Source organism: Hylobates moloch, unplaced genomic scaffold (assembly GCF_009828535.3).
Source record: "Hylobates moloch isolate HMO894 unplaced genomic scaffold, HMol_V3 SCAFFOLD_3, whole genome shotgun sequence".
In the NCBI taxonomy this organism is placed as follows: Eukaryota; Metazoa; Chordata; class Mammalia; order Primates; family Hylobatidae; genus Hylobates; species Hylobates moloch.
Genome location: NW_026652278.1, coordinates 107,289,093 through 107,865,507, shown reverse-complemented (window position 1 = coordinate 107,865,507; position 576,415 = coordinate 107,289,093). Strand labels below are relative to the sequence as shown.

Below are 576,415 nucleotides of genomic sequence, written 5' to 3'. Positions count from 1 at the left end.
TTTGAACACACTTAAAACGTTTAAAAATAAACTTTCAGCAATGAAATAGAACTCAGAAAAAAGGTACAAAGAAACAAATACTAGAAATTTAAAAGAAAAACAGTCATAATCAAAAAAATGCAGAGAATCTAAAAACAGATGAACAGAGAGAGACCTGTGAGACCATAACCCAATATCTAATGTTTGTAACATTGAAGTTTTAGAAGAAGATAGGCTGTGAGGCTGAAAAAGTCGCTGAAGTAGTAATAACCAGAAATTTGCCAAATTTGGCAAAAGACATAAACCTATGGATTCAAGAAGTTGAGTAAATATCAAGTAAGATAAACCCAAAGAAATTCATGCTAAGACATACTAATGAAACAGAGGACATCTTTACACATGTTGAATACATCGTAAAGAAAATAAGGTAGTACTACAAATAATTCTACATGCATGCATTTGACAACTTTGATGAAATGAATCATTTCCTCAAAAAGCACAAACTACCACAATTCCTTGATATGAAATGGATCGTTTGAATAACTCTCTATTAAAGAAATTAGATTCAGAATTTTAAACCCCCTCAAAGAAAAAATCTCCAGGCCTAGATGGCTTTACTAAAGGTTAATACCAAATTTTTAAAGAAGAATCAACACTAATTCTACAAAATTTCTTCCAGAAAATAGAAAAAGTGAGAACACTTCCTAACTCATGTTATGAGGACAGTTGTATCCATTTCCTGTGACTGCTGGGACAAAGCACCATAAGTTGTGTGACTTAACAGAGATGTATTGTGTCATATTTCTGGAGTCTAAAAGTCTGAAATCAAGGCATTGTCAGAAACATGCTCCCTTTGAAACCCAACAGGAATTCCTTCTGGTATCTTCTGAGCTTCTGGTATGCTCCCAGCAATTTTTGGCATTTCTTGACTTGTGGATGTATCATTTTAATCCTCCATCTCCACATGGTATTCTTCCTGTGTCTCCACATTGCCCTTCTTCTGTGAGTGGGTGTGTCTATGTTCAAATTTTCTCTTTATATATTGACGTAAGTCATATTGAGTTAAGCCACTCTAATTATTTCACTTTAACCTTATTATCTCCTTAAAGAAGCTGTTCAGAATTAAGGTCACATTCAGAGGTACTAGGAGTTAAAATTTCAGCATATATTTTGTGGGGAGCAGAATTCAATCCACAACACCAGTAATACTCTGATGCCAAAATCAGAAAAAGAAACGACAAATAAAAGAAAAAGAAAATTACAGACCAACCAGCATCATAAATGCAGATGTAAAAAGCATCCTTAACAAAGTATTAGCAAATAGAAATAATCAAGTATGAAACGTGTATACTATGACCAAGAAATGCCTGTTTCAGGTATGCAAGAAAAATCAGTCTTTAAGTTTTTAAATTTAAAATCCATTTTAAGTATTGATTTTTAAAAATCAATCAACATATTTAACTGCGATAGGGCAAATAAAAAAAATCACGATTCTATCAACTGATGCCGAAATTTGACAAAATCCAACATCCATTCATTGTACTATTTCTCAGAAAACAAAGAGCATATGGGAACTTCCTTAATTTAGTAAAGATTGTTCATATAAGCAGTCTACTGTTATTAGAGGTATAGATGCATAGATGAGTGGAACAGAAGAGAGAACTAAGACCGTACACTACTACTTAGCAATAAAAAAACCATTGATACATACAATTATGCAGATCTCAAAGTTACAATGTTAAGTTCATTCATTCAATGCCAACCTGCAAAATTCACATGCTACATAGATATAAAAAATAAATTAGTGATTGCCAAGGATTAAGTTTCAGGGAGTAGAAAAGGATGGGTGTAACTATAAAGGAGTAGCATGAGAAATTTTTGGTGATGGAATAGCTCTGTATCTGATAATATCTAAGCATTCCAAATAATTTTCTACATATGTGATAAAAGTACATAGAACCCCCCCCCCCCCACACACACACACACATCCATACAAGTACCAATGCCAATTTCCTGGTTTTCATGTTGTACTATAGTGATATAATGTGTCACTCTTAAGGGAAATTGTAAGAGTTTATGTTTGCAAGACTTATCTGTCCTATAGAGACAACTTACTATGAATCTATAATTTTAAATATGAGAAAATTGTTCTCAAAAAAATCAAGTTTCCTCCAATTCTTTAAGTAAAAGAAAATTTTGAAATTTCTGAAATTGCCTAAGATTTATGAAATTGTTTTTCTACTCAAGGGTAGATATAAAACGGGTGAACATTTTTCTGCTTCATAATATGTTGTAACTTACTACCCTCTAGTCAGAATTTGAGATTATTAATTAAGAACCTACTTCCTATATTTATGTTTGAATTAAAAAGTAAACACCGAGACTATTATGCTTATTTAACTTTACACATTCAGTATAAAAGTCAAAGTGTAAGCCTTAAATACAAATTTCACAAAAGAAGGTTCCTGGAAAAAGTTAGTATCTATAATTGCTTATTAGATCAAGATGGTTGATACTGTTGTCCAGATTGTCTATGTCTTCATTATTGTTTTACTTATTTACATTATTTTATCTGATTGTTCTATTAATTGTTGATGAAGGGGTGTTAATTTTCTCTCTTGTGGTTTAGGAATTGTCTTTTGCTTTCTTAATTCTGCTAATTTTTTTCATGTAATAATATGAATGTCTGTTATTAGAAAACAATAATGTTATCATTGTTGTGTCTTCCTAAATAATTAACTTATTATTATAATGAAGTGTCCCTATTCATCTTTGAAGAAAATCTTTCTCTTGAAGTCTATATTATATCATATTCGTATAACCACTCCAGCTTCCTGATTTTTTCCATGCTTACGGCAAATCTGTTTTCATCCATTTATATTCAAGCCATCTATATGTTCACATTTAAAGCACAGATTATGAAGATGGTTTATAATTGGATCTTTCCTTTTTATATTCTAACAATCTCTGACTTCTAATTGGCACCCCTTTATCATTCAATGTATTTATAGTTATCTTTGGATTTATATTTACCATCTTTAAAAATATGTTCTCTGCTTATTATCTTTGTATTTTGTTTCTTTATTGTTGTTCCTTCTGGGTTATTTCCAAGCAATGATTTTAATGAATTTGTCACTATTTTATTTAGTATGATGATTTATAATAAAGGGAAATAACTCAAAAACTGTATATTAAGTACAGTGATTTCAAATAGGGTTTTTTGTCCATTCATCTTTTTGAAAAACATTTCATATGTTTTTATATTTCTGAGATTACTTGGGAATAACTTTGTGACACTGCATTTAATTGCATATGAACTTTACTGAAATTCAATTAGGTCCCAATGAGATTTCCTAAGGGCCTCCTCCTAATGTGTCACTTGTTTGTCCATTTTTGACATGCTTAAAATACTTTACTGGCAAAGTCTATGTAAGTGAACATTTTAGACTCTGAACTCACACCAACTGAATTCAAATTCTGACTCTGCAATTAACAAGTCTAAAACATGTGAAGTGGCTTTGTCTTTATTTTCTTATATGTTTTACACACCAGAATGTAGTTACAGAAAACATAATCCATTCGTGATTTCAGAAGAAAGCAACTTATTAAAGTGTATTAAGTGACCTAAGGGAGTTTTTAAGAACTGGAGAGACTTGGTCTGACCTCTCAAGAAAGACTACTGAGGCACATTAGGAAAGTGGCTTGCCAAGAAAGCTACTTCTGCTGACATAGGACCATGCTGTCTTTCACAACCAGGAAAGCTTTCAGTGCAGAAGCTGCCATTGTGTTTACTTGGTGTAAACTGGTCATAATACTAGTGTCCCTCTTAGGTTTGTTATCTCTATTAAATATCATATTGGCACAATCTTGTTGATGGTAGTGTTTTCCTTCTAGATTCAAGAGATGGTTGTATTAGTTCATTTGCATTACAATAAAGGAATACCTAAGACTGGGTAATTTTTAAATAAAAGAGATTTAATTGGCTTACACTTCTGCACGCTGCACAGGAAGTTTGATGCCAGCGTCTTCTTCTGGTGAGGGTCTCAGGGAGCTTACAATCACAGCAGAAGGTGAAGGGCAAGCAAGTATCTCACATGCTGAGAGTAGGAGCAAGAGAGGCCGGGCGTGGTGGCTCACACCTGTAATCCCAGCACTTTGGGAGGCCAAGGTGGGCGGATCACAAGGTCAGGAGATTGAGACCATCCTGGCTAACACGGTGAAAACCCATCTCTACTAATAATACAAAATAATTAGCTGGGCGTGGTGGAGGGCGCCTGTAGTCCCAGATACTCGGGAGTCTGAGGTGGGAGAATGGCATGAACCCAGGAGGCAGAGCTTGCAGTGAGCTGAGAACACACTAATACACTCCAGCCTGGATGACAGAGCGAGACTCCATCTCAAAAAAAAAAAAAAAAAGAGTAGGAGCAAAAGAGAGAGTAGGGAGTTGCCATATACTTTTAAACAACACATCTTGAGAGAACTCACTATCACAAGGACAGCACCAAGCTATTCATGAGCGATCTGTACCAAAGACACAAACACCTCATACTAGACCCTACTTCCAACACAAGGAATTACATTTCAACATGAAATTTGGAGGGAACAAAAATACAAACCATATAATTCCACCCCTGGCTTCCCAAATCTCATGTTCTTCTCGCAATGCAAGATATAATCATCTCTCAATAGCCCCCCAAAGTCTTAACTCTCTTCAGTATCAACGTGCTAAATCTCATCTGAAACTCATCTGTTTGCACCTATCAGCCTGTAAAATCAAAATAAGTTATCTACTCCCAAGATGAATGGTGGTACAAGCATTGAGTAAACATTTCTGTTCCGAAAGGGAGAAATCAGCCAAAAGAAAGGAGTAACAGGACCCACACAAGCTTAAATCCAGTAGGGCAGTCATTAAAGCTCCAAAAGTATCTTCTTTGATTCCATGTCCCACACCCAGGGCACACTAGTGCAGAAAGTAGGCTTTCAAGGTCTTGGACAGCCCCACCCCTGTGGTGTTGCAAGGTGCAATGTCCCTGATGATTACCACTGATTGGAGGTAAGCACTGTGGCTTTTCCAGGCATAAAGTGAAAGTACTATGGTGAAACCATTTTCTTCTCCTAGACTTCTAGGCTTATGATGGGAGATGCTTCCTAGAAGAGTTCTGAAATTCCCTCCAGGCTTTTTTTACATTCTCTAGGATATTTGTACTTTGCTTCCTTTTAGTTACACAAATCTCTTCAGCAAGTGGTTACTCCACAGCCTGCTTGTATTCCTCCTCTACCACAGGGCCAGGCTGCAGATTTTCCAAACCTTTAAACTTTGCTTCCTTTTTACATGAAAGATCCAACTTTAAGTCATTTATTTCCTTTTATATGTGATATTAGCCTGTTAGAAGCAGTCAGTTCACATCCTGAATGCTTTGCTGCTTAGAAATTTCTCCCACTGGATTCCCTAAATCATCACGCTTAAGTTCCAACTTCCACAGAGTATGGGCATGGACATAATGCAGCCAAGCTTTTTGCTAGGGCACAGCAGAGGTAACCTTTACTCCCATTCCCAGTAACTTCCTAATTTCTGTCTGAGAACTCCTCAGCCTGGACTTCATTGGCCATGTCTCTACCAGAATTTTGATGACAACCATTTAACCAGTCTCTAACAAGTTTCAAGCTCTGTCATCTCTCTGTCTTATTTTGAGTCCTCCAAACTCTTCCAAATTCTGCCTGTTACTTAGCTACTTCCAAAGAGGCTTCCATATTTTCAGACATATTTATAGCAATGTCCCACTCTAGATTTGGAGGGGACAAACTTCCAAACTATGTCAATTATACATGCCTTTCTTATTTCTGCTAGACCTGAATAGAATTTTTATAGGGGAAAAATAATACCCTTAAGAATTTAAATATAAAGATACATTACAGGCTAAAATAATGTCTTTATACTTAAAAAATCAAGGAGACTGGTTATAAGTTTTAATTACTAGGATAGCAACATAATTTATCAACTCAACGTTGACTTTTTTTTATTATTATTATACTTTAAGTTTTAGAGTACATGTGCACAATGTGCAGGTTTGTTATATATGTATACATGTGCCATGTTGGTGTGCTGCACCCATTAACTCATCATTTAGCATTAGGTATATCTCCTAATGCTGTCCCTCCCCCTCCCCCCACACCACAACAGTCCCCAAAGTGTGATGTTCCCCTTCCTGTGTCCATGTGTTCTCATTGTTCAATTCCCACCTATGACTAAGAACATGCCGTGTTTGGTTTTTCGTCTTTGTGATAGTTTGCTGAGAATGATGGTTTCCAGTTTCATCCATGTCCCTACAAAGGACATGAACTCATCATTTTTTGTGGCTGCATAGTATTCCACGGTGTATATGTGCCACATTTTCTTAATCCACTCTATCGTTGTTGGACATCTGGGTGGGTTGCAAGTCTTTGCTATTGTGAATAGTGCTGCAATAAACATATGTGTGCATGTGTCTTTATAGAAGCATGATTTATAATCCTTTGGGTATATACCCAGTAATGGGATAGCTGGGTCAAATGGTATTTCTAGTTCTAGATCCCTGAAGAATCACCACACTGACTTCCACAATGGTTGAACTAGTTTACAGTCCCACCAACAGTGTAAAAGTGTTCCTATTTCTCCACATCCTCTCCAGCACCTGTTGTTTCATGACTTTGTAATGATCGCCATTCTAACTGGTGTGAGATGGTATCTCATTGTGGTTTTGATTTGCATTTCTCTGATGGCCAGTGATGATGAGCATTTTTTCATGTGTTTTTTGGCTGCATAAATGTCTTCTTTTGAGAAGTGTCTGTTCATATCCTTTGCCCACTTTTTGATGGGGTTGTTTGTTTTTTTCTTGTAAATTTGTTTGAGTTCATGCGCAGTGGCTCACGCCTGTAATCTCAGCCCTTTGGGAGGCTGAGGCGGGCGGATCATGAGGTCTGCAGATTGAGACCATCCTGGCTAATACGGTGAAACCCCATCTCTACTAAAACATTGACTTTAAAAACAGCTTGGTGAAGGCTATTCTTATCTTTTTACAGTGCTATAAAGTAATAAATGTTATCGGGGTCTCTAACATACTTCTTTAACAATCAAATAGCTAAAAGATAAACAAAACAATAAATATTAGTTGTCACTTATTATAACTATTATCATAGTATTAGGATGCACCAAAATGTGTAGTTATAAGATGCAGAGTACAGTCCTCCCTTGGTATAATCATGGGATTGATTCTAGTACCCTCCAAACACCAAAATCTATGGATGCAAAGGTCCCTTATATAAAATGGAATAGTATTTGCATATAACCTCCTGTATAATTTATATCATTTCTAGATTATTTACAGTGCCTAATGAAATGTAAATGTTGGGTCAATTGTTATATTGTATTTTTATTTGTATTATTTTTATTACTGCATTGTTATTATAATTTGTTTTATTATGTATTCAGGGAGTACATGTGCAGGTTTGTTACATAAATATTTTGTATAATAGTGAGGTTCAGGCTTCTAGTATACCCATAACCCAAATAGTGAACACTGAATTCAATAGGCAATTTTTCAACCCTCAACCTTCTCTTACCCTTCTTCCTTTAAGAGTCTCAAGTATCTATTAATATTATTTCATCTTTATGCACATGTGTACCCATTCTTTTTCTCCCAGTTATAAGTAAAAACACTCAGTATTTGATTTCTGTTTCTGAGGTATTTCACTTAAAATAATAGCCTTAGCTCCAACCATGTTGCTGCAAAATATATGATTCATTCTGTTTTACAGCTGCATAGTATTCTATTATATATATAAAAAACACATTTTCTTAATCCATTCATTCACTGATGAACATCAAGGTTGATACCATATCTTGGCTATTGTGAATAGTGCTGTGATAAACATACAAGTACAGGTGTCTTTTTTTATATATTGATTTCTTTTCCTTTGGGTAGATACTCAGCAGTATAATTTCTGGGTCAAAATTGAGGTTTATTTTTAGTTCTCTGAGAAATCTCTATATGATTTCCATAGAGGTTGTACAGATTTACCTCAAAACTAGTGTACAAATGTTCCCTTTTTTCTGCATCCTCACCAACATCTGTTGTTTTTGACTTTTTATAAATAGCCATCTGACTGGTGTAAAATGATGGGTATCTCATTGTGGTTTCAACTTGCATTTATTTGATTATTAGTAATGTTGAGCTTTTTTAAAATATTTTTATTGGCTACTTATATGTCTTCTTTGTGAAATGACTGTTGATGACTTTTGCCCACTTTTTTATGGGATTTTATTTTTCTTGTTGAATTGTTTGAGTTCATTCTAGATTCTGGATACTAGTCTTTTTTCAGACGCATAGTTAGCAAATATTTTATGCTATTGTGTAGGCTCCCTGTTTACTCTGGTCATTATTTCTTTTGCTGTGCAGACGTTTTGCAGTTAAGTCCCATATTTCTGTTTTTTAGTTACATTTACTATTGAGGACTTAGTCATAAATTCTTTGCCTAGGCCAATATGCAGATGAAGTTCTCCCTAGGTTTCTTCCAAGGATTTTCATAGTTTCAGGTTTAGCATTTAAGATTCCAATCCCTCTTGAGTTAATTTTTGTATATGGTGTTAGGTAGTGGCCCAGTTTCATTCAAATGGCTTCCCAGTTTTCCCAGCACCATTTATCAAATAAGGTGTCCTTTCTCCATTGATTATTTTGGTTACTTTTGCCAAAGATCAGTTGGTTTCAAGTATGTGGTTTTATTTCTGGGTCTTATATTTATTCCATTTTTCTATATGTCTTTTTTTGCATCAGTGCCATGGACTTTTGTTTACTATAGCCTTATAATATACTATAAAGTCTGGTAATGTGATGCTTCCGAATTTGTTCATTTCGCTTAGGATTGATTTGGATATTCAGGTTCTTTTTTGGTTTCATATAAATTCTAGAATTTTTTTATAATTATGTAAAAAAATTGGAGCTTTGATAGGAATTGCATTAAACCTGTAAATTGCTTTGGGAATATGGTCATTTTAACAGTAGTGATTCTTCCCATCCATGAGCATCAGATGTTTTCTCATTTGTTTGTGTCATCTACAATTTCTTTCATCAGTGCTTATGTAGTTCTCCTTGTAGAGATCTTTTACTCACTTGGTTAAATACATTTCTAGGTATTTTATATTTTGTAGCTACTGAATGTGATAGAGTTACATATGTTGAAGCATCCTCGCATCCCTGGATAAATCCCACTTGGTCTTGAGGTATTATGTTTTTACTAAGCTCTTGTATTTACTTTGCTAGTAGTTAGTTGAGGATTTTTTCATTTTAATTGGGGATATTGGCCTATAGTTTTCTACTTTTGTTTTGTCCTTTCCTGATTTTGTTATCAGGATAATACTGGTTCTTTAGAATGATGAGTTAGAGAGGAAGCCCTACTTCTCAATTACATGCAATACTTTGGATTGGTACAGACTCTTCTGCATGGTTCTGGTAGAATTCAGCTGTGAATACATCTGGTCCTGGGCTTTTTTTGGTGGTTGTTGTTGCTGTTGTTGTTGGGTGATTTTTTTTATTACCAATTAAGTCTCACTACTTGTTACTGGTCTGTTCGGTAGTCTATTTCTTCCTGCTTTGGTACTGGGAGGTTTTATAGTTTAAGAAATTTATTCATTTCCTGTAGGTGTTCTAGAGTGTGCATGTAGAGGTACTCATAGTAGTCTCTGATGATCTTTTGTATTTCTGTGGTATCAGTTATGATTTCACTTTTATCATTTCTGATTGTGTGGAGCCCCAGGAGTCACTCACTCATCCCTTTCCTGCATTAAGGAGATTCTCTTAGCTCCTCTCCCAGCTCCATGCCAGGCCAAACTCAGAGGGCTGCTTGGTTTCACGCTCCTATTTTCTGTGATTCCTGTTGTTTATCTGATAAACTCCATGTGCTCTCTTAGATGATCTACTTGAAGTGTTAATATTTACTCACTGTTTTGATTCTTGTCAGTGAGGGAGACACCCACTAGCTGCTTTTAGCCAGCCATCTTCAACCGGAACCCTATTTTATTTTTAAATTAATTTTGAATATTTTCAATCTGTGATTTTTGAATCCATAGATGTGAAATCCACAGAATATGGAGAGACAGTTGTACTCTCATATAAAAGCCTTTGAATATAATTGATTATTTATTCATTTGTTTATTAATAAAAATAACGTGTTTAGCCTTGGATGGGGTCTATCAATGCTATCTGATAAAACGTGGTTTATACTTGATTTTAAATACATTCTATCGCCTACACTATAAAACATCATATTAGACTTAATCCTATGGGTATGGAAATTAACATATACAATATTATACATTAAGGAAGCATTGCAAATTATATTCAAGCTCCATAATATATGTAATTTTGATAAAAGTGCTCCATAATATATGTAATTTTGAGAAAAGTATAAGTAAAAATTGTATATTAAAATTTATCTACATACTGTTTAAAGATTTAAATTATATATTAAGAGTAAACCTAATGTAAGTATATTAATCATATTAAAATTTTGAAATGTGAGCAGCTACACTTTGATTTGAATTGATTTTTTTGGCTAATGCTGATGACCTCCAATAAAAAAATTTTTGCATTCACCAAAGGAGTATATGATAGAAGACTTGTTTATTATATAAATACTCTCCAAAGCATTTGTTAGAAATTTAGTGCCTTATTTTATTAAAACAACAAATAAATTTTAATCAGGCGTATATAGGAGGTAAAAGAAAAGAAATTTTCTACATCATGGATTCAGAACTTAAATTTTAGGAAATATTATGACAGTGAAGAAATAACTACTATTCTGTGATTTTTATCATTATACATCCATTGTATCTTATTTAATGAAAAGGCCATATAACTTTATGAAAACATGTACATACATATTTGCTAATTAAAATATCAAATAATTAACATTATATAGATGAATTTAAACAATTCTCAAATCTTCCATCTATCAACTCCTTGATTAAAAGCAAATTGTAAAAGTAAAAAATATAGCATCTGGGGCTAGATAAAGTAAGTAATCCTCATGCTGCAGCTTTTGCAGGAAGCGGCCATTGTAATTTTAGGCTCACAGCAAAGAAGAGAAAACTCCATGGGGCCAATAAGAAGTGATCTTAACTAGACTGGTGAGCAGTGAGCAAATAGAAAAGCAAGGGTTGCTCTAAGGGTATCTAAGGGTATTGCTGGTAGCAAGGTGGGAAGCTAGATATCAGAAATCTTCATTGGACTTGATATCACAGAGAGGCAAGAGCAAATCTCCTGTGAAAAACAGATTCAATTTAGCCTCCACAGTTTCCAGAATTTGTGATCAATCACATGTGACTCAATATAAAAAATTAGCTAATATTCAATCAAACCAAATGTCATGAATGAGAATTAATTCAACAAAAAACAGGTTTAGACTACTCAGTAATTCAGATATTAAAATTATCTGAAATGTGTATATATGTATTCCTATGAGTGAGTATTTAAAGAATAGAAAATAGAATTAGATAAATAAGTAAGCAATAGGCATTTTTAATGGAAGATTTTAAGTTAAAACTGTAAGTTGAAAAACACTAAAAATATGGAGGAAGCACACAGTAGGTATAAATAAAAAGGAGTAACTCAATTGAAAGAAAATTCTGAGAAACCTAATTAAAAAATGAACTTCAAAGAGATAAATACGATAGAAAAAAGAGGTTTAGAGACACGGAGCTTGCAGTGTGCCCAGATCGTGCCACGCACTCCAGCCTGGGCAACAGAGTGAGACTCCATCAAAAAAAAAAAAAAAAAAAGAAAAGAAAAAGAATAGGAAATTCCAAATACATGTAATTCATTCACATTTTAGAAGAAAAGCCTTGAAAGAAGAGAAGCAATATTTGAGAAATAATAAAATTATTCAAAACGGATGAAAGATCTAAAACAACAGGCACAAGAAATGCAATATATACCAAATAAGATGAATAAACCCACATGCAGATAAATCAAAATGAAATTGGAAACACCAACATCTAAGGGGGCATTATTATTTGGCATTATTGAAGTATAATTGACAAAGAAAAATGGTATATGTTTAAGATGTACAGCTTGATATTTCGATATATATATATACACACACACACACATACACATTGTAAAACAATCACCACAATCAAGCTAATTAACATACCCATCACCGCACATGGCTGTCATGTCTTCCTTTTGTGTGTGTGTGCGTTAAGACATGATTTATCTTGTTAGCAAATTTCAAGTGCACGTGCATGTAGTATTATTAACTACAGTCTTTGTTGCTGTACATTAGATCTTCAGAAGTATTTATCTTCATAACAAAAATTTGTAGTCTTTGACCAACAACTACTCATTCCCTTTTTTCACTAGTTTCTGGTGCCACCATTCTACTCTCTACTTTTATGAGTTTGACTATTTTAGATTCCACAAATACACGAGATCATGCAGTAATCTTTTTGTGTCTGACTTGTCTCATTTAGGATAACGTCCTCCAGGTTCATCTGTATCGTCCCAAGTGGCAAGATTTCAAGGCTGAATACTATTCTCTCTCACACACACATGAGCACGTGCACAGACACACACACACGTGTGCTCACACATGTCTCACATCTTTTTTTTTTCCATTTATCTGTTAATGGATTTTTTTTTTTTTTTTTTTTTTTGAGACGGAGTCTCGCTCTGTCACCCAGGCTGGAGTGCAGTGGCGCAATCTCAGCTCACTGCAAGCTCCGCCTCCCGGGTTCACTCCACTCTCCTGCCTCAGCCTCCTGAGTAGCTGGGACTACAGGCTCCTGCCACCACGCCCGGCTAATTTTTTGTATTTTTAGTAGAGATGGGGTTTCACCGTGTTAGCCAGGATGGTCTCCATCTCCTGACTTCATGATCCACCCGCCTCAGCCTCCCAAAGTACTGGGATTATAGGTGTGAGCCACCGCACCTGGCCTGTTGATGGATATTTTTAAGAGAGTATCTTAAAAATAGAGAAAAAAGAAAACTCCTTAAAAAGAACAATCATTAAACTTTCAGTAGTATATTAATTTTAAAAATGAAAGTTAAAAATAGTTCACCTGGGTTTATGAGATATTTAAAATATGAGAGATTAACATATCAGAAGTCTAGAATTTTATGAATTTAAAAAAATTTAAGAGAATATGACTAAAATAAAAAACTTTAACAAAAACTGAGAATAAATACAAATAGTCCTAAATTTAAAAGAGTTCTAAAAAATATGCTTTTGGAATAGGAGAAATAATACTAGTAGTGAGAAAAAATAATAAATATAGGTAAATCTAGTCAAATCTGTCTTTATAAATAATAATACTCATAATATTAGGGGGAATTTAAAAAACTCTGGATAAAAATCACAGAACTTTCGAAATTATTGATATAAATTAAAGCATTTTAAAATCCTTATATTTTTGGAGGGATGTTAAAATATATATGTTACACTAAGTACAGCTTACAAATTATAACCTGTATAAGAAAATAAATACAATATACAGCTTCTAAAGGAAAGTGAAGAAATGGAATAAAAGGAATAAATATACAAACAATATCTAATAGTTTTTCTTAAAGACTGGGAAGTAGAAGGAAGCACCGAAAATGTGGGAAAATAGAAAGCAAAAATGCCAGAAGCAGATTTAAGTGGATGAAGTTCAGATAAACTCTTCATTTGAAAGACATTGTCAAATTGGACTTTTGGAAATCAAGGTATGATGTTTACGAGAACTTCCTGAAATAAGAAAAATATTAACACTGAAGAAAAATGGAATGTATACCAGAAAAATACTAATCAAAAAAACTGATAACGACACTATTGATGTTATATAGAATAACATCAAGAAAACATTATGAACACTATATCTATAATGATTAAAGATTCATTCCACCAAAAATATAAAAATTCTGAACAATAATTTTCTAATAAAATTACCTTAAATTACATAGTATTTATGCATATATATTCATACACATGTATACATATACATACACATGCAAGAGAGGAAGAAATTGACCAACATAGTGGACAATTTTAACAGAACCATTTCAATTAGTGATATGTCAAGGTGAAAAACCAATTAAGAAAGTAAGAAATACTTGTACACCAAAATGAGGTGTTATCAATAGCGTGTTATTTGATCTCTGTATACGTTTTTGTCTCTAGCTGTTAAATGGGACAAAATCATAGCTATCAACTAGTAATTAGTTAAAATTAAAGGATACGCCATTGTCATTGCGATCTACATTTATGTGGTTAAGAGAAAGCTATGCTTTAGAAAAAATGCTCTCCAGACAGAACTGTGAAAATATGAAAGAACAATGTATTATAAGTGTACAGGCAAATCACGATTTGTACAGAAATGGGTAAAGAGATTTCTAGTCACCAGATGGTCATAGTATTGCTTTCAATAGCTTTTGAATGAGTTCTGTTTTCTCCCATTTTAGGAGTTCATCTTACGGTACAGAAAAATGGGAAATGAGCATGAACATTATATATTTTTTTCCTATAATGAGTAAGACAAGCAGGATCCTTTTGCCTAAGACAAAGATCAGACGTAGTTGTATTTTTGTTGATTCTTCACATGTTAAAGAATCTGTTAGGGAGACCACTAGATTGTAAAATAATGAGATGTGAGCACATGTCCATCTACTCACTCAGCTTACCAGGCATTGACGGATACTCTTTAAATAAATACAGTCATTGCTAAAGAAAACACATGTTTAGACTAGCAAAGACAGAGCTGTTAAATGGAAATTATCTTTTAGAAAGAGATGCTGAGTTAAATAAGATGGAGGTTAAGTTTAAGATAATTAATTTGGGTAGTAAGAATATTACCAAGTTCCCAATACTATTGTTAACGAATGTCTCAGCTCTACAGATTTAAAAGCCATAATTACTATTTGTTATCTTACTTACATGTATTTTGTAAAATAAGTGAATATTTCACCTTAATTTGAGATTGCAGCAGCTTTAATATTTACCAACAGCTGTGGTCTGGCTTTACAAGAGCCAAATAATAATAATAATAATTCCTCCTTTTTCTCTCTTCTTTTCTCTGGTAATTAACCAATACTGAACTGTCACTAATCTACACTAGTAAAATTTGGATGCAAATATTTCTTTTTGTCAACCCATATTATGCTGCAGTGTGTTCCACTAACAAATGCAAGTTATCTAGTGGTAGGGACTGTGCCTTTCTATTTATTATGTTTAGGTCCTGAAATAAATACCAAGTAGGAACACTGAAGATTATGGTAATGATGCCAGAAAAGTTCTTAGAATACTCTAATGAAATGTATTATTGGATTACAAAATAGTTAATTGAAGTCATCATCATTACAATAGTTGATTCCTTTGATGTATTTCTTCTAGGCATGATTAAAAATTTAGAAATATTAGTCTTATATCCTGAGATGTGAAAAATGCCTAATCATTTGTTCAATAGTATAAGGATTATTTAGAATCAGAAAGCTAAGAAAAGACTGCCTGAATGTAAATTAGCTTGACAAATTATAATAGCATTTCTCATTTCTAAGGAATATATATATATATGAATATGTACATATTAAAAAAATTTAAAAAGCACTACAATTTCAGAGCTGAGAAACAGCACAGGGAAGCATAAGAAAAACACAGATTTGAATGTCAAAAGACCTGAATTCCAGTCTCAGATCTTTTACTTCCCTGTTGGGTGATTTTCAGAAGCTCATAATGTTCATCCGAATCTAAGATTTCTTCTTTTGTTAAATCATGACCTCTAAGTTTCCTTCCAACCCCAACCTTCTGTATTATTCAAGTAACACGACATGAAATAATGAATACCACCCAAATAATGAGTTAAATATAACCTGGGGCATTTGTTTCAAGAAATATTACAGCATTCTTTGGGAAAATTAACTTCAATGTTATAATTCTTAAACGTCATTCAGAATATTGGGAAAGTTTTAGGATACAAATATCAAACTAATAATAGCAGAGACTGAAAAAAAGTTACAAATCATCAGTATTTGAATATTAACTTCACATATCTCATTTCCTGTCATATGGATAACTAACATTTATGGGTCATCTACTATGTGCTAGGCATTGTTCATAAAAATGTATACTACTATACACTTATAGTAGTATATGTGTGTTATATTATAGTGTATGTGTTTTTCTTCTTAGAATAAAAGGGAGGCTCACAGAGCTTAAGTAATTTTCCAAGTTCAAATGCCAGTTAAGTGAGACTGATAATGATAACCCAGTCAAGTTTTAGAACCAACATTTTTAACCTCTTTCCTATAATAAATATTTTTCTTATGAGTGTCTGCATGTATTCTCCCCACATCAAAAGTCTGGTGTCACATGTACTCATTAATCACTCTTCACGTCAGGTAACCACAAAAAGATATTTATTTGTTTGAATTTTGCTCCAGGTATATTGTTTATGGTTAATGTCATCTTTTCCAAAGGAACAGTACCTGCACAAACTGACTGTTAAGTATTTATACCAAAAATTCCATTCAGTATTTAACTTAGTTAAGCACGTATATTAGAGATTATGTAAAATATTGAGGTGATTTATCTTTAGACAAAATGTTGTGTAGGTCTTTAATATCTGTTCTGTGATAATTCTCATTTTAAAGATATACATTAGCTATAAAAGACTAATAAGATCTGAGAGAATGTAGCTTCATTTACAATCAAGTTATGTTATTCCCTTATGCCTGGGGCTTAGCAGCAACGAAGATGACAGTATTCTATTATCATCTTTGTTAATGGATATGTAAATTTTAACCTGTTCACTAGAGAAAGTTTTCTACTTGGAGAGTTATTTAACTTCAACTGGCTCTTAGATTAGCATGGGCATTTCTGATTTCTAGAAGGTATTTCCATGCATCTATTCATACCTTAAAATAAGTTTACTTGGAAATTATGAAGTGTTATTTTCATTTTTATTCTTGAAGTCTAGGAATTTCTGGATTTAAGGGTGCCAATATAAATATCTAAATGTTCTTATCTGTATTAACATATGTGTGTGAGATTTTAAAACCTTAATCCTAGTATAACAGAGTTTTTGAAGTTTTTATTATGACTGACAAATTTATCTTTTTTAACATAAAAATATGGATTTTTCACAGATGTTAGAATATTTGCAATATGCTTTCTAAGGATGGTCAAAGTTAGAAAAGTAACCATCATATAACTTTCTAAAGATTAGTTAACTTGGAATTGTAACAGAAATACAAATATAGTTTAAAAGAGGAGTAATCATTAATGACTTCACCTAGATTTGTAGGTAAGATTTGCCTCTTTGTTCCAAATATATATGAATGAAAAGTGGAGGAAAAAAGAGCTGAACGCACTTAATATCTCTGCCATTTTTATAATTCAGCAGCATTAGGTATTCACAATCTGTTTATTCAGAATATTTGAAAAAGAGGATTAACACTCACTCATATAAAAAACTTTTATCAATAAATCTGAACCAAAGTAGTCTAGAAATCATCACTAGTTTTTGGAGATACTTCAGGATCTTGCAATATCTTAGGGTAAATGAAAGAGTTAACAACTTTTAACCACTACTACAAACAGGAAATGCTTAACACATTTGTCTATATGTAATTTATTGTACATCTCAAAAGATGTGCTGCTCATTTATATTCCCATGTATGCAATATTTTCATGAAAAGGTTGGATATTTTTAAATATCATAATGTTGGAAATACTAGACTTGAAATCACATTGAAAAAGTATCACATGAAATAATACTATTTTAAAATAAATATTATTGAATGAATCTGGATGCTTCCTAGCTAGGAGTTTATGTTTTAGGAAGTTCAGTTCATATTTTATTATCAGATTTTGAACTATAGAAAAGGAAATAAAGAATTGCCACCAATTATGTGAAAAATGGGCTTTTTTAGCAGCCTGTCAGTCTAGAGATTTTAGTAAAAGCTTTAGTAAAAATCATAATTTTTGGTAAAAAAAAAATGTATTTTTTTGAATCAATTCAGTAATTCTGACAGAAGTTAGAGACCACAAAAAACATTCTTGTTTTATTCTGGTTAAATGAGTGAGGAACTATAATCAGTGAAAACAACATGCTAGCAGAGTAAGAGCTCCAACACTGAAACTAGATCTGCCTGCATTGAATTTTAACTGTGCCGTCTTTGCTAAGTTACTTAACTCTGCCTTAGTTTCTACACCTGTAAAATAGAAACAATAATTACTAACTTATTACTAACTTATCAAACTATTTTGAGATTTAAATTTATTAATTGATAAATTTAAAGTTCATACAACAGGGTTTTTTTCCAATTAACAAATGAGATATGATTTAATGTGGAAAAAATAGCTCAATATAGAATGGAGGGACATAGTTCAGAGGCATCTAGGAAATATATTAATCAGGGTTCTCCAGAGAAACAAAGCCAACAGAACATCTATCTATCTATCTATCTATCTATCTATCTATCTATCTATCTATCATCTCCTTTCTCTCTTGATTTTGAGAAATTGGCTCACTCAATTATGGAGACTGACAAGTCCAAAATCTACAGTGTAGATAAGCAGGCTGAGACTTAGGGGAGAGTTGATGGTGAAGTTAGAGTCTGAAGGCAGACTTTGCAGAATTCTGTATTTTTCAGGGTAGGTCTCTCTTTTTCTAAGGTCTTTAGCTGATTGGATGAGGCCCATCCACATTATGGAGGTAAATCTCTTCACTAAACTTCTACTGATATAAATGTTAATTCTATCCAAAAAATACTTTCACAGAAACATCTAGAACAGTGTTGGACCAAATATCTTGGTACCATAGCCTAGCCAGGTTGACACATAAAATTAAGCATCACAGGGACTGTCATTTGGACTTGGAGACTCACTGAATGTGAAGTGATGCAATTTATCAAAAGTATTAATAACAAAGAGAAGCAGCTGTGAGGGAAAAATTATGTTAAATTAGGGCCTGTAGAACTGGACAGAAGGCAGGCCAAGTCATGTTAAGACCATGGGAGGAATGCATGACATCCCCAGAGCCAGAAAAGCTTCCAGAATACTAGAAAGGAAATAGAAGAGTAGCCCATGAGGAAGACTGAAAGGGGTTCCCTAGAGAAGCAGGCTAAGCTGAGGGTAGAACGTTGCTGTACCAGCAAGAGTGGTCAGGATTCTCACTCACGAAAGAGGCCAATTAATACAAATGGAAAATGTGCCCTTAGGTTAGCCACATGGAAGGAATAATAATGAGGAATTAGAAGAGACAGTAAATATAGATGCTTTTTAAAGCACTGAGTCACAGTATTTTATGCAAAGGAACATAGGCCAGAAATAAGATTTACAGATGAGATTTACTTGGGGATATTTGTAAATTAAGGATAAAGCAACAGTAGACCATAAAAGCTAAAACATATAAGAAATTGAGAGGATATTCCCTACTTCTGCAATAATACTATATAGTCCCTTTACTCTATGGCTTGAGTTCACACTAACCTGTGTGGAGTAAGATACAGACATTACTTAATGAATTAAGGGATGGTTCCTGCCCTTAGTAGAAATACAGTTAATTCGAACTAGATAAGTACAAACCAGTAAATTAATCAATTCACATAGATTTAAATTAATAAGGTTTTCTTCAGGGAAGAACTGAAAAAAAAATAGATAAAGCTTTGGTGACAGCTATGTTAAATAATTTGTTTTATAAACTTAACATGATGAAATAGTGGCATTAATTATCTAGCAATGCGACAAGCAACACCATAAAATATCTCAAAGTGATATGTACAATTTGGCGATTTTTACTTTAGATCAGGCCATGTAAGAAACGTCTTATCTTGTAGGATCCATCTTTTAAGAAAACAAAAACAAAAGCAGAAAAACTTGGCTTAATGGAAGGATGGCAAAATAAATGAGCATTGCTCAGATTTTTTAACCAAATCAAAAATTCAAATTAAATCGAAAGAACAATTTAGTATTTTAAAATATATATTTAATAAGTTTACAAATTGCTAAATCTTGAACTTTATAAAACAAGTCATTTTCTCATGTAAAAGATGAAAAAAGTTCAAATCTAAGCATTAATAATTGAAATATTTAATTACCATTGAATATAATTTATATTTAATTAATAAAAGGAACTTGATTCAATATAGAAACAATTTAAATAGCAAACAAAGTGACAGGGACTTTAATAGAATTGTATTGGTGGTCTCCTTCGTAAACTAGTGGATAGTATATGGAATAATATGAGAATCAAATGCTATATTCTATTAATAATATCTGTCACAAACCAGGGAACAGTTAAGAAAAAATTGTCCTAGACAACAACATAAACAACTTAATATTAGGCCTTTGGAAGAACTTCTTGGTAATATGGAAATATCCAGCAAATGGATGGAATTAATTAGCAAGGGTTGAAAAAGCTTCATAATTTGCCAAATTCCTCTTTGCTAATAATAGCACATATAATTTCAATGTAGAAGCATCAAAGGCAAAAGATCACTTTTAGGTGTCTTTTGGTCTTTCAGTAATCCCCTCCTTTGGAATAGAATAGTCTATATAGTTCCATATGAAATCATGTCTTCGGACAAGAACAATTAACCAAGTAGAGTGATAGTTAACCATGTCTGGTTTTAAAAGTATTTAATTTGACTGGTATAGAGTCATATCATATAGATTCAATATATTATTTTCTTCAAATTGTTAATTCAAAATTTTCTCTCATAATATGCAATGTATTCCTTTTTCTTGCATCTCTTCAACTTCTTGCCCATTTCACTGTTTAAAGTTAAATTATATTTTTGAATATTTTACCTAAGTTAAGTAACTGTTATGAGGTAAATACATAAGTGTAGGTATAAAATAAATATCTTTAGCAAATATGTACAGCATATTAAAGAAACAAATATATAGTGTATACTATAAAGGACATAGGATTTTGCACATTTACTAATAATCTTTAATAATTATGTGTCTTTCATGTACACCATTACTATCCAACTTATGATGTCCTTTCTCTCGGTGTACATACAGTCTAGAAAGAGTTACAGAGAAGCCAATCTTTCATTAACATAATATGATAAATGTATTTATTTGAGAGTGAAAAGAGGGAATGAAATACATTAGGCAACAGAAAATTGTCCAAGATATCAATTCACAAACAAATAATTGGGTACCTAAATCCGAAATAAGTAATTTGTTGAAGGAGAAACCAAATGTAATCCATCCAAAAGAGGAAAAAAATAGTCATGAAAATATTAAAATTTAAAACGACAGAAAGATTTGAATTTTGATTTCACTGGAATCAGAAACTGGGGCAAAGTGGCTAACCTCTCCAAATTTTGTTTGAAAGAACAAAAAAGAAGGAGAAAAGTAAAGAGGACCTACTACAAATGTAGTCTTTGCGGACTAAGACCCGGCAGAGAATAAACATAGACAAGTAAATGTTTTCTTCCCACCACTTTTTTTTTATTCTCCACAACTCATCCTCCAAATTCCAAAGTGTGAAGAAGAAAATAAGAGTTATTCGTGTTAATATATATTCATAAATAATATTCTAGAATATGTGAATTTGTAAATCTGGCAGGAAATGGTAGCTTTACATGCACAATTTTGTACTGAATTTTACACTGAATTATCTGAAAGTGTTATACAATTTAATAAGTGATCTGTATAGGCATATATCCCAATTACAGTATACAATACAGGAACTCAGAAGTACTTTTTCGTGTTTATTCAAATTTTTTAAGAAGTAAGGAAAGCAAATTGATATAAATTGCATTTCTGGTTTTCTATAATGTAATAAAAGAAGCTAATGAATATATGCCACAGAGATTCAAAATATATTAAGAGTGTTTCCAGTAACAATACACCATGAGAGGTAACTAAAGTCAATTTGTGTATGAATTTAACAATTATCATATGTGTCTAATCCTGCTAAATGTAATATCATTACAAATACATTATTCAAACAGAAAACCACCCAGGTTCCCTAATCTAATTCCCCATACTGCCTGAGCTATAATTGTAAGCAGTGGGCTTTTCTTTATTATTCCATAATTTATTTATGATGTTTACAAATATTTATATATTTTTTTAATTTCAAAGACAGAGTAATTTTTACACTAAAGAAGGTAGTGGTATGGGTGGGACTAGCTACCAAGGGAAGAAAGAAACTTGGTTTAAAATGTATAATAGTGATTCATAAAAAGAGAATGAATCTTATAATTTGCCTAACTTTCACCAATTTATGTATATAAATTGATTATGGAAGATAGTTATGTGGAAAAAATAATAGGAGCTATCCTGGATCATAAAATAGAAAGAAATTATTTTACTTACCAATTGAAATTGTCTTGTACTTGCTCTAACAAAAAAATATTTCTTATAGCCAAGCAGGATTTAATAAAATAAAACAAGATTTACTCAATAAAAGATGTCTTAGACTGGGGAACCCTTGAAGTAGAGCTTGGAACAAAGATTTATATGCAAACTGCTTGAGATTATTTCCTAAAAGCAGCTTGCATATATATCCTTGTTCCATACTTGAAGAACTGAAGAAAGGAGGAAAAGGAGCAAAGGAGGAAAGAGGTAAGGGGGAAAATCTAGTCACTTTGTAATAATACACATTGTTGTGAGCAACTGAGGCTTCATTTCAGTTGGGAGATTCAAAGGAGAGTGCAGAATGTCTCCTAGAATTGTCCATCTAAGGTTTAATGCATCTGCTGCTACCACCACTTCAAGAGTTAAGAGTTGTTCTCGAGGGCATTAATTTCCCTTTGATTTGGGATTACTATTAAGCATAATGAAGTAACACCCATTTATGTCTGCAGCTCAAGAGAAAAGTTGACACAGACAACAAGATGCTATTAGGACCAGGTATCTCAAAACACATGCAGAATTATCCACGAAACCAGAGGTACAATTATATGTGAGGCAAGGAAGATGCATGGTGGGGTAACTGAGGCATCGGATACTGTCTACCACTTACATCATTTTAGTCTTTTATCACATTGAATTTTCAAATTGATTGCTGGCCTCGTTTTGTACATACTACAGCCGACTATATACAATGGTCACTGAAACAAACTATTATCTCCACTGTTATATTTATCATTTTTCTTTTTCACCCATACATCCTAGATTTTTTTCAGCCTGGATCAGCAATTTAGCTGGTCTAGCTTGTTTCCATGGTGGGTTGATTCTTCTTTCATCTCACAAAATTAAGCTCTTTGTTGTCTTTCCCTTCTTAGGCTACTGTCATTAAAATTGTTGCTCACCACTGTCACCAGGCATAGAACTGCAAAGAGACAATTCAGTGAATCTCTTAAATTCTGGACAAACTCCACCAGTCCCCCATTATGTACCAGCCATCCTAGCTGAGCAACCCTTAAAACCTTTCATTAATATGGCATGTCTCTGAATCTTTGTACAGTTCATTTCACATAGACAGTCATTTACATGTCCTAGCATGGCATAATAAATATATACCATTGCCTACTCACTAGATCCAATTTTCATGATGTAATCATGAAATGTGTGATATTCTGCAGAACGCCAAAGTAATTGAGGTAGTTCATATTATCTTTAAACAGGCAAAAGTAAAATTAGTATCTCCTTTAGATAAAATAATTGTTACCCTGCTATTCTTGTCACAAAAGGCATTTTTTTCATCTCAACTAATAGTGAAAATGATACATTTGTTATATGTATAGAAGCACACTAAGTTTCCAAGCCTGTTTTGATATCTTTAAGTAAAAGTACCTTATTTAGAACTGCAAAAGTGATTGGGGCTCATGTTTGATTAAAATTATGGTAATTCACCATCTTTTGTTACAAACTATCTGGTTTGGGCAAAACCAAAACAGTTGATCATGGAAATGCTAGCGACCACATCTCCAACATCCTAAAGGTTTATGATGGTAGATTAATTTCTTCCTGAGATTCAACATTGCTTTATTTGACTATCTTGTCTGCTCGGGATTTCAGTACCTTCCAGTTGGCTTTTCTTATCATCATGGCTCTCACCCCATTGGTCAAGGAGACAATGATTTTTGCCAACTACTAACTCATCCCAAGTGGTCAGGCACTTGCACTATTTCTAGAAAGAATAATCTTTATGCATAGTCTAGTGATCAAGTTCTTATCTTAAATTCTAGTATATGTAATCTGGAACTTAATTTGTCTACTCCTGTCCGAAAAACAAGTCTTGGTTGTACACACAGATGTGAAAATAAACTGAAGAAAACACTTTAAAAAAATCAGAACACTCAAATCCTAATCTTGGATCTCCACCAAGAGTAGATGTTTGACTTCAGAAAAATCACTTAGACTCTCTTACATTTCAGGGATTCAAACACTAAAATAAGATGCTGGCCTAGATGATCATTCAATAATTTTTTATAATATTTCCGTTATTGCAGGATAGGATAGGAGATTTTGTCACTTAGGTATCTATAAATTTCAATGAAAATGTCACAAAACATTGCTAAAATAGAAAAGAGGTGCCGGATATTCTACAATTATTGCTATGTAAGAGATTAACAACTAATCCATATTGAATATTTACTATCCTAAATGTTTTATATTGATTATCCATTTCATTCTCTCACCAGAATTTTGAGGTTGACTCTGCTATAATTCCCTTTTACATATGATAAAATTCATAATTAGAGAGGAAAGATATAATGTGTTTAAGACTAAAAAGCTACCAATTAATAGGAGTATGATTTGAACCACTGCAATCCGTTGCCAAATCTTCTTAACCTTTTGTTTACACAACCACTTAACATTATTTTTCTATTAAATAGCCAATTCAGTAAAAATGAAATGCCCAAATCAATTTAAGTAGTTTTTTTATTTGTTCTGATTCCTGATTGATTTGTGATTATTTTTGCTTTGGCATTGGTTCTGCCAGAGTGATGGCTCTGGTACCATTAGTAAGGGGAAAAATTCCTTAATTTGGCATTTATTCAGCTAGTATTATCTATTGTTGTGACTTTTATTTAAATAAAAATGTTGAAGAAAATGGTGACACGAAGCAATTGTACAGAACTTTCTAGAGCTTTATGGTAGAGATGTTAACTTTTCTTTCTTCCAAAAGACTGAGAGCAAAAGACTTTTTTTTTTTTTTTTTTTTTAAGGAAGCAGTTAGAAGGAAGATCTTTGAAACCTCTCCAGAATTTCTTGATTACTTCTCATCTGGTCTAATTTTTCCCTGATGAGAAGCTGTGCTTGAGAGTAATAAGTACTGCATGAACTAAATACATCACACTTGACTGTCTGCATAATGGCAATGGTGGAAAGGAATCAAATGGATTTAGGTTTCATCAACCTGAAGCTATTGATTTTTCAGCTTTCCATGAGCCGCAAAATGGAGTTAGCAAAAACCACTTTTTGCATTCAAAAGAGTGAACAGCCTGGGAATATAAAGCCATTTTTGAATGTAATGTACATTTCTTTAGCCAGCTTGCAACTCACCACTGACTCCTTCAACAGAAGTAGCACACCTGCACTTCACAAATGTACACAACACAAAGTAGAGAGGTGTTTTGTTAACCCTTCATTATCCTGCTGATAAATATGCACAGATACACAACTAGCTATATATTTAAAATTCATTAAGCATCAGCAGATCTTATATTTTTTTAAAAAACAGAACAGGGAAAATTGAAGAAATAATTTTGAAAAATAGGTATATAGTAAAAGATGTGCTTCAGTTTAACTCTGCATGTTCATTTAAATATTTTTAAATTCTCATTTTAAAATTAAAATTATATTTTGAATAAATTAAAATATACTAAATTATATTTTGAATAATAAATTTGTTCATTTTTGTGATTTAAAAAAATATAGTGTATATAAACCAGCAGCAAAATGGTTGTCATTTTCATTTTAGCCTATTTTATTTTTTATGAGTTTTGAAAGGTCAAAAGAGGCTTTTGGTTTACTTTTTGCTGTCAGGAAATTATAGATAAACCCCAGTTAAGTATATATCTTGTTTGTGAAATTCACCTTTGTCATTTCTTAAGTGTTTTTTTTTTTCCTGCCATTCTATTCAAATTAGCGTGTCCTTGGAAATAAACAGCACCATTCATTTATTAGTTTCTAGCTTATCACATGAAATTAAACATCAGGATGTGCAGTAATTAGAAATCACCTCACCCTGGAAAATGGAATAATGGCAGGGTCCTTGAAATCAGTAGAGGTTAAAGCTGCATGTTTAGAGCACATTTGTATAAACCCAAGACAGAGTTCTGATTAGAGATACTGTATGAATGCCACTACAATTAAAAGTTATACTTAATCTAGTAGAAAGAGCTTATTTTAAGACTGTGACCTTAGAAATGCATCTTGTAAGAAAAAGTATCTCAGGGAGAAAATAATGTATGATGTCCTTTCCTCAAACATCTTGAGTTCAACCAATTTTCAATTTCAATTATTTAGTATTAGTAATGATATTAATATATAATGCATATGTTATGAGGTACGATGTGCCAATCTAAAGAATTGTGGCAACTGTGAGTTGTTTAAATAGAAAAAACAGTTATGTTATACCACCTTATCATATGGCCAAATAAATAAAGATTTACTGAGGATGAAAAACCTGAAACTACAGAAATATCAGTAAGTGTATCAGCAAATGTCAGTAAGTATTCTTAGACTTTGGGTTGTGAGTGTTCTTCCTAATCATAATGCCAAAGCAACAATAATCAGGAATAAAACTAAACCAACATGGGACAGAAGTTTGCACTGTAAAAGTGTATGTGGAACAACACATAAAAAGAAAATTTACAGAAACCTAATAGTCATTCCTGAAAGAAACTGTAATAGAGCAATGGTACTGAATTCAAGACAGTATCTCTAAGGACATTACAAACAGTACTTCTTAGGTCTCTAATTTTCTCTTTTAATTTTAAAATTACTCATTTATCTCTTCTAATATTGTCTCTCTTTTCCCACTGGCACTTTAAAAAACTTGAAAATATTTCCCACGTTCACAATTAAATTCCTGGGTGGTGATAGGGCATAAGTGGGGGTGGGTCTGATTAGCTTTACTACTGTCATCTATGTTTGGCAGCAGCCTCCACACAAAACCATACTGTAGACTACTGGTCCAGCTACAAAGATTTGCAAGTGAGAAGATTCTACAAGATAAAAGAAGCAGGACTTGAGTTCAATATAATAAGAAAGGTGTAATCTTAATTATATAATTTTAATTTTTGGAGGTATAACTTTCCGAGAATGTGTCAAAAAGGAGGTTATAATTAAAATAATATAAAATATCAAATTAAAGTGAAAAGGAAAATTACTAAAACGCTTGAAAAGGTTATGTGGGAGGAAAAATATTATAATGAAATTAATACCTCCAAAGCAATATTAAAATAAACTTTATAAATCACAAAGAGCTGAACTAATGCTGCAGAAATAAAATAAGAAAACTGAAGAAAAACTTGTGAGCCACACATAGAACGTGGAGGTAACAAGGAGATAAATATATATATAAAATATATTTCTAAATTGTATTTAGAAATAACCACAGCTAGTGGAGCAGATGCAATATTCAAGCTAGAACAGATGAAAAAAACAGTGATCTTAAAAATTACTAAAACTTACAAATGCCAGTGACTCACTGAGATGTCTCAAAATGGGTAAACATAAATCAACACCCTTAAAAGGTATGTTTTTTGTGTAAAAATAAATTAATATAAAATAATATACACACATCCAGATAGAAAAACCAGTTACTTAAAAGCAAATAACAAAAAAATTGTTACTTATGAGTACACAAAAATCATATTGGCCAAAGTTTTCTCAACAACAAAATTCAATAGTGGAATACCGTTCTAGTTTTTCAACATTAAGAAAATTTTCTAGACCCTAAAAAAAAGGTTAGAGACTCAAAAATTTGAAAAAGTAACATGATGGTATTAATACAATAAAATATATAAATATACATCACAATTCACCAGAGATTTAGCAAAAGAAACAACTAGAAGACATTACATGAATATTTAGCTATGTTTTGTCTAAATGATTATTATAATTTTGTAAAAATTAACATAAATATTAAATCAGAGAAATGAATTCTGAAAGATGAGGTTAAAAACAAACCACTAAATTTTCTCTAAACATAAATCTAATAAATTAGAATTTAAAAATCAATTTAGGAAGAAGATGGGAAAAGGTAACAAGAAAAAGATGCTCATCTTTTTTTGTAAGCAAAAGATAATGCCAGCAACTACCTCCTTTCAGACAAGGGGATGCTCCTGTTAAATCTTTGGATGACTCTGTCTTCTTACCTTGTCCAGAGCTTTCTCAGGACTTGAACTTAAACCAACATCTTAAGACTATTAGGGAAAGGCCAAGCCAACATTGGAGACCTTGGCCCCTTTTACTTAACTAGTGCTAGCAATGAACTGATTCCAGATTTATTCGTTTGTAAGAAAGATAAAGTATTTTTATATGTAATTGTAATTACATTTCTAGTTATTCATAGTTAAATGCAATCTCAATTCTCAAAGGTATTATAAGATCTTACCTCATTCTTAAAAGTAATAAAACAAACCAGATTAGCATAAGCATTTAGCAATTAGCATAGCCATAAAATCACCCTTAGAGAAATTTAAAATGTTAGGCACAGGGCCCAACTTTTCTAGAAAGTTAAAAAATGATATAAATAAAACATAGTCCATAAAATAAAAACAAAACACTACGAGCATAGAGAATAGAAATCATAAAACAAACAAAACAAAATAAAATGAAAGTTATAAAAAAATTAAACATTTAAAAAAATAAAACCTTATTGGAATTCATGATCCATATATTCATTATTGATAAAATGTAAAACGTTGGCAAATAATACATAACTGAGCAAAATTTTATCAGAGAAGTTCAAACCAAAAGATGCAAGACTAGTAACAGTAGTAAGCAATAAATAATGAAGTATATTTCAAGGCAAATTAAAGAAGTCTATAATTTGGACAGAAAAAAGTCTTTGCTGAACTATATAACTTTCAATACATATGAAGGAAATTCTTTTTTTTTTTTTTTTGAGACGGAGTCTCGCTCTGTTGCCCAAGCTGGAGTGCAGTGGCACGATCTCGGCTCACTGCAAGCTGCGCCTCCCGGGTTCACGCCATTCTTCTGTCTCAGCCTCCTGAGTAGCTGGGACTACAGGCGCCCACAACTATGCCTGGCTAATTTTTTGTATTTTTAGTAGAGACAGGGTTTCACTGTGTTAGCCAGGATGGTCTCGATCTACTGACCTCGTGATCCGCCCGTCTCGGCCTCCCAAAGTGCTGGGATTACAGCCATGAGCCACCGGGCCAGGCCTGGAAATTCTTATAAATACAAATATAAATTGAAGGAAACACAGGAAAGGACATTAACAAACCACTCACAATCTTTCAAAATATATGTAAATATATATATATATGTATGTATCCATACTTCTTATGTAAAAATATAGTTTACATAAAAATAAATAGAAAATACAATCTCTGCTTTTGCCTAGTCTAATCAGCACAAACACAATGAGAATATAGAGAGTTGAAAGCACATTTAACATGGCCAAATATGTAGGATAGCTCTTAGTTTTAAAAATTATTCCCTGATCACAGTCATATATTAGATCATGAAGAAAATCTCAGAAAACTCCAATAAACAGAAACTACTTCAGCCACATGTTCTTTCAAAAGGTAATAAAATTATGAATTAATTGAGCAAAAAGCAAATAAAACATCCATTTGATTATTAATTAACATTCCTCTGAAAAATTTGCTCAGGAAATTCTAAAGCAACTAGAGATTATTACTGAAAGTGGGAATACTTTTAAGCGCTTTAGGATGTATCCACATTGGCTTCTGAGGCTAATAGTGAAATACTTACATTTAAATAATGAATTAAATTACTCAAACATCAAGTTAAGAAGTTGAAAAAAGTAGGATATGACAAATTCAAAGAAACGAATAGTGGAGAAATAGGCAAGTTAAAGAAAAATGTTATCAACTAGAAAGAGAAAAAACCACAGAATAACTAAATTAATCCAAAAAATATTTCTTTAGTAGATATAATCAAAATATAAAATATATAAAGCTTTTATAAGTTTAATTAAATCACCACACAACTAGGAACATTTATGACTGATGATAAAAACACAAGTATAGTTTTCAAATATAGAGAATATTATATCCTTACCAAAATCTTCTAAAAACAAAACATGATTTCAACAAAACAATAATCATAGTAAAATGAAAATAGTGAAATAAATAACTTTTTAAAATTCTGAACACAGGTGATTTTACAGTGGATATTTTAGGTTTGTGTGGACATTCCACGTCTGTGCAAAATCTTCCAGAATGTAAGAAACACTTTGTTAAAAAATTTTTTTAAAACATTTACAAATCTTTATATCAAAATCTGATAAAAATAAAAATGAAACTTTAACCCTATTTCACTAATGCATATAGATGCAAATGTCTAATAAATAAAATACCAGCAAATCTGATCTTAGTTACTCAGTGATTAATGATTACTTTAAGTATCTTTACTATCAGTTAGGTTTTGATACGCATTACAATCAAATGCATATCAAAATTATGTGCCAGGTCTCCAAAGAGAAAAATGGCCGAATTGAACCACAACTCTCCTTTTCTTCTTTGTACCTTGTGTGTACTGCTTTGCAGGATGCATTTTTCTGACCTGAGATCATGATAGAAAATGTTATCAACTTTACTATCCAATCCATTAATTACATGTTTTTATTTTATCCATGTCTTCTTGCTTTTTTCTTTTATTCTTCTTAAAGAAGACCACTTTATTAAAGTATGTAATATGTTCTCATATCTTAATATGACAATTAGTCTTGTTTTGTTTTTGCTTTATTTTCTCCTTTCTCCATTGGCTTTCTTTTCTCATGTTTCCACTTTTTGTTAGTTTTGGTCACTCACTTTTCATGTTGGTGGCTTTCCTCAAAAATTGGGTAAGCTTTTATTATCCCATTACATTTAAAAGTGAAACGCTTGAAGCTGATTGGAAGCTCTCTGTAAAGGCTTTGTTGATTGAAGCCATTTACTGTGGGATGAGCTGCAATGACTCTGTCTTTCCTTAGTGGTATCTCTTAATTTCCCGCTGTGCAAATAAATACCAGATTGCTGCATTTATTCTCAGAATGGGGAAAGGCACCTGAGTTCCGCTTTGCACTCAGGCTGTTTATAGTCCCAAGCCTGGCCCTGTCCTCTACTATAGTTGTAGTTCATGTACTGAGTCTTCTTAGAAAATAAAACTTTAGTGTTGAGGGATGGAATGGTTGTAAGAAAGGGACCTGGGAGTGAGAGTCAACAGAATATAATACAGCCTCTTACACAATCTCCTGTTTTCAGGTCCCCATTTTAGCTATGTCTTTTTCAATAACTTATGTTCCCAGGAGCTGTAGAAACAATTCTATTTTGTGTCAGGCATGCCCCCTGCAGGTACTTTTTTATAAATCAGCTAAGTGAGGAACCATACTTCTCTTTATGTTATTTTCTCTCTTGCTGTCTTTGACTTTATATATTTTTATATATTTTGAATATATATTATATATTTTGAATTCCTTTATATATTTTTATATATTTATAGAATTTTATATATTTTGAATTTTTATATATTTAGTGAGTTTTCATAAAAAGAGGAGATAAATGTTAGTGATCAATGGTCCATGTCTAACCAGAAGCTTCAGAGTCAAATTAGTGAATTAGAACGATGTAATCCTTAAGAAAAGTATTGATTGTGTAATTTTTGATATGTAATAAAATTATCATTAATGAAATAAAATTATTTTTTGCATTCTATCTCATATAATCATGAATTTATCTACTTTGTATTTATCAAAGACCCTATGTAGTCTAAACATGCTTTTCTTGCATGTGGCTCTAGAATTTAATCCATATTATATTAGAATCTAGCAGAAACATTGGGAAAGGATTATATCATGAGGTTTGAAATTACACATGATTTTTTAATCATATTGCTGTTATGAGTTAATTTCTTATTATTTTATGTTTCTTCCTTTAAGTGAAATTTTAAAGAATGCAATTGATTGAATACTCAGTATAGCTGTATTCCATTTCATTAAAAACTTAAACTTATACATCATATCATACAATTTAATTTGAGGATACCTTTCAGCTATATATTCATGATAGGAAGATATTTCACAAGTGCATGCTGTAAAAATTGCTGTGGTATTACTTTTTTTTTTTGTCACAGAAGCCATATTATTGCTGAGAGAAAATAAGCTTAAACCTCAAAGGATTTACTTCAGAAGTTAAAAGGTCCACTTAGGAAGTGAAAACCCACAATGCTCTAATGGAATTTAAACATAGCAAAACCTCTTCTCCCCCACACTATCACTAACTGCTATGAGGCTTTTTTGATGAAGTTTAAAAAGCTTCTTCAATAAATTCCCATAAGCAAGCCAAAGTAAAGACAAAGTGGTAGCCTGAATTTTAGAGCTATATTTTCTTGTTTGAATTTATTTAATAGTGCTGTATTACTTTTAGCCAGTTTATTGTTTTCTGTCACCTGACCCTTGGAGTAAAAACAGTATTATCGCATGACTTAATATTTAAAAGTCAGTAAGGACACAAGAAAGGCACTGTGTGAGACTTTTTTAAAGACATACTTGAAATTCACTGACAAATAATCTTTTCTCATTGCTATATGCAGGAGTGTCTTGCTAAACATGAAAAATGGGTTTTTAAGCTCACTTGGTGGGAGTAATTTCAGTTATAAAATGTAAGCCTCTCTTTATAGGAAATTCATGTAAGATAGACCCAGATCCCTAAAATAAAATGGTAAAGCAACACGTAAACATAAAAAGACCAAAGACAAGTTGCATTTTCTCAAAAAATTAAGAATCAAGACCAGCTATTTAATTTTTAATTACCTTCTTTTAGTCACTGTACGTTTTGTAAGATAAAAAAATTGCAACTTTTCAAAGTCATAATCTGTTTTCTAATTTTAAGACTCAAAATCCTCAACTTTAGCTTTCTGGTCCCAGGGCAACTAAAATATTTAAAAATTTTTTAAATGAGGTAAAATTTTGTGAAGAAACTGAAATAACCTTCAAACCCAGTTCCACTAGAAAGGAATACATAAACTGAGTTATACCATGACATAGCACTTTCTACAATTTCTTTCATACACAACTCCTTTCTTCCTAAGACTTAGGGATAGTTTGAAGATTTAGATTTTCTTCTACCCAGTTTCCTTTACTTCTTCTGGGGTTTAATTTTCCTGCTAGTCTTTCTACTTCAGCTTCTTAATTCATTCAAAATAATTCAGGTTATGCTGTAGTAACAACTCCAAATTTTCATTGGCTTACCTCAATAAAGATGTGCTTTTGCTCTGAATTTATGGTACTCCTCAGCAATATAAGCTTTCACACTAGCGGCAGCAAGGGAAGAGTCAGGCTGAATAATGGATCATTGCCTTACATCAGAAATAAGATACCTCACTCCTCCTAACATTAGATTGACCAAAACAGTCACACTGTGTAATTCAAGGGGGAATGATCTGCCTGTAGTCCTTGCTACTTGGGAGGCTGAGGCAGGAGGATTGCTGGAGCCCAGAAATGCAGAAGGGCCAGACTTTGGTGAACAGGGGTAGTACCTATCAAGCTTTTTTTTTTTCTTTTTACTGGACTATTTTAAGTTCATTAACATAACTTAGAATCATAATTTTTTAATTTTGCTTCTATCATTAGAATCAACATTTTATGACTGGATAAAAAGCAGGAAGAAATGGATATGCAGGGTTTTGCATCAAGGAAGAAATAGAAAATCTCTGACTCTGGTCATACCTCTGTTCCACATGAATTCATAAGCTCTTGGTAGTTCAATAGACCCAGAATACTTTCTATGATTAGGAAACTCAAAAGGATAACTTTCAAATTATTTCAAGAAGAAAAGAAAAATTGTATCAAATTATTTTCTATGGTCTCATATCTATACTCACATATTTTGCTCTGTCTGCCTTACATTTTTCAACGTCAAAAAGATTATTACAGGAATATTACAGATTTTTTATGTCTCCTAATGTCTATTCTTTCTGCTTGGAAAAGAAAACCTACGGCTATGCAAATTCATGGTCACAATGTCTCATTTTAACTATTCTTCGCTTACATAGCATTTTAGAACATTAAGAGTTCCCTATATAGACGAACTTTTTGATAATTTATCCCCTTACCTTTTGAATCATCTAGATTTCACTTTTTACTTGATCATTCCTTTGGGCTATAGAGGTCCTCTAGATTCCAATATTAACAATAATTTCCTCTTGTCCTTGCACACCTCAAACTAATGTCTAAATTATCTGCTTTTCTTCATAGCCATTTGAAGAGTTATTTTTCCATCTCCACTTCTTCGCCTTTTATTCACTACTTGTTATATTATTTACTATCTTTGTTTTTGTAGGAAAATCTCATTTAAAATTCACAAAAAAGAAAGCAATAATTTCTCATATTTCCCTTACCCCAAACCATCATTAATATTTTGTTATTATCGGTACCATTGTCACATTGAAATGTGTTTGTTGTTTCTGCATCACTCTGCCATTCTTTTTTTGTGTCAAATAAAATTTCCATATATACATGGGTTTATATCTATGCTCTGGTTCTATATCTAGGCTTTCTCTTTAGATCCTTTTGTCTATGTGTCTCCTACTGTGCTAACCCTCTCCATGTTAATTACTATAGCTCTATAGCTGCTCTGAGGATCTGGAAGGGCCAGTCTCTTCACATCGCTCTTTTTTTCTAGAATTCCTTTGCCTATTTTTGATCATTTGCTTTTTGATGCAAACTTTAGAATCAGACTGATAAATTAAATGTAAAATGTAAAGTTAAGTGAAACAAACCATACTGAGAATTTTACTAGAATTGCAGCCACTTTGTTGTTTGTATCATAACAACGTTGAACTTCCCAATCCTTGAAATAGTTATATTTCTATTGTTTTTAGGTTTTCTTTAATATCATATAGTCAAGTTTTATAATTTGCTCTCTACAAAATTTACACACTTAAAAATATTTACTAATCATCTTATAAGGAATCAATGTTGAATTTTCTTGCATATTTTCCATTTTTATCAAGATAATAATATAATCTTTACCTATTCATTTAACATGTTCAAGTATGAATTACTTGATGCCTTTTGAATTATATTTTTATTATTATTATTTTTTGAGATGGAGGTCTCCCTCTGTTGCCCAGACTGGAGTGCAGTGGTTCAGTCACAGGCCACTGTAATCTCAAACTCCTGGGCTCAAGCAATCCTCCTGCCTCAGCCTCCAAGGACTACAGGCACATGCCATCACACCCAGATAATATTTTTTCCTTTTTCTTTGTGTATAGATGAGGTCTCACTATGTTGCTCAGGCTGGTCTTGAACTCTTGGCCTCAAGTAATCCTTTTGCCTTGGCCTCCCAAAGCTCTGGGATTATAGCATGAGCTACCATGTCTGGCATGAATTACATTATTTTTGTAGATGTTCACCCCATGTAAAAGCCACCTTGTGATTATAAATATGCAGGGCGAATTTTTCTCTTCATTTATTGTCAAGGTTAAGATTTTTGAATTCTCCAATCAGTTCCTTTCTGTGCAATGGGGTTTAATTTTCATTAAGCTGTGGGGGTTTGCTTTATGTAACTCAATTCTGAATCTTGGGCAGGCTCTGAGTTTTATCTTCTCTCCCTCATACCCCATTATGTAATGAGGTTCATTAAAGCAAAACCTCAAGTTCCCAGGGTTTGTCAGAAAACCCTCTGGCTGAAAACAAGCTTCGGTGTTCACTTACCTCCCAAGGTTCCTGCTTTAATTTCATTTTTAATCAGTGTATTTCTTACTTTTGTGCAGCTCAGTGATGCATTAAAATTGTTTTCAACTTTTACCCAGCATTTGAGTTGCTTTAATCAAATCCAAAGTATCATTCTGATCTTTAATCTGCCACACGCCAGATACAGAACACTATGGACTGAAATCCATTCACATCTGGTTTGTAACCACAAAACCACCACTAACACTATTTTTTTTTTTTTTTTACTTTTAACATATATTATTTTTTATCGTGGCAAAATACACGTAATAGAACTTAACATTTGAACCATTTTGAGTGACATTAAATACATTCTTTTTTAAATATTATTATTATACTTTAAGTTCTAGGGTACATGTGCACAATGTGCAGGTTTGTTACATATGTATCCATGTGCCATGTTGTTTTGCTGCACCCATTAACTCGTCATTTAGCATTAGGTATATCTCCTAATGCTGTCCCTCCCCCATCCTCCCACCCCACAACAGTCCCCGGAGTGTGATGTTCCCCTTCCTGTGCCCATGTGTTCTCATTGTTCAATTCCCACCTATGAGTGAGAACATGCAGTGTTTGGTTTTTTGTCCTTGCGATAGTTTACTGAGAATGATGGTTTCCAGTTTCATCCATGTCCCTACAAAGGACAGGAACTTATCATTTTTTATGGCTGCATAGTATTCCATGGTGTATATGTGCCATATTTTCTTAATCCAGTCTATCGTTGTTGGACATTTGGGTTGGTTCTAAGTCTTTGCTATTGTGAATAGTGCCACAATAAACAGACGTGTGCATGTGTCTTTATAGCAGCATGATTTATAGTCCTTTGGGTATATACCCAGTAATGGGATGGCTGGGTCAAATGGTATTTCTAGTTCTAGATCCTTGAGGAATCGCCACACTGACTTCCACAATGGTTGAACTAATTTACAGTCCCACCAACAGTGTAAAAGTGTTCCTATTTCTCCACATCCTCTCCAGTAGGCATGGGCAAGGACTTCATGTCTAAAACACCAAAAGCAATGGCAACTAAAGCCAAAATTGACAAATGGGATCTCATTAAACTAAAGAGCTTCTGCACAGCAAAAGAAACTACCATCAGAGTGAACAGGCAACCTACAGAATGGGAGAAAATTTTCGCAACCTACTCATTTGACAAAGGTCTAATATCCAGAATCTACAATGAACTCAAACAAATTTACAAGAAAAAAACAACCCCATCAAAAAGTGGGCAAAGGACATGAACAGACACTTCTCAAAAGAAGACAGTTATGCAGCCAAAAAACACATGAAAAAATGCTCATCATCACTGGCCATCAGAGAAATGCAAATCAAAACCACAATGAGATACCATCTCACACCAGTTAGAATGGCGATCATTACAAAGTCAGGAAACAACAGGTGCTGGAGAGGATGTGGAGAAATAGGAACACTAACACTATTTTTGTCAAAGATCATAACCAAACATAGAGAACTTGTTTAGCCCTTACTTGCCCAGCAAAATTTCTGATTTGGCTACTAGCTTCTTCTTGGTGCACTTACTTCACATACATTTTATAACAAAACACTGTTGGGCTTTTTTTGTGCTTTGTTGTGGTTTGTTTTTTTTTGTTTTGTTTTGTTTTGTTTTTGGTACTTCTTTTGCTGCTCCATCTCAGGCTTTATTCCAGACACTAAATGTCAGAGAGACTGAATCTTGGGGGTAGACCTTGGGCATTTGCTCTTTACAGTTTCTTCCTACATGAGCTCACATATTCTCAAGGCTTTTTATAGCAACTATATCCTGACAGCCTCCAAAATATATCCCCTACCCAGACTTCTTTTAAGTCTCAACTGATTAATGCAACTTAAAACTTGATTTATGCATATGTAAGACTTTCAACTACTTATCACACTTATAATTGAACTCTGCCTTTTCTGAAAGTCATTTGTTACTAAGTTCTTTCTCAATAAATAAAAGGAATATACATACATTCAAGTGAACAAGCCAGAGACCTAGAAATCATTCTTAATTACTTTCTGTTTACCTTGCCCAACCACCACCTTTCCAAATTAAGTTCATCAGCAATTGCTATCAAGTCTATATACAAAAAAAAAATCTCTGTCTCTGCCAAACCATTGTTTGTGGAGGGTGCATAATTTCTCACATGAACTCAACCCAAGTCTTTTAATACCTCACTCACCCCCTGCAAGCTAGTCTTGATACAGCAGCTAGAGATGTACTCTAAATCATAAATTAGATTATGCTCCCGCTAATTAAAACTACCCTATTATTTGTGCAAGAGAAACAAAACCTATCTTTCTTACCATTTCCAAAGAGCCCTTAAGGCTATGATTATGTGATTTCTACCAGACTTCCCATCCTCATCTGGTATAATATGTCCTCAGCAAGTCCTTGAATATACAAGCTCTGGTGTGACTGAAAAGGTCTTTCTCCCACTAAGCAAAGTTAGTACAAAAGGCTTCAGCTTCACTACCACAACCTCAGAGAACAGATTCAACACCACCCACTGTCCTATTCTTTTCCTGCCCCTCTGCCTACCCCCCATTATTCTCTTTCAGAAGTTTGCTTCTATTTCATTCACAATACTTGTTTCAATTTCCAAGTTTATGTCCATTTCTTGATAATTTGTCAATTGCCTATTAGATAATACATTCTAAGATGATATGGCCTTGTATATTTTATTTTCATTATTCCAAGTACAGTATCTGATGCTTCCTAGGTGTTTAATAAGATAAAATATTGTGTGTGTGTGTGTGACTGTGTGCCTGTGTTAACTGGAGAGGATACATTTTATACTAATTTATAACATGCAATCAGAAAAGTATGAAAATCTTAAATGTTCTAATGTTCTTTGTTCACATGTCATCATACTCAATTAATAATTAGCTGTTAAATCAATGAATGTATATTTAAAGTTTACAGCTTTAACTATCAGATTTTTTTAACCATTCATAGTCTTTTTAAATATATAAGTATGTAATTGGTATACTTGATATATACCCAACAGAGAGATATACATAAATTAATCAAAACATATGCACAAGTGTTCATAGAAGTTCATGTATTAGAATTCAATAACGAGAAACAGCCCAAATGACCACCATAGCAGAATGAATAAATTGTGCTTTATCTGTAAAAGTAAGAATCATGTAGTAATGATAGTACACAAATTGCTGCTATGCAAAACACGAAGGCTCAATATCAAATTTGTATTATTCAGTGAAAGAACCAAGACATAAAAGGAAATATACTATATGATGCCAGTTATGTAGAGTTCAAAAGTAGGTAGAATTAATATATGACAGAAGTCAGTATAGTGGTTGTTTGGAGAGTAATAATTAAGAGAGAGCATAAAGGAGGCCTTCAAGATACTAGTAATATTCTATTTCTTGAATATGTGGTATGTGGTAAGAAGAAATGAAAAACCATTTAAAAAAAAATAAAGACCATTATTTCCCAATTACATTGCAGGCTAAACTTTGTTCTATCAAGGAATAAAGTTACTGGGTCACATGTTCTACATCAGTGGATACCACCAAACAATTTTCTTTTCTGGAGACGGAGTCTCACTGTCGCCTGGCTGGAGTGCAGTGGCGCAATCTCAGCTTACTGCAACCTCTGCCTCCTGGGTTCAAGCGATTCTCCTTTCTCAGCCTCCCAAGTAGCTGGGACTACAGTTGCGTGCCACCATGCCAGGTTGATTTTCTGTATTTTTAGTAGAGACAGGGTTTCACCATGTTAGCCAGGATGGTCTCGATCTCCTGACCTCCTGATCTGCCGACCTCAGCCTCCCAAAATGCTGGGATTGCAGGCATGAGCCACTGTGCCCAGCCTGCCAAACAATTTTCTAAGTTATTTTTACTATTTTGCACTCTCACCACCTGTATATGAAAAGTTCATTTACTCCACATTCTTACTAAAACTAGGTATTCTCTTTTAGATTTAACATTTTGGAGATTGTGTGAACAATGGCACTGCCTCTTAATTTGCCTTTTTAGCCATTAGTGAGATTGGGAATTTTTCATATGTTGCTTGGTCATTTGGATATCCTTTTATAATGCCCATTGAAAACTTTCACCTAGTATTTTATGGCGATTCTTACTTTGTCGAATTGTACACGTTCTTATATATTGTGTATACAAGCCTCTATCATATACATGCCTTGCAAAGTCTCCCAGTCTATGCTATACCTGCTCACATTTTCCGTGGTGTGTTTTGATAAACAGAAGATCTTAATGTTAATGTAGCCCTATTTCTCTTGTTTTTCCTTTATGACTAGTGCCCTTGTGACCTAGTTAAAAAATTTCTGTCTAATCCTAGGTCATGAAGGTACTCTCCTATGTTTTCTTCTGGAAGATTTATTTTTCTGTCTTTCACATTTACATCTGTTTTCTGTATGGAATTAAATTTTTAATATATTGTTAAGTAGAAGGCACGGTTGATTTTTTTTCTTACACATGTATTCAGTTGACTCATGACTATTATTGAAAAGACCATTATTTCCTAATTATATTACAGAATTAACTATCAGGTGATTATTTGTGTCTGTTTCTAATTTTTATTCTTTTCTATTAGTACATTTCTCTATATCTATGCAAGAAAACAGTTTTTAAAATTACTGTAGTTATACATGTCTTAATAGTAATAGTTTAAGTCCTTAAGCTTTGTTATTTTCTTCAACATTATCTTTGTTAGTTTTTGTATGTTCTTCTTACTGAGACATAATTTGCATCCGCTAAAATGCAAAAGCTTAAATTTTTAGTTGGATGGGTTTTGGTAACTGTACAGATGTATTTTAGAATGACCCAAAACAAAAAATAGGGGCTGGGCATGGTGGCTCATGCCTGTAATCCCAGCACTTCGAGAGGCCAAGGGCCGTCACTGGAGGACTGCTTGAGCTCTGAAGTTCTAGACTAGCCTGGGCAACAGGGTGAAACCCCATCTCTATAAAATAAATAAAATAAAATAAAATAAAAACATATAGAGAATTACTATTTTATTTACTGTATCACTTTGTTGCAAATTCCAGTATCATACTCAAAATATTTTAGTTTGGGAGGCCGAGGTCAGGAGATCGAGACCATCCTGGCAAACACGGTGAAACCCCGTCTCTACTAAAAATACAAAAAATTAGCCAGGAGTGGTGGTGGGCGCCTGTGGTCCCAGCTACTTGGGAGCCTGAGGCAGGAGAATGGTGTGAAACTGGGAGGCGGAGCTTGCAGTAAGTCAAGATCATGCCACTGCACTCCAGCTGGGGCAACAGAGGGAGACTCCATCTCAAAAAAAAAAAAAAAAATTTAGTATATATGTCTTAAACAAAAGGATTCTTAAAAACATAATCACAATCCCATTATCACTCCTAAATTATAACTGTAATTCCTTAAAATGTAAATATTTTACATTTTAGACTTCATAAAAAAATCATGCTTCCTTGACTTAGAGGATGAGTTCTAGAAAGTTAAAGCCAGAGAGATTCCATACATACAACACATTTAACTTTTCTCAAGGTCAGTTCCACTGTGGTTGTAATGGAGACTTCAAATATTTGCCTTTTTTCAATCATAATGTATTATAGTGAAACAAAATATATGAAAACTTCATAAAATGCATACAATCCTAAAATTCAAAATACATATAACAACAATTATCTCTGCCAAACTCCTCATTTTATATAAGCCAAGTGAAACCAAAGGGGGGTTCAATTTTAAATATTTGGAGACTTGGTACAGGGTCCTGGATTCTGTGAGTTCCTGCAACCCTCTTTACTAATGCAGTCCCTCCCCTCTCCTCTCCATGGGCAAAGACATCTTTGGTGAAGGACTCTTTTCTGCACCTCCAGACAGATCTCTTTGGAGGATGCCTATGTCTACTACTTATTTTCCTGCTTTCTGACGATTTCTAAAATCAAGCTCATCACGTTTCCCTTATCTCATTTTCCCATCATTCCTCAAATATCTCTATTTTTTCAGTGATACCAACATTTGCTTAGTTTACTCAGATAGAGAACCCTGATGATGTTAACAATATACCAGGCCATGGTTCTCCTTTCTTTGTAATTTATCCTCCTTGGATTTTGCAACATTTCTTTAGTCTGTAGATTTATGTCTTTTGTTGGTTTTGGTGAGGTTTTGGCCATTATTAAATATCATTCTGATGTGTTTTCTTCATTCTCTCCTGAAACTCCAACTGCAACTAAAGTAGACATTTTCCTTTTTCCTAATTTTTTACTCTCTTTTCTCTATATTTTGTTCTTTACCTTCCATGTGTTAGTCAGAATATTTTTTATTGTCCTTCTCTTCCAGTCACTTAACCCCTTTTGCTCTGTATAATTTGCTATTTAGTTTATCTTTTTGTTTCTTAAGTTTTTTGATATTTTGAATTGTAAAAATTATATCCTTTATTTTTATAGATTCAGATTCTCTGGTGCAATTCTCCATTATATCATCTGCTTTCTTAAACTTAAATTACACTTACTTTAAAGTATGTTCCTAGTAAACACAATATCGAGGTTTTCCTTGGGTTACATTTTATGGTCATTTATTTCTCTTGGTATTGTCTCTTGGTATGTTGGGTACTTTCTCATTGATTGTGGGACAACTTACATTTATAATTTCAGAGTCTCTAAATAATGTTCTCTTCTTCTAAGTCTTTCTTTTTTTGAGTGGCTAGGATGAGGCAGATTACCATAATATAGTCAACAGCTGAGATAACTCACGCCTTTACCAAGAGTCCTTCTTCCTGATATGCCCTTTGTGTTTTTTTCTTTTTAATATTATCTCTTTCACACTTTATGATTGTCAAAAAATTTGTAATATTCTTGAACAACTATCTGTTCAGCTTTTTTGCTTCTTCTCCTGTGTAAATTAAGATATCAATAAATGCTGCCAAAGAAAAATCACAAAATTTTGTCTTCTCTATGCTTCACTTTTTCTGAGATCTTGGTATCTAAGGTTTGGCTGCCATTGCACCCCTAAGCTCAATTTTTCTCCCCAGTCTTATGAAACTGATGAAAGCTCTACTGGCATTCTGGCCTCTCAATAATAGCTCTACGTCTGACCTCACAGCCTTTCTGTCATCCCTAAGCATCAACCAATACAATGAGTTTAGCTAGTACATCTTGCAGAACATCAGCCCACCTCTGCTAGGCTCCCTCAAATCCTGGCTAGCAACTGTAGAGACAGATGATCCCATCACATTTTGTCTGGTTTCATTTTTTTCTGCAAGCTACTTCTTCATATCAACAAGCAGAAATCAACTCTAAAACCTGTTAATATTATTGCTTCTAATTTCTTATGAACCGAGAGGTAAAGTAGAGGTAAGAAATTTGGATTGTTAAATAGAACTATGTTAAGTGTTCTATTGTCAATAAAATAAATTAGATTTTAGGAAGCATTATGGTTATTTACAGTACTTTTACCTTATTTTTTTCTTGAGTATATTCTCGATAGGTAAGGTTGACGGGTAAGAAAGATATACAATAGGTCGAACTGTAAAAATTGTAAAGAGGAATTATTTTAAAAATCTAAGCTCACTTATAGTAAAATGTGTGATCTCCAGTTGCCTTTATTTCCTTTTGATTATATTAATATTTTCAACTTCATATCAAAACTATTTAAAGTAACTACACATACTTTAGTAATATAAAAATGTAGAATACTTTCTACAACTGCTTTACATTAAATTTCTAATATTTTTTCTTTCCCCAGTTTTAACCACATCCTGTAACATTTTCAAGACCCAGAATATGGCACATGTATTTAGGTTATTTCTTCTGACTGATTTTCTCTTTTCTTTATTGGCCACTTATTGAAATACAATTTATTGTTCTAAGTCCAGCTCAATGCTACTTATTTCTGTTTTATTCCTGTCCTTATATAACTAATATAAAAGACACTATACTTACATACACAGATTAGATAGGGAGGGGATGCATCACTGAACATGGTCTTGTTAAATGGACCTGTTTTCATAGGCCCTCATGGCATTATCCCCACAGAAATATGTTTGCAACACAGTACTGGTATTTACAGCACAAACTTGCAATTGTTAGTTTGTTATATTCACTTTCAACTATCTCTTTTATGATTCTTTTGCCATACTCTCAAGTTGCACTAAATTTCCTGATACTTTTCATAATATGAAAACCCATTCACCAATTCTAAGCTATATGATAATCTTTGCCATCTTTTTTCTCAATCACTTTCGGAGGCTTTTCTGATGGAAATCTATATGACTTCCAATTTCATATCCTGTGTGATATGTCTTTTATTTTTTTGCAGCTAGTTAAGCACTATCACTTGCTTTCCTTTTGTCAGGCATGAGTCAAAACTGTTAACCAAAACAAAAAGTAAATGGCAGATAAAGGTTAGACTGATGTAAACCACACTGTATAATAAACTCAATGAAAGCAAGCTAGATCAAATATTGGCTGAGAGAGAGTACAGAACAGAACTCAAATAAAATTACATATTGTACTAAAATAAATTGTTCCATTTTAGTATATGCAAAATTATAGAAGCATTTCAGAAACAAATAGCACTATAATAAACCAGCAGGTGGTATAAATGACACATCTGTGTACAATACTTGGCATATCCATCAATAAATGTTTAACACATTTCTGAAAGTTATTTTATTTTCCTTTAGGTATAATTAGAGCTTTATCAATTTCTACACGTATCATTTAAATATTCTTCTATTATGATTTCAGCCTGGGAGTTCTGTGAATTCAGGAATGACAACTGGCTTGTTCTCTTTGTGCCCAGAATTCTGTTTAGTGTTGTGAACCCTGAATATCTGAGACAGGTCTCAGTTAATTTTGAAAGTTTATTTTGCCAAGGTTGAGGATGCATGCCCCATGACACAGCCTCAGGAAGACCTGATGACATGTGCTCAAGGTGGTCAACGCACAGTTTGGTTTTATACATTTTAGGGATAAATGAAACATAGATCAATATATGTAAGATGAACATTGGTTTGGTCCAGACAGGCAGGAGAACTTGAAGCAAAGGCGGGACAACTTGAAGCAAAGGCGGGACAACTCGAATTAGGGAGGGGGCTTCCAGGTCATAGGTAGATAAGAGACAAATGGTTGCATTATGTTGAGTTTCTGATTAGCCTCTCCAAAGGAGACAATCAGATATGTATTTATCTCAGTGAGCAGAGGAGTGACTTTGAATAGAATGGGAGGTAGGTTTGCCCTAAGCAGTTCCCAGCTTGAGTTTTCCCAGTAGCCTAGTGATTTCAGAACCCAAAGATTTATTTTCCTTTCACAGAGTCTGACAGAGCCTGTATCTTCTTTAAATATTTACAGAATAAGATAAGCAACACATAGCATTTCTTCCCTAAACTAGGAATTCCCTAGGCCATGAAAACGGCTTGACGAATGATAATAGGTGTTCAACTATTATTCGTGGAATTCACTATTTCAAATAACAACAATCTATTGAGTATTTATTGTCTGGCATAAACTATGCTGTGCTGAATAAAAATCACTATGAGCAAATTGAGTGTATCCCCAACTACCTTTCCATCCACATATTCTTTTCCTTCCTCAGCCCATGATTTAATATTTTTCTATTGAGAACTCAGGACATAAGTTTAAGGAAACTATGAGATAACATGTACGTCTCTTGAAAATCATTTATGTGTGAAGCTTTTATTTATTCCTAATGCTAGGCATAATTGTCTGTGTTTTGTTTTGTTCCCCCCTCCCTGCCATGCTTATCTTCCATTATAAAAGTTCTGCGGACATAAGTTTTTAGAGTACGACTGGGGAGAAGATTGAATGCACAAGGTCCAAATTTGCATTATACAGTTTCTCCCTCCTTGGGAATTCTTCCTACTTGGAAACAATTCCAATCTCTGAAAGATATTATTCAGGAATTCAGGGATGTGTATTTGAATATAATCTTATGTGGGTTTGATTGGAAGTGGTAAGAAATAAGGGCAGTAATTATACTGAAATATCAAGAAAATGATATTGAAAATTCAAATAGGATCTTAGATGATACAAATATATAAAAGAAATAATTCTCTAAAAATTTGAAGTTAAGGCAACCAGCTCTTATGTCTCAGATTCTTTCTTGCATTCATTGAGTAAACATTTGTTGAAGACTTACCAAATTTACAGTAGCTCACTAAAGATTGTGAATAAAATACGAAATAAAATACAACCCATGGAAGATGTGGTCTAAGAAAGCTCATCATTTATCAGGGAGCCAAGAAAGCTAAAAATCACCTAGTGTATAATTGGTAGCTGTTGTATATATTCAGGTTGTTCTAATACCGTATCCAAGACAGAACAATTCATTTCCTCAGTGAGGTTAGCTACACCTTCACACACATAAAACCTGAATTGCCCTAAAGAACAAATAGGAATTCATCAATCAAACAAGAAAGAGAAGAAAATTTCAGGCAGAAGGAATAATATGTAAAAAGGAAAAAATTCTTGAAAATGAACAAACTTCTCTGGGAAAAGATTGGCATCCAATATGGCTACAGTGGACTGGAGGCAGGGCATAGGATAAAGAGAATTTGCAACATTATGAGCTAGGAAAGAAGGCTGGAAAAGATCCTGGAAAGTCTTAAAGAAGCTGTACACATTGCCATCAAGATTGTGTCATGTCTTGAATTGGGCATGGGAGTGGGCATCTCATTACCAAAAGAATGCATGTTTATTAGAGACAAACAGTGAATAGTCTGAAGCACTTCCTTTAAGCCTATATACACAAAATACATAAAAGGTATTATTTTTATTTAAAATTATTTAAAATTGAATTTATTAAAATTCAGGGTATCCATGGGTGACCATACAGTCATGGGTTCTTAGTTTTTGTTTCCGGTTGGACCAGTAAAGCCCCTTCTTCATCCCTGTTTTCCACTTATCACTAGAGACAGAAATGAAAAACCATGGCTTCAGGCTGCTGAAAGCCTAAAATAAAAATGAAAAAAAATTTAAAAAAAGAACAAAAACAAAATATAAGGAAGGTTGGACAAGCTTGCAAGTTAGATAATAATATAGATTCTCTCTGGTTTTATATTATATATTCATATCAAAGAATGCTTTTACCACATCTCTTAAATACCCAAATCTGATTCTCTTGTGCTTATATTCAAGGATTTTCTTTGAGAAAAAATGGTATGACTAGGTCTACATTAGAAAATAATTCTTGTAATTTTGTGGAAGAGATGTAGAAAAGCAGAAACTGGAAACCAGAAAAAGGGCAGGAATAGAAAGATAGTTCAAAAGCAATTCTGGTGTAATTATGAACAGATGAGAGGCAAGGTATGGGAGAGAATGAGTAGTAAATGGTGATTCAGGGGTTTTAGCAATGTGAGGACCAAAGAGAGAGCAGGAATGAGACTCAACAGAATAGTAGGCACAGATGGGGATGTATCAGAAGGCTCCACGTGCCTCCAACCATCATACAGTAAAAGCACATGTGTAAAAATTAGCCAAAATGCCAAAGCAAACAAAAGAAAATACACTCTTCGTAATTATATATATATAAATTAAGATTGCTTATTGCTATTTTTACTGAATATTAAAGGTATAGTAAAATCAACGATATGATTATACAATGTCATGAATTACTTTATATTTATTGAATTTCTATTTTTCCACTTAGTGTCTCATCCTAGTGCCACTCTGATTAAAACAAACATAGTTACCAGGACAAGAGGACCTGGAGGCCCTCTTCTTCAGGAGTATAAGGAGTCCCTTATTTTGTCAAATGCAACAGATCCTCCTGACTGTTCTTTGACATGTGTGATTAATTGCCAAGAGTCACTTACTTCTTCACTCCTGTTGCTCTTGCTCTGCTCTCCAACTGCCACACTGCATCTCTCAGAAGAATTGAAATATGCCTTTATATTTAAATTTCATATTGTGATCAGGCTTAACCTGTCATACACCTACCATCCTCACCTAATAATAGGCAAGCCCTAGTGAGTACTAGGACTCCTACTGTGTATTCAACACATTATCCATTGTGTGAAAATACTGATGTGTCTCCTGGAGCCTGCAGGTATGTATACATTTATTTGCTCTTACGTCCATTTTCCTTGCCATCTGACAGTTTTCATCAAACACAGTGTTTGGTTAGTTAATCTTTGCTCTGCTTTATTTATATTTTTACTTCAAATAGAAAAGCATGAAATTTAAAAACAAATTCCAGCCCTTGAGATTCCTGTAACTAAAAAGTACATAAGCCAAAATGTAGTCAGGTAGACAGTAGACTGGTAACCAGTGTAAAGTCAAGAGTTACTCATGTTAAAAGGTACCTTGGAACAACATATTTAGCAAATTTTCAAAATAAAATATCTTTAAAATTAGCCAACCCATCTTAAAACACTTTCCAGAAGGTTGAAAAAATGAATGTTAGTTGGATATACTTAATGTTTGTGAAATTATTTCTATTAATGATAGTTAAAATAAGTTAACATAGCATGTTATTACAGTGCTTTTTATTTGATACAGATATTCTCACTTAACTCAAAACAACAATATTCATATTTTTCAAAATTCCCATTAAATTTTTATGTAAGAAAATTGTGTTCCTCCATTTTTATACCTAGATATGACATTTTTCTAATCATTTCACTTTTTAAAAAAATAGTTCAAGTGAAGCGCTGAATATGGAAGAGGCACCTCTGCTTTCATGTTTTTCATTTATTTCCTTTTTGTTAACCTTTTAAAACTAAGTTTCACACATTCATTCCTTTGTGTATACTTCCTGCCACTTGTCCAGGCGTAAGCCATGGAGTCAGTGATGAATGTAAACAATGATCTGTCATTCTCCACAAGAACACCCGGTATTGTCTCTTGAGAGCTCCTACTCTGAATTCTGCAAGGAATCCCTCCTGTAGCTCCTATTTCTCTGCTCAGCCAGTATGAGAAGTTGAATAAAGGAAGGATTTTTTCCCCTCTGCTTTCACAGCAGCACAAATTCATATTAATCTCAGCAAAGACGAAAAAGTGTTCATAGTGATAAATTAGCTGCATTAAATACTCCAAACAGATTCAAATATAGTGTTCATAAATCTATTCAAATTTAGGTATTTTCATCCATACTGTTTCCATCAGCTCAGATCGTAAAATTCTTTAGTCACATTATTTTTTATGTTAATAAAAATAAAGTAGCCACTGCCAAGTAAGTTTATTCAGGTACCTTTCTCAAACTTCAGATACATTTTCTTTTATTTACCCATGCATTTATCTAGCCATTCACCTATCCATCCATTCAATCATTAATCACTTTTTCTACAAACATTTATTTTTAAGTGTTAACACAAAAATAATATAGCCAGTATTGGGGATTGTTAGATAATGACAAAAAAAATTGCTGATAATTTCATTTACACTCCAATTTTCACAATGTTAAGGCTTGCCGACATTTCAATTAATTGTGTATATTCCTAATATTCTTTCTGGGAAGATGCCTCAAATTAAGAAAATTTATTTATGTAGAATCAACTGTTTTTCTAAAAAATTAAGAAATTTAATGTTAGATGTTTGATCGTTTAGATTTTCCTTTCTCAGAAAAATAAATGTTTGTTAATGCTTTGTGATTTTAATTTTTATAGATATATTTTATTGAACAAATTGGGTTTAGAATGCAGTCAGAAAACAAATCCATTTCCTTCTTCCTCCTACTCATTTTAACCTGCTCTGTAAGAATGGAACTTTCCTGCCTTAGATGGAATTTTTGACAGGTTCTTTAACTCTTTTGCTTGCTCTTCTGTTTTCATTCAAATGAAAAGGATCTCTTTCAAGAACTTTGTTTGAAATAAATCTTGTCCCTTTTAACGATCAAGCTTTCCAGAGGGGAAGTTTGCAGAAGGAAATGGCTGAATGCATGATATATTTTCTATTTTTTGCCTGTATCTATATTCTTCTCCATCTCTCACTAGGCTGCCTTAAAGCTGTTCCAGGATTAAAGGAAGAGGGGGATTAATGAGAAAAGAGGTAAAAGGTAGGAATCTTATTTTTGAGAGTGACTGATATTATTTGGCATTGAATTTCTCTGCTTTGCAGGTCTTTAAAGCAAACTCTGTCTTGAAGCATGCTCTTCTGAGATACTTTTAATGAAAAAAGGGATGCATTTTCCCTTGGTTGGTCATATATGAGTTCCCCATCATTCCCTGATTTTGTTATGTTCAATTTATTGAGCCTTTCTCTGTTAGAATTCCCTTCCTAACCACACTCCTGTCCCTTTTAGGCAAAATCCCTTTAATGTTGCTCTGATTCAGATGGCTCTCATCTACTGTGAGAACATCCTTCGTTCTGATAAGCTCTGAAATTCAGGTCACTCTGTTCAATTTTGTAATTAGAAAAGGTAATCAGCCACCCTCTTTTTGCAAATGCGTATCTGGCAACAATTTCTGTCTTCCATCCCTCTAGAGAACTGCAAGTAAATGTATTCCTAAGTTCTCTGTCTTCCATCCCTCTAGAGAACTGCAAGTAAATGTATTCCTGAAGTCTGTGTGTGTATGTGTGTGGGAGTGGGTGTGGGTGTGTGTGTGGGTGTGTGTGTCTGTGTCACAGTAAGGAAAAATTCTCACTCCTACCTCAACCATATTACTTAGTTGTTCCAACTTACTTTACAAGCTGGACGATACACCACCTTCTTAATAAATCCTACTTGGGTATTCCCCTATCTAATTTTCAAATATGGTAGTCGTTGTCATTTCCTGGGAAGAGAAAAGGACAGGTTCTCACCTGAGTTAGAAATAGTTCTTATTTCAACAGCTGTTACATTTATGACACTTCTTCCATACTGGTACATAAGAGGGCATTCATAAAAATTGTTTTCCTGTTAAAAATGCAGCATAAAATTTAAAAATGGCATTTTAATGCTTTTCACTCAAGCACAATTTCTGAGAGTTCTTACTTATAGTGTATCTATGTTGATTAGTCTTTGACAGGGTTCCATATTATGATTTGAGGGACCTATAGTTTCATGCTGGCAATTACAAAATTTTTAAACCCAGAAACACTTTCACAAATATCTACTTTAAAATGTGGAAATAGGTTTATATTAATATAACCTAAATTAGTCAATAAAAATAAAGGAAAAAAGAGTTTTTATGTTGTCTAGATTTTGGCTCATCAGGGCCCTATAGGAACTAGCTGCTCATCGCTGAACTAAAGGAAAATCTAAATAAGTAGCAAATGCAAATAATAGAAGTCCAGGAATCTCATTAATTATGAAAAGTTATATAAAAACTAAAATATATAAAGCACAAAATTATTCAAGAAGCATATTATAAGGAATTGTAAGTTTTCACAAATGTTTTATTCACACTGTTACTCCCTGATTCTTTCCCTCTGGGCTACTCTCTCATGCTTAAGATACATAGGTTTGTACTTTGAACAATCCTATCTAAATGGAAACTCAAGAATGCAAATAAAACAATGTGACTGGAATTTTGTAGCAAGCCCTTTTCATTACCTAAGTATACTCAGTAAACTCTCCGGCCACCTTCATTCACTGCTTTCTTTTATTTGACTCAAAGCAAAATTGCAGTTCCCAATAACTCAACCTTGTCCAAATTCACTTCTCTCCAGTTCAGTATCTAGCCTGATTCTATTCTGATACTTATCCAACAAATGTTTGCTTTTGTTTGTTGTTATCTCACCAAAATGAGGATGACTCGATATATTCTTGATAATTTTGACATTAAGGAGAAGGTTTAAGAGGGCAAAAATGGCCACAGAATGCTTAATTTTAGCCTCCATAAGCAATGTGTTAAGGAGAGTTTTTATTGTCAAGCTCACAATTCTTTATCAAATTGTACTTAATATTATACAGACTCATTCTCTAAATAAGTATCAACTCCTTAATATGTTTTGGATCTGGTGTGTGTGTGTGTGTGTGTGTGTGTGTGTGTGTGTGTGTGTATGTGTGTGTGCTTGTGTATGTGTTCTGAGAGATAGAAATTAGACAGCAATGATAACAAAATAAAGGAATGGAAAAAATCCTCAAGACAGAGTCAAAACAAGAATAAGTCATATAAATAATTAAAATAAAATATGATAGTTAATGACATAGAAATAAATAACATGTGCTTTGGAAGCACAAAAGCAAGTTGAATAAACCAAATCATATAGCCCCCATGGAATGTGTCAGCATTCATTTTCTGTACTGGAGGATCTTAAGGATGTCACTAACAGTCGCCCAATCTTGCCTTTATGAATAGCAGATGTGGCAGAGGTTGGAAAGATTAAAATCATAATCCTTAAACATGAGAAAGGCTCTATGTCAAATCAAGAAAATTATAGGATACTGAGCATTAATCCAAATTGGGGTGCAAAACCAATAATAAAGTATTGTTGAGGAAACCAACCCATTTTAGAAAAATCAACATTTTTAATGTCAAAAAATAAAAGTCATTTCAGAGGAAACATAAAGAGGAAATATTTAATACTATCTCTTAAAATGTTTTGCCAGGAATGTTCATGAGATGGAACAATAATCAGTTGGGTGTTGATTTCAGATAAGAAATATTTAAAACTAGAACTATTGTGTTTAATATGTGTCATGCATTACACCATTTACTCTTGACAATCCTGTGAGGTACATTAATTAATATCATTCTGATGTTACAGGTAAGGCAATTGAAGTGCGCAACACATGAATAACTCTTTTGCATTCCTACACTCTAACTCCGGAATCTCAACTGTGATTTTATGCTGTCTGTTTGGAAACAGAATATACCTCATAGAGGTAAGATGGCAGATTTTCTAAACGTAATTTCTTAGTTGTGGTTACTACCTGTCATTTCACTTGACATCTTAATACATTTTTCTAAAGAATGCATGCCATGAAACTCCCAAGTTTGAAAGTATTCTAAAATATTATGAAATCTAGTGACAAAACCAGGTGAAGTTTCTTTTTTTTATCGTTTTTTAAGCCATTGTAACCAAAAAGTTTGTTCTTCTCAAGAGTACCAGTTGGAAACAGAGAACAGATTCTACCAAGTCTTGACAGGTGTGTGAAGATCCAGGGCAATGAAGGTGCAGACAGAGAGAAAACAGACTGTGTGGGCAGAGGCTGTGAGGATAGAGACGAGCAGAGTTTTGGGTTTGTGTTTGTTTGTCCCTAATTCAGAGTTTGCTGAAAAAGAGTGGTGAGAGAAAGCAATGCCTAAAAATATATTTTCTATGGAGTATATTGTATTCCACTTTAATGGTGTCTACAATAAAGATCTACAATATTCCTCAGAGGTTTAAGAGTTGTCCTTATAACTTAATAATTTTAATATATCTCAGTAATTAGCTATTGTGTCTGTCTTTATAAATCTAGATTAAATCCATTTCTCTCTGTCTTCTCAAGACAAGCTGTTTTCTGTATATACAAAATATTTTACATAGGAACAACTCTAATATAAAGTATTTGTACAATGTACATCTGAGGACTATTTTAAATTTTACTCTGAGATAATGAACTTAAAATTCAGCCTTTAACAGTCAATGAAACGTTGGTTTCTCAGAAAGGTAATAGAAAGCCAACAAAAAGTTTTCCTCCAATTTTATATGGCTGTGTGGTTACGTTTACTGTGCATCAAGAAACACATGATGAAACCACAAATGGGCAATAAAATTGAGCCAATGCATAAGGAAAGGGAGATTATATCAGGAAACAGTAAAATGAGGAACTAATTTAAAATGAAGAATTAAAATGAGAAGGATGAAGAACAGAATTTCAAAACCATAGTTGTGAATCCTTGAGTAAGGTAACCTCGGAATTATTCAACAATTTCCCAAAAGCAGGAAGAAGAGGACCTGTAATAAATGACTATTGTTTACTTACCATAAAGAATCTACCCTTCTTCTAGTAATAGAGTGTTATTTTTTTCTTTTTGAGAGCAATTTTTCTCCATCCTGAATTGTCAGTCCATGGTATTAGTTTGGAGATGATCAGCGAGTGCCTCAGGTTTGAATCTTCCCAGAAAAATGCATTCAACCCAATGTGGGCCTATGAAAGACTATGATCAGGAATTGCTAGAACTGTTAAATTTAGTGAATTCACTTTTAGTGGAATGGTTATGCTGGTGGAACATAATTTTGTAATTTCCAGGGAAAGAGCCTGCATTAGATTGAAGCCAACAAAATAGAATGCCAAATTGGGCAATGCAGAGAGAATGAGTGAGCCCCTGAATTCAGCTACTATACAGCTAGGTCCTTCTCAGAGATTTTTAGGTACGTGAGGCAGTAAGTTCTCTTTTCTCAATGCTTAAAGTAGTTGTAGATAATTTTCTGTTATTACAACAGAAATAATCCTGATTGATAAAAGTACACTTGGAAATCCAAATAAAATATTTAAAAATAGACAAAATACCTCATAATTGTTTACATTTAGTAGAGGAGATGTAAGATCTGTATATATTCCTAAGGCAATAGCAACAAGAAATATAAATGGATAAAAAATTGGCTTAATTTCTAAATAACACAGCTATCTATAGTTCTAAATTTTAAAAGTAAAAAGCTAAGTATAGTATCAGCCATATCTGCCACAGAATTTTTGGTTAATAAGTTTTGTTAATAATGCAATGGGTTCTAGAATTGGTTCTAGATTGGTTGGGTTGAGTGTAATCTTTATATACCTCATTACATAACAAATACTAGTTTTTTTTTCTCAAAATATTTTGGAACAACCTGCTCTAAAAAATGTAGATATAAAGTTAGTAGGAATCACAGGAGGAGACATATGCTACTGAGTAACATTTTAATAATTTCTTCTTGAAATAAAATGTGTAACAAATTGTAGATTATATCACAATAAGGTCCAAGAGTTTGGAGGGCTCTTACAGGCCATCTAACCATTCTAAACCTTTACAGTTTAATTAACAGGTGAACATGTAGTTTCTACATATTTTTTTTGCACACTTCTTTCTGAATAAGGCAACTTCATTCATTGAATATTTCAGTTGTATGGAAGCTGTTTCTTGCGCTGAAGTGAAATACGCCCTCTTTCAAATTCAAACTACTATTCATCACTCTGTATTTTAAAACAATACATACTGTTTCAATAAAACTATTGCATTGTACTTTAAACTTCTCTAGTCCAAATATTCTCAATATATTAAAACATACTTAATTCATGTACATCAATGTTTTTCTATGTGTCAGGTATAGCTCAGCTAGAAATACAGAAATAATCAGTACAGAGACATTTTCTGCTCCCATGAAGCATATTCTCTGGATGACATATATGCAGATATATAAACATAAAATGATGTTTATTACTGTGAAAATAAATAAACAAGATGATGGGAAGGTGTTGCCTTGAAAGAGAAAAGCGTTAGGTACAGAGAATAACCAAAGCATTCATCTACAGGAGGTGAGATTACAACTGAAACCTGAATGATTAGAAAGGGCCATCATGAGAAGATCTCAGGAAAATGCATTTCAGGCAATGCTAGGCAAAGTATCTCAACAGAAAATCACTAGGAGAAAATGCTTTGCTTATTGTATGATTTCAAATCTCCTCTTTTCTTGTATAGTCTAGCATAGATTTTATTCGCTCAGAGTGCAAATCCTTGAGATACGTATGTTTTAAACTGATTTTTAATAAACTCAAGTACAATCAAACTACTATTTTCTGTGATTTGATGCTCTGGTTTAATTAATGAAGCTTGAGTATGCATTAGCCTTTTCAGCAGTCAAATTGCATTACTGATTCATATTAATGAAGCACCATTTTCAGTAAAATTTTTAAAAATAATTTTTACCAGGTAATTAGTTTCATCAACTTAGCTCGTTTTCCTTGCACTCTTGAGATATCTAAAATAAGAAAGAGACTTTTAGAACAGAGTTTTATTAATAGGTATAATTAACACCAATAAACTTTAATTCACTTTCTGTTATATGACTCTGGCAAATTTTTTATCGTTTTCACTTGATAGCTGATTTCTTAATTTTTATGTTTGCCAACAGGCTTACAATAAGTGGAGGTGATGGTGGGGTGGTCTTCTATTCAGAATTCTTTAATGTCATGGCTTATCATCATGATTCATTCACTGCAGTCCCTACAATTGTCTTCCTTTCAACACTGCTGAGATTCACTCTGCTAACTCCATTATTTGTTAGGGAGGATCTGCACTGCTAGAATATATCATCCAGCTATTATAAATTTCTCAGTAATTTTACAAAAATAAAAAACTACTTTCATTTTTAAAATTTGATAATTGCCATCATTTTATCTCTTCCAAGTGCTGCTAGATGTCTCCAGCGTCATTTTATCATCCCAGAAAGAGTTTGTTTCTAATTTTCAATGTTTAAATGTCCTCTTTAACCAATTCAAAAATTTCTTTGCCTTTATCACTTCCCAAGCTTCTGAATTTTTCTGAAAATAATTTCCTGGGAATAAACTATAGTGGAACTGCACATCAAGACTGACCTTAGCTAATACTCATCTTGAAATATTGTACAGAACACGATTTATCCTTCAATATCGTCGTCATCATTGCTTCTCGGGGCTCAATTCTAGCTCTCAGATAATTGCACTGTACTTTTCCCTTAGTAACTGCAGATTAACTGAACTATGTGCTGATAATCACAAGTGAGTTATTCCAGTTTAAAGTTTTCTCCAGAATTATTGAGACTAAACCTGGTTGCCTAAATCAGTATTTCAAAGTGAATATGCCTCAGACACCTTTAAGATAAATATGAAACTGTAATAAGTAATATTCAAGGATCTATGAACTAATACATTTTTATTTGTTGTATTTAACAAATATGCAGAATTCACTATGAAGAAGTTCTTGGGTGGCCAAAGCTTCCACCTGCTTCCACTTTTGATTCCTGCTTGCTCTGCTCCACCACAGAAAATGGTTTTTCAGGAAAAAGAGCGATGGGAAAAAAAAAAAAAAAAAAAGAACAAGAAAAGGAAAAGCACAAAGAAGAGTTCATGGGATTCTTAAAGTTCTTTTATTATTATAATTATTATAAGTTCTAGGGTACATGTGCACAACGTGCAGGTTTGTTACATAGGTATACATATGCCATGTTGGTTTGCTGCACCCATCAACTCGTCATTTACATTAGGTATTTCTCCTAATGCTTTCCCTCTGCCAGCCCCCCACCCTCCGACAGGCCCCAGTGTGTGATGTTCCCTGCCCTGTGTCCAAATGTTCTCATTGTTCAATTCCCACCTATAAGTGAGAACATGCGGTGTTCGGTTTTCTGTTTTTGTGATAGTTTGCTGAGAATGATGGTTTCCAGCTTCATCCATGTCCCTGCAAAGGACATGAACTCATCCTTTTTTTATGGCTGCATAGTATTCCATGATGTATATGTGCTACATTTTCTTAACCCAGTCTATCACTGATGGACGTTTGGGCTGGTTCCAAGTGTTTGCTATTATGAATAGTGCCTCAATAAACATATGTGCACATTTTAATATTTCAACAGTTTTGGAAGAACAGGTGGTGTTTGGTTGCATGGAAAAGTTCTTTAGTGGTGATTTCTGAGATATTAGGTGCACCCATTACCCGAGCTGTGTACATTGTATCCAATGTGTGGTCTTTTATTCCACACACAACTCCCACCCTTCCCGAGTCCCCAAAGTCTATTATATTATTCTTATGCCTTTGCAACCTCATAACTCCTACTTATAAGTGAGAGCATACGATGTTTGGTTTTCTATTTGTGAGTTACTTTACTTAGAACAATGGCCTCCAACTTCATCTGAGTTGCTCTGAATGCCATTATTTTGTTCCTTTTTTTGGCAGAGCAGTATGCATGGTATAAATATTATACTATAGATATCATTTATACATTATAATATATATGCATATATATATGAATGCCATTATTTTGTTCCTTTTTTTGGCAGAGCAGTATACATGGTGTGTATATATATATATATATATATATATAATTCATATAAAATATATATCTATATATTACTATATATTTATATATATATATGTATATCTCAGATTTTCCTTATCCACTTGATGGTTGATGGACATCTAGGCTGGTTCTATATTTTTGCAATTGTGAATTGTGCTAATATAAACATGTCAGTACAAGTGTCTATTTCATATAATGACTTCTTTTCCTCTGGGTAGATACCTAGTAGTGAAATTCCTGGATCAAATGGTAGTTCTACTTTTAGTTCTTTAAGAAATCTTCATACTGTTTTCCATAGTGATTGTACTAGTTTACATTCCCACCAGTAGTGTAAAAGTGTTCTCTTTTCATCACATCCATGCCAACGTCTGTTATTTTTTGATTTTTTAATTATGGCCATTCTTGCAGGAGTAAGATGATATCTCATTGTGGTTTTGATTGCATTTCCCTGATGATTAATGATGCTGAACATTTTTTCATACATTTCTTGGCCATTTGTATATCTTCTTTTGAGAATTGTCTATTCACGTCCTTTGCCCACTTTTTGATGGGATTATTTGTTTTTTCATGCTGATTTATCTGTCTTCCTTGTAAATTCTGGTTATTAGTCCCTTGTTGGATGCATAGTTTTGAAGATTTTCTCCCATTCCATGGGTTGTCTGTTTACTCTGTGAATTATTTCTTTTGCTGTGCAGAAGCTTTTAAGTTTAATTAGGTGTCATCTATTTATTTGTTTATTTTTTGGGATGAAGTCTTGCTCTGTCACCCACGCTGGAGTTCAATGGCACAATCTTAGCTCACTGCAACCTCCGCCTCCAGGGTTCAGGAAGTTCTCCTGCTTCGGCCTCCCATGTAGCTGGGAACACAGGTGTCCACCACCTGGCCCAGCTAATTTTTATATTTTTAGTAGAAAAAGGGTTTCACCATGTTGGTCAGGCTGCTTTCGAACTCCTGACCTCAGGTGATCTGCCCACCTCAGCCTCCCAAAGTGTTGGGATTACAGGTGTGAGCCACCGTGCCTGGCCTCATCTATTTTTTTGTTGTTGTTGTTGCATTTGCTTTTGGGTTCTTGATTATGAGCTCTTTGCCAAAGGCAATGTCTAGAAGAGTTTTTCCCATTATCTTCTAGATTTTTTATGATTTCAGGTCTTAGATTTAAGTCTTCCATCCATCTTGAGTTTTTATATGAGGTGAGAGATAAGGATCCAGCTTTATTCTTCTACATGTGGCTTGCCAATTATCCCAGTACCATTTGTTGAATAAGGTGTCCTTTCTCCACTTTACATTTGTGTTTGCTTTGTCAAAGATCAGTTTGCTATAAATATTTGGCTTTATTTCTGGGTTCTCTATTCTGTCCCATTGGTCTAGTGCCCATTTTTATATGAGTACCATGCTGTTTTGGTAACTATAGCCTTGTAGTATAGTTTGAAGTTAGATAATGTGATGCCTCCAGATTTGTTCTTTTGCTTAATCTTGCTCTGGCTATGTGGGCTCTTTTTGGTTCCATATGAATTTTAGGATTCTTTTTTTCTAGTTTTATGAACAATAATGATGGTATTTTGATGGGAATTGCATTGAATTTGTAGATTGCTTTTGGGATTATGGTCATTTTCACAATACTGATTCTACCCATCCATGAACATGGAGTGTGTTTCCATTTGTTTGTGTTGTCTATGATTTCTTTCAACAGTGTTTTGAAGTTTTCCTGTAGAGGTCTTTCATCTCCTTTGTTAGGGTTATTCCTAAAAATTTTATTTTTGTGCAGCTATTGTAAAAGGGGTTGAGCTCTTGATTTGATTCTTAGCTTGGTCATTGTTGGTGTATAGCAGTGCTACTGATTTGTGCACATTGATTTTGTATCCTGAAACTTGACTGAATTCATTTATCAAATGTAGGAGCTTTTTGGATGAGTCTTTAAGGGTTTTCTATGTATACAATTATATCATCGGCAAACTGCGAGTTTGACTTCCTCTTTACTGATTTGGATGCCCTTGTAATAAGCATCTTTACCTCCCCCTATTTTCCTTTTACCTGCAGATTACTACTGGTTTTTTTTTTTTTCATTAATAATGGCTGTCATTATGCACTCTAGGTTATCTATTTTTCCTGGAATATGTTGAAACCAAATAATAGTTATGATAATAAAGACTTTTAAAAAAACATAATTTATTTTTACTTGACTCCAAATACAGCAAAATCCCTTGCAACAAGGGTGTCATTTGACCACTAAAATTAGTGGTAGCCCTTTATTTACATACATACAATTACATAATACAATTATGGTTTTATTTACAAAATTGAATACTTCTGTAATTTGCTTTGCATTATGTATACAACTTTATATTTACTACATATTAAAATTATCACTTAAGAATTAGGTGAAAATTCATGACAATGTTTTTGAGCACTAGTATACACTGTATTTACCAACCATTTTACGGATTCCAGCTTCATTTAAAAACATGAATCAATTAAAGATACAGTTTTTTTCTTCATTATATTGGATATCTATCATTTATTAATATGGTAGGTATGGTTGGGTATGGCAACTTATGCCTGTTATCCCAGCACTTGGAAAGGATGAGGCCAGAGGGTCCCTTGAGCACAGGAGTTTTAAGACCAGCCTGGGCAACATAGTGAGATCTTGTCTCTACAAAAAATACAAATACGAGCCAGGCATGGTGGCATGTGCTTGTAGTCGTAGCTACTTGGGAGGCTGAAGTGGGAAGGTTGATTGAGCACGGGAGGTTGAGGCTACAATAACCATAAGTTGTGATTGTGCCACTGCACTCCAGCCAGGGTGACAGAAAGAGAACCTGTCTCAAAAATAATAATAATAATAATTAAAACAAAAAGATAGGCATGATGCTGGAAACTTTACTCCATCAGTGTCAGTGCTTACTACTTAATTACTACCATCTAGGAAAAAAATGCACATAATTTTCTGACACACAAGAGGTTGGATTCAGCACAGAGTGCTTTATATATTTCATATTTAAATGTTACCTGATGGCAAAAGACAAACATAGGCAAGTGTTAGAATTTAAAATCATTTTAAAACTACAAATAAATGGCAATAACAGAACTAACTTTTATTTCTTTGTTTGTTTGTTTTGAGACAGGGTCTCGCTCTGTTGCCCATGCTGGAATGCAGTGGCACAATCATGGCTCACTTCAGCCTTGCCCTCTCAGGCTCAGGTGATCCTCCCAAGTAGCTGGGCCCACAGGTGCACAACACCACACCCAGCTAATGTTTGCACTTTTTGTAGAGATGGGGTTTCATCATGTTGCCCAGGCTGGTCTCAAACATCTGAGTTCAAGCGACCTGCCCACCTTGGCCTCAAAAAGTGCTGGGATTACAGGCAAGTGCCACGGCGCCCAGCCAATAACTTTTATTTCTTACACTATTTTTGTTGACTTGATATTAGTCAAACAGTTATTGTCAACGGTAGAGACATCTATGTAAGAGTAACATTTCTAATATTTTTAATATGTTTAGCTTCACCCAGGCTAGAGTGCAGTGGCATAAGCATGGCTTACTGCAGACTTGAACTCCTAGGTTCAAGTGATCCTCCTGCTTCAACCTCTCTGAGTAGCTAGGACTACAGGCATTTTTTTCCCCCAGGCTGGTCTCTAAATTCTGGCCTCAGGCGATCCTCCCACCTGGGTCTGGCAAAGTTCTCAGATTACAAGTGTGAGCCATGGCGCCCAGCCAGGATTTCCTTTTTCATAATACTGGTACATGAGAAACCAAATGGCATGTATAACAGAGAGAATGCATTCTTTGTTTTGACATTATCTTTGTATATTCTGTTATGGCTGTTGTAAAATATGAAGTTTATTTAGATAATAGCATGACACTCCCCTCAGCTCAGCAAATCAGTTGTCTGAAAAGTGGCTCAATGGTTTAGAATGTAAACTGCATATTCCTTTTCCATGATAAATCCTGACTTTCATGCCCCTAACTAATTGAATCTAGGGTAAGACAGGGACATAAAAAGTGGCAGAATTATATTAATAATAGAAAAAGAGGGTGTAACCAAATACAGAGAACTAGAATAAATTTTCTAACAGAAAAAAATCCAAGTGAATTAGATTGTAAAAGAGATAAACCATTCTCACCTAACAAACAAAAACCAAATATTTAGTAAATGAAAAATTAATGAATTAATTAAATCATCATAAGTCAAGAATTCAAGGATTATAAGGACATTTAGATGTCACATTGTTCAACTATCTACATAATTATTTATAGAGTATACCTGCTATAGCTATTTTAGCCTATACATCCATATTACCTCTTAGGGAATTATTCAACTTTTGACAGCTTTGTTAAATAATTCTTACATACATTAATTCTTTTATATCTACTTATATATCTGCCATTGGAATAAATTCTATTTTTGGAGCTTCTACAAAATTACTCTTATTATTCTTCCATAGAACAATTTGGATTCAGTTCAAAACATGACCAGTTCATTCATATGCTTCATATGTTGATTCTATCTTTTAAAATCCCTTCATTTTAATTAATAATCAAGCATCTCAACTCACATTTTATTTTTATTCTCTTAGAACTGAAAATAACAATATTCATGTAATCTGAGCAGTGTAGAGTAGAAACCTGATTGTCATCATTTCATTTTAAATGCCATGTTTTCTTCAATGTGTGTGAGGAGTTAACTATTTTGACTATCACATCATGAAATATCTCAAAATGTTTATATTATAAATAATCATTGCAAAACATTGGAAAATCTGTATGTTGTAGCATTATAAGCATGACAGTCATCACCTTTCAAATTATTTTAACTTACAACAATTTTGCCCTCAATCAATTACATCAGCTATACAGCTATACAGCTCTAGTCAGACACTTTGTTTAGCACACTATTGCACTATAGTCTATTCGTTCAATAATGAAGTTCTATATTCCTGTTCAATAGCATAAAAAGTGAATTATGATAAAATCATGTTGAATAATCAGTTCTTTGAAGATACAAATTAAAATTATACTGATTAATTGTGTAATATTGATGCATTTTCATTTCAGGCATGAAACAAAGAAAAGATAAGAAAAAAATCTTCATGACAGTTGTACAGGTGTGATCTTCAACTTGCTGTGCAAACTTTACCTTCCTTGGGTAAAGCCCAATCAAAAGCATAATAATACTATCAATAATAATGACTATCTTCAATTGGATTTATAGATAACCTGACTCAGTTTTCCATAGTATTGTGTTCCTTTATCTTAAATTTCTAACTTTCTTAATAAGTGCAGTTTTGTGCACTTAATGTCCTATCGATACCACAGGTATATTATATTCTACATACTGCTATTTTTATTTTTTTGTCTTCATAGTTTTTCTGAACTTTACAAGGCTTCTCTGAATTGTTAACTTCTAAATGTCCTAGTTATGTGTTCCCTGTATCATAGCCTTTGTTAATAGCTAACACTGGATTTATGCCAAACTAAAGTGTTTAGGATAAAGAGTGTCAACTGATTCAGGCAAGGCATTTTGAAGTCACAATAGCTGCAATATGTTGCTGGTTTTTAAATAATAAGATATGATCATAGTTGATTCAGAGGTACTCTGACTTTTTAAAGTTAATTCCCACTAAACAATCTCACAAATACTGTCAGACAAGACTTAGTATCGATTTGTTAATTTATTTTGAAAAATATAAATACCAGGTTATTATAGTTTTTTTAAAAAAAATATTGAGATAAAATCTTAGCTAGGCATTACTAGAACATAGCTAAAACAAAGCCTATAACTTACTCAGACTTACCAGTAAACATTCGAGGCAAGATTTGTGTCACATTAACACAATCCAGCACATAAAAAATCATGGAATGTGAAAAGAATGAAATAATATTTAATAAACAGAGGGAATATTCAAAAATGATTTTTCGTTAATAAGAGGTTGTTCCACATTTCTATTTGATCTTCAAATTTTCTTTGGACATTTCATTGTAATTACGTCTTAGAATATTTCAAAATTTTTCAAACTTATATGTGATCATAAGCAGATACATTCATCACATATGCAAAGTATCATTGTGATATTCTAAAATTATGTTTCCCAACTGGAGATGTGGAGCATGTAGGGGCTAATAGTAAAATCACCTAGGAATTCTTTCAAAGCATTTATTTTTCTCTTCCCCAGATAGTGATACATGAGAATTGGGTTGCAGAGGATAAGTACTTATTTTGGAAAATCATCCACAAAATATTTTGATTCTTCCTTCTCTTGAAAACCACTACTTTGATCCAATTACAAATACCTGAATGCCCCCAAAATATACCAATTGCTCATAGCATATAAAGGAAACGGTAGAAAAGAAGGAAAGGAAGAGAGGATGAAAGGAGAGAGGGAGGGAGAGGGCAAAGAGAAGAGGGAAGGGGAGAAAGAAGGGAGAAAGGAAAGAAGCAAGGAACAACAGAGAGAGGGAGGGAGGAAGGAAGAAGAAAATAAAGTATCCTGTTCTTCCACATTTAGGATATTTCAGCCATCAATAAAAATAAATTTAGTGACAGAGATATTGAAAGAAAGAAGAGCTGCCATATATCTTCATCCTCCATAATTATGTCTGAATCTTTCATTGTGCTAGTGTCAGAGTAATTTATTTAATGCAAACCTCTTCCTTTATGTTACAAGAGGTAACATAAAAAAAAACAAAGGGGCATTTTAGTTTCTTAAAAATTGGCCTATACTTCTTATGATAACAGCTAGAAATGCAGAAACTGTATTATTTCTTTAATGAACTGAGTGAGATGGATTCTGAAAGCTAAGAAAAACAGAAACAACCAAGAATCTTTACTTTGCTCATTTAGACTCTTATATCTCTATGATATAGTCCGTAAATAAAATAAAAATTATTTTGAGAACAATATGTTGGCTGGAAAATTGGAAGCTCCTGTCATAATAATGTTTCTGTCAGCACCTCTACTAAAAGTGATTTTTGCAGCATCAAAGCATATTTGGATTAAAAAAAAAAAACTCCGAACATCTAAGTATACATCCGAAACAACTTCCAACTTGAAATCCAGCTATCGCCTGTATTAGTCCAGGGTTTACATTGTTAATATTTAATTTGGCATTTGCAGTGGAGATGTGCTGAGCTTTGTGGTATATATTTAGGTAAAGAAGTCAGCGAACCACAGACAGACACCTACGTCTTGACTATATTTCTATCTTTATTTCAGATAAGCTTCTCTCACATCGACTTATACCAAAAATAGATCACACATTTAAGAAGTCAGGTTATATGTATATATATTTTTACTTTTTATAATATTTAATGTTACTTTTGCTATATTAAGATGGTAGTAATATGCTAACAGTCAATATTCAAAAGATAATTTTATTTAGGCATACGCAAAGCAAAAACGTGTTCACTTCTTCCTCAAGCAGTAACTATAATAGACAAATACTACACATAACTTAAAAGGAAAGAATAAAATACTATATTTGTAAATATACAATTAGCTCAAACTTGAGCATGAACTTTGAATTTATATTGTTTTCATTATTTGAAGCCTAATATATTTATATGTCTGAAAGCTTTCTTGCAACTTCAGCTTAGACAGTGTATTGTTTAGGTCATTTTTCTGAGGAATATTAAGCTTAGATAAATACAGAAAATACTATATATTTCTATCTATCTTTAATTTAAAATAATAAAAGATAATGATCATTGAAACTTAGAATTCTGATAATGAACAGTAGTATCTATCTGGAATGTAAAGCAGCACAAAACATACAGAAACAGTTAATGTAATTTAATATAAAATTTACCAGACATTTGGTCTGAAGTATCATTTTAAAAAAACCTTGTTTGTTTGTTTCTTGTGTTGCAGTTCTATGTGCTTTGTTAAATTTTAATCGGCAAGTTTATTTATTTACTTATTTATTATTCATTTATTTTGAGACAGGGTCTCACTCTGTCAACCACGCTGGAGTGCAGGCAGTGGCACAATCCTGGCATAATCATCCAGCCTTTACCTCCTTGGCTCAAGCACTCCTCCTGCCTCAGCCTCTCAAGAAGCTGAAAGTACAGGCACATGCTACCACATTTTTCTGTGGAAACAGGGTCTCCCTTTGTTGCCCAAGCTGGTCTCTAACTCCTGGGCTCAAGAGATTCCTCCTACATTGGCCTCCCAAAGTACTGTCATTATAGATGTGAACCACTGAGGAAACAGCAGAAAGGCCCTGGGAGCTCACAGGGTACCCTAGGAAGTCATTCCTGCCTGGCACCAGAGGGATCCAAAGCTGGAGGAACAGGGGGTAAAACTACAGGGAAAAGCAAACCCCCAGCTGAACTTTGTAACAGTTTGAATGGGGTGAGAAGCCTCCTGGCCAGAACTCACGAGAGGGTGCAAATCTGGTGTGCAGGCTCCTCAGTCAGGGAAAAAGCAAACCCGTTTCTTTCGCAGCTGGGAAGCAGTTAGCCTGGGGCAGTTTTTCAAGCCCATATCACTCTCTGCCTGGAAAAGGTCTGAGGGCTGTTGGCAGGAGCATAGGGGAGTGAGACCAGCCCTTTAGTTTGTGTGAGTACTAGCTGAGGCCTGTGACCGCTGGCTTTCCCCACTTCCCTGAAAAATTTCATGACTCAGCAGAGGCAACCATAATCCTCCTGGGTACACAACTCCAGTGACCTGGGAATCTCACCCCCACCCCCGACAGCAGACACAGCAAGATCTGACCAAGAAGAGTCTAAGCCCAGACATGCCTAGCCCCACCCCCATCTGATGGTCTTCCCTCACCTACCTTGGTAGCAGAAGACAAAGGGGATATTATCTTGAGAGTTCTAGGGCCCTGCCAACTACCAGTTCCTCCTCCTAATACCACAGCCGATGCTTTCTGGAAAGCGCCACCTCCTGGCAGGGGGCCAACCAGCAAAAAAATAGAGCATTAAACCACCAAAGCTAAGAACCCGAATAGAACCCATTGCACCCACCCCTGCCACCTCCACCAGAACAGGCACTGGTATCCATGGCTGAGACACCCATAGACAGTTCACATCACAGGACTCTGTGCAGACAATCCCCAGTACCAGTCCAGAGCTGGGTAGGTTCACTAGGTTACTAGACTCAGAAGAGAGACAACAATCACTGCAGTTCAGCTCACAAGAAGCCACATCCATAGGAAAAGGGGGAGAGTACTACATTAAGGGAACACCCTGTGAGACAAAAGAATCTGAACAACAGCCTTCAGCCCTAGACCTCCCCTCTGACAGAACCTACCTAAATAAGAAGGAACCAGAAAACCAACCCTAGTAATATGACAAAATAAGGCTCTTCAACACCCCCCAAAAATCACACTAGTTCATCAGCAATGTATTCAAACCAAGAATAAATCCCTGATTTACCTGAAAAAGAATACAGTAGGTTAGTTATTAAGCTAATCAGGGAGGGAGCAGAGAAAATTGAAGCCCAATGAAACAAAATCCAAAATATGACACAAAAAGTAAAGGGAGAAATATTCAAGAAAATAGATAGTTAAAAAAAAAAGTAAATATTCAGGAAACTTTGGACACACTTTTAGAAATGTGAAATACTCTAGAAAGTCTCAGCAATAGAACTGAACAAGTAAAAAATAAATAAATTCAGAACTCTAAGAACAGGTCTTCAAATTAATCCAATACAACTAAGACAAAAAAGAATAAGAAAATACGAACAAAGCCTCTAAGAGGTCTGGGATTATGTTAAATGATCAAACTTAAGAATAATTGGTGTTCCTGAGGAAGAACAGAATTCCAAAAGCATGGAAAACATATTTGGGGGAGTAATCTAGGAAAACACCCCTGGCCTTGCTAGAGACCTAGGCATCCAAATACAAGAAGCACAAAGAACACCTGGGAAATTCATCACAAAAAGATCTTCACCTAGGCACATTGTCATCACTTTATCCAAAGTTAAGATAAAGGAAATACCCTTAAGAGCTGTGAGACAGAAGCATCATATAACCTATAAAGGAAAACCTATCATGTTAACAGTGGATTTCTCAGCAGAAACCCCACAAGCTAGATGAAATTGAGGCCCTGTCTTCAGCCTCCTCAAACAAAACAATTATCAGCCAAGAATTCCAGTGAAACTAAGCATTATATATGAAGGAAAGATACAGCCTTTCTCAGACAAACAAATGCTGAGATAATTCACCATTAAAAAGCCAGCACTACAAGAACTGCTAAAAGGAGCTCTAAATCTTTTTTTTTTTTTTTTTTTTTGAGACAGAGTCTTGCTCTTTCCCCCAGGCTGGAGTGCAGTGGCGCGATCTTGGCTCACTGCAAGCTCCGCCTCCTGGGTTCATGCCATTCTCCTGCCTCAGCCTCCCCAGTAGCTAGGACTACAGGCGCCCGCCAACACACCCGGCCAATTTTTTGTATTTTTAGTAGAGATAGGGTGTCACTGTGTTAGCCAAGATGGTCTCGATCTCCTGACCTTGTGATCCGCCTGCCTCGGCCTCCCAAAGTGCTGGGATTACAGGCTTGAGCCACCACGCCCGGCCTAAGGAGCTCTAAATCTTGAAACAAATCCTGGAAACACATCAAAACAGAACCTCTTTCAGGCATAAATTACAGAGGACTTACAAAACAAAAATACAAGTTAAAAAGTAGAAACAAAAACAAAAAAACCAAAGTACACAGGCAACAAAAAGCACAACAAATCCAACAGTACCTCACATTTCAATAATATTGAATGTAAATGGCCTAAATACTCCACTTAAAAGATACAGAACTGCAGAATGGATAACAACTCACCAACCAACTATGTGCTGCCTTCAGGAGACTCACTTAGCACTTAAGGACTCACATAAACTTAAAGTAAAGGGGTGGAAAAAGGCATTTCATGCAAATGGGCACCATAAGTGAGCAAGGGTAGCTATTCTTAAATCAGACAAAACAAACTTTAAAGCAACAGCAGTTAAATGAGACAAAGAGGGACATTATATAATGGTAAAAGACATTGTCCAACAGGAAACTATCACAATCCTAAACATATATGCATCTAACACTGGAGCTCCAAAATTTATAAAACAATCACTAATAGACCTAAGAAATGAGACAGACAGCAACACAATAATTGTAGGGGACTTCAGCACTCCAATGACTGCACTAGACACATCACTAGACAGAAAGTCAACAAAGAAACAATGGATTTAAACTATACCTTGGAACAAATGGACTTAACAGATACATACAGAACATTTCATCCAACAACCACAGAATACACAATTCTATTCAACAGTGCATGAAACTTTCTCCAAGATAGACCATATGATAGGCCATAAAACATGCCTCAATAAATTTAAGAAAATTGAAATTATATCAAGCATTCTCTCAGACCACAGTGGAATAAAACTGGAAATAAACTCCAAAAGGTACCTTCAAAACCAGGCCAATACATGGAGATTAAATAACCTGATCCTGAATGAGAATTGAATCAAAAATAAAATCAAGGTGGAAATTAAAAAACTCTTCAAACTGAATGACAATAAAGATACAACCTATCAAAACCTCTGTGATACAGCAAAGGCAATGCTAAGAGAAAAATTCATAATCCTAAATGCCTACATCAAAAGGACTGAAAGAGCACAAACTGACATTCTAATGTCATACCTCAAGGAACTAGAGAAACGAGAATAAATAAAATCCAAACCCACCAGATGAAAGGAAATAACCAAAATCAGAGCAGAACTAAATGAAATTGAAACAAAAAAATTCAAAACATAAATGAAACAAAAAGCTGGTTCTTTGAAAAGATAAATAAAATTGATAGGCCATTGGCAAGATTAGCCAAGGAAGGAAGAGAGAAAATCCAAATAACCTCACTAAGAAATGAAACAGGAGATATTACAACTGACACCACTGATCATTCAAGGCTACTATGAATGCCTTTGTGCACATAAACTAGAAAACTTAGAAGAGATGGATAAGTTTCTGGAAAAATACAATCCTTGCTTAAATCAGGAAGAACTAGATACCCTGAACAGACCAATAACAAGCAGTGAGATTGAAATGGTAATTTAAAAATTACCAACAAAAAAAAGTCCAGGACCAGACAGATTCACAGCAGAATTCTACCAGACATTCAAAGAAGAATTGGTACCAATCCTTTTGACACTATTCCACCAGGTAGAAAAAGAATGACCCCTTCCTAATTCATTCTCTGAAGCCAGCATCGCCCTAATACCAAAACCAGGAAAGGACATAATCAAAAAAGAAAACTACAGACTGATATTCTTGATGAACATAGATGCTAAAATCCTTAACATAATACAAGTTAACTGAATCCAACAACATATCAAAAAGATAATCCACCAGGATCAAGTGGGTTTCATACCAGGGATGCAGGGATGGTTTAACATATGAAAGTAAATAAATGTGATACACCACATAAATAGAATTAAAAACAAAAATTACAAGATTATTTCAATAGATGCAGAAAAAGCATTCAACAAATCCAGGATCCCTTTATCATTAAAACTCTCAGCAAAATCGGCATACAAAGGACATGACTTAATGTAATAAAAGCCATCTATGACAAACCCACAGCCAACATAATACTGAATGGGGGAAAGTTGAAAGCATTTTCTTTGAGAAGTGGAACAAGACAAGGATGTCCACTCTCACCACTCCTCTTCAACATAATACTGGAAGTCCTGCCAGAGCAATCAGACAAGAGAAAGAAATAAAAGGCATTCAAATCAGTAAAGAGGAAGTCAAACTGTCCCTGTTTGCTGATGATATAAATTGTTTACCTTGAAAACCCTAAGGACTTCTCCAGAAAGCTCCTAGAACTCATAAAAGAATTCAGCAAAGTTCCGAGGGACAAGATTACTGTACACAAATCAGTAGCTTTTCTATACACCAAGAACAACCAAGTGGAGAATAAAATCAAGAACTCAACCCCTTTTACAATAGCTGCAAAAAAATAAAATATTAGGCATAAACCTAACAAAGATGTCAGTTGACCTCTACAAGGAAAACTACAGAACACTGCTGAAAAAAATCATAGATGACATGAACAAATGGAAACACATCCCATTTTCATGGATGGGTAGAATCAATACTGTGAAAATGACTATACTGCCAAAAGCAATCTACAAATTCAATGCAATCTCCATCAAAATACCACTATCATTCTTCACAGAATTAGAAAAAACAGTTCTAAAATTCATATGGAACCAAAAAAAGCCAAAGCAAGACTAAGCAAAAAGGACAAATCTGCAGACATCACACTACCTGATTTCAAACTATAGTATAAGGCAATAGTCACCAAAACAGCATGGTACTGGTACAAAAATAGGCACATAGACCAATGGAACAGAATAGATAACCTAGAAATAAACCCAAATACTTACAGCTGATAGATCTTTGACAAGGCAAGCAAAAACATAAAGTGGGGAAAGAACACCCTTTTCAACAAATGGTGCTGGGATAATTGGCTAGCCACATGTAGGAGAATGAAACTGGATCCTCATCTCTCACTTTATACAAAAATAAACTCAAGATGGATTAAGGACTTAAACCTAAGACCTGAAGCTATAAAAATTCTAGACGATAACATTAGAAAAACCCTTCTAGACATTGGCTTAGCAAGGATTTCATGACCAAGAACCTAAAAGCAAATGCAATAAAAACAAAGATAAATAGCTGGGACCCAATTAAACTAAAAAGCTTTTCACAGCAAAAGTAATAGCAGAGTAAACAGAAAACCCATAGAGTGGGAGCAAATCTTCACAATCTATACATCTGGACAAACGACTAATATCCAGAGTCTACAATGAACTCAAACAAATCAGTAAGAAAAAAACAAACAATCCCATAAAAAAGTAGTCTAAGGACATGAACAGATAATTCTCAAAACAAAATATATAAATGGCCAACAAACATACGAAAAAATGCTCAACATCACTAATGATCAGGGAAATGCAAATCAAAACCACAAGGCAATACCACCTCACTCCCGCAAGAATGGCCATAATCAAAAAATCAAAAAACAGTAGATGTTGGTGTGGATGTGGTGAACACGGAACATTTCTACACTGCTGGTGGGAATGCCAACTAATAGAGCCACTATGGGAAAAAGTGTGGAGATTTCTTAAAGAACTGAAATTAGAACTACCCTTAGATCCAGCAATCCCACTACTGGCTATCTGCCCAGAAGAAAAGAAGTCATTATTCAGAAAAGATACTTGCACATGCTGTTTATAGCAGCACAATTCACAATTGCAAAATCGTGGAACCAACCCAAATGCTCATCAATCAACGAATGGAGAAAGAAACTGTGATTATATATATAAAATATATCATATACATAGAGATAATTATAAATATACGATGGAATACTATGCAGCCATAAAAGAATGAATTAACAGAATTTGCAGTGACCTGGATGAGATTGGAGACTATTATTCTAAGTGAAGTAACTCAGGAATGGAAAACCAAACATTATATGTTGTCACTTATGTGGGAGCTAAGCTATGAGGACGCAAAGGCATAAGAATGATACAATGGACTTTGGGGATTTAGGGGAAAGAATGGGAGCTGGTAAGAGATAGAAGACTACAAATATGGTGCAGTGTATACTGTTCAGGTGATGGGTGCACCAAAATCTCACAAATTACCACTAAAGAACTTATGTAACCAAATTCCATGTGTACCCCAATAACTTATGGAAAAATTAAAAAATAAATAAATAAAAATAAAAAATAAAAAATATTTTACTTTTGTTGTCAAGAATAGAGGCAAAGATAATTTTTTTGCTTTAACTGTAACAGTTTTTTTGTTAAAATGATATGGAGAATATCATTACAATTTTAAAGTTAGAGAAACTGTGTACATTATGAAAGTGTTTTTCATACTACAATGTAAAAATAATGAAGAGAAATCAAACAAGCATTTCCTTTTTTTTCCAAAATTAACTGTCTAAATATTACCTTTTTCTGAACTGTGTTTTGGAAGCTATTAATATTTTAATAGTAAATTTTATTATATCTACATATATTTAAACATCAAAATAACTGGTTAAATAGTGATTTTTAATGAAGAGCACATATTTCTTTAACAATAACTTTATATTATGTGACTTCTTTGCCCTCTAACATTGAAGATTGACACCTGTTTGAAAAGCATAAATTATTTGGGATAAAAGTCATTGTACTACATCACACATAGAAATTTAAGACACAGCAAATATTTGTACATTTTATGGAATCTTTTTATAAAGATATTTAAATTCCAGAATGACTACTTATAAAATATACGAATACTGATTCTCTTATTTCACAATTGCATGTATGTGCAACAATTCCTCAGCTGATAAAATTTATAAAACAACAGTCAGTAGCTTAAATGTAACATGTTATTTATATTCCAAAAAGTCAAATGACAGTGGTAGAACTACATAATTGATGAGTTAAGTGAGTTTTATGTCCACAAAACAATTTTAAAGCTGAGTAACCCAAATTTATGAGCCATATTCAGAGAGATTATAAAGTCAATATATTGCTGTTTATGTATCAAGTCAGAGAAAATTATTAAGGATGATTTCAGCCATGGATGGTTAGGGCAGAGGACCTTGGTTAAATTTTGAGGCTATAATTCAAGGAAATTTTGGTAGCTACAAAGCTAGTGTAACAAATAGGATAACTGTGCTATAATAGACTTTAGCTGATTTATTTTCTTAATTTAAAAAATATGCAAAAGGAGTTTAGTAGCAACTCCAAAAAACATTTCAAAATGTACTATTGGAAACAAGTATTTTAGTATTTTATTCAGGCTTATTAGGAAATTAGACTTCATGAAACTTGTAAAAAAATCTAAATAGATATTTTGAATACAACTGAAATATAAATGAGCTCTTGGCAAGTAACTTAAAAAGTGATTCTTTTTTAGCACCATTTTACCATAAGAAATTGAAAAGATTTTTTTTTTTGTACAATAAAGTTTTGAATGGCTTTAGCTGAGCATAATAGCATATATTTTGGTCATTAACAATTATATAAACACAAATATAATAAAGGAATATCAGAAAATTTTGAAGGCACGTAAAGGAAAGATTAAAAATACATCTTTTCATAAACACTGGGGTTTTTCACTCCAGTATTAAGTGATATTTTATAGAATACATAGGCCCCAGTCCCAAAACCTTAAATTATTTACTGTGTAATTTTGGGCAAGATCTGTAAGTCCTCAGGACTAAGTATGGTCAAGCATTCTTCACCTAATACATACCTTCATCTCCAACTAGTATGTAATTGTGAGGAAATGTTGAGTTTTGAGATTTAACTCTATAGCAAGATAAGAAGTTAGCCTTCCACAGTTCCATGAATGCTTGGAGAAGCTATGAGACTTCTGGGTCAAAGACAGTGGACTACATTACACACAGTACAGCAAGCATCATTAGCATGGGCAAATTTGTGCCAATACCCTTTATTCCCAAATCCCACAAGGACAAAGTAGATGGATGTGTGCGCACACAGTGGATTGTGTTTCAGGAAAGGAATTGTGAGCATATGGAAAGCAAATATTTTATAATGGGTAATACACATTCCTATCCTGTACTTGGGAGATAGAAATTATCTTTATTATACTAGATAGTAAGCATGTTTCCCTTTGCTCCAGAGGGAAATATTAGATCTATCTTCAAAGGCTGTTCATTATGCAGACAATCTTGAAAAGACATCCAGAATAAAATGGGGGCTAATGCCTCATTGTACAATATGCAGAAATGTTAAAGAACTATGGAAGATTGTCTCCTAAAAATAATAAGTACCATTCATTTATTCAGAAAAAAAATATGGCATACTATACTCTAGACACTGTTCTAGACACTGTTCTATTGAGAATATAGTGATAAATGAGACAGACTACATTCCTGCTCTCATGGAGCTAAAATTCTAATAACAAAGTAAATAACTGAGATATTTTCTCTAAGTAGTTAAATTAATAATGCAGAAATAAAATGAATGTCAGTAACATAGTAATATAGCATGGTCAAGGAAGCCTTCTTTGAGATTACATTTGATTTGAGGCCCAAATCATAAAATCTAGGGAAATAGAATTCCTAGCAAACAGAAAAGTAAATAGAAAGACTGATATTTGAATTTAAAAAAATAGCGATGCCAGTAAGTTTGAAATTAGATATATGAACAAAAGCCTACAAAATATCTTACTTTTAACAATAAAAATATAAAACATTAATATACCCATATAGCCTTCAAAAAATTATTCATTATTTAAATTTTTCCAAGTGGAAATATATTTGACAGGACACTTTTAGCAAATATATTATCAACAAATACATCTGAGAATTCTAACATTATATAAACCTCTGAAAATGAAAATGAATGAAATATAATTGATGTTATATTTAATTCAAATTTAAACCTTCTGCTCTGCAAATGATAATGGTCAAAAAATGAGAAAACAAGCCAACGACTGAAAGAAAATATTTGTAAAGAACACATCTGGTAAAAGACTATTATCCAAAATATACAAGGGACTTAACAAACTCAATAATAAAAAATCTGAGTAAAAAATGGGCAAAGGACCTTAGTAGACACCTCATCAAATACAGATATACAAATGACTTCAAAATAACTTTTTAGCTCCCACATATCAGGGAGAACATCTGATATCTGTCATTCTGTGCCTGGCTTATTTCACTTAACAGACAGTTCTCTGGTTCCATTTACATTGCAAATGACAGAATTTCATTCATTTTCATGGCTGTGTAATATTCCATTGTATACATGTACCATATTTTCTTTATCCATTCATCCCTTGATGGACAATTTAATTAATTCCATGTTGTGACAATTGTTAATGGTGCTGCAAAAAAAATGGGATCACAGACATCTTTTTAATATACCGATTTCTTTTCTTTTGGATTTATACCCCGAAAGAATGATAAATGCTTGAGGTGATAGATATCCCAATTATCCAGATTTAATCATAACACATTCTATGAGTGTATAAAAATATCACATGTACTCAATAAATATGTACAACTATTATGTACCCATCAAATTAAAAATTTTAAAAAGTTTTAAAAACTCTTAATATTTATGAAATCAGAGAAAACTATTTACAGATGGCAAATAATTATATAGAAAGATGTTTCACATCACAGGTAATCAAGGAAATACTAATAAAACAAGATGCCACTACACATTTATTAGAATAGTCAATATCCAAAAGACTGGCTACACCAAATGCTGGAGAGGATGTGGAGCAACAGAAACTCTCATCCACTGCTGGCAAAAATGCAAAATGGTACACCCACTTTGGAAGACAATTTGGCAGTTTCTAAAAAAACAAAGCATGTCCTTACCATACAATCCAGCAACAATGCACCTTAATATATATCCAAAGGAACTAAAAACTTAGTCCACACAAAAACCTGTGCACTGATATTGAAAGCAGTGTTATTTATAATTTCCAAAGCTTTGAAGCAAGCAAGAAGTCCTTCAATAGGTGAATGAATAAATAAATTGTGATACATTTAGAAAACAGAATATTGTTCAGTAGAAAAAACAAATGAGCTGAGGCTGTGATTCTGATTGAAAAAAAAAAAGAGCTAACAAGCCATGCAAATATATGGAGAAACCTTACCTGCATATAATTAAGTGAAAGAAGCTAATCTGAAGAGGCTACATACTATATGATTTCAACTACATGATATTCTGGAAAAGACAAAACCATAGAGACAGTAAAACGTTCAGTGATTGTCAGGAGTTAGGAAGGGAAAAATAAATAGGCAAAGTACAGAGGATTTTCAGGGTAGTAAAAATATTCTGAATGATATTCTAATGATGGACACATGCCATTATACATTTGTCCATACCTATAGAATACGCAGCACCAGGAGTGCACATAATGTAAACTATGGACTTGGGTTATGATGTGTCAATGTTCATCAATTAAACATAACTTTGGTAATGATGTTAAAATCGCTCATCAGTTTTAACAAATGTACCACTGCGGTTGGGGGTGTTGATAATGAAGAAAGCTATGCATGTGGGGAGACAGCTGTTATACACAAAATATCTCTACATTTCTCTTAAGTTTGCTGTAAACCTAAAACTGCTCTTCAAAAAAATGAAGCCATAGAAAGAAAAAGAAAGGAAACATTCCTTGACACATTGTACAAGCTTTATGTAAACTTCAGAAAACCAAACATCGCATGGTCTCACTTATAAGGGTGAGCTGAATGATGCGAACACATGGACACATGTCTGAGGGAACAACACACACTGGGGCCTGTCAGGGGGTTGTGAGGGGAGGGAGAGCATCAGGAAGAATAGCTAATGGATGCTGGGTTTAATACCTATGTGATGGATTGGTCTGTGCAGCAAACCACCATGGCACATGTTTACCTATGTAACAAACCTGCACATCCTGCCCATGTACCCTGGAATGTAAAATAAAAGTTGAATAAGAAAAAGCAAAGGATACCAAGGGCCAATCCTACTCAGGAACAAATAATTTTAAAAAATAAAATGCAATAAATATAAAATGTGTTTATAGTATATGTATATATATATGGAGAGAGAGAGTGAGTCAAATGTTCTGTATAACACCATATCAGTCAATGACAGACATACACAATGGTGGCCCCATAAGATTATAATAGAGCTGAAAAATTACTATTGCCTAGTGACATCATAGCCGTCTTAAAGTCCTAGTGTATTGCATTACTCACGTATTCATGGTGATGCTTTTGTAAACAAACCTACTGAGCTGCCAGCCATGTAAAAGCATAGTGCATACAATTATGTACAGTACCTAATACTTGATAGTGATAATAAACTATTTTACCATTTATGTATTTACTGCACTACACTTTTATTGCAATTTTTGTGTGTAATTCTTTTACTTATAGAAAAAATAGTAAATGTAAAACACCCTCAGGCAGATCTTTTAGAGGTATTCCAGAAGAAGCTGTTTTCCTAGGAGATGACAGCTCCATGTGCGTTATTGCCCCTGAAGACTTTTCAGTGGAACAAGATGTGGAGGAGGAAGACAGAGATATTGGTGACTTTGATTCTGTGTACACCTAGGCTAATGTGTGTTTGTGTCTTCATTTTTAGAAAAAAGTTATAAAGTAAAAAACTAGTAAAAATAAATTTTAATCAAAAAATGTTTATAAAGATATAAAAATGTACTTTTGTATAGCTATAAAATGTGTGTTTTAAGCTAAGTGTTACTATATAAAAGTCAAAAAGTTAAAAAAATTAAATGTTTTTAGAGTAGAGAAGTAACAGTAAGGTAGTTAATTTATTACTAAGGAAATAAAAATCTTTTTATATAAATTTTGTGTTGCCTAGATTTATGGTGTTTACAGCATCTACATTAGTATAGAGAAATTTCTTAGGCCTTCAAATTCACTCACCACTCACTCACTGACTCACACAAAGCACCTTCCAGTTCTGAAAACTCCGTTCATGGTCACTGTCCTATCCAGGTGTACCAGTTTTAAATCTTTCATACCAAATTTTCATTGTACCTTTTTAATGTTTAAGTATGTTTAGATACACAAATATTTACCATTGAACAATGAGAACACATGGACACATGAAGGGGAACATCACACTCCGGGGACTATTGTGGGGTGGGGGGAGGGGGGAGGGATAGCATTAGGAGATATACCTAATGCTAAATGACGAGTTAATGGGTGCAGCACACCAACATGGCACATGTATACATATGTAACAAACCTGCACCTTGTACACATGTACCTTAAAACTTAAAGTATAATAATAATAAAAAAATTACCATTGTGTTATAATTGGCCTCTGTATTCAGTACAGTAACATTCTGTACAGATCTGTAGCCCAGAAGCAATAAGCTTATTTGTAAAGAGAGAAGATTTTAAGAAGAAAAAGTGGTCAACTTGTTCCGTGTTGACATAGTTTGGCTTTGTGTCCCCATTCAAATCTCATCTCAAATTACAATCCTCAGGTGTTGAGGGACCTGGTGGGAGTTGATTGGATCATGGGGGCAGTTTTCCCCATGGTGTTTTCATGATAATAAGTGAGTTCTCATGAGATCTGATGGTTTTATAAGGGGATCTTCCCCCTTTACATGCTCTCACTCCCTCCTGCCACCATATAATACATTTTGCCATGACAGTAAATTTCCTGAGGCCTCCCCAGCCATGTGGAACCGTGAGTCAAAGAAATCTCTTTCCTTTATAAATTATCCAGTCTCAGATATTTCTTTATAGCAGTGTGAGAACATACTAATACATGTGTATTGCTCAGAGTTCATGAGTCACAATTAAAATTTTTCATCAATCCCTTCTTTGTGAACTTGACCATAGTCCTTTCAATGAAAGGGCTGAAAAGAAAACTCTACTAGTGAGTTGAGAAGGGAACATGCTTGTCCAGTGAGATCATGCATATAAAACTAGTTCTTTCATTTTAAAGTACTAAGATGCAGCTAAATTATAATCTCCTTTCTGAAGTCCTCTTTAACTTAATAAGATCTCACTCATAGATGTTGACCACCTTGAGAAAAGTTCTCTCTTTTCTTCTTATCTTTCTTCCAAAGCAATGTCTATGTATGTCACAGTGAATAATAAAAATTTTGATAAGCATTTTCAACTGAACTGAAAGATAACAGTAAATTTCATTGAATTCATAATTCTGTATATATTGTTCTTAAATATTAAGAGATTTATATTTTTCTTAATAAGACCTTGATTTATTCATAACTAATAATATTTTAACACTATGTCAACTGCTCAAATATTTGGGGAAAAATATAACACCACATTTAGAAATTTGTTCACATGCAAGTATATTAGATAAACTCATAATGTTTTCCTAAAGATCATGTATTATTTGGAGGCTATTTATGCTGTCAAAGCAAAGCAGCAGGAGACTATTTTCACACTACTTAGAAATGTTAAAAACTTAGTTCATGTGGGAGTGTGTAAACAATTTTAAATAATATTTTATCTGAACTTTATTCAAGCTTGTGCTGAAACATGAAGTAAAACTGAATATAGAACTGAAAGTGCCTATTCCTGCCATCAAATATTCTTGAAAACTGCAGAGAATGGACGTTAAGTGTTCTCACCACAAAGGAGGTAATGCATTTCTTAATAAACTAGATTTAATTATTCCACTATATATATTTATTTCTATATGGATACATTTTTGTATATTTTATAAATTTTTACATATTTTATATATGAAATCCATATATACATATTTGTATATGCACATATATGTGTATATATACTTCATATATATACACATATACTTCATATATACATATATACTTCATATATATACATATATACACATACATATATTATACGTGTGTATATGTATATGTATATACACACACACTTCAAATCACAATTCATACAACAAAGCATCATGTTATATCTAATAAGTACAAATAATTTTGTCTGTCAATTTTTTTAAAAAATGTTTTTCTGAAATCTTTTATTTTTCACTTTCATTCTCTAGAATGTTTGATGAAAGCACTTGCTCTCACCTCTTCTTTTGGATGATAAAATATAAACCTATGAAGATATGTGGTTTTGTTTATATTTTATTTTGATTTGCAATAACACTCTCATGGCCAAACCAAGGGATGCATATGAAGTGAAAATAAATGTAGTTTTCATTTGATCATGATCTCTTCTTCACATGTCTGAACAAAACTCTGTGAAAGTGTATAATTTGATGCATATGAAACTTGACTAACCAAAACCATCCCTTTGATGTAAAGAAACTCATGTCACTATTTCTACTTTTTATATTGCCTTTACCTTACTATATTTATATCAAGTTTAAAACTTTAAAGATGGTGTGCTTGTAAAGACCATTGTGAATGAGTGAAAAACGTGTTTTAGGCAATCCAGGGAAACATTGTCATGGATATGTATACGTATTGCTACAGTTTCTTCTGCAAAATACCTGGGAGAAATAGAGTCAGTGCTACCCAATCTGTGCTTTTATTTAATAGCTAATTGTATGAGTTACTGATCTAGTTTTAAAAATATCCTTAAGAACATACTGAAAAAATATACAATTAAAAATACCTCAGTTATTAAAAGTTGAGGTCCTTATCAATAAAGGAAAATACAAATAAATCAAATAATGGTTTGCACATCTTAATTTAATTCTGATATGCTATACTCTAATTAAGGTTTGGGAACTCTGACTTACTAGGATGAAATGCTGAGATTCACAGTAATTTAAGTCATTTTTATTTTAATTCCACTTCTTTCGCTGTCTTCTGTACCATATCACATCTTTTCTTTGTAGCCAACCCCCACAACCTTCTCAGTTTCCTGTTTCCAGTATATTTTCATGAAATCATTCTGATATGACCTTTACCCCACCAGTCCCTGAAAAGGTAATTCATTATTTTCACTCTGCCAAATTTAACTGCCATTTTTCAGTCTCCTCCTCTTTGATCTATTAGCAACATTTGACATTCCTTGAGCTTTGAAATACTGCCTGTTTGGCTTCCAAATCCACATTGTACCAGTTTTCTTTTTCTCCAATCTACCTATCCCTTCTCAATTTCTTACAGTGGCTTCACCTCATCTCCAGTATTGGACTATCTCAGCAATCAGTCCTTTAATTTTTTCTCTTTTCCATCTTTATTCAATTCTTTGGTGATATCATCCAGTGTTATCATTTTAAATTGTATTTTATCTGAATGACTTTCACGTTTATGTCTCCACTCCAGAATTCTCTCCTGATCTCTAGATTTATATTCACCTGCCCAGAGTTTCTACTTTGATATCTTGCAAGCATTTGAAAGTTAAAATTTCTAAAACTTAACTTTCAGTCACTAAATGCCCTCTTCCCCTTACCAAAACTGTTTCCTCCCATAATCTCTCCAATTCATTGAAGGCAATCTCATCCTCTCAGTTGCTCAAGCTAAAAGCTTGGGTGGCTCTCAATATCTTTTTTTCTTTCCGCCTCATTTTCAATTTCCAGAAAACCTGTTAGTGTTTTCTTCAAAATGTAGCCAGAATCCTTCGATCTTTTCCACTTCTACTCCTCTTGCCCAAACCACCAATATCTCTCTCATACATATTTGTAAATACTTAGTAACTAGTGTTTCTGTCTCTGCCCACACTTTAATCTGCTCTCCCACAGCAGTGATATAACACTGTTGATTATGACTGAAGACATAAAACCCTCCAGTGGGTCTCATTTCAATTGGAGTAAATATAAAAGACTTTAGAGTAGTTTATAAGGGAATACAAGATTACTATTTTCATTACCACCACCATCAACACCTTTTTGACTTAATCATCTACTAATAGACACTTGAGCCTAACCCATCTCCCTGCTGTTCTGGAATCACAGCAGGTATCCAGCTGACCCATTCTTCCTCTGCCTGGAATTCTCCTACACAGTTTGGCTTGATACTTACCTTCTCTAGCTCTTTACTCAAATGACATTTGAGTTAATAAAGACTTTCTTTGCTACCCTATTTCAAATAGCAGTTTGCTCCATTTGTGTTTTGTTTTTCTTCATAGCACTTACCATCCATCTGACACATAATTTGTTTTACTTGTATATTTTGTTATTCTCTGTGTCACACTACTGAAATGTAAGCCCATCAGATGACATTTAACTCTGTAAAATTGTGACTTTAGATATTTCAAAGGCATCTGTACTTTTTGTTATTGTTACATTATTTGATTTCAGTAAGTAACAAAGCACACTTCATTTCATTACTGGATAGTGATTAATTTTTATTTTGTATTTCTTAAAATTAAGAAAAATTGAAGTCAATGTGGAAATGGAATATATTCTTTTATGAATTTGAAACTAATGTACTTCATGATTTCTCTTTTTAAATTACAGAATATATATGTTGGAAATAAAAATTATTTTCTCTGGAAAATACTTCAGTTACATATTGTATACTTCTTCATAAAATTATATAATCATCCTTATTGCTTTAGAACCCTTATATAGTACTATTTTTTCTACTATATGCTCGCTCCTGAAACAATGTAAATGAGAGAGAATAACTTCTAAGTTAGCCTTGATATATTTTTGGAAGAGGCCCTTTTCAGATTCAAATTTCTTATTCTAAATCAACCAGTTCCTTACTCTTAAAATCCATGTTAATTAATGATTTGAGATGTAAGACAATTATGACATAATAGCAGGAAAAAGCACATAATGGCATAATTATTTTTAAAAGCCTAGAGAGAATAATGTAGATTAAATGGCCTGTTGGTCTCACTGTTTCTTCTGTCCAGTGTGTCACTGACTTTTCACATTTCTTGTCGTTTGTGAAAGGTTAGGTAGTTTGACTTTGTACTGTATGGCACAGACTCTAATTTTGGAAGTTGTACCTACTTTTGCACAGATGATGTGTTCAGTGGTGCTAAACAAAATACATTGCTTTGAATTAGCAAGGATAACATAGAAAATCACAGGAGCAAAGCAATCAGGAACACAGGTTAAAGTAATTTTTAGAACTTTGTGGTTATTGGCAAAGTACTAAAAGTGTCATTACCAAAATAATATGTTATTTAAATGAATTGAAACATCTGAAAAAGAACATTAATATCAAGATTAGGATAAAAGCTTGTTAATATAAACATTTAAGTGAAAATAACCCAAGGTCTCTTCTTAAATTTATGAAGACCAAAATAATTAAGCAAATGAGATATAAGTAAAGGGAATGAAATCTGAGACCTATTCATCATTGCGTTTTTTATTCACTTGCACGCCCCAACAGGTACATAATACAATATTTTTGAATAATATAAAAATAAAATCAATTAAAAGAAATTAGTATTATTAGTGATTAGAGATCTAAATCATGAATGTTGCTTTTGGGGACATTTTTGCCCCCTATAGGAGCTTAGAGGATGACATTAATATTTATTTCTCTCCGTTCTTGTGTTTCATTAGATCTGATCAACTATGCTTGATTGACTTTGATTAACAATGTCTCAATTTGATTAACAATGTTCTTAATTATAGATACTTATAAAAACATTTTGCTGTAGAGAAATATTGTACTATTGACTAATAGCCAGAAAATTCTGAGAAAACTGATTGACCAGGATAGAAGTCAAAATACTAGGTTAAATTGAATAATTTAATTCATTGAATAATTCTGCATGACTTGCTGTTGTTATCCTGCAATGACCAGGTATTCATTTTATTCTAGAATGAGGAGACATTTTAAAGGGATATTGAAACTTCTGGTAATATTTTTATTATTTCTTATAGTCAGGCTACAATTTTATTTAATGTATATTTAATACTGAGATGTTTCCAAAATCAAAAAATTAGAATAAAATGTGTATTTAATGTGTAATGCAATTCATCAGCAAAGGAAATATTAATAGCTGCATAACTATACAAATTGTCCTACACAATCATTGCAATTCTGCTCACATGTCACTGCTATGATTATATCATAATCTGGGAGATAAATACTGTAACTGACCTCGATCTAATATTAAGAGCCCACAGTATCTATTCTCATTACTGGAAACAATAACAAGAAAAAGGGGGAAGACTGAAAACAAAGTGAAAGTAGGTAAGGAGATTGTGAGAAAGAAGAAATATTGGACAGCAAAGGATTGGATATTGGACATCTAAGAATGATAGAGAAAAATCTAATCATGGTAGTAGTTTTCTCATTGTAATATTTTATGAGTACTTTTCTCACAATAGTATTTTATGAGTATTATTTCTCACAGCGGAATTCAGTAGACTAAAATTAGAAACAATTAATAAATAGACCAACAAAATTAAATAGAAAGCTAAATAATGTCTACAGGCTAAAGGAAGAGACAAGAGAAAAAATTCACAATATGAAAAGGTGTTCCCAGCAAAACAATTTTCATGTGAAATTTCCCATGAAACTTTCAAAAGTTAAGAGACAGGAGCCAAAGTTGTCAGAAAGAATTTGATAAGAGTTTTATCATAATACATGAATAAAAATGTCTTAATATTCTCTTAGTGGAAAAAATGGTTATGTGATCTTACGAAGTTGCAAAACTAATTCTGGTCCTCTGTGTCTCTGGTAGTACTTTGATTCCTAGTAAAGATTAACAAATATTATGTTAGTGACATAATTTCATATGTTACTTAAATGCTCTGTTTTTGTTCTGTGAATTAATGCCATTGGCAATTTTTTATGCTATTTTAATTGGCATTTCTGTGATCATTAATAAATTTAAGTATAACTTTTATTTACTGGTTAGTCAATTGCTTTTCTCCTTTTGTGAGCTGTCTATTAAAGTTCTTTACCCAATTTTTCATCACTTATTATTTACTTTTCCTCATTGATTTATAGGATTTTATCAAAAATTCTAGATATTAGTCTCATGTGAATTTTAAATGTTCTAAATGTCTTTGCACAATGTGCCTTCTCTCTGTTACCTTTGTCAGTGTTTACACTTTTGATATAATCAATTCTTATCTTATGCTTGATGCTAATCAAATACCACTCAAACAAACCATTGTCTCCTGAAGGTCCTTTTCTCCTATTTTTAATTGTATTACCTTCCTAGTTATCTTTCTCATATTTAAGTTTTTAGTCCAGCAGCAATCCACTTATACACAGTTTTATTTTTCTCCTTATATTAACAAGGCTTCAAAACAACGTTTACTATACAATCATGAATTTCCAAAATGTACAAGTGTATATCTCTGAACTCTTTTTATACCATTAGTCTTCTTGCCTGGACTTACAACATCAACATCAAAATTTTACTAAGGTTGTCTTATAATTTATCTTATCTGCTGGGCAGTTTCTTTGCCACACCATCTACTTTGCATGTAAGTTGACTTAGCTACATGAGAACTTTATTCCTCCACATTTTTCTTAGAATACGTTTTAGAAAACTTCAGAATAATTTTTAGGTGAATTCTAAATCTAGCTACAGAATTTGATTGGGACTACAATAAGTTTAAGGGATACTTCTGTGAAGCTGACATTTATAAACTATCAGACCATCTCAACTAGGAGTAAGAAATAGTCTTATTTGTGTCTTTTAATAAAATGTAATTACTTTTCCCAATTGAAAGTCTTGTAGTATATTCTTTTCTCAAGGTAATAGTTACTTAACAAATTACTCTATAGTTCCTGGATTTTGCAAATTATATCTCAGTTTTCCATTGAAATTTTTATTTTCAATGTATAACTTCTGATATAAATATATACTATTCTATTATATATTCTACTATATATTGCTAATGACATGAACTGAGCCATCTTGCTAATATTTTAATATTTATGATAATTTATACATTGATTATTTTATTTTTTTCTATTTTGGTCAGTGATCTTCAAAATAGCTGCGTATTAAAATCACCTGGTAAAGTATTAAAAAAAATAACAGACTGTAATACTTTTTGGTAGTGGGAGAGCTAAAAAAAACTCCAGATAGTTTTATCAGATTTAGAGCAACCCTTTTCTTATGCTTTAGATTTCATACCCACTTACTCTTGAGCAATAAATTATTTTGTTTTCTTACCTCAACCCCTCACTGAATCTTTATTCTCAAAATATAAAGCATGCTCAAACCACTCTCTTTTAATAAGAAAATACACACAAAAAAAATTCAGAGACTCCACATTTCCATCTATCTACTGTTCTATAGTCTTACTCTTAAATACTAGATATGCATTCTGTTTATGGCCTAACTTTTCATTTACTCCTACAGAAACTAATATTTAAACTGGTCTTGCCAAATTCAAAACAGGACTATGTATTGCCAAACGTAATGACCACTAAAAGTATTTGATATTATTGGCCATAAATCTCAATGTAGAATTCCTTTCCTTTCTGGCCTCTATCACTCCCATTTTTGTTTGTTTGTTTCTTTTATCTCTGGTGGCTTCCTCTTAGCCACCATTTTGGATTTTTCTTCTCTTTGCCCAAAACACAATATGACTTATCCACTTTTTCAGCTTCAGCTCTTTTCTCTAAAAACATTTTCTTTTGATGACATCATCTAACCTATGGGTTTTGTAAGGAATAACAAATTTATTAATTCATTCAACACATTAATTAGAAAACTATTACATGCCAAGCACTCTTTCAGGCAATGGGAAGATGAGAGTGAACAAAATAATAGTCTCCTCACAGAGATTAGATGCTAGTGAAGAAAACATAACAAATTGTAAAATATTTTTTCTCCGGTATTAAAAAAAGCAAAATAAAAACAACAGTGGGTATCATAAGCAGGGGAGCAGAGTTGTTATTTGATGGAGGTTTGTAAAAGAATAGCTTATTAAATTACATTGATATTCCAGTCATCCAGTTCATTCCTGGCTCCCATATTACCTCCTATGCCCTGGGTTGTCTTTATTGCTAACTCAGCCTGACATCTGGTATGCCCAATGTCAATGTAGAGAAAACACTGGTAATCAATGAAACCACACACTATTTAAAAAGTAAGGCAAGTAATATGATATGTTAAATTCTGAAGATCAATGTGAACTCATAGCCAGAAAGGAAATATATTTAAAGATATTTCACTCATAAAAGTGCTCTAGTAGCAGCATCAGGGGCAAAACACTCACCCACCAACTCACTTGTGAGCACATGGCTTCTACTAACATACTCCACTGAAGGGAACCAAGACTCCTTTGAAGATGCCTCATTTCAGGCCTTGGGAGTATATAAAATGAAGGGTTGGGAATATCCTATTGCCAACAATGTTAAAGGAATAAGTGAAAGGATTATAATTCAATTTAAAGGTGCTTCCACTAGCCAAACTTGTGCAATTTAAGCATTTATAAATTGTCATTTTACTATTGTAAATTTGAAACAAATTGACTGTGAGAAAAGCCATGAGTTGATAAGTATAATAAAAGGTAGCTAGTTGTATTAAAATCCAGTTACAAATAACACTTTAAATTATTTTTTAAATATATAATTTAACATAGGTGAATATTTTTATTCTAATTTATCATTTGTTTATAAAATGCAGATACATACTTTTTTGATCTGTGTCAGCAAAAACTATAACTCCTATTTGTAACTTGCCCATTTCGACGTTCTACCCAATATCTAGGACTAAATAACTGGCATCTTAAATTTTTTTCACATATATTCATTCATTCAACAAATAGTTATCAAGTAAACATTATTTGACCAATACTCTTTAATATAGCAAGGATGTGGTAATATAAAAAATGATATAAAGTTCATGACCTTATACATTTTTCATTCTGATGGGAGAGAAATAAAAGTGACAGATTAAAAAGTAAAATATATATTATGTTAATAAAGAAGCAAATGAAGTCATGAAATGCCTTGAAAGGGTAACATTTAAGACAATGTGCTAGGAAAGTCCCCACTGAGAAGGTGACTTGAGTAATGGCTTAAAAGAAATGAGAGAGATAGTCTTTTAGATATCTAAGTGAAGGACACACTGGTCCAAGAAACCAGCAAGCAAAAAAGCCCTGAAGCAAGACCAACCCTAAAAAGTGTAGAGATTAATAAGGAATCTGGATGGCTGGAGAAGATGCAATGAGAAGAGCAGCAAGGTACAAAGTCCAAGGAATCAAAGAGAAATCATGCAAAGGTAGGAGGCCAATGTAATGAAAACCATTGGGAGATTTTACAACATGATCTCACATACATGTTGACAATGTCACTCTGGCTGCTATGTTGAGAATAGTCTACAGACATTAAGGGTAGAGGCAGGAAGACAAATTAAACAGCTACTACAATAATTCAGGACAGACATAATAATGACTTGAAACAGAGTAATAGCTGCTGAGGTAATAGAAAGTGGATGAATGCTTATATAATTTGAAGATGGATGCAGTTTTTTTTTTTTTGTTCTTGCAACGGAATCTCACTCTGTCACCCAGGCTGAAGTGCAGTGGCACCATCTCGGCTCACTGCAACCTCCGCCTCCCAGGTTCAAGCCATTCTCCTGCCTCAGCCTCCCGAGTAGCTGGGATTACAGGCACCCACCACCACACCTGGCTGATTTTTGTATTTTTAGTAGAGATGAGGTTTCACCATGTTTGCCAGACTGGTCTCAAACTTCTGACCTCGGATCCACCCGCCTTGGCCTCCCAAAGTTCTGGGATTACAGGCATGAGGCTGGCCCAGATGGATACAGTTTCAATGATGTATCACATGTGGAATGCAACATGAAGAGACTAGTCAAGGGGAACACCAAGACTTTGGAACGATTTGGAAGAACAGAGTTAACATTAACTGAGATGGTGCTATGACTGAAATGTGTATGGCCACAATTCACACATTAAAACCATAACCCCCCGTATCTCAGAATTCAGTCTTGGATATAGGGTCTTCACAGAGGCAATCAAATTAAAATGAGGTCATCAAGGTAGTCCCCAAACCAATATGAGTGTTTCTTTTTAAAACAAGAAAATTTCAACACAGAGGCACAAACAAAGACCCTTACACCTCATAGACCTCAGAAAGAAAAATCTGACACCATGATTTCAGACATCTACACTTGAGAACTATCAGGCGATAAATTTCTTTTTTTAAAGCACTTTGTTATGGCATCTCCAGGAAACTAATACCGACGGGGTATTATGTTTGGAATGACATGAGTTATAAGCAAACTAATGGGAAAGCGAACTTACTTGTACACCTATTCTGACTAAAACAGAAGCTTTAAATATAATAGTTGCTTAAAATGTTTAAATGTTTGGTTGATAATGATAATTAATTTTTTAGGTTGGCCAATTTGCCACACAATGCAATTCAGAGGCCAATTTTAATAAAATGATTTGTCTTTGGCTATTAAAGGGAGTTTCTCAAGTTAAAAACTATTTTAAATTACATTTACAAAGCCTCCATTCCAACATGACAGCACCAGCTCATCTCTTCCTGGTTCTCTCCATTAAGTACAACTATGAGCCTAGGAAATAATTCCATAGGCAAACAAAGAAGAATATTAAAAGGTGAAAAGAGGAAGGTATGCTAACTAGAGACTCCAGGATTAGAAGACAGGCATAACAACAGGGCAACTTACGAGCCCACAAAACAGAAAACACCACAGACCCAGCATTTTTCAACCTTCCAGTAAGCCGGAGAAGGCTGCTCAGGTTTGTTCTTTCCTCATGTCAAATTGAGGTCTTCCTGACAACACCAATAAGCCTGATAGTATGGGCACAAAGTATCAGTCGGAAGCTAAAAATAGGTGGCTATGCAACACTGGAAAGGGAAAGACAACCACAACAATCTCCTGACCTGGGAAGTACTCTCCTTCCCCAACAGGCTAGAGATTCCTCTTCCCCATCAAGAGTCTATGGATGGCTGAAAAGAACCAGCGAGGGAGATCTCACCACATTAAGTTGGCTAGTTCACGAAGCCTCTTCTTCTCCATGCATCAGGCATTTCTTCCCCCCTCTGGCAGACAGCAAGTGGCCTATCCTAAAGAACTTCAGGCAGCAGCAGCAGGAACCTGTAGGAGACCCAAAAGCACCGAATCAACAAAGCAGACCAAAATAGCCCCACGAAGCCTCTGAAAATTACATTGTAACTGGAACCAAAACCTACAAAGGTAGCTCAAGACCTGCTTAATGAAACCAAGCAGATGACTGCCTTCTAAACAAAAGATTCAAATAGAACCCAGGGGCTCCTTAAATAATAGACACAATGTTCAGGACACGATAAAAAAGAAAATTCACCCATCATACCAAAAAAACAGGAAAATCCCAACTGGAATGGAAAAAGAGAACTGATGTCAACACTGAGGTGAATCAGATGTTAGAATTATTTGACAACTATTTTAACTCAGTCATAATAAAATACCTCAGGCCGGGCATGATACTCATGCCTGTAATCCCCACACTTTTGGAGCCTGAGGCACGAGGATTACATGAGCCCAGGAGTTTGAAATGAGTTTAAACAACACAGTGAGACCCCCATCTCTAAAAAATAAATTTAAAAATCAGCTGGGCATGGTGGCTTGTGCGTATAGTCCCAGCTAATTGGGAGACGGAGGGAAAAGGATCACTTGAGTCCAGGTGGTTAAGCCTGCAGTGAGCTGTGATTACATCACTGCACTCCGGCCTCTGCAACAGAGTGAGACCTTGTCTGAAAAAATAAATAAATAACAATAAAAACATCTAAAGAAATAATTACAAATTGTCTTCAAATTAATGGGAAATCTCTACAATGAAATGTTATTTTTAAAAAATGAAAACTACAGAACAAATACAGTACAATAACCAAAGGGAAAAATAGACAAATACATGTATTACTGAAAGTTGAGGCAATATTTACTTTTAGTATTTGCACTCCACCTACCTGTATTTTGATTTTCCTATTTTTAATATATTTTTTTAAAATATGTATTTTAATGCTGGACAAAATTCATTGTTTTAATTTCAGGACCAAGTGTAGTTTTCTCTATTCTATATAAATCTAGGTAGAATGACTTCAAATTATGTGGAAGATCTATACTGTATATTCTTACTAGTGATATTATTGAAGTATGGATAATAGAATATTGTAAGAAAGATGCTGACTCAAAGATTTGTAAATCCTCAGGATACAAACATACAAAACTTTTTATCAGCTCTTCTTCTGCTACTATAAAATAAAGGAAGTTTCCTCCTCCTATCTAATGTAAATCCTCCCTCTTCTCAGAAACTTTATAAAATCAGTTAACTTTTCTTTTCTCCTGAATATTTCCCATTCACTTTGACATATGCTCAACTCATTTTAATTTCATCAACCAAATATACAAAGCACTTTCTAAATTTACTTTAGAACCAAATTTCCAGAAAACAACTTTATATAATCGTTACATCCATATATTTTCTTATTTATTCCAAAATTAACCATGACCTCAATTTTGACTTGATCATTTCAATAAAAAAAGTTCTCATAAGGGACACAAATTATCTCTATGCTTAACATTCAACTGACATATTTTCAATCCTGAACATATTTGGTATCTCAGCAGCATCTGACAGTATTTACCATGTCTTCTAAAACATCTTTTTTTTTAATTTAATTATACATCCTCTCCGAACTTTCATTTTAGTCTCTGTTATAAAAAATCATTGCAGGAGTTCCTCAAGTCTCTTCCTTAGGCTTATTTTCTTCTCATTTCATATTTTCTAACTGTTGTTCTCAACAATGAGCACAGCTTCAGTTATCATCTCTTTGAAAATTATTTATATGAAAATGAGGTATTCATCTATATAAAATTCTGTATCTCCCTTCTAGATACATTTTTTTAGTTTCAAATCAGTATAGTCAACCACATATTTGAAACCTCTCCCACTTATTTTTACCAGACCACGTTTTTGATATGTCTAGAAAGACTTCTTTGTATTTTTTTTTAAATGCCAAGAGAGTGGCTGTTAAAGATTTCTCACCACAAAAATAATAACTATGGGAGATCGTGCAGATGTGAATTATCTAGATTTAGTCACTCTTCAATGTATACATACTTCAAAATATCATGTTGAACACAGTAATTGCCCACAATTTTACCTGTCAGTTAAATTTAAAAACTTAAATAAAGACTTCAAATTTAAGCTGTCCAAAATCAAATGTTACCAAACTCCTCGACCCTGCTCCCATCAAATGTATTATTTTCCAGTGTTACATGTTTTAGTGAATACCATCAACACATATTCCATCTTATACATTAAAAAGTCCATATTTCCCTTATTCCTTATCCAGACTTACTAACTTGATTATTTCAGCACCCTTTAATTCTATCAGTTTCTATCCACCATGTCACTGAAGTTATAAACCATTGTCGCTTAACTAGATTGTTATAACTGTCTCCTAAAATTTCTCCTTGCATCTAAAAGTATGGATTTTCTGACAAAAAAAAAAAAATGCTAAATTGTGTTCCACTGCTCTGAAAGTCTGAAAGTCCAAAGTTCATGGAAAGGCATAGAAAATCTAGCATGTCCCAATTTATACTCTGTGGCACCCATTCTTACTTGCCCTTACTCCAAGCTCTTGTACTTTGTTCCTCTTTGCTCTTTAGGCTTAAGCCATATTAAGATTTTTGCTGTTCATAACACACACTTTATATCATCCCACTTCCATTATAACTGCCATTTTCTCTATTTATAATGAGTTTTAATGTTAACTTTTCTTACTTAATTTTACTCAAACATATTTTACCTCACTTATCATTAGATCCAATCCCTTATATTTTCACAGCCTTGTGCTTCTTTAACATTTCTCAGACTTTATATTTTAATTAATGTCTTCCTATCCCTACTCAGGTATAAGCTCTATGAGGACATGAGCTATGTCCGTTTTTCTGTAACACTGGGTTCCTGGAGTCTAGAAAACATATTAACTACATATTATCATTGAATATGAACCAACTCTATCAAAGACAGTTACTTAAAGAAAGGATATTTCAATTACTATAAGAAAATGTATATAACAGATTGAGAATAGTATCTTGACAATGATTAGCAAATATTAAATAATAGAAAGAAAGATGTGATCAACAATTAAATAGGAGCCCAACTATCTATAATTTAGATAAAATCTCTCTCAGGAATTTCTGTAGTTATGAAGACTTCAAACGATCACAATTACATAACTTAGCCAAAAGAGCATAATTTAGCTAAAATTACATGATTACATTGTACAACTATAGAATGAAGGACAAAACTAAGATAATTTAAACTCATAATGTTTTAATTTAAAAGTTATAATAATTAGAATCTTGTCAGGAATTTTGGAAACTAAAAAATTATCTTAACAATTTCCATACAATCACATTTTGTATCACATATTTAAAAGGCATCACATCCAATAGAATAGTAATCAGGTGTCTCAAACATAAAAAAATTAGACACAAACTTGATCTCTACAGCGCCTACACATATGCAACATGCGTGCACAAATGACAAAATGGCCTACTGCTATATCTGTATATTTTCCCTGAAAATGAATGAATGAATGAGTGGTGAAAAATATGTTTTCTTTTCCCTTTTATGATACACTATACATTTGCAAAGCATATTCAGGTACACTAACATAACATCTCACTCCGCCCAAGATATTTGGTAAGAAAGATGAGAAGAAACTGGGATATGGTCATTGCTTAATTAGCCATTATGTCAAGATGAAAGAGAAATGAGTAATAACTATCTCAATCATAGAATGGTAACAATTACTTTAAGATATTGTATTTATCAATTCAAACTGATAACAAATGCCCAATTTACTTGTGTTACATACCTCAAAATATAAACGGGACTCTTGAGGTGTCTATCAACTGATTTAAAATAAGTGAAACTTCAGTGCTCTAAGACCTCAACACCCAGTGAAATCAAATGAAGTCACATTAGTGTCAATTTTCTAATATGCATTTTACTTCTCCCCCTGGCATATGTAGGCAATTAAAATCTTCATCTTCTAATGAATAGACATCTCCTCATGTCTATTTCTGAAAGTGCCGAAAGGATGCCTTCTGAGATCACAAAGCAATCAATTGGTTATTCTCACTTCCCCCCACAGAAGGCATCTGCCATGTTCTTCCTGTTCATCTTAGGTGCTAATACAATAATTCCTTACTGTAAAAACTTTGAAATTACCTCATGGTTGACATTGCCATCTGCTGCTCACCTGGAAGTTACTGAGCAATGTTGGTGTCAAAGTCAAAATAGAACAAAATAATATCCCCAACTTCATGCCATTCTTTGTCATTTGGCATGTACAGCAGAACTTGTCCCCAGAAAACACCCTGTCCTAAACTATACTTATTTATTACATGTTTTTGCTTCAAACTGAGGCTCCAGCCTTGTCTAAGGTTCTGGATGGAAACAGGTGCTACCCTACCCACTCTGCACTCTGTTTCACTCACTTTCCTCCTTATTGTCCACAAATACACTCACTTACATAATAACATCAAAATACTTTGGTTAAACAAAAGGCTCTATGGATAACCAATGGCTCAAATAGATGCTTGGGCACAGGGTATCATTTAATGCAACTGATGACGTGAGAACAAAATAAGGAAATACTCTGACTACATTTTTTAGTACATTATTTTAGACTAGTGTCAAACAACAGCTAGCTAAAGTGAAGTTATAAGTGAATGTGTTGTTTTATCTTTTCAGATTTTGTTCATTCTAAGCCACTAATGAGTTGACAGTGAGACATTTGGATATACTGAATATGGTTTTGTTAATACATTCTTTCAGACCAGTGGCATACAATAGGTAACTTGAAGTTGAGTAAAATGTACTTTATGCTTTGTTTTGTTTTTAAGAACCGAAATAATAGAAACAGAAGAGTTGGCTTCCTCTATTACATTTTATAGACAAGGAAAATACAACTCAATATTGAAAAAGCATTTAATTGTGAAATGTGTCAGAGATCTAAACAGGTATCTGATTATTGGTTTCTTATAAATGTGACTATTTTAGTTTTCAGAATTGCATTCATTATTTTTACTTTGAATTTATAGGAATGAATGTGAAATTAAATACTTACTGTTAGCACAAATTAATGTATTTTGGTATGCTTAGGCCAAGAGTATGCATTAATGTATATAAATAACATGATCTATATTCTAGAGTTTCAGAGGTCATCAATGTCTAAGATATGTATGCATATTGTGACCACCTGGAAAGCATTTGTAAAAATAAATAATAACATTTATGTAATTTCTCATTAATCTCCTTTGCTTCCAAGTGTAAAGATCACCAGTATAAAATGTGTATCATAACTTTTCTTCAGGATCATGGACGTATTGGCACTCAGATGAGAAACCAACCTAAGAAACTGTCTACATTGTGTAGTGGCCAAGCATAGGCTTTCGAGTCACACTGCTGAGCTCCAAGGCCTGTCCCCTACACTTCCTAGCTCTGCGACCTTAAGAAAAGTACTTCGCTTTGCATTGTACTGTGTGCAAAATGAAGACAATTGTTTTGAAGAGCAATTGAATGAGTGCATTATAATAAATACTGTCTGGTACTTAGTGTTCACAGTTACTTTTTTTCCTATTATCTAAGGCTTTCATCACATATATGAGGAAAAAGAGGCCAGCACAAGTTATATCGGGATATTATGGTTGATTAGTGATACTATTCCTGAAGGAAAGTGGTTTCATTTACACATTCTTCTTGATTTCTTGTGCCCCTCCTTTCTTTCCTTAAATATTTAGTAGTGTAAAGTATGACTAGCATAGGTCTCTCTGCTCATGTGCTTTAATGTTACATTGCTATGTTATCATTTTGCACTTCCTACTATCTTACTCCTAATGGTAATGTAAAAGGGGAAATGTGTCACCTAGGTCCCATGTCGCCTGTCCCCTGCCTTAAAGATTCAGTTCATGTCATGTCATTCCAAAACTAAAATACTAAAGTATCACTGATATATAACGGTATATATATGTGTGTATATATATGTGTGTGTGTGTGTGTATTGCACTGCAAGGTTTAGAACAGTCTCCATATGTGGAAAATAAATTATATGGGTGTTGTGCCCAACTTCTCTGCTTAGCCCTATTGACTTACTTTGTTTTTTCATATGCAACATAACATAGCATAATATAAAGAATTTAACTACTGGTATTACATCACATCAGTTAAAAATTACATCTGTAATATAAATGATCACTTACAATTTTTGACAGAATAGCTGATAACAGTGAATTTTATGAATTCCCTTTCAAGATTTTCTTTACATATCAGTATAGTAATTTTGCTTTTAAATTCCTCTGAGTAATCATTCTATTTCCTCATTAACTAAATCGTTTAAAAATTTGAAATGATTGTGTAACCTGAATTTTCTATTTTGAAATATCAAAATCTTAGCACTTACTAAAACATACATTTTTTAAAATAATTGTCACTTTTAGGTAGATATTATGCGTTTTCAAGTGCATTATCTCTTGTTCGTGGTTACATGCCCATTGTATTTTAATATTTTATTTCTTTAGAAAATATTCTTTTCTTGTGAGTTTTGTTTATAAGATTCTGAAACTCCCAAAACATTTTTAGCTCTCTTTTAAAACTAGTATTTGTTTTAGTTTATTACTCATTGTTTAGTGGCAGTGACAAAGCAGGAAAAAATGTTTCCCCAGACAATTATAATTAATGTGAGAGATTTGGGTCAGATGTGTGGATCAAGATGTTGGATTTAACTTTCAGCCATTTTTCCCGACAATTGGGATGGTGATCCTGGTCCTTTGAAAGGACAATGGTGGAGGCACTCATATTTTGATATCATTAATGTTCAAATTATAAAACTAGCTGACCTCATGGTGATTTGAAGTTTGCTAAGTGACATTTTGATGTTAAGCTGGCTTTCCACACTGACTAGAAATTTGTGAACTCACAAAACTACACATAACTTTTTGTAAGCATAACGTGTCATCACCCTGAGAGAGGAATTCTCAAGGTGATTCTCAGATCAGAATTTTGTGCCAGTCTGATAAAATCATAGCTCAAGGTAAATTCTATCTTATGAGGCAGTAGCTAAGCTGGCACGCACCTCTTGTAGGAATAGCCCTTATATAATCTGTGATGGTATACTCTTCATTTAAAGCATCTATTGACAACATTATTTCCATGCCCAGTCTAGTGAAAACTGCTGATTTGCCACATTGCATATTACCATTCAGCATTATGTAGAATGTCCATTAAAACAAGAATATTTTCTTTTGCAGTATGAAACTTTTACTATGTACTTGAGATTTCTCATAATTTATCTGACTTAATTATTATGAAAATACTTTAAGGTCTGTCTGTATATATGAAGAAACTGGAGCTCAGTAAGGTTAAATATTATGTCACTGTCACATCATGAGTGTTCAGAAGTCACTTTTCAGTCCAAGGACCAAGCTATATCCAAAATCCCTAGCAAATATTTTGAGTAAAGGAGGTCCCGGGGGTAATAAGTTCATTAGCTCCCCAAGGAACAACTATGGAGTGCAACATTCAGGGACACTTAAAGTATTTGAGAGCATCCTGTTGAAGTTCTTGCTTTTGACTCCTACGTATGAACATACGAAGAAAATGAAAATCATATATATAGGTCTTTCAGTTCTTGTCACCACTTCCAATTATAATGAAATTTTTCCTTTCATTCTTCACTATGTTTATTTTACTGAAAGATTATTTTGGCTAACAGATTCTGAAGCAGTTTTATTCCAGCTAAAAGTTGAACAAATTTCAAACATATGCGTCCCACCATAGAAATTATTTAGCTACACTGAGGTCCAAGTGAAAAGAGAATAAAATTTCCAAGCATCTCTCATTATCGAGTCTTGATTGAAAGTTACAGCCAGAAGATGAGGGGTAGCTCATTCTTAGTGAACATGTGTGTACATACATGTAGGTGTGATTTGATGGTGGTGATAAATGGTTTGTTTTGATCTGGTGGTATAGAATAAAAGGCAATAGGTAGGATAAGAGAATCATATCAAAAATAAAATGACATTCAAATCCATGTTCTGAGACTATTTGGCTTAAAATATATAATTTCTTGTTTGAGTCTATTTTTTTAATGTAAAATGCAGACATTGAGATAATCTCACAGATTCATATCATAGCAGTAAATACAAATTAGAAATAGTTTTTAAGTGAAGGATTCCTAATGCTTATATCAGCCATCTTTGTCACATTATGACCTAATATTTTCCAGCAATAACACTAACAAAACAATGTATTATATACCAGAGACATAATAGATAAGATTATATTTTAAATATAAATTCCATAAAACAAAATATATGAAAGGAAAAGACACATAAAATCAGGAAGCAACAATAAGTATGTTCTGGAAACAAATAAAGCACTCAAATACTGAGGAAACACATGGAAGAAAACTTTTCATGAGAAGTGCAAAGACCAATCATTCCGTGTAACAAGGGTAAAAGAACAAATTTAAAAGTGAAAACTACTGCATGAAATTCCTATTAAGGTGATTGTATCAGTATCAGGTGTCATTAATATAATAATATATAATGTAGTAGTAACAAAGGGTTAAATTTCAACTCTTTGGGATTAAATAATAACATTTAATCTGATTAAAAGTTAACCAGATCACTGTTCTATACAGCAACAATGGACGAAATATTCCTCTGGGTTTCATTAAGGCATGAGCTGATTTGAGTAAAGAGAATTAAACTAGAACTGATCTGCAGAAAACAACCAGAATGCTAAAAATGGAGAGCAGTGAATGATATATTAATAAGAGGAAATAATAAGAAAGTCAGTGAGCTTCATAGTCAAAGGATGTTTTCTACTGCAGGATTTAAGCCACATCTCTAAAAGCCATTGTGTCCTTGCTGCAAAAAATACATATAATTTTAAGATAAGTTAAAACAATAACAGATTTTTTCCTTAGATGGATATCAACTTTTTTTTTTTGCTACGGAAAAAAATTATTTTTAGTGTTGAATGTTACAGCTTTCTGGAAGCAGCAGATTATGAAGAATCATAATCTTATACCATATCACATTAAAAATCTTTTCAGTTAGTACAGTATTGAGACCAAAATTTTGCTGTCCAACAAATACAACTTGAAATCCCTACTTTTGTGGAGTTGGCTAACTGTTGCATGATGCTTGCTAAAACTCAGACTTCTCCCTCGACCCTCTCTTGGCCCTAATTATCCACATAAAATCACCAAATGCATGGCCCCGAGCCACTCACCTCAGAAGGCTAGATCATGTCTGGGATTGTGGAATCACAGTGTGTCCGGAATTGGCGGGTTCTTGGTCTCACTGACTTCAAGAATGAAGCCACGGACCCTCGCGGTGAGTGTTACAGCTTTTAAGGTGGCGCATCTGGAGTTGCTCCTTCTGATGCTCGGATGTGTTTGGAGTTTCTTCCTTCTGGTGGGTTCCTGGTCTCCCTGGCTCAGGAGTGAAGCTGCAGACCTTCGCGGTGAGCGTTACGGCTCTTAAGATGGCGCGTCTGGAGTTGTTGGTTCCTCCCGGTGGGCTCGTGGTTTCGCTGGCTTCAGAAGTGAAGCTGCAGACCTTCGCGGTGAGTGCTACAGCTTTTAAGGCAGCGTCGACCCAGAGTGAGCAGTAGCAAGATTCATTGCAAAGAGCGAAAGAACAAGGTTTCCACAGCGTGGAAGGGAGCCCCAGGGAGTTGCCACTGCTGGCTCCGACAGCCTGCTTTTATTCTCTTATCTGGCCCCACCCACGTCCTGCTGATTGGTAGAGCCCAGTGGTCTGTTTTGACAGGGCGCTGATTGGTGCGTTTACCATCCCTGAGCTAGACATAAAGGTTCTCCACATCCCCATCAGATCAGTTAGACACAGAGTATGGACACAAAGGTTCTCCAAGGCCCCACCAGAGCAGCTAGACACAGAGTGTCCAGTGGTGTATTTACAATCCCTGAGCTAGACATAAAGGTTCTCCAAGGCCCCACCAGAGCAGCTAGATACAGAGTGTGGATTGGTGCATTCACAAACCTTGAGCTAGACACAGGGTGCTGATTGGTGTGTTTACAAACCTTGAGCTAGATACAGAGTGTATACAGACTGGTGTATTTACAATCCCTGAGCTAGACATAAAGGTTCTCCACGTCTCCACCAGACTCAAGAGCCCAGCTGGCTTCACCCAGTGGATCCTGCACCGGGGCTGCAGGTGGAGCTGCCTGCCAGTCCTGCGCCGTGCGCTTGCACTCCTTAGCCCTTGGGTGGTCGATGGGACTGGGCGCCCTGGAGCAGGGGGTGGCGCTCATCGGGGAGGCTGGGGCCGCACAGGAGCCCATGGAGGGGGTGGGAGGCTCAGGCATGGCGGGTTGCAGGTCCTGAGCCCTGCCCCGCGGGAAGGTAGCTAAGGCCCAGTGAGAAATCGAGCGCAGCGCCGGTGGGCTGGCACTGCTGGGGGACCCAGTACGCCCTCCGCAGCTGCTGGCCCGGATGCTAAGCCCCTCATTGCTCAGGGCCGGCAGGGCCGGCCAGCTGCTCCAAGTGCAGGCCGGCCAAGCCCACGCCCACCCGGAACTCCAGCTGGCCCGCAAGCACCGCACGCAGCCGCGGTTCCCGCTCGCGCCTCTCCCTCCACACCTCCCTGCAAGCTGAGGGAGCCGGCTCTGGCCTTGGCCAACCCAGAAAGGGACTCCCACAATGCAGCGGTGGGCTGAAGGGCTCCTCAAGTGCCCCCGAAGTGGGAGCCCAGGCAGACGCCGAGATCTAGCGAGGGCTGTGAGGACTGCTAGTACGCTGTCACCTCTCAACAGGCAGCACTAACATCCACAATTTGATTTCCTGAGTTTGCCAGTATTCTCTTCTAGAATGTTCTTTCACATCCTCTCTCTATTCATTAATTAATAAGGTAAATACTAATATTTACTCAGTAGTATTTATACACTATAATAGATGCTGGGCTTTTATCCATCTTTTATGATGGATCAGATATACGCCCTGCCTCAATTGCTTAGAACACTATACACATACAGAAAAATGAAGTCATGCACTTTAAATGTAGCACATCTCAGAGAAATCTCTGATTCTTTCTCCCTGAACTCATCCATTCCCCCCAAGCACACACAGACCAAATGTGCTGTTTTTTTATTTCCCCATTTTAGTAAATGTCAGCCTTCTGTAATATGGCAGCATTGAGAGACCTGACTTCACTTGGTGATTTTGCAGATCAAACAAATTTATATGTAATACTTAGCATGTGATATATAGGCAGTGAAGGTATGTTAAACAATAGTCACTTTCGCTATTATTTGTTTTGCAGACTTTTCATTTGGTATTATGTTTTGTCTTGCTGAAATTTCAAAATAGTTGGAGTCTTGTTTGTGTCTTCTCTGTTTTGATACACAGCATTTTTTGATACATCATTTCTGTCTTTGCTATTATGTTTTAAGTTTACTTGGTGTTTTTAAAGATTGTGATCTTTATGGTTGTAACGTACACATACAATCACATATAATTGTGTGAGCACAAACACACATTTATTGTAGATTTTTTTCTCCAACTTTAAGTCAATTTTGGTAAATTACATTAATATTTGGAGCATTGAAAAATCTTGCAATCTTTATTTGTAGAAGAAAGTTTTAAAATATCAATTCAACTTTCATTGTTCTATGGTGTCTGTTAATAACAAGTTGTAATATTTTTCTTTTATTTTGAGACAGAGTCTTACTCTGTCACCCAGACTGGAGCACAGTGGTGCAGTCTGGGCTCACTGCAACCTCTGCCTGTTGGGTTAAAGCGATTCCCCTGCCTCAGCTGCAAGTTGTAATATTTTTCTATCAGAGACAGAGTACCATGTGTTAAATTTCCCTTTTTCATCTATATTTGCCAATGTCTTCTCATATTTTTAAAATGTTTTGATTTATGCCACATTCCTACAAATACAAGGGCTTGTGAAGTTAACATTTTTTTATTATAAGATTAGCTGACTCATCCCACTGAGTAGTATTTCTTTTAATTATGTTTTTGATATTAATTTTATTATAATATTAGTTACTATTACTTTCTTGGTATCTTCTTTCTCTCCTAAAGGTAAATGTTATATTTAATTTATATTTACTAGAAAAATTTAAAGCTGTAATGCTTATTACCATTTCAGACCTGTATTTCCATCCAAGTGTTGTAGATTTACTTCCCTTTTTCATGCTTTGTAGATTTTTACTTTGCTTGCATCTGCTTATTATAAGGAACTCTCTGTTTGCTTTTATGGCTATGGGGCAAGGGTTCCAGAGGTGATTTTTGCCTCCCAGGAGATATTTGGGAATGCCTGAAGACACTATTGGTTAATATGACTTGTGTGCAGAGGAATGGTGGAGGGAGAGTGTTACTGACATCTACTGGGTAAAGACTAGGGATGCTGCCAAACATCCTACAATGAACAGATGGCATCTCACCACCAATAATTTTCCAGCCCAAATGTCAGTAGTGCTAAGGTTGAAAATTCTTACATTTAGTTTTATGAGTTTGTGAAAGTTTTTGTCTTTTTAATATTCCATGAATATTTTAATAGGTGTCAGGTTATATGCAGGCCCAATACTATCTCTTTTCAAAATATCTTACATCCTTTTTTTTTTCTAAATTAGTTCATGTCTTTTTTATGAGAAGTCCTTCAGGATCACTTGTGTATATAGACAAGCCCCAGTTCGTGGCTATTCTGACTTTTAGATTTCTTATTCTTTATATGCCACCAAGATGAACTGAATTCCATTTATGTCACTGGAAGGAGGTAAGAAGTCAATGACTTATTCTCCTGCATATGGCTATCTTTTATATTGCTAGTTTAACAATACACTCTAAAAAAGTATTTTTAGTCTGAGTTTGTCATTGTGGCTAATCTTCAAGTCATAACAGGCCACATTCCTTTTGCATAATTCCAGGTATATCACTCATGTAATATTCTGTGTTGTACAAACGTATAAAGTATGTATGTAAGTTACATCATGTGTAAGAAGTGTGGAGAAAAGGCAAGACTGAGGAAGGATGAGGGTGGAGAGGAGTAGGAACAAATTTTCAGTAGAATTGCTCAGGGAAGTCCTCACTGAGAAGCTCACATGAGCAAAACTTGGAAGGATACTGAGGAAAGGGAGCTTTAATGGAAATGTAGCACAAATATAAACCCGTATAGTAAAAATCTGCTTACAATCTTATGAGGCTCAAAAGTGCCATTACTCATTTGCATATGTTAAGTGACCACCAAATGTCATACCTAATTTCAATAAATGGCAAATTTCGGCAAAGAGAGGGAAAGTGCCTTGGCTAAAGTTTCAGAGGATTAATTTGGGAGCTGTAACTGGACCTGGGGTCCTTGACTGTTTTGTAATCCCACACATTTTCCACTATGCACAGCACTTTATTTCCAACTGTCATTAGAAATCATAGCAAAAAAATCAAATAGAACAATGAATAAATAGCAAAAGCAAAATGTGTACTTAAGAAACATATAAAATAAGTACTTTGAAAGTATATGGTGACTATAAACTCACCATTTGTATATACAAAACAACTGTTTCCTTAATATTGTTTACAGTAACATAAATCTCACCACCACACTCTCATCCTCTATGCTTACTAATTTACTTATTTTTCTCTAATTTACCAAATTATGTTGATTTTGCCTCTTAAATGAGTCCTGCCTGCTTCCATGGTCATTAATAGTTTCCCAAAGTACTTCTCTGTAGTTCTATGGACAACACTGTGAGGATTGATTGGGTGAACTGTAGCTGAGGACGTTACTGGAAGAAATAGCAACCTAAATGTACTCCAGAGATACTGTAACCTCTTGACACTGCTATTCTGTTTTTTTCTTAAGGTTTAGCTCAGAAGTAATGTATGCTAAAATATTAAATATTCATTCTCCCAAATCTTTCATTAAAAAAGTCAACTATAGGCCTCTCCCAACCAAACTGAAAAATTAGCTAATTCTAGTTTAATCTAACTTCTGCTCAGGTATTAGAACAATCTTCATTTTATCAGGCCAGTCTTTGCAAAGCATTTATAATGACTCTTCATTTTTATCATAGTATATAAATATAGGTTGTGCTCAAAATTTTTTATCCACCTGTTTGTCTACCCTCACAGCTTCACCTTACAACTAATTTCACTACTTCCTTCTTTTCACATGGACACTGCATGGTTACCAAAGTCGTTCACTGTTTTCTGGAATGTGACAGTGCTATTTACTGTTGAAGAAAATTAAAATTCTTAATCTTTACAGATTATATTTGCTGATGAGGCCTTTCTTGTATCTCTGTGCCTTACAATAATACTGTTATCTTGATTCATTTCCTCTGTGACTTCCTCTATGTGGATATCATGCTTGTCTGTTCTTTACACATTTTCATTTCACATACCTATTCTTTTCTATCTACAGATACTGTTTCTATGACTTAATATCTGTTATCACAAATTCCAATCCTAAATCCTGGGATATAATAAAGTCCAGGGTACTGTTCTTTTTAGGATAATATGTGGTGTTAATTATTTGAGAGGTGAAATGTGTAATACTCAAAAGAGTTATTTCTTACTACAGAATTCCTCAATAAAGATGTTTTTGGATTGATTGTTTTTTCCCAACACACTATTGGGGGGACATTTCAAGAGCAGTTCTTCAGAGGTTGGCTGGTCAATATAACAGTGCTATAATCCAGAAGTTCAAATGTCCTCTATGAGGAAATAAACTGATGTTTATGAAAGTAACTCTAATAGCTGTAGGAGTAAAATGTCTATGTACACTTTTAAAATAAGTTCCAATAGATAGCAGCCCATTTAAATACTTACTAAATAAAAGCAGAAGCATCCAAAATTTCAACCTTTTAAATCTAATAGGTTTTGCCAGGGAAGTAACTATATTAGATAACAGAGACAATTCTTTGGCAGGAAATTGATATCTGATTGAAATTCAAGTTATCAGAATTATTCAACAAAGATCTAGTATTTCCCCAAGGACTATTCTTACACGATTTGTGAAACTGTGAATATAAGTTCTTCAGATTCAATGTCAGTTATTTCTTGTAGGCTAGGGAGTGTTTGTAGAACTTCACGCACAGATCTTTTTAGTGTGCCATACAGCTTCAGAAAAATAGTACTAAGAAACTTAGTATTTCTGGCGTTTTCATTTTAAAGACTAGAGAACCTTATTTTTAGAAAACCCTATGTAGTTTATCTTTAAATATACAAATGAGCAGAAAACTCTAGGGTCACATAAATATGCAAGTTATTATCTTATGACTCTTTTTAAAGTTATACATGAGATTTCACTGAAATTTGAATTTTACAAAAACTGTATTGATAGTCTCCTTTTTAAAGTTATTCAAAGCCTATGGCTTAATATTTTGTGTGTCAATGGTCATTTGCCATTGTTTTCCCTGTCCTACGTCTAAATACCCCTTCTAAGATTGCTAGACTAGCAAAAGTAATACATAATTAATTGACAAATAGACTAATTAATTAGTATAAGTACATCCTATCAAGACTTGCTAAATTTGTAAACTCTAGGAAGTAATTTGGCTTGTGACCAAGAGCTTTGACTGATATACCACTTCTTATCCAGGTCCCCAGCATCCTCAAAGACCTGTCAAAGGGCGCTTATCTACGTGCTACTTTACTCATGCCCCAAAATATTTATAGCTTTAATCTAAATGATCTTAAGCAACTGGTTTTAATAAGTCACTATAGTACTTGTAATAGTCTAACTGGTATTATGGCCTTCTTTATAGATGTTTGTCTGACAAGCAAATTTTGGATAACTTGGACACCATTAATTTTTGTGTCCTTTGATAGCACATCACCCAGTTCTCATTGTAGGCTTTCTGAACTGAACTGAAATGGGAAATTTGATTACTCTTTATAGATTTTTAGCAGTAGTCCTGTTAATTTCTGTATACATAGTCATATTTTTTGCCAGATTCCTTTTTAGTACCTGGGCATGTTGTCTGAATAGATACAATTATGAGAGAAAGGAAGGAAAAAAACACAAGGAAGAAGGTCCAGAAATCATTTTCATAGTGACATGGAATGCACAACGTTGATCACATTAACATCAGACACTACCCAACTAAGCTAATAAGCCATGGAAAATTGCAGATGTTTAAAAGTCAGTAATGAAATAAAACCCAGACTGTTGACCTACACATGTGAGTATGCCTAAATATAGGCCCTTAAAACTATGCCTCTGGATGAAAGGGAAAAAAATTAATAAAGATTGAAAGCTCTGTCTACATAGCTTTAGATGCTAGTGTTTAAAAAAAGAAAAAATAAACAAGGCTAATAATATTTCAAGGTAGAGCCTGAGATGGCAATGTGTTCAACGTGCAAGATTTCAGATTACATGCTTTCAGTGTAAACAACTTCAGACATTACTTCAAAGCAGGCAAAATGTACCTCTTTAAACTATGCATACAGTGTTCAAGGCTCTAGTTGCTGCTGTGCAATATATGGTTTGTTACATCAGTGGTTACAGCTTGAGATGGCCATATATAAATGGTTTAGTGCACAATTTAGGACTCCAGTGTATATGATTTATATAACTTTAGGTGCCAGAATTTATACAGTACTCAGAATTCACATTTCCTCATATCCAGAATATATACCTGAATTCACTAGTGGATACAGCTTCACATGCTTAAGTAATTCAGATCAAAAGCTTTCCATTTGAAGAAACTGAGGCAAGAAAGGAATTTCATAAATAATATTCATATAGTGTATGTGAGTTTGGGTTTCCCAGAGAAACAAAACCAATAGGATACATATATACAAATATATTTCCTATAAGGGGTTGGATTATGTGGTTATGGAGGCTCAGAAGTCCCATGTTCTACAGCTGGAAAGCTGGAGACCCAACAGAGCCAATGGTATAGTTTTAGTTTGAGTCCAAAGGCTTGAGACTCATGAAATTTAATGGTGTATGGTCCAGTATGAATCTGGGCCTGAGTTCAAAGGAAGGACATAATTCTATTATCAGTCTTCTTTAACAGATTTTCTTTAATACTGGACATTCAAAATAAATTATACTATCTGCAGGCTAAATGCACAGCACACTTTAAATATGATTTAATACAATTTAAAATGTTCTTCCACAATTCATACACTTCCAACAATTAACAAAATGAAATAATTACAATCTATTAGGCCATGAGAACATTGAGTCCTGTGATACTTAAATTGACTGCCCTAACTTAAAGTTTTAATTTATCTTTTTTAATTTGTTAGCTGCTGGCCCATTTATAAAATAAATCCTGGTAATGTTCAATGATGCCAACTTTCTTCTACAAATGGCAAGATAAAACGGGTGTAGAGTCATGAAGAATTAGATGTCATTGCTGTCATGCTGCTATTCTTATGGAAGACTGGTAGACCATGAGTATCAATGTATCAGAAAGAGAACAGGTGGGGAGAGAAGTTCATGCAGCCTTGACCTGAAAGGACAATGTTGATCTTAATATACATTGAAAAACTGTTATACAGATAAATAAGAAAATAAACATATGTTGCACAAATATATATAGTATATTTAGTGTATATTTATATGAATAGAGTATATATATAAATACTATATAATAAATGTGTGTGTATGCATGTGTGTTTATGTGTGGGTGTTAGGTACTGAGAACAATATAGAGATCAATAAAATCTTTTAAAATTTAGCTGGTATTTATTGCCTACCTAGTAACTTTCAGATAAACTCATTGTTGTTTAACTGTTTTCTCAACAATAAGCAGTATGTTCCATGTTGTATTAGTTTCTTAGGGCTATCTTAGCAAAGTACCACAGATTGGGTGGCTAAAAATAACAGAAATTTATTGTCTCATAGTTCTGAAGTCTAAAAGTACAAAATCCAGGTGGTAGTGGGTCTTGTTACTCTTGGGAACACTCTACGCTGTCTATGGAGTAGCTGTAATTTCACTACTTTACTTTTTTAATAAACTTACGTTTACTTTGCACTGCAGACTCTCCCTGAATTCTTTCTTGTGTGAAATCCAATAACTCTCTCTCTGGGTCTGGATCGGGACCAATTTCCTGTCACATTAGAAAGGCCATACTCCCTCTGAAATCCTTACTTGTCTCATCCTATCTTCTGGTGGTTTGCAGGCAATCTCTGCTGATCTTTGGCTCACAACTGCATATCTCCCATTTTTGCCTCCATTGTCACATGGTGTTCTCCTGGCATGTCTCTCTTTCCTCGCATGTCTGTCACCTTATAATGACACCAATCATATTTGACTAGAGGCCCACTCTACTCTAGTATGATCTCTTCTTAACCAATTGCATCTTCAATGACTCCACTTCCAAATAAAGTCACATTTTGAGCTATTGGGAGTTAGAATTTTAATATATATTTTTGTGGGAGACACAATTCAATCCATAACATATGTGTTATCTAATTTCATACTATTTAATCTTATAATTTAATTTTTATTATCACTATTTTACAGATATGAAGAAGTTCTAAGTCAAAGAAGTTTAATGAACTTCCAACTAATAACTGGAGAAATTGACATTTGAACTTCATCTTTCTAATCACAAAGCCAGTAAGGGAATTCTTATGAAAAACAGCTAACTAAAATGCAAGACAGTTAAATCAGTGCCACTAGATACAATGGAAGGAAAAGAGGTAATTAATTACTTCTGACTGGAGAGATCATGAAAGGCTTAATATAGGTTATTAGAGTTGAGTTCAATCTTAGTAGGTGGGTTGGAATTTATTAGGGGAAGGAGAAATGTGTAAAGGTTGGGAGGGCTTTGAAAATCACATGAAAAGATCATGGTATTTAAACCAATTGTCCTTTTCCACTCAAGTAACAAGTCTTAGAAAACCTCGCTCAATCTCACTTAAAAAGGGAATGTATTGGTTCAAGTAATTGAAAGTCTAGAAATAGAGCAAGATTCACAGTTAGCTTACTTCAGTGGCTTCAGGTCTGTGAATTCACTCCAATTTCCCTCAGCTGCATCGCTTCAGACAGGCTTTCTTCTCAGGCTTTTTCTCTTACATGTCAAAATAGATATACTCTATGTACACCAAGATTTGCCAAGAAAGAGATTCTATTCTCTCCTAGCATTATAAGAAAGAGTCCTGAGATTCTCATTTATTTTACATATATCTATTCTTGACCCAATAACTGTATGTCATAAATGTGAATATAATTGTAAAGAAGTTAGAACAGTACACAGAACACATTTAATATTAGGTAGGTATTAGTTGCTATTACTAGGTTCTCATTCTTGATGACACAGAGAACACTGTATATACCTCTATCATTATACCTAATATGTATTTTATTATTTCAGTGAGTATTTCCTTTTCTATTCAGAATTTCTTAATAATGGCCTATCACAGCTTACTCATCTTGTATCCCCAATAACTATCATGTTGTAAAACATACGTCCAGTTGTTTTTTAAATGAAAGAATGCTTAGTGAATGTGAAAATGTATTGGAAGGATATATACAATGAGACTAGGTTATTTGCATAAGAATTGAGTAATAGACTAAATTCACTGTTATATACTCCTTTTTCATTACATGAAAATTACTTTTTTAGTATTAAATGAAGAGTGAGAAAAATTATACAGTTATATCGCTTTTGGTAACTCATTAAAACTACATAGAACTCCGCGAACTCTTGGTAGTAGCATGAAATTTAATTTCTCTCTTCTTAGCACTTCAATAGATTAACTAGAAAGTACTGAATATTTTCTACTTGATTCAACGAATGTTTACTAATCATTGATTATGGAAGGAACCAATTATAGTACCTGATACTAGGGGGAAACAGTTGAATCAGTCATTGTCCTAAAGATATATATTGTTAAGAAGTGTCACAGTTAAATCAACATGCCATGCCCATAATTTAAAAAGATTTTATTAAGGTTCCAAAGAAACATAAGTTTCGGGAAACTATACATTTTCGATGTATTGTTAGAAATATAAATATTCTAGGTGACATGTATATTATAGTCAAGCTAATGTCACGCTTCATCAAATTGATTATATTTTATCTGTTGTTATCTTACAGGAATACAACTATTTGCTATCTAATTTCTTTCTAAGAAAAGTCTAATATAATTTCAAATATATTTTTCTGTTAATCTCTGTTATTTACTGAAAACTGCCCACCTGCTTCTTTTTTTGAATTTCAAATTTTGATTTATTCTTTCTTGGAAGATGATTTTTAAATACAAGCATTATGATTATATATGTTTAAATATATGATGCCTTATGTTTATTTTGAAACACACACACATATACGGTGCTTAGAAAAATAAACTTCTGGTGTCCATAATTACAGAAACAATAAGATATCTCATCTGCCTCTTCTTCCTGAATCTATCATGCTACTTGTAAATGTGGGGAAATTTATATTTTTAGCAGATGTGTTTAACCTTTTATAATTTAGATTCCTTTTCACAAACACCTTAATATTTCATTAATCTAATGAAGTATTATGATTTTATAGAGAAGGAAAGAGGCTCAGAGAAGGTAAGTGACTTAAAGTCACATAATCAGTAAGTACACTATGTCACAAACCCATGACTTTTGAATATAAAACCCAATCTTTTTACTATGCAGTGCTGAAATTGAGGGCAAAATGGTCTATGCACAATGAACCCAATTAGAAAGTACCAATATTTTTAAGTTTTGACCAGAGAAAGCCAATTAAACAAACCAGAGAAATCCAATTAAACAAATTAGCTAGTCCAAGCTTTGAGTTAAATATTTTTTTCTGATTGCATTTAGTCTTCATCTTAACCTTTGGTCACTGGTGTCCTGAAATTTCTTGACTTCTCTGCTGTCAAGAGTTAAATTTTCCTTTTCTTCTATTAATAGCTTCCAGCTGGTCCATCATAGTTCAGTACAGGCTGTTTTGAGTCACACAACTTGCTCTATCAGTTGGTTTGAATGTATAGCTTGTGTACAAATAAATTTTAGCTTTCCTTTCTGATTTTCAGCCTGGAGCAGTGGCGCACTAATCTACTGCTGCATTATCCACAAACCTCCGTGTCAACTATTGCCAAGGCTCATTGCAAGGTCAGAGTCTGAGATCTCATCGAAGCTCTTCCATCAGCAAACCAATACATTGATTCTTCTTTTCTGACTCAGGTCTGCTGTTAATATTTATTGCAGTAATTCTCTTTAAAATATCATGCTAATTGTCCTAAGTTCTTCTTACATTCAGATCTTTTCCAGTAATTCGAGATCACATAATTCAAACATCTACTTAGCTACACTGGGTTCAGGCTGAGAGCCTGTTTCTCAGCCCAACCTCCTGGGGTAATCATCCACACACACCTGGCTCGGCTGCATTGACCAAGAGTAACAGTGCATCTGCACCTGTCTAAGCAAATTTCTGAGATCTTGCCAATACTTTGTAACACACACATGCTCATTCACACAATCTTAGGGACTGAGTCTATTTGTCTCTGTATCCTCTACAACTGTTATGTGTCAGGCACATGGCAGGTGCTCAGTAAAGAATTCTTAATGGATGAATTCTCAGCCTTCTGCTGGAATTCACTTCTATCAGATACAAACCACCCAATTTTAGTTTAGTATTTTTTTTAACAGGCTATAAAATAGGCCTTAGCCATACCGTCTGGATTAGGTATCTTTAAAAGGATCATTCGTTTAAACATATGTACTGGGATTCTTTCTAGTTCAGGAATCATTCAGTGTTACAGAGAAAGAAAACTGTGGCTGGAGTATTGCTATACATACTCCTGCCTATGCACTGTGTTCTCTTTACCTGAGAGGTAGGAACAGGGGTTAGAAGTACTTTAGTGCAATAACATGCATATAGTTGACACTATTGTATTGCACACTTAAAAATAGTTAAGGTAATTCTATGTTTTTACCACAGTAATAAAAAGTATTAAAAATTGTGCTTGCTTCAGCAGCCGATATACTAAAAAAGTTTTACTGGACATGCTAAAGATTCAGAACAACTCTTGGGGAAAAAAATCAGAGAAGCTCTCGCAATTTCTTTGGAAACTCATTGCTAGAATACAATAAAACCAGCAGCTAGCTACTCAAATCTATACAACAGTCATCTCTCACAGAAATAACCTCTGGTTATGTTCAAGCTTTTTCACAGAATTTGCAAAGCCCTTCATGATCAGGCCTCTATTTTCTTATGGCCAACCATGAACAAGTCAGTGTTCCTTGAACAGACAATTTCTTCATATCTTAGGGCTATGCAAATGGTACTCTCTTGCCTCAAACACTTTTCTAACCATTTTTCTTCTGGCTACGTCTTATTTATCGTGATCTCAGCATACCACAACCTCCACCTCCCGGGTTCAAGCGATTCTCCTGCCTCAGCCTTCCGAGTAGCTGGGATTACAGGCATGCACCACCACGCCCGGATAATTTTTTGTGTTTTTAGTAGAGTTGGGGTTTCTCCATGTTGGTCAGGCTGGCCTCGAATTCCTGACCTCAGGTGATCTGCCCGCCTTGGCCTCCCAAACTGCTGGGATTACAGGGCATGAACCACCGTGCCCAGCCCCTACATATCATTTCTTTAGGGAGGTTTTTTTAAATTCCCTAATGTGGTTTGGACTTTTTTTTTTTTTTTTTTTTTTTTTTGAGACGGAGTCTCGCTGTGTTGCACAGGCTGGAGTGCAGTGGAGCAATCTCGGCTCACTGCAAGCTCTGCCTTCCAGGTTCAAGCCATTCTCCTGCCTCAGCCTCCCGAGTAGCTGGGACTAAAGGCGCCCACCACCACGCCTGGCTAATTATTATTATTATTATTATTATTATTATTATTATTATTTGTATTTTTAGTAGAGACAGGGTTTCACTGCGTTAGCCAGAATGATCTCCATCTCCGGACCTCGTGATCCACCTGCCTCGGTCTCCCAAATTGCTGGGTTTACAGGCGTCAGCCACGGCGCCCGGCTCCAACCACCCACACTCTTACAGAAGTCTGGCTTTTTCCTTTGTAGCATGTAATACAATTGTATGTAATTATGTAATATTAGTTCCTCCCACAAGACTGAAACTTACATGAGGTAGGGAGTATTTCTCTTGCTAAGCACTTGTATTACCAGGTCCCCAGTATCTTGTATAGAGCAGGTATTCAATATTTCCTTTCTAGGTAAGGGAAGTATTTTAAAAGATATTTACCCTGCAAATTCATCTTAATAGATTTCTCAAAGGTGTAGGTGAAGAGGCACAGAAAATTTGTGAGCTTGGTGGTGGAGACAGTGGCTGCAGGGCCCTAGATTAAAGAAGTTTAGGGCTGGGTGAGTAAGTAAGCAAGAAGTGAGAAATGAGGACACTATAGGACGCTCACTTAATGAGGTTTCCCCTCCATTGCTCCACCATCCCACACCACCCCAAACAAATCATTAAACATTAGCTTATGTATTCACTTCATTAGAGAATTAGGTAAACCTCACATTACATGGCCAAGACCAAAAGAGTTTTGCACAGTTAGAATGTGTTCAACAAACCTGTCACAATTGAACTGGAATAGATTTCAACTAGGAGATGATTGTGTTCCTCCAAATAACCTTCTTTTCGGAAGATGACATTCCTCTAATATGTGGAAAGGCAGTAAATGCACTTTCTTCTCTCTGCCACTGAGGAAGAAATTCCCCCTCTTGAGGAACCAACACTATTTCTTTTGTGCTGCTCTTTTCCCTTCTCGTTTCTTTGGTTTCCCCTTTCCACGAAGCTTTATTAGTCGTTTTTGCTCATCTTTAAAATCTTGATGCTTATCTCTGTAGAGTCCAAGAAATCGGAGTGTCCCCGTGAGTGCCGTGTAAGTATTGTGATCTGGGTATCAGTCATAAGTTTCCTTTTTCTTGGCCATGGCAGGTTCACTAAATAGTTTCACCACTTTCATAGCCTTGGAATCAGTAGGCCTGGCGACTTGACAAAATAGCCGAGCCCTGACACAAGACATACGCAAAGCATATTCTGAAAGGGAGGACATTTCTTGAGCGGCAAGTAGCTAGAGTTCCTGGACCTGACCTTCCTAACCTACCGCGCCCTCTTCCAGGCTCCTAGCTCGCGCTGGCGACTATTACCCCCACCTGCTTCTTATAACAAACACAAATAAAAAAGAAACATATTTTAACTGATAAAATATGTAATCAGATATTTAATAATTGCTATTCCTTCAAATCATCCTCTTTAACACGTCAGTTTTTTGTCATTACCTTATTTTTTTGTACTTCGTTATTAAAGTGACTAATACGAACTTTTCACTGATTGATTCTCTTCTCTGTTAATCCATATAACAGATTTTCTTTGTAATTTGAATTTTAACATTGATTTTTTAAAATATTTATGAGCACATAAATTATTTACTAGAAATCTCTTTCTTTCAGGTATTGTATTCTTCAGACAGAAACATTTAGGGAAATTCTTGTTGCAACCTTCAGTTTAGGCCTGACAGATTTCTTTTGAAATGGTAGCAGCATTGAGTCGCCAGCACTCATTATTTTATTTTATATGCACATAACATAATTAAATGAAGATGTTACTTCAAAATTGATTGATAACTGAGAAATTTACTGTTTTTTTTTTTTTTTTTGCTTTTATGAAATACAAGTTCATTAAGATTTTAGTAGAGGAGATTTAGCAGACAGAAGTAAACCATAAGGTCTGGCAACTTTTTTCCTTTTTTTTTTTTTGGTGTTTATTCACATTGAATATCTCTTTATCAAGTTCCAAAAGTTATGCTGCTCCTGTTGAGATCTAGCTCAAATACAGACAAAATCACCTTTCCTTAGTTCTTATGAATCTCATAATGAGCTTTTGATAAAACACCAAAAGCCAAAATTGACAAATGGGATCTAATTAAACTAAAGAGCTTCTGCACAGCAAAAATTTTTAAATGAAAAAGCATTTAAAAGTTTACAAAGCCTTTTTTTTTTTAATCATAGGTGTCTCATTTCATTCCCTTTACCCAAAATATTAGCTGTTTCTTCACATCAATTAATGGGTATCATTTAAGTGATAATGTACCAGGCTTCCTTCAGTCAAAATGCTGAATACTCATATTTCATTAAGAGAGGATCTTCTCTTAACCAACTTGAATATTTTAAAATCAAATTTAGAGAATTTAGTTTCAACCTTCAATGCTACTTTGGCACCACTTGGAACTCTTTTAAAATTTTGGTGTATTATCTAAAGAATATTATCTTTAAATAAATTAATTGAAATGTTAGCTGTGTAATGCTAGATATCCTCTTCTGGTGAAATAAGCCAAAGTACTGAAAAACAAATACCACATTATCTCACTTATAGGTGAAGTGTAAAAATGTTGATCTCATAGAAATAGAGAGTAGAATGGTGGTTAGCAGGGACTGAGGGGTGGGATCTGGGGAGATGTTGGTGGAAGAATACACAATTTCAATTAGAGTAAAGGAATAAGTTCAAGAGATCTATTATGCAGCACAGTGATTATAGTTAATAACAATGTAATGTACTGTATGCTTGAAAGTTTATAATAGAGCCGATTTGAAGGATTTTTCACCCCAGAAATGTTTGTGAGGCAATATATATGTTAATTAGCTCAATTTAGCCATTTCACAGTGTGTACACATTTCAAAACAGCCTGTTGTATACAATAAATTTATATAATTTTTGTCAGTTTAAAATATATTTTAAAAAATGAAAAACTACAAATAACAGTAATTTCCTATGTACATGGCAGGATGACTTTCTTATGCATAATAGAAATGTGAATAAGTTACAGTAATAATTGTCCAGGTATTTTAATAGTGAAAGAGGCCTGAAAAATTCTGAAGGTGCGAAAAGAAATTTTAATTTACTAAAATGCACAAAGCAAAGCACAAAGCAATTCAGAAACAACGGATAATTTCATTTTTAATGCTGGTTAGCTTTGAAAACAGAGATGTTATTGAATTGCTTGTTATTATGTTGAAACCTACAACCATAGTTTGAATTTTTAACCATAGCATACAATATGTTTGAACAATCTTGCAACAATAAAAATATCTTCATCTATCAATCACCTGAAAATGTTCTTTACACAGCATGCTTGCAGTATTCTTGAAAAATTCTCAAATATATGGAGGGCTTACACCAAACTGTTTTCATTAATTCTAGATATATAAGAAATATTAAAACTTATTTTCCCTTCAGTCAATAACAAGCTTTCTTTTGGAAATGCGGAGGTGGAAGGAGCATTATAACTGTGCCTTATCAGATGCTTTTCCTGGAATCCTGTCCATGAACTTCGTATTGCAACGATGATCTACATAATCACAAGCTGCCAGAGGGACTTCATTATTCTATAACTATATATTTATTTTAATAGTTTCTCTATCCCCCTTTATAAACTGTAAAATGAGGCTTAAATATTGAGTAGGGCTGGGCACAGTGATTCAAGCTTATAATTCCAGCCCTTTGGGAGGCCAACGCTGGAGGATTACTTGAGCCCAGGAGTTGGAGGCCAGCTTGTGCAATGTAGCGAAACCCTGTGTTTACACAAAATTTTAAAAAAATAGTCATGCATTGTGGCTTGCACCTGGAGTTCCAGCTACTGCAGAATCTAAGAAGGTATGATCACTCAAGCCCAGCAGGTTGAGGCTGCATGAGCCGTGATTGCACCACTGCACTTCAGTATGGGCAGCAGCAAGACCATGTTTCAAGACAACAACAACAAAACTAAATAAGAGTATGGCTTTATTCACAAACAGGTGGTAGAACTAAGCTATTCAGTCCCTAAAACCAAGGCCTGTTAGTAAAAAGATAAAGAAATAGAAAAGATAGCATAATACATGCTACTGAAAAAGTTTCACATTCAATCACATTTCTGGTGTATTGGTGGTGTACTTGAAATTTCTATTGGTGAAGGAATTAAAAAAATCTAAACTATCAGCACTACTGTAAGAATGGCCTAGGGAGATCAGTAGCTGAGATGTTGGCAAGAGTTATCTCATTTCTTCACACAAAGAGACCAGGTGTGAACAGAGGGATAGGTCTATATCAGAGAACTTCTTAAAAGTCACTCTAACTCTACCTATCCTGTGCTGATTCAAAGTCCTTTTTTTACTCATTTGTTCTCATGCTACTAATAAAGACATACCAGAGACTGGGTAATTTATAAAGAAAAGAGGTTTAATTGACTCACAATTCAGCATGGCTGGGGAGGCCTCAGGAAACTTGCAATCATGGCAGAAGGGGAAGCAAACATGTCCTTCTTCACATGATGGCAGGAAGGAGAACAATGCAAGATGGACCAAGGCAGAAGCCCCTTAAAAACCATCAGATCTCATGAGAACTTACTACCACCAGAATAGCATGGAGGAAAACACTCCCATGATTCAATCACCTCCCACTGGATCCCTGTCACCACACATGGGGATTATGGGAACTACAATTCAAGATGAGATTTGGGTGGGGACACAGCCAAACCATATCACCTTTCTACATAAATGTTAATATCCTTCCACTCCTGGCCTGATGGTTTTTGTACTCCTTTCTTCAAAGGACTTTTCCTTTGCCCATATTTGAGCTTCTCACTGCCATGTTTGCACCCTAAATCTTATCCTCACAAATTCTTGCAATTCCTCCTGTATTAGTTTCCTATTGCTGCTACAACAAATTACCACACATGGAGAGGCTTAAACAATTCATAGATATGGCCTTACAGTTCTGACAGATAAAAGTGGAATTCACTGAGCGTAAATCCAGGTGTCAGTAGGGTTGCATTTCTTTTGGAAGCTCTAAGAAAGAATCTGTTGCACTTTCAAACTGCTAGATGTCACCTGCTTCCCTTAACTTAAGGCCTTCCTCACGAATCTTAAAAGCTAGTAAGAACAGATCAAGTCTTTCTCCCTTCAAGTCATTGTGACCCCCTTTTCTGTCTCCCTCTTTCACTTACAGGGACCTATGTGATTACATCAGGGTCACCCAGATAACCCAGGATAATCTTCCTATTATAAATTCAGCTGATTACCATTTAATCCCAATGTAACTTTGATTCCCCTTACTTTGTAAGGTAACATATGCACAGGTTCTAGAAATTAGGATGTGGACAACCTTGGGGACCATTGCTCTGCCTACCACACCTCAGCATTTTCAGTTTTAAACATCTAATTCTTTGACCAACACCCCCTTTTTCCAAAATAGCAGGAATTTCCAATCTACATGGCAGGAAGACTTTCTTATGCCAATAGAAATGTGAATAAATTACAGTAATAGTTGTCCAGGTATTTTACTAGTGAAAGAGACCAGAAAAATACAGTGAGAAAAGAAATTTTTATTTACTAAAAGGGACAAAGCAAAGCAGAGAGCAGTAAATCTCATTCATTCTAGCATCTCAACTCCAATATTTTGATCTACTAAGACCCACGAATTGATGTTGGAAACTTTTCACTATCTCTCTTCTCCCCCAGGTCTTCATGCCCCACCTTTAATTGGAAGTACAATAATTGTAATCACCCCGATAAATATAAATTCCATATTTTTCCTCTCTTTAAGTATAAACTTTTGACAAAATGCCAACTTTGATTATATCTCACTCCTTAATTTTCATTTGCTTTAATGCAGCTGGAAGTAGCAGGTAAAAATCCTCAGACTAATTATACTTTACATTCATGGCCAATACCTACATTTTTTGGCTTATTTACCACACCTTTCTCCTAGACGTTTATTTTTTTAATTTTTTTCATCTCTTCAAATGTTAAATATTTCGTTCTCATCTTCCCTTTCAACCTTGTTTCTTGCTTCATTCAGGAAATGGAAGACATTAAAAAGACCATACACAAGCTCACATCATCTTATTTACTATCTACTGCCTCCATATATACTGCCTTCCTTTCTCTTACTCTAGAAGAACTAACTGTCCGTACTATCAAAAACTAAGTCATCATTTCTTTAGTAGATTCCTCCCTTCTCTCTTACTCAAGGACGTTATTTCATTAGTTCACCATTTCACCTTTCTATCATGATTTCTCATTTTCATTGGATCTTTCCTATCAGTCTACAAATATGTTGTGATTTGTCTAATCTTAAAATAATAAAATATTATATTATTTAATATCTATTGTTGTTTTCTTTACCAGAAAAACTTGTCAAAAGTATTATCTGTCCTCACTGTTTCAAATATCCCTTCTACTCTTTGAAATTCACTCAAAATCAAATGTTGTCATTATATTCCCCCAGAAAATTATTATTTTTTATTTTATTAATCTTTTTTATTTTCATTTGTCCAGGTTTAGGGAGTACAAGTGCAGTTTTGTTACATATAATACATAGTGATGAAGTATGGTTTTAGTATCTCCATCACCTAAATAGTGAACAGTGTACCCAATAGGTAATTTCTCATCACTCACCCATTCTTAACCTACCACATGTGGAGCCTTTCATGTCTATTATACCTCTCTGTATGTCTATGTTTACACATTATTTAGTTCCCACTTATAAGTGAGAACATGCAGCAGTCAACTTTCTGCTTCTGAGTTATTTAGTTTAAGATAATGGGCTCTACTTCAATCCATGTTGTTGCAAAAAATATGAGACATCATTCTTTTCATGGCTGAGTAATATTCTATAGTATAAATATACCACATTTTCTTTATTAAATCCTCAATTTATGGACATTTAGGTTAATTCCACGACTTTGCTATTGTGAATAGTGCTGCAATAAGCATATAAGGGCAGATATCTTTTTGATGTGACAATTTCTTTTGCTTTGCGTAGATACCCAGTAGTGGGATTGCTACGTCAAATGGTAGTTCTATTTTTAGTTCTTTGAGAAATATCCATACTATTCTTCATAGAGGTTGTATTAATTTACATTCACACCAACAATGTGTAAGTATTCCTTTTTCTCTACATTCTCACCAACATCTGTTGGGGTTTTTTGACTTTTTTTTTTTTTTTTTGAGACGGAGTCTCACTGTCCCCCAGGTTGGAGTGCAGTGGTGCGATCTCGGCTCACTGCAGGCTCCGTCTCCCAGGTTCACGCCATTCTCCTGCCTCAGCTTCCCGAGTATCTGGGACTACAGGTGCCCGCCACCTCGCCCGGCTAATTTTTTGTATTTTTTTTAGTAGAGACGGGGTTTCACCGTGTTAGCCAGGATGGTCTTGATCTCCTGACCTCGTGATCCGCCTGCCTCAGCCTCCCAAAGTGCTGGGATTACAGGCGTGAGCCACTGCGCCTGGCCTTGACTTTTTAATAATAACCATTCTGAATGGTGTAAGATGGCATTTCACTGTGGTTTTAATTTGCATTTCTGTGATAATTAGTGATATTGGGCATTTTAAAATGTTATCTACTTATGTCTTCATCCTTTTCCCACTTTTCTCTCTTTCTTTTTTTTTTTTTTTTTTTACAGACAGGGTCTTGTTCTGTCACTCAGGCTGGAGTGCAGTGCTGCCATCTCAGCTCACTGCAACCTCTGTCTCCTGGGTTCTAGCCATCCTCCTGCCTCAGCATCCTGAATAGCTGGGAGCACAGGTGTGTGCCACCATGCTCAGCTATTTTTTTTTTTTTTTTTTTTTAGTTTTTAGCACAGACAGGGTTTCACCATGTTGGCCAGGCATTTTGCCCACTTTTCAATGAGGTTATTCAATTTTTTTTCTTATTGAGTGCCTATAGATTTTGGATATTAGTTTATAGTTAGATGTACAGTTTGCAAATATTTTCTCCCATTCTGTAAGTTATCAGTTTGCACTATTTATTTATTTATTTATTCGCTGTGCAAAGCTTTTTAGTTTAAGTCCTGTTGATGATTTTTTTTTTCTAAATTCCTTTTGAGCTCTTAGCCATCAGTTCTTTCCCTGGGTCAATGTCTAGAGAAGTTTTATCTTGGTTTACTTCTAGGAATATACGGGTTTGGGTCTAATATGTAAATTTTGACTCCATCTTAATTTCAGTATATAGTGAAAAATAAGGGTCCAGTTTCATTCTTCTGCATATGGCTATCCAATTTGCTCAGCAAGATTAATTGAATAAGGGATCTTTTCCCTTGTGTTCTTGTTGACTTTGCAAAGATCACTTGGTTGTAGGAAACTGGCTTTACTTCTGGATTCTCTATTCTGGAACAAAATAGATTTCTGTTCCAGAATATCTTTATCCTGGAAGAGAATAGATTACTGTTCCATAATAGATTTATGTGTCTTTTTATACCAGTACCATGATGTTTTGGTTACAATAGCTTTGTGATGTACTTTGAAGTCAGGCAATGTGATGTCTCCAGCTTTCATCTTTTTGCTGAGGATTCCTTTGGCTATTTGGGCTTTTTTTGGTTCCATATGAATTTTAGAATTGTTTTCTCTAATTCTATGAAAAAAACACATTGGTAATTTGATAGAAATTGTATTGAACCTGTAGATTGCTTTGGGCAGTATGGCCATTGTAATTATATTGATCTTTGAATTCCATGAGCATAGGATAGTTTTACATTTGTTTGTGTCTCCTACAATTTCTTTCATCTGTGTTTTGTAGTAACCGTTGTAGAGACATTTCACTTCCTCCGTGAAACTTATTCCTGGATATTTTTTGTAGCTATTTTAACTTAGATTGGTTCTCAGCTTGATCATTATTAATGTATAGAAATGTTAGTGACATTTGCATGTTGCTTTGCATCCTGAAACTTTACTAAAGTCATGTATCAAGTCATCTAGGAGTATCTTAAAAGAATTTGTAGGATTTTTTTAAGGTATCAATCAGATCATGAAATATCATGTTTAGATTATAGAGATAATTTTAATTTCTTTTTTCAAATCTGGGTGCCTTTTATTTCTTTTTCTCACCTGATTGCTCCAGCTACGTCATCCACTACTTTGTTGAATAGGAGTCATAAAAGTGGGCATACTTGTCTTCCTCCAGTTTTTAGGGGGAATGCTTTCAACTTTTCCCCACCCAGTATAATTTTGGCTATGGGTTTGTTGCATATGGTTTTTATTATTTTGAGGTATGTTCTTCCAATGCCTAGTTTGTTGAAAGTTTTTATCATATTGAGATGTTGAATTTTACCAGGTTATTTTTTTGCATCTATTGAGATGATCATATGCTTTTGCATTTAATTCCATTTAGGTGGTGAATCATATTTATTGATTTGTGTATGTTGAAAAAGCCTTGCATCCCTGGAGTAAAACCTACTTGATTGTTGTCAGGCCTCTGAGCCCAAGCTAAGCCATCATATCCCCTGTGGCCTGCACATACACATCCAGATGGCTGGTTCCTGCCTTAACTGATGACATTCCACCACAAAAGAAGTGAAAATGGCCTGTTCCTGCCTTAACTGATGACATTGTCTTGTGAAATTCCTTCTCCTGGCTCACCCTGGCTCAAAAGCTCCCCTACTGAGCACCTTGTGACCCCCACTCTGCCCGCCAGAGAACAACCCCCCTTTGACTGTAATTTTCCTTTACCTACCCAAATCCTATAAAACGGCCCCACCCCATCTCCCTTAGCTGACTCTCTTTTCGGACTCAGCCTGCCTGCGCCCAGGTGAAATAAACAGGCATGTTGCTCACACAAAGCCAGTTTGGTGGTCTCTTCACCTTCAAGGTGTACAATAATAGAAAAAAGTTGCAATTCCTTGCCTCCGCTGTGAGACAAACCCCAGCCACATCTCCAGCACACAAGAACTTCCAAACGCCTGAACCGCAGCGGCCAGGCATTCCTCCAGAACCTCCTCCCCCAGGAGCTTGCTACAAGTGCCAGAAATCTGGCCACCAAGCCAAGGAATGCCTGCAGCCCAGGATTCCTCCTAAGCCATGTCCCATCTGTGTGGGACCCCACTGAAAATTGGACTGTTCAACTCACCTGGTAGCCACTTCCAGAGTCCCCGGAACTCTGGCCCAAGGATCTCTGACTCCTTCCCAGATCGTCTCGGCTTAGCAGCTGAAGACTGACGCTGTCCGATCGCCTCAGAAGCCCCCTAGACCATCACAGATGCTGAGCTTTGGGTAACTCTCACAGTGGAAGGTAAGTCCGTCCCCTTCTTAATCAATATGGAGGCTACCCACTCCACATTACCTTCTTTTCAAGGGCTTGTTTCCGTTGCCTCCGTAACTGTTGTAGGTATTGGCGGCCAGGCTTCTAAACCTCTTAAAACTCCCCAACTCTGGTGCCAACTTAGACAATACTCTTTTAAGCACTCCTTTTTAGTTATCCCCACCTGCCCAGTTCCCTTATTAGGCTGAGACACTGTAACTAAGTTATCTGCTTCCCTGACTAATCCTGGACTACAGCCACACCTCATTGCCGCCCTTCTCCCCAACACAAAGCCTCCTTCGCATCTTCCTCTCATATCCCCCAACCTTAACCCACAAGTATAGGACATCTCTACTCCTTCCCTGGCAACTGATCACATGTCCATTACCATCCCATTAAAACCTAATCACCTTTACCCAGCTCAACGGCAATATCCCATCCCACAGCACACTTTAAAAGGATTAAAGCGTGTTATCGCTCGCCTGCTACAGCATGGGCTTTTAAAACCTATAAACTCTCCTTAAAATTCCCCCGTTTTACCTGTCCAAAAACCAGACAAGTCTTACAGATTAGTTCAGGATCTGCACTTTATCAACCAAATTGTTTTGCCTATCCACTCTGTGGTGCCCAACCTGTACACTCTTTTGTCCTCAATACCTTCCTCCACAACTCATTATTCCGTGCTTGATCTTAAAGATGCTTTTTTCACTATGGACCCTTTTTTCCCCCACTATGCTTTTGCCCCACTGCACCCCTTGTCCCAGCCTCTCTTTGCTTTCACTTAGACTGACCCTGACACCCATTAGGCTCAGCAAATTACCTGGGCTGTACAGCCGCAAGGCTTCACAAACAGCCCCCATTACTTCAATCAAGCCCAAATTTCATCCTCATCTGTTACCTATCTCGGCATAATTCTCATAAGAACACACGTGCTCTCCCTGCTGATCGTGTCTGATTAATCTCCCAAACCTCAATCCCTTACAAAACAACTCCTTTCCTTTCTAGGCATGGGTAGTGTGGTCAGAATTCTTACACAAGACCCAGGACCGCACCCTGTAGCCTTTCTGTCCAAACAACTTGACCTTACTGTTCTAGCCCTCATGTCTGCGTGCAGCGGCTGCCACTGCTTTAATAGTTTTAGAGGCCCTAAAAATCACGAACTATGCTCAACTCACTCTCTACATTTCTCATAACTTCCAAAATCTATTTTCTTCCTCATACCTGATGCATATACTTCCTGCTCCCTGGCTCCTTCAGCTGTACTCACTCTTTGTTAAGCCCCACAATTACCGTTGTTCCTGGCACGGACTTCAATCTGGCCTCCCATATTATTCCAGATACCACACCTGACCCTCATGACTGCATCTCTCTGATCCACCTGACGTTCACCTGATTTCCCCACATTTCCTTCTTCCCTGTTTCTCACCCTGATCACACTTAGCTTATTGATGGCAGTTCCACCAGGCCTAATCGCCACACACACCAGCAAAGGCAGGCTATGCTATAGTACAAGCCACTAGCCTGCCTCTTAGAACCTCTCATTTCCTTTCCATCATGGAAATCTATCCTCAAAGAAATAACTTCTCAGTGTTCCATCTGCTATTCTACTACTCCTCAGGGATTATTCAGGCCCCCTCCTTTCCCTACACATCAAGCTCGAGGATTTGCCCCCACCCAGGCCTGGCAAATTAGCTTTACTCAACATGCCCTGAGTCAGATAACTAAAATACCTCTTAGTCTAGGTAGACACTTTCACTGGATAGGTAGAGTCCTTTCCTACAGGGTCTGAGAAGGCCACTGCAGTCATTTCTTCCCCTCTGTCAGACGTAATTCCTCAGTTTAGCCTTCCCACCTCTATACAGTCTGATAACAGATCAGCCTTTATTAGTCAAATCAGCCAAGCAGTTTTTCAGGCTCTTAGTATTCAGTGAAACCTTTATATCCCTTATGGTCCTCCGTCTTCAGGAAAAGTAGAACAGACTAAAGGTCTTTTAAAAACACACCTCACCAAGCTCAGTCACCAACTTAAAAAAGGACTGGACAATACTTTTACGACTTTCCCTTCTCAGAAGTCAGACCTGTCCTCAGAATGCTACAGGGTACAGCCCATTTGAGCTCCTGTATAGACGCTCCTTTTCATTAGGCCCCAGTCTCATTCCAGACACCAGACCAACTTAGACTGTGCCCCCAAAAAACTTGTCATCCCTACTATCTTCTGTCTAGTCATACTCCTATTCACCATTCTCAACTACTCATACATGCCCTGCTCTTGTTTACATTGCCAGTTTACACTGTTTCTCCAAGCCATCACAGCTGATATCTCCTGGTGCTATCCCCAAACTGCCACTCTTAACTCTTGAAGTAAATAAATCATCTTTCCTGGCAGGACTATGCTGAATCTCCTTAGGCACTCTCTAATCAGACGTCCTGAGTCGTGCCAATTCTTAGATCTTTTATACCTGTTTTTCTCCTTCTCTTATTCCATTTAGTTTTTCAGTTCATATAAAACTGTATCCAGGCCATCACCAATAATTCTAAATGACAAATGTTCCTTCTGACAACCCCACAATATCACCCCTTACCACAAAATCTTCCTTCAGCTTAATCTCTCCCACTCTAGGTTCCCACGCCACCCCTAATCCTGCTGGAAGCAGCCCTGAGAAACATCGCCCATTATCTCTCCATACCATCCCCCAAAAGTTTTCACTGTCCCAACACTTTACCACTATTTCATTTTATGTTTCTTATTAATATAAGAAGGCAGGAATGTCAGGCCTCTGAGCCCAAGCTAAGTCATCATATCCCCTGTGGCCTGCACATACACATCCAGATGGCTGGTTCTGCCTTAACTGATGACATTCCACCACAAAAGAAGTGAAAATGGCCTGTTCTTGCCTTAACTGATGACACTGTCTTGTGAAATTCCTTCTCCTGGCTCACCCTGGCTCAAAAGCTCCCCTACTGAGCACCTTGTGACCCCCACTCTGTCCGCCAGAGAACAACCCCCCTTTGACTGTAATTTTCCTTTACCTACCCAAATCCTATAAAACGGCCCCACCCCTATCTCCCTTAGCTGACTCTCTTTTCGGACTCAGCCCGCCTGCACCCAGGTGAAATAAACAGCCATGTTGCTCACACAAAGCCTGTTTGGTGGTCTCTTCACAGGGATGCGCGTGAAAATTGTGATGTATCATCTTTTGATGTGCTGTTGAATTTGGTTTGCTAGTAATTTTTTGAGGATTTTGCATCTATGTTCATTAGGGATGTCATCCTGTAGTTTTCTTTCTGTGTAGTGTCTTGCCTGACTTTGGAATCAGGGTGATATTGACATTGTAAAATGAGTTAGGGAGAATTCTGTCTTCCTTGATTTTTTGGAACAGTTTCAGTAGGATTGGTACTAGTTCTTTGTATGTCTGGTAAAATTTAGCTGTGAATCCATCTGGTCCTGTGCTTTTTTTGTTATGGAATTTTAAAATTTCTGATTCAATCTTACCACTTATTAGTAAGCCATTCAGAATTTCTATTTCTTCCTGGTTCAATATTGAGAGGTTGTATATTTCCAGGAGTTTATTCATTTCCTTAGGTTTTCTAGTTTTTGAATGTAGAGTTGTTCATAGTAGTCTGTGATGATCTTTAATATTTTTGTGATATCAGTTGTAATGTCTCATTTTTCATTTTTGATTGTGCTTGAATCTTCTCTCTTTTAATCTTGGTTAAACTAGCTTATAGTCTATCAGTTTTGTTAATCCTTTCAAAGAACAAAATTTTGGCGTTTCTGATTCTTTGTGGGGTTGTGTGTGTGTTTATTTTTTGGTCTCAATGCTATTTTTCTCTGTTCCAATTGTTATTTCTTTTCTTCTGCCAGCTGCAGGCTTTGTTTGTTCTTGTTTTTCTAGTTACTTGATGTGCAGTGTTAGGTTGGTATCCTTTGTAATCTTTGTATCTTTTTGATGTAGGTGTTTAGTGTTATAAATTTCCCTCTTAAACTGCTTTTGCTGTATCCAGCTATTTTAGTATGTTATGTCTCTATTGACACTTATTTCAAAATTTTTAAGATTTCTATCTTAACTTTGCTGTTCTCCCAAAAATCAAGCAGGAGGAGGGTTTTTTTTCTTTTTTTAAACTTCCATGTATTTGTGTATTCTGAGGGTTCAGCATTGTGTTGATTTCTCGTTTTGTTTTTTTTTTCTACTGTGGTCCAAGAAGGCATGTGAAATTATTTCTTTAAAAAAATTTATTGGGACTTGTTTCGTGTCCTAACATATGGTATATTTTAGAAAATGATTCATGAACTGATGAGAAGAATGTATGTTCTATGATTGTTGGGCAGAATATTTTCGAAATATCTGTTAGTTTTGTTTGGTGTAGAGTTCTACTTAAGTGCAATGTTTCTTTATTAATTTTCTGTTTCTATGACCCATCTAGTGTTTTAAATGAAATGTTGAAGTCTCTCATCCTATTGCATTGAAATCTATCTCTTTTCTAAGGTCTAGTAATATTTGTTTTATGAATCTGGGTGCCCTGGTGTTGAGTGAATATGTATTTGGAATTGTTATATATTCTTGTTGAATTGATACCTTTATTATTATACAATGATTGTCTTTGTCTTTTTTACTGTCATTTATTTAAAGTTTGTTTTAACATATAAAACTATAGCTACTGTTTCTCACTTTTGATTTTTATTTCTGTGAAGTATCTTTTTCAAACCCTTTACCTTGAGTCCGTAACTGTCTTTACTAGCATGTAATTAGATTCTGTTTTTTAAATCTATTTTGCCAATGTATATCCTTTAAGTGGATCATTTAGTACATTTATATTCAGTGTTAATATTGATGTTTTACTCCTATTGTAATGTTAATTTTGTCCTTGTTGCTTTATGGTCTCAATTATGTAATTGTTTTATAAGACCTGTGAGTTTTCTAATTTTGTACGTTTTTATGATGGTGAGTATTGACCTTTTGTTTCCATGTTTACAGCATTTTTTAGCATTTCTCATTGGTCTTGTATAGAGGTGACAGATTTCCTGAGTGTTTGCTTGTCTTATTTCTCCTTCATTTATGAAGCTTAGTTTTAGCAGGAAACAAAATTCATGGCTGACAGGTATTTTTTTTTTTTTTTTTTTTTACTTTTTCTTTAAGAGGCCTCAAAATTGGCCTTCAATATCTTCTGGCTTATAAGGTTTCTGCTGAGAAATACACTGTTAGTCTGATGGGATTTTCTTTATAGATGATTAGATGTCTCTCTCTTACTAATTTTAGAATTTTTTTATTCATGGTGACTTCACATACTTGCATTAGTCCATTTTCATACTGCTGATAAAGACATCCCTGAGACTGGGCAATTTACAGAAGAAAGAGGTTTTGGACTTACAGTTCCACATGGCTGGGGAGGTCTCACAATCATGGTGGAAGGCAAGGAGGAGCAAGTCACATCTCAGGTGGATGGTGGAAGGCAAAGAGAGAGGGCTTATTCAGTGAAATTCCCCCTTATAAAACCATCAGATCTCATGAGACTTATTCACCATCACAAGAACAGCATGGGAAACACCTGCTCCCATGATTCAATTACCTCTCACTGAGTCCCTTTCACAACACATGCAAATTCAAGATGAGATTTGCGTGGCGACACAGCCAAACTATATCAATACTCTAATGACTGTATGAATTGATGAAATTCATCTAGCCACGTAGCTTCTTGAAGTTCTTTGACCGTCTATATCTAGAGGTCTAAATCTCTAACAAGACTAGGGAAGTTTTCTTTAATTATTTCCTCAAATAAATTTTACATACTTTTATTTTTTCCTTTTCTCTTTCAGGAATACCTATAATTTATAGGTTTAAACATTTTAGATAATCTCATATTTCTCAAAAACTTTATTTTTTAAAATCCCCTTACTTTATTTTTGGCTGACTGGGTTAATAAAAATGACCTGCCTTTAAGGTCTGAAATTCTTTCTTCTTCTTGGACTAGTCTAATGATAAAGTCTTCAACCGTATTTTGTAACTCCCTCAATAAATATTTTATTGACAGAAGTCCTGGATTTTTAAAATTAATATTTATCTCTTTAGGAAATCTTTCATTCATATTCTTAAATTATCCTTATGATTTATTTGTACTGGTTTTCACCTTTCTGTTGGAGCTCACTGAGCTTCTTTAAAATCAATGATTTCAATTCTTTATCAGGAATGTCAGAGAAAGATTTCATTTTGGTTAGGATCCTTGCTGGAGTTAATGTGATCCTTTGGGGATGTTGTAACACTGTTTTTTTCATATTACTGGAATTCTTTTTCTGCTTTCTTCCCATCTGAATAAAATATCTTTTCCCTTTTTCTTGAATTTACTTTGATTTGGATGGGATTTTTTTCCCCTTGAGGATGTGAATATAATGCAAGTTGTATATGGTCATTTGGTTCTAGTTCTGAGTGCTTCTAATGCCAAAAAACTCTGTAAGAGTTACTTAGTTATAGATTTTTGTGGTAGCTTTCTCAAATGCTGGTTATAGTAGTGATGTATTAGGCATGTGAGCAGGTTCCCTGCCTCTTGTGGTGCTGGGATAGTGGAGGTCTCAGGAAGCTTATCTCATTCACCTGTGCTGTACACTCGTGTCAGCAAGTTTTGCATTGGGTATGTAGTTCAACCTCCAGGCCAGATGCTTAAGGGTAAAAGTTGGCTGTGGCAGAGACCAATGGGTATATGCTTCTTTTTCTTTTCCAAAAGATGCTCTCTGTGGCCTCAAGCAATGGGTTGGTTTGTGGAATGCCCAGTGCCCTCAGATCCATGCTCAGCCCCTGAGGAGGGGACAAAGCTGGTTGGAGCTGGTCCATCAATCTCACCCTTGTATCCCTCAGTGGTGAAAAAATGCACCAGCCCTGATGGGGGTGGTGGGGAAGGTAATGACGAAATGCACTGAGGGCTTTGCAGGTGGTGAGGGAGCTGACCAAGCTCCATGGCCTGGGCAGGCAGGAGTCCACTTCAGTGGAAAATTCTCCTTCAGCCCCAAACACAGATCTGTGGCTTTCCTGCTCTCTACTGCAGCAATGCTACCACTCTGTGTAGAGGAGGGAGAGGATCTGCATTTCATGCAAACGCAGGCCTGTTGTACACACTGCCAATGGGGGCATTGCCACTCCTAATAGTCCTAGAATGGCCATCCACTTGTATGCCTATGCCAATCTCCTATCGGATCACCCACAGCTCTGTCTGTAGCAGTGAGCAAGAAAGAGAAGTTTCTCTCTCCATGTGTGTGTCTAAGTATGTAAGATGCCTGGAGCAAAGCACAGTGTCTGCATGTCTAGTGGAAGAGGTGTAGTCCTTCTCAGCCCACATGCTGGAAGTTCTCAGGTACAGCAAAATACATGCTTTGGTTTCCTTTGTCTCAAGGGATGCTCTTGTCTCTTGATGTTCTGTACTTTCCCTTCCCTTTGCAGCAGCATGCCCTGAGGGCTAGACCATTGGAACTCCTGCAGCTCCCCTGGGCCCAGCCAGCTCTGTGTGGCTGCCACAATCTGAATGGGTACTGGAGAATGTCTGTGGGGGCATTCAGTGATGTGGAGACACAAAGGTTACAGTTCCAGCAGGGCACAGTCTCATAATTGATATGTACCCAGTATAGTAGCTTGCTACTATAGCTCAGGTTTGGAGAAAGGGCGAGTGGCCCTGTGCAAGCTGGTAGTGTAGCATAATACCCTCAAGAAGTACCCAAATCATTGCTCAACAGAGTGCTTGGGCTTGTGAGGGCAGAGGAGCTCTCTGATAGTTTGGAAACAGCAGTCTGCCCCTGGGACGAGGGGAACCAAAAACACTCCCATCTAATCTTTTGACAACATACCAAGTCCCTCTGGGTTCGATCTCTGCTAGCCTCTTGCTTCCTTCTTTTTCTGTTCTTTCTGTGACTTCTCTGATAGTTTGCTTACCTGGTCAGGAGGAGCACGATTTTAACAGAGTTATAGTTTTCTCTCAAATGAGAGGGTAAAGGTTGTATATTTATGAGACTTTTTTTTTTTTTTTTGAGATGGAGTCTCACTCTGTCACCCAGGCTGGAGTGCAGCGGCACAATCTCCGCTCACTGCAAGCTCCGCCTCCCGGTTTCACGCCATTCTCCTGCCTCAGCCTCTCCGAGTAGCTGGGACTACAGGCGCCCGCCACCACGCCCGGCTAATTTTTTTGTATTTTTAGTAGAGACGGGGTTTCACCGTGGTCTCGATCTCCTGACCTCGTGATCCGCCCGCCTCGGCCTCCCAAAGTGTTGGGATTACAAGCGTGAGCCACCGCGCCCGGCCCTATTTATGAGACTTTTGCAGTCTTTCAATGTGGGAATTGAAGAGGGCATTATTGGCACTGGGTAGGGATTATGATGGAATAGTTTAGGATTGTTGGAAACATCAGAGTGAGGGCTTTGAGACAAACATTTTAAAGAATCATGAATAGTAAGAAGTTAATTGAAATTACCTGTTGACAAGATGACAACTTTGTTATTCATTAAATGGATCTTTGAGAAGTCCCCGAATAGATAGTATAGTCATTTGCAACTTTTATCTTACTGGGCAGAAGTTTCCTGGAGTAGTAGAGTAATATTGCTGTATTGTGGACAGTAAACTGCATGTTAAATATTTTATTTCCTCAGGAAACATGTTCAAAGATGTTAAGATCCAAGGTCTAGTTGTTTGCAGATTCAGACCTGGAAATTCAAGTCTTCTGAATCACTAGATTGGGATTCTACTTTGTCACAACATATTAATATTCCCAATTCTATTATTTATACCAACAAGGATGGAATAAGGTCTAACCTCAAGTTTAATTGACTTAATACGGCATGTGAACATGGAGATAGGCTAATTCTAATGGAAAATAATTCTGTTATGAGAATGATGGCAGATAAGGCCAGAGTGCACAAATATCTATATTTGGGAAAACAATAAATATCCCCCTGCATCAAAATATAAAAGACTCCCAAATTTTCACTGAGAGCATTCACGAAGAGTCATTTTCTATGCATCAACAATATACCCTAATTTAATTATTACACATTGTATGCTTGTATCAAAATATCCTGTTTCCCATAAATATGTACAACTATTACATATCCATAAACATTTTTTAAAACCTAAAATAATATATAATTTAAAATGATGGGTTACAAAATTCCAATATGGCATATAAAGGCATACAATGAAATAAAAAGACCCTGAATTTCTTCCTACAATTCCAGATATTCCAAAGTGTAGTATACAATTAAAAAACTAAATTGTCTACATATCTTGAAATCATATAATTTGATTTACTCAGTACTTACTGTGCCTTTATACAACTTAATTTCAATGCTTTTTGTTTGCGAATTTTGAGATTAACAATCATAAGTCAGTAAACCTTGAAAATGAAAAATTTTTAGCACTCCATTTGTCAAATGCTTGTTTCAAGTTTTTTTAATGCATTAGAAAAGACATAAATGGTGCGTGCCTGTAATCCCAGCTACTTAGGAGGCTGAAGCAGGAGAATCGCTTGAACCAGGGAGTCGGAGGTTGCAGTGAGCAGAGACTGTACCACTACCCTCCATCCTGGCAACAGAGTGAGACTCCATCTCAAAATAATAATGAATAAATAAATAAATAAATAAATAAATAAATAAAATACCATTCTTAATAGAGTAAGATAATATCTCATTGTCATTTTAATTTGCATTTTTCTGGTGATTAGTGATGTTTATCTTTTTTTCCCACATTTCTTGACCATTTGTGTAGCTTCTTTTGAAAAATGTCTATTTCTGTCTTTTGCCCACTTTTTAATGCTTGTTGTTGTTGTTGTTGTTGAGTTATTTGGGTTCCATGTAAATTCTGGCTATGAATCCTCTGTCGGATGCATGGTTTGTAAATATTTTTCCCATTCTGCAGCTTCTCTGTTTATTCTGTTGATTATTTCTTTTGTTGTGCAAAAGCTTCTCAGAATGGCTATTATTATGATAAGATATGACAGAAAATAACAGATTTGGGGAATGATGTGGAGAAAAGGGAGTGCTTATATACTCTTGTTGGAAATGTAAATTAGTACAACCTCTGTGAAAAATATTATGGAGATTTCTCAAAGAAGTAAAAATAGAACTACCATGTCATTTAGCAATTTCACTAATTGGTATCTACCCAGAGGAAAATAAATGACTGTATCAAAAAGATACATGCACTCATGTTTATTTCAGTACTCTTCACAATAGTAAAGATATGAAATAAACCTGTGTCCCTCAAAAGATGATTAGATATAGAAAATGTGATATACATACACAATGGAATACCACTTAACCATAAAATGAATGACATCATGCCTTTTGCAGCCACACGGATGGAAGTGGAGGCCATTATCTTAAAGAAAACAACTAAGAAATGATAAGAGGAATACCGCACGTTCTCAGTTATAACTGGGAGCTACATAACGTGTACACATGAATATAGAGTGTGAAATAATAGACAATGGTGACTCAGAAGGGTTAGGGGGTGGGAGAAAGGTGGATGACGAGAAATTACTTAGTGGATACAATGTAAATTATTTGAGTGATGGTGATGCTGAAAGCCCAAGACATCAAAAATAAGCAATATATATAGGTAACAAAATTCTAGTTACAATCTTTAAATTTATACACATTTTTTTTAAAAAAAGAAAAATAAATACCTGTATAGGACACTTAGGTTGATTTACAAAATAGTTCTTCAAAAGATGAAATACCTCTAAAATCTGATTGATCACAGCAAAGAAAGCACATCCTGCTAGGCTAAATATATATTCAACACACACACACACACACACACACATTATATATGTATGCATATACATATATTCAACATATATGTATGTATATACATATTTTCAACATTAGCTATCAGCTTCCTTACAAAAACATTGTAGTTCAAAACTCTAGCTGTGTATATATACAAATATTTGAAAATTATTAAAAGCACACCTTATCTTGCACTAGAAAAATGTTAGATTGTTTGAAATCAATTATGAATACTTATGCACTACAATTTCAATACATTCCAATTCCACTTTATAACTTATTTAGTAAAAATGTTATTCTTATGATTATCTGCTTTACCAAAACTTGCACTTTTAATTACAAAACCATTCCTTTTATCTTTAATAGTGAGTTTTAATTGAGCTTATAATAACATGTACAATGATGCTAAAGGTCAGATTAAATTCCAGTAGCTTTTCTTTGATTCCAAGAACTAGAGAAAAAATTTTCAAACCATTATTAAATTTTTATAAAATTTAAAATTTGTATTTTACATTTCAGAATGTGCTATTTTCAAATTATTTTTATCTTCTTGTGCTACTTTTATTCTAAAGGCTCAATACTTACATTTCATTTTTGATATATATAGAAAAAAAATCTTAGAATTCAAAAGAATAAAAGTTGGCTTAGAAGAAGTCATATGATTTAATTGAAAGCTCATACTTCACAAAATGATACTTAAGTGCCCTTCTGGAGCTCTGTATGATAAATCATTGTGGGCACATTCTAGTTAAACTACCTATAACATTTTAACTAGTTCCTAGAACTTGTTTAGCAGACTTGCAGTGGTTGTCTTCACAAGAACTAATATCACATAGCCTTTAATGATTTTATCAACATTTTTTGAAAAGGGAAATAAAATACTTTTTGTAAATTAAACATGGACTTTTAGAAATCGGATTGCTGCAAAGAAGTGCTATTGCAACATAAAAAGTATTTTCAAATAGTAACATAAATAGCAGCTAATTATGTCATTGAATTATACTGCAAACTACAGAAGAAAAAATATTTGAACTCCTTTCTATAAACTCTCTTTAAACTCTATGGTACAGCTCCTTATTCTTTATTATCCACACATATTTCACATTCACAAAAATAGAACTTTTACCTTCCACTGATCCCACTGACGCGTTCTGGTGGCTTCATGCATCTGGCAGCCTTCAGTACCACCACGGCCCCCCTCTCAGCATGAGGTATATTCTTGACTATAAGTATCCAAGTACTTTCCTTATATCAACAACTATCCTGAATGCTGAGGTGGAAAGACAGGTGGGAGTTTAGACTGAAAAAAATCTAACAAAAGGAACAAAAGAGATGTGTTATTATTGGTAATCTTTCATAGTTAACATGTTAAAGAAAGAACTCTGTGCTTTGCATGTGTTTCTAATACAATACAAGAAGAGAATATGGCAAAGGCAAGGAGTAGCAACCCCATCCTGGCATATGCAACTGTTAACAACTATATTTAGTTCAAAGAAAATAAAAAACTCAGGAAAAGGCTATGCCTGAGCAGCAGGAATTAGCTATAACTGCCCATGTCAAACCAGGTTGTATAGGTAACTTTATGTAATGGTTTCTTTTATGATTAGATAAATCCTAACATTTGATTCTGTCATTTATTTCAATTCGCTATTGATTTGTTCAATGTATTGATTACCATCTGGCAGAGATTTTCCTTTCTTTTTAACAAATTGCCTCTAAATGTATCTTAGTAATAATTTAATGTTTTACTTTCCATTGTGGCATTGTTCTCTGTTTCATAATCCAAACATTCTAAACTATAAGGATTAGATGATTTAATAGTGCTTTGAAAAGTAGGTAGTGAAAGAACCAAACAATACTGAAATTTACTGATACCGGGTACTGCGTGTCTTCCCATTTGTGTGGTCTGAGGTTAAAATTGTGGGCTTAGAAGCTGGACCAATCAAGTTCGTATGCCAGCCAATCACCTTGGGCAAACTAGGTACTTAACCCCTCTGTGCTTCAATATCTTCATTTGTATCGTATGAAGTCGGTTTTTTAATGAGGCGTAAGAGCGTTAATTTTTTTTTTTTTTTTTTGAGACAGAGTCTCGTTCTGTCGCCCAAACTGGAGTGCAGTGGCGCCATCTTGGCTCGCTGCAACCTCTACCCCCCCGGGTTCAAGCGATTCTCCTGCCTCAGCCTCCCGAGTAGCTGGGACTACAGGCGCCCGCCACTACGCCCAGCTATTTTTTTTTTTTTTTTTTTGTATTTTTAGTAGAGACGGGGTTTCACCCTGTTAGCTAGGATGGTCTCGATCTCCTGACATTGTGATCTGCCCACCTTGGCCTCCCAAAGTGCTGGGATTACAGGCGTGAGCCACCACACCCAGCCAAGGGCGTTAATTTTAATAAAATAAAATGGCTTAGAAGATACCAAGCTAACTCAAAGTTTGCTATAATCATTAACATAAGGCTGTGGCTTCATTTCTTCTCTATTCTCATTTTGCTCCTCCTCTTCCATTTCTCTTTCTGTTATTCTTAACTCTTAACAAATTATAGACTATAAATGCATACAGACACATAGTTTACACATTCTAATAAGGTTCACACGGTACCTATCCCAACTTGGTCTTAAATGTATTATCATGAAAGGAACTCAAACCATTTAGCACATTGCCTCACCCCTATAGGGGTTTGAAAAATAGTACTTGCTATTATTATTGGCATTTCTGTTACTTGATGACATTAGTTGTGAAACTATTATTGTTGTGGTCATTATTACTACTTGCTAGTATTATTTGAGGAATTATTATTCTCATTTCTCAGTACTTTAAAGATAAGTGATTTGATGTACACAGTTGTCCTTTAGTATCCATGGAATATTGGCTCCAAAACCTCCTGTGGATGCCAAAATACACAGAATGCTCAAGTCCTTGATATAAAATGGCATAGTATTCGCATATAACATATGTACATTCTGCTGTATACTTTGTTATCTCTTACTTAGAACAACTCATACAATGTAAGCACTATGTAAATAATTATTACACTGTACTGTTTAAGGAATAATGAAAAGAAAAATGTCAGTTCGTGTTCAGTGCAGCACAACCACACAACCAGTCTCTTTTAAAAAGTATTTTGGATCAGTGGTTGGTTGAATCCGTGGGTCAGGAATCCACAGATATGGAGGGCCAACTCTACTAGCCATTTGTCTATGTATTTCCTACATAGAAGTATTAATATGTCTTAATTTTAATAGAAAATGGAAGCAGCAAACCAATAACTGTATTTTTGAAATTAGAGATCAAATTATGAGTATTTTTTCTTTGTTTTATATTTTTGTCTTGGCAAAGTGAAATGATTCTGTAAGTGTGAATCAATGAAATATTAATTTGTTCTCATTTCAAGCAGACTAAATAACATCAACTTAAAAACTTATGTTGAGTGTCTTTAGCTAATATATTTTATTATAGTTAAATCTACTTAGCTCACAGTTGCTGCTTTACAGTAAAATTGATGGTACTCCAATAATTCACTCATAAATAATGTCAGTCAAAAATGTCTTCCTTCATAAATTTAGGATGATTTAGTACCAAAAATGCACTTACTTTAAAAAGATGTGACTTTTACTTTATATCTTGGCTGAAAGTAAAAAAGAAACAAACAAACATTGCTGTGGAGTTATGAGTTCCATTTCTGCTTTGAACTCCATATTTAATTTAACAATAAAATAGCAAATTGTTTAAGAATCATAGAATATGTTTGCTCCATGGAAATAGGCAGACCTAAACAGGGTAAAAAAGAAAAACAACTTGAAATTAACTCACATTTTAAAGAGTATTTAAAAAAATTTACTATAGATAGAAACATTTTAAAATCATATAACAATTTCTACTGATAAGGAAACACGATCATTATTTTTTCTTGCTTCAATTCATATAGCTATATATTAGGTAGAATAAGATATTTTACAACAACTTTAGCTGGAGAGAAAACAACTTTATGTCAATTAAGTAATGCTGTGTAACAAACTATCCAAAATTTATGTCTTAAATATACATTTTTGTCTTTAAAAATTTTAAGACTTGCATTTCTAAGTTTTTATCTGAAAACCCATAAATCCAAACAATTGTACTACCAAAATTAATTAATATTGTTTGCTATTATTGATATAAAGAGGTGAACATTAATATATAACTCAAAGCTCCATTTATTTTTATGTTCATTGCATTAATATAATTTGCTTCTGTCTCTATTCTCCTTGCAGCTCATGGATCAGCAATTCTGTTTGGTTCAGCTGATCTGATTGTCTTTTGCTGGTACTGACTAGACTTGCTCATGCACATGTAGGTGATTTATGGGCTCTGCTCTAAGCTAGTCTTGGCCAGAACACCTAAGCTGGGCAGTGTTGGTCCATGTGCCCTGGCATGTCCTTCTCACAGTGATGACGGAATTACAAGAAAGCAAACCTGAAATTAGCATAATGTCCCTTCCCGCTCATTCTACTGTCAAAGCGAATCATGTACCACCACCAAAAGAAAAGGGGTGGAGAAATATGGTAACCTTCTTACTGAGAGGAACTACAAAGTCACATGCAAAAGGCTGAAGAATTAGACAAATCATGCATTCTGCTACATTTTTTCTTCTTTCTTCTATATTTTGAAGCAATGATTATTTTCCTCAAAAACAGCTACACATTTCACAAAAGAAAATAACTTTTTAAAATTTTTGAATTAGGTCAGAACTTCTCACTTTACAAACAGTACATAACTAAATGAGCTTAATAGTAGCACCCTAAAATTCTTCCAGACTTGTAAGGCAGCAGTGAGATAGCATTAAGGTAGTGATAACATTTCTATGATATTTTTCACAGTAATCATGAAAAAAACTGCACAGTTTTATGAAAACTCATTTTTCCTGTTTAATTGGAAGTTTGGAATTTTTAAGTGTTTATCTATAAATTTATAATTGTAAACAATTAAAGTCCTAAAAGGAATTAACGTATTAGTTATTCTGGTGTTGTCTACATGAAGAGAGGCCAGTGCTATTATTGCATACCTCAAAGCTCCATTTAATTCCGTGTTTGTATGACAACCTGGTCTGCCTCTTTGCCTCTATATTCCCAAATAATAGCATTCTCTATTGACAGTCACTTTGTGAAATAATAATGGTGTTCTGCTTAGATTATTAAAATAGCTAAATGAAAAATTAGGGAAAAGTTCCAATTACTATACCATGGAAAAGACTTGATCTTTTTTATATTCAGTACTGTATAAATACATAATGAATCTAGATTCATTTTTAAAAATTCAGTTCATGACTCTTTATATGCATTTACATTAGTAGATTTAGGTCAGCATTTCAAAATGTTTATAGAATGAAATGGAATGGAACAAAAAAGAAAATCAAATGCACTGCACACAGTCAAAGTAAGAAGTAAGAATTGTTTTCTGAAACTCTTGTTTAGTGTCTCTGTGTTGTGGGTCACAAAAATTTGACAACCAGTGATCTAGACTGTGATATCTTAGCACCGGTCTGAGAAATTCACTGATCCACCTCTTTCTGCAAACCAGAAAAAGAAATTGTATAATTTAAATAAAAATGAACAGAAAATAAAATCTCACAAGTTTCCCTCATTTTAATTCTCCCCTTAGCATATGCCAATGACTATGATTCCCTGTGCTGCCTAGTATTTCTAAAGCCTAATTAAGTCTTTCCTTTTCTACTATTCTTTAGAACAGATCTTGGTATAGATCAGCATTTGTATAAAACATATTCATGTAGAAGATATCAGAATTTAAATGCTACCAAATTATTGGTAACTTGCCATATAGAAAGGTTAAAAGCATAACTCCTGTTTTATCTATATATTACCAAGTGGATTATAAAGCACAGGGTTTTGAATGGCCACCTGAAAGGCCACTCTGCTTACAGAGTAATGAAAAGGGGCATTCTCCAGGGACATTCATTCAGACGACTGTTTGGTATAGTGGAAAGACCACAGGGCTAAGGGTTAGTGAGTCCTGTTGCTGATCCCGGGTTTGCTACTTGTGTCTCAGTGTTCTAACCTATACAATGCAGATATAATACCGCAATAACTAATAATAGGATCATTGTGACACTCAAATCAAATAATCTATGAGAACACCTTTTGAAAACTCTGAAGATTTTAAAAATGAGTTGACGATTACATAATGTTAGTATTGAATGTATTATGAAAGCAAGTACATTGGAATAAACCTCTGCTATCAACTGTGACTGAGAGTATCAGGTTCAACAAATAGCCTTTTTCCCTTCATCATCCTAGCAGTGGTCATGAAAGGACAGGCCAAGTAGTGCTTTATGCTGGAAGAATAACTCCTTTCAAAGTAATCTGGAAATTTGAGATAGGGATTTCAAGAAACCAGATTGTTCTAAATGTACCTCTTGTTTAATTGCAAACACACACAAGAATTGCTTGATTACCATAGTTACTTTGGCAGATTGAAGAATATTAATTATTTAGACTTGAGAAGTTGTACTTGACAAGTAATTAATTAACGTTATTTTAAAGATTCACATAATTTAATTTGAACTAAACAGTTTACTCTAGTTTGATTTAATATTCAGGTACAAATTGTATGTCCTAAATAAAAGGACTAGATTTATATTTCTTATGACTAAATCTGGCTTATAGTTGTATTAATTTTCATTTATTTACATTAGCCTTAAAATAATTTCATAGGATATAGTCATAATCATCTTGTATAGGACATCTCGTAACGAGGGAACTGAGGAGACTCATCTCTCTGAAGGTAGAATTGCATCTCTGGCATAGCAGACAGGTAGAATGTTATAGTATGCTTCATAATTCCATGTATCCCATATCACTATGTGTATTAAAATCTGTAGATAATTGAATGTTTAAGATAATATATGTTTTAATGATACTACAGAATGCACAATGTCTTTTCTTTCAGTATATGCTAAATGCAAAATAGCAGTTATTACGAAGGTCATTTAAGAGCAAATGTTTCAAGTTCTAATATACTTAGCATCTTTGAGAGGAAGGGGTTTACAGTGAAGCAACCTATTTTTGAGTTACAAGAGGGGAAGGTAAAGGAGTATATTTAAATAAGGAAGGTAGATGAGCACATGATGATTTTATAATAAATTTGAGAGATATAGCTAAGTATAATTTTGCATTCTCCATGGCCCAGCCTATTCTATGGTTAGATCCTTATAGTTATATTTGAATCGTTGATAAGACTTCGATTTTACAAAATTTGCCTCACTTTATATGTTACCTGTAGTTTACCTTTACTTTCCAGGCACCGAAGAAGGCACTACCTTATTAATATTTCAAATAAACTAAATGGTATTGTGTGTATATATATGTACATGTGTGTATTATAGATATAAGTTATATAGTAGAATTCAATCTGCCATCTGAGATCTGAGATGCAGTGATTAAATCAAATTAAAGGTGAAACTGGAGGCTATTCACTCAAGTAATCTACCAGTAAGTAGAATACCAAATTAATTTTCTTTGCCTTTGATGAGACTCTGTGTTATGTTTTTGTGTGCATCAGTTTATATATTAGTTTAGTTAGAGTTTGAGGGGAAGTGGAGCTCCAAATTTATGGTAACAGCAGTTTTCTTTAAAGCATATCAACAGAGATGAATTGGCAGATTCTCGGTTCACCATCTTTTATACAATATTGCCCTCTATGGGAATATTGTAAAATATTGAATATTTTAGCAGGGTGATAAGTATATTCTTTCATACTCTCCTGTGTTCATTACATGATTTTTCTTTCCTCTTAATTTAATTACTTTGCTCTTTCCTACCCTCTAACAGGTATAAACAGCTGAGCTGGCAAACAAATTCATCGTAGTTTTATTATATAGTAGGTTTGGAGTATCAGAATTCATTTTACTTTATTTATTTTACATTATATTTAATTATTTGTTTGGCTTTCTTTTGTAAAATATCTGTTTTCAGAGTACTATATTTTCATTTACTTCATATCATCTCATTTACGATAATTCCTTTTCAGAAAAGGGAAACACCAATTAAAGTTCTAAAATAAAATTATACTTAATATGGAAGACAAACAAATCATTTTACATAAAGGAATACTTAGAATTTACAGTGCCATTCTTCTGATTCTATAAATGCAAACCAAATTACAGTAATGTATAAAATATTTTAAATTCTTTAAAATATATGACAATATTTTTACTAAAATATTTGTATTCATGAATAATACTATGAAGATTAAATGACATGGATTCTAAAAAGGAAAACTAATCTGGGTTTTCTTATCCATGGGGAAAATTGCTTTATAATGCATGTTTGCATCTTCCTTTTGAAATGAATTGTTGTTTCTATTGTGACATACAGAACTGGTGCAACAGTTTCATTGAAAATATATTTATATGGGAAATGTTAATTTCTGATTCCCTATTTTCTAGCTTTGGGTTGCCATCATTCGTTCATTCATTCATAAATTTATTTTTTTAAATGTCAGTAACTACTTTATGCCACGGTACTGCTCCAAGTATTAAGGATATAAGCCTCAAAAAAAAAAAAACAACAAAAGAGATGATCTCTGTCCTCAAAGAATGAAGACTTCATTGCTAGCATTATGTGTGTGCCTACAAATCAGGCAATGATAGCAATATAATGCTGTATACCCAATTGTTAGCTGGTTACAGAGGGCAACACTGGGTTTACAGGTCTTGGAATACAGCATGACTCTGGTCATTAGAATTCACAAGTATTGCTTCTCAAGCTTAAGGAGACTTTCAGCCATTGTTGACTTGCTTTAGAACATCTCATGTTCTTATACTACTTGCTCACAACTTACCATCTCAACATGATCCTCCAACACACACACACACACACACACACACACACACACACACACACACACGGCTTAAACCAAATAGGAGAAAGAGTGACAGCATCTAGTGAATTACCCCGGTGACGATAATTTACAGTGAGGCATTGAAGCTAACAGGACAGAAACTGATTTACTGAGACTTAGTAAAAAATTAAGATTTCCCATGCTGATCAGAGCATTAGCCAAATAGTTCATAAATGAGATATCTTTCCCTGAAGGTCTGGAGCAGGTGGAAAATAAATGATATTGAGATATTTAAGATACAAAAAATTTGGTAACAGATGAAAGAAAATATCCTATATGACAAAAAGGGTTTTATCAAACTTATCACTCTTATGCTATGATTCTGGTCTGCAAGCAGCTTTCTCACTTTGAACATTTAGGACTTCAGATTAGAGAATGTAAAATGACTTGTAAGGCATAAGTCAAAAGGAAATCACCATCAAACCCTAATAAAATTTGGCAAATGAAAATTCCAAAGAAAAGAGAAACAAAGAAAGAAACAAACTGAAACTGCCTATTGTAGATAAAACTTACAACCCCTATAAGGTATTTAAAGATCCTACTCAGATGAGACACTCCTGCTGGAGTTGGGGCCTAATTAATGCACTTTATGAACTCTCCTCACCTTTGTTGTACCCTCTAAAAGAGAAATTCACTGAAAATTCTCATAACAAAGATCAGACCATGGAAAAATCATAAATTTAATTTTTACTGTCCTCCCCCACCTCATCCTGGGTTTCTCACTTGAGTGCTAACATTTTAGTGACAACAAAATTTCTTGTGATGCAATAGTGTTTTGGCCAACAACTGCTATTTATGAAAAATCATGTTCTTTTAAGTAGTTGTCTGCCAAATTGGAATTGGACTGTTAAGTCTGTTTGTTCCCTCACTTGGCCTTTCAAGTTTTGCATCTTCAAAGGATTTATTTGAAGCATTAACATGCTGATTTCTCTCTTGCTACAACAATGCACTACAGTGATACTGGCAAAAAGATTCTTTCTTCCAACCTACTCTTCCTATTTTTTTCCCTTTTTCTAATAACTTGTTAACAAGAGATCCAGATGTGTAATAAGATAACATCCAAGTCTGTGACTGGGGTGCTTGTTATCCATGTAATGCTATTTGGCACTTACGATTTTTTTTATCAGATATTATGATACCATTGAAGCAAAATTGACTTTATGCACCTTCTTTCTCACATAAGTTCTTACCCTAATAATTGCTAGCAGAAGATTTTTTCTCTTAATAAAAAGTTTTTGTATTAGTCACTCACAGCCCAATTAGAGGCTTCCCATGCTCCCTGAAGGCATAAACTTTGAACACAGAAGTTTCTTTTATTCATGCTTTTTCTTTCAAAAAAGAGTTATAGCCTTTCGTGTTGGGACAACAGGATAGTTGCTCATGTTAAAAAATAAAATTACAAGAAAAGGATATAGACAGAAAGTGGTAGTGTGGTAATAGAATCTTCTGTCTGTAAGTTTTAGTAGTGAAGACTGTAAATTGAATTGCATGCATTCAATCAAAATTATGAGAACTATAAATTTAGTTGGTTGTGTTCATTCAAAATTATTTTTGCTGTAAAAGTAACAAAAAAGATGAAACTTGAAATGAATAAAAATGTACATTTAAAGATATAAATATCTTCTGTTTATAGCCTGTATATGCATGTGAATAATTTTTTTAAAAGTAGAAATTATGAAGTATTTGGAATCTTGTTTTAGTATTTTCTGTGCAAACTTTTATTTATTTTAGAGGCAAACATTTAAAACTTACCATTAGTAGCAATTAGCAGAACAAAGTTAATGAGAAAGAAAATGATGAAAATTTTTGAAATTGTTAAGTTTACTGAGTTTTTTTGAAGTTTTCTAAGATTTTTATTAGTAGATATTACTACCCTCTCATTTTCACTGTAATAAAGACTTGTCATACAAACAAAAAAAGATCATCCTTTTAAAATAAACATCTTTTTTTTCTATTGAGTAAGTGTATACAAAGATATATGTGTATTATAAAGAACAAAGTGTATATATATGTATGTATAAATTAAATTTAAAATATATTATGTTCTTAGATATATAAGTGTATATTATATAATGTTTTCAATGTTTTTCACTTTTAAAATTTCCAAATAATGCATATAACACATACACATTTTTTGAACTTCCAAGGAAACGCCACTGAAAATTTAAAAGGTAAATTCAAAGATAAATTCAGTTGAATGAAAAGGTTTTGTAGTGGGCAAATACTGCTTTAACTTTTGCTGAATCAAGAGAGCAACTGAATAAAAATATGTGGAGCTCTAAAAGTTTATTCGTTTAACAAGTTCAATTCAATTTTTAAAAGATCCATTGAGGTCTTAATAAAAGCCTGGACCTATATCTTAATAGATAAAGGAACAATTATATTATACTTTATAGAGTGCTTAAAGAAACATAAAAGCATCCACTTTCTTCTTAAAAGTCAACTATAAGCAATTGGGTAAATGCTTTGCATTGCATGTATTGTCGAAAACGAACTGAATTGATGCTACATTTTGATATTTAAGTGCAAGCCCTGTAAATTGTGGAACACAGTTAAATGATTTAAAAAATTAAAACACTTTCAGCAAGTAACTATTTCCTCTTTTTTCTTTTGTGTATTACATTTCTTCCCAGAAATGTCCAAGGTCATTTATTTCATTTTCCCAACATGATAGATGAGAAAATGATAAAAGATTACCAATTCACAAATACGTTTGTTTTAGTCATTTGCGAATACAATATACAAAGAAAATTATAAGAAAAATATTCAAAATACTTTGAGGATTATTTTGTTTTGTTTTAGTGTGAGTGTTGTGAATTTCTCTAGTTTTCCCCAGGAATAGAAAAGAAAGCACTTTTTGGTGGGTTTCCATTCATTTATACATATGTATATGGTGGGACCCTCTGCCTTCAGTACTTAGTGTATTTCTGAATGAAAAATGAGGCAAGGAGAGTAAAGTTGGGTATTTTTTCCCTAAATTGAATTTTAATTACTCATCTCTGGATTTTTTGAATATCAAAGTTCATGTTTCACAAATATTTAAAAGAATTTTACCTTTAATAAGAATATCTTCTATTAATATTTTATATAGCACTTTTACATTGTGAAAGTAGTTACCTCTTCAGCTTAAAACATTGTTTATAGTTTAATGCTGGAGAAGAAGTTGATCAACATTTTTCACTTGTAATCATCAATGGATATCAGCTCTAGTTTATCACCAGAGCTGAGGATATAAACCCTGCTCCATGTTTTAATGTGATGGGTTTTATCTTCAGATCACTGTGTTGCCATTTAGTTCCAATAACTGAAAATACTCTGATAAAGTGGCATTCTTGAGTTGTGAAATAGAACTGTCAATAATATAAAGATGTTGAGCATTTATAATAGTTTTTCATTTAAATATTTTTCTAAAGTTAAGACTTAAAAATAATCACCCAATTTGAATAAAGAAGAAGGCATTATTAGTAAGCCAAACTACATACAGCAGAAAAATCTTCAATTGGCTTTTACAATTTATATATTTTATGTTATTTATCAACTGTTAGTGTTTCCCATGATGCTACTCTAGTAATAATTATTTTATTATGACATTTTTGAAATATTTAACTGAAGTTTATTTATCCATTTTGAATTTTGATGTGTATCACTCTGAAAATTCTGACTTGATTTTAATGCATCTTTGCCTTCCAAATGTTGTAAAAGGTAGTAAGAAGTACCTGAACTCTTTAATTATTTTTAAAATATAATTTTTTTCTTTAATATATTTTAGCCTGTGCACCTGAAAAACTAACTGATACATGACCTATGAGTTACTAAGTTGTATTTACTGCTTATGAATAACTGGTAAATATTTTTTCTAACTTGCTAGATTTTTTTTTCCCTATCCTCTGTATAGCATATGTCTATGGCTTGCTAACCCTCAAAACCTTGTGCAGTATAATAACACTAGTAATCCTGGATGCATTAAAATTATTCTTCTGAAAGACCGCATCATCAATAAATGCTGAGTTTTGAAGGACTCCCTCCTACCCTTACCTTCCAGTCTTATAGAGGATTTCATTGAAACCACACCAGTATTTCAAGTGGAACTACTACGTACAACCAAAGACACCCATATACCTGAGGAGGGCTTGCAGTTGAGAAAAGCTTGTAGCTCTGTTCTGCAGCCTATTAGGGGTGTTGAACCAAATTCTCATTAGCATATTTTGTTCCACTAAATTAAATGGTAGACACTAAGGGATCTACTAAAGCAAGAAAAGCCCAGGGAATCATGTAGTCTGGAATGAGGGGAAGCACCTGAAAGCACTTTACTTTTACTTTTGCATATATCCTAATGAATAAGTTTAAAGAACTTTACATAATATATATAAAAGTACTTGATAGTATCTTTTTGTTTTGTTTTGTTTTTTGAGACGGAGTCTTGCTGTCGCCCAGGCTGGAGTGCAGTGGCGCGATCTCGGCTCACTGCAGGCTCCGCCCCCGGGGTCCACGCCATTCTCTTGCCTCAGCCTCCCGAGTAGCTGGGACTACAGGCGCCCGCCACCTCGCCTGGCTAATTTTTTGTATTTTTAGTAGAGACAGGGTTTCACTGTGTTAGCCAGGATGGTCTCGATCTCCTGACCTCGTGATCTGTGTACTTGATAGTATCTTTATGTGTTTACATGAATTAATAGAAAACAAAGAGCAGGTATATATTTTAACTTATATTGCCAAGTTAAAAAGAAGAAAAGAGACATAGAAAAGAACTTTTCCATAATAATCCAGTAGTTTACCTTAATTATTAAAACAATGCACACAATAAATTTACACACACGTATACTCTTTCTTTTCTTCTAACATTTATCATGGTCTAAAATGCTATTATTAACTTCAGGACTATGTAGCTTACTAATACTTGTCCGGGTTTCCTATTGCTCATTGTTGGCTTTTGTTGAGTTTGTAATTTGTGTGTTTAACTGGCACACATTCACAGCAGAAAATCCTGTCTTGAACTTTTCTTATTCTGTCCAATAGAATCTCGTGGCACAGTGTCATAGCTGCAAAGTGGAATTATATCCTCAAATTTCATAGGAAATAATTATGCAAATCTCCAAGGAGCATCTAATCAATCACCGCGGTGTGAGAGGAATGCAGCCCATCGCTGAATTAGCTTCTGTTGGAATGTATTCACGTGTAACATCCCACTGACTGGATGACATCACAACAGCTCCAGGTCCTTGAAAGTCTTGAGGATGATTAGCTGAAGGAATTGGCTGTTTCTGCCAATCATAATCCTGCAAAGCTGCCTTTATACTTCTGGAGATATGAGAGAGAGGGAGGGAGGGAAAGACCGACTACAGCTAAACAAGAGGCACAGCAGCACTAGCAACAGCAGAGCAGGAGCAGCTAGTATTCCGGTGATTAAATAGTTCCCATAGCCTTTTTGCTGTACTCGGTCTGCTCCCTGGTGTAATTCTCGTGTCCAAGAAGGAAGCTGCATTTTAACGGTGTGCTGAACAGAGGTTTGAATCATTCCAGCTGGCTGCTTGTTTTGAAAAGGACAATGTGTGTATAAATGAAAGGACTCTGCTGGAAGAGTTCAGACACTAAGACTGGAGCTAGAGAGTGCTCTTGGAATATTGTTGAGGCAGATTGCATGAACTGAAAGCTCCTTCTAATTAACCTGGAGCCAAGTGAACCTGAATACTGGATATCTCATGTTCTAACACGGGATAAATTCAAGTTAGAAAAAGACAAAATATTGAAATGCTTCTCTAGGTAAGTTACTGCTTAATTTGCTGAAATCGAGGCGTGTATCATAAATGAATATGCATTGCTTAGCTATGTAAACAAGTCTAACACAATAAAGTTTTATTTGTGAAAGATTTATGTAGAAGCAGATAATATTTTAAAACCAGATTCAATCTCCCTTTTCCGCATGTGTATGCTTACCTGTCATCATGCTTTATAGAAGTTATATTTGCACGTAAATAGAAAATACAGTCCTACCTAAAAGAAAAGAGATACAACTTGATAAAATTTAAACAGTTGCCGGAACATTTGCATAGGAAATATCTTATTTGATAACAATTTTAGCCTTTTCATGTTAAAAGCATCAATTTTACAAACTCAACATCCAAAGTTAACTGTAGGGTTATAAGTGTTTCCCTAATAAGTGTTACTGAAAACATGGCATTCAAATTACCGAAGATGGGAACTCCTCTTCTTTGGACCTGAGATTTATAAGCATGCTCTGTACTAATGGTCTGCTTTAGAGAAACAGCTGTCACAGACATGTGAAATTGTATGATACAGTCATAAATTGCTTATAAAGAAATAGGTGTTTTCCTCCTACCTCCTATTAGAAAAGAAAAATAAATTCTTAGAACAATGTATGTCATATGCCCTAAGCATAGTTTCCTAGGAGGACAGAAAGCTTTATGGTAACTTCCAATTTCCTCAAGCACAGAATAAGTTGGAAAACAAGAAATGTTACTGGAATATGGTTTTACTCATTCTTTTCAATATCTTTTTTTGAGAAAGCTAAATAAGGAAAATTAAACCTTATTTTTCTTACAATTTGTCCTGATTAATAAAATACTATATTCTTCAGAATTCCTGTCATAGTTTTTTTAAGTGATTATATGTTTTGTTTATTATGATAAGTTATACTGTGAGTTATCATACAGCTTTAGAAAGTTTTAAGTTTATGTTTTATCATGTCTCTTTCAAACTCACCTTTGCTTGTTTTCATGGTGCCTTTTATCAGAATATTTTTCATTTGCACAGTTTCATAAATGCATTAACATAAATTGCATACCAAGATATTGATGTGTTTCTGTAACTCTCAGAATGATTTTAGTTTTCTACTTTCTCACCAACAACGTGGTTAAAATCCTGTGAGGTTTCTGCCCCAAGAGGAAATTGATAAAGACGGAAGTTATTGTAATTGGTTGAATTTCCCCAAAACTAGGAAGCAATGAATTTTCCCACAATGATGTAAAGGATTTTTTTTCATATCAAAAGAATAATTTAGTCTACTCTATTAAAATTATGCCAGTTAGCTATATCCTGGTGTCACATAGGTTCTGTGCTGGTCATTTGTGTGCATGTGTGTTCGTGTGTGTGTATGTGTGTGTGAGTAGCAAGTTTATGTAAAGAATATAAAGTCCACTGACTACAACAGTCTAAGTTTTCAACTGGAATTCATAAAAAACTAATTAATAAGCAAAATATACTTGCCATTTACATTTATCTCAATATATAAATTGGAAGTTAAGCCTACTATTATTGTTGACATTTTTAAAAATAAATCCTGTGACAATACATTATGATGATCAATGTTAAACAATGTTTACGTTGATAGACATCTCATAATAAGCTAATTGGGAAGATTTTTAGAAATTGAATACTAAGCAGAATGGGCCTTTTAACTCTATTTGAATGGCACCTGGTCACCACTAAGACTGATACATAAAAATCCTTTGAAAAAGTTATAATATGTATGAGTTACTAATGTAACATGAAAATCACGCTTAGATCCAATTTAGAAACTCAGGCATTATTTTTAAATAAAAGGAAGGTAAAACCTCATGAAAATTTGAATTTTTTAAATTGATTAATGCAAATATATATCAATAATAAATAAAAATGCAAATATACATAAATTACATTTTGTTTTCTCCAAGATAGGCTTATTATTTAAAAAAATGTGTCATTTTAAATATATTATCCTAAACATCAAAAGGAAGTATATGGGGACTATTTTTATATATAAATATATTAAGTCATAATTTTGAACTTCTATAATTGATAATCAAAATAGAAATATATGCTCAAGCTTATGTTCACCTCAGGAAAATAATGATCTTTCATTTTTTTTTGAAATTAAAACTGTTATACCCATTCTTCTCCCAAAGAAAAGCATTCTATACTTGGATTTAAAATAAACTTAATTCAATCTCAGTACTAACATTAGTTCTTAAAGGTACTAAATAAATATTTCTAACCCAGTAAAACAGTTTTCCCCAATAGGTTAAATGTTCATATGATCCCCTTGTACTTTCTGTTTGAGTCGAAAAGGGGCCTTTGGAAATAAAATCCAAAGATCAAACTTTGTGTGCATCATTTACAAGCAACTACTAAGGGAGAAGAGAGAAGCATTTAGCATACTGTGTTCAAACTAGAAGATTCTGGCTGGTGCTGCCTCCCCAGATTTAGAAAGCAGCTGGGGAAACATAAAATAAAGCTAGAATATCAGCCCTGGCTGGAAGCCAAGACAGAGAAGCTGTGCACCCAGAAGGCTAATTCTTTCTGGGCTAAAATTCATTGATAATGCATTATGTTTAGAGTCTAACCTGAAGTGTTATTTTTTTTCTCCAGCACAAACTGTGGGATATTTAAAGAACAAATATATTTTCTAAGTAGAACTAAATTTTAAACTAACAAAGGTTTCTTCTTTATTAAAAGTTGCTCTGTTGAAAAAATGCAAATAAGCCTACCAGAAACTCCTATAAAATATAGTTTATTCTCAGGAAAAGAAAAAGAAATAACGGTGAGATACATCATCTAACCATGATCTTGGAGAGGCAGAGAGATCAGAAATGACACATATGGATACATGCCAAAACAAAGAAATGTGAAGGTTTTATTAAAATACCTGGCCTAGTAAAATTTAAAGTAAAGATACACATACTAAATATTGTTGTAGCATATATCTTCTGAAGGTAGACAACAAACATAAGGTAAACTCTCATCACGTACCCCCAAATAACTAGGAAAAAGAGAAACCATGTTGTCTGTTGATTTATTTGAAGTTTCTGAAGTGAGATAAATGGGTCAGGTGTCAGACACAATGCTACCGCCTTTAGCCATCATGATAAAACATCTAGCCAGCCTTTTCTTTAACACTTCAGGAAACTTTCAGCTATGCTGTTATGCAGGATGTTAAATGCACTATTTTGAAAAGTTATTTTCAGCAAGCTTACGAAGTTAGAGGTGTTATTTGCAATGCAGAATGTGTATACATATATACAGTTATTTCTAATATATATAGTTCTATTTCCAAGCTTTCTTTATCTCAGTTTTCTAAGGAAAACTATCACTTTCTAGAGGTGACAAATCTAAAATTTCTTTCAGAAATAATACTGAATTGAAAACAGATTTCCTCAAAAGCTAAAATAGTCTGAAAATGAATTCCATATTAATCAGTAGCCTCAGGCATTTCAAGGCAAAAATATTTTTTTGAAATGTGAATAGTAAATTACTCTTCATTCCAACAGGTAAACATGTTTGTTGATATAACTTAATGTATTTATTTTCTTTGCATTGTTATAGTTTGTCTATATCCATCAGTATTCAGAAAATTCATGCCATGAAATAGTTTTCAATAAAATAAACTACATGTAACAGGCTAAATAATGGTTTGCAAGTGACTCTTTGAGGTCATTTACATACATAGGCTATTTTAGATATATATTTTAAAAGAGATAATATACTTCATTAACACTAAATAAATAGTTATGTTTAATTATTTGAAATTTTGAAAAATCTGAGAAAAAAGGATTAAAACTGACTATGTCTGAATGCTTGAGAATATAATTTGATATTGTACTCAGAAAACAGAAGTGAGACTTTTGTTGAGAAACAAAAGTGATGATTCTAGTGAATTATAGAATTGGGACTTCTGTACTAAATCTGATTTGTACTCTGTTTAGAAATTATTACTTTAAATATTTGAATAGTTCAATGAAGAAAGCAACTTTTAGCAAGCTAATAAACACACGAGTTTTATGTGCGGCCACATGCTTCATTTGTTCCCAAATTAGAGGAATTTCTCTATTTTGAAAATTCCACCATCAATTGAACTTATGTTGTGATTTATTTCAAATATTTAACCTCCTTTTTAAAAGTCCTTAATGGAATGCATCGTCAAGTATAACTACGTAGAAGTTGAAAGTTAGCTTGGCCAGGTTCACTATATTCAAGTAAAAAGTAAATGGAGAAATGCTTCCTTAATCTCTTTGTATTTGCTCCTTTCTTCTCTTTCTTTTACTCATTTTTCTTATTTCCCTTACCTTCCTTTCTTTTTCTATTCTTTTTCTTTATTCTTTTCTCTCTTCTCCACTTATTTTACCACTTTTTCCTTCCTTCCTTCCTCCCTCCCTCCCTCCCTCCCTCCCTTCCTTCCTTCCTTCCTTCCTTCCTTCCTTCCTTCCTTCCTTCCCTTTTCCTTCTTTCCTTTCTTCTTCCTTCTTGCTTTCCTACCTTCCTCTTGTCTTTTTTCTTTTCTTCCTCCCTTTTTCCCTCCTTCCTTTATTTCCATTCATTTTTGCCACTTCAACTTACATGCTCTCTTGCATAATTGGAAAGCAAATCACTCATCTTTAGTATTGTGGCAATTATTAATCTAATAACCTGGTTTGAACACAGAGTAAGTGGGGAAAATGAAGAGAAAGAGTGCATTAAACTGCAATAAGCAATAGAGGAAAAGTAAAATAAGGTGGGAGATTTATTTCAGAGAAATAGTGATGTCGACTTTAACATAGGGGCTGTTCTTCCACCTATAAATTTCCATTTAATTTACTAAATTATTTAAGTGGAAATCTTTTTTTTCCAACACTCCTTTTTTAATATCAGTCACATCTTTTCCATATAGCAGATGTACCTTAGTGGTAAAAAATAAAATGACAATAATATAAATAATTATTCCTCAGAAATTTTAAATCCCCTAAATCATTCTTATATCTAGTAGTTTAAGGATATTAACATTCATAAGCAACCCAAAGGCCAACTGCCATGATAGTGGAAGAAAAAGAGAGAAGGGAAAGTGATTTCACACATTTAGATGCTTTGGCTTGATTCCATTCCTGAATCAGAAATTCAATTGTAGATTGCTGATCCACAGAATTTGTCATAGTTCATCAGACATCTCAAAAGAGTTGTTCTTCTTCTTGATGTACTGAATAGTCTTTCATGCCTACATAACAATCATTTAAACATCAGAAATAAATACAACATCACTAAAGATTAATGCAAGGAAAGGTAACAGATGCAGAGATGCATATGCTCCTGTGAATGCATATAACAGTCCTAATTCTATTCATTACTCTAAAGTGCAAGTGAATAATTAGAATCAGAATTTAAATTTGGTTTCTCAATCAATCTTTCACTAATAGTTATGTCAATTCAATTGAGATTCCAGGTACTGTAATAAGTAAAATAAAACACAATCAATAAGTTATACTACCAACTTATCTAAAGTATTATGTTTCTTGATAACACAGTTTTTGAAATTTCTTTCCTTGAAACAGGACATTTTCTTGATAACCATAGAAATAATGCTAAAATTGATCAATCGAGGTTGAACTCAATTCAGTACTTAAATTACTCTATCTGTCTGGACATATTTTTCACCTTACAAAAAAATAGCTTTTTTACTTTTGCTCAATAATGTTCATAAAAATAAGGATAATAAACATTATTTTCTATTATTTTTAATATGTGTCAGGCACCATGCAAGTTACTAGGCTGAACAAAATAGCTCTCAGGAGGCTTATATTCTCATGGTAGAAAACTGACAGTAAATAAATAAAGACCCCACAGTAGTGCCTGTGAGTGCTCTAAAGATAAGTCAAGGTGGCACATTAAAAGCTGTATGTGAAAGTGATAGGACTGGTCAGGAAATGCCTTTCTGATAAGGCAGAAACTCAGTAAATCCATATAAAATATAGATGTCAAATTGAGTAACATTATTTTATCTTGTAGAAAAATGTGATGAGGAGTAGCAATTTCTTGTAATGTGCAAGCTGACAAGCTGAATTTTGACTCTGTCTATTGATTATCCTCCTCAGGTCTGTGAAGTTGTTTGGGGGAATTTAAGATATGGCACACTATTTAGTGTCACTTTCTCTGGAAAGTAGAAAAACTAATCAGTTTTAGAAAATAGAAGTCTCACCTTTACTTCTTTATATTTCTAAGTATTAAAAAATATTATGTGTGTAAATTATCTCAAATTACTGGTTTTTAAATTTTTTCTCATAGACTGAAATTCAATGCTATTTACTTCCTTCTTTAATTTTATTTAGAGATAGTCTCTTGCACTGTCTGGCACCCAGGCTGGAGGCAGTGGAGCAGTCATAGCATACTGCAACCTCAAACTCCTGGGCTCAAGCAATCCTTCCACATCAGCCTTTCAAGAAGCTGGGACTATAGTTGCACACAACCTCACCCAGATAATTTTATTATTCGTATTTTTTGTAAAGATGGGGTGTCACCATGTTGCCCAGGCTGGCCTTGAATTCCTGGCCTCAAGCTATCCTTCTGCCTCAAAGTGCTAGGATTATAGGCATGAGCCACTGTGCCTGGTCTCAGTGCTATTACTAAAACTCACGTAGCAGAGGAGGTGGCTCCCTATCTCATTCTCCCAAATTGGTGGGGGTAAGAACCAATATTCCAAAACATCACCCAATTGGCTGGAATGATGGACCTAACATAATGAAATCAAGATCGATGTAATTCTTAGTATTCATGGGTCCATCTGTGAATTCAACTAACTGAAAATGAAAAATATTTTTAAAAAGATGATTGTTTCTGTACTAAACATGTGCAGGCATTTTTTCCTGTCATTACTCTCTAAATAATACAGTATAACAACTATGTACATATCATTCACATTGTATTAGGTATCATAAGTAATCTAGAAATGAGCTAGATTATACAGGAGGATGTGTATAGGCTACATGCAAATACTATGCGATTTTATATAGAGGTTTCAGTATCTCTGGATTTGGGTCCTGGAGGGTTTGGGGGTCCAGGAACCAATCTTTATGACAAGAGATGACTGTTTCTTTTTTTAAAAATTTCTCCAATTATACAATTACCTCAAATTTAACAAGAACCAAAAGTTTGATGACACCAATACAATGCTAATATAAACTTAGAATGCATTAACAGAACCATAGTGTCAACATCCAGGAAACAGTTATCTGTGATCCTATTTAATACAAGTCTGACATTATTTGGCCTGTTCATCATTCTCAGTTTCCTGATGCCTCATGTTAATAGCAGTCTTCTATGACCTTCCTCTTCCCCCATGGTAAACCAGATATTTTTGCCCTACCCCAGACAGTTCCATCAGGGCACTTATTACCTTATGATGTAATTGCTGTGTGTGTGTCAGTGCTCCCCATTTATCCAAAAGCTTTTTGATGGCAGAAACGCTTAGAGAGTGCTTGACCAATAATCAATAGATAATAAGGGCTTGATAAATGTAAAATGTGAGAAGACATCTGGCAACTATGCTATATGAGTAACAGTTGAAAAACACAGTGCTAATTAAAGGAAAAAAGCTAAAAGGGAGCAGTATAGTTATCTTTATATATTGGATACTTTTTTATGCAAAAGGAATTTGTTTTATGTTATGTGACACTAGCAGACTAAGCTACGAAGGGTACGGAAGTTGTTTCTGTGCAATGTCAGGTAAAACAATACTTCCTAAAAATCAGTGAGATTCTATTCAGTCAAAGCAACAAACACAGGCTGGAATGCTACTTGTCCAGAAGACTTTTGTGGGAGGAATTTCTGCCTTGCGTAGAAAACAAATGCTGGCTACCAAGGTTTCTTGTTGTTTTTCGTTGTGTCACTATAAGAAGTATGGACAAAGGTTTTAGAATGAGCACTTTGCCCACCTAAATCCAGCTCTAGCAGTTGGCTGGAAGACTGGTCAACATAATTCAAGTAAATAACCATTGGGTAAAATTACATAGTGGAAATGTATTACTCAGGATATGCCCTAGAGTAAAAAAGCAAATTTTCATAATGGAATTATTTACAAGATGTACCATTTTATAAAGGAAATGAAATAATACATTTCTTAAGTGAAAGTTTATTTTTGAATGTAAACATATCATTTTAATATTCTTTTGAGACAGTCCAAGAAAGATAACATGTCAACATTAGAGGAATGAATAAGAAAAATACTTTTGCTTTCCATAAACTTCTAAATTTTAAGGAATGCAGAGATTGATTGACTTAATTATGATGCCTTTTTGTAGAAGCCTTCATGTAAACAAATGTGAATTAAATATGAGATAATATTGTGACATATTGGAAGGCAGGTGTTAACCTTGGTTTCCACCAGATCAGGATTCCAAGCCTTGCTTTGCCCTGACTCATGATATAACCTTGAAAATGCTAACTCTTCTTTGCTTCAGCTTCATGATCTGGGATGGGGTAATAATAATTCATAGACTTGCTGAGACAGCTAAATTTAACAATAAGTCCGAAGTTTCTAGTACACAGTGGGAAACATGAGAGATTTTAAATTAATAGTATCAAGTTTTGATTACATGTGTCAGTACTCTGACTTTGTCCTGCAATGCCACATTTTGTACTGATTTAAAGTAACCCCTGAGTGATTAGTATTGACTGCTCCCAATCTTTCTCACTTGGAGATAATGATCTAAGTCACCTTTTTCTACTGTTTCTACTGTATTGTTGATCATATATTTTAATATTAATAACCTTGAATCTAACTTAAAGGATCAAATTTCATTCACCAACATTTTAATGTAATTTATCACGATCTTGAAAATTAACGTTCAAAAATTTTCAGGAAAACATACTATATCCCAGAGAAAAAAATGTTTGAGAAAGGGGCCAAATAGTTTTCCTCTATTTTCTGTCACGCTGGAGTAAGCAGAAAGATGGAATTTGAAGAGGACAAAGACAAAGATTCAGAAACTAGAACTGGATAGAATAAAAACAAATGCAAATGTTTCCTAGTTGGTCTTCTGACCAACTGCTAGAGCTGAGAGGTAGATGAAGAGAGTATTTATTCCGAAGCCTTTATCCACACCCCTTATAGTGACACAGTGTAAACACAAGAAAACTTCCTGGCCACCATCTGTCTCCTACTCAAGGCAGTAGTAATTTCTTCCACAAAAGCAGTTTGGAAAACATAATAAGCTACTTTAAATTACTAATTACTAATGTTAACCTAGGCTGAAAGTAAAAAGATACAAACTATATTCTAAGTTTTGCTGCAAATGTGCTGATAAATTTTAAATTGATCTCATGGTTTCCACATGTAAAACAAGACCACTTTCACTCCTATTCTTTGTTTCCCCAAAATATATTTTGAATATAAACACAATATTTCACATTTCTAAATCTCCCAGTATTTTCCACTAAACCAGTTTGCTAAGTGAATTATTTTGGTACAATGTCTAGTATTCTTTTAAAGGATCCGTAAGTAACTATTGTGATAATTCTAGATGCCAGTCATCATGTATTAAAATTAAAATCAAGGTCATCTAGGTTTTCTCTGACAAGTAGCAGAATATGTGAAATCACTCCAGATCTCTTCTCTTGAGTTTTTATCATGCTTTTCTGACGTTTGAGAATCGTGTAACCTGGATTAGTTTTTGGTAGGAGAATAATATCCTATACAGGATATATTTACATGTTACTATCCACGTTATTTCTGGTTTATGGCCAAGTTGACATTTTGTTTGTTAATATCTAAATGACAAAATAACATAAAATGGAAGGAAATTAAATTAAAAATAGCAGGTTTACCGGTGAGATTGAATGGAGTATGCCTTTTATGATAAAGAATAATCCAATCATTTTGTGTGTTGCATAAAATTAAGAACTCTGAAGTAAATAAAATATGGAAATCATAACTGTAGGGTTTATTAAATATATAGTTAGAAAATAATCAGAAGAAAATATCAGTATTTCCTATTTCAGTAAGATTCTTTATAAGTCTTGAGCACAGCAATTAAAATTTTACTTCATGATATTTAAGGTGCCAATATAGAGCAGTGGCAATGAAAGAAGAGATTTATAATTATTTTAAAAATGTGGGTTCGTATTAGCTGTTGAACAGTGGACTGGTCACTTCACTTCTTTGGGCATTAAATTATTCATTCATTCATCCCTTGAGTTCTCTGAATAATAGTTTTGATAATTAAAACTTATAGCTTTTTGTATTATAGAATTAAAGTGACAATTTAGAGTTTATTTTCCATCACCAGCAGCACAAAGTCAGAATGTCACATAGATAATTTCTTGATAGAAAGGTAACATAATGAAAAACATCTTTCTAGACCTTTCTGTAAACTAGATAATAGACTCTTGTTATAGCACCCAAAATTGATCCAAATTTTTGGACAGCATTAATGTATTTACTGTAAGTGTCTCTAGATAAGAAAGTCAGTGGGGCTGGGAGCAGTGCCTCACATTTGTAATCCCAGGACTTTGGGAGGCTCAGGCGGGTGGATCACCTGAGGTCAAGAGTTCAAGACCAGCCTGCCAACATGGTGAAATCCCGTCTATACTAAAAATACAAAAATTAGCGGGGCGTGGTGGCAGGCGCCTGTAATTCCAGCTACTTAGGAGGCTGAGGCAAAAGAACCGCTTGAACCTGGGAGGTGGAGGTTGCAACGAACTGAGACCACACCATTGCACTCCAGCCTGGCTGACAAGAGCCTAACTCCGTCTCAAAAAAAAAAAAAAAAAAAAAAAAAAAAAAGGAAGTCAGAGGTGTATGGTATAGAAGTGACTATTGACATGAATTTTAAGAGATAGTAGTATTTTGTTACATCTGATGCAGGCAAATTCCATTTATGACGATGGAAGTGACTGCTTACCTAAATTCAGAAGCAGAATAATTGAGATATTACAAATATAGCTTCTAAGAGACTATGGCTATTAATGTAACTTCTGAATATAATTGCAATACTATTAGTAGCATTAAATTTACATTAAAAATAATGGAAAATTTGATTACTGTTATTGATATTTAATAACTTTTGTGATTTCTTGAAATTAAACTTTAATGTTAAATATTAGGCAAAATTATTTTTCTCTCTCCTTTATGCATAAGTCAGGTGGCAAATTTCTACATTCTGGTTTCATTCACTTGTCTCTGTATCTTATAGTTTTGTTGCCTGTAAGAATACAAGGGTCAAATAAGCATTTTATGTTTCATGGATAACTGCTTCCATGATTGTCTTCTGAGGCAATTAGCAAGGGTGCAAATCAATACTAAATATAATAATGGTTTTAAATAATGATTACTGAGCTAAAACAAAGCAATTATCAGTTGATGATAATCATTTTATTGCTGCTGGCTATAAGTTGATTTAACTTAAGTGTACAGAAAAGTGCAGAAAATAAATACTCCATTGTAATATTAAGGACAAAGTTGATCATGTCACTCCCCTGACTTGTCACAGATTTGTGTTTTCTCTTCTTTTTCAAATCTCTCTTTTATCCTCGAAATCTAAATCCTCTCATTTTTTAATGACTAAAACAATTTACGTCCCTCTCCAACCCGTCTCCTAATGACATCAGTCCATGGGAATCTCCGCTCTCTCTGAAATCTCATATCGCTTACAGAGTTCTCACTTGCTAATAAGCATATATTCCTCATGACAGAAAGTTTTGTATTCCTACTAACTCTTTCGATTCCTTTTCTTTTTCTTCAAACTATTCTCAGCTTCTTCACCACCACTTTGTTTTCAACTCACTTTAACCTTTTACTTGACTTCACTATACCACTGGACTGCTTTAATACCACCACCAGTATTCTCTTGATTGACAAATTCAAGATCAATTTAGTGTTGTATTTCTTGACTCATAAATAGTATTCAGTTTTTATCACAGATATTTATTTTTATATTATTTACGTACAACTTCTACTACCCTCTTCCACCAACACCATTTATTTAGTGTTATTTCCTAAGATTTTTGTGGCAAGCCTTTATCATCTTACCATGCACCCTGTTCCTTAGTGTTCTCACTCAGTATTAGGTTTTTTTTCTATGCTTTAACTTACACTTCCTGCAAAGAATTTAAATTCCATTTCTATTATTCAGCAAACTAGTGGACATTTCCTTTTTGATATTTCACAGACATTTCAACAACGATATAATTTACTCATTTTCTCCTCACACTTCTCTACTTCTAAATAACTTTGTATCTTCCCCACTATTACACTTATCATGTCTTATTGCAATTGCCTTTTTATGTCATAGAATATGTCACAGAATAAACTTCTATTGCTTTTGAAGAGTAAAGATAGCGTTTGTCAGATGGATAGTGCATCTGGCTGTTAGAGAGCATTCAATCAATATTAAGTGAATGACTGTGAAAGCCTGAAGTCTTTGGGTGATTTTTTTTCCTCTACATCCAATCAGTCACCAAATCATGACACTTCTATTTCTTATGTGATGGGACAAAAATAATTCATATGAAAATATTCACGACCTTGTCTCTTTAACAAACAGCATAACCTTCCACCCTTTTTACTTCCCCTTAAAGATAAGGGCATCTTGCTTTCTGAATCTGAGGTTAATTATCAATACAATAGGAACTTAAAGAAAGGAGGGCAGAGCAGGAGGGAAAAAAAAAGGAGTGAAGCATTTGGCAGAAACGAAGTATTGTAATGAGAGGATTTCCAGAAATCCTCCCTGCTTTGGGGTGCAGGGAAATTGAAGAGTAGAGAAACAGATATTTTAGAAGTGTCATTTTGTCTTATGAATCAGACTATTTAATGTTATTAAGGAAATATACTTGAAGGACAGAATTCCTTTTAAATCAAGTATTGTGGCTCTTAAACTGTGCCTCTTAAGTGTATCCTACTGTGCATGTGTAATAGTAGCCCACATAGGGCTACAGATTTATAAGAGCTAGAAAGTTATATATAAATGTCATGAAACAGCCTGCTCTTTTTTTGAATAGACTTAACTTTTTAGAGCAGTTTAAGATTCCCAGCAGAAATTGAGCAGAAAGTACAAAGACTTTCCATATTTCCCTATGTATAACTTTTCCTACCACCATCTCCTACAATCAAGAAACCAGTATTGACATGTCATTATCACCCCAAGTCCATAGATTACATCACGGCACACACTTGGTGTTTTATATCCTATGGGTTTCAACAAATGTTGTATTGTCATTACTTTTTAATTATGTATTAATTTTCATAGTATTAAACAGAAAATTTCACTACCCTAAATATCACCTGTGTTCCACCTATTCATCCCTCTCTCCCTGCTCCCAAACCTGTGATAACCACCGATCCTTTCACTCACTCTATAGTTTTGCCTTTTCCAGAATTTCATATAAATGGAATTATGTAGTATATAACATTTTCTGATTAGATTATTTCACTTACTAATATGCATTCTATGTTCATCCATGTATTTCTGTGGCTTGATAGATCATTTATTTTTAGAGCTGAATGATATTTCACCGTACAGATGTACCAAAGCTTATTTATTCATTCACTTGTTGATGGACATTTTGGTAGCTTCCAAGCCTTGGCATCTATAAATAAAGCTGCAATAAAACATCTGTGTGCAAATTTTTGTGTGAATGTAAATTTTTTAACTCATTGAGTAAATACCAAGGATCATGACTGCTGGATAATATGACTATGTTTAGCTTTGTAAGAAACTGCCAAATTGTCTTGCAAAGTGCCTGTATCATTTTTCATTCCTACCAGCAATGAATGAGAGTACCTGTTGCTCTATGTCCTCCCCAGCATTTAGTGTTGTCATTGTTTTAGATTTTACTCATTCTAAAAGGTGTGTACTGGCGTCTCATTGATACTTTAATTTGTGACTCCCCAGTGCCATATGATGTGTACCATCTTCTCATATGCTAACTGGCCATTTGTATTTTTTCATTAAGGAGGTATCTATTTAGGTTTTTATTTCCCATTTTTGAATGGGTTGTTTTTCTACTATGGAATTTTAAGAGTTCTTTGTATATTTTGGAAAACAGTTCTTTATCAGATATGGCTATTGCAAATATTTTCTCCCAGTTTGTAGCCTGTCATCTTTCTCTTCAGAGTGTCTGCCACCGAGCAAAAGTTTATTACTTTAATTATGTTAAACTTATCAATTCTTTCTTTTGTGGATTGTTCCTTTTGTGTTGAGTAAAAAAATTATCAACAAAATCAAGGTCATCTAGATTTTCTCCTATATGATCTTCTAAGAGTCTTATAGTTATGTATTTTACATTTACATTTCAATAAATTTATATCTACAAATAGTCTATAATTCACTTGAGTTAATTATTAAAAAGGTTGTAAAGTCTGTGTGTAAATAACTGTTTCTGCGTGTGAATGTTCTGTTGTAGCAGTAGGGTTTATTGAAAAGGCTATCCTTTCTGCATTGCATTACCTTTGTTCTTTTGTCAAAGATCACTTGACATCTGGGCATGGTGGCTCATGCCTGTAATCCCAGCATTTTGGGATGCCAATGTGGAAGGACTGCTTGAGGCCCAGGAATTCAAGACCAGCCTAGGTAACATAGTGAGACCACAAAATATCTCTACAAAATATATATATATATATAAAAAATTAGCCAGGTGTGGTGGCACATGCTTGTGATCCTAGCTATGCAGAAGGCTGTGGTGGGAAGATCACTTGATCCCAGGAGGGCTAAGCTACAGTTAGCCATGCTGTGATCACGCCACTGCACTCCAGCCTGGGTGACAGAGGGGGAACCTGATTAAAAAATTAAAAAGAAAAAGAAAAAAATTAATTGACAATATTTTTATGAGTTTATTTTTGCGATCACTATTCCGGTCTGTTCTTTCATTTACACCACAGTGTCTTGATTACTATAGCTTTATAAGAAATCTTGAACCTTGAAGTTTGTTAGTATCTATCCTCCAACTTTGTTATTCTCCTTTAATATTGAATTGGTGACTGTGAGTCTTTTACTTTCCAAATATACTTTGCATGTTCTTTTTAATCCATATTTTCATTTTTAAGTCTTCCTCTGGACTATTGTAACTAATTATTAACGGGTCTCCTACCTGCTGGCTTTAATCCACCCTCTTAGTTCCTCAAAAGATAACTTTCTAAAAGGCAATGTTTACCACATCAGTCTTCACATTGAAGTATTTCAATAGTTGTCCAATTTTAAGCAAATTTAAACTCTCTGGAATTTGAGTAAGACCTTTTTATCTTCTATTACCTACCTACCTTTTCAATCCAATTTCTTGCTACTCCTTTGTAAAGAGAGATATAGGAACTAGGAATAAAAGGTACAGAACAGAATAATATTCCAGCTTCAAAGAGCTTGCATTTTAATTGGAGTGATAGACAAGAAGAAACGTAATATTATGTGTATGGTGTTATAGATTGTTAGTATTAGACACACAACCAAGGAGGCTTTAGGAAGTGTAAGGAGGGAGCTTGCAATTTTGCACCGGGAAACCGGAAGCAGCTGTACTGAGGATATTACATTTGAATAGAAGATTAAAAGAAATGAGGACATATGCCATGTTTATATCTGGTTCACAAGTATTCTAGGCAAGAAGAAACAAGAAGTCCAGAAGCCTAGAAGTACATATATAAAGAACACAGCATGTCTGGAGAATATAGAGAGGCCTAGTAGGGAAGATGTAGTAGAATACTTGGTAGAACTGTGTGGACCACTCTGTGAATTTGGTGGTTACTCTAAGTAAAATTAGGGCCTATTTTTTTGGTGGGGAGTTGATCAGAGGAGAGACATAACCTTAATTACATTGTAAAATGAGAACCCTGGTCAATGTATTAGAAAAAAAATGATGTGGAGCAAGGGCTTAGGCAGAGATCAATTAGAAAGAAATTTCAATAGTCCAGTGGAGAAATAATGCTAATTTGTACGGACGTGATAGCCATGGGAATCGTTAAGATATGTTCAGATTCAAGATATATTTTATAGGTAGAGCCAATGGATGGGATGCCTGGTATGTCTGATGGGAAAGAAAGAGAGGAGTCAATGGCCAGCCCCAATAGAGATAGAGAGAAAGAGAGTTCCTAAACAAATTAAAAAATGAAGCATCATTTACTTATATGGAGAAACAGTGGGAAGAATAAGTTTAGGATAAAGGAAAATATCAGATAATCAGGCTTGGTCTCATTTAAGTTGGAAATGCCCATTAGATTTCCAAGTGAAAATATCACATATGTGGTTAGATATACAAACAGGAGTTGGTAATAGATTTAGCTGGAAACGTAAACTTTGAAGTCAACTTTATGAATAGTACTTAAAACTAGAACATTGTAAGATATCCCAAGGAAATGAATATAAATAGAAAAGAGTAGAAGACTAAAGAATAGGCCCTGGGGAACTTCACATTTAGAAGGTAAAGATTGAGAAAAAACAAATTGTGACTAAGTCATAAAGAAACTCTAATATACGATTTCCTGGAAGCTTATTAAAGATAGCTTCTGTGTGGTGGAGGGGATGATCAGGGGTATAAAATGCTGCTTATAGGTAAAGTAAGATAAGATGAGGAGCAAAAATTGATAATTGGATTTTACAATATGAAGTTTATTGGTGACATTTATAAAATAAATTTCAATGAAGTCGTGATGGTAAGCCTGATTGGAGTAGGTCCTAGATAAAATTGGACTTAGCATTTCAAACAGTTTTGCTGTAGACAGGAACAAAATATAGTGATAGATTGTGAAGTAAGTGAATCATGATAAAAAAAGAACAGAATGCTTGTGTTAGAATGGATATTTTAGTCGAGAAGGAAAATATTATTGCTACATGGGAGTGTGAAAAGTATTACTGAAGCAATATCTTCAATGAGTAAGTGACAATGCATTAGAACTGGTGAACAAGGGGAGGGTTGTCCTTAGCTAAAATGGATAACTCATCCTAAAGAGAACATACACTCACATAGTGATAAGTATTTAATGGATGCTTATGAAAATCCTTATCTGCTTGCTACTGTGCTCTCTATGAAATAGAAAGCAAGATTATCAGATGAGAGTAATGAAAAGGAAAGAAATGTTAGAAGTTTGAAGATAGAGAAAAATATGAAACAGTCATCTTGGAGAAAAGATAGTTAATGAAGTAAAAAGAGATAGCAAGACTTATCACAGAATTAAAGGCTCATTTGAGACTATTGATCATGAATTTAAGTCAGTTGAGTAATGTTCTATCCATTATCAGAATTGCAAGTGTAGATTTGGTGGACAGTGGGATTTAGTCAGTTTTGTTTTTAAAAATGTACATCATGAAATAAAAGAGCGTAAAATGATTTGAGAGTATATAAAATAGAATTAATGTAATAATTGATTATGGAATTTAAACTGGGTAAGGGGGATTGTGAGGCCATGAGAGAGAGAGTGTAAAGTTAAAGGATAAATGACTTAAAGATTTTAGAGGTTTGAAATATTGTTGATGTTAGATTAACAGGTGAAGTGAGCAAAAGAAATAGAAGATTGTGATTGGATAGTGCAATATATGCAATATTATTAATTGCTTACTGTTATACAATGATTAATTATAATGAAAAGACCTAGCATATGACTGTGGGGCTTGTTAACAATAGTAGGGAGAAAGAAAAAACATTTAAGAGGATGCATAAAACCTCTATAGTGTTGGAAGGATCATCCATATGGATATCTTTATTACCAATAATTATTCATGAGTACTTTTTTAAAAGCATGAGAGTTTTCTAAAAGATAAGATTTTCTAGGATTAAAAGAGTTTAACCCAGGTACTAGTTGGTAATTGCTTTAAGGAGAAGAGGCAGGTAGTATGGTTTGATAAGATGAAAAGTTAGAGGATTTTAGGGAGTAGAAAAGAAAAATAGGCTATTAGTGACAATGAGAAATAAAAAGGACGTCTAACCAATTTCCTGACCCAGTAGTATACTAACTGGGAGGTAAAATATATACCAGAGAGCTCTGAGGTCTTAAGGGGAAAGCCAGATTTCAGTTAGAGCTAAGAAGATGAAGAAAACATTTGGAGAATCATTTCACCATGTAAGGAAATAATTTTTCTGCTGATTGACCATGATTTCTGCTAAGCACACTGAAAAGTTCCAAGAAAAAGAGAGGGTAGGGAATAGGATCACAAACAGTGTTAGCTAGGTGGATAAGGAAAGTCCTTGGAGTGCTGAGTGTCTTTGGTAACCGACAAGGCCCGGGATAAATGGCATAATGAAGGAAGTTGTGAGGCTCCTGTTTGATGAGTTAAGACCTGAGGAGCCCAATATCTATAGCAGTGATCATGCTGTAAGATTTGCATGAGTTGGGAACATGCAAAGAAGGGCTGGAATTCTTGGTAGACAGCTGTCTCTGACATTGTATTGGGAGCCTTGGTGAATTTTTAAAAATTCAACTAACTTTGCAATCCACAGATAAAGTTATTAGTTTGTTAGGGCTGCCATAATAAAGCACTAAAACCTGAGTGCCTTAAACAACAGGAATGTATTGTTTCACAGTTCTGGGGGCTAGAAGTTCTAGATCAAAGTGACAACAGGGCCACGCTCCCTCCGAAAGTTGCAGGGAAGGATCTGTTCCAGATCTCTCTTCTGGCTTCTGGTAGTTCCTTGGCTTGTGGCATTCTCCCAGTGTGCTTGTCTGTTACATTTCTCCCTTCTATAAAGACAGCAGTCATATCAGACTAGGGACCTACCCTACTACAGCATGACCTCACCTTAACTAATTACACCAGCAACAATCCTATTTCCAAATAAGGTCACATTCTGAGATACTGGGGGTTAGAAAATCAACATATTAATTTTGGAGGGGAAATAATTCAACCCATAATGGCTGCTTCCAACTTTGTCATTGTTTTATTCTTTTTATAGATAACTGGCTTGGTTTATATTTTATTTAGAATTTTTACATCTTGTATTCATGAATTATGTTGTTTGTAATTTCTTTTTTTGTATTGTCTCTTATTAGTTATTACTATCAACAATATGTTAGTCTTATAAAATAAGGTTGACAGCTATTACTCTTACCATTTCTCTGAAAACAGATTGTGTTAGATTGGAATTACATTATTCTTTGAAGTTTTGATGAGATCTTCTGTTGACATCAGTGACTGGAGGTTTCTTTCTGGAAATATTTTTGGCTATTCAAATTCTATTTTGCTTTATTCATTTTGAGGCTTCTCTAAACCTTACGTTTTAATAAAGCAGTATTTTATAGGAACTTTGTACAAGTAATTGCATTTAAGATTAAAATATTTAATAACTTCATTAATAATTTTCTTTTATTTTTTAACATCTGAAATAGATGTAGTTTTCTTTCTCTTTTTCATTTCCATCAGTTATGTTTGCTTTATCCTGTTTTATCTTCATGTCAGCAGAGGTTTGTCAAATTGATTAGCTGTTTTAAAAAAATCAGCTTCTCGCTTTATTTTTCTCTCTATTTTATTTCTTATCTGAGTATCTGAATGTGTTCTGCTCATCTTTGTTGTTTCTTTCCTTCTACCATCTTTCTATTGTTTTATTGCTTTTTCTAGCTTTTTAAGATTACTGCTTACATTATTAGCTTATTAATTTTCAGACGTTTTCAGGTACATGCTTCTAAAACTCTAAATGTATTTTACTCATATCTTATTTATAATTGTTTTTAATTATGTTTCTTAAATTTTAAATACAGGAGCCTTTTCTAGTTCTGTTGTTATTAGTTGCTGGGTACATGGCATGACAGTCATTGTGTAGATGCTCCATGTGATTTTTAGCTCTATAAAATTTGTTGAGACTCTTGCGGCTTGGAATGATTTTTGTAAATATTCCCAAATTCCCTAATATTTTACAGGTCTTGAGAATCATATTTTGCATATGACTTTTAGACTAAATTTGTTAGTCATGTTATTTAGGTCTTCTTTATTCTTTTTTTTTTTTTTAACGGAGTCTTGCTCTGTCACCCAGGCTGGAGTGCAGTGGCGCTATCTCGGCTCACTGCAAGCTCTGCCTCCCGGGTTCACGCCATTCTCCTGCCTCAGCCTCTAGAGTAGCTGGGACTACAGGCACAAGCCACCACACCTGGCTAATTTTTTGTATTTTCAGTAGAGATACAGGGTTTCACAGTGTTAGCCAGGATGGTCTTGATCCCCTGACCTTATGATCTGCCCACCTCGGCCTCCCAAAGTGCTGAGATTATAGGCATGAGCCACTGCGCTAATGTTCTATCCAATTTATTATAAAATTATTCTTGAGAAATGGTATGAATTCTTACTCTGTGATTGGGAATTTACAAATGTTTTATTGTAGTTCTGACTATTTTTGCTTTGTAAATTTGAGGCCACGATATTGGATGCATACACATTTAAATTTTAATGTCTCCCTGGTGAATTGAACTTTCTGTCATTACAAAATAATTTCTGCATATCTTTTTCATGATTACTTTCACCCATTATTTTATATCCATTATAAACAGCATATACTTGGATTTTTTCAGTCAATCTGCAAATTTTTGTTTTTGAAAGATAATTTAGTTAATTTACTTTTAACATAATTACTAACCTAAACAGACCTATTTATTTTGTGTTTTCTACTAGTCTTATGTGCTGTAGGTTTCTACTAAATTTTTTTAATTGAATATTTTTCTCTCATTTTATTTTTTCTCCACTGCTAGTTTTGACATTGAAGAATATACATAGATAGGTATATTCTTTATTAGTTTCACTAGAAACCACAATATACACCCTTAACTTACCAATATGCGAAGTTAACTGATATTATGACCTTCCCAGAAAATACAGCATTTCTAGAACATTTTAGTGCATTTTTTCCCTTAGTACTTTTATACTATTGTTCTTATTTATTTCAATTATTTGGTTTTGATTTTAATCTCTCAAGATTTTATTATTACCATTTTCTATACTCAAGTTCATTTAGACTAACTCACATTTCATCATTTTTTTAACTTATATCTAGCAACTTTAACATGCTTCTTATGTTTGAGAAATTCATGATTATGTGAGTTTCCACCTTATTTACAGATATCAACTAATTGTTTTCCAGCCTCCCTCACAGCCAAGTCATGGGCATGCCTACTGAAAGCAGCTATTCTGAAATACCTCTAGCAGACTTTGAATCAGAAGCTAGTGAATGAGGGAATAAGTGGATGCAGAAAAAAATTCCTTTTAGGTTGGGGATCTTCACCTCCATCCATATTTTAAGGGCACCAATAGCAGTGGCACTTGAAGAACTCCCAGATCCCAGTATTGCCCAGGCTGGTCATGCAATATTTGCTGTATGGCTACTTTTCAAAATGGACTTTTCTGATATTTGTGTGTGTGGGTACGTGCCCTTAACCATAACTTCAGCAGAGTAATGTTACTAAACCTAATTAAGGACTATTTTTTGAATTACATTTAGTCATCTTGATGTTTGCATTCCAGTTATATAGTTTGCATCTTATATTATAGTGTTATTTAGTATTCCTTTATGACAAATTCTGTGATGGTTACCAAAGAAGCTTTGTTAGTACCAAAAAATACTTTAACAAATTTTAATCATTTATTTAGGGAAAGCAACTTTGGAAAAGATCTCAAAACATGAATAAAAATAAAATCTATTATATATATGTGCATTTTACTCAGAATGATTAATTTGAGTATAATTCATTGCAAGCACAACCTCCTAATGATACATTATCTTTCAAATCAGCTACAAAGCAACTGCATATGAACATGTATTTTTACAAATTCTCATGTAAATGATAAATTATAATGGAACCACATAATGTGACAACTCTGAGATATGACTATGAGCAGTAGAAGTTGATATCCAGAAAGCCTAATTTACAAATAAATTATAATGCCATTCTAAGTGGAAATTGTAACCACAATTTTAAGTTATTTCAAATATAGCTCTTATGTTTTTTCTTTCTACCTCATAATTGAGAAGAGTAGATGGAGAAATAATTTAAATCATGGTGTACACATTTGTCTTTTGTATATAAGTTGTTCATATTATTAATTTTATGTTGATTTTTGATTCTTAAGGAATAAATGATTAATCCTTTAAGCAGATTCAAATATTTAGAAATTTTGTCATTTCTTATAAAAGAATTTATTACACAGGCATGTTTGCATAACAGAAAAATATAAAATGAAAAAGCAAATTATTTTGCCAAAACAAATACATATTATTGTCTACACTTAAAATAAATATAATACTAGATAAATGTTAATTTGAAACCAACATGTATCAAAATTTGTTTCAGATATATATGAATTGTAGATATTGTACCTCTCTTCCTTTCAGAAAGATTTAGATCTTAAAAGTTCACAAAAATTAGCAGCATACTAAACACAGCTGATGTTTTATGTTTTCTTCTTTTGTGCACAACAGTAACAAAAAGATGTATATTGAAAAACAGAAGTAAAACTTCAGAAGCTTGTATAAAACCATACAAGCAATATAAAAATGGCTGTTCATTACAAATGTGAAGAAGAGAATTGATTGAAATGTATTTGGTGTGTAATTGTGGAAAAATTAGTATTTTAACATTGAGTCACTGATCTTTCCCTGATGTCAACAGCACGATGCTCATCCTGAGAGCCCAGTTACCTATACTCCCTGGACTTATCTAGTTAACACTTTCTTTAGTTTAGCAACCTGTCAATGGAGAACAGGTGCTGTTGGCCTATTTTTGCAATAAAAGCAAGAGTATATTGCCCTCTAGTGTTGAAAAAGTTAGGAGACCAAAAGAGTGTTCAGAAATACCCATTAAAAAAAGCAAATTTTTTATTTTCTCCTTTCAGATAAACGTGATATACCGATAGACAGGTTATTATTTCCTAATTCTAGAAAAACAAATATCAAATATAATTAATAAATTTGTTTTATGGCCTCTGTTATAAAAAATGGTGACTTGATTGAGAATAAATTATTTCATTTTATTATGTTATCTTTTTGTAATTTAATTAGATCCTTTTTCACTTTAGTTTTGGCTAAGTATTTTACGACTTTAGGAAATACCCATTCCTTATAACACATTATCTTCTATCATTATTTTGGATTTTTAAAAAATAAAAATTAAGTGTAAATATCATTTTTTAAAAATGTTTTAAAGTCAAGAACATAACTGTAGAATAGGTTATTCTATTGGTAGATGTACTTTATAGGTCCTTTGTAGCTGGGTTTTGTGCCTAGTAAAAATATATATTTCCTTCTCTGAAATACAAGAGAAAGGATTCAGTAGTAAAAAATTCATTAGAAAAAGTCTTCGAAAAATAACATAAAAAATTAATGATTGAGGTAGAAATGATATATTTATCATTGTATTTAAAAATAATCAGCTGAGATTTTTAAATAATACTGGAATAATAATACTGCATGTTACACTTAAAGTTGGTGAAGATGGTAGATCAAATTTTGTGTGCTTACCAAAAGATAAAAATAAAATTAATATAAATAAATACATAAATTCTGTAGGGACATATACCAATATTAATATAATCCAGATTTCTCCAGACCTACATATCCTGTGACTGCAAATGGGGTCTGGTTGATAATAAGTAAACTTAGATAATTTGGTGCAATTGATTTTCCAGTTTTCGAAAACTTTAGGCTTGATTCTGAGATCATTGTTCCAATAAAAAACTATTGAAACATTATAACATTGAACATCAATTTAACTGACTTACTCAAGATTGCTACTAATCTACTGTGTGTCTAATTTAGTATTGGGTTATGCTTGAAGGAAAATAAACTAACCAGCTTATTGTGAAAAGAGAAGCTTTTTATATAGACTAGGCTATTGAAAATGTACCCACAGTCTTCTGGGGAAGACACATAAGCCAGTTATGTAAAAATGCAAAGGTATTATAAAACAGATAAGGACAACATATTCTTCAGAGATTTAGAGGAAGAAAGACTACCAGGGGCAGGCATAAATAGGAAAGGCTTGTTATTCATAAGATTATAGAATTTTATAGTTTGAAGCAAACTTACAGTTATGAAACTCACCCATTTAAAAATTTTTCCTATATGTTTGTGCTTTTATACAGATAGTACATGATTCTTGAAAAAAAGAAATAATATAGAAAAGCACAAAACAGAGATGATCAATATTTTGTTGAGCATCCTTCCAAATCTTCCCTGATGAGTGTATACATGGAAATAGAAATATAAACCATTTTATATCCTTCATTTAGAAAATGAAGAAACAAGTTCAGACTCCTTCCATCCTCCACCACCTTTCCCAACAAGTGTCTGGAGAAAAGATCATTTGAGTTGTACCTTGGGGTAGAGAAAGAAGGTGAATATATTCAAGACATAAATGTGGTTATTGTTGTTTTGGCATAATTGTTTTGTGCATTAAATAGCAGGAAGTTTACAAAATGCAGAAGATTCAATTCTGAATAAATCACAGTTCCTGCCTTGGTGGAAATCCATGAATAATTACTCAATTAAAATGTCTGTGTTATAGACTGTACTGTGACAGCATTGTGGAGACAGACACACTCACTAAACTAACTTCTGTAATGCCAGGGGTGACTTTTTTGAGATAGTTTTATCTAAGCTGAATCTTTCTAAAAATGAATAAGAACTGATTAGACTTAAAGATAAAAGAGATAACCTGGGTCATTCCAGAACTGTAAATGGCTCAGCACATAAAGTGCAGGAATAACAAGATGAAACATTTTGTATGAGTAAACTCTCAAAAAGCTTGACTCTGAAGCTAAAGAGAAAAATTAGGACAGTTGCTTGGATTGGGGGCGGGGGTGGGGGTGAGTGTGACAGAAAATGTTATGAACATGGGCATGAGCTAAACTTGTTAACAAAATGATACCTGGAGTCTCCAACTAAAATAAACACAGAACCCAGAAACTAGGAAAGGTGAGGAAGTGGTAGAGACTGAAGCCATTCAGATATCTGAAGATTATAATTACATATGAAAGATATTTAGATGCTGTTTATGGTCTACAAATGAAACATTTAGATGCTGTTTATGGTCAATTACTAACAAAGCATTATACCAGTTTTTTAAAGTCCCCAGAAAAGAGAGGTTGAAGTTCTAGAAAATAGGCGGAGGCAAAAAAAAAAAAAAAATTAGCATTAACTTTAGAAGAGATATACATTATCTATGGAATCAGGAGGCAGATAAGGACAGTGAGAATTTTTCAGTTTGGGAAACATTAGTGGGAGGGAGTCAGCTTGGCTCCCTGCATAATTTTGAGCCAGTTCAACCTTCACTTTCTGTTTTCTTTGTAAAGTAGGTTGTGGAGCTAGGGAGAGGGACCATGTGGCTTAGAAAGTTATTGAAATAAGCAAAATAGTATAAGTTGGGGAAATAGAAATAAAATAATGATGTATATTTCAAAGATGTCTTAATCACATTTCCGCTTTTATTATAACTATCATAATTCCAAGTGCAAAAAGAAGATAAAAATATTTTAAACTATAAAAACACATTATACAGAAAAATATTGAAAGAAAAATAAGAATTTGTTAATGTTCATTTTATTTTTAATATTATGGTTTTCAAAATTTATAATACATTCAAGTATAAAATATACATAAATTTTGTTAAGAAAAAAGCAGCTGAGTTTCTAAAACATTTTCACATCATCCTTGCTGATAAAGTACAGAAAAAAAGTTTCGTTTTGAAAGAAAATGGCTAATATTACATCTAAACAGGAAAGCATATCATGATATTATATTTCCTCAGTGATCTTTTGTAGCTTCCATATAAATTGTTTATATGGAGTGAAAAAAAATCAAGATAGGAAATCGCAACATTGTTACATAGATTAGCAGATTAATGCCCACACTTTTCACATGAACTTCATTAGCATAAGCTTAAGTCAGTAACTTTAAAACCATCCACTGTCAAGGAAAAATATAAGAAAAGAAAAACAATTCTACAGATGAAAGGGAAATAGGAAAGGGAAGAAACAGGGAACAGATTAAAACAAAATAATTTAGATGTTTTTGCTGATAATAAGATAAATACTTGAATTTGCAGATGTACCTGGCAAATAGGCTGTTAATAAATGTTAATATATATATTTGCTGAATGGATGTCGGATAAATGCCTTGGCTTCTTATATAAAAGAGAAAAATAGGAGCAAATCCAGGATTGAACTGAATTTTACATAGCCTGTCCGGTTTCAGTTTGATTATAAATGTCCCACTGTAAATATTACCTCCAAATCTATACAAAATGAGACAGCGTCACAGATTTATCCCAAAGTCATCCTAAGGTCCTGAGGAGATTGTCTGAATGTCAGAAACCCTGAGGCAGATCTACTCATTTAAAAATTGTTTAATCCTGTTTAATTCTGGTCCACACATTCTGGGGATCTGATTATTATTTTAGTAGTATAAGGGAAAAATTCAGTGATGAAATCTTAGCTATAAATATAAATACAATGTTCCAAGCAGTGATTACCAGACCTCTCAACTTGGCCACAGATAGCATTTCTACTACTCTATCTAGCAGAGCAAGTATCCACATAAGTTTCCTTATTTGCAAAATCCCCATGTTTTTCTAATAAGCAAGATTAATGCATAGAAATTTGCAGTTGATTTTAATAAATTAGACTATTTAAAAAAAACATGATGTTTCTTTGCTTTAGAAAATAAGAACTAAGAAAATGGTAAATAGGCACTATACATATCTCTGCAGGAAATGGTGATAAAAGAAATCACCTGACCTTTACTCTTCTATTTACTGAGTTGATTTCATAATCTTTTGAAGTATGAATATAGCTGATAGCTCAAAGCTATGTACCTAGTATAATATTATGTTACAATATAATATTATGGTAGTAATGTTATCATTATGTTTGAAATGACACTTTTAGGAGTTTGTACTGGTAAAAATGCACACTTTGGGGACTAAAATAAATTTATATTATGTCACTGAAATCAAGAAAATATGAAGGGTATGAAAGTTAGGTGATAATCAGCTGGTTATTTATGGGTATAGAAAAGATCATTTCTGCAGAAAATTATAAACTGGGCATACTACTTCGATTTTGATTAAATATAACAATTACTCATTACTTTGTACCTCTATTTTGAAAAAGTTAGGATTTATGTAGCAGAGGTTGCTACTGAAAATAATGTCATAAAATTTTTTTGGCCTGGAAGCTGAAAGGAATTCCATGGGACAAACCATGTGATATCAACCATTTCATAGTCTCATCTACTATTTAATCAATATTGGATATTTTCCGAAACCACTCAGAATCATAAGAGATTGCACTGATTTTTAGCTAAAACCTTTATGATATTTATAATTCTTTTAACCAGATTAAATAATTTGAATTAGCTGTGCCCTATTGAGTAGTGCTCCTCAAACACTTTTGACCATGACCCAGAATAAGCAATAATCTTACATTGGTATCCAAATACACACACATGCATACATGGACACCATAACATAAAGTTTCATAAAGCACTACTTACCTCTGCTGTACATGAAGTATGACAATATTTCTATTCTGGTCTACTTCATTTTCACTTACTTGTTGGTGACCTGTAATTTGAGAAATACCACATCTCTCTTGAAAGATGAGGTACTAATTCATTCTCACACCACTGTGAAGAAATACCCAAGACTGGGTAATTTATAAAGAAAAGAGGTTTAATTGACTCACAGTTCCACATGGCTGAGGAGGCCTCAGGAAACTTAAAATCATGGCAGAGGGCATCTCATTACAGGGTGGCAGGAGACAGAATGAGTGCTGAGCAAAGGGGGAAAATCACCTTATAAAACAATCAGATTTCATGACAACTCACTCAGTATCATGAGAACAGCATGGGGGTAACGACCTTCATGATTCAATTACCTTTCACCGGGTCCCTTCTATGACATGTAGGAATTATGAGAACTACAATTCGAGATGATGTTTGGGTGGGAACACAGAGCCAAACCATATTATTATGCCCCCTGCCCCTCCCAAATCTCATGTCCTCACATTTTAAAATACAATCATGCCCTTCTAACAGTTCTCTGAAGTCTTAACTCATTCCAGCATTAACCCAAAAGTCCAAGTCCAAAGTCTCATATGAGACAAGGCAAGTACCTTCTGCTTATGAGCCTGTATAATCAAAAATAAGTTAGGTACTTCCTAGATACAATGAGGGTACAGGCATTGGGTAAATTTACCCATTCCAAATGGGAGAATTTGGCCAAAACAAAGGAGCTACAGGCCCCACGAAATTCTGAAATCCAATAGGGCAGTCATTAAGCTTAAAGTTCCAAAATGATCTCCTTTGACCCCATGTCTCACATGCAGGTCATGCTAATGCAAGAGGTGGGCTCCCATGGCCTTGGGGAGCTCCACCCCTGTAGCTTTTCAGGGTACAGCCCCCCTCCCATCTGCTTCCACAGTTGGTATTCAGTGTCTGTGGTTTTTTCAGGTACATGATGCAAGATGTTGGTGAATTTACCATTCTTGGGTCTAGGGGATGCTGGCCCTCTTCTCACTAGGCAGTGCCACAGTAGGAACTGTGGGGGTAGGCAGCTACAACCCCACATTTCCCTTCCACACTGTCCTAGAAGAGGTTCTCCATGAAGACTCTGCCCCTGCATCAAACTTCTGCCTGGACATCCAGACATTTCTATATATCCTCTGAATTATAGGCAGAGGTTCTCAAACTTCAATTCTTGATTTCTGTGTGCCAACAGGCCCAACACCACATGAAAGCCACCAAGACTTGGGGCTTGCACCCTCTGAAACAACAGTCAGAGCTATATGTTGGCCCCTTTTATCCACAGCTGGAGTAGCCTGAGGCACAGGGCACCAAATCCCAGGCTGCACACAGCAGTGGGGACCCTGGACCTGGTGCATGAATCCATTTTTCCTTCCTAGGCCTCCAGGCCTGTGATGGGAGGGGCTGCCATGAAGGTCTCTGACATGCCCTGAAGATATTTTCCCCATTGTCTTGGTGATTAACATTCTGCTCCTTGTTACTTATGCAAATTTCTGCAGCAGGCTTGAATTTCTCCCCAGAAAATGGGTTTTTCTTTTCTGCTGCATCATCAGAGTGCAAATTTTCCAAATTTTCATGCTTCGCTTCCTCTTGAATGCTTTGCCACATAGAAATTTCTTCCACCAGATGCCCTAAATCATCTTTCTCAAGTTCAAAATTCCACAGATCTCTAGGGCAGGGCCCAGTCTCTTTGCTAAAGCATAGCAAGAATCACCTTTATTCCAGTTCCCAACAAGTTCCTCATCAACATCTGAGATCAGCTCAGCCTGGACTTCATTGTTCATATTGTTACCAGCATTTTGGTCAAAGCCATTTGACAAATCTCTAGGAAGTTCCAAACTTTATCTTACTTTCCTCTCTTCTTCTGAGGCTTCCAAACTGTTCCAACCTCTGCCTGTTACCCAGTTCCAATGTTGCTTCGACATTTTCAGGGTCTTTACAGCAGTGCCTCACTCTCTGAGGTAGTTGTTTAGTGTATTAGTCCATTCTCATGCTTCTGTGAAGAAATACCTGATACTGGGTTATTTATAAAGAAAAGAGGTTTAATTGACTCACAGTTCCTCATGGCTGGGGAGTCCTCAGGAACCTTACAATCATGGCAGAAGGTACCTCTTCACGGGGTGGCGAGAGAGAATGAGTGCTGAACAAAGGGGGGAAGCTCCTTATAAAAGCATCAGATCTCATGAGAACTCACTATCACAAGAAGAGCATGGAGATAACCACCACGATGATTCAATTACCTCCCACCAGGTCCCTCCTACAACACATGGGGATTATGGGAACTATAATTCAAGATGAGATTTGGGTGGGGACACAGCCAAACCATTTTAGATGCTTACAAATTTTGGAATTCACCCCAAAGAAGCACTGGTGCAGTTAATGTTTTTTGTGTTTTTTGGGTTTTGTGTGTTTCCAGACAGGGTATCCCTCTGTCACCCAGGCTGGAGTGCAGTGATGCAATCATAGCTCACTGCAACCTTGAACTCTTGGGCTCAAGATAAACTCCCTGCCTCAGTCTCCCAAGTAGCTGGAACTACAGATTCACACCACCACACCTGCCTAATTTTTTTTCTTTTTTCTTTTGTGTTGAGATAAGATCTTGCTTTGTTGTCCAGGCTGGTCTCAAACTCCTGGACTCAAGCAATCCTTCAGCCTCAGACTCCCAAAGTGCTGGAATTACATGTGTGAGCCACAATGCCTGGCCTATGTAACAGCTTTAATTAAAAATTCTGTTTCATTAATATAAAATATGAGCTAATTCTTTATGATTCCTAAAAGCAAACAAAAAAACTCATGAAGCATGTAAAAACAAGGTATATAATAAAATATTTTCCTCACAGGCATCACAAAAAGTTAAGGTCAGTGAAATTATTGCAAATTCTTAAGTTATTCCGATTTACAACACAGCTGCTTTTAAATCAGTTCAATTCACCTCTACAGTTTTTCTCCATTTTTGGTAGAAATTTTTGGCTTTGAATATCTGAACTTTTAAAATTGAAATAAAACTTGCTAATTTGCAGTTAAATTATTTAATTATGCTGCTAAGTTTTTGGCTTCACTTAATCTTTGTTTCTTCTCGACAGTGCAACTGTAGAATCCTAGTATCATAAATCATTAGTAGTTTAATCTTAGTCCTGTTTTTAAGCCTTCTAAATTTTAATTTTGTTATTTTAAAAATAGATCCATAAAGAGTAAACAGGATGATGAATACAAAGAATATAGCATAGTTACTAGCAAGTAGTAGCCATTTATTAAATGCTGGTAAACGTCGTTGCTCGTTTTCAATTTCAGCTGAATTTTCATGAGCCTCTTTAGTGATCTGTACAGCTCATCAGATCACCTTCAACAAAGAAACAACCACACATATATGCAATGTGATTTAGTATCTAGCTTTCTTCTGTATTTCAGTCTTTCCAAAAAGTAGCAATAACTACAGTAGTACCTGTAATTGCTTTGTTTACTAACTCACTTCTCTGCTGCTACCAGAGATTCCTAGAAATTTACCATGATTATGTGGCAAATGAACTTTGCAAACTGTATTTTAGAGAATCTCTAAACACATTTTGAAAATGTCAAAAAGCAATCTTATAACAGATACATAAAATAATAATGTTAATATCATCATATAATATTTTCTAATCTTGAAAGAGAGTCAAAGATTCTAGGAGATATTTATTCCACTACCTAGATGACAAGCCACATTTGGAAGGACAGAAGGTAAAAATAAGAAAACAAAAATGAGAACAAGAAAGGCAACACCTACAAAAGCCTCCCTTTTTTTTCTCATCAAAGCCTGTGCAGGGGTCATGAAGCCCACATTTTGTGACAGGTTGTCATGACAAATAATGAGTAGATCTCTCTTTCCAAATTTTTAACAATAGATTTATTAAAACATGGAAAGTCAGATTAAGAAAAATTGGGACCAAAGCCTGTTTAACTTACTTGGTTTGATGGTTAATAAAATAGTTTTTCCACAGATGCAATTTACTCAGTAATCCACATATTTGTCTGTTCTTTCTATATGGTCAACATCACCATATAAGGGGAAAGTGGGGAAAGGAAAGCTCTCAAATGTTTCTGTTTGTTGCTAACTTGTCCCACGGTCTTCCTGAAGAAGAAACTAATTAAGGTAAAATAAAAATTTTGGTGTATCACCTTAGATTACTTAAAAATAAATGCCACATATTTTATACCATTATAGCAGCATTTTAATGTCTTTGTTATTATCCTGAAGTAATTTTTTAAATTTTATATGACTCATTTAACACGTACCTTTTGAAAAATAATCTCAATTGTCTTATTCGACTTATGGTAACAACGTAAGATTCTTACGTTGGTTGCTCTCCCTATGCATACTCCTGCATGCCTTTTTCCCCACCTTTTCAAGGGTCACACAGGAGGTAAGAGGTTCAAACTAATCACAGACTACACCTCTTTGGCATCCTAAACAATGTCATAATACCATTTCTTACTTCAGGTGTGAGACATAGGTAAATATTTATGGTATATCATGTTTTATGGTTCAGGCTTCCTCATCTCCACTGGCCAGTTTTGCTAGGGAAGGAGAACTGGGAGAATTGAATGGGAAGGATAACTCCTTTAGTTAAAACACCTACATTGAAAACACATATCTCTTCCATGGTGGTAATACGTATCTATCATTCTTCTAACTCTGAACATATTACTGTTAAATAAATGTCACATTTAAATTTTATTTATTCTTTGGGTTGGCAGATTCTTGCCCCATATGTTTTTTTTTTAATTTATTTTTCACTATTGCATTAGGAGGAGATATTCTAAATATGCAAAACTGACATATTCTCCTTTGTGTATTCAAAAATAAAAATCACATTTTTAATGTAAGAAGTAAAGATTTAACAAAGTATTAACTTGTCATACATTTAATTTCTCTCCGAATCTCCTAGTTAAATTTATTCCTAAAATACTAAGCAATCCTCCAAAGCATGTAAGTAGGTACCTGCTCTTATTGGGTTATTTGGGGAAGTTATGTGGATGGGGTGAGTCTGATTTTATGTTTGTTTAGATTTTTAAATTAAACATGTAAGCTTGGATAAATTTAATAATTGATATAAGATTAATAATCTCCTTTGACAAGTTCCAAATATCTTTCAGTTTCATTATTATTACACACACACACACACACACACACTACACACTATATATATATATCTTTTAATTGAGTTTTTATTTTAAAAATTTATATATGAAAATTTTCAAGCACACATAAAAGTAGAGGATATAATTGCTTTATATATTTCATACCAAACCAAAGCCTTTTTATTGCTGTATTCCATTTCTTTTTAGTAAAATGCAATCCAATTTGGTTAAAGGGAGCTGAGTTTTGAAACAAAGACTTTTACAAAGCAGACAATTATATTAAAGAATTTCATTTGTCTGGGCATAGTCGCTCTTGCCTGTAATCCCAGCATTTTGGGAGGCCGAGGTGGGTGGATCACCTGAAGTCAGGAGTTTGAGACCAGCCTGGCCAACATGGTGAAACCCAGTCTCTACTAAAAATACAAAAATTAGCTGGACTTGAAGGTGTGTGCCTGTAATCCCAGCTACTAGGGAGGCTGAGGCAGGAGAATCACTTGAACTTGGGAGGCGGAGGCTGCAGTGAGCCCAGATCAGGCCACTGCACTACAGCCTGGGTGACAGAGCAAGACTCCATCTCAAAATAAATAAATAAATAAATAAATAAATAAATAAATAAATAAAATTTGTAAATAGAGTATTAGTAATTCCCCAACATATGGGATTCATTTGTTTTTAAAGTCAATGTGAAGTCACTGGGGAGACTTTGCAAACGGTACAATATGTTTCACAGTGAAAAGCTAAGGTCCATTTACATATTTGGAATCTGAAGTATTAAAATATTTAAAATATTTGATGAAAATTTTTAATTTTTTGAAAAAGTTTAAAAGTTATTTTCTGACAAAAACAACCATTTCAACAACATGTAGATTTTTTAAATTTAAATTACTAATGAGGTTAAGTATTGTAGAACATAGAAATATAAAATGAAAAGTAGTGACATAATATTGTAATATTTAACTACTTAATCTAAAAAGTTTTCAGTCATCATTAATAACCATTCATCACTCAGATCCCCCAATTAAAAAATAAAGAAATCCATAAAATATCCACAGTGTGGCAGAACATACCACTCATTAAAAAACATGCTAATTCTCTCTGATGTAATATGTCTGATGTAATATATATCTTAAATATATATTTCACACATTGATAACATGAACTATTTTCACCCAAAATAGTTATCCTAGGGAAAGTTTGGCAAACTGGGAAATTGAAAATTATTTACGTACTCTAACAGTTTAGAGACAGATGAAGTAAGCTTGTATATAAAGTAATTCATAAAAGTCAGAATCATCTATACAAGGAAAAACATCTAATAATAATGGAAAATTATGTCCATTTGTGATGAAGCAGTTTGGGATTTTTTTTTTTTCGAGACAGAGTTTTGCTTTTGTTGCCCAGACTGGCCAGGCTGGCATGCAGTTTTGTGATCTCAGCTCACTGCAACCTCTGCCTCCTGGGTTCAAGCATTTATCCTGCCTCAGCCTCTCGAGTAGCTGGGACTACAGGCGTGCACCACCACACCCAGCTAATTTTTGTACTTTTTTAGTAGAGATGGGGTTTCACCTGTTGGCCAGGATGGTACTGATCTCTTGACCTTGTGATCTGCCCATCTTTGCCTCCCAAAGTGCTAGGATTACAGGCGTGAGCCACTGTGCCTGGCCATGGGAATTTTTTTTTTTTAAATGCTGTATTAGTTCATTCTCAAATGACTATATAGCTGCAACTGGGTAATTTATGAAGAAGAATTTTAATTGCCTCATGGTTCTGCTTCTCCTTTAAATATCAGTTCTGACTTTAGGTCATTTCTTTGCTTACGTATCTCAGTATAGGTTGTTAGAAGCAGCCAGGTCACTTTTTTGGGGGGTAAGGGGGTGGGGGCGTAGTGGAGTTTTGCTCTGTCACCCAGGCTGGAGTGCAGTGGCACAATCTCAGCTCACTGCATCTTCCGCCTCCCGGGTTTAAGCAGTTCTCTGTCTCAGCCTCCCGAGTAGTTGAGATTACAGGCGCCCACCACCACGCCCGGCTAATTTTTTTGTGTGTGTTTTTAGTAGAAATAGGGTTTCACCATCCCAACCAGGCTCATCTTGAACTCCTGACCTCGTGATCCACCCGCCACTTCTTGAATGCTTTGCTGCTTAAAAATTTCTGCCACCAGATACCCTAAATCATCACATTCAAGTTCAAGTTCCACAGATCCACAGAGCAGGGGTACAATGTAGTGTAGTTATTTGCTAAGGCATAACAAAAAATGACCTTTTCTCCAGCCCCCAATTAAGTTCCTCATTTCCATCTGAGACCTCCTCAGCTTGTATTTCGCTGTCCATATCACTATCAGCATTTTGGTCACTACCATTTAAAACCAGTCTCTAGGAAGTTCCAAACATATCCTCATCTTCCTGTCTTCTGAGCCCACACTCTCTTTTGCTCCTGCTTCCACCATGTGAGACACCTGGCACCCCCTTGCCTTCTACCATGATTGGAAGCTTCCTTACATCTCCCCAGAAGCAGAAGCTGCTATGCTTCCTGTACAGCCTGCAGAACCGTGAGCCAATTAATCCTTTTTTTCTTTGTAAATTTTCCAGCCTCAGGTGTTTTTTTAGAGCAATACAAGAACAAAGTAATATAAATGCATTCTACATTCATTTTTTTTTGAACTAAAGGAAGTGATAGAGAAATAGAACATCTGATTCTTGGATAAAAATTGACAATGAGTAAGAGTTTTAATTCTTATTACAGGAGTAGGCAAAATTAGGAAATATGCTTTGAGACTAACACGTCAATGTTCTTTGCACCTAAGCTTCCTGTCCTCTGTTTCATTAGATCTGAGAATGCCTGTTCCTGCAGGAAAAAGGAGCAATCCTATGTATCTGGGCTGTAATGCTGAAGGGGGCCAAGTGGCTCCCTGTGAGTCCAGATAAAAGATATATTATTAAAGAGAAAAACTTGTAACTACTCTAAACTTAAGATAGATTTATTTAGTCAGCTGGGAATTCCAGAGACTCAAGCAGATACCTAAGAACATGTTTAATTGCTCTAAGCCCCGATTCCTGATTTCCTAGTTTTATATGTATATAATGGTTATCAGTTCTGTAGAATAGTTTTATGGTAACTGACATTCTTTGTTAAAGCTTACTTTCTTACTTCTTTTCTTTTTTGGTGGGATTAGTTAGAAAATTACCTCAATAGATGTTTCTATATACATATGGATGTTTAGGCAAAAATAAAATTGGATTCTGTGTTCTGGAGGTTATCAAAAAATCTACTATAGGTAGTTAAGTCTGGACTGTAAACATCAGGTTGTTAATATTTTAGCATATTAACACACTAAAATTATCATTGCTATATATGTTTCTTTAGCATCAGCATTTATATACAAATAAATATTTATATTTATATTTTTGTCTTAGTTCTTACGTTTCTCCTCTCTTTCAGATTATGCTTAGAGGATTCTGCAGCAATTCTCCGTACTGGACATCCTCGAAATCTCAACTTATATCCTCCCCATCTATTGCCTTCCAGCTTTAACTCAGTTGTGCTCCCTTCAAACATTTTACATGATTTGCAATGGTTACATGAACTCTGGGGAAGTGATATTTGCAACCTCTCATACTTTATTCACTATGGCACTTTAGGAAACGAAATTGGGAAAAAGCTTCCAAAACATTATTTTAAAAAATGAATCTTATTGTGAAACTTCGGAGAAGTTTTCGAACATTGATTGTTCTCTTAGCTACCTTTTGCTTGGTGAGCATTGTCATTTCTGCCTATTTTCTCTACTCTGGCTACAAACAGGAAATGACACTTATTGAAACCACTGCAGAAGCGGAATGCACTGACATCAAAATTCTACCATATCGGTCAATGGAGCTGAAAACAGTTAAACCCATTGATACATCCAAAACTGACCCTACTGTCCTTCTCTTTGTGGAGAGTCAATACTCTCAACTCGGTCAAGATATCATAGCTATTTTGGAGTCCAGCCGATTTCAGTACCACATGGTTATTGCCCCTGGAAAGGGAGATATACCTCCTCTTACAGATAATGGCAAAGGGAAATATACTTTAGTTATTTATGAAAATATTCTGAAGTATGTCAGCATGGACTCATGGAATCGAGAGCTCTTAGAAAAATACTGTGTGGAATACAGTGTTAGTATAATCGGTTTTCATAAAGCCAATGAGAACAGCTTACCAAGTACACAATTAAAAGGCTTTCCGTTAAACCTTTTCAATAATCTAGCTCTAAAGGACTGTTTTGTTAACCCTCAATCTCCTTTGCTGCATATTACCAAAGCCCCCAAAGTTGAGAAAGGCCCTCTTCCTGGGGAAGACTGGACTATTTTCCAATATAATCATTCAACCTACCAGCCTGTACTTTTAACTGAACTACAGACAGAAAAATCCCTTTCATCCTTGTCTAGCAAAACACGCTTTGCAACGGTGATTCAGGATCTGGGGCTTCATGATGGAATTCAGCGAGTACTTTTTGGCAACAACTTGAACTTTTGGCTGCACAAGCTCATCTTCATAGATGCCATCTCCTTCTTGTCAGGGAAGAGGCTGACATTGTCCTTGGACAGGTACATCCTTGTGGACATTGATGATATATTTGTTGGGAAAGAGGGAACAAGGATGAATGTCAAAGATGTGAAGGTAAGCATATTTATAAATAACACCGAAATTTGTATTTCACAGTGTGGTACTGATAAAATATTCCAAATACGATAGATTACTAAAGTTTTTTTTTCTTTTCTTTTCTTTTTTGAGACAGAGTCTCGCTCTGTCGCCCAGGCTGGAGTGCAGTGGCGCGATCTCGGCTCACTGCAAGCTCTGCCTCCTGGGTTCACGCCATTCTCCTGCCTCAGCCTCCCAAGTAGCTGGGACTACAGGCCCCTGCCACTGTGCCTGGCTAATTTTTTTTTTTGTATTTTTAGTAGAGACGGGGTTTCACCATGTTAGCCAGGATGTCGATCTCCTGACCTCGTGATCCACCCGCCTCAACTTCCCAAAGTGCTGGGATTACAGGCGTGAGCCACTGCTCCCGGCCTCCTTGCCTCTTTCTAAGTCTTTCCCATCCCAGCTAGAATCACACAGAACAGCTTCCCTTATTATAGTACATGCTGCAGTTTGTAACAGTGAAACTAAGATAGTCATATAACTCTATTTCTGGATTATTTACCCTGCCAAATCCTGCCAAACTTGGGTTTGAAAATTGTGGTGTAAATAGAAAATGGAGAAACAGCACAAGACCTTTCTATAATCTCAAGCAAGCATAATATTTGCTCATATGAAATGTTCAGCTATTTGAAAATATAGATATTAGCAAACACAAATCATTTTGTAGGGAATGTGGTATTGGATTGGCCTCAGGTAGCTTTCATTATTATACCTATTATTTATTTATTGCATTATTTGGGAAAACACAGCAGTGTTACTGGTAGCACTTCTAGGTTTTGATCAATTGACTGAATAACAGCTTCAGCCTGTGATTGCTACTAAATAAAAATAAAGCCAATATGCTACACTAGATTAGGTTCACAATTCTGAAGATAATCATCTTTTAAACAATCTTGATGCAGTACTCTCACCTGATCTTTTACTTGTGACTATCTCATCCTATGAATAGCTAAATTTATTTTGTGTGTAAATAATTTTAGCAAACACATAAACAAAAATTAGAGAACACAACCAAAAAGTTAAAGGAATCAAAGAGTGTTAAGATGTTATCGAAGTTTTTGGATCTTCTGTTAAAGTGTTTATCTTCCAAAGATAAAATTTGGATACTGCTTCAAAATAACAGGGTATTTTTTTCATCCTAAGACCTGATGGCCACTGTAAAGCAAAATGATTGAAAGCAGTAGTATAAGTTCACTTTTTAAAAATCTTCAAAGTATATGTGAACCAATGAACTCTGTTTTTAATAAGTTCCTATGAAGCACTGCTTGACTGTGACCCAAATATTTCATTTTGAGACTGTTAAGAACAGATAAAGTGACCACAATTGAGTTCTATCCAGATTTTTCTCATTTTTTCTTTTACTTTTTTAGTATGTATTATTCCCTTTAATTAGTATAAATGACAGTTTTCTTTTTATTTTGAAATCATAGGCTTAACGAGAGGCCAGTTACTTCAAAAGGTTCTTTGAGTGGTTGGTTCCTGTATTCACACCCTAAAAATATAGCGTTTCCTAGTTTCAGGCTAAAGAACAATATGAATTAAAAAGTTCTTTATAAGTCTAAATGAATTTAACCAGCTCAAATTCAACTATTTCACTTTTTCTCAATAGAAAAACAAATTGTTACTCACTGCTACTCAAAATAATATTCAAAAGTCACTAATGGCTATCTTAAGTGACATAACCCCAATAGAATAAAATAATTTTAAAAAGGCTTGAGCAATGTCACACATGGAGAGAGAATCAGAAAGGCTATGTGTGTGTGTATGTATTTATTAGTATGTGTTCATATGGCTAGACTTATATCCTACATATTGGGTAATATATAATATTTACTTATGTACACATACTAACTGAACTGTGCTTTTGAAGAAAATACTCTTTACTGCCTCTTTTGTTGTTATTTCTGGTTCTCCCTCAGAATTATTTTTATTTTTAATTTTTAACTGACAAAAACAATATATAGTTTTCATGTACAACGTGATGTTTTGAAATATGTGTAAAAAATGAAATGTTTAGATACAGCAAAATGACGTAGGAATTAATTATCCCAGATACTTATCATTTTTTGGTGAAAACACTTAAAATCTACTCTTAGTAATTTTCAAGAATATGATACATTGTTGCTATTAGAATCTACTATAGGTTTCTTCAACTTGTTCTTCCAATCAAAATGAAATTTTGTGTACTTCAACCAAAATCTCTCCAACCTCCTCACTCTCAACCTCTGGGAACTACCGTTTTACTGTCTGCTTCTTTGAGTTTAAATTTTTTAGACTCCATGAAAAGTGAGATTATGTATTTATCTTGCTGTGCCTTGCTTATTTCACTTAACATAATGTCCTCTAGTTCATCCATGTTGTCACAAATTATAGAATTTTCTTCTTTTTAATGTCTGATATTTCATTGTGTATATGTACCCCCTTTTCTTTATCCGTTTATCCACTGATAGACACTTAGGCTGATTCTATATCTTGGCTATTGTAAATAATGCTTAAATGAACAAGGAAGTGCAGATCCTGCTTTGGTAAGTTGAATTCATTTCCTTTGATATATACCCAGTAGTAGGATTGCTAGATCATATGGTAGTCCCATTTTTAATTTTTTGAAGAATATCCATATTGTTTTCCATAGTGGCTATACTGTTTACATTTCCACCCATGTATATGAGGGTTCCCCCTTCTCCACATCCTTGCCAATACTTATTATCTTTTGTCCTTTTGATAACAACCATTCTAATAGGTATGGTGTGATATCTCATTATGGCTTTCACATGCACTTCCCTGATGATTAGCGATGTTATTTTTATAAACCTATTGGTCATTTATGTTTTCTTTTGAGAAATGTTTATTCAGGCCTTTTGCTCATTTTTAAGATGAGTTATTTGTTTTCTTACTATTGAGTTACTTGAGTTTGATATATACTTTAGTATTACCTCTTATCAGATGTATAGTTTGTCAATTTTTCTCCCATTTCATATGTTGTCTCTTCACTCTGTTGCTTCCATTGCTGTATAAAAGTTTTTTGTTTGATGCAATTCCATTTGTTTATTTTTCCTTTTGTTGCTTGTGCTTTTGGGGTCATACCTAAAAAATCTTGCCCAGACCAATGTCATAGAGGTTCCCTCTATGTTTTCTTTTAGTCATTTTACGAGCTTAGGTCCTACAATTAAGTCTTTCATCTACTTTAAGTTGATTTTTTTATATAGTGTGAGATGAGGCTCTAATTTCATGCTTCTGCCTATAGATATCTAGTTTTCCTAACACTGTTTATTGAAGAGACTGCCCTTTCCCCATTATCCATTCTTAGAAACTTTGCTGAAAATTTATTGACTGTAAATACAAGAATTTATTTCTGTGTTCACCGTTTTATTCCATTGTTCTGTTTGTCTGTTTTTATGCTACTATCATGCTGTTGTGATTACTATAGCTTTATAGTATATCTTGCTTTGTTTTGTTTTCCTCAAGATTGCTTTGGTTATTCGGGATCTTTTGTAGTTTCATATACATTTTAGTATCTTTTAAATTTTTTTTCTATTTTTGTGAAAAATGTCCTTGGAATTTTGATAGGAATTGTATTGAATCTGTAGATCATTTTGGATATCATAGACATTCAACAATATTAATTTTTCTACTTCATCAGTGGGGATAAGCTTTCCATTTATTGGTGCCTTCTCCAAGTCCTTCAAGCATATTTTGTATGCTTTTCTCTTGCTGCTTTCAAGATCCTTTGTCTTTGGTTGTTGACTGTTTGACTATAACATGTCTTAATGCAGTCTTGTTTGGTCTTCCTCTACCTGAATATTTGTATTTTTCCTTAGATTTGAGCAGTTTTATTCTATTATTTTATTAAATATGCTTTCTGGCTTTTTATCTCTGTGTTTTTCTTAAACTTCTATAATTTGAATATTTCCCTCAGACCTATTAATGAATAAATATAAGAAATTTGATTGGAATTGAGAACTATTTACCTACTAGGTTAATTATGTCCATAGAAAAAATATTCTAGTCACAGTTTTTGCTTTTTGACTTTATTTTTTTTAGATAAATATAATTTTGTGGGAAATAATTTCAATTATGTGCCAAAAAGTTTTGATAGTCTCATATTCTTCATTCTCATGTTTTTTTTCTGGTAGTACAACATTAACACACTAGTGCACAAAGAGAATTTCATCCTCCTTCAAACTCTACCCCAATTCTAGAACAATAGTGTTGCATAGCTACTGACAATTTTCTGTATTACTCTGAAATAGTATAAAAGAGGTGTTCAATAGGTATTTTAATAGGTATTTCATATATATTTCAATATATTCAAAACCTATTTGAATTTGAAATTCAAATGTCATCCCTATTTCAAGGTATGGAAGAGGTATTCTGTTCCTCAATAAAACAAATTAAGGAAGATAGGAGTGTTACGGATAAAAAAATCTTGGTTATGTTTGTAATTGGACTCTTCCTTGGCCACTCCCACAATTAGACTGGAATAGCAAGAGCATTAACAACAAATACAGACATAGCCTTATCCTCAGCACCACCTCACTCTATCAATGTGTGTGTGTGTGCGTGTGTGTGTGTGTGTGTGTGTGTGTGTAGGCATACTTTCATTTGAGCCCAATTTTCTATTTTGAATAGAGATTCTGAATCATACTGTTAAAGAGTAAGTAATTTTAAGGCAAAGAATTTTAATGTATTGAAAATAATATGAGTTTATTTTTATTTTATTTTCATTATTATTATTTTTTGAAATGGAGTCTCGATCTATTTATTGTCCAGGCTGGAGTGTAGTGGCACAATCTTAGCTCACTGCAACCTCCGCCTCCTGGGTTCAAGCAAATCTCCTGCCTCAGCCTCCTGAGTAGCTGGGACTACAGGTGCACACCACCACACCTGGCTAATTTTTGTATTTTTAGTAGATACAAGGTTTCACCATGTTGGCCAGGCTGGCCTCAAACTTCTGATGTAAAGTGATTCACCGACCTCGGTCTCCCAAAATGCTGGGATTACAGGCATGAGCCACCGTGCCCAGCCAGAATATGAGTTTTTTGACTGAAGTTAAATGCTCGTTATTTCTAATACTTAGTTATAATTGGCCTAAGCTATCTACTATAAATCTTTTTTTTGGAGAATTATTCATGCCTTATCTCATTTTATCATTCTCTTCTTCAACTAATGCTACTGAGATAAAAATCAATGTCCTTTTATAAGGCAATCAGAATTAAATTCAGTTTCAATAACTATCATTTGTTTATTAGTAAAATTTCACTGTATACCTAAAAACTCAAGATATATAAGAAAGATTACTAATGTATATAAGCTCCTAGAAACTAATTATGTTTTTAAAGATGGTGAAATATTATCTATCAATTAGGTTAGAGATATGGTCATGTTTTGACCTGTTAATATACCTGTGGCCCTTAATGCCATCACCCTCCTCCCACCTTCCACCCTCCAGTAGGCCCCAGTATCTGTCATTCCCCTCTGTGTGTCCATGTGTTCTCATTTTTAGCTCCCATTTATAAGTGAGAACATGTGTTTTGTGGTTTTCTGTTTCCATATTAGTTTGCTAAGGATAATGGCCTCCAGCTACATCCATGTTCCAAAGGATATGATCTCATTCTTGTTTATGGCTGCATAGTATTCCATGGTGTATATGTACTATATTTTCTATATCCAGCCTACCATTAATAGATGTTTAGATCAATTGCATATCTTTGCTATTTTGAAGAGTGCTGCAATGACTGTATGCATGTATGTGTCTTTGTAATAAAATGATGTATATTCCTTTGGGTATATATACAGTAATGGGATTGCTGGGTCGAATGGTAGTTCTGCTTTTAGGTCTTTGAGGAATTGCCTCACTGTTTTCCCCAGTGGTTGGACTAACTTACATTCCAACCGATAGTATATAAGCATTCCTTTTTCTCCGCAACCTCTCCTGCATCTGTTATTTTTTAACTTTTATTTTTATTTATTTACTTATTTAGAGAAACAGTCTCATTCTGTCACCCAGGCTGGGGTGCAGTGGCAAGATCTCAACTCACTGCAACCTCCACCTCCCAGGTTCAAGCAATTCTCTTGCCACAGCTTCCTGAGTAGCTGGGAATACAGACGTGTGCCACCACACTCAGCTTTAGTAGAGATGGGGTTTTGCCATGTTGGCTGGGCTAGTCTTGAACTCCTGAGTTCAAGTGATCTGCCCTCCTCAGCCTCCCAAAATACTGGGATTACAGGCATGGAGCCATCCTGACTATTGTGAGATGGTATCTCATTGTGGTTTTGATTTGCATTTCTCTAATGATCAGTGATATAGAGCTTTTTTTCATATGCTTGTTGGCCGCATGTATGTGTACTTTTGAAAAGTGTCTGTTCATGCCTAGTTTTTAATGAGTTGTTTGTTTTTTTCTTGTAAATTTGCTTAAGTTCCTTATAGCTACTGGATATTAGACCTTTGTCAGATGCATAGTTTGTAAAAGTTTCTTCCCATTCTGTAGGTTGTCTGTTTACTCTGATAAAACCAAATTTCTTATTTCAATGTTCTTTGTGAGCCAGCTCAAATGTACATTTCAATATCTATCCTTCCCACTTCTCAATACGCACTGTTTTTTGTTAGACTTGCCCCCTATATAGTTTTCAACTATGACTATCTCATGTCTACCACGACCTATTTTTCTCAGCTTCCATGCCTTTACTAAAATACTTTTCCTGAATCTACCCATATTTTAAGTTCTACTTTTTATAAGAATGTGACACATCTCCTAATGATTCCAGCAGATGGTTATTTCTTTTTAACTTGAGTCCCTGCATAATCACTGACCTTAATTCTCACTTGGCATCTTTATGTATATAAGTCAACTCCAAAATTAAGAGGTGACAGTTTTTCTCATACATCTAGTTATGCCCCAAGGAATGTAATAAGCAGCCTTACAAATAATTAAAAAATATTTAATTGACAGTTATTATATTGTCTCTTAACTGTTTGGTGAGGGCAGAACCAATTAGTCATAGAACTGATTTACTTTTTTTTGAGATGGAGCCTCACTCTGATGCCCAAGCTGGAGTGCAGTGGCGCAATCTGGGCTCACTGCAAGCTCCACCTCCACCTTCGTGCTGTTCTCCTGCCTCAGCCTCCCGAGTAGCTGGGACTACAGGCACCCACCACCATGCCCGGCTAATTTTTTTTTTTTTTTTGGAGACAGGGTTTCACCATGTTAGCCAGGACGGTCTCAATCGCCTGACCTTGTGATCCGCCCGCCTTGGTCTCCCAAAGTGCTGGGATTACAGGCGTGAGCCACTGCACCCAGCCAGAACTGATTTACTTTCTAAAGAAAGAATAATTTGAGGATAGTTTTGAACTTTATCTTGAAGTAAGTGATTTGTATATTTTGCATATAAGACAAAAGTAGAAAACAAAATCTATATTATAAACTTGGAGTCCAAAATAAGTGGCTAGCAGGCTAATTCGTTTGATTTTCTTTCCTACTTAGTGTTTTCAATGGATCTGAACCTAGGCTGGTATTAAGGCTTGATCTAGATACAAGTAATTTACTGATGGATGTCTTAACAGGAATGTTTTCATGCCTTTATTTTACTATATATTTTATGAGTTGAAAACCATATGCTCAAAACTATAAAGTGAAAAGGTAATAAATTGTACAAATTTGATGATGAAAACAAAGATGATAGGTTAACAGATATTAAAAAAAACAGTTAATAGAGGGTCTTGAAAACACAGGGAAATAAGTTTTAGTTAGTTCCAACAGCCATTTGAAAACTTCTCTTTGTAGGGACATGGATGAAGCTGGAAACCATCATTCTCAGCAAACTATTGCAAGGACAAAAAACCAAACACCACATGTTCACACTCATAGGTGGGAATTGAACAATGAGAACACTTGGACACAGGAAGGGGAACATCACACACCGGGGCCTGTACTGGGGTGAGGGTACGGGGGAGGGATAGCATTAGGAGATACACCTAATGTAAATGACTAGTTAATGGGTGCAGCATACCAACATGGCACATGTATACGTATGTGACAAACCTGCATGTTGTGCACCTGTACCTTACAGCTTAAAGTATAATAATAAAAAAAAGAAAAACAAAAAAAATGAAAAGGTTACTATATTTAAGAAGGACTCTTCTATTAGTAATGTAAATATCTGAAAAAATATCCAGTCAAAATATGTTTAAGAATTATCACGTCATTAAACAGGAGACAGATTGCTGTGAACAGCAAAGAAGAAACCTATTATAAAACAAAATCTCAAAATTTGATTCCTAATTTGAATAAGGGTTGGATGAGAAAGGAAAAAACCCTCAAGGTTACTAAGTTTGTGTCTTTAGAAAATAAGACATGATTTATCTTATGGACATTAGTACAGAAGATGACAGGCTACACTGGTAAATGAAAGTATTACTTTTCTATATTTTATGATAATAAATAAGTTTGTTGTATTTGGTAAACTAGTAGAAAAATCTGTTTTTAGAATATTTCATACCTCAGACTCAATGCGGTATGAATCATTTTCAGAGTTAGAGATAAAACACAAATTCTGATTTGTGGTAGATGGAATCCAGATTTGATGCGTATCAGCCAGTACAGGTTTAGTAATGCAAAGGAGTCCAGGCAGCAAGAATTGGGTGGATGACCCAGCCAGGCAGTCAAGCAAGCAGTATGTGAAAGTTACTGGCAGTTTCTAGGCGGGTGACCCAGCATGCAATCGGCAAGTGTAGCATAAGAGCTGGGCAATGGCCCGGGCTGGCGGGAATGAGCATATATCAAAGATATTCAACAGTGGAGAGAAGGTACCAAATCTCTGGATTGTTTATGGGCAGCAGTCATCTTGAGAAAAACAGCATAGACAGCAGTGGCTTACTCCTGGAGGAAATATGGGATTGAACAATTACATCACAATGTGGAGTTTGACATAGGGCACACGACAGAGAATGTGGTAGTTAGGAGCTCAGTCACAGCAAGCCTGTGCAGGAGAGAGGAGCCATCAGCAATGCTTCCCTGAAACGATGGTCTTGATATCCTGATATAGAACTCCCTAGATCTCCCTTGTCAGGGAGGGATTACATTTAGAACATCATGAAATGATGTTCGAAATCCTTAGGTGCCCAGCTGTGAGAATTCGATCAATTGAAAGTCCTCAATTGATCAGGGAGAAAAACAGGCAGTATCAAAGGCTTATAATAAGAATGGTTTCTATTCCATGTAAACAAAGAGTATCACTGTGTCAATTAAATTGCTTTACTAAGTAGAATTTGGCTAGTTTGAAAAGAGAAGCTCTATTATCATGTATTTTGGCAGTCAGCAGCGACCTCGGAGAACCTCAAACTTACTTGCAAGAGGACAGTTACTGTACAGGATATAGTTAATCATAATTTTTCTTTTGTTGAAAATATCAGTGTAAGTAATCTAGGTTTTCATTTCTTCTGAATTATTTCAAGTAGCAACACATATTTCACTTTATCAATGGAAGGAAAAATCATCTGTTTTAAAGAGATTCCTTTATGGAAGCAAATAGGATTATTCTCCACTTAAAAAATTGCCAGAATTGTATAAAAGTACATGTTAAAATAAGAATTAAAAAGTTGAGAAAATACATACCAACAATACCTTTTCCTTTGTATATCAGCCTTTATTATAGAGTTCACACAAATATGTAAAGTATTCAGTTCCTGAGTTCAGTAGTATAGACGGGACATATTCACAGTTATCTGCATTACAAGGCAGAATGCAATATATATCATGCCAACATTATTGTACACAATGGGGACAAAGACAGGGGGACAGTAATTCTTCCTCTAGGAACCAGGTATGTTTAATGGACGATGTGGCATTTGAGTCCTCTGTGATCACTGGACAGAACTGTAGCAAAGCTAGCTGGGCAGTGTGTTCTAGGCCAGTGGATCTGCCTAAGCTCAGACTTGGCTGAAAATACCAGGACATTTTTGAGAATGGTAAGTTGCCTGTGTTAATTGAATTATAAGGTAAATGAGAAATAGTGGGACCAAATGTGGGTGCTGTTTGTGGCCAGAATATAAAGCCCCTATTCTGTTATAGAACATTAGCCTTTATTCTGTTGAAAATAGGATATCACTGGAGTCACTCAGGATTTTTAAGCTAGAAAGTGACATGATCAGAGTTGGAATTGAAGGAAAATATATTGTTTGAACCAGGGAGATGTTTTGAGGAGACCAATTAAAGAATCTGTTACAATAATACAAGCATACTAATGATTTTAACTTAAAATCAGGTACTTATTGAGCATATTAATATATGCTGAAATGTGCTAATCATTTACAAGCACACAACAATATTAAGAAGTAATATTTTATACACTTTGAATGAATAAAATGAGGCTTAGCAATATTAAGATAGTTGTCTAACATATGGCTAATAAGTGACAGAACAAGGAACAAACCCAGAACTATCTGTCTTGAATGTTTAAACTCTCTTTTAAAAGACAATGGCTTGAGTTTGAATCTTAACTTCTGCACCTATTAGTTTACCTTAACCTAATCTCTTCAACCCTCATACCATATATCTGTAACACCAATGTAAAGCAACCCAATTCAGAATATTTTGGTGAGCATTAAAGAGATAAGGAGTGGAAAGTAGCTAAGACAGAGTTTGGCCTGTAAGATAGACTCAGCCTTTGGTGGTAAACAGGATAGAAAGGGAAAATCAGGAAAGTCCTTGCAGAAGTAGAATTGACAGAATTTGAATATGTACTCAACGGAGGAGCAAAAAGAAAGCTGGAAATACAATGTCATCACTATTGTTTTCAGCCTGGATGTGTTCATCAGAATGTGTGGAATCAGACAGAGGTAAAGATGCTGGAAGGATGAGGAGTTTGATTTATGGTCTCATAATTTTAATGGGTTAAGGTCTAATGATTTAACATGAGCATCCATATTTGTCTTCTGAAACAATAAATGTAGATTTTCTGGCCCCATTGGGTTGGCAGTGTACAATTAGAAATCATCATGCTTAACACTTGCAATTTTAATGGTAATCACTAAATAGAAATATATCAAAGAAGAAAAAAACAGATTGAATAAAGTATTTGCAATATTCGGTGGTAAACCAATAACAAGTTAGTTTCGTATAGAGGAAAAATGTCTCATGCATTGAGATAGTAGCCTCTTGTATGCCTTTCATTGGTTATAAGGAAGAAAGCATGAAAGCTCAGTAGGTACAATAAATCCTCAAAGAAAGAAATTAAAGGAGTGCCTGACTCAAAAGAGAACAGTGTTTATGAAACAAGGAAATTACAATATTTATCTGGAATTTGGAATTTGGAACTCCTTTTTTTTCTTCCTATTTATGACTCCTTGATGAATAAGAATTTCAACATGAGCGCCTCCTACCATCACTGTGAAATGTACCAACTGATACTGTGTCACAAATGTTCCTAAACTTAGAGTGTTGTATGGGGGTTAAGTGTCAAGACAACAAGGAAGTTAAATCTTTACTTTTAGTTGTTCTGCCTAGAAATTATGATCGATTGAAACAATTTTATTTCGTTTTATGTGTTTATTTTCTTGAGGACAGAGTTGCAAAGATGTCTATTTTTTGTTAGAAACAAGTGGTTTATAGGCATGCTTTCATTTATATCTGTTTCCTGTGTGGCAACAAGCTATTAATTTTTAAAAATATATATTTCAAAACAAGGCCTCTGACCATGTGAAGATTTTTCTGCTCGGAATATTTTTACTGTTTTTAATGCAAATTAAATTTTAATTTAAAAATTGGACATTGGCTAAATTTATTAGTACTCAAAACAAGCTACATAGTAATGGATCTAATACTAACGTAAGTGCTGACTTTGGTTACTTTACCGTATTAGATAATTACGGGGCTGAGAGCAATTTCTTGAAACACCAGGGAAGAAGACATTTAATGTCCTTGAGTTCCATTTCACTAGTCAAGTTGTAGCAATTGTCTACGTGAGGAAAAGAAAGTATTAAGAAATATTTTGGTAAAAGAAAGTATTAAGAAGTATTTGGTAAGAAGCTAGCAAAGTGTGAGCAAGGTAAAGAAGCAATCTTTTATAAGGGTCCTTAAATCTTGTGGTTAATGCTTTAAAAGCCCTGGGGGAAGTCCACTGGGATATTTTCTGATTGGTTTTCTATACTTTGTCATTCTCTGTGGCGAGATAAATTGTAATTAATTAGACAATTAATTGGCTCAGATTATAATGAGCCTCCTCAGCTAAAGCCGCTGTGTTCCTATTAGGATAACCAGCAAAAGATACCACAAAAAGGTTTCATATCTAAAGAATGACTAAAGAGAAAAACAAATAAAACAAAAATTTGCTATTTTCATGCTCCTTATAGAAATACACATGGTGCCCTGAAATAAATTAAATTATCATAGAAAATAGCAACTAGTTTACAAAGCCCTGAGCAAGCTAGAATATATTTTCATTATAATTTAGAAAATAGTTTAAGCTGTTAATGTAGTCATAGACATTGTCTTTTATTTTTATTCAACTCATCATTATTCATGTGTACTCTGAGCCTAGCTCTAGAGCATTGCTGGGGTTGATGATTTCTACCCATCACTTTTTCTCCCCCAAGTAAATCAAATAGTCTTCTGATGTCTTTATTTTTATAGTTTTTTTTTATTATTATACTTTAGGTTTTAGGGTACATGTGCACAATGCGCAGGTTTGTTACATATGTATCCATGTGCCGTGTTGGTTTGCTGCACCCATTAACTCGTCATTTAGCATTAGGTATATCTCCTTATGCTGTCCCTCGCCCCTCCCCCCAACCCACAACAGTCCCCGAGTGTGATGTTCCCCTTCCTGTGTCCATGTGTTCTCATTGTTCAATTCCCACCTATGAGTGAGAACGTGGTGTTTGGTTTTTTGTCCTTGCGATAGTTTACTGAGAATGATGTTTTCCAGTTTCATCCATGTCCCTACAAAGGACACGAACTCATCATTTTTTATGGCTGCATAGTATTCCATGGTGTATATGTGCCACATTTTCTTAATCCAGTCTATCGTTGTTGGACATTTGGGTTGGTTCCAACTCTTTGCTATTGTGAATAGTGCCGCAATAAACATACGTGTGCATGTGTCTTTATAGCAGCATGATTTATAGTCCTTTGGGTATATACCCAGTAATGGGATGGCAGGGTCAAATGGTATTTCTAGTTCTAGATCCCTGAGGAATCGCCACACTGACTTCCACAATGGTTGAACTAGTTTACAGTCCCACCAACAGTGTAAAAGTGTTCCTATTTCTCCACGTCCTCTCCAGCACCTGTTGTTACAGTTTTGAAGCATTTCCTACATTCTAAAGAGTGTATATAACAATTTCTATAACTTAAAAGATAATAATAAGAACAGTTTGACACAAACCATTTAGTTTAGAACAGAAAATAATACCACCACCTTTCCAATCACGTCACTTTTTTGCTACCACTAGAGAGGCAATACGTATCTTGAATTTCAAGTGTATCATATTCTTAACTTTCTTGTTACTTGTATCACATAAGAAAGCATCCCTAAACAATTAATTGCTTAGTATCTAGATGTTGTTAATTTGAATTTAGATAAATATGTTCCTACTATACACATTTTCTTCAAATTGCTTTTTCTCTTACTTTTACTCCTATGGTTCACCCACATTGATACCTACAGCCCTAGTTTACTAAACTAATTTTCTTTGTAGTATTTACTATCACCAATGTTGGTATTGTCAAACATTAAAATTTTTATATTTTCCTGATTATGAATAGCTATTCTTGTATTTAATGACTATTTCTTTTTTATACAGTTTGCATACTCTGTATGCCTTTTTCTCATTTTAACTTAGAATTATTTTATATTTTATATTAATTTTTTAAAGTTCTTTATATAGTCTGTATCTTAATTCCTGATATGTTTGCAGATATCTTCTCCTAATGGTATATTTCATGTCTTTTTATATCTTTTAATGATGACATTTGATTCATACGACTTAATTTTATTGTAGTTAAATATATCAATATGATCATGCATCGCTCGTGGGCATTTTTTTATATGTATATTTTGTCACCTCTAGAAGTTTGTATACTGGCCTTATTTATTATTTAAAGATCTTCTAAAATGATCTGAGCCTGAAAATTTGATTTTGAAATGTGTTAAAATTACTTTGTTTGTTTGCTTATGGTATATTCTTTGTTGTTTTGCTTATGGTATATTCTTTCTCTTACAATCTTCATGAGTTATTTGTGGTTTATATTTTCAAAAAAATTTCAATTGCCTTTCTTAAAAATTCTAGTTTTGAGTTGCTCATAATAGATCATTATGATGCTTTAAAACTCTCTACTCATTGACTATGTCACATTTTCTTTTTGAATGTTGTTCATTTTTGTTTTCTCTCCTGATTGATCTATTTGACAGAAATTGACTCACTTCATTTTCCCTTTTCTTAATCCTCACTATTTTGCCTTCCTTTTCTGTTTCAATGTTTGCTTTTTCCTTTGTGCATTCCTTCCTTCTATAATTTTTATTTTATTCTGGTATTCTTTCCATGTCTACCTAAAATATATGATTAATGAAGTGTCACTTTTTTCCTCTCATATAAGCATTTAATATCATTTATTTAAAGATTACAATTTCAACTAAGTGCACCATACTTTTTTAAAGTAGTTTTGCTATTAGCTTGCAATTTTGAACACTGTCTACTTTTTTTTTTTAAATTATACTTTAAGTTCTGGGATACATGTGCAGAATATGCAGGTTCGTTACGTAGCTATACATATGCCATGGTGGTTTGCTGCACCCATCAACCGTCATCTAGGTTTTAAGCCCCGCATGCATTAGGTATTTGTCCTGATGCTCTCCCTCCCCTTGCCCCTCACACCCCCAACAGACCCCAATGTGTGATGTTCCCCTCCCTGTGTCAATGTGTTTTCATTATTCAACTCCCACTTATGAGTGAGAACATGTGGTGTTCGGTTTTCTGTTCCTGTGTCAGTTTGCTGAGAATGATGGTTTCCAGCTTCATGCATGTCCCTGCAAAGGACATGAACTCATTCTTTTTTATGGCTGCATAGTATTCCATGGTGTATATGTGCCACATTTTCTTTATCCAGCCTATCACTGATGGGCATTAGGGTTGGTTCCAAGTCTTTGTTATTGTAAATAGTGCTGCAGTGAACATATGTGTGCATGTGTCTTTATAGTAGATTGATTTTTAATTCTTTGGGTATATACCCAGTAATGGGATTGCTGAGTCAAATGGTGTTTCTGGTTCTAGATGCTTGAAAAATCAGCTCACTGTCTTCCACAATGGTTGAACTAATTTACACTACCACCAACAGTGTAAAAGCATTCCTATTTCGCCATTCTAACTGGCATGAGAGGGTATCTCATTGTGGTTTTGATTTGCATTTCTCTAATGACCAGTGATGATGAGCTTTTTCTCATATGTTTGTTGGCTGCATAAATGTCTTCTTTTGAGAAGTATTTGTTCATATCCATCACCCACTTTTTGGTGAGGCTTTGTTTTTTTCTTGTAAATTTGTTTAAGTTCTTTATAGATTCCAATATCTTATTTCAATGTACCCAATTATAAATTATTTTAAACTTCTAATTGAAACAAGAAAATTAGCTCATTTTCTTTCTATAATGTCATTTGTGTAATTTTAACAATTACTTTAATAATTTAAATATTTATAAATGCCATGTTGGGACTACATTGAACAAAGTAACTTTGTGTATCTCTCTCTGTGTGTGTATTTTTGTATGTGTAAATGTTCATTTGAAATACTGCTGCTAGAAAAAAAGATATCATTCTTATTACTACATAAACTCCCAAATTTATACAGTCCTCCCAAATAATATTTAACATATACCTAAGGTGGACCATCACAATTAGTTCCCTATTACTCCTTGCATTCATGACATAAATTTTAAAGTATAATTTATTTTAAATATTGAAACTCTATCCTACTTGAATACTTAATGCAAATTTTAGTTCAGGTATGTACAGCTATTTTAAATTTTAATTTTGATTATAAGTCTCTCACAGATTATCAGTAATAGTTTACTTAATTTCAATTAGAGTTTTTATGATGCTTAAAGACTACTACATTGACCTCTCAAAATGAAAATGCATTTTTCATTTTCACAGTGTAAGAGAAGTTATAGAAATTTACAGTAAATAGAGTTAATTCCTTTCTTAGAAAGTTTTGCCAAATTGAGACAGCAGAATGTCTCTGCTGAGAGTTGTTCACCCTAAAGCCCATAAACTTTTTTTAGGCTGCACAAATGAAGAAAATACCAGCAACTTTTGTAGAAAGAAGGAACACATTGATTGGCATCCATATAGCACTTACCCTACAGTATAAATTAATTCCCCTTGAATGATTTATATGCCCAAATAGCCACTATTTATTACTGCACCGTATTAGTCTCTATAGGATATAAACAATGAAGGCTTGCTTTTATGTAGCAATATGGGGACAGTGGAATGGGATCTATCTGAGAAAACAGAAGAAAACCAACATTTAAAAATAACAGGGTTGCGGAGGATTAGTGGGAGTAACCCTCAAGATAGGAGACGCCAATTAGTTCCTATACTGAAGCTTTAGAGAAAGCTAACGTAGTAAGACTGAATACCAGAAACACTATTATAAAAGTTGTAAGAGCTATTGCAACTTCTCCTCATGTGTCTGTGTGGAACTTCTTTCCCTTAGTTACTACTAATTAAAAAGTTTAGAAAACCTTGAAATGACTTGTCTTACTTCTAAGGCTAGTGGAGAATAGAGGAACATGTGAATGTACCCGCTTTTTAGAAAAGAAACCAAGATACAACATTGCAAAGTGAAAGACTAGAAAAAGCGGGTGAAAAGATAGATGGTCTGTATGAAAAAATGTCTCTGGAAGAGTTTTTCAAAGTAAAAATAATAGAACTCCTTGGGTTAATAATTTTGTTCACAACTTTGAGTTTTTCCCAGATGTAGGTTCTTAGTGCACATCTGTATTTATTCTCAGCTCTCAAACCTGCAGAAGGCCAGATGTATTTCTTTGTAATTCTCCTTGTAAAATATTACATCCAAGGATAGTCACATGTGTACCATATGAAACCCTTTTCCTTATGAAGGTAATCACAATGTGTAGAGGAGATATTTTACATGTCTACAAATATGGAGATGGGGTTCTGTAAGCAATGAGACCAAAGGCAGCTTTCATTTATTTTATTAAATTGTATTGTTCATTCGATACCTAACTTAATATCCCTTCCAATCCATTTCTAATCTGTTTGCTTTGGTTATGATTAATTCTTACATTACCATCTTGTTGGTACAATCAGAATTCAGTTGATTGCTTTGTTTTCTTTTGGTTCTTGGGGATAAAGTTACTACATTTTGGACAGTTACTCATCATCACACTAAGGAATGTCCTACTACTTTTCTGTTCAGTGCTATGTGATAATAGAAAGATATGAGTGCTTGGTTCTTGGCCTCAATAAATCTAATTTTGAGCGTGTGTGTGTGTGTGTGTGTGTGTGTGTGTAGCTTCAGAACTCTTTCCACAGTTTCAGCTATTCCCATCTGTTCTGACTCTATGAAACCATTTAATTTTTTTAAATAAAAAAGCACAATTAGTTTTACTACCTGCTAAGATTATATAATTCAATGCTAAGCTTTTCTTACTGCTCTACCTTTTAAAAAATAATAAAAGTTTGGAGCTCCTGTGGAGTACAATTTCACTTTGTATCATTAATACTGAAAGGAAAGGAAATTGAAAGAGACCTTGAAATTGAAACTGGTTCTGAAAATGTTACATTCAAACGTTGTTGCCTTTACCTCAAAGTAGGAGAAATCAGTTCAAAGCATCGTGTTCTATAGAAAAGCTCATCTTTATTTTAAATGTCTTAAAATTTAAAAAAGAAAAAGAATGGAGGGAGAAAAGTCAAACTATATTCTAAAAATTCAGTACAAGCAGTAACATTTATCAGGAAACAAACATAATTGTTTACATATTGGAAAACAGCACATAGAAAGAAGATAAAATATCGTGCTAGGATATTTAGCTCATCCAAACTTAAAAAGCAGTCAAATAATGATTAACTTGAAAGCCTTTGTTGTAGTAATAAACCCATTACAAAAATTGTCAGATCTGCTGCATTTCCATTGGCAATAGTATGATTGAAGTTGCTTTGCCATCCAAATACAAGTACGAGAATATATACACTTAGGGTAATAACATGGTTGAATATCATTAACATTACACAAGGAATTTTTTAAAAGTCACATTCCTCAGTGACAGTAATGGCTCAGGTGGATGGATAGCTATGAAAAGGTAAAAGTATCATTTCTCTGTGTTTACAGAGGAGACACATTGCCTTTGTGAGCTCCACACTCATTTCATTTTAAAGAAATATAAATACTTTCTGGATTTTTTTTGTCAGCGATATTTCATTAACAGAACATGAAATAAATTCAAAGCCATTTTGCATTTTCTATGTTGACTTCCAAAGGCCTTTAATGATTTTAAAACATATATACATGTGCACGTGCTTATAGATACACATATTTACATTTGCCTACTAGTTTTATTAATCTTTAATATTCCATACTTTTTATGAGCCTTGCAACAGTGATGTAATATCATGCACACATAGTATATATATTATTAAGCTTACATTCAAAAATAGATATGATTTAATCTATTAATTTCATCCATTATGGAGATAAATAGGAATCTCATATCTGAACACTGCCCTTTTTGGTGTGTGTGTGTGTGTGTGTGTGTGTGTGTGTGCGCGCGCGCGCGCGCACAGCTAAGCAGAAAATTTCTATCTACAAGTAACAAAGCCAGATACGTGTATAAAATCACTCATTTGAGTACTATGGTTGAATCGATATGTACTATAAACTAAGGTTCAGTTATAAACGTTAGAAATAATACAGAAATATAACCAACATTTTCTGATGTCTGCCAATAGTACTTTCAGGTTAGTATTTTTTTTTTTTTTTTTTTTTTTGAGACGGGTCTCCCTCTTTCGCCCAGCCTGGAGTGCAGTGGCGCAATCTCGTCTCACTGCAAGCTCCGCCTCCCGGGTTCACGCCATTCTCCTGCCTCAGCCCCCGGAGTAGCTGGGACTACAGGCACCCGCCACTGCGCGCGGCTAATTTTTTGTATTTTTAATAGAGACGGAGTTTCACCGTGTTAACCAGGATGGTCTCGATATCCTGAACTCGTGATCCTCCCGCCTCGGCCTCCCAAAGTGCTGGGATTACAGACGTGAGCCACCGCGCCCGACCTCAGGTTAGCATTTTTCTGCAGGCCGCTCATGGGTTGCTATATTGCTGGGCAGTTCTCTTTCTTCTCTCTCTCCTCCTCTCCTTTCCTCATTCTTCTTCTCTTCTCTTTCCCCTCTGCCTTTTCATTACTCTCTTTCTCCCCTCCTTTTCTCCTTCTTCTCTCTCTCTGACTCTATTTCTCCTTCCTCCTCCCAGTTGCTTAATGTTTATACTAGAATGCCAGTTTGAAATAATCTGTTACCAAGAAAAATTCAAAACCTCTTTGTTTGGCTGTCTTCTCTTCCTTTCCAATCTTTGCACTTCTGCAGGCAGACTACTGTACCACTGTACCTCCATTGATATATTTGCTAACCAAGGACCATTTACTCCAGAGAAAAACATTTCTTATAACCAAAAGAAGCATCAGCCTCTGGGATTATATAATGTCGAATTACTTACATATGTAAACTCATCCTGTTTTAAGTAACTACAGTGCACAAGCATGTATGCTTGGGGAAATTTGTGAAAGAGAAACAGAAAGAAAAAATCCAACAAAGTGAAAAAAAGGACCAAAATAATGGTCCTTTTTCTTATCAAAATTTGTTATTCAAAGAGTAAAGGCAGACCCAGAGCACGCCAAACGCAGTCAAGAGATCTTTATTAGCAGAGTCAGGTCAGGTCGCGCAGAGAGAGAGAGAGAGAGAGAGCTGTTGGGATGGGATATTTATATCCCTTAGGGCTACGTGGGTATCCATGATTGGGTCTGGGGGGCGGGCCTGGGGATGAGCGCGGGGAGCGGGAGGTGTTATTTTCTTACTGGGTCTTCCTTGGCGGGTTTAACATTACCTCAGGTGTGGAGAGGGAGGAAGAACCCGGAACTGTCGCCATCTTGTGGTACCTTACGGGTCTGCGCCACCCAACAGTTTTTTTTTTTTTTTTTTTTTTTTGGCTTCTGATTTCTTTTTTTTTGTTGTTATTTTATTTTTATTTTTTATTTTTATTTTTATTATTATACGTTAGGTTTTAGGGTACATGTGCACAATGTGCAGGTTTGTTACATATGTATCCATGTGCCCTGTTGGTTTGCTGCACCCATTAACTCGTCATTTAGCATTAGGTATATCTCCTAATGCTGTCCCTCCCCCCTCCCCCCAACCCACAACAGTCCCCGGAGTGTGATGTTCCCCTTCCTGTGTCCATGAGTTCTCATTGTTCAATTCCCACCTATGAGTGAGAACATGCGGTGTTTGGTTTTTTGTCCTTGTGATAGTTTACTGAGAATGATGTTTTCCAGTTTCATCCATGTCCCTACAAAGGGCATGAACTCATCATTTTTTATGGCTGCATAGTATTCCATGGTGTATATGTGCCACATTTTCTTAATGCAGTCTATCGTTGTTGGACATTTGGGTTGGTTCCAAGTCTTTGCTATTGTGAATAGTGCTGCAATAAACATACGTGTGCATGTGTCTTTATAGCAGCATGATTTATAGTCCTTTGGGTATATACCCAGTAATGGGATGGCTGGGTCAAATGGTATTTCTAGTTCTAGATCCCTGAGGAATCGCCACACTGACTTCCACAATGGTTGAACTAGTTTACATTCCCAACAGTGTAAAAATGTTCCTATTTCTCCACATCCTCTCCAACACCTGTTGTTTCCTGACTTTTTAATGATTGCCATTCGGACTGGTGTGAGATGGTATCTCATTGTGGTTTTGATTTGCATTTCTCTGATGGCCAGTGATGATGAGCATTTTTTTCATGTGTTTTTTGGCTGCATAAATGTCTTCTTTTGAGAAGTTTCTGTTCATGTCCTTTGCCCACTTTTTGATGGGGTTGTTTGTTTTTTCTTGTAAATTTGTTTGAGTTCATTGTAGATTCTGGATATTAGCCCTTTGTCAGATGAGTAGGTTGCAAAAATTTTCTCCCATTTTGTAGGTTGGCTGTTCACTCTGATGGTAGTTTCTTTTGCTGTGCAGAAGCTCTTTAGTTTAATTAGATCCCATTTGTCAATTTTGGCTTTTGTTGCCATTGCTTTTGGTGTTTTAGACATGAAGTCCTTGCCCATGCCTATGTCCTGAATGGTATTGCCTAGGCTTTCTTCTAGGGTTTTTATGGTTTTAGGTCTAACATGTAAGTCTTTAATCCATCTTGAATTAATTTTTGTATAAGGTGTAAGGAAGGGATCCAGTTTCAGCTTTCTACATATGGCTAGCCAGTTTTCCCAGCACCATTTATTAAATAGGGAATCCTTTCCCCATTGCTTGTTTTTGTCAGGTTTGTCAAAGATCAGATAGTTGTAGATATGCGGCATTAACAACCAACAGTTATTGCTGTTGTTATTACTAGGACTTACTACAACATAGTTTTCAAAATTGATCTCTGACCGTAATCATCCAGAAACATGAAGGATTTCTTTTTCTATAATTTAAATTTCATAAAAGAACATCAATTGGTCTTTGGAAATAGGGAAACCGTATTAATGTGAAGAGTCATGGTCTTGACAGTCTATAAACTGTGCTTAAATCATAGTAAAAAATAAATATTTTTTTTCTGAGCATGACCAAAAATGCAGGGAAGAGTTTGGTTTTATGGTGAAACAGTAGTTTCTAATAAAAGTTGGATGATACATTGTGAAAGTGGCATTCTATCATACACTTGGTAGAGGGAATCTGATTTCAAGTTTATTTCCTATGGACAATGAAATGGCCTTTCACAATGCTTTATGAAACTGCAAATCATTTCAGTTGTTCCCTGGTTGAGAAACTTATAACCTACGATCAACAGTCGTTTGAAACTAAGTCAGCTCTACCAACATCATCATCACTCTTACATGATTACAAGTAATTTTGGAGCCTATAGGTGTTTTACTCTTTATATTATAAGCTAATGCTATAAATTTTTTTGAGACAGGGTCTCACCCTGTTGCCCAGACTGGAGTGATCATAGCTCACTGCATCCTGGGCCTCCCAGGCTCAGTTTGATCCTCCTAAGTCAGCCTCCCAAGTACCTGGGACTACAGGCCTGAGCCATCATGCTTGGCTCATTTTTATATCTTTTGTAGAGATGAGGTTTCACCGTGTTTCCCAGGCTGGTGTTGAACTCCTGAGCTCAAGCCCTCTACTCGTCTTGGCCTCACAAAGTGCGGAATTATAGGTGTGAGCCACTGCGCCTGGCCTAATATATAATATAATCTTAATACAACTTAATATTAATTATATTATTAGTCATGCCCTTATTAGTATTTTTCAAATTTGAACATTTTACAAGTTTCTTTTAAAAAATATGACACACAGTGATAATTTAAATCTAATCTGATTGATATTGCTGCTTAAATTAAATGTTGCCCACACTGTGAGTAACATGAACAATGAATATGGGATTATCCACTGCACAGAGATTCATTACAGTTCAGCTTGCTTATACTTACTCTTTCTGGCTCATTTTTATATCTTGCTGGCCTTTAAGTGGTGCCAGCTTACCACTTATCTATCATCCCTCTATTGTTTCTCATTAACCTACAGAGTCAAGTATTACTTTGCACAAATTTGATTTAAAATACAAACTCAAATTAAACATTGAAATCACCAGCACTGAGCCATAGTAATAAATTAAAAAGGCCCCCAAATCTATTTGGACTCAAGAACTGATATGAACAATGACAACTTGAACTCAAGTTAAAGTTGCTTTCACTTAGTTTGCTTTCAAATGAATAAACAACAAAATAATTTATACATATTAGTAACACAAATGTAAAGATACAACTTCCTATTTATTCAAGGATGTGTGCCAACTTTATATTTAGCAACCTAACAATGGAATAAGTCAGTGGTCCCCAACCTTTTTGGCACCAGGGACCAGTTTCATGGAAGACAGTTTTTCCACAGACCAGAGGTAGAAGGATGGTTTTGGGAGGATTCAAGTACATTACATTTATTGTGCACTTTATTTCTATTATTATTACATTGTAATATATTATAAAATTATTATACAACTTACCATAATGTAGAATCAGTGGGAGCCCTAAGCTTGTTTCCCTGCAACTAAGTGGTCCTGTCTGGAAATGATGGGAGACAGTGGCAGATCATGAGGCATTAGATTCTCATAAGGGGCAGACAACCTAGATTCTTCACATACACAGTTTACAATAGGGTTCACGCCCCTATGAGAGTCTAAGGCTGCCACTGATCTGACAGAAGGTGGCACTCAGGTGATGATGCAAGTGATGGGAGCGGCTGTAAACACAGATGAAGCTTTGCTGGCCCACTGCTCACCTTCTGCTATGTGGCCTGGTTGCTAACAGGCCACAGACTGGTACTGCTCCATGGCCCGGGAGTGGAGGAACCCTCAAATAAGCAACCTTCCATGTCAAAAGATGGGTTCTGGATTTTCTTAATTATAGAAAACTATCTGCCAAGGAGTAGGAACCACATCAGGAAACAAGGACCTAAAATTTCAGGATAATACTAACATATAAGGAAATTCTTGATCTGTAATTGTCAGGTCTATACAATAAACTCATGGTGCATCACTGACTGCCATTGGTGTTCCTCTGGAATGGTTTACAAAGGAAGCTGCATACACTCCCATTGAAATGTCAGAAGAAAATATTAGCATTTCTGCTCTTTAGGCTTTATCTCACTTTTCCAATAACTATATTTTGTCTTATATATGTGAAAATCTATATAAAATAAAAATATTGGTGACAATATTTCTTCTTGATTTAACATAAGCATTGCACTTTTTATAGTGATTACTTCTTTAAAACATAAAATTTCTTATTGTATGAGTGTGTATAACTTAGAGCTTGTGTGCCCACTAGAGTAAATATCCAAAGATTTATTCTAGTTTGAAAAATACTGCTCTAAGTAAATACACCAAGTCATAAAGAAAATAATTCAGTTCAACTAGTTTCTGTCTAATAGTTCTTCCTTATTTAGTTAAACCGATACGCAAGAACTCCCTCCAGTGATTGCTTGCCTCATGATAGATACAGGAGTTCTGTTTCTTTGCCTAGTTTTCCAGTAATTCTAATATTGAAAATAAGCCTGCCATATATTATCTTCTTATAATATGTTATATGATTTTTAGGTGAATTATGCTTTATTGTAAATATTTATTATTAAATATTATAAAATTTTAAAACTTTAATAATTTGCATTATTTTCTTCCTTCGAAATACATCACAGTGACCTATTATCATTTAGAGAAATACAGTGGGTAACATGCTGTAGATACAAAACTCTTCACTAAGAGCCAAAGTGATTAAGATCCATTAGGTTTCTAAACATATGTAATAGTGTGGAATTACTAAACAAAAAAAAAACCTTTAGATTTTTAGATATATTTCTTACACTCAATGTAAGAAGAGGTGGTATGATTGTCATAACTGTGTTGTTATGGGAAGGTAGAGAACCAGTAGAATGTTGATCAAGGAGGTCAGAAGTTCAGGGACATTTTTAGGGGACCACATACATCCCAGTTCATGGTCCTTCTCTCTCTGAGTTGACTGCTTTATTTTCCTGCGCAGTGTAAAAGCATGTTAGGACGGTAGTTATTGTAACACGTTTTGGTAAATAGTCTAACAGATTTTTACATTCCTAGGAAAATTGTCGTATCTTTGAGCATCGTTTTGTATCTGACTGTGTTTATCATTCAAATGTCGGAAGTACACGAGCATATAGTAAAATGTCCCCAGAGTGCAAGGTCTGAGAGTTTCAAGGCCAGTGAAATTGCACAGGAAAGGGTGTGGCAGAAAAAAGGATATGTATGCAGGAATATATACTTTATATGAACTTATATAAACTAGATGCAGAGGTTTGGAAATTTGACAGCATTAGGTTTCAGAAAATTACTTAAATGCAAAGCCCTGGGACAATTATCTCAGCATTTAAAAGAAAAAGTCCATCCTATTTAAGTACATTGAGTATGTTTTTCTGAAATTCCATTACTAATTCTTTACTAGTGTTAAAATGTTCATCACTGGTTACTATCTAGATTTCTTTGTAAACAAGACAACACAATTTTATTTAAATTGCCTGTTTCAGCTGTGTTTGCTGCTCTCTGGCTCTGAGAGAAACATGTTTCATTCAGTTTTACTTTCAGTCAATACTTTATGTCTCCCATAACATATTGTGGTGCTCCCATTTATTGATATTTCAGCACATGCTGGCCACCCTAATTTTTCCAAAAAGGCTTATTTCCTTCTAAACATGTACCTTTTGTTTAAGGAATAAATACAATTTTGAGAAAAAAATATTTGTTATTTTCCCTTTAACGTGGTTTACATTTGTTGTGTGGCTTTTCTGCAGCAGGAATCACAACAAAATTTAGTGATTACTGTTTTTTCTCAAATATCTTCCTCTAGACAGGTACTTAATAATTAGGCTCACTGGGCTAGAATGAAGGTGTTAACACTGTACAATGTTTCTAGAATTAACTGAATATTTGTTGAATGAATGAATGAAGGAGTGAGTTGTATTAATCTGTTCTCATGATGCTAATAAAGACATACCCGAGTAATTTATAAAGGAAAGAGGTTTAATTGACTCACAGTTCCACATGGCTGGGGAGGCCTCACAATCATGAAAGAAGGCAAATGAGGAGCAAAGTCACGTCTTACAGGAGGGCAGGCAAGAGAGCTTGTGTAGGGGAACTACCCTTTATAAAACCATAAGATCTCTTGAGACCTATTCACTGTCAGGAGAACAATACGGGAAAGACTCGCCCCCACGATTCAGTTACCTCACACCAGGTCCCTCCCACCACACGGAATTATGGGAGATAAGATTTGGGTAGGAGCACAGCCAAACCATAACATGAATCGATAGGTGAATAAAGTACTTTATCCTGACAAACTACAAGGATGAAAATTTGTATCTACCTCTTTTCATTATGTATCTTCTGAAAGTTAAAAAGTTTTAGGGGTTAAAATGGTGTTTCAATCTAATTGTCTACAGACATTGCTGGCTTGTGGAACAACCAACACACAACTGCTGATTTTAAAAGAAATTCTGATGAAAGAAAAGTGTTCCTGTTTGAATTTATGTAAATGTTAATTCAAGCTATCAATATTCGAGAAACTCAAGACCAGTTTAAATATATAATACTATTTAAAAATAGGCAAAAGATCTGAACAGACCTTTCTTAAACGAAGACATACAAATGGCCAACAGGTATATGAAAAAGTGCTGAACATCGCTAATCATCAGAGAAATGCAAATCAAAATTACAATGATATATCATCTTACCTCAGTTAAAATGACTTGGATCAAAATCTGATGTGGATATGTCAATATTTTTCATTAAAACTTTTCTGAGAATGTAAATTTTGTTTGTGAGAATGTAAATTCTGTATTGTGAGAATGTAAATTAGTACAAACACTACGGAGAATAGTGTAGATGCTCCTCAAAAAACTAAAAACAAAACTTCCACATAATCCAGCACTTCCACTACTAGGTATATATCCAAAAGGAACAAAATCAACATATTGAAGAGACATCTACACTCCCATGTTCACTGCATTATTCATAATAGCCAAAATATGGAATCTACCTAAGTTCTTACCAATAGATGAATGGTTAAAGAAAATGTGCTACATATACACACTGAAGTATTATTTGGCCATAAAAAAGACTGAAATCCTCCCATTTGCAGCCACATGGATGGAACTAGAGGCTATTAGGTTAAGTGAAATAAGCCAAGCACAGAAAGACAAATATTTCATGCTTTCACTCATATGTGGCAAATTAAAAAGTGGGCTTTTTGAAGATAGATAATAGATTGTTGATTAAAAGAGGCTAGGAAGGATAGGAAGGATGGGAGAATTAAGGGAAAGAAAAGAACATAAATGTAGTTATTACTACTTAAATGTATACTTCAAAAGGGTAAAGGTGGTAAATTTTGTATGTATATTTTACTTCAATAAAAAAACAAAATAAAAAAATATGTAAAATTTACAGATGTTTATCCTTTATATGCACTTAAATAAACTAGATGAAGACACTGAAATTTGAACCACTGTTGAGAATACATTTAAAACTGAATAAAATAATAAAGGCAGGTAATAGTTCAATAAAACTAGGAAATATAAACAATAATCAACTGGCATGGAAAAAAGAGTAAATATGGAAAGGTAGTAAGCAATTTCTAGTTCACTAAAATCTTACAATTTATAAATAATTCTATCTGGAACGATTGTTTAGCTTGAAACTCTTACAATGTAAATAAAATGCATACAATCTAAATAAAATTCAGTATGTCACTCTGAGAAGCTATTTTCACTGATTAATCCGGGTATTTTCTTCTGGAATAGAGTTCTCTGCACTACAAACCCATAATGTTTTTATGTTTGAAGAAGACTGTATTTCATCAAGCCATATATAAACTACTTATTTCTATAGTCATAAGAATTTAATACAGTACAAAGTCTCATGTACTTAAAATAGTAACTAATAATTGCTCTTTTGGTTGGAAACATGCAAATGAAGACTGAATTCTTTATGACCTCACAAACTGTGCCTGTTTCCTCCCAGTTGTACCTGCTAAAATTCGTGAACACAATAACCAAGCAAGATAAGAATATTACAAACTATAATTCCACTGTATTTGTTATTGAAGATGAAAACAAAGTTTCCCATAAAACAAAGTTATTACTTGTTTGAAATCTAGAATCACACTTGTGGAGCATAGCTAGAAATTTTAATTCCCCATAAATGCCATGAATATTTCTGGGCAAATTCTGGAGTATTTAATTCCATTAAAAACCAACAGTCTTACATTCTAAACAGCAGTGTGTGTGTGTGTTGTGGTGTGTGTGTGTGTGTGTGTGCATAAAGCTTCATTTTCAAAGCAGTACTTGGCAAAGAGGCAGAAATAATTTATGATTGATTATATAGATTCTTGCCTGTTTACATGCATTAGGTCACTTTGCAATATTTGTAGATGATGCCTTCAGAAAAGTTTTAATGAAAAATATTGACATGTTTGAGGATTCTGATTCTCCAGGGCATTGAGATAGAACAGACCAAAACTATTACCATTAAGGATATTTCTGCATATACAAGTATAAAACTTTGAGAATTCACTCAATTTGTGTTCTTATGGGAAGGAAAATTTAAACTGTATGGGGATTGGTAGGAATATATAACATGAAAGCGAGATATTAAAGTAAGGGTATCAGGTGAGAGATTTTAAAAAAAGGCAAGGACTCGTGATAATCAGAAAGGTCTGGTTTTGGTTCTTCCTCTGACAGAATTTTAGGCAATACCCTCATTAATATTGCTAGGTCTTCATCTGTAAAATGAGGGTAATGAACTAAGGTGCCTTAATGGGCTATAAGGACTTCTGCGAAACTACGAATTGATTATTTTGTGTGGATGTAACCAAGATAGCACAAAACATATGCTTTACATAACCTGAATTTTAAACTTCCCACTTGAATGCCATAACCTCATATTTTCTCTCCAATACCCCAACTCCAACAACTTTTACCTCACTGGCCCTCATCATCCAAATGGTATCATTTTCTGACTAATTCACTATAGATTTAATCCCTGCTCTACACCTTCAATCATTGCCCTTCTCTCACAAGGCAAAACTCCATTCCCTTTAAGTCTAACTCTCCTGTTACTCCATATGCAACTTCAGTTGCTGAAATATATTAGAGAAAACAAGCAATTACATATTGGTTCAATTTAAAGTGATTACTTTTTTACCTGAAAAAGATGTTTGGTCTGGGATGCTTGGTCCCCCTGCATGATTATCCTAGTGTAGATGTCTACCAAACAACTGGTTTATGTGTAACCCTAGAGGTACACAAAGGCATTTCTAGCAAGGGCATAGTTTTAAGCTAATCAATGACAGAATCCTCAATTTGCCTATGTACTTCTTTCTATACATTATCTGCTTGAGAAGGCACCTGAGATCCTGACATCTTACTGGTCTCTTTTCCACTTTCTCTTTAATGATTGCCCTTTTCCCAATTTGCAGAAGACACGTTATTTCTCATCAAGCCAAATTTTACCATGCTGAAGGTTTATCATCTCTGGGCTGCGAAACAAAAGTTTCAAAATGTTGTTGATAGAATATACTGACTGTAAAGATGAGGCAACACATTCTGTTACAAGTCAAGTGGTTCTAATTACTGCCTTCAACAAAAATAATTGAACATCCTCAGTCATGCATTAGAGAGAAAACATAGTAAACATGAGAAAGCACTCTTTTAACATTCACAATATTTATGTTGTTTTTCTCCTACAATTATTTCACTAGATTTACTGCACGCACAAAAATTCATAATGTGGGCTGGGCGCGGTGGCTCACATCTGTAATCCTAGCACTTTGGGAGGCCGAGGAGGGCAGATTACCTGAGGTCAGGAGTTCAAGACCAGCCTGGCCAACATGGTGAAACCCCATCTCTACTAAAAATACAAAAAATTAGCCAGGTGCAGTGGCACTTTCCTGTAATCCCAGCTACTCTAGAGGCTGAGGCAGGAGAATCGCTTGAACCCCAGAGGCAGAGGTTGCCGTGAGCCCAGATCATGCCATTGCACCCCATCCTGGGCCAACAGGTGTATGAAAAAGTGCTCAACATCACTAATCATCACAGAAATGCAAATCAAAAATTTTTTTTATTATTATTATACTTTAAGTTTTAGGGTACATGTGCACAATGTGCAGGTTTGTTACATATCTATCCACGTGCCATGTTGGTGTGCTGCACCCATTAACTTGTCATTTAGCATTAGGTATATCTCCTAATGCTGTCCCTCCCCCCTCCCCCTACCCCACAACAGTCCCCAGAGTATGATGTCCTCTTTCCTGTGTCCATGTGTTCCCCTTGTTCAGTTCCCACCTGTGAGTGAGAACATGCAGTGTCTGGTTTTTTGTCCTTGCGATAGTTTACTGAGAATGATGGTTTCCAGTTTCATCCATGTCCCTACAAAGGACATGAACTCATCATTTTTTATGGCTGCATAGTATTCCATGGTGTATATGTGCCACATTTTCTTAATCCAGTCTATCGTTGTTGGACATTTGGGTTGGTTCCAAGTCTTTGCTATTGTGAATAGTGCTGCAATAAACATACGTGTGCATGTGTCTTTATAGCAGCATGATTTATAGTCCTTTGGGTATATACCCAGTAATGGGATGGCTGGGTCAAATGGTACTCAAAAGCTTAGAGTCCCAATTATTATCTTGTCCTGCATGAAGTGATAAAAGATAAATTCAAGTTATTACTGGTAATGACATTTTTCATTGTAAATACAATTCTATAACTGACTTTCATATAATGAATTATATGTTTTACTAACATCCTTGGTATGCAGCCAAGAAAGGAAGAAGTAGAAATCAACATGGCACTTCTATCTCATATGTGACGGATATATTCATTATGTTTAAACATTCATAATGCACATAACCTGAAGTTAGATGTTTTGACTCTTCAACTCGTAGTCATATAGGTACACATATAGAATAAAAGTCAACTGAATACAGATTGCATTATGTTTTCTTAAAACAAAAACAAGCCGCTATGTTTTAAATAACACAGCATGTATTTTAATATTTAACATTAAGGGAGATTACAAATTATGTTTCCACAATTTGTTATTCATTACTCTTAAAACACATTTCTTCTGCCACCTTTTTGATTATTTCTACTTCCCCTTGTCTGTAAAACCTCTGCCATTCATAGTGTTTCTCTATGTTATTTAACTTTGAAGAATGAACTCCAATCCTGTGATCATATAGACTTTACCCACTACTTCAACTATAAGATATATCTTTCCACAACTTATAGCACTTGTTTTCTGTTCTTTTGAATCACATAATGAAATTCTATCTGATGCAATTTCTTGCATTATTGTTTTATTACTATTATTTGCATATTCTTATTGTTTAAGTTATAACCAATCTTGTTTCTACCAAAAATGTATAAGTTCTTTAATGGTATAGACATATCACTTAATAGGATGACATTAAATTTATGTTAAACAAATGAAAGTTGCAAGCAAATGAAATGACAAAATAATGAGTTATAGTTTTACTATGTTCTGCAATTGAATATAAAGATTTTGGAAAAATTGTGTTAGTTTGGGTACATTAAGGAACAGATGTAAAGTTGGTATTAGACATGCAAGAAATTTATTGATTGGGGGAGAAGATGGAGAAGGTGGAATGAGCTTTCAGGTTGCAAGGCTCTTCTGACTTCCATATAAAAGAGAGGAAGAAGAAAGTAGGATAGATAGGAAGAGTTTCAGATTGCAATACAATTCTAAGAAAGTTTAGACAAGGTTGATGATAAATCCTTGAAATAAAGACACCTATTGAAATAGTCATGCATCTTAAAGAAATAATCTTAAATTATTATTACTGCCATGGTCAGTAATCGGGTTGGAGCAGGCTGGGGGAGCATTTGGTGCAAAGGCAGTGGTGGATCAAGGCAGGGGCCATGCTTGGGATCATCAACCAATGTCACTCTCTATAAAAGGTTAGAACAGCACATTTTCATGGCTTCCACATCAGCAAAATGAATATTTTTAGTATACTTTCTCCCAGATTAAGGTAAATATATATTTTTAAAGCAATAGAATTTTGATTCCTACATGTTTAAACTTAATATTATAACAGGTACTTCAAATATGACTCAAATTGTTGTAAATATTTATTAATTATTATAACATTTTATTATTGTTGTAATCACCTCTTATTCCCCCCATTGCTGAGGGAAGTATTCTTGCCCCTAAGGTTGTGAGTATAGTCAAACACACAATTCCTGACACTGACAGATGAGATGAATGGCAATGTACTGGTCAAATAATACTCACAGCCAGTGGAAGGAGGAAGGAGGACATGGCATTGGCTTGCAGGGCAGGTGGGGGCTGCACTTGGGATAGAGTAAACAACCAGTGGATATCTCAGGTGGAATCTGTATTTCCCTTGGTGCCCTCAGAGAATGTAATTAACTTGTTTGAATATTTCTGTGAGCCAGCAGGAAATGGGAACCTGCTACTCAAAAATAAGCAAGATCCGAGTGTGGTCCTCATAAGAAAGGATTTTTGGCTAGGGACCTTATCCTCTGAAGCAAAGTGAGGAGAGGAACTTGTGGTTAGGGCATTTGAGGCCTTTACTGTTTCACCAGATGTCAACATAGCACATAATGTTAAACATTGATTTTAGCATCAAAATATGATAAACATTGATAGTGTCAAAATACAATTAATTTCTTTTAATATTGAGTCTTTAAGTTGTTTAAAACTGTCAAAACTTTTAAGTAATTCTGCAGCTAGCATATTGAGAATAATCTTTTTGTAATTTATGTTAATTCTAAACTAGCTTTTAAGAAGTATGTTTTTTATTACAGAAGAAATAAAATTTTTAAATGCTTGATAAACATTGTTCAAATGCTATTCAAAAAGACTGAACAACCAACGTGCCACTAATGGCTTATATTGTGCAGTCTTTCTATACTTTTGTCACTAATGACTATTCACTTAATGAATAATAAATGCTGTAATCCTAATTGATGGGTAAATTCTGTATTATTATTAAATAAATAAAATTGGTTTTGGGGAAAAATCAAATGAGAGCTCTTACTCCACACAATTTATCAAATAAATTATAGATAGATCAAAAAGTTAAATATTAAAATAAAAAATGTAAAAGAAGATATTTTAATCAATATTATGAACAAATAAGTTTTATAACAATTGAAGACGAAATTAACTACTTAAAAATTAATAGCAGGACTGCGCAGGGTGGCTAGCGCCTGTAATCCCAGCACTTTGAGAGGTGGAGGTGGGCAGATCACTTGAGCCCAGGAATTTTAGACCAGCTTGGGCAACATGGCAAAATCTTGTTTCTACAAAAATTAGCCTTTAGTCCCAGCTACTCGGGAGGCTGAATGCTTGAGCCTGGGAGGTCAGGACTGCAGTGAGCCATGATCACGCTTCTGCACTCCAGCCTGGGCAAAAGAGTGAGACCCTGTTTCAAAAAAAAAAAAAAAAATATATATATATATATATATATACACATGTATATAACTTTTGCATTCAAAATAAACTTAATTGACAGATTATCAAAATTTAAGCCCCTTTAGAGTTCTATAGATCAATTGACGAAGTAATCAGACAAAAATAAAAGATAAAATATTAGTGGTAAATAGACATTGGAGAAAGATATACTACTAATACCTTATTAGTAATCAAAAACATACAAATTCAAAGGAATCAACATATTTGCTTATAAAATTAGCAGTATTTATACAGGAACAAGTCATGAAAGTTGGTCTTGGGAAACTCAAAAGACATCACTAGTCATCTTCCAACTAATGAATTTCATTATTTTTTACCAAACCTCAAACTTCCATAACATCAACAACAGCTATAACCCACCAAAAGCTCTTGCAAGGACATAAGCTTTGGTCAGAAGGCAGTAATAAATGTGACTGTGATAGATAATATGTAATACAACTGAGGTAATTTCATGAAGATTACAATGGAAACAATGCATTACTCTATTATTTAGTTATCTAATCTAATACAATTTTAGTTCTAATTTTTGAGGCAGGCAGTGCAAAGAAGAGAAAATGAACAGTTCTTTCAAATGTGGGACAGGCATTATTATCTCTTCTTTTTTGGTTTCTGAATGAATGAGGATTTAGCTTTTACCCTGAAGCTTCTCAAATGAGTCTAGTTACATAAAGTAACCTCTTAATATAATTTTATGTAATTAAGCTATCAGAGAAAGTATTCAAATAAACAAGAATGGAGATTAGTTCTTACATAAAAATTAATCATGTTTCCACTGAAAAACTAAATTAAAAGATAGATAATAAAAGTACAAATGTAGTCAATGTTGCTGCTATTACCATTTTTCAGATTGTTTCTTGGGGTCATTTTAATTTTTATTTAGAGAATTAGAATTTTTCCTGAAGACTAGGAAGCAGATTATGTAGTTTAACATCAGCACCTTGTGGTTCTACAGAACATCATGCGTACTTAAATGTGATTTGTTTCTGTAAAGTCATTAATTAGTTCCAAAATCAATTTTAAAGTTTCCAGAGAAGAAGAGTTCATAATTTCATAATAGACAGAACTCCCGTTTTTTATTGCCAGTTGGAGGGGGTGGTGGGTCTTGATTCTGCTTTCTTTAATAAGGAAAATATATGTTTCTGATGCCCCAGTCTTCAGTAACCTCTAGCCACTGTAAACATTAAGCTTTATTCAGAATAACAAATATAACAGAATGTTCCATGGGACTTTTCCTTTTTTGTTGAAGACCATGGCATTAGATGCTGACACATCCCAAAAAGAATAGGTGTTGGATGGTGGATAGACTCTTAACCCCTTTCTTAATTCTGGTTTATAAAAGGGAAAAAAAAAATCTAAGGAAGCTCCAGAGTAAAGATTTATTTTTGGATATAATTACTAGGACACCTTCTTTTCACTCCCTTCTGTTTGGAGAGAAAGGTGATTTCTACTTTAAACTTGCATACTTTAAACTACATGAAGGAGTTTAGTGAGTCCCAGAGCTAGCATGGAACCTGAGTGTGGGTAGAGAAAGATTTCTTAGGAGAACTTGAACAGAGTTCCTTGGAGTTCAGAGAGAAGAAGGTTGGTGCCTTACTCTTACTTGGAATAATCCCAGGGGATGAGGTTGGTCAGGCAGTACTCTACACCAGAGTGAAGAGTCTGCACTTTCAGAGTGGATGGCACAAGCTATATTCATCTCGCAAAAATTCCACTCAAGCAGTGAATTGATCTCAGCAATTGATCTCCTTTAGTCAAGCCAGACGTTATTCCTTTCCCACTCATCTATCCTCTGAACAATGGAGGAGCCACAGCAACATGTCTGGAGCAGGAGGCATTAAAAACAACAATGACAACAACAGTAACAGGTAGAGGAATAACAAATGAACAGACCACTCCCCTTTCTCCCATCACCAAGTTTAATCTGGGCTGGGGAGATAAAGATGTGTATTAAATCAGATAGGCGATCAAATCAGTTTTTAAAGGGAATATATTTCTTTTAATCCCTGAAAATTAAACTGTTCTAACAATGACAATGAAGATAAAAGTTATGAGCTATCAAAGAGGATTAGAGAAGCAGGAGATAATATCGATGGGGTGATGACATCGTAAGAGAAATAATGAATTCAACTAGTTATGTTGGCTACAGTTGTTTACAGCGTGTGATATTAAGATTTTGAGGTGTTCTTGTAACTCTTTTCTGAATTACCTACCATTTCTAGAGTAAAGTTGAGGCCCAATGCTTATCTCATTTAACACTATTCTGGATAGAACATGATGCAGTTTTGTCTTCATCCCCAGTAACGTGTTCTTCATTTTATCTCATACACATGTTTAAAATTTTAAGGTCTTTGGCAAACTCTCTACCAAACTGAATTTGTTCTTCCTGTCTCTCTTTAAAAATGTTGTTGTGATTACACACTTATATGATCAGTATTATTTTTTTAACATTCTTCATCCCTTTTGAGTTGACATTTCAGTTAGAATCTTTCACCATGGGATAATAAAAAAAAGTTTCTGTTTTATTATATTTGTTCCCAAAAGTCTGACTTGCCTGTGAGACTTCCCTTCTTTCTCTGTTAGATAATTCAGGATGACCCGGTTGCTGTGACTTATGGTTCCTGTCAAGATGACATTACAAAGAAGCATTTTTGTGTGGGTCAGAATTAAGTTCAAACTGGCACTTTCTCTTATTATTTCTTTCTTCTGAGTAAGACAATAGTCTGCAAATACCATTATGAACTTTTTAGATGCTCAGTATTAACAGAATAAAAATTATAATATACATTCAAATAGATACCACTTCTAATCACATCACATTTTGTATATTTTTATATTGTAATTTGTGTTAGAAAAGCATCCCTGATGTCTTCTGGCTTGCTGGTAACTCCTAATATATTTTCACAAACCTATTGTTTCTGTTTTTTTATCCGTTTATAAGCATTCAAACTTCTTGTTTTCAACACTCTAGCTCATGAATTCTCACATAGGAATGTTCCTTTTTCATTGTTCCTCTTCATTGCATAGCATAAAACAGTAATAACAACAAAATTACACAATAAGGTAAAATAGATTGACTTCTTTGTGTTGAAAGAAAAAAAATTAAACTAAGCATACTTTATGCTCTTTCATTCCTGGTTTATCACAAAATTATGCCCCATTTTCAGCTACAAACTTTTTCCCTGAATTCTGTGCAATGATCATTAGATCATAAACCAACTTGCATACACTGTCAACCTTTCTGCAAAATGCTTTTAGCCTATCGTGTGCCTTAACTGAAAACTAGATCTCTTAGGAACACTATTTTCTCTATAGTTCTCTCTGTAGCTAAATATGACTGGTCCAGTAGGGAAGTTTGGCATCCTCCTGCTTTACTGTGCTTCCAAACATCGCTCCTTTACCACCATGGGCATTTGAGGTGTTTCTAGCTCCTCACTTGAGCATCTGGCCAACTGCCTGTATCAACCTCAACCTATTCCATTGTCTTATAACAGCCCCCACATCATAAACAAAAAAAAAGTTAGGCTTACTCCTTCCTTTCCCTCCCAATCCCTACTTTACCCTAGATGTCAAATTAGAGGTCAACTTCTAAGTAGAACCTGGCCCAGTCTCATCAGAGCTACCTGAGAAGGCAAGACAATTTTCCAGTTCCAATCTAGACTTACTGAGTCAGCAAATATAAATCTATTCCCTAAAATAAGAAAGGAAGAAGAGTCCCTTTTGCTGTTTAAGACCAATGCCTTAACCTGTGCCACAATCCCATCTCTGTCTCCTATGATATTAGTGAACAGCTCTGGCTGCTCTATTTTTCAACCTCTCCTTCTCTAAGGCAATCTTCACACCCTATTAACGTGCTCACTGCTTATTCATCTTAAAAACCCTTCTTTGACCTCACATCCCTTTCTGGTTGCAGCCCATCTTTTCTTCTCCCCCTTATTGATACTTCTTTGAACAGTAATCTACCCTTGATTTGAAAGTGTGATAATGACATATTTCCCTCTGGGATTGCTGCACCCTGAATAAGTTTCTTGACTGAAGCTCTCACTTTTTTCAAGTGACCCTTTCTACATAGAATTATTTTTCTTTCAGTTCTGGTAAACACTCCCTCCTTGTCACCTTAGTTTTGGAGCAGTAATAGAGTCCTGCCTTTAGGCTCTGAGCTACTGTATTATCCTTTGTGGTTTTTCTACTCCCTGCCATCACTTTTGTAAATCATCCCTTTATTAAATTTGCCTCTAGTTATCTAATTTTAATGTGGCATGCTTCCTGTGAGGATCTTAACTAATGCAATGTTCAGTTCTCACCCAGTGTAATCTGACTTCTACCACATTTTTATAATAAAACTGTTCTTGCTAAGTGCTCCAAATACCTACTAATTCCTATTCATAATTAGTCTTTTCAATTTTTATTATATTGCCATACATCTAGTGACACTCTCCTGCAACTTGCTATTTTCACAAATTCAAATGTACAACAGTCCTCTTGTTTTACTGTAGCTCCTCTCTTTCTTCGATTAATGTACGTTTTTTTTTGGTATTCTCTTCTAATTTGGTATTCTCCTCCAGGAATTTCGTTGCTACCTCTAGGGCCAGCTCAGCCCATTTTTATTTCTTATTCTACATTTTCATATTAGGGAAGCTAATCAATAGACAGAGTTTCAACAATCACATGTATGTTAAAGTATCCTAAATCGATATATGTACCCATATTTCTTTCCTGACATTCATATTTTAATACAGACACCATCTCCTGGAAGTTTCTGTCCAAAGTGTTTCCATGAACCCTGCCCTTTGTTAAGAGTGTTTATCCTGTTTTTTATTATTATTATTATTATTTGATAGCAAATTGATACAACCAGACATTCATGGTAAGAATTCTAAGAGTTATGTCTGATTGTCTCTATCACTTCCAACATCTAATCAAGAGTTATCACTGATTATATCTGCTAAATACCTCCTTGAATATATACCATTCTATCCTTCTCTACTACAAATACATTCGTAGGAATCATTGAGCTAATGATTTCTTCCACTCAGGATCATTCTTTTTTTTTTTTTGAGATGGAGTTTTACTCTTATTGCCCAGGCTGGAGAGTAATGGTGCAATCTCAGCTCATCACAAACTCCGCCTCCTGGGTTCAAGAGATTCTCCTGCCTCAGCCTCTCAAATAGCTGGGATTACAGGCATGAACCACCACGCCCAGCTATTTTTGTATTTTTAGTAGAGATGGGGTTTTTCCATGTTATTCAGGCTGGTTTCAAACTCCTGACCTCAGATGATCTGCCCGCCTTGGCCTCCCAAAGTGCAGGGATTACAGGCGTGAGATAAAGTGCGTGGCCATGAGGCTCTTATAACAATGCTTACCAAAAAAGTTCAATGCTCAAAATGGTGCTTTAACATGATATTAAAATGTAAGTTTCCAACAAGATACCAAAATACAGTAGGTATGAAATTACAAAATCAATCAGGATATAAATGGTCTTCAAAGGAAATAATCAAAATTTGTATCTGTTATTTAAAACTTCTCACTATTTATGAGTGTATAAAAAAGACCAAGAGAGCAGTTTGAGAAAATTTATTCTAAAATAAATCCTGTGAATCCCTAGTCTCTTTCCAAGAAGAAGGTAGGATGTAAGTTGTCCTCTTTATCACCTCAAATATACAGTGATTGCACTTCAAGGAGATAGCCCAGAGAGCTTGGTATGTGTTATATACACTCCATAAGTGTTGAGATACAATGCTGTCACCCAGAAATCTAGAAATCAATGCATGGGCTGACAAACTTTTAATGGAGAGGCTGAGAGCCAAATTCCATCCCAGATGGTATGAAGTCCTGTTCAAGGGGAATGTGTGGAAGCATGTAAAGACTCCAACATATGTGTGGTGTTGCCCGCCTGTGAAGTTCACTAAGGAGGAGTGGTCAAGCAGCAGCACACAATAACTTACCTACAAAGCATGCAGAAATGCATCCTGAGAATATCATGGGGATCCACAGTGCTGATAACCTTCAAAGAACCCATGAACACTCCAATAGATAAGGTGTCAACTTCAACCACCGGCCAGGTTACTTCTTTTTTCTATCATCCCAAGCTGGGAGTTAACAGCAACTAGACTCTGGAATTATGGAAGTCAGCAGAGAGAACAGAAGCCATCATTCTTCTTTCTTCAAATGCAGGTTGTAGCCTTTTACGTGATTCTACTTTGATTTTCTCAAGATTCATCTCCCATAAAACTACCAGAAAAATCTATTAAAATACAAATCAGATAAATCCTACCTAAAGTCCTACATGAAACTCTTCAGTAGCTCTTTTATTTGAAAGCTCCTATGCTGTACAATAACCTCCACAACACTGTGCCTGCCTATCTCTCTGAGGCAAATTCTTGCAAACCCCCCCGCCCACCAAAAAAAGAAAAGTGACGGGGAAATGTTGAGGAAAAAACGACAAGTCTCCTACATCTGGAATTTAATGCTGCTGGCACAAGGGAACTGGAGAGTAAATTACAGAAATGGTGAGAGTCAATATTATTGCTTTTTTCTTTAAATTGTGATTTCTTTGAAAATTAAATTATACACATACATAAATACATGTGTGTAATCTGAGTTTCACAGAAATCACAATGTATGTGTATGTGTGTGTGTGTGTGTGTGTGTACTTTAAAAAATAAGACTATGAGAAAATGTTTGAGTGCATGTGAATGTAGGTATGTATCTTGGTGTGTTTTGGAGAAAAAACATGCAGAAATCATAGTTCAAATATACTTAACTATAATGTTAACTTTCTCCATGACATTTTTTCTACAGAAAGAAATAATTATTATTCCTTCATATAACACATTTTTGAGAGCTTTTTACTGACCCAAACCAGTTTGCTTCAATAAAGCCAATTATACAACATGTTTCCTATACTATAGAAAATTAACTTAAGGGTAAAGTACATGCAATCAAATGGAAAACTGGCAACACGAGGAGTTGAAAGGGAAATATAGTTTAATTATTCTAGAACTAGAGCAAAGAATATGTGGAGGAAAAGGGCTCTAAATAATGTTCAAATCATGAATTAAAACTCATAAGTATTAATTTTAAGACTATAATAGTAGTTCAATGGCTATACAAGTATTAGTTGATGAACCCAAGTGACAACATAATTGAAAGGAACAAGTGTCACATGTATTACTTAAGGAAATGATTCCATCTATAAAGATTTTTGCAGAATTTATGTAATTCTTATCAATAAAATCACACTGCATAAATATGTACCTTGGAAAATTATATCTTTGTATTTCAACCCAGGGTTACTACATTTGAAATTAAAGAAACTTTAAATTCAGGCATCACTTTAAATTATGTCTCTGTATATTAACTTCTATTCCATTTAATGTGAATAAATATGTACTACAGAATTTATAAACTCTAGAAATGTAAGATATGCTCTTCACATTGTAGTATGCTGATGGAATTTACATGGAATAGGTCTCCTCTGATTATGGCCATTATGAAGAACAAATGGCAGAGTTAGAAACCTACTAATAAATTTAAATTTTCCTTTAAGCTTAAATTCTATCAGGAACTCTCAATAATCTTCCTCAATTTTAAGTTTTTATTTCAGTGTACATTTTGTTTCCTCGTGTTCATAAGCAAATTATTAAAAAGAAATATATCCTTACCTAACTGAAGTCAGACATTCTCCAGGTAAAATACTAAGCTATCAAACAGGATGAGATTGTCAAATCCGAGTAGCATAAATCTCACTCACTGATATTCTACTCAGTATCACTCTTTACTAAATAATTTCATGGATGCAAGTAGTCAGGCTCAGATGAAGCAGAGAATGTTCTAGGCTGTTGAGGCTGTTCCCCAGCTTCCTTCCTCCCATGTTGGATGTGTCACACTGGTCCAATACAGTGAGGTCCCTAAGGGAGATTTGTGGGGTCTAACTGCCTTTGTTTTGTGTTGCTATTACAGAATAGCAAAACTCAGTAATTTATAATGAACAAAAATTTATTTGGCTTGTGGTTGTAGGAAGTCTAGGGACATAGCACCAGCATCTGCTAAGGGCCTTTGTGCCGTGTCACCCATGGCAGAAGGCAGAAGAGCAAGTGAATTCCCAAAACAGAGAAAAAATAGGGCCAACCTTTTATCACTCCCAAGATTTCTAACTCACACCCATGATGCCAGCATTAATCCATTCATGAGAGAAAAACCCTCATGGCCTAATAATTTCTTAACAGTTCCACCTCTTAATTTCATCACAATGGCAATTATATTTCAACACAAGTTTTGAAGGGGACATCCCAACAGTAGCATTCTACCCTTGCCCTCTCAAAACTCATCATTCTCACATACAAAATACATTCATTCTATTCCAGTAGCCCCAAAGGTCTTAATTCCTTCCAGCACCAATTTAAAATTTAGAACTACAGAGTCTCATCTGAATCAGAAATGGGTGAGACTCAAGGCATGATTCATTCTGAGGCAAATTTCCTCCAGCTTTAAGTCTGTAAAATCAAAATAAGCTATTTACTTCCAAAATACAATGGTGGGACAGGCATAGGAGAGGCATTCCCATTACCTAAAGAAATAGGTAAGAAAAGATGGGTAACTACTGCCAAGTAAGTCAAAACCCAACAGGGAAAGAAACATTCAGTTATAAATCTGAAGAATAATCACCTTTGACTCCGTGTCCCACATCCCCCAAGGCCTCAGCCAGCCCCACTCCTTTGGCTTTGCAGGCCTCAGTCCACCCAGCAGCTTTCAGGTGGTGGAGCTTCCTGTCTGCAGCTTTCCCAGAATGAAGCTGCATGATAGTAACTCTACAGTTCTGGGGTTTTCAAGGTGACCCCACCTTCATGGCTTCACTAGGCATTGCTCAAGTGAGGATTCTCTAGAGTGGCTTCACTCCTGTGCTTTTGCTGGGCATTTTCCTAGTGGGGGCTGTGTGAAGTGGCTCTTCCCCTGTGAGGAGGTCTGCCTGGGCTCCTAAGTAGTGATGGAGGTGGAGATCATCATGCCTTTACAGCTCTTGCATGATGTGAGCTTGCAGAATTAGCACCATATGGATACTGCCAACTTGTACCTTCCAGCGTGGCAGGCCAAGCCACAGCTGGGGCCACTTGAGTCATGGCTAGGCTGGTCAAGAAGCATTGCACTAGAATGGCAGAGTACAGAGGACCATGGCAGATCTGGGCAATGAGCTTGTAGAAGGTGCCCTGGGACCATCTCCAAAACCATTCTGCCCTCCTATAGCATGGGCCTGTCATAAAAGTAGCACCATCAAGGTTCTCTGTAATGCCTTTGGTGCTATTCTCCCTTTGTGTTTGTGATACCTTTTGTCCATACAAATCTCTTTAGCAAATGATGGATGGCTACACCCTTGTTTGCTCTCCTTAACACACTTTTTTACTCTTTTCATGGCCAGGCTGCAAATTTTATAATTTTTTACATCCTGCTTCTCTTTTAATTATAAATTCCATCTTTAATTTTTTGTTTTTCTCTTGCATCTTACTGTATGTGATTTATTAATTTTTTTTATTTCCATAGGTTATTGGGGAACAGGTGGTTTTGGTTACATGAATAAGTTTTTTTGTTTTTTTTTTTTTTGAGATGGAGTTTTGCTCTTGTTGCCCAGGCTGGAGTGCAATGGCGTGATCTCGGCTCACTGCAACCTCTGCCTCCCGGGTTCAGGCGATTCTCCTGCCTCAGCCTCCCAACTAGCTGGGATTACAGGCATGTGCCACCATAGCCGGCTAATTTTGTATTTTTAGTAGAGATGGGGTTTCTCCATGTTGGTCAGGCTGGTCTCAAACTCCAGACCTCAGGTGATCTGCCTGCCTTGGCATCCTGAAGTGCTGGGAGTACAGATGTGAGCCACCGCACCTGGCCAACATGAATAAGTTCTTTAGTGGTGATTTGTGAGATTTTGGTGCACCCATCACCCAAGCAGTATACACTGCACCCATTTTGTAGTATTTTAGCCCTCACCCCCTTCCCACCCTTTTCTCCTGAGTCCCCAAAGTCCATTGTGTCATTTTTATGCCTTTGCATCCTCATAGCTTAGCTCGCACCTATGAGTGAGAACATACAATGTTTGGCGTATCAGTCTGTTTTCATGCTGCTGATAAAGACATACCCGAGGCTGGGGAGAAAAATAAGTTTAATGGACTTTCAGTTCCACGTGGCTGAGGGGGCCTCAAAATCATGGCAGAAGGCAAGAAGGAGCAAGTCATGTCTTACATGGATGGCAGCAGGCAAAGAGAGCTTGTGCAGGGAAATTCCCATTTTTAAAGCCATCAAATCTTGTGACACTCATTCATGATCATGAGAACAGCACAGGAAAGACCCACCCTCATAATTCAATCACCTCCCACTGGGTTCCTCCCACGATATGTGGGAATTGTGGGAGATACAATTCAAGGTGAGATTTGGGTGGGGACACAGCCAAATCACTTCATTTGGTTTACCACTCCTGAGTTACTTCACTTAGAATAAGTCTCCAGTCTCATCCATGTTGCTGCGAATGCCATTCATTCATTCGTTCATTTTTATGTCTGAGAAGTATTCCATCATATATATATATATATATATATATAGAGAGAGAGAGAGAGAGAGAGTATATATACCACAGTTTCTTTATTCACTCACTGATTGATGGACATTTGGATTGGTTCAACATTTGCAACTGTGAATTGTGCTGCTATAAACATGTGTATGCAATATCTTTTTTTGTATAATGACTTCTTTTCCTCTGGGTAAATACCCAATATTGGGATTGCTGGATCATAGTAGTTTTACTTTTAGTACCTTAAGGAATCTCCATATTGTCTTCCATAGTGCTTGTACTGGTTTACATTCTCACCAGCAGTGTAGAAGTGTTCCCCGTTCACCGTGTCCATGCCAGTATCTACTGTTTTTTGACTTTTTGATTATGGCCATTCTTGCAGGAGTAAGGTGGTGTCATACTGTGGTTTTGATTTGCATTTCCCTCATCATTAGTGGAGATGAGCATTTTTTCATATGATGTTGGCCATTTGCATATCTTCTTTTGAGAACTGTCTATTCAAGTCCTTAGTCCACTTTTTATGGGATTTTATGGGATTTTTTTGTTTTTTTTCTTGCTAATTTGTTTGAGTTCTTTGTAAATTCTGGATATTAGTCCTTTTTCAGATGTATAGATATATAGATTGTGAAGATTTTCTCCCACTCTGTGGGTTGTCAGTTTACTCTGCTGACTGTTCCTCCTGCCATGCAAAAGTTATTTAGTTTAATTAAGCCCCAGCTATTTATCTTTGTTTTTACTGCAGTTGCTTTTGGGTTCTTGGTCATGAAATTCTTGCTTAAACTAATATCTAAAAGGGTTTTTCCTCTGTGTGATTTAAAGTAGCCATGCGGCCTCTTCAATAGTTTGCTTAGAAATTTCTTCCACCAGATATCCTAGTTCATCACTCTTAAATTCTGCCTTTTATAAAGCCTTTGGGCTTGGATACAATTAACCCAAATTATCCACAACTATATAACAAGGATGTCTTTTACTCCAGTTTCCCATACTTTGTTTTTTGGTTCCATCTTAGACTTCGATTAATTGGACTTCGATTAATTGGACTTTACAGTCCATCTTTCTGACAACATTCTGACTATGATCACTTAGGTAATACCTAAGAAGTTTTAGGCTCTTCCTAGTTCTAGGATCTTCTTCTGAGCCATCACCAGAATTGCACTTAATGCTGCATTAATGGCAATCTAGGTTTTTTTCTAACTTACTTCTTCAAATTCTTCTAGCCTCTATCCGTTACCCAATTCCAACAGTGCATCTACATTTTCAGGCTGTTATGGCAATAGTCCCACTCTTTGGTATCAATTTTTTTAGTCTGAATTGTGTTGCCACAATACAATAACACAGACTGGGTAATTTGTAATATACAGAAATTTATTTTTTTCATGATTCTGGAGGTGAGGGCCTTTGCACTGCATCATCCCATAGCAGAAGGCAAAAGCACAATTCGGTTTGTGAGACAGACTGGGAAGGGAGCCCAACTTTATCCTTTTATCCATAACTCACTCCCCCAATACTAGCATTATTCGTTTGATGAGGGCAGAGCCCTTATGCCCTGATCACCTCTTAGGGGTCCCACTCCTTTATTCCATCACAATGGTAATTAAATTGCAACATGAGTTTTTGAGGGGACATGGAAACCAGGGCACTAACACAGTGGGATGAATTTAAATTATAAAACTTTTACATTTTATGCCCCGAGGACTTCATAAGTTTCATGACATTCTCCAGGAGGCTAGGCCTCGTACATGCTGAGTTCTATTTGTAATAAGAATCTGCTTCCAGGGCATTATTCTCAGGGCATTTTAGAGATCAAGTCTCTTCCTTATGGCAAGTCTAATCAGTTGATTTGCCCAAACAACCAGATGATGAAAAGATTAGGCTGGGTCACCTGGCATCTTTTCTTTCTTTGGGGTATGTCCTGGATGAAGAAAGAAAATATATCAGGTCACCTGCTTTAACTTGACTTAAATATATACTCCTTGTTTAGAGGAATTTATATCTTTATGGAGTTTAAACTTTTTTTTATAATAGTATATTTTGTTTTGAGGGGACACCAAAAAAGCCCATTGAACAAAGTAGGCAATATGCTCAGATTTATATACTTGCCATAACATGTTTACAATATGTATTAAAACACAGTTAAGTAAAAGCCAAATATTATATTAGTTAAATAAAAACCAGTTAATGTAGTATCCAGAAGGAATGGTGAGTGAGAACAAGAATTAGGCTGGTTAAATGAATATTTAGATTTTAAAAAAGAAGAAATATAGATGATTTGATAATGAGAGAGCTATAAAGAAGTAGTGGAAGGAATGTTGTCTCCGAGATAATTATTACCTATAAAAATTAGCAGTCTTTTTAAATTAGCATTCTCACCAAGAAAATTATATTTTGCAATAAATGTAGGTTTGATGCAATTTTCTGAAATGAAAGATAAGTTTTGGGAGATTGAAATTTTCATGTCCTGGTAACTTGCATTTTTTATTGTATCGATATTGATATATTTTTACTAAGCGTGTATAATAATTCTAATAATAATTTTATAAGTGCTTAGCCCCATGATTATTTTATAAATATTCTGAATTTTGAAATCTTAGAAAAACACAAAATAATGTACATGTATCACATATGCTGCTTAAATATGGTTCCTGGTGGTCATGTAAAACTCTGCCCAAGGTCCCTGACAATGGAAGATCTACAGCCTATCCTACAATCCCTGATAAAAATCACTTACTTGAATATAATAGTTATAGAAGCACTTTGTATAATTTAATTGATTTCCATCATTTTTACTCTATTGGTGAACAAATGATTTAAAGTCAATATAATAAAGATTGTTTGCAAAGAAAACACACTATCAATATTAAAATACATATTATTAAGAATTCTTAAATCAGCTCCATATTGTTTATGTGGAAAAAGAAATTTTGTAAACAAAACCAAAATTAAGATATTTCCATTTTGTACTGAGAATTTTAACTCTATTCTACTAAGAAATCTGTCTGCTATATGTTATACTAGTCAATGACTAGTTTGTAATTTGGTTTAAGGACACTTGGAAATTAGTACATTCGGAGTGAATTTGTTTTTTGTTCTCAATGGCTTTCATTTGTGCTTTTGAGTATAAATTATTACTAGCTTCATTTCATTTATAATTAGAAATTTAAAATGTTTTGGCTGCAGTAGCCTTTAGTGATAATGCATGCTTCAACAGCATTTTGACTTACAAAAAAAAGCTAGATTTTGAGAGATATGTTTGTTGTGGTTCAATCACACATATCCATATTAACTATACATGCCATATTAATAAATCATAACATCATACCCTTATTAATATGGTAAATGTATTAAATTTGTCTTCTCAAATTTTTTTACAAAAGAATCTCTAATTGTTCTAACCAGATATACTTTATCTACTATCCTCTGCATGTAAACAATCAGGAGCAGGCTATGTGGTTGGGCACTGGGCAGCATATGATCCAATTATGGATTACCTCTACTCCAAAAGTAAAATTCACTCTTCTGGATGATATTTTTATTAACAATTGCCTTTTTATTCCTAAATAACTGAGACATTTTATAATATACCTAGCACATTGTAACACTGGATTGATCTCTTATCATCTGAATGTTTTAATACACATTCGTTTATAAGATAAAATGGTTTTCAAGATAGTGAATTCTATGGCAAAGGAAAAGCAAACTTATATCTGGTGTTTCCCAAAATGACCTTCAAGGTGTCTAAGAATCTCCTGCCAGTTGGCAGAAGATGATATTTGAAATCTGAGTATGTTTAGAGAAACAAGGAATGGGATAAAGCAGTGATCTGGATAAAATAGTATTCTATGTAGCAATGTTTTATGAAGAAATAATATCTGTAATGTGGCTTTTTTATTTGGGTAATGTGTTTGGTGGATAAAACAAAAACAGAAAATGCATATATTGAATAAAAATTTCTATGAAATGTATTTGAATTCTGTAGAACCCCAAAGTATAATTAAAAGAGAATCCTTAGCAATCCATCTGTGAGTTTTGTAAGTATGTTGAAGTTCTAAAAAGTCAATTTGCTTTATTAAAGTGTGTTCTTTCCTAATAATAATTAGCAAATATTTGACAACTTTTAAATGTGCATTCTGTTTGAACGACTTAGTTGTAATTGAAACCATTTTGTAACTAAAAATCAAGTAACTAATTGAACAATACAATTTATCTTAACAGCACTACAAATTCCTAGATTTCGTTATAGAAAAACTCTTTCCTAATTTGAATACACACACAAACACACACACACACACACACAAACACTCAAAACAAAACAAGGAGGAAGTATGATTATTACGGTTCTTTTTCTACAACTGGTCACATGGTCATAGCTGGTATTTATCACTACCTTCTTCTACTGCCCATTCTATATACTTTTGCCTTCAGCAAGCACCTCAGGGGGTCATACTTCTTTACCTGGTGGGATGACCCACACCTTCATTCTGGAAGGGTCGGAGTCATTAGCAGTCTTGCCTGGATTGGGTTGTTGTACTTTTCCATTGATAATCACAGAGTGTGGTAATACTATGAGATGCCCTAAGGTATCTCCTGTATTGCATACATATTATCCCTTTCCTCCATTGTGGAGTACTATCCAATATCCCCCATTAGGATCAATCACCACAGCCAACACAGTAACTCCCTTCTTTCCCTGTTAAATCAGAGGCATGAGAAAGCCAAAGTGGTAAAGTGGCAGTCTTCATTGCTAATTCAGTGGAATCATTGTTGGGTCTCCTGGTGGAAGTATTTCTCCATTTGGAGATAAAACCTTTAGATCAGCAACACATAAGGTTATAGGAACAGAGAGCAAACATTTTGCTAATGAGCCTTTAGGAGTAATACTGAGTGATGTCATTCCTACTTCCTTTTCTGGATTTCTGGACCCATGAATTCTGTCTATGGGATAAGCAGTACCATATACTGGACAATGATTCAGATTATATACAGTCTTCTGAAGAACCTTGCCCTAGTTGCAAAGAATTGCCATCTACTTGGTGCTGTAACTGAGTTTTTAAAATGCCTTTCCACTAATCTATCAAACCAGCTGCTTTGGGTTAACGCAGAACATGGTAAGACCAATGAATTCCATGAAAATCCCATTACTGCACTTTATTCGTTATGAAGTGACTGCCTCAATTGGAAGCAATAATTGATGGATTAACGTGACTATAAATAAGGCATTCTAAAAGTTCAGGATGGTAGTTTTGGCAGAAGCATTGCACAGAGGGAAGGCAAATCCATATCCAGAATGTCTATTTCAGTAAGAACAAAATGCTGCTCCTTCCATGCTAGAAGTGGTCCAATGTAATCAACATACCAGTAAGCAGCAGACTGATTACCTTAGGGAATGATACCGTATCAGGAAATCAATGTTGGTCTCTGCTTCTGGCAGATTGTGCATCAGTGGTGGTCATAACCAGGTAGGCCTTCGTAAGTAGGAATCCATATTGCTGAGCCCATGGATAACATTTATTTCTGCCACCATGGCCACTTTGTTCATAAGCCCATTGGACAGTGACAGCAGTAGACTGAGAAAGAGCTAGTATTCACAGAACAATTAGTACTATCTACTTGATTATTAAAATCCTCCTCTGCTGAGGTCACCCTTTAGTGAACGTTCACATGGAATACAAATATGTTCATACATTTTGCCCTTTAAGACAGAATTATCCACATACTTCTTCCCAAAATTTCTTTGTTACCAATTTTTCAATTGTTTTCCTCCAAGTGCTTGACCATCCAAATGAACACCATTGGCCACAGACCATGAATTAGTATATTACTGCATAATTGGCTATTTCTCCTTACAAACAAAATGAACAACCAGATGCAATGTTTGAAGTTCTGCCAGTTGGAAAGATTTCTCTTCACCACTATCTTTTAAGGATATCCCAAATGAGCCTATAGTGCTGCACCTGAGTTTTATCAGGTCTAGCCTGCATTTCAAGCAGAACCATCTGTAAACCTGGCATGAGTCTTCTTTCTCTCTGTTTGATGATCATAGATATTTTCCCATGAGGCCATAGGTGCAGGTTGGGAGAGAAATGTCCATGGTCCTCACATCAATTACACACAAAAGCTGTGTAATTGGTGTGATGACGATGGGCATTTGGGCCACTTTTTCATATATCTTGCAGTGCCTTTAGGACCAGCTTGACTCCAGTGGAGTGCGGCTGGGATTGCCTAGCTTTATGACTTGATAGGTCAGATAATACCCAGTTCAAATGTATTGTGGGGACTTGACTCTCTATTTCTATAATCCAGGTTAGACTTTGCTCACTTACCCTGGAACTGTTCATACACACCAAGTAAGAATTTAGTAGCCATCTATCTCTTTTACTTTTAGGAGCTCTATGATCAACTAGCCAATGCTCAGGTTTCATGGTAACTTTGTGGCAAATGGTTAAGTGTTCAGACCTAATAAGGTCCAGTAGGCCAAAAGACGTTTTCCAAAAGTAGAGTAGTTATCCAAGGAGGATGACAAGGCATTGCTCCAAAATTCTAAGGGATTTTGCTGTGATCACTTAAAGGGGCCTGCCAAAAACTCCAAGCAGCATCCTCTGCCATCGATACTCCAAGCACCATTGATTTGATAGATCATATAACCCAAGTGACACAGCAGTTTGCATAGTAGCCTGGACTTATTGCAGAGCCTTCTTCTGTTCTGAACCCTACTAAAAAAATCTCAAAACCAGTAGATTTTCAAGTCATTAAGTCAATGTGCTGGAGTAACACACATCAGTGAGGAATACATTGATGCAACCACTTATCCTTCACCTTAGAAAATATATCTCGACATGACCAATACCATTAGCCCCTAAACATTTTACTGAGGTAGAAGGCCTCTGAACTTTTGTTGGATTTACTCCCTACCATCTTATTTGCAAATGTCTTACCCATAAGCTCATTAGGTCTAATCAATATGATGTCATTAATGTAATAGACTAGTGTGATAAGTTATAGAAGGGAAGTGTGATCAAGGTTCCTGCAAACTAATTTAGGACATAGGGCTGGAGAGTTGATATAGCCATGAGACTCAGGACAGTGAAAAAGCATTGCTGGCCTTACCAGCCAAACACAAACTGCTTTAGGTAGGCCTTATTGATAAGGATGAAGTAAAAGGCATTGGACAGATTAATAGCTGCATAACAAGTACAAGAGGTTGTGCTGTTTCTCAAGCAATAAAACCACATCTGATACAGCAGCTGCGATTTGAGTCACCACCTGTGTAGGCTTAGGGTAGTCCACTGTCATTCTCCAATATCCTTCTGTCTTTTGCACAGGCCAAATAGTCTATTCAAATGGGGATGTGGTGAGAATTATCACCTCTGCATCTTTCATCTTCTTGATAGTGACACTAATCTCTGCAATCCTTCCAGGAATGCAGAATTGCTTATGATATACTACTTTCCTAGGTAGAGGCAGTTCCAGTGGCTTTCACTGGCCTTTTCTATCATAATAGCCCTGACTTTTCAGGTTATGAAACCAGTGTAGGGATTCAATCAGCTGCCGAGTATATCCATCCCAGTTATGCATTCAGAACTGCAGAAATAAACAGATTATGAGTTCAGGGACCTACTGGGCCTACTGTGAAATGGACTTGAGCTAAAACTCCATTGATCACCTGACCTCCATAAGCCCATACTCTGGTTGGTGGACCACAGAAACATTTGGTGTCTCCTGGAATTATTGACAGTTCAAAGCCAGTCTCTATAGTCCCTAAAACATCTGATTATTTCCTTTACTTCAGTACACATTTGCCCTGGTCAAAGACTGTAGATCCTTATGGGGAAGATCAGGAGAAAGATTAACAGTGTGTTATAAGTTTTTAAGTTTTAATTTCTGTGGGTACATATTAGGTATGTATGTATATATATGTATATACATGGTATTTATATTTTTATGGAGTACATGAGATATTTTGAAACACACATACAATATATAATAATCCCATTAGGGTAAATGGGATAGCCATCACCTCAAGCATTTGTAAATCATTTCTTTGTGTTATAAACATTCCAATTATACTTATTTGGTTATTAAAATGTACAATAAATTATTGTTTATTGTAGTCACCCTCTTGTGCTCTCAAATACTAGATCTTATTCATTCTCTCTAACTATATCTTCCTATATTAAGCATCCCCACTTTCCCCCTACCCGCCCCCAGTACCCCCTCCTAACACCTGGTAACCATAATTCTACCCTCTGTGTTCATGAGTTCAATCGTTTTAATTTTTAGCTCCCACAAATAAATGAGAACATGCAAAGTTTGCCCTTCTGTGTCTAGCTTACTTCACTTATCACAATGTCCTTCAATTTCATCTGTTCTGTTGCAAATGACAGAATCTCATTTAATTTTACTTCTAAATAATATTCCATTGTGCATACATTTTAAAATTATGTACCACATTGTCTTTATCCATTTACCTACTGAGAACAATTAGATTGCTTCCACATCTTTGCTATTATGAATAATATTGCAATAAACATGAGAGTACAGATATTTCTTTGATGTACTGATTTCCTTTCTTTTGGATATACACCCAGCATTGGGATTGCTGGATCACATGGTAGTTCTATTTTTCATTTTTTGGGGAACCTCCAAATTTCCAAATATAGTTGGCAAAATTAATTGTGGAATTGAAAAGACATTTAAATCAAACCTTTATATTAAAATTTGTGGAGTAAAAACATACTTCAATATTAACTGTTTATTTTACTTAATTTGGGTGAATAAATTCCAGCAAGAAAAGAGAACAAGTGAGGTCACTTAAGCTATGGTGTTTGAATGATGGTTTTACTTTGCAACCATCGAGTAATAAAACATTTGATTTAGAATGACATTGAGCCATAACATCAAGTAGTGAAAATTTAAGATGCTGGTTCAATTTCCCATTAGATAACCCAGCCATTTATAAATGAATGCTCCCATATATCAGTGATAAATGCAAAAACAAGATGTTTTGCTGGTTGTAAAAAATGGTCTCAGAAATACCTAGCTTTAATAGGCATGATATCTAGGTTGTAAAATTGATAAATTATGATTTGTTTTATGATGGTATCATTGATTCTTGGAATCAATTGTTGCCTGTTTATTGGTTTGTAATTTTTTGTTATTGTTTTATTTTCTTTTATGAAGTAATTGATCAGCTCTAAGACCCTAACACTCATTCGAAGCAGGCTTTGAATCCCCTCTTACTTTATTCACTTTACTCCTATCACACACACACACACACACACACATACACATTTTTCTCTCTTTCATGTTGCCATTCATGTATCCTACTTGTAAAATTTAAAAATAATTCAGTATATTTTTGTTAAATTAACAAAGCATGTTTTATTTATGGACATGAAAAATTAACACTGCTTCATGAACTTGCAACATTATTCATCAAGGGCAATGTAACTATTGTACAATAAATATGCTTTTATTTCGTTCTTACTATTTGGCTTCCATGTGAAATTGAGTTATTTTATCTTGAGGAAGCTATATGGAAATATAAAATAAAGTAAGTTCTATATTTTTTCACAGAGATAAAAACTTTTAATATTTAAATAGACACTACATTACTTATTATTCCTGAATGAACAGAACTTACAATAGATTTTTATTGTTTATTATTACCTGAAACTGCTATTTCTCTAATAAATTCTTCATTTAAAAAACAAGATGTCTAAGTTGACAACGATAGGTCTTACAAGAAATGTCAGTTCATAAAGCTATCAATCATTTTAGGGAAGTGAGTACTGGAGATTGCAGGAAAAAAAATAGTGATGCCTTCATGTTAGTCTGAAACTCCGTTGTAAAAGTAGAAAGTTTGATGATGCCTGAAGTATAAAGAAAGGTTAAGAAATACACTTGAATGGAGTATCTGAAGAGATAAGTGATAAGACTTTTCTCAGACTGTAGAAATATAGATAAGTACCAGAATGGCATGACAGCCATGAAGCACAGTTAAGGTAATTGTTTGACCTATCAATAGACATGTAACATAGAAATGAATAGAAACCATTCAAGAGACAAGTCATATAGCAGGATAAGATAAGCATATTATTCCTTAGCACTAAGCTTCTAAAGGCAAACTGCATGTATATAGCATGAATGTTTCTATCAATTTCCTTTTTGTATCTATTTGTCAATTGTTTGGTATTGTGGGAATTGTGGGAAAATGAAGGCATTACAATTATATTACATATGAAAATTAAATTATTATCAATGTGAAAAGATCAACATAGGCTTTATTAACTATTATTTTTGCCATGTTTAATTCTGAATGTGTGCTAAATTCAACATTGTATTTAATCAAATGGTTATAAATTTGTTGCAAAATTTTTAAGCAATAGCTTTTTATTAGTAAGTGACCAAAGTGCCTAGCAGCTTCATTTTTAGAAGTGGTTTAGAAGAAAACTGAATTGTGTTTGAAAGAAGCAAGAATATATCTGGTGATTGTCTTCCATGTTATCTGATATTTCAAGTCTATATTCTGACAATTGCTTTAGATTTCAAAGTCACAAAGAGCCATGTATGCATTCTTAACATGTATGTTTTTCTTAATATGCAAGCTGAGATACTTTTGTGTATCTCAGCTTGACTATCCCTCAAGTAGTTCAAATTCAGCCTGTCTCGAAAAAATACCATCATCTTTTCCCACAAACTTGTTCTTCCTCTGCCTGTGAATATCATTTCTGTGCCTCTACATGTTTAAAAGTGTTATAAGTAATAAGAATATGGAACATTATATTCATTTTAAAAATGAAAAACTTTATACCCTCAAAAAGCTAATTTATTAAATAAAAACAACCAAATTATATTACTTTAGATTTAAAAAGTACAAAGTGTCCTACTACAGTATGTCACAAAAGAGCAAGTTATCATCATGTAGGGTGAAAAGAAGGTAGGGAAAAGATGCACTAGAGCTATATCTTAAAGAGCTAAACTAGTTTGATCTTAATACAAATATTTTAATAAATAATTTTGAAAATGACAGTCAGGCTGCCAGTTTCCCCCAAATTCAAATATCTCTCTTGCTTATTTTTAGTGAAATAATTCTCCATATACTACAGTACATGATATTAAGAACACTGTCCTATATATCATTGATCTTTTTACGCAGTAAAGGTATTTAGTAGCAAGTGGGTGTTTAATTCAGTGAGTTTTATTCATGGATTTTCCCCGCTAGGATTCCTTATTGCAAGGTTGCTATAGTAAATTATTTAGTAAAACACTGAAAGATCAAGAAAATTGCTGTGACTGTGTACCAAAACATTTGATGCTTTAAGTTTATGCTAGGGCTCATAGGCAAATCCTATCAGCTTCAGAAAGCAGTACACCATCTAACACCCATATGTGTGAGTAAAAGTGTATGAGATTGCTTGAGGCACTATTAATGGAAATCTACGGTGTCAATATGTGTGTGTGATATTTTATTGTTCCAATATTATAAATTAAACTGTCTGTGAACCCTATATGTCTGTGACCTGTGTCTTTAAAGGACAATTATAACATAATTGTCAATAGCAATTTCCAAAGAAATATAAAAGGTAAATTCATAGAGGTAAATGCAACAACTTGTAGTCAAGATTACCAATTAAAATTATAGTTGACATCTGAAAGGATTTTTGAATAAGCTATGATCTCGGTAAAAGAAGAGTCTTCTAAAAATATTCAATTATGAACCTAAACTTAGATATCAATGAATTTACTCATTAAGGAACCACAAAGTTATCAAATTATAAAGGGCTATGAAAGAATTCATTGGTAACTGTATGGAAATGATGGAAACATGAATCTCATATTTGTGATATGATCATTTTTATTATCCCCCTAACTTAAATACGTTTGATATATGTCTGATAAAAATGCTATAGTCTAGAAAATTCCTGAAAAGGCAGAATTTTAATTGTCCCAATCTTGTCCCCCAAAAAGAGCTATCAGAGTGTATTGTATTTCTAAGACTATTCTTGTGGTCATCTCAAAAATTCTGTTCTGGATTAGAAACCTCAGAGAGACTCACTGGCCTCTAGGTCGTTCCCAGGGTTTCTAATTTAGTTGAAAAGGAAATAAAGACATTTATTGCCCATCCTATGGTGGATTTAAAAGTAAATTTTATTCTAGCATCTTTGGAACCACTTGAATTCCAAGGACAACTCAGGAACAGAGCTAGCTTTTACTCAGGCCTCAGATCCTTACAGGGACAATGCAAACAGAGCCCAGAGAGGAGTTGTGCCAGATGGTCTTTGCCGCAGTTACATTTCTTTCAGAGAAGCAAGGGGAAATGCTTGGACCTGCTGAACATATTCCAGAAAGTCTTCCTGTTGTCTTTAGCATCTAAGCAGATATCAGCTAATGAGGTCTTTTATTTTGGTTTGTTTTCGTGTGGTAAATGATTCCCTGTGCTTCATATCCCATTTCTCCCAAGCTTCCTTGGGACTTTATTCCATCAGTCCTTCTATCTCTTGCTTGTATCATCATTCCAGCTTTCTGTTGGAATTCTGAAATCACCCTACTTTCCTCTTAAACAAACCAACAAAAAACAACCGAATAAAAAACTCTTTCTTAATCCACGTGTATCATTACCTTCTGTTTCATCAGTTTTTGTCTGTTTACTCTTGAAGGTGCTGTCTACATTTGCTTCTCACTTAACTTTTCAATTGCGTATAGCCTGTGTTCTTGCCACTATCACTCCATTGAAATGGTTCTTGTTATTTCCCAGTCATATTTACATGGTGAAAATAAAAGCACGTTTTGTCACCATTTCACAAAACAGCAATGTAAGGGTTAAGCATTTAGAAGTTTTAACCATACTACAGCCGCATGTTTACTGGTTCCATAGTCTGTGCCTCAATTATCATGTATGTAAAAGGAGGTGATAGTATGGTAGTGAGAGTTTAATTATTTGCATGTAGTGTTACTAGCAGTGTCTGGCTCAACAAGTTTAATTTAACTATCAGTATCTCCATTTCCTGAGATATAAAATGGAGAATTACAGTAGTTCATTTTGTACAGGAACTAAGCCCTGAGGCTGAATGCTTTAACCAATGTAGAGTACATAGAGTAAGTATGCAATAAAACCTAGCCATTTTATAATTCTCACAATTGTAAGTCTTGATCACATCTATTATTATTAATGTTGTTGTTATTATTATTATTATCTCAATTTTTCTGGCTGTTTCTTAGTAGTCTTCTTGATGGCTGTCTTTCTCCATTCATGCCATAACCATAAGTGTTCCCAGGGTGCTGTAGTTGGCTTTCTACTATACTAATTCTACATATGTCTCTGTAAACTTTATATAAACCCATAGTTTCAACTTCACCAGACACATGACAACTCCAGAATCCTCTCCTTATGTACAATTTATATATACCACTTTTGGGTGTCTCAGCTTGACTATCCCTCAAGTAGTTCAAATTCAGCCTATCTCAAAAAGATAACATCATCTTTTCCCGCAAACTTGTTCTTCCTCTGCCTGTGAATCTCATCCCTATGCCTCTACATATTTAAAACAAAAATTTGGGATTTAAATTAACAACTTCTTTTTGACTTCTCCCCTATATTAAATCTGTATCTAATACCTGTGTATTAAACTATGTTGATAGATTTCATATTTATTACTACCCCTTTTTTCCCAAGTCCAGTTTTTTAAAATTATTTTTATAGTTATAGGATTCCAACTGCCTATAGGCTGATTCAGCTTCTATTCATCTGCAATGAATGATATCTGTTTGGTCATCATCATTCCCCTGATTAAAGATATTAAATGGCACCCTATTACTTTGAGGATGAAATTAAAATCCTTTAGTCTGTAACACAAAGCCTATCTTTATTTTTGTCTTCTGTTCTTAATCAACTCTTCCTCAGTCATAAAGGACTTCTAGCCATTTCCTGAATGTATGTTTTGTGTTGTCTTTCCAGGCTTTACATATACCTATTTCTTTTTTTTCCATCTTTCTTTCTTTCTCTTTCTTTCTCTTTCTTTCTCTTTCTTTCTTTCTTTCTTTCTTTCTTTCTTTCTTTCTTTCTTTCTTCTTCTTTTTCTTTCCTTCTTTCTTTCTTTCTCTCTTTCCTCTCTCTTTTTCTTTCTTTCTTTTCTCTCTCTCCTTCTTCTTCTTCTTTTTTTTTTTTTTTTTTTGAGATAGAGTCTCACTCGGCTCACTGCAACCTCTGCCTCCAGAGTTCAAGCGATTCTCTGCCTCAGTCTCCTGAGTAGCTGAGATTACAAATGCATGCCACCACACCTGGCTAATTTTGTATTTTTAGTGGAGACGAGGTTTCACCATGTTGGCCAGGCTGGTTTTGAATTCCTGACCTCGAGTGGTCCGCCCGCCTCAGCCATTTACCTGTTTCTATTTTCTTTTTTCTGGATTGCCCCCACCATCTTATCCAGCTAACTTGTACTCAATCTTCAGATCTCACTTATCTCTTGGTCACCCCTTCTAGGATGCCCCCAGTCTTATTCAGAAGCCCCATTCATACCTAAGATTAGTTCGAATATAGTAAACCCTGCATTTTTAGGATCAGTAGTCTTGCTTTTTCCCGCTGGACTATGAATTCAACAAAAACAAGGACTTGTCACTCACTGTTCAACCTTCCACTCTCTTCGCCCCAACAATGTGGGCCTCCTAGTTCTTCCTCTACTACCTCAGACATCCTTTCTTCCCGAGATATTGGTGTTGCTTGCCCCTTCTGCCATATATGCCTATGATGGCTCACTATCTCCTTCTCTTTAAAACTCTGGTAAGATCCCAGTAGCTTAGAAACACCTGCTATTACCACCCTATTTAAACTGCAAACTACCCTATCAGCTGGGCCTTACCTTATTAATCTCTATGATATTATGTAATGTGTTTATTAGGTCTATAGACTGTCTCCTCTGTTTAACGTAAGCATGAAAGAGAGGCCATTTGTGTGTATTGTTCTCTATTGTATCACCAGTGTCCGGAAAAAAGTGAACACTTAAAAATATTTAGCAAACAATGAATAGAAAGAGTGATGAATTATTCTTCTTTGTAGGCAGTATAGTGATAATCACATAATAGGTATCCCATAAATATTTATAGAATTAATAATAAATTAAAATGTTTAAGAAATTTAATTTTAATTATTAAATTCAATGTAAGCAATTTAAAATTAAGGAATCCAGTCCTTGTTAAAATTAGAGGAAAAATTCTCCTATCATGGAAATGTTGAAAAATAGTCAATCCTGTAAATTCAACTAAACTCCTGTGTGTTCACCTGAAAATTAAGCTGTAACAAACTTAATTTTGTGGTGAAAAAAGTGAAACTATTTTCTACTTTTTCTCCTATAAAAAATTTAGGATAAACCCTGGGAACTTTTGCCCAATTAGCCCTGAAAAGGATGAAATATTAAGTACTAAAGAAACACCATACATGTCTTATACAACTCACTGAACTAATACATCTGTTATAGTAGAATAACTTTCTATTATATGTTCAAATTGTACTGTGATTTGGGGTTGATTGAGAATGGGTGGTTGGTGTGACCAGCAGCAAGATGAAGATATATTTATACCAACCTCATGCTCAGGGCCAGCTTTACTTACAGAATGACAAATAGATATGCTTTTTTCTCAGCTGCAGCCCAGAAAGCTTCCTGTTGCCTTCGTTGTACATAGTGCACCCAAAGCTTAAGACTTGGGAAATAAAGTATCACCATGAGCCAACTGCAAAAGCAGTCTTCAAATTCACTTTACCTCTCATAGGGATGAAAACTGAATTATGTTGTTTGCAAGCCTGTACCTTTCCTAGATCTCCACTGAAAATTCTTTTTTTTTTTTTTTTGAGACGGAGTCTTGCTCTGTCGCCCAGGCTGGAGTGCAGTGGCGCAATCTCGGCTCACTGCCAGCTCTGCTTCCCGGGTTCACACCATTTTCCTGCCTCAGCCTCTCCGAGTAGCTGGGGCTACAGGCGCCCGCCACCACGCCCGGCTAATTTTTTGTATTTTTAGTGGAGACGGGGTTTTACCGTGGTCTCGATCTCCTGACCTCGTGATCCGCCTGCCTCGGCCTCCCAAAGTGCTGGGATTCCAAGCGTGAGCCACCGCTCCCGGTGAAAATTCTTATATATGTATTGTTTTGGTAAATCATGATACAAATTTTGAAGCCAAGTAAGTGTTAATAATTAAGTGTTGTCAGGATAAAAAAAAACTTCTAGTTAATTTTTTGGTTTTAATTGGTTATGGAATTAAGTTGGTACAAATGAATTCAGCTGTTTATATTTTTAATCATTGGGTTTTTTTTCCTACAAAGGCTTAGGCAATTAGATCCATAGAAATAGGCAAAGAGCAGGAAATTTGTTTAATTTCTAGAAGTAAAGAGGCCACATGTCAATAAGCAAAGAAAGCGCAGAGTTTTGGTGGAATGGAATGTCCAGTGGTCTAGAGGTACACAGATTCCAAGTTCTCTTCCCCATTCAGCCTCTTATTGACTATAAGAAGGGGCAACATCTATTTAAACACTGTGCGCCTCATTTTCTTTATTTTAAAATGACATTAATTATAATTAACTTTTTTTTTTTTTGAGATGGAGTCTTACACTGTCGCCTGGGCTGGAGTGCAATGGTGTGATCTCAGCTCACTACAATCTCCACCTCCCAGGTTCAAGCAATTCTCCTGCCTCAGCCTCCCAAGTAGCTGGGAGTACAGGTGCCCACCACCGTGCCCGGCTAATTTTTTTGTATTTTTAGTAGACATGGAGTTTCACTATATTGGTCAGGCTGGCCTCAAAATCCTGACCTCGTGATTTGTCTGCCTCTGCCTCCAAAAGTACTGGGATTACAGGCGTGAGCCACCGCTAAGTACTAGTACCCATTTTTTTTAAAAAGAATACATTCTTAAATTTATTCTTAAAAATTATTGTCAAAGTGACTTCAACAAGATTTCCAGGCAAAGGTGAATACATCATAAAATTAGGTAAAGGCAACATAAAATCTGGAGAATAATAGATACTAGGTTTAAGAACATGGTGAGAGATGACCTTGAAATCATGCATCAGCTTTGGTTTCCATGCATTTCTTGGAGAAACAAGATATATAAAATCACTGTTATCAATACAATCTGTGAATTCCTATGGCCAGTAGTAGCCAAAGACAATCTTAAATTTTGTTTGATTTTAAACATCTAGAATTCTTTTTTCTTCTTCTTTTTAACTTTAAGTTCTGGGATACATATGCAGAATGTGCAGGTTTGTTACATAGCTATACATGTGCCATGGTGCTTTGCGGCACCCATCAACCTGTCATCTAGGTTTTAAGCCCCATATGCATTACATATTTGTCCTACTGCTCTCGCTCCCTTTGTCCCTCCAGCCCCGGTCAGGCCCCAGTATATGATGTTCCCCTCCCTGTATCCATGTATTCTCATTGTTCAACTCTAACTTATGAGTGAGAACACATGGTGTTTGGTTTTCTGTTCCTGTGTTAGTTTGCTGAGAATGATGGTTTCCAGCTTTATCCATGTCCCTGAAAAGAACATAAACTCATTCTTTTCTATGGCTGCAGAGTATTCCATGGTACATATGTGCAACATTTTCTTTATCCAGTCTATTAATTATGGGCATTTGGGTTGGTTCCAAGTCTTTGCTATTGTAAATAGTGCTGCAATAAACCTACATGTGCATGTGTCTTTATAGTAGAAAGATTTATAATCCTTTGGGTATATACCTAGTAATGGGATTCCTGGGTCAAATGGTATTTCTGTTTCTAGATCTTCGAGAAATCACCACACTGTCTTCCACAATGGTTTAAAGGCTTAAATGTAAAACCTAAAACCATAAAAACTGGAAGAAAACCTAGGCAATACCATTCAGGACATAAGCATGAGCAAAGACTTCACGACAAAAACACCAAAATCAATTGCAACAAAACCCCAAATTGGCAAATGGGATCTAATTAAACTAAAGAGCTTCTGCACAGCAAAAGAAACTATCATCAGTGTAAACAGGCAACCTACAGAATGGGAGAAATTTTTGTAATCTACCCATCTGACAAAGGGCTAATATCCAGAATCTACAAGGAACTTAAACAAATTTACAAGAAACAAACCACCCCATCAAAAAGTGGGCAAAGGATATGAACAGAAACTTCTCAAAAGAAGACACTGATGTGGCCAACAAACGTGAAAAAAAGCTCGTCATCACTGGTCATTAAAGAAATGCAAATAAAAACCACAGTGAGATACCATCTCATGCCACTTAGATTGACAATTATTAAAAACTCAGGAAACCACAGATGCTGGTGAGGCTGTGGAGAAATAAGAACCCTTTTATACTATTGGTGGCAGTGTAAATTAGTTCAAACATTGTAGTACCCATTTTATATTACTCCTTTTACATCTTCATATACTAGCATCACAACTTTGAGAAAGAACTTTTTAATTTATTATTTGATAGAGGAGGAGATAAACTATAGGTACATTGTATAAGATGTCCCAGCAGGCAGAGCTTATAAGTAATGGAGTAGGGTTCCTACCTCACTCTGCCTAGGCTCTTACATATTTATCATGCTGCCTTTAGGCATGATTATAATACCTGCCTTGGGAAAATGCACACAGTGAATATGAAAACAAATTAAGTTCATTTCACGAAGTAAATTGAAAGCTGCAAGTTATTTTTTAAAACAAGGCATCATTTACACAATTATTTATTAAGCAAAAAATACAGCTGACTGCTATGTTGAGGGATGCTGTAAAAATAAAATGTACTACTTGGTTCTAGTCCTGAAGGATTCTAAGTTACATTATAATATATATAGTATATTATATTAGAGTGGAGTGTATAATTATTATATAGTAAAAATTACCTAATATAGGGAGACATTGTTCTTTGGTAATCAAACAGAATTCTACTCTGGTATCTCACGCCAAATCAGCTTATTGGAAGGCATAAGACAGCTTACATATTCGTATAAAAAGCAGGGAAAAAAAAACCCACAAATCTCCGAACAGCAGGCAGAACAAGCTCTGATCGTCTAGGTGGGGAAACTAATGGTTGTGCTCTCCACAGCATTAGTCTGGTGGGCTGATCAACTCTAACATTCTGTCTTTGGGTCAATCTTCTGAATAATTACATTCCTGGGAAAGAGTCTTCCTAGCCTAGTTTGACTGTATGCTGACCCCTTGGTCAAGACAAGGCAAGCCATAAGCATCCCACTGAGACCTCATGCAATGCCAGAAAACCAAGGTGCTATTACCAGTAAAAAGGAAAATGATTGATTAGCAAGAAAAGCAAAAATGATCACTCTAACAAGTAAATAAATGCTATGGTCTGAATGTTTGTGTCACTAAAATTCATATGTTAAAACTCTCACCCCTAAGGTGATGATATTAGAAGGTGAGGTCTTTGGGGGAGATGAAGAGTAGGTCATCAGGATGAAGCCCTCATGAATGGGATTAGTGCATTTGTAAAGATGCCCAGGGGAGTTCATGCATCCTTTCCACCATGTGAGGCCACAGATAGAAGATGTCGTCTGTGAACTAGAAAGAGTGCCTTCACTAGACATCAAATATGTCATTGTCTTGACTTTTGACTTCTCAGCCTCCAGTACTATAAGAAATAAATTTCTGTTGTTAATCAGCTCCTTAGTCTGTGGTCTTTTGTTATAGCAGACCAAATGGACTAGGACAATCAAAAACCATAATGGAAAGATCTGGATGAAGACCTCAGGAGAGATGTAATTCTTGAAGGACAGAAAGGTTTTCAACAGTTGAGTGCAGAAAATTCTTGCAGAAGTGTAAGAAATTTTGCATAGTAATTAGTGTCATATCAAGGATTATGGACTACTACTTCATTAATAATAAAGACAGATAATAAGTATTTGCCCCATGTAGTTTTAGGTTTGTTTTGTTTTATTTTGCTTTATTTTCAAATTACTGACAATCCTTTTGGGTCCTTGTCTAAATAGTCCTCACTGCATACATTGAAACAGTCTGAAGACATCTTAAAATTTGTTATAGCTTTGTGATTTATCATCATTAGTTTATTCAAAGAGATATTTGATTTCTTAGCAGAATTCTAAGATGTAGATATTCTCATGAGGCAAAAAAAAAATGAAAGGTTAAATTCCTGAAAAATCAGCTAAGATGATAAATGAAGATACTTTACTTTCTCACATTGTAATTTATGTCATTTAACTTTACCCTCATTTTATCATTCTTTGGAACCGGCATAATAGTCAAATCAGTTCCTCTTAATGTCAGATGATCTAGTTGCCATCACATTTTAGAAGTGAACTGAGTTGACAAAATATACCTTTTAAACAATTATGAAAGTTAACATTTCAAAACACATGCTTGTATATTCTATGGCACTAGATTACAACATAGAATAACAGTTGTTCATGACTTTTGATAAAAGAATCAGAAGTATATACTTAAATTACAGATTTGGAAGATATTCTTGAAAGATGATAACATTGACACATAAGATTGGCAAAAAGAGGATGTTTTTGATAAGTATAGGTCCTTCATTGATCACCTCCCCAAGGGCCTTCCAGACATATCAATTACAAGTTCACTAAATACCTCATCAGGATTCTGAGGTATTATATACCTCCTAACAGCCCTTACGACAATAATTCCTTTCCTCCTGACTTCCATATTTTAGGATACTTTTTCTGGAAAACCTCCGTGATTACCTGTTGCCTAGAAAGTAAGTTCAAAATTCTTAGCAAGAAAATAAAAGGAAGGAATGCTACTCTGAATGTTTTGCCATTCCATGAATAAGCTGAGACCTTTGATAATGCTATTATTTGTTTACAGTTATTGTGCTTCAAATCTTCTTTATTTGGAAAAGCCAGGTGTCCAGTAAGAGTTTTCTTAATGAATGAATATCCAGATAAGAATTATAATAAACTTTTAAGTTTATCATGATAATATTAATCACTTGCTTTTATGGAGCACTTTCTGTGCAAGTGGAATCAATCCTGAGAAGTTACTATGTAGCATCTCAATTATTTCTCACAAGTAAGAAGTAGATATATTAGTTTCATTTTACAGATAATGGAATTGAGAGGTGAAGGAGAATCTAAGTGGTCACACCACTAGTACACAGCAGACCAGGATACAAATCTAGAGCTCGTACAAGGACTCAGAAGCAAGACTACTTATGATTAAATCCACAGTGCTTCATACCAGCTGTCTTATTACCTACTAATTCCTATGGAAGCCAAACCTATAGGCATTCACAAAAATGCACAACTAATTAAATATCTCAGTGAAGCAAATAAATAAAAAATAGATATATGAATCCACCCATTCATTAACAAATATGCATCATGTACCTAATTCACACCAGAAACTGTGCCCAGTATTTGTGATATAACAGCAAACAAAATAGACCTTGACCTCATCTTCATGAAGTTTACTTTCTCAATCTTGTGTGATTATGATATGAGATAAACAAGACACATTTTCAACTTGACCCAAAGTTTAGGCCACACAATACGGGGAAATCACAAGTCACGCCTAATCATGAGGCTTGGTGGATGAGGTAACTCCTCCGAAAAGGGCAAGCCAAATTCAAACCCAAGGCCTACAGGGAATTTATTTACCAGCAAGAGTCCTTTGCCGAAAAGGAAAAATATAACATGCCATGAAGCAGTTTCCCAGGGGAATAGAGACAAGACCACAAAAATACTCTATTGATAAAGTTTAGGGGCATATTAAAAAAGGAAACTCTCTAATTACAAAACTATAGTCAGACCACAAAAGTTCCTGTATCAGCAATGTCACTTTGATGATGTATCTGAGAGCAATGAGGCTTAAAAGCCTGAAATCTAGCACTTATGGCATGAGACTGCTTTTAATTCTTGCCCAGAATCTGTTTTCTTTTAAAAACAATGTTTCCCTAAGGCCTTCATCAAAGGCATGAGGTGTGTGCTACTCCAGAGTATCTGTTACCCAGGGAATAGTTAATGGGGTTGCACAGTGTGAGCCATGACCTCCTCATCTCTGCACTTTGGGGAATTCATTTTCAACTTGAATTCTAAGCTGGAAGTGATTCTTTCCATTAAAACAGGTTTTAGAAAACCTCTATCATAGCATACAGCATGCAGGAAAAAGCTAATCTCCAGAAGAAGCTATAGATATAGGATGCTCACTTTGCAGATAGACAAAGAGAAAGTTACAGTGTGAAGCATCCGTTTTTGCATTTAGCAAAGCAAACACCAAGTTTTGTGGACAGCTGCAAGAATTCGGAAACTAGAGGGCATGACAGGAAAGCAGGCAAGGGATAAGAACCACTGGTGGAAGTGATTAATCCTTAGGTCCTCTAAGTATAGGAATCAAGTATAAAGCAAACTGATTCCATTAGCCATACTACTTAGAAATTATCATCAGTGGAGGAAACCTAGAGATGACTACCACAACATATTATATATGCCTGTGTATCATAGACTACATATAATTTTCAACGTAGCCTGTCATTTCCAACAAATCCTTTAATCCTCTTCAAGAAGATGCAAGTTTAAAACCCCTAGAACCAGGAGGAATTACTTGTCTATTATAATCAGGATTTTGATGGTTGGAGTGGGCAGAAAAGAACATCACTAACAATTCTTTTATAATGAGTCATATTTCTCTCTGAGTGTATAGAGCAAGCTAATGGAGTATTCACTTCAATGCATTACTGTCTGCGTCTGTACTATAGATAAGGCATTGTGCATGTTTGTTTATGTGAGAAACATGAAGATAAATAAAATTCCTTCCCTCTAAGGCTTTACTATCTTGCAGGAAGTTAGGAAACGTTTCACAAAAACAATACAAGACTGAATTAATTTACATAGCTTTACTTGGGCGTAATATTTATGCTTCAATATTCTGATTACTTAGATATCAGTGTGGTAGGTTATGTTCTGCCATACTGAAAAAAAAATTCATCACCAGCCAATTAAAACAGTGATAAGTTTCACACTCCTCAGAGCTGGGTTTATGAATTTTTGATAATATTATCACCTATCTGACAGATATATTTTTCCTTTAGCAACTTGGGTAACATAACTCTATTTGTTTTTTTCTCATTCTATCTCCTTGATATAAACATGCTATGAGAAGTAGAAAGAAAATAATATGAAAAAACAAATTTTCTCCTCTTAAATAATCTGGAAAAACATTGTGGAAGATTTGGATTTATAAGAGGACTAGTTAGTGGGAATACTAGTTTTGTAATAGAGCTTTGGTGGAAGTGAACAATACCCCACATAAGCAAAAGCTCAGAAGTTAGAAAATGAATCATATTGGCAAATAAGTCACATCATTATCCTGGACAAGGAGAAAATGCGAGGAAATGAAAAATATCTAAGTGACTTTGTCCGTGGTAGAGACATTTAAGCAACGAAATACAACATTGCTAGGTCAGGTAGCTGCCTCATAGGTACCAGAAGTACCTATTCAATACAATACCCTGCAGCACCATTGATATTTATGAACTCATTTGAGTAAAAGTAAGTAGATATTTCTTCTAAACATGACTTTTTAATTTTTGTTTTGCTCTATGAGGCCACCTATGAACACATGAAAAAGAAATTATCCAGAATCATTTTCTAATTTTGCCTGCATGAAAAGAAGTACATTGGCAAGTAGTTTGAGTTCTCAATTTAAACTAGTGAGGACCACATACCGAATGAAATTTTAATTTTTAGTGTCGGTCTTCTTTAAATAACCTAAGGAATTTGTTGTAATAAAAATGAGATGTGCTTATTTGATTTTTGGCTGACCATTCTCTGACAGGTACAAGGAGGGGGACTTGGCTTGATGCAGAAGCTAGAACCTAGGAAACAGAGAGGAGAGCTAAGATCAGCCCTTAAAAGGCCTCTTGGATGTTTCTATTACTTAAAGGTGTTCTTACCTTGAAAAAGTCTTTTCATACACAAAATTGGGAATTAGTTATGAGTCATAAAAATATAACATGACAGAAAACTGCTGTATTAGTTTTTTCTCACGTTGCCATGAAGAAATACTCAGGTCTGGGTAATTTATAAAGAAAAGAGATTTAATTGACTCACAGTTCTGCATGACTTGGGGGGACTCAGGAAATTTACAGTCATGGTGGAAGGCACCTCTTCATAGGGGCAGCAGGAAAGAGAATGAGTGCAAGCAGGGGAAACACCAGACGCTTATAAAACCATCAGATCTGAGAACTCACTCACTCTCACAAGAACAGCATGGGGGAAACTGCACCCATGATCTGATTACCTTTACCTGGTCCTGCCCTTGACATGTGGAGATTATGGGGATTACAATTCAAGGTGAGATTTGGGTGGGGATACAGAGCCAAACCATATAAATTGGGAAATCAGAGAACCTGGATTATGATCTCTAAGATAAGCTTCCTATGGAAATGTCAGCAATATTATGATCATTCTAGTTTTTTTCTTCATGAATATAAATACTATATGCATATTGCATATGACTTGTATGAGTCATTTCGTTTATATTCCACATTAATTCTTTAAGGTAAGTATTTTTCTCTCTATTTTAAGAATAAGAAAACTAAGGTTCGGCCGGGCGCAGTGGCCCACGCTTGTAATCCCAGCACTTTGGGAGGCCGAGGCGGGCGGATCACGAGGTCAGGAGATCGAGACCACGGTGAAACCCCGTCTCTACTAAAAATACAAAAAAATTAGCCGGGCGTGGTGGCGGGCGCCTGTAGTCCCAGCTACTCGGAGAGGCTGAGGCAGGAGAATGGTGTGAACCCGGGAGGCGGAGCTTGCAGTGAGCCGAGATTGCGCCACTGCACTCCAGCCTGGGTGACAGAGCGAGACTCCTGTCTCAAAAAAAAAAAAAAAAAGAAAAGAAAAGAAAACTAAGGTTCAGAAAACTCACTCAGCCAGTCAGTGGACAACCCAAGTTTCTGCTTTAAATCTTTACTGAGTTGTCATTTAATACATCAAAAAAAAGTTTTTTGCATAGTAAGTTACAGAGAGATTTTAATATAACCATTTGTAACAATTAAATGCACCATATAGGAAATAAAAACAAATAAAAACAGAAGCATTCTGATAAAAATGAATAACTGGGAAGATCATTTTGGAGAATTCAAATAAAATTGCCACAGAAGTGTCAGGATTGTTTAACGTCGTTTAGTCTGTAATCATATTTGGTGGTCTGAATGGAGTACATTAGGCGACACAAAATGACTGTACATGTATGTCTAAGTCAGATGCTTATTCAAATTAACATTGCATTTCAATGCCAGGATGTCAGCATTGTAATGATAATAGTTATTTCTATAAAAGAGATGTCAAAATACTTTTGCTGTTTGTTACTTCTAAGTGAAAATAGAAAATAGAGGTAGCAATTGAAAATGAATCAATAGTATACATGATTATGAATCTAGCTAATCTCTTAATTCAAATTAGAATATTATCAGCCTGTCATTGCGAATGTGTCACTTACATTCACATTAACGTAAGAATCACATTAATGATTCTACATTCACACTTCCCTTAACAGTAGTAAGACAGTTCTGGCTTCATCCCATTATATCATTAAATGGACAGTTTATAACTGCATAGCTTTCTACCTAGCTTAGGTGAAATTAGTAACATTGAGAAAGAATAATAACTTAAATGCTTCTTGGGGATTCTAGAGGAAAAGTTGTGAGAATTAGCCAGTTCAACACACATTTTAGTGTCTAAATTTATAATTCTGGTCCAAGTTCAATGATCTATCACATTTACAAATCAGATAAAATTTCAGACTTCTTGAAGTGACCTATCCCAAAAAAAGCAGATAATTTATTCAAGAAGTTTTCTTCTGCTGCTTAAGAAATTTGTGGAGATTTTATGATTCCCTCCATTCAGCCTGTCATTTTCTGGTTAGTTAATCATCAATAGTTAGTGATGGCTTGTTGATTAATTAACAGGAAAAAGGAAAGCCATTAATGTTTTTTAAACCCAAGAGGGTAAGATTTTTTACAAGCTCAAAGTATTCTTCATATTGCAGTCATATTCTTGTTGTATCATCATCTAACCACAAAGGCTCCAAAACCCAGCTGTATACAATGGTTCGGTAACTAAGGAAAACATTTTTGTATTTGAACATGATTTCCTATTCATCTCAGTCAACTGACAGTAATTACAGCAACACTGGAAATTTTTTTACCCTGGGGACATGAATGTTGAGGACGTACCTCCTTGTAACTGATTTCCATCAGTTTCAAACACTACTAGCATTCATCCCATACACATTTATTGATCACTCGTGTTCCAGGTACTTTTAGGCTCATGGGATGCATCATGGTACAATGAAAGACAGAAAAAAAGCAAGGAGATTTGAGGTGAAGCCAAATATTCCAAGCATGTATGTACACTTGCAAAGAAAGAAAGGTTCTCTGCTCTCATTCAAGTAGCTGGGAGAAAGTTTAGATATATAATGCTAAATTATATGGTGTACCAGAAGGTGTTAAGTCATACGGAACATAAAATTTTTTAGACAACTTTATTTTGTTTTGTTTGTTCAGCAGAAAATTACATATTTTAAATGTAAGAACAGTTACTTCATTTTTTTTTTCTTGCTAAGATCACGGAGCAGTTCTAAGTGGCTACTAAGTACTCCAGCAATACAAGTTTCATTAAATAGAAACAAGAATATGAATTTTTAACAAGTAGAATACTATATCAAGAAAGTCAGATATCCTTTTTGGAATTCATACAAATGTGTTTTAACAATTTGGCATCAATGTCTGGGCCAAATATCTGGGTTCAATATGGCTTTGAAAAATGGAATAGAGGGAGCATCATACTTTTAGCAATTTCCTTAAGATTTGTCAATAGACACTGTTGTTAGAGAAGATATGGAATGTATATGATCACTTATGAATCATGAATAAAAACAGAATTTCCAATTTTATTTTGCATCCTGAGTTGCAGTGGTACAACTGAAAACTAGAAAGCAATGTCTTTAAGGAGCTAAATTTATGGACAAGGATGGAACTTTTTTAGACAATTGATTAGTGGAAGATAGACTTTATCAATGCACAGGTTTCCATGATTCACACAACACCTAGATGAGCAGTTGCCTTCATCATTTGGTTTTTAAAACAGAGGCTAAAAAATATTTTTAAATATTTTACATGTATTTCTATGTCAAAAGCAGATTTAAGGAAAACATATATTCTCCAACAAAAATAGGTGTAAAAGCAACAGAATATATGTCCAATTGTGAAGTGTGATACCAAACTGCAATTAATGCTGAGTAAGTTACTTTCTATTTCTGATTTCTCCACTTGGTACCCAGCACTACCTCTATAACTAGTATTACTTAAAACAGAAACAATAATTTTAAGGCTACAAGGTGAAGGAACACTCAAGTAAGTTTTTTGCCTACTCCAATTCTTAGAGATACATGAAGAAATGAACAACTAATACAGATATTGTCCAAATAGATGAATCCTAAACTTTTAAAATTAGATCCACTATAGTAGTGCACACCCAGATGTCATTTCTATATTCCCAAAATCCTAGGATCCTACCATCTAAATAAGAATAATAAGCAAAAATATTTTTTTTCCATACCAAGCACATTTTATTTCATAGATTCACTATAATTTGTTTAGCCAATCCTCTAGTTAAGTTTCCACTCATTGTTATAATTCAGTGCTGAAGTGAGCAACCTTGTATACTCTTGTACATGGGCCAGTTTCATATGTGCAAATATATTTTTAGGATAAATTCTTTTTATTATTATTATTATTATACTTTAAGTTTTAGGATACATGTGCACAATGTACAGGTTTGTTACATATCTATCCATGTGCCATGTTGGTGTTCTGCACCAATTAACTCGTCATTTAGCATTAGGTATATCTGCCTAAAGTGGTCCCTCCCCCTCCCCCAACCCCACAACAGAACCCAGAGTGTGATGTTCCCCTTCCTGTGTCCATGTGTTCTCATTGTTCAATTCCCACCTATGAGTGAGAACATGCGATGTTTGGTTTTTTTGTCCTTGTGATAGTTTACTGAGAATGATGGTTTCCAGTTTCATCCATGTCCCTACAAAGGACATGAACTCATCATTTTTATGGCTGCATAGTATTCCATGGTGTATATGTGCCACATTTTCTTAATCCAGTCTATTGTTGTTGGACATTTGCGTTGGTTCCAAGTCTTTGCTATTGTGAATAGTGCCGCAATAAACATACGTGTGCATGTGTCTTTATAGCAGCATGATTTATAGTCCTTTGGGTATATACCCAGTAATGGGATGGCTGGGTCAAAAGGTATTTCTAGTTCTAGATCCCTGAGGAATCACCACACTGACGTCCACAATGGTTGAACTAGTTTACAGTCCCACCAACAGTGTAAAAGTGTTCCTATTTCTCCACATCCTCTCCAGCACCTGTTGTTTCCTGACTTTAATGATGGCCATTCAAACTGGTGTGAGATGGTATCTCATTGTGGTTTTGATTTGCATTTCTCTGATGGCCAGTGATGATGAGCATTTTTTCATGTGTCTTTTGACTGCATAAATGTCTTCTTTTGAGAAGTGTCTGTTCATATCCTTCGCCCACTTTTCGATGGGGTTGTTTGTTTTTTTCTTGTAAATTTGTTTGAGTTCATTGTAGATTCTGGATATTAGCCCTTTGTCAGATGAGTAGGTTGCAAAAATTTTCTCCCATTTTGTAGGTTGCCTGTTCACTCTGATGGTAGTTTCTTTTGCTGTGCAGAAGCTCTTTAGTTTAATTAGATCCCATTTGTCAATTTTGGCTTTTGTTGCCATTGCTTTTGGTGTTTTAGACATGAAATCCTTGTCCATGCCTATGTCCTGAATGGTATTGCCTAGGTTTTCTTCTAGGGTTTTTATGGTTTTATGTCTAACATGTAAGTCTTTAATCCATCTTGAATTAATTTTTGTATAAGGTGTAAGCAAGGGATCCAGTTTCAGCTTTTTACATATGGCTAGCCAGTTTTCCCAGCACCATTTATTAAATAGGGAATCCTTTCCCCATTGCTTGTTTTTGTCAGGTTTGCAAAAGATCAGATAGTTGTAGATATGTGGAATTATTTCTGAGGGCTCTGTTCTGTTCCATTGATCTGTGTCTCTGTTTTGGTACCAGTACCATGCTGTTTTGGTTACTGTAGCCTTGTAGTATAGTTTGAAGTCAGGTAGAGTGATGCCTCCAGCTGTGTTCTTTTGGCTTAGGATTGACTTGGCAATGCAGGCTCTTTTTTGGTTCCATATGAACTTTAAAGTAGTTTTTTCCAATTCTGTGAAGAAAGTCATTGGTAACTTGATGGGGATGGCATTGAATCTATAATTTACCTTGGGCAGTAGGGCCATTTTCACGATACTGATTCTTCCAACCCATGAGCATGGAATGTTCTTCCATTTGTTTGTATCCTCTTTTATTTCATTGAGCAGTGGTTTGTAGTTCTCCTTGAAGAGGTCCTTCACGTCCCTTGTAAGTTGGATTCCTAGGTATTTTATTCTCTTTGAAGCAATTGTGAATGGGAGTTCACTCATGATTTGGCTCTCTGTTTGTCTGTTATTGGTGTACAAGAATGCTTGTGATTTTTGTACATTGATTTTGTATCCTGAGACTTTGCTGAAGTTGCTTATCAACTTAAGGGGACTTTGGGCTGAGGCAGTCGGCTTTTCTAGATATACAATCATGTCGTCTGCAAACAGGGACAATTTGACTTCCTCTTTTCCTAATTGAATACCCTTCATTTCCTTCTCCTGCCTAATTGCCCTGGCCAGAACTTCCAACACTATGTTGAATAGGAGTGGTGAGAGAGGACATCCCTGTCTTGTGCCAGTTTTCAAAGGGAATGCTTCCAGTTTCTGCCCATTCAATATGATATTGGCTGTGGGTTTGTCATAGATAGCTCTTATTATTTTGAGATACATCCCATCAATACCTAATTTATTGAGAGTTTTTAGCATGAAGGGTTGTTGAATTTTGTGAAAGGCCTTTTCTGCATCTATTGAGATAATCATGTGGTTTTTGTCTTTGGTTCTGTTTATATGCTGGATTGCATTTATTGATTTGCATATGTTGAACCAGCCTTGCATCCCAGGGATGAAGCCCACTTGATCATGGTGGATAAGCTTTTTGATGTGCTGCTGGATTCAGTTTGCCAGTATTTTATTGAGGATTTTTGCATCAATGTTCATCAAGGATATTGGTCTAAAATTCTCTTTTTTGGTTGTGTCTCTGCCAGGCTTTGGTATCAGGATGATGCTGGCCTCATAAAATGTGTTAGGGAGGATTCCCTCTTTTTCTATTGATGGGAATAGTTTCAGAAGGAATGCTACCAGTTTCTCCTTGTACCTCTGGTAGAATTCGGCTGTGAATCCATCAGGTCCTGGACTGTTTTTGGTTGGTAAGCTATTGATTATTGCCACAATTTCAGAGCCTGTTATTGGTCTATTCAGAGATTCAACTTCTTCCTGGTTTAGTCTTGGGAGGGTGTATGTGTCGAGGAACTTATCCATTTCTTCTAGATTTTCTAGTTTATTTGCGTAGAGGTGTTTGTAGCATTCTCTGATGGTAGATTGTATTTCTGTGGGATCGGTGGTGATATCCCCTTTATCATTTTTTATTGTGTGTATTTGATTCTTCTCTCTTTTCTTCTTTATTAGTCTTGCTAGTGGTCTATCAATTTTGTTGATCTTTTCAAAAAACCAGCTCCTGGATTCATTAATCTTTTTGAAGGGTTTTTTGTGTCTCTATTTCCTTCAGTTCTGCTCTGATTTTAGTTATTTCTTGCCTTCTGCTAGCTTTTGAATGTGTTTGCTCTTGCTTTTCTAGTTCTTTTAATTGTGATGTTAGGATGTCAATTTTGGATCTTTCCTGCTTTCTCTTGTGGGCATTTAGTGCTATAAATTTCCCTCTACATGCTGCTTTGAATGTGTCCCAGAGATTCTGGTATGTTGTGTCTTTGTTCTCATTGGTTTCAAAGAACATCTTTATTTCTGCCTTCATTTCGTTATGTATCCAGTAGTCATTCAGGAGCAGGTTGTTCAGTTTCCATGTAGTTGAGCGGTTTTGAGTGAGTTTCTTAATCCTGAGTTCCAGTTTGATTGCACTGTGGTCTGAGAGACAGTTTGTTATAATTTCTATTCTTTTACATTTGCTGAGAAAAGCTTTACTTCCAAGTATGTGGTCAATTTTGGAATAGGTGTGGTGTGGTGCTGAAAAGAATGTATATTCTGTTGATTTGGGGTGGAGAGTTCTGTAGATGTCTATTAGGTCTGCTTGGTGCAGAGCTGAGTTCAATTCCTGGGTATCCTTGTTAACTTTCTATCTCGTTGATCTGTCTAATGTTGACAGTGGGGTGTTAAAATCTCCCATTATTATTGTGTGGGAGTCTAAGTCACTTTTTAGGTCACTCAGGACTTGCTTTATGAATCTGGGTGCTCCTGTATTGGGTGCATGTATATTTAGGATAGTTAGCTCTTCTTGTTGAATTGATCCCTTTACCATTATGTAATGGCCTTCTTTGTCTCTTTTGATCTTTGTTGGCTTAAAGTCTGTTTTATCAGAGACTAGGATTGCAACCCCTGCCTTTTTTTGTTTTCCATTTGCTTGGTAGATCTTCCTCCATCCCTTTATTTTGAGTCTATATGTGTCTCTGCACGTGAGATGGGTTTCCTGAATACAGCACACTGCTGGTTCTTGACTCCTTATCCAATTTGCCAGTCTGTGTCTTTTAATTGGAGCATTTAGCCCATTTACATTTAAAGTTAATATTGTTATATGTGAATCTGATCCTGTCATTATGATGTTAGCTGGTTATTTTGCTGGTTAGTTGATGCAGTTTCTTCCTAGCCTCGATGGTCTTTACAATTTGGCATATTTTTGCAGTGGCTGGTACAGGTTGTTTCTTTCCATGTTTAGTGCTTCCTTCAGGAGCTCTTTTAGGTTAGGCCTGGTGGTGACAAAATCTCTCAGCATTTGCTTGTCTGTAAAGTATTTTATTTCTCCTTCACGTATGAAGCTTAGTTTGGCTGGATATGAAATTCTGGGTTGAAAATTCTTTTGTTTAACAATGTTGAATATTGGCCCTCACTCTCTTCTTGCTTGTAGAGTTTCTGCTGAGAGATCCGCTGTTAGTCTGATGGGCTTCCCTTTGTGGGCAACCCAACCTTTCTCTCTGGCCGCTCTTAACATTTTTTCCTTCATTTCAACTTTGGTGAATCTGACAATTATGTGTCTTGGAGTTGCTCTTCTTGAGGAGTATCTTTGTTGTGTTCTCTATATTTCCTGAATCTGAACGTTGGCCTGCCTTGCTAGATTGGGGAAGTTCTCCTGGATAATATCTTGCAGAGTGTTTTCCAGCTTGATTCCATTCTCCCCGTCACTTTCAGGTACACCAATCAGACGTAGGTTTGGTCTTTTCACATAGTCCCATATTTCTTGGAGGCTTTGTTCGTTTCTTTTTGTTCTTTTTTCTCTAAACTTCCCTTCTCGTTTCATTTCATTCATTTCATCTTCCATTGCTGATACCCTTTCTTCTAGGTGATCGCGTCGGCTACTGAGGCTTCTGTATTCTTCACGTAGTTCGTGAAACTTGGCTTTCAGCTCCATCAGCTCCTTTAAGCCCTGCTCTGCATTGGTCATTTTAGTTATACATTCGTCTAATTTTTTTTCAAAGTTTTTAACTTCTTTGCCATTGGTTTGTATTTCCTCCTGTAGCTTGGAGTAGTTTGATCGTCTGTAGTCTTCTTCTCTCAAGTCGTCAAAGTCATTCTTTGTCCAGCTTTGTTCCGTTGCTGGTGAGGAACTGCTCTCCCTTGGAGGAGGAGAGGTGCTCTACTTTATAGAGTTTCCAGTTTTTCTGCTCTGTTTTCTCCCCATCTTTGTAGTTTTTTCTACTTTTGGTCTTTGATGATGGTGATGTACAGATGGGTTTTTGGTATGGGTGTGCTTTCTGTTTGTTAGTTTTCCTTCTAACAGACAGGACCCTCAGCTGCAGGTCTGTTGGAGTTTGCTAGAGGTCCACTCCAGACCCTGTTTGGCTGGTGTCAGCAGCAGTGGCTGCAGAACAGCGGATTTTCGCGAACCGCAAATTCAGCTGTCTGATTGTTCCTCTAGAAGTTTTGTCTCAGAGGAGTACCTGGCCGAGTGAGGTGTCAGTCTGTCCCTACTGGGGGGTGCCTCCCAGTTAGGCTGCTCGGGGGTCAGGGACTCACTTGAGGAGGCAGTCTGCCCATTCTCAGATCTCCAGCTGTGTGCTGGGAGAACCACTACTCTCTTCAAAGCTGTCAGACAGGAACATTTAAGTCTGCAGAGGTTACTGCTGACTTGTTGTTTGTCTGTGCCCTGCCCCCAGAGGTGGAGCCTACAGAGGCAGGCAGGCCTCCTTGAGCTGTGGTGGGTTCCACCCAGTTTGAGCTTCTTGGCTGCTTTGTTTACCTAAGCAAGCCTGGGCAATGGTGGGTGCCCCTCCCACAGCCTCACTGCAGCCTTGCAGTTTGATCTCAGACTGCTGTGCTAGCAATCAGTGAGACTCCGTGGGCGTAGGGCCCTCCAAGCCAGGTGCAGGACACAATCTCCTGGTGTGCCGTTTTCCAAGCCCGTTGGAAAAGCACAGTATTAGGGTGGGAGTGATCCGATTTTCCAGGTGCCGTCTGTCACCCCTTTCTTTGACTAGGAAAGGGAACTCCCTGACCCCTTGTGCTTCTCGAGTGAGACAGTGCCTCACCCTGCTTCGGCTTTGCTCGTGCATGGTGCACTAAACCGACTGTCCTGCACCCACTGTTTGGCACTCCCTAGTGAGATGAACCCGGTACCTCAGATGGAAATGCAGAAATCACCCATCTTCTGCATCGCTCACGCTGGGAGCTGTAGAATGGAGCTGTTCCTATTCGGCCATCTTGGCTCCACCCCACAAAAATATTTTTAATGCCTCAGCTAAAATCACAAAGAAAATATGGAGCCTCTGCAATATGAATGTCATCTCTTTATTTGAAATTCTAAGCACTTACTATCTATAGTACACCATGAAACTAAGTCAGAAAGATATATAATTATTTAAATACTATTTCATTTCTGTGAATTTTAATTCTTTCTTTTAGAACATTGAGTTCTGGAACTGAAGTGGTTATTTTTTAAGTAAAGTATACAAATATCAGACGAAATATTTACAATTCAGCTGACCATCAGTGAGTAATTGATGCCACCCATACCCAGGAGCTAGAGTTCTCATAGGAAATGTAAAGAACAGATTTGGGATCAGAGATTTAGAGTTTAGAGACTGGTTAAGCAACACCCCTTTCTAAATTAATTGTAAACCTTTGTGAAATAAATGTGCATAGAATTATTGTAAAAGTTAAATGAAATACCATATAATGATCTTTTGAAAACTGTAAAATGCTCAATGGAGATTATGCATAGTATCCACAGGTTTGGCATCTTGTAAATACTGTATTTTCTATCTGAGTTTTGTGGCAGATGTGAAACCCATGGAAACGAAAGGTCAACTTTATTTATTGAAAAAAAAACCAAAAACCTTCCTATAAGAAGACCCATATAGTTCAAACCTGTTCTGTGAAGGGTCATCTGTACAACCCAGTGAATCCTAATGTAAATTCTGAACTTTAGTTAAGAGTAATGTGTTAACATTCATTCGTAAATTGTAATAAATGCATCACATAATGGAAACTGTCAACAATAGAGGAATCTGGGTGGTGGGGCGGGAGTGAGAAGACAGGGGACGTAGAACTCTGTAATTTCTGCTTAGTTTTTCTGTAAACCTAAAACGTCTCTAAAAAAAATTAAGACACCTTTAAATGTTGCAGGCAAGAGTAGCTTAAGGAGATGTAAAAACTATAAATAAATGTCATGTGTTATCCTGATGGGATCCTGGAACAGAAAAAGGAAATTAGGGAAAAACTGAAAAAAAAAATTAAGTATGTACTTCAATTAATAATAATGTACCAATATTGGTTCGTTAATTGTGACAACTGTACCATACTAAAATATAATGCAGTAAGTATTCAGTATATGGGAAACATACTATTTTTGAGATTTTTCTGTAATAAACAATTTATTGAAGAAGAAGAAATACTGATTATATACTTTAAACCAGAAACAATACTAGAAACATAAAATGTATATGCCAGATCTCACACATTAATCTAAAGTTATTGAAGGCATATGTACAAATAAAAATATATTATTAGAATTAGGTTAAATTTTAATTAAAAAGCAGTGTAGTACAAGATTCAAATAATCCATATGTAGAATGTGTATGTCATCAGAGCACCATGAAAATTTTTGGTTTGTAATATAAGCACATTATTTGTTAAGTATAAATACTCCATTTAATTTTGTGCTTAAGTCTCTTAATTTCATTTGTATTAAATATTATGTAAGTAACAAGTTGTTCATATTATCTGTTTTGATATTATTGAGATTTCACTTTTCTCTTGTGGCTAGAGGTATCCATTGCCTGCAAATGTGAATAACGACTGATATTTCCAGGAATGTCACATTTTAGCAGCCAGGTTTTTCTGAATATACAATGTGTATTCCTATATCACATGCTGTGTCCACATATCCTTTATGTTATTAAAAAATAGTTCTTCAAAATATTTATTTGCCTTTGCTTTACTTTCAGTGGTAAAATATTTGAGAATAGTTTTTTTTTTGGCTCAGTTAATGTGGCATTTGTTCCCTTCACCCCATAACTCATTCGTCATGCAAAAGAGGAGTCTTGTTCCTGCAGTGGTATTGATCCACACGGCCTTTTTGGTTAGGAGTAAAGCCTCTTTAATTACTTTGGCTGACTTTCATTTTTTACAAAGTCTCAGGCACATTAGCTATCGTGTTGTATTATTCTCATTTGTCTTAAATAAATGGTCTCGAGAGATTGATCGACTGTCTATAGTCTTGAGAAACCAGGGCCTACACCAGTCTATACTCACTCTGCTTAGCTTAGAAATCCGAAAGAGCTATCTCTCATCTTCTCCCAGGGTTTGATAACCTCTTCTCTTTACTTCGCCAGAGGTGTTTTGACCTTTAATTAAAAGGAAAATTTGTTGTCTTCCTTTCAGAAGACAGCAAATAATGAACTCATTAAAATGAGGTTAGTGTTCAGGCCTTAGGGCAATAAGAGTTGAAGTCTCATTAGCAGCTAACAATGCAGAACACAGCACATAAATAAACCTAATATGGCACAGCGAAATGCCTCGGTGCATTAAATTTGAGCAGAATCAAATGTTTACTGTCAACGATGTCTGGGGCATAAAGTTTTAATGTACTTAATAAAGAAAAGCAAATTGCTTCCTATTAGCCATGAAATGTTACCAAAGAAATTGCCCCAAAAAGTGTATTATGTAAATGTGAGATGTGTTAATTATTAACAAAGATATTGTAGAAATATATCTGTCTTGCTTGATACATGCAACAATTAGGAAGAATAAAGATCACTCAAAAATTTCTAAATGTAATTCTAGTGATTAATGTAAAATAATGTGGGATGTAATTTTTTTTAAGAGACTTTATCTCACTGCTGGCCCAAGATAAGAGATATTTGCAATGTCAAACTAAAGAATCAGTTAATAAAACATCCTTGTAGTTTGTAATTTGTCTTTTGGTCAAGGGATTCCTTAAGAGCTTATTGAAAAGAGCTACTATACTTCATTTATACAAGTACAAAGAATGTTGTATCCATAAATTTGAATACTTTGTGACTTTTTATAATGTTAAATGAGCTATAGTTAGTAAAATAATAATTAGGAGTTTGATTTTAATAATTCAGTGAATGGAATAAAAGTGCTAGTAATATGTTTTTTATTCTTCATTGTTTTAGATTCCTTGTGTAAAATTAGAAATTTGTTTCAATTTGATATTTCCTCCACAATGAACCTGTATCTACTATGCTTCTTAAATTTTAAAAGAATTAGGATAGTTATTTTGCTTGATTACTCATTCTATCATCTTTTCTTCAAAATATTGGAACAAAATTGCTTCTATTCCCCACTTCTTGAGCTCTCATGAAAACGCAGACATAAAAAAAATGGAAGTGTCAAAAATGTCATAGATTAAGAACACCTGATTTATGCTGATGACGTCAACTCACTAAAAGCTAGACAGGGATTTTGAAGAGACACTTCTCTACTGAAGAATAAAGGTAGCTGGTACTTTGCAAACAATTTTCATCTGACACATAAAGCCTGGGAACAAATCAGAAGTCATCATATGCTACATTCAATTCTTTCACAACCTGCATTTAATGTATCATTTGATATTAATAGTTCTAGAAACTTTATCTTCAAACTACATCCCAAATCTGACCACTTTCTTCCTGCTTTACTACAAACTCCAGGACCCTCATTTCTCAATTGGCTAACCTGTTTTTCTCCTCTACATGTTTTCCTCTTTCATTCTTCTCCTGCTCTGACCCAGGCAATTCTTCATACAGTGGCCAAATATTTAAGGTATAAATCATGAATATTATGTATCTGCTCAAAACTCTCCAGTGGCTTCCCACAGGTTCAACTGCAATGATACTAGTAATTTATTTGTTTATTGTTTGTGTCACTGAAATATAAACTCCTAACCAAACGACTATTTGTTTCATTCAAAACTGAATCTCCAGTCCCTACAACAGCTGGACTATATTAGCTACTTAAATATTTCTTGAATAGGTAAGCACAGGAACATAGTTCACTTAAAGTTAAATTACACCAAAATGTCTTTATTAAAGAAATAATGTGAAAGGTAGATAATGTCAGTCACAGAACTCCAAAGGATACCATTCATACAGAAAATAATTATACTGTTTCTGTCTCTTGTTGGGAATTGAGAGCTGCACTGGAAAATGTTACCCTTCATGCGTTTTTGGTTTTGCTGTTCTCTTTCATGAGTGTCTCACTAGCTTCCCTTCATCTACAGAAAATCACTTGGTAGACTAGTAGGTGTTTATTAGATTATGTCACCTACTTTGTTATAAATGTGCATCATAATTAGGCTTTAAATAGGGCTGAGTCAAGGAGGTGACAACAAGGTATCACAGGAGTTTTTGTTTTTGAAACTCTTAAGTTTTTGTCAGAGGGAGAGACTTTCCACAAGAAAAAGATTTACCTGCCGAGTAAAGAAAAATCCATCTTAAAATATTTTGCTATACCATGGATTTTAGTATATGTATTTTTCTTCTAGTTTCTATAACCAATTATGGTCCTATATGAATAATAATGGTTTTCATATTTATAACAAAATCTAAAATTAGATATCTTTATCCTACCGGCAGTGCACTGAGAAAATTCTACTGCATTTGAGCTTAAAAAATAAATAAGCCTTAATGCCTCAAATGTATATAAACTGACTCATAATTTGATATTCAGCCTTTGAAAGTGGTTTTGGGGGTACACATTTAAAGATGTATGTAGGCTGGGCATGGTGGCTCACACCTCTAATCCCAGCACTTTGGGAGGCCAAGGTGGGTGGATCACAAGGTCAGGAGATTGAGACCATCCTGGCTAACACAGTGAAACCCCGTCTCTACTAAAAATACAAAAAATTAACTGGGCGTGATGGCGGGCGCCTGTAGTCCCAGCTACTTGGGAGGCTGGGGCAGGAAGATGGCATGAACCCGGGAGGTGGAGCTTGCAGTGAGCCGAGATTGTGCCACTGCACTCCAGCCTGGGCTACAGATCGAGACTCTGTCTCAAAAAAAAAAAAAAAAAAAAAAAAAGATGTATGTATCTGTGTGCTTACAAAATACTCAACCATGTATCATATGAAAATTTTCAAAAAGTTTATAAAATTGATCATGAAAATTTGAATTAATCCACATTTCATTGATTTCATTAAGAACTTAAAAGTTGTTTTCATTAACTTAATAGTTGTTTTTCATAATTTCTCAGCAAGAATAAGATGCTCCAAGAAATGTACTATAATATTTATCAAAATTATAATTGTTAATTCTAAATATATTTTCAAAATTACATAATATAAAGGAATTTATCTTTATTTGAAACTCTTTAACAATAGCAAATCCTGGAATAATGGAAAAACACTCCTTTGTACAGATCACTTGCAGAGAGTTAATGTGATTATTTGACTGCATGCATATTCAGAATCACATTTCATATAAAATCACAGCTATTACATTTTTCATTTGCATTGCATAATAAGTAGGAAACTATATTCAGTAGAGGAGATCATGACCCCAAAAGACACCTCTACTTTCCCATGATTAGACATTCACTTAATGTTTTTTCCTAAATAAGCAAACCACAAACTTAGGCAAGTGGAGGTGGGTGTTTCTGGATGATTATTTGAGGTAAAAGATAAGATACATTAAGTGCAAGATTTTTCCTACCAAAGAACTTCAGTATGTTAATGTGGGTTGAGACCTTCTCTAGTGGTGTATGATAGAGAGTGTTTCCTAAACATTTTGAAGATATAATTATTTTTTCACAGACATTTAATTTTATAGACCCAAATTTATAGTGACTCATGGATCATAGTTTGGTTTACCACTTGTCTGTGGTAAATATTTCTGTTTCACTGGTTATCTCTTCTTACACCGTGAAATTGTCTATAATCACTTGAAGAAGAAGGTAGCTCAAACATCCACATTCTGCAGATCTTAAGCCATTTCTGACAGTGGTAACCAAATCTGTACCTGCTCTGGAGTTTCCACATGGAATACAAAGTATCTCCATCAAGCTGGCCTTCCAACACAAAAGCCAGGATTTTGCAGAGGGATTCAAGTTACATTTTAAAGTTGCAAGCAAATGCAAAGGGAACTCGGACCTAGTTTTCAGATCCTTTCTGAGAATTCTTGGGGATATTTTGTGTTATAAACTCCTTATCTCCCACTATGATCCGAAAAAGATTTTGACTTTATTATTCTGTTTATGTCGTACATGTATATGTATGTTATTCTTGGCTATTTGATTTCATATTATTCCTAAAGCCATTTTTAAGTCATTGAGGTTAAAATGACTAAAAGATTCATTCCGCTATTTTCAAAGAAATCCTAACTAGTTTGAGTTCTACACCACTATTACTCTATGACATATTTAAATACTTTGGCTTTAGGAAATATGAGTTATTTTGTTATTACCTTATAAAAATCTTGTAAGGAAATAATTATGTCACACAAACAATGACCTCTGAAGTTAAAATATGTATTTATCTTTTTACAAGACAAAAAAATTTTATAAGTTATAATGGAGACTGGAGAGCAAGAGCTTATAGGAATAGTATATTAAAATATATATATATAAAAATATATATATATATAAAAATATATATATATAAAAAAAAAATATATACCAGGCTTAGAGGAACTAAATTATAAACAAAAATGCCACTGCCCTGATACCATTTGAAGGGTCACAATGAGATCACATTTTATTCAAATATACTAATTTGATTCAAAATTTCAATCAATTCAGTAGAGCATGGGAAACAGAAACCAGAGGAAGAGAGTGCAGGGCACAGACAGTTTGAGATGATCTTTATGACCTGAAATAAGATACAATTGAAAGAGAGATTAGAACTCATAAGAACTGAACAGTATTTCACCATTCTTAAGGAAATTTTCTGATCTTAGGGAGAGAACCAGAATGCCAATCAGAAAACGGAAGCAGAAGCTCATCTTATACACTTTCAGAATGAACTAAAATCAGTGGCTTCTAGTTCTGTGGCAAGGAGATGCCCAGGACACCCTCCAGTAACAACGTTTAGGGCACGAGACACATCCACTCACATCTACTAGGAAAGGAGTCAAAGACACGTGGAGTGTTTTGCTGATGCAATAAAATAAAATTTACAACACTATGAACACACTGCAATTTAATGATTTATATAACCTTCATTGTGTTCTTTGATAATCAGGCAGAAAATGCAAACTCTTCACATATGTGACATGATTTAATATTATTTTATAAAGTAAAACCAATTTTTAATTTTTTCTTCTCTTTGCCAGTATGTTTAATCAGTATCAATGTTTAAACTTCCAGTATTCAAAAAATACTCCTTATGCAATGAAACCATTATCCTTACCCATATATATACATTTTGTGTGCAGTTAGTTCCTGAAACTTACCCTCCAATCCTGTGTAACAAAGTTTTGAAAGTAACAACACTAAATTCTTTCCTGACCCTAAGATCTGTTCTCATTAGCCCCATTGTTTGGAGCAGACTCCCCAGGTCCCTTTTAGGCATAACTGATCTGTTATTTTCCATGCCTCAACAAAATGGCCTGCCACTTTTCCAGGATGCACTTTATTGATCTCATTGTCTACCTTGTTGAAACATAGATACTTTGTGTTTGTTTCAATAATAGCATGGTACTAAAATTAATTTTGCAACGCTAGTAACAATTTGTAATTAAACAATTATTTGATTGATTTGTTATGTGTATCCTCTGTGTGCCTAAAAAGAATGTAGTTTCCATCAAAAACCAGAAAACTTACCAGTTTTGTTTATCAGGTACTTTCTAACTCCATACCTAGCATAATTTATGTAGCCTCTCTGTGCATTATTTTCTCCACTTGTAAGATAGGATTAATAAAAAGATCGTTGGAAGATTTAAATAAATAATTAGAGTGTTGCTCATCACCTAACACGTAGTAAAAGTTTGATAAAATTAGACATAATTTTTGCCATTCTCCACTCTATCCTGAGCACATAAAACATACAGTCCAATTAATATTGTTTGAGTGAATGAATGAATGAATGAACAGTGGCAAAAGGAGGGAAGAGTGCCCAAAGAGAGTGAGCTTTTAGATTCCTGTCTTCCTGGAGACAGACCAAAAAAGAAAAATGGCAATGAAATATTTAAGTGGTGGATGGAAAGAGGAAAGGAAAAATTGCTCTGAAACGTCAAGGTGTTCTTTGGCTCACCAGGTTTTTTTTCAGATTGAGCGTGATTTCAGAAGTAGGATCCCTACAGTTCAACCTTTCTCCCCATAAATACCCTTGCACTTGTTCAGTATTGTCATCAGAGGCATTCACTCATTTTTAATTAATTAACGTATCCATTTCACAATCTGAGCTAAACCGTTTAACATGAAATTATGTAGAAAACTTGGTGTAAGTTTTTTGTTAATGTATACATTATAGCAAATTCCTCCTTGAGTAACAGTAACAGTTTATCAGAAAAAAAAAAGAAAGAAATGAGATTGAGATGAGTAAGAAGAAAGGTAGAGCTATAAAATGCAAATTTCAAAAGCTTCGTATTTTCATCCTGGGTCAGCCCTATTCGTCTTCAATTGTAAATTTACAAATAGTATCTGTGCAAAAGTTTATGGAATCCCAACTCCATTTTATCGATGTAGGCACACAATCTTGCTATATTGGAACATGAGGTTACTAAGGTTAGACTGAGTTTTAAGGCAGGCATGGTCAATTTTGTCCTTCTTGTGTCTTCTGGATGGACTATTTAATCTTTCCATAAAGCAATTTTTTTACCTGGGAAATATAAATATATGTTATCTCTTCTGATTCCCATATCATAATCTAGTTAGGATAAATAAGACACCTTTTTGTTGAGCTATTAAGTATGATAAAAGACCATATAAAACAAACACTATCACTCTGAGGTAGCTGTTTTGAAATTTTGAAATTATAAGACTGTATTAGGCCTAGTGCCGTTGCTCATGCCTGTAATCCCAGCACTTTGGGATGCCGATGCAGGTGGAACACAAGGTCAGGAGTTCAAGACCAGCCTGGCCAATATGGTGAAAGCCCGTCTCTACTAAAAATACAAAAAGTAGCCTGGCATGGTGGTGGACGCTTGTAGTCCCAGCTACTCAGGAGGCTGAGGCAGGAGAATCAGTTGAACTTGGGAGATGGAGGTTGCAGTGACCTGAGGTCATGCCACTGTACTCCAGCCTGGGCAACTCCATCAGCCAGAGTGAGACTCTGTCTCAATAAATAAATAAATAAATAAATAAATAAATAAATAGTATTAGTTTGTTCACACTGCTATAAAGACATACCCAAGACTCAATAATGTAGAAAGAAAGACGTTTAATTCACTCACAGTTCTACATGGCTGGGAAGACCTCAGGAAACTTAAAATCATGGTGGAAGGCAAAGGGAAAGCAAGGCACATTTTACTTGGTGGGAGGAGGAAGAAAAAAGAGTGCAAAGGGAAAGTGCCACATACTTTTAAACAACCAGGTCTTGTGAGAACTCTAGCACAAGACAGCACTTGGGGGATAGTGTGAAACCATTAGAAACCACCCTTATGATCCAATCTCCTCCGACCAAGGCCCCACATTCCACATGTGGGGATTACAATTTGACATGAGATTTGGGTGGGGACACAGAGCCCAACCATATCATTCTGCACCTGGCCCCTCCCAAATCTCATGTCCTTCTCACATTTCAATATACAGTCATGCCTTCCCAACAGTCTCCCTCAGTCTTAACTCATTCCAGCATTAACCCAAAAGTCCACGTCCAAATTCTTATCTAAGACAAAGTAAGTTCCTTCTGCCTATGAGCCTGTAAAGTAAAAAACTAGTTAGTTACTTCCAAGATACAATGCAGATAAAGGCATTTGGTAAATACTCTCATTCCAAATAGGAGAAATTGACCAAACAAAGGGGCTACAGGCCCTATGCAAGTCTGAAACCCAGCAGGGCAGTCATCAAATCTTAAAACTCCAAAATAATCTTCTTTGACTTCAGGTCTCACATCCAGGACACGCTGATGCAAGGGGTGGACTCCCAAGGCCTTGGGCAACTCTGCCTTGTGGCTTTGAAGGGTACAGCCCCCATGGCTGCTTTCACAGGCTGGCATTGAGAGTTTGCAATTTCCAGGCACACAGTGCAAGCTGGTCGTGAATTTACCGTTCTGTGGTCTGGCAGATGGTCTCCCTCTTCTCACAGCTCCACTAGGCAGTGCCCCAGTGGGGATTTGGTATGGGTGTTCCAACCCCACATTTCCCCTCTGCACTGCCCTGGTAAAAATTCTCCATGAGGGCTCTGGTCCTTCAGCAGATTTTGCCTGAATATCCGGGCATTTCAATACATCCTCTGAAATCCAGGTGAAGGTTCCTAAATCTCAACTCTTAACCTCCTTCCCACCTGCACGCCCAACACCACACCACACCACGTGGAAGCCACCAAGGCTTGGAGCTTGCACCCTCTGAAGCCACAACGTGAGCTGTACCTTGGGCCATGTTAGCCATGGCTGGAGCTGGAGTGGCTGGGATGCAGGGCACCATATCCCTAGGCTGTACAGAGAAGCTGGGCCATGAACTTGGCCCAAGAAACCATTTTTCTCTCTGAGGCCTCTGGGCCTGTGATGGGAGGGGCTGCTGTGAAGGTCTCTGAAATGCCCTGGAGACACTTTCCCCACTGTCTTGGCGATTAACATTTGGCTCCTCTTGACTTATGCAAGTGTCTGCAGCTGGCTTGGGCTTGAATTCCTCCCCAGAAAATGGATTTTTATTTTCTACCATATGGTCAGGCTGCAATTTTTTCAAACTCTTATGGTCTGCTTCCCTTTTAAATATAAGTTCCCATTTCAGACCATCTCTTTCTTTATGAAAATGAGTTAGGCTTTTAGGAAGGGCCAGGCCATATCTTCAACATTTTGCTACTTAGAAATTTGTTCCTCCAGACGCCCTTAATCATCTCTCTCAAGTTCAAAGTTTCACAGATTTTTAGAGCAGGGGCAAAATGCCTCCAGCCTCTTTGTTAAAACATAGCAAGAATGACCTTTGCTCTAGTTCCCAGTAAGTTCCCCATCTCCATCTGAGACCACCTCAGCCTGCACTTCATTATCCATATCACTATCAGCATTTTGGTCACAATCATTCAACAAGTCTCTAGGAAGTTCCAACCTTTCCCACATCTTCCTGTCTTCTTCTGAACCCTTCATACTATTCCAACTTCTGCCCATTACCCAGTTCCAAAGTTGCTTCCACATTTTCAGGTGTCATTATAGCAGTGCCCACTCCCAATACCAATTTTCTGTATTAGTCCATTCTTACACTGCTATAAAGACATACCTGAGACTGGATCATTTACAAAGAAAATAAGTTTACTTGACTCACAAGAAGAGAGTGTGTTGTGGGGGGAGTGCCACACACTTTGAAACAACCAGATCTCGTGAGAACTCTGTCATGAGACAGCACTAGGGAGATGGTGCTAAACCATTAGAAACCACCCTCAGGATCCAATCACCTCCCACCAAGCCCCACCTTCAACGTGTGGGGATTACAATTTGATGTGAGATTTGGGTTGGGACACAGAGCCAAAGCATATCAAAGACTATATCAAAATGTGAATATGCACATGACTTATTAGGTACGCTTAGGGAAAGGGTTAGCCTGAGAGTAACAACCTAATATCAGAATGGTTTAAGAAATATGCATAACACCTTGAAATTAATATAAATAATATGCTAACTCAGTATTATTAGGACACTAGTGTCCTAATGGTGACGATCTCCAGGTTGAAGCTATAAAAATCATTGTGAAAAACAGATTTTTAGTTTTCGTTTTGTAGTTTCCAATTCAGAATCCCTAGAGGATAAGCCTGGGAGTAGATATTTTACAAGCATGCTGGTGATTCATTTCATGTGGGCAACTTGAAAATAATTGCTCGACATTTATTAGAACTAGCTGGATTATATGATGAAGTGCACATTTCTAGGAACTATGATGGACAAAAATCAGTATTTCCTAAAGTGGGCCCCAGAATTGACAATTTTAGCAATTTTCTCTAGAAAACTGTACACACAATAAAGTTAGAATACCATTGCTGTTTTATCAAACAGTATGTAGCTATATAGGGGCAAAATTGAACTCTCATTCTTTTTCCTTCCTTCCTTCCTTCCTTCCTTCCTTCCTTCCTTCCTTCCTTCCTTCCTTCTTTCCTTCCTTCCTTCCTTCCTTCCTTCCTTCGTTCCTCCCTCCCTCCCTCCCTCCCTTCCTTCCTTCCTTCCTTCTTCTCTTTCTTTCTCTTTGTCGAATTGGCATGAACATGGCTCATTGCAGTCTCAAACTCCCGGGCTAAAGTGATCCTCTCGCCCCTGTCCTGGAAGTAGTTGAGACTACAGGCACATTGCACAACCTACCATGCCAGGCTAATTTTTGTGTTTTTTTTTTTGTAGAGAAGGGGTTGCACCATGTTGCCCAGGCCGGCTTTGACTCCTAAGCTCAAGCAATCCTCCCAGCTCAGCTTCCCAAAGTGCTAGTAATATAGGCATAAGCCACCACAGCCTAGACTTGCTTTCTTAAATACTAAGAAATTTATTAGGAGAATATTGAATTAATGGAAGTAATGTTTATTAAAATAATAAATTATTGATTTTTATAAATAAGTTACATATTTATTGTCTTTAATATACAATCAACTTAGTGAGTTCTTCATAAGCAGTAAAAGAAAAAATTTCAAAGCCATTTATATTGTTATGTCATGCAAACTATTAAATAATGTATATTGTCAAAACTCTAAACACATTTTATTATATTTATTTATTTATTTATTTATTTGTTTATTTATTTTTTGAGATGGAGTTTCGCTCTTGTCGCCCAGGCTGGAGTGCTATGGTGCAATCTCGGCTCACTGCAACCTCCACCTCCCAGGTTTAAGTGATTCTCCTGCCTCAGCCTCCTGAGCAGCTGGGATTACAGGCATGCACCACCACGCCCATCAACTTTTGTATTATTAGTAGAGAAGGGGTTTCACCATGTTAGCCAGGCTGGTCTTGAACTTCTGACCTCAAATGATCCACCTGCCTTGGCCTCCCAAAGTGCTGGGATTACAGGCAGGAGCCATCGCGCCCAGCCACATTTTATTATATATATTCAAAACTAAAGTTTCCACACAAAATATTCAGGTAGAAAAAAGTGTATTTCCTGAGCTTTACTATTTTATTTGTATTCCAAATTGAGACACTTTATTTCTAGCTCATTAAAGAAGTTTTTCCAAAATAAGGGGTTTTAAAAAATAAGGAGTTTTTAAAGAATAACTTAAATTTGTACTTAATTTATTCTGAAATTTATATCCATATTATTCTTGCGCTAATATTTCTTCTGACATTTTACATTATTCCTATATTGGAATTCTTTCTTCTTTCTACTTTTCTTCTTAATTTGTATGGTTTAGCACTTTTCTCTTTTAAATTTATTTCTGACTTTTTATAGTTTGAATCATTTTGTGTATATTCATTGTTATTTTTTTCTCTCTTCCTTTGTCATTGAAAGGCATGGAAACTTTTCTGAAGTTTGAAAACTAAAGAACATTTACTTGTACTAAACAAGGAAGCCTTGAAAACTTTTTCAGATTTGCTTTTTTTTTTTCATTTGTTTTGGTTTTACTTTTAGCATTTGTCATTTTTACTCCCTCATTAATCCAGACTACATGTTAGTAGGCCATGATTAGACAACTCTATTTTTTTCAACAATGAAGATCTGTTAAGTTCTTCACATAGCTAACTAGCCCCGCATCTGCCTTTGCCTCTCTGAACTTGCTTTAGAGATCTATGATACAAGGCTATAAAACATCTGTTATAAAACATCCTGGTGAAATGCTAGATCCTATCTATATTGTTCTGATATCATCTTGTGGTATGGCCCATGAACTATGTTTATCATATTACCATTGGAAAAATGTTCCTGATAAAAATTTAAAATAAATGAAACCAGTCCAATTATTGCTGTGTATCAGTATGTACTTTTATCATACTTTGAATACATCAAACCTAACTCATTTTCATGTATCTCATGTTACTAAATGCAAAAAAAAAAAAAAACCAGTAACATGAGTTACATGAAAATGAGTAAGGTTTGATGGACCTTCAGGTGCATAGACTAGAGGAAAACATAAGATACAGCATGGATGCAATAAAGTCAAAAATGATGCAAGTCTTAAGAAAATAATTTAGGAATCTACTTTGGTGTACTAGAGGAGGCTTTATGCAAAAAGTTGGCATTTGGGTGGAGATATAAAGAATTGGTGGGATTTGGGAAATGGGATTGGGAGCTGGGGAGGCTTTCTAGGTACGGAGAATAAAGAGAGAAATGGCATGGGGAAATGTAGGAGGTAGGAGTTAGCTAAGTTTAACCAGAGTACGTGGTGATTTGCAGGAAATAGCAATGGGTGTTAGAGGCACCAAGGATACCTAACTGATGGAGAGAGAATGATAGACTCAGGTATCAGTAATAGTATTTTTTGAGCTCATGCTACTTGCCAGACACTTAGCTAAACAATTTGCATGCCTTACCCAATGTAATTCTCCTAATAATAGTATAAAATAAATATTCAAAAGTACCCCATTTCACAGATAAATAAATGCAGAATAATGAATGACTTCAAGAACTTAGAGGAAGAAAGATAAGTGTATGAAATTGGAGTGGTGAGGCGAATAGCAGACGGGAGAAATTTTTTTAAAAATCAAGATAAGGAGACTCAGAAATTGTGCATGGAATACAGCCAAAAAAAGCCAGAAAAGGGAACTCACTCAGGGAAATAATGCATAATGTTCTTATTTTAAGGCTGTATTCCAGAGCATTTACCAATATGTTCAACTAGTTCAATACACTTTTTATCTTAACTGTTTTTAATAGTTTAATCTCTATGAGAAATGTATTTTTAATATTTTGTAGAACTCAGTTAAGCTAATGGTTCTATTTTTGCCTTTGTCTACTTAGTTGATAATATTTAATAATGTTGAACATGATAATACCCAGTCTAATTGTGGTCTTGAATAACCATTGACTATATATTTTATCAACATTTTAGTTACTTAGTCATTTTTTTTAATCAAACTAATGTGCAGGAGACTCCTTTCATTGTAAAGGAATAAACAGTTAGGTTCACAAGTCTTTGAAACAAATGCTTAGCCACCATGACTAATGGAAAAAAATTGTTTAACCTCTGACTGCTTAGTCTCCATAGCAGATGGATAGGAGTAATCAAAAATCATTCTTATTATTAATATCTCTTGTTTGAAATTAGCTTCTCATTTTAATTAGAACAAAGTATGCCCTCTTTAAAAATCCTTTAAAAATAGAAAAAGCATTCTGAATCAATATGCAGACCCGTAAGCAAACTAAAAAGCCCAAGGATATAAGAGTTCTGAATTATGCTATAAATTTTGACATAGGAATAATGGCGGTGAAAGGATTGGCAACAAATTTACATAACTAATTCTGTGTCATTATTAGCAGTGTGTTATTATCCTGTCCACAAACCAGACTTCACATAGTCTAATCCAAATCTAGAAACTAGGGAAATGTTTGTCACATTTAGAAAATTTCTGTTATGGAATTAGTAACAAAAAGGGGTATCTATTTTTACATGTTCTTCCCTTTTTCATAACTAGGTTTGCAAGCAATGTCCTATAAAATATACATTGCTCTTTAGTTTGTAAGGTAAAAACCCAAGCTTTCAATTTAATAATTATGCCTTTAAAAATGATGAGGGAGGTGGCCCAGTTAAATAAAATATTAAATTGCAGTTCAAACAAAATTCTCCTCCTATTGCTTACCAAGAAAACAGGACTTGTCTGCATTCAAGAATTCTGAAAAATTTTCACCACATAAAGGAAGTTTAATAATCCAAAGTTCAAGAAATGTCTCACACAGAAATGAAAAATGATTTCAGTGCTGTGGAGTTGGACAATTGCCTCTCAGTAATGCAAAATGTGCTTAGGACTTAACTGTTTCATAATACGGTGACCTTCAATAAAAATGATGACAATAATAATTATAATACCTGAAATATGAATACTACATAACAGTACCCATCAAAAACAAGAAAGCTCATATCATTTTGTTTTACTCATGCATACACATTTGCAAAAGAGGCATCCCAAAACTTCATATTTATTTTTCTAAAATCATGTTAATTTCTTATTTATTTCAGGCATTACTAGAGACTCAAAATTTACTGCGCACTCAGGTTGCAAATTTTACCTTCAACCTTGGATTTTCAGGGAAGTTTTACCATACAGGTAAGAAGGAGCTTTGTGTTCTCAGGCAGCTACATATAAATAGGAAATAAAATTTTGAATGATTCATAAGTGGTAGAAATAGATTCTCCGATTGATTATGGGAAAAACTTGGGCACATTATTTGAGTAGCCAAATCCAAAATCAATGAGCATATTTACTTTGGCAAATACTGTTAAAATCAAGGGCAAAAGAGAAAGACAATTGACTTCTTCAATCATTTTTTTAAAAATAGAAAGCATAACCACTGTGCTGAGTATGATTGTGCATCTTGTTTCTCAGCACAGTATGGGTAGAAGGCGTAGTAATAATGATAATGAGAATACTACTACTAATAATTGACAGAATTTTAAAATTGTCAAATAGTTGATGTGATAGATACTTTTCTACATATTATTTTCCTTTGGAAAACATCTGATAATAGAAACTTTATCGTCTCAATGAAATGCAATAGACTCTAAACTTGTTAGTTTACCTTCCCTTGCAGGATTTTTTCCCTAAAACAGCATTACCACTAATTTGGCCTAACATAGACTAAAACCATCACAATTAGACTTGTATTTCTTTCCATCTCTATCCAGCCACAATTGTACTTATGTTCAGTCTCACCTTTTCAATAAATTCTTAAAATGTGATTGTTATTCATGTGCTGTGTTCTGATATTCCTTAGTTCTTTACTTACCCTCACCTCTAAAATGCTGACTTTTTATTTTCTGAATATTAGCATTGAAATAACTGGTACCATTTTAGAGAAAGCTATGTTAATAAAATTGATCGTCTTTGACAAAAAGAGTACTAAACTATGTGTTGGGGCCTGTATTAGGGGAATACCTATAATCTGCTTCTATTTGTGCATCCATGCTGTGAACTGAATGCTTTGTTTAGAACTTTGCACTGTTGTTGTTTCACAGCACCTTAGTGAAAACATTTCACAGTATTTATTCTGTATCCATGTATGCAATTTATTAACTTATTAAAATATTCTATTCAAAGGTAGTCTTTAGTTTTCATAAATACCTTATTTACTAAATGAGGCTTTTTAATGTAAAAGCTCAATATGGTTTGTTAGAATATTGAAATAACAATGTCTTATTGGCTTTTCCTTGATGCTTTTTTTTCTCCTGCTTTGAAACATGTAAATCTGCTTAAAGTAATAGAAGGAAAATTAGTATGTATACCAGTTGATAAATCAAATGATTTCATATTTTAAAAGGATGTTTTGCAGAAAGAGATTTGGGTCATCATATCTGCACAGGCAAAGCAATTTCAGCTTACAATTTTGAAAATAGACATGATTTTGTAAATCTTTTCAAAAGCTCCCTCAAGAAATGATTTCAGACCGAAGAAGCTCTGACTATGAAGTTATAAAGCAGATAGCTTTAAAGGCTATATCTACTCATGCAGGGGGAAAAATTATGGGATTATTTGGAGTTCACATACAAACAATACTATTTTGTCTTAAATAGCTGTAGATTGTAAGGAAAGTCATTCTTTTGGCTGAAATATATCTGGATAACTGCCCCAGTTTTTATTTGCTTTTCATACTCAGACCTATTAAATGTGCCAGACATTTGCAAAGTTAATATTGTAGAGGTTATACCACTTCCCATTTCTTCTTTAAAACACTGAACATGCATAGAGTACACAACCACTGGGAAATGAGTGGCACACCGGTCAGTATCACAGAAATAGTTATTGAAGAAGGACAGTAGAAAAGAAAGATGTATTTTAATTATACCTTTTAAGCAGACATTATTGACTCTGTGTTGAAACCAGTATAACAAAAATAATAGAATAGTTTGTGCTGTAATACTGTGGTGATAGTACACTTTAGAGAACAAGCAATATTTATAAATCTATAAATTTTAGAAGTTTAATTTCTTTCACATAAATATGTCATTTTTATTTAATTGATATATTTACTTCACTTGTAGGATCATTGAAATGCACTTATAACGTATTTCAAGAGTGCCATCATAATTATATGAATACTTATTAATGCACTCAGGGATATCACAGTTTCTTCTGGAGCTGAGTTACACAACGTGATACCCTTTCAGATATCAGAAAGACGTGCCTTACCCCTATCTTGTCACATTTCTATACGGAGATTTCACATTTTAGAAAAAACAATTGCAAATCAAGGAGATGCATTCCTTACATGTGCACTTGGCTGTGATGTGTAACCATGAGGAGATGGCCTTGTCGGACTGACTGTCTCTGTTCTCTCCCAGAATGATCTGATTTCCCAATGCGTGAGGATGCTGATGGATGAGCCTCATTGTTTTGAAGACATTTAATCACATATGCCCAGTGTAATAATGATTGATTCTGCATTTCTTAGACTGCTTCACTTATTTGTATTTCTCATGTATTCTTTCCTGTTCAATTTCTCTGTCCTTCACATGCTAAAAACAATCTCACCCCAAAAGGGCATGCCACTAAACTTTTCCTAAAGTCATTCACCCACAGGTGCCAAATTGAAAGAGGAAGGACATAGTGCAGATTAAATGGAAAAAAAAAACAAGAGCATGGAGTTTAGAATGAAATATCTTAGTCTGGAAATATTTAGAGCTTGAATGGAATTGCATAACAAAAGCTTAATTGAGAAATGGAGACATTATAGTATTCAGATGCCTTCTTTGAAAGAGGAGCTACCCACTGTATTTTGCCAGGGACATGATTTCTGGTGACAATCATTGCTGTTCTTTGGAATTAAATGTGACCCAATCAATAATTAATTCATGAATAATGTTTGCAAATTGAATTAACATTAGTCTTTTCCATGAGAGATTATTTTATGAAAAATAGCATTTTCTATAAAATCATTAACTTTCAAGCATGACAGTAAGTAAAGTGTTACATTCTTACCCCTTCTGTGATTTTTTTTTTTGTGTGTATGTTGCTTTTCTGTGTGGAGTATTAGTTAAAAGACCCGTTACTGGTAAAAAACTGTGTTCAAATCCAGATTCTGACATTTTGCCAGCATTTGAACACAGTTTACTTAAATTTTCTGTGCCTCAGTTTATATATCTACCAAATGGGGATAATAATATCTCTTTTATTAGGAGCAATGCCTAGCATGTTACAAGTGCTATGTAAATGTTTATTATTAATTTTAAAATTATTTTCATATGAGATTCAAATATTATCAAAAAGTAAATAGTAAGACAATTCGTATGGCACTATTTCCTAATTTTGGAACCATAGGTAGCTTTTAATCAATGTTTATCATCCCACAGTTCTTTATATTTAGTATAATATTTAAAAGTAGTTTATTCTATCCCCACATATATGGAACCATGCCAGGTTCAATGTACAAGGAAAATTAGAAAATATCTCAACATTTAGAAATTATAATATTTTATACAAATTACACAAATATAAGGTAGAAATTTTTACAAAAGAGAAAATATATACACTGAAATTACATATATCTTATTTTAATTTAATAACTGTACTTTTAAGGAAATTAACCTGTAGGGCAAAATTATTCTTATTTTGGCAGACTTAAATAAATTTTAGAAGCATACTTTTATCTCACAACACAGATTCTCCAAAAGTGATAGTAAAGAAACAAACTCTTCATGTATTTTACTTCTGAATTAAAACATTTTTTATTCACTGGTAATTAGGAAATGTAAAAAAAAATTTTTAATAAGAGCAAAATGTATTTTTTTCATTAATAATAATCTAGACCAGGATCTAGATCAGATTAGAAGTGAAAGGTTTAATTTGAGCACAGATATTTTAATGGTCTGTAACGTGCTAATCTGGTCACATATCAACTGCAATGATATTTCCACATATAATTTAAGTATATATTAGGTACAGAAAAATAAATGTGCTAATCTGGCCACATATAAACTGCAAATGATGTTTCCACATATAATTTAAGTATATAATAGGTACAGAAAGATAAATGTTTACAGGAAGTCCAAAATGTAATACTTTCATCTAGTTGGATTTAAAAATCATTTGAGATTCTGCTGCTGTCCCTCAGTATGGCTTAGTATCATATTTTTTATTAAACTGTTTTCAGTGTCAAAGGTTTGCCTCATGTGGCTTTGAATTATATGACCAGCATAAAACAAGAGAAAAACTGACAAAAATTAATCAATGATGCAAACAAAAGAAAAGTTTTAAACGTTATTCTCAGCCTTTTTGAGGGTGTTTATAAATTAACATAATTTCTAATATAAAAATTGCTAAGATTTTATGATCAGTCATGCATCTGTTTCTATCAATAGTCCACAAAATTTTCTTTAAATTGAGTAATTGACCTCCTACCTGGTCAAGTGTGTATTATGTGCTTCCTGCCACTTGCAATAATGATCAGCAGAGTTTAAAATGAATGGAAGCATTTTTCAAACACTCTGTATTCACAGCACAACAAGATAATTCCAGGAGGGTGGGAGAACTATCAATTCTTTCATCATAACGTGACATAATATAACTCTTTCTAATCTGTACCTCAATTTGCTAAAATATGACCATGAGAAACATATAAACACCTTATCTGAGGAAGTGATAAACTCTTCTTCATTTGAATTTTAATATTTCATATTCTTAATATATTAACAAAAGTCAATGAATTATGAGTCTGTAATACTAACACTGTTAGCTAAAACAAAAATTAAGAAATCCTCTGCTCATCTTAATTATGGGACTTTATTACTTTCAAAATTTCTAATAGAAATAGAATTTCTTTACTCTGTGTAGTAGCATTGAAGGTGCGAAAGCCCTAATTAAACCTGAAGGTCCTTATACCTTTCAAAGATTATGAATTATAAATTGTATTCCAGGAACAGTGAGTATACATAAAAGAAAGAAGTTGCCATATACTTTGGTGGCCATGTGAAGCTGCTAAATCCACTGACTTTGTTAAATATAGACTAAATTAAATTATTCATTTATTCACTGCTCTGGGTAAGTGGCGTGTAAGTACAAGGTAAAGGGATCCAGTCCCTGACTTTAAGAAATTTATAATCTAGGCAGGCAAAGTTTCTAAAACAGTGTGAATACATATAAATTCAAAACACAGCAAGTATAAAGCAATAGATAGAATTTATAAGGCGACCCTAATATTCAAAAAGTGCTTACTATTTGCAAGTCACAATATTAAGTGCTTTAATAAATTGACCTCATCAACTCTTCACTAAGACCCTGTAAGACAGGTATTTATAATCCTATTTTAAAACAGGGAACTAAGACCTAGAGAGGTTAACTTGTGCAAGATCACATAGTTAATTAAGTGGCAAAACTAGGGACTCTGCTCCAAGTACTGAGTGACACCAAATATATGCTCTAATCCTTTCATGGAGCTACTTTCATGACCCTAGAAATCTTTGTTTTAAGACACACATATGGAACATTCAGAGAAAATCCTTACAACCATCTTTAATATTTGTTCCCTAAATTTAAGTAAAAAATAAAAATAAAAAATCAAACACCCATCTGTAAAACATATTCTTTTGTGAAAGAATAAACCAAATAATACACCCCACACTATAAGGCAGGACTTATTTTACTTTACTTACATAGTTAAGTAGTAAGAGAACAAGCAGGAAATAATTCTTATATTATCGATTCACAATATTTGTAAATTCAGCTGTATATAGTAAAATTGTATAAAATCATACGAAAACCCTATCATTTCACTTGTGGATATTCTTGGATAGCTGCAATATAATTAATTCTCTTAGAAGTAAGTTGTTTTTTTCCTTAACTGTGGCATAACAATGTTTTTTGTTTTTATTTCCTATGTATTGGATGCTGTTAACAAATTTTCCCAAAAGAAGAGAAAGTGATACTAGTTTTAAATTCTCAAGTCACACTTATAAACAGTTATCAGATCCATTGTTTAGTTTTTATGAAGTATTTATATTAAAATGGGAAATTTGATACATATAACATTAAGTGAAAAATGTAAGCATGCAAAAATATTAGTACAGCAAGGGCTGAACTTTTAAAATATAAGTAGAAAAAGATTTTTGAAAATAATACAAAAATGTTTTTACTGGTTAGCTCTAGAAGATGGTCTTACAGGTTTTCTTGTTGTTGTTTTTGTGTTTGTTTTTGGGCTTTGTGTATTACTTGCCTGTGCTTTCCACATTTCTTTAATAACCATATATTATTTATGTAATCAGAAAAAAATTAACAAATTTTATGAGTTAAAATTTATGTTCAATTATTTGAGAATTACCCTTAACATTTAAGGGTAAAAAATATATGTTAGGGTATAAAATATATATAAGGGTATAACATATATGTAAGGGTATAAAATACCCGTAAATTCTAAATTAAACAACTGTCTGACCTGGGGCCAGCCATGCCTACCCACCCCATCCTAATCCCAAGTCCCCTTGCCTTTGATTCAATTTAGACTGTGGTCTTTTATTCTGATTTAAAAAGCCCACAGAATGGATATATGTATCAGCAGCATGAAAAATAACATAAATCTGACAAAAATAACCTTTCAGATAGTAAGAAATTTTCACTAAAGTTATTTTTAACTTTATGTTTTAAAGGGACTGAAGAGGAAGATGAAGGAGATGACCTTTTACTTCGGTCTGTGGATGAGTTCTGGTGGTTTCCTCACATGTGGAGCCACATGCAGCCCCACCTCTTCCACAATGAGTCATCGTTAGTAGAGCAGATGATTCTCAACAAGGAATTTGCACTGGTGAGCACATTTTATTGTGGTATCTTTTGAACTATAAGTTGTGATCTTGTGGTGGAAGTGTAAAATTAATGTATTGGGTTGAATATGATAGAAATAGAATAAAATATAATATCAGGGTGCATCACATGTATTGAGGGTACGTATAACTTTGTGATATTTTGTTTCAGGCATGTGTGTATATGTAAAGGGCCATTATGTAATTATATAGAAAATATATTTTAAAAAGTAAGTTATTTTCAGAAAGCTTCCAACTCCTATTTTATGAGATGACTATTCCTGTATCTATGAAGACAAAAAATAGTACAACTTTCATTCTTGATGCAATATAATTAACCATTCAAAAATAATTTATTGCTTAACATCACTAATCATTAGAGAAATACATATCAAAACCACAGTGAGATACCATCTCATTCCAATCAGAATAACAGTTATTAAAAAGTCAAAGACAACAGATGTTGGCAAGGTTGCAGAGGAAAAGAGAACACTTACACACTTCTGGTGGAAATATAAATTAGTATAACCATTGTGGAAAGCAGCGTGGCAATTTCTCAAAGAACTTAAAACAGAGGTACCATTTGATTGAGCAATCTCATTAGTAGGTATATGCCAAAGAAGTATAAATTCTTCTACCATAAAGACGCACACACATGTCACAACAGCAAAGTCATGGAATCAACCTAAATGCCTATCAACAGCAGATTGGATAAAGAAAATGTGGTGCATATACACCATGGAACACTATGCAGCCATAAAAAAGAATGAGATTATGTCCTTTGCAGCAACATGGATGGGGCTGGAGGCCATAATCCTAAGCAAACTGACACAGGAACAGAAAACCAAACACTGCATGTTGGCACTTATGAGTGTGAGCTAAACACTGAGTACACATCAACACAAAGAAGGGAACGCCAAACTCCAGAGCCTGCTTGAGTGTGGAGGGAGAGGATGGAAAAACTACCTGTCTGATACTATGCTTATCGCTTGGGTGACAAAATAATCTGTACACTGAAACTCCATGACACAATTTATCTATATCATAAACCTGCACATAGCCCTGAACTATTTTTTAAATAATAGTTTAAAAAATCATTTGTTGCAAGAATGAAGAAAGAAATGAATGAGTTGAATGTTTGGAGCCATGACTCTAGACCAGTGGCTTTCATATTTTAGTGTGATCTATTTCACCTAGAAGACTTCTAAAACACAGATTGCTTGGTCCATTAGCAGTTTCTGATTCAGTAGATCTGCAGAGAGGCCTGACAATTTGCATTTCAGAAACTTCCCAGATGATCCCCATGATTCTACACTAAGAATCACTTGCTCTAGACGAGGGGCTGGAAAATTATGACCTTTAAGCCAGTTCTGGAGTGCTACTTGCTTTTTATGATCCCTGAGCTAAGAAAGCCTTTTTTTAAAAACATTTCTTAATAATTCAAATCAAAAGTAAACAAAGGAACAGTGATATTTTGTGGCATGTAAAAATTATATAAAATTTACATTTAAATGTTCATAAATAAAATTTTGTTTGAACACTGCCACGCTCATTCCTTTATGAATTGCCTGCAGCTGCTTTCACATTGCAATGGCAGAGTTGAATGGTTGTGAAAGAGATCTTATGGTCCACAAAGCCTAAAATATTTTTATCTCAACCTTTACAAAAAAAAAGTTTGCTCATCCCTGCTCTAGACATTAATTAAGCCATGTATTCCTTTAAGAATCTAACAAAAGACAGAAACATTTTCCCTTGAAAAATGCTCAGATGCACATTCTCACATCTTCACCCAGTGGGACAATCACAAAGGGTTTGTGAATCCACCAAAGACCCTAGTTCCTAGTTAGGAACTCCTAACTTAAACTGTTATGATTCGTTAGTACTGTGTGATTTACTGATATTTTCGTTGTTTTAAGCCATCTTTGGAAGCATAGCCCAAGTCAAATTAATACTATGATATGTTATAAAGTTATGCCCAGTTGTTAAGCTCATAGCTCCTCACTCTTTGCGTCTCTAAATCCCCAGACCAATGTCAGATCTGCACACAGGATTCTTAGTAGTAAATGTAGAAAGCATAAAAAGCGGTTAAGATCAAGGACTCAGGCACCAGATTATCTGTTTGAATCCTCACCTTCCATTGACGGTTGCTTGACCTTGAACAAAGATTCTCCATGTCTGTTTCTCCATTTATAAAACTGAGGATAATGGTAACAACTACCTCATGGAATTGCTGGGGGGATACATAATGTGCTTAGAGCAGCGGCTGGCACATAGTAAGCATTCAATAGTGTTAATTAACCAGTTATGACCTTTCTAAATACAGAGGAGCATGCAGTTACATCTTGCTTTTAAAACGCCTAGTTTTTTTTTTTTTTTAAATATGGATTTACAAGGGGTCATTTTTTACTTAACTTTTAGGAAATGTCTGATAAATGTGGCGCTGCTTCATAGCATTATAAAATTAAGTAAATATTTTCCATTTCAAAAATAAGCTTACCTTGAGTAAGCATGATAAATTCTCTCAGGACAGTTACCTTGAAAATAAAACATGTTTATCACCTGTCTTAAACTTCTCCCACTTCATTCCACTCCACTTCTACTCCAGAGCCTTGCTCTTTAGGGATATAGGTTATATTTCATAATGGTTGATTTCACCTGTTTGTGTAATTTCTTTTTTAAGAGCCATGCTGAGAGCTCTGGGAAGACTCAGATGTAATTGCTTTGTAATGAAATGTTGAAAGCGATTTAGAGTCCATTCAGAGTAATTACATTTGTTTAGTCAGCGTGGCTAGAAACTACACTTATTCCTATAAATACATTGTGTAAAAAGTCTTACTGTATTTTACGTAGTCAAAATATTACGACTAAAATGAAGTCCGTTAAACATACATCATACTGAAATGACACTGCCCTTTTCCTTCTGGAGTTCAGCTCAATAAACTCAAGACTCTTCAAGCAGTGACATCCAGAACCCCACCTTTACTGTCAACATAACACGACAATATGTGAGCTATCCAGAGAGCCATGAGATATATCTCTTTCTTATTAAATTATTATCTTTTCACATCCAGCTGACACTTTAGAGCCATCAACAGTATCCGGATAGGATAGGATAGCAGAAACACTAACTGGATGTTGGTGGAGTAAATTTTAGTCCTGGCTGCTAGTAACAAGTTCTGATAAAATTGGCAACATATTTAATGTCTTTATATCTCACTTTCCTCTCTCGAAATAGTAATGACTTGCTCTTTCATTCTCTAAACTACAAAGTTTTTCGATAATTAATTTACATCAACTCATCTGCCAACCAAAGGCACTGGACCAGATAATGCTACTGATCAATTTCAGTTTTAAAATTCTGTGATCATTTGTGGATTACATCAGTCCACAAATTTGGAATGAACATCGTGAAATCCTTATCTAGCTGGAATTGAAGCAATTATGAGAAAATATTTTCAAACTAACAATTCATACAGATAAAAATCAAAAGTCTTTAAATCCTTTTTTCAAGTTCTATTCTGACATTCCTCATTATCCCTTGATATGACCTTGGCTGTCAGAGGGATTGTCAGTCTCGAAAGCACATTTGTTCTCATAGCAGTTCCAAAAACGATTCAAACATATTCAGATATATTAATAGCTTGATATTGATATTTCAAATTAGTTTTTTTAAAATACAATCTATCTGAGTGGTTTCATTTGTGGAATTTCTCTGAAATCTTTCTGGATAGAGTTTATTTTCTCTTGTAATATGTTTAAAAATCATGAGAGAAACACATTGCCACATTTCATCATGTTGGAAGAGGCCTTAATATAAAACATTGCTATTGTTATTGCTTCATCCATACACACACACATATGCCATGTGAATATGTATATGCATGTGGGAGTTATGTGTATGTATATGCTTAAACCATGAGCACCAACGTATGCAGTGGGGGTGTACATGTGTATGGATGTATTATGCTTACTCCATGCACATATATGTCATGTGTATATGTGTGTGTGTTTGTATACAGGATCTTAGTCTAATGACAAGCATAGGCAACCGAAATATGGCAGTTACAAGATACCCTTCTTAGTATGGCAGTAGGGTGGAGAAAAATACTTTTTGGTTCTTTTTCCTTTAATAACTCATAGATCTTTGCTGCTATTCAGTTGCTTGAGTATGTCAATAAATAGATGGAAAGCTTCAATAACAACAATAGACGAATGAAGGCTAAAGAGAACTAGAAACATTGGCCAACATGAAAGCACTAATAAAAAAAATTACAAAAATTATTCCCAATTTAACCTATAGCTATTTTCCAACCATAGAAAGAAAAGTGCATATACCATACACTGAACTGTTTACTTTTATTCCACAATAGACTTGAAAAAAAAGTTTAAAAATTGTATTTTGTTGTTTTAAGTTTTACATATAAACTCACTAAAGTTTTCAAGCCAGTAGGGCTTTTCAGTTCACTAATAGTTGCAGACATGAAATATCCTGAAGGGATAAGTATCAAGTTTTTGTCTTTAATATTGACATTTTCAATGATGATGTGAATTTTACTTGCTATGTTATTGAGCAGTCTGGTATCATTTTCGTGACTAAGTGAAGATTCTTGAAATAAAGACATAGGATTTTAAATTCTGATTTTAAAAAGCTACACATATTTATTAAATCTATATAACTTTTTTCATAATTACACAATACTCATGAAGTAAAAAATGCTGATATTTAAATTGTCCTCATAAAAACACAAATCTATTAAAGACAGACTGGAAATCCTTAAGTGTCATAATACACTGCACACCCAATCAGCTATGTAGGTGTCATATTAAAAAGAAATAAAGTAATATGATAGCAAATTAATAGTATAATGAAATGAAACTGAGAGAGAGCTTCCTTTCAATGTTGGCAATGCTTTACAGTATTTTTACTGGATTATCCAGTTTGCAGCCTTGTATTATGCCACAAATGCAAGATGTCAGAAAAAAACTGATAATAACTTGTAGGGTATTTAAAGGTAGGGAATTTAGAGAAGATAAGGATATTTACACTAAAACAAAATTGTGAACAAATATGCAACAAAAATTCACAGTGAACAAATAGTCTGTTTTGGAGGTTCAATAACAAATAAAACAATCTTTATGCTCAAGAGTGGACCCACATGTGCAGGAAATATTTAGATTAAATCACAGTAATAAAAAACCCTGAAGCACCAAGGCATAGAAAAAAGAAGGAAATTCTGTAACATGTGACAACATGGATGAACCTTGAAGGCATTAAGCTAAGTGAAATAAGCCAGTCACAGAAAGACACAGGAAGTACTGTATACTTCCACTTACATAAGGTGTCTAAAATAGTCAAATTGGTAGAATCAAAGAGTGGAATGGTGGTGTTTAGGGGCTGAGAGAAATGAGAAAAGAGGATTTAATAATCAAGGGGCATTAAGTTTTAGTCAAGACGAATAAGTTGTAGAGATCTGCCATACAACGTTGTGTTTACAGCCAGTAATAATATTGCATACTTAAAAATTTGTCAGAAAGGTAGATATCATGTTAATTGTTCTTACCACAATAAAATAAAATAATAAAACATTTTTTGGCAATTGAACAAGACCTTGAGGTATTATATGGAACACCTGCAATTTAGTACAAATTTCTATGTAAATTACTTCAGTAATTGAGTGCATTAGTTGAACATTCAGATATCTTAGATATTGTTTAATAACAAATTACTTAGACTATGAAGACCTAAAACACACATTAATTACTTAACAGTTTTTGTAAGTCAGGAAGTTGAGTATGACATAACTGGATCCTGCAGTTCAGGATTTCTCACAGATGTCAATCAAGGTGTCAGGCTGAGGTGGCAGTCATTTCAAGGCTCAACTGGAGGGTGGAAATGCTGCCAAGCTCACATGGTTATTGGCAAGATTCAGCTCCTCACAAGCTGTTGGATTGATTGAAGACCTCAATTTCCCACCAGCTGCTGCCCGGGTCTGCCCTGTGTTCCTTGCCATGTGGGTCATTCGGGATGGCAGCTCACAACACAGTAATTGGCTTCATTAGAGCTAAGGCTCTGAGAGAGGAAGAGAAAAAGAGACAGATTGATTCAGAGTCTTTTATTATATAAATACCAGAAGCAATATCTCTTCACTTATACCATATACTCTTCAGGAGAAGCCAGTCACTAGGTCTAGCACACACTCAAAAAAAGGGAAAATAAACAATAAAGGGAATACCAGGAGACAGCGATAACTAACTGGAAGACATTATAGAAGCTGCCTATCACATCTAACTAGAAATAAGAAATACAGAGGATCCTGTATGTATAACTCACATTTATTATTGCATTAATTTAAAAATATTTGCATATTAACTAAAACCTAATATTTTTCCTCAAGGTTAATGTCAATTACATCCTTCAAAGCCATAAATATTGAATTCATCTATTACCTTTCTTTCATCTAATCCATTGCCTCTACTTGAAAATGTATTTAGAACTAATTAATTTGACTTCTTACCACTTCCACCATCAATCAACTTAGTGCAAGTTACCATTGTATCATTTTAGCAGCTTTATTGATATTGGTATTAACATATCATAAGGTTCACCCATGTAAAGTGTAAACTTCAATGGTTTTCAGTGTATTCACAGATCTGTGCAAACTAACCATAGTTTAAGAACATTTTCATCAACTCATTTTTAAAAAGTACCCCTTAGCAATCACTTTCCATTTCTCTCCACTCCCTCAACCTAAGCAAATAACTAATTTACTTTCTGTCTTTACAGATTTGCTTATACTGGACATTGGATATAAGTAGAATCATACATTACACGGTCTTTTTGACTTGATATTTTCACTTAGCATAATGTTTTTAAAGTTCAAACATGTTGTAACATATATCAGTACTTCATTCCTTTTTATTGACAAATAATGTCTCATTGTATGGCTATATCATATTTTCTTTATCCATTATACGTCCATTCTTTATAAGTTCATAGACATTTGGGTTGTTTTGGGGTTGTTTCCACTTTCTGGCTAGTTTTTATAATGCTGCTATGAGCATTCAGGTACAAGTTTTTGTGTGGAGATACGTTTTTATTTCTCTTTAGTATCTACCCGGAAGTGCAATTAGTGGGTCCGTAACTTTATGTTTAACATTTTGATGAATAGCCATGCTGTTTCCGAAGTGTGAGCACCATTTTATATTCTACCAGCAATTCATGAGTGTTCCAATTGCTCTCACCAACCCTTGTTATTATCTACCTTTATTATAGTCATTCTAGTGAGCACGAAGTGGTTCTTTTCTTTCAAGATTATTTTGGCTATTCTGGGTCTTTTGAATTTCCATATGAATTTTAGGATCATCTTATCAATTTCTGCACAATAAACAACTGGGATTTTGATAGTGATAGCAGTCAATCTGCAACTCAATTTGGGAAATATTCCTCTTACCAATATTAAGTCTTCTGATACATGAACATTGGTTGCCTTTTCATTTATTTGGGTCTGCTATAATTTCTTTAAACGATATTTTATAATTTTCAGAGTCTAAATTTTGTACTTCTTTGATTAAATACAATCCTAAGTATTTTATCCTTTTTGATGCTATTATAAACAAAAATCTTTTAAGATTCCAATTTTATATTGTTAATTTTTTGTATAGAAGTACAATTGATATTTGTATATGGCTCTTGTAACATCCAAACCTCCAAATTTGCTGAACTCATTTATTATTTTTAGAGTTTTTCAGTGGATTTCTTAGGATTGTCTATATATAAGATTATGTCATGTGCAGATAGAAATACTTTTACTTCTTCATTCTCAATCTGGCTATATTTTATTTTATTTTATTGTTTAATTCTCCTGACTGTAACTTTCGGTATAATGTTGAATAGAAATGGCAAGAACAAATATCCTTGTTTTATGTCTGGTCTTAAGGGGAAAGTATGCAGTCTTTCACCATTAGGCATGATGTTAGCTGTAGATTTTTCATAGATACCTATTATCAATTTGAAGAAGTCTCTGTTTCTGTATGTGTCTGCATGTATTTTTATCATAGAAGGATATTGGATTTGTTACATACTTTTTCAGTGTCTTTTGAGTTAATCATGTGTTTTCCCTCTATTCTCTTGATATGGCATATTACACTAATTGATTTTTAGATGTTAAGCCAATCTTGCATTCTTATGATAAATCCCACTTTGTTATTGCATATAATCAGTTTTGTATATTATTGAGTTTGATTTCTAGTGCCTTTTTGAGTATTTTTTAAACTCTATTAATAGAGATATTGGTCTGTACATTTCTTTTTCTTTAGACATCATTGTTTGGCTTTGATGTCAGGGTAATACTAGCCTCATATAATTAATTGATAATATTCATGAGAAGTCCTGAATTACAAGCATTAATTTTTTTTTGTATGTTTGGTAGAACTCACCTGTTTCTTGCTTTTATTTGTGGGAAGTTTTTAATTTACTAAGTCATTCAATTTACTTGTTATAAGTCTATTTATATTTTCTATCTCCACTTGAGTCAATTTCAGTAGTTTGTGTGTGCCTAGACATTTACTAATTTTATCTAAGTTATCAAATATTTGGCATAGAATGTTCATAGTATTACCTCATGGCAATTATTATTTGTATAAGGTCAATAGTGTTGTCTCCGTTTTCGTTATTGATTTTACCAGTTTGTGCCTTTTCCCCCACTTGATCTATCTAAAGTTTTTCCAATTTAGTTGATCATTTCATATAACCAAATTTTAATTTTATTGTTTTCCCCTATTGCTTTTCTCTTCTCTATTTCATTAATTTCTGCTCTAATCTTTATTATTTCTTTCCTTCTAATTGCTTTATATTTAATATGCATTTCATTAATGTTTTATGGAGAAATATTAGGTTATTGACTTGAAAGGTTTTCTATTTTTAATAAAGGCATTTTACAGCTATGAATTTCCCTCTAAGCACTAATTTGCTGCATCCCCTAAGTATTAGTAAGTTGTGTCTTCATTTTTATTCATCTCCAAATATTTCCTAATCTCCCTTGTGATTTATTCCTAGTGGTTGCTTAAGAGTTTCAATATATATTTTAACTTCTCAGAATCTTTTTCAATTTCATAATGGCTTTTCCAGTGAAGTATAGAAACATTATATTTACATAACTCTATTCCTCCCTCCTTCCTTCTTTATTATTGCACGTTACATCCATATATGTTACAAATTCAGCAATACGTTGTTATAGTTTATACTTTATATAATTTTGTTTTTAAAACTTGAAATAAGAAAGCAGAGAAAGTATATATTTATAGTTTTCTATACAAACTTTCTTCTATGACATTTTTCTACTTTTCATTTGTTGTTGTAAATTTAAATACTATTTGGTGTTCCTTACTTCAATATGGCTTTTCTCCCACCTGTCTTTTTTCTGCTGTTATTAAAAATATATTGCATTTACACCTGTTATAGCCCTAGCAAGACAATTATATGCATATTGTTTTCTATCATTGCTTTTTAAATCTGATGAGAAGAAAAAAGAAATATGTACTTATACTGTCTTCCATAAATACATAATTACCTTTACCAACATTCTTTATTTCTTTCTTTGTTTTATTTTTTTTTTTCTACAACCTCTGCCTCCTGGGTTCAAGCAATTTTCCTGCCTCAGCCTCCTGAGTAGCTGGGACTACAGGCGCCTGCCACCACACCCAGCTAATTTTTGTATTTTTAGTAGAGACGGGGTTTCACCATGTTGGCCAGGCTGGTCTCAAACTCCTGACCTCATGATCTGCCTGCGTTGGCCTTCCAAAGTGCTGGGATTACAGGCATGAGCCACTGCACCCAGCCTTTATTTCTTTATGTTGACTCAAATTACTCTCTGTGGTTATTTGCTTTCAGTCTGAAGAACTACATTTGTAATTTCTGGTAAGTGAGGTTTGGCAATGTATTCTCTCAGTTTTGATATATATGTGACTACTCTTGGATAATAGTGGTTTTAGCACGGCCGTCTTTGACTGTCTTTTCCTGATGTTTTTGTTAAGCTGTCTGCCTCTGGAATAGAGCTTAGTCGGAAGTGAGCCTATACTAATTATCAGCTGTATACTTGATTGCTTTTGACAAAAAGCACTCAGATTATGAGGCTTTTACTGACCCAAAGACTGTTCTATTCCTCTTAGCTACCTGTTTATCTGGTTCTCTCTAGATAGAAAGTTTCTGTTTAGTCAATGATTCGCTTGTTTTCTATCTTAATTATGATAACAACAGCCTCCTCCTTACTTGCTTACCGTTAAAATCTCTACTGTTTGAGAGTGAGCTTAGGCTGAAATTTCTTCACACTGTGTCTCAAATAAAGTGTTTCCTTGGGGAGAACATTGAAGATCTCTCTTCTTGAGACCTGCCTCTCTCCCTGAGCAAAACCTCTGTGCCACTGCTCAGAGATAAAGGTAACCACAATTGTCTGCTTCTCTCGGTGTAACACCCAGATTCATAGGCAGGGTCCTGGTTAGGGTAATAGCCCCTATTACTCTCTGATTTCCTTTTGTGGAATTGAATCAACACTCCACAATTGAGATGAGGCAAGGGAAAATTAAAATTACAGTATTCTTGGCCTTCTGCACTTAGGGTACAGCTTCTTTTCTATGAGTGGGGCTACATAGTAGAGGAAAACTCCAGGTCTCAAATTTGCTCTTAACTAGAATAGAACTTCTGCACACAGAGATGCAGAGAGGAGAAATGCCGTTGACTGCCATTCCCAAGGAGAAATCATTAGCCTAGATTTGACACTAGAGAGAGATGTAGCCCTATGTTCTTGGCTACACTTAACCAAGGTAAGAATTCTGTTACTCTAAACTGGGGCAGGAAGAGAAAGGAGCAGGTCATGGCTCACATGCCATCGACTCTCACTGTTCTTACCATTTGTAGTAGATTTTCTTGAATAAATGGTTTTGCATGGGTTATATGCCCTTTGTTCACTTTCCAGATATTTTTAATGTTTTGAAATAATTTTCACCAGTTATTGGTGTCTCACTGGGAGATGGTCCACAGAGCTCCTCACACCACCATTGCACAACTCTGCATTCTACTATTCTTTCTCGACTAATTTATGGCAGCAGCATCTTTATTGCTTTTCATTTCCACCCTTGGCCTTTTGAGTCAATTCTCAGCAAAGCAGCTGCAGTGATCCTGTTAACATGTAATTTAGATTCTGTCACATTTTGTCTCAAAGCCCTCTAAGCTAACTTAAGATAGCCCACAAGCCCCTAGCAACTGGCCCCTTGTTTCACATGCTGTAAGCTCCCCTCTGGCTTTTTAATGATTAGTACTTGGATGTTTTCAATGTGCCTCCATTCCTGTAGTTGCTACTTACTCCTTGACGACTACAGTCAGTCCGCACTGTTGCCATTCTTGTTTCGTGGTCTTTCTCCTGGTTTGGTGAATCTCACCTTGACCCCAAGGTTCCCCTGATCTTCCTACAAATTGATGCTGAGCTGCCTCCATCAAGGCTGTACAGTTCTTGAATTTGGAAGTGTTTCACTTCCTACCGTTTTTCATACATATAGTATGAAAATACTATATGTGTTAGTCTGTTCTCCCACTGCTAGAAATACTTGAGACTGGAGAATTTATAAAGAAAAGAGGTTCAATTGGCTCATAGTTCTGCAGGCTTTATAAGAAGCATAGCAGCTTCTGCTTCTGGAGAGGTCCCAGGAAGCTTCTGATCATGGTGGAAGGCAAAGCTGGTAGTGAGATGTCTTCACATGGTGGGAGCAGAAGCAAGGATGGAGGAGGGGCTACACACTTTCGAACAACCAGATCTGAAGAGAATTCACTCACTATTGCAAGGACAGTGCCAAGAAGGATAGTGTTAAGCCATTCATGAGAACTGTGATCTCATTATCCAATCACCTCCTACCATGCTCCATCTCCAACAATGGAGATTACAATTCAACATGCAATTTGGTGAGGACACAGATCCAAATGAGATCACCATATATACACTTTTAAGAACAAATTATAAGATCCAGGATAAAATCATGTTTTAGTAACATTATCTTGTTTCAATTCAAAATTTTTTTCCGTATCAAAAAGTTGTTTGGAGAGAGTGTAGCTTTTATCTGTTTTTCACAAAATAAGTTACTTATCTTCTAGTCTTATCTTCCATTTCCTCTTTTCCTTGCTTCCAAAGGATGAGACCATTTTTATTTTATCTCATTTTTCTAATATACCTCAATCCGTGTAATTCATTTTGCTAATACTATGTGCCAAAGTTGCCATCCTGCTTTTACATTTAAGCCTCATGATAGATGTGCATCTAGGATTACTAACAATTTCTCCTGCAATGCTAGAATTTCTAGACTGGGCATTCAAGTTAAATTTGATTTAAATTAAATCCATCGTGATTTTAGAATTTTTTTAAAGAATCTGTTATATCTGGAATTTTTTGAAACAGTATTTTTAAGTCATAAAACAGGATAGGCAAAAAACCTAAGTTTAAAAAAATCAAATAATAACATAAAATATTACTAGCATTTCCCTGGAAGATAGAGCAGTGAAAATTTGCTAAATGTTTAGAAAGTGGAGTATGTGAGTGATCTTGAATATAGTTAATTCTCTTTATCGGAAATTTGTGATCAGTAAAATAGTCTTAGGGAGGAAGAAAATAAAATCACAATGGGAAAAAATTACAGAGCATCAGCTAGTAAGCTTGAAGCTCATTTATATGAGTGGTTAAATAATTTTGTTGCTGCATATAGAACACTTATTTATGGATGGCATTTTATAGCAGTTTAAAAGTATTCTTTTATATCCATGTAGTTAATAGAAATATCTCTTTATCATTATGCCTGTTAATTAGTTTTGCTGTTGATGTTAAGTATGCATACATTTCTTATATTATTCAGTATAGAATATTATATTACAATGAATGAGTTAGCCATTTGTCACTTAAAAAGTTCAGCATTTGAGTTATTTATTGTTTTATTCATTTCAGTGAACAACTTCCTAAAACACATAACTTACTTCTTTTAAGTTAATAAATGCATGCGAGGCGTCACATCACATTCATTCACATAAACTAAGTTTTTATTGTTCACAAAGACTAAGTTTTCATTGTTAGTATGAATGATTTCACTGCACTGTGCTCCTGATGTGTTCTTGGAATCTGCTGATATTATAAGGACTATTTGCTCCTAAACTATGTTCCTAGAATTTTTGAGCTCTTGTGTCTACTTTTTCTACTTTCTCAGTCTCCTGGTCCAAGTTTGTAAGATTGATAACTTTCTCTTGAAGCCGTTGTCATGTTATTTGATTCTAGTAGCCGGATTCTCACTTCAGTAAAACAAAGTGATCAAACTAGATGACCATCAAAGCTCCTGATACTTTTAAAATTATATAAATCTAAGTTGTTCTCAGTTTGGACATCTGATGGAGAAAGCTTCTCAGGCTTATTTCTAAAGTGATATTTAAAGGTCTCAATTTTACAAATGAGAAAACTGAGCCCTAGAACTTGTTTATGTGACTTGTGCATAGTCACACAAAGAACTCACAAGCTGTCATGTGGTTCCAGTTGTACCACGCAGCACTGCAAAGTAAGAGCTGATGGTCTCTGGGAGAAATGGACAAGGCCTTCACCCCTTCCCCCCCAAAAAAACATGAGTCATCTTGTGTGCCTGGTTTTCTTAAAGCCTTTTTTGGTCACAGCACAGGTAATTAAAGTAACATATGAATGACATTTGAATAGATGAGTAATTGTTGAAAAACTTAAACACCTTTAGGTATTGAGATGTTATTGCATAAAGCTTAGATTAGCCTGGAAAATTGAGGTGTATAAATGGCATAATGATTCACATATTGAATAACAAGAAAACATATTTTTTAATTTCTCTTTCTTTAGATACCCATTGGCAATAGATAAGGTTTTTACCCATTTTACAAATAGGATATTGTTTTAAAAATTTCTTAACTGGCTTATTCTAGCAGTCTCCAAGGTTCTCTTCAATTCCTATTTTCACCAAACTTACAACATAAAGGATAGCATGAACTTTTTGCTTGAAAATTAGAATTGGTATTTCATTAGCTATTAATATTCATACTGCTTAGCAATGGATTTAGAGAAAAATGGCTTTTCTTGTCATGTGTTATGTCATGGTAAGTCCTTGACTTGCTGGTCTGGTATTAGCAGGTAGATCAAAGAATTTTCCTTAGACAGAAAATCTCTACAATATTTATCTATTTGATTTTCCTAGCAGATGGCAATAGCAGACCCTCCCACCCCCCAAATTGCTTTTTTCACTGCAGCATCTTTTTCTTGTCAAGCAGCTATTTTGTTTCTGAACACATTTAACCTCAAAGGCATAAATGCCCGCTACAAAATACACTTCAATATCGAGCAGCAATCATTGAAAAATGAACTATTTATATCACTCAAATTCATTAATATAAATCTATCAAGATTTACATCTGTCTTTTCTGGATACCTTGTTATTATTATTTTTGGTAAGTGTAAAGCCTTAAAAATCATTCTTTTTGCTTTACTTGATCATTCTATAGTCTTATGCTTTTAAATAATTTTCTAAGATTAACTAGAAGAACTCCAACTCTTTCAAATACCGATACATGAAAATTGTTAACATAGGTTTTCCCCCAGGAGATAGGCTGATAACTAGTTAATGTACTTGGGGATACTTAATTTACTTGCTTTAAACCAAATTAGTATTTTCTACAACTATTATTTCACTTATTCAGAACAATGGTCTGTGCACAAAATACAAAAGAAGTCATATTTTTCAGAAGAAAACAAAATTTTAGCTACTTTTATACATAAAAGCTCCTCCCTATGTGATATGAGTTCACATTACATGAGTCATTACCTAGTTGCTCAGTGTAGAAGTCAAACCCTTGTATTTGGCTATGGACCAATCTTGGATCAAATTCTGTCTTTGACAATTATTATATGGATGACCTTGGCAAATTACTTAAAATTCCTGTGCTATAATTTTCAAATATGTAAAATAAATATGCCAGTAGTTCCTACCCCAAAGGTTTTTATGAGGATTGGATATTGTGTGTACATATTTATGTATACATAATTCTTAGCAAAGTAATTGGCACATAAGTGTTTCAAAAGTGTTTGTCATCATTATCATTATGGTTATCATCACTTTTACCATATTTCTTCAAGAAGCATGCTATCATTCCTTTTGAAATAAGAAGTTGATGATGCATGAAATAGCCAAATAACTTTTTCAAGGTTATGTAATATTCAAGTTGGAAACAGAAACAAGACATTCTAATTTGCTTTGCAATTCTCCATCTATCCGTAACTCCATACTGAAAGTGGTCACAAGTATTTAATGAAAAAGCTAATATCTTAACAAACATTCCAAGAAAAAAGAACATGGATGATAAGAGTTGTATTTTAAAAAGTGAAAAAATTAATTAAAGTGTTCATTCATGTGCATGTGAACACGTGAATCTTTGAAATTATTGTTTTCCAATTATGTCCAAAAATTTACACTTTCAGTTTGAAAACTACCTCCCTCCTTTCATTTGTCAGTCCTTTATTGTTTGCTTGTTTCTTCCTTTCAACCTTATTCCCTCCTTCTCCCCCTCTTTTATTTCCTCACTTCCTTTCTTCCTTTCCTCAACAGACGATGAATATGCATTATCTGCTGAGCACCTTACTTGACACCAGGGATGCAAAAATGATCGAGACTCTTAGATTTTATTTACTTAGTTGATGGGAGAGGGGAGAATGCATGAAGAGTAATAAAGTGACATTTTTGGTTTTTGAGAGAAATGTACAGAACATGGTGCAGCCACAAAAGAGACACTTGTTTGTTATAAGGGTAAGAAAAAAAAATGAACAACTGAGTTGATAACATTTGTGAAAAATGAGTAGGTGGGCATGAGGCAGAAAGCAGGAGGAGAACCCCTAAACAGAGGGAGCAGTAGCAGAAAGAGCACAAGACTATGCCCAATTAATGTACTCTTCCAGTAAAATCCACATAGGTTTAGCAACAACCTGTCTATGGGTTGGGAACTACTGCCTGTGGGATTTGGCCCGCAGTCTGTTAGTGTGTGGTTGGTGTGCTAAGAGTAAGTTTTACATTTTTAAAGAGTTGTAAGTACCAAATAAAGAAAGGAAATATGTGACAGAGGCAGTATGTTGCTGGCAACATTTTACCAAACCTCAACTTACACATGGTTCTGAAGATAGTATATAAAATTGGAATCATAATGATGAACAGTAGTTCATGAATTCTTAGCTAATGCACATTTTTCATCAGTTACTATAGGTGACCTACTATACCCTTAGAAATATGAAATTTATGGACAATAAAATTTTATTTCCAATATTCCTGCCTTAATGAACCTCGGAAAGGTGGATAAAATGTTGAAGAAAGAAATAATAAATTGATTTGGCTCCAGAAGAAGCTTTGTGTTGGGAATTAGGAGAAGATGGAATCAAGTAGCTCATGTGGTCCAGAATATGGAGGAACTTTTTATCCTAGGTGTTACAGCTTCAGGTACCCTAAATCCAACTGTATAAATGACCTTTGCTTAGAGCTCTACATTTGAAATAACAATTTTCCAGTTTCTCATCTCACCTCCCCATGTTCCTAATTAATATATCATAATTTATTGCTCTCCTATAATCTTCTAAATCAGTATTCTTACATGTACTTTGTACGTAGGAAGTAGACTGCTTAGTAACAGGGAATTTACATCCTTATTTTTACCTCCTTGTTTCAGGCTACAGATGTCTTAAATCCTTGGTCGTCACTTCTAAATGTATACTCAATGCCAATGTTTACTTTCTTGCTTACTCAATAAAGCCAAAGTTTGCTTGTGGAGCCAAACTGTCCAGTTAAAAGAATAAATTTCTCAGCTTTTATTTTAGGTAGTGGGCATTGAACATTGTTCTGGCCAATCAGATGAAAGCACAACTTATAGTATGGGGCTTCCAGGAAAGCTTCAGAAAAGGAGGCTAGATATTGCTGGGGCTCTGCCCTTCTGCCTTTAGTTTTTGTTTCTTTCTCTAACCTGCTATATGGTCCCATTGGCTGGAACTAAAGTATTCATCATAAAACTATGGAGCAAATGCCAAGAGAATCTAAGGCCTCACTTTTGGCAATCTTAAACTGCTGAACCAATACTAGCAACCACTACTCTACAGGTTCCCCATTACGTGCGAGAAAAAAATAAAAATAAAACTCCTATGTTTTTCAGTTTGCTGTTTTTGGGGTTGTTCCTTTTTTGGTACAAAGGCTGGACCCATCCCATATTTGACATCATGCTCTAATGCTTTCCCTTAGAGTTTTCCTCTTAAATTATTTTGAGATTTGCTTATATTCAAGTTGTTCCCATTGTCTAGAATTTGCAGACCCTCAAAGGAATACTTACATAGAATAATATCCTAAAATATAATATTTTAATACTTTATAAAAATATTGATAGTGAGAGTTATTAATCAATTATTAGATAAGTTTTGTGACTGGATTCTTAAAGTGGTCAATAATAGCATAATTAGGTCTCACAAAATTTAATTGCACTGTTTCAGCGATCACCCTTGTTTTTAATTATTAAATGACTGTGAAATAATTAAGAGCCAAAGTTTTCAATGATTTTTAAAGCATTATTACTTACCTCTTTTGTTTTATTGTTATTATTTAACTGCTCTACTAAATATGACTATTTAAATTGGATAATCCCTCCAAACTATTAGTTGAAACATCTCTTTCTCTGTCTCTTTTCTTTTCTCTTTTGCATTTTGCAGTTTGAAAAATTATTTTAGTATGATGGTGCTCTTTATATTTTATGCATAGTAGCTGAACATTTTCAGCATTCCATGATTTTTTAAAGTAGCTGACACTTTAGTTCTCTGCAGTCTTTTCTGCAGTAACTTGAGCAATATTCAAATATAAGAAATTGTTTCCAAATATGTTTACACTGGAGAGAATTAAAGCTGGTTAATAACATAGGAGAATTGGGGTGTTTAATGTAAGCTTGTTTGGGGATGAGAACTGTATTGATGACCTTATTTCCAAATATGATATCACTTCAACAGGATGACAAAATGAAAATATAATAATTTGTATGATTTTAGTTTGAAATGTGTGAACATGTCTACAGAAAAATGTAATTATTTAATAATCTATATGGCCAGTTACTCAAGTAAATGAAATCATTCATTTAATTCTTTGAGTATATAGGTACCATTGATTAATATGAACCTACTTTTGGTCTGATGAAATTTAACCTGCTTTGCCTGGTAGTAAATGTTCCACAAAATTGCAAACAATCATTATTTTAAGTAAGAGAAGGCACAGGATGTCATAAAAGGACAAAATGTAATAACACTTTGTATTTGGGGGGCGGGGAAGGGAAGTGACAATCAGAGGGATGGCTCATGCATATACCAAATGTTTAAAACATTTTTCCATAAATGTGTTAAGCTGACATTAAGTTGGGAAAATGCCTCCTAAGGGAAATCTCAACTTGGATCAAAAATAATATTTAAAAAATCCATTGCTAAGAGAAAGTAGTAGTTTATGCTAATCTACTCTTTCTGCAAAGTGATGTCTTTGAATTAATGATTCTAACCTGTCAGCTGCTATATATAATTGTAGAAGGATCCAAAAAGCTTGAAAATATGTTCATAATCAGAAAATGAAGCACACTGTAGACAGCTTCGGAAAGGACAGTTAGCCCTCTTCCACTTGTCTTCTTCACATACACAGGCATCCCCAGCTATCCCATTGAAATCAATGCTTTACTCCATGAAAATATGCAATCACATCGAAGATTTTTTAAAGTCTAATATTTTATTTGTGTGCTGTATATAAATACCTGAGGCACTAAGAATGAAGAGAAATATACCAAGATATTTACATGTAGTAGTTACTTAAGACAAAATTGTAGAAAATCATATTGTGAAAATTGTATGATTTGTATTAAGCAAAATTATTTTAAGTACGTTCTTTTTCCACATTTCTGCCTGCAGTACTATAGAAATGATGTAATGATGGGCTGGATAATACCATTCTTATTTCCACCTGACTTAACACCTTGAAGAATTTTGAATGTTATCATTTAGTCCAGGTTAAAGGCACTGTTAGAAACTTAATACTTAATACCTGTAACTTTTCTCTTGCTTCTAAATTAAATATAAAAACATGTCTGTATGTAACACAGTCCTGCAATTAAGGGAGTAGTGCTAAAATGCAGTTCTGCATTTCTCAGGATATCATGCTACCGCATCTTTGTTGTCCCTCACTCTTCTTGGGCACTTGCTTTCCTCCTTATTCAACCTCTGTCAAGAGCCAATCATAATAAGCATTCATTCCCTTGTATATGCTCTGAATTTCTTTGCACCTTTCTTTTTATCATACTTCCCTCAACCCTGGTTAAATCCAAACTGACACCAAGTTTATGCCTATACTACTGAAACTAAGTCTGTCTTGGACCAATGTTTAAGTGTTCTCACTTTAAAACCTGGCCATAGACCCCAAGGGGACCTTCTATGCTGCCCAGACGTTACAAGTCTTTATTTTATTCATAATCCTACTCTTCTATAACTTTTCCTCTCTCTTCAAACTACCGCACAAATTATCTCATACCTACTCTCAGCTGATAATCTTGTTTCTTATTTCAATGAAAAAAAAAATCGACCAGCAAAAAAAAAACCTTTCACATACTCCTGTTATTACAACTTCTACTTCAATACAATGATAACAAAATAAAAATAAAATAGTAGCCACGATTTTAATTTTAAGCATGTGAAAATACCTACAGAAAAAAATGTAATCATCATAACAATGTTTTTATATGAAAACCTAAAAGATCTGTATCCATTCCTTCTCTTCAGTGTTAACGCATTGCACAGCCTCTGGAAAAGCATGGTAAATGTGAATGGTGCCCCCTGGAGTTGTTCAGTGAAAAATTTTCAAAGCTATTTGCAGCAACTCTGCCTCTTGACATCATCTCTTGTTAATCTCCCCCTTTGCCAACTCTGCTGCAAAAACAATAGAATCCTTGCTATTCTTCAGACATGACCAGGCTTCATCTGTGCTGTCTCATCTGCCTGGGATAATCTTTCTCAAATAGTCTGTATAGCTCAATCCATCATAACTTTTTACCTTAACTCAAAATACTACCTTCTCCATTAAACCATGGCTGAGTAATCTATTTAATTTTGCAACCCGTACCCCTTGATTCCACTCTATATTTCTGCTTTATTTTTCTCCATATTTCTAATCACCTTCTAATATGTTACACAATTTACTTACTTCTTTTGTATTTTCTTGGATTCACCCTGCTAAATGTAAGCTCCCTGAAGGCAGGCATTTTTTTTCTTCACTGCTGTATCCTCACCATGAATAAAATGAATTAATAAGCCATGTGTTGGACATTTTGATTGTCAATAAAGTAAGACTTTGGAATACAAAATTTAGCAAAGCAAGTGCCAAATCAACAGAAATGGCACATTTTATACAATGTGAATGAAAACTTGCTGGTTTTTCCATTAGTTCCCTTTAAGCAGCAAAGTAGACCTTCAGCAGGGTCAAGAATATTAAAAGGATGTGTCTCAATTGCCCAAAATAGCTCTACTTAGGACTGGAAATTTCAAGACTGTAGAGGTAATGCCATTTCTATGCTATTTTCTTTTTTCAAAAGAAAAATCCATTTGTAACACAGAGCCCTCCACAGATTTGTCACCATTTGCTAGGCTTCAGTCCAAAAAGTGTCAAGACTGACCCAGCCAATTTCCAGGGTCACATAGTCATTACTTTTATCACTTATGAAAACAGAAGAAGACAATTTCAGTCCCCTAAACACAGTGGAAAATCAATGATTCTAGGATCATTTTCAAAGTTGACAATATGAATCCAAGTCCTTATTAAAAGGAGAAATAGTTAATGAGATCTATTCTCTTTAGCACCAGTGTCACTCCCTAGAAGTTGTGCATTTAGGAGGAGAAATCAGTACTTTAAGTTCAACAAGTTACTGTTTAATGCATTATCTCTTTACTACAAGTGCATTACTTTATGCAGTCATTATTTTATTGTTTTCTCTTCACACTAATTTATTAAACACCTATGATGTGTTTCTTTAATAATATTTTTATTTCCTTTAAAATTATTTATCAAATACCAACAGTGTACCAAGCACAAGCACTCTGCTAAGCACTGGGGATATATTATCTCAAATATATTGTGGGCTGTTTTTACAAGCCATATTTCCTGGAGTGCAAACATAGGGTCATAAAAATAGAGAAAATACCATTTGCTGGTTCTTCCCCCTCTTTATATTGACACTTTCATCCACTTTTCAAGTTTCTGCCCAGCGATTTGTGTAAAATCCTGGCAATGACTCTTCTATGTTTATGAGCCAAATCCTCTACACCTCCATTTGTCTTTTTTTGTTTGTTTGTTTGTTTGTTTTTTGTTTTTGAGACGGAGTTTCATTCTAGTTGTCCAAGCTAGAGAGCAATGGCACAATCTCAGCTCACCACAACCCTGCCTCCCAGGTTCAAGTGATTCTCCTGCTTCAGCCTACCAAGTAGCTGGGATTACAGGCATGTGCCACCACGACTGGCTAATTTTGTATTTTTAGTAGAGACAGGGTTTCTCCATGTTAGTTAGGCTGGTCTCGAACTCCCAACCTCACATGATCTGCCAGGCTCGGCCTCCCAAAGTGCAGGGATTACAGGCGTGGGCCACCACGCCCAGCCGTCCTCTTTTATTCTCTGGCTCTCTGTGGTGTGGCACGTCTCCTGAAAAGTAGCTGTCAGTGCCTGACCAAAAATGCAGCACGAGGGTGCTGTTTGTGCTCACCTATCATTTCTTCTACCTCCGCATGTAAAGCTTTCGGATATGTTTGCCCATTTTTTTTTTAAGATGTGGTTATCTTCACAAAGGAGCACTGCAATGCATGCTGGCACCAAGGTGCTGTGGTAATCAAAATCAGTCCACTGGAGCAGTGTTCTTTCAAGAAAATCTGTCCCCTTTTGTGAGGTCACCTACATTGTATGGTTTCACCATAGTGTTAATCTGTGTTCCTAGGATCTAAGAGAGATTTCATAGAAACTATTTGCAGCACATCAGGTGCCAGAAGATTAGAGATGATAATGACAATTGCAGAGGATTTAATAAGAAGACTATTTACAAATGAATAAGTAGGCTATCGAGTATTATCCTAGGACTAAACACAGTGCAGATGGTGAGCTGTGAAATCCCAAAGTTTGAAGGGGCAGAGGGGAAAAAGATCACCAGAGTTGAGATGGAGAGAGCTATATGTGATGTGGGGTTGGGGACACTTTGACAGTTATTTTAACCTTTGATTGAAGGAGTCTGACAACTTTAGATGGCATTGCATAAGAAGAGCTAATAGAATAAATATCCCCGCTTCACTCTTTCTTCTCTCTGATCTCCTACTAGGATTCTCCATTTGCCAGACTCAACTGGAAGCAAGAAAGCAAGAGAACCCCTTGAAACAGTTCACACACTCTGGCCTCTAAATTATAGAGCAGGGTGGAAAGAGGTGGCAGTGGTAATGAACAGGCCACTCATTCCAGATTTTAGCTCTGCTCCATCTCTATGGGACCTAGGGAAGTATTTGGCTGTTGGTCTAAATCTCCTCTCTGCTTCAATCCTTAATCATTGCACTTGACTAAAGCTTGTGGTCCTTGTGCTTGCAATTGCCAAAGTTGATGTTTTTCCAAAATGATCTATGTACCTTTTCTCAACAAATTAACACTAAATAGAGTTTATGGCTTCATAGCCACTGTTTCAAGCAGAGGAATTATTAACTCATCTATTCCCCCCAACTATTTGATACCCTAATATTATTAACCTAATTTTATAGATGAGAAATTTGAGGCACAGAAAAATAAATCTCTCAAGGTCATACAACTAATACATGGCAAAGCCAAAATTCAAATCCAGCCAACCAGCCTCCAGACTCCAAGCTCTAGTATACTGTTTGGAATAACAAATATTTTATTGTGTACTTAAAATATTATATATAATTATGTGAACAAGGAAATAATCTCTCTACACGAAGAGGTTAGGTTCTATTGGCAGAGATACTCAAATGTAATAAAGAAGGTTTTAATGTAGAGATATTCAAATAAGACTATAAGGACCCAAATGTACCTAACCAATCTCAGTCTAGGGTGGGAGAAAAGAATCAGAGAGTGTACCCAAGAGGAAATCATTACTGATATTTGGAGGGCAAAGTTTGGTAGTTTGTACTTTAACCTGAACACAGCAAGGAACCATTGGATGAGTTAATGCTGGTGAATTACATAATTAAATTATTACTTTTAAAATAACATTCTGATGGTAAAAGTGCAGATATGAATTGTAGTGTAAATATGCTATTTAAAAATTATTTGTATATGTCAATGTATATTTAGGTATATGAATGAATACCTATTTGTCCTGTTTTTAAGATTTAAGCTTATTATTAAAAATTCACGGATACATATGTAACAAACCTGCACACTGTGCACATATACCCTAAAACTTAAAGTATAATAATAAAAAAAAAAGAAAGTCAAAAATTCAAAGTTTTTATGTGAATTTTATGGGAAATACATGGGATCTAATAATGTTATCTTTTTAAGTTTATCCTTAGCATATACATATATAATATAATTTGCATATATTTGTGTATATATATAAATATATATAAATATATATAAATATTTTTATAAATATATAAATTATATAGTATAATATATGTAAATATTATATATCAGTATATATAAATTATGTATATATATATAAATTCTACTCATCTGAAAATAAAACAAACTGATATAAACAAACTTATTCAAGAATTCAAGATACTCATTTTTTTCATGATAACCATTTATCAGGAGTACTTTATTCCTTTCATTATTTTATGAGATTATGACCTTGTTTGGAATACTTTTGATTCTGAAGTTTACACTTATTAACTGTTATTTAAAATCCATTAGAAAAATCATTCTTGGAAGCATCAATACTAAGTTCCATTTGATTATTTTGGGTGTAGGAAACATTTACCAACATAAAGTCAGTGGGTCACAAACTTGCTTGTGCAGCCACATCGCTAGAAATATCACTGTAACACAAGCAGTAATTATCCATATTCCATTCTTATCAAAAGCCTCCTAGACACAATTTGTTATATTGAATTGCATTTACCCAATTACTAATAATAGCCTGAGGAAGATTAAAATTGTAGTCCCTTAGATATAAATTTCTTATTTTAATTTCAATATCTATTAAGGAAATGTTAGTAGGATGCAGATTTCAGCCTCTATAGATGTTCATGTCAAGGATATCATTCTTTTCTGCTAGGAAAATGCCTAGAAGTTACAATTAATAATATATATATTTTTAAATTAAATAATCTTAGGTTAAAATTCACCAAAAATTAAGACACTTCTATCTGATTTCCACAATTGTCTCCAGGTTCCAAACTTCATGAAGGTAGAAGCCCTATCTTATACCCAGTGTATCCCCAGTACTTAGCAAAGTGCTTGACATAAGTCATGAACTGAAAAACAATTATTTCAAATGTAGCTAAACTTAATTGTTTTGATGTGCATTTGGTATTTTTCATTTAAATGACTGTAGTCTCCTATTTATTTTCTATGCAGTATTCACTGGCTACTCAATGCATGACATTTAACAGTCACATACATTACATGATAGTATCTAGCTAGAAAAATAGGTATTTACTATGTTAATCGGCTTTATTGGATACGTATTGAGCAGTGTTTTACCAATTTTTTCCTCTGTTTTCTTAGAATTTAAACCACTAGACATCTCAACAGAAGCTCTTAAATCTTTTTATACTTATTATAAATGGGCAAAGATCAGCTCTAGCAGTCAGGTTTCCAAGCTAGAAACATAAGCCACTTTAAGTTATTTTAAACAAGAAGACTTTATTTAATGATTTCAGTGCTTCCAAAATCTTTGGAAGGACTCATGGAGCAGATTCTACGCTGTACTCCTGCAGGGACTCTCAGAACCATATAGAACTTGTTCCCTGGGGGAGCTGCCATTTCTGAGGCTGCCACAGGAGCTCCGTTAAAAACAAAAAGTCTCTGCTGCTGCCCTGCTAGAAAAAACCTGCTTATTTGCAAGACCTTACTTCCAGCAACAGGAGCCAGGAGCTGCCAAAATTTAGGATTTGCCTTCCTACTGCCTTCTGAAATTGGTCTTGAGTACTTCTAATAGGCTGAAACTCACTTTCATAAAAAATGATAGCTGCAGAGGAGTTTGAGAAATGTAGACTTTGTTTTATAACCTCTCCAAGAAAAAAAAAATAGTGAACAGGAGATCCAGTTCAGAAACATGCATATTAAAATCAAATCCCTTTTGTAAGTCAAGTGTCTTCATTCATACTTTGGGGAGGGGAGGGGTCACAAGTGAAAAAGCCAAAGGAAAGATGATGAATCTAGACAACTTGAGTAGAAGTACAGCTCAGACACTTGTGAATATAAGCAAGTTACATGCCTTCTCTGAGCCTCTGTTTCCACATTTTAGAGCAGCATCCAGTCCTCCTCACAGAATGATTATGAGAATCATATTACACATAAATGTAAAAATACTTCATAAATATTGATAGACATGAGGCAGGAAAATACTAGGTAGAAGAGGGAGGTTCCCAACAAGGGCCACACCCTCAAGCCTGGGACCACGGCCCAAAGTGAGAACATGCATTCTTGTTTTCCCACTTGAATGTTGCTTTTTGGCCTGCCCCGCACCCCATCCTGTACCCATAAAAACCCCAGGCTCCACCATTGGCAGAGGGGCAGCAGAGCAGGAGAGCAACTGAGCAGCAGAGCAGAGCAGCAGAGGAGAGAAGAGAAAAAGCAGCTGGATGCCAGAGAGTAGCAGCTTGACTTCAGAGGGCCACTTGACAACAGGACTTTGGAGAAGTGTTCGACCACGGACAAACTCAATAAACTGCCCCCTACATTCACCACCCTTCAATTCCTTCATACAACCTGATTCTTCCTCAACACTGGACAAGAACTTGGGTACCAAGAGGGCGGGTGCAAAAGGCTGTCACCTGACCGTCCACTGAGCTGTTAAACAAGCCGTCCATGGACCACAAAGCTAAAAGAGCACACTGCAACTACTCCTGCCGGTGCCTAGTGCCTAGAAGCACTCATGCTGGCCCCTGCACCTGCTCAGTCACCTACATGCTCCCTGGCTTGTTAGGGATTGAGAGCTATGGGCTGAGTAAATGAGCCAACCCAAGGGAACTATCCCATTTCAACTAAGCAATTAAAATAAGATATGATCAGTAGGAATTATCAAGGCAAAATTAAATGACATTATTTCTGTTGCTGTTAGAGCTTTAGTGCTAAATACATTTTATTTTATTCTAATTTTTGAAAAATGGTGATCTTTTCCATATTACTGCAATATCTTATTTCACAACCAACTGGGATTTAATGTACTGGAAACATTAGATCAAGTCAAACCCCTCTAAATATTTGTGGTATCGTGTCTTATTGTAGTATAGACTCCATAGATCCTATAAGAGACATTGTTCTAATAAATAATTAAAGCCATATTTGAATTTATTTGTTTTCTGTCATTTATGTGTCTGTATTTATAGAGTCTCAAGTGCTTCCTATATTTACATTGGAAGACTTTTCAAATTTTGTAATTTTTGTGATCTTGTGGGAATATGATGCTTGGTTGATTTTCTAGTTGGCCAAGTCTCTGCAAAGTAGGTTTTAAGCCCTGGATAGTAAAGAATAGAAGCTTCTCGGTCAGTAAACCCCGTGATAATAGCAAAAGAGTTGCTAGGGAATTACTTCTCACTTTGTGCTGTCATTTAGATTGAAAAAGCATAAACTCATAATTATGTAGTGTGATTTACTATTTTAATTGAGCTCCAGTTGCCAGTGTGATAAGATGACCTTATGAACAGTATAACACTGGGCCCCCAGAAATCAATAAATATAGTACAAATTTTTTACTGCCCTTCCTTCCTACTCACCAAATCAATTGCTTTTTACCTTTTGTTTTTTTATGAAAGTTCTACAATTCATTTTACTACCTGTCAAAAGTGAAATGTCTCTTTTTTTTTTCCTGAGGAGATATAGTTGTTTGATATTTCAATACTTTTTGCTGATTTTATTTTTCATTGCTTTGTATCTAGGACACTCACATACTTTATCTAACCTTCTAGGCCCCAAATTTAGAGTAAAATTTGTACAGTTGTAGAGAATGAGGACTAACAAAGTGATTAGTTAAGACTATTAGGATTTGTACACTGTTGATTTTGTCACTTTTCACATTGTGGGACAAGTCTTATAAAACCTCAGTATGAATCACTTGAGAGTAAGAAGGAGGATAACAGGTTGATTCCCTTTTCCTGTAAATCAGGAGCACCTCTCTAGGCACATTCATACAAATTCTATTTACCAGACAGAGGAGTTTGGACATGCTTGTCTCTAGATTTTTCTCATGAAGTACATCTCTGTCTCACACCCAATGCATCCACAAGCTTGCAACGTCTTGAATGCTGGAGGATTGCTTATGCTCAAAACACTTTGTGACCACGCGTTCGGGAGCATGGAACAAACCTGAGAGAACTAAGGCTGTCCCAGTACATGTCCCCTAGTGATAGCAGGGTAACAACTGTTGCCTGTCCTCTCTGGTAGTTTCCAAGTACTTTTATTACTGGACTTTTCCAGCTTTGCCTTGTATTGGAAACACACGTGCTAGGAAGAAGTATTTTTCTTCTGCACAGATCAAGAAATGAAATTTTCCCCAGTGTCTAGCAAAAGACTCTAGCTCATTTTACAGCATTGATTTCATAATTCAGTCTTCTACAGAGTCATTTACTGTAATAGATGTTAGGAAACACCCAAAGTCTTAGAGAAAGAGAGGTGACTTTGGCTATACAATGAGGGTCATTACATGAAAGGAAGAATGATGGAGATTTGTGAAAAATTTAGGGTTCATCTTCTGAGCTGAGTGTAGCGCATGACTAAGGCTTTGTGGATATGTGATCCATTCACTACTTGCTTATTATACGAGACTGAATTCCTTTCCTATGCTGTGTACCATGTAATAGAAAATATAAATGGCAATTGTCAACACTTTCGTGTTCTGTTTATTGATTCAATCAGCTTTCATATATGACTGTGCATTGTCATTTATAACCTCAATTTCTGAGATTCAATCCTACAAGGAATCTTTTAAAGCAGATAAGCATTTAAAGGGAGGGATATAAAGAAGTAGAAATTAGAAAACTGCAGATCTATTTTATGTACCTAGCAATATAATCCCATTCATTGACAATTTTTTATATTCTTGTTTAAATTTATACTTGTTTTCTTTTAGAGTTGACAGTTTTCCCAAGAATCTCATAGTAAAGTGTAAGTTTTATAAAAATAAATTGAGTTGTTAAGGTTCAAAACCAAGGAGAAAATCTTAACCTTTACCTTTCCTTTACCCTGGGTATCTAAAACATCACTAGATCTTGTATGGTATTAATCCCCTGCCTTTGAATCTGACCGTAAATAATTTAATTTAGTTACCTATGTTCACCTAATTGACACCATAGAAATAGCTTCCTAATTCACAGCCTTTATTTATTTTCTTCCCCTTACAGTTTATCTTAACATGTTGTCACTAGGTTCTTTGTCTTAAAACTTAGAGCAGATCTTGGCCCTCCAGGCTCAGAGAGCTTCCTTATCTACCTTGTTGAAATTGAATTAATTCAAAATCCTTCAGTTTAAATGTAAAAGCTCATCACTTCATCATTCATACTTACCTTTCTGATTTTCTTCAATACCCACCCCACACACACACACACACACATGTACACACGCATTCTATGCCCTTTCATCCTTCATATTTGAGCACTTCCTCAAATGACACCTTTCCCCGCCCCCCACATTTATCCAAGGAAGGGCTAATTTCACTTCTTATCTTCCCCCAAAACCTTACATATTCAAAATTTTAAATTAATCTCACTCACACACCACATGCCCAAAGTAATGACTATATCTGTTATGCCATCGGAGTTCTATAAGATTATGAGCTGCTGGAAGATAAAACCTCTACCTTGCTGGATTTTTAATTCTCATATTTAGCATAGAGTTCAATGTATTCTAAATAGATGTTGGTGGAAACGATTTTCACTGAATTAATTGGCCATGTCCCATCATGATGTTGTTCTGGCTTTCTTTCAGGAACATGGAATACCAATCAACATGGGCTATGCTGTGGCCCCACATCACTCAGGGGTCTACCCAGTTCACATTCAGCTATATGCAGCTTGGAAGAAGGTCTGGGGTATCCAAGTCACCAGCACTGAAGAATATCCACATCTGAAACCTGCCCGATACAGAAAGGGCTTCATTCACAATAGCATCATGGTGAGCACAGAGAGCCATGTATATTAAAGGATGTTAATAACTACATGTGGAATGAAGACAGAGGGCCATTTCCTCTAAGGATGTAACCCCAAACCTCTTTTACATGATTATCAGAAATACCCAACATATCTCAATGGTGACTGGTTATGCATTAACCCATCTTTTGGTGATAGGTTTGTTCCTAAGCTGTGGAGTGGCTTTGGCAAATCTAAAACAAGCTGAAACTAACAGGAATGAGTTATGTATAGATTATCCACTGTAGTTTCAGTATTGAAATGTTGCCTGCGGATTCTGTACTTTTCCTAGGAAATTTCTCATTATCTATTTGGTTGGGTGGTTTTACTGAGAGTTTTACAGGCAGAGTAAGGCTCCATGGATCAAGAAAACACCTCTGAAGTTGTTATTCTATCAACAGACAGAATGTAACAAATAGCATCTGAGAGTTAAATTTATTCACTCAGTTTACTTTGGCTTTCAGACACTCAAAAATATCTAAGAATACTGCTCTCTCTTTTTGTCTTTTCCTTACATATTCCAAAAAGGGAGGTATATGTTTTTTTTTCAGATATAGTACTTGAAAAATAATAGGATATAGGAATGCTATAAATGATAATAAAACCAACTGGATTTTAGATGACAATTTACAATCATTCCTTGGGAAAGAAAACATTATATTACTCATTTTGAGATAAAATAGCCTATTTTAAAACAAGTTTCCCTACCTCTAGTGACTTAGATGATGTTTTTATAATTAGTTGCCAAGATCAGAGCATCGATTTACAAACTGTTCTCACTCATTTAAATATTTACACCTTCCTAATTCATTATCGTATTGCTGTTAAAATCCATCTATCATCTATCAATCTATCTATGATTTATTTTTCTATCTAATCACTATCTGTGAGTAAAGCAAATGCACACACACATATCTAAACAGAGCTGATACACAATATTTATTAGTCGTGAAGCTTTGTTTCATTGCAAATTGGTACCAGAAGGCCTGAAGAAGCCTCAGATTTAAGAGAAGCTATTGATAATGCAAATAGTGGCATTGATGGCCGTAGAAATCCAGAAGGTATAAATAGAATTACTCACATAATTTCAAATCACAGTGAAAATACCCAGGTTTCCCTTTACCTTTCCTTTACCTTCTGTATCCAAAACATCACTGGATCTTGTACGGCATTAATTCCTTGCCTTGAATGACCATTCAACATATTAGGAAATAAAAGCATTCTTTTCAACCAATATTATATACATTTATTTACCTTAAGTTTAATATTAACCCTTATGATAATTAAGCAAATAATTAAAAAAAAACAACTCTGGGCAATTAGATGCATTTGTCCATTAAATTACCAGTAGTTTGTTATTCAAAATATGATTTTGTAATAAAATTACTTATTTGCTTTCTTTATTAAACATTCAGACTTACAAAAGAAGTAACCACAAAATATACCAGAAGTAATCACTAAATAATTTGACTAGTATGTCATAAAATGTAAATTCAGAGTGTAGTGAAAACAAAGCTAATGTGGAAGGGGTTATGAAAACCAATTGTTGTGAATCACAGAACCTGAATACCGTTACAATGCAGGACTCGATTTCAGAAGTGAGGAGAGTAATGGCCTAATGGCATGAAAGATGGAACCTTGGAGAATTTCCATGTTCAGAGGAAATTAACCCTAAGAAGGCTTTGCGTTTTCCCTCATCATTTAACATAACACAGGTGGTGGGTTAGATTTATAAAACCAACTGAAAATTATTTAACCTATATTTTTTATGCCTTTGATATGGAAACTCCCTTAATATTTACAGAATTACACCAACATCAACTTGTGATTATAATAAGATTTTGACCTTAGCAACCAAGAAAATCCAATAGGAAATTACAATTTGCAGATTCTAAAGTTATGAGATAGAGGTGAAGTTCTTAATTAAATCAAGTCCGTGTCCTGTTTTTCCCCTTTTTTACTCAGGTCCTCCCTCGACAGACTTGTGGGTTGTTCACTCACACTATTTTCTACAAAGAATATCCAGGAGGACCCCAAGAACTGCATAAAAGTATCAGAGGAGGTGAACTTTTTCTCACAATCCTTCTAAACCCAGTATGTATTCTATGTATGCATCTTACAATAAGATTAGCGTTTTTAAACGTGTTTTATTTTCCTGTCTTTAAACTAAATCATATTTATTTTCTTTATTTATAGCACATCTTACTGGTCATGCATTTAAATCTATATTAAAATGCTTTTATTGATAATCATTTGACTTTGGGGACTGATTTTTCAGTAGATTTGATTACAAAGTCATGGTTTTTACTTTGTAATGTGGGTAGTGAAAAGTTTATTTCTAGCAGTAAAAGAGTAGCAATGTTTTCCATTTTTTTTTTTCAAGTTAGGTCTTTCTGTCAGCTTTATGAAGGTATAATTGACAAATAAAAATTGTTTATTTTTACAGTACAACATGATGCTTTGTTATATGTAAACATTGTGAAATAATTAAATCAATCTAATTAACATACTATCATCTCTCAATTCTTATTATTTTTGTAACAAGAACATTTAAAATATTTATTCTCTTAGCAATTTTTAAGTATACAACATGTTACTATTAACTATTAACTTATTCATCCCATCTAACTGGAACTTTGTTCCTTTCCACGAACTTTCCCCCAGCCACTGGCATCCTACTCTCTGGATCTATGAGTTCAACCTCTTTTTTTTTTTTTTTTTTTTTTTTTTTTTTTTGAGAGGCAGTCTCGCTCTGTCGCCCAGGCTGGAGTGCAGTGGCGCGATCTCCGCTCACTGCAAGCTCCGCCTCCTGGGTTCACGCCATTCTCCTGCCTCAGACTCCCAAGTAGCTGGGACTACAGGCGCCTGCCACCACCACGCCCGGCTAATTTTTTGTGTTCTTAGAAGAGACGGGGTTTAATCGTGTTAGCCAGGATGGTCTCGATCTCCTGACCTCGTGATCCGCCTGCCTTTGGCCTCCCAAGAGTTCAACTTTTTTATATCTCACATATAAGTGAGATCACGAAGTATTTGTCTTTCTGGGCCTGACTTATTCACTTAGCATATGTCCTCCTGATTCATCTATTTTGTCACAAATGACATTTCCTTCTTTTTTAAGGATGATTAATATTTTATTTTATATATAGATACATACATATGCCACATTTTATTAATTCATGTGTCAATTGACACATAGATTGATTCCATATTTAGGCTATTGTGAATAATGCTGCAATGAACATGAGAATGCAGGTATGTCTTGAACACACTAATTTCATTTCGTTTGGCTGTATACCCAGTAAAGGGATTGTTGGATCATATGGTAGTTTTGAAGGAATCTCTATAGTGTTTTCCATAATAGATGAAGTAATTTATATTTCTACCAACAGTGTTCAAATGTTCCCCTTTCTCCACATCCTCGCCAGCCTTGTTAACTTTCATCTTTTTGATAATAGTCATTTTAACAGGTGTGAGGTGATATTTCATTATTATGGTTTTAATTTGTATTTCCCTGATGATGAATGATGTTAGGATTTTTTCATATACCTGTTGGGCATTTGTATGTCTTCCTTTGAGAAATATATTTTCAAATATTTTGCCCATTTTTAAGGGAGGTTATTCCTTTTCTTACTATTGAGTTGTTTGAGTTCCTGCTACATATTTTGGATATTAAGCATTTACAGATATATGGTTTTAAATATTTTCTCTCATTCCACAGGTTGTCTTTTTCACTCTGTTATTTATGTCCATTGCTGTGCAAAAGCTTTTTAGCTTAATGCAATCCCATTTGTCTATTTTGCTTCTGTTGTCTGGGCTTTTGGGTTTATATACAAAAAAAAAAAAAAAAAGGAAAAGAAAAAGTCAATTCCCAGTCCAATGTCAAAAAGTCTTTTCGCTATACTTCCTTCTAGTAGTTTTCCAGTTTCAGGTCTTTGATTTAAACCTTTAGTCCATTTTGAGATGATTTTTAAATATGGTGTGAGATAAAGGTCTAATTTTGTTCTTCTGTATGGGGATATTCAGTTTTCCCAACACCTGTTTATTGAAGAGACTGTTCTTTCCTCATTCTGTATTCTTGCAACCTCTGACAAAAATCAATTGACTGTAAGTGCATAGATTTATTTCTGGACTGTTTGCTTTGTTTCAGTGGTCTTTATGTCACTCTTTATGTCAGTACCTTGCTGTTTTTATTACCATAGCTTTGTAGTATAGTTTGATGTTAGATAATATGATGTCTCCGGCTTTCTTCTTGTTTCTCAAGATTGCTTTGACTATTTTGGATCTTTTGTGATTCCACAGAAATTTTAGAACTGTTTTTTATATTTCTGTGAAAAAGTCATTAATATTTTGATAGAAATTTCATTGAATTGGTAGATCATTGTGAGTAATATGGACATTTTAACAATATTAATTCTTCCAATCCATGAACTTGGGATGATTGTCTATTAGTGTCTTCAATTTCTTACATCAATATTTTATAGTTTTTGGTATACAGGTATTTAACTTCCTTGGTTACATTTATTCCTAAGTATTTTTTGATGCTATTGTAAATGGGATCTTTTTCTATTTCTTTTTCAGATAACTTGTCAGTGTATGGAAACCTCTACTGATTTTTGTACATTGATTTTGTGTATTTCAACTTTACTGAATTTATTAGTTTAACAGTTTTTTCAAGGAATATTTAGAGTTTTCTATATAAAAGATCATGTTATCTGCAAACACAAACAATTTAACTTTTCTCTTTTCCAATTTGGATGTCTTTTTTTTCTTTCTCTTGCCCAGTTTCTCTGGCTAGAACTGTTAATATTATATTGAATAGAAGCAGTTAGGGTGAACATCCTTCTCTTGCTCCTGATCTTAGAAGAAAAACTCTCAACTTTGCAACACTAAAGATGATATTAGCTGCGAGTTTGTAATATATGGCACTAATTGTGTTGTGATGAATTTTTATACCTAACTTGTTGAGCTTTTTATCATGAATGGATGTTGAATTTTGTTACATGCTTTTTCTGCTTCTATTGAGATGATCATATGATTTTTGTCATTTATTCATCTTATTAATATGGTTTATCACACTTATAGATTTGCATATGTTGAACCATTTTTACATCCTAGGGATAAATCCCACTTGATTGTGGTGTATTAACGTTTTGATTTGCTATTGAATTCGGCTTGTTAGAATTTCAGTGAGAATTTTTGTCTCTATGTTTGTCAGAAATATTACCCTGTAATTTTATTTTCCTATAGGGCCCTTAACTGGCTTTGATATCAGGGTAATGCCAGCCTCATAAAATGAGTTTGGAAGTGTACTCTCCTCTTAAATTTTTTGCAAGAGTTTGAGAAGGATTTGGTGTTAATTCTCTAATTTTTTTTTTTTTTTTTATAAAATACATCAGTGACACCATTAAGTCCTGAGCTTTTCTTTGCTAAGAGGCCTTTAATTACAATTCATTCTCTTTACTCGTTATTGGTCTGTTCAGATTTCCTATTTCTTCATGACTGAATCTTGGTAAATTGTATCTTTCTGGGAATTTATCTATTTCTTCTAGGTTAACCTGCTAGGTATATCATTGTTCATAGTAGTCTGTTATTATCCTTTGTTTGCATTTCTGTGGTATTAGTTGTGTATCTCCTCTTTCTCATTTTATTTGAGCCTTCTCTCCTTTTTGCTTAGTCTAGCTATATGCATGCTGATTTTATTTATCTTTTAAAAAATCCAACTCTTAGTTTCATTGATCTTTTCTATTTTTCTAATCTCTATTTTATTTATTTTTGCTGCAATCCTTATTTTTTTCTTCTTTCTGCTGACTTTGGACTTATTTTTTTCTTTTTTGACTAGTTCCTTGAGATATAAAATTAAGCTTTTTATCTGATATCTTTCTTTTTTCTTAATGTAAGCATTTAGTGCTATAAATTTCCCTCTTAGAGCTATTTTACAACTTCTTCACAAAACTAGTTGGTAAATTCTAGCACTACTACAAAGAATTTAGACTGCACCTCTAAATAATTTGTTTCTCTTATGATAATCAAGAAAACCACATATTTTTAAGAAGCATGTGTTTAATATAATAATTAAATATTATATAATATCTCATTTGGCTTCTATTTTTAATTATAGTAATGACATATTAATATGTGAATCTCCAGCCAAAAATTAAAAATTATAATTTTATCAGAGGAGCCTATTAGGCCCTTAAGTTAAGTTTGCTTCTGGCTGGAGATCTCAGTAGGCACACTTACTTCAGTTTCTAAAAGTGACCACAATATAAAGCTGAATTGAAACTAGATAGTTTTGTATTATCTTTATGTACTTGGATGACCTGAAGCTTATTTTTTAAATATTTGCTAATTTTTTTTGGAATCAAAGATAGAGAACGTGACCCTTTTGTGTGTGTGTCTTTTCATCTTTAATAGTTGTAATTTTATTTTCTGTTCTAAATAGATGTACAGTGGTACAGCAGTGTGGGAATCCCAACATTATATAATGTTGTGATTATTTCAGCTTTCTAATTTCTTCTCTTGTAATGATTGCATTTCTGAGGTCTTAGGAAAGCATGTCCTCATCATGTCCCAGTGTATACAGAAAATATGAAATAGTGAGCCTTATGCTATGCCCACTTTGTTTCACGGAAGAAAGGCTTATACTTGAAGAAAAAGATACACTTTCAACAAAGCTATAGCTAAGTTGGCTGTGGTAAAGCTCTAGGTGTGTTTAAAATAAATTACATTAGATAATTCATATACACTATTTTCAATTCCTAAAAAAATAAATAAAAACTCACATTGTATGAAAATAGAAACTTCTAAATTTGACTGTAAGATAGGAAAGTGAGGGCAAAAATGCTTTGTCAGATTAAACTGTCTTCCCCTACAACTGCATGGCTATTAAAAACAAAACAAAACAAAAGGTCTGTTGGGTTTAATGGCACCACACTTGGAACAGGAGCGTGGATGCTCTATGATCTTTAGCAAGAAACTTCATTTCTCCGAACTTGCTTGTACTTGTAAATAACAAACTAGTTGAATTAATCCTCAATGTACCTCAAAGGTATTCCAACCAAACCTATATCTGAGATATTTCAATTTTTGTGCATATTTCAAAATCGACACCTTTTGTATATATTTTTTAAAAACATCAAAGATATTCTAAAATAATTTTTAAAAATTGACATGTAAATATTAATGAAAGCAAGTGGAAACCTCTCTCTTCATTCCTTCCCTTACTGAGAATTTAATCTCGGCATAAGAGTCACTTCATCATACCCTTTTCATTCTGGGGCTACATTCCTGACACATATCTGCCCTAGTCATCTCCTTCGGGCAAGTCAATAATTTTCAGAACACTGACCATTGCCTCCCCTGGACCTCTTGCCCAGGTGTGATTGTTACTGGTGTTTATTACTTGAATGTTTGTCTGTTTGTCAATAAAGACATGGATTATGCATCTGTTTTTAAATATTTTGAACCCAGTACCCCTCATAGAGCATAATTTGGAGATTTAAACTTAAAATAAATCTCAAGACTTTAAATAACATAAAAGAATATTTGGCTTCTAATATTTCCATGTTTACCACTTGTGAACTAACCAAACTATACTAAGTCTTATAAACCTCACTTTAAAAAGCTTATCATTGCTACACACATTTATTTTAATTTTAGGCAGAATAGGACAGTGAAAGAGAGGAGTTTCAGGAGGCTTCATCTATCCAGTCACAAACTATACTTGCTTTGTCATTGTAAATTGGTGGTGAGCTCAAAATATTATACATAGGTAAATGATAGAGACCAGGATAGACACAGCAGGAATAGATGGTCAAGAAGGTCAAGAGGGTCAATAGTATGGATAAGATAGCACATCCTAATATGGGAATATGAAGTATAGATCAAGCAAACACTAGTCCATAAAGATGAGTGTTTAAGGAACAATGTTGCTCAAAACAAGGACTATGCATAGCCTCAAGCAATCTGAGTAGATACTGCTCAGATTTCAAGGGAAACAGACTACAGGTAGCATCTGGTAGAGCCCAGGCCAAATGGAGCTTACTTCCCGGCTTGCATAGGCGGAAGTTAACAGATGTCTTAGATGGGGTTCTCCAGAGAAACAGACCCAATAGGATTTAGATAGATAGATAGATAGATAGATGATAGATAGATAGACAGATAGATATAGAGATAGAGATAGAGATAGAGATAGAGATAGAGATAGAGATAGAGATATAGAGATATAGATAGAGATAGAGGTAGACATAGAGATAGAGATATAGATATAGATATAGATATACATATAGATATAGATAGAGATAGAGATATAGATAGAGGCAGAGAGATTATAAAGAAGTGGCTCATGCAATTACGAGGGCTGTCAAGACCCAAGATCTGATATGCAGTCAAGAAGCTGGGGAGACCCAGGAAAACTGATGGTACAGTTCCAGTCCAGATGCCAGCAGCCTCAAGACCCAATGAAAGCCAAGATTGCAGTTAAGAGTCCAAAGGCAGAGAAGAAAAAACAGTGTCCCAAAGTGAAGGCAGTCAAGCAGGAGGAAATTCCTTTTACTTAGCTTGTTTTGTTTTTTTCGGGTCTTCAACAGCTTGAATGAAGTCTACCCGCATTACAGAGGGCAGTGCTTTACCCAATACAGGGATTGTGCACTGGACTGATTAAAATGTTATTCTCATCCAAAAACACCCTCATGGACACACCCAAAATAAGGTCTGACCAAGTATCTGGCCATTTCATGGTCTGGTCAGGTTGACACATAAGATTAACCATCATACCAGATGAGGAATTTAGTGTGGGAGGCAGACTTGGAGTGAGTGAAAGAAAATGGGGAACACAGGAAGAAGGAAGAAGTGAATGAAAGAAAAGATAATTCACACTTGGATTTTTCTGTGTAAGTGTCTTCTCATAAACAGAGAGATGATGGGCTATGATTAATACTTACCTCACTAATGTTGAGAAAGTAAATATTGGGGCTACTTGATGATGAGTTACTATTTTAAGTTTAAGGTTCCAACAAGCATGGCAAGAAGGGAGCCTGCAGGAATGGCATGAGGAAAGAAGTAACCAGAAAAGGAAAACAATAAGCCAGCTTCTCTGTTCCATTCTTTTCTTCCAATCATCACTTAATTCTTTGTCAGAGTAAGGAATATTTTCATATCTTTCACCCAAACCATGCGAAGGAAAGAAGTTAATTAATATGAAGATTAAAATTATTGATATGAAATAATATGCTGACTCTGAAGAATGTTTCTATTTAAGAGAGCTGACTTTTAAAGGGGAGATCCATGAATACATTATGCTAGGTATCAAAGTCCCGGGGGAAATGTGTTTTTAGTGGGAAGTATTCAACATCCATGAAATAATCCAGAGACTACCATTTTCTCTACCTACTTTCCCAGCTGACTCTCAGTGTGTAAAAGTGATGTTTGTAGGAACTTATAAGTAGAAAAGGTGATCAGTAGTTTTAGAATAAATTCTGAAACAAAAGGCAATCTATACTGGATTTCCTTTTCCATTAATCATCTATACTTTAATATTATAGAAATGCTATAGACAATGTATGACATCTCTCTTGGATGGTGGTTTTCTCTGTGGATTTGAAAATGGTTGCTAGTTCTCTGTACTTAGCATTGTTGTTTTAGTATGTTCATCAGTGGATGAATAAGGACATGCTAGCATGACACAAAGCTGACAGTGAAAGTAAATACACCAGATTATTATATTAATATCTAGTTTTGGTTAGCATATTAGAATTAAAAAAGCAAATCTAACAGGGTGAAATTTAAAAGGAAATAATGAAAAGCCCCTAATCATTTTGAAATAAAATAGTAATATAATCTCACCATTATATAAGGATAAATATTATATAAGGATAAATTAAATCTGTCAGAAAATTGTGTGGGCTACAATCATGACATATTAAGTTCCCTGTTGTTGAAGCTGTCCAAACAGAAATTTTGTAGAAATGTGAAATCTATTACTGAGCTTCTAATAGTTCATCTTGTACTAAGAATACGTGATTTCTATGTTCTTATACAATTAAATTGTGGCTACATCTCTCTCATTGTAAAACACACAAACACACACAAAAATCAAGTTAATTTTAAATATTACAAGCATTATAAATTTGGATCTAATCTGTAGTTATAAGATCGGAGGAAATGGGGAGTGGTAGTTTGTCAACATATTTAATAATTAAAGGGTGAGATAAAATGGGAAGATATCTAATGGTAGATATATTGAGGGAAGCAGAGAAAGAAAAAAACCTTCCCATTACTTGTATACTGAAATATAATTTCCAGATTTTGCAGGACCATTTTGAATTTTGATCAGTAGTTACTGAATTCATATGTATGTAAGCATCCTATGAGGTTAATAAAAGCTGGAAAAAGTATATGAAGGAATGTCCTGGAATTTCCCCCTCTAGAGTACTTTAAAATAGAATCAACAACTCTATACTTCTTCCTTATCGCCTTGGGAATTCATCTGCCTAAAGGAAGGAGACTGGATTAAATAACCTTGAAAAGTTTCACATTTTGTTTTTCTGGTTTATAACATCTGCAACTTTGCTCTGCAGTCAAAAAGGCAAATGCCACAACAAAGCCAGTATTGTTTCTTTACTTCTTCAGCTTCCAGTTTGAGGATTCACATTATTTTGTGTTGGCCCTCTCTACAATACAACTGTATCTATTCTGTGTTCAAAAGTCTCTGATATTTTTTCTTTCTGCATTTTCAACAGTTTTTTTTTTTTCATTTTGACTCTCACTGGCATTCAGAGATATATCCTGTTTTCATAGTTTGACACGTTTCAAAATATGTCATTATTTTATAATCTACCATAAAACAGAAAATATGAGTTAGAATAAAGTTTTACATCTTGATTCACATATGAACTCCTGTTACTATTATGTATTACATTTTTTGATTCAGCCAACTGCAAGGAATGGGGTTTCTTGATTTCCCTGGATACCAACTTACTTTGCCCAAATGAGCCTAACAATTGAAAATTAAATGATATGAGAGCCATTTGAATGGGATTTCAAAAGCATACTTCGACATCTGTCTATTTAACATTCAGATAACTCCCTCTTATTTTTCTTAGATTCTTATCATGCCTTCATCACATATTGATATTTTTCTGCACTGTTCCACACTTGTCAAATACTAACATGTATTTCCCTGGTGCCAAATCCTTCCTGTATTTTCAAATAATCTTTGTTCAGACAGGAAGAAATATAATTTAATCATATATGAGGTGAAACAGCTTATACCAGGTAGTCCACCATCATTCAAGTTGAGACACTACCCTATAAAATATGCAGCAACTGAAAATAGTCAAAACAGTCTGGAGTCTTATCAGATGGTTTCCACAATAAGTTTAAAAGCTTGAAATTTATATGTCCTACAGGATTTAATTTTTTCTACTCATTTTAATTTCATGCTACACAAAGAGCAACATAAAAATAGAATTTTCTGTTTTCTTGACAAATATGTTTCAATAAGCTCAGATTCTAGAATGCTCTAAAATAGCAGTTCAGGAGCCAGAAAAGTTATTACACTTTCCAAAGTTCAGAGCAGTGCCTAGACTCACTAAACCTCACCTGTTCTATTGGCTACTTGCAAATTCAGGTGAACAAAAAATATGTGCCTGAAAGAGTGGTGTACTTGAAATTGACAGTAGAGTATAATGGAACTGCAATGATAAACTTCTCTGTGTGCTGTCTGCTGAACTTTCATACACCTAGTCTGGTTAATGAGCTTTCCTTCTCTGTGTATATCAATCTCTGAGTTCATAGAATCTAATAGCAGGTGCAGTACATTATGGATTAGTGCTGGCTCTTCAGACAGGTTAGAGAAGAGGCAGCTGTGAGGCACAGGATAACATCCACATGAAATAACCTGAAACAAACTTTGAGAAGTTCTGTTTAATGCTGAAATAATATAGAGCTGCATAGACAAGGTAATTTAGAGAAAACTATTTTATGTGCAGAGCAACAAAATAAAATGCAAGCAGTATCCCAAGTCTGTAGCAGATTATAAAGAACTGATTACTGATATCAAGGTCTCCAAGTATTCTTTGATGATTTTGGCTTTGATTTCCTATAAACACTGTGGTTTATAGAAATAGAAACCACATAGAAACACTGTGGTTTAAAGAAAATTATGACAATGAGATAATATTCCATGGAGAACAAAGCAATTATATATTCCATCAAAATATTCATCTTCATAAAATAATATATTAATATTTCTAACTTGGAGACCTAGGAGATTTTCTACATGTGTTCCAGGAGGATTTATATTTTTCTTTATCTTTTTCACTGATACATAATAGATGTACATATTTTCATGGTGCATATGATAATTTAATGCATTCTGTATAATTTAGAAAGATTGGGTCGATGTAATTGGGATATCCATTACCATAAATACTTGTCTTTTCTTTATGCTAGCAACATTGGAATTATTCTCTTTGAGTTATTTTGAAATACATAACAGATTATGTAAACTATAGCCACCCTACAAATTTTTCAAGCACTAGGTCTTATTTCTTCCATCGAACTGTATGTTTGTGCCCATTAATCAACCTCTCTACATCCCCTAGCCCCTCTCCCGAACTCAGGGGTATTTATTTTTATAGAAATTAACTTCTAACTTTTCTACTAGAGTGAAATCTACTTCTCTAGACAGGGACTTCGAAGCAATTAATGTTATTGGGAGCTCTGGGGCTTAGAGCTGGGGAGGACAGCCACCAACTGTGAGAGGAATGGACCCCTGTGGAGTATATAGATTGTGGAAAATTCTATTTCCACTCACTGAAAGACCTACAGTCACCTCTTTTTTTCCTTTATCTTCTTTTTTTTTTTCTATCCTTAAAGATTTGCAGGACTAACCTTTACAAAAGGACATGAATCACCACTTCTGTTAAGGGATTCACACTCACAGGAAGGATTTTGTAAAATCTGGAGTCAGCTAAGATCCATGGACTCAACGTATGATATTATTATTTCTGTTCACACTGAAAATCAGGATCAGAGTTAGCATAAGGATGTAGAGAATGTGGGTAAATTTTGTGGTTTTTCCCTAGATTTTTAGTAGTAGTTTTGTTTCAATTTTCCACAATAGGATTTATTTAAAAATGAGTAGTACAGAATATAAACTGTGCTGTAAAAAATGACCAAAGTATTTTTGCCTCCTGAACTTGAACTCTGTCTTCTCATGAAATAAGAGAGAGATTTATATTATCGTGTAGACATATATCTTTCTAATCCAATATTTGCTACCAGTGCTGATGGAATACAATTTGCACTGCTGTGTACTTCCAGAATATGAAAAAATCCATAAGATTGCATTTTTTTTCAATTTTGTTTCCATAGAAAAATAAATGAAAGCTGCAATATTTTATTAGAGGAGTCTTTTCCATCTAGTATAACTTGCTACTTTAGTTTTCTCAATGTTTGGAATGAAAGGTAGTAAAATAGCTCTTTAGCATAAATAAACTTTCAACAGCAAAAGCACAACCTCCTGTTTATGTGGATGTTAGTCAGCAGATAAAACCTTTTTTCTCTATATATTTTGGGGCATGCAGTATGTTAAGTACTAGGTGCATAATGCTCTTCACGTTTAGGGACAGTTTGCAAACATTATCAGTGAATTCATAATAAGAAAAAAAGAAAAGAAAACACTGCTTGTATCAGTGTTTATATGATGAATAAGTTGGTGAGAAAGTAGAAGTTGGTTAGTCTACAAAATTAAATTTGGAAATGTGTGCTTTTTTGGTTTGTTCTTTCTGGTTTGTTTGTGAGGTTTCACTCTACTGAAGAGTTCAAAATTCTAGATTTTATTATCTGTTTTACAAATTTTGTAACACCTAAATATTTCAATATGTCTTGTTTCTTTTCCTTAATATTTATTTTTTTAAGTATAGTGAATGAGAAAGACTCTTTTGGATCACTTTACCTTATTTCACTTTGTTTATTCCTATTTTATGTCCCTCTGGTTATTCCTTTGAGAGTTAGATACAGTGAAAATAAAAATATAAACTCTTTTCTAAAACATGTTGATATTTTCCTATTTTTATATTTGAGGAAAGCAAATACTTCTGGCTTAGCATTTCCCTAAGTGGCTTATATGCAGATATGATATGGAGTATTTATGTAAATGCTAAATAATGGTGACCTGGAGTTCCATTTGACATGTCAGGGCTTATTCTGTATTAGAAGGCTTTGGTATGTATAGCTTCTTATGCCTACAGTAATTTTCTATTAGTATCTCTACTACTCTCACTTTAACCTCAGTATTTATCTCTCAGATTTCATCTCTGCTTTCTCTTTCTCATCCCCTGAGCCTGATCATGGGTTTGGGTGAGATGTCACGGCTGTTTACACAAATAGAGTCATATGCATAATACAATTCATGGTGGTACCTGTTTAGTAACTATCTTCTTCACCTCTACTATATGTATCCCTAGGCATAGAGTATGGGCTCAATAGGTTGAATAAATTAACAAATGAAAATTATGCCATAACCACATGTGTCTACCACATGCCCTTTTGTTACCACTATGGAATAGATCTGAGTCACATGGTACTGAAGTGTGTTTGCAGTGGTAAATCTATGCAGGTCTCCTGAAACCTCAATTCTTGTCCCCTCAGAAGAAAGAATTCAATCGGGCATGAGGCAGAGTGTGGGACTGAGAGAAGCTTCAGAGCAGGAGTGAAAGTTTATTAAAAAGCTTTAGAGCAAGAACAAAAGGAAGTAAATTACACTTGGAAGAGGGCCAAGTAGGCAATGTTAGAGATCAGTGCACAGTTTGACCTTTGACTTGGGATCTTATACATTGACATGCTTCTGCGGTTATGTTACTTCTCCCCTGATTTTTCCACTGGGGGAGGCTGTCCACATGCACAGTGGCCGGCCGACATTTGGAAGGTGAGCATGCATGGTGTGTTTACTGAAGCTATATGCATGCTCACTTGAGGTGTTCTTCCCTTACCAGTCAAGTATTTCTAGAGGAAGATCATATACCAAGTAAACCCTGCCATCTTGCCTCTTACTGTGCATGCTTGAGCCTGCTCGCTTCACTCCTGAGATCTTATCAGGAAGCTGCTGATCACCAGTTTCGAGTGTTTTGATATGTCAGGAGACTGCCTTTCCCTGGCACTGCTGCGACCGATTACTATTTTAGAGAGACAGTTAACAACCGCCTGACCATCACCCGATGGTGGCCCGACATTCCTGGTGACTGGAAGGCGGTGTGGGGCGGTGGGGTCTCCTGCCCTGCCTGTGTCTGACTAACTACCGACTGTAACACTTTAACATGAGTTGCTAATGTTGTGTCAGAAAAAAAAAGGGAAATGAGAGAACAGGGGAGAGGAGTCAAGAAAAGAGGAGGAGAGAAAAGGAAGAAAATGATAAAAAGGGACAGCAGGGGAGTGAGTCAAGGGGAGCAGGGAAAAGGGGAAATGAAGGGGGAAAAAGAAAATAGGAAGTTTATTCTTGCCTCTTTCATGAAATCAAACAGGCAGCTGGAATGGTAGTGCATCATCTAATAACCCAAACTCAGAAAATCTTGTTTTATTTTATTTTTTCACTATTCTTCTAAATAGCGAAGAATAAGTCATCTAATTTCCTTGTGCTTCAGAATCTGTCTGTAAAATGGGAGAAATAAATGTTGGTTCTCTTACTGTTTTACACAAACAGTACAAGATGTGATAAAAAGCAAGCGATTTTATTTTTTAGAGAAAATTAAATAATTTGGTTGCAATTGTAATTTAAAATGTCATTTTTATCATCAAATGATATTTGAGGCATATTAGAAGCCCATGAGCGCTGGGTTTATTTACAGCTTGAATTTTGCTTCATTGTTTCTCACTGCTTGAACACATAAATCATATGATAAAGACATCCTCTATTACAAAGGCTTTTAGTTCATTACATGATTTGCTTCTGAAACTATTCTTGTGGTATCAGTTTATTATGCTTTCTGAGCTATTTTTAAGTGATAACATTTCCATCATTAATTTTTATTCTGGTGAAACAAACGGAGTCATCGAATGCAATGCTTGCTTGGTTGGTCAAAACAATTTCTTTTCCTTTGATTTTGTTCTCTACTAAAATACCTCAGATGTTTTTGGCAAACGTTTTTGTTTCAGTTGCTAGTGTTGATGGTTTTAAGGTCTTTTAATTTTTGTATTAATAGACACATTTTTGGAAACACTAAGTTCTTTGTTTATCATCAACACTGACTGTTGCAGAACTTTAGCTCGAATGAGGAATACATAGAATTATGGCAACCTCTGTGTTTGATAAACATATTAATGATATGAAAACTTAAAGCCTTTACTGGTTGTTACATTTTTACAGATAATTTAGAGGGCTGAGATGAATTTAATCTAAATAAGAAATTCAACCCCACAAATCAAATAGAAACCTTTAGATTGGGTTTCATCACCTATCACTAGTGGATAGGATACTCTTCATGTCTGCAGTTATTGATCCTATAGATCTGTCTCCATTGAACTTCACACCTAACAGAACAGTCAGTGTTCAATTACCTCTCTGTGAGAACATTAACTAAAACCAGAGAAACAGCCAAGAGATGTAGAAGTAAAGAAAAGGTCACGTTCTCGTAAACGGAAAGTTCGTGATGACTGCCAGCCTCCTCCAGCACTGTGGGGAAATTACCACCTTAAACAATGTGAAAGATAAGATTCCAAGCAGGAAGTGTTTCCTTGATTTATAGTTGCCACTTGTAACACGATTTAAGATATTCAATAATGCCATTCAAAGTATAAAGTGTAAGTAACGGAATCTTACTCCTTTTTGAAGCTGTTATTATATCCACTTAAACTCTCTTTCACACACAGGTACACATTCAAATCAAATGTGAATAAAAGATGTGACTTGAAAATTGCCATCCTCCTGCAATTTCTTTTTAGAAGTCCATTCTGCGATTCACTTAACTTGCTCAAGCAATCAAATCTATATAGGCAGAGCTTCTTACATAGCCTGAGATGTTATGCTCATATACACAGAATTTGGGAATTATGAGCTATTGAGAAAAATAAAAAAGAAATTAAATATATCACACTGCCCCAAATTTGATGCAGCTTTTACCCAATCTTCTGCTGAATGCATCTTAAAAATATATATATGTCAATATATATTTATACATAATTATTTATAATGACTGTTGAATATTTAGTGTTTTAAATTTTGAAAAAGAAGCCCATCAGTGATGATAATAACTTGCGGTGTGCAGAGTCATTGGCTAAATTATTATGGTTTTGTAAATGACTTTCTAGAGGGTAGGCGACTTCCCAGTAATATCGAGATATTCCTTTCACCAGTGTGTACCTATAGTAGGTTCTATTATATATCTGTTGAATGAATAAATTCATCAGTAAGTACTGCCAACTCTCCTTCCAAATTATATCCCAATTATTTTCTCTCCATCTCTGCAGCAACCCTGCAAGACAAGGCATCTGTTATCTCTCTCCCAGAAAAATTGCTATCTCTCTGGCCACATAGAATCCATTATCCCTAGAGCAGTTAAAATGTTATTGTTAAATTTAAAATAGAACATGCCACAACCATTCTTAACGTCCTCCAGTGTTTTCTCATTTAATCTTAAAATTAACTTCAAACTCTGGACCATGACCTGGCCCTCTGCCGCCCTCTCTGCATTTACCAAGTTCCACTCTGACCTTCACTTACTCACTTACTACACTATAACCACACCATCCTTCTTTCCATACAGGCTTTCATACATGCCAAGATTGTTTGTCCCTCAGGGCTTTTGTGCTACCATTAATTTCTTGAAATAAGTTGCTTCCAGGAATTTGGAAGCCTGATTTCTTCTGCCTTTCATGCCTCAGGTCAAAAGTTATCTCCTCAGAGAAGGGTTGCCCAACTTTTTCCAGTCACTCTCTATCACTAACTTGTCTTATTTTTTCATAGAATTTACCACTCTCTAAAGTTATTTATGTGTTTGTCATCTGTCTCCCTTCCCTACTTTCATTCCCCACCTTCATATCACCAATAATCCACTCCACATTAGCTCAGTAAGCCCAGCCACATTTTTATTGCTGTGGGAAATTCAGGGAGGAGACCAATGGCATAGAAACTGATTTGAATTAACCACTGTATGTTGTTGGATAAATATCTTCATGAGCATTAGAAGTAATCTTTAGCTAAGATTTTAAATTTTTAATGTGCAAATGAGATCAATTCTGTATTGATCATTGTTTGTTTGTTTTGGCATACACAGATAACTTTACAATTTTTATGGAAACAGCATATACCTGAAGTATTTGTTAACAAAAGACCATGACATCTGTGGAGGAAAAATGGAGAGTTTTATTTTCTAAAAAAAATGCCAAAACAAGAAACAAAAAACAAAAAATAATCTGCAGATTGGGGAGGCACTGCCTTTGGTAAAAGTGAAATTGTGCTCTCCAAAGAACAAAGTGAGAGTCTGGCTTAAATAGAGAAAGTGCTCCCCTATATTCTCAATCAGGTCCATTTATGCAAATTAAGACTTCAAACTTGTTCATTTCTGATTGGTCAAAAAGTTGATCTCTGACTGGGGAGTTTCCAAGCCCAAGCCAGAAGTCTCTTGTCAGATGTTTCTTTCAAATGGTCAGGGGAGGGGTGGGACAGGTTTCCAGCTGCAGTTTACCTTGGCAATGAAAACAGGAACTTGTTTGGTTTCATTCTAGAAAGGGAGGTCCTGACACACTTTTACAACATCTTTCTGAGAACACTGTACATGATTGCTCCTTCACCCAGCATCGCAGCCCAATTCTGTTTTAACTTTGAGCTTCCCAGTTAGCCATGAGGAGCCCATTTTGTCAGCCAGGGGCATATTTTAACATTTTTTATAAAGTTTGCAGAAGTTTGACTTAAAGAAAAATGTTATTTTACCTTTTCAAAATGGTCATAGTAAGATCTGTCTCACATTAGGAAAGGATATCTTGTAATCATTTTCTAAGAAACATATATCTAAAACTGGAATATGAGAGCAAAATCTGCAAAATTCCTGTGATATCCAAGCCATCTTCAGTATCCACTCAAGTACTGACATTATTATTTTTAATGTAATAAATCTCTTTTTGGTCTGATTATTTATAAATGACATTTATTGTGTTTACCTTATTTAATCTTCCAAATGCTTTCTATGAGCCTCCCATCCACCATGTAAAGTTGAGACTATTATTGTTTTTATTTTCTGGATGAGGAAACTATTCAGACAAGTTAACTAATTAATTCAGTATCACAGAGCTTGTGAGTAGCAGAACTACAGTGTGAACTTCATTATGTGTGTGTTTGGCAATGGAAATGCACCCCTGCACTCCCTTTCTGTGTTTTTATTATTTTATTTTTGGCAGCACTAAGCATCTCTCTATTTTTTTCTAAGTTATATATTTTATTTTTTTAGAGACAGGGTCTCACTATGTTGCCTAGCCTGGACTTGAACTCTTGGGTTCAAGCAATCCTCCAACCCTCCCACCTCAGCCTCTGTAGGTGCATGAAAGTCGAGTTCCAAAGTCCCTATTGCTTGATCAGTACGTTATGCTGTGTCTCTAAGGCCAACTACTATCAAAATACTAATATAACTTGGAGATATATGTATTTTTGAGGGAGAGGAATTTTAGCAGCAATAACTAGACTCCATCAACTTCCAAGGTTGAACACATTTCTGTAATTGCAGAGGTATACAGTTGGCCTTCTGTATGTGAGTACCACATTCATAGATTCAAACAATCTCAGATCAAAAATGTTCAGTAAAACAAAAGCGTATGTGCTGAATACGTACACACTTTTGTTCTTGCCATTATTCTTGGAACAATACGAATATAACAACTATTTACATAGAACTTTCATTTTATTAGGTATTATAAGTAATCCAGAGATGATTTAAAGTATATGGGAGGATATGCATAGGTTATATGCAAATACCAAATGATTTTATGTGAGGAACTTGAGCATCCATAAAGTTTGGTATCTGCAGGGAGTCCTGGAAACAACTCCCCACAGATACCAAGGGACAACTATGCATACCTTTCAGAATTCCATATTCATCTCACAGCAATAGGTTATTTGATTCATTCATTAAGCATTTATTAAAGATTTATAGTGTTCCAGAGAAGTAAAAAAATTAAGGGTATGGTTCTCATGGACTGAGGGAGAAAAAAACATACAACAGAAAATTTAGGTAAGATTTGCTGAAGCCAGGCACTATGGCATGCACCTGGAAAGGCTGAGGTGGGAGGGTGAGAGAGTTGCTTGAGCCCAAGAGTTCAAGTCCAGGCTGGGCAACATGGTGAGACCCTGTCTCTAAAACGAATAAAAAATATAACTTAGAAAAAAATAGAGAGATGCTTAGAGCTGTCAGAAAAAAAAAAAGCATGAAAACACAGAAAGGGAGTGCATTTCCACTGCCACACGCACACGCGCGCACACACACACACACACACACACACACACACACAGCCTACCAGGACAATGTGACATCTGAACTAGACAGAGTACTTAAAATTTTTACTTTAATTGAAGAAGAATATTGTTTCATGCTGAGAGGAAGCTAGTGAGCTACTAAGCTGGAAGCATATATGGAAAAGACTATAGAAAGAATGTATAATAAAAGGAGATAGAGATAAGAGTGACAGGAGAGAAAGAGACTAGAGGAGAACGTGGTGCTACTTTGGGCAGGTTTTTATGGATCACATGTGGGGGCACTTACGTAAGGGAATGGCATGATACTCAGGTTTAGAACAAAAGTTAATGTTCATATTTCTTAATATTCAAGCTATTCCATTTAAATGGTGACCTTCCTTGAGAAAGGATAGTTTTTCTTTCACCAAACCATGAGAGTGGCTTCAGTCCCTTGCTAGAACTTTCAAAAAACTGTCCTCATCTTAAAGAACATAAGGATAAATATTGATAGTCCATTACACACAAATGAAATGGTGGTATGAGACCAACAGGTTGTGCCATTACTTCTTCCTGGGAGGTGTTTGCAAAATAAAAGATCTCAGGACTTCTGAAAATTCGTCTTTTAAAAATGATTTTAAAACTGTGTAACAAATGGGAATATTACGATTTTTAATGGGTGGGGTTTGCATTTTTTCCTTCTTTCTTTTTATCCTTCTTTTTTCTCTCCTACCCTCTTCCTTCCCTTCTCTCTCCCCCTCTCCTTCTCCTCCACTACCTCCTCCTTCTTCTTTTCTGTTTAATAAGCAACTTCAGCTCATTGCTTCTAGAATCATTATACTATTAGACTATAATAAAATGTGTAGTAATATTACGCTGTCCACTGACTTTTAATGGCATTTATAATAAAAGTGATAGATTTCAATTAACAACCAATGAGGTAGATTTTAAAATGAACTTGTATTTAGAAAAGCACACAGGATTTACATTAGTTTACTTAGTGTCTTTAATGAAGTGTTTTCTGTGTTAAAGAAAAATCAGAAAGGTAACTATTGTTAATACTTTGTCACTGCCCAATAAAGACAACTTTTCAGTATAATTTTATTCATGAAAATTACTGTAACTCTCTGCACATTTTGACTGTTAACAAGATTATTATTAAAAAGGAATGAATTTGTCATATAGCATATTTCTCTTAACTTCTAATTTGACTTATTAACCTTTTTGCATCCTACCTGGTGTAAGTGGGGGGATAATAGTGAACTGTGAAGAAATAAAATCAAATTCAAGTACAGCTGGTTCATTGGCCCCTTATGGCATTGGACAATCTTTCCAGGTTTCCTTTTGATTATTTGACAGCTTGGTGGTTTTGTTCTTAGCCTACAGACCAGAGAGGCCACAGAACAAAATGGCTATTTGTGATTGCCTGAGAACCCCTGAGAACAGGGTGAGGTTGGTGAGAACATTTGAATTCAGGAATCTTCTTATCGACTCTGAAAGACTTTGCTTTTAGTTGTTCATATATAGCACCTCTGCTAAGCAATCTGCTGTATTTAATTTTTTCTTCTTGTTTTATTTCATTAAAAATAGTGCCAGTTTAATATTTTAAGGGAAAATAAAGATCAGATATTGAGTAATAAAGGAAGAATCATAGGAACAGATATTAAAAGATGCCCCACCTCCACCTACCACTGTCTTGAGTCCAAGTTACCTATTCTCTGCCTGGCAATAACACAATTAGAAAGAAGTTAATGAAACGTTAAAGGGAAACAAGCAGCTGCTCTTGCCTTTTAAAAAAACAGTGATTAAAAGCATGGACTGGAAATTCAGGTACTTCACATCTCCATTTCCTTCTACCTCAGCTTTAACATAAGCAAAAACAAAACTTGAATTTAGGCTAATGCCATGACTTTTTGAAATTTCAGGGAACTCTTGAAAAAGCAGAACTGATTCTGAAAAGAAAAATATCATTACCTTACTAAACAATAAAATGTTCCCCATAGTCTACACACAGTCCCTAGCTTGTAGTTAATGTATTTATAGGCATTAAGATATGTTTACTATTTCTCCTCCTATGGGTAATGAAAAGCAAAATCTTTCTAATGCAGTGGTATCCAACATTGCTTTCTAATTTTATATTTTAATTTTTGTGGGTACACAGTAGGTATATATATTTATGGGATATATGAGATGTTTTGATACAGGGATGCAATGCATAAAAATCACATTATGTAAAATAGGGTATCTGTCCTCTCATTTATCCCTGTGTTACAAACAATACAACTATACTCTTTTAGTTATTTTAAAATGTATAATTAAATTATTATTGACCCTGTTGTGCTATCACACAATAGGTCTTATTTATTTTTCTATTTTTTTTGTACCCATTAATTATCCCCACCTCCCCCCAATGCCCTGATACCTTTCTCATCTTCTGGTAACCTTCCGTTTACTCTGTCTCTCCATGAATCCAATTGTTTAGATTTTTAGACCCCACAAGTAAGCGAGAACTGAGATGTTTGTTTTTCTGTGCCTAGCTTATTTCACTCAGTATAATGACCTCCAGTTTCATCCATGTTGTTGCAAATGACAGGATCTTATTCTATTTTTATGGTTGAATAGTACTTTATTGTGTGAAAGTAGATTTTCTGTGTCCATTCATCTGTTACTGTTCATAGTAGCCAAAATTTGGAAGCAGCCAATGCTTTTTAACATATCAATAAAAATGATTTTGAACAAGTATCCTCAAAATGTTCATAAATATTTATTTATATATAAGTTAAATGCATTCCTACTATACCAATGCATTACTATGCCATATGCATTATACTGAAGTGCAAAATAAATAGAAATACAAGTGTTTGTTTTTTTTTTTCTTGGAGATAGGTTTATTAACCCACAGGGTTTCTTGCATACCATTCTGGGGACCAGCACTGTAGTAGATCGAAAAGTTGAATAACAGGTAGAAAAACATTCTTAAATATGCACAAGAAATTATACAATTTATTAAAATCTCTCCTTTAAAAACTAAAGAAATTGATTATATCAATGATCTCATTCTATAAAACAAATTTCATTTTTTCTCTAGGCCAGTGTTTTTCAAAATATGGCACATAATCTCTATTAGGATCACCCAAATCAAAATGTTGAAGTCTAGGTATTTCCGCATATCGTAAGTCAACATTTTAAGACATTTTATTTTATATACTAAAGTTTGAGAAGCACCACTATAGGCAAAAATAACTATTGTTGAAAATTTTAGAAAGTTATTTTTTCATGTCCCAACTTCTCTCCCAAATGTAGATAGCTTACCATCAAAAACTTTAATAAAATTTTCAATCACTCTAAATTAGCCCTTTAATCCCAGAAGCATAAGGAGGAGTTAACATCACAATATCAATATTTAACATACAGTCATTATTTTGAAAGAATATTTGTGGTATTTTTATTTTTGAAAAAAATATAATTTTATTTTTCTTTCTGTGGCTTGTAACTCCATTGTCAAAAATTGGATATAGGTTAAGTTGTAAGAGCTCAATAATTTATTAATGCTCATTGAAAAACAAACTCATATCATAATATTACAGAGAAAGTCAGAATCAGTTGTCAGGGTCTGTTGATATAACATTGAGAATATCAAATTGAGTAAGGATGGATATATTGCATCCACCCTTATTTTACAGCCTGATTCATAAAAATATATCACTTTTAAATGGTCTGGATACATAAACATTTTCACCTATCCATTCTAATTTGGCTATATAAATACAAAATAAAAACAAGTGATTTTTTATATGACAATGAGTTACTTTGTTGTTGTGATGCTAATGACATCAACAGTGAAGCAGATATGATAATTCTTGCCCCCAAAATGGATTCAGATACACTATTTTGTCTACAATTTAACTAAATACAAAATGATTGTATAAGAGAATTGTGACCACTTCTGAATGAATGTCTTATAGCCATTTTTGAGATAAGATGGGATGGCAAGTTTCTTGCTAAACTTCTGAGTTTTTATTGAAGGTTTAATTCTACCATCTTCCTCCTTGCTTTCATGCTTTATGCTTGTTCAGCCACCTGCATTTGGGTTTAACTGCCAACATGACAAGCTGCATTACAAGTACGTCAGAAAGCATCATTTTGAATTCATCCTGACTCAGTATCTATCAAACATGTGTAATTGGGGAGAATGGTTTTGACATTTACGAAGTCTCCATTCCTCCAGATATTTGAACATCCACTTGAAGATTTGAGTAGAAAAGAAGAAAGCTGTGTTCTTAGGCCATTCAAATCTTCAATGATGCTTCTCTTCACAGCCACCATGCCCATAGTAGATGCTTTTAAACTTAATTGTGTGTAAGTGTCAGAGACTTTATAAGAAGTAGCTTTGTTGATCACCTCGTCACATTGATAGTGCCATCGCTATGAGGATCTTGAAAGAAATCTTGAAAAAAACTTAGCATCTAGAGTATTTCTTCTGAGCAATTGGTCTCTTAGAGTCTTATGAAACTGGAATTTTCACAACTAATTTCCCTTTTTCATTTTGGATGTTAGAAAGCTTTTCACCAAATTTATGTTCCATTGGTAGCAGGTTATTACCAACATATTGTATTGGACTACACCTGCCTACATCTAATGCCTATAAACTTCCCCCTCTCGGCTACTTTCAGTTGATGTTGTATATTCTTCTAGCCAGTAATTAACCCTTTCTCAAACTAGGTAAATGATAGCATTAGTTGGTTGAAATAGTGAAAAGAAACAGGGGCTATAAAAACAATTTTTAATATAAGCTATAACAATTCTATACTTATTGTAGGAGATCATGAAAGGTTGGTCTAAAATTGTCACTTAGCAATTTAGAAGAGACTATTTTGAGGTTTTAAAGGAAAAAATACCCAATACCCACAATATTTTCATGATTTTCTACCTCCATTTTTCTATGGAAGAGCCACAAGTACTTAAGAAAAATGAAATATTTGGTCATTCCTCTTTCTTTGCAATAGTGTTCAGTTGTTCTACAGTTTTTACTGAGCATGAATTTTCTTCCAAGTAGGCCCTAGGTACAGAGACATAAGAAAAAAAATCCATGCTTTCATGAGATTATATTATAAGGGAGAGTGACAAAAAATAAAGAAAGAGTTATTTTTGTCATATAAATGGGTGTTACATATATTAGCATGGCAGGCCTCTGTGATGAGGTAATGTTTGGCAGAGAGCTAAGTAATGAGGCATTCATTAATGTGGCCATATAAAAGAAGAGTGCTCCTGTTACAGAGAGTAGCAAATGGCATAAGCTCTGGGGTAAAATTGTTTGGCATGTTTAAGAAACCTCCAGAGGTCTGCTTGACTGAGGCACATTGAGCAAAAGAAGTGGTTGGAAATAAAATCAGCAAAGTATCAAGACTAAGTCATACAATGCGAACTAGGCCATGGAAAGAACTCTTTTACTGTTTATATATTTTTTAATGTGTTCTTATAAAGCCTTTTTATTCACGTAAGTGAGTTGTGAGCCACTGGAAGATTTTGACTAGGTATCTGATTCAATCAGATTATGTTTTAAAACAATCTGATTACTGAATGGATAAGAATCAGTAGTCAGCAAGTGTAGAACAAAGATACCAATTAGGAGGCTATTGCAAAGCAGAAATTAATGCTTCAGCTAGGCAGTAATAATAGAGATAATGAGAAACAATTGACCATGGGATATGTTTTAATTTCTGATGGATTAGATGTGACGTGTAAAAGAAAAAGGAGTCAATTGTATCAAATATTTTAGCCTGAAGAGCAGATGAATGAAAGCATGTTTACTAAGATGTGGAATACTGGGAGATGATCAGTTTGGAGAAGGGCCTGTTAAGGGTACATGGATTGATATGCTGATTTTGAAATAAATTTTAGGCATCTAACACATTAGTCATTTGGCTAGGTGAGTCTGTAGTTCAAGAGCTACATAACAATGAGATGTATTGGCATCTGGATGGCATATAAAATTACAGGACTGAATGATATATCCGCAGAGAAAAAACACATTTCAATAACATAAATTTATCTTGCATATGTAGAAATATTATTCAGACACTGCTATTTCTTGTTAGTAATTTAAAGGAAAAAAGTTCTCATTTTCTCTAGGACAAAGAATGAGCTACTACTGTTACACACACAGACACACACACACACATCTGTTCTCCAGAATGACTGTCATAGGATTGAAATATGATGATGTTTTAGGGCCTCTTTTTTCTTCTTAATAGAGATGTACATTTCCTGAAATGGTAATTCTGAGAAATTGAGGAGATGAATGAATGAGATGAGCTTTACTTTTTTGCTCACCTACTGCAGTTTATGCCTCATTGAATACCTTTAATTTTCCACCTATTCCTTCATCAAGCTCTTGAGTGGATCTTGAGAGAATGTGTTCTGACATATTTAAAACATCCTGAGACAGAATCCAACCTGTGATCATATCTCTTCAGTGTCCACAAGGTCTCGTAGTATCTTTTTTCCAGCTCATCTTTCTTGCTCCCTTGGCATTTTGGATGATAAAGAACTAGCTCATAAATGTTTAACAGATGAGATAAGCTAATAAATACAGCTCTAAATACCATCCCCTTACAATAGCCAAATAATTATCTGTTGAGAAATAATTCCTTATGCCAACCAAGAAGAGCTCTCTATAAGTCAAAATTAAAAATAAAATCTACATTTCAAATGAGATATTAGCAATTCTTCTGGCATTTAAATAACATGTCTTGCTACTCATATCAATAGACTTTTAATGTCATACTAATCCATAAAATTGTCTTTATTAACCAATAAGTGTTTGCCCAAGGAAACTGCTGATATATTAATTTATAAATCCCTGAATGGCCATTGAATTAATCTATATTAATAATTTAGCTTTCTAAGAAGTCTCAGTAGTTGAGATTTTAAGACCTGTAACCTTGATACCAAGTCATCATAGATGTAATTAATTACCAAACAACCTACACATCCTTACTATGCTTTATTCATCATCATCATCATTGTCATGAGAAAACATTAACTTTTTTATTATCTTGGTCATTATTTACTCTACTTTATATTGAAAAATATTCCAGAATAGAAGGAGACAATTTTTGATAAATGAATTTTAAAAATAATAATAAATATAGAGATGTATTTCAATTTATAGAATTTTGGTCAAATCACCATACTGTTTTGATTAAGATGTGCATAGGAGGCATTATATCAAGGTAGTAGGAAAAGATTTGTTCTACTTCATGTGTTTTACTTGAAACATATTTTTTGTAAAATTTCTGTATGTCTTTATAACTAATAATATCAGCACACATTTCATGTTAGTTAATTAAACAAATTCTAAATATATATATTCCAATTTACGGTTTATTTTCCTTACTATAATTATGAAAGTAGAAAATGTTAAATCAAAATTCTTTTAGAATATTTAAAGTATGGACTTAATAAGGCTTAGTTAACATTAATTCATGAGTTTAAGAAAAAAGTTTTGAAAGTCCCCTGTGTGTACGTGTATATATGTGTGTTAACATGTTTCTTGATTCTACTCAATTTTTTAGTCTCTTTTCTGAGACAAGGGAGGAAAATTTAACCTTGTATAACCCAAAAAATTGTTTAAAACTCAAATATAATTTATAATTCAAACTGCACAAGTGCCCTGCAGCTGCTAATCAGTAAAATGACTTTTCATATCATATCATATCATATCATATAAAATGGAAGGGCCAAGCATTTTATATCTAACAAACTCTACCTAATTAAAAAGTAAGTCAACATTGTTTTTACTGTTCCAGAGGGGAAGAGAGAAACTCACCAGAATTAAATTCAACTGATATGATTTAAAACGTTTTAAAGTGTATATTATTCTGGTAACAAAGGTAATAAATGCATGCTTATTGAGGACAATGTGAAAATAAAGAAAAATAAAAGTAGATAATAAAATTCACATAACTCCCGCCACAAGTAACGTTTTATTTTAAAGTACTAGAAAGTACTTTAAATACATGTACCACCAGACAATTCATTTATATCTTAGCTTTTTAACTTAGTATGATAGCATTGGGATTTTCCCCTGAAGTCAGGATTTATTTATATTACCCTATACATGATTATATTATAGACAAAAATGTGACTTTGGTAATATTCATTTGATCATTCCTCTGTTGTTGAATATTTCTTACCAATACTGCTCACTTCGTTCACCTTTTAACACTGCCACCAGGGATATATTTTGTTAAGCCAAAAATCTTTTCAAGTTACTGCTCTCAAAATATTAAATGATTTCTCTTTAAGAGAAAGTCTAAACTTCTTGGTATACCTCCAAGTTTCTTCACAGTCTGACTCTAGTTGGTCTCACACCAACAGGAAGACTTTTAACATCCAATAATATCGATGTTGGCTTCTTCCCAATAAAGCCTTTTTTTCTCATGCCTATAAGTTAGGACCCTCTCTTTTACCCTCTTTCTCTATCTTGCTCCTCTTCCACACTCATTTCAAGTACAATCTCCTCTTTGAAAACTTTTTGACCACCCCCACCCCAAGTTGAGGTAGTTACCTCTCCCCTAAGCTTCCATGTTAGCTTGTATAAACTTTTAACTGATCCTCTATCATAACATATGGAAAACACCTGCTAGCTTGTCTGTCTCCTGTTTAGATAGCAAGCAGCTTGAGGTTTAAGCATGCATATTAGATTGATTTTTGCTTCAACAATGTGGCTTATTGCTTATAAATATATTTGTTAAATACAATTTAAAATCATAACGTTTATTAAGAACTTTCCTATGTGCTAGAAGTTGCTGCAACTTTTTTGCATGTATTAACGTAATTAAATCTTCACAACAACTTTATGAGAGAGGTATTATCATTTACCGTATTTTTAAATAGATAGAGAAACTGAGGCATAGTGAGGTTAAGCAATGTGTTGACAGCTAGACATTTAGTAAATGTCAGAGCCATATTTTGAGGGCTAGCCCTCAAGAACAGAAGTTTGTGCCCTTATTCTGGTCCAGATGTATTTTCTCCACCTACAATGAATCCAAGGACAAGCATGAGATATGACTTTAAAGCAAAATAACTAATTAAAACAGTGAGGACATATATCACTGCTTCGGCTTTGTTTCCCTGAGTTTCAAAAAAATTTGACTGTCAGGGGTAAATGATTTACCAACGTGTTTTAGCTAGTTAGGATCATATCTGGGAAATATTAGTTCTCATTTCCCTAATTCTAATGTACTTTCCCAGTAGATTAAGCTGATTAGTACTTCTTTTATGTCAAATTAAGATACAGTTTCAAAGAAAATATAATCGTGAATCTAAAAGAACATAGAGTTATTGCTCGTATTTATTAAAAGCCAAATGTTATAAAAATGTGCAAAAGACCCCAATCTTTACAAACTGGCTTAATTGTGAAACATAAATACACCATGGTCCTTTCAGAAGAGCTGGATTTAGATACCTTTAAGTCCAAGTTGATTGGAGGCATGCCTTTTGTCTACAAAAAGATCATTATAAATATATTTTAATATGTTTTAAGAGATATATTTATAATGATATTTACGTAGACAAGATATATAAGCTATATCTCTTAAGATGTATATATTTTTAAAACTGAAAGACCTAAAACCAGAGAGGTAAAAAAGATGGTTCATGATTTCATCGTTCTTCAACAAATATAGGGAAATTTTAGAAATAACATATTTTATATATTTTGAGTTGGTGGTAGGCCTGCGAAATTAACTGAGCTAGAGAGACAGAATGGGTTAACCACAACTGTATGTTTACAGCATGGAAGTTTGAAGATTACATTCTTAGTGAACAGTATGTTACTATGCTTATCTATGGAATAATCTCCCCCGAATATCTCCTTTCATAATAAAAAAATACCACTAGAGAAGATAACATGATAGAAAAATTAGAGTGCAAACATAAAAGTAGAAGGGACTTTTATTATCCAACTCCAGATATATGATTAAATCTGTTTCTTCCTAACTCAAGCTTTTCTGCACAATTTTTCTTTCTAAATATGACTGTAAGTCTATCTTTCTTTTCAATCTTTCTCCCTTGTTTTTTTTTAACATAGAATTCCTAAATGAGGAAAATATCAGTCTACTGAGAATAATACTTTTCAGCTTCATATTTTTTAGTTAATTATGTTATGACTCATAGAAAAATTGATCCCAAGGTTCATCATTTTTCTTTTTCTAATTTCTCCTGTTCTGAAGCTGCCGTTCCACCACTTCCTCGTTAATGTAAACCAGTAGTGGTCCTTGTTTGAAAGCACTTCATCAGAATTAGCCTCAAGTGAGTCAGCTGATGGAAGAAATAGTAATAAATGAACATGTGTCAAAGAGAGGGCTGTTGAGCAAAAAAAAATTCAGTTACCTTCCAGCACAGACTACAGAATAATTTATTAAAGTGTCAGAAACAAACCTTTAAGGTAAAAAACAGCTGACACAAAATTGTCTGATTACCTAAAATGAATCTTTAATGAAGTAAATGAAAAAGAACAGTATTCCAGCTGTGCTGTTTATCATTCAAAATTAATTGGATAATGGTTAATTTGAAAATATAATAATCTCTACCGAACTGACTGAATAGTGAATAAAATGAATTTCAAGGTTTATTTACACATAGTAAGGCTTCAAAATAGATGATAATTATCATTTGCAAGTAGTTTTTAAAATGTTGTTATTGAAATCAGCTTGACAAAAACAAAGTCATGAAAAGCAAATAACGTATATTTTTATATTTCAAATTCACTAGTTTTTATAACTAAATTTTTTTAAAAACAGCACTCTGTTTTTACTCTATATCAAATAAAACCCTTTATCTACACTTAAAATTGTGTGGATTAAAAAATCAGATTGTCCTCTCTGTGTGTATCTTATAAATTGATAAGAAATCCCCCTTAACATATCACAGAGAGGTTCAATTTGTGTGAAGCTAAATATTATTTGTGTAATTCTATCCAAGATGGATAAGCCACTTAACAAGCTTTATTTCCACCAATCAGCAATAAACTGGTCCAGGGAATGCATAATGTAGGGATTTTATAGGGCGGTATATTAACTAGGTTGAGGCTACACACATACCACACACTGATTTGTTGCAGAAAAACAAAAAGGAACAATTTTTATCCTGCAACTAAATTTTTGACAGGGTTGATGAAGAAAGAGGGTTCAAACAAATCATTGCAGGCTGTTTTTTGTTTGTTTGCTCATCTGTCTTTTGTTTTTCAGCCTGGTTTGATGCTGCAGGCAAAATAACTTTAATAGTATGTAGAAATTTTTAACTCAATAATCCATTACCAAAAAGGAAAATATTCCCTTTGCAGTCTTTTCCAGTCTTTAATTGTGAATTGTATGGATAGGCAAGAATAACAATGTCACAAAACTGTTTAATTATGGGAAGAATTTCTATAGCACAAGTGTGGCCTACAGTAATTAGAGAAGAGAATATAGATATAACATGCCTATCAATCTACTTGGATTTGTGTATATTTAATATTATTGCTATTAATAATTGATACCTCTTATTGCCTGTAAAAAAAATCTACAAATTACAGAACATTCTTTCTGTCAAATGTTTTAGAAATATTGATATAATCATTCTAAAAAAATCCATATAACATTCAGCTATTTCTGGTATCTATGCAACAAAAACAATTGGGTAAACATTGTCAAAAATAAGTTTCTGGCATAAAAACACACATTTTTATTCTTTCTATTCTATGACTTTTAAGCAATCTGGTATCATAAGCAAATAAAGAGAACATGTATTATTGATGCTAAAATTATTTTGTTAGTTTAGGTTATTAATGAGAATAATATCAGTTACATTACTAATAATAACGTGTAATTCTAGAGTAAAAGAACAAGAATATTGTGTAAAGTTTTCTCTTTCTATACCTTGCTTATCATTCTGATGTTTCAAATTTCTTCACATTTTTGATAATTATTCTGTTAGTTGTGAAAGGAAAAATGAATAAGAAATTTATGATGTATGTGGTAGTTAAAAAATGTATATTGCTCGAGTGGGAAATAGTGATTATTTCATGGTCAAAAATACTGCCACTGAGAGATAATTCATATGGAAAAGGGTAGCACTTTATGAACTGAGAGATCACTTTCATACTTCTTACCCTTTTTTCTAATAACTGCATTAATGAAAGGGCAAACTTTTTTACATATAAGTCAATATTATTGTGAAAGGCATGTGACATCAGGACTAACATTTTTAAAAGCTTGAATATAATAGGTATATAATGACAACCTCAAAGAAATCCCAAACTAAACCTTGCAGAATTTTATTTCATTCAATTGGCTTCTACTTTTGATATCTATAACTGAGGTAAAAATTCCTATGCATGTCAAAAATCTAGAGATTACCAGATATTGGAGGGTTAAAAATAGGAAGCCAGAGTTCAGATTACAAGTGATTCACTATTAAAAATAGTGCCTATGTTGCTTTTTTAAATTTCTCCTTTGTTTTTCTTTATTGTAAATCAATCCAGAGACTTACAGTTTCTGGTCTAGCATTTAAGGACCTTGGCAGTCGCAACTCCATTCTAACAAGTAAAAAACTGAACAAACTAAAAAATCAACAATTTTCTTAGAGCTCTAGGAGAAGTGAAGTCACAGGGCATACCTCTGCCCTCAAAATTGGAGCTAGAAATGCAAAAACGAATAATTACAACTTACTGGAACAGAAACCTCCCAAGCAGAAATCTCCATGGGAACCGGTGCTCAGGTAGGAAAACCTGAACTGTACTTGACAAATTGCTACAGGCTCAGTAGACAAGTCTGAAATTCAAAAACTCCAGGGAAACCCAGTCATAAGGCCCCCCACACTTCTGTAACTTTTACCTCCAGAAGCTAGACCAGGTTTTTACAGTGAATACTGGAGAAAAATAATTCTCTCTGCTATCTTCAGTGGGAGAGGAAAAGTAATTATTTTGAAATATGCCAGAGAATCTGTTTTTCTTAATGAGTTCTGTCCTCGAGATAAAATATTTAACTAGCCTAACCTGCAGGGGGTTTATTGGAACTTATTTACAGTAGTTCCTTTTATCTAGTAATCATATCTGGCTGCCAAGAAAAAATTATGAAGTATACAAGGCATACTAAAAGGCAGAAAACACAGTTTCAAAATCAATCATCAGAACAAGATTCAGAGATGGCAGGGATGTGGAAATTTCAGAACAATAATTTTAGACAACTATAACATGCTAAGGAATCTACCAGATAAGCTAGGCAGCAAGCAAGAACATATAGGCAATGTAAATAGATGTAATGTTGTAGAATGTAAGAGATGGAAATTCTAAGAAAAATCAAAAAGAAATGCTGAAGACCAAAAACACTGTAACAAAAATGAAGAATTCTCCTGATGGACTTATGAGCAGCTTGGACGCAGCTGAGGGGAAAATCTCTGAGCTTGAAAATATCTCAGTAAAATCTTCAAAACTAAAAAGCAAAGAAAAAAAGAGACTGAAAAAAACATCCAGAATATCCAAGAACTATGGAATAAGTACCAAAAGTGTAACTCATGGTTAATGAAAATATCAAAAAGAGAGAGAGAAAGGAAGAGAATAAATATTTGAAGCAATTGTGACAGAGAATTTCCCCAAATTAATGTCAAACACCAAACCAGAGATCCAGGAACCTCGGAGAATATCAAGGAGGATAAATCTCACCCAAAATTACACCTAGGCACATCATATTCAAACTACAAAAAACAAAAGTTAAAAAATTCTGAAATAAGTTATGGGGGGAAACACAGAGGAGCAAAGACAAGAATTGCATCTGATTTCTCTTCAGAAAACATGCAAGCAAGGAGAGAACAAAGTGAAATATCTAAAATGTTCAGACAAAAAGCACCAACCTATAATTCTGTACTCTGAGAAATATCCTTTAACTATGAAGAAGAAATAAAGACTTTGTAAGAAAAGCAAAAATGGAGAGAATTTGTTGCCAGTGACTTGCCTTACTAGACATGTGGGAAAAAATTTTTTTAGACAGAAGGAAAATAATGCAGGTCATAAACTTGATTCTACATAAAGAAATGAACATCGTTTGAGAAAAAAATAAGTGTGTAAAATTAAAATGTATTTTTCAATTCTTAGTTAATCTAACACATAACAGTTGGTCCAAAATAATGATAGCAACAAAGTATTTAGTCATATATGTAATCATATTTGTATGTTTCATATATGTGTCACATAGGTATGCTTACATATAAGTCTAGTAAATGACTGAAATAACACAAAGCATTGGAAAGAGAAATTAGGATTTTTTTTCTTAAAAGATATTTGCACTATGCATGAAGCAGTATAATGCTATTTGCAAATGGATTTGGATTAATTGTAAATGTATATTGGAAACTCTATTACAGTCACTAAAAAAAGAAGAAGAAGAAAGAAGGAAGAAGAAAAGAAAAGAAAAGAAGGAGTGGAAGGGGGAGGAAAAATGCTGTAAGAGAGAAAATACAATGATATGCAATGCTTAACTAAAACCAGAAAAGGCAAAAAAAAAAAAAATTGAAAGACAAAAATAGAAACAAAGAAAATAGGTAACAAAAAGCATTACTAGTATGGCATATATTATTTTAGCTATATCGGTAATCACATTAAATTTCAATAGTCTAAGTACATCAAGTAGAAGATAGAGATTGACAGAGTGGATAAAAAAAAAAGCCCCAACTATATGTCGTCTACAAGAAATTCACTTCAAATATAAAGACATATATAGATTAAAAATAAATAGAGAAAGATAAATCATTCTAACACTAATCAAAAGAATGTGGCAGTGGATATATTAACTTCAGATAGAGCAGACTTCAGAACAAATAAAGTTATTCAGGGATTACAAGGGGCATTACATAATAAAAGAGTGATTAATTTTTTAAGAAGATGTAACAATTTTTAGTATGCATGTGCAAATACTGAAAGCAAAAACGATAGAACTGCAAAGAGAAATAGACTAATCCAGTATTGTAATTGAAAATTTAACACCCAACTATCAGAAATGGACAGATTCATCAGGCAGAAAAGCAGCAAAGACATAGTTGAGCTCAACTACACCATCAGTCAACTGGATATAATGGGCATCTGTAGGAGTACCTCATCAAACAACAGCATAATGCACCATCTTCTCAAGGTTACATGGAACAGTAACCAAGAAAGACCACATTCTGGGGCATAAAACACACATACACAATGTAAGGAAAAAAATCATATAGTGTCTGATCTCAGACTACAGTGGAATTAAACTAGAAATCAATAATAGAAAGATAGCTAGAAAACCCCAAAATGTTTGGAGATTAACACACTTCTCAATAACACATGGGTCAAAGAAGAAATTTCAAGAAAAATTTTGAAAGATTTTGAAGTAAAAGAAGATGAGAACACAACTGGTCAAAATTTGTGAGATGCAGCAAAAGCAGTGCTTATAAGAAAATCTATATCATTGAATGCATGTACAGTCATGTATAACAATGACGGGGATACATTGTGAGAAATGCATCTTTAGGTGATTTTGCGTGAATGTTATAGAATGTATCTTCACAAACTTAGATGGTCTAGCCTACTAAACACCTAAGCTATATAGTATAGTCTATTGCTCCTATGCTACAAACCTACACAGCATAGTGCTGAGCTGAATACTGTAGGCAATTGTAACACAGTGGTCAGTATTTGTGTATCTAAGCATATCTAAACATAGAAAAGGTACAGTAAAAATATGGTATTATAATCACAGGGACCATCCTTGTATACATAGTCCATTGTTGACTAAAACACTGTTATGTAGTCCATTACTGTTTTAGAAAAAATGATCTAGAATCAATCTAAGCTTCTACGTTAGAAAACTAGAAAAAGAAAATCATATTAAATTTAAAGTAATCAAAAGAAAAGAAACAATAAAAATTAGAGCTGAAATCAATGAAATTGTATACCGAAAATCAGTAGAGAAAATCAAGAAACCAAAAGCTGGTTCTCTAAAATAATCAATAAGAGTAATACGCCTATAGTTAGCTGAGAAAACAAAAGAGAGGACTCAAATGACTAGTATGAGAAATGAAAGAGGGGACATCATTTCAGACACCGTGGACATTATAAGGATAATAAAGAAATACTATGAACAACTCCATGTCTACATATTTGATAATGTAAATAAAATGGGGCAGTTCTTTGAAAGACCAAATCTGCCAAAACTCACACAAGAAGAAGTAAACAATCTTATTAGGATTCTATCTATTAAAGAAATTCAGTCAGTAATTACCTTCCAAAACAAAGATCACTAGGCCAAGTGGGTTCACTGGTGAATTCTAACAAACATTTAAGGAAAAAAATCAAAGCAATTCTCTACAATCCCTTTTAGAAGATAGAAGAAAGGGAGTACTTTCTAATTCATTTAATAAGCCCATCATTTTCCTAGTAGTACCAAAACCAGAAAAAGTCATTCCAAAAAAGGAAAACTACAGACCAATATATCTTATGAACAAAGATGTAAAAATTCTCAGCAAAATATTAGCAAATTAAATCCAACAATGTATAAAAAGACCATGATCCAGTGGAATTTATTTCAAGTATGCAATGCTGGCTCATCATTGGAAAATTGATTAATGCGATCCATCATACCAACAGGCTAAAGAAGAAGAAAGATCACACCATATTAGTAGATGTAAATAAAAGAATTTGGAAAAATCCATCTCCCATTCGTGATTAAAAAAAAAAAAAACTTTCAGTAAACTAGGAATAGATTGAGACTTTCTCAACTTAATATAAAAAATCTAGGCTAGGCGTGGTGTCTCACGCCTGTAATCCCAGCATTTTGGGAGGCCGAGGTGGGTGGATCACGAGGTCAGGAGATCCAGACCATCCTGGCTAACCCGGTGAAACCCCATCTATACTAAAAATACAAAAAATTAGCCTGGCGTGGTGGCACAGGCCTGAAGTCCCAGCTACTCGGGAGGCTGAGGCAGGAGAATGCCTTGAACCTGGGAGGCGGAGGTTGCAGTGAGCCCAGATTGTGCCACTGCACTCCAGCCTGGGTGAGAGAGCGAGGCTCCATCTAAAAATAAATAAATAAATAAAAAATAAAACTATAAAAATCTGTAACTAACATCATACTTAATGTTGAGAAACTGGAAGCTTTCCAACTAAAATCAGGAAGAAGGTAAGGATGTCCCATCTCACCACACTCTTTGAACATTGTACTAGAAAACCTAGCTCAGCCAACACGACAAAGAAAGGAAATGAAAGGTATACTAATTGGGAAGGAAAAATAAAACTGTCTTTGTTTGCAGGTGACATGATTGTCTATGTAAAACATCTGAGAGAATTGACCAAAAAAAACCCTCCTGGAAATAATGAGTGAATATAGAAAGGTCACAGGGTACAAAGTTGACATACAAAAGTCAATTGCTTCCCTATATACCAGCAATAAACAAATGGAATTTGAAAAAAATACTATTTACATTAGCACTCTGAAAATGAAATATTTAGGTATAATTCTAATAACCTAAGTGCAAAATTTATATGAGGAAAACTATGCAACTCTGATAAAAATAAGTCAAAGAATAACTAAATTAATGGAGAATTATTCCATGTTTGTGTATAGGAAGACTCAATATTACCAAGATGCCAGTTCCTCCCAACTTGATTCAGGACAATCCCAATTAAAACCCCCAAAAGTAGTTTGTGAGTAATAGCAAACTGATTTTAAAGTTTATATGAGGAGGCAAAAAGACCCACAAAATATTGAAGGAGGAGGAATAAGTTGAAGCACGGACACTACCTGACTTCAAGGCATAATATAAAGCTACAGGTATTAAATACAGTGTGCTAATGAAAGAACAGACGAATAGATCAATGGAAGATAGTAAACAATCCAGAAAGAGACATTCATAAATATAGTTAGCTGATCTTTGACAGAGAAGAAAAGGCAAAACATTGAAAAAAATATAATCTTTTCAATAACTGGTGCTGGAGCAACTGCACGTCAAATAAAAAAATAAATAAATCTAGACATCTTACACCCTTCACAAAAATTAACCCAAAATGGATCATAGAGCTACCTAAATTTAAGACCTAAAACTATAAAACTCCTAGAAGATAGCATGGTTAAAAACGTAGATGACCTTGGGTATGCCAATAACTTTTTAGCTACACCACCAAAGGCATGATTCATGAAAAAAATAATTGATGAGCTGGACTCCCTTAAAATTAAAAACTACTATACGAAATACAGCATCAAAATATTGAGAAGACGAGCCACAGACTGGGAGAAAATATTTGCAAAGGACACATCAAATATACGACTGTTAACTATTACAAAGATTTCTTAAAACTCCACAATAAAGAAACAACCAGATTTTAAAAATGGGCTGAAGACCTTACCAGACACCTCAACAAAGAAGATATACAGATGGCAAATAAGAATATGAAGAAATGTTCCACATCATGTCATCAGGGAAATGCAGGTTAATACCACTAAAAACCTATTACAATTACCCATATATCAAACACTGACAATACCAAATGCTGGTGAGGATGTGGACCAACATGAACTCTCATTCATTGCTGGTAGGAATGCAAAATGGTATAGCTAATTGGAAAACAGTGTATCTGTTTCTTATGAAACTAAACATACAGTTGCTATAAGACCCAGCAATCATGCTGCTTGATAGTTACCAGTGAAAGTTGAAAATTTTTGTCCACACAAAATTGTGCACACCAATGTTTACAGTAGGTTTATTCACAATTGCAAAATCTTGGAAGAAAGAAAATATTCTTCAATAGGTGGATAGTGAAATATACTATGGTAAATCAAGACAGTAAAATATTATTAAGTGCCAAAAAGAAATGAGTTATCAAACCATGAGAAGACATGGAAGAAACTTAAATGTATATTATTAAGTGAAAGAAGTCAATCTTAAAAGGCTATATGATTTTCAACTATATGACATTCTGGAAAAGGTTAAAACTATAGAGACAGCAAAAAGATCAATGTCTGCCAGGGGTTAGAGGGAAGATAGGGATGAAAAGGTGGAGTAAGGAAGATTTTTAGGGCTGCAAAACTATTATGTATACTATAATAGTAGATGCATGCCATTATACATCTGTCTAAATCTATATAATGTACCACACCATGAATGAAACCTGATGTAAACTATCTGTGGACTCTGGGTAATCGTGATGTGTCAATGTAAGTTCATCAGTCATAAAAATTGTACCACTCTCATAGGGAATATTGATAATGGGATAGTCTATGCAAATGTGGGGTCAGAAGATTTAAGGGAAATCTCTGTACCTGCCACTCAATTATGCTCTGAACCTAAAATTGATCTAAACAATAGTCTACTAAGAAATAATAATAAGGAAGAACGAAAGTTTGAGTTGTACATGGTTGACTTCTGGGAAACATAAAGAGAAGGTGACAAAATCATAAATGCTTAAAAACATGCAAACAGAAAAAAACAAGTACAGTGATACTAAAATTACCATGTAAAATAGCTTCTGGCTTGTGTTTTCTTGCAAAGAAATTTCATGCAATGTGAACACCTCATATATAGACAAGGTTGATATCTAGAATAATATGTGTTCTTCTAAATGCAGTATTTTATCAAAAGCAATTTTTTTTTTTTTTGAGACGGACTCTCGCTCTGTCACTGGGCTGGAGTGCAGTGGCACAATCTTGGCTCACTGCAACCTCTGCCTCCCGGGTTCAAGTGATTCTCCTGCCTCAGCCTCCCAAGTTGCTGGGACTACAGGTGCCCGACACCACACCCGGGTAATTTTTTGTATTTTTTAGTAGAGACAGGGTTTCACCATGTTAGCCAGGATGGTCTTGATCTCTTGACCTCGTGATCCACCCGCCTCGGCCTCCCAAAGTGCTGGGATTACAGGCGTAAGCCACCGTGCCCAGCCCAAAAGCAAATAATTCAACAGCAGGTGATGATACCTTCACCTTCACTCAAAAGGCTATAATAATAATAAATAATAATAATATAAAACTACACTAATCAATGTGCTTTTCTCAGCCTCTACTAAAAGAAATACAGATGAATGATCTCAAAGATTGAGTCCAATGTTCAGAGACTGATGTTCATAATTGTCAATGGCTAAATGGTATCAAAGCCTCTAATTCTCAGAAAAATTCATACCATAATCCCAGGAATGTGAATATATGGAGAATTTTGATACTACTTAATATTTTGTATTAGAATCACATTCTTTATTGCTCTGTTAGGTTTTAAATAAAAGATACTATATTCTTAAGGCAAATCTGTTAGGCAAGCTTGACCATTTTGAAAATTAGGAAGCATTTGTTTTTGTCTTTGGTTCTGTTTATGTGATGGATTACGTTTATTGATTTGCATATGTTGAACCAGGCTTGCATCCCAGGGATGAAGCCAACTTGATCGTGGTGGATAAGTTTTTTTTTTTTTTCTTAATTATACTTTAAGTTTTAGGGTACATGTGCACAACGTGCAGGTTAGTTACATATGTGCTGCTGGATTCGGTTTGCCAGTATTTTATTGAGGGTTTTCATATCGATGTTCATCAGGGATGTTGGCCTGAAGTTTTCCTTTTTTGTGTGTCTCTTCTTTGTGTGTCTCTTCTCGATTTTGGTATCAGGATGATGCTGGCTTCTTAAAATGAGTTAAGGAGGAGTCCCTCCTTTTAAATTGTTTGGAATAGTTTCAGAAGGAATGGTACCCGTTCCTCTTTGTAGTTCTGGTAGAATTCAGCTGTGAATCCCTCTGGTCCTGGGCTTTTATTTGGTTGGTAGGCTATTAATTATTGCCCAGATTTCAGAGCTTGTTATTGGTCTATTCAGGGATTCAACTTCTTCCTGGTTTAGTCTTGGTAGGGTGTATGCCTCCAGGAATTTATCCATTTCTTCTAGATTTTCTAGTTTATTTGCATAGATGTGTTTATAGTATTCTCTGATGGTAGTTTGTATTCCTGTGGTGTCAGTGGTGATATCCCTTTTATTATTTTCAATTGTATCTATTTGATTCTTCTCTCTCTTCTTCTTTCTTAGTCTAGCCTGTGGTCTATTTTGTTAATTTTTTTCAAAAACCCAGCTCCTGGATTCATTGATTTTCTTGGAGAGTTTTTCAAGTCTCTATATCCTTTAATTCTTCTCAGATCTTAGTTATTTCTTGTTTCTGCTGGCTTTCGGATTAGTTTGATCTTGCTTCTCTAGCTCTTTTAACTGTGAATTTAGGGTATTGATTTGAGAGCTTTCTAGCTTTCTGATGCGGGCATTTAGTGCTATAAATTTCCCTCTTAACATTGATGCAGAAAATGCCTTTGATAAAATTCAACACCACTTCATGTTAAAAACTCTTAATAAACTAGGTATTGATGGAACATATCTCAAAATAATAAGAGCTGTTTATGACAAACCCACAGCCAATATCATATTGAATGGGTAAAAGGTGAACGCATTCTCTTTGAAAACTGGTAAAAGACAAGGATGCCCTCTCTCACCACTCCTATTTAACATAGTATTGGAAGTTCAGTCCAGGGCAATCAGGCAAGAGAAAGAAAAAAGCCTATTCAAATAGGAAGAGAGGAAGTCAAGTTGTCTCTGTTTGCAGACGACATGATTGTATATTCAGAAAACCCCATCATCTCAGCCCAAAAGTTTCTTGAACTGATAAGCAACTTCAGCAAAGTCTCAGGATACAAAAACAATATGCAAAAAAATCACAAGCATGCCTTTACAGCAACAATGGGCAAACAGAGAGCGAAATCTTGAATGAACTCTCATTCACAATTGCTACAAAGAGAATAAAATACCTAGGAATACAGCTAACAAGAGATATAATGACCTCTTCAAGGAGAACTACAAACCATTGCTCAAATAAATAAGAGAGGACACAAACAAATGGAAAAACATTCCATACTCATGGATATGAAGAATCAATGTCATGAAAATGGCCAAACTGCCCAAAGTAATTTATAGATTCAATGCTATTCTCATCAAACTACCATTGACATTGTTCACATAATTAGAAAAAAACTGTTTTAAATTTCATATGGAATCAAGGACGACCCCGAATAGACAAGACAATCTTAAGCAAAAAGAACAAAGCTGGAGGCATCATGCTACCTGACTTCAGACTATACTACAAGACTACAGTAACCAGAACAGCATGGTACTAGTATTATAACAGACATAGAGACCAATGGAGCAGAACAGAGACCTCATAAATAACACTACTCATCTACAACCATCTGATCTTTGACAAATCTGACAAAAACAAGCAATGGGGAAAGGATCTCTTATTCAGTAAGTGGTGCTGGGAAAACTGGCTAGCCATATGCAGAAAACTGAAACTGGACCCCTTCCTTACACCTTATACAAAAATTAACTCAAGATAGATTAAAGACTTAAATATAAAACCCAAAACCATAAAACCCCAGAAGAAAACCTAGGCAATACCACTCAGGACATAGGCATGGGCAAAGACTTCTGACTAAAATGCCAAAAGCAATTGCAACAAAAGCCAAAATTGACAAGTGAGAGCTAAGTAAACTAAAGAGCTTCTGGACAGCAAAAGAAACTATCATCACATGGAACAGGCAACCTAAAGAAGGGGACAAAATGTTTGCAATCTACCCATCTGACAGAGGTCTAATATCCAGAATTGACAAGGAACTTAAACATATTTACAAGAAAAAAAAAAAAAAAACACACATCAGAAAGTGGACAAAGGATCTGAACAGACACTTCTCAAAAGAAGACATTTATGCAGCCAACAAACATATGAAAAAAGGTCAACATCACTGATCATCAGAGAAATGCAAATCAAAACCACAATGAGATACCATTGCATGCCAGTCACAATGGCAATTATTAAAAAGTCAGGAAACAATAGATGCTGGCAAGGCTGTGGAGAAATAGGAATGCTTTTACACTGTTGGTGGGAATGTAAATTAGTTCAACCATTGTGGAAGACAGTATGGCGATTCCTCAAGGATCTAGAACCAGAAACATCATTTGACCCAGCAATCCCATTACTGGATATATACCCAAAGGAATATAAATCATTTTACTATAAAGACACATGCACATGTATGTTTATTGCAGCACTATTTGCAATAGCAAAGACATGGAATCAACCCAAATGCCCATCAATAATAGACTGGATAAAGGAAATGTGCTACATATACACCATGGAATACTATGCAGCTGTAAAAAGGAATGAGATCATGTCCTTTGCAGGGACATAGATGAAGATGGAAACCATCATCCTCAGCAAACTAACACAGAAAACCAAACACAGCATGTTCTCACTCACAAACAGGAGTTGAACATTGAGAACACATGGACACAGAGAGGGGAACAACACACACCAGGGCCTGTTGAGGGGTGAAGGGAAGGAACTTAGAGGACGAGTCAATAGGTACAGCAAACCACCAAAGCACACGTACACCTATGTAACAAATTGCATGTTCTGCAAATGTATCCCGTTTTTAAGAAGAAATAAATAAATAAATAAATAATCTATGACTGCCCTCCCAACTCCCACCCCCACAAAAAAAAGAAAATTAGGAAGTAGATAGAGACACATTTCAGCATTTCAGCAGGTACAGTTCCGTCTTGGGCCCCTCTTATCTCTGGTATACCCATTTCTAACTCAATGCACACACACACAAATAATTAATGAGTTAGTTGTGAGAGGCACAATGTATGTGAAACAGTTTACTTGTATTGTGGTAAAAACTTAAGTGGTAGGGATGTGAAATAAGACATCTTTGATGCTCAGAAGTATTGGCTATTTAGATAAAATTTGTATGCAAAAGAAAGATAACATTTTATGTTTCTTAAAAAAGAGTAAGTTGAGACAACTTGCACAAATAGATACTACGGCTAATAGAAACAATTTTTATTTACTTTTCTGCATGTGCATTATATATCAAAGCACAAAATGTTAAAAACAATTAGTGTAGAAAAATATAAACAAGCTAAAAATACAAAGTAAATTATTTACAATACATCCAAGTATAAATAATGTACACGGTATGTATTACCAACTCTTAAATTCCATAAATAAATATTGAGTGATTATAAGTATCAGTATGCTGGGCAATTTATAAGGATAGATAAAACTCAATTCTGCTTTCAAGGAGCTTCCAATTCAATAGGAAAAATATTAGGTTACACCAGGTAAAATTTTCTATTCTCTACCATTTTTGTCCTACAAAATGGCAATTTTATATGGTTCATCTAATATAACAAAAATCCCAAAATAGTGTGTATGGTGCAGGCACTAAGAGAAGAGTGAAGTGCTACAATTATTCATAAGTTGGGCGCTTGAATGTATAGAATTTCCAAAAGTAAAATTGGAAATGTGATCACACAGACAAGAGTGTGTGTAAGGTGTAAAGAATGTTATGTTTGAAGAATGGCAATAGAATATTTTTGTATCAAAGAGTCAACACCGGAACTCAAGGTTAAGGTTAGACCATGAAGGGCATCAACTAGTTTTGAAGCAACCTCAACTTTAACAAGAAAGTACTGAAAGCAGTGAACATTTCTGTCGGAGAAAGGCAGAGATATACTTGACCGTGATTAATGCAGTGTTTGGTGCTGAATGAATTTCTAGAACAAAGATGGAAGTTGAGACCAATCAGAAGATTCCTGCAGTAGAGCTGAAGAGATATAAAAAGACTCTATATTAGAATGAAGGAAATACAAATAAAGAAGGAAGAAATTACGGCAAGAAAAATGGTAGGGTAGAATCAAAAGGACTGGTAACTGACAGGGCATCAAGAACAAGGGAAGGCAATGAGTAAAACAACAAAGATTCTGAACTGGTTGATCTGGTGGAGGAGTTGGTTTGGGAAGAAAACTAAGAAATTTAGAAGAATGTGAAATGATCTAAAGACAGTCAGAGAGGTCTACATTTCAGATTGCAAATGTAGCACTAAAAATTTTAGCCTTGAAGGTAGTTGTGAGTACTTTAAGACAGGAATGGAAGCTAAGACCTTTAATAATATTATGAGAGGATATTGTATAAAAAAAAAAGGAAAATGTTATATGTAGAACTCAGAGGACTTTTCCGGTGTTTAGCCTTGAAGGTAGTTGTGAGTACTTTAAGATAGGAATGGAAGCTAAGACCTTTAATAATATTATGAGAGGATATTGTATAAAAAAAAAAGGAAAATGTTATATGTAGAACTCAGAGGACTTTTCCGGTGAAGAGAAGAAGAATCGACTTGGAACCAACCCAAATGTCCAACAACAATAGACTGGATTAAGAAAATGTGGCACATATACACCATGGAATACTATGCAGCCATAAAAAAATGATGAGTTCGTGTCCTTTGTAGGGACATGGATGAAACTGGAAAACATCATTCTCAGTAAACTATCGCAAGGACGAAAAACCAAACACCGCATGTTCTCACTCATAGGTGGGAATTGAACAATGAGAACTCATGGACACAGGAAGGGGAACATCACATTCCGGGTACTGTTGTGGGGTGGGGGGTGGGGGGGGCGGGGACAGCATTAGGAGATATACCTAATGCTAAATGACGAGCTAATGGGTGCAGGAAATCAACATGGCACATGGATACATATGTAACAAACCTGCACATTGTGCACATGTACCCCAAAACCTAAAGTATAATAAAAAAAAAAAAGGAAAAAAAAAAAAGAGAAGAAGAATCAATAAAGGAGAAACAAAGTGTGAACTGAGAGTTTATTATCACTTGTGGCAGACAAACACTGCAAGGACAAAGGAAAAGTCACCATTGTGAAATGGGGTTGAAGTATCAAGTAGGATGAATCCCTCAAAATTTAGTAACTAGGAAGTCATTAGTGACTTTCAAAAGAGGAGGGTGTTTCGCGGTATAGAGGTCAAACCCAAAGCCAAATACAAAAGAACTAATGAGTCAGTTCCTGGGGAAAACATGAAGGAATTTGAAGAAATCAGTCAGGGGGAGGTAGCAGAAAGTTTGCATAACAGCTCCAGGGCATAAGTGAATTTTAGCCTATTTTAGCATAAAAAGACTATATGATTGTAGGCAAAATGATAGCAGAGAAGCAGGAGAATAAATTTGTGTCTATCTTAAGAAAGGAGCAGGGAATGGTTAATTAATAGGAAAAATTCTCTGAGGACAAATGAGAGTACCACTAGAACACAGAGGATTAAGCTTGAGTACACTATTCTATTCTGAAGAAGCAGGAAAAGAGAGAGAGGATAAAGTTAGAGTTTGGGCATACTGGAAAAGAACTTGCAGAAATCTCTAACCATTGCTTAGCACTGCTTCCTATACTAAGATTGGAATAACAACTGTTATTTCTGTGGAAGGAAAGTTTATGCAGTTTAGTCAACCTCCATATATTTAGTGAAAATAGTAGTGATAATGACATGAGAAAAAAAGGCGTTTAGAGATTTGTCCTAGAGTATTTCCTATAAAGGAGTAAGACAATTCTATATGCAAGGCTTTGTGCCTTAATGAAGTTTTAATAACATGCCCTTGACCACCTGTTATTATTTATTTAAAGTTGCTCTGATATTTTATTTGTATTCTTAATTTACTTACAGTCATCATGGTAACTATAATTGCATTAGATTTATAAATATCCTTATTCTCCAAAATACAACCTAGAAAATGGTACAAATGTGGAGTCTACAAAAAAAAGATGTCAAGAGACTTTATAAACCAGAGCTCTCCATTGTTAACTACTCAAAATTTGTACACATGCATTAAAATAATGAAAAGACCTATCCATGGGTAAAATAAAAATCTGGAGTGATATAAAGCACTGGGGTTTCCAAAGAATAGCTTGAGAAAGGCACCAAGATTTTTTCAGGCCCAACTTTGTCCCTTCATGTGAATATATCATACATTCCAAAACACATTTTTTATATTCATTGTGAACCAAGTACTTTCCTGCTCACAGCAGAGCATTATGACTGTATCATTATCCCCAGTTTACAGATGGAGTCTCTGAGGCTCTGAAAAAACAAAAAAATTCCCCATAGCCAACAATTAGAAAACGATGAAGCTGGAAGTTAGACACAGGTGCATCTAATATTAAGCTCTGTGCTTTCTCCCCGCCATTCAAGGCTGTATCCCTGAAAGGCGCAGCTGCTTTATTTGAAGACAGCCCATAATGTTTCTGAAAGAAGCTTATGATTGATGTTTGCTTTGACATTTTCTAAAAATCTTTGTAAAGTTCCATAAGGATTATCAACTTTGCTGCACCTTTGCTGAACCAAAGTTTTGTGCTTTGTTCCAAATATGGCTTAACCTCAAACACTTTATTACCTAATGTGAACAAGTTTTATCTCCGCCAAAGTGTTCATGTTCAGCATAGACTTTATGATCATGGTCTTCTGATTACTTAATATAATCTTCAAGGTCATCTTCAGTCTACTCTCCACTTTGTTTGACATCTCTTTAATATTTGATAAGCGATAGCCAGTTATATAGTTTGTGTATTCATCACCTGTCTAGAGTAAGTGGGATCAAAATCCACTTAATGTGAAATACACTAAAATGAACAATTCACAAGTATCTTGGGAAGGCAGTCTGAAAGAATGTCCCTGTTTTCCAAAAACAGAATTATGAGTTAAGTATTTAATTTGGTGGCAAAGTAGGCAGCTTTTCTTTTGCTCAAACACATGTGCTTTTGTAAAATATAAAATTTGTTTTGGAAATACCTATGTGTATATTTTATACCATCAAGGAAGTAGTCATTTAAGAAAGCATGATAATATCTAGTGTTCCTACATATATGTGTGAGGAACTGATAGCTAAGCAGGGATGCATGGATGAGAACCTGGAGGTGGAAATAACCTTTAAAAAATAAGTAGAAATAAAGGAAAGTAAAGCTAAAATGCAAAATATTAGTGTTCTGATTCCCAAAGTATCAAAAAAGTGAAATAAGAAAAAAATGAGAATGACTATGTGATTAAAATCCACTATCATAGACTCCCATGGTCTCAACAGAAGAAATACTGATACCATATTTCTTACGGCCAGAGTCATGAGCTACTCGTTGAACTGATACAAGCAGTGACAAGGACAACAAAATTAAAGAGGTAGGATAAAATTTGTATCAAATATAATAAATAATTTATGGATTAACAAGGAGAAATTAAAAAATGATGCAGTGTACTTAGAACTATGGTTAAGAACCTGAGCTTTGGAATCTCATGCTCCTGTGTTGTAAGCCCGATGCATTACTGTAAGTTATGCAATTTCTCTGAATTTGAACTTCTTTATCAGTTCATTCGTTAAATGAGCATTATAAGGCAGTTGCAAAGACTAGCATATAAGAGCTACTTAGTGAGTGCTAGCAAATTGACATTTTTAAACTTCACTTGTCCTTTTCATGAGTAAGCAAGTAAATAAATGCTTTTAAGCTTGAGCCGTACTGAATGAGCATGTTGAAACTAAACTGTTTATACTTCTCAGGTATATCACTTCTCCCTGGAATTTTATGACTTGTAGTAAGGTTTAGTTACATTGTAAGATGAGTTCTTGAAGAAATGCACAAAGGAAAGGTATCTCTATATACATATTTTTAAATTTAATTAAATTATTTATTTATTTATTTATTTTGAGATAGAGTCTCCCTCTGTTGCCAAGCTGGGGTGCACTGGCACCATCGTGGCTCATTGCAACCTCTGCCCCTAGGTTCAAGTGATTCTCCTGCCTCAGCCTCCTGAGTAACTGGGATTACAGGCATGTGCCACCACACCCAGCTAATTTTTTGTATTTTTAGTAGAGTCAGAGTTTCACCATGTTGGCCAGGCTGGTCTCAGACTCCTGACCTCAAGTGATCCTCACACCTTGGCATCCCAAAGGTACCAATATTCAAATGCAAAAATTATAAGGCCTATTTAGGAAAACTAATTCAATAAGAAGAATCTATCTCCTTTTATCTATCATTAAAGACAGTGAAGAAAAACCTGAAATTATCTAGTGACAACAAAAGTGGAAAATTTGTGAGTAAATGTCCCCTTCTGCTTACCAGTAGTCTAAAGGTGAAAAAGTTAAGTTGCATGGGGAAAACAAACTCTATTTTAATAAATAAATTGAATGTGCTCCAGATGAGCAGATGTATTAACTAACATTTAAATGATTTTAAATGCCAAATTACTTTAAGCTAGACAGTGGGATTTCATAGAATAATTATTAAGTGGATCCATGTGTGGATGTCTGTTTGTTTTTGTGCCAACAAGCAGACATCAATGCTTATAAGTTTTAATCACATAGCCTCTTCTGTGTAGCTGCAGCTGAATGTCAGTTTATCCTTGTTAATCAAAAACTCAGCACTAAAACTTATAGCTGTATGACCAGGCAGACATCCTCTTAAACAGTTCTGACACTTAAGTCCTGAACTCTTCTTCAGCATTATAATCTTCCCTTGCTTGATTCTTAATGTAATTCAGATTCAAAAGTCACAGGTGTGCTAATTTCTATGTATCTGATTTCTTTCTGTATCACAAAAAAATCATGTTTTCTTTCTGAAGTCTATCAATCTTTACACTAAACAAAGAATTTGCTGCTGCTTTCCAAAATGTCTCACATTAGACCCAGATATTCTTAAAGGTCTTTATAAATAATCTAATTTCTCTCATTTAAAACCTGATTTTGAAATCAGATTCTTTAAGAATAAATCTTTAGCACATTGTGGAATATTGGATTTTACATTAGCCTCTTTTGTTGCTTCATTGTTATTTTCACAATGTAAAAGCCAAAGTGTAATTCACAATGGATTAGTGGCCATTATGTACCTCTTAAAAAGAAACTACATAGGTATATCTGCTAGATAATTCCACATATTCACTAAATGGCATAACTGTGTCTTATGTTTTTCACTTTTCTCTACTCTCCTGTGAGTTCCTTTGTTTGCAAGCAATTGATAAAGCTAAGACTTCTCTACTCCCACAAAAGTATTCAAAAATTCGTTTTCTTATTTTCCAACAAGCAGACTAGGAGATCAGGAGACCAGAATAACCCAGCATCATGTACTTGCTGGATTTTTTTTCTCTCCACCACTTCTTCATTATTTATTCCTTATTTCCTTATTGAATAAAGCAACATATAGTATCTAAGAATAATAGAAATAAATTTTCCCATCTATCAAATACTACATGGTAATGAGCAAAACCACAAACTGTAAACAGAATTTTATTTAATGTTATAGTATTTCACAAATTAAAAAATACTTGGTGGCACACAAATTTTTTTGTTATATTACCTTTAAAACATGATTGCTACGTCATAAATACTTATTTCTCACCATCATTAATTGGGAATTTGATATTTCCACACAAAATAATGAATAACTTGCAGATGAACAATAAACAGCTACCGGAAAGTGTTTTCTGCCTCCGTCTAAAGAGTTTCTCAATAAATTCAAGGATTACCTCTATACTTTGAAGTATTTGAAGTACACTCAGTTCCATTAAATTCTAAGAATGAAGAAGTAGGACAGTGACGTATCTCAGCACTTCTTGACTTTTTCTACCACATAAGACAGTGATGCCCTGCACCTAGCCATTCTTATATTTTTCAAATACTTTCTTCAGAGTTTGAAAAACTGTCTGTCAATGACCTGAATTCACTTAACAGGCATGTTTTCTTTGGCAAATATATTGTTCACCATTTAAAAATTGTAAATATATTAGCAAAATTTACATGAAATCTTTTGAAATATAACATAACTTTCTGTTGGAGAGTAAAGAGCAAAAGGTGACCTCCCTAGTTCAATATTGACATCACCACTCTCTATTGTCTCAAACATGAATGTGATCTTTCTAGAAATGTGTACCTGTTTTTTGTATTTTTTTAATTCATAGGCTTTACCTGCTCAGTTATAACTTGATTGCTTGTCCCTTACATACAACTGAGTTTGTGGTTCCTGCTCTGTTTTTACTAGAAACTATACAGAGCCCAAGATAAAGATGTGTAAAATTTATTAAAATGTGTATAAAATTTATTCCAGATCCAGATATGCTCACAGCTAATGGAAGAAATAATTAATTAAAATACAGTAAACAGTATCAGAAATCCATGCTCAAAATCCTATGGGAATACAGAAGAGAAAGAAAAAAAATCCATTCATGTGTTGCCTGTATGACCTTTCACTGAAAAAATATTACGAAGAAAACATTTAAATTTTTGTCAAATAAACTGACATAAAAATACAAGAAATCTATAAGAGTACCAAATTAAGGCACAGAAACAATTTTCAGGCATACAAATTACTTTGTTTCAGGACCAGAAGGGTCATGAATATATTATAAAAAGCATTGAATTCTGAGACAATTTGTCATTATTAAAATTAATGCTCTGCCAAAACAAAATCTAGGTTTCGGCAATTCTTTGTTAATGCAGCTGTTTGTTGAGTTACCATGTGCAAATGTTCTAGGAGATCCAGCAGCAATGAATGGACAATGCTTTTTAATCTATAATAGCAGAATATAATCTGTAATGGTAGACTGTCAGCATGTGACACATGCTCAACACTCAAATCTCAAAGAACTTTTGTGACAGATAACCAAGGATGGATATGTTTTAGTACCGGGAAATGGACAGTTGACAGGAATGTTTTTGTTCACAATGTTATTCATGTAGTTAAAAATATAGCCTGTTGGCATGCAGATCAGATTTTGACAGCTTGGAAATTATAGAACATTTTGCTAGTATAATAAAAAGTCTGAGACTAGCAAAACCCATATTTATATCAGCATACAAGAGAGTAGAAAAGAGGAAAAAGGCAGACAGAAGGGAAAATGGTGAAATACAGAAGAAAACAATTTTAGTTTCTCAGATCATCTTATATATAAAGTGCAAAAGCACTCTGAGCTTACTATCTCACAATAGAGTCGGCCTCCAAACCAAATTCAGTTTAGCTGCCTGGTTTACTTTATTCAAAAATTTAATACCTCTATTTTTAAACATCATGTTACGTATTTTGATAGTGTCGGTCACGATATTTCAAAAAATGATTTATTCTAACATGCTTCATTTAGCATAAGCTGGAGAACCATTCATATGCTTTCTATGACTTCTTTACTAAAAGGCAATAAAGGCAAAAAATGCACTTTCAAATGAGAAATTAATACTTCGAAAAGTTAATTCAAGCCAACATTATAAGAAAATATTGATGTAACCATTCTTAAAACAAGCTTTAATGTAGATAAAAGCATTATCTCTGTTGAGGTGTTTAGACAAAATATTTTTAAAGTTACCACATCACTGTGGAGACTTAAAGAACTATTATTAGAACATGTATGGTTTTATGTTTGTTGAGAACTCTGACGTCTGCTACATTGAACCCTACTTCCTATAAAGTAAGGGAATTTTGTAAGATACCTTAGCCAGAATTTAGAATTCACTAACAGTTTTCAGTTATAAGAAGATTATAGATGTTTCAAGTTAAAAACTGCAATTATAAACCCAAATAAAGTTTTTTCTTCTCCCAATTCTGACCACCTCTTCCTGCCTCCCCAGCAGCTTGGAGTTGATATGTGTGCACACATGCATGTATGAATAAGTGTGCAAGTGAGTGTGTTTAAGTTCAATATGTGAGTGTACTGATGTGTGTGTGAGCATGTGTGTATGTGTGAGCATGTGTGTGTGAGTGTGCGAAGTCCAGCGTCAGCTCTGGGCAGCATACGTACTCATTATCATAATAATCTTTCTCATTATAAGTGGGCTTTTCTAAAATTAATATAAACACTCTGGCATTCTTTTGATCAGTGTGAGCATGGCATGACTTTCTCTATCTCTTGACTTCTATTTCATATGAGTCTTTATTTTGTAGGGAGTGTCTTGTAGACCGGGGGTCCCCAACTCTGTAGATGAGCAGAGGGCAAGCTAGCATTACAACCTGAAATATGCATCTGTCAGATCAGCGGTGGCATTAGATTCTCATTGGAACGTGAACCCTATTGTGAACTGCGCATGCAAGGGATCTAGGTTGCAGTCTCCTTGTGAGAATCTAATGCCTGCTGATTATCTAAGGTGAAACAGATTCATCCGAAACCACTCCCTCCTTCCCCCTACTCTAGCCTTCCATGAAAAAATTGTCAAAACTGTCTTGTCGGTCCTTGGTGTCAAAAAAGCTGGGGACCACTGTTATAGACAACAAATATCTGGGTCTTGTTTTTGTTTTCTTAATTTATGTATTTAGAGTTTATGATTAAAGTGATTATTGATATGTTTGAATTACTTATACCAGTTGTAACTGTTTTCTTTTTGCATTTGCTCTCTGCTCTTTCTTTTTTGACATTTCTGGTTTTAATTGAACATTGTATAGAATTCCATTTAATCTCTTCTTTTAGCACATCAATTATATATTCTTTTAATTTTTTTAGTGATTGCCCAGAGTTGACAATATACATTTTAAACTAACCTAGACAACTTTAAAATAACAGTATACTGTTTCCCAGGTAGTGCTGTAGTGCAGGTCCCTTATAACTCAGTATCCCCAATGCTTCCTTGTCATTTCTTATGACATTTCTGTTAATCATTTTACTTACTTGTATGCTATACTCACCCAATGTATTACTTTTATTGCTGTATACAATTATCTTTTAGATTAAGATTAAAAAATTTAATTTTATCTTTATTTATTCATTTAAACACATTTTCTTTCTTATGTTGATTTAAGTTTCTGAACTATATCATTTTTCTCTGCCTAAAAATCTTCATCTGACTTTTCTTTTTTCAGGCAAGTCCACTGACAAAGAAATTCCTGTTTTTTGTTTTTCTGTGAGTGTTTGTTTCTCATTCACTTTTAAATGATAACTTTGTTGGATATAGAATTCCAGATTGGTAGTTTTTAACTTTTAACATTTTAAATATTTTATTCCACTGTCTTCTTGCTTGCATGGCTTCATATGAAAAATTCCCTGTAATTCTTATCCTTGTGTGTCAATAGGTAACGTTTCTTTTTCCTCTGGCTTTCTAGGTGTGTTTTTGTTTATTTTGTTTGTTTGTTTTTGTATGTTTGTTTGGTACTTATCCTGCTTGGTGTTCCCTGAGCTTCCTAGATTTGTGATATGCTTTATGTCATTAATTTTAGAATATTTCAGCTGTCATTACTTTAAATTTTATTCTGCTCCACTCTCTTTTTTCCTATTCTGGCATTACAGATATATTATAACTTTTGATATTGCCCCTCAGTTCTTGTATGCTTATTTCACTTCCTCATTATTTTTTTTCTCTTTGTACTTTAGTTTGGGAAGTTTCTCTTTACCTCTCTTCAAGCTCATTAATTTGTTCCCTGGCCTTGTTGAGTCTATTTGTAAATAACTGACTGAGTAGTTAACACCAGCTCACTAAGTATGTGTCCAGTGTGGTCGGCATTCGAATGCTGCACTTCTCAGGGAGGCCTATGTGGTTCTTCAGGAATCATAGCAGTGATGTTTTCTACCCATATCCTGTTGCGCAAGTATATTCAACTCCTTTTGCCCCCTTAAGGCCCACATGTCATAAAGCCTCTTACTCTTTGAGATTTCTTACTTTGATGGGAATCTTCTTGTTTGCAAAATAACTCCAGTGAAGATACTTTCCCTAGTGTCACCCTGACCCACAAGAAAGAAATTCATGTATTTTGTCATGAAAAGCTAAGTTTGATCCAGAGGAAAACTAAAAACTAAAAAAAAAAAAAAAAAAAGTCCTTCTAAATAATTAGTAGGAGAGGGAAGAGAGTAAACATGTGTGAGAAAATTTTGATCCTTTTTTTCTTCTTTTAAAACAACACACTGCATATCCCTTTCTTCACTGTTGTCACTTATCAGAATACTCCCTTGACATTTGAGGGAGTAGAAAGTATATGAGTTCTGTAGAATTAAAAAAAAAATGTCTAAGTAATTGTCAATGCTTCCTAATGCACTTTGGTAGAAACTTTAAAATGTACATTTCAATATGTAAATATATTTTAGTATGATTTACATGTAGCCATAAAGTGAGTTGTTTAAAATATTATAAAAATCTGTTTTAGAAACTGTCACTAATTTAGAGAAAACATATTGGGAGATCATTTCAATTCCTATCTTCCAATCATTACAAACGTATCTCTTATGCCACTGCTCTTTCATTCTATTTATTTGGCAAATACTCAAGGCTAGAGGAATTCAGCTGTCTGCTCCCTCCAGACCTATAACTGGCTTCTCATTGGTGTACTGCTGGAGGAGAGCATGCAGATTAGAGGCTGTATAACTTTATATGGGCTCACCTGGACCCTCAGAGGAGCCGCAGCATGCTTCTATACTCCCTTGTTAGCTCACTGTGTGGTTCCTGATGGTCACTATTTTGAGGTTTCTGTTCCTCTCAGTCTTTTGTTTCATTCATCCCTTTATTGTTCTCTATTTAGGTGAAATTGCTCCAGTATCTCTCCAGTCAACTACGCCAGAAACCTGAGTATACCTTTGATCCTTCCTTTTTTTCATCCCTGACGTCAAATCAAACACAGATCATTGGAGATTCAAGATCTTAACATATTTTGAATCTATTTAATTTCTCTCCTTTCCCATTGTCACTGTTCAAGTAGTCATCACCTCTCAATCATACACCTACAGCCACCTTCTAAATGACTCCCCACCTCCAGTCTTCACTCTTCTTCATAAGACACTCAGGATCTAAGAATTTGTAAAATGCATATCTGACTATGATCCCTCCCTTCTCAAAATCCTTCAGTGGTCCCTTATGGCTCTTAGGATTAAAGTCCAAGCCCTCAACAGTTTAAAAGATTTATATGAGCTGGTCTCTTTCTTTTCCTTTCATGAACCACATTGTATAACTTTTAGTTTCTAGAAGGCACTGTGTTACCAATTGCTTTTCACTATGCGTTTCTGTCTAACACATAATCTCAGTCCCGCTCCTACTCCAACCCATTGTCTCACGTGAAGATTCTCTACTCATCCTTCAGACCTTAGTTCCCATGTTTCTCTTTCAGGAAGACATCTGCAAGTCTTAGATCAGTGCCCTGCCCCAAGCAGCTGTGTGATATTATAGAACAACAGAATTTCCATTTCACATTGTATCGTAATCTGCTGTTCTCTTTTTTATATTCCCAGTTGACCCTAAGCATCTTTAGGCAAAAACTATGGATAATTTATTTAGTATTATATCTCTAGTTTTTAATAGACTGCCAGGCACTTATTAAGCATTAACAAATGTTTCTCAATTGGTTGATTGCTTGAATAACTAAATGTGACATTATTTTCTTCATTGAAAACTGTTGAACTCTATTTGAGGCTGTCAGTGAAGCTTACACTGATTACTAATGGACATGTTTTCTCCACCCCATGGCTGAACTGCCCATTATTATTCCTGGGGTTATGAATTTGCACTTCAGTGACTTTTATGTGGCATCATTGCAACGTGGTTGAAAGGGAGATTTAATCTCTTAAAAAGAGTAATGGTAAATAACTCAGATGGAAAGCAGCTTTGGTTGTCTCCCATCATGTAAAATTGGGAGATCTTTGTTGAAAATCAGGGTATTCTAAAATGTAATTGCCAGGACATCTAAAATCCCAGTTCTGACTTGCCTACTAAAAGAAAACAAAACACAGATATAAGCAACAACTATACGGTTGTGAGCATGTGTTGCCTTTTAATGACTAAGCCTTTATTAATGTACAAGAAAAACGGAGAGTAAAGTGCCTGCTCACTGAAATATAGCAGGAGCCTTCTGTTCTCAGTTAGAACAGCTGCCCTATTTACTGCTGCTTTGACAAAGTCACTGCCCAACTTCTCTATTCAGGAAGATCAGTGTTTACACTCTAGCCGGTCTTGAATCAAAACAGTTCTGATTTGTTAATAATGCACTAACCAAATATTATGACTGAAAAACTGGGACACTGGTAAATAATCAGATGCAGAATGGAACTTCAGTTGCATTTAGTCTGATAACGGAAATGGAAAACACAAATAAAAAATGTAATTTAACAATTCATTGTATCCTGTTAAATGCCAGCTGTTTTCAGGGTTTTAGGATAGTGTTTTGTTTTTCCCCTCATGTTTTCAGACCTTGGGGAATAAATGGAAAACTATTAAATTACTCCATATTTTCTACTGGCAAAGAAGTGTATGTTATCAAGGATTTACTTGTTCATTCAATAAATATTTTTTGCATACCTATTATGTGCCAGGTATTTTACTACACATTGAAGATACAGCAGTAAACAACAGCCCCAGAGTCCCTGTATTCAAGGAGATTAAAATGTAACGTGAGACTGAGGGAATAGCCAATAAATACCCAAACAAATACATAATATGTCAGGTAGTGAGTGGCCTGAAGGGCAAGAGAATGGGGAAGAGGGATGGGGGTGCTTTTTGATTTAGGTGTGTAGAGGAGGAGCAAAACAAGACATCACCTCATCATACTACCCTTGAGTGGTGTCTGCTTCTCAATTCTACTAATTGAACTTTTGAAAATGAAACAAAGGATTCCATTTAACAATCTCTTCCTATATTGATTTTTAACTGCAGCTGTCAGAGGTGATTCTGATGGATAAAACTTGCATTTATTAGGGTTAAGTTTTAGTGTCCTATTGCACAGCCTGGGGAGTATAGCGAATAATAATGTATTGTATATTTCAAAATAGTTAAAAGAAGATTTTAAATGTACTCATCACAAAGAAAGGTAAATATTTGAGGTAATGGATATGCTAATTAGCTTGATATGCTCATTCCACAATGATGTATCAAAAACTTCACATTGTACTTCATAAATATATCCAATTATTATCAATTAAAAATAAAATAAAACTTAAAAATAACATAAAGACTACAAAAGAGTTTCATTTATTAGGTGTCAAAGTTAGTCATTTTCACTCTGGTATACATGTATCCAAAATTTTCTGGTTTAACCAGAAATTATATTATCGTAGGCCTTGGTATATACAGATGATAGCAGAGGAACAAAGAAACACTGGCTTTGCTTGCAAAAGATAGTATCTATTAGATATAAATAAAATAAGTTAAATTATATTTGATATATTAATTATTCTAAATTTATTTTAACTGAATATCCATGGTGATAATATACAATGTTTTTCATTTTATAAAACGTTTTGGCATACCTCGACTCATTTGGGCATCACAACAAACCTGTAAACTAAATTATTGTTTTCATTTAGCCGTGGAGATGTCTGAGATTCAGAGAAGTTAGTTCATACACTAATGAAGAGCCAGTTCTCAAGCGTAGGCATTCTAATTCCAAATTTCATGTTTGTATTGTTCCATTATGTGCAAATCAAAACAATATGAATATTATAGCAATCTGATTTTTTTTTATATTTTCAGACTTCTTAAATACAAACTTCTGGGATATTTTAGTCGATACTCTTTTTTACTTGTTAACCCTTTAATTACTATTATTTTCTTCATGAAGCCTGCTCCAAATTAATAACCAAAAACTTAGATTTTCACACACCCAAAAAAAGATTTCCTTTTAACAGTCAAGGGTACGGGATGTTAAAATATCAACTAGGAATAGTGATTAATTATAAATGCTTGTGGTGATGCACATCTTACACGAAACCGCATTGAAAGTCACATGGAGCAATAGAGCTCCTGTGCTTAGGGAAGTAGACTGAGTGGAAAGATCAATAACTAAAGTTTATTGTAAGTGCAGATTTAAAGACATGAACTAAACAATTTTAGTAGCCTAACCTTTTTACTGCTCATCTGACCTACACATGGTGAGATGTGTTTGATTCTGGAGCTTTTCTTTGCTTCTTTTTCTCTTTTCCTTTTTCCTTTCATTTCTTTTCTCTTCTTCCTTTCTTTCTTTATTTCTTCCATTTTCTTTCCTTCTTTTTTTTTTTTTTCCTCTCCTCTTTCTCTTACTTCTCATTTTTTGGCTGGAATGCAGTGGCATGATCTCAGCTCACTGCAAACTCTGCCTCCAGGGTTCAAGCAATTCTTCTGCCTCAGCCTCCTGAGTAGCTGGGAATACAGGCGCCAGTCACCAGGCCGGGCTACTTTTTGTATTTGTAGTAGAGACGGGGTTTCACAGGTTTGGCCAGGCTGGTCTCAAACTCCTTACCTCGGGTGATCTGCCCGCCCAGCCTCCCAAAGTGCTGGGATTACAGGCGTGAACCACTGCGCCCGGCCTATTTCTCCTTCTAAGTGTAGTTCTTAGAGGAATAGATCTTGAAACATCTACCTAAATTAATAAAATGTGTCTCTTTGAAATTGGAAGATCAGAGTTACTTTTTATTTATAGAACACATTTCTTAATGGAAATCTATTATTGTGTTCCATTGTGAAAAAACTTGGCATCTATTTTTAGTGTTGCAAGAGAATTAGAATCTTTCCAAGTGAAACAATCATTTCTGTCTTCAGTACTTATTATCTTGAAGTGTCTAGAGTCAGTAATCAGCTGAAATGCAAGGGTGTGCAGAGATATACATATTGAAATATCAAATTTCATTTTCATTTCCAAAAAAGTAAAAATATGTAAGTGATATTTTAGATTTAATCCATTCTAGGAAAAGCTTATGAAGAAATATCATTAGTTGCAATATAGGGTTGTTATAAATAAAATTTACCAGGTAAATAAAATAATAGAAGAAGATGAAGCAGAAAATAGAGGGAAGTTTGATGAATTTGTCACCAAAGTTCTGGGAGAACCATGGAATAAGAAAGAATACTGATTCTGAATTCCTATGCCCAGACTTGCGCGCACGCGCGCGTGTGTGTTAATAACACTTAACATAGGAACTACTCTCTTAACAAATCATTAAGCGTACAACCCGCTTGTTGACTACTTTGAATGCTGGATTTGCTAGGATTCCCTATATAACCTCAGACAGGTCACCTGAAACCCTTGATCCTCATTTCCTTTTCTCATAAATAAGACAGTTTCTTAGTTCCTAGTAACACAACAAAAGTGCACATAAAACCACTTTGTAAAGTTATGTAAGTAAATTAACATTAACATTCAACAACATAATATGTTAAGATCAATCATTAATCAATGATTCATTGGAATGTTTCATTTTTAAAAAAACAAAATGATGTATCTAAATAGTAGACTCCAAGCTGAGAACCATTTTTAGATTGAGCAAAAGATTAATATAGTTATATTAGGTTTGGACAAACTTTCCTTACTTTTGATATCTAAGAACATAGATGTTGACATTTACCAAGTTATTAGTTGCCCAGGCCTGAAGAGTTGCCTAAGACTGAGTTGCCTACAATTATTATCAATAGTTATGTGTGTTTAAATCAAGAAGTGCTATTGACACTATTAGTAATGTTAAGCCTAGTCTGACTCTTAATATCCCTTGTATGGTTCCAGACTATTTTTAGAATAAAATAAAGACACAAAATTACCTTTTATAAGAAAAATGTGAGTACAATGCCAAAGCCCATCAGATGAGCCATCAGGGATGTATTTCCCTATATTCCATCTATCTTCATGTTTTATGAGAACTAAAAGCATAATCAATAATTTAACAAGCTAATGGACATATTTTTAAACACAATGAACTATTCTGAAAAGGGGCACACTGTCAGAGCCACAGAGGCAAAAATGGAAACTGACTGCTAATATTTAATGCCTATCTTGAAAAATACTGTGCTGCAGCATGAGCACAAAGCAAGCTGCCCTAAAACAGGGTGCCTCTCTTCTTGCTCTGCAAAGCCGTTGTTTCATTCTGTGTTTGTGATTGTGCATTTTTTTCTTAGGAACCAAATATCTGACTATTCTATAAATGATTTGACTTTTAAAGGCACTGTAAGGCACAGGACTAAATATCCAAATATTCAATGTGTACTTTAACTAAAAATGTATGCTCTAAAAATGATTTTTAATTTCAATTTAAAAATGCTGTATAATATATTCTGGCTACTAATATTCATGATCCTACAGTTTACAATACCATTCTATTTGTCATACAAGTAGGAAAAGCAAGGAAACTATTCTGATCTTGGCAGTGAAAATATTCTAACTCAACCTGGAGAGTAATGCTTCATTTTGTGGATAAAATAAGGCCCCTCACTTTTATTTTGTTCTTCCCTTTTTTCTTCTCTTCTTATATTTTGGATATTAGCAGCTTCATAAGACAAAAACAAAATGTTACAAAAAACAATTAATTGTATAATTTGCAATTAAATATTCAGGGGGATAACCAGTTGCCTAATTTATTTACCACCATTCCATTTGTCACTATGACAGTGTGTTTACCCACAGTTAAGAATTCTCCATAAAGTTCAATTATATTTACTCAATTCCCTATTATCAAGATTTATACATTTTGATACATAAAGCTTCCTTTTTCCTTGAACTTTAGATACATCATTAAACAGATTTATTCCATAGATAATGTCTTCCCATATTTTGAGTATATGTATTGTATCTGACAATCAGGTTAATGAAAAACTGCTTATGTTTCTAATGAATAGACTATGAACGTGCCCATAAGCTTGCTTGTATATTTTTACAACAGATAAGAAAGTTTAGACTTGTTTTATCTTTGGTTATAATGAAGTTGAGAGCCTTGAGAGTTGAGGGAGAAACACAGGTAGAAGTGCCAACAACAAGATAAAGGCAGCCCAGAGTGCTTGATGGCAGAAGCAATGGCACCCAGACCTTGGTGCCCTCTTGGAAGGCCTGCTGCAATTGGCCTACTGAAATTAGCACTTACTAAACATCTTACTCTTCAATTCATCCATTGAACAAGATGTCCTTTCCTGTCCTTTTCATATGAAAGATAAAGCTCTGCTTGTTTGAATCAATGCATATCTCTGAGCTGCAATATTTCAAGGTTCAGTGGGTTGTATATATAAACCATTTTTATCCATGTAGTACTGTCATACTTTCCCCAGATGATACTTTTGGGTGTACACTATTGAGAAAGATTATTTTTAGTATGCAGTAAGAAAATAATAATCAAAATAAATGTATAAAAAACATGATAAACAGTAAAAAATAGTAGCAACATAAGTCTATGAAAAATTATTTGCTACTATCTCATACCACATATCTTTTGAATTCTCTTATTTATGCCTCAACAACATCCATTTTTAATTTGTCTTATACACCTATACTCTCTGAAATAGGTTTTATTTTGTTTGTTTAAAGAAGCCATTTGCCCAGAAATGCTAAAACTAAAATGCTGTGTCTGCACAATAGGTGATTTTAGCAAGCCAGATATGCACAGTTAAGCTGTGCTTGCAGAATTGTTTTTCTTAAAGTGCAGCCAATTGACCATATACCAGCACTAATTTGTTTCTAACCAGTAAGGCATATGCACATGTTGCCCCATACAACAGTGATTACAACCAATATGGAAAGGGTGCTTGTTTTTATTCTCAGTAAAGGAAAATTTAAATGCAGCAGCATGCCTCAGCTTAGAACCACTATCTCCAGACTCTGCTTTCTTCCAAAGACAGATTTTCCATTTGCCCTGCATTCAGTTTTACACTTTTTTTTCATCAAACTAAGCTTATCCTCCTAAGAATGTTCTGGAAAAATGACTTAGAACCAGTCTGCTGCAAAAATCTTTTAAAAGCCTATATTAATACCCTTATAAAATGATAATATACATCTGCTTACGATATAAAAATACTCTTTACGATACTCTCAAAGTAATATTCTTATTTACAATTTTGTCAGACTTTAGACTCTCACAGGTGCCTTACAATTCCTTCTTAAAATAACAACGCTAAGAGGGCAGGTGGTAGATTTCTAGGACATTATTATCTTTCTTCAGGCATTTAGCCTGCAGCCTGATTTTTCATACTATTTTCGGTCCTGGGAAACCATAATTATCCTGAAGCATGCTACTTACACCGTCTTATTTCTTAATTACAGTAGTGACATGAGATAAATGCATACTTATTAGGATCGAATGCATATTATTTTGTGGTGATTATAAAGAAGTTCTTATGACAACAATTGCAATTATATGGTCATCAACTACTGATACCATGCTATGTTACAGAGACTCTGTAACTAAGTCCTGCCAAGAGGGAACTTTCTATTTGAGATAAAAGAATTCAAGAGTGAGAGATTGGGACATTGGACAGTGTTATGTTTATACAATTTATCTAGGTAGAAATTTAAGTTAAACCCCTAAATATTAGTTGATATAATGATTTTACTTGACCTTCACATGGAATCATTTAAAATTTTTAAATGATTTAAATTTTACTTGAGATTCCATATGAATCTCAATTAAAATCATTGTCAACTAATATTTAGAGGTTTAACTTTAAAGAGATTAAGTGGTTTAACTTAAATTTAAGGGGTTTAACTTAAATTTCTACCTAGGTATATCAAATAAATAATATTTTTAAAATATCTATAGTCTTTTTTGATGTTTCGAATAAAAGATTTGAATATACTCAAAGGATAAAAAATGGACTAGAAATATGATGAGTGATATTGTCTTCAAAGATAAATTTGCAGTCTATTAGTAATATTCTTCTCAGATGCTATGATTCATTGTCTTAAAAGCTTTCATTTAAGGTTTCCATAATATTTTTTCTTTTTTCATTCCAATTTAAAAAGAAAAATAAAAACTTTCAGCTCCCAGGATAATACTTACATAGTTTTCTACTACCTTCTACAAAAATATGTTCTTTGTCTTGCTTTTTTGTTGTTGTTGAAAAGGGCAAAAGGAAAAAAAATGATGGATGTCAAACTCAATGTATATATATATGTTTTGGCGAAGGTTTCAGTTATATTATATGTCAGAATTGGGAATCTGGCTGCCTGGGTTTAAATTCCTGCTCTGCCACTGACTAGATGTAGAACTTGAACAAGTTACTTAACTGCTCTGTGCTTCATTTTTTTTCATCTGTAAAAGGGGACAATAACAGTAGTTATCTGTAACAGCATTGAGAGGATTTAATTGTTTCATATATGTAAAGGGCTTAGAATCCTGCTTAGTACATAGTAAGCAAACACGATATGAATTTTAGGTAAGATTTTATGTAAGTTAGAGACATTAAAGCCACATTCTCTTCTCTACCTTCAACCATGATGAGGTATGACTTTTTAATTATAGTAGGTTTTCTTCAGATATTTTTTTCAGTATTCTAGTATGACACATAACACAGAATGTCTTTTCCACAATGAAAAGGGCATTCAAACAACAAACTGATATCTATCAGATTGGTCAGTGTAACATTGACCAGTGACATATATGCCTGTGTTTGTTTAAATGATTCCATATGAATCTCAAGTAAAACCATTTTATCAACTAACGTTTAGGTGTTTTTAACCTATAGTGGGGTTTTAACTTACAGTGGCTTGCCAGAGTAGATTTTCTAAATTCTGGTACAAGATAATGCTTCTATTATTTTCTAAGACAAAAGACCTCCTCTTTAGACATTTACAGTTATCCAGTGACATATTAGATCATGGGAACGGAAGGTCTGCATATAGTCTTTATTGCATGGCTAATATCTAACCAGGTGTCAATAAAATTAACATTGGAATAGTTCTGCAAACCCATTTTATTTCCAAATAACCACACCAAGAAACATAAAACCTTAAAAAGGTGTCAGCGAGTTTCCATACAAATATTAGCCATGAGACACTTGACTTTTCTTCTATATTATTTTTCTGTTCAGCTTCAGATGTTACATTTATTCTAATATTATTATTTATAACCTTATATTAGCCTTATATTTCTAATAAAGTTAATAAGTTATTTCATTATAATATTTGGGTTGTTATAAAACATTTATAATACAGATCAATACAGTAAATAGTAAAATGAATTTTTAAGATAATTAAATTTGAAAATATCATGAAATTGAGAAACAAGTACAAAATTATACTTGTCACAAAGTGATGAACTCTCTTTTTTACGAGTTGCGTGAACAATCTCTGCAATTTAAATCAGAATTTTGCAATTTCTCTTCTATTTAGTATTTTTTAAAAATCCCTGGCCGGGCGCGGTGGCTCACGCTTGTAATCCCAGCACTTTGGGAGGCCGAGGCGGGCGGATCATGAGGTCAGGAGATCGAGACCACGGTGAAACCCCGTCTCTACTAAAAATACAAAAAATTAGCCGGGCGTGGTGGCGGGCGCCTGTAGTCTCAGCTACTCGGAGAGGCTGAGGCAGGAGAATGGCGTGAACCCGGGAGGCGGAGCTTGCAGTGAGCCGAGATCGCGCCACTGCACTCCAGCCTGGGCGACAGAGCAAGACTCCGTCTCAAAAAAAAAAAAAAAAAAAAAAAAATCCCTGCTGCAATGCCTAATGAACTAAATATTAGATTATGTTTGTAATAACATTTGAATTTTTGGTTGCTCTTTCAATACCAGTTAATCTAATTTCACTTTTTCTTTGTCTATGATACACAAAAGAACAACACTGAAATGCCATGATATTTTTAGAGTTAATATTGGGGTATGAAAAGTTGTAAAAGGATTAATGAGTGGGGGAAAGTTTCTGGCTAAATGCAATCAGTTTCTGTGCAAACATTTACATCTACTGAAATAAAATTCGTTTAATTAGACCACAAAGAAACATGTTTTCTTGAATCTGATTCTATTTCAACCTGTACACATATCTACACCAGAAAAGTTCCAGAAAAGTTGTTTAATTTTAGAACTTGTCTAACATTGGTTCTTCACTAGTCTGAAAGTTACTAGATTGAAGTTTGATGATATTGGCTCCACAATAAGCAAAACTGATATGCAAAGTAACACTGTACTTCTGAAGAACAGTGAGGAAATGACACTCTCAATTTCAATTTCAATTTTAAAAGTGAGTTTAAGTGTTATTTTGAGATTACAATTAAATGTGTGGCTTTCCACTTAAAAAGATCATTGTACTTCTTGTGAAATTCCAAGATGAGGTGAGGTGCTGCCTGGGGCTTGTACTGCTACTTTTGAGCTTAAGCATATGATATTTTTGTGGTCATTTTTATTTATCTTTCAGATCAGCATTTTCATGACCCATTTATCAAACTATGGAAATGACCGCCTAGGGTTATATACCTTTGTGAACTTGGCCAACTTTGTGCAGAGCTGGACCAACCTGAAATTGCAAACTCTGCCTCCAGTGCAACTGGCCCACAAGTATTTTCAGCTCTTCCCTGAGCAGAAAGACCCTCTATGGCAGGTAACATTTAACATTCTCTCCTGGGGTGGAAGGAAAGAAACTAGCAATTTGTGAGTGTATAATTTGTGTTAGACACTCTGCTGGAAATATTAAAACTGGAATTTAACACAAAATCCTCTTTTATACAATACTTTTATCCTCTTCCTCAACAGTTTTTGCTTATTTTATGAATTGTTTGCGTTTTTCGCTTGTTTTCTGGGTTTTTGTTTGGTTGGTTGCTTGGTTGGTTTAACATTTTTGCTTTGAAGATGTTGTTTTATTGTTGATGTCTTCTCCAAGCTAATCATTTTAACTTGCATGCAGTGTGAGCACTAACTAGCAGTAAAACGGTTAGACAGTAGACATCTAGAGAAATAAAAACCTAGAGCCACTGGAATCTAAGACTTATAATTAGGCTTCGATATGTATATGTACATCATTGTGTATATAAGAAAGGAAAAGCAATTTTTACCTTGTATCCATATAGAGTTAACCTCTCAAGCATACCTTTGCTTTTCTTTAAATCTAACAGATCTTTCACTAACATTAGACCTACTGAAAAAGAGAATTGTCAGTGTCAGGATTGCTTTACTAATAATTCAACTTCATGTGGGGCCACTTAGCCTGGATGCATCAAATGTAAACTATCTGCTTCTTGGCAGTTATCTAGGAAAATGCTGCCTCCCATTTTCTTGCCTCTTTATGCATCAGATTACGTCGACCCACAAAATCAATAGGCTGGCTGCAGAGAGCAGATCAGATAGTCCCCTGCCAAGCAGTCGGCTGGAAAGTAGCATCACCATTAATGAGAAATTACTGTGAAACAGACCTTTTGTCATCCTCTCTCCCTCTCGTCAAGACTATTTGTTTCTCTTTATTCCATAAATCATATTACATGACACTCTCTGTCTACATTGTCAGAAATACATCCAACACATGTTCATTGTCCATCTGTTATGTGTAAGGTAAGGCTAGATGTTCTAGGGCATGCAAAGACCAAAATACATTTTTTCTCAAAGCCAGTGCAGAGATTTCTCATTATTCACTATCATACGTTTCAAAAATGTGTTTTAAAACTGACTGCTATAATATGTCATGTTATATTCTGATTCATTAAGCAGCTTTTTACCATTTGTGTTTACATTGAACTACACATTCTATTTACCATTCCAATAAGTTACTTGACCATCTACCATTTGATATGTAATTTAGAAAGACAGGTAAATAGATAGAAGCATAAGTATTATGAGCATATGTCAACACACAAAATACAATTGTATAAAGACAAAGCATGTTTCCCACAAATGGTGGTTATTCAAAAGATCTCACATACTTTTATAAAATTAATAAATTATTGATGGTAAATCAATTCTTTTGTCACAAATGTTTATATAAAATATATCTATAATATTTATGGTATAATAATAATAAAAATCAGCCAAATTAACAAAGATTTTAGACAGCTTGCATAGAAAGAATCCTTCAATGGCCTCCAGGTCTACTCTTCCTCTATCTGTAGAAAAAAGGAAAATTTTTTTTTTTAATGATGAACTAAATTTCTTGATATTATTTGAACTTTTTAAGATAAAGAATTGTATTTATTAATATGTTTGGATATCAGTGACACTTTTCTTAAAAAATAAATACAATCAGAGATATGCCAGGTCCAATATGATTTGGGCAACATGATGATTCTAAGTATTGATTGAATGTTTGTTAAATATAGAATATGGTGCTGGTGGATTAGGGGTATAAATGGAAATTAGAAATTAAAATATGGGATTATTCTTTAAGAAATTTTATCATTCTTGGAAGATATAAGAAATATGTATATATATATATAAAATTTGCAAGTGCTGATAATTTTAATTTTGCATAATATCATAGGGGTAAGTTCCTAGGAAGTTCATCATGAGAGAGAGAATAACTCAGAAAAGATAACAGAGTTTACAAATTTACATCATTGCTGTTGTTTATATAAATTTAGGAATTTTCATATACATTATCAAAATACAGTTTTCTGTAAGAGTACTTAAATGATACATGAGTAAATGTTTTCTTACTGAAAGACTCCCTTTGCTGTTATGTAAATTATATTATTTATATGATTACTTTTCACTGAAATTTTAAAGTTGCAAACATTTTTGTTAACTAAATATCATATATTCTCAAATATATTTAAGAAGAAAAACAAGGAATAGAAAATAGAGTAGTTAAGTTAAAGACAGAATTATTCAGATACATGAGATTTTGAGAACAGTTGACTTACTGCAGCAAATCTAATGAACTTTGCCAAACACATCATGTCCAAAAATCTTCAAGTTGTGAAGTAACAATAAAGTGTGTAATACTGAGTTCACTTCCCCGGTGGTTCTCTCTTCTTTTCACATTCATATCTATAATAACACATTTTAAAATGATAAGCATTGTCACCCTTTTCTCTATAAAATATGAACTTAGTTTTATTTTAAAAACCAGCATTAATTGGTAGGTTTTTTATGGCCCATTCATCACAATGCTGTAGAGTTAGAATAGATAAACATGGTGTGTTTCTGTTATTGTTACAAAGTGTCAAAATAAAATATTAAAGTACTTTTTTGTATTTACCAGTGTGACTTCTTATTCAGTATATTTCATGTTTAAAACTAAGTCAACTATTATTTTTCTTTAGATTTTCAATTCACACATTCTTGTTACCACAAATAAAAGAAAAAGTGAAAAATGATAATATTCACGTCTATTTAATTTCCTTTGGTTCCTCATGTAAATTTTCATTAGCACCAACTACCATGTATGTGAAGCTGCTTTGTCACCTAATTAAAAACTGCAATATGAATATCTGTCAATGGGTAGCCTGATAAGTACAGCACAAAATGCATTTGTGCTCATCTCTCTCTGGAAGTTGATTCTTTCAAAGGTGATTAACATGGGAATGTGTACTGAGGACACATATGAAATACAATCCCCAGACTGTATCCTTGTCAGTTTAGTCCTTAGTGTGTAAGACTCTTAAAATATACTTTTGTATATTAATTCATGTCCTTTATTATTTTGGTAGAATAATCACTACACAGTGTAAAAGAATAGGGTTTCTTTTCCTTTTTTTTTTTTTTTTTTTTTTTTTTTTATAATTCTTATTATAGGAACCAAAACCACAATATGGAGGAAGTTAGAAGGTCAGATTCTTACACATGAACTAATCGATGCTTTTAAGCTCTCAAACTGTCAGGTTAGCTCAGTTCCAGTCTTCACTCAGTCACTCCAGAGTCTCACTATCAACAAACATGCCAAATATGATGTGGATTCCTGCTTTTCTGTGTGATCAGGAGAATGCTCAAAGAGCTGAAGTTTCTCTCTCCATGCCAATGTCTCCAGGGTTAAAGAAGTGGGAAAATAAATCACAGCACTAACCTTAGGTGGTTAATCCCTTTGCTGATTCTAGCTGTCAAGACATCCAGCCCCAGTTTAGAAATGATGAAATTTGAATAGCTGTGACATAAACAAATCTTAAGATCTAGTGGCATACACACTGTAGGTTCTATTAGTATGTGTCTGTTGAAGGAATGAAGGAATACTGACACAGAGAATTAAAGATTGTAAGAGCAGAATAAGAAATTAGGGACATCTAGCTCAACCTATTCATCGTAGGGAGAAAATGGATGACACTCAGTGAAGTGAAATACCTTGTTCTAAGTCACGTGGCTTATTAGGAACAAGTCAGGACTAAAGCCCTAGGTTTTCTTACTTCTCCTCAAGGGTGATTTCAACCACAAGATGGTGGTTTTACAATTAAAAAAGCAAATATACTATTATCATCAGCTCTCTATGTCGAATGAAATTTCAGGGATAACTCCTTACTTCAGAAGGATCTGACAGTATGTTCAGTGTGAATTTATTCAGCCTATGCTTTTGAAGTACTTACATAATCAAAAGAAAGTTTTTGCCTTCATGGAACTTATAAGCCACAATAACTGGTTGTTATGTGAGCAAAATAGTGTTACAGATTTGTCTTCATATTTATTTATCTTTTTATCACCGTACAACTTATTTATAATTGTATTACTGCACTTACCACACAGAATTGCAGACATTTATGCCTGTCATATACTGGTTCCTGCAAACCTTAAAGAATGAGACTTTGTTGGTTCATATTTGCACCCTGGAATCCAGCATAGTACAATAGCCACTGTCTTCAAAATATCATTAAAGAATAACCAAAAGCAGAGGGCTGTGTGTACAAAGAACAAGAAAAGTGGCACGTCTGTTTCTCAGATAGTAAATAGTGATGTAATGGTAAGTAACCCATAGAAGCAGGTACAAGTCAGTGGGGGAAGCTTTGAATGCTGCCAGTGTAATTTGAATTTGATAGGCAATTAGGAACAACAAGCTATAGGCTCTGAAGTTGAGAGTGAAGTGACTTAAAAAAATGTTGGTCAATGAAGAGTACACCAGAAGCCTTTTCTCAGGACAGGTAAGAATAGGGAGGTGCTGAAGATAGGGAAATAATCTACCTATGAAAGAGGGAAGCCCAGAAGAGCTTCATGGTTGTGAAAAGCAAGACCTTCGAAGTAGGAGTGAGACTGAGAATAACGAAAAAGTGATCTGTGACTAATTACCCCCATTGCTGGGGAAATAGGAGTTCTGTAACAGCACTTTTCACTTTAATTCATTCATCTTTTAGTCTTTTCAGTGAAATTAAGTCAGTATAGTTTTTATCACATCACAGATGAGAAAGGACAGATTTCATTATTATCTTAAATATTTTTTCCTAATCAAAATTTAAATTTATATTTTGCCATGTTATCTTTCTCTTCCTAACTTAGCAACAGTGTGTTATATACCTTTCAGGAATATCTCCTCCACCAAAGATGGCAATAATTTCTCATGATTTTGATTCTTTAATTTACACTGAAGCAACGTTTTGATTATATGAGGCTGTCAGATATTCTGACATCCAAAAATGATGACTTAAGTCTTGGATTGTTTTCCCTGTTAATCAATTGCAAACATGTTCTTGTCAAGGGTCAAATTCCCCGCACAAACCACTTACTGAGGTTCAGTCATAAAAAAAATTACTTGCAGATAGCTCCCATAAAAATAAAATAAAGTGGCAATACTTTCTAAATTAAAATCATCATAAAATATATTTGAGCATTTAATCCAAGTATAATAATGAAAAAGGAAACTGAATTTTTTGTTTGTGCCTTGCAGAAACATTTGATAAGTTCAATATCACATATGAGTGAATAATACTATATTAGAACAACTGATTCATAAGAGTTTAAAAATACAGTTCATTTTATTGAGTTGGCTTTCTTTTCCCTGCCAGGATATTCATTAAAACACAAATAATAACATAAGGGACTACATTCAAAAGTACATAGTCATTAGTTTAAAGATAGAGCTGGCCAGGCGCAGTGGCTCACTCCTGTAATCCCAGCACTTTGGGAGGCCGAGGCAGGCAGATCACAAAGTCAGGAATTTGAGACTAGCCTGGCCAATATGGTGAAATCCCATCTCTACTAAAAATATAAAAATTAGCCAGGCGTGGTGGTGTGTGCCTGCAGTCCCAGCTACTTGGGAGGCTGAGGCAGGAGAATCACTTGACTCCAGGAGGCAGAGGTGGCAGTGAGCCGAGATCGCGCCACTGCACTCCAGCCAGGGTGATGGAGTGAGACTCCGTCTCAAAAAAAAAAAGAAAAGAAAAGAAAAAAAAATGATAGAGCTACAAAGTAAATATGCCACCTTCTCTTGGGGTCAATTTTACTGTGAGACTACCTCATGGGAAAATACCAGTAGTATTAACTTACTTAAATAAACATGAGTATAATGTGGTGAAGAATAGATAGACATTTAGGGTAAATTAGAAACATTTTGTGTCTAAAGCAGTACTCTTGAAGCTGTCATCCCAGACAGACACAGAACCATGGGCTCCTTTCCATCCAGTCCTACCCCCAGAGGTTGGCATTATAAACCTCTGAAATTCAGGGTACTTTGTAGAAAAGTTTGAGAAATCAGTCTACTAAGTGCTATAGGAGTTCTGTAGTGAGTGCATTTATTACGGATCAGTGTACTCACACGAGGAACACTTTCCCAAGAAGTTGAGGGACTGCATGGATTTTACATGGAGAACAAGGAGAGTTCAAGCCTTCATAAATATGTCTCTCAGTTTTTCCATAAAGATTTGTTGATTGGAGCACTGAGAATAAACACCCTTAATCTATTAAACTTCCTCATCAGTGTACATGGATTGTATTAGGCTTAAATGATATTGAAAGACAAAACTTAAAAGTCACCACCCTGTACAATACAACTTGGAAAAGGCATTTTACAGACATACACAGGGCAAGACTCAATAACCAGAAAAAATTTAGAAACAACACAGGCCAATTGGAAAGGAAAAATATGTTTTAAAAGATGCCTTTTAGAGCATTCTTCTTTAAACAGTCAGGGGAATAGCAAAAGGGAAATGAAAAGCAAACCAATGGCCTCTGAAATGTTTGTAATTAGTGAAATAATCCTTCTATCATGAGCACTGGGCATTTTTAAAGTTTCAACTCTTAAGGTCTAGAAATGTCCTAGTTAGGTAGAATAGGTACATGACCTGGATGAGGATAATCAATCTTGAATTGATAATTCCATGGTGTCCTTGCCAGTGAAGGATGTGGAGAATAGTGAGCAAAGCAAAATTTTAGTAGCAAAAAGGCAATGTAGACTTTGAATAACTAGATACAATAAGAACAAAAGTTATTTTAATGTATTCTATAAAAATATGGAATTATAATAAGGTAAATGGTATGATATTCTTTCAACCTATGTTCTTTTTAGCTTGACTGCAAATTTGCAATTTTTACTTATTTGGAGGGAAATATCCAAGGGTGCTTCTGCCCTTGTAAGGAACATAATTTCATCAGATTTTACTGCCCTTTCTAAGTCTTGTTCATTGCTTCAGGAAATCTTCTGCCTGCTTTTTTTATGTTTACTTAAAAGTAAATTTGCCTCATATATTCCACATACACAAACCATGTGCATCACCTGTACCTGTGTGACAGCTGAGTTACATGTACTTTCACTAGACTGGCACTGTAACCATAAACTGCTTAAAGCAATTTTAACTGAATTCCTTTTTCAAAGTTTAAATATATCTATAGTGCTAGATACTTAAACCAGTAAATATCTGTTGCAGTTTCAGTTATGTAGGGAACAATAAGATTGGAGAAGGAAAAGGGAAATAATTGCTTTCTAATTTTCTGACTTAAAAATTAAAACAATAGAAACAGAACAGAGTAAGAAAGTGCAACTAAATGCTTAGCTTTTTGGGGGAGAAGATCCTTTACCCTTCATAATTATTGTCAAAAACTTCACATGCACATGTGTGCATGCACACACGCACATAATTTAACTGCAGAGACAATGCCAGATTTGGATTCTAAATCTGAAACTACCTTGCTGTGTGACCTTCAGCAGGGCCTAAATAAAACACCTTGCATCTCAGCTTTCTCAGCTATCAAGAAGGGATAATAATATCTGTCTTGCCAGGTTGCTTTGAAGATTAGAAATAATCTATGTCAATCAAGTGCCTGGAATATAGAAGGTGATCAATAAAAGTTAGGCATTATGTTTGCTGGTATTCAGATTTTCATACAGTATTAGAAAAGTCAGAGTAGGAAAAGTCTGAACAAACATGTTCAGAATATAAAATAGAAAATATAAACATCCATTAATAAAGTTTCGATTAACAGACAAAAGGGAAAATATGCCAGGAAAAGAGGTGAAAACAGAAACGGGCATCTGGAAATCCCTGAAATAGCATAATATAGAAGGAGTGCAGTTACAAAAAAAGACAATCTGCCTAGATTGAGGAACATACCGATAGGAAAACCTGAAATAATGTAAATTAAGTTGTTAATAATAAAAATATTTGGAACAGCAAGTATTGTAACAGCTTAGCATCCTAACTTTCTGGGAAAGTATAAATAGATATTAACTAGCGTCATCCTCTTCCCCCAAAAAGCATGCTTATCCATATTCTCTCTGTGTTGGAGACAACGACAACTCTTTTCAAGTCTTACATTAAATCTGCTTATTTCTGTGAATATTTTATTTCACCAGTTTTGCAAGCAGAAATTAGAATGCCAAAGACATGTGCACTGCAATAAAGAAGATAAGTGGCCGAGTTGAACATATAGAACCAAGAAAGATCTCACAAATAAGACTTTGACATTCAACAGTGGCACTGAATAATCAATTAGTCAACTCTTCTACCTTTGCTAAGCATAAAGAAATCTTCATTTGAGCAAATGAAGTGAACACCTACTCTGAGATTTGCTCTGCTGGGTTATGTGTTGGGAAATTCAATAAGTATAGGTTGAGAACTGCCTTCCTATTGCTTTGTATCTAAAAATGCAGTTCAGAAATGAAGTTCTTTATAAATAAAGTAATTATATGATAATATGAGAGAAATAATGTTTAAGTTCTGAAGTGATGGTGTACTCACTAACTAGCTTCTGGGACTGCCATGAAAGACAGCATTGGGGATTATGTATGGTGTGTTGTAGGAGTTTTAGATGCTAAATGTCTATACAGTTAACATTATGTTTGTTTTCAAACATATATCCAAATTAGTCTATGCTGATTTCTAAATGTTTACTGTGCCTGTTCTAAGTCATTCTACAAATATGTATTCAGCATTTCTGAAGTATTGGGTTGTAGCAATAAAGAAGACAGACCTCACCTTCAGAGAACTTACATTCTAGTTGAGATAGAATTACTATTAACTATAACGATACTTATATATATAAACATTACAAACATATACACAAAGAAAATAATTTTAGGTACTGACATGTAATAAAGAAAATATGACAGGAAACTCAGAAAGAGACAAGAGTGGGAAGAAGCTTTGACTATTGTCATCAGGGAAGGCCACTTGCATGGGTTGACATTTGTGTTGAGATCTGAATGGTAAGCGGTGCTGAAACTATTGGCTTTATGAGTGGCAGGAACCAGGCAACAAGTATACACAGAAATGTGTTAAATTAGGATTATATAATGGTCTTCGGGTCATCTAGTAGGGCAACCTATATCCTCAAGTTGGCTAAGGATACTCCAAGCTATTTCTCTACAAAGTAATTCACAGATGCCAGAAGTCTAGTGATCTGACTGTGTGAGGCAAAACTTATCCTGTGGACAGACAGCCACACATGGTGCTGGTACATTCTGATAATGGACCAAGAAGTCTCTCAAGACGAACACCTTAGTAAAGCAATCCATCAGTGAGATTTACTCTCTCTTGCTCCAATTGCCTAACTAATCTTGCCTAACCAATCTGGACAAAAAGAAAAGAAGGGCAAATGTGTGGAATCAAATAATAAATACTCTTACATACAGCATGATTTAACCATTTTAAATAACATATAATGCGGTCAACAACCACGTGAGATACATATTATCAATCATTTTATAAATAAGGAACTGAGGTCCAGATAATTTAGGAAAATTGCTTAATACACAGGCAGTCTCCCTCAGGAGTTCATGCTCTTAATGACTGGGCTATGCTACCCCTCTAAAATAAATAGGGAAGGTTTATGGTACATATTAGCTTAAGCTAGAAATGTAGGCAAAATTTTGGGGAAAAATATGAGCATCGCATGGAGAAATAATTTAATGATTAGGGTACAAACATGAGAATTTCTACAGTAGTGAATACAGTAAACTGAAGCGTTAAGTTGATGTTGACAATTATTAACTCAGAATACTGCTACTCAAAGTATGGTCCATTAATAGCATGTTTGAATTATTTTGTTGCTGATTCACCATGAGACAAGAAGCTGGTGCCAGAGTAGAAATCAACTATATCACTAAGCATACCAGTTGCTTTCCTTGAAATTTTGTTTTTGTCTTGTAACAGAATGTTCTTTTTGAAACAAGCAGTGCATTGATTCACATTCTTGCACAAGCTCCTTATCTTCTCATAGACAAGTACTTTGAAACACAGTGAGCTAGAGTATAGGTGATGTTGCTGTAATTATGCCATTCAAAAATACGTTGGCTAAATAAAATGAAAATGTATTTTTCACTCATGTAACTGTCCAGAATTAAGCAGGTAGTCTAGGAGCCGCAGACAGTTCCACTCCACATGATCACCCAGGGCCTCAGACTGATAGGCTCTTTAATATATGGCTTCCACTTGAGGTCAAGTTACATGCTGCAATCTAGCCATTTTACAGCTGGTGGTAAGTTGGAAAGGAGAAATCCAGGGAGTGTGGCTTTATTTTTGAAGCTACTTCATATCATTTTGTCTCACTTTCCATTGGACTGAAATTAATATGAAGAAAGCTACATTGAAGAAAGAGTGTGAAATATACTCTCTAGCTGGGAATCTGTATAATAAGCTAAATAGGGGATATTCCATTATCGACTGAAGAAATGAAGAATAGATAGTTCAGCCTTCTCTGCCACAGTGAAAAATATGGTTAGTTGAACTAAAACTATACCATATGAGTATATGAGATGGAACACTGAATAAAAAGATGGCAGAAAATGGAGATACCAGTTAAAACAAAATTTCAGTTATGTAAATTAAATAAGGAATGTCGTTTACTGGCTTCTGATTAATTCCTTTTATCACAGTTTCCATAGACGAATTTGTAGAAAAACCCAGGATCTGTAACCTAATTTTTTCCAAGGTAAATTCTAACATAATATGGTTGTCATTATACGTTACTGATCCTTTTATATTGTACTTCAGCCTTGTTCCAATGAGAGCAGGGATAGAAATGTATTTGAGTCAAGAGTGTCTTTTAATTTTATAGAGTATGAATATGAATAGCCGTTGCCATAGGTAGTGTTCCCTAGAAGCAGAATGTGAGAGATTCTATTGCAAACGATTTAAGAAATGCTTTCAGGAAAAACCTATAAGGGAGTCTGTGAAACTGAAAAGATGGGAAAAGAGCTGAGCAAGGATGTCATCTCTGGTAAAGCCTAGCCTCACCTGATCTGCAGAGAGAGAACTAGTCACAGGCAAATTGTCTCACCTTGAAGCAAGCAGGTCAGTCTTCCATACCCCTCATCCACTGGAGGTGGGCTATCCCCTGAGAGTGAGGAGGGGATACAGAGTTTGACTTCCAGTCAGGTGGCTTCTATTAGACAGGGAGAATTCCCAATCCCCCAGCTGGGGGATATAGCAGCTGGCAAAGTTCAGAGAAGGAGTGGAGGGTTTGCTGTAGTCTGAAAAGAGGATGCTTTCAGTGGAGAAAAGAGCATCCACCACACTCTACTCTGTACATGCCCAGTTCACTCCAACCAGACACATTTTTTCTCATGATTCTATAAACTTCATGCCTGGGGAAATTTATAAAAGGAGAATTATTGTGAGAAACTATAACACAATTGCTGCTTTTAGTCCCAAAGGTGAAATCAGTGATTATTTTCTCCCGTTTTGTCTCCTATTCTGTATTTTCCCCCACCTTTGGCTAGCATTTCTGCTGGCCTAGAAAAAATACTGGGTGGGTCAGATACAGTCTTAGGACTGGAGGAAGTAGCAGCAGTGGTAGTTTGTCTCACTAACTGTCTTGTAAATTTCTTTAGGAGAAAGGCTGTGTTTAGATAAAGCTAACTTAAGGAGTACACTATGGTAGTCCGTTCTGGCACCCCTATCTAGCACTTATCAGGCAGTGGATGCAGTACTTTCCCATTTACAGTTATAACTGGGTGAGGAAGTACCAACAAGCAACTTAGTGAATTATTTGAATGCCAAAGATTTTTCTCCGTGTTCTCACTACATAGTAGCTATTCTAATTCTTCATGATTATGTGGGTCAATCACCCCTACCAGGATGGTAACTCATTTCCATGTCTGCCAATCTACTGGCACAAGAAGTCCAAAGTGACCAGGTAGGAGTTTCAGCTTTGTGTTTGGTGAGCCTCTTCCCATGTCTGCCGGTGGAATCTTCCCTGCTATGGGAGCTAGATTTCCTAGATCCACCAACCTTAAAGTTACGAGGAATGAAAGCACACATTCTCCAAGTATATCATCAAAAATACTGGTGAGGGGGTCCATTGCTACACCAACTCCTGGACTCAAATACACAACTCTTTGGACAAAGGGTACAGTAGAGGCACCTGTTGGTGATAATAGTGTATTCCTTAAATAAAAACTATTTGTTGGACACCACCAACTAACAGTCTATGATTTAAGGAGTACACTATATCCTCAAGCTGGTGCCTCAACTGTATCTTTTAAGTGGCCTTTCCATCACTCTCAGGCGAGCAACTTGTAGAAAGTGGGGTATGTTAATAGGACTTTCTGGGCCATATGCCTACTGCCATGCGTCCTTTACCAGAAAGAAGTTTCCCTTATCTCAAGCAATAGTACATAAGATAACATGTCAATGAGTCATATACTCTGTGAGCCCTTGCATGGTGGTGATAGCCAGGGCTATGTGGGCAGAGAAGGCAAGTCAATATTTGGAATACATGTCAAACCTGATGTAGGCGAATCATGCCCTTTTCATTATCAAAGTTTCCAATATAATCAATGTTTCACTAAGTGGCAGGATAACGCTATTTCTGAGATTTGAAAGTATTTGCTGTTACTGTCAGGTCAGATATTCAGCACTGGCAGTAACTACAGAAGACATAGGGGAAAGAGGTCCACGCATGGCTTTCACCTGTGCTGCCATGGTTACTCTATTCATGAGCCATTTTCATTAGCTCTGGTTTAGTTGACAACAGAGGTTAGGCAACATGTAGGAATGTTGTAACCCGGCTGAATCATACTGCTCTCTTGGTTGTCAGTGCCTCTTCTACATAAAATGCTCTCTGGTGTACATTAATATATAATACAAAGATCATCACACACTTTGGACACTATCATAGGTCCATCCACATGCCTCTTTCTTAGAACTTCCTATCTTAATTTTCCTAGCTTGTTCCTTCAAGTTGCCTGTCCTGTCCATCCTATGCCATTTATTCATCTCTGCTCGTTAGTTTGTCATATCCTTACCTTTGGCTATAAGTCTATCCACAAAGCAAACAAAAAGAAGATGACTAGGTACACTGCCCACAACTCTGACAACTGAAAGAGTTCCACTAACCAGAGATTTTTAGAAACCCCTCTGAATGGAACTGTAGTGCCACCAAAGTCCATTTTAGTCTTCTACTAACATATGGGTTAAACCATCTGCAAACCAAGCCTGGGTTTCTCCTCTTTGTCAGCAGGTTATAGGAACCCTTCACAAAACTAAAAATGAGCTAATGGAGAAGCATCAGTGCAACAGTGACAGGTGACATAGAGTCATGGGCCACTGATTTGTAAGTGGCCCCTGGATCAGCCTGACACTGATCCCAGATATACCATTCCCATCTTACAATGAATTGTTGCTGGACATACCTGAACTTATGATTTGATAGGTCTATCACTACTCAGTTCATGGTGGGTAGTTATGGCCACTTGATCACATTAATGACTCATGACAAACACTCTCTTCCATAGCACTCTCTTCTTGTATACAGCAGTATACAAGCGCTATGGTTTGCATAATATGATTCAGATAGTATGGCTTTGCTACAGAACCTTAAAAGTGTACATTGTGATTCTTTTCAAGTACTTGCCAGATATTCCACATGGCATCCATTTATATCATTGATGCCATAGTATCATGAATCTTCCAGCATATAAAGCCCAAGTGTGAGGGTGGCTTGAACTTCAGCCTTACCTACTGCATACCCCTTTCTTGCTCTAGGTCTCATCCTAAACTTGAAGCTATCTATATCACTCAATAAATGCGCAGAGAAATATTTCCTAGCACTGTGCTACCTCTTAGCAGTAGGAGTTGCAATGTACAACTTACACTTTGCCATGAATGGGATTTCACAGTGTGCTCAAGATGTCCAGACCACTGAAAGCTTAAAAGATGGCAGGTTCCTAAAACTTTGTATGTTTGTCTTCCATCCTCTGAGGTGCATGTGTTTTATCAAGGCAGCCAGAGTAATTTCCACTTATTTGTCAGGTCCAAATATTATGTCATCAATATAGTGGGCCAGTGTTAGGTTCTGCAGAATGCCAGGGTGATACTGGTCCCTTCGGTCTATATAATGACACTGGGAAGAATCAGCTTAAGCATTTAATGGATCTCCTATTTTAATTGGATAAAATTATATTTTGTGCTAGAATAAAATGATATTGGGAAGTCTATGATTTTGCAGCACCTATATTTGGCAAAATGGTTAAAAGAATCATAATTAGAGAAAACTCACTTGACAAGTGTTATATTTAAAAGTATTTGTCAAAGAAAAACATTCTTAATGGAAAATAATTGTGAAAATATTTGGTCTCTAATATTTAGATATTTTAATATTAAAAAAATTACAATTGAAAATTTGCTTATCAGCCAGGCACAGTGGCTCATGCTAATCCCAGCACTTTGGGAGGCTGAGGCCAGAGAATCACTTCAGGCCATGAGTTCCAGACCAGCCTGAGCAACATGGCAAAACCCCATGTCTACCAAAAAAATCAAAAATTAGATGGGCATGGTGGTGCACGCCTGTAGTCTCAGATACTCTGGAGGGTGAGGCAGGAGAATTGCTTGAACCTGAGAAGAGAAGGTTACAGTGAGCCAAGATGGCACCACTGCACTTCAGCCTGGGTGACAGAGTGAGACTGTGTTGAAAAAAAAAAAAAAAAACAAACAGAAAGAGAAGGGAAGGGAAGGGAAGGGACTTATCTGAACTCCCTCTCCAGCTAAAAATACAGTGACTTACAGAGAAGAGTAATTTGAGTGTCAACACTTTCACATTTATTAACTATGAAATGCACTTTGAGAAGGATTGCAGACAATTTTATAGAAAAGCAAAACATAATAATATCATATTGAAAACAATCATTCTTCAGAAGAACTTTGGTGACACGGTATTAAAGAAAGATGTATCTAAAGAATTGATTAATACCACCAATGGCATTCTTCACAGAAATACAAGAAATAATAATAAAATTAACATGGAACCACAATGGACCCAGAATAGCCAAAGCTATCCTAGGCAAAAAATACAAAATAGGAAGAATCACATTACTTGACTTCAAATTAGGAACCAAAATGCATGGTACTGTCATGCAAATAGACACATAGACCAATTAAACAGAATAGACAATCCAGAAATAAACCCTTACTTCTACAGTGAACTCATTTTCACCAAAGATGTCAAGAATATACACTGGAGAAAAGATAGATTCTTCAGTAACCAGTACTGGAAAAACTAGATAGTCATATGCAGAAGAATGAAACTAGATCCCTATCTCTCGCCATACACAAAATGAAATTAAAAAGGATTAAAGACTTAAAACTAAGACCTCAAACTATAAAACTACTAAAATAAAACATTGGAGAAACTCTCCAAGACATTGGTCTGGGCAAAGATTTCTTAAGCAATACCCCACAAGTCCATGCCAAAGCAAAAATGGGCAAATGGGATCACATCGAGTTAAAAGGCTGCACAGCAAAGGAAACAATAAAGTTCAGAGACAAACCAAAGATTGTGGTAAAATATTTGCAACTACCTATCTGACAATGGATTTTTAACCAGAATATGTAAGGGACTCAAACAACTCTACAGGAAAAAAAAATCTAATAATCTGATTTAAAAATGGGCAAAGAATCTGAATAGACATTTCTCAAAAGAAGACATACAAATGGCAAATTAGTATATGAAAAGGTGCTCAACATCACTGATCATCAGAGAAACGCAAATCAAAACTACAATGAGATATCATCTCACCCTAGGTAAGACATATCTTATCCAAAAGACAAGTAATAACAAATGCTGGTTAAGATGTAGAGAAAAGGGAACACTTGCACACTGTTGGTGGGAACGTAAATTAGTACAGCCACTATGGAGAACAGTATGGAGGTTCCGCACAAAACTAAAAATAGAACTACCATGTGATTCAGCAATCTAACAGTATGATTATTAAAAATATTGTACAAAAGAAAGGAAATCGGTCAGGCGTGGTGGCTCATGCCTGTAATCCCAGGACTTTGGGAGGCTTTGGGAGGTGGGCAGATCATGAGGACTTTGGGAGGTGGGCGGATCATGAGGTCAGGAGATCGAGACCATCTTGGCTAACACAGTGAAACCCCGTCTTTACAAAGTTAGCCAGGCGTGGTGGCACACGCCTGTGGTCCCAGCTACTCGGGAGGCTGAGGCAGGAGAATCGCTTGAACCTGGGAGGCGAAGGTTGTGGTGAGCCGAGATTGTGACATTGCACTCCAGCCTGGGCAACAAGAGCAAAACTCTGTCTCAAAGAAAAAAGAAGAAGAAGAAAGAGAAAAAGAAAGGAAATCAGTATATTGAAGCGATATCTGCACTCCCACATTTATTTCAGCACTATTCATAGTAGCCAAGATTTGGAAGCAACTTAAGTATCCATCAACAGAGAAATGAATGAAGGGAATGTGGTACTTACACACAATGGAGTACTGTTCAGCCATGAAAAAGAGTAAGATTCTGTCATTTTCAACACCGTGGATGAAACCTGAGGATGTTACGTTAAGTGAAATAAGCCAGGCACAAAAAGGCAAACTGCACATGTTCTCATGCATTTGTGAGAGCTAAAAATTAAAACAATTGAACTCATGGAGATAGAGCATACAATGATGGTTACCAGGGGCTGGGAAGGAAAGTGGAGGTGGTGGGAATGGGGATTGTTGATGAGGGAAAAAATATAGTTAGATAGAATGAATAAAATCTAGTATTTAATAGCACAACAAAGTGACTACAGTCAACAATAATTTGTTTTACATTTAAAATAACCAAAAGCATAAAATTAGAACATTTGTAATACAAGAAATGATAAATGCTTGCGTTAATGGATACCCCATTTACCCTGATGTGATTATTATGTATTTTATGCCTGTATCAAAATATCTCACATATTTCAAAACTATATATACCCACTATGTAGCCATAAAATTAAAAATTAAAAAATCAAAAATTAAGTGAAAAAGGAACTGATTAAAGTACAGAAATATGAACCATAAATGTTTTTCCTTCTTGTTTCATTGTTAATATTGGGATAATAAATATAAAAATAGAATGTTTTATTTCCAAGGTATACTTTTAAAAAAATACTTTTACTTGTGACAATCATCTTGAATATAATTATTGTGTAGATCACCAATATAATAAAACCAATACAGTGGTCAATAAATATTTCAAAAATGTTATCCTTTTAATTTTAAAAGCCTTTTTGATTCTCAAAAGTGTAATGATTTTGATAATAAATTAGAGTCAGCCAGATAGAATGAAATAAAAACTGGCACCAGAAGTGTAGCTTAGATGGGCATAATATTGGACCAATGGATACATTGGGTATGTAGAGTCTGAAATTTCCTCACCGTATCTATACAAAAATGATACATTTGCAATATAAAATCTTAATTCTAGAGCTCAGGAGGGAGGTAGAGGCTGGATGCTGATCTAGAAGCTATCAGCTTATAAGATGTGACCAATCTATAGGAGTATCTGAATCAAAACGTGAAATGAAATGAACAGGAAAAGTTGGCCAAGTCTGGAATTTAAGGATAGCATTCCAGCCTCTAGGGAGAAAAAACAGGAATGATTAGGGAGGACACAGTAATATGAGTAACTATGATGAAACCAGGTTAAGTCAAGTCCTCTGATATATAGACATAAAACATAAACCATGAGATAGAGTAGTATCACAAGGATTAGAGCCTTGCCAAACACTGAAAGATGGTAACAACAGGAGGGACTTGATGCTGAGTCCCAGCCTTGAGATAAGGAAGGTGCCAATAACTTTATTTAAAAAAGATTTAGAAATCAGAGAACCAGAGTGAGGTCTAACTCCAAGTTCTAAGGTATTAGGCAAGAATTTGATTCCATCTTTTGAACAATTTTTAGAGAACAGAGCCAGATAGTCATTACACTGTAAGGTTACTTATTCTTCCTTCTTGCAGAATCCATGTGATGATAAACGACACAAAGACATCTGGTCCAGAGAGAAAACCTGTGACCACTTACCAAAATTTCTCGTAATTGGTCCACAAAAAACAGGTAAAAATAGCCAATTTTGCTACTTATATCCTTTTTCAAAATATTTTATGAAATACATTGTTACATGGAGTTATCAGATTAGATTTTTCTTTGTGAAATATTTAGCTATCCATGCAAGTTTATTATTTGAAGTGCTTTTCATCTCCATGAATCGCATTTATACCATGAACCTCAAGAGGATCTTAAAGTTGCCCATTAATTAGCCTTAAACACTAAATTCTTTAGGAACTTAAAAACTGTTCAACATACATGCCAAATTTGGAAAACTTTGAACTTATGTGTCACAGTTGTTGTACCTCATCTTTAATTGTTACTTTTTTGGCTTTATTTAATTAATTTCGATGGCAATTTATAAAAACATGTTTTGGCCTGATTCAAACTATTTTATCTGGTACGTAAGCCTTTGAATTGATTTTTGTTCTGAGCCACTGCCATGATTACTTTCGAATATTTTACATGTGTGATTTTTAAAAAAAATTAATCATTAGGTATTAGCATGGTATGGACTTACTCTCTGAAACACTTGAAGTTCATCAGGTATTTTTTCCTTGGTATTTTCTCATGCACTGAAGGACAAGTGTATAAGAATGCAGTAAAAGAGAGTGAAAGTATTTCACCAATGACATGACACTTTCAATTAGAATATTTTATACTTTCTTCAGTATGTGACAGTTTTATACACTTTGCTCATGTCCTGATTAAAGTTTTTATTGAGTTGCTGTATTTTGAATTCACTACTTTGACTAGAAGAAGCATTTTCATCAGTGAGTGCACAAACCATAACAGAAAACAAACAGTCTCAATAAATAAGCCTGGCCCAGATGAAGATATTTGTAATACAAGTAAGTAGATGATTTTAAAAGTTGTGGGCAAAATTTCCAGACCATTAAATATTGGTTGTTGAAATCTTTTCTTCCTCTAGGAATATAAATTGTATTACAACAGTAAGTTAACACATGTGCAGGGAGGGGAAAGAGCAACACATATTTTCAGATAGATGACTTTTGTTGTTGTTTAAAATGTACATTAATTTTCTACCAACTCCCTTACAGCATTGCTAACTCTGGAGTGACTACTAAAGAAATAAAACACCCCTGTGTTGTAAAATTGTGTTAAAAATCTAATAGAAAGATGTATCCCCTATCATTTGTCATTGAATATTATTATGTTTTAATTCTGTGAGAAAATTACAGCTTGGTAATTATAAATCTATTTTTCTTTCTTGTTGTTTGCATTCATAAAGACATTAAGCTATACCTTTAGATTTCCATATTTAACCTACCAGTATGGAAATGATAAAGCTTTTAACTGGTTTTGGCTTTCCTAAGACAAACAAACAAATAAGATGTTAAAACAAAGGAATCAGATGGTAATAATATTTCACAGGCTATGAAAATATTATTCTAATATAAAAATGGTTGTAGTAATTCTTAAAATCCAATTGTAGAATTCTGAAGTCATAGTTTGTTCTTATTGCTTCAGTTGGCAAAACACCCAGTGCTGTCAGAGACTATAAATTCACTGCAGGGGGCGTCACGAGTACGTGCTGCCAATCTGCCCTTACATGCAAACTTGTCTTTCAATGACGTAAACGTGGTGCATGCATCTCTTACAATAAGCATGAGGTACGAAAGTGGTTCCCAAACTCCTGTTTGCTCAGTCGTTGTGAGGTGAGAATGGAAAAACGTGATATTTCACTTTGCCATTGCTGAATCCTAGAAGAGATTCCTGTGGGCTGAAATTCGGTCGGGGAATGAGGAAGGGGAGAAGAGAAGTAGGCAGAGATGATGGACATAGACTTAGAGACCTTAGACTGAAGGGACTCAAAGTTCAAATCATAGTCCCTTGTGAGCCTTTGAACAGATATTCACCCTTCATCATTCAGAGTCAAATTCTGGTATTGTCAATGTAAAAAGAGGATTTGCATAGGGTTACATTTAGCACAACCGTTAGAAGAGCATAACTCATTGGCCTTAGATCTTTCAGAAGATCAGTGTTCACATTGTCAATATTAATGTCTCATGATTTGCCTGGCTTATCCCAGTACATTAAAACTAAGGAGGAGTTGATTGTATATAAAATAGAATAGTTTCTAGTAGTATAGGATTTTTCCTCTTCTTCCATGAAATATTTATATTAAAGAAATTGGTATAAAATGAAATGAGGTAAAAGAAATTGATAGAAAATTAATGTCAAGGATAGATGAAAAATTTAGGTGATAATTTTTAAAATGTACATTTTGAGTTAGTGGGCCTAGATTTTATGGCTGATTACATGAATATCAAGCCACATTTTTTCTGTTCCTAGATGAGGGTGCTTTCTCTCTCCTCCCTATCAGATACCTCTTGATGTCCCTTAAGGTCCTGGAGGCATGAAGGTATAGTGTTCAGAACATAGAGGCTTTGGCTTTCTGTAGGCCAGGGGAGATCTGGGTACAATTATGTGGCAAACAGGGTAATTAAACATTTCTACTGACTACCGAGTGAAGCTATAAAGTATCTATATTTAGATAATCAACAACAACTAAAGAATGTTTTTTATCTGTGCCATGCATTCATCTGCCTTCAATACCTTAGGAATATTAAACTATCAGTTTTCTTATTTGTGTCTTGTGTGTCTCAAATCTCTCTTTCTCTTCACTCCCCTTATGAAAGTGTTATCTTGAAAAGTATTTTTAAAAAAAACAACTTCTGGATTTCATGTTTCCTTCCAGCTTCTACTCTATTGCTAATTCATTTCCCTAGAACATGTTTTGTTTTTGCTCTTTTCACATTTTCTCCTTTTTAAACTCCTGTTATATTTAGGAGTAAACCATGTGAGCTCTTGAGGATGCCCCTCATCCCTCATAACTATTACATCTGTATTTTTCAGTGTGGTTGAGAGATTTCTCCTGTCTAAACTTTAGGACTCTAATTTAGTTCTTAACCAGTTCTGTCTCCTTCTTTCTTTTAATCAAGTTTGTATAATTCGATTTCATATTTGTTATTCCTTAAAAGTCTTTTTAAATTAGTAATTATATCTCCCTAGGGCATTTATTAATTTTGCCATCTTATCTCGCACAGAGTCTTTCATTCTAGGTGTTTTAACATGTCTTCCATCAAGGTGGTTGTTCCCCATGGATCTGTTGTTACGTTCTTCCCTTTAGCTACTCATTACCTCTTGGTGGCCATGTAAAGCTTTGAGGATCTAAAAGGGCAGCAATCTCATTAATACTCAAAGCGCGGTAGCCTTTGCTCATATGAGCTTAAGGTATATGTGAACAAAATGCCAATTATCTGCTGGCCTTATCTACTTCCAGATCCTAGTTGCAATGATAGTTGTTCTGCCAGCCCACCTATGTAGCTTGTCTGCAGCTCTGTTAGGGCTAGGACATCTAACAACTGCTGCTCACTCCAATGTATCATAGAACAGTTTACCTTTTCCAGAAGAAAAGTCTTGATTTATGAGAGTTATGATGACCCAGTCACTTCATGAGTTCTTTCTGCTATAGCTGCCAGTCTTTGGCCTGGCTCTGAGGGAAATAAGGTTCAGAGATTACATTTGAGACTTCTGCAATGTGCACACAGGTGGTTTCTATCAGCCAGTCTGTTCTATCTAGTGTTCCAATTATCAGACTTGATTGTCATATTTTGCCAGAGAAGTCATTGAAGCAGCCATCTTTCGAGAGTCCTGCCTTCTTCTTTCAACCTTGCTGTGTAACACTTAGGTTTTTAAGGAAAAGTATTAGAATACATAACCTCCTAGAATCTGTCACTGATTTCCCAAGTCTAAATCACCCATTTTCTCATATATTGGAAAGGTTCGCTGGTCTTCTCTCATTATGGCACCTGTCACACTACATCACAATTACTTGCGTACTTGTCCAAGTCCACACATGGACTTTAAGTTCATTGAGGGCAGCAAATGTGTTTTCTTAATCAAGAGTTACTTCCGGACCATACACAGAGTAGCACATCAATTTCTGTTAAGCAGTTTGATTTCATTCATCTGAATTTCAATGCTAATTGAAGACCCACCAGTTAAGATACCGTGCCTAATGATAAAGATGGAGACAGAAGGACCCATGCCCTTCATACTTTAGCCACTCACCTGACTCCTGTAGGAAGGTTGAGCTGCATGACTTCCGCAGTGCCACACTACCTGCATCATCAGTCTGCTTTACTTTGGTCATGTGCTAATATTAAATCAGGCATTTTGATAAACAGAATCATGAAGACTAAAAATAGAACACTTAGATTGTGGCTGCATGGAATGCATCTAGTTGATTTTAAGGAAATCATTTTGACACTGGAAATAGTTGATTATTTTAATATTACTTTTTGAGCAAAAATATGCTAAAATAATATTTTGTCTCTTAATGCCATATAACCTTTTACCTTCTTTTTTGTAATAGGAACAACTGCACTTTATTTATTTCTTCTTATGCATCCTTCAATCATCAGCAATCTCCCTAGTCCAAAGACATTTGAGGAAGTTCAGTTCTTTAATGGCAACAACTACCACAAAGGAATAGACTGGTAAGAAAAATAACAAAAAATAAATTCCATTATTAACACATGCTCAATCACTGCAGAGCAATTACAGATGTATGTGTGGCATCTGCATAATTACAGGATAAATTTGTTATGCTCAATTCTACCACAGTGAATTAGAAATTAATTTATAATTATAATATGTTTAATCAGTGTTGCCTATAATGTGATTTGGACAGTGCAATAATGGTAATATTTTTCTGCTAAATTAATATGATTGAATAAAAAACATTATGGGATATATTTCATCAGAATTATTCATAAGGGTATTTAAAATTCTCTTTAAGCATAGCATTATTTAACTGTGCCTAATTTTTTTCTGAACACATAATTTGTCTTCACAACGTTTGAAGCAACAAATAAATCAGTAGTTTGTTTTATTTTGTAATTCGTGACATATCTTCATTAACCACATAAACTATAAGTTTTATTATAATATAGGCTGATATTTGTCATGCAGATAATAACAGGACATTTTCAAAACTATATCAATTCTAGTCACACAAGCACATAAAATATTAACACATGATAAATTATGAAAAAAATAAAATCACAGTATTTACCCTAAACTAAAATAGAATAAACCTGATATTGGAAATGATTTTCACTCTGGTGATTTTTTCTAGCTCTATTCCAATTTTTCAAGAAAACATGGTCCTGAATTTAATTTCTAGTTCACAGGTATATAAAGCAAATCTCACCTGAGGAAAATTCCCCTCAATGCACACATCTGCAGCATGTAAGTTTGTGTGTCATCATCATGCATGAACCTGTTTGCAATGAAAGACACATTTTTTTAAGGTACAGCTAGGATCAGGGTTGGGCAGGTGCAATACCGGTGAGCAGATCAAGGTTCCCATTGTCGTTAGAGATGTGTCGACTCTGCATCTAGGACATTATATCCTACCTTACTTTTAAAAGGCTAAATAACCTTTGGAATTGCATGCAGGTTATTAAAAGCAGAACGGCAATTTTCTCTGATCTGTGAGCCCAAATGGAACACAAATTGTTTAGCAGGAATATAGATGAGATTCTTCACCACTCCGCATTTGGGAAACATAATAACAAATGTCAAAGAGGGAAATAAGTGTCTTATATGAATTCTTAATTGCTCTTATTATTTGTTCTAGAACATTTGAGGATGAGAGAAGTGATGAGCTGTAAGGAGGGTTACACACATAATTAAAGACTTGTGCTGAATTAACCTCAGAACATATTGATTCCATAAACCACACGCAGAGGAACGTTTTGACAGCATATGGAGGAGGGAACCTACTGAGGCACCACAGGATCAACTGGCAGGAAATATCCCCTTAATTACTCTAGATAGACTATAAAGTGTTCACATTGCTACATATACTACAAATTATGAAGAAATTAAGAAGCAATAGAACCGCCATGCCTTAAAATTGTTGGTGTTTTATAGCTATTCAGACTTACACATTTTTCTGTCTTGTGAACTTTAATCTCATCGAATAATTTCTGCATTCAAATTTGCAAACATAAATTTACTATTTTTTAATATCAACTAAACAATATAGTGTAATTTGCTGTTTGCTACAGTCAAATGGTATTTCTGGAATTGGCGTTTTATAGCACAGAACATCAGCCCAAATGTATAGTACTTTTCCTTTGATCCTTATTGGCCTACCTATTTCAGCTCACTCCTTCCCATGCCCAAAATGAGTCATTAGAAGAGGAATATTTTGGGTTGTCTTCATATTCAATGTGTATAGAATATCTATTATTTAAACTATAACAGCATAATAATCAGAAATAGCTATAAATGAATATTAAAATGTTCCAATTATTTCACATTCAGAATATGGCAAGAAAAGTTCTTTTCAGATTAATTAATTGTCTTTCTCTGCCTTCAGGTATATGGACTTTTTCCCTACACCGCCCAATGCTACAAGTGACTTTCTGTTTGAAAAGAGTGCTAATTACTTCCATTCGGAAGAAGCTCCCAAACGAGCTGCATCTCTTGTCCCCAAAGCCAAGATCATCACCATCCTCATTGACCCCTCAGACAGGGCATACTCTTGGTACCAGGTATGGTCAGTAAAAAAATCGGCTAAAAGCATTTTGTTATAGCTTAAATGGAGGCAATGAAAAATAACCAGAATAGAACCCAAAACATACGAAAAGTCAAATGTAACAATATCTAAAGCCCCACCCCCTCCCCCACCCCGCCAAAAAATATGACAAATAGGAGCTGAATATTTAATTCACACCAAGTTGGGCAAGGACTTTCAGGCATAAAAATAATTATTTAAAAAATCACACATCACCAAAGAATTAATAGATTTCTTAAGCTATATAAACATGTAGAATGTTGATTTATAAAAAATTAACAAATTTAAAAGTCAGTATCTAGAGTAACAATACATGATAAATGGCATAGTGCTTTATTTTATAAAAGTTTCCCCCAAGTTAATAAATAAATAAAATATCACAGTAGAAAAATGAGCAAAATGAACAAAAGGCACAGCTAAACAATCACACACAAAAAAACAACTGTCCAACAATTTATGTGAAAATAATCAACCCAATTGGAGACCAGGTCTCACTCTATTACCCAAGCTGGCATGCAGTGGCATGATCATAACTCACTGCAGCCTCTCCCTCCTGGGCTGAAGTGATCCTCCTGCCTCAGCCTCCCAAGTAGCTGAGACTACAGGCACACACCACCACACCCACCTATTTGTTTTATATTTTTTGTAGAGATGGGGTTTCACCATGTTGCCCAGGCTGGTCTTGAACTCCCGGGCTCGAGCAATCCACCAACCTCAGCCTCCCAAAATTTTGGGACTACAAGCATGAGCCACCAAGCCCAGCCCATTCTTTTTTTAGTATCTTGACAACAATTGTGATGTTTTTCTCTGCTGGCAAGAAAGTGATTACAAAGGTTCTCAAGTGTTCCAACAGAAGGTACACTTAGGATATTTTCTGAAAACTCATTTGGCAATAATTACAAAAAAGCATGTAAAGATCTTTCAGTGATGTGATTCTCCTTCTGTAATTGATCATAAGAGAAACTTCAAAAGGAGTTTAGAAGCATTTAGAAGCTTCAAAATGTTTAGGAGCATTGCAGCACTATCTACAAAAATAATAACAAAAGGAAAGTGTTCATTGACATAGATTTGTGTCATACTAAAATGGAATATTCTGCAGCAACATTTAACTGCGGTTTTAATTAATAAAATAGTAATTAAAAGTTGTTTGTCTACTGTTTAGATATTAAATAATTATAATGATATGTAATTAAACATTGTGAATGTACTGTGAGGAAGTATGTCAAGGTGCTCTGAAAGCATTGTGTAAGAAAATAAACTTAAGACCTAAAACTGAAGGACAGGTAGATAAGCCCTGAGTGAGAATAGAAGGAAGGTGGAGTAGAGGATACAGTATATGTTAAACACATTGGATATAAAGAATAATTGCACATTTAAAAAGCTAGAAGAAATTCCATGTGGCTAGTGGGAAAATTCTAGGTAGTGACCTATAGGAGTTGCAGCTGAGAGGCACACTAGGGCTAGAACCATGTGGCTGCTGCCATTTGTTGAGCAGCTGAAAGCCTTTGAAAAACAGTAGTCAGTGTGTGACTACCAGATTGTCTTTTACAATACATCAAATTATCTGCTATTTGAAGAAACTGGAATAGGACAAATGACTCTTTGGAGAAATCACACTTGAGGCTATTGCAATAGACCTACTAAGATATGGAAGTGGTGTAGACAAAAATGGCGAGTAGAAGCTGAATGAAGAATAAGTATTCAGAGACATTTAGACATTAAAATCAACAGAATTTGGTGAGAACATAGTGTTAAGGATGAAACAAATTTCCAATCTGGGCACCTAGATGATGGCCACACATTCCCATGAAAAAAGAATCGCTGCAGTATACAGGAGGGGGTGGGGTGGGGAGGGAGGTGGGGACTAAAAAATTGTAGATTATGATCATGATGCATGAAACCCTTCATTATCAAAAGAACGGTAAAGTCAGCTGACACTCTCAGAGAAGTCTGAGCTAGAGGCAGATATTTGTGAATCAGAGGTATGAAGCCATGGGCATGTAAATGGTGAAATCACCTAAGAGTTTAGAGATGAAAAGTGCAGAGCAGGATGAGGCACCAAGAAAGACAAGAAAATATAGCCAAAATAGAAGAAAAAAAATTCAGGAGTGCAGTGGCACTGAATGGAAGGGAAGGGAGAGCTGCCAGATGGAGGGGTGACAATTCCAAAAAGCTGCTAAAAATTCAAACGATTAGGCAAAGCGAAAGATGTGGAGGGAAATGGAGCCCTTAGCAAGAGAGTAAAAAGAGCAAAGCCAGATGGATTTTGGTGAAGAAAGAAGTAATTGGGGGTGAAGAAATAGAGGCAGCACCTGCGAAAGACTCCAAAAGCATGATTTTGAAGGGGTAAAACAGGACATTGGTTTATTACGTAGAAGTAGAAGTGGATTGAGAAAACATGATCTGTAGTAGTGGTGATTTGATAAGTCATTTCCAAAGAAAAAGAGAGGTTAAAGTCTCAGAAGAGAAAATAGGTAACCAACTCTGTGAAGACACAGGAAAGAATGGCTATAGGAAATGGCTTAGATGGTGGGACCAGGGGCAACCCTGCCTCTATTCCGAGTTCTTAACTTTTCTTAAGTTGAGATTCTTCTAGCTGTCTGATGGTTCCTATGAGTGTTTCAGAAATATATTTTAAAAGCATAAAACTAAATATATATACAAAAGAAACTGCTATGTTAATGTGAAATACTTTTTCAATTAGTAACAAACTTTTTAATTAAATCATCATATGCTAAGTTCTAATGATGAGTCTAGTATTATAATAACTTTGAAATAGTAGTGACCATAAGCAACATTTTGATATATCTAAGACACCAGTAATGGGATATAAAATAACTGATTTTTACTGGTGGTAAAATCACAATCACAGTACAATAAATACTGTGGCTGTTGTCTACATTCATTCCATTCAGTAATTACTGAAAACAAAGATTTTTGTTGTTGTTGCTTTTCTTGTGTGTGTGGAGTCTCACTCTGTCGCCCAGGCTGGAGTGCAACGGCGTGATCTCGGCTCACTGCAACCTCCGCCTCCCAGGTTCATGCCATTCTCCTGCCTCAGCCTCCCGAGTAGCTGGGACTACAGGTGCGTGCCACCACGCCTGGCTAATTTTTTGTGTTTTGTTTTTGTTTTGCTTTTTTAGTAGAGACGGGTTTTCATCGTGTTTTCACAAATCTGACCTCGTGATCCGTCCTCCTTGACCTCCCAAAGTGCTGGGATTACAGGCGTGAGCCACCATGCCCTGCCACCGAGTATTTTTGTCGTTTTTCTTTTTTTTCTTTTGCTGATCCAAGTTCGTAGACACACTGTATTCTATCAACAGGCCTATGTTTAAGAATCCCTGGGTTGAAACTTAAGGGATAGAAGAGGGGATGAATGTAGACACTGGTAAATCCAAAGGCCTGAGATGGAAAAATTGAAGTGACTGTGATGGTCTTTCCTTCCTTTGAGAAGCCTGCAATGAGTTAATCTGATGAAAAGAGGGTAATACTTTGAGGACATAGCAGTTTGAGAAGAGGAGAAAAAAGAGGATGTGAAATCATTATACAGTGGTGGGATAAAGCTGAAAACAAAAATGTAAATTCGCCTACAGCAATGATGGCCTAATACAAGTTGGTAATCTTGAAGTTATGATGGTAACAGTGTATATATACCAAAATCCCAACGATATGAGTGCATTTTGTATATGTACAAATTTAGTGCATATACAAATTAATACCAAAGTAAAGAAGACTAAAAGGGAATTTTTGAGAGGTGGAGTAGGATAACAAGTAATTTCATTTTTTCCTTCTTTTTCTTGATTTTTTAAAATTTATTTAATAAAAAATGTATTACTGAAAACAAATACTGATGTATAGAAAAATGTGACATTGCAAACTGGAAGGCAAGTAGTTGGGATCCAAAAGAAATACTTAGACTGGAAGCAAAATTTATAAACTATCATCAGAATTTATCTAATCCACGAGTCAGTATTTCCCACAAGGTACAAGAATTATGTCTTTCTCACTTTGTGAACACTCATTGCAAAGCAAGATAAACTTATTTTTTCAGTATACCAAAAGCATTAAACGTGAAGCCTTAAAGTTTTGAATTTAAGCAATTGAGGAAAATGTTAAACATCTCCCTAGCAGAAAGCATGGTCACTACTTAGAGCAGATTTAAGTGAATCTTTTTTTTTTTCGCATAGATTAAACCAGTTCAATAAAAGAGAATCTTTATGATGTGCGTGCCTCTCTGTGCTTGCTTTTTCAAATAAATTCTTTGAACATACATACAGGTTTGAAAGGAATTATTTTTTCTGATAATACTTTTTATTGCTGTATTGCAGTGAGCAGGGCCCCACACTGCTCCACATTTCAAAATAATGTAACCTATTACTTAGCTAGTCCTGTCTATGCAGTAAATACCATAAATCCAAAGCTCAGCAGGTATAATTCAGAAACTCCTACAAATGTCACCTGCCACTGTAATTTCTACCCCACATTTTTATAATGGACCTCGCAGAGGAGCTATAGTGCTGTTTTTTCATAAAATATGTCCCTTTGTGACTTTATGGTCATATTTTTATGCTAATCTACTTAGTTGCAGGAATATAAAGAAAAGTTGGTGCTAAACTGGTATAAGTCAATATAGAACAGATTAAACACAATTTCATATTATCACTGCTTAAGGTAGACATTTTAGAATTACTATATTAAATATGTATGTAGTGTGTTTCTTATTCTTTATTGAAATTATATAATTTCTACACATTTTGTTAATGAAATGAGTTATATAATCTATATACTCAGCATAAGGTATACACATGTAAAAATATCAATAAATATACAACAATGAGAGAGCTTCAAAAGTATATGCCACTTACTAATTATTCTTTAACCGTTCAATAATTCCTAATCATCTTTACTTTTCTAGTTATTTTTATTTCTAACTCACACATAAGATCCATCACTCACACATAAGGCCAGCCATTACACAGTCATAGCAGGGACCAGTATACTTCCACCTACCCTACACTAGAATTTCTTCAAATTCACTTTTAGAAGTTTCATGACACTTATTCCCGCATACCTCATCTATCTTTCTCTGACTCACCTTAGATAATGAAGTCCTCTTAGTTTTCGTATGTGTTTGGTGGTTTTGTTTTTCTGATTATAACAATCTTTCTCCTTACATTTTAGCTCAAAAGCTTCAACCGTTGAAAAGTCCTTTCATGCTGCAGTCAGAATTAATCCCTTACTGATCTGGCTGTCACAGCAAGTTAACTTCTACCTCTAATCAAATATGTCAAATATACAACTTTATTCCAATCTATTGTCTCCCACACTAGATCTGATTTCTTTGAAGGAGTGGTTATGTCTTATATCTTTTTATCTCCAGGATCTATCTCAGATCTGTGTTCTGGAAAGAAGCTTAAATAATGCTTGTTAAATTGTATTGACTGTTAAATTTATCTCTCACTGAGCTGGGCTCTTTCCTGTTTGACCAATGATAGTTTGCTGTGACTCAGGATTTGATACTGAAAAGTAGAAGTGAAGCAGTATTCGTGAATTAGCAGGTTTAGGTAGAAACCCTTTCAAACAGAAAGGACTTGGGTGACGTCAATATGAATATGACATCTAAACAAGCATGAGAAATAGACAGCAGCTTTCTCTGTACCCATAGCACCTGATACACAGGGATATTGGGAAAATGTTAGAATCTGAAGGAGTGGCGGTAATGAAACAGTGGCCCAAGAAACATGTAAGACTACTCTTAAAAAGATTATTCTTGCAAAATCTAAATTTTTCATCTGGCTTGATTTGTCTGGTCTCTGATATCTTATCATTCTTAATAATATCCATGAAGAAAATCCTCACATCCTATCTCTGCCTTGCACCTAACCACTTTAGACATAAATATAACAAGTTTATGTGCATACCACTTGATATATAGTGAAGGCTTGTACTTTAATTTACTTTAAAATAAGCAGTGTGCCAATGGGTGTTCCAATGTATGCAGTTGTCATTCTATTTTCATTTCATTCATTTATTTTCATTCTAAAATTAAGTATTTAATTTGTTATTATTTTGTGACATAAAGGACACACACATTTATGCATACACACCAAACACACACATGCATGTGCTCACCCATACACATATGCATATCTACACAGGCATTAAAAAAATCTAACTTTACAATTGACTTTCTTGTTAAAGCACCAACGATCACATGAAGATCCAGCTGCTCTGAGGTTCAATTTCTATGAAGTTATTTCAACAGGACATTGGGCTCCATCTGACTTAAAAACTTTGCAGAGAAGATGCCTAGTACCTGGATGGTATGCAGTCCACATAGAAAGATGGCTAACTTACTTTGCTACTTCTCAGGTAATGTCCTGAAATTACTTCTGTTTATTTTATTATAATGTCCTGAAATTTTATATTTTATTATAATGTCCTGAAATTACTTTCTTCTGTTTATCATGATTGTATTGCACTGACAAGCAGAACATGTGAATGAACATTGCCACAGACAGTGATTTATAATCAGAGACAATGATAACTAAGGAAGAAATGTGCATTTTACATTTTTAATTTTATTAATACTATTAACATGATAAATATCTCCAAAACACATTATTGCAATCTTCTTTTGAACAGTAGCTAGTCTCAAAGTGATAAGTTCTCACACAGGAGACATTATGTGATTTACAGGCAACAACTCTCAACTACCAGTACAACTAGCCAGTTAGACAACAACTTTATGAAACACCACATGCAGATACCTGCATGTTGTTTGTTCTGTATGGCCCTTATAAGGAAAGAAGGTCATGCACTAGGCTGCCAAATGGGGAGTGTTATAGTGGCTATGGGAACATGAGATAGACCAAGAAATAAGGATTTGAAAAAAGGCATCCATATATTTTTTTTGTATTGATCTTTAAAAAAAAAAAAAAACTAAGTTCTAGGCTACATGTGCAGAACATGCATGTTTGTTACATAAGTATACATGTGCCATGGTGGTTCGCTGCACCCATCAGTCCATCACCTACATTAGGTATTTCTCCTAATGCTATCCCTTGCCTTGCCCCACACCTCTGACAGGCCACAGTGTGTGATGTTCCCCTCCCTGTGCCTATATGTTCTCATTGTTCAACTCCCACTTATGAGTGAGAACATGCGGAATTTGGTTTTCTGTTCCTGTGTTAGTTTGCTAACAATGATGGTTTCCAGCTTCATCCATGTCCCTGCAAAGGACATGAACTCATCCCTTTTTATAGCTGCAGAGTATTCCATGGTGTATGTGTGCCACATTTTCTTTATCCAGTAATTGATGGGCATTGGGCTGGTTCCAAGTCTTTGCTATTGTGAATAGTGCTGCAATGAATATATGTGTACATGTGACTTTATATTAGAATGATTTATAATCTTTTGGGTATATACCCAGTAATGGGATTGCTGGGTCAAATGGTAGCTCTGGCTCTAGATCCTTTAAGAATTGCCGTACTGTCTTCCACAATGGTTGAACTAATTTACACTCCCACCAACAATGTAAAAGCATTCCTATTTCTCCACTTTCTCTCCAGTGTCTGTTGTTTCCTGACTTTTTAATGATCACCATTCTAACTGGCATGAGATGGTATCTCATCGTGGTTTTGATTTGCATTTCTCTAATGAACAGTGATGATAAGCTATTTCCCATATGTTTGTTGATCACATAAATGTCTTCTTTTGAGAAATGTCTGTTCATATCCTTTGCCCACTTCTTGATGAGGTTGCTTTTTTCTTGTAAATTTGTTTAAGTCCCTTGTAGATTCTGGATATTAGCCCTTTGTCAGATGGATTGCAAAAATTTTCTCCCATTCTGTAGGTTGTCTGTTCACTCTGATGATAGTTTCTTTTGCTGTGCCAAAGCTCTTTAGTTTAATTAGATCCCATTTGTTAATTTTGGCTTTTGTTGCCATTGCTTTGTGTGTTTTAGTCATGAAGTTTTTGCCCATGCCTATGTCCTGAATGGTATTGCCTAGGTTTTCTTCTAGGATTTTCATGGTTTTAGGTCTTATGCTTAAATCTTTAATCCATCTTGAATTAATTTTTGTATAAAGTGTAAGGAAGGGGTCCAGTTTCAGCTTTCTACATGTGGCTAGCCAGTTTTCCCAACACCATTTATTAAATAGGGAATCCTTTCCTCGTTGCTTGTTTTTGTCAGGTTTGTCAAAGATCAGATGTTTGTAGATGTGTGGTGTTATTTCTGAGGCCTCTGTGCTGTTTCATTGGTCTGTATATCTGTTTTGGTACCAGTACCATGCTTGTTTGGTTACTGTGCCTTGTACTATAGTTTGAAGTCAGGTAGCATGACACCTCCAGCTTTGTTCTTTTTGCTTAGGATTGTCTTGGCTATACGGGCTCTTTTTTTGGTTCCATATGAAACATCAACATCAACATAAAGTACTCCCACACAAAAACCCCATCCAAAGGTTATCAGCCTCAAAGATCAAAGGTAGATAAATCCATGAAAATGAGGAAAAACCAGCGCAAAAATGATGAAAATGTCAAAAACCAGAATGCCTCTTCTCTTCCAAATGATCGCAACTCCTCTCCAGCAAGGGCACAAAACTGGACACAGAATGAGACTGACGAATTGACAGAAATAGGCTTCAGAAGGTGGATAATAACAAACTCCTCTGAGCTAAAGGAACATGTTGTAACCCAATGCAAGGAAGCTAAGAACTTGGTAAATGTTACAGGAACTGCTAATTAGAATAACCAGTTTAGAAAGGAACCTAAACGGCCTGATGGAGCTAAAAACACAGCATGAGAACTTTGTGAAACATACACAAGTATCAATAGCCGAATCAATCAAGTGGAATAAAAGCTATCAGAGATTGAAGATCAACTTACTGAAATAAGGTGTGAAGACAAGATTAGAGAACAAAGAATAAAAAGGAATGAATGAAGCCTCCAAGAAATATGGGACTATGTGTAAAGACCAAAGCTACAATTGATTGGTGTACTTGAATGTGACAGGGAGAATGGAACCAAGTTGGAAAACACAATTCAGGATATTATCCAGGAGAACTTCCCCTACCTAGCAAGACAGGCCAACATTCAAATTCAGGAAATACAGAGATCACCACTAAGATACTCCATGAGAAGACCATCCCTAAGACACATAATCGTCAGATTCTCCAAGGTTGAAACGAAGAAAAAAATGTTAAGGGCAGCCAGAGAGAAAGGTCAGGTTACCTACAAAGGGAAGTCCATCAGACTAACAGCAGATCTCTGCAGAAACCCTACAAGACAGAAGAGAGTGGGTGCCAATACCCAACATCCTTAAAGAAAAGAATTTTCAAACAGAAAAAAGAATTTCATATTTAGCCACACTAAGCTTCATAAGCGAAAGAGAAATAAAATTATTTACAGAGAAGCAAATGCTGAGGTATTTTGTCACCACCAGCCTGCCTTACAAGAGCTCTTGATGGCAGCACTAAATATGGAAAGGAAACACCTACACCAGCCCTGCAAAAACACATCAAAATATAAAGAACAATGACACTATGAAGAAACTGTATTAACTAATGTACAAAATAACCAGCTAGCATCATGACAACAGAATCAAATTCACACATAACAATATTAACCTTAAATGTAAACGGGTTAAATGCCCCAATTCAAAGACACAGATTGGCAAATCAGATAAATATTCAAGGCCCATTGATGTGCTGTGTTCAGGAGACCCATCTCACGTGCAAAGATGCACATAGGCTCAAAATAAAGAAATGGAGGAATATTACAAAGCAAGTGGAAAGCAAAAATAAATAAATAAATAATAATGTAGAGGTTGCAATCCTAGTCTCTGATAAAACAGACTTTAAACCAACAAAGATCCAAAAAGACAAAGAAGGGCATTACACAATGGTAAAGGGATCAACGCAACAAGAAGAGCTAACTATCTTAAATATATATGCACCAAATACAGGTGCACCCAGATTCATATAACAAGTTCTTAGACACCTACAAAGAGACTTAGACTCCCACACAATAATGGTGGGAGACTTTAACACCCCACTGTCAATATTAGAACAATGAGACAGAAAATTAACAAGGATATCCGGGAATTGAACTCAGCTCTGGACTAAACGGAACTAATAGACATCTACAGAACTCTCCACTCCAAATCAACAGAACATACATTCTTCTCCACACCACACAGCATGTATTCTAAAATTGACCACATAATTGGAAGTAAAACACTCCTCAGCAAATGCAAAAGAATGGAAATCATAACAAACAGTCTCTCAGACCACAGTGCAATCAAATTAAGAAACTCACTCAAAACCGCACAACTACATGGAAACTGAACAACCTGCTCCTGGATGACCACTGGGTAAATAACAAAATTAAGGAAGAAATAAAGAAGTTCTTTGAAACAAATGAGAATAAAGACACAATGTACCAGAATCACTGGGACACAGGTAAAGCAGTCTTAAGAGGGAAATTTATACCACTAAATGACAACAGAAAGCTGGAAAGATCTAAAATCAACACTCTAACATCATAATTAAAAGAACTAGAGAAGCAAGAGCAAACAAATTCAAAAGCTAGCAGAAGACAAGAAATAACTAAAATTAGAAAATTAGAGCAGAACTGAAGGAGATATACACGAAAAACACTTCAAAAAATCCATGAATCCAAGAGCTGGTTTTTTGAAAAGATTAAGAAAATATATGGACCACTAGCTAGCTAGACTAATGAAGAAGAAAAGAGAGAAGAATCAAATAGACACAATAAAAATGATAAAGGGGATATTACCATTGATCCCACAGAAATACAAACTGTCATCAGAGAATATGATAAATGCCCCTATGCAAATAAACTAGAAAATCCAGAAGAAATGGATAAATTCCTGGACACATACACCTTCCCAAGACTAAACCAAGAAGACGTCAAATCCCTGAATAGACCAGTAACAAGTTCTAAATTTGAGGCAGTAATTAATAGCCTACCACCAAAAAAACAGGATCAGACTGCTTCACAGCCAAATTCTACCAGAGGTACAAAGAGGGACTCCTCCCTAACTCATTTTATAAGGCCAGCATCATCCTGATATCAAAACCTGGCAGAGACATAACAAAAAAAGCATAACTTTAATATTCTGTCTTCCAGCTCAGGGCAATTCAAAGCCCTAGTAGCTGGGCCTTACCATTGACCTTTTTCCAGTATTCCTTTTTTTTTTAGACGGAGTCTCGCTCTGTCGCCCAGGCTGGAGTGCAGTGGCGCAATCTCGGCTCACTGCAAGCTCCGCCTCCCGGGTTCAAGCTATTCTCCTGTCTCAGCCTCCCATGTAGCTGGGACTACAGGTGCCTGCCACCATGCCTGGATAATTTTTGTATTTTTAGTAGAGACGGGGTTTCACCTTGTGGGTCAGGCTGGTCTCGAACTCCTGACCTCAGGTGATCCACCCACCTTGGCCTCCCAAAGTGCTGGGATTACAGATGTGAGCCACTGCGCCCGGCCTTTTTCAGTATTCCTTTGACAATTATGATATTCTAGGGCAGTGATCCAATGATCAGTAAGGCACGGACAAACATTTCCCTCCTCCGTCTTGCTTTTTTAAGATTAGATGAGTGATTTTCATTTGGATGACCACTGTTTCTGAGCCCTAAGCTCCAGGGTTAGGTAATAGGAATTTGGTAGGCTGGATAATTATCTGATCACACAACAAAGGGAAAATTATGTTTCTACTGAAGTACTAAATCAGGAAAGTGTCTATGTTTACTTCTCATTTACAAAAAGCAAGTTAAGGGCTATAACTTGATAATTCACAAGAAATGATTCCTATGGCAAACTTTATTGTTTATGTGGAAGGATGCAAGAATAATAAACATTCAAATGTATTCTAAGTAGGGCATATTTTCTTCGTATTCACACTGATCTAATTTATGAATGTCACACCAGGTAAAGGAAGGCATCACAGTCTATTCAATTTAATTTTTTTCTTCATAAAGTGACTGTTTCTGACTTTACAGTTGCTAATTATTGATGGACAGCAGCTGAGATCTGACCCAGCTACTGTGATGGATGAAGTCCAGAAGTTTCTAGGAGTTACACCTCATTATAATTACTCCGAAGCACTAACGTGAGTCTATTGTCATGCTTGATTTCATTTCCATTATTTGCCATCATAAATTATCACTGGTAGGTGTGTATATAACATCATTAATACTAGCTAGAATTTATACATCCTATGCTACCTACAAGCAATCAAAGGAATATCCTCATCAATCATGTAGTGTTTCTCTTTTAAATATGAGAAATACTTTATTTTATAAAGTATATTTTATATTATTGCAAATTCTTCTTTTTGTGAGTTTTCCCTGTTATCAGTTTGATTAAGTAAATTTTTTACATGCCTACCTGGGCAGAAAGTGTCCTAGAAATTTAGGTTACAAAGGTGAAAAAGATATTGTCTCCTCTTTCAAGTAATTTACAGGTTAGAAATGAAATGCAATATTTAGGGCAGAATTGGGAAATGAGTATATTCATGTTTTATTCTGTATTTACTAAATTATTTATAACCAAATATAATCATGTATACTGTTCCAGCTATTTATTGTTGCATGACAAACTATCCCAAAGCCTAGTGGCTTATAATGACCATTACTTTCTTATGCTCATGGAATCTGTTGGTCAGGAATTAGACAGGATACAGAAGGATGGCTTGTCTTTGCTCATGATGTTTACAGCCACAGCCTGGAAGACTTGAATATCTGGCTTTGACTCAGATGACTGGGACCTGAAATCATCTGGAGTATCCTTCACTCACATCTCTGAATCCTGGACTGGTGTGGCTCAAAGGCTGAGATCAGTGGGTTGAAGACCCTCCATGAGGCCTCTTGGATGACTTGACTTTCTCACCCTGTGGTGGCTGTGTTCCAAGAGGGAGCAATAAGTCAAGGGAGCATGTGGTCCAAGACAGCCAAGTCCTTCTCTGACCTAGACCTGCCAGTCACACAGTATAACTTAGGCTACATTCTACTTGTTACAATAGTCACTAAAGCCAGTCCAAATCCAAGGGGAGAAATACAAGACTGCACCTCTTGATGGGGTGGGGCAACATCACCAGTGGGAAAGAATGTGGGATGGGAGATATGATTGCTGTCATCTTGGGAAAATAAAACCATATATTTTTGTAATTGAAAATGGGGAGAAATGTAAAAGAAGCAAAATGACAAAAACAAGCCGCCAAAATATACCTTAAAAGGGATTGTACTTTACTCATAAAATCCTCTCCCACAAGGTCTGATACAAAACCTGTGAAATTTTAGATAAAATTCTAACAAGCACAATTATATAATTTCCCAGTTCACAGCAGATTAGAATCAGCAATTAGACAATTAGGCTAACAGAGGAACAGGAAAAGCAGTAATAAGATTGGGTTGTTCCTTATCCACTAAAACAACCTTAATGAAGTTTTTACCTACACATGGAAATAACAACAACACAAGGCATATTCCTGTTAATTAAGTAAACGAAGCTTCCTATAATATGTTTGTATTAATAGTTACTGATGTTGGCTTTCTTTCCCTGCCTCTCAGCAGTAGTTGAGGTAATGTTTCTATCCTGTTTATGACAAATAGTTGCTCACGGTTCAATAAACCTGGAAAATTACGCTTTTGAAGGAGATTACAAACAAGTACAAAATCTATGGTTTTTAATATGTCTCACACATCACAAAAATTAATAAGTATAGTGATGTTCAGTGGAATAAAAAAAAACTCAAACCACAACCAACTTATGTACTAAAAGTTGCCTAACAGGCATATTGAGGCAGGCTTTGCATCTTAATTTCACATTTTCATGCCTACTAAAGTAAAACCATAAAGCAATGAATTGATATAACTTAGAGAGGATAAATGTCCTTTGTTAGACTTAAGGCATATGAAGTTGCCAATGCAATAAATGAAACCAGGACAGCAAAATCGTGTAGATTCAAGGTTATGACAACCCTATCTCAAAAAAAATGACTTTTAGTATTCTGGATGGCACTACTTTCTCTGATTGTATTAAGCTGTGCCTCACAACAGCTGCTGTGGAAAACGAGAGACCACAGCCCATCCTGAGACCTCAGCACTACCTGAGAGCAAAGGAGATGCTCTCAGCATGTGCATAAATATGTTGGCTTTGCTGCCAGGGCTGTATTTTACCTTAATGCAGTTAAATATTCTCATCCTGAGGCAGAAAACAATGTTTAGGGGCACTGTTATGCCAACTCCCTCATCTCATTTTATACAGCATGCTGAATTGTTTTTCCTCTTGGGAAATTAATGAAAACAGGAGAAAGGACTGTGATAGGCAAAGAGCAGATTGAAAAGTCCGGGTTGGAATGATTCTGCCTTTCTTTTATCCATTTAACTAGTGATGTATTTAATTTTAATTTACAACATGTACTAGGACAACTTGGACTGCTAGGTTCAGGTCTCTAATAATAGGTTGGGCAGAGAACTGTGAAGAAAACTTCCCTCTCCCCCCTAAATGAATTCACATATGTGCAGAAGCAAACTGCAGGTGCACCGGTATTATAGGAATGGGCCCAGGGCAACAAAATATTCTGCAACTAATTAACTTTACATCCCAGTCAATTATGCTTCATCCTTCTAAAACATCTGCTGAGCAACAAAAATGCAAACCGTTTCGATGTTTTATGCATGCAGCAAGTCCTGTAGTAATGAACTTAAAATTTCCCTTCTTATTTTGTTCATTCTTCTGTTTTTCCTCTCCTGTTAGTCCTAAACAAAAATTCTTACATATTTGACTTTTAAAAACGAACTAGGCCACACATACGTTCTTTTGTAATTCAGTGCAGCTATGGGAGCAAAACAACATTAGAGTTTTCTGTAAGAATATAGGTACCTGAATTATCTAATAGATTATCTTCCTTCAACAAGAGAAATAAGAGGTTGTCTAATCTTCCACTTTATTTTTACACTTCTAATTTGTTTTTTGAAAAGTGTAAGCATTTTGAACTGTAAAAAATGCAATATTTTCTGAATTGAAAGCTTTAATTCATGTTTATATTCACAGAAGTATACCTACATTACATTCAACCCCCTTAATGTATACCAGTGAATGATTTCAAATAAATCTGTAAACATATCTTTGAAATCACATCCGTAAGTAAATAAAGTATCCTAAAGTTCCTTTATATATGGGCTGTAATTTTAGTTATTGGTCTTTGATCTTTTATGGATTAATAGGTAAGCTAAGGAACTTAAGTTAAAAATTTTAATGTAAAAGTAAACTAAAGATCTATTTATTTATTCATTAGAGTATAGCTACTTAAAATATATAATAACATATAGCTTCTTTCATCTCAGCCTCTCTCAAATCAGCTAAAATAATACCTGTAAAAATGAATTAAATCAATGGGCATACAAAAATACATTTCCTTTATTCAATTGGTGAGGCTGTCTCACTGAAAATTCTGCATACAATTTGTAATCATTATATGTTTTATGTATTGTAGGTTTGATCCCCAAAAGGGTTTTTGGTGTCAGTTACTGGAAGGAGGAAAGACAAAATGCCTTGGAAAAAGCAAAGGCCGAAAATATCCACCTATGGATCCAGAGGTAATAATTTTCTTAATCTTTGAATTACTCTAGCAAAATATTTGCAAACAGCTATTTCAAAACTAGTAACAAGAAATTTGCTTCCTTTTTCTGCTCTTCCTTTGCAATTAATAATTTTATATACTTAAAAGATGATAGAGATAATTGACATGTAGATAATAGATAGATATCTGTAGATAGATATTAAGAATTAATATACATTCCTAGAAATTCTTTGCTGTTTGAATGCAATTCAAAAATAAATATTTACTAAAAAATGACTCATTTCCAAATGTGTAAAGCACATAAATAGTTTACTAAACAAGTGATTTTGGATAAAATATTCAAGTATCATTATTATATATTCAATACAGATATTCAAGGCCTACATTACAGGTGGAACTGGGCTAAGCAATGGAAAGAATACAAAGATAAAACAGTTGTGAACTCAGATTTATTACAGGATAAATTAGTTATAGCCACTGATTAGTATTAGGGACATAAAAACATAAAACAATGACAAACGAAACCACAAAATGGCAGGAAAATATTTCAATGGAGGTGAGGATATGAGAAGAAGTGCCTTATCTGGTAGAACAGGCTTGGAAAACCAGCCAGTAATTGGCTCAGCCAGGTATCATACATATTTCTCTTACGGCAAAGTGGGCAAAGGATGCAGGTGATTCATGGGTTACTATGGAAATAGATGTACCAAGGTCCTTAAGCTACATTTTTGAACTCAATAATTTCAAAAGGGTTTCAGAAATCACTTTAATCTACCAAGAAATAAATGTAATGTTCCCATTACTACTATAAACATCTTATCCGAAATGTGAAGTGTTTACAATCTGGTTTAAGGGAAGAAACATAATGAAATACCTGGTGAATGGTCCAAGATGAAATGTAGTTGTCTTAAATCCATTTCCACAGTATACACAAAAGTTGCTAAGGGAGTTTTATGTGGAAAAATACCATTTGTGTTAAAATATTGAGGAGGGCTTAAGAGAGATGGTGGATTTTGGACCAAATGGAAAACAATGAAGGAACCATTGTTACCTATGCCAACAACAGGAAAAGTGTTCATCTCCAATTTTATCAAAGAGATGGAACTCTGCCAATTGGGTTATAATATAAGTGACACCCAGAAAGAAAGTCCAATTAGAAATGTCTTGTTTTCCAGAAATCTGTGTAGATGAAAGATAAATATAAAACTAAAACCATTCGTATGTTTTATATTTTTTTAGCATTCCTCTAATAACGGCCCATCTCTGCAACATGATTAGAAATATAAAAATTGTAAAAAGGATCAGGCTTCAGAGACCTTATAATATTTTGGAAGCCGAAAGCTCTTAGTGACTAAAAAAATATATTTCAGCTCTGAGTAAATGTATAAAAATTGTGCATAATATTGCAAGTTATTATTTGTAATAGTGAATTTTAGTTTTTATGATTATGCTCACATTCAATTTTTATCTTATGGGCCAATTTTCAGAAAAAAGTATGCACGTTTATCCAGCTTACTTCTATAAATTTCATTCCTCATGCGGTCCCTATCTCATTGATCTCCAGTATTATACTCCTGTCATCGTTTTTTCTTTCTGTGTAGGCTTCATATATCCCACAATAAATACATGCTGTAATGACAGATAAGCCATATAGGATATACTTGGTCCTATTTCTATTTTGTAGCTACACCTTCGCCAAATATTTTCAAAAGGTAAAAATAACTGATATTTGAGGAAAAATACAAGAAATATAATATGTTGTAGACACGTATATTGTAGTAGATACATTCCTTAAGAAATACAGATTACGAAATCCTGTTTGATGAAACAAAGAGCTTCTTTCAAGTTCTCCTTTTTTTTTTTCTTTCCAGTCTAGAACTTTCCTCTCTAATTACTACCGAGATCATAACGTGGAACTATCCAAACTGCTGCACAGACTGGGACAGCCTCTGCCATCATGGCTGAGACAGGAACTGCAGAAAGTGAGATAGCACTGGAGACAAGAATCAAGCCTCTCAAGATACTTTCAGTGTTAAAAAAAAAAAAAAAAAATCCACCTTTATTCTCAAGCACTTGTGATTGTCAGCAAAGAACTGTGTGAATAAATTTCCTCCAGCCTTTTTCATAAAATGAAAACTGTTCTATATGCACGCATTGACAATTACTAGCATCAATCCCTGTGTAAGCTTTTGGGAGATTATGTGGGGGTTTGTGGCATTATCCAGTTTCTAGTGTATAGATGATAGCACAGCCCAGTTCCCATGTTAAGCATAAGGTTTCAGATACGCTATGTATGGCTGATAATCTGGATTATATACAAGTGACCAGTTAAAATTTTAAGGAAAAAATAAGTAAATGAGGTTAGTCATAACTCAATATTTGCATTAAGGGCTAACATTTTCCCCTTGAGAATTTAAAAACAATTTTTCTTTTATTATGAGAAGGAATTATGTAACCCCATACTCTTATTTGTGAGTAATTATTCTTTATTATATCAGCCCACGTATTTTCTTTCTGCAGTGACTCCTCTTCATTAATTTCTTGACTTGCTAAAGAAGTTGTGAAGTTATAGCTTCCCATGGTTTTTGTTTGTTTTCCTCCTGTAAGAGGGGACTACCTGAAAGCTTCCCTATTCACTGATATTGTTTTATCTGGCAGCACATGCCTTTCCCAGTGAATTTGTCATTATGATTCCAGCAAAATCTGTTAAAGTTTTTGGGTAAAAAAAAGAGTATGAAGCTGCATAATACCACTATTAAGTCTAAGGCCATCTTTAAGTGAGTCCAGAATCTTACTATACTAATAATCTAGATATTTCCACCTTGACAATGATACAGTATTTATATATTTTTCACTATCTGAGGTAGAAATAAAGCTTTATTGATAAAATATGGAATGAAAACACCAAGGTATGTTTGCATATATAGTGAGGCAGTGTGCCTTCTACATAGAATATGTCAATCTTTTTAAAGCATGGATTTTTCATATATGCCAGTATATCTACTATTGTAGAAGATTATGTTTTTAATGCCTATTTAAAAAATAAGTATAATCCAAATCTTACCTCTTCAAACATCACTAATTCTCTAACCTAAACCGAATTTCTCAGCCACACCGCCCAAACGTTAATTTCTGGAGAAGTGATGTTCTTTCTGTCTTAGAGTTACAGGTTCTTTTCTTATTTGGAGGTTATTGTAAGGCTAGTTGGATTTTTATCTCATTTGTCAATGATGGTATATTAATATTTTGTTAAACTTTTCAGTAATACATGAAGGTAAAATTTCAACAGAACCGTAAATCAAACTGACTTTGGTAACATTACCCAACAACCTATTCTTCCTCCAGAGTAATTTTACTATTGGCTGTAGATAATACTACTTTTTCTTGTAATTTGAGAAATTATGCTTGCAATAATATAATAGCAAATCAAAGATCTGTATTTTTCTGTATGTTAGTTTGTTGTTGATTTTTAAGCAAACACATCAAATTTATGTGTCCTAATTGGGGTATTCAGCATCCAACTTTACATTTATACTTCATTAAGATTGTTTGTTTTCCTGTTGTTTCTCAGCAAAAGGATCTTGACCTTATTCAAAAAATGTAAGGCTTTTCATGGACATGAATATAAATCACATATACTTTTGTTGTCCCTCTCTGTTAACTGTGAGGCTCAATCCTCCACCTCATTGTTGCGTGAGTGTGTGCTTCACAGCATTTTATTACACACACTAAAATCACAATAACTGCATGTACAGCTCTAACCATTGACTGATTTATTCATTAGTTTCCTCCAATTTATATTAAAAATCTTTATTTTTAAAAATAGAGATTAACTTTTTTTCAAGTGGGATAAAAGTAATATTTATAGAACAGAGGGAAACTTTTTTACATCTCAAGTACAATCTATGTAACTCAAGATTTTCCAAACCATCACCTGTCATTTAAAAGTGTAACTCATTTTATGCCATTTTCATTGTTTTCTAAATAATTTATACAGTATCAGTTAACTGTCTACAGATATCTGGGAGCAAAATTTTCCCCAAACTCAACTAGTCTTTTCAATTTGGTTACTTCAGTCAATGTGAACATATTTCTCATTAAGGTTGATAGTGAAGACAACAAAATAAATTTTAATTATATAATTTATCTTCATCTTACAATGAACTACTAAGAGGAACTCTGGGCTGTGAGATTATAATAAATCAGGAAAAATTTAATATTTAAGAATATCTTGCTTTTTCCAATTTTTACCCACTGGCTATTTTAGAATTATTGACTCAAGATTTTAATACATTTAATTATTTAAAATGTTAAATAAATTTGATCTCATGGTCTTAAATAATATGTTTTAGTAGTCATGAAATTTATTTAAGCTATCTATAAATAAAAAAGTGATTACAATGAAGTTACAGAAATGGAAAATTTTAGTTCTTAGGCTAAATTCAGGCTGTTTGCTTAAACCTTCTTTTAATTTCTACCAATGAATATGAGGCATCACAAACCGTAGGCAAAGCAGTTAAGTAGAATAGTATATTAATCTCCCAAATAAGGTGTCAAACTAACTTTCAGTGGTATCTATTCAATAGTCAGTATAAATACAGAGACAGTGTCTTGACAAAAGCCACCATATAACAGCATGGTGGGCCATAAAGCAAAAGAAGTTTCTCAATAAATATTTCTGAAAAGGGATAGATACCTAATTGCTGTGAAATAACAATACCTTAGAATCCTATATGCTCTCTTCACCACTTTGAATGATATATTTCCTTTAAAAATTCTAAAGCAAGCTTGTTTCTCTCCTTTCTTTTTTTTTATAACCCAGTTGCCTAATTCATAGATATGATTATTGATGACCTCACATTGATAAAGGCAAAAACAATATTTGATTATTGTCTTTATCAAAATGTGTATGCTTATCAAGTAACAGTCTCTAAAAATTATATTACAAAACTTGTCCCCAACCAAATTTTGTTTGTATTTAACAATGGCCCAAAGAGAATTAAATAAACAACAAGAAAGAATGCTAGTGAGAAAAATTTATACTCCTTTTATCACATTTTTTCTAGAAAAATAGCTTTTAGTCCAATACGAGATTTTGTAGCCTTCAATTTTAACAAACCCATCCATTTACCCTGTGTAGTTTTTGTTCTTCTGTCTCACTGTTTTAATGTAATGTGACACATTTACCATGAGTACTGCTTTATTTTTAATTACAGACAACACAAAAAATTTATAGGGGGAAAGATATCTTAAAGGCTCAGTTTCTGGTGGCTAGAAAACATAATTGTTTCCTTGATGGAAGTACCTCAAAAATAATGCTGGCCCATTATTCCAAAAAGAAAAAAAAAACTATTAGTCTTGCAAGTAGAATTTTCTTTCAACAGTAAGAACACAGCTTAGCTATGGACACACACACACACACACACACACACACACACTCATTATATGTGTATAATGCAAAAGTATATGCATATATGTGGTGTCTGAGAAACTTCAACTAGTTTTTGATCACCCAAATTATATTTTCTGTGTCATCTAGTGAGGTGGGTGGGAAAAGCAGAGAGAGAGTTCTGTATTTACCAAAATTGTTTAAAAAAAAAAAAAAAAACTGATGTTGTACATGCATAGCATATCATTGGCTCTCACTTCCTCAGAATAAATACTACTGCTGGTATGGTCACTAGAGTCATGTTGTTCCTCCTCTGAAATCCAAGGCTTTAATCAATAGTTGATTCTTTATCTTTTCTTTTATCTTTCTTCACTGTATACATACTCCCTGAATTTTAAACCCTTAACAAGTATAACCACAAGGTTATGAGAACAGGATTTGGCCTGTTCTGAATTCTTATCTCAGTCTACCTCTTACTAGCTACTAGCTGTGTGGCCTTGGACAGTTTGTGGAACTTTTCTAAGCCAGTTAGTAAAAAACAGACAATAACTACTCATTGGGTTTTCGTAGGCATTAATTGAAACTATATTTAAATAACTTAGCACAATGCTGATGCAGTTGTGCGGGAACATATTAATTACAACAATATGTAAAATTCGAATCATTCTCTCTTCATCTATCAAAAAGAATATGTTTTTTCTACTCCTTTTAAAATAAAACATATAAATCTTAAACATATAATTATATGTGGTCAAAATGGGAAACTGTATTCCTCATCACTATCAAAAAACAAATTTTGTGTTTTTCCTTGCTATTTTTCTGATAACATTGACAGCAAAGCAGTGCCATCTCAGTCCATTCTACTGGTCTCTTTCCTTTTCCTCCTATCTATTCCTTTGTCAGTCTATTCAGTAGAATATCTCCCTTGTACCTTCTCTTTATATTGCTCTCTTAAATATCTTTGCAACCTAACACATATTCTATCAAAAATATCAGATCTAGAGCTGCAACTTCCTCAAACCAAAGTCACAAAACTTAATGACAGCATATGTATCATATGGAGACATATATATAATAGAAGCATATATAATAAAGAATCAGTTCTATAAAATTACAAGAAACTTTTTCAGAATTCTCCACAAGTCTTTATCTCTAATGTCACCTTCTTCTAGTAAGATTTTGCCACAAATAAAAACTATTTATCATATTTAAATATATTTTCTATTACATTTATTAATATCAAACACTGTTGTTTTCTGCATTTTTTTTTTTTTTTTTTTTTTTTTTTGGAGACAGTCTCACTCCGTCGCCCAGGCTGGAGTGTGGTTGTGCGATCTTGGCTGACTACAACCTCCGCCTCCTGGGTTCAAGCGATTCTCGTGCCTCAGCCTCCCAAATAGCTAGGATTACAGGCATCTGCCACCACACCTGGCTGATTTTTGTACTTTTAGTAGAGACAGGGTTTCACCATGTTGGCCAGGCTAGTAGCAGTGAACTCCTGACCTCAGATGATCCACTTGCCTGGCCCTCCCAAAGTGCTGAGATTACAGGTATGAGCCACCACACCCAGCCCAGACTATACTTTTTTTATCATTATTTTTTATTTTGCAATCTCTTAAAAATTACATTCCAAATTCTAGTAGCAACAAACCATTTGCAATTCTCCAATTACTATAATTTTTACATCTCCAGGCCTTTGTATGTGATGCTGCCTAGAACACTTACTTGTCCCTTCCTCAACCAATTTCCTGTATGAACTGGAGTTGCTGACTCACTTACATAGTAACACTGGACCTCAAGCAACCTAGCTGTGAAAGTCCACTTCCTTTTTCCGCCCTATTCCTTTATATCTAAAATACAGAAATATCAAGCCTCTAAACTTTACAAGATTTCACATGGATCTCCAGCTTAAAGTAGTTTCAGAAATCTCCCGGTTCCCTTGGCATTAGGCCATCAATATTTGGGTATTAATGATAATATATTTAAACCATAATCCCAGAAGGTGATTTGATATTCTTCCATTATATCATTATTGTTGAACCTACATTGTACTGTAGTTTTTTACATGTCTATCTATATCATAAAATGTAAGTTATAAAAAGGAGCAATGTCTTTTCATTTTTGGATCTCTCATGCAGAATACAGTATCTGGCACAAAATAAGTAAAGTGAGTGTTAAATGATCTTACATTTTTACACTGGTGGGATATTAAATTCAATTTCTAAGCATAAAAAATTACCATCATTCTCTCATTCACAGTCTCAAAATATACACTTTCAAGGATGTTTGGGTTTACAAGTATTGACTGTTTTCTGTGAGTCTTTATGTGTGTATATCTAAGTCACCTATTCTGGCTTAATAAGATCATTCTCCCACTTTGCCAAACAGACAAATTTAAGCAACTCTAAACACATAAAAATTTAACTACATCAGATATTGCTGTTTTGTATTAATTTAAGGATCTCACAGCATTTTTTCCTACGAATATATTTGTGTATAATCAGAGCAAAGCTAAGAGCTATCTACAATGCAATTATTGTGGTGACAGTGCATGGCTTAGAATTAAAAAGAGTTCAACTTATTGAAGGGAATAAAAGATCACTGTCTTAGCATTTGACTATTGAGGCTCTTGAGTTTTATATATTTTTTTCTACTGACAAAGAGAATAATGCTAATTGTTTAACGATATGTTTAAAATGTCTGTGTAAACACTGTCAAGAAAAAGGACAGGTGAAATTTTTATGTCAGAAAGCTATGGCACTTTTTCATTTGGATTCAAGTGGAATTAAAATATCCCCACATAATCAGATATATCCATGTAAACAAGATTATTTCTAGAATATTCTGAATTATTTAAGGCTCCATTCTCATATCCTTAAATTTCATAAGTCTTTTCAGAAATCTAAATAATATGCCAAGAATACAACACTAGCAACACGGTAAGAATACACAGCAGAAACGAGAAACCAGGAACCAATGTGCAAGAATACAAAAGAATCATGACTGCATTCCTATGACCCCTGATGGCCATTTCCAGATCACATGTGTTGGTGTAAGAGAGAAAAATTACTATGAGTTGTACAATTATCAGCAATGTTTTCAGAAAAGCAGGAAGAAACATCAACTGCTTTTGACCCAGAGCAGGAGGTGGCATCTTGGTACATGAACCAGGACACATATACATCCAAATGAGGGTGCATCAGGGGAGCAAATCTTACCTTGAATGTATTTTTATTTTTCTCCCATCTTGTTTGCTGATGAGAATAGATCACAAATCAAAGATAGAGCAGTATGTGGTGGAGAGTGTTGAGGGTGATGGGGTTATAGCAACCCACTTGGCATTTGAGACGCAAAATATACAAACTTTGATTTGTCTGGGTTGTCTAAAATAAGCTCTCTTCACTCTACAGAGTGAAGCTATAGACTTGCTTTTCTCTCTGTACCTCCAGATAGCAGTCTATACATGAAACTCTCAAGTCCAGATCAATTGTAATTCTCTCTTGCATGCTTCCAGAATGTTGCCTGGAAATCACAGAGTTTTTACACAGAAGTCTCTAACCTGTTAATTAAATTAAGCATATATAAGCCTGTAATTATGTCTTGAAGAGATTGGTAATGCTCCCTGTAGATGAGACTCTGAGGCCACTTGGCTCCCATTTCAGCAGCATGGCAAAGCTAAAAGAAATAAGGCAATAGACTTAGATAACAAAAGTTATATTGCCTTTGTCACAGGTGACACACAAACAAACACAGAATTCTCAACTACCTTCAATCAAAATAAATAATGCAAGGATTTATCAGTTTTTGTGCTACTCTCTGAAATGAACCAACTCGTATCAAGCCCCTGTGATTTCAACAACAAGGTCCTTCAAGTTATTTAAAATGCTTTCAACTGGAAGAAGTAGAGTGCAACATAACACAGTGTATGGACTTCTGAAGCCAGAGTGACAGTTCCAATTCTGACATTACCAGTTACTAAACACGTGGTGTGTCTCAGGCACATTGCTTACCCTCACTGTGTTACAATTTCTGTATCTTTACATTGCGAACAATAATGGCACCTATCCCTTGGGGCTATTGTGAGGATTATATGAATTAAAATACATAAAAGTACCTAGAACAGTAGCTGCCACATAGCAACTACTTTAAAAGTGTTAGCTATGATTATTTACTTTTTGCGTTTCTATTTATAGACACAAAATACGTATTTTTAAAAATATGTTCCAAATGTGTTGGCTTCATATAAAATTAAATATATATAAGATTAATTATATTTAAAAATGTAAGATTCTATAACCACAAGATAGTTATAGATAATAACAAGGCAATAACAAGATGATTACCTGCGATATATAAGTATTTTAAAATTTTAATTCTGTCAACTATTTTTACATGATTGACCAAATTATGGAATTCTGAATCTCATTTTTTCCTGAGTAAACACTGAGAATAAGAGCTTAAAGATAGTGTGCCAGTAAGTGAACACAAAGTTTAAGGTGAATTACTAAAGAAATTAAATAGAAAACTGAACTGTTACTAAATTAAAGTTGCCTATAAAGGACGGACCATTGAGAAAACCTGCAAAGTAGATCATTATATGGAAAAAGAACAGCATAAAACTGTTTAGCTGCTATTATTGAGGAGTAACGGAAAAGAAAAAAGTTTTTAAAAACCAGAGATTTAAAAATATCAACTTAATTTTTGAAAGTGGATTTTAAAAGGTATCTTCTGTATACTATAAACTATTAAACTTAACAGTATTTACTCATGGGCAAGATTTTAAGATCCTGGAAAAGAGTGTTTGAAATTTCCCAAAAGTATTTTACAGACACTAAAATTCTTCAACTGTTCTTCAACACATATGATTTAACATTAAATTTTAAAGACATTAATGAGAATTTTGTGGAGAAAGAAAAGGATTCTGTATTCAAAAAGTACTGCTAAAAATGGAGCTAATTGGGCAGACAACTCTAATCTTTATATATGAACATTTACTATGTTGATTTACTTGGCAAATCTCCATAAGGATGAAATAATGTACAGTACTTCCACCAATTATTTGAATGAGAATTGTTGGCTTATACATCCTTCAGGGTTACAATTTCATTGAGTACAAGTTAGGAACCATTCATTTAAAGAAAGGTACATAGACATCTTGGAGAGAATTCATATCAGCAAACCATGGCCCATGGGCCAGAGCTTCTTTTTATACACACAATTCATGAACTAATAGACTTATATTTTTAAACGAATGTTAAAAATATTTAAAATAAGGAGAATATGAGTCAGAAACTGTGGGTGGGCTGCAAAGCCTAAATACTCACTGTGGGATCTTTTACAAAAAAAAGAGATTGGCAACTTTTAATTTAAAGAGGCAGTCATTTTATAATAAACATTATCTAATTTTACACGCTAGAATTCTAGATTAGAAAAATGTAATAAATCAGAGGAACTAAATTGTAAGAATCGCTTATGGAGCTGGTCAAGAATCCAGATTCACAGTTTCATCTCCCCTGAAATCTGAGTGAATAAATTGAGAAGAGATAGAATGTCCAAATTCTTTATGTGATTCGTATGTTGATGGTCTTCAGATATTTCAAACATTTGAAGCCCCAAATATGTAGATGTAAGTAAATCATCTTTCTGGATTTGAGCAGCCATGAGCCAATGTTTCTCTTGATGTCTTTATAAATGAGTTAAGAGAAATATGAACCACACACTAATGAAGTTCAGTAAATTGGCAAATGGTTGAAATAACATACTCAAAGAATATGGTTAATGAATAAATGTTTGTCTAAAAAGAAAATTTGAGTGGCTTACTCTTCAGTTTTGTGCAAGAAAATTTTTATTAAAATATTCAAATAAAGAACCAAATCAAAGGTCCCAATATTGCACTCTTTGGAGTACACTAGCCAGTAGGTTTTTAAAATTACTGTATTGCCTTTAGGTAGGGCATGTTCTCTCTAGTTCCCTGGGATGTACTGCCTTCTATTTTCCATTTTTAACTGTCTAGATACTGAAGGCATTAGGGTTTATGGGCCCTAATCTGAAATGTATCATTAAGAAAATTGTATATGTAAAATATTGGAAGAGATATAAATCTCAGGCAATGTTATGATCTGTATTCAGCATAAATCAAGTAATTTGCCTTAGGTTCAAAAACCCAACTAACCAAGTACTATAGTTTTAGTAAGGATTTTTCAAACTAGTATCCTTTATAAACGATAAATTTTTAAAGTTATAGCCTAACACAATCAAAGTTTATTTTGCACTCACATAAAAATCTAATCAGTGAGGAGGAGGAATGGGCCAGGGAGGAAATTTTGCTCCATGTTGTTATTTAGAAAATCAAGCTGCTCTAGGCTCCGTTGTCCTCAAACGCAAATGTAGCTTTCACTGTCACTCTAGACTTTGACCAGCCTGCAAGACATGGAAAGTGGGAATCAGAATCATTTAAGAGTATTTTATGGACCTCAGAATGATTCATAGCACTCTAAAACATACCACATTGACCATAATTTGATTATAAGGCAGACTTTACTGAAGGGAGGTTGGGAAATGTAGTCTAGCTGTATGCCAAAAGGAAAGGGAAATAGGTTTGATAAATAGCTAGGCATTCTCTGTCCTAGTCCACCCTTGTAGTCACCAAATACCCATTACATTCTTCCACACATAGAACACATCCATCCTTTCCTCAAAGGAAACAGCACAAAATCCTGTCTGTCCACTTCATTCAGCTCAATGTAGAAAATCTCTGAGTTATATGTCAGCCTCTTCATCAGGTCCAGGTATGGCTTTTTGTGGCCTAGCAATCCACAGGCAGATGATCTTCTCTCAGGTATACAATGGTGGACCAGGGGCATGATAACCACAGTAGACATTCCCATTTGGAAATTGGAAGAATAGATAACACATGGTTGTTAATAGACGGTAGTTATTATGTGTTTCTGCCGGCAAGGCAGGGGATGCCTGCAGTGGAAATTTGTTTTCTTTATTAGAGCTGGTTTTGCTCTCTGAAAGGAGCTCCCTTGATCATTTGGTGATCTGAAGTTTGGTGATTTGGAGCTACTAGTGATGACTATCTTTATCCTCTAGGAGCATTTTCAATTATAATCTGGACTTTTGATTTATTTGCCACTACACTTACCTCAAAAACTTAGTAGGTATCTAATCTAGTTGCCTCCATTAGTTCTGTGGGCCAGTCATCATCCTCCAAACCCTGGTTCTTGTATCAGGTTTTTTCCATCAGTCTCTTGCACCAGTCACTCCTTCTCTCTGTGTTAACTCCCTCTCTCTGTCTCTGGAGCTCTCTCCCTTCCTCAATTTAATGGCAGCCTTCAGAGGCATCAGGCTTAAATGTAAAAGTAATAATCAATTTTACTCTTTTCGAAAGGCTGATTCTTAATGAGGCCTTTAAACTAGTCTTCTCTCGATATTGTATCATTGAGGTTTAGGAGAATTCAGATTTTTCAAACTCTTGAGGCCTCAGATATCTGGAGTATTTATTTCATTTTATATTTGCCTACAAAATCAACTAATTCTTGGGCGAGCCCATCTCTTTCTTCTAATATCTTCTATTACAAATAAAACATCCTATCCTGTAGCTTTCTCCATAGAAATACAATCTTGGTGGCATGTGATCTGTTTTTTAAGTTATCATAAATGACAATTTCACCAATGTTTTGCCACTAATATCCAATCTCTCATTTCAGTGTTCTCATTAGCAGCCACTCCTACTGCTGGGAAATGTTGCAAATGTTAACCTTCATTTATAACATCCCTTCTTGAACTACCAGTTTTCAAATTAGTTAAGGTGCTACTAGCTGCTGTAATGGATTAATACCAAATTCTTAGCAATATCATTTTTCACAAGATCATTTTTTTTCTTTCACATATACTCCAAATAGTGGAAGAGAGAACTGTTTTCCTCTACAGAGAGAATCTGCCTTGAAAATCTTCCTGGATTATCTTGTGTCAATGAGAAAGCCTTATGGAAAGAAAAGAGTGGAGGCTTTCTGAGTGAAAGATTTTTGAAAGATAAGCTTAGAAGTCATGTTCATCACTTCTGCCCATGTTCCATTGTCTAGAATTCAGTCATCTGGCTACTCTTCACTACCACAGAGGCTGTAGTGGAGCTGTTTAAAAAGAAGAATGGAATATATATTTGATAAACAGCTATCTATCCACTGCCACACAGATTGGGGTTGAAAATGAGACCAAGATTTAGTTTAAAGGTAAACTCAACATGAAAAATAGTACACATCCATAAGCGATGATGCAATATCACTGTCCACTAATAACAATACACCTAGATTATGAGAAAAAATAACAATAAATCTAGATCATAAAAAATGATTGCTTTATTTCATACTGAATAGATCACACCTAGGACATAAAAAATTCTTGGGTGAAGTTTACACTATGAAAAAGTAAGGTGTTAAGGAATTATAGCCCAACTTTAGTACTTTTCTGAACTAAGACAACTGGGTTACCCATTTCCAGAAAGAATAAGTCCATTTATCCAGGCTAAAAACTTCAGTCAGCCATGATCTCTTTCTTCCCACAGCCTTCGTCTATTGACAAATCCTGTCAGCTTTATCTCTAAGACTACTCAGACTCTAAGAAATTCCCGTCATCTCCAACTCTGGTCTGCTAATTCAAGACCCCACCATATTTTTCAAAATAAACTAATAGCTTTTTCTACTTAAAACTTGAGGTCCTACAGACTAGTTTCCATAACAACCAGAGAAATTCTTTGACCAATTTTCCTATCACTTCCCCCTCAACTGACCATCTTCAGTCAACACCAGCATCCTTAGATTTCTCTGAGCGTGCTAAGCAGGCTCCTATCCCAGAGCCTTCACGTTCTGTGTTCTATGCATAAACACAGTTTCCCTAGACATATGCATCACTCATCCTCTCTCTTCCTTGAAGTCTTTGTTTAAATATCATCTTATCAGGCAGGTCTTCCCAGACTCCTGCATCATTATGCTTTCATCTACTCTTCTTGCTTAATTCTTCTCCCTACCACTTACCAACAACTGGCATATGAGGGTTTTCTTGATTATTTTTCTGCTTCCTCTATCTTATCAACTCCATGAGAAAAGGACTCTCTTCTATTCCCTGCTGCTTTTCCTATGCCTGGAGCTCTCTGGCACATTATATTAGGCTCTCAACAAATATTAATAAAAAGATGAATTAAAAAAAACAGAATGGTGAAGGATCAGGAAACCGTAACAAATGAGGAGCACATGAAAAAAATTGAACTGTTTTTTAACAAAAGCTTGAGTGTAGACGAGGGAAATGAAGTCATAGCAAGTGAAGAACAGGTTTTGAGAACATATTGATATCAAGAACCTGCTGCATAATAGAAGTTATAGAAAGGCAAATTTTCTTCTAACAGGAAATAGAAAAAATATTTAGTATTTCCTATTAAAATACTTTAATAGGAAAATATTTTCTAGTAAATAGGGTATTGGAATGAGATTCTTGGAGAAGTAACCTTCACATATTTTTAAGTCTTCAAGAATAGACATAATTGGAGTTTTCCAGAAAATTCATCAAAAAATTCTAAAATCCTAGCCTTTTTTTCCTTTCCAGTTCTAAAGAATATAAAATTTGGTATAAAATAAAAGACAGAGAGAGAGTATAACCATTAACAGGATATTATAACTAATATTTAATCGGTTGGTTGATTATCCATTTGTCAACCAACAAACCAATTTATTGGTTTTACCTTTATTTTTTAAAAGTATTCACTTATTTATAATTCAGATAGTCATCTTAATCAAACCTATCTGCTAAGTAAGAAGTATGTGGGGAGGAGACTTATATCTACCCCACTAGAAAAGAGGGAGCAATTTCTTGATTTCCAAATCAAGTCTTCTGCCCTAGTTAGAAAATACATATATATTATATATAGTGTATATATATAGTATGTCTATATGTATATGTATATGAAATACATACGCATATATATGCACATTCACACAAAAATGTGTGCTTATATATGTGTGTGTGTATGTGTGTGTTATAGTGGTACAGATATAGTAATCATCTCTCCAATACAGCAGGCCTGCCACTTTGCCAAACCATTGTAAAGTTTGCAAAGCAGAAATTTATCATCACTGGGAATGCAGTCTTGTCTTTTTCAAGCTGTTTCACTTCTAAAAGCAGTAAATAAATGATTTTATTTTGTGTGTAGCATTTTATTCTTTGCATTATGACACTTATACCACTTATCACCAAATCCTTTCTTTCTGGTTGACTTTATGATTCAACTTCTCCAATAAAAGTTTTATAGCAGGAGTCTAATGAATTAGACCCTGCAGAAAGGAAAGTAAATTGGCCTGTTTCAAAGCTTCAAAACTGCAGCAATAAGTTCTACAGATTTATTGCAGACCTCTTCACTGTTCCAATAAGGGTGCCAATTGTATTGTTTCCAATTTCCCTTTACAACATTTTTTTAAAGGCAGAAGCTTCTAGGATATATCCCACCAGAATTACAGAAAGCCAGGATTCACAGAGAAACCAAGTAAGAAAAGCTGTATTGGATTCAACAAGAAACAGCACAGGAAAACAGTGGTCATGTGGGGCATGTTAAAGGATTGCATTTAGGTACTGGTTATAGAAAGCTTGTATCATGATTAAGCCAAGAAAAACACAAGGAAAGTCCCAGAAGCCAGCCTAGTTATTCATGACACAGGCAGAGGAGGCCCTGAGGCATGACCAGCCAGAACAAGTGGAGGATTTTTAAGGCTTAGGAACACTGGAGGAGAAGCAGAACCCAGGAAGGCAAGAGATGCTCCTCATATCTCAAAGAGCCCTAGGAAAGAAACAGAAAAGGGTTGCAAAATAAGATGCTTTGCTTTTTAGTCGTTAAATTTTTTGTTGTTAAATTTTAGAAGGGAGTTATTTTGCTGTTGTTAATTGTCTTTTTAGGAGGAAACTAAAGAGGATTGGATTGGTGACCTGGAACCTACTCTCAGTCACACTGATAGTAATCAATTTTCGCAAAGGCTAGAGTTCTGCTGCATAGCTCTGGGTTTTGGATTCAGATGAGAAAAAGGAAAGAATCCGAATCATTAAATTCGATGGTAAAACAAGTAAAAAGAGATAGATAAAAGCTTAAACATAGCATTTACATGATTAAACAAATGATATTTATTTTAGTTGGTATTGGTGATAGTTATTTTCCATACGTGATTTACCAAGTAATAATCTATCAATCAATAATTTAATTTAAAAGAATTATCTATAAAAATAAAACAAGTAAAAGATACAAGTAAAAAGCTACAAAAAATCTGTTTTTTTCTTTAATGTTTTAAAAACACTTATAAACAAATAAAGTAAATTAGTTTGAGCAATTGTTGTTGAACAATTTTTATGTTTGTTGGCCACTTGTATGTCTTCTTTTGATAAGTGTCTGTGCATATACTTTGCCCATTTTTAATCGGATTATTTGTGGGATTTTTTTCGTTGTTGATTTCTTGAAGTTGTTTATAGATTCTGGATATTAGTCTTTTGTCAGATGCATAATTTGCTAATATATTTTCCCATTCTATAGATTGTTGGTTTACTCTGCCAATAGTTTATTTTGCTGTGCAGAAGTTCTTTATTTTAATTAAGTCACATTTGTCTACTTTTATTTTTGTTGCATTTGCTTTTGAGGTCTTAGTCATAAATTATTTGCCTAGGCCAATATCTAGAAGAGATTTTCTTAGGTCTGCTTCAGAAGTTTTAGGTTTCATGTCTTACATTTAAAACTAATTTATCTTGAGTTCATTTTTATATATGGTAAGAGATAAGAGTCTAGTTTCATTCTTCTGCATTTGGCTAGCCAATTTTTCCAGCACCATTTATTGAATAGGGTGTCCCATCTTCATTATTAACTTTTATTGAATTTGTCTAAGATCAGTTGGTCGCAGATATGTGGCTTTATATTTGGGGTTTTTTATTCTGTTCCACTGATCTATGTGTCCATTTTTGTAACAGTACCATGCTGTTTTGGTTACTTTCGACTTATAATATAATTTGAAGTCAGGTAATGTGATGCCTCTGGCTTTGATCTCTCTGCTTAGGATTGCTTTGGGTATTCAGGCTCTTTTTCAGTTCCATATGAATTTTAGAATTGTTTTTTCTAAATCAGAGAAAAATCGTGCTGGTAATTTGATAGGAATTACATTGAATCTGTAGAATGCTTTGAACAACATAGTCATTTTAATAATATTGATTCCTCCTATCTATGATCGTGGGATTTTTTTTCATTTGTTTCTATCATCCATGGTTTCTTTCATCAGGGTTTTTTAGTTCTCCTTGCAGAAATCTTTCACCTGCTTAGTTAAATGTATTCCTATGTTTGTATGTGTGTGTGTGTGTGTATGTGTGTGTAGTTATTCTAAATGGGATTGAGTTCTTGATTTGTTTCTCAGCTTCTGCCTTGTCAACTTAGAGAAATGCAACAGATTTTTGAACATTAATTTTGTATTCTGAAAATGTACTGCAGTTGTTTATCCGGTCTAGGAATCTTCTCAAGGAATCTTTAGGATTTTCTTGGTATAAGAGCATGTCATCTGTAACAGAGTTAATATGATTCTTTCTTGCCCAGTTTGGGTGCTTTTTATTTCCCTTCCCCGATTGTTCTATCTAAGATTTCTATTATTATGTTGAATAGGAGTGGTGACAGTGGATGTGTTTGTCTTTTTTCAGTTCTTAGCCGGAACGTTTTCAACTTTTCCCCATTCGGTATCATGTTGGCTGTGGGTTTATCATAGACAGCTCTTATTATTTTTAGGTATATTCCTTCAATGGCTAGTTTGTTGAGGGATTTTATCAGAAAAGGATGCTGGATTTTATTAAATGCTGTTTCTGCTTCTACTGAGATGATCACATGGTTTCTGTTTTAATTTATGTTTATGTGGTGAATCACATTTACTGATTTACGTATGTTGAACCAAACTTGCATCCCTAGAATAAAACCTACTTGATTGTAATAACTTATCTTTTCGGTGTGCTGTTGGATTTGGTTTGCTAGTATTTTGGTGAGTATTTTTGCATCTACATTCATTAGGAATATTGGCCTGTGTTTTTTTGTTATTGTTGTTGTGTCCTTGCCAGATTTGTGTATCAGGATGATACTGGCTTCATAAAATGAATTAGAGAGGAATCCTTCCTCCTCAATATTTTGGAACAGTTTCAGAAAGATTGGTAACAGCTCTTTGTATGTCAGGTAGAATTTGGCTGTTAATCCATCTGGTTCTGGGCTTTTTTTGGTTAGTAGTTATTTTTGTTACTGATTTAATTTCATAACATGTTATTTGTCGAGAATTTCAAGTTTTTTTCTGGTTCAACATTGGGAGATCATATATTTCCAGGAATGTATTCATTTCCTCTAGGTTTTCTAGTTTGTGTACTTAGAGATCTTCACAGAGGTCTATAGTGATCTTTTGTATTTCTGTGGTGTCAGTTGTAATGCCACCTTTATACATTCTGATTGTCCTTATTTGAATCTTCTCTTTTTTTATTGGTTAATCTAGTAAACAGTCTGTCAATTTTGTTTATCCTTTCAAAAAAGCCAACTTTTTGTTTTGTTAATTCTATATATGATTTTATTAGTTCTAATTTCATTCAGTTCTTTCAATATACATATATCATAATATATATATAATATTCAGTTTCTTTCAATATGCATATTATATATAATAATTTTTTCAATTATATATAATTTAAAAACTGTAATAATTCAACAATTATTATATATAATAATGATAAAGTATATGTAATTTCAGAAGTGTTTTATATATGTTGTTTTATATGTATAAAGCTATAAACTAATCTTTGATATCCTGAATCATTTTTTCTGTTTTTTTTTGTGTGTGTGTGTTGGCTTTTAACTTTCTGTTGCATCTCATTGAACTTCTTTGCAATCTATATATTGAATTCTTTATCTGTCATTTAAGAATTTTCATTTTGGTTAGAATCCATTGCTAGAAAGCTGATGCAATCTTTTGGAGGTTTCAAAACACCCTGACTTTTTGTTCTGCCAGAGTTACTGCATTGATTCCTTCTCATATAAAGAAGCTCTTGCTTATTATTTTTGAATTTGCTATTGTTTGGATGAGACTTTCGTTTATTTGTTTTTTCCTTGAGCATACGATTGCAGTGTATGTTGTTTGGCTTTGTTTCTGGGTGTTTTCAGAAGGCCAGGGTTCTGTATTGGTTCCTTAGTTATGGATAGCTTTTGTGCCGTGGCTTTCTCAAATGCCGCTTGTTGTAGCAAAAGATTAGATATATGATCTCACACACTATTTTCTACAGGGCTGAGAGTGCGAAAGTCTCAGGAAGCTGATCTTGTATGCCAGCATATGCTTGATACGTTTCTTATTTGGTGGTGCGGTTCAGTCTGCATTCCAGTAGGTGGCGTATAAGAGTAAGCGCCAGCTTACCCTGGGGCAGCCCAATAACGCACGGAGGCACCTGCCCTGATGGAGGTTGAGGAGAGATAGCATGGGGAGATTGTGTTGGGATACACTGAGGTCTCAGGGGTTGGGTGGGGAAGAGACGGTGTGAGGGTGGATGCACCAGCTTCTTGTTCTGGCCAGGGAGGAATGCGATCTTCTCCCCCATCAAACTCCTGTTGCAGGGCTTGCGACCTTTGATTAATATTGCCATTGTCCTTTGGCTACCAGCTGCAGTGCAACTGAGGTCCCCCTACATCCTCCTCTGGTGGCACCCACAAAATGGGCTCAATGCAGAGCCTCTTCCTCCATTCCAGAGCAGACAGCTGTGCGATTTCTCTGCTCTCCATTGCCCAGACACTGCTGCTCTACATAGGTCGGGGAAATGGGTCCACACTTCATGCAAGCCCATGCAGCATGGGCTTTCAGTGGGGGCGCAGCCACCACAAAAAGTGCTGAAAAGACTGTCTCACGAGTGAAAATGCACTCGTGTCAGCCTCCAGCAAGTAAAGTCTCTGCTGTGTCTGCGACGGTGGTTGGGAGGAGTGGGAGAGAACCTCCCCTCAGTATTCATTTCTGACCATTGGTTACACCCCTTCAGCTATTGATGCCATGCCCACGTTTCTTTTGTCCCAAGAGAGGCTTTGGCAGGTTGTGCTACCCACTCCCTTGCAATTAGCCCGTGTTGAGGCTGCCCGGAGATTCTGCCACTAGATCTCCAGGGATTCTGCCCCTCCCCAGAGACCCACTAGTGCCCCATGGTTGCCAAAGTCAGAGCAGGTTCTAGGGTGTGTTTTTGGTGTATCTGAGGATGCAGGAAAACAAGAGCTGAGGTTTCCCAGGTGAGACAGTCACCCACAATGGGTGCAGAATCAGTATAGTGCCCACCATCTCAGTTCAGGCCTGAGGGGAGTGCCAGCACACCTTCAGGAGCTGGCCACCTGGTGCTCTATCCCTGAGAAGTTCCCAAATTGTCACCAAAAGGTTTATCTGGGAACATGAGGGTAGAGGGGCTCCCAGACAATTTGGCAGTCAGTAGATTGTCACAGGGGTGCGGGAAGCACACAGAGAAATACCGCCACCTACCCTTTCCACGGGATTCTGAGTTCCTCAGTGGTCCATCCCTGCTAAACTCTTGCTGCTTTCCTTTTCTGTCCTCCAGCTTCTTTCCATGGGCTCTCCAACAGGTCCTGGACCTCTTCCTTCAGGCTTCCACTCAGATCTGACCATTCACCTGCAACTTTGATCTTCTTTCTAAGGAGAACTGGCATCCAATATCCCTAGTCATCCTTCTTTAAAGGATAGTATAGTATCTTCTATCACAATGATCATTGTAGAACTTCAGGATTGAACAAGAAATTTGGAGACAGTAAATCATAGGGAAACTTTAACAGGGTATAGCAGTAAAATTATGCTATTTTGTCATGTTTTTCACTACTCGATTCTGCAGAAAGAAAGATGGTTCTTTTTTCCTCATTATTACACAACAAACCCCAGTTCACATGGCAGGTAATACTAGTTGTCTAAATTTATTTCCTTTAGGTCCTCAATTGGAACTAATGCCACTTTTTATCAAATATTATACTATACAAACTAATATTCACTTCTACTGAAATATCTACTGTACCAATACCGACCTTTGTTTACCAATCTTTTAGTTCACATTGTTAGAATTATTCTCATTTTTGAAAAGTATTAAATATCTTCTTGTTTATTATCCAACAGTATTTTACCATCATTAAGTTAAGTACACGAACGTGTTAATTCTACTGCAAAGGTTTTGTACGGAGTTGCATTATACATAAAATCTAATATCATCAAATTATTTAGTCTTCCCATCATAATTATTATTATTTGTCTTATTTTATATATAATAACATGCATAAAATAGTGATGTCTTTATATTATCCCTAAAATTTCTCCATGTATTATTATTTATAATACATCACATATAGTGCATGAGGAATGTTTTTCCCTGGTGTAATTTCTAAGGTGTTAGTTTTCATTGTGAGAAAATTATTGTTCCCATTAAAAAGCTATGTAAATCTTTTAATTGTTTTGTGTTTTGGTACTTTATGATTCTTTTTCAAAAATTTTGTTTTGCAGTTGATTTTGTTTAGCATCTTTTGAAAATTAATGTATTTTCAATTGACAAAAAATGTATATAATTGTCATGTACAGCATAATGTGTTGAAATACATGAACGTTGTAGAATGGCTCAATAGAGCCAGTTGATATATACATTATCTCACATACTTATCATTTTTTGTGGTACAAACACTTAAAAATCTTCTCTCAGCAGTTTTTAACAATACAATACATTGATAATAACTCTAGTTGCTATTTTATGCAATATGTCTCTTCAACTTGTTCTTCTTAACTAAAATTTTGAATCCTTTGACCAACACTCCCAACCCCTGCCCCTGCCAACTCTCTACTTCTATGAGGTCAACTCTTTCAGATTCTACATGAAGGTGAGATAATGCCGTATTTGTCTTTCTGTGTCTTCTTTCATTTAACATAATGTCTTCTGGATTCGTCCATGTTGTTGTAAATAACAGGATTTCCTTCTTTTTTAAAGCTGAAGAGTATTTTATTTTAGAACTGAATAGGAATACTATTCCTTCTTTTTGTTGAATGCCTCTAATTTGGATATTTGTTCTTTTGATGCTGTTCAATAAATTTCATAAACTTCTTTATGATTTTTCACCCTCTTTTTTTCTCCTCTGATTGTATGTTTTTTAAATAACCTATCTCTCAGTTTACAGAATCTCCCTCTTGATCAGTTTTGCTATTGATGTTCTTTATTTCATTTTTCATTTCATTAATCGTATTTTGTGCATCCATAAATTATTTATACTACATTTCATTTATCCATTAACCTGCTGATGGACACTTAGGCTTATTTTATATCTTGGCCTCTGTGAATAATGCTTCCATGAGCATGAGAGTACAGATATCTCTTTGACACACTGTTTTGTTTTTCTCTTGGATATATATCCAGTAGTGAGACTGCTGGATCACAAAGTAGTTCTATTTTTAATTTTTTGACAAGCCTTCAAAACAACAAATTTTAGTGTAGTCTAATTTGGATTTAATCTGACTGGAGACATTTGACCTTCCATAATTGCACCAAGAAATTTCTGCTGAGAAATCTGATGCTCACCTTATCGGAACTTCCTTATATTTGGTTTTCTATTTTTCTCTTGCTCCTTCAGGATCCTTTATTTGTCTTTGGTTTTTGACTGTTTGATTATATTTTGATGTAGTGTAATTTGGATTTAATTTAACTGGAGACCTTGGACCTTCCCATACCTGGAAATTTATAATTTTCTGCAGACTTGGGAGTTTTCTGCTAGTATTTCGTAACATAATTTTTTCCTTTATCTCTCCTTCTCCTTCAACTCCTATAATTTGGATATTTTCTCTTTTGATGCAGTTCCATAAATCCCATAAGTTTCCTTATGCCTTTTCACCTTTTTTTAATCCTCTGACTGTATGTTTTCAAATAACCTGTCTCCCAGTTCACAGAATCTTCTTCCTGGTCAACTTTGCTATTGATGCCCTTTAATTTTTTTTTTATTTAATTCATTGTATTTTTCAATTTCAGAATTTCTGTTTAATTTTTCTTTAATAATGTCAATCTATTTATTTAATTTCTTACTTTGGCAATTTATCATTTTCCTGATTTAATTGGATTGTTTCTGTGTATTTTCTTGTAGTTTGCTGACCTTCTTTAAAGAATTATTTTGAGTTCTTTGATTTCCTTGAGTTTCTAGGATGAAAATTATTGAAAATCAAAAAATGTTATATTCTCCCCTCATATAGACATAGCTCATTCTTAATTATATCATTAGGACTTGATTGAACATAGTATTTTAAATTAATAAAACATGTTGGGCACAGCAGCTCATGTCTATATTCCAAGCACTTTGGGAGGCTTAAGTAGGAGGATTGCTTGAGGCCAGGAGTTTTAGACCAGCCTGGGCAACATAGTGAAGCCCTATCTCTACCAAAAAAATCTATAAAATTAGCTGAGTGTGGTGGTGCATGCCTGTAGTCTAAGGTAGTGTGTAGGCTGAGGTGAAAAGATACCTTCATTCCCAGAGTTCAAGGCTGCAGTGAGCCATGATCACACCATAGCATTCCAGCCTGGGTGTCAGAATGAGACCCTGTCTGTAAAAAATAAAATAAAATAAAAATAAGGAAGTTAATAAGACACATTCCGTTAAGGTAACTTGAGTTCATATGGGTTTGTTTCTTTATATCCTTTGGGAGACATAAATCTAAAGTGAGCTTTCAGAAACATTCTCATTTAATTGTTCAAAATGTTTATTCTTAATGAAACTCAGATTTGTTAAATATCTCTTTGTTATATGTAACATTGAAATTTAATGATTAGGAAAAAAGCCCTAGAACTTTTAAAACATAAGCGTGAATAAGAAAACATATCTGAGAGGTTTACAGAGTATGAGTAAATTCATTAAGACCATTTCTGGAGGAGCTTGTGAGGTCACCCTCTATCTTCCACCTACAAAATCTTATAGATAATTTTACACACTAAAAAGCTTACTGCTATTTAGTATTGTTTTACTACAAATACTAAAGTGATATTTTTGCAAATAAATATATTTAGTTTTGTTATAGCAATAATAAGATTGCCAGGATACTGCAAACAAATCTTTCAGTGATAGTAATAAGGTTTAGAAATGCTTCTGAATAGTAAGCCTGGACTAGGAAGTACTCTGTGTAGAGAACAGTGCCAAAGATAATGTTAAGTTTTCAGTAAAAATTTGCTAAACTAAATTATTTTAAATCAAACTTGATTGAATTGAATTTGGAAAAAATATCTTAGTTCGAATTTACATTTTGTAGTATCTTTTTCTCTAAAAAGGAGACACGACTATTCATAAGATTAAATATCATGGAGTGAAATGGTTGTTATATCATGAAAAATGAGTTAAAGTCATATTTCATTTCACAAATCATAATTTTAAATAATGAAATATCAAACAATAAAGCATATATGATTATGACTTATTTAATAATATCTAATTGTTTTATGACCATTGCTATAATAGCCTAATAATTTATTTTGTAAAGCTATTCTTATATTGATCTGCTATTCAAAATATAAAAATGAGCAATATAAAATTAATTGGTCTACTCTTATGATATATCATTATGCTTGACTAACCAGGAAAATAAATGTAAGTGATGAAATTATCCATATAATCTTTCAAAAAAATCTTTCTGGACTTGGGTCAAAACCATAGGAATGAAAACTGTAAAGTTGACCTACATGAGCCAATCAGTATCCATCTGATTGTTCCCTCATCATTAATTTAAATATGTAATATGATGCCAAATATTCTAAATTATCTCCCTTTTTAATCAACTGAAATATTTCTTGTACATCAGACTCTCACCAAGTTAAAGCCACAAGTGTTTAAACTTGGCTGAAGACTTTCAGGTCAACTGACACTTCAACTGTAACTTTACATACACTAGTGTTATTCATTAACTTAAAATGTATTTATAGAGTTATTAAAATATTACAAGATTAATTAATGAAAAAGATACAGCTTCTGTCAAGTTGTTTAGAGTTAAGTAAAGGAAAAGACAAACGTCAATTTCAATGTAGAATGTTAAAATTCTCATAAAACTATGCACAAGTTTTTCTGGGAGAAGTAAGAAGTGACTTGACTCAGACAGTAGGACAGGAAATGGGGCAGAAATTAGGGAGGGCAGGAATACAGAAGATATACAAGTAAAATTCAATTTAATTGAATGGTTATTTTATAAGTTTGGCTAGGTTTCTTTTCAACTGACATGTGTATGTATACACACAAAAAGAGAAGATTAAATGGTTTGTCAATATTATTTTGGTCTAAAATTGTTCTAATCAGATATAGTAAGTGATCAGTCAAAAACAAATTATTTTTCAGACTACAGTAATGAAAAAAAAAGCATGCTTTAGTATTATAACACCTTTAAAATGTTTTACTGCATCTTCAAGGATTGGTACCACTTGTGAATTCTAGTCTACAGTCCCCCACCACTCTGATGTCTACCATATAGAAAGGTGATCCATTTAATAGAGTGGAGGTGTCACAGTAAATAATCTGGTTTTACACATCTAAACTTGGGAAACTGAGCATTCTCTGCAATTCTTAGTTGTGCGAGTATCAAATGCTTTAGACTTGGAAACCACAACGTTTAATATGTTAAGCCATCAAACTTAACCAGACATAGCATTCATTTATTAATATTAATACAATAGTACACACAAAGGGCCACATGGTAGTTAGTCACAAGAAAAAAAATACTATCTCTTAATTTGTGTTTCTAAGAAATACCAAATTATTAGAATTAAAACTTCATTGCAAGTTTTCTCAAAATGCAGGTTTTATATATATAAAGACCTCTAAACAAAGTTTTCAAGACAGCTTTATATTTTGCTATCACTATAGCAGCAGCAATGATACTTTTAATTAAGTGAACACCAAATAAAAAACCTTATAAATAAGGTGAAATTGCAATTTTAACTCATTATGGATATAAATAAATACAGAAACCAGAGTCACTAGTAGCATAGAAATTATGCGAAACCTTAGCAGGGGTGCTTGCATGTTAATCTAATGTACTGTATCTGCTGACTATTTAAAAAAAAAAAACAATTTAAAGTGACTATAAGCAAATAAGTTACCTTGAAGGGGCATTAAGGAACATGAACACAATGTCATAAAGAATATTTGGAAAAATGCCCTCTTTAATGGTCATCTACAGCTCATTGAATGTGGTTTTTCTCTACATTAAGGGCACTTCCGAAATGTAGTTTTACAATTGATTCACTTAAGTAATGGTAAGTGCATTTTAGATTGATAAATTTGTAATATGTCTGGACAATAAAAATCCGCAAATTTTACAAACTCAATTGTCTTCCAGATGCTTATATGTTCAGAAATGAGATTATTTTTTAAGACTTCATTGTTGCATCTAAAGAATAAAACACATATCCAAAGGGGAGATTAAAATGTATTCATATTTACTGAGTTCCAGGTGTGTAATTGAAAGGAACATATTAAACTGATAAAAACTTAAGCCTCCAGATAAAAAAATGCTAAAAAATAATAATTTATTACATATTGAGGTATATTCATAAACTAAGCATGCATCATTTAAAATGTGTCAGTCACTATAAATATATTATACACACCTGTAAATTGATTGAGAAGAATTCAATTATGTAGTCTATGAGTTGGATAAATTAGTGATAGCAATGTGTTCCCTATTTAGCTGATTTGGTGAAAAAATAAACATATGGTTTGGTATAGTAAACTTTGCATTTGAAAACTGAAAATGTTACTGAAGTTTTCAAAATTTTCTTGAATATGAATTAAAGTCTTTCTGTTGTAGTAGATTAGATTTTTTTAAAAAAAACACAAATGTCTAGAATATTTGATAAAGGGCTAAGGATTTAAAATACCAATGCTTTCTTACTACCAACTACATATTTTTTGTAGATCTCATATATTATTTTAGTGTACTTATTTTGAAGTAACTCAGTAGAGAATTAGCAAACTTTGGTGTAGCATATACACAATGTAACAAATGTTAGACTACTATCTTAAATATGTAATATTGCTAAACATCTTAATATTAATGCATTAGACCAAGGAAGTAAAGAATACTCCTCCACATCAGTATTCAAACTGATCAGAATAACAAAATGTAAACAGCAACGGCAATGAATGACAAATGTAATACTATCTTATAATGCCTCTTTTTATAATAGAGTATCTAAGGAAGCCATTAAATTAAAACAAAGTGTATTTTATAATTGCTTCCATCAAACAGACAATTGAAAACAGAATTGTATAATGTATATTCATTTTACATTGCATTAATTTCCTATTTTTAGAAAATTAACAAGACTCCAAAATTACTCCATACACTTCTCACTCACTTAAATGAATATCTATATAAATGTTATATCTATATTGGAGACAGGATCTCATTATGTTGCCCAGACTGGAGTGCAATGGTTATCCACAGGTGCAATCCCACTAGGGATCAGCACAGGACTTCTGACCTGGTTCTTTTCTGACAGGGGCCAGTTCACCCCTTGTTAGGCAACTTGGTGGTTCCCCACTTCCCAGGAGGTCACCAGATTGATGCAGAACTCAGTGCAGACACCTAATACGCATAATGCACTACAGCCCAGAACTCCTGGGCTCAAGTGATCCTTGTGGCTCAGCCTTCTGAGTAGCTTGGGATGCAAGTGCATGCCCTGCGCCTGGCTATATAAATAATATTTTATGTAATATGATAACATTACATATAATATGGTTTGAATATCTCTGCTCAAGTCTCATGTTGAATTGCAATCCCCAGTGCTGGAGATGGAGACTGGTGGGAGGTGTCTGGATCATGGGGGTGGATCCCTCACATCTTGGTGCTGTCTTGGTGCAATAGTGAGTGAGCTCTTGCGAGACTGATCATTTAAAAGTGTGTGGCACCTCCCGCTCATGTTTTCACCATGTGACATGCCTACTCCTTCTTTGCCTTCCGCCTTGATTCTAAGCTTCCTGAGACCTCCCTAAAAGCCAAGCAGATGCCTGCACCATGTTTCCTGTAAAGCTTTCAGAATCATGAGCCAATTAAAGCTCTATTTTTAATAAATTACCCAGTCTCAACTGTGTCTTTATAGCAATTCCAGAACAGCCTAGTACAACATATAACTTCAAATGGTGTTGTGGGGGCTTGTTAGAGTTGATGCTGCTTCCAGGCATTTTCTCTCCTTTTGGCTAGCAACAAAAGTCTCTACCATACTACTTTGAAACAGTTCATTTCCTTCTCTTAATTAAAAATAGCAAAAATAATTATAGATGCATATATATGCACATATATGTATATAGACAGTACATATGTCTATGTATGTATATCTGTTTATGTACCTATGTCTATATGTGTGTGCATATAGACAGACAATAGGTAGGTAATTAATAGATAATACATAGACAAATAGATCTCCTTATTATGAGAGTCAGAATCCAGCCTAATCTAGTATTACAGCGGATCTATTACCCTCGTTTCCTCTTCCCCTCCTCATAGAACTAGCCAGCCTACACCCTAACTCAGGCCCACATCAGTCACCTAGAAAAATAGATAATACATAGACAAATAGATCTCCTCATTACAGAAGTCAGAATCCAGCCTAATCTAGTATTACAATGGATCTATTATCCTCATTTCCTCTTCCCCTCCTCATAGAACCAGCCAGTGTACACCCTAGCTCAGGCCCACATCAGTCACCTAGAAAAAGAGAAAAGTAGGCATGAAAATAATCTCCCAAATAGTTCAACTTGGATTTAGAGACTGGACTGATTTCTCAATCAAAAAATTGGCAAAGGACAAAAATACACATACCACAGAAGATAAATCATAAGTAGCTAATAAACATGTGAAAAGATGCCCAGTCTCATGCATTATCTCATCTTATACTCAAACCCATGGCACAAGTAATATTATTATGTCCTTTTAATGGATGGGAAGCAAAAACTCAGAGGATATACCTATGTTATCAAGGTCACATAGAGAATAAGTTACGGAGCTGAGACTGAAATCCAGGTAGTGCACTGTAGGAAGCCTGATTCACTTAAGATAATAGAGTAAATACAAATACAACATTTTAAATATACACAAATTTCTTTTTATTTAACAAATTCAGAAAGCTAGGGACATACGCATAGTAAGTAGGATCCAAAGAAAGAAAATGACTAAAACAAGGTGACCTTCAGCCTGAGTCAGACAGATCTGTACATTTTAGAGGATAATATTTCTTAGTATATCCACAGCTCAATTTTTTTTCATAGGATTACTAACACTCACCCAAGCAGTAGGTTCCAAACTTTAAGAAGACAAGAAAGGTTTTAGTCTCATTCACAAAGAGATTCCCGTCATGGAGTACAGTTAGTGACTTACATGGAATGTTCCCAGAAAGAGTTGTTGAATGAGTGAAGGCATGCATGCATTAAAGAAGAGCACATCAATCAAGAGCCAGTGGAACGAATTGGTCAGTAACATCCTAACCATATGGCGATTTGTCCAGATGATGATTAGCACATACGCTCCAGGATACCATTTCTTTCCAACTACTGTTTTAAAGGAAACGTATCCCATCTTTTCTCTCTTCATCAATTACAAAAGAATTCCCTTACTACCTATAGCAGCTTTATAACTTTTTTCTGACTTTTTTTCTAGCTTTAATCCCTGTTTTTAAATTTCCTTTATGAGTCTATTTTTCACCAGAAGTATAGAATGTTTTCTCTTCTTTTGCTCGTCATCTTCATCTCTTTCTGTGCAGTGTCTGTGGTTTCAACTCTGAGACTAAGCTTTCCAAGTCAGCAAGATCAAGGAAAATGATGCAATGAGGATCAAGAGAGACTCTGCTCCCAATAACAGAGGTGTTCTGTTTTTAACTGGGCTTTTTTTCTTCCTCTGGTTTCTACTTCAAAACGAATAGAAATTTTTGTCCCTAAATCATTCTCAAGAAACGGTATCTAAGCTCTTCTAAAGTTTACAATGGAATGCAATTCTAGAACTTTAGGTAGGTAGATTTCTTTAATAATTATATTAACATAGATACCTCAAGAAATAATAATTTAAGAAGACATAGCTATTATCTGTGTAATATCCTTGGAAGTTATCACAGGTGATAATCTCTCAACTTGCAAGTCACATGGAGAATGCCACAGACATCTCAATATCCCCTCCCAATTCTAATAATTTTGAATTGTGGCCATAAAGAACCCTTAATACATTCTAATAATGCCATAAACTGGATTTATTTGTCCTTTAATTGGTGTTCACTTACTATTTTCTGAGAGTCTGCTGAGTGCCAGATATGTAAGCTGTCCTTGGTACCTATCTTTCATTTGAAGTGATTTTTACAGGGAGTTAAATAAACACAGACAAAGTGATTCCTAACCTATTTCTTGGTGCTCTTTCCAAATTGTCACTTACTTTTGTCCAGGCGATATTTCTTTGGATCTTATTGTCAACTCTTTTCTATTTTCTTTCATTTTCATGGCTCTCATCTCTCAGAATGAAGGAAATCTAAAGACAGTGGAAATAAGAGAGAATGAAAGGATATAGATACGTGAAGAAACACAAACTTTAAGGTAGCAGTAATACAATTTACCTGAAAGTAGCTTGTAAAACAATGAATGCATAAGCAGAAAACAGTAAGCTAATAGGTAAAAAATTAAACAAACATGTTTACATTACCAATAAAACATTTTATGAACTTGATGTTATTTGGGGAAATGCCTAATTTTTAAAAATCATCATTCTAGAATGCATTTTGCCAGATAAATCATAATAGTTGTATCATATTGCCATTTTTCAAAATAATAGTACATTCAGAGACCAAAATCTCAACTGAAATCAAATTTGCATTATCCTCAGAACTTGTATCTCCACCATTTCCTGGTAATTGCCTTTGGCTAGGCAGGATTTCTTGACAGTGTAGACACACTCCCTGGCCAGTGTTATTCACCTTATGGTTTTGCCTTTTTGGCAATTTTCTTGGAGAGGTAGCTTTCCAGTTTATCTTAGAAAATACTTTTTCCAACACTGTCTTAAACTCAACAATCTACTTGTAATGAAACAGAAAATACCTTTTCTTTTTCTTTTTTTTTCTAATTTATTTTTTCTAGAGGTGGGGGTCTCACTATATTGTCCAGGCTCATCTCAAAGTCCTGGGCTCAAGCTATCAACCCACCTCAGCCTTCCAAAGTGCTAGGATTACAGGCCTGATCCACTGTACTGCACTGGCCTCCTTTTCTTGTTTCTTAATCTTGCAGTGAATCCGTTGTATTGCAATTTCAGCTTATAATAGGTAAACTAGCCATTCCATTGAAATATCTCACAAACGCAAAAAACTGTCATCCTCTATACATTTTTAAACTAATCAATTTTCTTGGGAAGCCCTTAGCCCACCTGGTAACTCTGAGGTGGGCACTGTGAGAGGCCACCCAGATCCTCCTTCAGTGAAAAACTTGCCTCAGCTCCTATGACCTCTGTCAGCTTGGGTCTGTGTCACAGCTTGACTTCTCTCTCTCTGCTTGCTCCTGCTTCGTCTTCTCCCTTCCACAAGCATTAATTTTAAGAGTATAAACAAGCATTTTGCAGGCCAAGTTCTATGTCAAAATCTCTTCTTTGCAGCACTCAAGGAACATTCATCCTTCAAAATGTATTTTTCATTCATGGGCACTGAGGTTTGTTGGGAAGAAGTATGGTCCTGGAGTCAAATTGAATGACTTTTTACCCCATTCATATAATGTACTACCTGCTGAAATTACTTAAATATTATAAACCTCAGTTTCGTCATCAGTAAAATGGGAATCATAATATCAATGCACAAGATTTTTGTGTGGGGGTTAAATAAGGCACATATATAAAAGCCATAGTACATGTCAATAAAAAAAAAGCACTCAATAAATATTACTTCTGTTACCTACCCTTTTCCTCCACTACTCAATACTTGATTTATATTGTGTGTATATGTGACAATGATGCCATTAAATTTTTGTTTTCTTTCTGCAAAGTTTTGCATTTAGTTTTGTGAAAAATGGGTTAAGTCAAAAAAAAAATACCTCAGCCCAGTTATAGTTCCAGGTGATTCATTAATTGCAGCACCACTCAGCTTTTTCAGATAACATGTTATGTGACTGTGACCCAGTTTACAATAATGCTTGGTAGCTTTACTTTCTTGTTTCTATATTAAAAAGTAGATGTCATGTTTTATTAGTCACACAGCTGTTAAGTTCCAGCTGCCTGTGGAAAAATAAAAGTAAGTAATGCTGCTCTTCATTAAGTTGTAGGGCCAATATTACAGTGTCTTCTGAATGTCAGATATTAGATCCTAGTTAAAATCATCAAAACAATGGAACACGAATAGCTCATTGTTGTAAAGTTACATTAAGGATAATATCAATAGAAACATGTTACAAACTGCTTTCCTGAAAATAGAATAAATACTAATATTAACTTATTTCCAACATTGATTTCAAAGTCTTAGAAGACCCCAAAATAGTAATATTTCAAGATGTTATCGTTTAAAATTAAGTGCATATCATTGTCAAAAGTCTACTAAAAATTTATTATTCCATACATCCCATTTGTTCCATCCATAATTTGTAGCTAGTTATTTTTAAGAATGTCTTTGTTTTTATGGTAGCAATCTTGATAATCTATGTTTTATATTAAAAGTCCCAAAGCTTTCATCATGACTATCAAATTAATTTTGGAGATATCTCCCTGAATTGATCATGTATTTAGAAATGGAAAATTCTATTGTGAACAATATTTAGAATGCATTGGTGAGGTGCTTGTTAAAGTGATACACATATTTCATTACAGAGTTAACCTTCATTTAACAGTACTAACATTAACATTAATCACTTCATAGTTTAAAAAATAAACCGACTCTAGAGAGCAGAGATGCCGCGTTTCTCTTCCAGCTTGGCAGGAAGGCCAAATGAGTTTCAAACACTGGCTCTTTACAAGCACAAGGCTTGGTTTAAGACCCTAAACTCTTAGGGTCCCAATTTCTCCATTTATATAATGAATGTTATGATGAAATATGAAAAGATAGGTAAAGCACCTGCACAAGCTGGGGTCCCAGTAAGTTTAGATACTCCCTCCTCCTATTTCTAGGTTCTTTGTGCAATTAACTGTGAACAAACCAGAGGTAAATGTTGTTTGGAAACGTTTAGTAATAGGACCTAAAGGCCCTAGGGCTTGGATTGGAGCCCTCAAAGTGAAACTTTTTTTGAACCCACATGCAGTAAAATATAAACACACTTACTAGAAGTAAACACACTGACTGAACTGTTACCTTAGACTTTAAATGTATTTATAATATTTTATTTCATTAAAATATCTTAATCACTATAGCAAATAGTAATTTTTAATAGATTGCAGGTTTGAAATATTTAAGAATGGGGGATTGAATTTTCTTTAAAAATTATGTTAAATGTTATATACATTGTGGGCTGGGAAAAGTCGTATTGTAGAGCCATCCGGAAAATAATTCTTTTCTTCAATAATAATGTAGATTCTGTCTCTGAAAATGACTTGTGTGTTGTCAGTGTGTATATATTTCTCTCTCTTTCTTTCTTTCTTTCCTTTCTTCTTCTTTCTTCCTTTCTGTTTTGACTGGAGTCTTGCTCTGTCGCTCATGCTGGAGTGCAGTGATGCGATCTCGGCTCACTGAGACCTCTGCCTCCTGAGTTCAAGTGATTCTCCTGCCTCAGCCTCTTGGGTAGCTGGGACTACAGGCACTCACCACCACACCTGGCTAATTTGTGTATTTTTAGTAGAGGCGAGATTTCACCATATTGGCCAGGCTGGTCTCAAACTCCTGACCTGAAATCATCCACCCACCTTGGCCTCCCGAAGTGCTGGGATTACACGTGTGAGCCACAGGGCCTGGCCTCTTTTTTCCTTTTTTTTTTTTTTTCCAGATAAAGGGTCTCCTTATATTGCCAGGGCTGGTCTCGAACTCCTGGCCTCAAGCAATTCTCCCACCTTAGCCTCTCAAAGTGCTGGGATTACAGGCATGAACCACCACAACCAGCCAGTGTTTATAGTTCTGTGAGTGTCTTTACTTTCCAAAATTTAACAAGAGACAAAAACCGGGGGTCGGAGAGAAATTAAGTTTTTAAAGGGGTGAAGGCTTGAAATAACTAAAGCCATTTTTCACTGTTCTGCTGAAGTCTGCCCACCCCTGGTGTTGATTCTAGCCAGAACAATTCGAACTTTTCTGAAAATCGACGATGGATTATTTAATCATGGGTTTCCCTAGTAAAAGGATAAAAGAGTGGAGGGTGAAGGGCTAATTACAGGATGAAATGTAGACTCAGACAGACAAGGCTAGGAACAATAACGTGCTCATTAAGGAAATCTTGCAGAGATATAAATTATATTTCTCCTCTGTGGTCTGAAAACAGACATATTTAACATCAAATGTGACTATTTTCCTTGTAATATATTTATTTCAGATTATCCTCAAGTCTTTCAAGTCAGATACACATAAATGCTGTGAGTTAATGGAATTTAGAAAGCATTGTAGTGCAGAATCCTAGAACTATCTGTGGGTTTAGTATTGCTCTAGGCTGTAAAAGAGTTAAGTCCTGGGGTTCTCTTGTTTAAGGGAAAATAATGGGCATCTAAGGTTTGACTGAGAAAAGCAGACAGGAGTCAATAAGAACTAAGAGTGGATTATAACAAAGGCTGACTTAGTAGTGGATGGCCATTTTATGCAGAACGGCTAGGAGATGAAGCTTAAGGGGAAAGGGAGAGCAAAAATAGAACTTCAGGTTTCTCATCTGTTTCTGTCAGGCCTTGAAACAGTGCAACTTCATCTTGAATAGGAGCTGGGTAAAATAAGGCTGAGACCTACTGGGCTGCATTCCCAGAAGGTTTGGAATTCTTAGTCACAGGATGAAATAGGAGGTCAGTACAAGATACTGGTCACAAAGACCTTACTGATAAAATAGGATACAGTAAAGAAGCCAGCCAAAACCCACTGAAACCAAGATGGAGATAAAAGTGACCTTGGTCACCCTCGTTGCTCATTGTACACTAACTATAATGCATCAACATGCTAAAAGACACTCCCACCATGACAGCTTACAAATGTCATGGCAACATCCGGAAGTTACTCTATACGGTCTAAAGTGGGGAGGAGCCCTCAGTTCCAGAGCTCCTCCCCGTCCCCTTTTTTTTTTGCCTGCCTTTTTTCCAGAACACTCATGAATTATCCACCCTTCTTTAGTATATAATAAAGAAATAACTATAAGTATACTAAGTGCAGCAGCCCTTACCACTACTCTGCCTATGGAGTAACCATTCTTATTTCCTTTACTTTTCTAATGAACTTGCTTTCCCTTTAGTCTATGGACTCATCCCTAATTTTTTCTTGCGTGAGGTCCAAGAACCTTCTCTTGGGGTCTGGATGGGGATCCCTTTCCAGTAAGATTTCTACAGTCTTTCAAAGTGTTTGTGTGGAGTCTTAAGGGTTTTGAGGAGGTGTCCGCATGACTTGGGGGTAAATGTTTGAGAGAATGGCTAAGAAAATTGAGCTGCAAATTCTCTATATCTTCTTCACCAAAGCATTCTATATGGACTTTATTTAAGAATTTATTTGTTAAAAGATTTCTGTGATGCAAAAAGGAGTAAATTCAGATTTTTTTTTTTTTTTTCCCTGAGGTGAAGTCTTGCTCTGTTGCCCAGGCTGGAGTGCAGTGGCATGATCTCGGCTCACTGCAAGCTCTGCCTCCCGGGTTCGTGCCATTCTCCTGCCTCAGCCTCCCGAGTAGCTGGGACTACAGGTGCCCACCACCACACTTGGCTAATTTTTTGTATTTTTAGTAGAGACGGGGTTTCACCGTGTTAGCCAGGATGATCTTGATCTCCTGAGCTCATGATCCGCCCGCCTCAGTCTCCCAAAGTGCTGGGATTACAGGCGTGAGCCACCGCGCCGGGCCAGATTTTTTTTAGTAAGTAAGAATGTTTAAATAATATTGGTGAAAAATAAATAAAATTCAGTTTGTGCAATGGCAAGATATGAAGGTAAAATAGCCAAGGTGTTTGTCATGGTAGACTAACTGACTTTTAAAAGATTTCTACAATATGATGGAAATAGTTTCCTTTTTTTAACTTTAAATTTTTTGTCTTTATGGGATTAAGATAATCAATTCCTTAAAGCTTATAAGCAGAGGTTTTAAAGGAATAAAAGGAAAAAGTAGTTTTGTGTTGTACAGAATTTAAATGTCTTTGAACATTAATTCCACATCAAAGAATCCATTAAGAGAGGTCATTTGTGTCCTTTCAAATACCTACTTAGCAAGTAGTTAATAATGGGTCAATTGGTCAAAAGAAGAAGGAGGAGAAGTGAGTACTCTGGTCTTCTCCATTGCTTTTGTTGAATGCCTGATCTTTTTATTACCACCAATCTAAAATGTAATGTTTTCATCTTTCCCTGCTGACTGTCCAAGTATACTAGAGATCACTTTTGGAAAGCCTTTTATATGCTGGAACTTATTGAGTTATCTTACTAATTAGAAATATATGCATATTTATGTCATCTGCAACCCATTTCTTTTGGATCCCTACTTGCTTCTCTGATATAAGATATGTGCAGTGTGGAGCAAGATAAATTAACTGAGAGCATGATTTTATTCCTCCTCCTCACTCTGTCCTAATTGTATCTATCCATAAGCCTGATTAAGATTGTGTTTCCTCACTTGTAAAATAAGAAAGTTTATTCTACAGAATACTATTTTCTTCAAATATTAATAGGCTTTAAGAAAAATGTTAAGCAACATAAAACAGTGATATTTATGGTGTGACTTCTTGGGACTTTTACTGTGCAAATGTTCATTGTAAATCTAAAATGAGGCTCTGGTATGCAATGGTTCCCAGCTTTATTTGATGATGAGATCCTCTGTTATCAGAGCATCTTATAGAAATAGGGTTAAATGCAACAGATTTGTGGAATGTAGGTCTTGACATTTCTCTGATTATACCAAGGCTCCATTTTACACCTTTCCGAATATAAGACAAGCAAAGGTACAAATGTCCATTAATAACAAAGTCAGTATTGACAAGTTTTTGCACACATAATTAATCAGTATATCTAATCTAAGAAGGCTACAGAACTTAAAAACATCATGGACGAGGGTAATTGGACAAACAAACAAAGCTCTTGTGAATGGCTGACCTTACGTGAAGGTAAATGAAATTATTCTGAAGCTAAAACAATGCAGAACTGCGAATTTAGAGAGGTGATTTAGTAATGGAGCCAGTTTTTGCCATAACAACTTTGCTTAAGTTTTAAGAAACCACAGAATTTAAAGATTCAAATTATTATTATTATTATTCAAATTATTACTATTCAAAAGCGGAAACAGGGTGATACCTTCTAAGAGTGAGTCTGAAAAAAATCTATCCAGGGGAAAATGTGAAAATATTTATTATCTTCACATTATAATTCCCAACCACAAGCTCATATGAGTTTGTCACTAGAATTCATACTACATCTAAGCTTCAAAATCCCAAGAAAAAAATTAATCTCATTAGTCCTTAGTTAAGATTGCCTCATGTAGCCTGAAAAAGCAGAAATAAAATCATCTCTGAAAGAAGATACTTTTAAGTTCACCACCAGAGACAAGACTGATTGCTGGCTGGCTGGAGATAGTGTGTCCCTGACATTATGGAGGTCACACTCTAGTGCCCCCCAGTACACTTGCCAACATCCACCAGAAGTATATAAAAGAAAGGACACACATATGCTATGGTGAACGGTTATGTGTTTAACCTTTAACTTTAATGCAAGGAGAGTTTACCATTAAAAAATATTAATGAATGGAATCCATGTTAACAGATTGAAGAAAAATAAACATGATTATATTAATATAGGCAGAAAAAAAGCAATTGATGAAAGTCAGCCTCCATTTATGACAAAATTTCTTATACTAAGCATAGTGATAAATCCTTATCACAGATAAACATACATCAGTATGATAACATACTCTTTTGAATCTATATTTGAAATACTTCATGATTAAAATTTTTAGATATTAGTGTTCTATGTGATTGTAATTCATAGTCATATCTGGTAATCTTTGCTCTAAATGGCTCATTTTGTAAGTAGTAAATGCAAATATATTGAGCAAAAAAATCTAAAAATTAATTTTGTGCAAATTCAAGGATGTTTTAAAATGGCCTATATTAAAGCATAACATTTCTCACTTTCAGTTATAGATAACTTTAGAATGTAATTTGAATAATGCACATAGGTATAAGTTCTTATAGTTTTTACTTGAGTGTTTTTAGTTCATTTTTTAATAAAAGCTTTATTGAGGTTAGTCACATCCCATAAAATTCATTTTTTGAAGTTCTCAATTCAGTGTTTTTTAGTATATTCACAGAGATGTACAACCATCATCACACTCTAAATTTAGAACATTTCCATAACCCCAGTAAGAGGCTCTGTACCCAATACCATTCACTTCTCATTCCCCCGTCCCCTAGCTCCTGACAACCATTAACCTACTTTCTGTCTTTATGGATTTGCCTCTTCCAAATGTATCATATAAAAGTAATCATTTAATATGTGACCTTTGTGTCTGGCTCCTTTCACTGAGCATAATACTTTCAAGGGTTATCCATACTGTAGTAAGTTTCAATTCCTCATTTTTTGAAATGCTGAATAATATTCAATTATATAAATATGCCACATTTTCTTTATCCATTCATCTGTTGATGATTATTTGGGTGTTTTCACTTTTTGGGTGTTTTCACTTTTTAGGTGTTTTAAATAATGTTCGTATAAATACTTGTGTACAAATTTTGGTGTGAATGTATGTTTTCAGATTTCTTGAGTATATACCTAGAAGTGGAATTGCCAGTTCTTATTTACATTTTGAGAAACTGCCAGACTGTTTGCATAAGTGGCTGCACCATTTTACAATTCCATCAGCAGTGTATCAGTGGTCCATTTTCTCCACATCCTCACCAACACTAGTTATTGTCTGTCTTTTTTATCTTGGTTGTCTTTGAGTATGAGGGAGTATCTCATTGTGCTTTTTTATTTTTTCTAATCACTCATGGCATTGAGCATGTTTTCATTTGCTTATTGGACCATTATAAATCTCCCCTGGATAAATATTTATTCAAATCCTTTACCCATTTTATGTAGTTCTTATTTTAAAATCAGGAGATACCTGTGCATGTGTATTTAAAAGATATACTGCATGATGCTGAGGTTTGGGGTATGACTGAACCATCAGGCAGGTGGTTGTACTCAATAGGTTGTTTGTCAGGACTTGCCCCTCTTCCTGTCTTCCTTCTCTACTAGTCCCCAGTTTCTATTCTTACTATCTTTATGTCCATGAACCTGATGTTTAGCTCCCACTTATAAGTGAGAACTTGTGGTATTTGATTTTCTGTTTCTACAATAGTTCACTAGGATAATGGCCTCCAGCTGCATCCATGTTGCTGCAAAGAACATGATTTTATTCTTCTTTATGGCTGCATAGTATTGCATGGTGTATATGTACCACATTTTCTTTATCTAATTCACCGCGATAAGCACCTGCATTGATTCCATGATTTTACTATTGTGAATAGTGCATGTGTCGTTTTGCAGAATAATTTATTTTATTTTGGGTATATACCTGATCATGGGATTGCTTGGTCAAATGGTAGTCCAGCTCTTAGTTCTTTAAGAAATCTCCGTCGGGCACAGTGGCTCAAGGCTGTAATCCCAGCACTTTGAGAGGCCGAAGCAGGCGGATCACAAGGTCAGGAGTTCGAGACCATCCTGGCTAACACAGTGAAACCCCCATCTCTACTAAAAATACAAAAAAAAATTAGCTGGGCGTAGGTGGTGCATGCCTGTAGTCCCAGCTACTTGGGAGGCTGAGGCAGGAGAATGGCATAAAACCCGGGAGGCGGAGATTGCAGTGAGCCGAGATCGCGCCACTGCACTCCGGCCTGGGAGACGGAGTGAGACTCCCTCTCAAAAAAAAAAAAAAAGAAATCTCCAAACTGCTCTCCACAGTGGCTGGACTAATTCACATTCCCACCCAGAGTATACAAGTGTCCCCTTTTCTCCTCAGCCTCACCATCACCTGTTTGTATGTTTTCATTTTTGTTTTTCGACTTTTTAACAATAACCATTTTGACTGGTGTAAGATGATATCTCATTGTGGTTTGATTTGCATTTCTCTGATAATTAAAGATCCTGAGCATTTTTTATATGTTTTTGGGCCATTCATGTGTCTTTTTATCAGAAGTGTCCATGTCTTTTGCCCATTTTTAATGAGCTTTTTGTTTTTTTGCTTATTGATTTCTTTAAATTCTTTATAAATTCTGGATATTAGACCATTATCAGATGCATAGTTTTTATTTTCTCCCATTTTGTAGGTTGTTTGTTTACCTTGTATATAGTTTGGTTTGCTGTGCAGCCCTCAAGTTTAATTAAGTCCCACTTGTTAATTTTTGTTTATGTTGCAATTGTTTTTGAGGACTTAACCATAAGTTATTTCTCAAAGCTGATATCAAAAAGGGTATTTCCTATGCTTTTTTCTAGGATTTTTATAGTTTAAGGCCCTACATTTAATTCTTTAATTGATCTTGAGTTTATTTTTGTGTATGATGATAGGTAGGGGTCCAGTTTATTCTTTGTCATATGGCTAGCCAGTTATCCAAGCATTATTTATTGAATAAAGTGTCTTTTCACCATTGTTTGTTTTTATCAACTTTGTCAAAGATCAGATGGTTGTAGGTGTGGCTTTTTTTTTTCTGAGTTCTCAATTTGGTTCAATTGATTCATGGGCCTGTTTTAGCACCAGTACCACACTGTTTTGGCTACCATAGCCTTGTAGTATACTTTGAAGTTGGGTAATGTGATGGCTCCAGTTTTTTGGGGGTTTTTGTTTGTTTGTTTTTATTTTTTGTTTGTTTGTTTGCTTATTTTTGCTTAATATTTCTTTGGCTATTTGGGCTCTGTTTGATTCTATACACATTTTTAGAATCATTTTTTCTCCTTATGTAAAAAATGTCATTGGTAGTTTGATAGGAATAGGATTAAATCTCTAGACTACTTTGGACACAATAGACATTTTAACAATATGAATTTTTCCAATCCATAAGCATGGAATGTTTTTCCATTTGTTTGTGTGTCTCTGATTTCTTTCACTGGTGTTTTTTAGTTCTCCTTCCTTGGTTAGATGTAGACCAAGGTATTTAATTAATCTTTCACCTCCTTGGTTAGATGTAGACTTAGGTATTTAAGTTTTTTGTGACTTTTGTAAATGGGATAGTATTCTTGATTTGGTTCTTGGATAGAATGTTATTGGTGTATAGAAATGCTACTGATTTTTGTATCTTGACTTTGTATTCTGAAACTTTACTGAAGTAATTTATTAGTTCTAGGAGCCTTTTGGCAGAATATTTCAGGTTTTCTGGGTATAGAATCACTTTGTCAGCAAAAAGAGATAGTTTGACAACTTCTTTTCATATCTGAATGACTTTCATTTCTTTGTCTTACCTGATTTTGGTTGCTAGGACTTCTAATACTATGTTGAATAAAAGTGGTGAGAGTTGACATCCTTCTCTTGTTCTGGTTCTCAAGGGGAATGGTTCCAGTTTTTGTCTGTTCAGTATGCTGTTGTCAGGGGTTTTGTCTTAGATGGCTGTGGCTCTTATTATTTTGAGGTATGGTCCTTAAGTGTCTAGTTTGTTGAGGCTTTACTCATTTTTAATTGAATAATTTGCATTTTTGTTGTTGAATTGTGAGGGTAATTCATCTATTCTGGATACAAATTCCTTATCAGATATGTTATTTACAAAATTTTTTTTCCATTATGTGGCTTGTCTTTTCTCCTTGGAAGCAAAAATTTTAATATCAATGAGGTACAATTTATCTATTTTTTTCCCTTTTTCTTATGCTTTAGGTGTCATATTTAAGAAACTATTGACTAATCCAAAGTCACCAAGATGTACTCTTCTATGTTCTAAGAGTTTTATAGTTTTAGCTCTTATACAAGTCTATGGTCCATTTTGAGTTAATTTCAAACATGGCATAAGGTAAGTGGTCTAACTTCATTTTTTTGCACGTGGATATCAGGCTGTCCCAGTACCATTTGTTGAAGGCTTCCTTAAGTTTTAATAAATGAGAATGGGTAAAAAAATTCAAATGGGACTGCCTAAGCTTCACTCACAAACTTCTCTCTCAGATGTAAACTAGAACTTGCAGAGAATGCGGGAACTTCACTCAAGTTTGTAATTCTGAAATGAGCTGATCTGGTGCTTATCCATTCCCACCAACATACGGAATCTTGGTGGTGTATGGAATCATTTCATAAGTAAACCTCTCACAAAACTAATCCGTTTCCCACTGGCCAATACACTTGCTAACATTTTTAGAATTTTAACTCTAGTCAACAGCCACATTTACCTCCTAACATAGAAATATTTAACCATTCAATAACTAGACATATCTTGCAAGCTTGGGTGTCAGGTGAACCCATAAAAAGCCAGGTGCTGGAGATCCAGCAGTGAGTAAGACAGAAATGGGCTCTGTCTAGACAGTCTATCCAGCATTTCTCACAAATCAATGTGCAGTGTTTTTCTTTCTCTCTAAAATGATTCTCTGTTTTATTTCATTTCATACATGTATTTATTTAATCACACTAAGTTATTTAATCAAACTAAGTACCTACAATATGCCAGGCACATTCTAGGGAAGGGTAATAAAACAGTTTGTAAAAAACAGATAATGTCTTGGTCTCATGGGACTTGAAACCTAATGATATGGTTTGGCTATGTATCCACTCAAATCTCATCTTGAATTCCCACATGTTGTGGGAGGGACCCAGTGGGAGGTAATTGAATCATGGGGGTGGGGTCTTTCCCTTGCTGTTCTTGTGATGGTGAATAATTCTCACACGATCTGATGGTTTTAAAAATAGGAGTTTCCCTGCAGAATCTCTCTTCCCTTGTCTACCACGGTGTGAGATGTGCCTTTCACCTTTCGCCATGATTGTGAGGTCTCCCCAACCACGTGGAACTGTAAGTCCATTAAACCTATTTTTCTTCCCAGTCTCGGTTATGTCTTTATCAGCAACATGAAAACGGACTAATACGCTTAATGATGGAGATCCACAACTGCAACTGTGACAGCTGCTGCAAAAATTCCCGATGTTGTCAAAGTCTATAATAAAGGGATGGATTTTACCTGTCAAAATCACAGAAGATATTCCCTAGGAAATACCACTTGATCTAAGATTTGAATGATTAAGAGCTATTAACTAGCAAAAGAGAAATGAGATCAACTTTCCCAGGCCAAAAAAAAAGCTAAGCAGATACAAAGTCCTGAATAGGAGGAAGATGGCGACTCTGAGCATATAGGAAAAGGCCAGGCCACATTCAGGAATTGTGTTTTTATCCTTAAAAAGTAGAATGATATTCAAGAGATGTAACTGTCCTGAAGGAGGAGCGATTTTCCAGGCAACAAAGTACTACCCAGAAGCTAAGTGTATTTGTCTCTTTCCTTGCTTTTAAGTCAGAGTGAGAAGCTTCCGCCTGAATTTGGAAAGTGATCCTCAGGTCTTTCGCTATGCTACCTGCTTTGATGTACTTCTGGCTATTTGTTTCACCTGTATGATTTTATGTTTCTACTTTAGCAGTGTGCTATTTGTAGTCAGTTTAGCTACTAGACAGTAGTATGACATCACCAAAGGGGCTTCACAACACAATTCAAGCCACACCCCTGCTCATGATTTTCAAAGCCCTCAGAGATCGGCTGGCTCTGTGAAGATAACTGGCACAGGTCCAGAGATTCTATCTTCTTGTCCCTACTCTGGCACAAAGAAGTTTTAAGTTCTTGCACAAATGTCTTCACCTTACTTGGCCTCGGTTTTCTTATTAGGTAACCTCTAACAACTTTCTGAATTTCTTCTATATTTGAATACGGCCACTCTTCTTACCATCTCCAAAGATATTTCAAATTAGCCTAACGAAATATTTTAAAAATAAAGTAGCCCATGCAAAGAACATGCTATTCATTCCATGCATTGAAACACTGTGCTAACATTTAGAGCCGGGTTATAAGTCAACCCCCTCCAGAAATTCCTGAAATGCCAAAAAGAGTTGGCTACAGAAAGCAGAAAAAGAAATGCTCAAATGACCCGTGAGAGTTGACTCTCCTCACTCAGTGTAAATTGTCATTCACTTCCTGTGAGTGGGCAAATTACTATTTACAAAGCTATTATGGGTCTCATTAGTTGTCATTATTATTTATGGATATCACAGCAATTACCAAAGTGCCTCTGTGCACTTTACCTTGAAGTTCTTTCTTTAATTAGTCATATTGAGTGTTACTAGCTGACCTCCTTGCATAATGGATAAGGCAAAGGAAGTACACAGTAAGGTGATTAAAAATGGGATCTTTGTTGTAAGGAGGGGAAAGGAACGAGTCTGTGAGGATCAATCAGTGACACTTAGTCACCAATTGCCAACTGCAACTTTACCTGTATAGAAACCAAGAGAAATTACTCTGTTACACATGTAGAATAATGACATTTTGATGGACTTCCCCTCCTCCAGGGAAGGAGGGGAGAGACTCTGTCTTCCAGAGCCTAGAAAGCAGGAATTAAATTGCCAGCAAGACTCCTATTAGCCTATTATTTAAATGTTTAACCCAATGACCTGGTGAAGCATAATTAATAAGATTAATTATGTCCATGGTATCAATTTATGTCTATGGGATTCATTGTCAAGTGGCACAAGCACATTGCAGTCTTCTAATTTATTATTTAGGCTGGTATGTCCTTGTGAGTCACTTGAATATAAAGATTGGTATGTCTATATCTAGCAATTTCAGACTCATAATGTAATAATGTTTGTTTTGTTAATGTAATGCAATTTTTGCATCATCTCTTTTACAAAAAAAATTAGGTATAAAATATGTGAAAGAGAGATTTATATTTTCTATATTATGTAATACTTTCTACTTATATTAGTCGGTCAAAACTACTATTGAGCACCTACCATACTCACCAAAGTGTGGTAGTTGCTGAAGTGAAAACTAGAATAATAATAATAACAACAAAAGAGTAATTACCTGTTATAATAAGTATTGCAACGGACTAGCAATAATAGTTTTAAAAAGGAAGAAATGTATGAGAGTAATGCTATAGGAAAATGTCCATGGAGGAAATAAAGGTTGAACTGAACATATCAATGTATCTTGGCAGGTGTATATAAAAGAGAATAATAACTCAGACAAAGGGAAAAACCAAATAAAAATAAAAGAGTGAGAAGACCTTTATTGTAAGTTTTGAGTCAGTGAGAAGCTTCTCCTAAAAGGTTCCTTATCAGAAGTAGTGAAGAAATGTTGACTAGGAAACACAGAACAAACATGTAGAGTAAAAGCAAGAAGAGTATAAACTTAATGTTGTGCTGCCAAAAGACAGTATGATAATAATAATTTATAAATGTGGATCTTGACATTTCTTTCAAGTATTCCCACATCATTTATTTGCATTGTCATCATTCTTGTTTAGCAGATGAGGAAACAGCCTCATTACAAGCAAAAGACTAGTAAGTGGCATCCACCTCTTGTTGAGGTGGTCTGACATCTGAGGCAGGGATCTGATAACTTTATGGGCTTCACAGAGCAGTAACAGTGTGAACATGTCTGTTAAGGACAATGAGTTTTACTGAGTAAACAGGATGGATTGGAGAGACACGAATTCGGGGTCAAAGGCAGCTAGAACCAGGCATCGGCTTCAGTGTCCTATCTTGTGTAAAGTGGTGAGAACATACATGAAATAGTCTAAGGTGAAGTGTAATGAGCAAAGAAGCCTAAAGCATAAGGAGGATAATGATGAAACTAAAAAATATTAGAATTTTGGTTAGGAAGATAGAATTTTGTGGGGATTGAATTCATATTTAGATTTGGACATTTGATTAAAAGGTGATGGGAAAATGCCCAAATGGAAACAGAAACATATACCATGTGAAAAGATAAGCCTAAGACACAGCATGGAGGTAATTGTTGAAATAATGAAATGAAGGAACTCTGTGGAAGTGGCCTGGAGAACATGACGAGCAAAAGCTAGAAAGCAAAAGACAGAACAAAGCCTTAGAGAGCAGCCACATGGAGGTAACAAAACATTGAAGAGTGTGCAATGTGGGGAGCTTCCAGTCCCACAATGGCAGCATAAAAGCAAGCTGGCTTCACTCCTCCCCACAGAAAACCAAAACCAAATATACAACACTGAGATTATCACCAGCAGTATCCCAGAACTGAAATATGAGGATGAGACAGTTCCTGGAGCCACAGAGAAGTGAAGAAAAACTCCAAGCAGATGGTAAGCGAACTGAACTTCTGTGCCAGTGATGCCCGGCCCCACAATCTGCCCTGCACCAAACACACAGAAAAATTTCCCTCAACTCCTGGTTTCTACAATGGAAAAAGTGAGACCAAGATGGACAACCAGTTTCCCATATCAGGAGACCTTTCATTGCCTCAACCAATGGGAAACATCACCAGTGCCTGAAGTGAGAAATACCCCTGAAGACAGTCAGAGACAAAAGGTGGTCTATAACTTGAGTAAAGGAAACATCCGATCAGAGTGACTGTTCAATAGCACCACACTATAGGAGGTGCATTCCAAAAGTCCGCTTGGCACAAACTCCTAGAAGCTTTTCCACACTGCCAGAATATCCCCTTTGAGAACTCCTTCATTCAGGACAGGGAGTGGTCTGATTGTGTACTCCCTTACGCCACTATCTAGTGCCAAATATGAGGTAATGACCTAGCAGGAAAGAAAGAAAGGAAATTCTAAAATTACAAAGAATCTCTAAACAAATATATCTAGGAAAAGTCAAAAACAACACAGAGAAGACAGGAATAGATAGCTAATACTTCAATGCAAAGGCATAGACATATATTTGCAAGAAGCAACAGCAAACAGAGAATCATGACCTTTCCAAATGGGCAAAGCAAGAAACCTGTGATGGAGATTAATAACATGGAGATATGTGATCTCTCTAAGCAAAAATGTAAAATTAGCAATTTTTAGGAAACTCAGTGATCTTCCAGATAACACAGAAAACCAACTCAGAAATTTATCAGAGAAATTTAACAAAGAGACTGAAATAATTGAAAAATCAAATAGAAATCTTGGAACTGATAAATACATTTACTGAACTGAAAAAGAATTATTACAAACTCTCAACAGCCAAATGGATACAGGAGAGGAAAGAATTTGTGAGCTCAAAGGCAGCCTATTTAATTGAAAATACATACAGAAGAAAGAAGAAAAAGAATGAAAAGCAACAAATCTCACACAACAAATTTAGGAAAGTATCTCAGAAAACCAAGTCTAGGAATTGTTGGTGTTCAACAGGGAGGTGAGCAAGAACAAGGCTAAGAAGCCAGAAAGCGTATTTAAAGAAAAAATAACAAAAAGACTTTCAAAACTTGAGAAAGATATAAATATCCAAGTAGAGGAAGATCAGAGAACAACAAATAGATTCTACCCAATAAGACTACCCCATGACATGTAATACTCAAACTCTCAAAGGTCAATGACAAGGAGAGGATTCTAATATTCTAATAGCAGCCAGATAAAAAGGAGCAAATAGCATATTTTTTAAAATCCTTCCAGTTGATCTGGCAACAGACATCCCAAATGAAATTATACAGGCCAGGAGAGAGTGAGATGACATTTTAAAAGTGTAGAAAAAAAAAAAAAAGAAAAAGAAAAAAAAACCTGTCATCCAAGAATACAAAATCCAGCAAAGCTATCCTTTAAATACAGAGAGATAGTCTTTCCCAGACAAATAAAAACTGAGAGAATGTATCACCGCCCTTCTGATCTTATAAGAAATACTGAAGGGAGTTCTTAAATCTGAAAGAAGAAAACACTAATGTGCATGAAAACAAACAAACAACAACAACAACAAAAAAAATTGAAGGTATGAAACTCACTGGTAAAATCAAGTGCACAGACAACCCCAGAAGTCTAATTCTGTAATTGTGGTAAAAATCTGCTCATAATGAAGCCTAGAATGCAAATCTATCAAAAACAATAATATGCACAGTTAGTTGTCAAGAGATAGGCAATATAAAAATATCTAAGTTAAGACAACACAAAAACCAAATGTGAAAGGAATTAAGTTAATTTGCAGAGGATTTTTAAAATTTCATTTGTTTATATTAGTCTCTTTGCCATCTAAGATGTTATCATCTCTTTAAAATAACTTCTTGTGTCTGTAAGTTTTTTTGTAAGCCTCATGGTAATCATAAAGCAAAAAACCTATAATAGATGCACACACAATAAAACGCAATGAATTGAAACATACTTCCAGAGAAAATCATTTAACCCCAAAGAAGGCAACAAAAAGGAGAAAAGGAAGAGAGGAGTTACAAACTATCCTGTAAAAAAAAATCAACAAAATGCCTGTAGTAACTCCTTACTTAATCAGTAATAATGCTAAATGTAAATGGACTAAATTCTCTAATTAAAAGACACAGAGTGGCTGAATGGATAAAGAAACAAGACCCAACTATATGCTATCTACGAGAAATGAACGTCACCTATAAAGACACACATAGACTGGAAATGAGAGTATGGAAAAAGTTATTCCATACAAATGGAGACCAAAAAAGAGAAGTAGCTATACTTACATCAGATAAAATAGACTACGAGTCAAAGACTGTAAAACCAGACAAAGAAGATCACTATATACTCATAAAGGTGTCAATTCTGCTAAAGGATATAACAATTATAAATATATATGCATTCAACACCAGAGCACTCAAGTATATAAAGCAAACATTAATAAATCTAAAGAGAGAGAGAGACCGTAATGCAATAATAGTAGGAGACATTAACACCCCACTCTCAGTAATGGACAGATCATTCAGACAGAAAATCAAAAAGGAAACATTGGAGTTAAACTAAACACTAGGCTAAATAGGCTTAATTAACCTTTACAAACATTTTGCCCAACTGCTGCAGAATACACACTCTTTTCATCAGCACATGGAACATTCTCCTAGGTAAACTACAGTATAGGCTGCAAAAAATATCTCAACAAATTCAAAAAAAAGTAAAAATAATATCAAATATCTTTTGTGACCACAACGAAATAAAACTAGAATTCAATAACAAGAGGGTTTGAACCTTGGAAACTACACAAAACAAACACATGGAAACTAAATAACATGCCCTTGAACAAGCAATGGGTCAATGAATAAATTAAGAAGGAAATTTAGGAATATCTTGAAAGAAATGACAATGGAAGTACAGCATATCAAAATCTATGGGATACAGCAAAAGCAGTACTGAGGGAATTTTATAGGAATAACCAAAAGTAGAAAGACTTTAAATAGACAACCTAACAATGCACCTAAAGGAACTATAAAAGTGAGAAAAAATCAAACCCCCAAACAATAGAAGGAAAGAAATAATAAAGATCAGAGCAGAAATAAATAAAACTAAGACTAAAAAAAAATAGAAGATCAAAAAAACTTTTTAACTGGGTTTTTAAAAATATGTTTTTAGCTAAACTAAGAAAAAGAGAGAAAATCCAAATAAATACAATCAGAAACAAAAAAGAAGACATATCAACTGAGACCACAGAACACAAAGAATCATTACAGACTACTATGAACAACCAGATGCCAACAAATTAGAAAACCTAGAAAAAAACGCATAAATTGCTGGACACATGCAACCTACCAAGATTGAAAGATGAAAAATTAGAAAACCTAAACAAACTAGAAACAAGTCATGAAATAGAAGTCGTAAGAAAAGTCTCCCATCAAAGGAAGCCCAGGATTTGAGGAATAAACTGATAGAGTCTACCAAACACTTAGAGAAGAACTAATGCCATTTCTACTTACATGCTTCCAAAAAAAATAAGAGGATAGAATATTTTCAAACTCTTCTAAGAAGCCAGAATTACTCTGATATCAAAATCAGAAATGACACAACAAAAAAAGAAAATTATAGACCAATATAATTAATTAAAATAAATGCAAAAAGCCTCAACAAAATACTAGCAAACCAAATTCAACACATTAAAAAGATCACTCACCATACTCAAGAGGGATTTATATCAGGTTTGCAAAAGTGATTCAACATATGCAAAATATTAAACTTGATATATCACATTAACATAAGCAACAACAAAACCATACGATCACTTCAATAGATGCTGAAAAAAGCATTGAATAAAACATCCCTTTATGATAAAAAAAAAACCATCAACAAACTGGGTACAAAGAGAACATATTTCAAAATAATACAGTCCATACAGCAAAAACTCATAGCCAATATCATACTGAGTTGGGTACATCAAAGCCATTTCTCTAAGATCTGGAACAAGACAAGGATCTTCACTTTTATTACGTTTGTTCAATGTAATACTGGAAGTACTTGCCAGAGCAATTAGGTAAAAGAAGGAAAGAAAGGAAGGAATTAGGTAAAACAGGGAAGGGAAGGGGAGGGAGAGGAGACATCCAAATTGGAAAGGAAGAAGTTGAATTAGCCTTGTTTGCAGATGACATGATGTTACATTTAGCAAAGCCTAAGGATTCCACCAAAAAAAAAAAAAAAAAATAGTTAAAACTGATAGATGAACTCAGCAAAATTACAAGACACAAAATCAACATAGAAAAATCAGTGGAATTTTATATGTCAACAGAGAACAATCTGAAAAATAAATCAAGAAACCAATCCTATTTACAATAGCTACAAAGAATACTAAATACTTAGGAATTAATTTAACCCCAAAAGTAAAGATCTATATAAAGAAAACCATAAAACACTGATGAAGAAAATTCAAGAGGATACACACAAAGAAAGAAAAGATATTCCATGCTCATGGATTGGAAAAAATTAATATTGTTAATATGACAATACTACCCAAAACAATGTACAGATTCAGTGCAATCCCTATCAAAACACCAATGAAATTCTTTAAAGAAATAAAAAAATCCTAAAATTTATATGGTACCAGGAAAGACCTGAAAATAGCCAAAGCAGTCTTGAACAAAAAGAACAAAGCTGGAGGCATCTCATTACCTGATTTCAAATTATACTGCAAAGCAATGATAACCAAATCAACATGGTACTGGCATATAAACAAACACATAGACCAATAGAAACAGAGAGCCCAGATACAAACCTACACATTTACAGCTAACTCATTTTCCACAAAGGTGGCAAGAACATACAATGGGGAAAGGATAGTCTCTTGAATAAATGGTGCTGGGAAAATTGGATAACCATATGCTGGATAATTAAACTAGACTCTTATTTTTAATCATATAAAACTTTAATTCAAAATGGGTTAAAAACTTAAATCTAAGGGACTGAAACTACGAAACTACCAGGAGAAGTTTCCAATGGGGAAACACTTCAAGACATTGGTTTGGGCAGAGTTTTTGGGTAAGACCTCAAAAGCACAAGCAACAAAAGCAAAAATAGACAAATAGGATAACATCAAGCTAAAAAGCTTCTCTATAGCAAAGGAAACAATCAACAAACAGGCAATACATAGAATGGAAGAAAATATTTGCCAACTATCTGATAAGAGATTAATAGCCAAAATATATAAGGGGCCTGAACACCTCAGTAGCAAATAAATAATCACATTTTTAAATGGGCAAAAGATATGAACAGACCTTTCTCTAAAGTAGACAGACAAATGGCAAACAGGTATATGAAAAAATATTCAATGTCATTGTATTAGTTTGCTTTGTGTTTCTACAAAGGAATGCCTAAAGGCTGAGAAATGTATCTTTTAAAAAGAAGTTTATTGGCTCACAGTTTTGCCGGCTGTACAAGCATAACAGCAGCATCTTCTCAGCTTCTGGTGAGGCCTCAGAAGCTCTTACTCATGGCAAAAGGTGAAGGGGGAGGAGGCTTGTCACATGGTGAGACAGGGAGCAAGAGAGAGAGAGCAAGAAGTGTCAGGCTCCTTTAAACAACCACCTCTTGCATAAACAAATAGAGAACTCACTACCACAGAGAGAGCAAGCCATTCATGAGGGATCTGCCTCTATGACACAACACCTCCCATTAGGCCCCACATCCAACATTTGGGGTGTCAGATTACAAGATGAGATTTGGAGGGGATGAAAATCTGAACTATATAAATCACTAATCATCAGAGAAAAATAAATCAAAACTACAACGAGGTATGTTTTCACCCCACAGATAATAAATATTTAGTATAAGATTATCTATCTATCTATCTATCTATCTATCTATCTATCTATCTATCTATCATCTATCTATCTATCTATCTATCTTATTGTGGCCTTTATCCAAAAGGCAGGCAATAACAAATGCTGGAAAGGACATGGAGAGAAGGGAACCCACATACACTTTTGGTGGGAATGTAAATTAGTACAGCCACTATGGAGAATGGTATGGAGGTTCCTCAAAAAACTAAAAACTACAACTACTATATGATCCAGGAATGCCACCATTGAGTCTATATTCAAAAGAAAGGAAATCAATATACTGGAGAAATATCTGGACTCCCATGTTTACTGCAACACTTTTTACAATAGCCAAAATATGGAATCAACCTAAATGCCCATTAATAGATGGGTGGATAAAGAAAGTGCAGTATATATAGACACAATAGAATATTATTCCACCATAAAAAAGAATGAAATCCTGTCATTTGCAGAAACATGAATAAAATGAGGGTGATTATGTTAAGTGAAATAAACCAAGCACAAAAAGACAAATATTGCATGGTCTCACTCATATGTGGGAGGTTAAAAAAAGTGTATCTCATAAAGATAGAGAGTTAGATTAGTGGTTTCAAGTGGCCAGGAAGGGTAGGGAGGAGAGGGATAAGAAAAGAGGTTCAATAATGAATACAAAGATACAGTTAGAGAAAAGTAAGAGGACCTTGTGTTCAATAGATGAGCAGGGTGACTATAGTTAACATTAATCTATGGTACATTTCAAAACAGCTGGTAAAGAATAATTTGAATGTTCCTAGCATAAACAAAAAACAAATATTTAAGGTGCTAGATAATCCAATTATCCTGATTTGACCTCGATACATTATATGAATTTATCAAATTATCATATTTACCCCCAAAATATGTACATCTACTCTGTGCCAATTTTTAAAAAATCAAAAGAAGAAAGTACAATGAAAAATTATCCCTTTAAATGAAATGAATGAAAACTATATATAAGTATCCATGACTTTTCTATACAGCTGAAAAGGGTTGTCACAACCACTAATGAATATTTCATACCAAAAGCATGTGTTTCTAAAAACAGGAAAAAAAAAGAGTATGAGTAGAAGAGTGGGCCACGTAATTGCAACTCAGCTTATAATTTAATGACTTTAGTTTGTTTTCTAAATATATTATGCTTTTGGGGAGAGGTCAGGATTTTTATTCTTCAGCATTTAGAAGTATCCCTATAAGGAGAAGGGATGGGGATAGTAGGGTAGTTGAGTAATACGGGAGAAATGAAGAGATAGTCTTTAGACTTCTTTACAATGAGAAAAGAAGTTGTCAATCAGGCTGTCTTAAATAAAAACAAAAGCAAGAGTAAATGTATAGGAAGACCACACGGAAGCTCATAAAATCAATAGGAAGATTGGAGAACTGGTCTATAAAATAGGCAGGAACAAGGGCAGCTCTAGAAGATAAAGAAACAAGAAATACAGCAACCAGGCTCTATTAAAAGCCTTCTACTCAAGGTACCTGTTTCTCACCCTTCATCTTTGCATCTCAAGTCGTAGACATGAGCTTTCAATCATTTAGGGTCTGTATGCCCTTTCTACTAGTGACAGAAAAGTAGGATCATTCCCTCATAATGACTTTTCCTGAGGGGGTAAGGCATTGTTTCCTACCAATACTGCACACAGTGAGGAATTTCCCAAACCAAAAATATGCACTGATGCTGAAAATAGCCACAAAAATAACTCAAAACAGCAAACAAACAAAGTGTCTCTTATACAGACTACACTTTGGCTGATCAGTATTAAAATATAACCTTCCTTCTATATTTCACAAAATAGTATATATTTTTAAAATCCTAACGATATAACCATCATTTTTACAACTTAACAATATTCATTTACTGCTCAGATATTCAAAGATTAAGTGTTTTCAATAGCTTTAGATCCAGGACTCGGGGATCAAGCAATTCCTCTTTTTGCACCAATCCAACATTTTCCTACATTTGCACAAAATTGTAAAATTGCCCAATGCCAGTGTAATTTCTCTGAGCTGGTTTATTTATATTCTATTAAATGGTCCATGCTATGGGATACTTTCCTAACACAATAGGCGTTTATTAGGGGGTGGATAGTAAAATATATGTGGAGAATGCAAGTAATCTGAATGACCAACTAATTTTGTCTTCAGAATCTTCTTGGGTCCTGCCCTGTAATTAGTATTTCCATTTAAAATGCTCCTAAGCACAGCTGCATTCATGTATCTGTTGATTAAATCATAACACCATTCATGTTAGGCACAGAAAGGGTTGATTGTGGTTACAACTCAAGATAATGAAGAATGTGGATTGGTGTTTGAGGAAAAGTGTTTTCTCTTGAAACACCTTTCTTATGCCAGGGAATAGTTGCAGCCCCTTTAAGCAAGGGAGAAATAGACATATCTCAGGACAAGGGAAGTTGATTAAGATACTATATCCAGGCATATTCCAAGTTCTGATTTACATTTTTAATACAATACATAAAAAATGTATATTGTATGAGACAGGAGAATATTCACAAAAGTTAAGATCTAATATATGTGGGAAAATATGGTCAGATACTTTTATATGCTAGTTCAGGTTTCACATATAGTCTTTAGATGTTTTCCTTGACCACTGCAGGAACTCAACACAGTAGTTGTTGAAAGTAGTAGTAATAGTGACAAATTCAAGAAAATAGGAGCAAAGTTCTATGTTTCACATGTGCTTCATTATGTAATGTATCAATTGTGAACCAGGATCTTTCTGGGGACTCAATCACATCCTGAAGGTAACTTGGCTCAAAGAAAGTTTAAAGTCACACTTAAGGTACTGGGCTTATTGGTTCCAGTATATGAAGCTAGAATCCATAGGTGCTGACAGTTATTTCACAACTGGAGGAGGAGATGTTCTTTTTCCTATCTAAAGCTAAATCCTCCACCACTATCTTTGATCTCATTTTTCCTATATTGATCAAATATCCCATCTTGGGTCTTTTCTCATTCTCCTATAATGGCTTTCTTTGCTTAGCATAAATATATACAGTCATGTGCTACATAACAATGTTTGAGTCAACAATTGACTGCATATACAATGGTGGTACCACAACATTATAATAGAGCTAAAAGGTTCCTATTGCCTAGTGATGTCGTAGCCACTGCAGAAGTGTAGTGCAACACTTCATTCAGGTGTTTGTGGTGATGCTGGAGTGAACAACTGTGCGCTGATTTTTATCATTATTTTAGAGTATACTTCTACTTATTAAAAAAGTTAACTTTACAACAGCATCAGGCAGGTCCTTAGGAGGTATTATAGAAGAAGGCATTGTTATCATAGGAGGTGACAACTCTATGCATGTCATTGCCCCAGAAGAACTTCTACTGAGACAAGATGTGGAGGTGGACAACTGATACTGGTGATCCTGACCCTGTGTAGGCCTAGGCTAATGTATGTTTGTGTCTTTTTTTTTAAAAAAAGTTTAAAAATTAAAAAGTTAAAAAACTAAACAGAAAAAAGCTGATAGTATGAAGATATAAAGAAAGAAAATATTTTTTACAGCTGTAAAAAAGTATTTATCTTTTAAGAATCAGAAAGTTAAAATATTAAAAATTTTGTAAAGAAATAAGCTAATGTCCATTTATTATTGAGGAGAAGAATTTTTAACAAGTTTAGTATAGCCTCGGTGTACAGTATTTATAATATCCACAGTAGCGTACAGTAATATCCAAAGACTTCACATGCATTCACCACTCACTGACTCAACCAGAGCAAATTCCAGTTCTGCAAGCTCTATTCACGGTGCACCACTTTTAAAAATTCTTTTATACAATATTTTAGTGTACATTTTTTATGTTTAGATATGTTAACAAGTGCTATTGTGTTACAATTGCCTACAGTATTCAGCACAGTAACATGATGTACAGTTTTGTAACCCAGATGTGATAGGCTATATTATACACTAGGGGTGTAATAGGCTATACTATATAGGTTTGTGTAAGTACACACTATAATGTTCACACAATTATTAAATCACTTAACAACGCATTTCTTAGAACATATCCCCATTGTTATGCAACACATGACTGTATATGTAAGCACCACGCATTTGCAATACATGACTGTACTTGTAAACACAACGTTGCTTATTAAAAATCCATGGGATTTTTAAATAAGGCTGTAAGGAAGGAAAGCTATGAAGTATTTTTTTTTTTTACCTTGACTGAGATCTCTGAAACATTTGACCATTTTTTTTCTCCCTCAGTGCTCCTCTGGTGTATTTTTACATCTCTACATTCTCAATTTTCTTGAAGAGACTCCTCTACTTTCACTCACTCACTGAAATCAGTACAGCCTAGGATTCTATACTGGGGCCTTGATCTTTTTTTTTTTTCTTCTAGATACATCATCCACATACTATGGCTTCAACTAATATTTATATTCTAATGGCTAGATTCAGCCATTCTGTCTGTCTATCTATCTATCTATCTATCATCTATCTATCTATCATCTATCTATCTCTACCTACATATTCATTGACTACCTCTTATGCACCTGCCATTGTTATATATACCAGGGACATGGTGTAAAAAATGTAAAGTATCAGATCTATGGAAATTACAATCTAGAGGATGGGAAAGTCAATGAACTAATAAGCACAGCATACAGCATTCCAGGGTCATTAGTGTCATAAAGAGAAAAATGTAGGGAAAGGGGATATTTATGGGTCATGGAAAGCCTTTGTGAGATAGCATTTTAATAAAGAAATAAATAATGCAAGGAACAATTATATTTAAAAATCTGGCATGAAAACATTCTATGCAGGGTGAAATCGAGTACGATAGGAATGTTTTTGGCAATTACCACAAACATCAGGAATGTAAGTATCCTAGACCATGTAATGTACCCTTGGCACAAAAGTGAGAAACCACTGGCAACTTCCAAATATCTGGGAAATCCTTGGAGTTTATTTAACTAATAATATATAGTTCCTAACAAATTCTTGATATGCTTTGCTGAAAAATTCATCTTTGAAAAAAAAAAAAAAAAACACTGCTCCAGGACAATTCTCCAGGCATAAGAATTAATTTGTGTTGAAGTGAAATTTGCAAGAATCAGGGAGTATGGAGCCACAGAGAATGTGAAAATAGAAAAATGACATTATTTTTGGAGAGCTAAACTATCAGCACATAAATGCTTAAAGCCGAGATAGGTAAATTTGCCTTAGGGAGTGTGGGAAAGCAAGAAAATATTTTCATATTTCTGCATAGCTAGGGATTTCTAAGTAAATCTTATTGGACCTTGGGACTTGGATAAAAAACGAGACTTTGCAGGTAATTTATGACTGATTGCCTAGTAAAATAACTCCAAAAAGGTTTTGTTTTTAATAGGGCAATAAATGGCTTAGAGACAGATATGAAACTGTTGCCTTCATAGCCTCTCAAAACTGTAGTCTGTTTATATCAATTTAGAACATTGACTTGAGAATTAAAAATTATTTTCAACTATGAATAATTCCTTGAAAATACAATTTAGTTTTTATAACTAATTTTTTTATAATTTATAAATTAAAATACATAAGTAAAATACAATTATAGAACTAAAATCCCCCAAACATATCCAAAGACTTTAGGGGATCCTAAATACTGGCCTGAAATATATCATATATATATAAACACATATATGAAGTGTGTGTCTACAGATTGTTTATATATAGATATAGGTATTAGAGACAAGGTATCACTATGCACCCAAGTTGGAGTACAGTGGTACAATCATAGCTCAGTGCAACCTCCAACTCCTGGGCTCAAGAGATCCTCCTCAGCCTCCCGAAGCAAATATATAGATATTTCCTTCTTGGTAAGGTTGATGCAACCAGCTTTTATGGAATGATGATCCTAATAATAAAAATCACCCAACTTATTTCAATTTGCCCAATGTTATTAAATTACAATTTGACATTTTATATACATTTGACTGCAGAGGAAGAATAAGCTCATCATTTAATGAAAGTATCTACATGTCCTGGTTGATAGAGGTCTATGAATGTGAATTCAAAAATTGTCATTCTGATTTTTACATTTTATTTTTCTATGCTCTTAACTAGTTTTGCAGCTAAGCTAGTGACTCTGCATATATTAACAATTATATTTCCAAGGCAGAAAATCAAAAAATGATAATTCCTTCCTCAGATAGTGCCATTCCTTCTCTTTGCGACAATAAAACAAGGAAAAATAAACCATGTGATTTAAGAGTTTGTAATAACTGAGACGATGAAGACATGTATCCTTAAAGGCAGAAATTCAAACATTTAGGAAAGAGATAGTATTGATCTTATGATATGAGATTCTGTCATAGACGGTGACTTAGGGATTCTCAGAAGTATAATATTTATTTTTTCAATCATAAATGATCCTATTGAGAAAGATAGAAGAAAATACCTAAATAAAGCCAGAAAAAGTACATACGGTGTGCTCTGATGAATTCACACTAAAATTTTTATATAAAAATGGTGGAGACGGTTCTCTTAAAGATCGGTAGAAAGATTACATAAACCAATAAGACTAATATTATTGTATCTAAAGCTCCTAATGAGTTTAGGCTTTAAAGAATTGTTCTGAAAAACAATGTCCACTCTTTTGGTTAAATTCAAATCAAGAAAGGTGATGAAATACAAAGGCTGGTTTTCAGCAGCCTATGATATACTGTTGATGGACAACATGAGGTACTTTTTCTCTGTCATCATATTTCTATCTTCCCTGTCAAGTAGAATGAACTTCAGCATGATAAGAAGGAAATAAAACTTAATATGTAAGAAGAGATTGTAAGAGAATACCTGGGCTGTTGTAAATGAATTAAATTCTCATGGTGGGAGGATAATTATATTTCAGGATATATGAAAAACGTGTAAATGAGATCAGTGAACTACTATTAGAAACCTTTGAAGAGGCTGAAGAATATGAATGATGCCAAAGGCCTGTGGAGAAATAAATGGCACTGCTAACTTAAAGAGAGGAAAAAAATAGAATCCTTGATCTATGTATTATTTATACATTTATTTATTTTTGTTCTAGTAATTTCATACAAGCTTTGAGGGAATTTACACAGAAGCACTATAGAAATAATAAGAGCAGTAATGGAAATACAACAGAAAAAAAGGAGATTCTCTCTGTCTTTCCAAAAGTGTGCTCTCTTCCACCAGCCACAGCTAACTAACTGATCCAGAGTTGGACAGTGGATTACCTATGAATCCTTCAGATTCTTGTTTCCAGAAAAAAGAAGTTGAAAATGAAGTATCATGGGGGCTGGCAGTTGTTGGAGCTCAATTACAGGTAGTGCTCCACGTTCAATATCAGCAAACTGCTGCTACTAGAATTCTCACATCAGTTCTTAATCCTTCTCTTCCTAAGACCTGAATATCGCATTCATCTCCTGATACTTTCTTCTGTGTATTACTGAAGATAGGATAAATGTTAAAATAAGAATTCCCAAAATTTCAGCGGCTTACCACAGTAAAAATGTATCTGCTGCTCACACAGTAGCCCATTGTGAGTGTTTTTGGTAAGATGGCTCTCCTGGGAGGTACCTTCCATGCAAAAATTTACAAACTTCTTACATATTCTAACTCTACCTTCCTCTAAGTTTTCAGAGTATGTTCAATGGAGCAGGCGAATAGATAAAGAAAACAGCTTTATGTTCAGGGTTGAAAGTATCAGAAGCACTTTTTCATCACCATCCATCGTTGGGAACTCAGTCCTATGGCCATACGTGACTGCATGTCATCTAGCTATGTGTCCAAGAGAGATAGAAAAAATTTGATAAATAGGTGGTCAGTCTCCATCGTAGCCAACCCTTTTGATTAGATCACCAGATGCCTCTTTTAGTCCTTCTCTCACACAGAGAACATATTCACTTCATACTCAAGGGATACCATCCTATAACCATTCAGTTCACCATATCCAGCTCACATTACCGGAAAAGGACAAAAGCTTGGTGCCAAAATTCTATCACACCCAAAATCCTTTTGCTAAGCCAGTAAGGGTTATGATCTTTGCAACCAAAAACCTTACCGAATAACCTGAAAATAGACTTTTAGGACAGTATTTTTTTAATACTAGCTGGTTCTTAGAATTACATATATAATTACTTAGAATTACTTAGTCATATACTTAGTTCTTGGAATTACTTAGAGAATCATATATATATATATATAATTCTAAGTAATTCATATATATATGTGGGCTCTACCTTCAAAATTCATATATATATATGTATATATACACACACACACACATATATAGGGTTCTACCTTCAAAAATTGTGATTTAATTCATCTGAATTGGGGCCCTGGCACTGATAATTTTTAAACACTCCCTAAGTGAATGTAATGTTCCAGCCTGAGAACCAGTTCTCTAAGAGAAAGATGAAAAGACAGCAATTGCCTGTGCAAGTAACTACCCTTTGCAAAATGAACAGAACTAATAGATTAATAAGAATATTGTCCACATATGAAAAACCTACTAATTTTCTGAACCTTTTTGATAAACAAATGATTAATGGGCTTTATTTACACCCAACATATAGGTACTAATACTTTATTGCCAGGGTTACATATCAGAATTAAGATTTTGAAGATACCTGAAAGGACTTGCATTCTTACTTGAATAAAAGACATCACAGAACGTGGAGACTACAGTAGCCTGAGCTAGAAAGAAAAAAATCTGGCTCAAGAATGCTGTTTAGTGTTTGGCCACAGAATTAAGAATGAAACTGGCCTGGCGCAGTGGCTTACACCTGTAATCCCAGCACTTTGGGAGGCCGAGGCAGGAGGATCACGAGGTCAGGAGATTGAGACCATCCTAGCTAACACGGTGAAATCCTGTCTCTATTAAAAATACAAAAAATTAGCCAGGCATGGTGGCAGGCACCTGTAGTCCCAGCTCCTGGGGAGGCTGAAGCAGGAGAATGGCATGAACCCGGGAGGCGAAGCTTGCAGTGAGCCTGGAGGCGCCACTGCACTCCAGCCTGGGCAACAGAGCAAGACTCCGTCAAAAAAAAAAAAAAGAAGAAGAAGCCTGAAGCCTGTGTCTTTTAGGGTATGTAATACACATTGACACACAGAGGGAACACACACTGTGGTCTCTCAGAGCGTGGAGTGGGGGAGGACGGAGAAGATCAGGAAAGATAACTAATGGGTACTAGGCTTAATACCTGGGTGATGAAATAATCTGTGCAACAAACCCTCATGACACAAGCTTTCATATGTAACCTGCACTTGTAACCATGAACTTAAATGGAAATAAATAAACAAATAAATAAATAAATAATAAAATGACACTGTCGTTCCCCCCTTTAAAAATTTTTTTGACTCTTTTTTATTAACAGTTTCAAATGAAGGGAAAACGTAGATCAAAATTCACAAAACAGGTTGTTGTTTATTGATTGATATTTGCTTTCACATCACCTCCCCTCATATGAGTCCTTTATCTTGCTAGACTTGTTCTCTCCTTTGCCCTCCCCACATCCAGTCCTGTGAAGGTGAAACTGAAATCCTACCTGCAGTTAAAGTGGGAGGAACTTTTTGCAGAAAAACTCCACAGGCTTCTTAGGCTACAGGCTCAACACTAAGTTAGGAAGCTCAGGTTAACAAGTTGTCTACCCCCAAGTTTGTTCCAAAATGTTATTATAGGATACAAATAGAATTTATAGGCATAGCTTTTAAATCACCTTAGGATTTAAGCAGACTTTCAGAGATTATTGAATCAAGACTTTTAGAAATGAAAATGATGGAAGTAGACAAGCAGGAAAAATATATTCCTTTAAACAATGACTCTGACTCGGAAGAGTTTGACAAAGGTAAAATTTCACTGACACATCAAACTCAAGAAGGGTAAGTTTTATGAAATATGAATATAATCATTTTATTAAAAATGTACTTACCAATTTATAGCTGTGTGTATATAAGTATACGCAGTGTAAGTAAACACATAGAAATTGTATCTAGAGACATGCAAATGTATTATACTTTTAGGACAGTATTTATTTAATACTAGCTGCTTCTTAGAATTACATATACATATATTTACTTAGAATTACTTAGATGGTCATATACTTAGCTCTTAGAATCACTTAGAGAATCATATACATTGGAATATGAAACAATGGACTAGTTTTATAATATCCAGTGATTTCAGTAATTTTAAAGAAATGATTTAAGTGTACAGAAATTTACCAGATTGCCTATCTCTAAACAGGAAGGCATCAGTGTTACAAATGCATGTTTATTATTGACCTATCAACTCAGACTCTATCTATGGCTGTTCTATATTTGTGCTTTTAGAGCCAGGTATAATAGAAAACGTAAAAAGCCATGTGATTACCCAATATTGATTAGCTGTAAATAAAGTCATTTTTCAATGTTTGTCTCCAGGTGTCTTCTATTTATTTTTCTAAATCACAGGCATATGGATGGATTAAAATTGAACCACTTTTTGATACAAATATAGATTTGACATTTCTGAGAGCATGGGTTTAGAGCTTGTTTCAGACTAATTGGCCAAAGTTGATAAGACAATTTGCAACCTACTTTATGTATTTCCATTTCGTAATTATTTTATTTTCAATTTTCTGTCTGCCATTCTCTTCCAAACATCACATATTCTTTAGAAGCAAACTGATTACAATCCTTTGGGGAAATAGCAATAAGTAGCAAACAATAACAATAGACAGTTTCAGAGTCTTCAACTTAACTCCAAAAGGCCAATCCTACATGGGAGAAAGACATTTAGATTAAAAAAACAGCAGAAAACAGTGAAAACAAGGCACTGATTAGTAGAATATATAACATTTTCCTAAATTATTTGCTTTGCTTTTAGTGATTTTATGTAATGTGGAGGCTGCAAATGCTTTGTATGTGTATGCTCATGGAAAATAGCGACATGCGCTTTTGGTAAATTGCCTATCTCCACCATAGGACCATGCTATTAACTTTCAGTGTCTATTTGCATTATCTCCATTATCAAAAGGGATTCGAGATAAGTAAAATCATAATCCTAAGAATTTTTCAAGAAGCATTTGGATAATCAATTCTACATGAATCTTGTATATCAAACACCATACTTTATTTGGAAATGTTAACACGTTTTATGTACCCTAAGTAAAGATTAGTTTTTAATACAGATTTCAAATGCTTTGTCTTCATGACATGTAAACATTAAAACAAGAATATTAAATGTTAGGACAGCCAGTGATTTATAAAAATGGTAAGTAATCTAGGTGGCAGACTGAAAAAAAATAGTCTGTATGATGTGAAAAGTAAAAACAGGATTTTTGTTTTTATCCTAGGAGACATATTGAAAGGTTCAAAGAAGTACTTTGATGTTTTGTGTCCCAACTGAGGAAGTTTTTTTTTCACATGATATAAAGTGACACTTTCTTATAAAACAGATTAAAATTGAGCCCACTAAATTCAATGTCTCTAACTCACACAGAACTCTAACAATTGAAAATGTCATTTAATAATCCCAGTTCTCTGGTGACATATCCCAAATCTCTTCTTACTGGGCATAGAAAATTGAGAAAGAATTTACAGGTGAAAGATTTTTTTTAAGCCCATGAAGTTCGACACTATATATTTGTCTTATGATTACATTAAGCAGGAAAAAATGTGAAGAGCAGAGAAAAATTGAAATAATATATTCTATCTCCTAAAAAAAGTTCTCTTTTAAAAGCCTAAAAATCTTCTGGAAAAAAAAAAAAAGCTTATAATAGTGGCATTTTAAGCCCTGTGTGCTTATAATTGACATATTTGCTCTTAAACGTGTTCACTGAAAATTGAATCCAGAGGAAAAAAACATTTATGTGAAAATAATTTTAAACATAAAGACTTTAGGATAAAGATTTTGCTGCTACCAATTGGCCAGCTTATTCATTTGTGCCTAGTAGCCTGGTGTATACTACCAAAATCATAAAGAAAATCTGTACTAGGGCTTCGTCTGGTTTTCTCTAATTTCAGTTTATCTATTTTTCTTTTGTTTTGTTGGATGCAGTTTCTGCTCATGCATTCATTCTCTACAAGCATTGTCTGCCAGAAAGGTTGTTGGGAACACTCAGAGTTAAATCTTCTCAAATTTCAGAAAAGATGAGCGCAAACTAGGTACCTTTTGAACTTGAAAATCCCCTTTCTTCTCCATGCTTTCTTCCTATTTCCCTTTCCTCAAAAAAGACTGCAGATAATTCCCTCAGCAGTTACAAACAAAAATGTACTCCAAGTGCTGAAAGGCAGAGAGGGGGAAGAAGACAGAGAGAGAGAGAGAGAGAGAGAGAGAGAGAGAAGGGGGTTGTGGAATGGGGGAAAGGATGCAGGCTACCATGATCTTTACTCCATGTAGGCTGTTCCCTAGCTTTCTACGCATTGGTATCTCAGATTATTCAAAACATAGGCTCTAAATTTAGAAGTTATACTGACCTGAATTCAAGTAGGGAAGAGCTTATTCAAAACCTGTTTCAAAAATTCTACATTTTTTTAATCTTGCATTATTGAAAAGTCCATACACAGTCTTACTAAAATAAATAGCCATCATTTATTGAGTGTGATGTAGAAAACACTGTTGAGTATATGAACATTGTACAGTAGATTAATTTACAGATGAAAAAATTGAGGATCAGGAAGTGGTGTTTACTTTGCTTCTAAGTCTTGAACGTAGGAAATTAACCTTCAGTCTTTCTAACTCTTCACTATACGTAGATATTGGAACCTTTGTGCCTTTTACTGAGTGCAGTGGGTAGATTAGGACTTTAAGTGCTTTTACTCATTTTGATAAGGTTTGGGGCAGACATTCAACACCTGACTTGGCCTCCTCCCAGTTGTGACCCTGAGTAGATCACTCTAACTGGCCTTTATTAGCTCTCTAAATGTCTCCCTAATTGTAGTGATGCCACTTGTGTTAACTTGTCTGATGCCCATGATCCTATAGATTGCAAGCTGCCCAAAGGCTCGGTCTACTGTATTCACTGCTGTAACTTCCATAGATTGCTATAGTGCTGGGAATTTACATAGGGTTTAGGAAATGCTTGTTGAAATAATTGGTTATAAATTATTGTAACTTACTATAATATTCATGTAGTTGGACAAAGGACAAAATTATGTGCAGTAGGTAATCCTTTAAGAGAAGCTGCTTTAACTGCAGATATACTGCCACATGGTTGGTTATTTGCCTCTCAGGTTGAAGACACTGAGAGGCAATGAATTCAATTTAGTGTCAATTTTGTGGCTATCTCATACACTAACACTTGACTCAAATTCCACTGCTAAACAAGGCCCTTTCTATCCATAAATAGAAAATACAGAACTGGGTTTCTTCTCTACTTCTAGGTAGAAAGGCATAACTTCACTCAGAAAAACTGATTTTACTAAATTTGCAGGAATAAGACTGAATAAATTATTTAAAACAGGAGGGTGTAGAAATGGCTCCTTTCATCTTTTCTGCCTGGTAGTATATGAAATTTATTCTCTTTGAGATGCAAAGAAAGACAATCAAATCACTTATGTGTGCCAAATAAACCCTCCATTTGCATCCATTATCCCCCTTGGCTAACTATCTCAGGTCATTTGATTGTTCTGACACAATAACTTGCCATCTGAGACATATAATTGTTATAGCAGAAAAAACTGTTGAATCTTATAGTGTGTTTGGTCTAAGTGAAAACATAGCAAACTTATAATTAAAGTGAATTAAACAATTTTGCTAGAATGAATAAAGGCAATTGATGTTCGCAGACATATACATTAGACAAACATAAGAAGCAAATTGAGCATGTCATTATTTCAAATTGAAAATTAGAAAAATAATAGATTACTCATAAAGCCATCCAGGAACACAGAAAAATTGGTCATGGTGGAAATTTTAACTGTGAAAAGTGATGCAATTAAATATAATTGGGCACTCACTCTGAACAGCAAGATGATACTCAGGGCAATCAAGAACAGATTCAGAATTGGAAAGAAAAAAATTGAAGAAAGCACCATCAACAGTAGTATTTTTAAAAAACTTAGGCAGTGCACATTATGACTTTCAAGTAAAATTACTTTAAGAGTTTCATTTGGACCACAAATGAAATCTTTTGTTCCCCAAATCTCTATTGTACCTCAGGAATTCCGAAAGTCATTTGTGCTCTTTAGAACAAAGTGCTATTAAACTCAGGCTTGAAATGTTCACAATAGTATTCTGAAATACATCTATTTTTCATTTATTCATCAGCTCAACTATTTCTAATACATTCCTACTATGCATCAGGTAATAGATAAGATAGAAGCTCTTTGCCCTCAAGATATGATTGCTCAAAGTAACGTGTTCTGAGAGGTTTATGGAGAGTGCTAGATAATCCCACAAAGAGAGCCACTAATTCCCTGGAATTATTAGGGAATTCAGTTTGATGTGAATCTTGTCAAATGAATAGAAATTTGCCTGTAGAGAAGGAGTAAAAGGCAATTCATGTCTGAAAGATCAACTTGGGGAGAAAAGTGGGGAAAAAACTTTTACCTCTTTGTGCTAAGTTATACAACCAGGAACATTCCACTCAATGAATAAATAATCTCAAGACAAATACTACTCATTTAAATGCATACGTGGAAGCTTTGATGTTTTCAGGTTATGTGCTCTTAGAAAGGAAAGAGGAAATTTTATCACGTTTTCCCTCAGATATCCAGGCTATGTACATATTCTGTCTACATTAATTAAAGTTTTAATATGCTACATAAATCCTTTACTCTCTACATGATATGAAAAAGCTGAAGACAAAAATATATTTATTTTCTGAAATTTTTACAAGAGGTTATGTACTTTTTATTCAGAGCAAATATAAAATTTGAGAGTAAAGTACATTTGTTAACAACTAAGGCTCTGGAGCCAGACTGCCTAGATTTGAATCCGGGCTCTGCCATTTATTAACTTTGGGAACTTCAGCAAATCTCTTTAATCTTTCTGAGATTCAATGTCCCCATCTATAGAGCTGGAATAATAATGTTACTACATTTAAAGGTTGCTGTGAAGAGTAAATGTGATCATGCTTATCAGTGATTTGCACAGTTCCTGACACTGAGTAGGCATTCAGTGGTTTAGTTATGATTGCAAATTTTGTAGTCGCAACCCAAGGCACAGACATGCACACGTGCACACTCAGAGGGATAAGAAAAGAAACTTACTTTATTTTGAAACGAAGTAACCAGAATTAGCTAAAACACAGCCAGGTCTTATCTTCTCGTACCAACCTTTTACCTTCACCATTATCATTTTTTATCACATCTTATAAATATTGGTTGAAACAAATCAAAATAGCCTAGGACAGAATGCTTCCCCAATCTTGACAGTGCATCATCCCTAGTCGCCACGAAGACCTCTTCTTATGTGAAAAGCTAAGCGAAATAATAAGGTGGTCCCCCACAATGCAATTAACTGTCTAGGTGGCATGTCTCTTTTTAAAATGTACTTCTTTCTTTTTATTCTCTCAAATTACATCCAATGCCACTACCTTCTCTTTGTAATATTTTACTTTCTTTCCTTTCTATTGTATACATTCTCATCACTTATTCTTCCTTACTGGGGACACTTGAATCCTTAGCTACAACTGTAGCTGTCACTCCCCCAAAAGCCAATTGACAAGCTCCTTTGATTCTTCCTTTTCAAAACTATTTCTTCCTTCCATTTTCACTGCTGCTAACCTACCCAAACCCCAATTTTTCATCTGTTACAATAGGCCTCCTGTCTTCCAGACTGTAATCCCACCAATCCGTCCAACAGTTCATGGCCAGAACGTTCCCATGTTCAATAGTCTCTAATGATACCATTAGCTATAGGATAAAGTTAAAATTGCTTAGTATAGTGTTCATAATAGAAAAATCAATTTTAAAAGAATCCACTAAGATTTTTTTCTAAGTAGGCAACAGTTTTAAAATGTACACAAGAAGGAAGGAGGAAAGGGAGGGAGGGAAGATAAAAGGGGCTCTTGGACTTCATAAATCAAGTTCCCACTTCCATTTAATGTAGTAATTGTCAGATGAGTAGCCCTGCATTTCTCCCTATGTGCAAAAGTAGGAGAGCCATACATCGTCATTGACTGTTGACCATTGCAAGATCTAATTTCAGACACATTAAAATACTGGCCTCCTTTAAAAATTATCATTATTCCCCAAATATATAAAAACAAAATTATTACACTGTCTCAAGGATATGTTATTTTTTTCAAATCATTGCTCTGTTTTACATAAATCCAATGTATTATAGTGTGCAATTTTTTATGTTACATCTGAAATGCTTTTGTAGTTTTATTGGTTGCTGAAGAAAAATATAGCTCTTCTCTCACTAACTATAAGAATATATTATACCTTAATTAAAACAACTTATTGTTTATATTTTGGCAGGAAAATTCTCTCAAGAAATCCTAAAACTAAGAAGTTTTCATCCTGTGATCAATTCCAAAGGCTCTATGATGCTTTCTTTGTGCTGTTGATATTAATTTCCCAGAGACTTTTAAGTTTCTTCGTCCTAAAAACTCATCCAGATTTGAGCATGCTTGAACAAAAGGGAGCATCCACCTTGCAATGAAAGGTAAGGGAATGATGAGTTTATTGTTTGTTTTTTAATTACGATTTCAATCTTAAGTTAAACAAGCCCCAGATAAAATCTAGGCTCAGGTAATTCAATTGATTCAGTTTTAATTTTTACAGGTTATAAGTTTTTCCAGTTCTCATTTCTTTTCTCCAACAGTGAAACAAAAACACTTACAGTTCTCAACAGTTGCTCAGAAGCCATTGCCATGCTTGCCCCCTTATTCAAATTCTATCGGAATAAATTTATCCTAAATCTATTGTAATCATACAGCTTTATGCCACACATATTATATATGCATTCCACAAGTAACATGACTTTTTTCAATGTATTTATGTTCACCCCTAAATATTCTACAAATCATTAAAGCCACCCATTGCCAGAAACCAGGACAAAGTTTATGGATGCCTTTATTTTCTTTAAAGTGGTACACACATGCCAGAAGGGAAATTGAAACTGAAGCTTATCACCTTTATGTGATTATTTTAGCAAAACTCCCTTAATAAGGAAAATTTATTTTTCTTACCTTGTTGTAAAACTACCAGTCACATGCTTCTGCCACTGGTCATCAGTCCCCCTTGCCTTCGATATGATTAATATATTTTTTCTGAAAAATGTTTTAATATTTCTTGAAACTGAGTTTGCTCTTTAAAATAAAAAATATTTAATGACAACCTTGAGAGAGTGTTGTGATTGCAAAAACAAAATAAGAAATACACGTGATCAATTATGAGATACCTCTGCAATTTCGGTTTTAGATGGTTTGGTAAAAACAATAGCAAATTCGATGTTTGTTAACTGTTGTAGTCCAGCAAGAAAGTCACATTTTGTTTGCTTAGATTTCTAATGTCATTATAAACATTTAAAAAACAAAAAAACTTCAGAATAGAAAAATTGACTTAAAAATGAATACTTAGATAACAAGCAATCATGATTATAAAGATTTACCTAGCCATCAATTTGCAAGTTTTCCTCTTGCACTTAATTTGATTTGTGTGTTAAAGATCCAACCTCTGATAACCTTAGAATCCAAAGAACCCATAGCAGCTGCCTGTTAACCCTTTCTCTATGGTTATGACTAACTAATTTCCCTGCCACAGCCCTGGAATTCCTCTCTCACAGCCTAGTATCTTAAAACTTCCTTGCTCAAAGCTCTTCAATAAACTCCAGTTGCCCTCACAATAAAAGCCAAACGTCCTTGCAAAACATTTTGTGATGTAAACCTGTTTACCCAAAGCTGATGTCAATGTTAGCTTTTCATGGTTTTGGATGACCCCCTCACTGAAAAAAAAGAAAACCAATTCAAAGGATCTATTTTTTTAAATAACTTTTTTTTTTTTTTTTTTTTTGAGATGGAGTCTCGCTCTGTCGCCCAGGATGGAGTGCAGTGGCGCAATCTGGGCTCACTGCAGGCTCCGCCCCCTGGGGTTCATGCCATTCCCCTGCCTCAGCCTCTCGAGTAGCTGGGACTACAGGCGCCCGCCACCTCGCCCAGCTAATTTTTTGTATTTTTAGTAGAGACGGGGTTTCACCGTGTTAGCCAGGATGGTCTCGATCTCCTGACCTCGTGATCCGCCTGCCTCGGCCTCCCAAAGTGCTGGGATTACAGGCATGAGCCACCGTGCCCAGCCTAAATAACATTTTTAAACATTTTTATATCCAAATAACAATGGTGGTAGTGATTAAGCTATCAAAAACAATAGTAGCGATTGTTAAGCGCTTACAACTTGCCAGGTATTGTCTAAAATCCTTTATAAGACTTGATTTCCCGCAATATCCTGTACCTAATTTTTAAAATACTGCTATTATCATTTTAAAGATAAAGAACCTAAGCCTTGGAGAGGTGAAATGCCTTGCCCAAGGTCAGGCAGCTAGTAAAAATTAAAAAGCTGAGATTTGAATTCAGAAAGTCAGACTCCAGTATCTGTGTGATTAACCACTCTGTTATAGATTACATTCCAATTGAGTACTATGCTGTTCCTACCTGCACTACAAGTACTTATTAATAATTACAATTATAAGTTATTATAATTATAAGAAAGCAACTTCTTTCATCTCCTTATATCACATAAGAAATAATACTCAGCCACATCATCTTTGGGGCTAGACTTTAACCTACACTTTTGATCAAGGTAGGTACTTTGGAATTCATGTAAATTTGCAACAAACATTACTAAATTTTGAATTGCTACTAGTTCCAGGAAGAAATGCAGTTTGCAATATTCACTTTCTTCAACTACTTCTGGTTATTCCTCCAGTTATACAGCCTTTTTCTTACAATGCAAGCTGTTATAAAAAAATTACATTGTGAAGCCTGAAATACTGGCTGGTTGAAAGGAGAATATCCAACAGAGCTCTTTTTATATACGTTTGAGAGTTTAATCATGTGCTGCTGGGTGGATGTTTGGCCTGTGAAGGTTACACAGTGGTCTCTTAAAGTATACTATGAAAGTGCTTGTAGAGGGAGAGAGATCTGACAAGCTGATGAAGATTCCAAGCTGGGCAATTATTTCAGTAACTCTCTATACCATGGACTTCTTAAATTACATGACCCTTTTCATATCTCTGTGACTGTTAATTGGAAAGAAATAATGACACAGGAAAAATAGCTCCTTCAATTTTCTTCCTCCCTTGATCGTAGTTGAAGGAAATGCTAAGCTCCTAGCCCTTCAAGGGACCTAAAATTTAAGGAGCTTTCTGGATTTCACACACAAATGCCAAAGTGTTTGATTATATAATGTTGAGGAGGAACAAAATTGTATTTTTTAATTGCCATAAGGCCAACTTTCTGTCTCAGATTTTTGGAATTTACCAAATATTCAATATCCAGAAAACTCTTTTGATCTCCTAGCTGTGCATGTGAATCATACACTTCTCCCTTCAAGATGTCCCCCATGGGATACTGGGGAATGTTACATGATCCTGGTGTGCCAATGAAACACTAGATAATACTCTTAGAAAGCCAGTGTGGCCAAGATGGGCAGTCTTGTATTAAAGATCATTCTGAGATTTTAATTTTGTTCATTTGTGGTCTGCTTGTGACTAAGCAGAATTTCAAGTTGGTCCCTGAGAAGAAAGTAGGCTTTGTGGCATTTGTCAACATGGCTATATTACTGTTTTGATCCAGATGGCTCTCTAGATGAAACCGAGATGACTATAAATCATAGAATGCATGTAATTTAAGACATGGTGAGCAAAAATGGCCCTGAGCAGCAAAGAATACTACGATTCTTTTTTTTTTCTCCCCAGTTCCCTGGATGATTAGTGTCACATCCTTCACAATTCTTCCCCCTTAATTCCATTGGCTAGGAAAACACCTCTATCACTGAGAAGGGAAAGGATAATCACGCTTAGTAGCACTACGGTTCTGCTGAGAAGAAGCATGGTAATCATTACAACAGTTTCTGTCTGTGATCACTCATAGAACCTTTCAATCCAGTTTATAAGGTAAAACTACCAGACCTTATTTAGTAATGAAAAAAAGGCATCTGCAATAAGAATTTTCGGCTTTAAAATTTCAGGACATTTTAATGAGAAAGAAATAGCTTATATACTAGAATAGCTCCTGTCAGTCTTATTTTTCCCTCCTGTTGTATATGTATGACTTATTTTTTATTAACCTCAGCACTGCCCTGGGAATCTGTTCTATTATTCTGTTCTTCCTGTGATAAAGAACTTAAGTTGACATAAACAAGGAATATATACCAAAAGGTACTGGCAGATTAGATTCAAACATCAGCCATTGTAAATTTGAGCACATGTTACTGTTAATATGAGAATAAGGAGATGCCTCTTGTTAGATACTGATATCTGATTATTTCTGTCCTCCTTAATTTATTTAGAGATTGTACTTTGGCTTGCAAATATGTTTCTTTTCTACTTTTATGCACACATGTTCTGTTTTTCCTAACACAAATAAAATAGTTCCAAAGATAAATGAACCTCTTATGAAAACATTTCACATTTTGAACTTTTTTCAAGTAAAATATTAGCTCACACTGTCACTGTTGTATATAAGAATAGACAGTGCTGATGAAGAAACTGGTGGATCTTTTTGTTATTCAACCTGTTCTTTGTTGTTATACATTTTACCAACTGTATTCGTCAGGGTTCTCTGGAGGGACAGAACTAATGGAATAGATATATCTATAAAGGGGAGTTTATTAAGTATTAATCCATACAATCACAAGTCCCCACAACAGGCCAACTGCAGGCTGAGGAGCAGGGAGAGCCAGTCTGTGTTCCAAAACTGAAGAACTTGGAGCATCCAGCACAGGAGAAAGATGTAGGCTGGGAGGCTAGGCTAGTCTCTCTTTTCACATTTTTCTGCCTGCTTATATTCTAGCCACGCTGGCATCTGATTAGATTATACTCACCCAGATTAAGGGTGGGTTTGCCTTACCCAGCTTGATGACTGAAATATTAATCTTCTTTGGCAACACCCTCACAGACACAGTCTGGATCAGTACTTTGTATCCTTCAATCCAATCAAGTTGACATTCAGTATTAACCATCACAAGTCCACCCCTTATCAACTTGCACCCATACACATCTCCTGAGAGCATATATAATCCTAAAATAATGACAATAATAATGTCATAATTATGCCTAACATAATACAACTATCCTTCATACAACCAGAAATGCACCAATCCCCAACCCAAATACTACTACATAAAGTTAACAATACTTAAACGCTGATATGAAGTCAATAAATCATATGTCACATGATAAAGGAGAAAGGAAATAAAATGAAGATATTTTCTTAGTACAAGTGTATATATGCACAAACATGTTTTTAACAAAAGAAGAAGGAAATACCCATAACAATTACAGTACTCATTTCTGCAGCTGGTCACGTGGCCATAGCTGGTATTGATGACTACCTTCTATTGCCCATTCTGTATTCCCTTTGCTTTCAGCAAGCACCTCAACAAATCGTGGTTTTTTCATGGTGGAGTGACCAAAACCTTCATCCCTGAAGGGTCTGAGTCATTTGTAGTCCTGCCTGGATTGGGCTGTTACAGTTTCCCATTGACCTTAATCACAGGGCATAGTAATACTAAGTGATGCCCTAATGGATCTCCTGCATTCCATGCCTACTCTTCCTTACCTCCATATTGTAGTAGTAGACTGATTTCATCTTGATAACTCCAGGTCAATCACCCCAGCCAACACTGTAACTTCCTCGTTAGCCTGTTGACTTAAAAATAGGTGGAACCCAATGTGTTCAGGTGGCAATCTTAAATTCCAGTTTAATGGAATTGTTTTGTGTCTCCTGGTGGCAGCGTTCTTCCCTCTGGAACTAAGACCCCTAGGCCAGCAGAAGGTAATGTTACAGGAACAGAAAGCAAAAGTTTTGCTAGTGGATCACTAGAGGTGATGGTGAGTGGTGCCACTTCCATTTCCATCTCTTGATTCCTGGACCCGTGAATCCTGGCTATGGGAGAAACAGTACCATATATTGGATGCTGATTCACAGCATACATGGCCTTCTGGGTAACTTTGCCCCAGCCCTTCAAAGTATTGTCACCTAGTTGGCATTGTAACTGTGACTTCAAAAGGCCATTCCACTGTTGTGTCAATCCAGCTCCTTCAGGATAATGGGGAACATGGTAAGACCCAGTGAATTTCATGACCAAGCCCACTGGTGCTCTTCTTTAGCCGTAAAGTGAGTGTCTTGGCCAAAGGCAATATTGTGTGAAATACAATGATGGTGGATAAGCCATTCCTTGAGTCCATGGATGGTAGTCTTGGCAGAAGCATTTAGTGCAGAACAGGCAAACCCATGTCCAGAGTAAGTGTCTATTCCAGTGAGAACAAACCTCTGCCCTTTCCATGATGGAAGAGGTCCAATATAATCAACCTGCCACCAGGTTGCTGGCTGATCACCCCGAGGAATGGTGCTATATTGAGGGCTTAGTGTTGGTCTCTCCTGCTGGCAAATTGGGCACTCAGCTGTGGCTGTAGAAAGGCCAGCCTTCGTGAGTGGAAGTGCATGTTGCTGAGCCCGTGTGTAACCTCCATCCCTGCCACCATTATCACTTTGTTCCATGGGCCCATTGGGCAATAACAGAGATGGCTGGGGAAAGAGGCTGACTCTTGTCCACAGAATGGGTCATCCGATTTACTTGATTATTAAAATCTTCCTCTGCTGAGGTCACCCATTGGTGAGCACTCATATGAGACATAAGTATCTTTAGTTTTTGACCACTTAGGGAGGTCCATCTGCATACCTCTTCCCCAAATTTCTTTGTCGCCAATTTTCCAATCAGGCTTCCCCCAAGTCCCGGACCATTCAGCCAAACCATTGGCTACAGCCCATGAATCAGTATCCCCCCTTCCATGCAAAGTTCACAGCCAGGTCCACTGCTCGAAGTTCTGCCCACTGGGACGATTCCTCTTCACCGCTGTCCTTCAGGAATGTCCTAGAAAGGGACTGTAGTGCTGCAGCTGTCCACTTTTGGGTGGTGTCTGCATATCGTACAGAACCATCTTTGAAGCAGGCCCTGGTCTTCTCTTCCTCTGTCTGTTGATATTAGGGAACTCCCATGAGGCCATTGGTACAGGCTGGGTGAGAGAAGGCAGGGTTGCAGGAGTGGAGACCATGGGCATTTGAGCCACTTCCTCATGTAACTTACTTGTGCCTTCAGAACCTACTCGAGCCTGATCACGTATATATCACTTCCATTTGTTGATGGAATGCTGCTGTGCACAACCCACTTTATGGCTAGATGGGTCAGAAAGCACCCACTTCATGATAAGCAGTTCAGGTCTCATGGTGACTTGATGACCCATAGTCAAACATTCAATTTCCACCAAATCCCAGTAAAAGCCTAAGAGCTGTCTCAAAAGGAGAGCAATTATCTGCAGAAGATGGCAGGGCCTTGCTCCAAAATCCTAGAGGCTTCTGCTCTGGTTCACCTATGGGGTCCTGCCAAAGGCTCCAAACAGCATCGCTATCTGCTACTGACACCTCAAGCACCATTGGATCTGCTGGTTCAGATGGCCCAAGTGGCAAGGAAGCTTTCACAGCAGCCTGGACCTGTTGTAGACCCTTCACCTATTCTGGACCCCATTCAAAAGTGGCAGCCTTCAGGTCACTCGATAAATGGGCTGGAGTAACATACCCAAATGAGGAATGTGTTGGCTCCAAAATCCAAATAGGCCCACTAGGCACTGTACCTCTTTCTTGGTTGTTGAAGGAGCCAAATGGAGCAACTTGTCCTTTGTCTTAGAAGGAATATCTCGACAGGCCCCACACCACTGTACCCGTAGAAATTTTAGTGAGGTAGAAGGTTCCTGAATTTATTTCCCATCTTGTGGCACAGAAATATCTCACCAATAAGTCCAGTGTGTTTGCTACTTCCTGCTCACTGGATCCAATCACCATAATGTCATTAATGTAATGGAACAATGTGATATCTTGCAGAAGCGAAAAGTGATCAAGGACTCTCAGAATAAGATTGACAAAAAGCTGGAGAGTTGATATACCCCCGAGGTAGGACAGTGAAAATATACTGCTGGCCTTGCCAGCTGAAGGCAAATTGCTTCTGGTGAGTCTTATGGACAGAAATGGAGAAAAGGGCATTTGCCAAGTCAATGGCTGCATACAAGGTACCAGGAGATGTGTTAATTTGCTCAAGTAATGAAACCACATCTGGTATAGCAGCTGCAATTGGAGTCACCACTTGATTAAGCTTACAATAATCCACTGTCATTCTCCAAGATCCATCTGTCTTCTGCACAGGCCAAATGGGAGAGTTGAATGGTGGGAATCATCACCCCTGCGTCTTTCAAGTCCTTGATGGTGGCACTAATCTCCACAATCCCTCAGGGATGTGATATTCTTTTTGATTTACTATTTTTCTAGGTTGAGGCAGCTCTACCTAAGGCCAAGCTCCATTTGGGCTTTCCCACCATAACAGCCCTCACCCCACTAGTCAGGGAGCCAATGTGGGGGTTCTGCCAGCTGCTAAGAAAGTCTATGCCAATTAGGCATTCTGTTCTGGCACTGTGGAAATGACCACAGGATGAGTCTGGGGACCAACTGGACCCACTGTAAGTCAGACTTGAGCTAAAACTCCATTAACTACTTGACCTCCATGAGCCCCTACTTTAACTGGAGGACCATAATGACGTTTTGAGTCCCCTGGAATCAATGTCAGCTCAGATCCAGTGTCCAGTAGTCCCCGAAATATCTGATATCTGATCATTTCCCTTTCCCCAGTGCGCAGTTACCCTGGTAAAAGGCCAGTGGTCTCCTTGGGGAAGAATGGGAGAAAGATTCACTGCATAAATTGCCAGTAATGTAGTGGGGTCCTTCCTCAAGGGGACCCAGCCTCCCCTTCATTAAAAGGGTTCTGGGTCTGTAAAGTGGATGAAGTCTGGAAATTGATTGAGGGGCCGTGAGTCTCTGTTTTTATAATTCAAATTAGTCTTTTGTCTATTCAACCTAGAAGTTTTCTGCTTGTATACATTAAGTAGGAATGCTGTAGGCTTACTATCAATTTCACTGCTAGGAACACCGTTATTAATTAGCCAATGCCAGAGCTCTAGAAATGTCAGACTATTCTGATTGCTGCTTTGCCTCTGCTATCCATTACGATAACTAAGCCCACCTTGTCTTTGACAGTTGAGTGCCACCACTTGGCACTTGCCACCTTGGAATCCAATTATTCCCGTTTTATTTAAATTTTGTAGTGGAGCGACTGCGGTTCCCACTGTTAGATCTGACATACAGAGAAGAGCAATTACAGGGCTCTTCAAAGATGCAGGTGCTGCCCTCACAAATCTATTGCACAAGGCACTGGTCAAGAGTATGTCTTCTGGACCCTCCCAGCTGAGATGAGTAGGTCTAAGGTGACTAATCCACTCCACCATCCCAATATCCCTAAGCCTTTGGATCCCTTCCTCTACATTAAATAAACCAAGGGAGATCAGCGATTTCCAGTTTGCTCACAGTGGGTCATCTTTTAATCCATATTTCAACTAACCAAGCCAATAAACTATTAGAACATTTTATAACTCCCCAAGCTGCAACACTAACTTCAGAGTCCCTACTTAGTGGGCCCAAATCAACAAATTCAGCCTGATCCAACTCTATGTTCCTTCTACCATTATCCAACACCCTTAATGTCCATTCCCATGCCTGTTCTCCAGATTTCTGCTTATATAAATCAGTAAACTCAAGCAGTTATTTTCAAGTGTAGCGCACCTCCTCATGGGTCACACTCTGAACTTCACCTCTAAGGGCCTTCCAGGACTTTAGTCTAGAAGCAAACAGGGGTGTTGGGGTGGCTCCTGAAGAGAATCAACATTATTTTGCCTGGCAACTGCCTCAGGGGAGGCCATCGCTGTTGCCTCAGGCAGTGCAGGGTTTATCTCCTCAGACAAAGATGGAAAGGCTGATGGCAGCATGGGTCAGGAAGGGGATGTTGCCACTACTGGGGATGGGAAAGTTGTCTCTTCTGGCAAAAAAAGTTCATCAGAGTTTACAAACTCAGTGTTCTCAACTTCATCAGGGTCCTCCCACACATCTCTATTCCAAGTTGCAGGATCCCATTCTTTTCCAATCAATGCCCTCACTTTAACAGTAGACACCTGGTGAGGCTGTGCATGCACCTTTTGTTGCAGGTCAGCCACTTGCATGATAAAAGCTTGTGTCTGTTTTTCCACAGTTTTAGCTCTCTACAGGAGATAAGACTCACTCAGGGCACTCTAAGCAGATTTGAGGTTCAGAGGTTCAGTATCTGCTTCTGAAGCTGGGAGATGGAATCACTGAGTTCATCATTTTCTTTCATCACTTTGTCCACTGAACTTAGGAGCAACCAACCAGCTTCATTACATTCCTTGGTTCTCCACATATGGTCAAAGGTATTATGTATAGAGTCACTAAACTCCTTGCCTCTCATGAGCAATGAATCAGGAGCGTCAAATGCATTTATTTTGCATAACTCTCTAAACAGTTCACTCCAAGGACTATCAGTGTTCTCCATACTATTAGAAGTACAATCCTTAGCATTTTGGGGTCTAATCATATTAAGCAGCCAAATCCAGAAACCCCAAAACCAATGAAAGAATTCCATCCTTAATATTGTTTTCCTCTAGAACCACTCCTGGTACCAAAATATGTATCAGCCAGGGGTCTCTAGAGAGACAGATCTAATGGAATATATAGGTATATGTGTATATATACACATATATATGGGAGTTTATTAAGTATTAGCTCACATGATCACATGGTCTCCCAATAGGCTGTCTGCAAGCTGAGGAGCAAGGAGAGTCAGTCTGATATCCAAAACTGATCGGCTGTCTGCAGGCTGAGGAGAAATATTTGCCAAGGCTAATGTCCAGAATGATGTTTCCTAGGTTTTCTTCTAGGATTCTTATAACTTGACGTCTTACATTTAAATGTTCAATGCATCTTGATTTAATTTTTGTATATGGTGAAATATAGGAGTCCAGTTTCATTCTTTCCATCTGGCTAGCCAGTTATCCCAGTACCACTTATTGAATAGGGAATCCTTCCTTCATTGTTTACTTTTGTCAATTTTGTCAAAGATCAAATGTCTGTAGGTGTGTGGCTTTATTTCTTTGTTTTTAATTCTGCTCCATTGATCTATGTGGCTGTTTTTGTACCAGTGTCATGCTGATTTGCTTACCCTAGTCTTACACTGCAGTTTGAAGTTGGGTTATATGATGCTTATGGTTTGTTCTTTTTATTAGGATTACTTTGGCTCTTTTGGCTCTTTTTTGTTTCCATATAAATTTTACATTTTCTTTTCTAATTCTGTAAAAAATAACATTGGAAGTTTGATAGGAGTGGCATTAAATCTGTAGATCACTTTTGACAGTATGGGCATTTTAACAGTATTAATTCTTCCAATCCATAAGCATGGAATGTGATATGGTTTGGCTGTGTCCCCACCCAAATCTAATCTTGAATTGTAACTCCTATAATTCCCATGTGTTATCAGAGGGACCCGGTGGGAGATGATTGAATCATGGGGGTGGGGAAGTCTTTCCCATTCTGTTCTCATGATAATGAATAAGTCTCATGAGATCTGACAGTTTTATAAAGAGGAGTTCCCCTGCACATGTTGTTTTGCCTGCTGTCATGTAAGATGTGCCTTTGCTCCTGCTTTGCCTTCCACCAAGATTGTGTGGCCTCCCCAGCCATGTGGAACTTCGAGGCTATTAAATCTCTATCCTTTATAAATTATCCAGTCTTCTATATGTCTTTATTAGCAGCATGAGAGCAGACTAATACAGAATGTTTTTCCATTCGTTTGTGTCATCTATAATTTCTTTCAGCAGTGTTTCGTAGTTCTCTTTGTAGAGATATTTCACCTCCTCAGTAAATTTATTCCTAGGGGTGTGTGTGTGTGTGTGTGTGTGTGTGTGTGTGTGTATTGTAAGTAGGACTGCTTTCTTGATTTGGTCCTTAACTTGAACGGTATTGATGTGTAGAAATGCTAATGATTTTTGTACCTTGACTTTGTATCCCAAAACTTTACTGAAGTCACTTATCAGTTCCAGGAGTGTTTTGTCAGAGTTTTCAGGGTCTTGTAGGTACAGAATCATATTATCCACAATGGTAGTTTAACTTCTTCCCTATTTGGAGGCCTTTTGTTTCTTTCTCTTTCCTGATAGCTCTATCTAACACTTTGAGTACCGTGTTCAATAGGAGTGGTGTGAGTGGTATTCTTGTCTTGCCCCAGTTCCAAAGGAAAATCCTTCCACTTTTTGCCTGCTCAGTATGATATTGGCTCTGGGTTTGTCATAGATGGCTCCTCCCCAGTATCTGGGGTGTCCTTTATGATTCTGGTGGAGCCTGTTTTCCTTCTTTAATTAAAGATCATAGAGTTGATCTTTATGCACTATCTTGCTATTTCTAGGTGGCCGAGGCATGTTAAAAGCCTCTACTCTATATCTTGGGGAAAAAACACATTTTATTTATTCATTCACCTGTTGATGAGTACTTAGGTTGGTTCTAAAACTGCACTACTGTGAATAGTGCTGTAATAAACATAGGAATGCAGATATCTCTTCAATATACTGATTTCCTTTCTTTTGGGTATATATTTAGCAGTGGGATTGCTGGATCATATAATAGTTCTATTCTTAGATTTTTTTTTGAGAAACCTCCATACATTCTCCATAGTAGCTATACCAATTTATATCCCTAACAACAGTATATGAGGGTTCCCCTTTCTTCACGTCCTCACCAGCATTTGTTGTTGCCTTTCTTTTGAATAAAAGCCATTCTAACTGGGGTAAGATCATATCTCACTGTAGTTTTGATTTGAATTATCTGATGATTAATGATATTGATAATTTTTCATATACCTGTTGGCCATTTGTATGTCTTCATTTGACAAATGTCTATTGACATCTTTTGCTCATTTTAAATCAGATTATCAGATTTATTTCCTACCAAGTTGTTTGACCTCCTCATATATTCTACTTATCGATCCCTTGTGAGATGCATAATTTGCAAACACTTTCTCCAATTCTGTGAATTGTCTCTTAATTTTTTTGGTTTCCTCCTTTGCTGTGCAGAAGCTATTTATTTATTTATTTATATATCTATCAATCATTTATTTGAGATGGAGGTCTTGCTCCATCACCCAGGCTGGAGTGCAGTGGTACAATCATAGCTCACTGCAGCCTAAAAACTCCTGGGCTGAAGCAGTCTTCCTACTTCAGCCTCCCAAGTAGCTGGGACTACAGGCACACAGCACCACATTAGCTTTTTTTGTTGTTGTTGTAGAAACAAGATCTCGCTCTGTTGACCAGGCTGGTCTCAGGCTCCTAGCCTTAAGTGATCCTCCTGCCTCAGCCTCCTAAAATGCTGGGATTATAGGCATGAGCCACCACACACTTGATGTGTTTCCATTTGTCCATTATTACTTTGGTTGCCTGTGCTTTTGACGTATTGCTCAAGAAATCTTTGCCCAGACCTATGTCCTGTAGAGTTTCCCCAATGTTTTCTTTTAGTAGTTTTATAGTTTGAGGTCTTAGATTGAAGTCTTCAATCCATATTTACTTGATTTTTGTATGTGGTGAAAGATAGAGGCCTAATTTCATTATTCTGCATATGGAAATATAGTTTTCCCAGCACCATTTATTGAAGAGACTGTTCCTTCTCCAGTGTATGATCCTGGCACGTTTGTCAAAAATGGGTTCGCTGTGGATATATGGATTTATTTTTGGGTTCTGTATTCCATTCCATCCGCCTGTGTGTCTTTTTTATGCCAGTACCATGCTGTTTTATCCCAGCACCATGATCTGAAGTAAAATCTGAAGTCAGATAATGTGCCTGGGTACTGAATTCCTGGCATTTTGAATTTTCCACACTGTTTCATAATAATTTAACTTTCTGGTACTTAATGTTATGATAGCCTCTTATCTGAAAGACCTTTCCTAGTCAGTTTGGAGGAAACATATTCATCTTTTTAACATAAATTCAATTATCTCCTTTTCTTGAGAATCTTTCCTGATACTCCATTCTCGTCTGTGCCTACATTGAACACAGCATGTTTCTTTTATAATAATGCAACTTATTTCTGTATTTTATGTTTTTACTAAACTGCAAGTTACCAGAGAACTCGTTTTATCTTTGTTCCTTTGTATTTTCTAACTCAACTCATTACATAATAATAGAAAGTTAATAAACAACCTGATATGTATTAAGATAATTATTAATTTTCAGCCCATACCTGCATAGTGCCACACTGTATATCATGCCACTCCAAAACCCATTGTCGTAACTAGCCCCTAATTTTGCATGGAGTTGATTCTACTACATTTCTTTTCCTTTATACATTTATGCAATATTCTAAAATAATCACCTTTCTTAAGCTACAGTGGGAAATCCACTCCTTCTGGCTTTCCCATAACAAAGTTGAATGCTTAGATGTCTGGCTTTGTTCACTCCTCATTTACTATAAACCATGGATTATCCTTCTCTCCCAGCACCCACAGCATTGCTCCTTTCCCCCACATTTACTTTATACACAGTAGTTGTATTGTTGAGCCATTTGGGTAGTGTTACTGTCTCTATTCTTAGGGCAAGAATGATACTTGTTATCTTGGACAGTTTTTTGCGGTGATTTACCCTAGTTTATCAATTTTCATCTTAAACTGACTATAATTTTCCACTTGTGATCTAGGCACCATATTATAAGATAGGACTTCTATTTACAAAAATTGTAATTTATGGAGCACTTACAAAGTTCCAGGTACAGTTCAATGTGCTTAGCTTATTAAATAGAGATGGATAAAGTGGAACAGTATCAAATCAGGTAAGTTAAAGACAAAGAAAGAGAGAGGATTCTTTTTTATTTAGCAAAATTAAACTTCCCTATGGGATTCTAATCCTACTGACAGTGACTACTTAATCTTACCACTTACAGTCATGGCCATTTATGGATCAAAACATACATTGAGCCGATGGTCTAATGCAATTAATGTATTAATATTTCAATCAATGCTTACAACTTCCTTTCAGATCTTATTTCAATTCTCAAAAATCTTTCCCTCTTACTTCATCTGTTCCCATTTTTAAATTTCCCTAGCTCATTTGTGTCAGAAGCTGGGAGCCTCAAGGACAGAATGAAAGTATTGCTCATGGTTGGGTGCACATTCACATAATTGTGGTAGCGCAGCACTTCTTCACTTTCATCTGCTCCTCCAGCTGGTGCGGGTACCTTACAGTCTCTCTTGGCATAAATGGCTTCTGAAGTTGGCTTTTATTGTGGGACGATGAGAGTGACCTTCATGTGACCAGATGGGCCTTCTTGCAGATTACTGACTTGGTTTCTTCTCCAGAGTCATGGACGAAGCCTCCCTTTTCCATCCCCAATGGGTGACCTGCTCCACACCCTCAGTTGGTGTGATCATGATATATCAGTTATAGTCCCATTCCAGCCTGCCGAGAAACTTTAAAAGAAGTAAGTTAAAAATAAATTTGTTATTATTCACAGCTTCATTTAAAGTACATGAATTTGATCAGCATGCTTTATTAATTGAAATAGTAATTAATTTAAAATGTTGGGTATTACTATAAAGGGAATAGAGCTCTGGGACTTTTCTTGAGATATCTTTCTATGTTATCTTATTAAATTTTCAAACTTCGCATCCAATTAATCAACTACTTACAATTTTACCTAATTATAATACCATTCATCTTCCATTCTTCTGTCTCATCTACAAGGTTATCAAAAGTTACAGTCAATGTCTTACAGGAAATAATTTTCTACATGTTTAGAAAATTTCCTCAAAATCTTAATAAGCTAGAAAAAGAAAAGGAAGGGGAAAGATAAAGAAGAAAGACAAAAGCAAAAGATGGAATTAGGAATGGAGGAGGGAAGGTAGAGGAATAAAAAAATGAGAAGGAAAAGAAAAAAAGGGAAAGAAAAATTCCCATTATTGGTCCTCCTTCTAATCACTATAGGTAGAGGTGCTTACTGAAATCCTCTCCAAGTGTTCACAAAACAAGGGTTTAGTAGTCTATCATATGGTGGTTTTTTTTCATAATCGAAAAAAAATCATAGAACCCTTCTCCCCAGCCAAAGTCTTATCTGAAAAAAGGAAAACGTTGATGTTTTGATTGGGATCTTAGTGCAGGTACTCTGCCTCTCCTGATACTCCTTCCTCACCCTCACCCCAGTCCCTTATGATTTCTTCTAAGAACCCCAGAGCATGGAAAACCATAAAACATGGGACAACCAAAGTTTGTCAAATTCCTGTAATGTAGATCTTGCTATGGAATTAATTCAAGCTCACTAATCTGCAATACAGGTAGTCCACTCTTTGTCCTCTATTTGTTAGAAACCAGGATGTTATTTTCTGCCCCCAATTTTTTTATCATTTCTTTCATTTCCTACAAGTCTTCAAAATGTATTAGAAGCAGAGATGTAGACATCTTTTCCCCAGTTTCCCTTGAAACCTATAATACAGTGTGTCTGGATCCTGAGGAACACCAGGTCTACTCTATCAATTGTATCACCTCACTTGACATTCAATTCCCACTTGTCAATATATGTTCTACCCTCTCTAGCTGAAGGGTTGTTTTCTAAAACAAAATAGCTAAAATTCCCACATGAGTGAAGGACTTCTGTTTTCCCCTGTTGTCTGTTAACATTATACCATCTGTCCCAAGCAGTAGAATTATTCATACTTTTGTCTTCTTTGCTCTTCACATGCCTTAAAAAAGCCTTTGGGTACCTTTGACATTTTTTGTTGAAGCCACATTTTATTCAGTTATAGATTTCTTCACATAATTTATACAAGTTTATAGAACTTTTAATACTAGTTCTCGGTCATTATCATCCAATTTCCGTGTTTTGTACATGACAAATTTTACTTTAAATCAACAGAATCTAAATGTTAATTGGTGCTCTATGCTGTAAACTTGAGTTCTTCAGAAAGCTCTTTCTAGAAAGAGCAATGCCAGTATATTTCTCCCTCCCTCAATGACAGCTTTTACCCCTCAGTGTAGGGATCCATCATAATTTTTAAATTTTTGGGGGGGTTATCAATCCTTGCTAAGCCACTTTTCCTTTTGAAGTCCCAGGGCAGAAGATTCCATAAATATCTTTAATATTACCTATTAAAATCTGCCTTCTTGAATGTTCAACTGCACATGTGATGCGTTGTTCCCTTCTTTAATTGCAACCACTTGCTTCCAATATCTAGACATATGCAATCACCTTATTTGATGGTCACAATCAAGTTCAGGGTAGTATTTCCAATTATAACTTATTCTGCATTCTGAGAAATAAAAATTTTATTCAAGTCCATTTTTGTTGGTTGAATTGTGTACCAGCAAAAATTTATATATTGAAGTCTTAACATCCGGTACCTCAAAATGTGACCTTACTGGGAAATAGTGTCATTGTAGATGTAATTAGTTAAGATGTAGTCGTACAGAAGTAGAGTAGGCCCCTTACACATTATGACTAGTGTTCTTAGAAAAAAAGGGAAATTTGGACACAGACACAGGCACAGAGAGACCATCATGTAAAGATGAAGCAGAAATTTGTATCTGCAAGCAGGGAACAGCAAAGTTTGCCAGCAAACCACCAGAAGTTAGGAGAAAGTAATGGAACAGATCGTCTCCAATAGTGCTCAGAAGAAACCAACCCTGCTAATTCCTTGATCTTGGAATTCTGGCCTCCAGAACTATGAGACAATAAATTTTGGTTGTTTACACCAATCTATGTGGCCATGTTATGCTGGTCATAGTAAACAAATACAATCAGTCATAAAGAGATCAAATACTATCCTTCTATAATTTGTCTTCTAAATGGATCCACGTAACTGGAAAATCCCATAACTGTAGAAACTTGTATATTTTTGGTCACTTTCATTTTCATTTTTTTTCTTAAAGTGTATATCTCATTTTCTCCATCTGGCTGGAAATTATTAACTCTAAGTAAATTTTACCTTTATTTTATTATATAATCACCTTATTTGTATGTCTCTTAATATTTTCAACATTTTTTACCTGAATTACTTGATACTTTATTATTGCTCCTCTTATTGTGACATTATATCAGAAAGGGAGAATAGTATTTAGGTACTATCCATGTATTTAGGTACATGGGCTCGGGAGTTAGACTGCTGACTTTAAGATTTTACTAACAGTATGATCTTGATCATGTTTCTTAATTTCTTCAGACCCCACTTTCTTCCTGTATATGTGAATATTTTTAAAAAGAAAAAGAGGAAAAAATCTATCCAGTAAGTTAGTAGAGATGATTAAACAATCTAATACATAAAAGAAACATATAATACTTAACGGTGTTGCAGTCTATAAAAAGTACTCTACAAAATTTCGTTCTCATAATTTACATATTCTGGCCTTTTGTTTTTCACTGAATTAAAGGGTTTCTGTTTCTCTCTCTCCTCTCTCCACTTTTAGGTTAAAATCCTACTATCAGACTGCCAAGTGTCTGGGTCACTTTTTCTATCCTTTCCAAGTAATTCAATCCAAATCAAGGGACACATTATTAATACTTAAATCATGTAAAAGAAAATATGCCCTGTCCTACTCAGCAGCCATTTGTTTACTCCCAATTTTCTTTCTTTTGAAACATGATTATCTTCCATTTTATAAAAAAGATAAAATCAGCTGTATCTTCGAGCCCTTTTCAGTTTTCTACCTGGAAGTTCATAGTTTCTCAGAGACTGTACTCTGGCAGTGGCATTTGTCCCAATATACATCAACAGGAAGATGATGATTTCAAAAATGCCATCAGATACTCTGCCACAACAACAATATTGAATATGGGAAGACTACACCCCACCCTCTTCACAATAGCGCATCCACAAAAGGTATGCTGGACACTTGAGTCCCGAGACATCAATTGCCTCAGCTTTTATTGGGGCCAGGGACAGATTTTCCCCAAATCTGCTAATGACTGAAAATTCTTTGTACAGTTCAGTTCAGAGAAACAAAGACTTCATTTCCTATTAAATATCTTAGTTGTGCTGAGGTGGAAAGAAACTTACTTGCCTTAATAGCACTATTGGTTCAAACTTCTCTCCTTTATCTTCTCCATCAGTTTTTCTGGTCACCAGCATAGTTTCACTGATTTTGATAGTCTTTATCTTCCTCATAATCTTGTTTTCCTTCTTGCCTTTTATTCAGGTTACTTCCTATGTGCTATCTAGAAATATGTCAACCTCAATAAAGAAGTCTTCCTCAAACACTCACACTTCTTTCAATTTCTTTTGCCGTTTTTTGTTTGTTTCAAATTTGAAATTTCACAATAACCTGATAAGTGATTACCACTAGTCCCTTAACGATTTTTCAATCACAAAGTGCAAACACAGATGCAATCAAACATATTACAGAGAGCTCTGATAAATGTTTTTGAATATATTTTTGTGTTCCCAATCTTTTTCTTTGTACCTGTTTCTCTCCTTTCTTTGGCAGGCCTTTAACTATTTCAGGAATTTTTTGAATGAATCAGGTACAGATAGCAATGAATTAAATCAAGAAAATGCTTCACTAAATTTGTCGTGCAGCGTTGTCAATAGAAGACCGTCATGACCTAAAATCCCCATTTGGCACATTTCTTTCGGCAAAGACTGCCAAATGGCTGATGATTTAATAATCCTGCTTTTGGCTTGGGGAGCTGTATAAACGGACATTTGGATGAGACTAGCTAACTCATTATTCACATTGACCTAAAAAGTGATCCCTTGAATTCTAGCAGAAAAAGGTTAATGATATAATTCCCTAGACTCCTTTGAATTTTAATTAAAATTATTTTTAAGAGTTTGAATTTCAATATGAACTGGAGCTTTCTATACTGACTATCAGGTATGTCATCAAAGCTAAATCTCCTCTCTGCAGTAAATGAGAAACTCTGACAGTACTCTTCATTTTTATTTATGCATTTCATTCTATGAACACTTCTGGCAATGCATTTCAAATTATCTTTGTACTTCTTTAACCAAGCAATGCCATCCGCTATTTGTCAATGAACTATAATGAATCACATTCCAAGAGCCAAATTCTCTGAATGATTTTGATAGGTATTTTCCAAATACGCAGTTTGGAGCAAGCTTGTATTTTAAACCCATGGAACATTCTGTATATATGTTTATTAATTGCATGTTCCTTTCTTACTATGATATGCTTAATTTCCTTAGATCTTAAGCAAGGGGTGGGAGAAGTAATGCAGTATTATCTACAAGCAAAGCTTTTAAATAATTAAATTAACTTTTTTCCTTTTGTTATGAAATGTCAAAATTGGTCTTTTGGGGAATCACATTACATAGTACCAAACTAATAATTTTGATAATAGCAAATACATTGTAATAGCATATAGCTATAAGGCACTTACTCTATGCCAGACATTATTCTAAGTATTCTACATATATTAAATCAATTATTCCTCCCAACAATCTTCTAAGTAAGTGCTACTATTATCCGGATCTAACAAGTAGTAAAACTGAGGCACAGGGATGTTAAGTCACCAAAGTAGGATTCAAAGCTGGCTGAGACCACAAGTGCACAATTTGCTTTAAGTTAAATGAATTATTGCCTCCAGATTTACATGTATAATGAAGCCTAATACCTCAAATATGATGAGCTTTCCACTTACGGATAATTTTATGCTAAATATAGTATTATATGGAGTATTATTAGATACCATAGCCTGATGTTAAATGTTGCAATTTTATTCACTTTCTATAACATATAAATAAGGAAGAAAAAGTATAGCAGATTTTTTACTTTTACTTATTAATGTTTTTGAGATCGGGTCTCACTCTGTCATCATCCAGGCTGGAGTGCAGTGGTGCAATTGCGGCTCACTGCAGCCTCCACTTCTTGGGCTCCAGTGATCAACCCACCTCAGCCTCCTGAGTAGCTGGGACCCCAGGTGCAGACCGCCATGCCCGGCTAATTTTTGTATTTTTGGAAGAGATAAGGTTTCATCATGTTGCCTAGCCTGGTCATGAACTTCTGAGATCAAGCAATCCACCCACCTCGGTCTCCCAAAGTGCTGGGATTACAAGCATGAGCCACCACACTGGGCTAAGGGAAGCAGAAAAGTGATTTATTGGGTGCTCAGGAGTACAGTGAAAGGAGTGTTCTAGAATACCTGGGAAATCTCGTTGCTGAGAGTGTTATATTGTTCAGCAAATGCGTTATTGGTTGTATTCTCCAATATCCCATAGGTATCAGAGTCAAATGCCATATGATATTCTCCTATGATTAAAGTTTTCAGCTAAGTCAACGTGTATATATCATATTGTATATGTATATTGTATATGGCATTGTATTATATATTTATGTTATGGATATGTATAAGTTCATCCTGATTTTTTTCCCTCAAGGATAGTAATACATTGTGGTTCTTTGTACAACAGTTCTCATATAACCCACTTTGCTAGCAAACATTTATTTCATATGATTAGATTTCCTTGTCTTCGTAATTCTGAAGTTATACTTCTCAGTGTAAATTCGGATTGTCAAGCCTTAATAAGACTGTTCATACTAAAGATTTAACTTGTTTATATAATAGGTTTGGTTTCAAAGACTGTCTCGTTTATAATTTAGTAAGGAAAATGCATTCTGCTCCAAAAAATATTTTAAAAATGATCTTACTGTCTGTATTTTTCCTTTAACAGCATCTTTTAACATTGCCAGTGAGCAGACGGATGTAGAAAGAATAACAGCAGAAGGACTCTGAATTCAAAGACTTAAACCAGCAGGTAAGGACAGATTCATGGTTTACTAAGCCTAAACCAGTATTTTGGGAACAGCAGGTAGAGAGACGACATGATTCGGAAGAAGCTTGAAGCAGAAGAGAACATTTCTATTTTAAAGAAATGGTAATTTAAAAAGGGTAATATGCTTGAATTAATGATGGACATGTACTAAATTAACTTATTTAGGAGAATTAACTTGCATTTTTTTAGTCTCTATTTTGCTTATATTTTCCTCCTTCTTAGAAGCATGAAAATCCAATTCTTTTTTACCCTGCTGATTTTTTGACATTTTCCATTTGGCAAAAAGGAATTTCTCTCCCTCTCTGGTGTTTCTAATGGACCTGAAACCCATGTGATTAACATGGCTTCCTTCCTCATGCTAGGCTTGGCATCAATATCACTTTCAGAATTAATATGTATATCTCCTGAGAGCAAGCACTAATTTCTAGGAGTTCTAGCTAAAAAGCTATTATAAATGGCTACCCTTACTGGGCATGAGAGCTAAGGGGAAAAGAAAATATTTTGGGTGCTTGAATCTTTGCCTTTAAATTATTCAGAGAAAATTAAACTTATGTTATTGGAATACCAAGATCAAGTTATGGACTTCTTCCTCTTCAGGGGGCAATGCTTCTTCTGACTTAGTACAAATGAGCAATATTTCAAGCTTTCTAATCTGCTGCATATTAGAATCACCAGGGGAACTTTTCAACTAAAACGTAGTAGCATCCAGGCACCACTTCAGAGAGTCTCAGCCAATTGTTCTGGATGAATATCTGACATCTAATACCTTTTAAAACGTATTCCAAAGTTGATACAAATCTACCTCCAGGATTTAAATCCTAGGCATACTCTATTTATCCTTATACAATTAAAATGTTTTTTAAAAAATCACTGGTGAAATCAATGATCTGAGATAATTAAACTGTTTAAAATATTTCCATTAAAATTAAAATTCCTTAACAAAGTGAGGTGGTCGTCCTAATCCATTTTGTTCTGCTATAGCAGAATACCTAAGACTGGGTAATTTATAATGAACATAAACTTATTGGCTTATGCATCTGGAGGTTGGGAAGTCAAATCTCCAGATTGAGGGGCCAGCATTTGGCAAAGGCCATGATAGAAGAGCAAAAACAGGGTAAGAGAGACAAAGAGCTTAAACTCTCAGCCTCAAGCCCTTTTAGAATCAGCATTAATCTATTCATGAGAGCGGACCCCTCCTGACCTAAACACCTCCCAAGGGACCCCACCTCTCAACACTGCTGCATTGCAGATTAAGTTTCCATTACACGCTTTTGGGGGGACACATTCAAACCACAGCAGAGTTCATGCTGGTTTTACATTTCATGCTCACCAAAATTTAATTTAATGTCAGAAGCTTAAAATCAGTTATTTGGAAGTAAGTTTTCTTTCTGTTAATTCTCACAACAAATTTATCAGTAAATTAAAACATGCCCATACCCTGATCACTTCTCACCATGTCTATCACAACCACCCTTGTCCACCATCCTCTCTTGCCTTAAAAGCTCTGATTCTCCTCACTAGTTCTCCCTTTTCCACTATTGAACCCCTACAAAGTAATCCTTTAAAAATATAGGACAGCTCATGCCATCACTCTGTACAAGACTTTCAAATGTCTCCCTAGGTTGCATACAATAAATGCCTGTGGACCTGGCCGTCCTTCCTCTCAAACTTCACCTCCCCCGTTCTCTCTCTTGCTCTTGCAGCCTCTTGCTCTATCTCAAACATTTCAGGCGTGTTCCTGCATTAAGAACCTTCCACTGTCTGTTCCCACTGCCTGGAATGCTCTTCCCAGATATTCGCGTGTCTAACTTCCTCACTGTGTTTGTTGTTGTTCTTCTTCCTCTTCTTAAATATCATCTTCTCATTAAGGTCTACCCTGACCAATTTACTTAAATTGTAACTGCCTGCCCACCACCTCTCCCAATATGCCTTATCCCACCCTCCTTTTTCTTTTCTCTGCAACATATATTTTAAATTCTATACAATTTTCTTATTTTTTAATTGTATATTGTTTCCCCCTTTAAGAATATGATTTCCATAAGATCAGGAACCTTTGTCCATTATGTTCAGTGATCTGTTTCAAAGGATTGAATCAGTGTTTGGCACATGTTAGGTGTCACAAGTAATAATTTATTGAATGAATCGTGATAAAATAAATACAGGCGCAATATCTGGGACCATGCTTTCTAATGGCAATTCATAATTTCCTTTAAAATATGGTAATATTCCTAGCGCTTTGAGAGGTCGAGGTGTGTGAATCACTTGAGGCCAGGAGTTGGAGACCAGCCTGGCCAACATGACAAAATCCCGTCTCTACTAAAAATATAAAAATTAGCTGGGCAAGGTGGCACATGTGTGTAATCCCAGCTACTGGGGAGTCTGTGGTCTGAGAATCGCTTGAGCCTGAGAGGTGGAAGTTGCGGTGAGTTGAGGCCATGCCACTGCACTGCACTCCAGCCTGAGTGACAGAGTGAGACTCTCAAAATATATAGTACATGTAAAATAAATATACATAATATTACCACCACTTTCTACCTGTGAGACATGGTAATATTTTATATATATATATGGTATATATTATATATATGGTAATGTTTCACTTTAGCAGGACTATTTTTATGTTTCTAATTAGTTTTCCATGATAAGTATATTGTTCTGATTGCTTCATTACTCCTGGAACTTTCCCGGGTCCTCAAATTTTTCATGCAGGAAAGAGATATCAAATATATATATATATTTCAGTGTGAAGAGGCATTCCTATAAAACTATCTCTTGATCCCTAAAATTATTATCATTTCTTCCACACGTAGACACAACTTTCTACTCCATCTTCATATTTTCCCTTAAAAAATAAACCTATCACATTACATATCAAGCAATTTCTTTTCTTCCCATTATTCTTTAGCAGGAAAGTGATAAATAAAAATCCTTTATCAAGGCTTTATATAATTTCTAAATCTGTAATTTTACCAATTACATTGGTCTGACACTACGTCTCACATGATTCAAAAAATTTTGAGAGAAGTTAACAAAACTCCAAATACAAACAAGTGCTGCATCTTTTCTCCTCACAATGATAAATAATTCTTTCATTTGGGGTTAATTTTTATCATTTGTCATTTTATTAATTCAACAAATAATTTTCAGCAGTAGGCAGTGTTCTAGGCACTTGGGTTCATCAGTGAATAAATCAAGCAAAGGTCCTTGCCCTTGTGGAGTCCACATTCTCGCCTTCTCATTCAGTAACCAGCTCAAGCATTGTTTTCATCTGAGAACCTAAAATTTTTTATTCCATTTAATCTTTATTATATTCATCATGAAGATTTATTTTAAAGAATAGAACAATGGAAATGATAGCCTCCTGCTAATAAACTCACTTGCTCTGACTGGGTGCTATCGTTCTGAGATTATAAACTTGTCATTGTTGGGAGTACCAGACCTGGAACGCATCTCCACCACTTTCTACTTGTGTGACGTTAGAAACGTTCTTTAATTCTATGTCTATCATGTTTCCACTATTTACAAAGGAAAATAATACTTCACAAATTTGTATTAAAATCCTGTAAAGCACCTACCACATTATTAGCTAATAACAATTGGTTATCAAGCCAGTTAGTATTCAATTCTGCATAGCAAAGAAATAAAGAATCCAATATTATCTGTCGATAACAGCAATGAATTTTTAAAAAGTAATTCTTTATGATAAAGGCTCAATAAAATTATTTTACTAGTGAAGAAAGCTACCTGTCTCTGATGCAGTTTGTCTGTTTATTAGGATTGAAATCATATATTACCTACTCCAGAGAGAATATATTACCAAGCTAAATTAGAGTAAATTCCCTTGCTGCATCCCCAAATCATCTAGTCTTTCCCCTTCCCCATACTTTTCAGACTCATAATTACACAATTCATCTCTGACTCCACCACTTCACTGCAAGCTGCAGGACAGCAGAGAAGTTCCATCCTGCTGACTGCTTAATCCCCAGCACACAACACCAGATCTAGGGCATGGGAGGAACTCAATAGATGTCTTCTTAATCACAATGTAAGAAATCAGTAAGAAATTTGCAATTTGACTCAGGAATGTCTCTTTACATTTTATAGTATAGCCTAAGTCATCTTTAGTCCTCCACAGGAATTATAAAAGAAGCTGAAAAGTACATTTAAGAAAATTTATGGCCAGGTGCGGTGGCCCACACCTGTAATCCCAGCACTTTGGGAGGCCGAGGTGGGCAGATCACCTGAGGTCAGGAGTTCAAGACCAGCCTGGCCAACATGGTGAAACCCTGTCTCTACTAAAATACAAAAAAAATTAGCCAGGTGTGGTGGTACATGCCTGTAATCTCAGCTACTTGGGAGGCTGAGGCAGGAGAATCGCTTGAACCCAAGGCGGAGGTTGCAGTGAGCCGAGATCCTATCACTGCACTCCAGCCTGGGCAACAGGGGAAAAAAATCATTTTGGTGCAAATTTCCTGAAAAACAAAGCAGACTATTTGTTACAGCTTTATTTTTTTCCATAGATTTGTTTTATCTGTTGTGATTGTTGATTTGTTTGCTTTCCTTTATTTTGTTTCTCAGGGAATTGCCTCCATAGAAACTATTATTTCCAGAAATACTAATGAGCAGCCTACATCAGCTGAGAAAAGTGAAACTGGATTCCTAAAGATAAAAGCCAGATACTGTAATGGGGAATGAGCCATAGGCTTAGAAGAAAAGGATGTGGTTCCTAGCACCGCTGCCCAGGTCTTTTCTTGTGTCACTGTTTGTGAGCTTTTAGGCTAAGTCCTTCCATTAACTACATCATTGAACTGTCACAATATCCCTGTAATGAGGCTTGTATTATCCGCTCCATTTTGTCAGTGATAACTGTGTAGGTGAGGTTAAGAATTCTCAGAGGTGCACAGAGAGTGAGGAGAGCTGGGTTTCCAGTTCAGGACTCCCTGACTCCAAGTCATCAACTTTAATGCTGTTTACTCTTTTGAAGGCTCTTTGTCATCTTTGTCATCCTGATTCTGAGTTCTCACAGGAACAGTTTTGCATATCTTGTACACAAAAAGAGACCCATGAAATAATCAAAATCCAGTTCATCTAATTTTTCAAAGCTATTTCTCTGAAAAGATTTTATAAAGAACCATTTTATAAATACAACATAGTTTTAAGAGGCATTTTTTTTTTTTTTTCTCCAAAGTAGTAATGTTAGAAAGCTGCTGTTCTTACAGTTAGACGGGGCGGCGGCGGGGAGGAAACTTGTAGATATTGCGACGCCCCATTCAGCGGTGAGTATTGCTTAGGACTTCCTAAGACATTAAATAAAATAACATGGCTTTAACAAAGATTGCAATTACCAGTAAACATCTGGCAATTGTCTCCACATTTTTTCAATATTCTTCTAGCATACATGCAACCAAATAATTGTTATTTTTAAACTAAAATAAGCATATTTATATATTCAGGTCTATAACTGACACAGTAATAAAAATGGTAGATTAAGTTTAAAGCAGGAAAATCTTATAGCTATATATTGTTTACTGAGTGGTATAAAAAGTATTAGAAAAATGGGCTATTTAATTTTATAAACCTAGTTTAAAGGAGCCCATGATAATTTGAAAGTTCTGGTTTTATGTATTATCAGTCCTAAGAATATAGTAGAGGAATATTATGTTAGAATATCCTTCATTCTCTTGGGGAATAAATTAAAACACAAAGCAGGTAACATTCAAAGTGACTTCAATTGCCAGCAGAGCCAGAAATGAGAAAGATGCCCTCTTTTGCAAAATGTACCCAAATCCCTGCTCATTATATTCACACACCCAAAACTTTGCTTCTCACAAAAAAACTATATTAGGAGTTACTTGCTGTTTGAAATGGGGCTAAGTGTTATTATCAAGAAGAGGTCGCTTGAAATTTTAGTGATAGTGTTAAGGTGACATCAAATACATTAAAAAAAAAACTAGAGAAAATGGTGAAAAATGAAGACACAAAGAGAGAAATAATTCTTTTAAAAATAGTGCTGCTGTTATTCTTCAGAGTAATAGTTTCATGTCCTTAAACTCTGGATTGTTCTATGGTTCCCTTCACTGCCAACATGAGGGTTCCTAATCCACACCCTATTGCTAAAAATGAATGTTTTAAAAAGAAATTTTTGTGGACAGTATCAAGCAAAGTAAAGGCAAAGCATTCTCTAACTGTGCTTTTTGCTCAGCTCTTTGTTCAGCTATTAGATTGTACTGTTCTTCACATAACATTTTGCAAATTCACTGGGTACATTCAGAAGGGATGTGTGTGTGTGTTTGTGTGTACCAGAGCAGCCCAATGCTAGCCTTGGCTGCCCTAACGTTCTTTCATTTGGATATACTTTGGATTAAAACAATTGCAAAGCACAAATGTGAATTTCCAGCAAAGGTGACCTTTCTTTATTATTAGATTACAACCTTGTTTCTATAAAAATGAAAGTTACCTTTGAGCATTGCCATCCTAAACCTTTGTTAAAAGAGCCAGATGCTTCCCTGGCTTATTACTGGTTGAGACGTAACATTTAATTAGGCATTTACAGGGATAAATTCAAGGGTCTCTATCGGTGAAAATTGTCCTTAGGCTGCTAATGGTTTTAGTTTCCTGGTATTTTTTTTTTCAAAGGAAAAAATCAAGATGCCATGAAAATAACCAGTAATAGGTATTCATGGCAAAGAAGGTCATTCAACACATACATGAAATATTCTGTTTTGCCAGTTCATGCGGCCTTGCTGACTATTTTTAGAATCAGGTGATATCAACCCTTGTTTCTCACAGAGCTCTAAGCAGGATCGGTACCTGGTTGGGATTGCTGACAGCAGCCTCAGCCAGGTTACTGCTTCACAGTTTCCCCTGCCAGCTGTATGGCCATCTTCCTGCCAGCCATACGCTCACCATGGCCATCTCCTGTTGCTCCCAGCTGCTGCAAGACAGCCCCTGCCAGTCACATCCTGGGGCCTCTGCCAGCTCTGCAGCAGTCCCTACCTGCCACATGGCAGCCCCCGTACCCTGTGCATCCGTCCCACTGTCACACACAGAAAAGTTATTCAGTGGGTTGCCTAAAATTAACCTTCCCCCACAGAGCATCTTTGCCTTGAGCTCAGTGTTTGTATGAGGTGTGGTTTAATTTTCTTCTTTTAGACAGTTTGCATAATTTACGTGAAAGGATTCTTTCCATGGTAGGCTGAGATGCTCTCACAGGTACAAATGCACTTCTCACACTTGACCACAATTCCCTTGAACTTAAGATCATTGAACAAAAACAACTAAATTTGAAGTTTGGAATCTGGATTCTAAGAAAGTATAGGGACTTTAAATAATCTTTTCTTAAAGTATATAAAAAAGGCATAAATTAGCAAAAGAAGCTGCCCACATAATAGCTTTATATTTTTCAAATTCCCCAGAATATATCAATTTGGGCAGGGTTCTCTAAATCTTGATTAATCAACTGCAACAAAAATAAATTGACAAAAAGCCAAAAATAATTAAATTCCAATTGTGCTCTAAGATATTAGAATAGACGGAGACAGATTTTTTAAAAATGCTTAAGATAGGGCTCTGTCCATAAGCAGTTTGTATTTTAATTTGTGATTAAGGTAGAAGCATTTGAGATAGCATGTTCCAGAGGTACTGCAAGACCAAAAGATAAGCACATGATTAATTGTGCATTGTATATACTACAGCATACGTGTATACACAATGGTAGGTGCGTGGGGAAGGAAAGAATCAGTTACTGCATTGAGCTGTGAAGCCTTCTAAAGGAAGTGGATTTCTAGTGGGGCCAACTTAACTGGATTAGAGAATTGTGGTAGAAAAGTACTGTGCCCTGTTGATGAGTCCTCTTGAACAGCTAGGCTAAGGGGTCTGGATTTTACATTGGTAGCCACAGGAAGCAACTGAAACTGTCTTGGGAAGAGGAATGGCACGGCACATTTTTGAGTAGGTTGAACCAAATGAATTTGTTTTTTTTTAATAGGTCAAAACCATTAAAACATCAGTAGTTTCATAAAGTTCAACTTAATATAAAAGATAAAGTGAAGAGAAAATAACCAGACTAGGTTTGGTTTGGTTTTCCCATGCACCTCCTGCTCTGTCAACTAATTTGCCAAATTATTCCATATCCTGTCAACTTTCTTACACTAAGAGATGAAAAAACACAAAAAAGTAAAAGATGAGAAGACGAAATAAAAGGATAAGGAAACAAGGCACAAAATCAGCAAGAATCATGGAACATCTTAAAACTTCGTAATAAAGTAAAAGTAAATCTTGGAAATCTCTCACGTGAATCTGCATTAACACTCTTATCTCGACATAGGGAATAAAGCAGTTCTAAAAAAATTACACGTTAGCCTATTCACAGATTTTAAAATATGACTTGACTCTTACAATTCCTTTCCTTATCTCCCCAATTAGCTGCTATTTACATTTTCCAAAAGAAAATTATCTTAGGTTTCTAGGCTCAAGTGAACTCTGGATATTTGTGTCTTAGTGCGTTACTTTAAGTTACAATTTTAGGGATATCCATTTACTTGTGTTTGATTTGATAAAGGAATCATATCTTCTGCAACACCTCAGATGATACAATTTAAATGCCAAGCATTCGTCTTATCAAAGAAAAGCACAATGTCCTATGCTTTTGTAATTTTCTTTGCACCTGGGATCAGTTAATCTCCAGCCCACATTCTGGGGCCTCTCTTTCTCCACAGAGACTTTAAGGAGCCTACGTCAGGCCCAGAGTCAGCAAAATATTACTCTTGTTGTTGTTCATGCACAATGCAATGTACAGCCTCCTGTAGTGATCCAAACCCCAGATGGTGTTATTATCCCATGTTGACTTCTAACACCCCACTTAACTCTCTCAGCTCATCTTTCTGCTTCCTTCTCTGCAGCCATTCTCCAGCTGGACACTTTTCCTCTAGTCCACTACAGAATGGAATGTGTTTTTTTGTCCCTTCCTTAACTCTTTATTCTCTGAAACAACTAGAAGGAAACATAGAGGAGACGATGTAACAGACAATGGTAAAATTACAAAGACAGTATTGGTCATGGGAACTATCATCTTTATTTGAGTGAAACTTAATTTAGATGTGTTCTTGCTAACTTCCTACATTGTTCTTTCACGGAGGCAGTATTTTTCTGCTTCTGTGGAAGTTCGAGAACCAATAAAATATCTATCTCTTTATCCTTCCTGGGAAACTTTTGAGTTTCCTTTGTTCTTAGATAAGAACCTCCCATTTCAGTCCCTGTGATTCTCTGAAGCAGATAATAAAAATGATAATATTTTAAAATTTTAAAAATTTTAAAAGTTTTTGTTAGAATATACAAAAAGAATCATTTGCATGTACCAGATCCTCTGATAACAGCCTGTATTTTCATCTTTGAACTTCCATTGATTATCTTTCCCGGCATTTGCTTACAAAGACAGACTTCATCTTGGATTCACTTTCATTGGGTCAAAACTCAAATTCCTACAGGGTCCAGAAAAATAATATAAATGAGTGACAAGGAGTCACATATAGGAAAAACAAGGACTGGCAGGGGCAGTGATGACCTGGAGAGCTCATCCCATCTTAAGGGGGCCACAGCTAATAAGCCCTAGTTGATAATTGCCTTATAAAAAGCTCACTGAATGTTTCCATATTTTTTAAATTAAAAAAAATTCACTTGAGAAACTAATTTAAAAATATTTTAAATATAATAATTTAATGACAAATATTTACAAATATTCCTTGAAAACATTAATTATAATAATTTATACATGCAACAAGTAAATTATTTATATCAGGAGTTGGCAATTTTTTTCTATAAAGGACCAGATAATAAATATTTTCTGTTTCGTATGTCCTATAGACACTAAGCTCAGCCACTGTGTTGACAAAGCAGTAATATGTAATTTCATGACCAAAGCTGTATTCAGTAAAACTTTGTTTACAAAAAACTGGAAGACCAGATTTGGCTCATGGGTTTGCTCACCCTGATCTATACATATATCTACCTAAAGGCTATCCATTGAGAGTTTTACAGAGTATATACTTAAAAGTCCATATGTTCCTCTTATTTCAAATTACACAATGTTTGCTGAGGGAAATCTTCCCAGGTCTGGATCAGATTAGGCCTTCAGTTTGGTGTTCCCATTGTACCTGCACCTGCACTAACATAATATTCAACAAAATGTCACACTGTTATAATATTTTAATTTTTTCTGCTTTCACTAGATTATAAGCTTTAAGGGAATGATGACTTTGTCCTGGTACTTAGTATCCATGATGCCTGGGACATAGTGATGGCAGTGGCTGCTGCCGTCATGCCAACTGCAGCAGGGAGGTGTGCTGGGGCTGCACACTCCATGGAGCTGGTGGGAGCCCTGTTCCTTCTGAGTTGGGGCGGGAGCTCCCCGGGTGCCGCTGCTGCCACCTAAGCTGTGGCTGCAGACCCAGGCCTCCTGCTCTACGGAACAGGCGGGAGCCCCACCCAAACTGCAGCCGTGGGTCTGAGCCTCCCTCTCCTCTTGGAGGGGGCCAGGAGCAGGCAGGATCTGCCCTCCTGGGTGCAGCTGAAGCCACTCTCCCAGGCGTAAGACCTCGGCATCTGTGCAGACTGCACCCTTAGAGGCCCCAAGAAGGACAACCCTAATCCTCCGAGCAGGCTCGTGGGTGTCTGCTCCTGCTGCCTGGCCTCTCTCCACTCCTGGAGTGTGCTCCAATCTCAGAGCAGGGGTTGGGGCTGAGCCCTAGGGGCCATGAATGGCAGCAGGAGGCAGACTGATTCCTGGATGGAAAAGGTGACTGATTCCCGGGTGGAAAAGGGTGGGTCCCCAGTAAGGCCCCACCTTCAGGCCAGGGAGGGCCTGAAGGGTGGGGGCAGGCTGCCAGTCCCATGGACTGAAGTGGGGGCTCGTGGTGCCTCTTCCCGCCAGCCCATGGCCACACATGGATGAATCCACAGGCACTTCCTCCCCTCTGAGGTCCATAAAAGCTCTGGACTCAGCCAGAGTACAGGAGAGGATGGCCAGAGAAGAAAAGGGCAGAGAGAGGATGGAACAACCAGTTGCAGAGAGGAGCTACCCTCTCTGCTGAGAGCCGCAGAGATGACGTGCAGGCAGAGAGGAGCCACCCTCTCCAGGGCCTCACCCTCTCCAGGGCCTCCTCTCTGCTGAGAGCTGCAGACATCGGGATGCCCAGTGAGCAGAGAGAAGCCACCCTCTCCAGGGCCTTCTCTTTGCTAAGAACCGAACACTGGGTGAATGACCTGCCTACAGAAGGGAGCTACCCACTGCCACTGCGCGTCTCCTGTTAGCTGTTGGAACACTCAGTAAGGCTCATCTTCCTCTTGTTCATTCTTCACTTGTCTTTGTACCTCATTCTTCCTGGATGCAGGCAGAGGTGCCACAGCCACAGAGGTTTCTGGCCAGAAAATCCACACCCCAAAGAGATCCTGTAACCGTAGTAATCATTAAATATTTTCAGTGCATTTTTTATTTCCTTCCATAATTAATCTAAACTGGAAGTTTTTTTAGTGTTTTGTTTTTAGTAGAAGAAAGCCATAAGATTATTAAATGTTTGTATCTTTATCTAAACTTCATCATTCATGTCTATATTATTTTACCATTTTCTGTTATATTACTTCCTGCCTTAGTTTGTGCCACTATAAGAAAATACCTGTAACTGGTAATATATTCCCACAGCTCTGGGAGGCTGAAAAGTCCAAGATAAAGGTGCTGGAATTTGGTGTCTGATAAGAGCTGCTCTCTGCTCCCATGATGGTGCCTTGTTGCTGTGTCCTCCAGAGTGGATAACGCTGTGTCCTCACATGGCAGAAGGGAGGAGGGCAAAAGGGCCAAATGTTGTGTGAAGCCTCTTTTATGAGGGTCTTAATTCCATTCATGACAGTGGAATGTAGACAACCTAATCACTTCCTAAAAGCCCACCTCTTAGTACTATCACATTGAGAACACCTGAATTTTGGAGGAGACACATTCAAACCATAGCATCCCACTTTCCCTGTTTCCTTCTACCAGAAAAAGAAAGGTGAAAATAAGTGTCAACTGCAAGAAAAACGGTTGCAGAAAATTTTGATGGAAGTATCATCATCGATGTTATCCCTGTGAAAAGGAACATTTCATTTTTGTAGTCTTAGTATCAGGAAGTTATGGAACTAATTGTAGAGATTCTTCTACGATAACATAGGGATTAAGAGCCAGATTCCTAAAGTTAGACTCCTTGGGTTAAAAATCCCTGCTCTGGCCAGGCGCCGTGGCTTACACCTGTAATATCAGCACTTTGGGAGGCTGAGGCAGGTGGATCACCTGAGGCCAGGAATTTGAGACCAGCCTCACCAAAAAGGTGAAACCCCATCTCTACTAAAAATAAAAATACAAAATTAGCCGGGTGTGGTGACAGGCGCCTGTAGTCTCAGCTACTTGGGAGGCTGACACAGGAAAATTGCTTGAACCCTGGAGACGAAGGTTGCAGTGAGCCAAGATCGCACCACTGCACTCCAGCCTGGACAACAGAGGGAGACTCCGGAAAAAAAAAAAAAAAAAAACCTGCTCCATCACATCACTTACTATATGTTACCATACAAGTAATATAGGCTTTCTGTTAACTCAGTTTCCTTGTCTCACAAATTGTAGCTAATACACATAACTTCCTCATACAAAGTAAATTCATATAAAGTCCTTGGAGAGATGCTTCGATATCCTAAGCACTCAATGAGCAATAGCCAATCTTTTCAGTTTGCATGTTTGAAATCATTCCTTCGTCTTCTCCACGGCCTTACTCAGTCCACTCAAGTAAGCCTTTGGCCAGGTCTCCCACTGGAATAGCTATTGCCACTCTTGCCAGTGAACTCCTTTTTGCCACAGCTAATGATCTAATGATAATTACTTCTTTTTTATTTATCTTACTTTTTTTTTTTTTTTTTTCTGTTTTGAGACAGGGTCACACTCTGTTACCCAGTCTGGAGTGCAGTGACATGATCTTGGCTCACTGCAATCTCTGACTCCAGGGCTGAAGTGATCCTTCCACCTCAGCCTCCCAAGTAACTGGGACCACAGGCACTCATTACCAGGCCAGGCTAATTTTTGTGGGGGTTTTGGTAGAGATGGGGTTTTGCCACATTGCCCAGGTTGGTCTCAAATTCCTGGGCTCAAGGGATACTCCCACTTCAGCCTCTCAAAGTGCTGGGATTACAGGCATGAGCCACTGTGCCCAGCTGATATTTTCTTAGCACACATCTTACTATATCTCTAAGCAGATAAACCGTGTGACATGGTTAGTACTTTCTTTTATAGCTTATGTCTACTTCATTAGCCCTTTCTTCACAGTCTCTTTCTTGCTGCATCCCATCCTCTCAACCTCTAGATCTCAGAATGCTCCTATGCTCAGGCCTTGAACTTCTCCCCCTTTACTCACTACAAAGTGACCTCATCCACATCCAGGGCTTTAAATACCATCTAGATGCTGAGGATTCCCAAATTTACACTCTAGCACTAAACTCATGTGAACTCCAAACAAATGTGTCCAGCTCCTACTCCCCTCTTGACTTGGCTGTCTAATTGCAACTCTAAACATATTATATCTAAAACTGAACTTGATATTTTACACAGGTGCACACACACACCTCACTCACACAAACATATGCTTTTTCATCTTTTTTTAAATTTATTATTATTATACTTTAAGTTTGCTTTTTCATCTATAATAAATGGCAACCTTATATTACCAGTTACTTAGAATCAAACTGAACCCCTCAATCTTATTGCCCACAGCTCATTTATCTACAAATCCTACCACCTCTACCTTTAAGAGATACTCAGAATTTCAATACTTCTCACCATGTTTATCATTCCTACCCAATCCAAATCCTATCATCTCTCATATGATAGGTATGAGGTATCTCTCATAGGACAGGTAGCTTCAGGACTAGTGTCCTGGTTTTCAATTTTGTCATTTCTATGGCGTATCCTCCACACACAGCCAGAGTAATCCTTGAAGAAGGAAATCAGGCCATATCCTCGTTCTGCTGTAAATGCGTAATGGCTTTGTATCTCAGACAATAAAGGCCACAATTCCTAATATGGCCTGAAGATTGTCTCCAGTCTGCCTTTGCCAACCTCTAACCTTATTTCTTCATATTTTCCCTATTGTTTGTTGGACTCTAACTGCTCTTATTATTCTTTGAAAACAGCAACTGCTGGGCACAGTGGCTCATGCCTGTAATTCCAGTACTTTGGGAGGCTGAGGCAGGTGGATCACAAGGTCAGGAGTTCGAGACCATCCTGGCTAACACAATGAAACCCCGTCTCTACTAAAAATACAAAAATTAGCCGGGCATGGTGGCAGGCACCTGTAGTCCCAGCTACTCAAGAGGCTGAGGCAGGAGAATCGCTTGAACCTGGGAGGCGGAGGTAAGCCTCCCAGTGAACTGAGATGGCACCACTGCACTCCAGCCTGGGCAACAGAGCGAGACTCTGTCTCAAAGAAAAAAAAAAAAGAAAAGAAAAGAAAAAAAAGAAAGAAAGAAAAGAAAAAGAAAAGAGCAACTACACCTCTGCACTGGGGCCTTTGCAGTGGTGTTTTCTTTACCTGGAATGTTCTTCCCCAACCTATCCCTCAGGTCCCTCATTTTCTTCATGTCTCTGCACAAACAACGCCTTATCTGAGTGGCATTTGTGTCTCCCTGCAAGACATAGTACCTCCAATCATGCCCATAATACCCCAGCCTCATTGTTCTGCTTTATTTTTCTAAAGAACACACCACTATTTGATATAGTGTATTATATATCCAGTGCATTGTCTGTATTTCAACATATACTAAAATGCAAGCAGCTTGTGAGAAGAAACTTCATTTCTCTTTCAATTGCTCTATTCCCAACATGTTCAATGATGTTGGGCACATTATAGGTGGTCAATAAATATTTTCAGTTGAATTTGTAATATTAATCCAGATTTCGTGTATATTTGCAAATATTTTCTACAGTTTATTTTATCTTAAATTTATTTTAGATTCTAGGGGTACATATAAATATTTCTTACCTGGGTAATACTGTGTGATGCTGAGGTTTAGGGTACAAATGATCCTATTACCCAGATACCAACCAAAGTACCTAATAGTTAGCTTTTTAAACTTGTCCCCTCCCATAGCCCCACTTCTGGTAGTCCCCAGTTTCTATTGTTACCATCTTTATGTCCATAAGTACTCAATATTTACCTCCTACTGATAAAGTGAGAACGCAGTATTTGGTTTTCTGTTCCTGTGTTAATTCACTTAGTACAATCGCCTCTAGCTACATTCATGTTGCTACAGAGGACATGATTTCATTCTAGGATTTTTATAGTTTGAGGTCTTACATTTAAATCTGTAATCCATCTTGAGTTAATTTTTGTGTGTGGTGAATGGTAGGGGTCTAGTTTCATTCTTCTGCATTGACTAACCAGTGTTCCCAGTACCATTTATTGAACAAAGTCTTTTGCCTATTACTTATTTTTGTGGAACTTGTCAAAAATCAGACGGCTGTAGGTATGCTGCTTGATTTTCTGGGTTGTCTATTCTGTACCACCAGTCTATGTGTCTGTTTTGGTACCAGTATCAACGTGTTTTGGTTACTGTCGTTTTATAGTACAGTTTGAAGTTGAATAATGAGATGCCCCGGCTTTGTTCTTTTTACTTAGGATTGCTTTGGCTATTTTGGACTCTTTTTCTGTTCCATACGAATTTTCAAATAGTTATTTCTAGTTTTGTTTAAAAATGACTTTGGCAATTTGATAGGAATAGCATTGAATCTGTAGATTGCCCTTGGCCATATGGCCATTTTAACAATATTGATTCTTCCAACCATGAACATGAAATATTTTTCCGTTTGTTTGTGTCATCTGTGATTTCTTTCAGCAGTGTTTTGTAGTTCTCCTTGTAGAGATCTTTCACATTCTTAGTTATATGTATTCCTAAATATTTTGGTTTTGTGTGTGTGTGTGGCTATTGCAAATTAAATTGGGTTTTTTATTTGGCTCTCAGATTGAATGATATTGGTGTATAGAAATGCTATTGATTTTTATCCATTGATTCTGTATCCTGAAACTTCACAGAAGTCATTTATCAGTTCCAAAGCCTTTCGTCAGTCTTTAGGATTTTCTAGGTATAGAATGATAACATCCACAAAGAGATAGTCTGACTTCTTTTCTTATTTGTATAGCTTTTATTTCTTTCTCTTACCTGATGGCTCTAGCTAGCACCTTGAGTACTACATTGAATAGGAGTGGTGAGAGTGAGTATGTTGTCTTGTTCCAGTTCTCAAGGGGAATGCTTCCACTTTTTGCCTATTTAGTATGATGTTGGCTGTGGGTTTGGCCATGATGGCTCTTATTATTGTGAGGTATGTTCCTTTGATGCCTCATTTGTTGAGTTTTTTTCTTGAAGGAATGTTGGATTTTACTGAAAGCATGTCTGTTGAGGGGGTGATGTGGTGAATAACATTTATTCATTTGTGTATTTGAAACCAGCCTTGCAACCCAGGAATAAAGCCTACTTGATTTTAGTGAATTAACTTCTTGCTAAGCTGCTGGATTAAGTTTGCTGGTATTTTATTGAGGATTTTTGCATTACGTTTATCTGAGATATTGTCCTGTAGTTCTCTTTTTTGATGTATCTTTGCCAGATTTTCATAGTAGAATGATGCTGACTTTGTAGAATGAGTTAGCAGGGGGTCGCTTTTCCTCGATTTTTTAAAGTAGTTTCAGTAGGATTGGTCCCAGCTATTCTCTGTATACCTGGTAGAATTCAGTTAGGAGTCCATCTGGTCCAGGGTTCTTTGTTTGTTTCTTTGATATATTTTATATTATTGATTCAATTTTGGAAGTCATTGTTGGTCGGTTCAGGGTTTCAATTTCTTCCTAATACAATATTGGGAGATCAAGTTTCCAGGAATTATTAATTTCCTCTAGATTTTCTAGTTTGTGTGCATAAAGGTATTCATAATACCCTTGAAGGATCGTTTGTATTTCTGTGGGCTCCATTGTAATGTTACCTTTGTCATTTCTGACTGTGTGAATTTGGATCTTCTCTCTTTTCTTCGCTGCTAATCTAGCATTCTATTGATCTTGTTCACCCTTCCAAATAATCAGTCTTTAGTTTCTGTGTTTCTTTGTATGGATTTTTGAGTGTCAATTTCATTCAGTTCCACTCTGATTTTAGTTACTTCTTTTCTTCTGCTAGTTTTGGGGTTAGTTTGTTCTTTTTTTTTTTTCTGTCTCCTATAGGTGTGATGTTAGATCATTAATTTGAGAAATTTCTAACTTTTTGAGGTAGGTATCCAGCACTATAAATATTGCTCTTAACACTGCTTTTGCTGCATCATAGAGATTATGGTATATTGTGTTTCTGTTTTCATTTATTTCAATTTTTTTTATTTCTGCCTTAATTTTGTTGTTTACCCAAAGGTCATTCAGGAGCAAGTTGTTTAAATTCCATGTAATTGTATGGTTTTGAGAGATCTATCCATCATGGTCTAACAGCATGGTTAGTGTAATTTTGATGTTTTTTAATTTATTGAGATTTTCTTTATGATTGAGCACATGGTTAATATTGAATTATGTTCACTGTGCAGATGAGAAGAATATATATTCTGTAGTTAATGGGTGGGGTGTTCTGTAGATGTCTATTAGCTCCATTTGATCAAGTGTCAAATTTAAGTTCAGAGTTTCATTTTTAGTTTTCTGCCTTAATGATGTGTCCAGTGCTGTCAGTGGGGTATTGCAGTCCACCACTATTATTGTGTAGCATCTAAGTCTTTTTGTAGTTCTATAAGTACTTGTTTTATGATTCTGGATGCTCCAATATTGGGTGAGTATATTTTTAGAATAGCTAAGTCTTTTTTTAATTGAACCCTTTATCATTTTTAATGTCTTTCTTTGCCGTTTTTTACTGTTCTTGGCATACGGTCTGTGTTACCTAATGTAAGAATAGTGACCCCTGCTCTTTTTGTTTTCTGTTTTCATGGTAAATCTTTCTCCATCTCCTTACTTTGAGCCTGTGGATGTTGTAACATTTGATATGGGTCTTTTGAAGATAGCAGACAGATGTATCTTGTTCCTTTTTATCCACCTTGCCACTTTGTGCCATTTAAGTGGGATGTTTAGATAATTTCCATTCAAGATTAATATTGGTATATGAGGTTTTGATCCTATTATGAAATTAGTAGCTGTTTGCTTTGTAGTTTCTATTGTGTGGTTGCTTTATACAATCTTTGGGCCATGTACTTAAATGTGTTTTTGTGGTAGAAGATATTATTCTTTTATTTCCACGTTAGAACTCCCTTAAGCATCACTTGTAAGGCTAGTCCAGTGGTGACCAATTCTGTTAGAGCTTGCTTGTCTGGAAGATTTTCTTTTTCCTTTGCTTAGGAAGCTCAGATTGGCAGGATATAAATTTCATGGAATTTCTTCTCTTTAAAAATGGTTAAAATAGTCCCCCAGTCTCTTTTGTCTTGTAAGCTTTCTGTTAAGTCCATTGTTAGCTTGATGGGGGTTCCCTTTGTACATGATATGAATTTTTTCTCTAGCTGCCTTTAAGATATTTTTCTTTCTTTTTTCTTTTTTCATTTCCTAGTAATTTTCTGGTGACTATATGCCTTGGTGATATTTATTTTGTATAGTATCTTGCAGGTGTTCTCTGGATTTCTTGTGTCTAGATGTCTACCTCTCCAGCATGATTAGGGACATTTTCTTGAGTTATTCATTCAAATACGGTCTCCAGGTTTTTTTTTTCTCCTTCTTTTTCAGAAATACCCATAAATCATAGGTTTGTTCACTTTACATAATCCCATATTTCTCTAAGACCTTATTCATTTTTAAAAATTCTTTTTTCTTGATTCTGATTTTTGTCTGATTGGGTTAGTTTAATACCAGTTCATGCTTTGAAATTCTTTATTCTACTTGGTCCAGTCTATTGATAAAGCTTTCAATTGCTTTTGAAAACCCTTAAGTGAGTTTTTCAATTTCAGACACTATGATTGCTTCATTTTGTTTTGTTTTGTTTTGTTACAGTGTTCATCTCTGCCTTCATTTCCTGTATTGCCTTAGAAGTCTCTTTGTGTTTATTTTCAACCTTGCCATAGATCTCATTGAGCTTCCTTGCAATCCATGTCTTGAATTATTTCTGTTATTTCTGGGTTTCCATTTTGGTTAGGGAACAAAAGTGGAGAGCTAATGCATTTTTTTACTGGTGTCACTACATTTAAATATTTCATTGCTTATCTGGAGACACTGGCACTTCTACTTTTTGCAATTATGTTCATGCAATATTATTTCTTTTTCTGTCTTCTCTTATCATGTTATTTTTTTTTCCTTTTCCCTCTCCCCTCCCCCATTAGGTGGTGCGACTGTAGAGAATGTTGGGTAGGGTCTTCTGGCCTTCTTTCTATAGAACTATGCATGTCTTTTGGCAGGTTTTATATTGAGCTGTGCAGTCTGACCTACAAGCCACTAGACAGAACTTACAAGTAGGAGCTGGCTGGTGCCAATGTGGCTAGGTATATACTTGATCCTTGTTCACTGGGAGAAGCTCTGTTTCCTCAAGCAATAGAATGATTCATGGAATGCACACAGGTCTGAGCTCCTTTCTCAGTCCCAGGGGCACTGCAGTCACAGTGGATAGGGTTGGATCTGGTAGGCCCACGTAGAGGTCCTCCAATGGCTGGCAGAAGCACCAATGCTGAGGGAGAATCCAGTAGAGAGCCACCAAGTACCAAGAGGTGTGCCTAGGTGTAGAGCTGGGAAACCTCCTGCCTCAAGTTTTTGTGTAGGGATGGGGAGTGGCCTAAATTCCCAATCCTGGAGAATGGGCCCTATGGATGCCTGGAGATCTGCCTGGACCTGGAGCAGAGAGGGCTTTGATGTACCAAGATGTCTGCACAGGGAGGGTAAGGTGACCCAGGCTGCTAAAGTAGGTAAGCAGGTGCTCTGAATTCCTAGAGGTATGCCTGGACATGTAGTAAATAGTGACCCCTTGCAACGGGATCTCCGTACAGGAGGGGAAGACTGTTCATGCTGCTGATCCAAGAAAGTTGGTGCTCTGAATGCCTAGAAACCTGCCTTAGTGTGGACTGGAGAGGGTCCCGCTATACCAGGATTTATGTCCCGGAAAGGTGGGGCAGCTCAGGCTGCTGACCCATATAAACAGATGCTCCAAATGTCTGGAGATCTGTCTGGGTGTGGAGTGGAGCAGGCTCTGCTGCACCAAGATCTCTGCACAGGAGGGATAGGGCTACTCAGGCTGCTGAACCAGGTGAACAGGTAATTCGAATGCCTGAAGATCTGCTTGGGTATGGAGTGGAGAGTGTCCCACGGCACCATGATCTCAGGGGAGCAGACTAGACTATCCAGCAATGGCACACACAGTCTAGTTATGGGTCACCAAGCTGCTGGCTGCAAGTCTAACTGCCCAAGAGAAACTGCAGCTATAGCTGCTCGCTTCCTGCCCCAAGCTTGCAACAGAGGCGAGCACAATTGCAGCATGTACTGCTGAGGTGCTTTCCACTGTTCTGACTTTGGAGGACCCTACCCCACTCCAGAGCAGGCACTTCAATGTCTGCCCTGAGCTTAAAATGCTTTCATGGCCACACTGCCAGGTTACCAAAGAGCAGCTGACTTTGTATGCACCTGGATTAAAAACTGGCATCCTGCTTCCAGTTTGAGTGTGGGAAAATGCCTACAGCTCTTCCCAGTGTCTTTCTCTCACAGTGTCTCTAAGCCTCTCTGCATGTTAGTTCCAGAGCTTAGGGAAAACAAAGTGCTTTCGCTTGTCCTGGGTTGCCTGGTTCCACAGTGCAGAGGTGAGTCATGGATGGAGTCTTTCTGCCTCTCTCATGCACTGGGACTTCACTCACTTTTATCAGCTGGACACCATCACTGGGCCTGTTTGTCGGTATTCTTCTCCCCAGAATCTGGGATGTTATTTCATGATCTAGTAGATTCTCATTTCCTTCTTGAATTAAGCTTATAGAGTGGATCTTTATTCATTATCTTCCTATTTCCAGGTGGCTGAGGCACATTAAGAGCCTCTAATCCACTATCTTGGTCCTTTCCCGGTTTCTAATCTTATAGTTTATTTTTGTGAAATTGTATGTCTCTGTGATGTAGCATTTCTAGAAATGCCAGTTCCCCTCTCCAGGTGAATTATAAGTCAAATCCAGAGGGAATATGGGATGTTCTTCAAACAGTATTGAGTTTGTATGTCAACTGCAGCATAAAGTCAGAATCTAGTTTAAAATGTCAAGACAAAGTAACATAAATCGAAGGTACGGGATTTTGATCTAGACATAGGATCTAGGGATTACAACTTGAAAATGCAGAAAAAATTATAAGAAAAATAATCCATGTACAAACACTGGAAGAGTCTATTAACTCAAGCAAAGCAGACTGAGTTTTTCTTTCATGAAGCTGTTCTCTATGGCTGGGTAAGCATAGTCATACTTCATAGCATCTGAAGTTACTGCCCAATATCTTCTGTGAAGAAGCTCTGAAAACTTTTGAAATCTAGTGCTTAGTGGAGTATTCTACACATAGTGCACACCTAATGAGTATGCAATAAAGCTGGTGATAAAAACATAGGAGATTTACTATCCCCACCTTATTAAAATGCATGTGAGATTTTTAGCAGGTGAATACTATCAGGAATGTGTTTCTTTAGCAGATAAACTACTTTCTTTGCATTTTTTCTTTCCTGTTGATGTGCAGACTACTGAATACCAGCTAAGCAAGCATAGAAATAAAATTTTATGTCACCTTTCTTGTAAAAGTTGTAAAATACATACAAAACTAGATGTCAAAGAGAAAAGAGGATTCTGTTTTAAATTCTCCCCAATAGTGACGACAACCTTTTAACACTATGCTTTTTTAGTTTTTTTAATACTCATCATCTCATTTCCTCCAAAGAACACTTAGTAACTCCTTTAACTTGACATGTGTCTTCTTATCTTCACAAAAATATTAAAGGTAACCCTGAAATTTCTTTATTGTCTCAAAAGCCCAAAGGACTTTTGGGCAGCTGGATGTGTTATAACTTACATATGACCAGCTTTGTCCTGACCACACTTTAAAAATATCCAAACTACTCCTCTACCTCATTAAAATTAAATTCTCTATGAATAAATAATTGATAATTATGGTTTTAATATTCTGGTTACATTTGTCACATATATCATAATATCTAGCAAAGGTAAGTTTAGCTTTATCTAAAGGACAGCGACTCACTTCAGTGTTTATTTTAATGTTAGACCTCTCTACATTCAACGTTTTGCAACCCAACTTTTTCTATCTCACTCAAGATAAAAATAAATTGAACTAACCTGGGGGGCAGAGGGAGCTTTCCCAGCAACTACTCTCATTTATTCCTATTGTCTCTGCATAGTAGTTATTAATTCCTCTCTCATTCCAAGAAGTGTTGGGATAATTAATATTCATCCTTACCATACAACTACATCAAAATGTTGATGTTTCTCTAAATACTTTTGATGTTGATGTTTCTCTAAATACTTTTAAAGTGATCTGTTGAAGTTGTTTTCAAAGTTAATCATCCAACCTGGCTTATCAGGATTTTTTTCATAATTAGATCTCATTTTAGATCAAAGTAATATTATAAAACGTTATCACCCATTTAAAAATAAAGTAGCCTAAATCATTTTCAGTTGTTTCTAATAACCAAGTACAATTTCAGAAAAACAAATATTTATTGCTGAGAATTTCAAAACATGTAGCAACTAAACTCAAAAGGAACTACAGCAGCAGTAGAAATAGAAATAGTAGTAATAACAGTCATAGCCACAGTTAAATAAGTACCATACATTATTTAGTATTTTCCAGTTATTGTGTGAATATCATATGTATATATAGATAATCTCATAGATGGATAATCTTCATATCAATCCTGAAAAGAGTGATATAATCTTCATTTTACAGATGAGAAACTGGAACTTGGGGCTTGATTATTTTAGGTAACTTGACCAGGTCTCACTACTAGCAAATTGCAAAGCAGAGACTCAAGGCCTCCATTTGAATTCATTCCAAAACTCATGGTCCTCAACACTGAGCTATACTTCCTCTTTAGTCTCTTATTCCAAGAAGATTATCAAATGTATGGATAAACTTGGTAATTTCTGGGAATACTGGTGATCCAGTATGGCTGGAATAGAAGATAATGAAAGGGTGCGTGCTATAGAAAAGAGGTTTGTGTCCCTTCAAATTTCATATGTTGAAATATAGTCCCCAGTGTGGTGGTGTTTGCATATGAGACTCTGGGAGGTGATTTGGTCCTGAGGATGGAGACCTCATAAATGAGATTTGGGACCTTATAAAAGAGACCCTAGAGAACTCCCTTGCCCCTTCCTCCGTGTGAAGTTATAGTGAGAAGATGGCCTTCTATGAAAAAGGAAGTGAGGCCCCACTAGACACTCAGTATGTTGGAGCCTTGATCTTGGACTTCTCAGTCTAGCACTGTGAGAAATAATTTTCTGTTGTGTATAAGCTAGCTAGTCTATGGTGATTTTATAGCAGCCTAAAGAGACTAAGACAAGGAAGTATAAGACAGGCAACATGGAGCTTCCTTATAAAAGATCTCATGAGTCAAGTTCAGAAATTTTTATACTATCCTGTATATAATAAGGATTTAATGGAGCTTTTCAAACAGAGTAGTAAAAAGATCAAATTATTTTCGGAAACACAAGTGTGGGGGAAGAAAAGGGGTAAGATTAGAGAGATACTAAATATAGTAAGCCTAGTTAGGATGCTAGTTCTAGAAAAAAGATAACAAGATCCTGAATAAAACCACTGATAGAACAAGATGAAAGAAACTTATAAAAGAGATTTTTAGGAGACAGACAAGGCTTTAGGACTTACTGGATGAAGTAAACGGAGAGGAATAAGAAGGGAAGGATGATTCAGGTATGGCTTGGGTTCCTGAGCAAAAGGTGGTATTACCGACCAAGAGAATGTGGATCTGTTGCAGGTCAGATCCTTTTGGGGGCAAGATGGTTTTAAAGAGTTGAGTTTAATAATTGTTAAGTTTGTAGCTTTTAGTTTCTATATCAGATTGACAAGGCAAGATTTGAGGGGAAGTCTGGAAGTGCTGTAATAGAAAAGATCCTGAATTAAAACAGTTTGAAAACTTGAGTACAACAAGTAATTAAGGCTTAAACAAGAATGTGAAAATCAGGCTGTGAAATTTAATACCAACCGTCACCTATCTGAACTACTATTTTGTGTCACAGACTTTATAATAATTCTTCGCTGTTCCACTTAGAAGTAGAAAAATGATCTAACTTTTTTCTATTTTACCTGATATAAAATATAGAGGATGCTACTCAACATCCAGCAGCGTTAGTGCATTGACCCTTTAGAGCCAGAAATAGTATGCTTTATGTTGACTGTTGAGTATTACTGTGATTTGTTTTATCAGTTTTTAAAGCCACTTTAACATTTCAAATAATAATAGTAACCTTATGACTCTACCATGGCTATCCTTACATTTTTACATTTGTGTGTTATGGTATAGCTTCCCCAGAGGAGTAATATTTAGAGTAGAAACAAACATAAAGCAACTGAGGCTGATTTGTTTTTTCTAATCATTTTTTATCGTTTTAAAAAGGTGTGGTTGGGGGGAAAGTAAAGGCTTCTCATGTATTAGCATCAGATGGATTTGATACCAAGCATTGTACTCTTTTTCACCTCAGTGCTGCTCATATTCTCTACATATTCAATTGCTGGCAATAGGCAATAGTGGATGCTGGGAAACTGTAATTCCAGGTGTGTGTTTTATGGCTTTATTGTAGAAAGTATATGGCTTAGCTGAGCTAATCTCTCAGATTTAAGTTTATGTTTGCTTAAAATGCTGACATTTCAAATAATCATGTAAAATTTGGAAGTTATAGCTTGTAAGAATGTAATCATAGGTGCAAAGGATAGAGACAACTAGGTCTATTGTCAGATATCTGTTAGTTTATTGATCTTCACAAATACAGAAAAAAATGACAGCTGTCATTTAAAGGTAATCTAAAATGGAACACTTAATAAGAGTTCTGTTCCTTCTGTTCCATGTATTAAGAAAATATGTACAAAAAAATGAAAACAGGAACATATACAGGACTTAAGTGATAAACTCATAGCATTGTGGTCTACTCTGGTTGTCTTTTTGTAATTAATTCTGATCATGTTATCCAGAAATAGATTCAGATGTGTAAACAGAATTGATCTGATAACAATATTATCTTTAAGGCATTTTCAATACAAAGAAAATGAGCTATTTACTTTAAATCTATGTTTCTGTCACTGTATCTACACAGTGTGGTATAATAAAAATAAAACCTGTTGAGAATTCAGTTACTGCAATACATCTGATTCATATTCTTGATTTTTAATTTTGTTAACTATTATGATAGATTTTAAAATAGAAACTCTTAAAAATCACACAAGTGAGTCATACATGAACCAACCCAGTGGAAATTAAGCTTTTTGTATAAGTTGTGTTCCGTTGTTAATATTGGATCTGAAATAAAACATAATTTTATTTTTCCAAATGATTTTCTCTCACATTTGGAATTCATCTGTGGAAACAAAGATTTCTATGCAGTCATAGAAGACCTTGAGAAAAGTATCGAGAAACTTCTACAAAAGACTAAATTGACTGCATTTTAACAACCTACACCCAGCAAAAGCCTAAGGAAGCCTGAAACTCTACTCTGATGGAATGGAGATAGCACTCAGATCATCAAGTTTGTGAATAATTAATGGATTGGTGTAGAAATAATTAAAATCTCTTCCTAATCTGAGATGTGTGGGAAGAAAAATCTCCATTATGGTATTTTCTATCTTCTTCCATCAGGGTCATGACATTATTAGGATTTCCATATACTGAAACAGACTGATAATGAGTTCTATTTGTTCTAAAGCTGAATCTGTTTTAATAAGGTTTACTTTTAGACTGTACTTTTGTTCGACACTTATTCTATATATGTATGTATGTATATATATATATATACACACTACTTATAAAATATTTCAGTATCTTTGATCACATGAGAGTATTATCTCAATGCAATTTATTTTGTTCATTTGGATACCATGTATTGTCTACTCTGTGTGAGGCATGTTAGATATAGTGAACTGCAAAGTAAATTCCTGCTGTCTATGATTTAACTGTCAAGAAGGGAAGATTGTGCAAATCTTCAATTGTTCAATTATGATTGATTGTGCAAATCAATCATAATTGAATAATAAAAATACAATAATAGGGATACATGAAATTTTTAGTTATTCTGGGAAATGGAATAAATAACTGCCTAGGAATAGAGAAAAGCTCAGTGAGTAGTTAACATTTGAGATGAGTTTTTGAAGGTTAAATAGGAGTTTTCAGGAGAAGAAGTCAGAAAAGCGTGCTCCAAACTGACTATATGGAAGCAATAGAGATACAAAGGAATGTGGCCCATTTATTATTTAGGGTAAATGCTGAGTGCTATTACAAGAAGGTTTAGAAATGCAACCAGGCACCACCGGTGGCTCATGCCTGTAATTCTAACACTTTGGGAGGCTGAGGCAGGAGAATTGCTAGAGCTCAGGAGTTCAAGACCAGCTTGGGCAACAAAGGGAAATATCATCTCTACAAAATTAGCCAAGTGCAGTGGTACATGCCTGTACTTCCAGCTACTTGGGAGGCTGAGGTGGAAGGATGGCTTGAGCTTGGGAGGCAGAGGTTGCAGTGAGCCAAGATCGTGCCACTTCACTCCAGCCTGGGTGGCAGAGCCAGACCCTGCCTCCAAAAATAAATAAATAAATAAATAAAAATAAATTTAAAAATTTTAAATTTAAGAATTTAAAAAATAGATATGCATATAAGTAAAAAGAGAAATTCACTTCTCGTTTACATAAAATGGTGGCTTTTTTCGGCACAATGATTTGGAATTAGGCTCCTTTCTTTATGGGTTTTTCTGTGTCTTCAGGTATGGTTGCTTTCCACATCCGCCCAACAGAAGGGGCAAGATATCTTAAAGGGTCATATCTACTAGCCCAGAAATGGCACACTAAACACCCATTTATATTCCATCAGCTAGAGCTCAGTCATATGGCCACGATTACTCACACAGAGTAGACAATACATGGTTTCCAAATGAACATAGTAAGTTGTACTGAGTGAGATACAGTCTCTTGTGACCAAAGTCACTGAAATGTTTTTGTAGGAATGGAATATATATTGAGTAAGCGTCAAACAAAAAATACAGTCTAAAAGTAAACTTCTAGGGGAGGCTGGGAACTATAATGTAGCTTAACTACTATAAAAAAAACTCTTGGTGATTTTTCGCAGTAATCTTTCCTTCTTGCTTATGTCACGACAGTGAAAGTTGTCAAAGAGGCTTTGTTGCTTGCAGTCATTTAAGGATCAGCTTTTTTTCCATATGATGCTTCAACAATATCCTAGGACCTCAAAGCTTCTGCATGATCCTCTACAGTGGCCAGAAGACAAAAGGAGAGAGAATTATTTGAGGGACGAGGCCTGAAAGTTGTAGACAACCCCTTCAATCACATCCTGTGAACAGAGCTTAGTCATATGACTCCACTAGCCTCTGCTTTCCTCAGCTCCAGCTCCAAGATGGGGAAATCCTCCACCAACTTCAAGTGCAAGAAGGACTTTCATCCCACCTCTAAATCTAATATCAAAAAAATATGGAGGGAAGAATAGAAAATATCATATGGTAAGAAGAAATAAGAATTAATGCAACAATATCTTTAAGAACAAGAATCGTACGATAATAGCTTGGTTATGGGATATGAATCTGTAAAGAATGGTCTTGATTTCATGTATGAAGCCTCACCAGGAGTTTAAAAAGTAAACAAAGAGAAAGAAGAAACAGAGGAGAGACTGGATACAAATTTGAATGGCAGAAAGGAGCCCTACAAGAAAAATATGCCAAAGATGACATGAACATCAGAGATCAACCCTTTGGTATTCAGGTTTGAAATGTGAGGGGCATTAAATGTCACAAATGGGGTCATGTCAACACAGATCAAGAATACCCTTTGTTGGGTCTTTCCGGAATCAATGCAAGTTCAGTTCCCAGTGATGGCTCAGGGCCATCAATGCACCCCCTCAGAGCCAACAGAGGAAATGAGAAACAGTGGATTTGCCCTGAAATGTAATGTACTATGGAGAAACTTGACCAGAAATGATCCATCACAGGAGTTTGCTGTAAGTGAGGCTGAAGAAGATCCAGAAGTTGAATTTTTAAAGTTATTAACAATCAAACGAAAACAGAAACTCCTCAGGAAATTAGATAAACTGGAGAAGAAACAAAGAAAAAGAGATAGAAAAAAAGAAAAAGTTTCAGAAGAGCTGAAGTACACACAAAACCATAAAAACAAATCCTCTTATTCCTCCTCCTCCTCCTCCTCTTCCCCTACTGAAACTTCAGAAAGCAGTAGAGTGAGAGTGACATTAAAGAAAAAAATATATTGAAAAGAAGAAAAGAAAGAAAAGCAAAAGCTCATAGGGCATAACAACAGTGATTCTGAAGAGAAGGACAAGCCTAAAAAGAGAAAACTTTATGAAGAACTTTCTAGCAGTTACCCTAACCAGGAAAAAAGCTAAGGAAAGGCCTGAGTTCTTAAAACACGAGAGTTCTAGGGAGAATGGCAAATGGAGCCATTCCGATTCTGACAAAAAGTCCAGAAGCCATAATCATGGCCCAGAGAAGAAAGTCTCTGAAAGAAAGGAGGGGAGCAGCAGAAGCCATGGCAGAGAAGATAGGAGCTGGGGAAGCCAAAGCAGAAGTTCTGTAGCTATAAATAAAGAGAGATAAGAAAACAGCCACAGCTAAGTCCCAGTGAAGAGTGTAGTAGAAGAAATGACACCAGAAGCCATGGCACAGATATATACAGAGAAGAAAAAATGTACAGAGTACCCAGGAGATACGCATACTAAAGTGACACAAAGAGAATGAAGCAGAATGAGAGAATAAAGAGAGACTGTACGTGATGATTATCTGGGAATAAAAATATCTCCACTTTTTAATGAATACCTTTATCATGGGCTAAATGATGTACTATGTCTTTCTAATTAATAAAGCTCTATTTAAAAAAAAAAAAAGAGGCTGGAAAGTAACGTCTAGCTGTTTGCAAATTAAAATAGATATTTGTGTACAAGCCAGTCTTTGACTTTTATTCTCCACACATGGAACACACTTGCCACTTCCGTAAAAGAGACAGCCAATGTCTCATCCAGTCTCTGCCCCTAGCTCAGAGTCTAGAACCTTTAGGAGCTATGCAGTCCTCAAGCACAAATGCCATGTCTGGTAGTGCTATATGAACTATAAGTCGTGTTTATTTGATCCCCTTTTTCACCAAAAAGTATATGTATGTTATATGTATACATAGAGTGGAGCAGAATAACTACGATAACCACGCCCATTTGAAGAATAGCAGAATGGAAGTAATCATTTGGCTGTAGTGGCTATGAAATCTTGTTGGGCCAGCTTGGTGAATGAAGGTTATTTTCCTGACACTTGGTAGAGTTTCCAAATTAGACCCTGACTCTGTTTTCTGGGAGTAACCCTTCATTTCCCATTATTCTCCACTGGGGATGTTGCCATCCTTTGGGGATGCTCAGCTTTTACAGCTCATTTACTTCTGGAGAAAGCTTGATGAACTGAAATGTGTTTAATAGCTTGAACATTCAAAGGTTTTTTTTTCTTTGACATTGTCTCATTGGCAACAGAAGTCCCTCAAAATTTTAGTGGGTTTCTGATTTATTTGCTTCAAGTCACTTTCATATGACAGTAACCATACTTAAAGTATTTTTCTAGACCTAGTTTTATCTCTGCTTGCTCATCCTCAAGCCTCTTCTCTCAACTTGATAGGGTATCATGATGGCAGCTGGATAGACCTTCATGGAAAGGTACCTTAATTTGACTTTCTAAAATGTGGCTGAGTAAATCACTTCAACTGAAAAGTCTCACTTGAGTCTTCAGTGCTCAAAGCCATTTTCTCGATCTCATCTTTTATGTCTCTTATTTTGGAGTTCAGAATCAATTGGCTTTCCCACTTTAAAAAAGCCTCTAAATTCCTCCTGTTCCTTTTTTGCTACAAATAAACCACTTATTTCTTGCGATCTCTTTCTTGCAATGCCTTTCGAAACTCATCCAATAGCAACCTATACTCATGAATAATGTTCTGTTTTTCAAGCTCTCTTCATAGTTATATGTGCATGCTTGTGGTCTGCCTTTCTAGTTATCATATTTTATTTTTACCAAATATTTTGCCATAGTAAAGGATGGATCTCAACTGTCAGCCTTTTATATCTGCTTCTTTGTAGCTCATTGCCCAACCACTCAGCCAATGACACATTCTTTAGGTTTTATTGCAGCAGCAACACCCCTCAATATCTGTGTTAATGTGGCAGGCTAAAAGTTATTAGAATCAACAATAAAATATCAACGGATTATCACATACACACACAAGACATCATTCTTCTTTACATCACAGTACAATGGAAATTGAGGGTGGAGGAGCTGCTTCATGTAATCATTTAGGGATCCAAGTGCCTGTGATCTCATGGCTCTATCATCCCTCAGAGGCTCAGAGTCCTCCACTGTATAGTTCACATCTGGCCTGCAGATATTGTATTGTTTACATCTGGATGCCAGGAAAGAAAGGGAGTGTGGAGAAGTAAGTCAGGCTTTAAGGATTAGGCATGGAAATGGCACATATCACATCTATGTATGTTCTGCTACCTACACTCAGAAACATAGCCCCACTTAATACAGAGGATTAGATTATACAGTCTAAATGGGTATATGGAGAAAGATAACACAGATATTGTTTACAGTTAGCAAGTTTCTGCCACAACAAAAAAGAAAATGGATTTGTGGTGAGCAACTGGCAATGTCTGCATTAGCTTATTTCCAGGATGCTGTACTACTTAGAAGTTGAGCCTTGTGGGTTTTGCACCAATGGAGTTACTACTATAATTCAGACCCATCAGCTGTGCCTAAGAGTGGAAGGAGATTTAAAAAAAAATAAGTCAAGCCATTGAAGGCCTTTTATGCCATGGTAGAGAATTTGCTTTCCATTCTATAGTAACAGAGAATTTTTTTGAGATCTCGTTTGTTCATAATAGAGTGACACAATCAAATTTTCGTTATTAAACTACAGCTCTAGAAATGTAAAAGAAAGAAGGAAACTAACATTAATTGGACATTATTTAGTGCCAAAAATTACCTAGGTTTGATTTCATTTAACTCCAGCAGCAACCTTATAAATTAGATAATTTTATTGTGTCCCATTTATACAAGTGAGGAAAGTTCATAAAGCTTTATCTTTTGTCTTACAATAAGTCTCAAAGCTGATATGCCAACTGAGAAATATCTGACTCCAGAATCTATGTTTTTTTCAATAGATAAGCAGATTAATTGGAGGTGATACTAGAAACATAAAAGCCTTTTAGAAAATTGTTTCAGCATCTCATGCAAGTAAAGAACAGAGTATGTACTAGGTCAGCAGTGTGAGGACAGAAAAAAACAGCAACCCATTTAGGACATAACTTGAAAGCATAATAGACAAAGCCTGGGCATCTATTGAATCTGAGAGGCAATGGGGAGGTAAGAATTAAGAATATCTCTAGTCTCTTGCTTAGGAAAAAGGACAGTGAAGAGCAGAATCATGTTTATCAAGCTGAAAAAAAAGATCTTAAAATAAGAAAGGAGTCAAAGTGGAAAGTTTACTACTGTGCTATGGAATTTAAGGAAGATCGTTAGCGAATTCTCGAATATCTTCAATGTCTCCAAGTTGTCCCTTCACCTTCTTGCTTAAATAAAAATGCAGATGCCTTCTGTGAACCTCATTTTCCTTGAAACCCCTGAAGTAAATTCTGATTTTCCGCTCACAGTTCTTGGACCAGTAAATAAAGTAAGTGTCCTTGTTTCTCACAGTGGATCCCAGATCATTTCCTTCCCTCTTCCCTGAAAGAAAAAACAAAAAGCTTTAAATTCCATATCTTCAGAGTAGTTCACTACTAGCCCTGCTTATTACTGTCATCTACTGTTACCTGATGTATTAAGCAGCTTTTGCTGCTAATGCTGCATGACAAACAATCTCAAAACTTAACAGTTTACAAAAACAATCATTTATGTTCCACCTACTGGTCTGTGGATTGGCTTTAGCTGGACGGGAATGAGCTAAACTCACTTGGGCTTAGAACCAGGTTATAGATTAGTTTCAGATCTGCTTCACATGTCTTCACATTCCAAATCCCAGGCTGAATGAGCAGCTGCCATCCCAGCATGCAGTTCTAACAACAGAGGTCAGTAGGAGCTCAAGAGGACTGGCTACATCCTGTAATAGCCTTTAAAGCCTCTGTTCAGATCTGGCACATTTTCACTTATCGCTACATTCACTTGGCCAAAGAAAGTGACATGGCCAAGCCTAATATTTACTAAACAATAATAAAATCTGCCACAGTGGGTCATGATCATTGATTAAACATTTTATCTCTTGGATCCCCAAAACCCTCTTATGTTGATTTCTTTTATTATGCATTAGGTCCTAGGATACATGTGTAGGATATGCAGGTTTGTTACAAAGGTATAAACATGCCATGGTTGTTTGCTGCACCCATCAACCTGTCATCTATGTTAGGTATTTTTCCTAATGCTGTCCCTCCCCTAGACCCCCATCCCCCAACAGGCCCCAGTGCATGATGTTCCCCGCCCTGTGTCCATGTGTTCTCATTGTTCAACTCACACTTATGAGTGAGAACATGCAGTGTTTGGTTTTCTGTTCCTGTGTTAGGTTGCTGAGAATGATGGTTTCCAGCTTCATCCATGTCCCTGCAAAGGACATGAACTCATCCTTTTTTATGGCTGCATAGTATTCCATGGTGTATATGTGCCACATTTTTTTTATCCAGCCTATCATTGATGGGCATCTGGGTTGGTCCCAAGTCTTTGCTATTGTGAACAGTGCTGCAATAAACATATGTGTGCATGTGTCTTTATAGTAGAATGATTTATAATCCTTTGGGTATATACCCAGTAATAGGATTGCTGGGTCAAATGGTATTTCTGGTTCTAGATCCTTGATGTTGATTTTTAAAGTAATGGTATGGGCTTTATAATTATCCTTTCAAAATGTTAATTTCAAAACTGAGGTCTATCAGTTCTTTAGACTACTCTCTTCCTTTGGAATTCATTCATTCCCATAATAAATCTCTAGACCCTCTACAAAATAACAATTTCAATTTCAAGCTTCCTATTCTTCAACAACTTCTTTCTATATACATTTTCTCTGTATACATATATACATGTATACATATTCTCTCATCTCCTCCCATAATTCCTGCTTACTACTTTCAATATCTTGTGTTGGGCAGACTAATGACCCCCAAAGATGTCAATGTCCTAATTCCCACTGTTACATGACAAAGGGAAATTTAAATATTAGACAGAATTAAGTTTACTAATTAGCAAATCTTAAAATATGAAGATTATCCTGGAATATCCAGATGGGCTTATTGTAATCACAAGAGACTAAATGAGGAAGGCAGAAGAGTAAGAACCAGAGAAAGATGTGAACAGACATTGCTGGCTTTGAAGATGAAAGGGGGCCATGAACAGGGAATGGGGGAAACCACTAGAAACTGGAAAAAATACCAAAATATATTTTTTCCCTAGAGCTTTCAGAAAGAAACTCAACTTTATCCTCACCTTGATTTTAGCCCAGTGGGACACATTTTGGAGTTCTGACATCCGGGATTGTAAAATAATAAATTTGCATTTTTATAAACTATTACATTTGTGGTAACTTGCTACACAAACAATAGGAAACGAATAGACATCCCAACTCAAAACTCCTTTAACCCCAGAAAAACAATACTTTGATATTATCACATTTTTACTGTCCCTCACTTTCCTTAGGGCTTCATTTTATTCACGCAATTCATCAGCTTAGATTCTACGGCCAGACATTATAATAACCCTGCTCTGTTGCTTTGTGATACCTCACTCAGTAAAACTGAAAACACTATCTCTCAGCCCACTCTAAGTCTGCACTCACATGTCAGAATGTGACAATGACAGTGATTATGCAGAACACAATCACCTTAAACTCATTGCGTCTTTCATCAAGAGGGTCTCCAATACTATCCAGCTAAAATATTGTATTTCCCTAATGCATTCACTAATCCACTTTCTGAATAACTACTTTATATCTATTTCTCCTGAAAACTCCCACACCAATTCCCCCATTACATTAGGTCAATGACCTTGTTTCATTAAATAAAAGGAAACAATCTGAAGGTTACATCCACACTATCCCACCTTCCCACCTGTGTGCCCTGTGTTTTTTCTCCTATTGCTATGGAGGGTATGACTGTGCTTTTAGCTAAAGCCACATCTTTCACTTGTACTCTATGCCTTGTCTTCTTTAACCCACTCGAGGATATCAATCCGGAAGTTCTCCAGTCTCTCTCAAGTCTTAATTTTCTCTCTCTACAACCATTTCACTTCATATATGAACATAATATCATTTCTTCTGTATTAAAAATATTTACTTGCCCCCCAGCCTTATCCGAGGCCTCCCATGTCCTTTCTCTTAGCTAAACTTCTCAAAAGTCTTGCCTACAATCATCGTCCTCTATTTCTTATCTCAAATCTCTCCTGCATTCTTTCTTGAACTCATGCCATTATTTTCCTCAAACACTAAAAAACAATAGGTTTTGTTAAGTCACCAATGGCCCTGTATTCCAAAGTCCAAAGATAGTTATCAACCCTCATTTTGTTTGACCTATTAATAGCATTCGATTCTTCAGATACCTCTTTCTTCCTTAAAGTAATTTTTTCACTTGGATTCCAGATCACCATCTTTTTCTGGTGTTCCTCTTTTCTCAGGGAGAGCTCCCTCTCTATCTCCTTTGTTGTTTTCATATTCCTAATCTCTAGAGTGTAGTGTCTCATATCGAACTCATGGGACTTCTCTATTCATGCTCACTCTCTTAGTGATCTCATCCAATCTCTAAGACACCAAGCTGAAAATGTTCAAATTTACGTGTCTACCCAGGAACTCTCCCCTGAACTCCAGCCTCTTATATTCAAGACTATCTACACAACATCACGATTTGGATTTTTAATAATAATTTCAAACAAAATATTCCTCTTGACTCTCCCTTTCCCTGATACAAGCACACACATACATGCACACACACCCCAAATATGTATCTTTTGAACTCTTTACATATCACATCTCAATAGTAACTCCATTCTCATGGTTTCTTGGTCAAAACTTTGTGTGGTAATATCAATTCTTCCCTTTTGTTAATATCCATATTCTGTTGTTTCTACTTTCAGAATATGTTCAGATTGTGACCATTTCTCCTTTATGTCTACTGCAATCTCCCTGGTCAGAGCTTGCTTGGACATGGCAGTAACCAACTAACTGTCCTAAGTTTGGCAGCCATCAACTGGCTTCTCATTCTACTCCATGAGAGTCAAAGTCAATGATTTTGATTGCTTCCCCAAAGCCAAGTCTAGCCTATTTGAGCCTTTGTACAAAACATTATAAACTTCTTCCTCCTCTAATGAATTCAGCTGCATCTACCTAGCACATGGCAGAATAAGTCTTTCCCATCTACCCAATTTATGCTTGTGACTCTTCTCCCCATCCCCACCTCACCAGAACTCACTTAGTCTTTTCCTCACTTTACATACATAGCGTAGTATTTGGTGTTGGTTTTTTTTTTTTTTTTTTTTTGGTTATTTTCTCTCTCTTCCTTCTAGAATGCAAGGCCCATGAGGATATATATGTTTCTCTGTCTTGTTTAATACTCTATTCCTAGTGCCTAAAAAAAAAGTCTGATACATAGCAGGTGCTCAATTATGTTTCTTGAATTAATGACTTGAATTAATTGTATCTCCTGAGCAAGAAAACCTAACATAGTTGAAATATAATGAATAAGAGCACTCCAAATATTTAGAATGAGAAAACTTTTCCATCAAGACAAGGAAGCACACTGAGAAGGAATAAATATAATAAAATACGTGACTTGATTCCAGTTCCCCAAACTCAAAATAAATCAATTGCTTCATGAGGTAGCATAAATCATGCCAATAATTATTAAAGTCATCAAATTACTTCTAAAATATATTACACAAAGACTATGTATATGTTATTGTGTATATGTTTGATGGGGAAGTGAAAAAGGGAAAGAGACACTAACTAATTTAGTTTTACCTTCAAAGATCAGACGCTTTTTGGAATTCACTCCAACTGATAGACTAGCACAAACATTTGGAAAACCTCAGACTAAAGAAAACTTAAAAAAATGCTCAGTTTTATTCTTGTTTATCTTTTCTCTGATTGCTGTGAATTTCTCACAAAGTAGAAAAACACAAGTACTGGAAATATATGTCGACAGCTCAAAAATCAAAGCAACTAGTGTTCATTTTGAGAAACAAAAAATAACCCCTGCCATATCATTTTCTAAAATCTAAAATTTGAGCTATATTTGCTTTACTAAAATTTTATTCCTGTGCATCAGGGGATCTTTCTGGTGCTTAATTCCTTTTTAGATGGTCACTTCACAGAATATTTTAGTAAATTCACTTAGAAAAATCTATGCTTTCAGCCGGGCATGGTGGCTCACACCTGTAATTCCAGCACTTTGGGAGGCTGAGGTGGGAGGATCACCTGAGGTCGGGAGTTCAAGACCAGCTTGAGCAACATGGAGAAACCCTGTCTCTACGAAAAATACAAAAATTAGCCAGATATGGTGGCATGTGCCGGTAATCCCAGCTACTCAGGAGGCTGAGGCAGAAGAATTGCTTGAACCCAGGAGGCAGAGGTTGCAGTGAGCTGAGATTGTGCCACTGCACTCCGGCCTGGGTGACAAAAGCAAAACTCCATCCAAAAAAAGAAATAAAATCGATGCTTTATGCTTTCGGTGCTCTTCTATTTTCACCACATAGGAAGTATCCTGTCTTCTTGAATGTGTTTACAACCTGAATATGTCCAGTACACTGGAACTTCATGAATCGAAAGGCAAAACTATCCAGTTACACAAAAGTATGCATAATTTATCAGATCAGCTTCTTCCTATGGAGATAGTCGTAGATTCTCTGTTCTATACTGTCAATTCCCAGGTTTGTATTATTGGCCATTGTGTTATTATTTGCTGAAATGAATTTTAAAAGTATGACTCTTTATCCTATGACATTATAGTCCAACTGCAAAAATACCAATTGGCATGAACAGCATGCTCTGGCTGTTTATTCACATGGCACAGCCTGCTCTAGCCAGGTCTTTTCCTTGCCCTTTCCATTTGTCTAACATTTGTCCTCTTCTACTAGCCAACCTGCATAAAATTAATTACTTAGAAATGGCCAAATGATGTTCAGATTATATAGAGAGAAACCCAGTAATTGTTTCTCTACTTAAAATTGTTCATTGGACAAACGCATTAGAAAAGACATTATAGAGATAACTGGCAAAATTTACGAGTGGATAGAGTATTGGAAGACATCAAGAAATTATTATTTTCAGATGTGATAATATTATTTTAGATGTATGTGTTCCTATTTTTGTAAAGATGCACATTAGAAGTACTTAGAGATAAAATGTAATGATGTATGTAATTTATTTCACAATAATTAAGCAAATAAAAATGAAATTATAAAGTAAAAAGCTGTTAATGTCTGAAGTATCACTGATGATTTATGTTAACACTTATATTGGCATATATTATTCCTGTTATTAAAAAAAAATTACTAAGTAGCAGTTATTGAGTGCTTATTATGTGCCAGGCACTCTGGTAAGTATTTTATATGCACTATCACATTGAATTATCCAACAAACTTATTTGCTGGGTAATAATATTTCCCTTTTAAAAATGAGAATATTACCTCATAAAAATTAAGTTATTGTCCAATGTGACAGTGTTTAAAATATCTTACACAGAAGCAAAAATATATTCTGTCAAGATAAGGCAAATTAAAATAATTGAAGAAAAATAAATGAAGAAAATTTAGTAATAGGAAAATAAAGTAGAGCCAATAGTGAGTTTGGCAAGATAATTTAAGGCCTTAAAGTGGTATACACTTGTGAAATAAACTCCATAAATTTGATTCTAAGTTTATCAGCAAACCACACAAAGAAGAAAGTACTACTAGTTACAAAATTCACAGCATTCTGAAAGTTAAGGAAAAATGTTTAGTAAAAGGCTAATTATCACTGTTTCCAAGATGAGCTCAGAGAACAGTTTCTATTGGTTCTGAGGACAAGGTTAATAAATAGAAAAGATCCTTTGGACCAGTGATGTTCAAACTTCATTGTTCATAATAATTATCTACATTTTTGCATTAATAAACTTTTTTAGAGCAGTTTTAGGCTCACAATAAAATGGAACAGAATGTCCATTTTACTTTTTCCAGAATGTCATATAGTTGAAATCATACATTATGTAGCCTTTTCAGATTGGCTTCTTTCACTTAGTTATATGTATTTAAATTTCCTCTGCATTAATCAAATAATTTTATGTATAGAATTCCAGGCTTCACTACCAAAAATTATGATTTAGTAAGTTTGAGATAAGGCCAAGGAATGTGCATTCCAGAGGATTCTAACACAAAGGTACGTTATCAGTTTTTGAGAAACACTGTTCTAAATGTCCTAATAATAATTAACACATGATGCTGTTTCCTATAGAGTCAGTCATGCTCACGGCAATATGCCAAATGCAATCAAGCAAAATAAATGATGTGTTACATTTATATATAACATAATACAGCTTCAGGGCATAATTTTCTGATAATGTGGCTATTTAATGATAGATTTTAGAGTATCTGGGTGTGGAAACTAGGGCCCAAAGGATAAAATGAGAAGGGCACATGTGCCTTGTGTGGCCAGCACAGTGTTTTACAAACAAGCAAATCACATTTGATAAATGTCCTTGGAAATTATTCATGCTCTTGATATATATTTTGTATGTATATGTACATGTATATGTATATGTGTATGTGTATGTATATGTATAGAAATACAGACTCATCTACCTTTACTTGAGTGGGCCCCTAAAGGCCTTTGGGCTTGCAACCTCAATTATAGCAATGGTTTTCAGATTGTTCATTGCACAGCTGTGGGTTCCACTAAAGACAACAGGGTTCAACAGGAGTCCCTGGGGTAAACTCTTCTTTAAATCCATTTTATTTACTGGACTGTGTGAAAAGTCCCATTTGATAAAAAAGTTCTGCTACTTTAAAAGATGTTTGAAAAATATAGATTTAGTTGAAAGAATGGATGATACAATCTTTATGCAGTCTTCTATAACTACTGTTTATCTCAGCCAAGTTTTTGGAAGCTATTGACAGATAGCAAGGTCAAGAGTATGTTCTTAGGAAGGATCTTGCATATAGTCGCTTTTACTGTGGGAGTTGAGTGCAGTGCAATATGCTTCAATAGGCAGTTTTGCTGGGAGTAGGCTGCCATTCTCTTGTAAAAATTAAGAATCCTGTAAAGGATGTGTAGCTGACTAGGTGAGGGCTGCTCACCTCTAAAGAGAGCCAGGTAATACTTATTGGTAAGAATAAAGTTATTATCAAGCAGCAATTCCAAGTTTGCTCTTCCATAGCAACAAGTGAGCAAAGAAGCCTTCACAATTCCAAGCTATGAAGCATGACTGCAACTTAAATCATATAAAAATGCCCAACAAGCCATGAATAGTACAAGATGAACCTCCAGGTAGTAACTGCTGCCTGCTAAAAGTTAAATAAAAATCTTGCCTGATATGATAATTTTCATTTTGGAATATTTTAATTGTAGCTCCTCTTTCTGCCAGGAAACAGGTAGTAGGAGCTACTTTCTCTTAAGACCCCCATTCTGTCCTGGTAATAAACTAATTCATTTTCATACAACAAAATGCTTATCTTTCAATTATCTCTATCTGGGGATATTCACTTAAAGATGTAAAATATTTGTAGAGTGTGTCAAAAAGTGGGGAAGAGAGAGAGAGAGACTGACCAGGACACATCTCTATTTTCTTTCCTCTGGAAGGCATTAATAGGCTATTCTGATTGACTTGGATTTCATTAGTAGTACTGTATTACAATGTAAATCTTTATACATTGTTAATCATTGATACTAATCAGTGAGATATAATCCTTAATAATCTTTATCCACAGATTTAAAGGCTGAAAAAATATCAATGAAGGCTATAGTCTTCGATTACTATGGAAATGTTTGGCGATAAAGTGATATAAAATGTAACAGAGGTTAGTCCTGGAATAGCAATACATACACACAGCCTATCATTCCTACAAAATGTTGGCCTGAGATATCCAGAGGTTTACTAAGCAAGAAAATAGCATATATTTTACATTGAAATCTTAATGGATCCATAACTTGTGTGAAATAAAGAGCTACCTTTTAAAAAACGAGGATGATTTACATTCAGAGTTATACCAAATAAGAAAAATAGTGATAAAAGCAACACAGTTATGAAACATCCTTAAATAGTCATTAAAGAAAGAACACCACCACCATCACCAGCACCCCCCACCCACGCTGCACATATGAAATGCTGCTTGGCTCAATCTTATTGTTTCGACTCAGCTACTACGTAAGTAACAATCAGAGTGTAGCCAAGAATCTGGCAATTGCTATGTCATACTGAGAAAATTAAATCACTCCTTTGTGAATTTGTATCTGAGCTTCAACAGCTTACTCACCAAGTTCGTGTTTGGATGACACGAGTCCTTATCTGTCTTCCTAACTATATATAGCCACTAAGTTTGGGTTTTTTCCTACAAAACTATTTGTAACTAAATTACATAGTAAACATGTACATTTTTACATTTAATCAGACCCTGAGTTATTGCTTCCAGTTTTTACCTTTCTCCGGAGTTTACTAATCTGGTTGGAAGTTTTTCAGCTGCCAAAAGTTCGTCAAAAGCAAATACTAAACAAAAATTTCCTAGTTTCCTGGGATAAAATGAGTTTAGGTTATTGACTCTCTATAGTGGTGAAAGAAGAGAATCTACCTCAAATTCCTAGAGTTTTCAGTGGTCTTCACTGAAGAATAGCAGTAAATCTCAAATACGACCTGAAAGCACCTGTCCCTCTTAGTAGTGTCGGTGCCCCATCCCTGTCTTTCTCAATTCAAATCTGTATACAGAGAGAACCAAGACTGTGAAAAAAATGTGCTAATTAAAATTATGCTCAAAACCACCCGAACCCCTTCATCTGTTCTGTCTCAGATAGGTCAGTGTCAATATTTTTTGTTTCTCAAAATAATAGAAGAATATTCTTGCCAAGTGTTTAGCACACTGTAGTTATTCAATAACTATATGTTGATTAATTAAGTCGCTGAATACATGAAAAAACTGCAGTTAATCTGATTGTCCACAATCCAGTGTATGCAAGATTTTCTTATATTTTAGGGGAAAAAGACAAATTCATATTCCTAAACTTCACAAAACCCAAAACATTGTTTGAAAAGCAAAAGGCAAAACTAAGAACAAATGAATAAACTCTTTGGTGTAGGTGTTTTTGTAAAAAGAAAACAAAAGTTTAAACAGATTTCCTAGGGGTATTAAAGCCTCATACACACATTTTGTTTCCAGTTTTATGTTTGTTAGTGATTTCTTTTTTGTTTGTGTTCATTTTTGTATTTTTCCTGATTCACTTTGGGTTGGAGACTATCTGACATTTGAAGATATATTATTTCTGCCATCATAATAGTCAGGTATTCAGTATGAGCTAGATTTATGTTATGGAGTTTAACTCCTTCATCAAACATATAAGGAAATTAAAAATGTAAGAAAGTGATTTGTTCCAGATCACTGAATTTATTAGTAAGAAAATTATTGATTTATTCCACCCTATCAATAGTTTAGTGCTCTCTATTTTCTAGTGATTTTTAAACTTTTTAGTAAAACTATTTTTATTAAAACTATTTTTTCCCTTCATGGTTAATAGAGAAGTTTCACTTGATTTAACCTCTTAGTGCAATGACTCTGTGAAATAGGGGTATGTTCTGGTAGCATAAATCTATTGCTGTAGAGAATTATAATTTATTTCAAAATTTTCATGCCAGTCACCAGTATTGTGTTCACTGCATTGCTCAGGTTTCTTTCCATTATAAACTACAATCATAATAATAATAACAACAACAATAATCATAAGCCTATCTTAAACTAACTTAAGTACACAAATGAATGGATTAACTCATGCACCTAATAAAGCTAGATCAGGTGCAGCTGGATCCAGGGAACCAGAGCCATTGAGTCTAAAGCTCCTGTCCTATAACTTTAGCAATCCTAGCAGAATCTGAAAAAATAGCTCCTGCTTGGTTTGTATTCTGATCCCTGCACTTGTCACTGTGGGCAGGAGATGACTTACTCAGACTAACCAGTCCTGGATCACATGCAAATCCCTGTCACTGGAGGAAAGAATTTAACCCACTCAAACTACGTAGAACCCCCCAATAAGGAGGGGCTTCATTGTCAAAAGAATGAGGAGGTGTGCTGAGTAGGAAAACACACACACATGTGCACACACATACATACACACACAAAGGTGTCTATCCCGGTCCCTTTTCAAATTGTTTCAATATGGCTCAGTCTAAATTATCAAACTTATTTGGGTTTTGAATAAGAATGCAGTCAATATTCCTGGGCAGAGTACACATTATCTTCTGCTGACAGAAAAACTACAGGCCCGAGGTTCTAATTTCCACTGACATTAATGGCTTTCTAGAAACATTCATTTACACTGGCTATGATTTACTATACCAGCACTAATAGCTCTTTAAGATTCTTTTAATTGTTAAAAGACATCTAACTATGCAATATTAGAAAATCAACCAAACGTTGACTCAGCTAAACTCTAAAATATTATGGGAAAAATCTGCAATAACTGGTTCTCTTTACTTAAACAACGTATCTTTTATGTTCATTTTAAGGTCCTAAATATAGTTATGTATAAGCAAATGATATTTATTTACTTAGTGATTATATCCTGATGAATTAAGAAACACGTATTTTCTTGCAGGGAGAAACCTGCAACCAAACAAGCAACCACAACAAAAAGATTACAACTGAAAATTTTGGGCATATTTATACAACTATGTTGAAAATTATAATACTGTCTTGAAGGGACGATACAGAGATACAAATTTACATGGCTTAAAATTAAATGAATTCTTCACTGTGAAAGCTCTCTTAGAAGCAGCATAAATAATAACTCTTTTTTAGCTCTTCGAAGGAAATAAAATTTAATCTGTCTCTCCATTGGATGTCAGTATTGTACTACTAAAATATCACTGCCAGGTTTACCATGCAAAAAAAAAAAGTGAACTGGATACCTTACTGATGAACTCAAAAGTCAAGCTGTTTTACATAATTTTACCTACAACTCAATTAGTTATATCATTGTTGCTGTCTGGTGTATATGACTTTGTGATATTCTCTTTCAGCAGCTACAAAGTCCTGTTGGTTCAAAAATGAATGCATTTGAAAAACGACTTGAAAATGTCACTACCACTTTGAATAACCTTCAAAACTGCTTACAGGAGGTCAGTACTCTCGCTAGGTTGGTGTACAAGTGAGGATGATTAATTTTTTAAAAGGATAATAATTCAATTTTAAAAGACACACAGTTACTCACCTTGTGTGCAATAGCCTATTTGTACATTTTGGAGGTGGTTGGCAGGAAGTTACACAATGATTTCTAAAGCTGCAAACGGAGGTATATAGCATATCATAATATATTTATTAAGGACTAATGCAAACCACATTGAGTTATAGGAAGGAAAATGTATTCCCTTCCCCAGTGCTTAGAATTTACTGAACATGAAGAATTCGAATGAGACTGTTTAGTGAGAAGGGGAGGAATTTCCATGCCTACTTCCCCAAACAAATAAATCACTGCTTATATCCTGGGAATGTTTCCAAATAGTCTATGTTTAATGATATAAGGAGCATTTATAACCGAGTTTATATTCACATGTCTTTTCTGTCTTACTTTTCAAATGTATACTTCAGACTGAGGCTGCGAATACCAAATATATGTTCAAGATAGAATACTAGGGTACCAAGGTCAGTTGTCCTTGCATTGTTCTTTTACGTTTTAAGACAACAGCAGCGTTGCTCCACTGAATGGTTACCCTGTATTCATCCATAAACAGCCCAGAATAATCCATAGAACAGCATAAGAGTAACTTTGAAATCATTCTTATTCCATTGCAGAAAAAAAAAGGATCAGTGGACTAAACAGAAAAAAGAAGACTTCCTGTCTTAGATTGGCCATCTGTTCAGGCCATTTCATTGAACACTTTTTTTGTTGTTTTTGTTTCTGAGTCAGTGTCTAGTTGCTAATTGGTAAACGTTAAAAGCCTCACAAAATATGCGCTTGGAAAAAGTGCTACATTGTAAAAGTGAAGCTGGATTTTCAGAAGTCCTTGCATGGTACATCTGAGATCAAACATATTTAGGAGAGACTTGAACACAATTACATTGAAATGAGAAAAGGAGTAAGTAAAATGTAAAAAAAAAGGCAGATACCTAAACTTGATGACAGGAGGTTTGAATGTCAATTAGTTTATCAGGTGATAAAACATATTAAAAATTATAGCCATTCATTCAACTAATATTCATCAAAGTCAGGATGGGGAAAGCATGCAAAAGTGTAAAACCTAAGCAAGAAGAAAAACGTCGCCCTAAACAAGATAAGGGTCCTGCTGAACATAAAACTTTATGTGACAAAGAAAATATCACCACGATAGAGTGAAGAAAGCAGTATATAAGAAGCAGTACTGGGATAATTATTTAAAATTTGGGAGCAAATTAATTGAGGTAAATATTTTACATCAAACACAAGTCAATGTAAGTGGATTAAAAGGTAAAGTTTTAAAAATGAAATAGCATACAACTAAAAGAAACTAGACCCAAATATTTTCAATATCCTGGAAGAGACAGAGGTGCCTTTGTACATTTGAAAACAAGGGGAGAACTCATAAAGGAAAAGATAGATAAGAAAAAAATTAAACTATCATGCAAAAACAGTAAAAGGCAAATAATACTGTAGGAGATATATCTGCCAAAATTTTCAAAGTTTATATACATCCTGAAGACAAATTTTAAATAGCAACAGAAAGCACATACAGATATCTTTTTCTATTAAAGAAATAAAAATTCAAATCAAAATGAGATACAGACTTCACTCAGCAAACAAGCAAAACAAGAAAAAACAAGTTTACTTCGTAATAATGATGCATGGTAGAAAAACAAGTACTAGTGATATTGTAAACTATTAAGTCTTTTTGGAAAGCAGTTTGGCAATGCCTACCAAAAGCTATAAAGTACTCTTACACTTTCATCAATTCAATTTCAGTTCTAGGACTCTATCTTAATAAAACAATGTGAATATTGCAGAATTAACAAACACAAAGATATTCCTGAAAGCATGTTTTCAAAACAGTCAACAATTATGTTTAGCTGATGTGATTATGCTCCATTTCTGTGTATAAGGACCACACTTGTTCTGATTAGGTGAATTTCAGTAATATATGAAAACATATTACATATAGTAATATACGAAAACATATTACATATAGTAATATACGAAAACATATTACATATAGAAATATATGGTAACATATATAGTGATATATAGTAAATATATACATATAGTAATATATGGAAATATATGAGAATATTTAAATGAAATTCAAGAGAAAACTTGTGTATATATTTTCCTTTTATGATAATCTATCATTATTTATATTTTTAAATGACTGAATAGACATGTCCTTATAATTACTAGCAGCAAATTTTGTTAACCTAGGCTTATTTTATATGCGTTTTAAGCAAAATAACATCACAAACAATGAAGTCTGATTTTTGCTAGGTTTTCAGGGCAAAATTATCTATACTTTTAACAAATCAACTCAGACCTTTAGTCAGCATGTTTCAGTGCCACAAATGTGCTGGAGACTGCTAGGGAAAAGATACCACAAAATAAATTTTATCAATACAAAATTTTTTGCTGAGCACATAGTTGGTACTCAGTAAATATTTTTTGAATTAATAAAAATAACTGACTATAACATTTTGATCATGTATGTCAAATATTTTATTGCTCATTTACAGTGTGATTAACACAATAGAGCTTATCTACTGTAAAGAAAACATATTTCCCCTGAGAAACTATACTAGTTTACATTGTTACGTACTCTCTTATTTCTCTGTCAGTTTACAGGCTAAGTCAACATGGCAAAGTGCAGGCTAAACATTTAATTTAGTCAATATAGACACAATAATGTAGGTAAATTAGGCTATGACAAATTGAGTCTGGATTTAAACACTAATTAAATTAACTGGATAATTAGCAAAATTCCAATTTCACTTGTAATTTGTAAACAGAGTCTTAGAAATATAATTGTGACACTTTCCCCCTACTCCTTGGTAGAATTTTGTTCCAAACAGTAAATAAAGCATATAGATGAACATATAAAAATCAAAGAATGTTTGGATTCAAAGAGAGCCTGGGGTTTAATCCAATATATTCATTCTGAAAATAAGTTTCAGGCTTAATGATATCAAATAATTTGCCCCAATTTCTGCTTGTATATATATGTCTGAAGACAAGCTTTGACAGTCCCCAGCACGTTTGTGCTGCTGAAACATGCTGACTAAAGGTCTGAGTTGATTTGTTAAAAGTATAAATAATTTTGCTCCTGAAAACCTAGCAAAAACTAGATTTCATTGTTTGTGATGTTATTTTGCTTAAAACACATATAAAATAAGCCTAGGTCAATAAAATTTGCTGCTACTAAGTATAATGACATGCCTATTCAGTCATTTAAAAATGTAAATAATGATAGATTATCACAAATAGAAAAAAATACACAGGTTGTCTCTTGGCTTTCTTTTACATTTTCTTAAAAGTCCATATATTACTGAAATTCACCTAATCAGAACAAGTGTGGTGCTTATACACAGAAATGGAGCATATTCACATCAGCTAAACATAATTGCATGAAGAAATATATTTATAATATAAGCTACAGTTTTAAATTTTATTCTCTACACAAATTTCTCAGAATTAAAATGTAAAAATATTTACTGAAGGTTGTTTCTCTCTTTTCTGCCTACCCCTTTGTTCTTAACCATTTTAATATATTTTTGCTGAAGCCAAAAATTCAAAAATTACCAAATTTCTCCATTTTTATTCAATCTCCAACTTATCTCAATGTCTTTCAAGATATATACATTGACATCTTAAAACTTCGTAAACAGTGAATAACTAAATCTACATTTGACCACTAGATGTCATCAAAGATCTGTTCATCAAACATCAGCCATCCAGCTTTTGGCCATTTGACCTCTGCTGGAAAAATTATTCTATTTCTCAGCATCATCAGGAAACGATAATTTTAGTAAAATAGTCTATCTAATTCCTCAATGTTTAAATAATGAGTTTCCATATGCAACAATATCTTAAAATACATAAAAATAACCCAAATGTATGTTAATAGAGAAGTTACATTATCATTTCAAAACTCCTAATAGATCTGATTAATAGGCATTGCCAGTGTGAAAGTAATTTTATAATTTATATATATTTATCAGAAATATATATGCATGTAATTTCTCTGCCATTTTTATTGGAAAATTATAAGTTGTCCTCTTTCACTCTAAGATAACTCACCAGTTGCGAGGATTATAACACTATTAGCAGTTGAAACTGTTCATATCATTTGTAACTATTATTATCAGCCCCAAGATGGAGAATCTGATAATTGATTTTACATGTTTAATTAGCTTAAATAATTTTAATATATACTCTTCATTTATTGTATTTATTCCCACAAGAAATAATAATGAAATAATTTGCTTCATAAAGTTTTATGGTAGAATTCCTTTAAAAAGCAAACTTTCATGCAACATGTATAATTTTATCTGAAAAACCCAATCTAATAATCTATTTTTATTGCTTAGAGTAAGTAAGTTGATGCTCATCTGAATTGGCATACTTCCAAACTGAAAGAGATCAGGAAGGAAAAATTGATAATAAAATAAATAATGAATACATTCTCTTCAATACAGACTTTTTCTTCATAATGTGCTATCAAATATCACTTTGGGTATTAAATATTTTCCCTGAATGTGCTTTGTAGTATCTTTTTTTTAAGATAAAATGTAATATAATTGGAACCATTTTGATTAAGCATTTTTACTCTTCTTTTGAACACACATTAATTATACTTTGCTTTCTAGGACCTGAATGATGTTTTTATTGCAAATTTCCCAACTTAAAGATAATCTCTATGTTTTGGAGAATACATTGACTATGACCAGGATGGAACATTTAAATTCATACACTCAATCGCCAACTCAATCCTTCTGAGAAAAAGAAAAGAAATCATGTATTCCAAGTCTGTCATATATAATGCTGACTCAAAATTATGATATTTCTGATAGGTTCATCATTGGTTATACTAATAATTTGCTTTAGTATGATATTCAGAAATGGGTGGGCATGGTATATATTTAGTTCACTGCATATCTTCAGATATATTTCCTGGCACACATTAGATATTCTGTATGCACCTGTTGAAGAAATTAATAAATGCATGAATAATACATGGCAGTAATCATGAGAAGAGAGACTGGCTTTTTCTATATTAATCTCTAATTCTGCAAGTAGTACCCACACCACTTGTAATATTAATGATAGTAATATATTGGCAAATTTTAACATAGGGACATATCTTATTTTTGCAGCTTATACTTGCGGGTAAGCAGAGATAATTATAAACAATTCAGGAGTGAAGAAAATAAGACAATTGACGAACTAGTCACAGCAACCTGAGATAAATTGAGAAAATAAGTTACTGTTTTTAACAAACCTTTCTTAGAAACTTTCATGTGATATTCCATATTCCTTATAACCCCAATATTTTATAGTACTCAAGTCCATGTTTACAAAATGTAGGGGTTGGCAGAAATTGTCATGCTTTTATATTGTTAACTTATATTTAAGGAAAGGATATCTATAAAATTCAGTTTTATCAACAGAGAGGATATATGAATTGCCCTGGGTTGCTCTCACACTTTATTGGGAACATCCCTTCTTAAACATTTACTTATTCAACAATATTTATTTAGCAAGTACCATGTGCCAGGCATTGCTCTGGTCACTGAGGACTCAGCATTCAAAGATCTCTGCCTTCGTGGAGATTGCCTTCTCAGTGAGAGAAGTAAACATAAAACAAGTAAAGAAAGAAATACATAAGTAATATGATTTTAGATAACAGTGAGAGTTATTAAGAAAGGGTGATCCGATCATAAACCACTGGAGAAGACCAACTTAAATTGGTTAATCAGGAAAGGCCTCTCTGAACAAAAGGCATTTAGACAGAGGCCTGAAGGAGAAGAAAGGGCATCCACATGAAAAACTGAAGAAACGGTATTCCAGGAAAAGTGAACAGCACTGCAAAGGCCTCTCAAAGGAAACTGGCTTAGCATACTTGAGAAAAAAAAAAAAGGTGCAGTAAGGCTGAAGTTTAGTGAGTAAAGACAAATGTGGTAGAATATCAGATTGAAAATACAGACAGTGGCAAGAACAGGTAGACACCGGTACGCCTCGGTGGGATACTTAGAAAACCCAAGCGTTTTGAGAGAGAAGTGAAATGACAGGTTATATGGTTTTTGAAGAGGGCTTTGGTTGTTGAGTAGAAACTTAATATCAGAAAGCCAAGGATGGAAGGTGGGAGATCCTCTAGGAGCTTTGTGCAGTAGGCCAGGCAAGAGATGAGCATGGCTGGGGGTGGCAAGAGATGAAGTGTTTTAGGAAAACTTATAGGGGTAAAACCAATAGGACTTAATTATTTGATTGTATGTGAAGACTGAGAAAAATACAGCAGTTGAGATGTGTAAGTAACTGGAAAAATATTGGTATCATTTACAACATGGAAAAGTCTTGGGGGAAATTATGGATTCTGTTACGGTATTTTAAATTTGAAATCCTTATTAGACTTAAAACAGACGACAAGTATTTAAGTTGGGAACTCAAGAGATAGATGAGAGGTAGAGATATAAATTTGGGACGTTAATGTACATATAATAATCAAAGCCATGAGGCTCTGCGAGATTATACAGGGAGGAAATTAAGACAGACAAGAGAAGAGGGCCCAGCCCTAAGCCCTGCTCTATTTATAGGTCAGGCAGCAGAGGCACAGCCAGAAATCAAAACTGAAACAGTCATTGAAATAGGAGGGGGAACAAGAGAGTACCTATTTTAAAAACAGTAACAGCTTTCATTTTTTGAGAAATATCACGTGCTAGGCACATTTAATACTGTTTATGTATTAGTACTAACTCCTCCATCCTCACAACAGCCACATGATGTAGGTAAACATAGGTACTTACCTCCTTTTATAGAAGAGGCGACTAAGAAAGAGAAAAATTAAGAAAAGCATTTTAAGAAAGAGGAAACTATATCAAACATGCTGCGAGGTTGAGCTTGACTAAGACAGACATAAAAATGAACCTTTTATTTGGCAAGAGAGGTCATTGGTGACTTCAGAAAAAACAGGCTCAATAGGATGAATGTGAGAGTTCCACAAAAGTGTGCTTTATAAAAAATAGTAGTACCTTATTGAGAAGTTTTGCTATAAAAGAGAAAGAGAAAACATAAATTTGTTGGAAGGAGACACTATATTAAGAATTTGTTTTCAAGATATGAGACATACCAAGAAATATTTTTATTCTTCTATTATCCTATATATGGAGATAAGTTACATAGGAAAGATAGTGATTAATTACTGTAGCAAAACCTTGAAAAACTGGAATGTGATCCAAACTATAAATGGAGAGGAACTAAGTTTCTGTGGGTGCTGAGACATTGTATATTTTAACAGGAATCCGGGCAAAAAGAATATAGGTACTGAAACAGGGAGGGTGGGTAGGTTTGATGGTGAGTGTAAGAGGATGTTCATGACTATTCTATAGTCTGAAAGAAATATGATGGTCATCATTTGAATACGAGAGGGAAGAGTGTAGAAAGACTAATGGAAAAGGTTGGGTGCAGTGGCTCAGACCTGTTATCTCAGCACTTTGTGAGGCTAACGTGGAGAATTGCTTGAGGACGGCAGTTCGAGATTAGCCTTAGCAACATAATGAGACACTCATCTCTAAAAAAGGGTTAAAAAAAAAAAAAAGTTGGGCATGGTGGCACATGCTGGTAATACCAGCTATTCAAGAGGCTGAAGCAGGAGGATCACTTGAGACCAGGAGGTTAAGGCTGCCCTGCACTATGATTGCACCACTTTATTCCAGCCTGGGTGACAGAGTAAGACTCTGTCTCAACAACAACAATTAAAAAAAAAGATTAATGAATTAATGAAAGAGAATTTAAAAATAGCAAATCTATTAAGAAAGGGAAAGAGATGGATAGAAGTGTTGAGAGGCCATTTAAGATTGCAGTCATAGGTATAATGAGAAAACCAGTCAGCACTGTGGAGTTCTCTAGCAATATTCAGCTGTTCTGGTGCAGATGTACAGTAGGCAGATAGTTGGGTTTTCCCAGGGAATTTTGATGAAAAGCCACACCTGGGAGTTGGTGCAGTGATTAGCCCAATGTATAACATTTAGAAGTGTGCCTTTGCTGAACTAAAGTGAGATTTTCTTGTCTTCAATACCTGATTCTGAGCAGGAAAAGTTACATTTTGTATGCATGATGCTTATAGAGCCATGACTCTCCCAAAGTCTGGCATTAGAGTAGTGTTGTATTTAACAAAGTTTGGGATTTCAATTTTAACTAATATTACACGAAATGAACCACAGCAAATTATTTTTTCTTATTCTCTACCACTCTTAAAACTCCAGGGGGTCTTCCATTCTTCTGGCCTAATAGGACTGTTTTGTTCATGCCACATGGTATTTTATATTTAGTCAAAATTTATTTTAGGGTTCTCAAATGATTACCTGTTGCTTCATTTCTTGAGTACTTAAAGTAATTCTTTTTATGTTTTTCATTGTTACCATGGCTCTTTTATCAGAGAGTTGGATGAAACTACCTTTGAGAATATTAATTGCACTAGAAATCTCAGCCTGGGCCTTTTCCACACATTACACCTTCGAAAAACTCTTGTTGTCAAACTTATCATTAGACAATAGGGTCTTTGTGCCAAAGACCATGTCTTTTTCGGCTTGGTCTCCCACAACACATAGTCCTGTGCCTAGCACAGGGTGGGTGCTCAGTACATGTTTCTCTGAATGAACAAATACGTGTATTATCCTGCTGAGAAGTCTAAATAACATACACAGACAAGCACTAAGCAAGAAGCGAGAAGAAAATGAAACATTAACATGTGAAAATAGGTAGGTTTTTTATTCTGTTTACAACAAAATGAGCACAGAATTAAATATTCTGTTCCAGATTACTTGGTGAGATGATTATAAAGTGATAATTTAGACCTACAATTGTTTGCATGGACATACTACACCAAAAATATGACTATTCATTTTCTCACATCTCTTGGACCAGGGTTACTGATTGTGTTGTTTTCTTTATAAAAGCTGTTCCAGAACCAGCATCAAAAGATACTAAAGACATAGATTCTGCAATATTGAAAGAGAAATCCAAGATAATTGTTTCATTCATAAAGAATATTACAGGTAAGTTTCACGATTTAATAACAAAGTGGAATGTCCAAGCATATCATCTGAAAATGATTTAATAAGTATGAAGTAGTCTCTCCACATTACTTGCCTTATTCTAAATAATATTTATCCTTTAAATATTGTCAAATACTATTATTATATAATGACTGTGTGTTGCCTGCTTTTGACAGGGATACAGGTTATTATTTTGAGCTTTCTCTACTGCATTAAAATAACATATTTGTATGTGTTTCTGGTTTGGTTTTTAAAAATAACATCCTTGTTGAGCTCTAATTCACATCGCATATATTTTAACACATAGGTTATATATGTCATATAAAATCAGTGAATTTATGCTTTAATTTGTAAGGGCAACAAGAAAGAAAGGCAACTACTTAACAAAGATTCAGAAATAAGTTTATCTATGAAGGATCGAGAACAACTATTCCACTAGACTTTCTCCATAGGAGAATCAATTATTTAGTAAATCTTATAGCCTCTACTGAAAATATCCTGTGCCAGACACTGAGGATAAGTCACTGAGCCTGACACACGTGGTTCCTGATGTGGAAGAATTTACAGCCCAGAAGGGGAGGGGGGAAATATATGTATATGCTAAGTACTCAGAGAAAGCTAGCAAGGGTCAGAGTGGCCAAGAGTTAACAGTTAAATATATTTTGTCTCATCTTACATAAATTTAGCTTTATTTCTACCACAAATTCTCATCCTAAATCCTAACATATACAGATACAGAAGCAGTAGGATAAATAATGAACCAAAATGCTTCTTTTGTTCATTCAGCAAACATTTTGTGTACTTCCCATATCTTAGATCTCTACTAGGTGCTTGGAATGAAAATTAAAAAGTCGCTGACATGGTTTCTTCTGTGGATAAACTAATGTGTGAGCAATTATAAAGAGCCATGAGCACAGAAAACCAGAAGAAAACTTGGGAGCAGGAAGCATAACTCAGACTGAGAAGTCTTTCTCTAAAAGATAGTATTAGGGTTATGATTTGAAGAGGAAACATTTGCTCAAGGCAAGGGTGAGGACAGAAGTGGGAAGAGGTGAGAAAAAAGATGGTAGGTAGTGGGAACTCAAGAAAGAAACAGATACTAAAGCATATGTTTATTAAAAATAGCATAATACATATGAGAAATTGCAAATGACTATATTGAGCAGGTAGGAAGTGTAGAAAGTAAAAAGAAATGAGTTTGGAGATGCAATTAAGCACCAAATAATGAAGGGTGCTATGTGCCAGTCTAGGTTTTATCTTACTGTGACTAGGGAACTACTTAAAGACCTTGAGTAATTATAAATAGAATGATCACATTTGCATGTGTACACAGATAATTCAATAAGTGGAAGGAAAATAGGTTGCAAGAAAGACAGCCTGGAAACAGAGCAAACAATTAGGGAACAGTGGCAATAAGCCAGGAAAAACATGCTAACCAGCTGCATGAAGGCAACAGCAACAGAGCAGATACTCAAAAGATATCAGGGAGGTAAACTAACAAGACTTCGTTACTGGTCGAAGATGGTTGGTGTGGAAGGCATCTAAGGCGACACAAGGATTTATTGGCTTGAGTGGTGGTATTAATTCTGGTGTCACTATTTAAGAAAGGAAATGAGGAAGAGGATGAGATTAGGGAAACAGGGACAAGCATAGACTGATATTATTGAGTGTATTATATGTGCCAGCCACTGTTCTTCTGCCACAGTTTTAATGCATCTTTATTTGCTGCTGAATTTCAAACATGAATCTCCAACCAGGCTTTCTTGAGTTCCAGATTTGTATATCAAAATGCCTCCTAGATATTTTCACTTGGATAGCTTGAAAAATGAGATTAGATTTAGGCACTAAAGAGAATATGTGTGTGTTGTTAATTTTTGCTATATTATTTTTTTCACTGAAACTATAGAAAATAAGAAAAATAGAGGTATGGATACAAATAAGTTAGGACAAGTGGCAGCAAGATGAAGAAACATCTTTGGGAATTATTTCTTTCAGTAAGTAAAAAGAGATAACCTGCTGAAACCAATGGAGGTAAATTGGCAAATTAAAAAAAAAAAAAAACTGAGGGGAAAATGGTGAAGGTTTGAAATAGCTACGGACAATAAGAGAGGGAGCCAAAATGGAATATATAAAATGGTGTGCAGGTATCATTGACAGTTCAACTAAGATGAGGACCTTGACCTGTGGAATTTCAATTTTAGTAGCACCAATCCATGTGGCTATTTGATTTCTGTAAAATTTCTTATGAGTCCAGGTATGGGAGTGGAGAACACAGGTGGTTATCCAGGATTGGACTTTTGCTTCGTGAGTGTAGCAGGAAAGTAGAGTCAAGTTTTGTGGGTGTAGACAATAACTGCTTAAGTTAGAGATCAAAGGCCCAGAGTGATTATCAAATAAAATGTATCCAGGAGGAATCTTTTAGATTGGCAGGGGAAAAAAAGGAGCAGTTATGAGCTGAACATCAAGACAGTGTAGTGGGAATGGGAACTGGAATGTTAAGAGGCTAAGAACACAGAGGAAATTTTAGAGCAGAGTATTTCAGAAGTGGGGAGACCCTGGGTGATGCAAAGACCCAGGTTTGGAATGGAGTTGCTGACTGAAGAGGAAGGAAGGAAAAGTCGAGGGCTTGGACAAAACCAAGGGAATCTGATATTAATTTGTCAGATGGCCCACCCAGTATTGGAAGGACTTTCAAGGCCACTAGTCCAACCTCCTTAAACAGAAAAGTATATTAAAGTGTGACCTTCAATAAATGTTGGCCACAGAGCAGGCATCCTGAGCATGAAATAGTCACCCATCATAGAACATCCTATGCAAATAATTTAGCTTAAGTTCTCCAAAGCAAGTATAAGTCAGTGATAACTTTCCGTTTTTTAAGTATTATTTGCATACAGTAGTTTGTGTTTCTTACTTTTGTTTTTAGAAGAAAATGGTTGACATGATTTGAAGGGAAGGAGCTTTTGATTCCCTCTTGGACAAAAGAACTTCAGCAAAAATCCTAGAGGGAGAAGCAATAGGGGATGTAACAAATATTCTCTTAGAGTTGACATCTAAATGACTTTTCATTGTAGAGGCATGGAACCAATCTAAATTCTCCCACTTCATCTTGTGTTACCTATCAGACAGTTAAATCCTATTTTTTTAATCCTCATATAAATGTAGCTCTGGGCTTAATATGGAAACATTTTTTGAATATGGATTTTAAAAAAAATCTGTTTGCAGTTTTTAATTTATTTGATTGTACCATCATCTGCCTCTAGTGGAAGAAAATTCAAGGCTGTTTGCTTTCCTGGCCTCCTTTTCTCACTTTCTCTCCAAAATGAATCAGGATCAAGGAAGAAAAATCATTTTCTTTCATCCCTAAGGAGGAGTAGTATTGGTTATTGCCAGCTTCTAGGATATAATAGACTCAATGAGCTAGAACAATCTAATCAAATCTTTGTAAAAGGGGTTAGAAGGTACTATATCTGCAGGGGCTCCACACACAAACCTGAAACTTTTCCTAATTCTATTACTTACGGTCTGTGTTATTTACCTGTTGGTAGAGAAAAGATAATGAATCTGAGAGCTATTAAATTAATAGTCAAATGTCATGATTACTTATTTTACCACATTTCATTATTGCTCTCGCTTCAGCCATACAGAAGTTTGGTTTACCTATCCCTTTCCTTTCAAACATTTGGGAAGCTTTAGAAACCACACTTGGTATAATTCTGGGATGTGGGTTTGGTATTTGGAATGCATACTTTTGTGAAATGAAGATTAATAAAAATAGAGTAATAACTACTCAAGCAAAACCAAAAATTGCAGGAAGAAGCAAGTGCTAATTGAATAATGTGTATGGCTACAGTTAAAATCTCTAAAAAATATAATACATGACATTTGGTTACTATATTTCTTGTATAGTAACTCCTTAATGTAGTGATTTCTCTTTCTATACCAAAGACAACATTATATAGTAACCCATGCACACCTATTTAATTCATGACTGCCTAGATAATTGTAATATTATACTTACTCTGTCACTGTTATTTCTTTCTCTCTCTCTCTCTCTTTTTTTTTTTTTTTTTGAGATAGAGTCTCACTTTGTTGCCCAGGCTGGAGTGCAGTGGTGCGATCTCAGCTCACCACAACCTCTGCCTCCCAGGTTCAAACAATTCTACTGTCTCAGCCTCTCAAGTAGCTGGGATCACAGGCACCCACCACCGTGCCCAGCTAATTTTGTATTTTTAGTAGAGATGAGGTTTCACCATGTTGGCCAGGCTGGACTCGAACTCCTGACCTCAGGTGATAAGCCCGCTTCGGCCTCCCAAAGTGCTGGGATTACAGGTGTGAGCCACAGCACCCGGACTGTCACTGTTATCTTGAACATGCTGTCAGTCAGTACTCCTAGGCATTTATATTTATTTACTATGTTAAGTAAAAAATGGTTTATAAATTGTTGCAACTGCTGGATTCTTTTATTACCAGATCATATTCCTTTTCATATTTTAAGAAGAAAAAATTCTCATTTCTCTTCTGCAAACTAGCTAAGAAGAAGCTGTACACACTAAAACTGTTTTGCAGATTTCCCAAGCCAAGAACAAGTAAACTTGAGTGCTATCCTTTTGTGTATCTACAATTTAGCTCGAACAGAGAGCCTTTACATTACATCAAATCATCTGTAACACAAGAAGCTTAACACCAGCTGTTTTGAAAGTTGTGCCATATGGCCAGGTATCGAACACTCGGGAACATAAACAGGTATCTTGGGGAAAGTTACTCAATAGTTAATGCAAAGCAGATTGTGTTACAGTAATAAACTAAAGAGCCAAAAGTAAGACTGAGGTCAGTTAGAAAAGTTTTTTGTTGGTTTGTTTGTTTTTGCTTAGCATAGTGGTCACATCTGTTCATCATGTATACTCCTATCAGAGCAAACTACCTGCAGTTCCCCAATGTGCCACACTCTTCCATAACTCAATACCTTTGACCATAGGGTCATGCCTTCCAAAAATTATCTCTATGTATTTCTTTACCTGGTGAGCTTCTATTTTTTCTTTTTGACTCAACTGAAACAATCCCCAGGTGGAAACTTCTCTCACTCTCCTCTGTTTCAATAGCACATTGTCTGTACCTATATTACAATATATATTCCTTTGCTTATTGAAACTGCTCACTTGCTGGTTTTGTCCCCTGGAAGTCAGAAACTATGGCTTCTTCATCCCTACATTTCCAGTATTACATACAGAGCCTGGCACTTCGGAAACAGAAAACAATGTTTGTTTGTGTTTTAATAAAGGCAGTACTTAGAGCAGTGAGATCAAGAGAATAATAAGAATACTGACAAAGGAATATTATTTGGTGGTGTTATAAATGAAGAAACATATGATTTTGTATAAACTAATAAATTTTACTAGCTTAGGAGTGTAAGAGATATCAGTATGTTCAGAATTATTAGCAAAATAAGTAGGTATCTTTTGATATAATATTAAGAAATATTAGACAGAAGGTAGCAAATGAATGTAAACAACGGAAGTGCAAAGACTGTGATAAAAAGGCCATTAAAATGTAGCCAGATGGAAGTTCTTATAACAGTTTTAGGAGAGAAAGAAGATCCAATGAATATATCAAAAACTACACTACCAGTGAAGAAGAATATTCCATTACAGTGCTTATGTTAAGGAATGAGGCAAACAGAAAATGAAAACACTAGATTAGGTATAAAACGTCATGAGAATACAGATCACAGAAGAAAAATTATTAAAGTAAATGATCAGATAATTCAAGTAGAATGAAGAAAAGAGGTAAACTGGATGTTGAAAGAAAGGAAAGGAGCAACTGAAGTGGTAAAGCGATGTGCAATGAAAGCCAAGGTGGAAGCAAAAAATGATCTAGGTATGTTTGAGGACCGGAAAGAAGACCAGCCCCAGGACAAAATGCTGTTCTGAAAGGTGTAGATGTTTGGGTTAACATTGAAAATTTGAGGTGAAATATACCAAACTTTGTTATTTTCATAGACCTTGGAGTCTTTTTCTATGGGCTGACAACAAAGCAAATGGTTATTTAACTTACAATGAAATCCAGAGCCCTCTAGGAGCAGAGACACCCCAACAAGAACAAGTGGAGCTATTTGATGCTGATAATAACAAGATGTACTCCTACCTGGAACTAGTAAGAAAATTTGGGCTGACTGGTAAGAGGATTCAAGGGCCGGAATATCAATAATGTTCAAGTGACAAGTAGTCTTGAACAATGTTCTGCATTACAGCCCAAAATTAACAGGCAACCCACATTTTCAATTGTTAGTTTATAACTGAAATCCAAAACAAAAGTTTATAGAAAAACCTGGAAAGTAGCAATAAACATGGCATCTCAAGCCATACACAAGGATAATTAGTTTTAAAAACTGACAATCATTGCTTAATTGCACGAATAAATGGGTTATTTGCAGGCTATGGAAAAGCATATTATTGCATATTATTTAGTCTCCTTTTGTACTTGATAATAGGATTTTAGGATGACACTCTTAATACTGTTAATTTTTTTTTTTTTTTTTTTTTTTTTGAGACGGAGTCCTGCTCTGTTGCCCAGGCCGGAGTGCAGTGGTGTGATCTCAGCTCACTGCAAACTCTGCCTCCCGGGTTCACGCTATTCTCCTGTCTCAGCCACCCGAGTAGCTGGGACTACAGGCGCCCGCCACCATGCCCGGCTTATTTCTTTTTGTATTTTTTTAGTAGAGACGGGGTTTCACCATGTTAGCCAGGATGGTCTCTATCTCCTGACTTGGTGATCTGCCTGCCTCGGCCTCCCAAAGTGCTGGGATTATAGGCGTGAGCCACCACGCCCAGCTAATACTGTTAAACTTTAAAGGCTGAGTATTATAAAGTGGTGATGTAAGGCTACTACTCATTTAACAGAAATAAGAAATTAAAGCAACAGAAATAAGAAATTAAAGCAACATAAATTGCATGAAATCTTAAGGAATCTAAAATACCTTTTAAAATTGTACTCTTTCCCCCATCTGCTTCTTTTCTATTTAGTTTTCACAGAATATGTTGTGCAATTTGAACAGATTTACTGTACATATCTAGGGGCAGTTTCTTAACCAGTGAGGAAGAGCAAACATACTAGACCTGGCATCTGAAAGCTGGTAGATGAATAGAACACACAACTATAAAATAAAATTCCGTGTCACCTAATGCTAAATTTATTTATGATTGGAGAACAAAAAAAGTTTAAATTTCTGTCATTTACCTCTGATATAAGAAATGATAGCCAGCAGAGAGATGTTCTGCACCTTCCGTCTTGATATGCACAAACATGTGAGTTGATGCCACCTACACTTCCAGTGGCATAGCCATATTCTCAGGTAGGACACCCATTTATGTTGAAATTTGCATCACTAGAACATGCATGACATAATGTGGTCCATATGCTTATAGATTCCTAGATATTGCCAAAGTCTTGCACTTGCCAAATTCCACTGACATCTTTGTGTCTTACATTCAAGACTTTTAAAGGTTTTTGCTTGATTTTTGCTCCTTCCCACCTTATCTCTGATGAAATAATAATTTAAAGAAAGATGGATGACCATTCCAAAATATAGATTGCATAGTTGGGGACCCACCTATCCAATTCAGATAAGCTTCTCCAGAACATCACTGAAACATACCAGATGGAATAAAAATACAGTTTGAAAAGTATGAGAGGAATTCTGAGGTAGTTTTTGATCTGTAACCACTCACTGCTGCTTCCTTCCCAGGTTGTCCTTGCCTTTGCTATCCACACCTTTCTGTTCATTGTTACAGGAAAGACAATTACTGCTGCAATCCTAGCTTCAGATACATTTTTGAGTACCTGCCACCTATCCATCTTGGGCTTTTATCGTGCTCTAGCGAACAGATGGCTGCAGTTCTAGCACATTTTAGCATTAGAGATGTGAGTGATGCTACAGAATCAGAGACAGTACTCATTTCCTGGTACCAAAGGATCCTGTTAGGAGCATCAAGAATGAATGTTTGAGACAGGCATCCACAGGGGAAAGCCAATGTCTCTATTTGTACAAGGTAGTCGTCCAAAAATTTTAGCTGACCAAGTTGGGGATAAGAAGATTATATGTGGCTTGATAGTTTAGTGATCATTGAGCTATGCCCCAAACAGTTCATTCAGTGCCACATCCAGAGCGTCACACAGTGCCCTGAGGGTGTGCAAACTCATTCAGTGGTAGCCCTCCTCCCAATACCCATAAGAAGCACCATATGCACATCCATTGTTTTTGATCTTACATACTAAATGGCATTCATCTAGTACAGATAAAACATTTTTTTAAAAAAACAGCTAGATATTTTCTTAGTTTTCTTTTGTAAATTACAATGTTTGAGTTTATTTTATTTCCACGTTGTTAAAAAAACAAAAGCATCTGGCTGGGCACGGTGGCTCACAGCTGTAATCCCAGCACTTTGGGAGGCTGAGGCGGGTAGATCACTGGAGGTGAGGAATTTGAGAGGAGCCTGGGCCTGGCCAACATGGTGAAATCCCGTCTCTACTAAAAATACAAAAATTAGCTGGGCGTGGTGGTGCATGTCTGTAGTCCCAGCTACTCAGGAGGCTGAGGCAGGAAAATCGCTTGAACCTGGGAGGAGGAGGTTGCAGTGAGCTGAGACTGTGCCCTCCAGCCTGGGTAACAGAGTGAGACTCTGTCTCAAAAAAAAAAAAAAAAAAAAAAATCATTGGATACACATTAGATAGATAGGCACAATCTATGCACCATAAACTTGAAAAGGATAGGGCAGCTTGGAAAATACCTAAGGGTAATAGAAAACCCAAGAGAGGAAACTGAAAGCTTGGAAGCAAGAAGATGGGAGAGAACAGGTAAGGAAGGTTGTGTCATGTCAGTAGTACGAAATCTGGACCTCAAGTATGGCATGTTCAAACTCAAAATTAATTGTGCTTTCTCAAATGGTGCAACTGGTGTATCCATTCTCTTGGATTCATACAATTTATTCAGAGGTACCCAAAGTAAATTTCTTTCTTGCCTTCATCTTTGAGATTGCAAATAAGTCATTTGCCAGTTGTAAGAAAAATGTTATTTATACTATAATCTAAGTGTAGTTTAAATTTCTAAATCTCAAAATGTTTTCCATTTTAGAGTAAGAAGATGGAAGTACAAGAAAGAATACATTCAAAGCAGTGACTTGATTTTATTTTGTAACATTTTCATCCTATTTATTCCTAATATTTTAGCAAGAAGTGTTATGGAGGGTACATCTGACCAAGTTTCTAAACTTACTAGTCCTTTTGAATTTTATTTAGTTTAAAAAGGCTAGTTTTTGTTTCTTAAAAGACTTCAAAAAGTTCATAATACTGTCATTCTTTTAAAAAAATTGAGAGACCATTTTAAATTTTTTAAAAATCAAATTTCAAAAGAATTACGAGGATAATTTAAATGCTAACTACACACATAAATATATATAAATGGTATTAATGATACATATTTTTGTTCAACTTAATATATGTCTTTAGCATTTGTTTTTCCTACTAAAAATACAAAAATTAGCTGGGGATGGTAGCACATGCCTGTAATCCCAGCTACCTAGGAGACCGAGACAGGAGAATTGCTTGAACACGGGAGGCGGAGGTTGCAGTGAGCTGGGATTGCGCCACTGCACTCCAGCCTGGGCTACTGAGTGAGGCTCTGTCTCCAAATTAATTAATTAAGTAAATATTAAATTGACACAGTGGAACTGAAGTCACCTCTGCTGTCAGGAATATGCAATAATCACTGCACAAAATAGGGTTACTGAAAAGTTAAAACTAATTGTAGATAGAAACTAACACAGAAATAAAATACTTTCAATTCTATACAATTCAGCAAGAACTTCAGGTTTTATTGGTTAATAAATGAAAAACCCGAGATAATATATTACCTGAGATTAATGTTGATGTTGGACTTCTTTGAGTAGACAGACATTATTATAATTGTTTTCTTTGAATAACATAATTCTACAAGTAGTTCTGATTTTTCAGTCTGAACTTGGATTATATACTACTATATTGAAAATAATCTGCTGGTTTTATTTATAATAAGGAAGATCACTAATCTTGCAGGGTACAGTATAAATGAATTATCTCTTACATCATGTCTGCCTTACCCAAAAGTGAAGGTATGAGTCATAAAAGTATTGTGTTCCTTTGGTTTCCATATTTTAAAAGCTAGGAGTCTTGGTACCAATACCCCTTACCTGCCCTGCTAACCCCAACTCAGCAACCCAAACACCCAAGTGATCGGGGATTTTTAACACTTGCAGGACTGGCAGAAAAATGACAATATGAATACTTTAATTGTGTGGACATCTAAGTCCCTTCTGATTAAATTTGTTGGAAAAATGTTTTTGCTGTCAAAAGTATCAGTAGTATCTTCACACGAAATACATGTCTTCAAAAGCTGGCCAAAATGTTACCATCTTGGAATCATGATAAGCAGCTCTTTAATGCACATTTTGGAGAAGTTTCAATAATAGAACTCCTATAATTCTCAAACTTCATCATATGAAATGTAAAATGTTTCTATTTCAGACTGTTTTTGATTATATCAACTGCAAATAACCATTCTCTAATGTGATTTTATATTTACAAGCTGGTTGAATTACTTAGAAGCTAGAATGAAATATGAATTATATTTTCAGTAAAACAGATTGTTGGATTATCCCTTGAGGTTTTTCTTCAACTTATTTTGGTTCTTCCATTTATAAACCTTTTATTTTTGAAGTGGAGTCATTCAGTTTTAGTAGCATTTGGGACTGAGCGAGTAG

General features: G+C 35.0%; 1 protein-coding gene and 2 pseudogenes across 1 annotated transcript; 2 read left to right on the top strand and 1 right to left on the bottom strand.

Moving 5' to 3' along the window:
• Positions 1–113,726: 113,726 nt before the first annotated feature.
• On the bottom strand, positions 113,727–114,047 carry LOC116479897 (small ribosomal subunit protein mS33-like; annotated as a pseudogene).
• A 34,225-nt stretch (positions 114,048–148,272) lies between these two features.
• Positions 148,273–424,417, top strand: LOC116463277 (bifunctional heparan sulfate N-deacetylase/N-sulfotransferase 4). Its single transcript, XM_032146315.2, has 14 exons — positions 148,273–148,449; positions 184,450–185,670; positions 279,397–279,484; positions 286,012–286,166; positions 315,375–315,560; positions 317,540–317,668; positions 381,936–382,118; positions 400,072–400,168; positions 404,562–404,685; positions 406,578–406,752; positions 412,977–413,147; positions 418,790–418,899; positions 422,287–422,389; positions 424,245–424,417. The coding sequence occupies exons 2-14, from the start codon at positions 184,693–184,695 to the stop codon at positions 424,362–424,364; spliced, it is 2,619 nt and encodes an 872-aa protein (XP_032002206.1). The 5' UTR covers positions 148,273–148,449; positions 184,450–184,692; the 3' UTR covers positions 424,365–424,417.
• A 116,139-nt stretch (positions 424,418–540,556) lies between these two features.
• LOC116479890 (corepressor interacting with RBPJ 1-like) lies at positions 540,557–541,904 on the top strand (annotated as a pseudogene).
• Positions 541,905–576,415: the final 34,511 nt, after the last annotated feature.

Bases quoted from the DNA above. Each gene is read 5' to 3' on its own strand.
- LOC116463277 (XM_032146315.2), top strand. From the start codon at position 184,693: ATGAATCTTATTGTGAAACTTCGGAGAAGTTTTCGAACATTGATTGTT. The intron at 286,167-315,374 runs GTGAGCACATTT...GCTTTCTTTCAG, and splicing joins TCAACAAGGAATTTGCACTG to GAACATGGAATACCAATCAA. The intron at 400,169-404,561 runs GTAAAAATAGCC...TTTTTGTAATAG, and splicing joins AATTGGTCCACAAAAAACAG to GAACAACTGCACTTTATTTA.